At 40.2% G+C, this 576,716-nt stretch overlaps 3 protein-coding genes, 1 non-coding gene and 1 pseudogene across 4 annotated transcripts; 2 read left to right on the top strand and 3 right to left on the bottom strand.

Moving 5' to 3' along the window:
- The first annotated feature begins 80,191 nt into the window (after positions 1–80,191).
- On the top strand, positions 80,192–100,305 carry NPFFR2 (neuropeptide FF receptor 2). The gene is made up of 3 exons (XM_075543561.1): positions 80,192–80,519; positions 85,800–85,899; positions 99,456–100,305. The coding sequence occupies exons 1-3, from the start codon at positions 80,192–80,194 to the stop codon at positions 100,303–100,305; spliced, it is 1,278 nt and encodes a 425-aa protein (XP_075399676.1).
- Positions 100,306–176,132: 75,827 nt separating this feature from the next.
- On the bottom strand, positions 176,133–474,295 carry ADAMTS3 (ADAM metallopeptidase with thrombospondin type 1 motif 3). Its single transcript, XM_075544217.1, has 22 exons — positions 473,611–474,295; positions 472,328–472,355; positions 449,391–449,797; positions 334,975–335,131; positions 247,358–247,560; positions 221,929–222,012; positions 219,809–219,965; positions 218,714–218,819; positions 218,230–218,373; positions 217,497–217,629; positions 213,563–213,676; positions 211,084–211,229; positions 209,604–209,779; positions 208,285–208,418; positions 206,288–206,411; positions 202,212–202,292; positions 200,220–200,383; positions 194,969–195,134; positions 189,957–190,089; positions 185,807–186,014; positions 183,242–183,359; positions 176,133–178,886 (listed from the first exon to the last, which is right to left on the bottom strand). Exons 1-22 carry the CDS (start codon positions 473,677–473,679, stop codon positions 178,327–178,329), a joined length of 3,612 nt encoding a protein of 1,203 aa, XP_075400332.1. The 5' UTR covers positions 473,680–474,295; the 3' UTR covers positions 176,133–178,326.
- On the bottom strand, positions 255,047–255,155 carry LOC142444018 (U6 spliceosomal RNA). The gene has a single exon (XR_012783711.1). It is a non-coding gene; the product is annotated as a U6 spliceosomal RNA (small nuclear RNA).
- On the bottom strand, positions 315,130–316,307 carry LOC142443085 (signal transducer and activator of transcription 5B pseudogene; annotated as a pseudogene).
- Positions 474,296–507,811: 33,516 nt separating the features above from the next.
- Positions 507,812–508,006, top strand: LOC142443625 (translation machinery-associated protein 7-like). The gene has a single exon (XM_075544934.1). The coding sequence runs from the start codon at positions 507,812–507,814 to the stop codon at positions 508,004–508,006; it is 195 nt and encodes a 64-aa protein (XP_075401049.1).
- Positions 508,007–576,716: the final 68,710 nt, after the last annotated feature.

Raw genomic sequence — 576,716 nt, 5'->3', positions numbered from 1 at the left:
TTCTTTGATGGTCTTTACTCCTCTTTGGCTCCAGACAGGAAGAGATCACCTTAGGTGGCTGCTCACTTGCTGTGAAATTTCCAACCACTACTGACCAAAGGAGGACGTGAAATGGCGTCTTGTGAACCAGGTCATACCAGTTGACAGTTAAGTTCCATGAGACTGGGGTCTTGGGCCCCATGGTCCAGCACCAGATTCCCTCAAGGTATTTGGTTTTGCTAATAAGTTTCCATAACTTTGTTCTACTATATTCATGGCTATATTAACATGTTTTATAAGAGATACGGAACTATCCTTGGCCAAACCTATATATATTCATGGGTCCTGTCCCACTCACTTTCCCATGTTTCTTTGGTGTGTGTGTCTGTGTATCCATTTGAAGATGATTGTTATTACTACTACTGCAGCATTGTGTATGTGATAACTTTTACCTTTGTTACCTTAGACTCTTGGGGGCCTCCCAGTGTCTATCCTGGGGTTTGGTCATTTTTTGTTGTTTTGTTTTGCTGACTTCCTCTGTGTTCATTCAAGTGAATGTGTCTACCTGCTTCTTAGGCATTTTGGTGGCTATGTTACAATGGGTTCTCTAGAGAAACAAAACCAGAACACTAATAATTCTATATATATTTATATAGATAGATAACATAAAAAATAAACAGTTATCAGGGGTCCTCAAACTTTTTAAACAGGGGGCCAGTTCACTGTCCTTCAGACCCGATGAAGGGCCGGACTATAGGTTTTTTTAAAAACTATGAACAAATTCTTATGCACACTGCACATATCTTATTTTGAAGTAAAAAAAAAAATGGGACTAAAACATCTGGCAGGCCAGATAAATATCCTCGGCGGGCCGCATGTGGCCCACAGGCCATAGCTTGAAGACGCCTGTCAATTAATTAATCTAAAACGCGGTACAAATGGCTCAGTGCAGCTCACTTCCGTGAGACAGCTAATGCACTGGCAGTCCTTTAAGTCTTCAGAGCTGCAGGGTAGTCCTCTGTAGAGCAATTCAAGCTAGCTGGCTACAGGCAGCAAACAAGAAGACAGGTCACCCACAGTCAGCCAGAGGACAGGGTCCCACAGTCCCCAGCTCAAGAGATATAAATTTCAATTGTGTGGTGAAGCAGGTCTTGACAGAACCTCAAATTACAGCGACACAGTCCACAGGTTAGGTGTCCCACAGGTAGTGTAGCTTGCAATTTGAGACACAGAACAAGCAAGGCAGCCGCACACTGGTCAAAGAGTGAGAGACAAGAAAGGCGAGCCTCACGGAGCCATTTATCTCTCTGCCCTTCAATCAATCCCACATGTGTTCATTGGCCAAGTTGGCACAAGTTGGCACCGTAAACCTTAACTATCTCCGTGGCATAGGGATTAGGATTTGGATGGCTATCCACAAGATCTGAAGTTCAAAACCACTACCAGGGGAAAAGATGGGCCTTTCTACACCCATCCAGAGTTATAATCTTGGGAATTCGCTGGGGTGGTTCTATCCTGTCCTATACAGTAGCTATAGGCTGGCATTGGCTCAATGAAAATGAGACCCTCTTGTTGGCGATTTATTGTCCCTGATGACTTCTTTTGTCTCAGGATCCAATATTTGGCACAAAGTAATATTTGGTTTGGCACAGAAATTTAACTGATCTGTATTTATTTAAACTCTGGAATTGTGTTCATCTTGGATTTATTTTGACTGATAAAAAGTACACAAAATATTTATCTTGAGTCCTGAGGCTTTGAGCATCCCCTTCAATTTTGAGCCTGAGGCATTAGCTTAAACCTGTTGCAACCCGGATAGAAAGCATGATTTCAGCACAGGGAAACTGTGTGCAGAATCACTCAGACATAAAACACCAGTACGTAGTCATTGTATGATAGTCGTTAAGTCTGACCCACTTGGTTTGTGTTCATGTGGAAGGCATGAGGCTCCTCAACTGTTGACGGATGTGTGCACATCACAGTCATGTGCTGGCTGTGAAGTGTGCCAGACACCAATGGCGCTGTTCAAGCTGGTCTTACTCTGTGTCTTCTTGATGGGAGTAAAGCACTGTTACAGCTATGGCCTGCGGGAAAGCAGTGTTTTCATTGGCAATTCCAGGTCTTGGATTTTAGCTCCAGAGCTTGGTCTGTAAGTTGGCCCAATGAGCAGGGCTGACGTTGCGGCAATTTAAACCCATTCCTAGACGTCTGGGTGAGCCAGTGACTCGGGCCTGCCCTTCCCATGACACAGGTTTCTCAGATTTTACAAACGATACCCGGATTTAAGTGAACTTCCTTATTGGTGAATGTTTTCTGCACTTTCTCCTCTCAATGTTTTTGTTCCCTTCTGCTGTTTCTGGATAATTTAACGTGCTTTTGAAGCTGCCTCTTTTTACATTATCACACGTTAAGCTCACTGCCATGGAGTCCATTCAGACTCACAGCAGTCCTGGATAGGCGCCTGAGATGGCAGCTCTTTACGGGAACAAACAGCCTCATCTTTCTCCCCTGACTGATTAGTGGCTTTGAACCGCTGACCTTGAGATTAACAATTCAATGTCAAACCCACAGTGGCAGTGGACACTTTTAAGTTAGCTAGTTTTTCTTGGACTTGAGAACTCTTTCTTACTCCTTTCCCAGACATTATTTTTCTTCTTCCTTTTTAAATACGTTCCCCTCAAATAATGATACCACATTTTAACTTAATCATACTGCTTAATTATAATTAACTCTACAATGCTCTCTGTCTGATAACAAGGCAATTCACCTCTCTGGACTATGGTCAGAGGGATTCCGTGGGGGCTTCATTCATGCGTGGACCCTGCACATGGATTTTGGGCTTCCACTCAGACATTATTTTTCTAATTCTAAAATTTTCTTGTAAAGTCACCCATGGTTTCTGACATGTAATCAATATTTTGAGTTCACCGAATTTACCTTCAGTTTGAGCAAATTTTATTTGCTTTAACCTTCAATGGAGCTCATTCAGAGTGACATCTAGGAAATCCTCAACTTCATCTTTCATCGCTGTTTCCTCAATTCTAGTGAGTGTTCTTTTCTTTCTGATACTTTTCCTTAGAACTGTTTTATCTTGAAATGTTATTCTAGTTTAGCGTACAGACTGAAGAAAACAAAACATTTAAATATATGAGGCTCAATACGCAGGTCAAAAGTACACTTGCCTCTGTAAAGTGCCCCAGTAAAGACGACCTTTAGCAGCAGGTACGAACACTCCCTTCCCGCCACTATCAGAAATACAATATCCTGTCCACCAAAGTTATACAACATATACTTCTTCATGTTTGCTAGTTTTTTATGTGTTTCCTATGCAGTCCTATATTATATATCTAAAGTGCATGCATATTGTTGTTGATAGTTACAATTTGTCCATTCTCATTGCCATTGATTTCAGTTTTTCAATTCTCTTTTTCTGATAGTAAAATAGAAATATATTTTTCAAAACACCAAAGAGATGGTATTGCAATCAAATCTATAGCAAACCATCTTTATGGTCCCTGAAGTTTCAAAAGAGATAAGGTACATTTTTTGATAAGAAAGGCCCTCATTGTTTATTGTTGATTTACTAATAAAATAAATTACTTTTCTATTGATTTAACCAAAGTAGGATGTTGGCATCCTAAGCTATGTTCAGAGATTTTATAATTAACAAATAAAGAATAAATATGAGATTCCCTGGTGAGCAGTGGCCCTTCAGAGATTATAGTGAATCACCGAAATTCCCGAGTTGCTCCATTGCCCATACCTTTGGTCTAGTCTATACTTTTAAATCGTATAATAAAAACTGGATTTGAGTCAGGCTTTCTGCACATCCTACAAAGGATTGGCTGCAAGAAACCACTGGCCAAAGCTTGTATTTTTTAAAGTTGGAGCAGATCTGTTTTGTTTGTATTTTTCCTGATGAACAGCATGTCTTATTCTGACTTCAGAAAAGCAGCTGTCTGTGTGCAGTACTGCATAAAGCTGTATGTCATTTACAACACCTATGTGTACCACATATGTGAAAACCAGCCATAGAAAACAACGTAAGCATTTGAAAACAGCCAAAGTAAAAGCTCTCGATGTGTTAGAGGTAAGGCTTAGGAGCTTACCATGAGTCAGTCTCTGAGCTTTCTCCTAAGTGTCAGTCTTGCTTGTCTCGACATTATTAGCTAAAGCACCAGAGGTTGTAGTGTGAGGGGGCATCTAATAGATAGTAAATGCTTTACCATGGTAATTCTGAATTAACCGAGACAAAGAATAATTCCTAATGAAAACTAATTATTATCCTTATTACTGAATCACTCTACTGGCAATGCAACTAAGGTAAATAACAATCCATAGCATGTGCCCTGTATCTGGAATCTAGTTGAATATGCGGGTCTAAGATAATGCTAGAAAGCCACAGCTCACCAACAGAGGCTTGACTGGAGGTGGTTATCATCAGGAATGCTACTAGTATGACCTTGTGATAGTTGAGGCTTTGTGCCAACTTCATTGAGTGAGGATTCATATTGGTTTGGCAAAAAAGAAATTATCATCCTTTGTGGTGTGACCTAACACAATACAATCACTTCCATTACGGGGATCTGTTGTGAGTAACCAGGCAGTTGTAAGAAGATTAGGGTGGGATGTTGTTGTTAGGTGTCTTCAAATCAGTTTTGACTCATAGTGGCACTATGTACAACAGAACAAAACACTGCCCCGTCCTTGAAGTTGTCTGTGGCCTGCTATTTGACCTACAACCTTTGATTCATTACTCTGCGGTCACAAGCCTACTGTTTTCCATCTCCTCTTTGGTTCATCAGTCCCCATAGCTACATGCATCAGAAGAAGCCTCCAACCTAACATCTGACTCACAGACTTGGCATTTTCTGACTTGGAACTTGCCCACTTCTACAAATGTGAGGATCATTCATGATCTAGCTATCTAGTTATACACATGTAATCTTCACTGGTTCGCTGATTTGGTTTCTCTGGAGAACTTGCCTAAGATCGACCCTTAACCTCCAAAAGAAGGGAAGGAAATTTTAAAGCTACCAATGAGATTCTTTCCCGAAGTCATTAATGAATGAAATAAACTCTGCCTACCGATTCACTAGGTATGTTGCTACCATCTGTACTTGTTCCATAAGTGGCCAATAGAATTTCAGTGCAGCCACCAACATTCTGACAGTGGAGGCTTCTGTATTGCGATGATGCTAAGCAGATTTCAGTGGAGCCACCATAACAAACAATAAAGAAATAGCTCCACTTGCTTGTCAGTTTCCATATAAAGTTACTTGAATGCTGCTATGGTTCTCTATGCTGCACTATCAGTGTTTCAAATGCTAGCAGGATTGCCTATGGTGAATAGAGTTCATCAAAGCTTCCAGACTAAGAACTGGGGAACAAAGGATGCAGGAAGGCTATTCCTGAGAGAGAGAGAGTATCCATGGAGAGCTGTATAAATAACAGCAGAAAATCATCTGATAGGGTTCCAGAACATGAGAGACCCAGATGGAAAAGCCCAAAACCTCAACTAGGACAAACCTGCCTCCTCAAAGGGGCTGACATGACTGAACTGGATGTGCAAAGCTTTTGAGATTTTCATTTGCTGGTGTGGATTGATTCAACATGTATAGAAACAATTGCAAATATCAATTCATAATTGGAACATGGATATATATGAAGTATAAATTTGGAAAATTGGTAGTCTTTACAGGTATAATGGAATTCATAAAGATCAATATCCTAGACATGTGTGAGCTGAAAGGAACTAATATCAGTCATTTTATTTGGGTGATCATATAACTTACTGTGCCAAGAATGACACATTTAAGAGATGCGAGCTCATCTATCACCAGAATGATCTTTTAAAGATCTATCTTAATACATGTGATATGATAATATCTGTAACTACATATAAGACCTAAGTGGCCAACACTTTTATGTCATACTGTGGTGGCATGCTGTGCTGCTGGAAGCTATGTCACTGGTATTTCATATATCAGCATGGTCGTTGTGACAGGTTTATTGTGCCCACTAGGCCAGTAGGAACATGTGGGAGGAGATTAATAAGGTGGAAGCTTGATTGGACGGCAATGAAATAAATGGCTCTGCAAGGCCAGGCCCCTCTCTCTTGCTCCCAGGTGATCAGAGCAGCATGCTGCTGCTTTAACTAGTTCTCTGCCTCACCCTGTGTGCTACTCCACCTGTGGGCCAAACGAACCTGTGGATCATGTCATGAGAGCTTGAGGCTCCTTTGAGATCTGCTTCGCCACAGTGCTACTGCTGGTGCATGCATTCCTTGAGCTTGAGGCCAGTGGATCCTGTCGCTTGAGTTCAAGATCCCATCCGGGCTACTGACTGTTGCTGACCCACCCTGTTGTTTGCTGCCTGTGGGCAGACTCTGCCTGACTTTGACTGAGGGAATACTCCACTGTTTGCTTCCTTGACCTTGGATCTGGCAGCTAGTGTGAGTTGAAGGACTTGCAGTATATTAGTGAACTACCAGTTCTACAAAAATGAGATGAACTGAGCCCTGTATTCTACTGTGTGGACTAATTAGCTGTCATATTCCTTCTTGCTGTAGAAAACTATCTATCTATCTATCTATCTATCTATCTATCTATCTATCTATCTATCTATCTATCTATCTATAATCATAAGTATCCTGATTTGGTTTCTCTAAGAGCCCTCCCTAACACAGTCACCAAAAGTGAACACGCTTCAGTAGAGCTTCACACTAAGACTGTACTACTGAAAAGGCATAGGCTGTCCATTTCAGAGGATGTAGCCACTGAAAACTGTATTAATACCAGTATAATATTGCCAGGTAATGAAAACCTCATGGAACAGAATATCAATTGCTTTTATGTCAATTCGGGTTAAAGCTGAAGGAAAAAAAGTCCACAAAAGCCAAAGCATGACTTTGGGTGTGTACTATTTGGATTTTGAGAACTCAAGAATATATTGACCTACTGAATACTGAAGACAGGAGACCTGGCGAGCTCTGGGATGACATGAAGAATGTAATTCGTGAAGAAAAGAAGGTGTCATTAAAAAGACAGGGGGGTGGGGGGAATCAAATTGGATGTCAGAAGAGAACCTAACCTTGGTCTTAATCAGAGAGTAGTTAAGGCAAATGGAAGAAATGATGAAGTGAAAGGGCTGAGCAGACCACTTCAAAGATCACCGGAGCAGGCTGCTGGAGTATTATAATACCATGTCCAAAGACTGGACTTAGGACACCCAAAAGAAAGAGCATGTTCAGTAGATCTCAAGTGGAAAGAACTGAAGAAAAATGCCAAACCTCAAGTGGCAATTATTAAAAGATTAGTTGAACAAAATATTGAAAGATGCAGAGAAAATCAGAGGAAGCCGGAAGGAATATATCAAAACTGTCTAGTGGACATTCAACCATTTGAAGGGGTAGCATATAAACAAGAACCAATGGAACTGAAAGACGTCCAGCTGCAATGAAGGCATTGGCTAAAACTAAGACTCCAGAATTGATGGAATATCAATGAAAATGTTTCAACAAGCTGAAAAACACTGGAAGCACTCCATTCTATGCTAAGGGATTTGGAAGAGAGGTATTGTCCAACTAACTGGAAAAGATCCATACTTATCCATTCCCAAGAAAGGTGACTCGAAAGAAAGCAAAAAATTATCACATTTATTATTTTACTATTACATGCAAGCTAAATTTTGCTGAAGATCAACTAACAATGGAAGCAACAGTACATTGTCAGGGAAGTGCCAGAAATTCCATTCCATTTCATTCAAATTCAATTCCAAAGAGGACCTGGAACAAGTGATATCATCCTCAGATGTCTGTTGGATTTTAGCTTAAAGCAGGGACTATCAGAAAAAAAATGTTTATTTGTGTTTTATTAACCATGCAAAAACATATCACTGTGTGGGTCTTAACCCACTGTGGGTAACTTTGAGAAGAATGGGATTCCAGAACACTTAATTATGCTCACACAGGGCCTGTACAAGAATCAAGAGGCAGGAGTGCAAACAGAGCCAGGGCATACTGCGTGGTTTACAGAAAGGTATGCATCTATTCAACCTGTGTGCCAAGAAGCGGGACTGTATGGAGAAGAATGCCTCGTCAGGTGTGGGGTAAGGCTTATCAACAACCTTTGTTCTTAAGATGCATTTTCTGAAAGTGAGGTTGACTTGAAGCACTGTTGACAAGGACCAAGGACTGCAACTATCAATATAGACTACCACTGACTTAAATAAAACAAAATTATTCAAAACTGGACCAATAAGCAACAGCATGAGAAACAGAAAAGATTAGAAATGTCAAGGATTTCACCTTGCTTGGACCCATAACCAATGCTCATGGGAGCAACAGTCAATCAAATTATGCATTGCATGAGATAAATCTATTGCACAAGACCTACTCAATATGTTGAAGAACAAGGATGTTACTTTGATGACTAAGTTGCTCTTGACCCAAGGTATGGTTTTTCAGTCACTTCCTATGCATGTGAAATTTGAACATTTAATAAGAAAGATTTTTTTTTAAAATGTAGATCTTGAATTTTGTTGTCGGTGCCATCAAGCTGGTTCCAACCTTAGGGACCTTATGCACAATAGAACCAAACACCGCCCAGTTTCAGCCATCCTCACAATTGTTCCTGTGCTTGAGCCCATTGTTTCAGTCACTGTGTCAATCCATCTCCTCGGACGAGTTCCTCTTTTTCACTGACCCCTCTACTCTACCAAACATGATGTCCTTCTCCAGGGACTGATCTTTCCTGAAACATATCCAAAATATGTAAGATGAAGTTTCACCATCCTTACGGCTAAGAAGAAGACATATTGATTTGTCCCTTTGAGAGTTCAAGATACTTTCTTCTCCGGTACCACAATTCAAATAAAGCACTCCTTATTTGATATTCTTTATTCAATTTCCAACTCTCACATGCATAAGAGTCAATTGAAAATACCATGTCTTGTGTCAGTAGCAACTGACATCCTTGGAGCCAAGTGACATCCTTGGTCTTCAATACTCTTGTGAAGCATTTGTACCTAATGCAGCTTGTCTTTTGATCTCTTGACTGCTGCTTCCATGAGCACTGATTGGAGTCCAAGCAAAACAAAATCCTTGACAACGTCAATCTTTTCTCCAATTATCATGATGTTACCTATTGGTCCAGTTGTGAGGATTTGGTTCTTCTTGAGAGTGAGTTGTAATCCACACTGAAGACTAGTAATCTTGGTTTTCAACAGCAAGTGTTTCAAGCCCTTCACATCGGGTCATCTCATATAGTAGGTTGTTAAGAAACCTTCCTCCAAACTTGAAGCCACATTAATCTTCATATAAACAAACTTCTCTGATTAGCATACCAATTGAATAAATATGGTGAGAAGATCCAACCCTGTTGTCCACCTTTCCTGATTTTAAACTATCCAGTCTTCCCTTGTTCCATTTGCACAACTCTCTTTTGATTCAGGTTCCGGTTCCACATGAGCATGATGAAATGTTCTGAAATTCCCATTCTTCTCAAGGTTATCCATAGGTTGTTATCATCCACACAGACTAATGTCTTGGCATAGTCAGTAAAAACCATCTTTCTGGTATTCTCTGCTGTCAGCCAAGATCCATCTGATGTCAGCAATGATATCCCTTGTTCTGTGTCCTCTTCTGAATCAGCCTGCCTCTTTGGCATTTCCCTGTCATAGTGTTGCTGCCACTGTTCTTGGTTGATATTCAGCAAAATTTTACTTGTATGTGATATTTATGATATTGTTCTGTAACTTGAGCATTGTTTTGAACCAACTTTCTGTGGAATGGGTATAAATATGTATCTTTTCCTGTCAGTTGACCAAGTAGCTATCTTCCAAATTTCTTGGCATAGATAATGATTCATCAGCTTGTTGAAACATTTCAATTGGTAATCCATCGATTCTTGGAGCCTTGTTTTTTGCTAATGCTTTCAGTGCAACTTGAACTTCTTCCTTCAGTACGATTGGGTCTTTTTCATATGCTATCTCCTGAAATGGCGGAATATCTATACAAGTTAAATCTTTTTAATATGGCAACTTGAGGCTTGAATTTTTCTTGAGTCCTTTCAGTTTTAGGTATTCTGAGCATGTTCTTCCTTTCTGATTTTCTAACTTAGATCTCTGAATATTTCATTGTAATATTTAACTTTGTCTTCTTGAGCTGCCCTTTGAAATTTTTTGTTCCTCTTTTCTTTCATTTATTTTAGCTACTTATGTGATTTATTGCAAGTTTCAGAGTCTTTGCTGATTTTGACCTTCCACTTTGATCTTTTCTCTCGTGCCTGTCTTTTTAATGTTCTTTCATCATTTCATAGTTGATGTTCTTGATGTCCTCCCATAGCTCCTCGTGTCTTCTAGCATGAGTGCTTAATTTGTCAAATCCACTCTTGAGATGTTCTCAAATTTCAGAGAGACCCTAATATGAAGCTCAAAAACCTGAAATAGGTTCTTTCTCACACTTTCATAGAGTGTTGTCTCATGTCTCCTCATAGTGAAGCCTCTCCCTTTGAAACCGGAATAAAAGTATTCAACTGTGATTGTGTCCATGGAAGGCATCAGCAATGTAACCTATTTGTTAAATGAGACATGTTGTCTCCATGATCCTTCCAGCACTAAGACAGCATTCACATGGCCCTCCATTTCCTATTAAGTCAAATAAGAACAGTGCCCAGAACAGAGGTCAATGCACAGCTGATACAGAAGAGGAACATCCCAATGGAACCAAATATTCCCATGTGAAAGGTTTTTGTTGTTTTCTCTATTTTTCTTGTGTTTAGTGCAAGATGCATTTTATTCAAACATGGTCTCCAGGTTTTTTTTTTGTTGAAAAATTAGATAGTATGCCCAAGCCTCAATGCAAAATATTAGATCATTAGTATTAACTATAATATGAACTTATACAATTTCTCATTGCTTTCAAATGAATGCTTTTATAAGTGTGTGTGAAACCTTATCTATAGCTATTCACCAAATCTTATATATAAAAGAAGCATTTTCTTTGTATTTCCACAGTTTCCCCAGTGGATGAAAATCTAAATTAGTAAGGCATCCTGAATTTAAGTTAAGGAGATATATATTTAAGAAATAAAGTACTTAGTAATTTTATATAAAATATAGAATATGCTATTATTCTTGATTTTAACCTATTTGTCAGTAGTGGAGATAATATGAATCTAATGGATTTTTTCTAGTTATTTTTGTTAATTTGGGTCCTTATAAGCCTGTTATAAACAACAATAAAAAATAATAAGTTTCAAACAGACATTTTCAGGAATCCTAATTTGATAACAACGGTCTCTCAAATCCATCAAATTCCAGGGAATTATGAAAATAATCAGAGGGAAAACTAATTTGTTGGAGATGTAGTGTTAATATGCTATAGCTAACGAATAGCTTCCAACGATTCAAAATTTGAGGTGGTTTTGTGAGAGAGAGCACTGGTAGAAAATCTAAGGTAAGCAATAGGAGGCAACACCCACTGCCCTTCTCAAGAGCACAATTTTAAGTTGCAACAAGATAAAGGTAAGTCTGACAAGTGCATTGCGTTAGTTGTTGCTGATCCCACTCGTTTCTTCCCTCCTCTAAGCAACCCTATGCTCAACAGAAGGATACACTAACGTCCTGGGGCCTTTTCACAATTGTTATGGTTCAGCCCATTTGTGTAGCCATTGTGCCCATCCATCCCCTTGACAGACTTCCTCTTCTTTGTGGAGCTTTTTCCAAGCATGATGTCCTTTTCTAGGGACTTGTCTCCCCTGCTAACCTGCCCTGTGTACCTGAAACAACAGTGAGGTGTCTCTTCTTTTTGATGGCACTGTTTCACATTTCTAACCGAGATTTGACACTTCCACACAAGTCCTCTCCGGTTCTGTCTTAGGGCAGCAAGGCCAAAGATGTGCATCAGGGAATGGCCCTCAGTCTTGGCCAGGTCCCTGCCTCTTTCTCAAGTTAATTAAGCATTATAGACTACAAATAAAACCTGTTTTTTCTCAGTTTGGGAATGACAGAAATGACAGGTGCTGGTGCAAAGGAATACAGAGTGTAAGCTGCAAAACTAAGGAAGCCGCTGTGCTTCGATATCATGCCCTGTCAGAACTGACATAAATTATTCGACGCTGGCTAGAACAATATAGCCTTGCTGATTGGTGCTGTACAAATGACAACTACTGTATGTTCAAGCTGAACAAGGATGACCACTAGTAACTCATTAGTCAGCTAAGTTGGTAGTGTGCGCAGTTCCATGGTGAAGTGACTCCTATGAAGGGAGATAACGGCTTCCCTTGAGATTCCTCTTTACATGACTATCTCTGGGCATCGAGGGAAAAATGATGGTTCTCGTCTTCACCAAATTGATCTATTCCTGTCAACAAAAGGGGAAAGAAGTTATGGGAAAACAATACATGAAGAAAGCAAAATGTCATTTAAAAGATAGGAAAGGCAGACAGATCAAAAGGAGTATCAGTAAGGAATCGAAGCTCATGTTAGAAAATAGAATACTTAACATGAAATGGAGAAATGTTGAAGTAAAAGAGCTAAATAAAAGATTTCAGAGCGTGGTTGAAGACAAAGTAAAATGGTACAAGGAATGAGCGAAGGCCTGTAGTTAGAAATAGGGTGGGGAGGGGCACATGCTTTTCATTTGCCAAGCTGAAAGAACTTAAGAAAAAATTATACCTGAAGATGTAATATTGAGGGATGCTGAGTAAAATATTGAACAACACAAGAAGAAGCCAAAGAAAATCATAGAAGTAAATAGAGTCACTGTACCAGAAATAAGTGGTCAGCGTTAAAGCATTTTAGGAAGTACAACATGAACAGGAATTTAAATGCTGAAAGAGCAAGTTCAAGCTGCACTGAAGGCATTAACAAGAAACGAGGCCCCGGAATTGACAAAATACCAATTAAAGTTATTCCAAAAACAGATGCAGTGCTGGAAACTTTCATTGTCTATGCCACGAAATTTGAAGGACAGGTATGTGTCCAACCAACTGGAAGAGAGCAGCGTTGTAGCCATTCCAGTGAAAGATGACCCAACAGAGTGCACAAATTATGAAATGTGCAGGTAAATGTTTTCTGAAGATAATTAAAAAATAGTTGCAACAGTATATCCATAATCAGAAGAGGAAAATGATTGAGAAATATAACGCGTAACTCCAGACAGACCTTGGCTGAAAGCAGAGTGTACTAGAATGATCTTTAGCTGTGTTGTCTTGATTATGCAAAAGCATTCAGTGTGTGAATCATAACAACTGATAGATAACAGGGGTAGAATGGAAATTTCAGAATATTTCATTGTGCTCATGTTGGACCTGTACGTAGATCAAAAGCACTCCTTTGAACAGCCCAAGATAGTACTGCATGGTTTAAAACCAGAATAGCTGTGTGGACAAGAATTCCATACTAAGACTGTCACCGTACTTATGCAATCTGCAGGCTGCAGAAGAATCTCTGAGGCTGGAGAACATGGGACGAAGATTGGAAGAAGCTGCACCGATCATTTGTAATATGCAAACGGTAAAAGCCTGCTGGATGAAAGTGAGAAGGACTGGGCGCACTTCCGGTTAAAGGCCAAGAACCCGGCCTTCAATGTGGATTGCAGCCCCACATGAGGAAGACCCAGGATCAGTGGAGACGCAATGAAGTTGTCGTGGAAGAATTCACAGTCAACATTCGTGGAGGTAACAGCCAAGAAACCAAAAGATGTATTTCATTGGGCAATTGTGCTTTACAAGGCTCCTTGAAAGTGTTAAAGAGTAAAGATGCCACTTTGAAGGTTGATGTGTTTGACCCAAGCTGTGAAGTTTTCCGTCACTTCCCAGGCAGGCAAACACCAAGCTTATGAATTACATGAACACATATGAACCATAGTGGTGGCAAAGGTTACTGAAAATGCCATGCACTGTGAAAAGAAGGCACACATCTCCCTTGGAGGAAATATAGCCAGAATATTCCTTACAACTCCTTTGGACAAGTTATCAGGAGAAGACCATCATGCTTTATAAATGACAGGGATTGGCATAGTGGCTGCAACAACGGGCTCAAATATAGCAACAATGGTGCAGGCGGTGCAAGACTGAGCAGTGTTGCCGTCTGTGGTACAAATATGACACACGTGAATAACTGACTTGATGGAACCGAACAACAACAAAATGAGCCTGACTCAGCTCGACAGCAGTGGGTCTTTGGCTGGCATCATCTGAAAAGTAAACCTATGTGGGCATGTGGATAAAGTGATTATTGAAAACCCTTCTCAAAATTTGCGTACGGTCCCAATGGTTACTTCATTACTTTAAACTTGAATTGTTTCTGTACCCAGATGGGGGAAATTAGCAGATTCATGTGTGATAACTCCTTGAGATGCATTCTTAGGATGTGTGATTTTTAAATACATTTTCTATGCTTATATATGTGTGTGTGTGTGTGTGTGTGCTTATTTGAAAAGTGTAAGTAGTTTTCATGTACATATATCCTTTCATTTAAATTCTTGGTTTTTGGTTACAGCTATTGTGTTAGTCTGGGTAGACTAGAGAAACAAATTCATGGACACTAATATGTGTATAAGAAAGAGGTTTATATACAAGAGCAATTGAACATTGAGAAAACATCTCAGCCCAGTGCAGATCAAGTCCATAAGTTCGATATTAGGCCATATGTCTTTTACCAGTCTATAAAGTCCTCTTCAGACTCGTGAAACACATGCAATGACGCCAAATACAGGTAGATCACGGACCAGTGGATTGGAAGTCTTACAGATCCAGTGGCATTGTAAGGATCTCAACCCTGGCAGGGCTTTCTGTGTGGCTTCTCCGGCTCCAGAGGTCTGGCTTCATCAGCCTCCCTCCATGTGTCTTCTCCACAGGGATGTCTCACAGGGAGAGAGCTGAGAGAGAAAGAAGTGTCTCGGCCTTCAAGAAGGAAATACAGGACTTCCCAGAATTCTCAGGAGAAGGCCATGTCCACATAGAGACCACATTGGCTATGACCCAATTGATATACTAAACCTCATCCCTTCACTCTTAATCCTCTCAAGTCCCAAATTGACACCAGATTCTGTAACTACCACAGCTATAAAAGTTTACATAATCTTATGCAACTATTAAAGTGTACAAGGTCTTCTGGAGTAAAATTAAAGAGATAGAACATCACACATTTCGATCCTTTATTTGAAAGCACTGTCTCACCTGGCATTAGGAACACAGATAACAGCATGTCCTTATTGAACATTCACAGGCTTGGTGTGAACTGTGAAGATCCCAATCTAAATTTAAATATGTACATACAAAATATCCTGGGAATAGATATTGTCCAGGGCAAATCTACTTGCAAAAACTGATAAACTAGAGTAATTCAGCATTAGTTTTTCTTGTGTATAACCATTTAAGAATAGTTTTATTGGCATATAATTTACACATCATGCAATTTAATCTTTAAATCATGTTAAGCATTTGTAATAACTACCACAATCAATTTCAGAATATTTTTTCTCTTAATCATTGCTAACACCCCATTTCTCCCCAATCTCCCCTGCTTAACCTGGGTAAGTATTAATCTTATTACTGCTCTATAGATTTACCTATCCTGGATTTTCTATACAGAAAATCATATCAAACACAAACAGGAGGCAAACAAACAAAAAATCCAACAACATTTATTTTTAAAAATCATAGAAAAACTTTAATTAAAAAGTAGAAAATATTAAAAAACTAAAACACCTTTAAAATGAGTGAAAAGGGTGATCAAGTGATAAAGTGCTACATTTTAGCCTAATTACATCTGCCATAGACTGCCAAAAGAACAAACAAATCTAATAGAACCACAATGCTCCTTAGAGGCAAGGGTGGCAAGACTGTCTCAAGGACTTTGGCCATGTTGTCAGGAGAGACCAGTTCCTGGAGAAGGACATCATGATTGGTTAAGCAGAGGGGCAGCGAAAACCCACCTTTGACAAGATTGGTTACATGGGTGGAGTCAAGCATCAGAAATTGGGAGCATGGCACAGGACTGGGCAGTGTTTGATTGTGTTGTATATAAGGTCGCTATGAATCAGAATCAACTCAGTGAAACCTAACAGTAGCAACCTCTGCCATGATCACCTGGACAATACTCTGTCTGCTAGCAAGGCTTCACATCCCTGTGCTGTGGTTAGAGGGGCTCCACTGGAGGCTGAATCTCTGTGGGGACCCCACCCAACACCTAGATGATGGCCATGGCTGAATGGTTGTAAGAAGCACACACCCCTCATAATGACCATCAGGCATGGGTGGAGTAGATCCTTTGATGCCTTCATTTGCTGAAGGGATACAATGCAAAATAAGGAGAAACAGCCGCATACATATTAATAATCAGAAAATGGAAATATGAAGTATGAATCTAATAAAATTGAAAGTCATCTAAAAGGAAATGAAATGTATAAAGATCAATACACTAGGTATTAGTGATCTAAAATAGACAAATATTGGCCATTTTGAATCAGACAGTCATATGATACACTATGCTGGGAGTGACAAATTCAAGAGGAACAACATCCCATTCATAGTCAAAAAGGACATTTCAAGACCTAACTTGAAGTACAGTACTGTCTGTTAGAAGATATATCTACACATACAAGGAAATGCAGTTAATACAATTTTATTCACATTTATGCACCAACTACAAAAGCTAATTACAAAAAGAATTTTACCAACTTCATCCATCTGAAATTGATCAAGCCTGCAATCAAGATGCATTGATAATTATTGATGATTGGGATTCATAAGTGGTAAACAAACTAGAAGGAACCAAAGTTTGAAAATATGGCATTGGTAATAGAAATGATGCTAGACAGCACATAATATAATTTTTCAAGTCTAACAAATTTCTTAAAGCAAACACCTTTTTTTTCAACAATATAAATGGGCATGATACACATGGGCTTTCCAGATGGAAGACATAGGAATTAAATTGATTACTTCTCTGGGAAGAGAACCAAAAAGAGGCCAGGGGCTGAATATGGAAAACACCAGCAATTTCTCATATTTAAGTAAAAGCTGTAGTTGCAGAAAATAAAAACAAGTCCATGAGAGCCACAAATACACCTTGCATAAATACTACTTGAATTTCAAATACATCTCAAGAGCAGAAATGATTCATTGAATATTAATGACAGAAGGCCTCTTGAGTTACGGGGTGACATCAATAATATCATACACGAGGAAAGCTAAAATCAATACCAATATAGGAAAGAAAGCAAAGACCAAAGCAGACTGGGTCAGAAGACACTCAGAAACTTGTCTTGCCTATAGGGTAGCTAAAGTATATGGAAGAAATGATGAAGTAAGAGAGTCAAGCAGAAAACTTCCAAAGGCCTCTCAGGAACACAAATCAAACTGAAAATAATTAAAGAAAAATATAATTTTCAAGTTTCAGTATTGACAGAGTCAATGGGCAAAATATTAAATGATGCAAAAAAAAAAGAACCAAAGGAAGATGGAAGGAAGAGCCACTCACTGCAATCAAAGGAACTAGTCAGCATTCAGCATTTCAGGTGAGAGTGTATGATCAACAACCAAGAGCTGTAATGTAAGATGTCCAAGCTGCACTGAAAACAGTCTAAAGCAAGGCTAGGGATATTGATGGAATGCCGCTGAAGTGTTTCAAGGAGTTGAAGGACTCCTGGAAGCACTCACTCAGCCATGCCAAATAATTTGGAAGATGGTTTTGCCTGGGGAAGCTGCTGGAAGAGAGCCCTTATAGTAAACATTCCAAAGAAATGTGACCTCTTTCAGAAAATACTGAACAATATCATTAACATCACATGAAAGTAAAGTGGTTCTGAAGGTCACTCAGTGACAGATGCAGTAGTACATTGACAGGAAACCACCAGAAATTTAAGTCAGATTCAGAAGAGGACCTGAAACAAGAGAGACCATTGCTGATGTCGGAAGCATCATGGCACAGAGTAATAAGCACCAGAAAGTTATCTACTTGCTTTATATTTACTATGCAAAGACATTCAACTGTGTGGATTACACTGAACTTGAGACAGTCTTGAGAAGAATGGGAATTCCAGAACATTTCATTGTACCCAAACCGAATTGTACACTGATTAAGACACAGTATAAGGGAATATTACTTGGCTTAAAATCAGAAAAGGTATGTCAGAGTTTTGCCCTTTGGCCATACATTTAAAATTTATATGCCACTCAAATAATCAGAAAAGTTGAACTATAGAAAGAAGAACGCGATATCAGGATTAGAAGGAGGTGCAGATGACACAGCCTTGCTTGCTGAAAGTGAGGAGGACTTGAAGCACTTGCAGATAAAAAGCGAGGATTGTGGTCTTAACTGTAGGTTATAACTCAATGTAAAGAAAAGCAAGACCTTCATAATTGGACAAATAGATAACATGATAATTGGAGAAAAGGTGGAAGTTGTTAGGATTTTGTCTTGCTTGGATCCAGAATCAGTGCTCAGGGTAGCAGCAGTCAAGAAATTAAATGATGCATTTTGTTGGGCAAATCTGCTGCTCACTCTTTAGAGTGTTGAAGAGTGAGCATGTCACTCACAAAACTAAGATGTACCTGGCACGAGCCATGCTATTTTCCATCACCTCTTCTGCATGTAAAAGTTAAACATCAAACAAAGAAGACTGAACAAGAATTGATGCATTGGAATTAAGGTGCTGGCAAAGATTATTGAAAGTACATGCACTTCCATGAGAAAAGAAAAATCTGTCTTGAAAGAAATACAGTCAGAATATCTGTCCTGTATTCCCTGTGTTTCCAGCTCTTATCTGTACTCATGTACACACTCTGGTCTAGCCGGATTTGTAAGGTAGAATTAGGGTCATGACAGTCGGGAGAGGAAGCATTAAAGAACTAGTGGAAAGCTGTATGTTTCATTGGTGCTACACTGCACCCTGACTGGCCCGTCTCCTCCCCACGACCCTTCTGTAAGGGGGTGTCCAATTGCCTACAGATTGGCTTTGGGTTTCCAGTCATCACTGGCCCCCTCATTCACATTATGATTTTTTGCTTTGGGTCTTTGATGCCTGATACCTGTTCCCATCGACACCTCATGGGCACACAGGCTGGTGTGTTCCTTCCATGTGGGCTTTGTTGCTTCTCAGCTAGATGGTCACTTATTTATCTTTAAGCCTTCAAGACTCCAGACCCTATATCTTTTGATAGCCATGCACCAGCCATACCAGGAGGGGAAGGTGAAGGTGGGGATATGAAAGATAAATTGATCACAATGACCTACCTATAACCCCCTCCCAGGGGGGTACACAATAGACAAGGGGGGTAAAGGCAGACATCGGACAGTGTAAAATATGAAAAAAATAATAATCATTTATAAATTTTCAAGGGTTCATGAGGGAGAGAGAGGGAGGGGGAGAGAGGAGAGAGAAAATGAGGAGCTAATGCCACGGGCTTAAGTTGAAAGAAAATGCTTTGAAAATGATGATGGCAACATCTGTACAAATGTGCTTGACACAATGGATACATGTACGGATTGTGATAAGAGTTGCATAATCCCCCAGTAAAATGATTTATAATAATAATTTGAAAAGAAATACTGCCAGAATTATCCTTTCAAGTGAGGATGGCAAGTTTTTATCACTTATTTTAGACATGTTATCAGGAATATACTCCCTGGGAAAGAGCAATGGGAAAACCAGTCCTTGAAGGATGGCATGCTTAGTAAAATTAAGGGGGGGCAGCGAAAAGAGGAAAACTCTTAATCGGGTGGATGGACACAACGGCTGGAACAATGGGCTCAGACAAGACAAAACGGAGAGAAGCTCAATTTTCAACTATTCCCACTCATCTAATTTTGAGTCATTCATTTCTGTATTCACAAGCTTTCCAATGTATTCTTTGTATTCTGCCTTAAGGATAAATCGTTTATTTTTATGTACAGGCTGACATATAACCAATAGTTAATGATTTATGTGCTAACTAGAGTGCAAACAAGCAAAAGGTCTATATTCAATTTCAAGTTATTCTAGTAAACAATATAATAGTTTAACTGAAATTTTACTAATATTTTAAATAGGTAACCTACAAATTCAGACAACTTAAATGTTATTGTTTGAAGGAAAATATTGTGGTCTCAGAATCTCTGAAATAGTTCTATCTAGTGAAGCAGAGTTTGGAAACCATGATTTTGAGTAATACTAGCTTTAAATATTAAGACACTAAAAATATATTAAAGCACTACTTATCACATTGGTTCATCCATTAATTAGAACCTAAAAAGCCCTTTGTAAATTAATACTGTTTGTTTTCCTCTTTCTACTAAGAAACTATTTAATATATTGATGCTTAGTGAAGACATGCCCAGGGCATTCCATCCTTAGTAAATTCTTCCATATAGGCATGTAAGGCGCTCCACTGCGATCAAGGGTTATTGAGCTGTTATCCACAGGGCAGCTGTTTGAAGCCACCAGCTGTGCTGAGGGATAAAGCTGAGTCTACTCCTGTGATGGCTATGCCAATGCATTGGACTGTGTGTTTACCAGCTATGGACAGCCTTGAGAAGAATGCGAATACCAGAACACTTCACTGTTCTCGTGTGGTACTGGTATAGACCCAAAAGGTAGTTGTGCAAACCGAGCAAGAGAACACTGCCTGGTTTCAAATCAAGAAGGGTGTGTGTCACGGTTGCATCCTCTCACCATACTTGGTCCATCTGTATGTTAAATCTACAATCAAGGAAACTGATTTGTATGTGAAATAACATGGTATCAGGGTTTGGAAAAAGTTTATTAATAACTAAGATGCACCTAGTCCAAACCAGGGCATTTTCAATTGCCTCATGTACATGTGAAAGTTGAACATTGAATAAGGAAGACTAAAGAAGAATTATGGTTTTGGTGAAGAATATTGAAAGTATCATGGACGGTTAAAAGGACAAACAGATATGTCTTTGAAGTACAGTCGGAATGCTTCCTGGAAACAAGGATGGGGGACTTCATCTTATATATTATGGACATATCTGGAGAAACCAGACCCTGGAAAAGGAAATCATAATTGGTAAAGTTCAGAGGAAGTGAAGAAAAAGATGCTTGCCAAGATGGGTTCACCCAGAGACTGCTCAAACGTAAGAATAATTGTGTGGGTGCCACAGGACTGGGCTGTGTTTCCTTCTGTTGTGCACAAGATCACTATGCGTTAGAACAGACGCCAAGACATCTAACAATAATGCCTGAAAGACTCAGTCTTTCACACTCAAGGCGCCAGTTCTACTCTGTCCTATAGGATCACTGTGACTCAGAATTGACTCAACAGCTGTGAGTTGTGGAAATCTGTTTAAATTTTCTTCATATTCTAGTACTGTATAATTTACAAGTTTCTAATGCATGATGTTATCTCATTTGTTAAAAATTAGTCCATTTATGAACTGTAGGAATATCTTCATAATCAGTCTCATACCTTTTGGTATTGTAAGTAATCAAAGAAAGCCAAATATGAACAAAAAATTATGCATTCAAGGGTCATGTACGTTTAATTTTTAATCATGAAATAATGGTTTGAAACAGCAAAGCATGTTTCCTGGTTATCACAATGAATCAAATACTGCAATGTTTTGAATTTTCTCAAATCCCTGTTTAAAACTAGCATTGTGCTGTTCAAAATGTATATTTCATTAAATATATTCTCTGTTTATCTATTTCTCCACTTTTATTTCCTCCACAAAATAACAATATTGTGTCTATAACAGAGCCAAGATTTAGGGCAATAATTGAATATTGACTAAGGATAAAACTAATAATTTTGCTAACAGTACTACCTTTTGTCAATCCCTAAATCTGAATTAGCTAAACTTTAACTTCACCATATTAATTCATAAATAAATATTTTTATTAATTCATTGACATTACATGAACAAAAACATATAGGTTGTGAATACAGAGTGATTGATATGTATACTGTAATTTTAATAAGCACACATTCATTCTCAGTAAAAACGACACAGAGGCAGCAGAGGACGGCAACAATGCTTTGGGCCCTTTCTGAACCAGCCATTCCTCCATGCCAATCTTGTATATTTGAATCATTTGGCAAAATATTTTCTGGGTTAGCTCTACTGTCAAGGATCTGCAATGCTTATTATCTCAAATCATGTCCTCTTGCTCATGTTCACAGTGAAATTGCATTTCCCAGGTTTCCACGATGCCATGCAGTCCCTTGCCTAGCCCCCTCCCACTGCTCATCCACGGTTTCGGGGATGGGCAACAGAGGATGACTGAGCCGTTTCAACCTCAGCCGCTAAATGCAGTCATAACGCTAGTACTAACAATGAGAAGACAAACACATGACGTCTACTCTGTGAATCAGATAGATGTATTTTCCCTCCAAATCCACAGTCCATAATAGCTGTCTTCTTTCTGTATGTCTCTCATTGTTGTTGGCTCTGGCTTCCTTTTTAAGATGGACGAATCTGGACATAGTATGCATGGGCCGTGGGAAAACTCAAAACACAAGAGGGGTTCAGAAGTTTATAAAAGAGAAAGATCTCCTAGCACAGTGGTTCTCAACCTTCCTAATGCCGCAACCCTTTAATACAGTTCCTGTTATGGTGACCCCAAAACATAAAATTATTTTCATTGTTACTTCATAACTGTAATTTTGCTACTGTTATGAATCGGGTGACCACTATGAAAGGGTCATTCAACCCCCAAAGAGGTCGCGACCCACGGGTTGAGAACCGCTGCTCTAGCAGAACATTTCATGTGTCTTGGGTGGTGAGATGACACATTCTGCAAGTGGGAAAACATAGGAAGGAACAACCATTGCTTTGTGAATAAGGACCATGACGTTTCCTACAGTTATTAGTTCACGTATCAATCTTGCTGAAGGCTATTGTTGGTAAGACTAAGCTCTCACCACCAATGCGTAATGTTAAGACATCTGTTGTGTGTTTACCTCTCACATCGCTGATGCAGAGGCAATATTGGGTTATTGTGGATATTGTTCCATTAATCTTAGCCATATGAGTTTGGTTTTTGCTATCATCATCAAGATTCTTTTAATTTTTATTGCACAACCCTCCGCACTAATAACATTGCTAAATTTGTCGTGGCATCTGTCAACGTCATGATAACATCCCTCATCAAAGCTGAAATTACTTCTGAACCTGAAATTAGATTGCATTTTTCCTCACTGCCATGATTACAGTTTGTCAGGAAGGCAAGCAGCCCTCATGGCCGATTGAAAGATCAGTGGTTTGCACCTACCAGGCAGGAGTAAGGCGGGGTTGGCGGTCTTAGAGTGCTCATAAAGACTGTTGTTGCTATGTTGTTGTTAGGGGTCATTGAGTGGGTACCCGCTCCTAAGACCTCTGCACAAGAGAAGGAAGCATCGCCCCCTCCTGGGCCATTCAGTGAATGGTTCTTGCCTTTGAGTCTACTGGTGCAACTGTGTGAAGACATCTTGTCTAGGGGCTGCCTTTTTTCCCCTTGCCCCTCTGCTTTTGCAAGCATGATATCCTTCTCCTCATACAAGTCACAGCCTTGGCCAGCGGTTACCAGGCGTGGAGGAGGAAGCGTTGCTGCTTAAGGGACATTGAGTTTATATTAATGGTGGTGGAATAATTTGGAAAGGAGATCAATAAAGGTTGCACAACAAAAGAGTATGTTCGATGGCACTCAATTATGCATGTAGAAGCTGTTGAAGTGGAAGATGATTTGTTGTGCGTGATTTTGCAAAACTGAAAATAATAATTACACGAATAACAATGAGAACAAGGAGGAAGAAACTTCTAGAACTGACTGTGGTGATGGTTGTAAAGCTCTTCTTGATATGATTGAATTACTGAATTGAAAAAATTGAGGAAATACAAAATGGCAACAACAACAAAAAGATGACCACCTTGGGAGCCCAATGGAGTCGGTCAGCTCTATCCCACGTGGGCAATCCAGAACAGATAATGAATACAAGCAACGCTAAATAAAAATCAACAAATTCTATACAGACAGTGCCATTCAACTCTTTGTAGCACCGAGAGCCTGTGTTTTAAGTCTTTCTCTTGGTATTAACATTGATTGTGTTTTAATTGTGACTCTCTACAATTAACGTGCCCATGTCATTTTCTTTGGCATGCACTCCCACTTTGTTGGGGCAATGCTTACTCGGGGTTCTCAGTAATAAGAGACCCATAGAGTGTTATGATCCACACAGTCAAATGTCTTGGCATAGTCAATATACAGCTAGATCATTGAAATAATCTTTCCCTTTCAAAATTCTCTCAGATATTCAATATGTCTGACCATACTAAAAAATTCATAATATACGACTAGTTCTTGATCACCATTACTCTTTCTACTTTGAAAAAGAAAAACCACAGACAACAAAAAGCTTTTTTCCCTCTTTTTCAACAAATATTCTCATTAAAATAGTTTAATTTTGACATTTGTTTTCACAATAAAATTCTTTTAATTAAAAGCAATGCAAAAAAACGCCATAGTTAATTGTTAAGAATAAAATATTTGAGATATCGCTGCCTATGAAGACCCATGCTAATCCTGAATAATAAAAGAATGAAAGAATATTGCTTGAAGTTTAAGACAGTGAACACAAAGAGACACAAAAGACAGGGATTACTAAACACCAATTAAACCTCCCAGAAGTGTATGTAATGTATATATCCTGTATCTGTGCTGTGCTCTAATATAATGTATTGCAAGCATCTTACACAATGCAGTTGAATGTAATCAATAAGTTGAAGTCAAATCAGTATATATATTTATATACTGTGTTTAAACCCATATTAAACTAAGTGAACTGGGATAACAAGTTTAGAAAATAGGCAATAGTCTCAGTTTCACTGTAACGTATAGAATTTGACCAACGGAGCTATTTGAGCCGTTAGTCTCTGTCTCTGCTCTCTGACACGCTCTTGCCCTTCTCCTGCTGTTAAAAGGTACGCAGTTCCTACAGGATTTACTCTTGCTGGTGTTAACCTTGTTTTCCTGGCTAATGTAGTGTTTGTGTAGCCCACCCTTAGCGATTAGACCATTCTACTAATTTTAAAGCCTAGAGCTTGTCATTCTGTGAGATTATAGGTTATAGTATGTAACAGGAGCATAGGGTGGCTGTTCGCAGTTTATTCTAGAGAGTTTTTTTGTCTTATGTACTGTGTCTCCCTCAAGGTTGTCAAACAGCCTGCTTGTGGCTTAGCCCGCAATCGCTTTATACTGGACAATGCTACCGCTTTCTCTCATTCAAATCCAGAAACACTAAGTCTTCTCCCACACCTGTTGAGTGTCAGAGCTAGACAGTGCCCTATCCTGCCAGTCCCGGGAAAAGAAACTAGAGGGGATTGTGCAAAGGAAAACCCAAAAGTTGTGCAGTCACTCTCACTTTATATTTGTCGTGCATCTGTGCTGTGCGCCGTCTGATACAATGTATTGCGCTCATCTTACACAATGCAATTGAATGAATGTAATCTATAAATTGAGGTCATGCCAATTAAGATGATCCTTAAACCTGATTTTTTCTGAGAATAGAAAACAGAGACACACACAAGGGAAGGCCAGCAGTGTATGAGGACTGTCTGCCAGCCATGTAATTCCAGGGATCACTGGTAAATACCAGAAGTTAGGAGAGAGGCTCAGAGAGGGAATTAACATGGCTGATTCTTATTTGAACACTCAGCCTCCAGAACTATAGGAAAATATGTAGCCAAAAAGAAAATAAGAGAAAACACTTTGTCAGCCAAAGCTCCCTCATTCGCAAAAAAAATAATCATAATCATATTACACAGTTCAGAATAAGATGTCAGTGCCACCCCAAATATTGAAAACTTCCTACATTTCCTTCTTCTAAACCAGCATACACTAAAAGGAACCTTAAAGAGAATTTTACTCATTGTCCTTACATACCTGCTGCTGTCTTTAAGTGTCAACAAAACACTGCCTGGTCCCATTGTTGCAGCTACTGGGCCAATCTATCCTGTTGAGTGTCTTCTATTTTTACCACTGCCCCTCTACTTTACCATGTATGATATGATTTCTCCTGCTAACGTGTCCAAAGAACAGGAGCCGAAATTTTGCCATATTTTCTACCAAGGAGCATTCTGGTTGTATTTCTTTCAAAATAGTTTCCTTTTTCTTCTCCCTCTTCTCCTCCTTTTCCTTCTTCTTCTTCTGGCAATCCATGATACCTTCAATATTCGTCACCGGGACCATGATTCAAGTGCATCGATCCTCATCCAGTGTTCTTTACGTCGATGTTGGACTGTTACATGCATGTGTTGTTGCTGTTGTCAGTTGCCGTTTAGTGGGCTCCAACCCACAGTGACCCTGGGCATGACAGAACAAAGCACTGCCCGGTCTCGTGCCACCCTCACAAATGTTCCTGTGCCTAAGCATCTCGGGCACTGGACAATGCCATGACTTGAGAGAGCCTCATCATGATCTTCCCAGTGATGTGCTTGCTCTTCAAATCTTTAAACAGTGCTTGGTGTAGCCAGCCTTTTACAAAATGAAATATGATTTTTGATTAAAAAAACACACCATAATAAACCAAAAAAATAAATTAAAAAAATTAAATAAATAAAAATAAAAAAATAATTTCCCAACAGCTGCTTCCATACGCATTGATTGTGGATCCATGCAAGATGAAATATTGAACCACTTCCACCTCTTCTTAGTTTATCACTATGATGAAGTGAAATATCTTAAAATGATTACTTTATCCATGTCTCTGTAACTCCCACCAGATGATTGGGTGAGACTGCAGTTGGGGCGTAACACTAGTAGAGGGAATTGGCTAGTCTTAGTCACCACTCTCTTGGAACACAGAGACACATCCTGTAACAGAGAGACCCATCTCTGTGCCATCAAGGTAGATAATCCACCAGTGGAAAATGGTTACAAACTGTCTGAAGTGGTGGAGGCTAAGAGCAGATGCACCAGAGTGCAGCAAGGAGACCATGGGAGAAAGCAAAGGAGCCAGGCAGAGACCAGAGTCTGAGGCAAGATCATGAGACAGAACACAGGAGCCGCAGTAAGACTGTGAGACTGCGAGGCAGAGAGGCTGGCTGCCTTCCTACCCCACAGATATAGAGGCCAATGCAATATGTGCTTGAGAAGCGGAGGGCCAGAGAGAGAGACTTGGCCACTAGTGCAGGGTAGCTATTGCTGTGGACCAAGCCTGTGTCCTTACTGTTTACTGTTTTGGACTTGTGGTGAGCTGCTAACTTGCCTAATAAACCGCTGTAATTGTGAGTCTTGTCTGTGAGCTCTGTATGGCCGTTACAAAGGATTATTGAATGCCACAGAAGAGAAGGGTGTCTGGGGAGGAATGGGTGGTGTCAGAAGAGGATAAAAGAAGGGTGGAGGGTGGAGGTGCGGCTGCCCTCGGCCTCAGACTGGTGAGAATTTGGATTCCCCTTTTCCCTTTTGTTACCAGAGGAGGCCAGATACAACCTGTGTGCCATTCACCCAATCGTGATGCTGCCTAAGGACCAGTTGTGAAGATTTTTATTGTTTCCATTGGATAGTCATGTATTGAAGCCTACAATCCTTGATACTTTATCAGAACGTGCTTCAAGCACTCCTCGCTTTCATCGAGCAGGATTGTATCACCTATTATTGCAGGATGTTAATAGCTCCTCCTCTACTCCTGGTGGTCATGATTTTTAGTGGCACAAGTATAAGAAAGCTAGATGAAGTAGACATGTCATTGATTATGCAATTAGCAAAAAGGACAACAATTTCCATCATTTTACTGTAAAAATAGCAGAAGTAGTGATTATACAATTTAGTCTCCTATAATTAGGGAGCCTGCTATGATGTCTCCCCAGTGTCTTAGCTTTCAAAGGCTGTCCTGTAGAGGGAGAATGTCACAATTCTGCTTCAGTGAGCATGACATTCTTAATTTTGGTGAATAAATATCTTTCAGTCAGAGAACTTGTTCATGATCTTTTTAATACTTTATTCCTTTTGAGAGGATTTACAAGGGGTTTCTTTGAAAGGGTGCCTAAAATATGGGTTTCCAAGTATATTAGTCAGTGGGATATTAATGAATTGTCAATGTAAGGATAAAATAGCATCTATTAGATTTAAACCACTGGGCATTGAGTCAATTTTTTTGCTTAAGAAATATTGAGTGAGCACCTAATATACCAGGCAGTTAAGATGCTAGAAGTGTAAAGGGAAGTGCTAAGCAAAGTTCTAAATTACAGTAAGATGAGCGGCTGTTTCTAGGGTATAAGTTGAGTCAAGTTAACTTCATCAAGAAATCTTTGCTATAAATCTATTGCCATCTTTATTCAATCACAACTTCCATTTCTCCTTCAGAGCACCTCATGAGTTCTAAGCATTGGCCTTCATATTAGCTTAATTATATATGCCCATTTAATTAGTGTGCGTAGTGTCATTTTTAAATTTATATTCTAGCCCATCATAGACATTTAACTGTCCTTGGACCACACTTGGACTAGTGCTAGTCAAGGGAGAAAAAGTATAAAATGGATTATGAATTATGAACTTAAGAATTGATTTTATAAGTTGGGTTAAGGACAGCTCAAAAACCAACTTAGATATGGCTCATTGTGATCCTATGTGACTTCAACGATTATTTAAAATATCCTTAAAGCTCTTCCTTGCTCCTGTTCTGAGCACAGTTGTTTCTAAAATAAAGAAGACAAATTCCACATATGGGAACAATATGTAAAACATTGTGGTGATGAGAATAGGACACAATCATTCAGGATGGACACAGGGGATACGATTCTGATTTTAGGATAATCTGCATCAGCATAATCTGGTAAAATCCAGAGTTATGAGAATCAAGATTTCATTGAGTGTAAACATAGAACATTCGAAAGAGAAAGAAAATTCATATTCCCTCATATTTTTCTCTTATCTCTGAAATGTATTAAGTTTGATTCCCCAAATTCTACCTTGGCCTGTCATTTCCCATTGCTTCTGTTATGGTTAAGCATTTCATTTTTCTTGTACAATCATTCATAACCCCTTAATTTTGCATATATTTTGAGGTACCCTTATGTTTTTCAGTATTTCTAACATATTTAATTTTTGTCTGCAGTAGTTACAGTTCCTGATGTAATTGTGGATTTAGTCCTCCAACTGATGTTACCTTTGAGTCCCATTTTGATGACTCTTCCTTAGATATTTTCACATTTTTGGACTATGATTGTTTCTTTGTCTGATCTGTATCTAGATACCATGCCTTAGGTCAGGCACACTTTAGTTCTCAAAGTGACCTCACTATTGCTTTTCAGCACTCTAAGGAGGTCTTGTGCAGATAGAGCCAATGGAATGCATCATTTTATATGTTGACTCTTCCTTTCATGAGGATTGATTGATGAAATCCTGGACAACTTCAATCTTTTCACCATTTATCATGATGCATATCCAGTTGTGAAGATGTTGCTGGTGCTGTAATTGTGTCATTAAAAGTCCATTCATTCATTCTTTCAAGACAGTTGTTTTGGGATGATGGTTTTTAAATTCTAGGTCTTTGCATATTTCATTGTGATACTTGGCTTTGTCTTCCAGAGTTGCCCTTTGAAATCTTCTATTCAGCTCTTTGACTTTATCACTTCATCCATTTCCTTTAGCTTCTGTAATTTTCCTGACATCCACTTTGCTCTTTTCTTTGTTGGCTGTCCTTTTAATGACCTTTTGAGTCAAATCAGTTCTTAAGATGTTCTGGAAATTCAGGTGTGATAGACTCACTGTCATATTTTGGATCTCATAGTGTTGTGTTAATTTTCTTCTAAGCTATCCTGAACTTACATATAAGCAATTGCCATTTGGTTCCAGTGACCCCCTGTCCAGGTTTTAGCTGTTAATGTTGAGCCTGTCCATGGAATCTTCCCACAGATACAGATACAGATGTAGTTAATTTGATTTCTATTTCATTTGATGCCTGTGGATTCCATCTGGGAAAGTCCACGAGAATAGTTGCCTTTTGTGTTGTTGAAAAAAAGCTATTTGCTATGAACAATTCATTGGTCTTGCAAAATTCTGTAATCTATCCAGATTCATTTCTATGACCAAGTTAATATTTTTCAAATACCGTTCCCTCCTCTTTGTTTACAACTTTTGCATTCCACTTAACAGTAATTATCTATGCATCTTGATTGCATGTTTGATCAATTTCTGACTGAAGTCATAGGTAGAATTCTTCAGTTTCTTCATTAGCTTTTGTGGTTGGTACATAAACTTGAATAACAGTAGTATTAATTGGATTTTCTTGATGACAAATAGATATAATCCTATAATGAACAGCACTGTTCTTCAAGATTGATTTTGCAATATCCTTTTTGACAATGAATGCCACATCATTACTCCTGATTATGTCCTTCCTGGCATAATAAAGCATATTCTTTTCTGATGAAAAAGGCCAATACCCATCCATTTCAACTTATTAATACCTAGGATATAGATCATTATGAGTTCTCCCTCAGTTTGATGGCTTCCAAGTTCCCTAGATTCATACTGTTCACATTTTGAGTTCTGATCATTAGATCTTTTGCAGCTGTGTCTCTGTACCTGGAGTAGTGTCCCATCAGTAAATGAAGGTGTGAAGCCAAAGGACCAGAACAGACAGTTTTATTAACGTGTTTGCCCTGTGGATGTCTGAGGATTATCACTGACTGCAATCAGGATAGATCTTAAAAGGCTCTTTCTGATGATGAATGTGACACCATTCTTTTCCAATTTGTTATTATGGGCAGAGTTGACCTTATGTTTGTCCAATTAAAAATGTTCAGTGTCTGTCAATGTTGGCTCACTAATGACTAGGATACTTTATTTTATGTGTTCATTTTCATTTTTGTGATTTCCAAATTGCTTTGATTACTACTGAATAAATTCCATGTTTATATTATTAATGGACGGTTGAAACTATCTCTTCTCATTTTGAGTCCTGGAGCCAAAGATAAAATAAAAACCTCATATTTAAAAGGCTCTCATCCATGGTTGTCCTTCATTGCTCAATGACTCAGAGACTCTTAATTTTTCTGCTGAAGTACATAATCTAGATATGCAAGTCCCTAGGTCCCCACTTTCTTTCTTCCACAAAGTTAGTTCTCTTGTCCTCTTATCTTTTGGGGCCCCCTTCCTCTTTGCACTAGTTGCCTTTGGAGGCTCTGGCAGCAAGGGATCAGCGTGTCACTCTAATAAATATCCTGACTTACAATGCTGTCATCTGTGATAATATTATGTAGGAAGCATGACACCATTTGATATTTTACAACAATTTTCCTGGTTATAAAACTCATTGCCATTAAGTCAATTATAACTCATGGCAACCTTACAGGGCAGGGTAGAATTGCCCCTGTGGATTTGTAACTCTTTACAGGATTAGAAAGCCCCATCTTTCTTCTGCGGAGTTGCTCTTGGTTTGGAGCTGCTTACCTTGCCAGGAACAATCCAGCACATAATCATTCTAATACCAGAGCACATGCTTCACAATCAACAGATAATCTGGAGTGAGACCAGTCTTCGAATATCGTGATTTACAATCAGGTCAAGCAGAAAGATAAACTAATTGAATTTGCTGTCATGAGGTAGCCTCTAGAGAATTACATATAAATTGATTATGAATAAATAATTTCTCTAAAGACTTTAATAAATAGAATTGCAGTAAAATCTCCTAAATTTGTGCTCTTATAACTCATAACCATTGTTAGAAATACACAATGAGGGTAAAATATTGATAATTGTATTTCAAAATAATTTAAATGTCCATCCAAATTTTTGCATTAGTTTATTATTGGCAGCTTTTAAATGACCATAACAAATAATGCTAAAGAGAAATATTCATATACATTCTCAAAATTATAAGGAATCAAATTATAACACAACACATGAAGTAAATATATTTTAAAAAATTAAACCAAATTCACTGTTATCAAGTCAATTCTGACTCACAGTGACCCTCTGTGACTTTCTGAGATTGTAACTGTTTGCATGAGTAGAAAGCCCCATCGTTCTCCCACGGGGCTGCTGGTGGTTGCAAATAGATGACCACACAGATCGCAACCCAACAGGTATCTGCTACACAATCTTATTTCCATAGCCCACCCCCTCACCCCTGCCAAGCTGATCTTTGGTAAGTAGTCACAAAATATTTTAAGAAAGCAAGAATTCATAAACAGAAACTGTTTTGTAATAAACCCGTTATCTATCTTGCTTTTTTATTTTAAGCATTATGTAATCAACTCAAATGTGTTGCTTTAATACATTTTCAGAGGACTATAGAGACATAATGACATTTATCAGCCAGCTATCTACTAGACTACTATAAAGACTAATAGGATACCATTTACCTTATAATCATAACCATATTATTTAAATAGGTTTGGAACTGGGTTATAAAGAGCACTGTTCATCAGGTGTTTTGGGTTTGTTTTCTTCTTAATATCCCAAGAATATGTGGCTCAATCCTAGGAGAGAAAGAAGAAAAATAGAAAGAAAACATTGTATTAATATCTACTATATGATTAACATCCATAAAAGTCATTAAAGTCACTAAATTAGCTAATGTTTAAGCTCTGTAATATACCAACCACTGTGTACACATTATATGAACTAAGTTAATGCTCACCAAAAAACTTCTGATTCCATACTATGATTGCTATAATTTTGTAATAAAGAAACTGAAATTAAAAATGGTTTCATAGCTTGTCCAATATCACAAAGCTAGTGATTCTGGAACAAACATTCAATTAGAGTCATGCCCTTAGCAATGATACTCAGTAGCTTTCATAATAAAGTTGCTTTTATCAAAGTAACTATATGACCATAACTGATGAATCCATATCCATATCTCTAGTCCTCATTTCCTAAAGCATTTATTATGTATTAATTAGCTCAACAAACATGGTGATCACCTATCATGCACCAATCACAATTAGGATACACTAGATGTCTTACATTTTGATGAGGTAGAGCTATCTTACAATACTTTATAATGATGAGATGCCTTGAATCACCATGGGGGTAGGTTTACACAAAGTGCACAAAGAAGAGGACGGATTACCTCTTTAGGGGATACGTGAGACAAAACAGTGGCATATGGAAGCACCTAGAATTGAGTGAGTATAACCAGTTTAGAGACATGCAAGTAAGGAGTTCAGAATGACTGGAAAAATAAAGCTCAAAGGTAGATTTATGAGAGAGGAGGGTACAAGGAGGCAGGGAACAAAGCATTATTCATTTGATAATTTTTCACTTTGGAATCAGCATGTTTAAAACAGAGTTCATGTTCTTCCACTATTTCTCATTTTGCTTAATAGCAACCCAGACTACTCAATTGCCCAAATCAGAAACATTAGAAGCATTTTCAAAGCCCAATTTTTCATTCTTTGTATCTAATGAGTCTCCTAGTTCTGTTGATTTTTCATCCTAAATATCCAAGCAGTGTTCCAACCATCTTTATGCTTCTCAATCGATGCTGCTACATAAAGATTTAACTTGTCTCACATTGTTTTTTCTGCATCTATTTCTCTCTCCAAAGTACCAGATGTCATATAGAAACTAATCAATCATGTCTATAGAAGCAAGCCAAGCCTGTCATAAAATCTTTTGGAGTTTCCTACAGCCCTCAGGAAAAGTCTCCCAGCTCTTAACACACTCAACCCTTCGCCATTTGATCTCATCTTCCTTTCCAATCTCTGCTTCTGTGCCACCTCCCCAGAGACTCTGGAATCTATCCATGATGAACAATTCTCAGTTATACCAATGCAAATATAGAATAGCTTATCCTTACCTGAGTTCAAATCCCGACAGCGAAATTTTATCTATATGATCTTGAGAACATTATTGAACTTAACTGTGACATCACTTCCATTGCTACAAAAGGAGGTAAATAAGGGATTTTTGCTCGTATTAAGTGAGATGGGCATCTGAGTCACTGCAGATTTTCTGACACTTACTACAGACTTAATAACGATTAGCGGTATATTTCTTTCTTTCCTCTGTACCTATAAACATGCTACTCTATCTTCTTGGAATACCCTTTCTACCCTACTGTTTGTTGGATAATTCCTTATCCACATTTCTCTATTATTTGATATGCTAAGTAAGCTGATAATAAACCTAGGCCCAAAGTCCCCTCGTAGAAGTCCGTAGCTCATCTTTTCTCATCTTGTTCTGTTCTCGGTCAGCTCTCTCATCGTGTATCTAGTTTAGTAGCTGCCATGTGGCTCAGTCCTGTGCATAAGACACCCTCTTTGTGCTTGTTGTGATCTGGAACTACAGTACCTATTCAATGAATGTTTGTTGAATGAATGGTATTGACCAAGACAGTTTATCGGTTTGACTAAATGTCGGTATCACCTTATTAATTTTGGCTAACTCATCATCATCATCTTGAGACTAGTATAAATTGGATACCGTTTTATACTCAGTTAACAAATAACCACTGTGCTTGTCATGGCCTGCCACAACTTTATGCTCTAGGGATGAAAGCAACAACATCTACAAAATGCTCCATTCTTTCGATGCTTGGAATCCCTGGGTGGTGTCGAACAGGGAAGCGTTCAGTGACCCCAACAAGGTTGAAGTTTGAAACCTCCTTGAGGAGTCAGGTCTGAAAAACCCTAAGGAATGCAGAACTGGTAGCGACATAAATCATAATCCATTCAGTGGCAACGGATTTGGTTTCCATAGTGTTTAAAATTGGTATTTTTGTGCTTAGCCACCTGCCCTTGAAATAATGCTACAATTATTATGGAAAATAACACATAATCCTGTTAAGAATTGATTTATTAGTCATACAACCCTCTAAAAAATCACAGTAATTTATTTAAACATAAAATTTATGAAATAGGATTGGTATTTTCGGAAACGGGGAATTTGTTTACTGGTATGATACTGTCAATAGCCTTTGTGTGGCTCTGTATATCAGATGTGCTCAAATTTAGCAGCTATTTCCTGAAATATTGGATGACAGTGTCTAAATACTAAGACTGGTTTGAGAAGTAGAATAAAACATAGAAGAAAAAGAAGCAAATTATTTCTTAATAATCTCTGTAGTTGCTATCAGAGCTCAAAACCTGCGCATGGAATAGGGACATGGCAGGCGGTTGTCTAGAGGATGTGCATAAAATTAGATAATCAAACCCCTGCCCAGGTTGATGGGGACTCCAGCCCAAGTCTAAATAGCATTTCTGAGACTATAAATCTTAACAGTGGACAGCTTCCTCTGTCATCTCGGAGCACCTTCTGGACTTGAACTGCTGGTCTTGTGGTTAGCAGCCTGAAGCATAAACCACAGTGCCACCAAGCTAAACCATCTTCACTGCCCTTGAATCAGACCAGGGTTTTGGGTGAGTTCAGTAACGATGGAGGCACACTGGAATAATATGCAGAAAACACAGCAAGCATGAGAGCACACCACGGAGACTGTAACAACGGTTCTGCATTGTAGATGTAAAGATCGTTGAAAAGGGGTATACTTTCAACCAAGTAAAAAGAAAACAGGTGGGATTCTGAAGCACGATGGCCTTCATTAGGGACTCATACCTCCTGATGGCACGGCCAGAGGAAGAGAAACGCAGCCTCGCCTCTGAGCTATTAGGAGCATCCCGATTGTACTTCTTCCACACAGATTTGTTTGTTCCTCCGGCATTCCGTGGCACCTTTACAACTCTTCACCAGAATGCCAGGGCTTCAATTCTTTGATAAGGAAATTAATAAGGAACACATTCGAAATAAATCCTTATTTTAATTTTCCTTTGTGCTTCCTTCTTTATTGTCTTCATTTCACATTCCTAAGAAAAGGGCTTCAAGAAGTTCACGGAAAATTCCGTTCTCTCTTCACTCCATTTTCCTCAAACGCTCTGACGCCCCGTCGTGGGAGGCCCTTGGAAATACCGTGACCTGGCTGTGGCCAGGCTGAGGCCAATCCTTGAAGTCACATTTTTATTTTAACATCATAAAGAGGTCTTTTGTGGCATAATGGCCCCATGCATTATTGGCCTACACCCCATGGAGTAAGCTAAATTCTCAAATTTAAGGACACTTCAGAAAATTCCCCAGACAGAGATATTTTGGAGTTAATAAAATATAGTCAATGGAAAACTGCCTCTCAAATGCTTCTTCATAGCTCTGAATATCATCTTTCCAAGAACTGTAAAGATTTTCTTCCTAAGCACTCCTCGTAATGCGGTAATATATTTTTCAGAAATAGTTGGTTTAATTATATCTTTCACACAACTGTTACTGGAGTTTCAGTTACCAACATCTCCCCCCAAGATGGTCGTTTAGAAGAGTGAAGGAGCTGCTGAAACAGAAACAAAACACATAATTAGATGTGACTTCGTAATTCCGTTCCGAGACTCAGTCCAACCTAAAAGAGACGTTAACCAGGAGAGGGGTGTAGCAATAGCTTCCTCTGAGTGATTCATGCCATTCTACAGTGTTCTGGGAAGTACTGATCAGAGGTGGAGGAGACAAGATCAAATATATTTTGTTTAGAAATTACCTTGATGAAATTTTGCTCCGTACCATTTTCTTTCTATGAGTAAAGAAACTAGGGGGTGTAAAAAGCAATCTGCTTCAGGTGCCTTACTTCCCCGTTGCTTGGATACTTTTTTGAAGTCTTAGCTCACGCGGGCTTTCCTGATGAGACTTTGATCAGCTTCCACATGATTCATCAAAGAGCCCCTCTGTTACAATAGTTTCGATTTTCTTTATTTGCACCAGCACAGCATAAGGGATAGTCACAATGAATGGCGAAGGGGTCTTGTAGTTAACAAGGGGGAGAAGAGAAGCCAAAGGAGAGAGGGTAAGTAGGGTGAGCTACTGGGACTGGGGAAGGCGGGTGGGAAGCAGGCGTCTGTGGACAGGTAGCTGAAATGGTTGAACACAAAGTGATGGTTGGAAATGTAAACCACCAACCCAATTCACAAGAAAAATTAGTTTTAAAAATGTTTTCAATGGATGTGGGTTCCAGCACCATCCATGTCATTTACTAGTACAGGGACTTTCCATTGCTGCCACCTCCGCTAAGACTTTGGGACTTGAAGACTGGGCGAAGACTGGGCGTTCAAAAAGCATCTCTGTCATCTAGGAGTTTATTAGAAGTACAGACTTTCAATTCTACAGCACAGCTATTGTAACAGGATCTGTGGTTTAAAAATCCATTAAAATTGACACTAATTTGAAGAAGTGTTATTCTAAGCTACAGTTATCTTAGCTGTGAAAATAGAGTAATGGAAAGTGCTTCCTTGTTAGAACTGCTGTCTGGAATAAATGAGATGATTTTTTAAATGGCTCAGTAACAGTACATGGTGAACAATTTTAAGCCTAGCACTAATTATGATTAAGCATTTTTCAGGAACACATGATGAAATTCATATTACCAATCCATTTTATGCTAAGAATTTTTAAAACTTAGTAATTTCTGTGGTCATATACTAGTTATTGAAGTTGTTGAGATTTAAATAGTCAAACCAGGGTTTCACATTTTAAAGCTACACTTTGATGGGTGTGGGGCACAGTTTCTTCATATAATAGTTTTCATAATGGGAGAGGCTGGAGAGCCATACTAACGTTTGAGGATTCATGATGTCACGGTACTGTTTTAATTGAGCAAATTTAAATCTTGTAGTAAATTCAGGCTATTTTGTTTCTTTTTCCCTGATTGCTGCAAAAATGGTATAATTTAGAGCCCCCAAAGAAAAGGTCTCTGCTGAGGAATGACAGACCAGAACTGGTCCCTGAATTAATACCTGTCTCATCTGGCTTTTCAGAGAAATATGTACACTCCATCTCTTGAGTATGTCTCTTTCCTTCAATTCTTTTATCCTGACTCAATCTCTCAGCACCTCTGAATTCTCTCAGTGGTTTTGTCTAGTTTGCTTTGTTCCACATAGAGCTGGTGGGAAATGAGGACACAGATGCAGACAGATCTATTTGCTGTTGTCCCTCCACACAGGGGACAGCTGGGCTGCAAACTGTAAGGTCAGAGAAGGTCAGCAGTTTGAAACCACCAGCCACTTCTCGGGAAAGAGATGGGGCTTTTTACTCCCATAAAGAGTTATACAGTCTGAGAAACTCACAGGGTCCTAGAGGGTCACTATGGACCAGCCAATCAGTTGTAAAAATATTAAGGTGGGATTAAGTCCCCTTACTTAAGTCACCGTCCTGATGCAATTAAAAGAGAGTTTCCTCGGGGGTCAGGGGCGGGGTGGGTGGTGTGGCCTACTTCCTACATAAATGGACACTGTGGCAAAGCTTTCTTGCTTTTTACTAAGTCTGGATTTCACCAGCCTCCAGTTCTTTGGAGTTGACCCAATGGCCTGCCATTTTGCCTTCCTATTCTGGGAGTCATCAGTGGCTTGCCATCTGACCTGCCATCTAACCTGCCTTAAATTCAATCACAAGCTTAACCTGCTGACCTTGAATTCTGCTTTTGCAGCTACTAACATGCTATTCTCCTGCAGATTTTTTTGTTCATCGGGCCCTAAAACTGTGAGTCAGGAGAAACCTCTAAGTGAACATCTGAACCAGACTTGGAATCTGCTTGGGTTCAGACAGAACTGGTCCCTACTGGTAACATGTCCAATATGAAATGAAGTCTCGCCATCCTGGCTTCTAAAAAGGATTCTAGCTGTACTTCTTCTAAAACATGTTTGAATGATCTTTGGACAGTAAAATGCTGATGGTGTATGCAATATTCTTCATTAATACCATAATCCAAATGCATCAATAATTTTCATGTTTCCATTTTTCATTGTCATGCTTTTTCATGGATGTGATACAATTGAAAAGACTGTAGTTTGGATCAGGCCACCTTAGTTCTTAAGTTTAGGGTTAATTAACACTAAGGTTAATGTAATTTTTTGGTAAGTACCTAACCACAATCACATCACCTCATTGCATGGACTGTTTGTTTTACAGTCAAATGCTCATTCAGACATTATTCTTAGGAATTCACATTTTGCATAGGTAAAATTAAAATTTAAAACAAAATGTGATGTTTACTTTCATTTAAATCCATATTTCTTTGTCTGAGTATATTGTTCTAATTAAAACTCTTCATGGCTACATACATTGCAGATGACACATCAGCCTTTTTCATGAATGCTGGCTTCAGATTTTCATAAAGCAAATATTAAACCTTTTTTATTCATAAGACAAAAACGAATCATTCATATGAGTATGTTGTTGTACATCAAAAATCTAAAACGAAACATAAAAAATGAGAGCAGAGGTAAGAGGAAGTTGCTTCAGCCTTGCTTCTCTGGAAGGTTCTGGTTGCATTTCTTCCAGGACAGCTTGGTTTGTTCTCCGTGTAGCTCATGGTACTTTCAAAATTCTTCACCAGCATCATAATTCAGATGCATCAGTTCTACTTCAGCCTTCCTTATTCAATGTCCAACTTTCACATGCAGATGAGACGATGGAAATACGAGGACTTGGGCAGGTGCACCTTAGTTCCCAGAGAAACTTCCTTGCTCTTCAACCTTTTGATCTCTTGACCTCAATGAACACTGACTATGGATCCAAGCAAGAAAAAAATCTTTGAAAACTTCAACTTTTTCTGCATTTATCAGGATGTTTCCTTTTGGTGCAAGTGTGAGGATTTGGATTTTCTTTTCATTGAGTTGTAATCCATACTGACGACTGCAGTCTTTAGTCTTCATCAGCAAATCCTTCGCATCTTCTTCACTTTCAGCAAGCAAGGTCGTGTCCGCTGCATATTTCAAGTTCTTAATAAACCTTCCTCCCATCCTGATGCCACATTCTCCTTCAGACAAGCCAGCTTCTCTGATTCTTCGCCAGCGTGCAGATTGAATGAGTATGGTGAGAGGGTACACACTTTCCTGATTAAACCATGCGGTATTCCTATATTCTGTTCATACAGATTTCTTCTTGATCTATGTACACGTTCTGCAGAAGCACAATGAAGTGTTCTTGAACTGCCATTTTTCTCAAGGGTATCCATAGTTTGATATGATCCACACAGTAAGATGCCTTGGCATAGTCAATTAAACACACATAATCATCTTTCTGGTATTCCTCACTTAGAGCCAAAATCCATCTGAGAGCAGCAGTGATATCCCTTTGTCCATATCCTCTTCCCAATTAGGCTGAAATTTCTGGCAGCTAACCAGTCAAAATATTGCTGCAACCATTGCTGGATGATACTAAACAAAAAAATTTACTTGCAAGTGATATCAGTGATATTTTTGACAGTTTGCACATTCTGGTGGGTCATCTTTCTTTGTAATGTATACTAATGTGGATCTCTCCCAGTCAGTTGGTCAGGTAGCTGTCTTCCAATTTTCCTGGCAAAAAAAGCCTGAGGGCTTCCAGTGCTTCAGCAGCTTGTTGCAACATTTCAGTTAATAATCCACCAATTTTTGAACCCTTGTTTTTGGCTAATTCTTTCAGTGAAGCTTGGACAATTTCAATAACATCGGTTCTTGTTCATGTGCTATCTCTGGAAATGGTTGAATAGTGACTAGTATTTTGGGTAGAGCAACTATATATTTTTTCCATTTTCTTTTCATGATTCATCCATAACTCAATGCTTTTCCCATAAAATCTTTCAATAGGTTAACTTGTGGCTTCAACTTTTTTGAGTTCTTTCAGTTTAAGATCTGCTGTGTGAGCGTCCCTTTTGGTTTGCTAAGTCTAGGCTCTGCACATTTCATTGTAGTATTTGACTTGATATTTTCTATTCAACTCTTTGCTAGTCTCATCTCTTCCACTTGCCTTAGCTAAGCTATTAGTAAGTTCAAATTTCAGATTCTCTTCTGACATACACTTTGATCTTTTTTTTTTCTTGTCTTTTTAGACACTTTTTGCTTTCTTCATGTATGATGTTCTTGATGCTCCTCAGATCTACGCTAATATGTTTAATGCATCAAATCTGTTCTTAAAATTTGGGTGGGATATACCCAGGTTGTTTCTGGCTCATGTGAACTTGTTTTAATTATCTTCAGCTTCAGCCTGAACTCACATAGGAGCAATTGATGGTCTGTTCCACAGTCAGCCCTGTGTCTAGTTTTAGCTGCTGATATTGAGCTTCTCCATTGTTGCTTCCCACAGAAGCATAGCCAATTCACATAGTCAATTTGAATTCTGTGTATTCCATCTGGAGAATTCCATGTAACTTCTCACCTTTTGTGTTGTTGAAAAAGAATGTTTGCTATGAATAACTCTTTGGTCTTGCAAAATTCTATTGTACACGCTCCAACTTCATTACTATCATCAAGAGCATGTTTTTGAACTACTGTTCCTCTTTGTTTCCAACTTATTGATTCTAATTGCCACCAACTATCAAGGCATCTTGATTGCATGTTTGATTAATTTCGGACTGAAGATGTTAGTATAATTCTTCAGTTTCTGCATAACTAGCTTTAATGGTTGATCCCTGTATTTTAATAATAATTGTATTAATTGGATTTCCTTCTATTGGGATTGACATTATCACATCACAGACAGCATTGTGCTTCAAGCTCTTGAAATGACCTTTTTTAATTAATGCTGAATCAAAGCCATTGCTCTGAATTGTGGCATTTGGGCATAGTAAATCAAATGGCCAATAATAGTCAATTTCAATTTGCTAGTGCCAAGGATACCTATCTTCATGGGTTCAATGGGTTCCATTTCATTTTTAACTTCCAATTTTCTCACATTTATAATTCCTACATTCCAGATTTTAATTATTGATTCATATTTGCAACCATGTTGTCTCGTTTTGAATGGTTCCCCACAAAAAATGAATGTCCTGAAAACTTTAGTCCTCCAGCCTTACGTCATCTGTGATCAACTCTACTTTTGAGAAGGAAATTACCTTCTTCCGTTGTATTTTGAGTGCCTTCTGATCTAAGGGGCTAATCTGGCACTATCTCTGGAAATATTCTGCTTCTCTTTATTAGGTGTTCAGTAACTGACAATGTTTTGATGCTGTGCGTGTGGTGCTCAGTGGCTAATTTGTCTGAAGTGGACAGCCTACTTGTTATTCGTAGTCTGCTCTTAGTCTGGAAGCTCTGCTGAAACCTGTTCACATTGGGTGACACTGCTGGTATTTGAAATACCAGTGACATAACATTCATCATCACAGAAACACACTAGCAACCGAAGGAGGACAAACTGATCAATAAGGGGGTTTCTTCTCTATAGAGTTACATAGCAATATATAAAGAAACATGAAATATATTTTTTTGTTTTCTTTGATAAACTTTTCACTCTTTCATGCACAAGTTCATCAGTCAGCTCCGGAGGAAGCTTTCCAAGAGCTACAAGATTCATGTTCCTTTGTCTTACTTCTCAGCCATCATTAGCATGTGCTTTTCACCCCATGGTATAAGAGGGCAGCTTGTGTTTTAGATTAAGCTAGTACTGTAAAGGACACATAGTCATGCCATTAACTGTGCTAGGGAGCAGTGTTTTATAATGAACATCATTGTGATGTCATGCATGCCAGCTTTGAGATGAAACCGAGACAGCCATTGGCAGTGTCAATCGATTCTATAGTACACAGAGGTCTAACTGAAAATGTAAATATATGGATTTCCTACATGTACGTGGTAATTTATAGGCCACTGGTGTAGATGAAAATGCTTAGAAAGTAAAGGTAAGAAGAGAAGAATGCATATTATGGAAATGCCTATATTCAATGACTACAAGTAGGAAATAAGCCTGTAGAGGATACAGAGAATAAGTAACCAAAGATACAGGGTAAAATAATATTAATAATAACCAAAATAATGGAACATTGTAGACATGACAAGAGAAAAAGACTTTCAGGAAGAAGTCAAGCTATTCGTAGGTCAACTAAAATAAATGTCTGCTGAAAATGACCTACCACATCAATGAACATAGTAGACATTCCCTCAACACCATATCCACTACATTCTTCCTATTGGCGAACTTGGCAGGACTTTCGGAGAAGGAGGTCAGGAGGTCCTGGCTGGGGTGGGGTGATGGGAGTGTGAGAACTGAGGAAAGAGGAGCAGTGACATTTCCCAGCAGTTTAGAGTGTAGCTATGCCTAGAAAGGAGAGAGGGAAGCTCTTGTGCTTTAAGGCCTTGTCGAGAAGCGATAGGATTTTGTTGTTGTTATTACTGAGGAACAGTAAAATCAGTATAAATATTCATTTGAGAGGGAAAGAAAAATATATGGGGATGAGAGTCGGAGAACTGTGTATATAGCTGGAGCACTGGGAAAAGCAAAGCACACACAGTAGTTACAAGGTGCGCTGCAGCTGGAATAAGACAAGCTGTTGAATTGCCAGGTAAATAAAGCAAAGTGAAATGAGTAGGCTGCGTGTACTTTAAGGAAAGATGGACAGTGTGCTGCGTTTTAAGTTTCTATCTGACATTATAGAATTCTTTCCTGTTCAGGGCTAGGCTGTAGAATTTCCAGTGGAGATGCTGGGAAAGAATCAATAGGGTGCTGTTCTATACAAATCCACAAATGACTCATTGTTTACATGATTATTCCATGCTATGTTTATTTTTATTATTATTAGCAGTAGAATTTTTGCAAGCTAAGTATTGCCTCATCATCTCATCTGTTCTTGGAGAAATAAGACCCCCACATTCAAATACATTTTGGAAGGATCCTTTACTCCATTTTGAACAGGGCAACGATAAAACTAAAGCAAGTCACCTAGATGAGAGAGACCATTAGCATGAGGCCAGAATGGTCTCAAGGGTTTAGATTCATGTCTCCAAATACAGACAATAGACAACACAGGAAATCATCACAACATGATTTGAAGCAGGTGGAGCCATCATTTCCACAGCAGGACAACAGAGTAGTTGAAAGGACTATGGTGGCTCTGTGGTTACATGTTGGGCTACTAATCGAAAGGTTAGAAGTTTGGACCTACCTGCTGCTCTGCAGGAGAAAGACTTGGCTGTCTACTCCTGCAAAGAGTGGCCGTCTCAGAAACCCACAGGGGCAAGTCTGCTCTGTCCTACTGGGTTGCTATGAATGGAACTGACTCAATGACAGTGGGTTTGAATTCAGCAGATGAGAAACATTTACAGAATTGGTGCTGGGACCCTCTCATCACCTGGTTGAGTCAGAAAGCATGACTCAGCATTATACATCCTTAGAACCTGAGTTCCCACTAAGGGCCTATGCAGGCAAGTCCCCCAAGGACAAGACTACCTCTCCCAAGGCAGGCTAAGCCAGCTGTAATTATTTTCAAACATATTCTGCCCAAATGCAAAGCTTTTTAGTTTGTAATAGAATGAACTCAATGGAGTCTTAACCTTTATCAACCCTGAAAATGGAGATAAAGCTCCCACTGAAGCCGCAGCCTTCTACCGCCAAGTGCTTTAGAATTTTAGCCCCAATACAAATCAAAGGCATTTGATTGTTCTTGTTCTTTGTGGTGACTGTGATTTCCCCAGTGGCTTAAGAAATATGGGATAATGTAATCTCCCCAATATAGTTTTTCTTTGATTTGTGCATCTCAGAATAAATACCGAATGATTTCATATGCTTAGATTTATTTTCCTCAATTCATTTAGTCTTTCAAGCCCTGACTCCTGGTATCTCTTTAGTGTTTTTCTGTGTTGCCTTTTTATTCTTATGACTTTCTCTGCTTTGGTTATCCTAACAAACTTTAGAGACAGGGGACGAATGTCAAACTTGGAAAATAATCCTTTGGGGGGCCTCAGCTTGCTTATAATCTAGGTTTTAAAAAATGAAATTAAAGCTGGTCTGAATAGGCAACTTTAATCCTGGATCAAGAACTCCTATTTAATTTAAAAAAATCCTTTCCCAAGAAATTCTTACCAATAAATTGTATTTTGTAGGCAGAGCAGTATATCAATGACAGAACCAAATTTGAGTTCTGAAATCTTCTCTTCTATTTAATAGTTCTATTTAAATCTTCTCTTCTATTTAATACTTCAACAAATTATGGTGCCTTTGTTTGGGTTTGAGATAGATTTTTTTTTTTAAGTACATGCAGTCCCAGAGTTCGGGACATCTGACTTATGGCCAACCTATTTAACCTTACTGTTGGAGAAAGACAGGGCTGTCTGGTCCTGTAGCGATCGATAATCTCAGAAACTCAAAAGGGCAATTTTATTCTGTCCTATAGGGCTGCTCCGAGAATGAACTTGCTGCCTGTGGGCTTTGTTGTTGCTGTTTGTTTTGTTTATTTGCCCTTTAATATTACGAACATCTGCCCCCATGTTGAAAATGGTCAAAGGAATCCCTCCTTGCAAGAAGTGCTCCGTCACCATCACATGCACTTGCTGTCTTCCGCAGCTGAAAAGCCGTGGAAAAGGCCGAGTGCTGCTTCTTGCACTAAAACAAGGTTCAATAAGAACCCTATTACCTGCTTTGACTCACCTCCAAATTCCACTTAAAAAAAGACAGAGGAATAGATCCTGTTGCTAATCTCGGAGGTGCCTTTAATCATCCCTTCTCTAATGGCAGTCTTTTCAAAGTTAAAGGGTTGGATTGATAGCCTTACTTTCAGCAAGTTCCAACTAAGCAGAGTTTCTTGAGTCACAATCATTGTAAGTAGCCCCTTTGATTCTCTGCTTCCCACCTCTGATTACAGAGTGAAATCCCATCTTCAGAATTTCAGAGAGATTTCCTTTTGAGAGAGATTTTGGCAAACACACTATAGTCTGTCTCAGAGAAGGGAAAAGTTGCCGGTCTTCAGCCTGCTGTAAACATCTCTTTCCCAAGAGAATGAGGAGTTAAACAAGACAGCCACCATTTACTGGATAGCAGGCACAATTCCAAGCACTTTTTACACGTATACACTCAGTCGGTTATTATTTTTGCGTTTTTAAAAACTACCCGCTAACTGATTGTCACCATTTCTGTTGACATGTGGACATAGTGGGGTATACAGAACCCTTTCCCGTCCATCTCCACAGGCTAGAATGCTCCAGAGACTTGCTGGGGTTGGAAATCTTTACAGAAAGACAACTTCATCCTTCACTGGTGGAGGCTGCTGAGCTCCAACCCCTGACCTTCCAGTTATGGGAGAGGCTAAATGACTCGCTCGCTGGCAGCCTGGCAGTCAACCGCATCATGAATCAAGGACGTTTCCCTTTCTTTGGTGCGCACACATTTGGAAGGGCCCAATTAAGTGTTGGGTGCCCGCAAGCAAACAAGGCGGGAATAGCTTTCTCCTGAATCCCAGCAGTTGGCTCTTGCGAAGGGTGACGACGACGTATCCTCAGGACCTGGAGGCGGGGGACGAGCTCTGAGCACCCAGCGCCACCCGCTCTTGGCCATTTGCACTTTGGAGCCAGGAAGGCAAAGGCGCCTGGAGGCAGGGGCGTGGGAGCTGCGCCCCTGGACACACCGGCCAGGGCTCCGGCGCAGCCGCCTGGCGCTGGGAGACCCTGGGTTTCCGATCGCGAGCTGAACCTGTTGCTTAACCGGGCTCGGTGGCTCCTGGCTGTGCGCGTCTGCACAACGCCGCTCTCTTTCCGGGACAGGTGAGCGCTGGGTCCCCGGAGGGCTTGCGGGTGGCGTCCCAGCCCCTGCGCCTGCCGCTGGGCTTGCAGATGCGGATTAGGAATTCCCGTCTTTTTCTTGGATGTGACGAAGTGATTCGGTCGATCCTTCCCAAATCCGATCCTAAATTCCACCGGCTCTCTCTGTGGAGTGACTGTCTCCAAGGGCTTCCTAGTCACCGGTCCTCCTTGGAAGGGGCGGAGAGGGGACGGCTGAGGCCAGAGAGGGGCTTCTCAGACTTATAAACCTGGCATCTGGGGCGGGGACCAAGACGCACTTTCTTAAACCTCCATGTTCTCTCAAAACGCTGGTGCCAGGGGCTTGGGTGGAGCGCAAATGTCTTGCGAATGATGAGGGCAACGAATGTACAGATGTGCTTGACACACTGGATGGATGGATGGATTGTGATAAGAATTGTACGAGTCCCCAATAAAATGATTTTTAAAAACCCACATTCTGCTGAGCCGTATAGTCATAACTTTGTTGATTCCCTTGAGGGACGTCCTTGAGAGTTAGCTGTGAGCTTCATCCTCGATGGTGCTGGGCCTGTGATCTTTGATGGTCAAAGGCATCACAGCTTGTCCACTTCCCTTGCCCAGATAAGTGAAACTGCCCTTTGGTTCCTGATGCAGAACTGCTTAGAGCTTCTGGGGAGGTGCTTGTTTTGAGTGGGGGGAGCAGGAGGGGCGGGGATTTTGAGAGGCGCTTTAACTTTGGGGGTTGGGGGTGAGGGGGCAGAGAGGGTTTCCAGACCCAGGCAGCTGGCCTCCATGCAGGTTAATCCACGAGGCAGTTTCAAACAATGTAACCCTAGGTCGAAGTTCAGGGCAGGGTCTGGCATGAGACCAATTATCTGCATAATTATCTAATCAAAGGTGACACCGTCAAAGGGGGGCAAAAAATGGGCAGTGTTTCAGCAAAAAAAAGTTTTTAATGGCTATTCCTGTAATTAGTTACTACAACAAAAGTATCTCTAATAAGCCGTTTGCATGTAGTTTATAATTCGATGCCTTGATTGTGTGCACTTTCCATTGTGTTCCGTCAGAGAGGCTGTGATCAGCCAGGTACATGGCTGCTAGGAATCCCCACGCACTTTAATCTTCAAACCGTTGGGCATGTTTTACTGCTGGTAATTTTAAAAACTCAATTTTGTAAATTCCCTGGTGTTTTAGCCACAGAATTGTAGTAATTAATATTTGTGAACCTCTGTCAATGACTTTTTGTTTGTATATGTTATTTATTTTTAAATGTATTGTTCATTGGGAGCTAATACAGATCCCATTATCCATAGTTCAGTCACGTCAAGCAGGGTGGTACACTTGCTCCCACTACCAGTTTTCAAGCATTCTTTTCCTTTCTGGATTCCTGCCCCCCTCTACCCCGCCCCCCAAAAGCCAAGGAAGGGAAGTAGAAAAACCAAAAAGAACTTCCACTCAGTTGTTAATGTGGTAACTAATAATGGTATAATGCAAGGCATAAAGATTCTACAAAACAATTTTGTTGATATAGTATCTGCATTATCTAAGAAATAGTACACTAAAGCAATTGGCAACTATATGTGTCACATATTATTCTTTAATATATATTGATAGTAATCATTACCCAAGATTTTGCATGGTCTGGGACAAAGACTCATAAACAGTTACAGTCTAGGAACGCCAAGGGGCAGGGGATGGGGATGGATCCCTATGAGTCATCACTGACTCAATGGCAGTGAGTTTGCTTCTGGGTGATTAGAGGAGGAGGTCCCTGGGGGGAGAGGAGGGAAACCATGAGGTATCACACGGAGTGGCAACAACACTAGAGATGCTGCCGACTGCATCCTGTTCTTTTTTGTTTGTTTGTTTTGTTCAAGATGCACACTAAGAAATTAATAAAAACACACTTGGGACAGCCCCATTTTTCTCAGCAGGACTGAAGATAAGTTCAAATATTAAGACAAAACAAACCACCAAAAAAGCAAAACGGATGTGTAAAGCCGACTCAGTCATGGCAACCTCATGTGCTACAGAGTAGGGACTGAGCTTCATGGATCCCCCGCCCACCACCACCAACAACTTGGCTGTAATCTTTAGGAACAGATCTCCAGGCCTTTCTTCCACAGCACAGCCAGGTAGGGCTGAACGGCAGCCTTCTGGTTAATAGCCACTGGCCAGTCACTGGCACCCCCTGGGAATCCTCATTTCGAAGACAGATTTCATTAAAGCAATCTTAAACATGAGCTTAAGACACTGGGTTTCTGGTTTTCTTTTCTGCTAAAAGAAAGATTTTCAGTTGTTTGTACCATGTGTCGAAATTTCCCTTTGAATCACATAGCCAAATCATTGCCCATTCCGAAACACGAATGAGAGGAAAGATGGGATTTTTAAAATGGGAAGGAAATATGGCTTTATCAGTTGGAATCCAAATGAAACCAAAATAACTTGGATAAAATAGTCTTAAGAATGATATTTCAAGTTATGATATTTTAAGTTGATATTTTAAGAATGATATTTTAAGTTGAGTTGAGCAAAATTGCCCTAAAATGCTCAAAGATAAGGCCATTTTCATGAGCAGAATGTTGAGTGGTAACACTATCAGCCAAACCAAGCCCACTGCCACTAGTGGGTTTGCACTCACGGTGATCCTGTAGGACAGGCTAGAACTGCCCCTGTGGGGGATTTCCAGGACTGTCACTCGCTTTGAGGACAGAAAGCCTCATCTTTCTCCCCTGGAGTTGCTGGTGGTTTCCAACTGCTGACCTTGAGGTCAGCAACCCCACATGTAACCACTGTGCCCCAGGATCCCATACAGAGTTCAGAGACAGCCTTTCACCTGTAAACACTGTTAGACATTGGTCATTGAGAAACAGCTGTTTTCCTACTTTTTACATTATCTTTAAGGCACTTATGGATTTAAAGGGTGAATATTGTAAAACTCTAAATGTGCTTTCATTATTCCTTATACTATATGAATCATGTATCAATATCCTATTATTTTTATAAATGCATCCTTTTTTCTATAATTAAAAAATCTAATGGGTTCTTTCTATCCTTTTGTTCTCTTTTTCTTGCTACCTTTAGGCACTTTGGGGGTTCTTTGAAGCTCAGGTTTATTTTCCTTCCATCTCTCTGTGACAATAAAAATGTCTATTTGCTATATGTTAATTCTTTTTCTTTCTTTTTTTTTTCTGAAACTAACTTGTAAGCCACAAAAAAATCCAATCCTCCTTTCATAGCCACCCAGACCAAGATTCAGATCGGATGGGTAAGGGATCTGGAGAGATTTTAAAGCTGAACGCTTTCTCTTTAAAACAGTTTAACTTCGTTTAAGTATTAATATATCTTTCCCTTTTGTTGGTGGAATCTATTACAAAGAGAAACAAAATCCATGTCACTGCACAGCCGTTTCATCAAAGCACTGACCACTGAACCACTGCAGATGTGGGTCGTCTTTTGTTTTGTTTTCCCCTTTCCCCTCTCCCTCCCTTCTCACTTTCCTGTCCCTTTCCTCTCCTTAGACTACCCTTGACCCCCAGCCCCAGCCTTCCTTTAGTGTGAAAACTATTTTTATTTTTCCCCTTTAGAATAATCATGCCATTAAATATTTCTCTTCATGAGATTGACTAGCTTTGCTGAGCATAATGTTGGTTAGATATATTTATTCTTGATGTGCAAGTATTTTGTGAATATATTAAAGTATATTATATTTCTAATATAAATAGCTTACATTATTCTTACTTTTATTATTTTCCAATTTGCTCCTTTTAATTGTACAGTTCACCCATATTCTAGTTCACATCTGCTAAGGGCTATAGATGTAGAAGGAGCCCTAGTTATGCAGTGGGATAAGCATTGGATTGCTCATCACAAAGTTCGGGGTTCAAATCCATCAACTTCTCCGTGGAAGAAAGATGAGGCTTTCTGCTCCCATAAAGATTTATTGTTTCAGAAACCCTATATATGGTCACTATCCATGAAAATTGACTTGATGGCAGTGAATTTTACAGGATGGATATGTACATAAATCAATTCAGCCTTGTCTAGTAAATGACTTGCTCCTAGAAAATTAGTTCATGTATTTTGATTGTTACTGTTCTTGGCCTTTTGGGATGGGTAAGTGGATCTTGATGAAATTTCATGCCAATAATTTTAGATTAATATTCATAATTTTTGTATTATATTAAAATAGTTTTCTACCTGTAATCAGAGGCACAAAATAAGAACTTAATTCTTTAAGACTTCATTTCTTTAAGAATAATGATTTTTGTATAACGTTATCCTGCTTATTTTGGAACGGAAAAAGTAATTTAGGTGAAAAAAAATTTAAGCATCATATATAGTCAAAGAAACAAGATGAATAAAAGTTCACATTTCTGAAACATATCTATATAGTCTTCAATAATATTAGAGACTGCTTTCATAAACTTATGAAATCTTACTTACCTGATGGTGGCTGGTAATCTTATTTCCTTTGGCTTACATGCTTTACTTTAATGGAATAAATGAATTCTTAAATAAAATTTCCAGTGATGTTGTAACCGAAAATTAAGGACCCAGAGAGTACTTCATTACATCATAAAAGAGATAGCTATATCCTGCCTCAGCCAGCAGTCTTAGGAATGTTCCACGACAATTTAGAAGGAGTGTTATGCCCTCTGGTGGCAGACTGTGTTTGGAGTTGGGCTGCAGCCACAAGGTCTGCAGTTCCAATCCAACGGTCAGCTCTGAGGGGTGGGGGGGCAATAAGGTGATGTGTTCCTAAAAAGAATGACATCCTCAGAAACGCATAGGGGAAGTTCTATAGTGTAGTCATGAATCAGAATCCTCTCAATGGCAGTGATTTTTTTTGTTTCTTTTTATGTTCTCTGTATATCTCCTGAATTTCTCAGATACAAGACTTATTAAGGAAAGAGATCAGGTCTTGTTCTCAATCAGACTTCTAACAGGCACTGTGCCTTTAGGCAAATCATTTCAAGTCTGTCTGTCTAAATTCCCTCAATGTGAAAGGATGAGTTAGGAAATTCTTTTGAAAATTCTTTTACCTGTCTAGATGTCGCTGTTTCTATGGCAGCAGGGGACCGTCAAAAGTCTAAGCTAGCCATGCTTAGCCGCTTGAGAGCAGCTACCCCTAGGCAACGAGACCTTGGTGATTCCGTGGTATCATTCTCACCTGTCATTCAGGAGACCTTGGCTCATTTCCATTGAATATAGCACCTGGAAGCCAGCACGCGTTGGGCAGTGGAGGCCTGCATGTTGTTATGATGTCAAACCCTTCTCAAGGGGCTTCCAGATTGATGTCTAAGAAGAAAAACCTAACATTCCATTTTTTGCAAAACAGCCAATGAAATACCTGTGGATCAAAGCACTTTGTTTGATGATGCATAAGTTTGCCGGGAATTGAGAGCTGACTCAATGCTACCTGACAACAGCGCGTTCAACAAGTTGCTGCACATCTGTGACAGCCATATGTCTTCTGTATAACGCTCTGTCCAGGAGCCTGGATAGGGTGCTGTTTCGGACTCTGCTGCTGGCAATGTCTGGCATATAGGAGATGCAAAGTAATGTTTTCTAAGGTACTCCTCTCTGTCGTGGAAGAAATCAAGCCAGAATGCTCCTTGGAAACAAGAATGGCAAGACTTCTTCTCACCGACTTTGGTCATGCCTCCAGGAGAGATGAGTCCCTGGACAAAGACTTCAGACCTGGAGAAGCAGAAGAACAGTGAAAAAGAAGAAGACTCTTGACAAGAGAGAAAATCCCAGGAGCTGCAAGAGTACATTAAAAGAGCAGAACAATTGGGGAAATTTCCCAGGACCAGGCTGTGTTCGACTCTGTTCTACTATGTTATCACTATGAGTCTTAACAGACTTGATGGCACCTAGCAACGTCCTCCTCTCGGAAACTCTAAAGGCATTTCCGACTCCTTTCAGAAAGGAGATGAACAAGGTACAGAGGGGTCTCATGCTTGTCTCCTTGCAAAGTTACAATTTTCATGACTTTCCCTATAATTTTCATGACTTCTCTGAGAGTTCTTATTTTCCTTCAAAGTAGAGGATCTCATTTAAAGTCTTTAAAATTAAACTTCCCTGTGAAAAATCTCAATATTTTTCTTAGCCTTTAATTTTTGTCCGTGCATTCTTGGCATTCAAGAAAAAAAATATTAAAAACTCAATGCCACCAAGTCAACTCTGACTCATAGAGGCCCTTTAGGACAGAGCTGTACAGGTTCTTACTCAGAGTGACCCGACGTCGGCCAGAACAAAAGCAGCCCCGCGTCCTGCCCCGTGCACACATTGTTCTTATGTTTTAGCCCATTCTTGCAGCACACTGTCAATCCATCTGGTCGAGGGCCTTCCTCTTTTTGCTGTCCCTCCCCCGTCAAGAAGGCTCTGTCCTCCAGGTCTCTCCTGACAACATATCCAAAGTAAGTGAGACACAGCCTTGCCATCCTCACCTCTAAGCTGCTTTCTGGCTGGAGTTCTCCCAAGACAGAGTTGTTTATTCTTTGGATACTAAGTGGTATTTTCAATACCATACTCTTTGCCAGACCCATCATTTAAATGCATCAATGCTTCTTAAGTCTTCCTTATTCAGTGTCCAACTCCCTCGTGCATAGGAGGCGATTGAAAATATCATGGCTTGAGTCAGGTGCACCTCACTCCTTAAAGTAGCCCCCTTGCTTTTCAACACTTTAGAGAGAGCTTGTGCAGCGTATGTACCCAATGCAGGGCATCATTTGATGTCTTGACTGCTGCTTTCGTGGGCATTGACTGTGGATCCAAGCAGGACAAATCCTCAACAAGTTTGATTTTTTTCTCTTTTTATCATGAAATCACCTACTGGTCCAGTTGTAAAGCTGTAGCCTGTATGAAAGACTGCTGTCCTCCTCACAAAGTTGTGACGTCTGCACCTTGCAGGTTGTTAATAAGCGCTCCCCTAATCCTGACATCATGTTCTTCTTCATACAATTCTGTGTCACTGAAGATATGCTCAGCACGCACATTGAATAAGTGAGACGATATAACCCTGACACCCGTCTTTCCTGATTTTAAACCATGGACCCCTTGTTCTGTTCACACCGCTTCCTTTTGATTCACATAGGAGTTCCAAATGAGCACAATAAAGTGTTCTGGAATTCCAGTTCTTCTCAAGGCTATCCAGAGTTTGTTATGATCCCCACAGTAAACATGTACTATAGAGTAAAGAAGGAACAAATACCTCTAACTCATTTACTTTCTCTACACATAGTTGGAAGAATGAGGATTTCAAACATGCGTCTTGCTTACTGTGTTTGGTGGAACTCAATCAGGCATCTAACAGGGATATAGAGGGTCTCAAACTGATTCAACTGTGTGGATCATTCTGGAGACCCTATGATGATTACACTCTCGGGCTCCTTTGCCTTATTCAGAGAATGTCTGCATATCCCAATTTATAATTCTGAAAGATCAGACTTGTGTAGGCAGGGGAAGCAAAGATGACTTAGCCCAATTTTCCCAATCAAAGGCCCTGAGTCAATGAGAGAGGGCGGGACCAAGTACAGTACAGGTCGTAGAAATCCAATAGAAGTCTCAGAGCAAAACACAAAAAGCAGACCAGGAAGATCGCCTGAAGTGTTTGTTACACATCGTTATTACAGGAGTAGAGAACTGGAACACACATTTTTAAAGTAGTTTTGTTTAACAAAATTGGAATAGTAACATTCCCATTATTTTAAATGCTCTTCTTTGCAAATCTTGAGAATATAGTAATGCAAAACTCTTGAAAACAACAATTTAGAGAAAATTTGGAACATTTCGTTTCCTAAGCAAAATTAATGATCGAATTTCTCATTCTTCGGGTGTCTGTAGGCAAAGTATACAAATTAGGGGTATTTATCTCTCCTTTACACTATATATTATATATTTACATTCTGCCTATGTTAAAATAAGCTAGGCAATTTGAAGTAATAAAAGGCTGATCTTTCATATTTCTGTACTGGAGAGAAGTTGGTCTCTCAAAATTGTGTTGAAATCAGGAAGGTGTAAAAGTTCTCATAAGGATTTGTGAGTGTTGTCAGGTTAGGAGAATCAATAGAAGAAAAAATGCTGAATGGAAAGCAGAGAAAAACTTTAAGTATCGCGTATCCCCATTTTCAAAACAAAATATCAGTTGCCATAAAAAATTTTGAAAGCACTTTATGGTATTGCATAAGAAAAAGACAAATTGGGTCGTTGATTAGTGACGTCACTTTATCTCAGGACCAAATGAAACTTTCCAGCTCTACTGCATGTGGAATGGAAAAACATGAGGGAAAAAAGAGAGCAATTTAATTTAGTTCAGAAAATTCTCACATTTCATTTATAATGTTCCAGAAACTCTTACTAACCTGGGGAAATGGTTTTCCTAAAGGAAATTATTTTGAATATGTGTAAAATGCAGAATGAAATAATATAGAGGATGTGAGCAATTGCATTTGCCAACAAAGTCCCTGTCTGTTTAGGTTTTGCTAATTTACGAATGGAAGGGCAGGCGTGGCAGCAGGCACAGTGCGTCATAGGATGAAGATATGTGGGAACACGCCACCTACTGAGAACCTAGGTGCTCTAGGACAGAACCCAGAGCTCAGGAGAGGGGTGTCAAGAGCAAAAGCTCCAGAGAATGGCGTTCCAATAGGATGATAAAAGATAAGGGCCTTATTATTGTCTATTGCTGTGAAAAAGAACTCCCCTAAAATGTACTTACTTAAAACAGTAAACTATCTACGCTTTGTGTGGGTCAGGAATCCAAACACGGCTTGGCTCAGGGTTTCTCACAAGGCTGCAGTCAAAGGCAACACCGTAGCTAGAGTCTCATCTAAAGACAATGGGCCTTAAGCTACAAGTCAGTCCCTCTTCCTTCCTCCTTCCCCATACTCCTGATGTACACTAATAAAGTTAGGTCTGTGTGCATTGCGTGTTCTATATATTTCATATAAGCACAATCACACTTTTGTGGATGAAAAAGTCTAGAAGCAGAGAAGGCTGATGGCTGCACAGCATGATGCCAGTGCATTTCATGGGTAGAGAAGATGGAAATGGCAGTGTGTTACGTATATGTGTCCCTCACATATACACACACATACATGGACTGAAAGGTACTGGAGCTATTCCAGGCACTGTGACCCAGGAAGCATTCTGGTCACATTACCTAGATCTTGGAAGACCTGCCCATACACTTCTTTCAGAACTCTGCTCACCTTCTCAGCCTCCTTGTCACCCGACATGAAAGAACAACCACTCTCCCCCTGCATTTCCTATCCCTCTACCCTTGTTCCTATCTCACCCCACATATGCATTTGTCTACTGGCGCTTTCCCCTTCTCTGGGAAGGCAGAGCCTCTCTCTGGTTTACTGTTGGGTCTCCAGTGCCTTGAACATAGAGCAGCACGTGGGAGACTTCCAGCAAACATAAGTTAGAGAATGAGTAACAGAGAAGAAACTAAAGGACATTGGGAAGGTTAGATCAGAGGGGCCCAGCTGGGACAGCATTGGATAGGGGTTAGTATAAAGTCCTCGAATTTGATCGATCTAAGGTTTAATGCTAGCAGTTCCTTTATTCGCCACATGGCTTTAAACACGGGTTGAATGGTTTTTTATTGCCCGGATTGCTCTTTTGTGAGAACGGGAAGAGAGTTCTAGCTTCTCGCTCATAACAGACATTTCACAGAATAATGCCTGGATAAGACAAGTGTTCGGCACATGGCTATGCAGTACTATTCCGTTCTTCCTTATACAACCGCTAGCTAAACTGTTCTGAGAGGAAAAAGCAAGGACAATATTATTAAGTCTTATAAAAATTAGTTAAATCTCATTTTTGTCTAGAGAAATTTCATTTGTGATTACAATTTTTTAAGAAAAAATGCACTGGCCGTCTAACAATTAATTTTATGTCCAAAGAACAATGGGGTACACCCTGCAAGGGTTTCTTACTAGGAACCCTGGTGGTGCCTTGGGTGAAGGTTGGACTGCTAAGCCCAAGGTCAAGGATTCCAAACCCTGGTTGCTGGTGGGAGAAGCATGAGGCTGTCTGCTCTTGTAAAGCTATTCAGCTTCAGAGACTGTGCGTTTGAACCCAGTCAATGGCAATGTATTTGTTTTTGTTTTGTTTTGTTTTATAAGTGATAGGACAGTCACCCAAAGGAAATTCTCCAAGCAAATAACTGCATCAACACAATTAAGACTTACAAATCTTTGCTTTATCATAGCATTCTGAAGAAAACATTTCATAAAAATTAGCAGATTTTCCTTATTTAAATGTTCATTAAAATAGGTATACTTTTTTTTAGGTATGAGAAGCCTCACGAAAGTACAGCAGGGTAAAATCTACATGACTTACTTAAGCTATTTGTAGTAAAGTGAGAATGAGAAAAATGATATCTATTATCACTACAGATGTTGTTATTTCAAAGCTAGAATAGCTTGAGCAACAAAACAGAATGATTAGAATTGAACTATTACCCAAAGTAGTCTTGAGTCCATGCATAGCCATCAGTCCATTTTGATGGAAATGAACGATTTAATAGACAGTTAAAAGAGAAGGGACAAATCTCCTGACAGAGGAATTCAAAATAAGGGAGGTAACCATGTTCTTCTGAAGGAGTGGCAGGAACCTAAACCTCCTTCCTAAGAGTGGGCTGTGCACGGTGACTTTCTTCCCAAGAGTGCACACCATGAAAAGGGAAATGGAAGGATAATTTAGAAGAAACCTGACAAGCATGACTTCAGCCAGTCATCAAAGTCACCATCAGTGGATAGTGATGTTACACTGATAACAGATTTTATTGATATGATATGTTGTGGGAATCACTTTACCTCAGGTGGTTTTCTTCCAATAATCTATGATCCAGGTTATACATAATAAAATCATCAGAAAAATTCCAACTAGGGAACATTCTACAAATTGTCTTATCACCCTTCAAACTGTCAAGGTCATCAAAAACAAAGCAAGTAAAAAACTTAACAACCAAGGGAACCCTAAGGAGGCATGACAACTGAACTTAATAACTTCATCCAGGATACATCTTCCCACCCCCCAAAAGAACATTCTTACTAACATAAAGGTTTTAGTTAATAATAATAATATAGTAATTTTGCCTCTATTATAACAACTATATCACACGAATATAATATACTGTTTTAGACTGCATTTACTAGAGAAACAAATTCAGCGACACTCATATTTATGTGTAAGAGAGAGCTCCATCTTAAGGAGAAATCATTTATCAAGCAAACATCCCAGCCCAGTCCAGATCAAGTCCATAAATCCCTCTTCAGACTAACATAGTCAATAAGCAATGATGCTGGATGCAGGAAGATCAGAGGCCAGTGGATAAAGTCTTGTGGAGCCAATGGTGGTGGAAGCATCTCAGCGCTGGCGCTGGTCTCCATGGAGCTCTGTCAGCTCTCCAAGTGTCTCAACGACAAAAAAGTGAAGCAGAGAGAGAGAGAGAAAGTTCCCAGAATCCTTATGAGAAGGCCACACCCACCGGGGGAATCATCAGACTGTGACCTGATTGACAGGCTAGACTCCACCCCTACACTTATTTATCAAGTTGACATGAAGTTATGTAAACTACCACAGATGCCAAGAATAGGGGAACCTATGTATGAAGTATAAGGAACTGTGTGTATTGGCCTCACAATTTTTCCTAAAACTCTTATGAAACCAAAAGTTCATTCAAAAATCTTGTGTACTTTCACTTGGCATTTAACATAAAAGCTAGTATAGAATGAGAGACGGTACCTTGTGAATCATGCAATGGTATTTAAGGGACTGAGGGAATCCTAAATTGGATTTAAGGGGGGAAAGATTGCAGCAAAATAGAAAAATATCCAATGGACAGTGTAACTTAAATAATAGACTATAAATGCCTATAACAGTATTGAAAATGTCATAATTAAATATGCTTATGAAATATTTCAAGAATAAATTAAGATACTGATGATATGTCAGGAAGAATCAGTGGCATTTGCCTTTTATATTTCTGCTATTGTAATACAATACCTGGAGTAAGACATCAGAAGAATATAATGTTGAAACTTAAAGGAAGGAAACAATTCTGAACAGCATCCTAGAAAGTATGATTTCATAGTTGTGGGGATACCCCACTACGAGGAGGCATTCTTAAGTTTCCTCAAATGGAAGCATTTTAAGAAACTAGTAAATGCAATGAATGCCAGTGAGATGTAGCAAATCTCATCCAGCACAGCCTATGGAATGTCACAAGATACAGTGAGTGTGACTTAAAAAGAGAAGCCATCCATGCTGAGGCAGAGAAAGGAAAGCCGTTTGTATATTGGAGACATAGCAAAGCACCATGAAGCCTACAAGGCATCCCCAAACTAAAACCAGAGTCACTGGCTGAAGTCAGCAGCTCATTGCTGCACCTCTTCGAACAGTCGAGGGGACAGTTTCACTGCGTTCCATGGCTTGTTGTTCATTGATTTCAACTCAACCAACCCCAAACCTCCCTTTACAAACATTCATTAGAATTCAAAATTCATTAGAGGACAAATAAGAGATCAAAATTTGGACTAAAAGAAAGCATTGGCTTTGGCTATTGAGAATCAGTGGTGACTTAAGCAAGCATGAAGTGGAAGGTAGGAACAAAAGTCAAATTGCTGTGCACTGAGATGAGTGGACGCTAAAAGATCTAAAGCATGGAATATCATTCTTGGATAGTTAAGTTTGTGTCAACATGCCTTGTCCAGAATTTGCAGTAGTTTGGCAGTTAACACCTGGAAATCTCCCATTGACTGCGTGGGTCATAATGAACTATGGATAGTCTTGAGACGGACGGGAATTCCAGAATACTTCATTGTGTCCTTATGAAACCTGTACATGAGTCAAGAGGCAGTTGTGTGAACAGAACAAAGGAATACTGCCTGGTTTAATATCCAGAGTAGTGTGTGACAAAGTTATATCCTCTCACGAAACAAACACACACATGCACACGCACATGCATGCACACGTACACAAACCTAAGCATCAATGGTTTTGCTTCTCTAGAGAGGCCAGCCTATGGTAATTCTTTAGAAAAAGGTATGAGTGAGTTTGAGAAGAGGTTGGTTACTTGAAAGTTGCTTGATTGGTTGAAATACAAGTAGAACCTAATATAGTCAAAACATGAAAGGAAACATAAATAAATGCATATATGGTTGTCAGAGAGAATGAGCGAGATGAAAGTCATCCTTGTGGTAATTGGCAGTTGTTCAAGGGCATGACCATAAAAGGTCCATGAAGTGGCAGTAGGTATATGTGTTTTCAGAGAGAGATAACACATTTTCAAAAGGCATATAAGATACTCTATGTTTCCACTTTTAAGAATAAACATTTGCAAGAAAAATGAAATATTTTCCCTTTAAATATTAAGAAATGAAAGCACTAGCTGTAAGCAGTTCACTTCCTAAAATGGAAATGTAAAAAGTGCTGAAAACGTGCTTCTCTTCCCACTTAGCAAATAAGAGCTCTCCCAGGCCTCTGGGATCAAAGACTGTCGCTATAGTCTTTGTATGTCTCTGAGCTCGCGTGCCCACGTCTGTATTCATCCTCCTACTCGGTCGCCTTTAAAATCGTTCTTCCCTGAGTTCCTCTCTAGGTTTTTACAAATGTAACTCATGCACGTAAACTAAACATATGTTTTTGTTTGTTTGCTGGCAAAAGCCTAATAGAAGAAAGTTTCCCCATATACTACACATTATGAGAATGCTTACGCCTTTCCAGAGGCTGTGGTGAAAAAAAGTACATGAAAAAATAACTGATAAATGTAATGAAAGGTAAAATTAAATATGAAGTGAAGGTATATTTAGTAACCCTTATTCAATGTCTAAGACATTGTAAGACATATAAAATGGAGATATTTTGTTTATCTCTTTTCAAATGAATGCCCAAAAAGAAGAATAGAAACATTTATATCTCACCATGATTTAGTCATGCGGACTGACAATAAAGCACTTTTCCTAGGAGATTGATTATTAACCAGCATCAATTAAAGTATATTCACTTTGTCAGCCTTTAACACTGGACCCGGAATTGCTACACTCTTGACAAGCACAACTTGACAACACTCACTTGAAAGAGCTCATCCACAGATCAGAGGTTTTTCGTGAACTATAGAACTATAGAAACTCTTAACCCAGATGTCCCTGATTTTTCAAAGCATGCTTTAAATTGAGTTTAATTTTCACTTTATCGTATTTCTCTGTGTTAGTTTTTTCATGCAATTTACTTCTTTAGGAAGCTCTATTAAGTGTCATCTTCTTGTAAAAAATTAGATTTCCTTCAGCAGATATTGTGCTCAGATAGAGGGGGTGTAAATTAGACTTACTTTGTGAACTCTATAAGGTCATTTATAATTTATGTATCTGTGTTGTGGGTCTAATATTTCCTCTTTCTTTTTATAGAAACATTTAAGTACATTTAAAAGGCATATAAATTAGAATAGTCCATGATTGATTGTAAATTATAATTAGTGTATTACTGCTCAATGTTTATTTCACAATATATGGCACGAGCTAGCATAACTTATCATGCTTTAGATTCTTGAAGTTCTTCAATATTAGACTATCTTATCCATCATTAGAATGCAGTATTTGTGGTGGCAGGAAATTTCTCACTAAGTCTCTTCTGCCCAAATTTCTGTAATTCCCACCAATCATGCCAACAGGATGTGTGTAACACAAATAGAGCGGATTGCTCTGTTTTCATAACCACCTCCCTGCCTATAAGGACAAGCCATCTTCTTCTTGTAACTTTCAATAGAAACTATTAAAAACTGAACCAACTATAAAATGGGTCAATATGGAGATCCGCTGCTAAAGTGTTACACTTTAACCTAACCATGTCCACTGTTATTCACGTTACAGTTCTCGCTCTCTGAAGGCAATGATACTCAACTCGCTGGACTCTCCTCAGAGGGGATCCGCAAAGGCATAATACATGTGGGGACGCTGCAAATGGATTTTGGGCTTGGACTGTCATCCATGAGCTTCTGCAACTGGTGATTCTGAATTTAAGCCCTGATACTGCTCCCTCCTTTGGATTTGGATTTTTTTATTTGCAATCCTTTGATTACAAAGGCTGACCTGTTTCTTCCATGGGCATTTACTTGATGCCTCACTTGGATGGATGCATGTTGTAAGATAAGCCTTTAAGATCTAAGACACTTCTTTCTGATCACGAGTTCCTTCACCACACTTTACAGAAGCACCCATATCTTCAGTGATGTCTTCCTGAGGGTGAGTAGTGAGGAGGACAATGTTATAAAAACTAATTGTTCTTAAATTGGGCCTAGAATTACATGTGAGTCCCACGTCCATTCATAAATCTATGGCTTACATATGCCTTCAATTCATTAAGAGACACCATTATCATTTTATGATAGAGAATATTAAAAATAATTCCCCTGGGACATATGGTAATTCTAAGTCGTTAAATTAGCCAATGGTACAGAATTTAAAACACTGTTGAAAAGAAGAAAAGAGAAAAAAATGATTAGGGCAAAGACTGTACAGATGTGCTTTATACAATTGATGTATGTATATGTATGAACTGTGAAAAGAATTGTATCAGCCCCAATAAATTGTTTTAAAAAAAAGGCAATTATATAAGTATAGGCTAGCTTTACAAGCCAAAATACATGATTTTCTTACTTATATGGATTACACTCTTAAGAGACTGGGTAGTATATACATAAAAAATTGGGGGTGGTAATAGGTCAAAACATTCAATAACATTCATTCACAAAGGCTAAACTATGCTTATTATATTAATATGTATCATAAGAAAGCAAGGAGGCATTAAAACAATAAATATATGATAATCCTGAGCCATCGTTGATTGGGCATCCTCAAAGCAGGAGATCCAAAAACCAAAGTCCAATGACCACTAATTCCATAATTTTTGGATAGCAGTCATCTGTTTTTTTTCAAGGATGATCCATCTTTGAATAGAAGACAGAATCCCTGAGGCCCTTGGAAGAATATGTTCAAGATCTCTGTCTGGGGTGGTGGAGGTCACCCAGACCAGACCTATCAGAGGTTTTTGTCAAGACTCATAGGAGTACTACTGTTACTATGGGGTACCTTGTCCTCATCTGGCCCAAGGTTATACAATTGTGGTCCAGAGATCTACAAAGCGGCAAAGTAGGCTGCCTTCTTGGCTTATGGAGGCCAACGTCAAGGGGCCATATAACTGAGATACTAAGGACTTGAGTGAAATTTTGCTACCCCTTGCATGAGAGACTGAGAACCAGAGAGAGACTTGCATGCTGACTAGGAGACCAATAGGTATTATTATTGTTTGCATAATTGTTGACTTGTAGTAACTTAGTGATTTCTCTAATAAACCCTGTTAATTGAGTTCTATGTAACGCCAAATTGTTGAAGCCAGCCTGGATGTAGAGTGGTGTGGGAGGAATGGCTGGTGTCAGCATACAGAAAGATGGTGTGTGGATGTATTGCTGATCTCTTCCTTATGGCAACAGGGAAGCTTGATGAGCATATTGCAATAGCTTGTTTTGCTTTCTTAACTGCAGCTACTGAATTGTAATAAAAGTTGAACAGATTGACTCACGTGTTACATATTTTGTTGCATAAGTACTATCACTAAAACTGCCAAATGGTTATTATCCAATCAGTATCTTTTGAGAGTGTGTGGAGTTTTTCCTCAGGAATTAAAAAAGTAAAGAGGACTGGACCCAAACAATTGTGTTCCCATCCTCTTTTTAAATATGTTGAAATATTTGTAGATTCACATGCAGCATACAGATATAAGAAATAATGTTAAGGGCTGATTTCTCACCAGAGCTATGCAGGCAAAAAGGCAATGGGGTGATATATACAAAGCCTTGAAAGAAAATAACTATCAACCAGAAATAACTTATCCAGAAAAATTGTCTTTCAAAAGTTAGGGTGAAATTAGTTTTTTTCCTGGGGATTTGTAACCACCAGACAAGCCCTGCAAGAAATATTAAAGGGTGCTCTCTGGAATGAAAACATGATCCCGGCCCAACAATCCAAAGTGGTGACACTAAGCAACCACCTAAATACATTGAATAAAATAAATTTACAATGATATGGGGGATCTGGGCTACACAATTGTAATGCACAATAACATAAAAATAAAATGGAGACAGCTCTCAGGTGTTGATGGGAATATAATTGATTTGGTAAATAACAATTATCCCTCAAATCATAGTAATAACAAAGAAAAATGTATTTCTAAAAAGAACTCAGCTTTGAAGATAGAGAACAACGAAGTCATCAATCTCACCAGGAGAGGGGGTGGGGAGAATGTTTAATAAAATGTTTGAAGGAAATTCTTCTCTTTTATCAATATTAATTGCAGTGAATATTAATAGATTAAATAGTGAATATATATAGTATGAATATATATAAGTGGATTAAATATAATGGATATAAATATTAAATATGTGAAGAAACAGTGGTAGACTATTTCTGTATGACAATGGGCACACCTTAAGCACAGGTGCATAGGTAGATGAAAGTGGGGGTGGAGATACTCAACATAACAAGTAATCAGTAATACAAAGTGGGCAGGAGTGGCTATGCTAATAGATGACAACGAGTTTTAAGTGACACTTTATTATGAGACAGAGAAGGACATTATATGCACCACCTTTTGATGACAGGTGGAACCATTTGAAAAGGGAGTAAAAAAATAAAAACAGAAGACCTGCAAAATATTTATCATTTGGACTTAACTGTGTAGTACACCACTCAACAATAGCATACACAGTACAGTGCTACTGCATGTCCTATGTTTGGTGCAGAGTATTTTCAGTAAGTTTAAAAAGACTGCAACCTGAAAGCATATAATCTGACCATAATAAGATGAAGTTACAAGTTAATAACAAAAAGAATAAGGAAAGTGAAATAAATTTCTGGAAATCAAACACTATTAAAATTACAAATTGATTAGGTTATCAACAAAATTAAAATGAATACTTGGAATCTTAAGAATGTAGACAAAGAGGTAAAAATCATTTTATTGAGTCTTGATCCCAGAGTACATATCATTTTAGTAGCCCATGTGACAAATTGAGAGGGATTTGTATGTGCTTTGCTGCAGACCCAAATATGATGGTTTGATTACAGAATGCACTGTGAGACTGACCTGTGAGTTGGCCTAGCATTTTATTCACAGACCATTTTTGTTGAAAGAATGAATAGCAGACAGGTGGTGGCTATTTAAACATGTCAGACACTTTTTCAAACTGCCTAGTACTTCAAATAAATAACTGGCAGTGTTCATTGCCATGACAAAATGTAAATTACTATGTGGAAATTAGGATTATGGAGAACACTCTCCTGTTTCTCTTCAGTTGATATAGATGTTAACATTAACACGTGAACTTTTTGAATAATGCCACGTGCCAACATTTAGACATAATTTGTAATGCATTACTTGGTGAACCAATATCTTCCAAGTGTTGTTGCTAAAAAATCCACTATAATTGAAAGATTCCAATTGATTTTAATGTAATAGTATAAAAACAGTGTTGGTGAAACTACTATTTGTCAGGTTTGTGTGTTGTATCAAAGAAGTATACTCAGTTGCCTGTTGAGTTAGTTAGTTTATTGTGCCAACTGGCTGATAAACACATGCGGGGTTAATTGAAGGGCGGCGGGATAAATGGCTCAGTGAGGCTCACCTTTCGAGTTCTTGGGTCTATTGCTTTCTGATGCTCCTACCAGGGTGCAGCTGCCTTAGTCAGTTTCCTGCTTCAGCTGGCAAGTCTTGCTTCCTGCAAGACATCCCCAAGGAGAAGTCACATGGACCTACCCGGATGCAACCCTGGGTGCTGGAGCAGCCATGTGGAGACCCCTGCCAGGGCTGAGATGTTTACACATTCACTGACTCAACTTTCCTCCTGCAGTCGGCATCATAGTGTCTGTTTTGTGAGATGGAGGAGGACTTTGTGGATTGGCGTTGGACATATGGGCTAATGGGTGAATGTTGGACTTGTGGGCTTGGGCAGCACTGGGTTGGGATGTTTTCTTGATGCACACTTAACCTTTATATAAAACTCTCTTTTACATGATTTTCTGTGGATTTGTTTCTCTAAAGTACCTAGACTAACATACCTGAAATGATATGAAAATCTTCCTTCACTCAAAAATATTGCCTGAAATTGCCTTAAAGTTAGGCTGTCTGCCTGAGCATTGTTATGTTAACACAAGTCTGTGTAGGATCAAATTTAAAATTCACACTTGAAACACTAAGTAGAGACTATATGGAGTGATGAGTTTGTTAATGAGAGAGAGGGTAAATGGTTGTACTGCTGCATGAATGTAATCAGTATCACTAAATTATAAGTGTAGAAAGTATGTTTTTACTATGTATGCTCTCAACAAAATAAAATTAGGAAAATCTTCCCTTTTCAACTAAGAGAGAAATAATACAGAGAAGCCTTATGTACCCAGTTTCCTCCAATGATAACTAAATCTCACATAAACAAAGTACAGTGTCATGGCCAGGAAAATTACATTGATTTGATCTACCTACATTATTCGGATTTCCCTATCTTGATGTGCTTTCATGTTCTTGTGTATCTGTATTTCTATGCACTTTTTTTACATGTGTAGATTTAATTGATCACCATAATTAGGATACCTAACAGTTTCATCCCAAAGATCCTTAATACTAACCTTCTAGAACAATAGCCACCTTCCTCTTTTCAAGCACCCTAGCATCTAGAAACCACTACTCTGTTTTCCAACTCTATAATTTTCTCATTTCAAGAATGTTCTCTAATGAAACTAATATGTAATACTTTGAGGTTGGCCCTTTTCATTCCATATAATTAAATTGAATAGATTTTGAAACTTGGCCCCAAATCGTCAGCACGTCTAATTATTCTTGGTGATGCCAATATAGCACAGAAAGCTCAGCATGGCTTCACAGTATCTTGGCCATTTTCCTTACATGATTTTACTATTTTATGTTTTCTGCGTGGTTAATTTCAGTAAATACTTTTTTCTGCCAAGTTTGTTTACTTTATATGCTACTCTAGTAGATCTTCACCTCTATTAAAACCTATAAATCATTAAAAATTATTACTGCAACAATGGGGTGCATATGTATGCTACATATAAAATTGGAATCTCAATTCATATATTATACATTGATACATTCACACATTATGCAGCTCATGTCTTAAACATTTTGGATGCTTCTGTAGTGACATACACTTTCCATAAGATCTAGCATTTTCACACTTAGATTTTCCCCCAGTTAAATTAAAACATGTTTATACATGAATGTTATAGTGAAATTATTAATAATTGCCTCAAATTTGAAAAGGAAAACAAAACAAAGTAAACACCCTTCAGATGGAAAAGGATAAACAAACTGTGGCACATCCATAGGGGAAATACTTATAAACAATAAAACATACTTAGATGGCCAGCTAAGTGAGGCATCAATTGAGTCCATACAGAAGTGCACTAGCCTGCGTGATCCAAGGATTGCAAATAATAAAATCCAAATCCAGAGGAGGGAACAGTAGCAGAGCTTAAATTGTGAACACCTGGCTTGCAGAAGACTGTAGATGACAGTGGGAGCCCAAAATCCCTTCGCAGGGTTGCACGTAGATTAAGCCTCCGGTGAATCCCCTGACCCTAGTCCAAGGATGGACATAGCCTTGCTGTCAAATAAAGAAGTTTCAAAGTGGATTAAGGCACATGTGGTTAGGTTGAAATGTAACACCTTATCCTTTGAACTCCTTCTTGACTCATTTTAAATTTGTTCATTTTTAGTATTTTCTTTTGTTTTCTTTTTCAGATTGAAGTTTTTCTCTGTTTAATTTTGTTGTTTTGGTTTTGTTTTATCTGTTTTTTGTTTAGGAAATTCAGGACAGATATATAGATACACTAACTGGATTAACAATCACCTAGGGACATGGCAGTGGAGGTTGGGGGAAAATTAAGTGCTAACAATAATAATTATAAGAAAGAAGAAAATTTTCTAAAATTGTAGTGGTGTTATTGCACAACTTTTCTTACTATTATTCAACTATTGAACTGTAGCATATGCGCCAACAGAACTATTGAAATCTGACAGAGTAGTGATACAGCAGTGTGCTAGGTTACAGCTAACTGCTGTCACCAGATCGGCGGTTAAACTTGCCAGTCTCGTTCTGCCGGAAAAACAGGAAGCTGTGCTCCCCGAGAGATTTAAGGTCTTGGAAACCCACAGGAGGCTTGCTACAGTGTCCTTCAAAGTCACTGTTCATCAGAATTGATCCACTGGTAATGGGTATTGATACAGCAGAACCGTCAATCATTTTCAATTGCGTTATGCTGAGTAAAAGAAATGGGAATCAAAAGACCACACTCATTATCTAAATAGATGGCAACACCGGAAATCAAAACTCTAGGCTTGGAAACAGATTGTTGTCCAGCAACTAGAGGTGATAAAGAGGAGTTAACAACCAAATGATACCTGGAGGAATGTTTGGAAGGGGGAACCGATTACAAGAATCTACGTATGGTCTCCTCCCTGACGGATGGACAGCAGAGAAGAGGGTGGGGGTGGGGGAAGACGTCGGACAGTGTAGACATGACAAATAATAATAATTTATGAATTATGAAGGGTTCATGAAGGATAGGAGTGGGGAGGGAGGAGCCAATGAGGAGCTGATACCAAGGACTCAAGTAGAAAGCAAATGTTGTGAGAATGATGATGGCAACAAATGTACATTGGTGCTTGACACAATGGATGGATGGATGGATTGTGGTTGGAGCCCCCAATAAATTGTATATGAGCCCCCAATAAAATGATTTTTTTAAAAAAAGAAACTGTTCTATATCTTAATTGGCACTGGGTACATGATTGTATAGGTTTGTTAAAACACCAGTAACTATACGCTAAAAAGATCCATTTTATGGCATGTAAATACTATTTCAGTAAAAATGAAAGAACAGCTCACAAAACCCTCTTACATCTGCCAGGTTCCCTTCCCTTTTGGGCCTCAAGTGATCCCCTGCCATTCATTATCATAAGTTCCTTTCACACTCCCTTAACTCCTAGTGTTTAATTAAGCTTTCAATTCTGAAATAAATATAGATTCACAAGCAATTGTAAGATCTCTCTACAAAGATGTGCTTTAAACCACAAAGATATGCTCTACAAAGATATGCTCTAAACCCACTTTCCTTAACTGTAATGTCTTAACTTTCCTTAACTGTACTTCAATATTATAACAAACTATTACCACTGATACGATCAAGATTTAGGGGATTTCTAACACCCCAAGGATTCCTCCTGTTTTGATTTTATAGCCTTACCCACTTATTTTCAGCTGAAATTCTTCCTTAAGCCCTGGCTACTGGTAATTTGTTCTCCTTTTCATTTCAGGAATGTCATAGAAATGAAAGCACACCTTACGTTATCTTTGGATTTTTCACTTAAGCATAGCTCTGGAAAATGTTCCAGGCTGCTGAGGATATTCATGGTCCTTCAACCTTTTCATTACTGAGCAGTATTCAATGCAAAAAAATCTCAGTTTAACTATGTACTCAATGAAGGGAATATAAATTGTACTATTTTGAATTGTTGTAAATAAAACGGCTAGCTGCATTCATGCAAATATTTATTGTATTTTCTATATGCATATATGTAATACATTTTCACTTTCTGCAAGAGAATTCTAATAATGAAATTTCTGGGTGAGAAGTTGTTGTAGAGGTTCGGTTTTGCTGCATCCTTGATTACATTTGATATTGTAATTTTCTTTTTTATAAATTTTAGACATTCCAGTTGGTTTAGTGAAAACTTGATTTGCATTTATCTAAGGAATGGTGCTGTTTAACATTATTTATTTTAAAACAGACTTTATTTTTTAAAGCAATTTTAGATTTACAGAAAAATTTTACAGACAGTACAGAGTTCTCAGCATCCTCCCTACTCCCTTCACAGGTCCCTTATTTTTCATTCCTGTGACATATTGTATCAATTGATAAATCCATCTTTTTTTCCTTTATATTTATTACTTTATTATTTTTTATTTTTTAAAATTTTATTAGGGGCTCATACAACTCTTATCACAATCCACACATATACATACATCAATTGTATAAAGCACATCCGTACATTCTTTGCCCTAATCACTCTCAAAGCATTTGCTCTCCACTTAAGCCCTCCGCATCAGGTCCTCTTTTTTTCTTTTTCCCCTCCCTCCCCGCTCTCCCCTCCCTCATGAGCCCTTGATAATCCACAGATTGTTATTTTGTCATATCTTGCCCTATCCGGAGTCTCCCTTCCCCCCCTTCTCTGCCATCCCTCTCCCAGGGAGGTCACATGATGATCCTTGTAATCGGTTCCCCCTTTCCAACCCACTCACCCTCCACTCTCCCAGCATCGCCCCTCACACCCCTGGTCCTGAAGGTATCATCCACCCTGGATTCCCTGTACCTCCAGCTCCCATACGCACCAGTGTACAACCTCTGCCCTATCCAGCCCTGCAAGGTAGAATTCAGATCATGGTAGTTGGGGGGAGGAAGCATCCAGGATCTGGGGGAAAGCTGTGTTCTTCATCGGTACTACATCACACCCTGACTGATCTGTCTCCTCTCCTAAACCCCTCTGTGAGGGGATCTCCAGTGGTCGACACTTGGGCCTCGGGTCTCCACTCTGCACTTCCCCCTTCATTCACTATGGCATATATATATACATGTACACACACACATATATGTATATATATATATATTCTCTTTTTTTGCATGATACTTTTACCTGGTCCCTTTGGCACCTCGTGATCGCACAGGCTGGTGTTCTTCTTCCATGTGGGCATTATTGCTTCTGAGCTAGATGGCCGCTTGTTCACCTTCAAGCCTTTAAGACCCCAGACACTATCTCTTTTGATAGCTGGGCACCATCAGCTTTCTTCGCCACATTTGCTTATGCACCCGTTTGTCTTCAGCAATCTTATCATGGAGGTGTGCAGCCAATGATATGATTTTTTGTTCTTTGATGCCTGATAACTGATCCCTTTGGGACCACGCGATCACACAGGTTGGTGTGTTCTTCCATGTGTGCTTTGTTGCTTCTGAGCTAGATGGCCGCTTGTTTAATCTTCAAGCCTGTAAGACCCCAGTCACTATCTCTTTTGATAACCAGGCACCATCAGCTTTCTTCACCACATTTACTTGTTCACCCGCTTTGGCTTCAGCAGTTGTGTCGGGAGAGTGAGCATCATAGAGTGCAAATTTAATAAAAGAAAGTATTCATGCATTGAGGGAGTGCTTGAGTAGAGGCCCAAGGTCCTTCCGCCACCTTAATACTAAACCTATAAATATAGACACATAGATCTATTTCCCCATCCTCATATATATATTTGCATGTACATGTCTTTGTCTAGACCTCCATAAATGCCCCTTGACTCCCAGCTCCATCTCCCTTGACTTTCCTCCTGCTCCACTACCATGCTCCGTCCCCACCTGGGCTACAGCTATACCTCTTCTCTACACAACCTTACCCTTGATCATTCCCCACCAGGCCTGCCACTCCCCCCTCTCTACCATTTTGGGTCCCATGTTGTTCCCTTGTCCCTGTGTTTGTTAACACCACTTCCTTATCCCCCTACCCCTTCCCCACCCCAAGTCCCCCCGGAACTGTCGGTCCCGTTGTTTTTCCTCCAGATAGTTCATCCAGCCTGTCCTATTCAGACAGACCTGTGGAGACACTAACATGCACGAAAACAAGACAGAGGAAAACAAAGCAACAGTATACAACCAGACAACAAAAGCAAACCACTGACAAAGAACAAAACAAAATACTTCACAAAAGAAAAGCTTGTCGTTTGTTCAAGGATCGTTTGTTGGCCCTTAGGAGCGTTTTCCAGTCTAGTCTGTTGGGGCACCATGCCCTGGCCCCAAAGTCTACTTTCAGCATTCTCTGGGGACCTTGCCACTCCATTCCCTTGCTGTTCCGCTGCACTCCCCCAGTGCTTCGCCTCAGAGTGGTGGGATCAGGTCAGGTGCAATTCCCACACTGTGTCTCCGGTGCAGTCCCCTGTATCTCCCTTAGTCACTGATTGGCATCATTTCTCATAGTGGGGCCAGCCATGTTGTTCTCTCTGTGGACTGGCTGCTCTACTCTGGAACATCATCCTCATGGCCTGGTGGGCCAGGCTGTGTTCCACTCTCTCCTCCTGCCCCTTCATAATTATTAAATAAAGTGTTTGGTTAACTGGGATCCATTGGGCTTACTATGGATTTTGATAAATCTATGGTATTAGCATCCATACTTGCAGTAACATAAAGAAGAGTTTCACTCTCCTGAAAATGCCCTGTGCTCAGCTGATCATGACTGCTCCTTTCCTTTGACTCCTTGGAAACTACTGATATTTTTAATGTCTCTATAATTTTGCCCTTTCTAGAATGCCATAGAGCTAGGGTCATACACTATATAGCTTTATGGTTTTTTGTTTGTTTAATTACCCATTGCCAATGTGTCTTTCTTCCATGTTTCTGTGGCTTGAGAGTTAATTACTTTTTATTTAATATCTGCTTTATACTTATTTTCCATCCATTTATGTCCTCTTTAGTGATATATCTTTTTGTCACTTGTCTGTTTTTATTTAAATATTTTAATTTGTTGCTATGTTTCAACAGTTCTTTATTTTGTGTAAGATGAGGTTTTCAAATATTTTCCTCTAGTATATAGTTTGTCTTTCAGCCTCTCTAAGGGGCTCTTTCAGATAGGGGAGTTTTAACCCCTCTCTCCACACACTTCATATAATTATACATTAAAATCTGATCCACTTTCTTTTTTTCATAGCAGTTCCATTTTTTTCTTACTTTATTGGGGGCTCCTATCTCTCTTATCACAATCCATACATTCATGAATGTGTCAAACACATTTGCACGTATGCCACCATCATCATTTTCAAAACATTCTCCTCCCACTTGAGCCCCTGATATCAGTTCCCCGTTTTTTTCCTCTCCCTCCCCTACCCTCCCTCCCTCACAAATCACTCATAAGTTATAGATAATTATTTTCATATTTTATATTGTCTTCTATCATCACCCACTCACTTTTCTGTTATGAACCCCCTTGGGAGGGGATTCTAGGTTGATCCTTGTCATCAATTCGCCCTTTCTTCCCCCACCCTCCCCTAATCCTCCTGGTATCTCTACTCTCCCTTTTTGGCCCTGAGGGGTTTATCTATCCTAGATTCCCTGATTGTGGCCTCTTATCTATAGCAGGATGTGTGTTCTGGACTAACCCAATTTGTAAGGTCATGATAGTGGGGGGGGGGGGAAAGGAAGCACCAAAGAACTAGAGGAAAGTTATGCATTTCATCAGTGCTATACTGCACCCTGACTGGCTCATCTCTTCCCTGTGACCCCTCTGTGAGGAATGTCCAATTGTCTACAGATGGTCATTAGGTCTCCACTCCCCACCCATTCACATTGGGTATGATTTTGTTCTGGGTCTTAGATGCCTGACACCTGATCCCATCAGCAACTCTTGATCACACAGGCTGGTGTGCTTCTTTCATATGAATGTTGTTGCTTCTGAGCTAGATGGCCACTTGTTTATCTTTAAGCCTTTAAGACCCCAGACGCTATGTCTTTTGATAGCCGGGCACCATCAGCTTTCTTCACCACATTTGCTTATGTACCCATTTTGTCATCAGCAATTATGTTGGAAAGGTGAGCCTCAAATAATGCCAGATTATGAGAACAAAGTGTTCTTGTGTTGAGGGAGTACTTGAATTGAGGCCCAGTGTCCATCTGCATCCTTAATTCTGAACATATAGATATGAGTACGTAGTTCTATTCCCCTCTCATTATATATATATTTACATATGCACATGCCTGTATTTGGGCCTCTAAAATGTCCTTTGCCTCCTAGTTCTTTCCTCTATTTTCTTTTACTTTCCTCTTGTCCCACCATCATGTTCGACCTTCATTCAAGTTTAGTAATTCCTTGCTGCTACATTTCCCTTGATTAAGTCCCACTAGACATCCTACGACCTTCCTTTCATTGATTTTAGTTCACTTGTTATTCCCTGTTCCTGGATTGGTTTCCCAGCCCATCCACTTCCTTTTTACCACCTCCCATTCTCCCGTATCCACTAAGAACCATTGGCCCCATTCTTCTCATTGCCAAATTATTTATCCCGCCTATCTTATCTAGATAGGCATGCAGATACATTAATAAGTGCAAAAATCAGGAAAAGCTAAATAAAACAACAAAAGAAGTAAAAACCAATAAAATAATAACAACGACAAAAATACCCAAAATGACAATAATAAAAAGAAAACCACTGACAAAAATGGAAAAGCCTATAAATAGTTCAAGGTCTGTTGGCCTTTACAAGTGTTTTCCAGTCGAATCTGATTGGGTGCTACACACTGTCTCCAAAGTCTGTTTTGATATTCCCCGGGGATTTCATGGGTTTGCTCCCCTTGCTACTCTGTTGCACGCCCTCAGTGTCTCACCCCAGTGTGATGGGGTCAGGTTGTGCACTATTCCTGCACTGTCTCCAGTGCTGTCCCGCGCAGTGCTATGGTTTAGTGAGGGACATCATGTCTTGTGGTGAGGCAGGTCCTATGGTCCTCTCTGTGTGTCGTCTGCTCTGAACAGGAATATTGTCCTTAGGGCTTGGTGGGCCAGGATATCCTCTCCTCCATCTCCATCCCTTTTTGTTTCTCCTCTGTGCTCTAATTTGACACGATCCTCTCCCCACACTGTAGCCCCAGTGCTGTTCTCCGACATGCATTCTTCTGGTGTGTGGGAGCGGGTATGGATCAGATCACATAGTTGGATTGAAGCTGGCCCCACAGACCTTTCTATATTTTCTTTGATACATGCCAATATGTTGTATTCATGTCTTGGCTTATCAGGTGAAGCCTCATCTCTCTCTCCCTCTCCTGTGGAGATATAAACAACACCCTCCCCTTGAGTGGGTTAGAGCCCTGCTCCCCGCTACCCTTGTTTCCCATTTTCCCCCTCTTATTAAGTTGGCTGTCATATGTACCCCTGGATTGGTTTGGCCCCTGCCATAGTTGCTGGACCTCGCCTGAGGGATGTATGCATGTAATACCTTTCCCCCTATCTCCTGTCTTGTTTTCTTTTAAGCTTACCTCAGTGGATTCATGCTGTACTTGTGCTTTTGTGTTGGTTACTTCACTTAGCATGATTTCCTCCAGTTCTTCCCATGCAGCAATGTGCTTCTTGCATTCATAGCTGCTTTTTATTGATGCGTAGTATTCCATTGTATGGATCTACCACAGTTTTTGATCCATTCATCTGTTGATGACAACTTGGGTTGTTTCCAACTCCTTGCAATTTTGAACTGTGGCTCAATGAACATTGGAGCACAGGTGTCTGGCTGTGGTTTGTTTTTTTCCTCTTCTGGGTATATGCCCAGTAGGGGCATTGCTGGGTTGTATGGTAGCTCAATCTCCATCTGTTTTAGATATCACCAAATCTAATTCCATACTGGCTGTACATACCTCCCTGTCCACCAACAGTGGATAAGGGGTCCTATCTCCCTACAGCCTCTCCAACACTTGTTGCTTTCTGATTTTTTGAATTAGGCTATCTTTGAGGGTGTTAATTGGTATCTCATCGTTATTTTAATGTTCATTTCTCTTATTGCAAAAGATTGAGAACATTTTCTCATACATGGTTTGGTCATTCGAATTTCTGCCCCTGTGAAACTTCTGTTCAGGTCCTTAGTCGGCAGTTAGTTTTTTCCTTATTATAAGCTTGCAAAGTATTTTATAATTTAGTAATAAGGCCTATGTCTGATGTGTCATTGCTAAAGAAGTTTTCTCAGGCTGTGGGCTCTCTTATTATTCTCTTGGTGAATTATTTTCATCTACACAGGTGATTTATCTTCAGTATATCCAACTTGTCAATTTGTGATTTCTCTGTATTTGTAAACCTTCCCTACTTCTGATAGCCTATGTATTTCCTGTTCCAAGGTTCCCAGGTTTGTCCCAATACCCTCATTAATGGTTCTAATAGTTTGGAGTTTTACCTCAAGGTCTGTGATCCACCTTGAGTTTATTCTTGTGCATGGAGTGAGGTAAGGGGCTCGCTTCATTTTTCTTGAGGTAGATATCCATTTTTTCAAGCACCATTTATTGAAGAGAGTACCTGCTTCCCATTGATATTTTTGGACCCTTATCGAAGATCAGTTGCCTGTATGCTGATGTTTTTATTTCTGGGTTTTTCAGCTCTTTTCCATTGGTCTGAATATCTGTATTTATACCAGTACCACACTGTTTAACCACTGTATGATATGTGCTAAAGTCAGGTAAAACATGTCCTTCTTCTCAAGGCGTTCTTTGCTAATTCTGGGCTTCTTCCCTCTCCATGGAAGTTGGTAATCAGTTTATCCAATTCTTTGAAGAAAGATGATGGTATTAGTATCAGGATAGGATTAAACTTATACAGTGCCTTGGGAAGAACTGACATCTTTGCTATATTGAATCTTCCAATCCATGAGCATGGGAATTTTTTCATTTGTTGAGGCTTTAAAATGCAGGCATTAAAATGGGCAGAAGGAAAAGCTGTCACTATTTACACAGACACTAGATACATATTTGCTATGGCTCCTATTCATGGTGCCATATAAAAGAGAAATTGCTTTTAACTTTGTCCAGGAAGGATGTTAAAAGCAAACATGAGATCCTAGCAATATTGTATGCCATATGGTTACCAAAAACTTTGACCCTGGTCCATTGCAAAGAACACCAAACAGGTGATTCAGCTGAAGTGAATGGAAACAAAGCAGCAGATGCAGAAGCCCAATCAGTGTCCCTAAGACCAGTCAGCACCTCCCAACTCTAGTAACTCTGGCAGCTCCAACACTGCCAGACATAGCATCTTATACTCCTGAAGAAAAATTCATTTGCCAAGTGTTCAAAAGCTAAAGAAGAACCTACCGGCTGGTGGGTGTTCACTGATGGACGGATGTTGATCCCAGAGGTTTTGGGTTGCTCCTTACTAAGCAAGATACATCAGTGTACTCACTTAGGTCAGTCTAAACTAAATTAGCTTGTTCAAGGCAGATATTATATCTCACACTCAAATCAAATTGCTTCCAAAATTACCTCTAGGTACCTTATCTGTGCTCACATAATTTCAAAACCCATGCAAGTGCCCCCCTCTCCGGGGGTGAGGGTGGGAGATGTCCAGGCCCAAGAATGCACCACACCCAGGGAGCACTGGGAATTAGACTTCACAGAAATAAAACTCCCAGCATCTGGATATTAACACTTGTTGGTTTTTATAGATGGGTTGAAGCTTTCCCCACCAGTTCTGAAACTGCTATTGCAATAACTAAAGAGTATGACATGAGATTGTTCTCTGTTTTGCCTGCTGCTGAGCCTGGGCTCAGACAATGGGCCAGCATTTATAGCCCAAGGCTTGCAGCTTGTATCCAAAGTTCTAGGGATTACCTGGAAGTTACACTGGGCAGGTCGAGACGATGAAGAGGACCCTGAAGAGATTCTCACTAGCTTTACCATAGAAACCCGTGAAAAACTGGGACAAATCACCTTCATTTTGCTTTCCTCTGAACCCTGTGCTCTTTACCATTCGAAGCATATGCCCCACCTACCCACTGGTCCCCATAGGTCCTATCACGCCCCAATACCACCACCTCCTTTCCCCACACTCTTTCCCAGATGTCATCCCGTGTAACTGTCCCAACCTCGCAGCCCACTGTATCCCCACCAGGCCCAAGCTCTTCCATATCCCACTTCAATGTCGCTACTTTCTTCAACTCATCACATTCTCAACCAATCTAACCCAGAATTCAGCACCAGTTGTTGGCTTTGCCTTAATTCTCAACCCCCCTTTGACATTGGACTGGCCTTCCCTTTGTCACCCAGCACCATAACTGTGGCTTGTTCTTTTAACTTCTTCATTTTACACTGGGAGATTTTTAGGACTTGGGATGTTACCCCCATGTACATGCCTACTAAGTCCCCTTATTCGGCTTACTATAGTAGTACTTCAATTATAGCCTATAACAGAAAAATTATCTTTTATCACGTTCCAGGCACCTCCTGGTTTGCCTGCACTTTTGGACACAGCAGATGTTTTCCTTCCTACCAATGCAATGCTTCCATTTCTATTCCATGCACCCTAGTTCATATTCTTACCCGAGTCTCAGTATATGATGATCAACGGGCCTCTGTCTAATGTGCCCTCCAGACTCTTCCCTAACATGTTGGAAGCTAGTATTCATTATAATTCCCCTTCTAGTAGGATTAAGAATGGCTGGCTTCACTACCACAGGTATTGCAGCCCTCATTAATTATCTTAAGCTCATGGTGCCCGGATATCAAAAGATATAGCTCTGGGGCCTTAAAGACTTGAAGATAAACAAGCAACCATTTATCTGAGAAGCAAAAATAGTCCACATGGAAGCAGCACATCAGCCTGTGTGATCATGAGGTGTCGATGGGATCAGGTGTCAGGCATCTAAGACCCAGAATAAAACCATACCCAAGGCGAATGGTGGTGGGGTAGGGGTAGGAGGCATGGAGTGGAGACCCAATGTTCATCCATAGACAATTGGACATCCCCTTACAGAGGGGTCGCAGGGAAGAGATGAGCCAGTGAGGGTGCAGTATAGCACTGATGAAACACACAACTTTCCTCTAGCTCTTTGATGCTTTCTTCACCCCACTATCATGACCTCAATTCTACCTTACAGATCGGATTAGACCAGAATATGCACACTGCTACAGATAAGAGCCCACAACACAGGGTTTCCAGGGTAGATAAACCCCCAGGGCCAACAAGGAGAGTAGCAATATGAGGGGATTAGAGGTAGGTGGGAGGAGAAAGGGGGAAATGATCACAAGGTCAAACTAGAACCCCCTCCCAGGGGAACAAATAATGGAAACGTGGGTGAGGGGGGATGGAGGATGATGTAAGATATGGAAAAATGATCTATAACTTACTAAGGGTTCATTAGGGAGAGTGGGCAGGGGAAGGGGGAAGAAATGGGGAGCTGATATCAGGGGCTCAAGTGGGAAGAGAATGCTTGGAAAATGATGATGGCGGCATATGTGCAAATGTGTTTGACGCATTGGAGGAATGTGTGGATTATGATAAGAGATGTAAGAGCCCATAATAAAAGTAATTTTTTTAATGATCTTAAGTTTAGGGAGTTCTTCCAAAGTATAAATGTGAATAGAAGTCACTGAAAGCACTCCATAGCCCAGCTCTCGGACCAAGTGACATCACTGGCTGAAGTGGCTTTCCAAAACTGTAGAGGGTTAGACCTCTTGTTCTTAAAGCAAGGAGGGCTGTGTGCAGTTTTCAGAGAAGAGTGCTGTTTTTATGCAAGTAAAATGGCACCGTAGAGGAAAGTTTGTCCCTAGTCAGAAAGAATGTCAAAAAATCGTAAAATAAAAAGAAAACAAAAAACCCTCGAAGCCAGTGAGGGGTGGTAGCAAAGACTGAAAGGTCCGCCTGGGTCACAACCCTGTTTACCAGCTTAGCTGGACCCTTAGTCCTTGTTTTAATCACCATCATAGTTGGACCATGCAGCCTCTCTCCTCCGCGCCCACATGGATTCTGTTAAGCTATGGTTCTCCATACTCAGTATACCCCTCGAGAAAATCCTTCTGGAAATCCAGACACCCCCTTTTGACAGAATAAATTATGATTCTCCATATGACCAGTGGGGAATGCTTCCACTTGCCCCAAAATTCTGGCCTACCCCGCAGAGAATGTAGGTAATGGCATCTTGCCTGAAGGTCATGTCCCCTGTAGCTCACTGCCCTGTTTGTAGTTTGGTAAATCAAGCTATCCTGGTAATTTTCCAAATCTAAGTGTATAGCCTTCAGATAACTCTCCACCCCCACACTATTCCAGGAGGTTAGTCTAAATTTTATTCTCTGATATTATGTATGTACCCCCACTCTGTTTCAAGATATTATGTGGATTCACATTTCTTTTAGCTTCTGTAATCAGCTTGGCTAAATAGAGTGGAATGTCTGTACTCCACAGCTTGGAAAACAGGATGCAGCTGGAGTCCTGTATCTTGTTGTTTGAAAAACAGGATATGCTTCTTGCCTATATATACACCCTGTCTAACTACTATTCAGGGCCCTGGGGTTTTAAGTGACACTAGGCCTCCTGTGGTCACCGACTTAATAAAGACTCCTTATTTGGATTTGCAGCAGTATAGTGGTCTTTTATCTCTTTTAACATGTAATACCACAGACTTCGTATCCATGTGACTCTGCACCCACTGACCTGTGATCTCTCTGCTTCCAGCTTCTTTTCCTCTGTCATTGACCTGCCACTAGGTGAGTCTGGAGAGGGCTACAGCTACCAGCAGACCCATGGAGTAAAGTTGATTCCTTCTCGATATAAAATTACTTGTTGATATAAAGTTCTTTCTTATACTTATAAATGTTACTGGTTTTGTTTCTCTAAACAAAACAGTCTACTACAGGTACTGAAGGAAATTTTGGAAAAAGACAGAGAATATATTCAAAGAAGTTGAATACAGGATCTACAGAAGCAATAAAATATAGTAACAATAACTACTTATAACATAAATTTAAAGTTTCAAATGATTTTGGATGAATTTCTAGTTATATGTGAATTCCTTACATGTAACTCAGTTCCATACAAATCCCATGAATTATAAAATGTCCATCAAAATTACCTGCCATTTAAAAAATGCCATTTAAACTCAGGCACAGAACTTGTTTCCTAAAGATTTCTAATTATATTATTTTTCTGCCACTCTTTGTTAAGGTCCATCATGAGTGAGAAGTGGGACTCCAACTCTTCAGAAAACTGGACTCATATCTGGAGTGTCAGTGACACAAATCATGATCTGTACCCAGATATTAATATCACCTACGTGAATTACTATCTTCACCAGCCTCAAGTTGCAACGATCTTCATCATTTCCTACTTTCTGATCTTCTTCCTGTGTATGGTGGGGAATACAGTGGTCTGCTTTATTGTAATGAGGAACAAGCATATGCACACAGTCACTAATCTCTTCATCTTGAACCTGGCAATTAGTGATTTACTAATTGGAATATTCTGTATGCCCATAACATTGCTGGACAATATTATAGCAGGTATGTTGACTTGTATGCAAGGCAAAGGTAATCTGATGCAATGGTAGTCCCATGTCCCTGCAAGTGTTGAAGGAGTTTTCAGCATTTATGGTGTTCCCCACATTGTTCCAGATGCTTGTCCCTAAGGGGTACTTTACAATGGGGGTAGATAAATAATAAGCAAAAATACAAGTAGAGTGTTCACTGGAAGTATCCAAGTTTTTAATTTTCTCAGTCTAGTTCAAGCTAGCTATAGGATAGTAGAAATAACAGTAAGCATATTGTAAATTTCAAAACTCCCCCGCAATTTTTTTTTAAATCACTGCCATTGGGTGTATTTTGACTCCTAGTGGCCCTAAAAATAGTAGAATTGTCCCTCTGGGTTTCCAAGAGTGCACATTTTTACATTAATAGAGAACCTCATTTTTCTTCCTCAAATCAGCTGGTGGATTTGAACTGCAGACCTTGTAATTAGCATCATAATGCTTATCTGAAGGCACTACCAGGGCTCCAAAGAATTGGTAAATCAGATGTCAACGGATACCTGCCTTCACTCTAACATATATAGTAATTTAGGACCTCCTGTGATCAGCTGGATGAGCCCCGGTTGCACAGTGGTTAGGCGTTGGCTTGCTAACAGAAACGTCGATGATTGGGAGTCACCAGCCACTCCATTGGCTAAAGATACAGCAGTTTGTTTCTGTAGACTTATAGCCTTGAAAACCCAATAGAGTAGTTTCACTCTGCCCTGTAGAGTCACCAGGAGTCAGAATCAACCAGACGACAGTGGGTTTGCTTTGAAGTGCTAACTAGGAAACTTTCCCACTGGGTTTTGAGAAAAAAAGAGTAGCAATTTCAATAATTTTTTCACAAAAATATTTTTGTCAGTAGTAATTCACCTGTATATATAAAATAAATAATTTTACATTGACATTTATGGAAGCATTTTGAATATTCCTGAGCCTTTATTACCCCTTGCTCCTTTGGAGTCAGTTTTGACTCATAGGGAACCTATCTGTGCAGACAGAATAGATATTCAAGGGTTGTGACCTTTAGAAAGCAGATGACCAGTCTTGTCTATGAGCTCCTCTGGATGACTGAGAACGGCCAGCCATTCGGCTCATCACCAAATTCAATGGTGTCTGCCCCCCAGGAACTCTTCCTTACTACCCGGTGGGACATTCGGTGGCAGTGTCTTCTGGTTAACTAATGGATCCAAGGCTTAAGCACCTCAATTTCATCTAAAGAAAGATTAAATATTAGTATATTGATGCTATTAAGAGAAGCAAAATGAACTATATCATGTGCTATTTTCATAGAATTCAAAATTAGTTTATTGAAGGGAAAAAAAAGAAGCTTCTCTTTCGAGGCTACCTGTTTTACTTCCCTTCTGGAATGGGAACCAGGGGGAGTGCAGAGTGTCTGCCCTTTCAGCTATGTGCTGAATAGAATCTGTTTATATCTTTGGTTACGTGGTGTTCTCATTCAAAAGCCAAATCTGTCAAGAATGTTCATTCTCGAGATAGCGCGTTAGAAAAAAGGTAGAAAGAATGGATGTAAATCACACAAAACTTAGTTGCTCTCAAGAAACTTAGTTTGCCAAGGGAAAACATCCTCAAGCTTTTGCTCCAGTAAATATTCTTAATTAAATTATGATTATTTTTACTTTTTCTTATACGTTTCTTCCTCGCTCTGATTTCCATTCCCAAGTGGTGGCCACTTTCAGTTCTTTTTACCATTTTATGTATTTATTATTTTGGAGGGGAGTTACTTCCATTTTACTAAATCATTCACATTTTTTATGTTATGTCTTGTCGTAAAAGATGTAAATTTAATTCTTAAACTCCTCTCCCAGGACATATACACAAATTTATATGCCCCCTTAATTTTACCTTCTCTCCTCTTAACAGAATTATATCATAGCTCTTTGTTAAAGCAATATTCATATTATACATTATGTGACCATGTGTCTTACCCTTTGCTAATCATGCAGAATACTTTGATTTCAATTTCTCCCCCTCACCTTCGGTTCAGTAAGGGCCACATATTTTGATTTGTTTAGTTTGCGTGTGTATTTATGACGAACGTGTCCCCATATTCGCTTCTAGGAATGTTAATAGCTTGTCAACATCTGCAAACATAGCAGGTAACATGCCGATTGCATCTTTCCCTTGGAGCTGCCCTTCCACATTTCCTGTTCTCCTGTTCTTACCTGGACACAATGTCCTCCAGGCCAGAAGCTCACCTACTGTTCTGCGATGTCCATTTCACAGAAATGCCAGCATTTCTCTTCATTTCTTTGGGATCAATCCCCTGCTTTTAGATACCATGTCTTCCTCTTTCTTCCTTTATCCTTTTATTAGCCCTTTGATAAAAAGTGAACTAAAACAAGAATGCTTCTGGTCTTATCTTTCTATAACTGTCTATCCTCTGTTCCCATTTGATTGTAGTTCATTAATGTGATAAGCCACTAGTTGATAGTGGTTCAAGTCCACTCAGAGATCCATAGGGCAATCTGGTGACCTACTTCTGACAAATCAGCCCTGAAAACACTATGGATGACAACCCTACTCCAACACACATGGGGTCAACTAAATTCAGAAGTGGCTTGATGGAAACTTCTTTAAATATTAAATTCTAAGTTAGAAATATCTTCCCCAAATATTACATAGAGTGTTCTCTGGCTACTTCTGAGAACCTGATGTCATTTTATTCTTGCTTCTTTAACTAATGATTTGCATTTGTTATTTTTAGTGAAAATTCTAGGATATCTCTTTGTACCAGTGTTTTAAATTACATGAAAATATGTCTCATAGTAAGATTTTTTTTTGGCTTTCAATTATTATACTAGACACAAAATGAGCCTGTTAAACCAAAAAAATATATATTTTTCAATCCTGGATACTTTAAAAAAATAGTTTTATTTTCTTCAACTCTAATTCCTTAGATAATGAAGTTTCCAAGTGGCCCATATTCTTATCTTCTCTCCTTTATTCTTTGCCTCTTATTCTTGTACTTTGAAAGAGAATTCCAGTACTGTTTCTTCCAATTTTTATGTTGAGCTCTTTATGTCTATTATTTTAAATCCTTAAAGCCACTTTTGTTTTCTACATATCCCTTTTACTCTCAAGTTCATGCTTCATAGATAAAATTTACTGTATTCCTGAATTTATCATATATAATAAGTTATTACTGGATATATATTTGTTACTTTTCGCTTTCATTTATTCAGCTCACACAGTTTCTCTCTTTCTTTTTTTCTTGCCTTACTGGTTTTATTCCCTTTCTTTTTCACATTTGCTGTTTCTCTCATGTGGATGCGACCTGACTGTGCCCCCGTTTCAGAATGATGCACTCAGTGACAGTCTGGAAGGCCTGTGTGGCTCTGTCAGTCAGGCCCATTCATGGGAACCCCCCACTCTCTTAATGTGGAGATCAAAGTTCTTAAACAAATCAGTTTCCTCCAGAAGAAAATCCTTTTTAGCTACAGTCAAAATGATGCAAGACTAGCTGCCACTATCTGGATTTGAGTTTGTCTTGGGTTTTATTTCAGATGTACTTAGATAATTCATGTGTATTTGAAATATTTTGAGTTATATATTATTTTATATGGAATAAAAACTAAATTAAAATATTTTATTAAAACAATTTAAGATATATTTATCTTTCTTTTGTTTAAATATATTTTATAAATTTTATTGTATGAATTTTGTTATGTTCCATACTTTAAATACACACACGTGCACGCGTGTATCTTTATTTGATCCCTCTGCATCACTGTGTCACCCACTGCACTGGGTTCAGAGTCCAGCTTCCTTCTGCTTACACCTCCTCAGAGACACAATCTCTCTTCTTATGACAACATAGAAGGAGGATCTAGGGATGTCTAATGGCATTTGTAGAGAATTCCTCCCAACCATCTTTTCCCGACTTCCCATTCTCTTATGTAGCAATTGGTTTACTCTTGTTTTCCTCACAAAGCTGGTTAACTCTATTAACACAATTATTTATTCATCTACTAAAGAGTTATAGGCTCAAAAACTCACAAAGGCAGTTCGACCTGCCATAGGGTCGCTCTGGGTCAGTATGGAATTGAGGGTAGTGAGTTTGGGTTTTGGTTTGGACCATCCTGTTTTCTTTACCCTGTGGATGTATGCTCTTTTATCTCTGCACTGTGATTTTATCAAATTTTGGAGACAGACAATTTATATGCATATTCCTCCATGATCAGCCGATTGGTTACACAAACTATTCTTTGCATATCTGTTGGAAAGCAAAACAAAACAAAGAAACAATAGCAGCCAAACAATTTTTGGTAATGTAAAGACAGGGATTCTGTCTCATATTATTCACATTCAGTATAGCCCCTAAATCACCTGTGCTCACTTGTTCTAGATAAATATCATAATTTGTTTTAGATGCGCTTGGATAATTTCATAAGTTTAGAATGTTTTGAATCAAATAAGAATATTTTCATTTAGAAAATTACTTGACAGGATATTTTCTAAAAGATATGATTTTAAATTATGAGAAATATTTAGCATTTACTTTTAAGGAAAAAGGGTATTTGTTATTGTAGGAATTAGGTTCCTTCACTGTACTAGTCAGAGGGTATTTAGAATACGCTACTACAACAATGTCATGGACTTATTTATAAACATTTTAATTAATGTTTAGTTAGGAAATGATTTACATGATAAGTTATGTTCAAGCAAAGTGATATTAATCCTAGGACTATTTCTGAGGCAAATTTTTACATTACATATAAGTAAGCATTGAACTTATTCTCTGTGTAATTTCTGATTGCTTATAATTTCTGGATGCATCCTCAAATTAAAATAATGTACAACTGTTATACTCCCTGAAATATCATTTTTGTATAATGTTAATGATCTGATTCTGATGCCACATTTTCTGGTTTCAAATCTTTAGCATGCTACAAACTTACCATATGGCAAAATATGTAATATCTATGTTGTTGTTGCCTTTTCTGTATCTTCTGAAGAATAGAATATACTTCAAAACCTGTTGGCTGTTAGCTATGTTAAAAGACATGAAATGCTTTTTACAGTGCTGAGCATCTATTTTATAAGGATTGACATTATCTTAGTCATATACTATCAGTTTGCTGAAAAACAAACTGTGGTGATATAACTGAAATTTGTGGAAAATATAATGATTGCTCCCTGATTGTCATTTAGAAAAAGTAGGCTAACCTTTATGTCACACTTTTCTGTTCATATTTTTGTTGAATTAGAAAATATGATGTTTCACAGAATGATTGTTCCATTTTCCTTTCAGGATGGCCATTTGGAAATACGATGTGCAAGATCAGTGGCTTGGTGCAGGGAATATCAGTGGCCGCTTCAGTCTTCACATTAGTTGCAATAGCTGTAGATAGGTAAGTCCGTGCCAAACTCCGAAGCTAGAGAAATGGACATGTCTGAGACTCATACATTTAATCAGAGAAAAATCTGCAGTCACATATATCTGCTCACAATTAATCTATATATACTATCCCATTAAAAACAAAGTATGAACTTTCCAAATTTAATTACTAGTAATACAAAACTATGGAATTTTTATATTTCATTATAAAATACTTGCATACGGCACAATTTCACAGTTTTTAACACTAGAATTTAGATTTTCTATGATGAAAATATGACAATGGTTAAATGCTATCCATAAAGTTTTCATTGACAATTTCTTCTGAAGTGAACAGCCTATTCCTTTTTCAATTGCTCTTACATGAGCACACGTTGAAGAAAACTCAAAGAAGTTCACGAGAGCACAAATATGCCCTTGAGGATATTCCACCTGAATTTCAAGAACAGATTTGACACATTGAACACTATTGACTGAAGACGTGGTGAGCTGCGGGAAGACATCAAGAACATCACACATGAAAGAAGGTAAAGGTTATTAAAAATACAGGAAAGAAAGAAAAGATCAAAGGACATGACAGAAGAGACTCTGAAACGGTCTCAGTCATAGAAGATCTACGGCAAATGGAAGAAAGGATGAAATCAAAGTGTTGAACAGAAAAGCGAATAAAGTCAAATAGTAAAATAAAATATGCAAAGACTCGGAGTTAGAAAACCAGAAGGGAAGAGCATACTCGGTACATCTTCCATTGAAAGAACAGAGGAAAAGATTCCACATTGAAGGATTCTTAGAGCAAAATATTAAATTTCGCAAGAAGCATTTTTAAAAGGTGGAAAGAATACACAGTCACTATACACACTATACACACACACCCAAAAGAACTAGTCAACATTCAAGCGTCTCAAGATTGCATATGAGCGAGAACTAATGTTACTAAAGGAAGAAGTTGAAGCCCCTCTGAAGGCAAGAACAAGGCTTCAGGTGTTGGTGGAATAACAATTGTGGTAGTTACATAATTTCATGTCAACTTGACGTGTAGAGGTGGAGTCTAGCCTGTCAATCAAGTGGCAGCTTGATGACCTCATTTGGAGGTGCCACCGATATAAATGGCTCTCTGGAGGTGTGCCTCTCTCTCTCTTTGCTTCACCTTCCTGTTGAAGAGCCACTTCGAGCCATGCTAATGGCAGCCAGAGCCCTGGAGATGTCTCCACTGCCATTGGATCTACAGGACTTTGCACCCACTGTGACCTTCTTGTATTCTGCACCATTGTGTGTGCAGTATGAGTCTGAAGAGGGATTTATGGACTCATTAATATTGGATCTAAAGACTTGATCTGGACTGAGTTAGGATATTTGCTTGATATATCATTATTTCTTGATATAAAGCTCTCTCTTACATATGTATAAGTGTCCCTGGATTTGTTTCTTTAGTCAACTCAGTCTAACACAGCACTTCAGGTGTTTCAGAGAAAGCACTGGAAGCATTTGTCCATGCCAAGAAACTCAGAAGACAACTACTTGGCGAACTCACTGGAAGAGATCTGTACCCATTCCAAAGAAAGATGATCCAGCAGAATGCTCGACTTACAAAACAGTATCACTGATGTCACCTGCAAGTAATATTTTCTTGAAGATCATCCAATAATGGTTGCAAAAGTACATTGACAGGAGGCTGAGAGAGGACCAGGCCAGATTCTGAAGAGGAAATGGAGCATAGGATGTCATTGGTGATGTCAGATGCCTCTTAGCTGAAAACAGAGAATGCCTGAAAGATGTTTATTTGTGTTTTCTTGAATATTCTAAGACAGTCAATGGTATGGGCCAGAACCAACTCATGATAGCCTTGAGAAGAACGAGAATTCGAGAGCCCTTCATTTTGCTCATGCAGACCCTGTATATGGATCCAGAAGCAGTTGGGCCAACAGAGCGAGGGAATGCTGCATTATTGAAAAGCAAGAAAAGTGTGCTTCAGGATTGTATCGTCCTGCCACAGTTATTCAGTATGTATGCTGGGCAAGTAACCAGGAGAATGGAGTTATATGAAGAAGTATGTGGCTTCAGGGCTGGAGGAAGGGGTATTAACAGCTGTGATATATAGATGATGCAGCCTTGCTTGCTGAAAATGAAGAGGACTTGAAGCACATTTTCTGATGAAAATAAAAATTGTAGCCTTCAGCATGGATTAAGACTTGATGTAAAGAAAAGAAAAATTCTCACAACTGAGCCAATAGGTAACATCAGGAAATGGAGAAAAGATTGGAGTTTTTAAGGATTTTGTCTTACGTAGATCCACAATCAGAGCTTATGGACGCAGCAGTCAAGAGAACAAATTGAGGCATTGCCTTGGGTAAATCATCTGCACAAGACCTCTTCAGGGTACTGAAATTCAAAGACGTTACTTTGAAGACTAATGTGTGTCTGACCAAAACTGTGGCTTTTGCCTATTGCCTCATATGCATATGACAGTTGGCCATTGAATAAGGAAGGCAGAATGATGGTGCTGGAGAAGAATATTGAAAGTACCATGGACTGCTAAGAGAAAAAACAAATCTGTCTTGGAAGAAGTAAGGCCAGAATACTCCATAGAATATGGTGAGGCCTGACTCATGTACTTTGGACGTGCTACCATGTCCAGTCTGGCCCAGGAGCAATCGGCCCCTGGAGAAGGATGCCATTCTTGGTAAAGCAGAGGGGAAGACCCTGAACAAGGTGAACTGACGCAGCAGCTGCAACAGTGGGCTCCAATCTAAGAATAAATGTGAGGGTGACACAGGACCACATGGTATTTTGTCCTGTTGTACAGAGTCTCTGTTGAGTCGGAATTATTAACTGGAGGGCAACTAACAACAACAATAGTAAAAATACAAAGGCGGTGATATAAAATTGAAATATACTGAATTTAAGATTAAAATTCATACTTTCATTTATTTGCACACCTGTTTTGAGAATTTATGGTGTGCTGGGTGTATGGCTGGATTGTGACACATCCAAATAAATCAGACACCTCCGTGGCTTCATTTTCAAATACGGAATAAGCAACATTCTGAGGTGAGCAATAACACTAGGAAAGGACTTTCAGTGTTCCAGCACACCTTTGGTGCCCTCAGGGTGCAATGGGCTATGCAACGAGCTGCTAACCATACACTCTGCACTTTGAAACAGCCAGATGCTCCTAGGGAGAAAGGTGAGGCTTTCAACTCCTGGAAAGAGTTATAGTCTTGGAAACACACAAGGACAGTTTGACTTTGTTCTATAGGGTCACTATGATTCAGGATTGACTCAATGACTGTAAATTTTTGAGTGAGTTTACTGATCTGCATTCTAACAAAGTAAAAAAAGAATAAAATGTATAAGTAAACTAAGCATTACTATTGAATGTCTAGTGCTATAAAATTGTTAAAATGAGATAAATAGGTCAACACACACATATATCAATATAAAAATCGCAAATGTATAAAATCTTTAGAAAGAAGTTTCATACTGGTGCAAACAGTATGGTGCCACTATGTATAATTTAAAACATTGTAGGTACAGACTTGTAGTGTAAAAGCATGCAAGCATGGACATGAGGACATATAACAATTTCAAGATTGAGAGAGAGAGAGAAAGAATAATGGGATTAAACAATCTACCAAGAGAGAGCGATTGTATGTATAATGTCCTACTAGTTCAATATGAAAATATGATAATTAACCTTCAACATTTGTTAAATGACTAGCAGCAATTATATTTTTCCTAATTTTTATATGATTGAGATATTTAATAAGTGAGTAACAGTAAATGAGGATAAGGATCATTTTTCTTTTTGCATGACATGTATAATTTTCAGAAGAGTCTTATTGTTTGAGTTGAGTTTTTAAAAAAATTTTAAATCATTTTACTGGGGGCTCGTACAATTCTTAGCACAATCCATTCATCCATCCATCCATCCATCAATCCATCCATTGTGTCAAGTCCATTTGTACATTTGTTGCAATCATCGTTTTCAAAACATTTCCTTTCTACTTGAGCCCTTGATATCAGCTTCTCATTTTTCCCTTCCCTCCTTGACCCTACCTCCCTTATGAGCCCTTGATAATTTATAAACTATTAATAGTTTTCATGTCGTGCATTGACCGATGTCTCCTTTCACCCACTTTTCTGTTGTCCATCCACCTGGGAGGGGGTTATAGTTACCATTGTGATCTCTTTCCTCTTTTTTGCCCCACCTTACCTTCACCCTCCTGGTATGGCTATTCTCAATATTGGTCCTGAGTGGGTTATCGGTCCTGGATTCCCTGTGTTTCCAGCTCTTATCTGTACCTGAGTACATGTTCTGGTCTAGCCAGATTTGTAAGGTAGAGTTGGGGTCATGATAGTGGAGGGAAGGGAGCAATAAAGAACTAGAAAAAAGTTATATGTTTCATCGATGCTATACTGCACCCTGACTGGCTCATCTCCTCCCGAAACCCTTTTGTGAGGGAATGTCCAGTTGCCTACAGATGGGTTTTGGGTCTCCACTCCACACTATCCCTCAATGACAATGATATGATTTTTTGTTCTGTGTCATTGATGCCTGATACCTGATCGCATCGGAACCTCATGATCCCACAGGCTGGTGTGCTTCTTCCATGTAGGCTTTGTTGCTTCTGAGCTAGATGGCTGCTTGTTTGTCTTCAAGCCTTTAAGACCCCAGACTACTCTATCTTTAGATAGCCAGGCACCATCAGCTTTCTCCACCACATTTGCTTATGCACCCACTTTTTCTTCAGTGATCGTTTCAGGAAGGTGAGTATTATGAAAAGCCAGATTAATAGAACAAAGTGTTTTTGCATTGAGAGAGTACTTGAGTGGAGGCCCAATCTCCATCTGCTACCTTAATGCTAGACCTATAAATATATTCACATAGATCTATTTACCCATCCCCGTATATAAATATATTTATATATGTACATGCCTTTATTTAGACCTCAACAAATGCCCTTTGCCTCCTAGCTCTTTCCTCTATTTCCTTTTACTCTCCCTTTGTCCCACGATGATGCTCAGCCTTCATTTGGGTTTCAGTAATTCCTCTCGGTTACATTGCCCTTGATCAAGCCCTACCAGACCTCCTATACCCTCCTCACCATCGATTTTATATCACTTGTTCCATTGTCCCTGGGTTTGTTAACATCCATTTCCTTTCCCCCACCTCTCCCTCTCCCGTGTCTCCCTGGAACTATCAATCCAGCTGTTGTCTCCTCTGGGATAGACTTGCAGAGACAATAATATGCACACAAACAAGACTGGACAAATCAAAGCAGCAACAACAACAAAACCAAACAATAAAAAACCAATGCCAAAAGAAAATGAAAAGCCTATAAATAGTTCAAGGTCTGTTTGTTGCTCTTTAGTAGTGTTTTCCAGTCCAGTCTGATGGAGTGCCACACTCTGAACCCAAAGTATATTTTTGGTATTCCCCATGGACTTCATTACTCTGCTCCCCTTTCTGTTCTGTGGTATGCATTTAGTGTTTCCTCTCCATGTGGTGGGGTCAGATCAGGCACAATTCCTGCACTGTGTCCCCGTGTTGTCCCCCACAGCCTATGCATCAGTGAGGGACATCGTGTCTCATGGTGGGGCTGGCCCCATGGTCCTCTCTGTGCTGCTTTGAGTTGGAATATCTTACCTGGGGCTAGGTGGTCCGGGACGTGCTCTGCTCTCTCTCCCTCCCCATCATTTGCTCTTGCGTGCTCTGTTCAGACATGTCCCTCTCCCAGAGCTGTATCTTTAGTGCTGTCCTTTGAAGTGAATTCTTCTGGGGGGAGGAGGTGGCTGTAGTTGGGATTGGGGCTGGCCCCTCAGACCTATTGCTTCCCTACTTCATGCCGGTATGTTGCATTCATGTCTTGACCCCTGGGGTTCAAGTCTGGTCCCTCCTTCCCTGTATAGTTAATAAACAACACTTTCCCCTTGGATGGGTTAGTGCCCTGTTCCCCACTACCCATGTGTTTTTTTCCCTCCCTTCCTTTTTAATTGGCTACCTTACGTACTCCTGCCATACAACCTGAACCTCACCACAGGAATGGGTGTATACAGTAGCTTTTTCCCTGTGCCCCTTTTGCATTTTAAAGCTTATCTCTGTGGATGCATGTTGTACTTTCCCTTTTTGCTTGGCTTACTTCATTTAGCACATTTTTTTTCCAGTACTTCTGATGCGGCAATGTGCTTCGTGCATTCATCACTGCTTTTTAGCAATGCCTAGTACTCCGTTGTATGTATGTACCACAGCTTTTCAATCCATTTGTCTGTTGATGGAAATTTGGGTAGTTTTCACTCCTTGCAATTTTGAATTGTGCCACCATGAACACTGGAGCACAGATGTCTGACCATGGTTTGTTTCTTGCCTCTTCTGGGTATATGCCCAGTAGGGGGATTGCTGGGTCATATAGTAGCTCAATTTCCATCTGTTGTATATATCGCCAGATCGATTTCCATAGTGGCTGTAGATACCACAGGTCACACCAGCAGTGGATGAGAATTGCTATGTCACCACCGCCCCTCCAACTATTGTTACTTTCTGTTTTTTGAGTTGGGCTACATTTGAGGGTGTTTGTTGGGATCTCATAGCTGTTTTAATTTGTATTTCTTTTGTGGCTAATGATCCGGGAACATTTTCTCATATGTTTATTGGCCATTCAGATTTCTGTCATTGTGAAACTTCTATTCAGGTCCTTTGCCCAACTCCTCTGTAGGCAATTAGTTTTTTTCCTTTTTGGAAGCAAGCAGAGTATTGTCAATTTTAGTAATAAGGCCTTTACCTGATGTGTCATTGCTAAAGAAGTTTTCCCAGGCTGTGGGCTTTCTTACTCTCTTGATGAATTCTTTTGATGTAAACAGGTGATTTATCTTCAGTATATCCCACTTGTCAATTTGTGACTCATCTGTATTTGTGTGCATCCCAATTTCTGAAAACCTATGTATTCCCTGTGCCAAAGTTCTCAGGTTTATCCCAATTCCCTCATTGATGGCCCTAATAGTTTGGGGTTTTACCTCAAGGTCTGCGATCCACCTTGAGTATATTCTTGTGCATGGAATGAGATAAGTGTCTTGCTTCATTTTTCTGCAGGAAGATATCCAGTTTTTTCCATCACCACTTATTGAAGGGGACATCTGTTTCCCATTTGATTATTTTTTTTTGGCCTTTACAAAGATCAGTTATCTGTATGCTGATAATTTTATCTGGGTTTTCAGTTCTTTTCTGTCGGTTTCAGAATCTGTCATTATGTCCAAACTATGTGGTTTTGACCACTGTGGCTGTATAATATGTGCTAAAGTCAGGTAAAGCAAGCCCTACAACTGTGTGCTTCTTCTTGAGTTCTCTGCTAATTCTGGGCTTCTTCCTTCTCCATATGAAGTTGGTAATAGTTATCAGAGAGAGAAGTTTATATGATCTCTGTGTGCTTGAATTTACACAGATTCAACTTGTGTCCCAACATGTGGTCTGTCATGGAGTATGTGCCATATGTCCTTGAAAAGAATGTGAATTTATTTGCATTTGGGTGTTGAACTCTGAAAATATTGATCAGGTCATGTCATCTAATCATGTTTCGATATGTATCCTCCATGTTGAACTTCTTTCTCAGAGGATGGTGTATTAAAGTGACCTACTTTAATTGTTGAGCTTGGTGACCTCTTGGGAATTAGTCTAGCTGGTCTTCTTTCAGCCTACTGAATGGTTGCTTGGTTATCATTCATTAAAATGGGCAAGTTTTCCTCCAAGAATTTTCTCACTATTTTTGCCTTTGACTTCTTTGTTGTGTCTTCCTCTGGTAAGCCAATTATTCTGATATGCCTATTCATAGCATCAGTCATAGCTCTCAGGTTTTCTTCAGCTTCTCTGATGATCTTATTTGACTTTTTTTTTCCCTTCAAGTTTGTTAGTCTGCTTGGCTATCCTCTACATCACTGGTGCAGTTCTCTGCCCCCTTCATTGCTGGTGAAGTCCGTGAATTTGCTACTGGTTTGGTTGTCTCATCCCTAAACTTCTGTATTTCCCTTTTGTGTATGGTCTTTATCTCCTCTATAATTTCATCTTTTTACTGCATTGTTTCCCTCATATCTTGTATGCTTCCAAGCAGCATTCTGAAAATTTCTTTCTGTGGTAGATCAATGTCTGCTTCTTCTGTATATGTCGTTAGGTTCAGGACTTCATCTGACATTGACTTTGTTTCTTTGTTTTTATGTTGAGGTCATTGGAAGTAATTGCTTTTTTTTTTTTTTTGCATTGTGTTGCTTTAGAGGATCCCAGTGCCATTTTCCAGAGAGTCAAAGAGCACTGGGCTCTCTCTGGGAAACTTGTAGAAATGCATCTTTGAACTGCCTGAAGCTTATTACACTATGGGATAGGCCTAACCCATTATCCTCCTGTGGCTTCACTCTTTCCCTAGACAACCAGTATTCTGTTATTTGGAGGGCAAGTTGGATGGTCCTCTCAGGGAACCCTGGTTGGATGGTTGTGGATTCTTGAGGATAGTGCTGCATTGTTTGATCTCATAGGAAGCCATGATGGTGTTGCCCATGGCAGTTTGGGGTGCTTCACAGGGTGTACAGCGGTGCCTGCTGCAATGGGAATGCTGCAATGGGAAGGTGGACAGGCTTTCCCCAGCCATGTGTTACCCTGAAAAGGGTGGGTGGGCAGGATTTTCCCCAGAGGAAAGTGGGTGGGATTTCTGCCAGAAGAAGGTGGGTGGGATTTCCCTAGCAGCTGTTAAGCTGCAAAGAGCATAGCTCTCCCAGCTGGGTGGAGGGCATCTATAATTGCCCTAGGTTCAGGGGAGTAGCCTGGAGCTTGGCAGGGCATGTGAGAGAAAACAGAAGAGAAAAAAACTGAGCCTACTGAGACTGGGGGTGTTGAGTGACAAGAGAGAGAAACTAAAGTAAAGACATAGCTAGCCCTGATCGCCTGACCGTGGGGCTGGAGGGAGTTACACCCTGCCCAGAGTTGGTGGCAAGCTGTGGCTGGGTTGAAGTAAAGGCATTGGGCCTGCTAAAGAGGCCCAGCTGTGGCCAAGCCTGTAGCGAGGCTAAGGTTAAACTTTCGTTGGCCTCCACAGTGGTAAGCAAAAGCCACAGCTCCTCCAAACCTATGGAATTAGTGCTACTTTTCTTTATGGTGCTCCTCCTGTGAACCCGAAGTGTGGAATTTTCCTCTCAGTTGGTCTCCTCTGCTGCTTTCTGTGGAGTCCCTGTGGTGTGTGTTACTCGGTCTTCATCTCACCAGAAGTCCCTTTAAATTGTGTTTTATTGTTTTTGTTATTGTTGTTAGGTGCCATTAGGTTGGTTCAGACTCAGCACGACTTTATGTGCAATGGAACCAAACACTGGCGTGTCCTGCATCATCATCTCAATTGTTGTTATATTTGATCTCACGGTTTCATCCACTGTGTCAATTCATCTTGTTTGGAACCTTTTTTTCTTTCTCACTACACTTCTATTTTGTCAAGCATGATATCCGTTGCCAGGGACTGATCTCTCCTGAAAACATGTTAAATGTTCCTGAGATGAGGTCTCAGCACCCATTCTTCAAAGAACATTCTGGCTCTTTCTTCCAAAACATGTTAGTTTATTCTTCTGGCAGTCCATGGTATTTTCAATATTCAATAGAAAAGACTTCAATAACTGCATATTTTTCTTCAGAACACTGTTTAAACTAATAATAGAAGATCAGCCCATTGAAAAGGTCACTCCTGTGTTCTTCTGTGGCCTATTGTGTACTTGACCTTCCCATAATCCAGTCAAATTGCCTCTCTGTACTTCTCTGGGTAACTGCTCTATTTCAAAAGTTAACTGCCAGTGCTTTGCCATGTGGTGGGTAGCATAGATATGTTTAGATTCTATTTGATATACTTGTAAAACAAATGAGGGTAGAAGTTCAGTGAAAAACAGGAAGATTCTCAATGAGATGGATTGATGCAGTAGCTGCAAGAGTTGGATGACATATAATAACAATCGGGAGCATGGCACAGCACTGGACCACATTTTGATCAGTTGTACGCAGGATTAGTACGAGTTGGAACCAACTCAGGGGCCCCTAAGAACAACATCCAAAATGTAATTAACTCAAGTCATAGTATTTTAAGTTGCCTCATATGCATTTGGAAGCTGGACAAGGAATCCAGAAGATCAAAGAAAAAGGGATGCCTTTCAGTTATTTTGTTGATGATGAATATTAAATGCATCACAAACTGCTAAAAGAACAGATATCTTTGTCTTGGAGGAGTACAGGTAGACATACTCCTTCGAAGACTCCCAAGACTATTTGTCATGTACTGAAACCATACAAGTATTATCAGGGGAAGTCAGACCCTGGAAAAGGGCACCAGGCTTGCTAAAGGAGAAGCTCAGAGAGAAAGTGGAAGACTCCCAATGAGACGCATTGGAGTGTGTTTACAACAATGCTGTCAGCATAGGGATGATGGTGAGAATGGCACAGGGAGACAGTGTGGTTTTTTTTTCCTGCTGTGCATAGGCTTAATGTGAGCCAGAATCAACTCAATAGCAGCTAACAACTACATCCAAAATGCCAACAAGATAACCTTAGCTTCACATCCAACAACTCAAATTCAATATGCCAGAACTGAATGTATTGTCACTACCAGCTCCTCACTCACATCCCAAAAACCCAAAAACAAAAAAAGCATGCTTTGCTTTCTCAAGTTCCCTGCATCAGTGAATGGCTGGATCATTCCAATAATTCAATTTTAACGCATTGAGCTCTATTCTTATCTGTCCTAGCTGTTCTTCATAGCCTATCCATTCTAAGCGCTAGTTCTCCCTACATTTTCTCTTGCATTATGCTTCTGACCTTTGTCTATAATAATGTGTAGATTGCTTCCTCAATACTGAATGTCTCTAGTCAAATCAATTAGTAATTTATTCTCTTTATAGTAATCAAAACAATCTATTTAAGTTGTTCACTGATTAAAAAAATCATTTTATTGGGGCCTTGTACAACTCTTATCACAATCTATACATCCATCTATTGCGTCAAGCACATTGTTAACTGATTCTTTGCCATATGTTGAAAATATTTCTACAGAATCCTTAGTGCCCTCTGGATAAAATCTAAAATCTTTAGCAGAGTTTTATCAATTATTACATGTGATTTCTAATGACAATTTCTCTACAGAAATCATTTTCTCTCTGGTTTATTTCCTTTCCCAGAGCATGGAAGTTAAGATATAGGAATATGCATATTAAAACAGATAACGCACACAGTACTTGAAGTTACCTTATTAGTCTACAAAAAGAGTGGGAGAATTTATAGATGAGAGGATTGAGGGAAAACTTAGTTAAAGCAGAGGATCTTACATTTGCAAAGAAGGATTTATGAAAAATAATAAAAGAACAAGTAAAGCCAAAGGTAATTTGTCATTCTATCAAGACATTGAATAAGTTAATTTAGAATTTCTATCCTGTCACTCATAAGACGTATTTGAAAAATTAAAACTTTTTAGAACATTTCAATTTCATCAAATAATCTTAAAAATAAAAATGAAAGAAGATTAAATAGCTGATGGAACTTTAAAATTTTAAATTAAATTTAATGGCCATTCAGTCAATTCTGACTTATAGTGACCCTGTAAGACAAAGTAGAACTATACCAGGCTGCAATTCTTTATAGCCTCAAACTGCTACCTGTTTCATCCGTGGAGCAGGTGATGAATTTGAGCCTCAGACCTTTCAGTTAGCAACCAAGCACTATAATCCCTGAACCACTGAGGGTCCTTATAGTTACATAATGGTATCATTATTTTTAATTAACATAGTGAGAATTAGAAGTGAAATTAAGAGTCTCAAAAGCTTACTAAAGACAAAATGAATCTGGTTTACTCTACAAACTGTCATTGAGTTTTCACTGTCATTAGGAGTCTGAATGTTAGGAGGGCCCATAATCAGAACCCATAAGGAAATCCCCAGATTCCTGCAGCTGTGAAACAAGCCACCAATAAGCCTCAGCGCTTAGACCAACAACACTTTTCATTCTTAATAGTCGTGATTCAATGCACTCATCTGTTTGGTCCACCTGCTCCACGCCTTGTAAGAAGAATCACTCGAGCAGTAGCCCTCATCTTGGGAGGAAAGGCAGGGAGGACAAAGACGTCCTCCACCCTCCAGGCTTTTGCCACCCTCCAAGGTCTTTTCTACATGGCCACTTATGCAGTTCATGCATCTTTATAACCTGGAAATTAGCTCCAAAAAGGACAATTTATCCCAATTTGCAAGCACTTAAAAACCTTCTGTTTGCAACCCCCCAAACCAAACCAACTTCCAGTGAGTCAATTCAGGGTCGTGGCAACCCTTTATAATTAATATAAATAGAATAAAGAGTCTCTCTCCTGCAGAGATGCTGGTAGATTTGAACCACTGACTGTGTGGTTAGCAGTCCAATGCTTACCTGACAGTGCCATGCTCTCTAAAGTCACGTTGGCCAAAGCAAGTTGAAGGAATTACAAAAGGACTGGTGGAAGAAATAGAAATAGTACATTGATCACTACTGACTTAAATCTACAGTGTGCACACACAGAGAAAACAGTTAAGTGAGCACTCTGTACAAGTTAAGAACATGATCTCTCATTCTCTTTTTGTAGTTAAATCACTTTTATTTTTCAAAATGATTTTATTGGGAGTTAATACAGATACCATATCATTCCATAGTTCAAGCACGCCAAGGAGTATTTTACAACTGCAACCACAATCAGTTTCAAAACATCCTTTTCCTTCCCCAAATCCTTGACATTAGCTTCCTTTTACACACAGCCCCTCCCACTACTCGTCCCTCCCCAACCCCAGAAACCCTTACTCTCCATGCTGTCCCCACAGATTCATTGCTCTTGGGTTTCATATGCTGAAAACAGAAAAGCATAACAAAAATTTAAGAGGATGACCCCAATGATATGATATCTGAGCTAAACCCTAAGATGAACAAACAAAAACAAAAAACACGGAAATGTTGAAAACCAGATCGGGTCTAATGTGCATCAGAGGAGAGATCAAATGACAAGGTTTTAACTTTTCTAGTGAGGTTGATCCTTTGATCTTCCATATTCATCCCTCCAATGCACTCTGTTTAGTAACCACTTTCTTCCCTATGTAGCCGAACTTCTGTGTAATTATGTGCAAGACTTTTATGTCAATCCATACAAAACTTGGAATAGTGTCTGAAGGAAACCTGTTAAATGTGTGTGTTTAATAAATGCTAGTTACCATTGGGCTACTAACTGAAATATCAGCAGTTTGAAACCACCAGCTTCTCGGAAGGGGGAAGAGGAGGCCTGCCGTCAGTGTTGATTTAATGGCAGTCAGCTTTCGGGTTTGTTTTCAGTTACCATTATTACTTTTACTCATAGTACTATCAGCGATTCTCCATTTATTCATATTATAATTATAGAAAAAGAGGAATGCATGTATCTTTACTCATGGTAATTTTCCATGTTTTTGAGTGAATATATATGAGGGTGAATGACCCATAATTACTCAAATGAATTTGATTCTTGACTCAGTCCGGAGTTATTAATCAGTGCCTCCTTGCATTTGCCCTGATTGCAGATTCCGAAGGGTTGTCTATCCCTTTAAGCCAAAGCTCACTATTAAGACAGCATTTTCCATTATTGTGGTCATCTGGGTCCTGGCCCTCACCATTATGTGTCCGTCGGCGGTAATGCTACATGTACAAGAAGAAAAATACTACCAAGTGAGACTCAAGCCCCAGAATAAAACCAGCCCAGTCTACTGGTGCCGAGAAGATTGGCCGACTCAGGAAATGAGGAAGATCTACACCACCGTGCTGTTTGTCAATATCTACGTGACTCCCCTGACCCTCATTGTCATCATGTACGGAAGGATCGGGATCTCCCTCTTCAAGACAGCTGTCCCCCACAGGAGCAAGCAGAACCAGGAGCAGTGGCACGCAGCGGCCAAGAAGAAGCAGAAGGTCATCAAAATGCTTCTGATGGTGGCCTTGCTCTTCATTCTCTCCTGGCTGCCCCTGTGGACACTCATGATGCTCTCAGACTACGCTGACCTGTCTCCAAATGAACTGCATGTCATCAACATTTACATCTACCCCTTTGCGCACTGGCTGGCCTTTTGTAACAGCAGCGTCAACCCCATCATCTACGGTTTCTTCAATGAGAATTTTCGCCGTGGTTACCAGGAGGCGTTTCAGCTTCACTTCTGCCAAAGGAGAGCGAAGCCCAAGAAAGGTCTCTCTCTAAGAGTGAAAGTGAACACCACCATCAGCCCAGCTACTCACTTAGCTCAGGAACCTACCTTCCAGAGCACACTTGGGGAGAATGCGCTTTATAATCAAAGTGCTGAAAAGCTCAAACAGGAATTAGTGATGGAAGATTTGGGAGGAGCTGCCAATGAGAATGGGTTTAAAAGCGAGCTAGTGTGATCATTCTAACCCTCCTATGTGTATATATTGAAATAATGTTTCCCTCTGTGGCTTTGTGCCTCAGTTATTTCTGTGAATGTTGTGAAGAAAACATACTGAACAACCCCCCTTTAGGGGAAAAATGTAAACAAAATCTTATGATCATAACCAACCTTGGCATATATAAATTACATACCGTGACTTGCTTATATGGATTTGCCTGAATAAATCCATTCCCTGGGAAATGATTTCCAAGTCTGACCCTTCTCAGCTTAACCCTTTGTGCATGAGTCAAGCACACACGTATATTAAAGTATATCCACACATATACAAGTGTATATGTGTGGATATAAGTAGTGCACACTTGCATATGTGTGTAGGTACTTGGTGTTTATCACCAAATGGTGATGAATGGACTATGATTTGCATGACAGTACATTTAATTAATTCCTCCTTTGCTTTGCGATTTGAGATCATAGATGATACAAGTATTTATTTGTTCAGCTTTGAAAATGTGATGGATTTCATGAAGTTTTTTGCTTCGCCTTTTTTCATCTCTGTTAATTTGTTTGTCTTACTCTGGAAGCAAGATTTTACCGGTCTTTTGGGAATCATTTCACTGATAAACCCTACTTTCCAATTAGAACTGCCGGAGCAAACAAAAGGGCATCAGAACTCCCTCTTGCCTAACAGACATGTGGACGTCGTAGAGAAGCAAGTCTTTTAATAATGTGGCATTTGCCGAGAAGAATGGCAGCTTAGTTTTGAATTTCTTAAACAGAGATGTTCAAGAATCATCACAAAACTCTCAAAAAGTGTATATAAAGCAAAACCAATGATTTCAGTTTCCTATGGGACACAACTTTTAAATCCAGCACCCCATGCTTACCAGTGTCAGTGACTCTTGTTTTCTCTATGCTACAATTATGTAGTGATACTACCGATAACTGCTTGTTTTATTCCAGAGAGATATGACCATAGAAAATCAGAAACTATAAAGTAACATATACTCTGACAACAGTAAATCTCTAAGTTTGAAACTATTTTGTTTTTCCAGGTTTTTATATTGTCTACTATTATTTTCCATATACTTTTGGGCCCGAGAGCCTAATACCATGCCTGCCATATAATCAAAGCTTAGTAGACATTTATTTTTTAAAAACCCATTTAGAACTCTAGAACTTCTTCTAAGTGATGGCTAGAATTAGTCTTTATTGCTAAGAGTGAAAATAAATGGGTCACATTCCCATGAAATAATGAGATATGCCACAGTTTTAAATGAAGGGAAAAACTTTAATGAAAAATATTGAGAGTCAACCTCTGTATTACAAATGGATTAAAACAAATAAGAATAAAACAACAACAAAGAAAAACAGACCCCTGAGTCAATTCAAATTTATGATGGTGCCATATATGTCAGATGGAGCTGGTGTTCAATGATTCATTTTCTATAAGTATATCGCCAGGTTTTTCTTATGAGTATGGAAAAGCTTCTCACAGAGCAAGGAAATAGGAAACTTTGGGTCTGTTTCTGACTGAACTGCCTGAAAGAAAGATAAGTAAATGTAGTCAAAGTGAAAAAGATGGGAAGGCCACTAAATTTTTTGAAGTTTTAAAACATTGTAGACCCTTGAAAAATGAAATTTGAATTTCACTGAATGGAGTATAATTTGAATACACAAGTTTTTTTTTTTCTTACCGTGATATAATTTTGGTGCCAACATGGCTCCCATAGGAACATATGGGTGGAGTTTAAACTCTCAATCAGATTGCAGCTTGATTGGAGAGAGACCAGGATAAATGACTCTCCCTGCCCTGCCACTTCCTCTTTCTCCCTGGTGATCAGACCAGCATACCACTGCCTGAGTTAGCTGCTCTGCCTCAACTGTGTGCTGCACTACCTGTGGACCAAGCCAACCTGCAGAGCATGGTGGGTTCTGTTGCTGTGCGGTGTATCACTAGGTTTTCAGGCTCCATCGTGACCTGCTTTGCTATGCTGCTGCTGCTGCACAACTGGTCTCTGCTACACATCAGCATCTCATCTTCCTGCTGTTGCCGCTCCACTTTTGCCATGTGTCCTGCCTGCAGAGCCTGTGCTTATCTTGCCTGTGGGCAGACTCCAAGCCACTTCATTGTCTGCTTCCTTGACCTTGGACCAGCAGGCCTACATGAGTAGGAAGGACCTTCGGTATATTAACTGTCCCACCAAAGTGAGTTGAACTGAGTCTTCTGTCCTGCTGCGTGGACTTATCAGCTGTTGTATTCCTTTTTACTATGTAAACTTACATATATATATATATATATATAAAGTGATGTGGTTTTGTTTCCCTAGAGAACTCTGCCTAACATACCTATAATCACTGAAGGGAATTCTTTAAAATAGAAATTGATCATACATTCTTATACTCTGATTTATTGAAATACCATTTATGGTTGGGAAACTCAGACATTGAAGGTGTTTTGGAGTGGGATTATCAATTTCAATGGAAACTTACCTGGATGAATGTTCTACTTGCTCCTGAAACTCATCATAACTATGTCACATGCCCATCTCTCATCCATATTCCTATTTTCACTTTCAATCTTTAAATAATGGCAAAGCCCTCCCTTCTGAATCATGTTCTGCCATCAGTCTGTCTTTCGATGATTTATGTACTTAGCAGAGGAGCCCAGGTGCTATAGTGGTTATGCATTGGGCTGTGATCAGCACCAGCAGCTTCAAGGGAGAAAGATTGGGTTTTCTATACCAAAAACGGTTACAGTCTAGGAAACCAAAGGGGGCTAGCTTTGAGTCAGCAATGACTCCATGGAAGTCAGTTTGGTTTTTGGTACATGCCAGAGTACTTAAGTACCAAGCTGATTTTCTGTTCCTTAAAAAATGCCTGCAGAAACTCTGCTGATTAAAACAGGCCCACACACCCCAACCCCATTAAGATAAAAGAACCATTAGGAAGGGATTAATGAGATCCCTGCCTGAATTGGTAAATGCATCCGAGGCGCCAGAGCCTGCAGCATGTAGCTCATGAGAGAGAGCAGAGAAACCACACCAACCTTGCTGGAGAACAGAAAAGCAGCAATGTGCTCTTGAGGCAGAGTGACAGGAAGGCTTCCTGGGCCAAGGGGCAGAAACCAAGGGATCGATCACATGGCTGAGAGACTGAGAACCTGAGAGACTGCCTTCCAACAGGGTTAAGAAGAGGTACTGAGGACAAAGGAATTGTATCCTTACCATTTAGTAGCCAACTAGCCTTCCTAATAAACCACCGTGATTCTGAGTATTGTTTGTAAATTCAGTGAGGTTGTTGCAATAAATAAACCAAGCAGGGAACAGACTATCATGGGATGGATTGCTGGTGTCACAATAGGGCTAGAGGACACTGGACAGTGAAGGGATGTCGATATTCAAAAATTCTACAAGAAAATAAAAATTGCACAAGTTCCTCTATGAAGGAAGAAAAATCAAAACAATTCAAACCACATATTCCAAATAACGCTTGGATCAACACTTAGTACAGAGATCTTTGTCAATAGTGGTTTTTCCCTTGAAGAAGATTTTTTTTGAAGGACTATTACTGGTAAGGGAATTTATGTGAAGCGTTTGATAGTTCCCAAAAGTTTTGCACGCAAGACAAATGCTAGGTTGTTATTAGTCTGGTTTCTTCATTATCTTATAATTTTTGTTTATTTTTCCGGTGCATATTTTGGGGAGTGATTGCCTTTTTCATTAATGTATGCTCTTTATTTTTTATTATAACAAGCAGTATTATTTTTAAATCATAAATGCCTTTTCCTATTTAAAAATCCATCAATATTTCCATTTCAAATTAGAAGACATACATTTTTACCTCTTCTGCCTCCTGACCACCTCTTAAATTCATATCCAACTCCATACTCATCATTCACAATTCCCACATCATGTGTACACTTCTTTGCTGCTTTTAGGAGCCTAGTAGTGTAGTGGTTGTACATTAGGCTGCAATACACATGATCAGTGTGGTAGTTACATAATTGGTATCAACTTGTGACGGGGTGGGGTCTAGCCTGCCAAACAGGTCACAGAGTGATGACCTCATTTGGAGGCACCACAAAGATAAATAGCTCACTGGAGGCGACATACAGACAGACTCTCTTTTCTTCCTCTTTCCTGCTGACAAGACACATGGAGCTATGCTAGGACCTTGCAGCTGGAGGAGCCACATGGAGACGCACACCAGCGCTAAGATGCTAACATCACCACTGAATCCACAAGACTTTCCACTCACTGGCCTGTGATCTTCCTGCATTCAGTGTCATTGCATGTGTTTCATGAGTCTGAAGAGGAATGTATAGATTGGTTTCAAACATATAGACTAATATTGAACTTATGGACTTGATCTGGACTGGGCTGGGATGTTTCCTGAAAATTCAATTGCTCCAGTATATAAAACTCTTTCTTATACACCTATGTGTGTCTATGAATTTGTTTCTCTAGTCAACCCAGACTAACACAATTCAAAATCACCAGCAGCTCCATGGGAGAAAGACTGGGCTTCCTACTTCTGTAAACAGTTACAGTTGTGGAAAACCCACAGGGGTCGCTATGAGTCAGCAATGACTCTGTGGCAGTGAGTGTTGTTTGTTTTTTTTGCCTTTTGCTGATTTTGGATCTTGCGCCTATATTCTACTGGCCTGAAATGTTCTTCTGTACCTCTGCACACTAGGTTCCATCTCCTTCACCAGGGGAAAGCTTAAAGCTCACCTGAGCTTTTCTTTTTAAATTTCTTTGAGTATTTCTTTTTAAAAATCATTTTATTGGGGGCTCATACAATTTTATCACAATCATTACATACATCCATTGTGTCAAGAACATATGTACATTTGTTGCCATCATCATTCTCAAAACATTTGCCTTCTACTTGAGCCCTTAATATCAACTCCTCATTGTCCCCTTCCTTCCCCACTTCCCTCTACCTCATGAAGCCTTCATCACTCATAAATTATTGTTTTGTCATATGTTACACCATAGTAATTCTTAATATTTGCTATTACATTTCAAAAAAGTATGCTTATGTGTTTAGTAACTATACACTTACTGAAAAGTAAACTTCAAAATAGAGGGGATTTATTTATCTCCATTAATCTCTAGTGCCAGGTGTTTCTGGCATATAATGGATACAATCTCCATGTTGAATAAATTAATACTTGAAAACATTTTCCAGGTAATTGTTTTCATTATAACTTTATGATAATACATAATTTTTAATTGTGAGGTAGGAAAACATCCAGAATGTCATAGAAAAAGTAAGCTGAAATAAAATAATTCCGTATGTTGTTTCATACCAGGATTCCTGCTAGATTTCATAAAATTATCTTCTGATAGTATGCATTTATAATGTTTATATAAATTTAACGTATTAAAATATATTTCTGTGTTGTCTAATAATCTTTTAAAAGATCTTATTAATTTGCATACTGTCCTGTAGATTATTAATCTTCTTCCATGTGAGTGTAAATGAAAGCTATTATAATTTATCAAAGTATGCGGTTATATCTAATCCCAGGTTTATTTGTTATTGGATTAGATTTTCATGAAATGCAATTTCTTGACCAAAATGCATGTGTTTGTTAATGCTATCATATATATATATATACACTGTTATATAATGCTATCATATATATATATACACTTTCTCATATAAAAGTTTTAATGTTTTATATTTCCCTTAGTGATATAAAGATTTGTTTCATGTATTTTATAAAACTAGGTCTGTGCATCAGACAGTGCAACATATGACAGAATAATAATAATTTGTGAATTATGAAAGGTTCATGAGGTAGGGGGAAGTGGGGAGTGAGGGGGAAAATGAGCAGCTGATATTAACTGCTCAAGTGAAAGGCAGATGTTTTGAGAATGATGTTGGCAACAAATGTACAGATGTGCTTGACACAATGGATGTATGTATGGATAGTGATAAGAATTGTATGAGCCCCCAAAAGAATGATTTTTTTAAGTGAAACAAAAACCACTCTTTATTCTGAAACTAGCATCAATGTATTCAGTGACTATCCAATAAATACATCCTGATTAACTGGGGAAAAAACCCAATTATGTCTGTGCTCATTTCATAGGAGAGACCTTGTTTTCTCCATGTTTAACTCATTTCATTATTATACAGCAGCGTTAAAATAATACGTATTCAATAGAATTAATTTGTATTCATTCATCCTAATTTCTCTTCATTTGCCTTTCCTATTTAGGCAGTTTCCTCTTCATGCTCTTTGCCAACTTTTCCATTAGATTGTTAGACTTTTTCTCAGTCATTTGTAAAGCAATCTCTAATTCAGGATATTAATCATTGACTAGTAAGCACCTTTCAAATATTTCCCCATCCAACTTTTGCCTGTTTGTGAGTACAGGTGTAGCAATTAGGGTCAAGTCTAAGCTGTCACAACCAAGATTTCAAAACAAACAGTGGTTTAAAGTAGATTTAAATTGCTCAGTTTATTGGGAACCTTATTCAGTTATGAAATTTCTTTCCTTCAAATTATTCTTTTATACCCTAGAGAAAGATTCTTCTCTATGCCCAAATCTGTCCTCCCACCTGCTTTGGGAAAGAAAAGTCTAGTGGAACACAGATATGCTCTTTTATTTTTGTTTGACTGATTTTGTATGATATTAGAAAACCATACTGGTTGACACATAAATCAGATGATCTTCAAATACTAAAATATTTACTATCTTGAAAAGTTTGCCAACTGCTGTCTTAGAGGATTGTTCTTGTCTCATCAAAACAGACTAATGGACAAATCCATGGATCAGAAGATGGGAAGGTAAAAGGAGTGTTCTAGGTAAAATAAATTGTCTTTAAACTAAGGATAACCTGGGAAAGACACCAGTCACTTCTTCTCATCTAACCTGGCCACATTCATTCACATGGCTAAGTTTCAAGGTGTTCCTGCTTACAGGTGCTGTCAAGTGGACTCAGACAGACACGTGACAATGAAATGCTTCCCACCCCTCTGATAGTCTGCGAATCAAACCATTGTGATCCATAGGATTGTCACTGACTGGTTTTGTAAAAGTAGATCACCAGGTTTTTCATGCCAGTACATCTGAGTCTGGAAGTTCTTCTGGAACCTGTACAGCATCACAGCAACAAGAAAACTCTGTTTACAGATGGGTACTATGGCTGCGCCTGCCCTAGGGCTTGAGTGAGCTATATTACACATGATACCCCATTTGAAGGAATGCTTAGTGTTTGCATAGTCATGCCTGCAATTTGTCAGAACATATCAAATATGCAGATGAGAAAAGTCAAACTATTTGATACTAATAAAAGAATAGTGAGTTAGTCTGGGTAGACTAGAGAAACAAATCCATGGACACACATATGTGTATAAGAAAGAGATTTATATACAAGAACAATTTAACATTGAGAAAAATTCCCAGCCCAGTCCAGATCAAGTCCATAAGTCTGATATCAGCCCATCTGTCCAGTTTCAATCTATAAAGTCCTCTTCAGACTCACGAAACACATGCAATGATGCTGAATGTAGAAGATCACAGGTCAGTGCATAGAAAGTCTTTGGATCTAGTGTCATTGGAAATATCTCAGTACTGGCAGAGGTCTCTGCATCAGGGTAGGTCCATGTGTCTTGTCAGCTGCTATGTCTCCCAGGGCCAGAGCAGACAGTCTCCTACCTCTGAGGAAGTACGGGATTTCCCAGGATTCTCAGAAGGCCACACCCACACAGAGGCCTCATTGGCTATGGTCTGATTGACAAGTTAGACTCCATCCCTACATTCTTAATCCTCAAATTGACAAATGATTATATATCTACCACAAATAGTAAGGTTGTTCAACTGTCAGTTCATTACTGAAACTGGCATAGGCACATTAACAGCTAAATACTCATTAAAGTCAACATGAAATAAAAGCTCAAGTCAGGAAAAATGGCCTTGGAATGGTTAAAAGTGGTTAGAAACTTTGTATCCTTCCTGTGCATAGACCTCTCTGAGGGAGTTTTTCAACCTCTCTTTTATTCCTTTCTTATTTGTACTATGAACTTTTCAAAATAAAGTATCAACTTTTGAATCAATGTATCTCTAGAGAAGTGGTTCTTGATGTTCCTAATGCTGTGACCCTTTAATACAGCTCCTCATGTGGTGGTGACCTCAACCATAAAATTATTTTCATTGCTGCTTCATAACTGTCGTTTTGCTACTGTTATCAATCGTAATGTAAATATCTCATATATAGGATCTATTTTCATTGTTGCAAATTGAACATAATGAAAGTATAGTGACTAATCACAAAACAAAATATAATGATATATTGTGAAATATTTATTTTGAATTACAATTAAGTGGAATTTTGTCTTGAGGTATGGTGGAGCCTGGGTAACAGTCTTCATGCTGGATACTGTATGTAGGCATATCTGCATGTGGGTGGACCCCCCTGGAGGTGCATAGAGGAGCCGTGTCTCGGTTCCTAAGGTGATCAGAAATATGTGCTTTCTGCTTTCCGATGGTCTTAGGTAACCCCTGTGAAAGGGTCGTTTGACACCCCCCCCCAAAGGCCTCAACCCCACAGATTGAGAACCGCTGCTCTAGAGCTTATGTTTCTCTGAATGTATTGATGAAGAATAATTGACTTTAGCTAAATTGCATATCTATCAAATGTTTTTACTCTTGAGCTTGCTGCTCTTAGGTCTTCATGTGTCCTGGATAACCATTTTGCAATGTTATTGTGAATTGAATAAAATAAATAAATAATTTCCTAAATAGTAATTCTTGTTTTTTCTAGTATCTATTTCACATAAATTAATATGTATTTGCATTTCGGTTAATATATTTTGATTAATATATTCATATATAGATACTTTAATTTTATTATTAATGCCTTGGTATTGTGATAATGAGTAAAATTCGGGCATGAAACATTAATATGAATTAAAATTATAGTTTTTTTATTTATTAATTTCATAGCAACTTCCATTTCCTCAAATTACATTATAAAATTGTAGACTCTAGATTTGGGAAGTTACTTTCATAAATACTACACTAGAACAGTGCTTACTTTAAAATTATAGTCATCGGACATTATCCCATACACAACTATTTCAGATGAGTCAAAGTATTTTGACTTAAACTAATATTTAAGTGTTCTGAATTAAGCAGTTCAAGCTAAAAGAATTTTAGCAGTGCCACTCTGAAAAAAGAAATAAGAAATTGTTCCCTTGTGAATGCTCTTCAAAATTCATCCTTTCCCCAGGTGGTAGGCTTTTCTTGTTGTTCTTATTGGCTGTCCTGTGGTTGGCGCCACAAGCCCTGGAGGTTATGCATTAGGCTGCTAACTGCAGAGGTCAACACGTGAAACCACCAGCTGCTCTGCAGGGGAAAGGTGGCCTTTCTAGTCCCTCCTAGAGTTACGGTCTTGGAAATTCACAGGGTACTTCTGTCACATCCAGTAAGGTCACTGTGAGTAGGCATCAACTCCATGGCAGTGATTTTGTCTGGGAGCTATAGTTGGTTCCCATGTTCAACAGAAGGAACCATGGCCCGGCCCAGCAGCCCTCCCAATTTCATTCTCACCATGCTGGAGCCCCTCGCTGCAGCCACCGTGACTTCTTTGTTTGAGGGTCTACACCTTGTTGACTGATCCTCTACTTGATAAGCATGACTTCCTATAGGAACACATCCCTCCTGATAACATGTCCAAAGTATATGAGCAAACTTTTGCCATCGTCACAACTAACATGAGTTCTGACTGTCATTCTCCAAACAGATTTATTTATCTGGCTGACCAAGGTATATTCTATATTCTTCACCAATATTTAAGGATCATCATTCAAAGACAACAATTCTTCACACGTCTTTAAGTATTGTCCAGCTTATACATATAAATAATTGAAAATACTGTGACTTGAGACAGGTGCACGTAAGGCCTTCACATTGACATCTTTCATTTTTGACACATTAAATGCATCTTTTGCAACAGGTTTGTCTAATGTAGTACATCCTTTCCTTATTGTCTGCTACTTGCATGGATAAGCACATTAACATTCTTGACCATATTTTCTTCGTTTATCATGATGTTACTTATTGGTCTAGTTGTGCAGAATTTTGCTTTCTTTATGCTGAGATGCTTATCCATACTGAAGATCCTCACTCTGATCCTCATCAGTAAGTGTTTCTAGGCCTCTTAGATTTCAGCAAGCAAAATAATCTCACTTGCATATTTCAGCTCCTTAACAAGTCATTCTTCAATCCTAATGCTACAGTGTTGCATTGAGTTGTGTGAACAGAACAAGGGAATGCTACAATTTTAAAACCAGGAAAAGGTGCATCGGGATTGTATCCTCTCACCATATTTTTCCATCTGTCTCCTGAGCAAATCATCAGAGAAGCTGGATTATATAAAGAAGAATGTGACATCAGGGTTGGAGGAAAGCTTATAAATGTCATGTGATATGCAGATGCCACAACCTCACTTGCTCAAAGTGAGGAGGTCTTGAAGCACTTTCTGATGAAGATCCAGGATCGTATCCTTCAGTAGGAATTACAACTCAATGGAAAGAAGACCAAAAGTCTGTACAATTGGTGCATTAAGTAACATCATGATAGATGGCAAAAAGTTTGAAGTTGTCAAGGATTATGTCGTGCTTGGGTCCACAATTAATCCTCATGCAAGCAGCAGTCAAGAGATGAAACAATGGACTGCATTGTATAAATCTGCACATAAGCTCTTTAAAGTGCTGAAAACCAAAGATGTTATTCTGAGGACTGAGGTGTGCCTGAACCAAGCCATGGCATTTTGCATTGCATTATATGCATGTGAACATTGGACATCGAATAAGGAAGACTGAAGAGGAATGAATGCATTTGAATTGTGATGCTGGAGAAGAATATTGAAAGTCCCAGGGATTGATAAAACAACAAACCAATCCATCTTGGAAGAAAATGGCCAGAGTTCTCCTTAGAAGCAAAGCTGGAAAGTCTTGCTCTTACATAATTTGACGTGTTGTCAGGAGAGACCAGTCCCTGGAGAAGGACATCATGTTTGGTAACGTGTAGGGGAAGCAGAAAAGAGGGAGGCCCTCGTTGGCACCGTGGCTACACCCCTGCGCTCCAGCTTAGCAACAGTTGTGGGATGATGCAGGACTGGCAGTGTTTCCTCGTGCTGGACAAAAGGTCACTGGTATTTGAACCAACGCAATGGGCTCAACAACAATGGCAGCAATTTGTAGAGGACTCCACCTTCCCAGTCCAAAGTGTGGAGGACTTGAAGCACTTGCTTATAAAACTTAAAAATGTAGGCTTCCGTGTGCATTGAAGCTCAATGTAAAGAAAATCTAAGTCTTCACATGACCAGCAGAGAATAATATGATGAACCAAGAAACAGTTGAAGCTGTCACCAAAATCATTTTGCTTGGATACACAATGAATGCTTATGAAAACAGCAGGCAAGAAGTCAAGATACTGGACAATGTATTAAATCTGATAGATGGGCTATGTTAAGAGCAAAGCATGAAACCTCAGGACTAAGGTGCCCTGGCTCAGGCCGTGATATTTTAAATCCCCGTATATGTTTGAAAACTGGACACTGAATAAGGAACTCCACAGAATAATCGAGACATTGGAATTATGGAGAACAAACCAATCTGTCTTAGAAGGTATGCAGCCAGAGCGCTCCTTGAAGCCAAGATGGGGAGCCTTCATCTCGGGTGTTTTGAACCTGCTAGTAGGAGACCCCAGGCCCTCAAAGAGCACATCATGTTGCTAAAGTAGAGGGTCAGTGACAAGAGGAAGATGCACAATGAGATGGATGGATTGACACCGTGGCTGAAAGGTTTTCAAGTATTTTAACCATTATTTTTAAAAATCACAACGTTATTTTCTAACAATTATGAGGATGGTGTCGGACCTGGCAGTGTTTTGTTTTGCTCTCTATAAAGTCCCGCGGTCTTGGGACCAACTAGATGGCACCTAACAGCAATGGCATTATATTTCTTTTCCTTTCTTTGTGATCTTACTTAAATATGACTTGGCTGGGTGCTACATTTTGTCCTTGATGGCCATAGAGGACAATTATAGCAAGATAGAAAGGTCATCTCTTTCTTTACAGTGTTTTTCCATGAATTGTTTGCTTGCTTTTTCCATAGAGAAAAAGAAATCAAATTTAGTAAACAATTAGGAAAAACGTTTCTGTTGTTAATTATCAGTGAGAGCTTCAAAAGCCTTCATAATCAGTGTGGCCCATGGAATGGCATCTTCCATTAGAAACAAAGCCTTGACTCAGTTCCATATACACTGAATCGAATCTGCATTTAACAAAATTCCCTGGTGAGCCAGTTTACCTTGAGAAGTACTAGGATTCTGGCCCACAGGGGAAGAGTTATGCATTGTGATTAATGACTGGGACAATGCAGTTAAAACTGTACCTACCACGTTACAGAAATTGAGTAAGGCTCAATAGGATGTGTACTGGGTCCTGAGCAAGGGTCTGAGACTGCAAATATTCATCTGACAAGTTGATGGACAAAGCTTCTGAAGACAAAAAATACAAAAGCATACTTCAAAACTGAAGACATGGTTGAATATTTTAGGGCTAAGAGAACCGGATTTTGATGGAATCATGGTTTATGCACATAAATATTTGCACACTTAGACACAGATAAAGTTCATTTCATGAAGGATGAAGAATTGAAACAACAGCAACAAAAATTAGAGAGGATTAATTTACCTATGACTGATTGCCTAAAATAGTGGTTCTCGACCTTCCTAATGCCACGACCCTTTAATACAGTTCCTCATGTTGTGGTGACCCCCAAACATAAAATTATTTTCGTTGCTACTTCCTCCCTGTCGTTTTGCCTCTCCTCTGAATGGGACGACCCCTGTGAAAGGGCCGTTCGACCCCAAAAGGGGTCACGACCCACAGGTTGAGAACTGCTGGCCTATGAGCTGCCTGCTCAGATGGCACACTGGCCTCCACTGGAGCTCCATGGAAGCCAACCACGAGCACTTCTTCAGCTAACCTCTGGGAGAAGGCTGAAATAAATGATCAAGTCAGTGGTTGATTATGTGATGTAGCTCACAAAGGACAACTTCAATTTTAGATTCCAGAACCCCAGAAGAGGGGCACCAATGAATGTGAGTCTGTGGGGTGGACTGGACCGTAGCTAAGCCTAATGACAGGGCAGGCTCTAAGTTCCCTGATCATGCTTCCAAAGCTTCACATCACATGGGAGAGTGTTCTCCTGCAGCCTGATTGCGGCACGGCTCGTCCTTATCTGCTATGACAGATGCTAAGAGCAAGGAACGTCCACACATACCTGATACTGTTACTCTCTGGGAGTTTCACCCCCCAAACTACTATTTCTTGGGCTTCAAAAAAATGCGTCTTTTGAAAATCTTAAAAATTTATAATACTTAAGAATGAATTTTGTAGAAAAGAGCTGAAAATGACTCCCCAAAGCTGTAAAATAGGTTTGTTGGAAACATGGGAGCCTTGTTGGCACAGTGGTTATGTACTGAGCTGCAATCGAAAGGGTCGGCAGTTTGAAACCACCAGCCATTGTGAGGCAGAAAGGCAGAATATAGACTTCTCTACTCCTCTAAATAGAGTATCAGAAATGCATGGGCAGTTCTACTCTGCTCTGGAGGGTCACTGAGTTGATACTGACTTGGCATCAGTGAATTTGGGTTTACGTACACATCACAACACACACACACAGAAGAAGCTATTTAAGTTATTTAATGTCTTCCTTATATAGCAGCTTATATAGCGTTTCCCAGGGGCCCATGCCCATTTGATTGCTGTATGCCATTGAGCTAATCCTAACTGACAGTTACTCTAGACAGCACAGAGAATATAACCATAGGATTTTCCAGGCTGTGATCATATGGGGGTGCAGGCATACCTCAGAAATATTGCAATATCAATTCCAGACCACCCTGAGAAAACAAATATTGCAATAATGTGAGTCATGGGAATGGCTGGGTTTGCCAGTGCCTATAAAATATGTTTACCTTATACTGTAATCTATTAAGTGTGCAGTCACATTATGAAAATGTTTGCAATATTATGATTGCCAAAATATGACACAGAGACATGCAATGAACCTATGCTGTTGGGGAAATTATTCCAACAGACTTGCTCCACACAAGGTTGCCACAAAATTTTCAATTATTAAAAGAATGTACATCTACAAAGAACAATCAAGTGAAAGGGAAGAAGATGAGGTATGCCTGTAGATGGCCAGGCCTTTTCTCTGACAAAATGACCATTTCAACTTGGTAGCTGACTGGCTCATTGGCAGTCAAGTGTTCAATTCTTTTGACACCAGGACCCCTGAGACAAGCGGATGCATCCTGCAGAGTCATTCTGCACTTCAAGACTCCCTCTGAAAAAATAACATTAGACTGTGTGACAGGACATTTGTCATTGCCAGGTTCACGAGGAGATTCACACGGGGTCACTCATTTCTCCCCTGATAAGAGGAGCAACAAGATGCAGACCTGCTGCTTTCCATTGAGATGTGGCAGTCTGTTTCGATCAAAATTACGACCTTGGAAACTGTAGGGCACAATTCTACTCTCTCCTGCAGAGTCAAACTACATTGGAATTGACTAGATGGCAATGGATTCTGGCTGGCTTACTCACTGCCTACAGCTCAAACCACCGTGGCTTTCTCCCACAGAGCAGCTCCTGTGTTCAAGCTGCCAACGTTTTGATTAGCAGCTGAGTTGATAAGCACATGACAGTTATTAAGACCTCAAGATGCCCGGGAGGCACATTCTAAATAGGGCAGCTGCTAACCAAGCAGTTTCTGGTTTAACCCCACCCATCATTCTGTACCTGGAAGATGTGACATCCTGCTTCGTAAAGGTTTACAGTTTGGAAACTGTAAGGCACTTCTACTCTGACCTATAGGCTGAGTACTAATCAGAGCTGATTGTACAAGAATGGGTTAAGAAAATCTCCTGGCAGAAGTAGGTGTAGAAGATGATATCAGTGAGACTAACATTGCATTCTTAGGTATTTTAGGTTTAAGCCAGAATAGATTTTTTTTAATAAATCTTTTTTTTGGGTCTCATACAACTCTTATCACAATCCATACATACGTGAATTGAGCAAAGCACCCTTACACATTCGTTGCACTCATCAAAGAAGAAAGGCAAGTCTTTCCACTCCCACAGAATAGATTGTTACAGTCATCTGCCAAAAATAGTCAATGAAGACCAATTTCATATGATCTGATTCCATGTAATTATCAGCGGATAATAAGACATTAATTATAAAACTGGAATTAAAATATATAATTTTGGGACAAAATGTGTTTTAAAATAATAATCAGAATATCACAGATGGCTACCATAAGGCAAGAATGAGCTTGTCCTTGTCACTCAAGCTGCCATGTCTTGGTTGGGTGCTGATTGCCAAGACAGTTAATCAACAACCTCTACCAATGATTACTGTGATCCTCCCAGATCCTAGACCCCACAATGATGTAGAATAATTTACCCTATGTACTTGAGTATAAGCCAACTCCAATATTAGCCAAGGCACCTAATTTAACCACAAAAATGGCATTTAAAAAGTGCTGGAAAACTCGGCTTATCCACGAGTATATACGGTAGTTCCAGTAATATGAGAAAGAAGACTGGACTGTCCAGAAGATCACATAAAGTCAACGAGGACCTCATTTTGACTTCTGTATCTGATAGCAGCGCTCTTCTGTTTCTGCCTAGGAACAAAACAAGCCTGCCTTTCAGAACCCCATCAGCTAGCTGACATGCCCCCTGTTTGAATCTCCTCAGCCTCAGGTCTTTTCATCTTTGACATGGGAATGAAGCAAACTTGTACTCCGGTGGTTGGGATGATTCACAGGCCCTTTCGTAAGCATCCTATAAAAGGACCTTTATAAACTTGGAGAGCCTCATATATTTATTCCCAGGGCTAATGAGGCCAAATGAGAGTGTAGATATAAATTAAGTGGGTGTGTGTGTGGGGGGGGGGAAGCAAAAGGGCAAAGTATCCATGAGTGGTCCAAAACTTCCTTAAAACAAGACATGGCAACCTTAGACTCCTGTTTATATCTGCACCCACTTTTTAAGGAGGCAGCTATGTGAGAATTTTGGTGATAATCCTAATATCTGACACTGTCTAGTCAATACAAACAGGATTTTGTAGGTAGAATAGAGTCAGAGGGCTCTGCCAGGTGGCACTAACCCCTTGGGTGCCAGGTCAACTGTTTTCTAGGGATGCAGGAGGAGGGCTACAGTGTAGAGGTGGCACTCAGGAGAGGGCAGCAGGCATCAGTCCCAGGCACCAGAGGGATGTGTCTGTGGTCTCACAATCCTGCTGCTTTCAAGTTCTTACAAAGCCATTTTTCTTACCTATGGCAGAGTTAGTTTATCAAAAAGCTTATTCCATGGTTATAAGGGGGATTGAGCTGGAAAATTATGCAAGAAATTATATGAGCTGCCAATTCTATGAGTCAAGAATGGTGGGAAATTTGGTCTGACAGGAGAAATACAGTCCAAGGCATGAACAGAATGACTCACTTACCGCCCCCCCCCACCGCCAGCCCCCACGCCTTGCTCTCTCACACGCACTCTGCGGTGCTCTGATAATTATATTATTATTAATTAAATTATGTGCCTTCTAGTCCATTGTGCTCTATAGGGACCTCATGAACAGCAGAACGAGTCCTGCCCGTCCTCACAGTTGTTCTTATACTGAGTCCATTGTTGCCGCCAAAGGTCAATCCATGACCTTGAGGGCCCCCCTTTCTTTCACTTTCCCTCTACTTTACCCAACCTGATGTCCTTCACCAGAGACTGGTCTCTCTTGAACATATTTCAAGGCATGTGAGATCAGGTCTTGTCACCCTTGCCTTTGAGGAGCACTCTGGCTGTGTTTCTTGGAAGACACTGTTGGTTGTCCATTTGGCACTCTGCGGGACGTACAATATTTGTTGCCAGCACCGCCATTCAAAGGCTTTGATTGTTCTTTGGTCTTCCTTCTTTAATGTCCAACTTTCACGTGCACGTGTTGTCGTGGTTGTTGTTGTTAGGTGCCATCGGGACTGTTCTGCCCCACTGTCACTCTAAGCAGCACAGAACTAAATACTGCAAAGTCCCGTGTCATCCGCACAACTGTTTCTCTTGTGAAGCCCATTGGTTCAGTCATGGGGACAACCCATTTTCTTGAGGACCTTCCTCTCTGCTGCCTACTTTCCCAAGCATGATGTCCTTCTCTGGGGACTGGTCTCTCTTGACAACACATCCAAAGTATGTCCGATGAAATCTTGCCTTCCATGCCTGTAAGGAGCACTCTGGTCGTACTTCTTCCAAACAGTTAAGCTTGTCTTTCAGCAGTCCATCCTACTTTCAATATTCTTTTCCAGCTCCACAATTCAAATGCATGCATGTTTCTCCAGTCTTCTCTATTCAATGTCCAACTGTTACAAACATATAAAGCAGTTGAAAATACCATGGCTTGGTGAGGCACACTCTCAACACAATAGCTTTGCTTTTCAACATTCTAAAGAGATCTAGTGCAGTTGATTTACCCAAAGCAACTTATCTTTTGATCTCTTCATGGCTGCTCCCATGAACATTGATTGTGGATCCAAGCAAGACAAAAATCCATGACAACTTCACCCTTTTCTCCATATATCATGATGTTGCCTCTTGGTCCAGTTGTGAAGATTTTGGTCTATCCCTTGAGTTATAATCCATATTGACAGCTGCAACCTTCATCTTCGTCAGCAAGTGTTTCAAGTCCTCCTCACTTTTAGCAAACAAGGTTGTGTCATCTACATATCGAAGGTTTTAAATAATCCATTCTCCAACCTGATGGCACATTCTTCGTATAAGCCAGCTTCTCTGATGATTTGCTCAATATACAGACTGAGCATGTATGGTGAGAGGATACAACCTTGATGGGTATCTTTCCTGATTTGAAACTACACATTATTCCCTTGCTCTGTTTACAGAGCTTCCTTTTGATTCATGCACAGGTTCTGCAAGAACACAAGGAAGTGTTCTGGATTCCCACTCTTCTCAAGGCTATCTCCACAAGTTATTATCCACCCAGTCAAATGCCTTGGCATAGTCAGCAAAACCTAAGTCAACACCTTTCTGGCATTCTCCTCTGTCAGCCCAAATCCATCTCAAAGCATCAACGATAGCTCTTGTTCCATGTTTGTTTCTGGATCATGCCTGAACCTCTGACAGCTCTCTGTCAAGGTACTGCTACTACCATTGTTGAATTAGTTTCAGTCAGAATTTACTTGTATGTAATATACATATATTGTTCTATAGTGTGGGCATTCTGTTGGACTATCTTTATTTGGAATGAATACATATATGGATCTTTTCCCATCAGTTAGCTTTCTTCTGAATTTCCTGGCATAGATGTGTAAGTATCTTCAGTGCTTTATCAGCTTGTAGACATATATCAATTAGTATTCTGTAGATTCTTGGAGTATTTTTTTTTTGACTAATGCTTTCAGTGGAGCATGAACTTCTTCCTTCAGCATCATTGGTTCTTGCTCATAGGCTAGCTCGTGGAATGGTGAGATTTTGACTACCGTATATACTCGAATATAAGCCGACCCGAGTATAAGCCCAGGTACCTAATTATTAACTGGGAAACCAGAAAAACAGATTGACTCGAGTATAAGCCTAGGTTGGGAAATGCAGGATGTGAATTAATACAGAGATCAGAGGGGAGAGACGGAGCACAGCCACAGACACATCCTTACCAGTTCAGCTGCTGGCGTAAGTGAATCACTGTGGGTGCTTCTGTGAATTGGAGCCGTCCATGTCATAGGATGGCTCTGATTGGTTAGATGTGAGTAAACAAACATTCAAAGCCCTGCAGTGTCAGCGGGGCTTTGAATGAACAGCGGAGGAACAGCAATCACCACGAGATGTTACATCTCGCTGGGGTACCACTGACCCGTGTATAAGCCGAACCCCAGTTTTTCAGCACACTTTTTTTGTGCTGAAAAACTCAGCTTATACACGCGTATATATGGTAGTTCTTTGTGGTACAGTGACCACCTTCTTTGCCTGTTTTATGCATGTTACCTGTTGTTAACAGGATGTCCTCCAACCCTGATGCTCCACTCGTGTTCATGCAGTCAGGCTTCTCAGATTATTTACTCGGCGTGCAGATTGAATAAGTATGGTGCAAGGATACATCGGCAGCTAGGAGACCCCCCAAACTTGTCACTATTTCCCTGTATTATTTTTTAAGGCTTATCCTTAGTTTGTGCTTTTTAGTTAATCCAAATTTAAGAGCCTGCAACTTCAATTTCTTCTGTCCCTCATATTTATGGTTAATTATCTTTGCTTTTAAATGGCTTTACACTTTTCCATTCTAGAATGTTTAAGGAGCAATGTAGAGAGAGCATATGCAGAGCCTGAAATCCATTTGACCTGAAGTCTCTAGTTTTCTTTTTTCTTATTAACACATTTCTTGGTGAAAGAACTTCTCTCATAAGTTCATGAAAGCTAAACTGTGTGACATTTATTTTCATAATCCATTGTTATTTTTATGAAGTCAAATGAGAATATCTTCAGTTAAGGATGTATTGCCTAAAAGAATGTCAAGGACTTAAAAATATTGAGAGGGAATTATGTGAAAAATGTTTACAAATGAATGTATACGTTGATTAACATTTTTCTTTTCAATCGATTATTAAGTAAAGTACCTATTTTGTTTAATTTCATATATTTGAAAAATTATATAGCCAAGTGTAATGAGAAATCTGAGTGACAGTGTGTAGTTCATGTTCTGTTTTCATAACCTCCATTTTCTGCTAAGTATCTTAATTCTCAAAGCAACTTTATAATCCTTGGGGACAAAGAGAAATGAAGTATCTAAATTACATAGATCATAACTTAGATATAGCATTAAGGATCGTACTGTAGGAATTCATATATGAATTACTTTGTTGGCAAAGAACATTGAATAAACTATGGCACACTAGAAGAACACACAGATCTGTCTTGGAAGAAGTACAGCCAGAACATCCCTTAGACGTGTGAATAGGAAGACTTAGTCTCACATTTGTGGCCCTCTTTTTAGAAAAGAATATGTGCCTGGAAAAGAACATTGTAGAAAGTCAGCAAAAGAGAGTCAGAGTCTCGAAGAGACAGACTGACACGGTGGCTGCCACAATGTGCGAAAACATAGCAACAAAGGAGAGCAGGGCCAAGACTGGGCAGGGTTTGGTTTGCTGTGAAGGAGCTACTGAGCCAGGGCCCACTTGGCAACACCTAGTAATATTTTTTTTCATTATGTTTTACATCATTATTGTTCTTAGCTGTCAGTGGCAATCCCTTGATGGAAGACTCTTTGTTTCTCCTTTAAGATTGCTTGGACCCGTGTTGCGGTTGTACATCTTTGTTTCGTGTGCTCTGACAATTGGATGCATGTTTAGTGGCTGGCACAGTCTGCATTCAGTACGTCATTGTTAAATTGTATTGTTAGGCTATCATTTTACTTCTTATGCTGTGGCTATACATCACATTTAAAACCATAAGTTTTTAAATATCATGATTTTGATTAATATTTTATGTGATTTTTATTGAAGTATACTTTTGAAAAGAATCAAGCAAGTCTTTAATGTGATTATCGAGATTACTCATGCCCTCTTATTTGTGGAAAAATGACTTGAGGAAGTGTATCATCAAGTAAAGAAGATGATTTTATATTTTATGTGGTGCACTTAATTAAGGTACGGTCTTAATAAACGGTGAAATATGAGGATGATTAAAAGAAGATTGCTAATAAAAGTTTGTAAAGATACTTTTTCATGACTCCAATTATGTACTAGATTCATCATACCAAGGCAAATTAACTTAATTTGATTCGTCATATTAAGGCAAATTAATCTTAATCAAAGCAAATTAACTTAAACCTAAAACAACTTTTTCATCCAGGTAATTGTGTTGAAATTGTATTTAACATGCTATCTTTTATCTACAAAGAGAATCTTGCTGACCTATTTCCAATTTCTTTTTTTAGACCTCTAAAAGATTCTTTCTATTTAATCCATACCTATTACATGCAAAATGTTATCCAAGCATTGATATTTGTCATTATAATAATTACAATTTGCTTTGTAAAAAAGTTGCATAATTTTGTCAAGATAAATTTCATTTTTTCCTTTGGAAATAATAAACATATTTTATTTTTCTTCAAACATTCCTATGGATGTACAAAGCAATGAACTTGGATATTTTGAGGGCAGTTTCCTCCAGAATATTGATACTCTAGTAGAATTTTTTATGCCTGTAATGATTTTGAAGGCAATTTACTTTTTTTTTGGAGGGGACACCCAGATATGAAACAGAAAGGCAATTTACTTTTATGAATCAGAATACAGAATATCATAAGCTATAAGAGAATTTAGAATAAAGTCCAAACTATACATTATTGAATGTGTCACTTCCTATTGAAGTCATGTAAAGTATATGAAGTTACAAAAATTCCCTTTGCAGATACAGCTGGAAAATGTTTAGTGATCCAAACAACTGATATTTTTAATTCTAGAATAAATGTTGAATAAAGCAAAGGGTGTAATTTAGTGTAATCACTATAAAGTAAGAAATGGTTATTCCTGTCATTATTTATTTATTTTCTAAGACTTCATTCTAACTGAGAACTGGATGAATTCTATAATATTAAGGATTTAACATCTAACTAAATTGTATCATGTTATTATTTAATATAGTCTTTCCCAAAAGTCTTTCCCAATTTATTTTTATATAAATTATTATACATAACTGGGTACTTTCTGAGGGTTGTGAAAGCAATTGCAGAAGTAGAAGGTGTCTGAAAAGATCTTCATCTGACCTTCACCAGCACATCTCACAATCCACCACAAATTCTGTCCCTAACCTGCATCTGGTTGGTTGATCTCCTGTTGTAACACCTGCTGATCCCAGGAGCCATCAGTGGATTCCTCCAGGCGCCAACCTTGGATCATTCAGCCAAATCTCAGACTCATTGAGTTTGGTGACTACCACCTGAGGTCTTATTGCTTCATTTTCCTGCTTCCTCTTGGTTAGCACCTGCAGCTACAGAGGCCAGAAGAAGCCTTCATGGACCCGAGTCAGACTGGATGTCTCCACTCTATAGCAGTGTGAGCCATCTCTTGATATAAAACTATTTTTACATACCTACACATTCACGTACAATTGATTTTGCTTCTTGAGAGAGCTTAGCCTAGCAAACCTTATAAGGAGTAATAACCATAATGAACCTTAAAAAATTAAATCACTGCTATGGTTAAAGTGTTCATTTTATTTCCATTTAATTCTGAATAAACCTTATTCTGACCAATTGTCCTCACCATGTAGTATAAGGACCTGCATTATTTACCACTCCCTAGCATGCATGCACTATATCTGCTTCATTCAGGGTTCTCTGGAGAAGCAGAACCAGTAAGATAGATAGGTAATAGATCAATTGATCAATCGATATATAGATAAACATTTACTCTAAAGGATTGGCTCATAAATTTTGAAGGCCGATAAGTTCAAAACCTATGTCAGGAGGCAGGCTGCACATTTTGCAGGTTAGTATCCTAAAATGTGTATCTCAGGAGAGAAGTATGTCAAGAGCTTGTGTATTTATAGTCGGAGGCAGAATTTACACTAATGAAACTTCTTTCTGACTACTTGATTACATTAGATTGCATGTAGAACAACAAATAATCTGCTGTTTGGTCAAACCACTGGAAATCATAGCCTCACCAAATTAACACTAAAGATTATCATTGTTTTCTTCTCCCTCTTTCTCAACCCATTTATTACCATCTCATGAGCTTTTCTGTAGCCATCCTAACATGCGTGTTCTCTCTCAAAGACCAAACCCCACCTTCCCTCAAGGCACATAGCCATCCTCGGAATAATCCCATTAGTTCTCTATCAAAATGATCTTTCATCAAAGGGGCCTTTAATAACTATCCTATGTAAAATAGCAGTATCTCTTCATTGCTCCCTAGCTCCAGTGATCTCTCGGCTTACGTATTTTTTTCTCTCATTATTACCACCTGCTTGTTTATTGATTTTATCACTCCACTAAAACATTAGGTCTTAAACTAAACTGTTCCCATTCCAACAATTCACAATTTTTCAAATAATATCATTAGTATCAGATGCAAGTAAAATGTTACTGAAGTTATTTCAAACATGGTCTCAGTAGTACACTGATTGAACGTTGCCAGGAAATCAAGCTGGATACAGGAGTGGGACTTGGTACCAGCAATACAATTGCTGAGATCAAGTAGAACTGGGCTGAAAGGGGTTTATTTTGGTCTTATTGATTGTGAAAAGGCATTGTACTAAATGGGTCATAACCACCGTGTGGATAACATTGAGAAGAATGGGAATTCTGGGACACTTCCTTGCGCTGTTGTGGAACCTGTACATAGATGCAGGGACAGTCCTCAATCAGAACCAGGGAATACTGCGTAGTTTAAAATTAGGAAAGGTGTACATCAAGGTTGCACTTAATCAATCTGTATCCTTAGCAAATCATGCCACATGTTGGGCTTTATCAAGAAGCCTTGAAAGATTGAAGGAAACCTTACCAACATCCTGTGATATGCAGGATGATATGATATGTGATATGATATGTGATATGATATGCACATGACTCGACCTTGGCTGCTCAAAGTGAGGAGGACTTGAAGAGCCGTGGCCTCTGCACAGTCGCGGTGATGTTTGAGTGAGATGATCCGGTGCAGCCCTATGGCACTCCATCTATTGAGGATCTTTCTCTTCGCCACCACTTTCTACTTTCCATTGGGTCCCTCTCCTAGGGTGGGGCCTTCTTGAAACTGTGCCCACAGTATCAGATGAGGTCTCATCGTCCTTGATCCAGGAGCATTCTGGCTCTGCTGTTTTAATCACACCGTTTGCAAAGTGTATGTGTGTGTGTCTGTGTGTGTGTGTGATGTTTGAAATATTCTTGGGAAAAGTCTTCAAAATATCACAATGATTTTTATATATAATAAATAAAAGCTGACCATAAGAGTAAATTCAAGGGAGACAAAAGCTCTAAAGAAGTTTTTTCAAACTCAATTAATTCCATGGATTATTTCAATACATAAATAAATATAGGTGGCAACTAAAAGACAATAGAAAATAGTGGAGATATGTCAGTTTGAAGACGTCATAGTCAGTCTGAAGGTAGTGTTCACTTAACACACACATATACATCCATGCATACACAAATTAGTATGTAATTCAAAGTACATGTTTTAATAGAAATGGCACCCGAAGTTTGCTGGTTTATGCCCCAATTATAGGAAGGAAAATATTGGAGGAATTAGTAAGTGTCACAAATCTACAAGACTTCCTAAGTTGAAGAGTGATACTAGAAGGGTAGGAGGAAGGGAGGGCAAAGAGGGGAGGCAGGAGGAACCGATTGCAATGATTGACACATAACCACCCCCTGCAGAGGGCTGAACAATAGAAGTCATGGGGGAAGGGAGAGAGCTGTCGGTGTAAGATATGAAAATAATAAGTTATAATTTATCAAGGGGTTATGAGGTTGCGGGGGAGGGAGGGTTAAAAGGGCTGATATCAAGCGTTCAATAGAAAGTAAATGTCTAGAAACGAATGATAGCAACATATGTACAAATATGCTTGATACAACTGATGTATGAATTGTTATGAGTCGTAAGATCCCCCAATAAAATGACCATTGCATAAAAATATAAAATAAAAAGACTCCCTCAGTCATTATCAGCAAACTCCCCTTTGAAAATCAAGGGTGAATAATTAAAGGTTGCATGTAGGTGATCAGTTCAAGAATTCTAAACGCAGATGAAAATAGCATGCCACTCTGATGAAGCAAAGAAACACCAGAACTTCTGAGAAGATCCACATCTACCATGTCAGGAAATCAGTGGGATATAATAAAAACTTTATACAATATTTCTGAAACTATCATCACAATTAATGACTCAGCATTCCTAATTTCAATTTTCTAATGTTTTGTCCATTTTTATAAATACTAAATTCATAATTTCACTTAAAGGAAGATGTAGTATAAGTAACAGAAAAATCTGTTCTTTTGTTTGTTCAGATTTGTTCTCTAGAAATATTTTCAGATTATTCTCCTGAAGCTTCCAAATAATGAAGCTTTTCTCGGTTCATACTTCTTAAGGAACAGACTGCTCAATGGTAATGAAGCAAACTGGTGTACTACTCGGCGACTACCTACCTACCTATGTGCACCTGTACACACAAACAGCACACAGAGCTAGTCATACAGGGATCACTTAATGTTTAAGAAAATGTTTATGTTAAGATTAGCTCAAACTAGTTTGTTTCCCTAGAAGTTACATCAGATGAACACGGTACACTTGATTTACCTCCTGCCTCTAACGTTCTGTTTACATTGGATGGACGTATAGAGGAAGCTTTCGTGGCACCACAGTTAAAGTGCTCCGCTGCTAACCAAAAAGCTGACAGCTGAAAGCACTCTATGGGAGACAGAGTGACAGTCTGCTGCATTGAGTGTCTGCAACCTTGCAAAATCTATGGTAAAGCTCCTTCTGTGGGCGTGGGTTACCAGGAGCCACAAACTATACAAAGATGGTGGATTGGGTTGGGGGTTGGGTTTAGGATGTACACCCATTCCTCATTTTTTTTTCACTATCTCAACCAACGTTTGAGATTTATGATACCAGTACAAAATCTACTATCAGACTATTTTTTTCCTTAATAATATGCAGCTGGCAGTAGCTAATGCCAAGGTACAAGGTAAACATAACATTGACTATGATGACTAAGGTTAAGTTATAACACTGGCTGTGATTGTTAAGCTAAAATTTTATCCTTCATTTTCACATAATGCTGGTTTCCCCGTAATGATTTGGTTTTTTTAACCTAACCATATTAGATGTCTAGGTAATTATCATCCACTTGAGAGCCAGATTTTTATCCATAAACCCCTTGTGATTTTTAATTACTTTTTATAATTTATAACTACATATAATTTTATCACTATAACATAATTTTATCATTATACCACAATTATATAATAATTATATAATTATATATAATTTTATGGTTATAGGAGTAACATTATAATTACTCTTTTATTTACTTCTCTGTGTTCAAAAAAAAAGTCTCTTTCCAAAAATTGATTTTCTTTCATTTATTGATTTATTTCCAAAAAGGCACACAAAGTAATATATATTTATGGTCAAAGGTAAGGAAACAAAGTATGGAAATGTTTTCTACCAGTGGTCTAGAACTACAAAATGGAAGGGTGGTTAGGTGGAGAAAGGATACAATAATATTTAGCATTGTTTTGACTAAGGTTTAGGTATATAATCTAATAGCTGTGTTAGGCTGGGTTAACTAGAGAAACAAATCCAGGGGCATATATATATATATATATATATATATATATATATATATATGAGCTTTATTTCAAAGAGTAATTGTATATTAAGAAAACATCCCAGCCCAGTCCAGATGTGGTCCATAAGTCAGAAATGAGTCCATATGTCTGATATTAGTCTATAAATTTCTCTTCAGATTCACATAACATGCAATCATGCTGAATTCAGGAAGATTACAGGCTGGTGGGTGGAAAGTCTTGTGGATCTTGTGGTAGTGGAAGCATCTCTCCAGGGTTTTGGCTGCCATCAGCTTGGCTCCATGTGGTTTATCAAAAGGAAATGAAGCAGAGAAAGAGGGTGGCCTGCCTCTTATGATGGTGTAAATGAGAGAGAGAGAGAGAGAGAGAGAGAGAGAGAGAGAGAGAGAGAGAGAGACCCAAATCCTCATGAAACGGCCATGCTCACAAGGAGGGACGATCAGGCTGAGACCCAATTGACAGGCTAGACCCCACCCCTTCATTCTTTTATCAAATTGGCACGAACTTGTGTAACTACCACAATAACTAAATGGAGAGATAGTCATTTTGTACCCAAAGGACTACAGGGCACAAGAAGCAAAGCTTAGTTAGCAGTATCTATAGGCAATAAGAAGTGAAATCTGTTTGAATCTCAAACAAGAGGCTCCGTGTGGTCCTTTGGGGATTGTTAGGATTTGAATGGTCCACCCCAAACAGTTTGAAGTCTTAATCTCTGTACCTGTGAATTTGGGTCTGTTTGGAAATAGGAGTTGCCTTTTGTTGTATTCATAATACGCTACTGGAGTAGGACGTAGGCTAAAGATACTCTCTTTTGAGTAATGTCATAAACAGCAGAATGGACAGAGGCATATAGGGGTAAACAAATGCCACCTGAGTATACATTGAGGAGAGGCTGGGTGGGGCCCAGGTCTGAGCTCCTTGGGTTCTACTAGGTGGAAAGAGAACATAACTCCACTCTTCTCAAGGGCTATTCTTTTGAGGTAAAGGTCAGATATGCCTTCACCTTTTAACTTGCTTTATCCTTACTGACACCAATCCCCTACTACTTCTCTGCTGGGATCTATAATCAGTTACCATGGCCACATAGAACTCACAGATGATACCCATGATTATGGATCTGGAAAGTTAAGTTATCCGTCAAGGTAAAAAATGTTAAGAACACAGTTCTTTTGTTCTCAGTGTTCTCAGCTATACATACAGGTGTACTTCTCTCTGGTTCTCAGCCTCTCAGTCACATGGCCCTTTGACCTCTGTCCTGCTTTGGAAATATTACAAAGCTCCCTTAGCACTGACAAATGCCTAAAGACATCCCATTCTGCAAGCCAGCTTCCTGCCCAAGGCATCCAGCTTTACCTTTTCTGTGGAACCAACTCATTGCCATTGAGTTGATGTCAACTCATAGGAACCCTATAGGTCAGAGTCACACCACTCACTTGGATCTCCACAGATACTTCTATTATAGAAGCCTGAAGCCTCATCTTTCTCTCAGGGAGTGGTGAATGCTTTGCACCTTCTGACCTTGTAGACAGCACTGCTAAACATAACCCAGTTTTACTTGTGAACTTGGTGATTGCTCCTACTGGGATGCCATTTCCATCACAGAAAGAATGCTGTGGGGTTTTTGTTGCAATTTCTCCAGAATTTTGAATAATATCAATCCTCTGGCACCAATCAATAAGTGTCTGTGACTGGATGGATGAATGACTGGCCAATGAGGAGAGTGGCAGCAGTAAGTCGTCCTCCCAGAGCATTTTCTATGATGTCGAGCGCTAACTGTGCTTTCTCTCAAGAGCCCTCCTGAAGTGTTTGAAGTCCTGTTATGTCTCTGTCACCATTTATTCAAATACATTTTGTTATAAAAAATAATCAATCTAATTTTTAAATCCAGTTTCCTTTATTTTTATTAAAATTAATATTTGTCCCTGTTTTACTGATTATATGATGCTTTTTTATTGGCCACTCTTACAGCAATAAAAATTGTTCACATCTTAAATATCATGACTGTGGTTATAATTCCATTAGCAGATGAATGGTCTTTGTTACATTAATGAGGCAGGATTCTTGTAGGATCTGTGGTGTTTATACTTTAAAAGCTATAAAAGGGTCAGATGAAGCAAGCAGGGCTTGAGAAAGATGGATGCGAAGCCACCCGGAGATCTCCAAGGAACAGCACCTAGAAGCAGCCAAGAGATGGGTTTTCTCCTACAGCTGACTGAATTACAAGCTGTCTCCTGCAGCTGAGGTCAGAATGGAGACTTTAAGCCTCGTGAACTGAAAACACACACACACACACACACACACACACACACACACACACACACAAACCCAAACAACAATCAAAGGAACAATAGACCAAGAACCAGTGAGCATAATAAACATATATGCACCTAATGAGAGACCTGAGAAATTTGTAAATCAAACACTCCAAAAGATGAAAAAAGAGATCACAGGCTCAACAATTGTAGTTGGTGACTTTAATACACCACTCTGAAAAAGACAGATCATTGGGAAATAAACTTAACAAGGAGGCTACAGATCTAAGTAGCACAATTGGATGACTTGACTTGAAAGATATTGTCAGCGCTTTCCACCCACATACAAAGACATTCACATTCTTTTCAGGGCCACATGGCACATATTTGAAAATAAGACCACATGCTGGGACACAAGTCAAACTTGAGTAAATTCAAGCACATAGAGATTATGCAGACATCTCTCTCCTATCACTGTGCCATAGAGCTGAAAATTAGCAGGACAATGAAGAAAACAAGGGCAAACAATTGGAGGATGAACTATTGCAAAAGGAGTGGGTATTGACCCAGGTCAGATAGGAAATCAGGAAGTTTCTAGAAACCAATGAGAATGAAAATGAGACTTACCCAAACCTGTGGGATAGAGCAAAGGCATTTACCAGAGGAAGACTGAGCAATAAATGCACACATTAAAAAAGGGAGACTCATGGATGGTATGCTGGCACAAAACTTACACTGATTAGAGCAGAGTCAACAGAACAACCCTACTCATAGCAAGAGGATATATATAATAAAAATACAGGAGAGGGAAAGCAACAAAATCATGGAAAAAACTAATGAGGCTAAAAGTTGGTTCTTTGAAATAATTAACAGAATTGATAGACCATTGGCAAGCCTAACCAAAGAAATAAAGGAACAAATGACATTAGCAAGGATGAGAGATGAAACGGGATATTACAATGGACCCTAATGAAATCAAAAGGATAATTACATGGTACTATGAAGGTCTATACTCTGACGAATTCAACAATTTGGAAGACATGAACAAATATTTGGAAACACAATCCCTCCCTAGACTATCCCAGATGGATGTCAACAACCTCAACAGACCCATAGCAATGGAAGAAATAGACAATGTAATCAAGAGATTACCAACAACAAAATCCCCCAGGCCAGATGGCCTCACAGGAGATTTCTATCAAGCATTCAGGGAAGAACTGACACCAAATCCTATACAAACTCTTCCAGAACATAGAAAAAGACAGAAAACTCCCAAACTCTTTCTATGAAGCTATTATAACTCTGATACCTAAAGTGGACAAAGATACCACAAGAATTGAGAACTATACACCAATATCCCTAATGAACATTGAAGCAAAAATCCTTAACAAAATATTGGCCAATAGAATACAAAAGCATATTAAAAAAATAATTCACCATGACCAAGTAGGATTCATACAAGGGATGCAGGGATGGTTCAACATACAAAAGACCATCTGCATTATTCACCACATTGGCAGGAAAAATGATAAGAACCACATGATAATATGGGAAGATGAGGAAAAAACATTCGACAACATCCAACATGCATTCCTGTTTAAGACACTCAAGAAGATAAGAATAGAAGGAAAATTCCTCAATATTATACAAGTCATGTATGAAAAACCAATAGCCAACATGGTAGTGAACAGAGAAAAGACGAAAACAATTCCACTAAAAAGGGGGACCAGACAAGGATGCCACTTGTCCCCACTCCTATTTAACATCATACTGGAAGCCCTAGCTAACAACATAAGACAAAGGAAAGATATTAAAGATATTCAGCTGGGGAAGGAAGAGGCAAAATTATCATTATTTGCAGATGATATGATTCTATATATTGAAGATCCTTTAAACTCCACAAGCGGAGTGTTGGAATCAATAGAGGAATATGACAGAGCAGCAGGATACAAAGTCAACAAAAAGAAGTCTATTGGACTACTCTAACACATCAGACAAGATCACAGAAGAGACCATTAAAATGGTAGTACACTTTACAATAGCCAAGCACAAATTGAAATACCTAGGGATATGCCTGAATAACAAAATGAAAAATTTGTATGAGGAAAATTATAAAACACTACTTTAAGAAATCAAGAGTGGCTTCAACAAATGGAAGAATATCCCATGCTTGTGGATTGGCAGAGTCAATATAGTAAAGATGTCAGTTCTGCTATACAAGTTCAATGCAATCCTGATATGAATACCACCATCCTTCTTCAAAGGATTGTAAAAACTGATTAACAACTTCATATGGAGTTGCCCAGGATTATCAGAGAACTTCTCAAGAAGAAGGACAAAGTGGGAGGGCTTGCTCTACTTGATTTTAGTACGTACTGTACAGCCACAGTAGTCAAAACAGTGTGGTACTGGTATAATGACAGATATTCAGACCAATGGAAAAGAGCTGAAGATGCAGAAATAAAAACATCAGCATTCAAACAATTGAACTTTGATAAGGACCCCCAACATATTAAATGGGAAGCAGATGCGATGTTCAATAAATGGTGCTGGTAAAAATGGATATCTACCTGCAGAAAAATTAAGCAAGACCCTTACCTCATGCCATGCACAAGAATAAACTCAAGGTGGATCACAGACCTTGAGATAATACCCCAAACAATTAAGGCCATTAATGCGGGAATTGGGAGAAACCTGAGAAACTTGTCACAGGGAATACATATACTATCAGAAATAGGGAAGGATACAAATACAAAGGAGTCACAAATAGACAAGTGGGATATACTGAAGATAAGACACCTGTGTACATCAAAAGAATTCACCGAGAGAGCCCACCAACTGGGAAAACATCTTTAACAATGACACATCAGACAAAGGCCTTATTACTAAATCTACAATACTTTGCAAGCTTATAATAAGAGAAAAACTAATTGCCCACCGAGGAGGTGGGCAAAGGACCTGAACAGAAGTCTCACAGAGTCTGAAATCCGAATGGCCAATAAACATGAGAAAATGTTCCCAATCATTAGCCATAAGAGCAATGGAAATCAAAACAACTACGAGATACCACCTAACACCCTCAAAAATAGTCCAGTTCAAAAAATCAGAAAGCAACAAGTATTGGAGGGGCTGTGGTGAGATAAGAACTCTCATCCACTGCTGGTGGACTTGTAGGTATGTAGAGCCACTAGGGAAATCAATTTGGAGATTTCTAAAACAGATGAAAATTGAGCTACTATAAAACCCAGCAATCTCCCTACTGGTCATAAACCCAAGAAACAAACCACAGCCAGACATCTGTGCTTCAATACTCATTGCGGCACAGTTCACAATTGCAAGGAAATGGAAACAACCCAAATTTCCATCAACAGATGAATGGATTAAAAAACTGTGGTACATACATACAATGGAGTACTATGCATAGCTGAAAACAGTGATGAACGCACGAAGCATTATTGCAGCATGGGAAGAACTGGGGGAAATTATGCTAAGTGAAGTAAGCCAAGCACAAAAGGACAAGTATAGCATGAGTCTGCTGAGGTAAGTTTATATATATATATATATATATATATATATATATATATATATATATATATATATATATATATATATATATATATATATATATATCAAAGAAAGAACAGAAAAGTAAATGCAAAATGGGAACAGGGAAAAAGCTACTGTAAACAAACACTCCAGAGGTGAGGTCCAGGTAGTGTGGCCAGGGCCAGACCAAATCCAGGGATACATATGGCAGCCAACTAAAAAGGGACAGGGAGGGAGGAAAAGGGAAAGAAAAAAAAAAAAGAGATGTGTGATGGGGAAAAATGGCACTGACCCACCCAAGGGGAGGGTATTGTTTGTGTCTCCACAGGGAAAGAGGGACCAGATTAAAGCCAGTGCCAGACGAATACAGCGTGCTGGCAAGAGTGGGAGCCAGTGGAGGGCCTGAGGTCTCAGCCCCCATACCAGTACGTGGATAACTGCCCCTGCCCCCAGAAGAATTTTCTTTAGAGGACGGCATTGAAACTGCAACTAGGGAAGAGGGGAATGTCTGAGCAGAGCACATGGGAGCAAATGAAGGGGGAGGGAAAGAGAGTTGAGCACATCCTGGCCCACCAGGCCTGGAGGACAATATCCCCACTCTGAACAGCCAATTGACAGAGTGGACCATATGGCTGATCCCACTACGAGACACACCGTCCTTTGCTGGCCCAGGGCCCTAAGGGGAACAACACTGGAGACTCAGTCTCGGGACTGGCCAAGACTGACCCTGTGACATTGAGGCAAACCACTAATGGCATGCGGCAGAGCACCATGGGAGCAGAGCAGGAGTCCCCGGGGGAGTACAAAGGACAGATTCTGGGGCCACAGCGTGGCACCCCATAGAACCTGACTGAAGGATGCTCCTAGAGATCAAAAATCAGACTTTGATCTATTTACAGGGTTTTCTTTATTTTTAAAAATTTCTTTTCTTTTAATTAATTTATTCTTCTATGGGTCATTGGTTTTCTTTTTTGCTGCCATCACTGTGTTCTCATTCATTGCCTATCTTTCTATGGCTTGATTTGGGTGCATATTATTATCTCTACAGATCTATCTAGATAAGATAGGCTGGATGAATATACTGAAAAAGAACACAATGGGACCAATGGTTCTGGGGGGACAGGGGAGAGGGGGAGGCAGGGGTAAGGAGGTGGTGCTGACCAACTCAGAGTCAGAGAACAAGTGATCCAAAAAGGCAAGGAGGGTATAAGAGGCCTGGTAGGGATTCAGCAAGGGCAATGTAACCGAGAGAAATTACTGAAACCCAAATGAAGGCTGAGCATGATAGTGGGACAAGAGGAAAGTAAAAGGAAATAGAGGAAAGAACTAGGTGACAAAGGGTATTTATAGAGGTCTAAATACTGGCATGTACATATGTAAATATATTTATATAGGATGGTGGGGAGATAGATCTATGTGTATATATTTATTGGTTTAGTATTAAGGCAGCAGATAGACATTGGGCCTCCACTCAAGTACTTACTGATGCAAGAACACTTTTTTTCTATTAAATTGGCATTCCATGATGCACACCTTCCCGACATGATTGCTGAAGAAAAATGTGTGCATAAGCAAATGGGGTGAAGAAAGCTGATGGTGCCCAGCTATCAAAAGATATAGCATCTGGGGTCTTAAAGGCTTGAGGATAAACAAGAGGCCATGTAGCTGAGAAGCATCAAAGCCCACATGGAAGAAGCACACTAGCCTGTCTGACCATGAGGTGTAGAAGGGACCAGTTATCAGACATCAAAGAACTAAAAATAATATGAGTGGGTGCCCACCTTCCTGATACTATCACTGAAGACAAATGTGTGCATAAGCAAATGTGGTGAAGAAAGCTGATGGTGCTCGGCTACCAAAAGCTATAGCATCTGGGGTCTTAAACTCTTGAAGATAAACAAGCAGCCATCTAGCTCAGAAGCAACAAAGTCCACATGGAGGAAGCACACCAGTTTGTGTGACCATGAGGTGTTGAAGGGATCAGAGAACAAAAACCATATCGCTGTAAATGAGGGTGAGTGCAGAATGGAGACTCAAGCCCATTGGTAGGCAACTGGACACCCCTTTACTGAAGGGTTGTGGGGAGGAGATGAGCCAGTCAGGGTGCAGGGTAGCAATGATTAAACATATAACTTTCCTCTAGTTCTTAAATGCTTCCTCCCCTTTCCCCCACTATCATGATCCCAATTTTCCTTACAAATCTGGCTAGACCAGAGGATGTACATTCATACAGATAGCAACTGGAAACACAGAGAATCCAGGACAGATGACTCCTTCAGGACCAGTGGCGAGAGTGGCGATGCCTGGAGAGTGGAGGGGATGTGGGATGGAAAGGGGAACCAATTACAAGAATCTACGTATAGCCTCCTCCCTGGGGAATAGACAGCAGAGAAGAGGGTGGGGGAGTCATCGGACAGTGAAACATATGACAAAATAATAATTTATGAATTATGAAGTGTTCATCAGAGAGGGGGAATGGGGAGTGAGGGGGAAAATGAGCTGCAGATATTAAGGGCTCAAGTAGAAGGCAAATGTTTTGAGAATGATGATGGCAATAAATGTACATGTTCTTGACACAATGGATGTATGTGTGGATTGTGATAAGAATTGTATGAGCCCCAATAAAACGATTTAAAAACCAAAATAAAACATTTCTGCTCATTAAAGCCATCTAGGGGCTTTGGTCAAAGCATTGCTAAATAAGTTAAATTGGATTTTATACATAGGTGTGAGAGTACTTCTCTACTGTAATTAAAATATGGAATGCTTTTTTAATTTGGTAGAGGTTAGAAGTGGTTAGAGGTGCCTAGTAATAAGAATTAAAATTTCCTGAAGAACTCGGTTGGGAGAATTATGAATGTCAAAGGCAATTCTGATGAGCTCTCAGAAGGAAGTGAGGCAAGAAACACAGAGAACATCTCTATTATCTTAAATTGTACACATGGCACCAGCAACAGATTGTTGCTAAAAGTGTGGACATTGAGTGAACTTCTTAGGAAGGCTTCAGAATAATGAACATGTGATTGGGCATTGGAGGAGGAGTGATGCTTTTTATGTGTTGGCACACTACTGGTCTGAATCCTATGCAAAAGTTTGGTGGAAGGTCGAATTTATAAGTGATGAACTTGGGTATAGTGTTGAGGAGGCTTTTAAGCAAGAATGTTAAAAGGGCCAAATGGCTTCTCCTTGCTCCTCTTAGAAATATATGAAAGAAAAGATGGGTTAAAAGTGAGCTCTGTAAAGTAAAAATAGAATTTTAAAGATGTGGAAAATTTGACCGTATGAACTGAGGACATTTAGCTAAATATTATTATCTTGTTAGCAATTCAAAATTCTACTTTGCTAAAACACTAGAAAGAAGTAAAAGCAAAGTGAGCCCAACTCCAGAGATATCACCTTGGGAGATACAGTTGAGTGAAATGTGGATTCCTTTTGAGCAACAAAAGCAGAACGGGGTAAGGAAGCAAGGGGTATGGGATTGCAATGAGCAGTGATCAGGAAGTGTGTTTGTTTGGGGAGACTAGAGAAACAAATTCAAAAACACTTATATGTGTATAAGAAAGAGCTTTATATATAAGAGCAATTGAATATTGAGAAACCATCTCAGCCCAATCCAGAAGAAGTTGATATGTACAATATTAGCCCATCTGTCTGATACGAACTTAGACAAGACATATAATGACCACAAATGCAGGAAGATCACAGGCCAGTGGATAGAAAGTCTGTGGATCCAGCGGCAGAGGAAGCATCTCGGAATTGACAAGTGTCTCCACTTGGCTCTTTTGTCTCCAGGACTCTAACGTAGCTCCATGTGTTCTCTCAACAGGAATGTCTCCCAAGGAGTGAGCTAGTATCTTGCTTCCAGTGAGCTATTTTTCTCTTTAGCGCCTCCAGATGAGATCATCAAGCTGCGACCTGATTGACAGGCTAAACTCCACCCCTTCACTCTTAAATCTCAAATTGACAACAGATTATGTAACTACCACAGGGAGGATGTGGAAGTATGATTCTGGTGGTAGGCAACTCTTAACTCACTTAGCCACAGGGGTCCTTGCTGATGTTTTAAAGAGACAAGCACCCTTCATTGGCTAGATCTCTGCAGGGTTCTGGGAAAGAGAAGCTTTTCCCAGACTTGAACAAATTAAATTCTAGCAAACTCTTTAAAAGTAGTTACTTACACATCGAGGGCTCTCTCACAATATTCTCACATGACGAATTTAGAGAAACATAATCACTTAATCTGTTTAGTGGCTGTATTAGCCTGGGTACTTTAGAGAAACAAATTCACAGAAACTCATGTATAAGAGAGAGTTTTATGTTTAGGTTAAGTGTGTATCAAGAAAATATCCCAACCCAGTGCTGCCCAAGCCCACAAGTCCAACAGTAACCCATTAATCCCTATGTCCAGCACCAGTCCACTAAGTCTTCCTCCATCTCACAAAACAGACACAACAATGCAGACTGCAGGAGGAAAGCTGAGTCAGTGAACCTGTAAACATCTCAGCGCTGGCAGGGGATCTCCACACGGGTGCTCCAGCACCCAGGGCTGCATCGGGGTAGGTCCATGTGGCTTCTCCTTGGGGATGTCTTGCAGGAAGTCAGCCTTGCCGGCTGAAGCAGGGAACTGCTAAGGCAGTTGCACCCAGGTGCGACCATCAAACAGCAAGAGACCAGAGAACTCGAAAGGTGAGACTCACTGAGCCATTTATCCCTTGGCCCTTCAATTAACCCCACGTGTTTATCAGCCAGGATGGCACAATAAACTAACTAACTCAGTGGCTAATTTCTACGTTTGAACTAGGCTTTAATTCACAAGCCCTGTCACTCTTCAGAGTTCTAGAAATCTTCATTCCATTTGATGCGTTCCAAGTTCAGGATTTTAGACCTTTTACTAAGTCCAATATGGGTCTATTTTTATAGAAAATTTTGGTTATATGTCTTATTGAGTTTACAAATAAAAGCTTTTCTGTACATGAAAAAACCCTGATAGGGTTATGGTTAATTAAGAGCTATAATATAGATAGATGATAGATAGATAGATAGATAGGTAGATAGATAGATAGATAGATAGATAGATAGATAGATAGATAGATAGATAGATAGATAGATAGATAGAGTGAAAACAGCTGAAGTGGGGAATTTACATACCAACCCAAAACTAAGGTTAACTAAAATTCTGAAGGACTGTTAAACAAAGGAAATATGGTAAATAAAAACACTGAAAAGTTTCAGAAATAAAACTGATTTTAAATTCTCAGTTGTATTGTCCTTGATCTGGTAATTAACATTTACTTGAATTAGTCATGTTATAGTCATGATATAGGGAGGCAGATCCACTTCACTTAACTCATTTAAAAGACTATGATCATATTGCTAATTAATAAAATGTATTTTCTATCATTCACATAAAATTTTGTGGTGTTTTCATCTAGCAGCTTAGAATGCACCAAAATCTTTCACATGGTTTCGTCACACCAAGTGCTATATTTTACTAATTGAATATGACACACACATTTTAAATCAAGGAAAGCATACACTACTGTGAAAGAGTATCAAGTTAAAAGGTAAATCTTAATTGAGTTGGTAGGTAAATGGCTAGTGTGATAGATAGGTTTCTTGTGCCAACCTGGCCAACAGGAACATGTGGGATTAATCAGGTGGCAGTTTGGTTGGATGACAGAGACAAATAGTTCTGCAAGGCCCATCCCCCTCTCTCTTGCTCACTGGTGATCAGCGTGTGCTGGAGCGTGCATGCTGCTAGTCCTCTGCCTCAGCCTGCCAGCTACACTAGCTGTGGACCAGGCCAATGTGTGGAGCCTGTCGCTAGAGCCTCGTGCTCCTTTGAGATCTTCTTTGCCACCCTGCTGCTGTGTACATCCCTTGAGCTTCAGGCTGGATCTTGTTGCCTTGCATTGCTTGTGTTCAATATCCCATTCAAGTCTGCTTCACTAAACTCCTGAGCTACTGGCAGTTGGTAACCCGCCCTGCTGCTTGCTACCTGTGGGCAGACCTGCTTGCCTTGCTCAGGGAGGACTCTGCTATCTGCTTCTAGTATATTAACTGTTCAGTGAATTTAACTGAACCCTCTGTACTGCGGTGGGGACTAATTAGTGGTTATAGTCTTTCTTGTTGTATAAATCTATCTATCTATCTGTCTACCTACCTATCTATCAACTATAAATCATAAGTGTCATGGTTTTGTTTCTCTAGAGAACCCTGCCTAATACAGGTAGATTTAAAAGAACAAGTTAGCAATCAAAATCATTAAAATTATTTTATTAATTAAAATGATAAGCACAGGATATAAATATTGTGCTAGGCTGACTTGACTAGAGAAACAAATACAGTGACACTCATATATGTGTAAGAGAGAGTTTTATATCAAGAATTAGTTGTATATTTGGAAAACATTCTAGCCCAGTCCAACTCAAGTCCATAAGCCTGATTCTAGTCCACAAGTCTAATACCAGTCTGTAAGTCCCTCTTCAGACTCCAAGGCACATGCAATGCTGCAGAATGCAGAAAGATCTCAGGCCAGTGGGTGCAGAGCTGTGTGGATCCAATGGTCGTGGGTCATCACAGGTCTCCATGTGGCTCATCAACAAGAAGGTGAAGGCATAGAGAGAGGAAGTTCCCATGATCCTCCTTATGAGATTGCCACGCCCACTAGACGGTTCCACCAACCTACCACCAGGAACCAACCACCAGGATGATTCAGGCTGTGACCTGATTGACAGGCTAGACTCCACCCCCACCCTTTCATATCTTCAAATTGACCTGAAATTATGTCACTAATATCTATTATAGCAATCAGATAAAACAATAAGAATAATATTTATATTTCTCTGAAGAAAAATCTCCTTGGATGTCTTAATGATACTATAGATAGTAGTCTTAGATGGTCCTCCAGGCCAAATTATCTAGACACCATTCTGCAGCAACATAAAACACCAAGAAAACAAAAACTACTCCAGGAACATAGAGGTGACGAGCAAAGCAAACATAGATTGCAGTTAGGCTAACGACAAAACAGCGTTAGGTCCCATGACTTCCCAGAAAGTTTTGAATTGTCAGTCATGATCTGAGATATATTGGAGCATCTGCTTTTTTTTTAAAGACATGATGATTTTGTAAATCAAATCTACCCTTTACTTGGAGAAAGAATTTTAAAGGATGAATTAGATATTCAGAGTCATAATCAAAAAGAATCCCTTCTCAGTTGCAAGAAACCCAGTTCTTTGTTAATACTTTTCAGTATTAATATTCTCTTCCAAAAACATAAACTAATTAAACTTTAAATGGGAAGAGTAAAGTTTTGGGTTATAGCAAATAAATTTATTATTAATAGTTCTTTCAATACTGTTATTATTCTTGCTATTGTTAGGTGCCAACAGATTAGTTTTAACCCACAGCAACAGTATGCACAAAAGAACAAAACACTGCATGGTCCTGAACCATGCTCCCAATTGTTCTTTATCATTCGTCTGTTGTTCCAACCAGTGTTCGATCCATCTCCTTGAGAACCTTCCTCTCCTTCACTGCCTTTCTACTATACTAAACATGAAGTCCTTCTCCAAGGAATGGTCTCTCCGGAAAACGTGTCCAAAGTATACAAGATGAAATCTCACCATCCTTGCCCTGAAGGAGCACTCTGGCTGTCCTTCCTCCAAGACAGATCAGTTTGTCCTTTTAGCCATCGTCCATGGTACATTCAGTATTCTCTTGCAGCAACACAACTCAAATCCATTAATTCTTCTTTGGTCTTATTCAATGTTCAACTTTCCCAGGCATATGAGACCATTGAAAATACAGTGCCTTGGGTCAAGTACACCTTAGTGCTCCAAGTAATGTCTTTGCTTTTCAATACTCTAAAGAGGTCTTGTGCAATAGATTTACCTAATGCAAACCATCTTTTGATCATTTTTCTGCTGTTTCAATGACCAGTGATTGTGGATCCAAGAAAGGCAAAAAATCCTTGAAAATGTCAACATTTTCTCCGTTTAGCATTGTGTTAGTCTGGGTTGACTAGAGAAACAAATTCACAGAAACTCATATGTGTATAAGAAAGCTTTCTATAAAAGAGCAATTGTGCATTAGGAAAACATCCCATCCCGGGCCAGATCAAGTCCCTAAGTCTGATAAGTCAATACCAGTCTATACCTTCCTCTTCAGACTCACGCAAAGCATAAAATGATGCCGAATGCAGGAAGATCACAGGACAATGGGTGGAAAGTCTTGTGGATCCAGTGGCAGTGGAAGCATCTTAGCACTGGCAGGGGTCTCCACATGGCTCCACCAGCTCCCAGGCTCTGGTTCCATCCGCATAACCATCCGCTAACATGTGCCTGGTCATCAGGAATGTGTAAGTAGAGAGTGAGTGTGTCTTGTCTTCACTGCGCTATGTATCTCTGTCGTGCCTCCCAGTGAGGTCATCATACTGGGACCTGATTGACAGGCCAGACTCCACACCTTCCTCAAGTTGAGAGATTATGTAACTGCCACAAGCGTGATGTTACTTATTGGTACGGTTGTCAAGATTTTCTTCTTTCCTTTGAGTTATAATTGATACTGGAGACGGAAGTCCTTGATCTTTATCAGAAATTACTATAAATCCTCCTCACTTACGGCAAGCAAGGTTGTGACATCTTCATTTCTAAGGTTGTTAATAAGCCTTCCTCCAATCCCGATGCCACATTCTTCTCCTATAAGCCAGCTTCCCCGATGACTGGCTCAGCATATAGACTGAACAAGTATGGTGACTGGGTATCACTCTAACAAACACCTTCCCTGATTTTAAACCATGCAGGGATTCACTTGGTTCAATATTTTGCCGATAGAATTGTTCACAAGTGCAACTCGGGGCTTGAGTTTTGTTCTTGAGCTCTTTCAGTTTTGGGTCTGCTGAGCGTGTTCTCTCCTCGGGGCTTTCTAACTCTGGCTCTTTCCACCTGTCATTATAGTGTTTGGCTTTGTCTTCTTGAGCTTCCCTTTGAGATGTTCTATTCAGCTCGTTGACTTCATTCTTCCATCTACTTGCTGTAGCTGCTCTATGATTAAGAGCAAATTTCAGAGTCTCTTCTGACGTCCACTTTGAGCCTTTCTTTCTTTCCTGTCTTTTTAATGACCTTTTAAAAAATTTATAAATACTGTGCTTGATGTGTTCTGTAGCTCATCGGTCTTCTGTCACTAGTGTTCAATGCATCCAAGCTGTCCTTGAGATGTTCTCGAGTCAGGCGGGATCGATTCTAGGTTGTACTTTGGCTCTCTTGGAGTTGCTTTGCTTTTCTTCAGCTTCATCCTGTACTTGCAGATGAGCAATTCAGAGTCTCTCCCACAGTCAGAGCTTTGCTTTGTTTTAGCTGCTGATATTGAGCTTCCCTGGCTTTCTTCACATGATGTAGTTGATTTGATTTCTGTGTTCTTATATCTTATATGGTTCTTTTATATCTCTTATAATAACCTTTAGAATTTGGAAAATGAACAAGGTTAAAAAGCGATCACACCGTTTATCAGACTTTAACATAGATATATCGTTTCTTTAAAAAGTTATATGAAAGTAAACATTTGTTAACTCAATTTAACAAGTTAAATAACTTAAAGCAATCTTGATCCTAAAGTTGTGATACATATAAATATTGTATACAATATATATTTGTGTTAGGCAGGGTTGTCTAGAGAACCAAATCCAGAGACACTCAAATGTGTGTAAGATAGAGCTTTATATTAAAGAGCAGTTGTATATTGAGAAAACAACCCAGCCCAGTCCAGATCAAATTCACAAATCCAATATTAGCACACATGACTGTAAGGAAGTCAAGAGGCGCCAGAGACCAAATCAGTCGAATTAGAGCAAACAGGCTTTATTGGGAAGAAAAAACCCAGCCTGGGCGAAGTCCCACGGTCCACAGTGTCTGGGCTGGAGGAGTCACACTGCAGGCTACTGAGGTGGTGCTTATATATGGACAGGTATGTCTGGGTTTCTGGAATGTAAGGTATCTTCCTGGTTCCAGGTGTAGTCATGCCGGGTACAGAGCGGTGGGTGAGAACAAAGCGGGCACTGAGCCAAACAGGCCGTGCACAAAATGGGTCGTGAGTAAAAGAAAGGAAAAACTTGCAAAGATGCTGACAGGCTACATAGCCAGCTCTGGTCAGCTCCGCCGGTGTGTGTGGGAGATTCAAGGCCACTTACTGCAAGTTGTTTCAGCCAGCTCTGCACGAGTGGGGGATGTTCAAGGTCACTTGTTGCTAGAAGCTGGCCTGGCATTGATCCAGCCATACAATGTCCAATACACATCTGTAAATTTCTCTTCAGACTCACACAGCACATGCAATGATGCCGAATACAGGAAGCTCACAGGCTGGTGGGTGAAAAATCTTGTGGATTCATTGGTGGTAGAAGCATCTCAGCACTGGTGAGGGTCTCTATGTGGCTCCTGCTCCTCTCTGAGTTGGGTCTTCAACAGGAAGGTGAAGCAGAGAGGAAATTCCCAAAATTCTCCTCATGAGAAAGTCATGCCCACAAGGAAGCATCATCAGGCTGTGACCTGATTGATAAGCTTAAAGTCACCCCTTCAATCTTAACAACTTCAGGTTGACATGAGAATATGTAACTACCACAATGTTCCTTATAATATATATTCTAATAAATATAAGGAATATGTATGTCTGTTCCTTCGAATATTAAAACAGTTTGATTCATAAGCATGCATGTTCAAAAATAAAGTCGGTGGACGCCAAAGGAATCATTTCTAATGAGTGAGTTGCCCACATGCAGCAGCCCCTCCATGACTCAGCCACTCCCTTCCTTCAGTGTGGTTGTAGGGGGGAGGGGAAGCTGTGAGAAAACACCCCAGACTCATAACATGGAACTAACTCTAAAAATCCAAAAGAGGACAAAGAAAAGGGACCCCCATCCCGCCCCAAATTGTTAAAAGACTAGGAGCTGTCAGCATGACTTGTCTCTGGTGAAGGACAAACTGGAAGAAAGGCAAGACCTCAAAGGCGCCCCGAAGTTTTTGTGTCCCTGGGTTTTTCTTCTTCAGAGAAAAGGGGTTTGCCACCAGAACAGAGGGAGCTGCATACTCAAGACATCAGGACAAGTCAGTGTGATGAGGCAGAGAGCAAAGTTTTGTTTTTGCTTTTGGGGGGACTTTTTTGAATAATATTGTGATTGAAATCTCTTAATCATCCCAATATATTCCTTCCCTCCCCATACAGTTCTGTTGCTCAGTCTATCAGGTGGGGCTAAATCATCAATGCAGAGTTTTGGGAAGCGAAAGTATGCTTGTGTGAGGTTTCTGGTTTGGGATACCTCGGTTCTTCCTTGTAGCCCAGAAAACATTCACACGACGGAAGCACGTGGGTATTCCACGTGACTGTGATGAGGAGGGAAATTTCAGATATTCCAGTCTCTAAATGTACTTGCTGTTTCAGGAAAGCATACACGCCTGTATGCTCAGGAGTTCGCAACTGGACACGAAAAACCACGTGGAAAGAAGCCAGAAATAGGAGCACAAATACCACATGTGCAGAACCAGGAAATCCCAGGGGCCAAGTGAGAGGCCCAAAGGGGGAGTGCAGGCCCAAGGCCTGAGGGGCACACAGGAGAGATCCCTCCACCTGCCAAGTACACCTGAAAGGGAGAGAAGTGAAAGAGGCCTGACCCTCCTGCGGCAGGCTTTTGTCAACTGATGCTGGGGAGGCGAAGATATTGGCCCACCTGTCTAATGTCACGTGTCTAGGCTGTGGCTAAGCTTGGTTTCACTAGTGCTTAGAGGACCCTAGTCTGAGCATGCTCACTTTGGGTCTTTCCATAGATGTCTAATTAGTGTGCCTGATTTCGTGTCCATCCCTTTGTTGTGACCCTGTGCAGGCATGGGCGGATAACACCCCTTAGTCCCTATTCTGGCTACCTAACATTTTCAATCACCCAGTGGTTTCCCTACGATGTGAGGAAGCCATCCCCATCTGCGGTGGCTTCTCTCAGTCCATATTGTGCTCAAGGTTAGGATGAGTCTTCCAGACATGATCACACTTGGCCTTCTAAGGGTGAGGTCCGCACTTTGAAAGCCCCAATCGCTCTGAGGGACAGACTAGAGTCACAGTCTCCGACACTCCTAAGGGCCGCTCCTCCTTGTCCCAGGGCCACTATGAGTTGGCATAGACTCAATGGCAGGTACAAAGGTTTCAACCAGCTCGCTACCTGGCGATGACATGACTGGCGAGGCACTTTGGGATCCAGAGCTCTAGCTGGCTCTCACGGTAAGGATTTCCTCCTCTTAGGAGTCCCTAAAGACAAGGATCTTCCTATGGCTTCCCATTGGGAATCTTGCTCCTGGTAAGCCAAGCAACTGAATTCCGGTAACACTACAATGTGCTCCCTAAGTACATGAATCAAAAGAACGATTCTTGCCACTCTTTTTGAAATCATTTTATTGGGAGCTCATACAACTGTTATCATAATCCATATATCCATCCACTGTGTCAAGCCCTTTGTACATTTGTTTCCCTCATCATTCTTAAAATATTTGCTTTCTACTTAAGCCCTTGATATCAGCTCCTCATTTTTCCCTCTCTCACTGCTCCCCCTCCCCCAAGAACCCTTGATAATTTATAAATTATTATTATTTTGTCATATCTGACACCGTCCGAGGTTTCCCTTCACCCACTTCTCCATTGTCCGTCCTTTATCATAGCTTCCACCTCTGAGCTCGGACCTTTGAGAGTTTTCATTTCTACAGCGTAAGTCTGCGTGGCCTCACCTTCTCAGTAATGAAAAAACAAAGAAACAAAAAACCATCTATTTCTATTGTTGTTTCACCCACTTTCTTCCACCCTTCCTCCTCCTAACACACACACACACACACACACACACACACACACCTTTGTGATTCACATGCCACTTGTGAATATGTGAATGTACCTCAGGCTGCTTTCCCTGAGCCATGGAATTCTAAAGAGACGTCTTTAATTTATTCCTTTTTTTTCTCTCCTAATTAAAAAAAAATTTTAAGTGACCCAGATTCAGGATTACAGGTAAAAAAGAGATAGACTTGAAAAGGTAGGCTCCATAAGGGTGAGACATGTCTAGGGGATTTAAATCCATCAACATAATGAAAAACCACTTGAGAAAGGCTCAAGAGAGCCATCCCAGGCTGCACCTCCGGCTGGAGGAGAGGGGCTTTAGAGCACAAGAGAGGCTCTGCCAGGTTGCTTTGGGCCCTAATTTATACCCTTTACACATTTCCTTAAAACATTCAAGTAAAATATGGAGTTCCTATTTAATTACCATTTGGCTGCAATACTGTTTGACTTGATAAGGCTGAACATGAGATTGAATTACTTAAAGACCCAGATTATGTAAAACACCTTAAAATTTATACTCTCTCAGTTGAGAAAAGACGTACATTATATATACATATATATACATATATATATCCTTTGAATTTTGATAAACAATCTAAAGGTGGGACAAGGTTAATGACAATTTGTTTTATTGTTTGTGACTGTTCTTGTTGTAATTAGGAGCTATTGAATCAGTTCTGACTCATAATGAGCTCACATACATGGAGAAGAAATAAAAGCCTCGTCCAGGGCCATTCTGACCACCAGCGTCATGTTTGAAATCATTTTTACAGTTACCTCCTTGAAGACGGCCCTGCACTCTCCTGAACACTTTGTCCTTTCCCAGGGACTCTGCCTCCTGATAACCTGCCAGAGAACAGGAGACAAGGCCTTGCCTTTCTCACGTTTAAGGTGCATTCTGGCTGGACTCCTTCCCAGAGCAATTTCGTACTTCTGGCAGTCCGTAATCTATTCAATGTTCCTTGCCTTCGTCAGAATTGCAAAGCATTAGACCTTCGTTGGCCTTCTTTTCTCAGGGTCGCGCTGCACACCGGAGGCCTGGCGGCACAGGGGGTACTCCGCGGAAGGTTGACTGTGCAAACCCCCCAGCCGCTCCTCAGGAGGAAAAAGAAGGCTTTCTAAGCCCATGAAACCATTACAACTCACAAGGAGAATAGTTTAAAGCCATCCGCCGCTCCTCAGGAAAAAGAACCAACCAAGCCCACTGTCCTGGACTTACTTCTGACTCGCAGCGACCCCTCTGTGGGTTTCTGTTTACAGGAGCAGAAAGCCCAGTCGTTCTATGGAGCTGCTGGCAGTCTTGAACTGCTGAGCATGCATATCGAAGCCCAACATGTACCCACTACACCGCCAGGGCTCTGCTTCAGAAGAAACAGGAGGCCTTCGACTCCTAAAGAGTTAGAATCTTAGAAACTCACTGGGGCGGTTCTGCCCTGTCCTGTAGTGTCGCTCTGCGTTAGAATCTACTCCACAGTAGTGAGTTTGGTTTGGGTTTGAGCTTTTACATGTATATGAGGCGACTGAAAATACCATCTCCTGAACCAGGTGCATTTTAACCCTAGAAGGGATATCTTTGCTTTTTAACACTTTAAAGTTATTATTATTTTGCATCAAATTTGCCAAGTACATTACCTTCTTTGCTTTCTTGACTGTGAAGTAGCCCAGGGCTCCTTCGCCAACCTGCTGACTCTCGCTTCTGTATTCTTCCCTTGCTTAAGTTTGCTATTCCCAGATTCGTTTTCCCACCCAGAGCCACCTGATTCAAAATTTGGGTGGGCTGTTGCGCACACCCAGAAAGAATACCGGCGGAAAGCTCCCTAGGCGCTCAGCACCTAGTCAGTGTGTGCAGTTGGGACTGGATGCAAAAAGTCAGCCCTCTCACTCGGGCTTTGTTGCCGTGTACACTGGAGTTGGTGCTTGGGACCGGGACACGTTGAATGACAACTGGCATTTAACAAAGCTTCTTATTCGACCAGTTCCGAGCGGTCCTTACTGACTGGGAAACAGGTCCGACAGCCGGGGTTTCCATGGATGCTGAGTGCGATCCAAGTAAGACGAAATCCGTACGCATGGCAATGTTTCCTCCGTTTATGATTGATACTGTTACTGTTCTAGTTATCTTGATTGCTTAAATATACTCGCAGGGTTAGCCGTATGGAAGGTGGTACTCTGTAGTCTTCAGCAGAACGAGCTTCAAGTCCGCCTGGTCTTCAGCAAGCAGGATGTGTCGTGGGTACGGGCCAGAAGGGGACTGAGGCGCCTTCTCCCATCCCCATGCAGAGACCTTCACGGAGCGCAGCTTCTCAGCACAAGATCAAATACAGAGGGTGAAAAACGCAACTATGGGGCACACCTGTCCTCATTTTGAAACCATGCTCAGCTGCAGCAGGTCTGCAGGAGCACAATTAACCCGCGAACTCTCCTTCTTTGCAACGTTAGCCACTCGTTGTTAGGATCCGCACATCGCCATGCCTTTGCGTCGGCCGTTAAGCACGGTAGTCTCTGCTTTTAGCCAAGATTTACTTGAAGTCAGAAACGATCGCCCTTGTTACATACAAGTCCTCTCGAGTTTCTGGCAGGTGATGCACAGCTGCAACCATTTTACAATCATTTTCAGCAAAATCGGACTTATTATTATTAATGCATTATTAATATGAATGACCTCCAAACTCACTATCATCAAGCCATTGCTGACTCATAGTGACGGCTCTGTGGATTCCGAGATCTTAACTGTTTACACTAGTAGAAAACCCACTCACTCTCCCGCGGAGCTGCCCTTGGTGGTTTTAACCTGCTGACCATGGGGATTGCAGCCCAAGGCAGCACCACGTCGCCACAGGCAGCTCTACATTCTGTTGGATCTCTTTCCTTTGAAAGGGGCACAAGTGTGGGTTTCTCCCAGTAGTTGGCCAGGTAACTGTCATGCAAATATCTAGTACGCAGCATTGCTTCTCTGTTGAAACACTGAATTGGTTCTGTCCATTCCTGGAGCTTGTTTTTCCCTAATGAAGCATGGAGGTTTTTCCGACCCATATCTTTGATTGTGTGAAATGGCTGGAGGTTGACAAATCCATTTTGTACTGTGACTTTGCATATTCGTGCCATCTTACTAATGGCCATTGGTGGCTCCTTTTCATTTGGAGTGTGCACTGTGATCAGTGCTTCCTGCTCTAAGTGGTATTTTGAGTACCTTCTCACCAGAGTGGCTCTTCCTCAAGCACTATTTCAGAGAATGTTCTCCTAGTTCCCCGTTGTTCAACACAGACAGGAAATCCCTGGTGGGCCTGTACCATCGTCGTAATGTTGTGCTTGACGCCATTGTGGCAGCCACAGTGTCCATCATCTTGTCCAGAGTCTTCCTGATAATATGCACAAAGTAATAGGTGACAGAGCATTTCCTGAGGCGCTGGTGAAATGGACCAGTAAATGCAACCGCATGTTCCACTTCCACCATGATGCAAACAGAGGCCAACCTCAGCCCTGCCAAATGCATAACGTGATTGTTATTTTCCCTGACAGTGTGGACTAACTTAACAATGGCATTTTAGGAAGGATCCGGTAATTATCCAAATATGCACAAGAAATGAGATTTTGCACTTAATGAATTAAGGATGAACTCCTTAAGAATATGAATCCCATTAATAAAACCTAATTATGCAACTCAGAGTAGGTCCAGCTTTACTTTGCCTTTTCAACAGTGGTTTTTGCCCATTTCAGTATTCATTAGCATGTTCATAACCAAACATCTGAACAAAAAATCATGTTTTTTATCTTTTACTACTGTAGCTCCAGAGATTAACACAGAGGTAAATCTCTAATCCAAAATGAAATTTTAACATTGTGCTGCTATTGATTATGAAGTCAATTTTATAATGAATTATATCATTCGTATCCCTATGTATTATATGATCTTGCTGTTAATTTGCTTTGTTTGTTTGTTTTCATTGATTTAAAGAAAGCTGTCCCTACCACAATTTTTATGTCCTTGGATCATTTTTGAAGGACAAACCCTCCAGGCACAAATTAACTCAGATCCTGGAAACACAAAGAATATATACTCTGAATAAATTACAGCCTGCGCGGCACCTCTCCTCACAACCTTGGGGATGTTTGAGCCCATGGGTGTAGCCACTACATCAAACTATCTCAAGTTTCCTTCATTTTATCTGACTGCCCTTTATTAAATATTCTGTTCCTTTCCAGAGATTTGTCTTGGCTGGCAGCCCTGTGGGGCTGTGATAAGTGCTATACATTTAACAGAAAGTTTGTTGGTTCAAACCCAACAGGTCTCCCCTGATAGTGAGCCAGTATTCGTGTTGTGTGGAAATGAGAGTTGTTTTAAAGGGGGGTGGGGGGGTTACCTCCTCTGAGTGTCTAAAGGGGAAGGAGCCCAAGTACATTCCTGTGAGGCAGAGGTCAGATATGCCTTCTCTACCCTCCGACCTTCTTTACAATCCTGACACAGTTTAGAGGCAGGCAAGTTCCAAGTCTCTGTGTCAGGTGTCAGGCTGGAGGCTTCTCTTGACATTGGTAGCTAAGGGAATAGCTGATGATCGCGGTTTGGCAGGTCAGAAGGCAGGTTTCAAGGCTGTGTTGGCACATGAACCCAAGGTAAGATGGAAAGCTGCTGACAACAAGGATTGGCGGATAATGCTTTGTGGTTAACAAAGAAAATTAATGTTTCTATATATGATTATATTAATCAAGATAAACATATCAATTCATTTGTGTGGATGACTTTGTAGAAAAACAAGAATTATTATTGGGGAATTTTTATATTTGATATCGCTTCACAGCAGCATTGCAAATGGTTTATTTAGGAAACATTGAAGATATGAGAGTAGTAAGCTCAAAAGTTAAAAACTTTTCCTGACATCTAACTTATCAAAGTCTGTTATTCTTCAACACATCCAGGAAAACATGATCATGATTTTGAAGGAGATTCTTTATTTTGAAAATTTTATAGTACAACGAGGAAAGAAAGTAAAAGGGGAATGAACAATCTCATCTAGAAGCCTCTGCAAGGCAATGGCATGTCCCTGATACCCAATTTTAATTCATTCTAATGCCATTTTCCTGGCTTGCCATTTTATATCATGCTGCATTCAGTTGGTACATGTGATATTTTCATGTACATGAAAGCTTCCATAACTAATTGACAATATGACGCAGGTGAACGTTCACCCAGGCACTGCTCAGGGCTAGCCTGTCCAGTAAAGAAACTCACCTATCCTTCCATCTTATTCAATATCAAATAGTCTGACTTCCCTCACCTGCTATGGGATAGGTTGTGCCAAACCACAGACATAATTAGTTATTCCAGCTGGAAGCATTCCTTCAAATGCGGTACTGGATGGAAGAAAACCCACTCAAGGCCAAGGGCAAACTTGTAAACAGCCACTGTGCCTCCGGTGCAGCCTTGCCACCATGTGGCATCAGAGTTCCCCTGGTGCTGTGACGCTGGGCTGGTGGCTTGAGAGCTTCTACACTCAGAGGGACTCTGAGGAACATTCTGGCGGTAGGCTTTTTACAAACCCAGTCAATGAACACCAGATGGATCGCAATGGCTTGATTCACAGCTATCATGGGGTGATCACAGGATGGAGAGACATTCCTTATCATGTGTTTGGGTCAGCTGGACTGCAGGATCACCTTGAACCTTGGCTATGGGAGTAAACCTGACCAATTTAAATGAGAAGGGATGTGGGTATTTTCCAGGTTTTTCTTAGTTTCAAGACAATTTGTTTGGCACAGATCTCTCCCTTTTCACTGCCCGTCTTCGGATACATGGGTCTGCTCACCTGTCTGTTTGGACCAGGAAGAGCAGAGGACTCCTCTAAGGCAGAGGTTGGCAAGCTTTCCCAGGGAGCACATATCATACATAAGCTTTGTCTCTGTCTCAACGACTATGACTTTCTATTATCACAGATTTGGCAAATCATAAAAACCAATGGGTATAGATGTGTCCCTATAAGCTTTTCTATACCAAAGCAGGTGGAAGGCCCGATTTGGCCAGTTTGCTGAATCTTGATCTAGGGCATAGGGGGAAAATTCAAAGGAAAGTGGGGGGGGGGATTAAAAAAAGAGAGCAGGTTGCTAAATAAGGTTCCCAGTGAACTGCCATCATGTTAAATTTTGTGAGAAATAAACATCTACTTTACATCACTGTATTTTTTATATAGTAGCTTAGATTTGACCCTAATTGCTACAAATGGACTTCTGGACAGAGGGACCTATTGGTTGGGGAACAATACTTGAAACGTGGTTGATAGTCAGTGACTACTATCCTGAATTAGGATTGCTTTGGAAATCATTGAGAAAGAGTGTATCAACCTAATGGAAAAGCAGACAAAGAACAGGAAGAGGAAACTGTCTAAAAAGGAAATGCAAGTGAATAGAAATGAAGATAAGTGGATACAAATGAATCTAATTGAATGACTGTAATTTTAATGTATTTCCGTTCATCATAATCCAAAATATAGAAATGAGGAAATAATGTTGCTTCATTTTCAAGTAATTTTCCTTTTCTCATTAATAATTGGGACATCTTTTATCAAAATATAATATAAAAACTTCTAAAATGTCATTTCTCTGCAATAAAATGTCTTTATTTTCCTTCACTCAATATATTCCTAAAGATTCATTCACCTTTCTGATAAGGTTTTTCTTTTTAATCATCTTATTGGGGGCTCATACACCTCTTATCATAATCCATCCATTCATTGTGGCAAGCACAATTGTACATTTGTTGCCAACATCATTCTTAAACCATTTGCTTTCTACTTGAGCCCTTGGTATCAGCTCCTCATTTTCCCCCCTCCCTCATGAACCTGTGATAATTTATAAATTATTATTATTTTGTCTGATAAAGTTTTGCCTATCACAAATCTTGTTGCTAATATACAAATATTACCCCCAAATCAAATTGGGTTAAGAATACCTTATCATGCAGATAAATGAATAAATATGGTCAGAAATATCTAAAGTGCTATCTTTACTACATGGCTAGAAGGAAGTTTAAGTGACATCCTGGTGCAGAAACTATTTTGTAAGCTCTCCTGGGCTACGCAAACACAGGTTTGCATAACTCTCACCATCACCCATGCCTGGCTGCTGCAAGGAGGGTATGTGTGGGGTGTGCGTGGGTATGGCTGAGTCCCAAGTTTTCTCTAATTTTGCTTTGTGTAAATCACGAGTCATCAGAAACTAAGGGAATCCACAGTTCATATACAAAAGAATTGTTGGTAACTGTCTCACCTTGAAATTCCAAGAAACCTAAGCATTTGTTTGTGAAACATTGGTGTTTCAGGAATAGAATTCTTCCATGTAGGAGATCCAGGTTTGATTCTCAGTCAGCACAAGGCAGCACTGAGTTTTGAAATGCACAAAGTCGCTTCGGGTTGGAGACTGAGTCAATGGATTCAAATTCCTTGTCTTTGATTCTGATTCATAGTGACCCCATAGAATACAGCTAACAGCAATGGACAGAAATGAGTTGGAGGATTCACCTTCTAAAAAGACCATCATTTGCCTGAGAGTGTTTTCATGTTCTGGTGACATATGTTGTCAGGTACCGTCCTGCTGACCCACCTCAGAGGGACCCGGACTGCAAGCCTGCGCTCCCAGCCAGACTGAAGGACAGCCTATCTTCGGAGGCTTTGGGGAAAGAGAAACCAAGTCACCTGTATTTAAACTCATCTCTCAGCAGAGAAATACAATTCCCTAGGTAAAGTCTTATTTTAAACAATAAGCATGATTATTTCATAATCTTGTCCTTCAAGATCATGTAATGTTGAAAAGAGGAATCGGCTCCCTGAATGCACTGAGTTGACAGCACTTCACACACTGCTTCTAGGCACTCAGTTCACTGAAGGCACGTCTTCTGAAGGCCACCCAGCCAGACACTGTGGGTGAGGCTTGGTGTTTGCCAAGCCTGCTTCTATTTTATCCGTTAGGGACTCCAGACTTCGTGCCCAAAGACTGCATACTCTCTGGGTGGTCGCTAACATTTTCAAACTGGAAAAAATACACTTGGCTCACTAGCTGTGCAGTAGAACTATACCCAAAAAATATATGATGCCATCTAGTTTCATCTAACTCTGCTGTTATTCCATCTGATAGTCATCGTATTTCTATTACACTGGAAACTAGTTGTAAAATAGATTTTTATTTCTGGGAAAGAATTCCACATAAGCATGATGTGAGATAAATCAGCCAATTGCTAGTCATTTTAATTGCTCATAGCCAAATAACTTCAAAGCAACAGTATAGGCAATCTTTTATTTCATGTGAGGCATTCTGCATGATGTGGGAGGTAGATGAACTCTGATGTAGAATGAGTCCCCAAATCTGCCAAGCTCTCCCTCCTCCACCCTTCATCTTTATATTTTGATTCTCATGGAGGACAACATTCATCGTTGGAAAACCTCACTTAGCATTTGGCAGTAGCCTTGCTGCCAACACTACAGCTCAATTGGCATAATTTCTTTTCAGGATTTATTACAATAGCTCCCTCAAGGAAAACATGGAGACAACTACATAAGACAGATTAGCTTCCATGGAAAGCATGTGGTGCATTTGTTGAAGGAACGAATCCGCAGCCCAGTTTGCCGGGCTGTGCAGAGAACCTCAAGCAGTAGCGGTTTAGCCTTGGAGGGTTCAAAAGAGAATTTCCTCTAAAGGTGAGTTTTCAAGAATATTCGAGGTTCATAGGATAGCAATCCTCCTCCTCATCCACATGGGTGTTTTCACGAGACTTTATTAAAACTAAAGCTTTGGGAGATTTTTCATTGCAACACTCTAGAGCAGTGGTTCTCCACCTTCCTAATGCTGTGACCCCTTAATACAGTTCCTCATGTGGTGGTGACCCCCAACCATAAAATTCTTTCCGTTGCTACTTCATAGCTGTAATTTTGCTACTGTTATGGATCTCAGGCGACCCCTGTGAAAGAGTCCATTGACCCCCCCAAGGGGTTGTGACCCCCCACTTGAGAAGGGCTGCTTTAGAGGACCAAAAAGGAGAGAGGGAGTTTGGGTGTGTGTGATAGCTAGAGAGCTAAAGAGAGATTTATATGCAAATGTAATTTCTGGTGGGTAACATAGTAACCATTGAGTAGTGAGAATCTACACGTGATAGAAATGATCAGAGAATAATAGAGAAAGACTTGTGAATGTTCTATTCTTTATGCCATTGTTGTCAGCTACTTAATGCATTAAAATGTGTGGCAACATGTTTTTCTCATTTGTAAATGTTTAAGGGAATGTCTTATTTGCATAAGAAATTTACATATATTTATTGTTGCATAGTACTTAAATTAGTATTCAGATATTCTTAAGGGTCTTATTGTAGAAGAATATAGTCACCTGTAAACAATTCAAAGACTAGTTACTTGGGGAAACAAATAAAATGTAAAGGGTTGTTAATGGAACTCAACAAATAGAACATTAAATGAAAACTTCAAGGATCTCTTACAATAAATTGATAGATGCAATAGCAGGACTTACTGTGCATCAGACATTGCTGAAATCAATCAAAATTAAAAGAATAGAACTGTTCTATTAATAGAACATTTATTAGCCTTATTACATTATTAATAGAACTTTATTAACACATTAGTAGCATATTAGATATTATTAGGCAACATTTTATAAATGCCTACAGGATGGCAAAATGGATGGTGTAAGCTGTAAAGAAAAAGAGTACACTGAAAACAGAGGATCAAAGGCCTTTTCTCTCCCCCTCTGCTATTTCCTTATAAGTAAACATGAGTGCTCTAAATTTCCACTGACCATCTGCTTTAAGCTGGATTCTCTAGAGAAGTAAAACCAGTGAAGCTGCAAAGATTAATAGGAGGCCGGTGCCTTCTGGAACTATCCTGCCAGAGCTCCTCGGTCAGATGCACATAGGTAGATGCGGTCCAAGTGTGGATACGGGATTATTGTATTTTGTTGCTGTTGTTTGGTGCCATCGAGCTGGTTCCTATCCATCGTGAGTCTGTGCACAGAGAACAAAATGTTGCTCGCTCCTGTGCCTCCCTCGCAACTGCTCTCGGGCTTGACCCCGTTGTTGCGGGCAGTGTCAATCCTCCTCCTCCAGGGCCCCTTTTCCACCGACCCTCCATGGCACAATGTCCTTTTCCAGGGCCTGGTCTCTCCGGATAGGCGGCCCATGATCTGTAAGAGGAAGCCTTGCCTTCTTGTCTCTAAGAGCACCCGGCTTGTACTTCTGAGATAGAGTTGTCTGTCCTTCTGGCCGTCCGCGGTAGTTTCAATATTCTTCTCCAGCACCACAATTCAAATGCATGTTTTTCCTTGATTTTCCTTATTTCCAACTTACTCATGCAATTATTTAAAACGATTAAGGGTTATGTGCTTATTTGGCTTCACAACTGATACTCAAAATTTCTCCTACCTGGCATGGTATTATAGGAAATCGATTATGATTACAAGACATTATTCATGATTATAAGATCGTAGAAGTCCACCTCAACCGATATTCGACTTAATATGCAAAAAGGGGAGTTAAGAATTGCTTGAAAAGGAAAGGTGTTTTTTTTTTTTCTTGAAGTCAAGGTGGTGTTAGGGGCTGAGAAAAACCCCTGAGTGCCTAGAACTATTGTTAGAACCTGAGTTCTCTATTGGAAGGGAGGACCTACGGAGAAAACGACGCCTTGGCTTTGAAACAGGTGCGCAAGCAGTTTGCCTCGGACGCGTCAATGCAGGCAAATTGTGCGCCCAGCAGAAAGCAACTCCCTTCTAGGCTTGAATGTTAGGAACCTGAGGGCACAGTAGTTTTGGGTTTGGCTGCTAACCACAAGGTCAGCAGTTCAGAACCACTCATCACTCCGTGCAAGAGAGATGGAGCTTTATCCTCCTGTAAGGAGTCGCAGGGTCAGAACTCCACCGAGGCAGGTCTCCCCTGTCCTATAGGGTCTCCACCGGCTGGAGCCCACTCAGTGGCGGCGAGTTTGGTTGGGGTTAGGGCGGAACGTTAAAGGCAGCAGTGAGTTTGGTTTGTTCCTATGGCAACCACCTGGCCCTGCTTATGGAACAGAAGGGCGGAATACAGGGAGAATGTTGGGCTGGACTGGTTCTTAGTCCCCACGAAGGACTAGTCTTCTACAGAGGGAAAAGATGAGAGAAAAGAGGAAGGGTTAACTGGCTTGAAGTTTGAGAAGTGGAATGAATATTGAGTAAATGGGCACGTCTTAGCTCCAGGGGAGAGCTGGTCTGAAGTGTAGGGCAGTGTGAGGTGGGGGATCCCAAAGTTTGCAGATGATGCCAACTGATCTAGCATGGATGACGAAGGCTGAGATGGCCAGAACCTGATGAAAGGCAGGGAAAGATGGCTCACTCTATGGCTCGTGCCCCTTGCTGTCGTTGTTCTGAATGGCCTGCTTCAGAGTGCACTCAGCTGACGCACGCGTGCTTGTGGATGCAAAGGTCCAATCAGAAATGAAGACTCGTCACATCAGGCTTCAACTCTGGCTTGTAAGGGACAGGCCATATAGAAGTTGGTTATTAAGGGAGACAGCAATCAGGGTAAGATATGAAAACAACTACCAGTTATCATTTATCAAGGGGTCATGAGGGTGGGATGGGGAGGGAAAAAAGAGGAGCTGATACTAAGGGCTCAAACAGAAAGTAAACGTTTAGAAAATAATGATGGCAACATATGTATAAATATGCTCAATACAATTGATGTATTGTTAACAGAGCTATAATAGTCCCCAATAAAATGACCTTTTAACAAACTAATAAAAATACAAAATCATGGCATTTCTGGCTTACAATTTAAAAGGGTGGAGTTAATCCTTAAATCTGGAAAGGAAAATGGCTACAAGAGCCATGGGGTAGCCTACAGGTAAAGTGAATTACTTAGTAATTTAACGGCGCTCTTCTAGAAAAGCCCCTAACTCCTACAAAATGACTGTTTCCTGCCAGGACTGTTAAGAAAGTGAGGTAAGAGATTGATAGGATTCACCTGTGAGTGGCCGTGAAAGGATTCCCTGGAATGCTGTTCGTCCGTGTATAAAATGAGCCCCTTGAGAAGCACAAAGAGGGATTTCATGACCAGCAAGAACCAGGAGTGCAAAGTGTCCTCGGAACCCGAGATCCCTGCTCAGTGAGCCTCCTGGACCCAGAAGATAAATATACACCGTCAGAGGAGCAGCAGGAGAGCCAGGACCAGAGCACAGGAGAGAAGGATGGCGCAAGAGGTGAGTGCTTTCGTGCAGAAGGCTGGTTTGTAGAAAGGGTGCCTCTGGGCACTTAACCGGAGAAGTTGCACTTGCTGGCCCATGGAAGTGGAGCTGAGCGGCTTTGGGGTGAAGCCAACTGCAATGGGGTGCCTCTGGGCACTTAATTTAGGGAGCTAGGTTTGCCTACCGATGGAACTTCAGCTGTATACCTTCAGATTGAGGCTGATAACAGGGTGTATACTTCTGAGCATTTATTGGCAGACTTGATAGACCTTTTTAACATGTCCTGACCAATAACTCAACCCAGAGCATTTCTCGCTTTCATTACAAATTGGTAACTTGCTTAATAAATCCTTTAACCATGAATTTTGTCTTCTTTGTAGCTGTTGCAATGGCTATGAGAACCCAGAGAAGTGAACACAAATTAAGACTTATTTACATATGTAAATTTACACATGGGTTTATATCAAGGAAATGACTAACAAAATTATGGAGATGGTAATTTGCAAGTCCCTGGGTCAGTTGTCAGGCTGGAGGCTTCTGACTCACATAGCTGCAGGATGGATGCCAGGTCAGACAGCCTGCTTCTGGTTGTAGAGGCATGTGAGTTAAGATTGACAGGTAGGCTGCTGTTAAGTCCCGGGAACAGCATACAAAGTAGCAGGCTGATGGCTCATGTCCAGCAAATCCGGGATCGGATGATCAGCCAAACACAGACTACAGACTCAGCAGAAAGCACGCAAGCTCTTCTACAGAGTCTACGTGTAATGGAAGGGGGTCACATCCCTGAGGAGTTCTCATCATGGGAAGATTACTACATCTTAAGTGTCAAACCACTGAGAACCTTTGCCAAGTCGAGGTGACAGAAAACCCTTCCACACCATCTCTTGTTTGACCTCTCCTGCATAGAGGGGCTTTGTAGGTCTGTAAGCAGCTCAAGCCAAGGCATTGATTGAAGGTTTGTAACTCGCTGTTTTATTGATTCAAATAAGATTTTTATTCACCTAATGTAGAACTCTTTCACTTCTGTAGATGAATATTTAATAGACTTCCCATAGTACTTGGAATGTCATGACCATTAAACAACATTATAGGTATATTTGAGTCAGATTATTCTAATTACTGGTTTAAGTGTTATAAGCACGCTCACCTTGCCTTTGGCAATTAAGTGCTGCTCCTTGGTCCCTGCCACACCAGGTCCAATCACATCCATGATGTAAAAATGGAATTTTTTTGCATTACATATATTTTATGATACTATTTTTTTTTAATTTACACTTCAGCCAAAAAACCCACCAGCAAATGGTACAAAATAAATTAGAGTTGTTAAATGAGACATTCGATAAGGAAAAAATTTTAAATTTATTCTCTAATAACATTCTGACTCTTAGAAGCTATTAACATTAAGATGATGATGTCAGATGTTAGGAACGTCTGTGCCACTTTTCTATCCTAACGTATTATTCATCTCTCGTGACATTTGCTTGTAGATAAAATCAGAAAGACACACAAAATACATGTCTTATACATACAGCCCAATTTGAATATCTATGTGTATATGAACACACCTTTATAAATACTCATGATCCAGTAAGCTACATTATTGTTACTAAAATCTCCTGTATGAGTCAATTCTTATTCATTATATCCATATGTTGTTGTTGTTCTTGTTAGATGCCAATGATTTGGTTTTAAACCAATTCAACCTTAGGCTTAATGGAAGGAAACACTACCTGGCCCTGGATCATTCTCACAATTGTTCCTATGCTTGAGCCCATGGCTGCAGCCACATTATCAACCCATAGCCTTGAGGGCCTTCCCCTCCTTCCTGGCACTTCTATTTCACCAAACATGATGTCCCACCCATAAGCCTGGTCTTTCTGAAAACACCATTCTTGCCTGTAAGGGGTACTCTGGACATACTTCTTCTGAGACAGAACGGTTTGTCCTTTTAGTACCTCATGATATTTTCAATGTTATTTTCCGGCACCACAATGCAAATGAGTCCATGCTTCTCTGGTCTTCTTTGCTCAGTGTCCAACTTTCACATGCAGACGAAGCAATGGAAAAGGCCATGGCTTGGATGAAGCTCAGTTTATCCCTCTAGCATTCTTGCTCTTCCATACTTTTCGAAAGAGGTCTCATGCAACAGATTTACCTGATGTAACTTGCCTTTGATCTTTTGACTGCTGCTTTCATGAGCATTGACTGTGGACCCAAGGAAGACAAAATATTGGACAATTTAAACATTTCCTGGATTTATCATGATGTCACCTGTGGGTGCAGTTGGGAAGATTTGGTCTTCTTGACGGTGAGTTGTAATCCATACTGGAGGTGGCAATCTTTGATCTTCATCAGCGAGTGCTCCAACCCCCCTCGCTTTCAACCAGCAAGGTTGTGTCATCTGCATATCCCAGGCTATTAATAAGCCTTCCTCCCCTTCTGATGCCCCATTCTTCCTCATACAAGTCATCTTCTCTGGTGAGCTGCTCAGCATACAGTTAGAACGAGTAGGACAACAGAAGACCACCCTGTTGCAGACCTTTCTGGATTGGAAACCACGTAGTACTATTCCCTTATTCTGTTCACACAGCTGCTTCTGATCCAAGTCCCACGGGAGGATAATGACCTATTCTGAACCCCATGCTTCTCCAGGTCATTCATCGTTTCTTAGAATCGACACAGGTGAATGTATTGGCACAATCAGTAAAACACAAGTAAACAAACATCTTTCTAGCTTTCTGTGCTTTCAGCCAAGTTCCATCTGATATCAGCAATGATATGCCTCGTTCCACATCCCCCTTCTGTATCCGGCCTGCACTTCTGGCAGCTTCCTGTCAATGTACGCTGCAACCATTGTTGGATGATAAGCAAAAGTTTACTTGCATGTGGTATCAGTTACATTGTTCCACAGTTTGAGCATTCTGTTGTTTGAGCATTCTGTTCCTAAGAAAGGTGTTTCTTAGGAATGGTACAAATATGGATCTCTTCCAGTCAGTTGGCTAAGTAGCTGTCTTCCAAATTTCCTGACATAGAGGAGTGTGTGCTTCCGGTGTTTCTTCGGCTTTTTGAAACATTTCAGTTGTTATTCCTTCACTTCCTACAGCCTTGTTTTTGGCTCAGGCACTTAGTGCAGCTTGAACTTCTTCCTTCAGTATCATTGGTTCTTGCTCGCACGCTACCTCCAGAAATGGTGAAATGTTGATGACTTCTTTTTGGTACAGTGACTCTTGGTATTTTTTACATCTTCTTTGGATGTATCATTTAATATTTTGCCTGTAGAATCTTTCAAGATTGCAACACAAGGCTTGAGTGTTTTCTTGAGTTCGTTCAGTTTAAGATATGCTGAGCATGTTCTTGTCTTTTGATTTCCTAATTCTAGGTTTTTGCATGTTTCATTTTTTGTTTGTTTTTTTGCATATTTCATTATACTATTTGTCTTTGTCTTAGCAGTATCGTTGGAATTTTCTATTCAGCTCCTTGACTTCATTTATTTCATTTGCTTTAGCTACTCTACAATTCACAGCATTTCAGTCTGTTCTGACATCCACTTTGATTTTTATTTTCTTTTTTGTCTTTTTTTTTTAAACGTTTTATTAGGGGCTCATACAACTCTTATCACAGTCCATACATATACATACGTCAATTGTATAGAGCACATCTGTACATTCTTTGTCCTAATCATTTTCTTTTCTTTCTTTTCCCTTTTCTTTTTTTTACATTTTGTTAGGGACTCATACAACTCTTATCACAATCCATACATATACATACATCAATTGTATAAAGCACATGCATACATTCCCTGCCCCAATCATTCTCAAAGCATTTGCTCTCCACTTAAGCCCTTTGCATCAGGTCCTCTTTTTTTATCCCCTCCCTCCCTGCTCCCCTCTCCCTCATGTGCCCTTTGTAATTTATACATCGTTATTTTGTCATATCTTGCTCTATCCGGAGTCTCCCTTCGCCCCCCCTTCTCTGCCGTCCCTCTCCCAGGGAGGAGGTCACATGTGGATCCCTGTAATCAGTTCCCCCTTTCCAATCCACTCACCCTACACTCTCCCAGCATCGCCCCTCACACCCCTGGTCCTGAAGGTATCATCCACCCTGGATTCCCTGTGCCTCCAGCCCTCATATGCACCAGAGTACAACCTCTGCCCTATCCAACCCTGCAAGGTAGAATTCGGATCATGGTAGTTGGGGGGAGGAAGCATCCAGGATCTGGGGGAAAGCTGTGCTCTTCGTCGGTAGTACCTTGCACCCTAACTGACATCTCCTCTCCTAAACCCCTCTATGAGGGGATCTCCAGTGGCCGACACTTGGGCCTTGGGTCTCCACTCTGCACTTCCCCCTTCATTCAATGTGGTATATATATACACACATATATATATATATATATATATATATATATATATATTTTTTGCATGATGCCTTATTCCTGGTCCCTTTGGCACCTCGTGATTGCACTGGCTGGTGTGCTTCTTCCATGTGGGCTTTTTTGCTTCTGAGCTAGATGGCCGCTTGTTTATCTTCAAGCCTTTAAGACCCCAGACACTATCTCTTTTGATAGCCGGGCACCATCAGCTTTCTTCACCACATTTACTTGTTCACCCACTTTGGCTTCAGCAGTTGTGTCGGGAGAGTGAGCATAATAGGGTACCAATTTAATAAACGAAAGTATTCATGCATTGAGGGAGTGCTTGAGTAGAGGCCCAAGGTCCTTCCGCCATCTTAATATTAAACCTATAAATGTAGACAATTAGATCTATTTCCCCATCCTCATATATATGTTTGCCTGTACACGTCTTTGTCTAGACCTCCATAAATGCCCCTTGACTCCCGGCCCCTTCCTCCCTCTCCCTTGACTTTCCTCCTGCCCCACCACCATGCTCCATCCCCACCTGGGCTACAGCTATACCTCTTCTCAACGCAACCTTACCCTTGATCGTTCCCCATCAGGCCTGTCACTCCCCCCTCACTACCATTTTGGGTCCCATGTTGTTCCCTTGTCCCTGTGTTTATTAACACCACTTCCTTACCCTCCTCCCCCTCCCCCACCCGGATCTGTCTGTCCCCCCGGAACTGTCTGTCCTATTGTTTTTCATCCAGATAGTTCATCCAGCCTGTCCTATTCAGACAGACCTGTGGAGACAATAACATGCACGAAAACAAGACAGAGGAAAACAAAGCAACAGTATACAACCAGACAATAAAACAACAAAAACAAACCACTGACAAAGAACAAAACAAAACACTTCACAAAAGAAAGGCTTGTAGTTCATTCAAGGATCGTTTCCTGGCCCTTAGGAGCGTTTTCCAGTCCAGTCTGTTGGGGCACCACGCCCTGGCCCCAAAATCCATTTTCAGTATTCCCTGGGGACCTTGCCACTCAATTCCCTTGCTGTTCCACTGCACTCCCCCAGTGCTTTGCCTCGGTGTGGTGGGATCAGGTCAGGTGCAATTCCCACACTGTGTCTCCGGTGCTGTCCCCTGTATCGCCCTTAGTCACTGAGGGGCATCATGTCTCATAGTAGGGCCAGCCATGTTGTTCTCTCTGTGGACTGGCTGCTCTACTCAGGAACATCATCCCCACAGCCTCGTGGGCCAGGCTGTGTTCCACTGTCTCCTCCTGCCCCTTCATCTGCTCCCGTGTGCTCTGATCAGATATGTCCATCTCCCGGAGCTGCAGAATCAATGTCATCCTTTGAAACAAATTCTTTTCGGGGGAGGGGCAGGAATCCACTTAATTTTTGGTGCTGGGCCCTACTCTACGCCGGGATATTGCATTCACACCTTGCGGCACTGGGTTGAAGTCTGGTCCCACTTTCCCTGTGGAGATATAAACAATACCCTCCCCTTGGGTGGATTAGTGCCCCATGCCCCCACTTCCCTTTTCTTCCTTATATTCATCATTTTATTTTCCTTTCCCCACCTCCTCCCCTGTTGTCTACCATGTGCATCCCTGGTTTTGATCTGGTCTCTGCCATACTAGACAGTCTTCACCTCAGAAATGTTTGTATACAGTAGCTTTTCCCCCTATGCCACTTTTGCATTGAAAAAAAATTTTTTTTAATTTTTTTAATTAAAATATTTTTTTAATACTTACCTCAGCGGGCTCATGTTGTACTTGTCCTTTTGTGCCTGACTTACTTCGCTTAGCATGATTTCCTCCAGTTCTTCCCATGCCGCTATGTGCCTCATATATTCATCACTGCTTTTTAGTGATGCGTAGTACTCCATTGTATGTATATACCACAGTTTTTTAATCCAATCATCAGTTGATGGAAATTTGGGTTGCTTCCAACTCCTTGCAATTGTGAACTGTGCTGCAATGAACATTGGAGCACAGATGTCTGGTCTTGGTTTGTTCCTTGCCTCTTCTGGGTATATGCCCAGTAGGGGAATTGCTGGGTCATATGGTAACTCTATTTCCACCTGTTTTAGGTATCACCAGATTGATTTCCATAGTGGCTGTACATACTTACAGGCCCACCAGCAGTGGATGAGAGTTCCTGTCTCCCCACAGCCCCTCCAACACTTGTTGCTTTCTGATTTTTTGAATTGGGCTACCTTTGAGGGTGTCAGGTTGTACCTCATTGTTGTTTTAATTTGCATTTCTCTTATGGCTAAAGATCGGGAACATTTTCTCATATGTTTGTTGGCCATTCGGATTTCTGTCCCTGTAAAATTTCTGTTCAAGTCCTTTGCCCACCTTTCAAGTGGGCTATTGGTTTTTTTCTTTTTGGAAGCTAGCAGAGTATTGTAGATTTGAGTAATAAGACCTTTGTCTGATGTGTCATTGCTAAAGATGTTTTCCCAGTCTGTGGAATCTCTTATTACTCTCTTGGTGAATTCTTTAGATGTACACATGTGTTTTATCTTCAGTATATCCCATTTGTCGATTTGTGCCTCCTCTGTGTTTGTGTCCTTCCCTATTTCTGATAGCCTGTGTATTCCCTGCGCCAAAGTTCTCAAGTTGGTCCCAATTCCCTCATTGATGGCCCTAATAGTTTGGGGGTTAACTTCAAGGTCTGTGATCCACCTTGAGTTTATTCTTGTGCATGGAGTGAGATAAGGGTCTTGCTTCATTCTTCTGCATGTTGATATCCATTTTTTCCAGCACCACTTGTTAAAGAGAGCATTGGCTTCCCATTTGATATATTTGGGGCCCTTATCAAAGATCAGCTGTGTGTATGCTGATGCTTTTATTTCTGGGTTTTCAGTTCTCTTCCATTGGTCTGAGTATCTGTCATTGTACCAATACCATGCAGTTTTGAGAACTGTGGCTGCATAGTATGTGCCAAAGTCAGGTAAAGCAAGCCCTCCCACGGTGTCCTTCTTCTTGAGGAGTTCTCTGCTAATTCTGGGTTTCTTCCTTCTCCATATGAAGTTGGTAATCAGTTTTTGCATTTCTTTGAAGAAAGATGATGGTAATTGTATCGGGATGGCATTAAACTTATATAGTGCTTTTGGCAGAACTGACATCTTAACTATATTAAGTCTCCCAATCCAAGAGCATGGAATATTCTTCCATTTGTTGAGGTCGCTCTTGGTTTCTTGTAATAGTGTTCTATAGTTTTCCCTATATAGATCTTTTGTTTTTTTAGTCAGGTGTATCCCTAGATATTTCAATTTGTGTTTGGCTATTGTGAAGGGTACCACCTTTTTGATCTCTTCTTCTGTGGTCTTATCTGATGTGTATACCAGTCCGATGGACTTCTGTTTGTTGATCTTGTATCCTGCCACTCTGCCAAACTCCTCTATTGCTTCCAGTACTGCCCTTGTGGAACTTTTGGGATTTTCCATATATAGAATCATATCATCTGCAAATAACGATAGCTTCACCTCTTCCTTCCCCAGACATATACCTTTGATGTCACTTCTTTGCCTTATGCTGTTAGCTAAAACCTCTAGCACGATATTAAATAGGAGTGGGGACAAGGGGCATCCTTGTCTGGTCCCCTTTTTCAGTGGGATTGTGTTAGTCATTTCTCCATTGACTACCACTTTGGCTGTTGGTTTTTCATATATAGCTTGTATTGTCTTGAGGAACTTTCCTTCCATTCCTATCTTCGCTAGTGTCTTAAACAGGAATTGGTGTTGGATGTTGTCAAATGCTTTTTCTGCGTCTATTGATATAATCATGTGATTCTTATACTTTTTCATGTCAATGTGACGAATAATACGAATGGTCTTTCGTATGTTGAACCATCCCTGCATCCCTGGTATGAATCCCACTTGGTCATGATGAATTATTTGTTTTATATACTTTTGTATTCTGTTGGCTAGTATTTTGTTAAGGATTTTTGCATCAATGTTCATTAGGGATATTGGTCTGTAGTTCTCGATTCTTGTGGGATCCTTGCCCGGTTTGGGTATCAAAGTTATACTAGTTTCATAGAAGGAGTTTGGGAGTTTGCCATCTTTTTCTATGTTCTGGAAAAGTTTGTGTAGGATTGGTATTAGTTCTTCCCTGAATGCTTGGTAGAATTCTCCAGTGTAGCCATCTGGTCCAGGGGATTTTTTTTGTTGGTAATCCCTTGATAACCTTTTCTATTTCTTCTATTGCTATGGGTCTGTTGAGATTCTTGATGTCCGCCGAGGATAGTCTAGGGAGGGATTGTTTTTTCCAGGAATTTGTCCATGTCTTCCAAATTGTTGAATTCATTGGAGTACAATCCTTCATAATACTGTGTAACTATCCTTTTGATTTCATTAGGGTCTGTTGTAATGACCCCTCTTTCATCCCTTATTCTTGCTATTGAGATTTGTTCCCTCCTTTCTTTGGTTAGGTTTGCCAATGGTCTATCGATCCTGTTTATCCTTTCAAAGAACCAACTTTTAGCGATATTAATTTTTTCCACAGTTTTTTAATTTTCCCTCTCCTGAATCTCAGCCCTGATTTTTATAATTTCTTTCCTTTTGCTATTAGTAGGGTTGTCCTGCTGACTCTGCTCTAGTTTTTGTAAATTTTGTGTCAGCGTATCCATCATGATTCTCTCTTCCTTTCTTAGGTGTGCTTGTATTGCTATGATGACTGCCTTTGCTGTGTCCCATAAGTTTTGGTACATCGTGTGCTCATTTTCGTTGGTTTCTAGAAATTTCCTGATTTCATCTCTGATCAGCACCAGTATGCACTCCTTTTGCAGTAGAGAGTTATTCATGCTCCAATTATTTGCTCTTATTTTCTTTGTCTTCTTTTTGTTGATTTCCAGTCTTATGGCACAGTGGTCAGAGAGAGAGGTCTGTATTATTTCAATGTGCTTAAATTTATGTAGATTTGCCTTATGTCCCAGCATGTGGTCTATCTTCGAATATGTGCCATGGAGACTTGAAAAGAATGTGAAATTTTTTTTATTTGGATGAAAAGCTCTATAAATATCTATTAGGTCAAATTGTCTAATTGTGGAGTTTAGCTCTCTATTCTCCTTGTTGAGTTTCTTTCCCTGTGATCTATCTTTCTCAGTGAGTGGTGTGTTGAAGTCGCTCACTATAATTGTCGAGTCTGTGATTTCTTTCTTAATCTTTTGGAGTGTTTGGTTGACGTATTGAGCTGGTCTCTCATTCGGGGAGTATATGTTTACAATGCTTAGTGGTTCATTGTCTATGATTCCCTTGAGCATTATGTAGTGTCCCTCCTTATCTCTTTTTATGGTTTTCACTTTGAGGTCAATTTTATCCGAGATAAGGATTGCAACCCCTGCTTTTTTTGTATTGCTGTTTGCTTGGTAGGTCCTTCTCCAGCCTTTGATTCTCAGCCTATTTTTGTCTGTAGCCTTGAGATGTGTCTCCTGTAGGCAGCAAATTGATGGGTTGTGTTTTCTAAGCCATTCTGCTAGTCTCAGTCTTTTAATGCCTGAGTTCAGGCCATTGATATTCAGGGTTATTATCTCAATGTGCGGACTCTGTGATGCCATTTTATACCTTTATGTTGGGAGTTTTCCTACTTTCTTTTATCATTAGTATGTGTTTTGTGTGTGTTTCATTCTTGACTTCTTTCCATCCTTAAGCCATTGCTATCTTGGGGCCTGTTTTCTCTGTGTTGTGGTCTGGGTGAAGTTGTTCTATGTGTTGGTCTCTTATTTGTGCTTGGTGAGTGTTGTTCTTCTGCCCATACTGAGTCGGCGAGGATCTTTTGTAAGGCTGGGTTTGTTGTAACGTATTTTTTGAGTTTTTCCTTGTCTGGGAAGACTTTTACTTCTCCATCAATCTTGATCGATAATTTGGCTGGGTAGAGCATTCTTGGATTTGCGTTGTTTTCCTTCAACTTTTGGAATATGTTACTCCACTCTCTCCTTTTTTCATAGTTTCTGCTGATAGGTCTGAACATATCCTTATGTGGTGACCTTTATATGTGATTGCTTTTTTTGCCCTAGCTGCTCTCATGATTTTCTCCTTTTCCTCAAAGTTGGATAGTTTAACTATTATGTGCCTTGGTGATTTCTTCTTGGGGTCCCGTCGTGCTGGTGTTCTTTCAGCCTCCTGGATGGTTGCTTGGTTTTCATTCATTAGGCTGGGGAAGTTTTCCTCCAAGAATTCTCTCACTACTGTTGCAGATGACTTCTTTGTTGTGTCTTCCTCCGGTAGGCCAATAATTCTAATGTTGTTCCTCTTCATAGCATCAGACATAGCCCTTAGGTTTTCTTCGGCTTCTCTGATGCTCTTATTAGATTTTTGTTCATGTTTATTAAAGTCTGCTTGGTTGTCCTCCAAGACACTGATGCGGTTCTCTGATTCCTCCAGTCAATTCTCAAGGAACATGATTTTGCTATTGTTTTTCGTTATTTCCTCCCTAAGCTCCTGTATTTCCCTTTGGTGTATGGCTTTTATCTCCTCTATCGTTTCATCCTTTTTCTGTATTGTTTCCTTCATATCCTGCATGACTCCAAGCAGCATTCTGAGAGTTTCTTTGTATGGCTTCTCAATGTCTGCTTCTTCTATGTATGTTGCTATGTTCAGCACATCTTCTGCCTTTGTCTTTTGTTTCTCCTGTTTTTTCGTTGAGGTCGTTGGGGCTGATGGCTGTTTGCGTTGAATTGTTTTTGAGGGACCAGGTGCCATTTTCTAGTCTCTCTCTGGAAGACTTATAGGAATGCTTCTTCGAACTGCCTACAGCTGATTTTGCTAGGTTATTAACCTACCACTTTATCTTCCTGTGGCTTCCCTATCAGGGGAGTGCCCCAGATGGCAGGTCGGCTGCCTGCCCCAGTGTTTCAGGGGCTGGGCTGAAGTTCTTGCTATTGGTTTGAATATTGATAAGTGTTGGCTGACTGCCTTATGTCCCCAGGTACACAGGCAGGAACTCCCTGGTGAGGAGTCAGAGGAGTATCCCCTGGAGAGCAAGCAGGCCTTTCCCTAGCCTTGGGCTATCTATGCAGGGTGGAGCTCACCTAGCTGGGTGTGGCCCAGGCGCAAATGCCCTAGGGCAATGGGAGTGTCCCGTAAATCTGCAATGGAGTGTGAGAGAGCAGTTCAGGAACAAGAGGGGGAGCAAAATTAAACAGTGAGACCGGACTATGCCGGGGTACAGGGAAGTGAGGGAAGGAAAAGCAACTATGCAGCTGAGTCCCACTCCCTGCCTGTAGACCTGCAAGGGCCCACTCCGTGCCCCAAGCCCCAGCGGCAATCCGCATCTGAGCCCCGAGAAGAGTCACAAGAAAGCTGCTGAACAGCCCCCAGAGAAGTGGGGGGACAGAGAGCAGAGATGTTATCCGACACCGCAGTGTAGCTGAAGCTTGATCCCTGCCTATGGAGCTGTGGGGGTTTGGGTTCAGTCTCTGCTCAGCCCACGCAGCGCGGCAAGCTGTGGGTGTGCCCCGAAAAAGCCCCTGCGCAGCCCTCCAAGGCTGTGTGGGAATATAGAGCAGAGACGCAAACAGAAGTAACAATGCAGCTGAACACCAATCTCTGCCGGTGGAACCTCAAGGGCCCTGTCCCTGCCCTGAGGCAGGCAGGGGAAAACTGTGGCTGCACCGAGGCCAAGCCCTGCTACAGGCTCCAAATGTTCCCGGCTTGGGCAGACACAGCGGCTAGGCTAGGGTCGAGCCCCAGCCGGCTTCCACTGAGGTAAGTCAAAAGCCCTCAGCCCCTCAAAACCCCATGGATCTGAGCCTACTTATCTTTATGGTGCGCCTCCTGCGATCCAGTGGCGTTGAATTTCCCTCTGAGCAACTCTCCTGGGCTGGATTCTGCGGAGTCCCTCTGGTATGTGTTACTCCGTGGCCATCTTCCCGGAAGTCCCTTTTTTGTCTTTTTAATGGAATTTTGATTACTTCATGAATGATGTTCTTGACATCTTCCCACAGTGCATCAGGCCTTCTGTTATTACTGTTCAATGCATCGAATCTGTTCTTGAGATATTCTTGAAATTCATGTGAGATAGACTCAAGTTCGTATTCTGGCTCTCATGAATTTGGTTTTTCTTTGGTTTTATCCCTGAATGAACAATTGGCAATCTGTTCCACAATCAGCCTCTCTCCTGGTTTTAACGGCTATTGAACTTCTCCATCACGTGGTCCCACAGATGTCAATTGGTTTTCTGTGGATTCCATCTGCATAGGTTCATATATAGTGTCACCTTTTGTGTCAATAATAATGAATAAGTCATTGGTTTTGAAAAATTCTATCAGGAGATCTCAGCTTTGTTTCTATCACCAAGTCCATATTTTCCACATATTGCTTCTTCCTCTTTGTTTCCAAGTTTCGCATTCCAATTGCCAATAATTATTCATGCACCTTGATTGCATGTTTGATCAATTTCCATTGGTAGAATTCTTCCACTTCTTCATCACTAGCTTCTGTGGATGGTGTTTAAATATGCATCATAGTTGAATTGGTGGGCTGTCCAGAAAGGTGGATACATGCACTCCTGTCACAGACAGCATTGTACTTCAAGATTCATTTTTCAATATCCTTTTCAACAATGAATGCCATGTTGTTCCTCTTGGCATTCCTTGCATCATAAATCATTGGATTTTAAAAATCAAAATGGCTATTTCAGCTCTCTAATGCCTAGGATAGCTAAATTAATTTGTGTTTTTCATTGTGGACAACTTCCAATTTTTCCCCAGATTTATCCTGCACACATTCCGAGTTTGAGCGTTAGCAGAACTGCACAGCTGCTCGCCTTCCCTCATCACGCCCCACGAGCAAATGAAGGGCCCGGAGTCTCCACCCCACAGGTTTTATCTGCCTCAAGTTACCGTGGTTGGCTCCTCTCTGGGGCTCTATCTCTGACAATGTTCTCTTTCCACCCTTTTTTTCTGTTCACTTTATTGAGGGTTCTTACAGCTCTTATAACATTCCATACATCAACTGTATCAAGCTTATTTATACATATGTTGCCATCATTTCCCAAACATTTTCTACTTCCTCCCCTCCCACCCTCCTGAATCCTTGATCAATTACATATTATTAATATTTAATATCTCACACTGCTTGCTGTCTGCCTTCACCCACATTTCTGTTATTCATCTCCTTGTGGTGGGGAACTATATACCCAACCTTGTAATGGACTCACCCTCTCTCCCCCTACCCCCTCTCCAACCATCCCCCTACCTTCCTCACATTGCTACTCCTCTACTGTTCTGAGGGGAGTGTCTGTCCTGAAACCCACGTGTTGAGATCTGTTGCCATTCTTTTTTTTTTCAGAGTTGTTATTTTTAATTTAAAAAAATCATTTTATTGGTGGCCCGTACAACTCTTATCCCAATCCATATATCCATCCATTGTGTCAAGCACATTTGTACACATGTTGCCATCATCATTCTCAAAACATTTGCTTTCTACTTGAGCCCTTAGTATCAGCAACTCATTTTCCCCTCCCTCCCCGCTACCCCCTCCCCCACGAACCCTTGATAATTTGCAAATTATTATTATTTTGTCATATATTAAAGCATCCGACATTTCCCTTCACCCACCTCTCCACTGTCTGTCCCCCAGGGAGGACGTTATAGGTAGATCCTTGTAATCTATTCCCCCTTTCTCCCTTACCTTCCCTTGATGGTGCCCGGCTGTCAAAAGATAGAGAATCTGGGGTCCTATAGGCTGGAAGATAAACAAGGGGCCATCTAACTGAGAAACAACAAAGCCCACATGGAGGAAGCACACCAGCCTGTGAGATGACTAGGCATCGAAGGGATCAGGTATCAGGTATCAAAGAACAGCAACAACAATAAAATCATAGCACTGTGAATGAGGGGAGTGCGGAGTGGGGACCCAGGGCCAATCTGTGGGAAACTGAACATCCCCTTGCAGAAGGGTTGTGAGGAGGAGATGAGCCAATCAGGGTGCAGTGTAGCAATGATGAAGCATACAATTTTCCTTTAGTTCTTGAATGCTTCCTCACCCCCACTATCATGATTCCAATTCTACCTTAAAAATCCTGTTGGACCAGAGGATGCACACTTGTACAGGTGGGAATTGGAAACACAGGGAATCCAGGGCGGATGATCCCATCAGGACCAGTGGTGAGAGTGTTTCCGTTCTTCAGGCCTTCAGAATCTGACAACTTTCACAGCTACGCATAAAGCTTTCAGTGGCTCCTTCATCCAAGTGGGGAGCTGAGTCCTTCTTTGCTGTCTGTTCTTAGCCTGAGAGCTAAGCTCTGCTGACTCTTGTTCATTTGGGGTGACCCTATCGACAATTGAAACACCAGTGACTTAGCGACCAGCATTGCAGCAACACATAAGCCACCACAGTGTGACAAACTGACAGACAGGAGGGGTTATAACACATAGTTAAAAAGGGTGTTGGATTAAATGCATGTTTTATACAACTCTCTACTTCCATCCTTCTGTACCATAAATATCAACCTTTACTGAGCATGTAATATTTATCAAACACTGAGTTCATTTCTTTTCCTGTATTATTGAAGTTCATCCTTAAAGAGCCCATTTTAAAGCTGAGGCATAATCATATTAAATAATTTTCCCCAGTTACAATAAATCAGGGTTTCAACCAGTAGTCTAGGATTTTATTATCCAGGCCACATCATAGCTTCTGAAGTTTAGAACTCTTGCCTCTTTGTCACAGAAAACAGGCCTGCTGCTTCTTTATGCTCCAGAATGGAGAAGATGTTTCCCTCTTGAACTGCTCGTGAGTCTTTCCATGTAAGTCTCTAAACAACAAATCCCTTGCATAGAGGTATGTATGTGTGTCTGTATTTTGCATCTTCAATTTATTAAATGATGAATTGTACATGTATTTGCATCACTCATTTATTCAATAATGGATTGATGAAGAGCCTGTTATTTTGGTTTAACGTTTGAGGGTATTCTACAGGGGAGGAGAGTACCACTCTTGATAAGAAGAAAAGTAACTCCTGGCTCTAAATAATTTTTCTCTTCCTTGAGACTGGAATTTGGTTTGGGATTTTGTTACACAAATACAAACATACACACACTGATCAGATTTGTTAAAAAGCAAATGGTTAAAAACTAATGAAACATGAAAATTTATCTGAAACTACAAATCAATTGTTACTGTCTTGTCAGAAGTACAGCCAGAATGCTCCCTTAGTCTCACATACTTTGCACATGGTGTCAGGAGAGATCAGGTCCTGGAGAAGGACAGCAGGGTTGGTGAAGTAGCAGGGCAGTGAGGGAGAGGAAGGCCTTCGATAGGACGGATCGACACAGTGGCTACATCAAGGGGCTCACGCATAATGAGGGCCAGGACAGGGCAGTGCTACCTTGCATCACAGGTAGATAGGGTCTCTTGCGACTAGAACTGACTTGAGGTCACCAAACAGCACTTGTGATGACACCAGATAGACGAGCAATATTTTATACTTCAGGCATGGATCGAGACAGGGGCACCCTTAGGCGAGTTAGTTCTTGAACTCTGTGATGACTGCAGACTTACAAGACATTTATTCCATCTGGTTTTCTATATAAAATTTTTTTGATGTCAACTTAATTTTAGCAGGTTGCTTTCTTTAATTTGTAAGCAAATTAAGGAATTTTTTTGCTTTCTTTGACTTTAAAGAATTTTAAAATTTTGTGTCTGCCTCTAAGTGAATGTTCCAAACTGTTTGAATCCAAAATATCAAGGTTTCAAACACTGATTTATTGATAAAGCCTGTGTGCCCTCAAGTGGGATCCATGGTGTTTTACTGAATTTTAAGCAGTTTGACTTTAACAAGCCTCCTGCCCTTTAAAACGTGTTAACCATGGGATAGACATTTTGGTTTCTTCACGTTTTCATAATTTTTCAGTTGACTGTATACAGAGTTCTGGTGGCGTATGTGCATATGCTTTGGGTTGCTAACTGCAAGGTTAGCTGTTCAAAACCACCAGCAGTTTTGCGGGAGACAGGTTTTCTACTCTTGTAAAGAGTTGGTCTTGCAGTCGGTGTTGACTCAAGTACTCCCTCAGAACAAGAACACTTTGTTCTAATAATCTGGAATTCTGTGATGCTCACCTTCCTGACAAGATCGCTGAAGACAAAATGGGTGCACAAGCAAATGTGATAAATAAAGCTGATGGTGCCCGGCTATCAAAAGATTTAGTGTCTGGGGTCTCAAAGGCTTAAAGATAAGCAAGCAATAAACATCTAGCTCAAAAGCAACAAAGCCCACATGGAACAAGCACACCAGCCTGTGTGATTACAAGGTGTCAATGGGATCAGTTATCAGGCATCTAAGACCCAAGACAAAATCATACTCAGTGTGAATGGGGGATGGGGATAGGGTGGGAGTAGAGTGGAGACCCAAAGCCTGTCTTTAGACAACTGGAGAGCCCCTCACAGAAGGGTCACAAGGAAGAGATGAGCCAGTCAGGATGTAGTATAGCACCGAGGAAACACACAACTTTCCTCTAGTTCCTTAATGCTTCCTTCCCCCCACTACCATGACCTCAATTCTACCTTACAAATCAAATTAGACCAGAACATGCACACTGCTACAGATAAGAGCCCAGAACACAGGGAATCCAGGCTAGATAAACCCCTCAGGGCCAACCATGAGAATAGAGATACCAGGAGAATTAGGGGAAGTTGGGGAGAGAAAGGAGGAAATTGATCAAAAAGATCAACATATAATCCCCTCTCTGGTGGGTGAACAACAGAAAAATGGGTGAAGGGTGACAGAGGATGATTTAAGGTATGAAAATAATAATCTATACTTATCAAAGATTCATGAGGGAGGGTGGGTGGAGGAGGGAGGGGGGAAATGAGGAGGTGATATCAAGAGCTCAAGTAGAAAGAAAGTGTTTTGAAAATGGTGATGGTAGCATATGTACAAATGTGCTTGACACAACAGATGATTGTATGGATTGTGATAAGAGATATAAGAGCCCCCAATCAAAAGTATTTAATTTAAATAAATAAATAATGGGAAACTTAAAAAAAAAAAGAGTTGGTCTTAGAAACTTCCAGAGGCAGGCCTACCCTGGTGTCCAAGGTCACTGTGAGCAAGCTTGGCAGTGAGTTTTGTTTGGACTCTTCTAAGCTCATATTTAAGCAGTTCTTTCATGAGGAGAATGTATAAAAGGTTTGTAGGAATGACATGTTTTTATTTCTGTGAAGTGTATTAATATTTTAACAGGAGAAACACTTTTTTTCCTCTTAAGAATTTGGGGCAATGTTGTACTATCACCACCCTAGAAGAAATGTTACCCTGTTCAGTTGCTAAGGGCGAGGGAGGCCTACTTTAAAGCTCAAAACTAGTAGCAATAGATTGTTTAATCAGTGGTCCCTTTCGTGGCTTTTTGAAAGCCGAATCGCTTGTCTTTTGCATCCTGGGACCGTTCTTTACTGTCGTCAATGAGACCTGGTGACGGAAATTCAGACGACTTCTGGCCCCTGCAGGGTGCTGTGGTCCCACCCCACAGTGAAGATGAGGAGCAGAAGGACAATCACAGAGTTCCTACTTACGGGGAGGAACTGTGTCTCAATCCCTGCGCAGTCTCCATGCATGCTCTCATTCCCCATAGCAATCACTCACTTCTGTCTGACAATTCTGTCTCCCAATTTGTAGATGAGGAAATGGAAACTTCGTGAGATTACCCAAGGTCCTTTAGGTCTCAAATGGTCCATGAACTTTGGACTGGAGGCTGCCTACCTTAGAGGTCAGAGCCGGTCATCTCGACTCTACGAAATCGCCTCATTCTGGAATGAAGGGTTCTCCTTTCTCAGGCCTCACCTGCCCACCCAGCTCTCCTCAATTCCTGAGTCATAAGTGACAGAGTTACATCGATATTCTACTAACCAGGCACAACCTCTGAGGAATACCTGCTATTCAAAAACCCTTCTAGGACAGCAGATTTAAAAATGGAAGCGCCCCTTTGCTTCTCCTAAATACGAGTAGCATAATTCTCTGCTTCTTCACAGCTCTACAGAAAGAACGTCTCTTTATATTTTACATCACTATAAAGCCACTCCTAGATCCTCTTCTTTCTGCATTAAAAAAAAATCCTTGGGAAGCACTCTGATGTGAAAACAGGGGATACTGTCACTGTATTCTCCTCTCTCCAGAAAAGGCCCACGTAAAGCAAATTGATTTCATGTACTTTTACTTTATAGGCGGAAGTTTCCGTCACCCCGATGAAATCTAATGATGAAATCTACACAGCCAGGTCTATATTTTGTTAACACTTTTATTGCTACATGCTCCCAATACAACAAACAGCATCAGTAGTGTACACTTCGATAACAAGGAATTTGAGCTTAGTAGAAGAGAAAGCTTCCAGGTCAGAATTGTAACAGATATGTACATCTTTCTGGGGGATGTATGTGGGTGACCCTCTTTCTTTACACTTACTTCCCTGTGGTATAGTCTGCACATGCAAGCAAACTAGAGAGGATTTCATTCTGGGGACATTTTTAGAAAAAAAAATTAAAACAAGAACTTCTCTTCAAGGTTCATGGATTTTCATACTATCTGTAACGAACCGAATTTATTTGCTCTCCAAAATGTCGCACCAAGTAGCAGCGATCCTTTAGAGGTATAGAGTCAGTAGGTCCGGCGATTCATGTGTAATCTTTAAAAGTTCTTGCACACGATGTGCTTTGAGGGGAACAGACTTACGTTTTAGTTTGTAGAATACATTTGAACAAATCAGGTACTGAGCCCCCAAAGAGAATGCTGACAACACGTATATTTTTTTGGTTGGAGTGCAATTCCTGAAGTGCTCATCTCTTCCACAATTATTTTTAAACATTAGCCAAACCCTTACTTCATTAAACAGCAAGCTATATCCAAGCCCATACTCTTTTCTGTTTCCAGGATGGGGAAAAAAGCATCAACTTTGAGTCAACTACTTTCAAAATCAAAAGGGTTTGCAAGACAGTGCAGCTGCTCCACACTGACTCCTTGATTTGGCTGCTGTCGTTCGCCTAACCGGCTCCTCTTTGCACAGAACAGAGCATGCATCTCTAAATATGTCTCTCTAGTTTACCAAAATAGGCCATTGACATTAGTGTACATATTTAGTACATAAAAATACTATCCAAATAATCAGCTTTTAATAAATATCTTCGGGTCTGGACCCTATATACAAGTACTTTACATCTACTCCCTGGAGAGGGCGTTTCTGGCTTCACTGTGAGCAAGGTGATCACTGACATAAATTACTAGGATGCTATTGCAGTCAGATGCATTGTGGTTGTGAACATTTAGATATGAACCATGTGGAAAATAAATATGCCAACTTCTGAGAAGTGCTTTCTTGGACCTACTCTCAAAGCCCCAAGCCTTCCTAGAGTGCCGAGGATGCTTTCCTCAGCTACCAACCAACCAGCCAACAATGAGTTGTCACCCATCCTTTATCCCTTGTGATTACTACAGTGCAAGGTATATAAATGTTTATAGATCAACAGATCAATAAAGGGAACATAATAGATCAATATATATATCAATAAAGGGAACATAGAAACAACACAAGAACACAGGGCATCTCGGGGGTGCCTGTGAGGCCCTGATAAGAATGGTCCAGTTCTGTCTTGCACTCTGTCCTCCGTTCCCTGCAATCACAGGGACATGGACGCCCATCCTCCTACTTTTTATGTCAAGAGTGGAAAGCCATAGATACCTCTAATCGATATATCTGTAGCTGATGTAGTTGTGCTTCCCTCTAGTTTAGGAATCACATTGTTGATTCAACAGCACCCTATAATAAAACCCTTTGCATTCTCAGTAGCTGTAATTCTAATTTCTTCTCTGCGATATTATGCTTTGAAAATCAACTCATAGAAAGTCAAATGAGGCAATACTCAATGACAGGCACCAAGAACATCCAGAAATGTAATATAGTAAACAATCATTTGAAAACACACCTCTTAAAATAATACTGATTTCTGCAATATACATTATTTACACAACAGCTGCAGATCTGCTTGTACAATATTTCTAATATAGATAAATACAAATATAAGTCTAAGGATTTCTTGCTCCCCAAATATCTTGTAAAAGTGTAAACTGTTGGCACATCTTTTAAATTTTTACTGTAACTTTTTTAAAACGAAAAACCCAGCTGGTCAGCATAATTGGTTGTAGACATTTCCTGCTTTAGCGAGTGACCAACACAGTCTGCAATACATTTTCCCTCTGCTCATAATCTTTGGTGCTTTCTCCCAGCGCCTTCTGGCAGACGAGCGCATGGAGAACAAGAGGATGAAAGCAACGCGAAAGTGAACCAGCACTTTTTGTCCTTGCGCGCAGAGACTACGGCAGGGTGACCTCTGGCTAGAGTCACTTTGCACAAGCTGCATGCACCATGAAAAGAGGGGGGTGGCGGTCCCAGTTTGCCTCTGATCTCTTTCACGTTCGTTGTCTCATCTGCCCACGGTGGATGACCGTAGAGGATGTCTCTTGTCGATAAGTTTTTCATTTCTCCTTGAGGTTCTTCCTGGAGAAGAAGCACTTATGGAATCATTGACTGCCAGGAAGGGAGAAGCAGCTATTTGTGAAGATGAACTGAGGTGGCGCCTCTTGGTGGCGGGGGAGGCAATTCTCACGGTCTTGCTTCCCACTGACTGAGCTCCCCTCTGGGCGAAGCTAGCACCATTGGGTTTACTATTTGATCGGAAAGCAGCATGTGCGTTGGAGCCTTGCCCTGCTGAGATCCTACTCAAAGCTTCCTTCTTCTCAGCAGGGGTCTCGGAATGGGAAGGAATCAAGGATGTTGGCATCACTAGATGTGTGGGGAAGTTAGTGGGGCTAAAGGCAGCATCGTGGTGAGTTTCAGCAGCTTCTGGGTGGTAAGGCGGTGGCAAGGTGCTACTGCGCTTGCTACACGACTCACAGCATAGCTTATTGTAACCTGGGATGGAGCAGTAGCGCGCCAGCACCTCCATCTGACAGAATATCGACTTGTCCCCCAAACAGGGTTCATCTGGAAAACATGAGAATAAAATAAACTAATACATAGAACTAAATACAAGATGAAACGCTGTAAGTATCACCTGGCAGTAATAATAATTGTCCACCTCAGACAGCGTATTAAAAAGACATGTGGAAAGAAGAATTCACTGATGTAAGTAGTTCTCTATGCACCCGTGACTTGTGGGGAGCACCTTCTAATCTTCTCTAGTACTCAGCAGACCACAGACAATGTGGGCTCCTTCTGGAAGGACCATGCCTGACCTCGGAACAACCAAAGAGGATTCATTTTACCACACCGTTCGTAGGACACTAAGGGATATATGTGGTTTTGTTTGTTGGTGATGTCCCCAGTTTTCAAATTGGATAGCCACTCCATTGAATGTATAGCTAAAATCAAAACGATAAACCAAAGCTCCGTTAGAACAAAATAAATTAAATACATTTATGGAAAAACAAACATCTTGTTTGGCTAGTTCGAATGTACTGTTGCAGATGTATCATTGACCGTTTTCAGGGTATTTGAAAACATAAGCTATCGTAAAGGGTACCCATTTTTGTAGGAGCAATTCATAGTTCTTAACACTTAAACTTAATTTCAATAAATTAACAATGCTTTTAAAGGAAAACATAGTAACACTCATAATACGACTGCTATATTTTAGTGATTGTGTGCGTGTGTGTGCATATACATATCCTTCCCCGCCCCACCCCCACCCCACTGTGATTAGTTTGGAAGTTCTAAGAACCCATCAACTCATCGCTACCATCGACTTGATTCCGACTCATAGGAACCCACAGGGCAGAGCAGAACTGGTCCTGTGGGTTTCCAGGCTATAACTTTTTAGAGGAGGAAAAAACGTCATGGTTCTCCCTTTGAGCAGCTGGAGGCTTCAATCTGCTGACCTGGTGGGTAGCAGCTCAGCATGCAACCACTGTGCTACCAGGGATCTGCCGTTCAAAAAATACAAATATCCCGTTCACGCAGTATTAGTTTATGCTTAGTTTCAGGGTACTCTTTATCAAGCAAATGCACACAAGGGACATCATTGGAGCTGTGTACCAGAGGAATACTGATCTGATGGTTATTTCACAAAGCAAAAGAGTGATAAAGGATGGCATTCACAGAATACAGCATTTCAAATATAATATATTATTGTTTCTCACTCTCAGGTAAGAAACTTGCTATGAAGTTACCAAAGGTGCTAAAGAATATTTTTCCTAATATTTTCAATAATAACAAACAAATATTTGAGGGTCAGTTTGCAAGGAAAAATGAAGTACTATAATTATAATTTTGTCAGAGTTATAACACAATGTTCATTTTCCATCTTGTAGAATGACTCATATTTTCTTGACATCTACTTAGCTTGTTTTAGTATTACATGCTTCAGTATTTCACACTGGTTACCCCTCTAGATGGAGAGTGCTTGAGATCACACTGATGGACTTTACCTTCAAACAGAAACTTTATATCCTATTTGAATTACTTTGCCTATGACTCTGTCTTAAAATAAGACAGTGTCTTCTTCCTATTGGTTCAAGCTTCTAACTTCAGTATTGGAGAACCTTAAACGAGCCTCTGATTCCTTATCTCCATCACTGTACACTGCTTAGCTGAAAAACACAACTGATTCTGAGGTAGAGAAAGCGCACACCCGAGAGACTACAGCATCTCAGGAAGTGAGCATGGAGGCTCTGCGGAGGAAGGAGCCCTGCCAGGTCTCATGAGGGCCAGGGTATTCTGTGCTAATGTGTATAGAAGACAGGAGGGAGGGGAAATGTGTAGAGAAAAAAACAACTAAGATGAAAGGTAGACATTGGTTTTATGGTCATCTGCCTGGGGATAAAATGGGAAAGACTCACGAATGCCCTCAAAATGGGGTGGTGACATGGAGTCCTATGGCAAAACCAGTCATTACAACTAAGGGAGTGGTTAGCTTTCCTGCTTCACCTCTAGATCATCATGGCAGGACAAATGGGACCACTGAGTCAGCAGTTCAAAAACACCAGCCACTTTATAGGAGAAAAGTGAGGCTTCTACTGTCATAATGATTTCCAGTCTTTGGAATCTCACAGCTGCGGTTCTACTTGCTATGAGTGGGAAATGACTCACGGTGATGAGTGCGTGAGAGTAGGAAACGTGAATATGGCTGTATGGACATATGACACGTCACACTAGGACTATGATGTCACAATTACAAGTGCCCCCGCCCCCGGGGGTGAAGGAGGACGAGAAAGTATTTATGGACAATTACGTACATTTGCAAGGTACAGAGAGTGGCAGTTTACAAAGTGTTTACCTTTGTGATGTGCAGGACTGCTGGGTGACGTACTACAGCAATGGTAAACATTGAAGTCGCTAACGGGTGAAGTCTGTTCTTTCTGCTAAAATTTTAGTGGTGAGAGTGGCAATACCGGGAGGGTGGAGGGACGGTGGGGTGGGAAGGGGGAACCGATACAAGGATCTACGTATAACCTCCTCCCTCGGGGATGGACATCAGAAAAGTGGGTGAAGGGAGACGTCCTACAGTGTAAGACATGAATTTATAAATTATCAAGGGTTTATGAGGGAGGAGGGAAAATGAGGAGCTGATATTAAGGGCTCAAGTAGAAAGCAAATGCTTCGAGAATGATGATGGCAACAAATGTATAAATGTGCTTGACACAAGGATGTATGTATGGATTGTGATAAGAATTGTATGAGTCCCCAATAAAATGATTAAAAAAAGAGAATAATTTGCAAATGTTTCTAATGTACATGGTTATCCATAGTTTGGAAGAAAACTTTATTCCTCATTTCTAACTCCCAACAATCACAACTCTGAAATTGTTGCTCACTAAGGGACAGTTCATAAAAACACTAAATGATGAAAGTATATTCATGGAGGAGGAAGGGGAACCGATCCAATGATCGACATAGAACCCCCTCCCAGGGGGACGAACAACAGAAAAGTGGGTGAGGGGAGACAGTAATAGATGTAAGACATGAAAAAAATAATAATTTACAAATTATCAAGGGTTCATGAGGGAGCAAGGATGGGGAGGAAGGGAAAAAATGGACTGATACCAAGGGCTCAAGTAGAGAACATTTTGAAAATGATAATGGCAACATATGTACAAATGTGCTTGACCCAATGGATGGATGGATGCATTGTCATAAGAGCGGTAGAGCCCCCAATAAAATGATTTTAAAAAGAAAAAAAAATTACTTGTCAAAGTAAAACTCTCAACTACAGAAGTGCTTTGTCTCCCTCTTGTGGTCCTGTTTGTCCTTGCTGTAACGCATTTCTAGTGTTTAAACTACTTCTAGTCTGAACATTCTCCACAAAGAAAACAACTGCTAAAATAGTTACATGACAATATTCTGAATTAAAGAAAAGGAAAATATCAAGTAGCTGTTGTTGATATTTCACTGATGGCTTCCTTGTGGTGTTAACTGTTAAAAAATGTGAAAGGAAAACACAACTTCTTTAGCTCCAAGTCCCACCAGTGAGGCAAAGCCGTGCCCACAGTTGTCAAGAGGCTGAACTAGGGGCAAAGGGGAGAACTGCATGTGTGAGAGAGCGTGCCCTCCAGGCAAGGGCAGAGGACCAATGTGAGAGGGCACAGGAGGGAGGCCAACAAGGGAGAGAGAGAACTGGGGAAAGATAGAAAGGGAAAGGAAAACCAAGGGGGGAGTGAGGCGAGGAGGGAGGGGGAGGGGGAGAGGGAGAGGGATTAAGAAGCCAGGAGAAAGAGGGGTGGGGGTGGTATATGAGGGAGCGACAAAGCTAGCCAAAGTCAGACGTGTTTACATTGAATAATTGTAGTAAAATGTTTCCAAACCTCCAATACTAGGATACCTTCAAAGCATAGGAAGGTATCCTAGTATTGGAGGTTTGGAAACTAGGATACCTTTTCCTATGCTTTGAAGGTATCCTGAAATGTGTAACAGAGACGAGTTAGAAGCCCTCAAACGGAAATTGTCAGAAGTGACATGACTGGCACCCTAGCATTAGCTAACAGGAATGGCAGCGGCGCAGCTGCAGCCGTCAGGATAATTAGCCCGTGTAAAGACATCGCCTCCAACGCCACCCTGAAGAACTGTGTATTTGGGGCGAGACTTCTCAGTAGTGTAAAATAGACTTTGTTCAGTGTTGCACTGTCTAATTTGCTGATGTTACCATTCTCAGAAGTTTCCAAACTTCAACGGCAAACACAGGATACTGAAAATAAAAGGACGATTAATGGGGGGGTGGAGGAACTGGGTTAAGCTGGTATTCGAAGATGTTTTCACTTGGGTATTTCTTAAGAGGCCGTGTTAAACTCCAGGCTTCACTTTGAAAGAAATGAACTTTTTCTTTTATTAAGGACTGAAAGACGTACCGTTACAAGGAGGCAGCTGACAGGCTCTGACGGACTCGGGCTTTTCCCCATCGCACTGGTCTCCAGCCCTGCACATGACCTGCCTCGTCTCCGTTCCTTCCCCGCAGGTGACGGAGCACTAGGGCCACAAAGGCAGCAATTACGGACTGTGGATTACAGAGACTAGTCTTCCCACCCAGAGTCTCTTGCCTTCTTTCTCTGTGCACACGCATGTGTGCTTGGACACACACACACACACACACACACACACACACACACAGCGCACACAACTCCAGATGTGATGTTGCACACTGATAACTGAGATGAATAATCCTCGGGCTCACACTCTAAGTCTATTATTTACCAGCCTGCCATGATCCACTTTTTCCTATGAGCCTCTGTTTTCTCATCTGTGAACTGTTGTGAAGTGCCCTTGAGATGGCTGCAGCTCATTGCAACCCAATGTCCCACAGAACACGACAATGACCAGTCTGCTGTCCTTCTCCCCATCACTGCTAGGCTGGAGTCCATTGCTGCAGCCACTGTGTGAAAGCATCCCATTGAAGGTCTTCAACTTTTCACTACCGCTGCTTTATCAAGCACGAGTCCTTCTCTAGGAACTGGTCTCTCCTGATAACATGTCCAAAGTATCCTCTCTAGCCTCAGTTCTCAGGAGCATTCTGGCTGTACTCCTTCCAGGAGAGATTGCTCATTCTTCTGGGAGCTCATCGTGTGCTCAGTATTCTTTGCCAACACCATGATTCAAAGACAAAAGGCCGTTGCTCTTAATTATTCATTGCTTTGACATGCATAGAGAGTGACTGAAAAAAAATCATGGCTTGGGTCAGGGGCAACTTTGTCCTCAGATTGACACATTTGCTTTTCAATACTTTAAAGAGGTCATTTGTAGTCCATGTGCTACAATGCAATACATTGGTCTCTGACTGCTGCTCTCATGGTCATTGGTCATGGAAGCAGGTACCATGAAATCCGTGAGAGCTTTAATATTTTCTCTACCGTGATGTTGTTTACTGGTCCCGTGCGATTATTTTTGTTGTCTTTAGGATGAGATACTCCATAGTGAAGGCTGTCTTCTTTGATCTTCACCATAGGTGCTGGACGTCCTCTTCACAGTCAGAGAGCATGGCTTGGCCATCTGCATAGCACAGGTTTTCCACGTCTTCCTTCATTCCATGCCCCATTCTTCTTCATATAATCCAGATTCTTAGATTATTTGCTCAGATCTGAAGAACTAGGATACTAAATAACATGAAGGGGGCATTTAAAAAGTTTTTGAAAAGTGTTTCAAAAGAAAATGGAATTATTCAACGAACTTTGTAAAGCCCCCTTCTACTGTCTCAGTGGATGGTTAAAACATTATGAGAAGGCAAAGAAGGTAATATATGTAAAGTAGTGAGAAAAATGTCCAGTAACTAGTAAGCTTTGGATGTGTAAGAGGTCATCGGTGTGATACCACTAATTTCTGCCAGCAAAAAAACAATGCATGTGAACCGTGGTTCCGGTGACGAATGCAATAGGCGGCCAAAAGGATCAACAAATCTGTCTTGGAAGAAGATTGCTCTTTCCAAGTCCAGACGACAAGGCTTTGTCCACTTTCGGCACGTTACTGGGAGGAACCGGTGCCTGAAGAAAGACACGAGCGTAGAGGACCGACAAAAAAGATGAAGCTCTTCCCCCGGATGAACTGACACAGTGGTGGCAACGATGGGCTCAAACAGCAAAGGCTGCGAGGACGGGGCAGGACTGGGCGATGCTTTGTTCTGTTGCACATGGGTCAGAACTAACTGGACTGCATCGAAGGATAATTGTTTCTGAAGCGAGTCACAGGCCTGCTCTGAAGAAGCCCAGGCTCTATGGGGTTTCACGCCCTCATCTTCCTTGCAGATGACCTTGCTTCCCGGAACGTTTTGTCAACTGCTGTTTCTGTGTTGCCATAACTTCGTCTCTTGAGTGAAAGTCTTCATGCTTTAAATTCAGCCCAGAAAATCCCATGCAATTTTCTTAAGTAGAAGCTATGGCTAGAGGCCTGTGTTCTAGGACTCGAAGACTCTCTGCTGGGACAAGCTTTCTCTTTGTGATCGTGTACAGAGGGCCTTCATTCACCTGATTCTTCTGGGGTTCCCTTCCCTTCCTCATGCCTTCTCTACCCGCTCTCGGTGCCCTTTCCTCCCATAAGTGCTCCTCCTGGGACTCGATGATTCATCCAGTATTGCACAATGCATAAAATGGGTAACATTATATATTTAATATGTGAAAGAAACATAAATGAAATACAGGCAAATAGTCCATTCAGATAGTCACTCGCTAAACAGGCATCACCTGAGTTAGGAACCCTCCTCCCTCCATTGCCAAGAACACTGTCCTACTCTGCCATCAACATCATACTAGAGAGAGGTGGGTGAAATTGCCTTTGGAAGGAAATCTTAATTTTCAGCTCCACGTGCTTACTATTTACAACATGAGGCAATTTCTGAATACCCGAAAGCCTACGTGATGTTTAAGAAATATAATGTGCTAAACAAATACTTCTATATAAACACTGAGAGAGAGAATGCACACACTCACCTCGTTCCAGGGCCCTGTTTTCCACTGGGCTGGGCAGGGCCCTCTGTTACAGGGCCGGCGGCTCTCGGGCCGGTCTCCCACACAGTACTTGCTGTGCACCGAGCGCTGGGTGCCATCGTGGAGGGGCTGCAGGCAGCGCACCGTGCGCAGCTGATAGCCAGAACTCCCGCAGGACCTGGTGCAATGCTCCCACTCCTCTGCGACCCAGCTGTGGGATTCAGGTCAGAGAGAACCAGGTCACTCAGATGGACATTAGCTGCATGCCTGCCAGGGCAGCCTAGTCATTTCTACTCTCAGAAAGGCGTGCAATGTCAGGTGCCTGGCGCATTTCGCAAAGCAGTCTCCGAAAGACAGAGGCATCCAAAAATTACAAGGTCTGAGGGCTTCCTCGTGAAAAGAGACCTGGCACTTTCAAGAGGAGGCTTCAAAAAGTTCATGGAAAAAATGTGCACTTTCACCTAATTCAAGTTTTCCACAAATTATTTGAAGCTGTCTTGTGCTTCTCGTGCCCTCCTCTTTGGCCGGAGCCCTGGTGGTGTGGTGGGTATGAGTGGGGCTGTGATCTGCAAGGTCGGCAGTTCAAAACCATGAGCTGCTCTGCGGGTGAAGGATGAGGCTTTCTACTCCGTAAACAGTTACAGTCTCAGAAATCCACAGGAAGATCAATACGTTGGGTTTTTGTTTATATTTTTGAGGCAGGTGTTCTTGTTTTTCTATTTCTCAATTACTCTGGAGTTTTCTCCTTTCCTAATGGATGGTTTGCAAAAAGATTTCTGAAGCTTCTCATCAGAATCAGACTACCCTGGCCCTCTTTGGCTCAGTTAGAAATAGCACCTATTTTCTCTTAGACATACTGTTTAACACCGGTGAGTAGATGCAAAAGTAAATGATAAGAAGTTCATCTGACGGTTGTGAAATTAACTGATCTGGTTGCTGCTATGTTCTTTGTCCTTTCTATTTTATTCTGAACCTATAGAATTTACTCATAATTTGAGATTTCCACTGGTTCACTGCTAAAACTACGTCTGCTACTGCTACCTGACATACCAATTGTTTGGAAAATGAGATTTCTTGATCATATGCTTGACAACAGAGTAAAGGCTAGATGTACTTGAGATGGGGCCCAAACTGGTGTCAGAAATCATTCCACGGAGATATTTTCAATACAAGATCCAACATGGGAAAATGCTTAATTCTAGTGTCAAAATCAGTGCCCAGAACATGATACAAATCAGCTGTAGACTCAGCCTTTCCATTACATCTGTTTAGTGGGTCCTAACGAGCTGTTACACTGTGGAGTCCACTATGTTAGGTAATTAGCCTGGAGTATAAGTGAGGCGTATGATTTGTCCTTTCGAGAGTAATTTTTCTTCTGTAGTTCCCCCTCATCCCCAACCCCCCATTTGAGAGCATCAAAGAATAACTACGCTAAAACCTTGGTAGTCTTTGATAGGCAGAGTTTCAAAGTGTTCATAGTTTATCTTTTGAAGATAAATATTATATGAGGAGTGTACCCCTAAACTAGAAATCAAGAGGGAAGCCTGCACAAACCCACAAGATCAAAGAAAACTAGAGAGGAAGCCTCAGCAGCTAGTTCTTGAATGGAGAAAGCAGTTTGACAATTGGCAACTAATTCAGCAGTCCTAGGAAGGTCTTACACCATTAGTCTATGGTATAAGCTGATAAGCCCTGACCTGCCCTATAAAAACTCAGAGATTGGTGCTCAGCTAGCCGGGAAAGAGCAGGTGAATCAGGGTGACTAATGAGAGGTCTTTGGGGTAGCAGTGAGACACATTGATCCTTTACCCCAGAAGAATACCTGAGTTTTATCCTATGTAAGATATAAACAAGACTTTTTAAGGGGGAACAAGAAGCATGGTCACAAGAGACAAGACTATTATGAAAACAGGCTTATGATAGATTGAAGTTAAGAGAGGCAGTTATTTTGTGTAGCTCACATTAGGAATGGTGAGATGACCTTAGCTTATAACATACTATTTCTGGATAACATTCTATTTCTGGAAGCGTATAAAGCAGGCTTGTATTCCTTTAAACATTCTTTACTGATTTTTTTCCCTATGAAATCTTACACTTCCATTTGAATTGTGCATATACTATTGAGTTCTTTTATTGAAATGGCCAAGCTCAACCATGCTACATGGGAGCCTATCAACTTACAAGTTTCAAACATGCTTCAAGTCAGTGTTTTAAATACTGTATTGGGTTCTACTTGTACATTGCCAAGGACCACCTGATATATAGAGACTAACACAACTGTAAAGAGGAAAGGAGTAGGGCAATATAACAAAAATAATGTATGGAATTTAAAAATAGTATTTAATATACTAAAGTAAATAGTTATATGTATGCATATATAAGTATGTGTGTATATATACATACATGAAAATACAGATCAGAAGTAAAAATCAAAGAACTTGAAAAGGAAATAAGTCTAAGAAGCTGTTATCATTTTCCCAAACAAAGGACCCTGATTCTGTCTGTGAAGTCCAGGATAGGTCTATCTAGAGAGGCAGTAACTGGATTGATGGTTCTTTGGGAATATGGCAGGGTTGTTGGGTAGAAATAGGGAGCTAATAGCCACAAGAACAAGGATGAAGAAAATGTTCTGAAAAGATTGTGGTGGTGAGTGAACAGCTGTTCTTGATGTGGCCGGACTACGAAATTGTAGAATATGTGAACTATGTGCCAGCGCACCTGCTGGAAAAAAGAAGAGAGCATGAAAACACAGAACACAATGATTCAAAATCAAAGAAGGGAGCACCTACAAACCCCAGGTTATCAGATTAAATCCGAGGCATAAGATGAAAAAGGTCTATAAAGTACACAATATAATGGCTCCTAAGCATAAACAGCAAAGGACTATCACTGTGAAATATCAGGACTGGGCACAAAGAGAAAATCCTAACAGCTTTCCATGGACAAACACCAGGACGGTAAGTTCAGGGACAGAATGGGTGGTGTAAGATATTTATAAATAATAATAACAATACATAATATATTAAAGGTTTGCAAGGGTGGTAGGCTGGGCAAGGGAGGGACTAAAGAGGAGCTAATATCAAAGGACTCAAGAACAAAGATAATGTTTTGAAATTGTTGATGCCAACATTTGTAGATGTCTGCTTGATATAATGGATTTGTGGATTATTACAATACAGATAAGAGCCCCCAATTAAATGATTTATTAAAATAAAACACACACACAAAAGAAAGCTAGGTTATATATAAAAGGTCAGAACTAGAATGACTACCAATTCTTCAGTAGCAACACTAAAACTCATAGTCGCCCTCTAGGACAGAATAGAATGTCCCTTTATGTTTCTTTATACTGGCAGAGAGCCTTAATTTTTCTCCCTCAGTTTGGCTGGTGGGTTTGAAATGCTGACCTTGTTTTTAGCAGTCTAACACTTACCAGAATTGCCATCAGGGCTTCTCCGAGGCTAGAAAATATGGAACAACTCATTCAAAAATCAGAGAGAAAATAATTTTTGGCTAATTTTGTGTGTGTGCGTGCACACGCATGGACATTTGTGTATCCCAAAACCGTGCAGTACTATAGGATTCTGGGGGAATAATACTGAACAGCAGAGGAAGCATGAAAAGTAGATAGATGGAATACACAGTGTACTAAAAAGCACTGATGTTTACCTATTTTACGAGAGAGAATATGATAAAGAACAAATACTTCTGAAGGAAGATGTCCACGCCACACTGAAGGCACTGGTAAAAACCAAACACTAACAACTGCTGAAATACTAAGTGAGCTGTTTCCACAAATGAACACAAGGCTGGGAGCGCTCACTTGTCAGTGTCAAGGAATTTGGTAAGCGACTTGGCCTACTGATTACACAAAATCATTATTTGTACCCCAAACAGATACGCTTTACTTAGATGGAAATATGTAAACAGAAAATATCAAATGAAACACAAAGCTACAGGAGGTGGAGAAATACAGTAGAGAGGAGGGAACAGCAACGTTGTCTAATGTTACCTACAGAAAGATTGGATTATGCTGACCAGGTACATATAAAGCTTTGGTAAAAACAAACACAATTAAAATAAAAAAGAATTAAAGAGGCCTAGACCCTACGTACCAGGACCTCAGAAAGTGAGAGTTAAAATCAATGCTTACAGTGGGTGTGTGCACTCTTGAATATTGCACATTCTTCTAATAGGTTTTGGCTTTTTGTTGGCTTCACAGAAACTTCGATGAACCATCTTACTATCACTTTTCCTACGGCATCCATATTTGGTGTACTGGAAACCTAAAAAAGGACATTTCTTTGTAGTTAAACAGTTATTCCGCTGCTATGCATTTGATCACTAATTGATGCAACAAATATTTGGTTGTAGACGAGGACTTCAAAAGGTTCATGGAAAATGGAATTAAAAGATAACACAAAAATACAGGTTTTATTTTTCAACATAAGCTCCATCAAGGTGAAGACACTTTTGTACAAGATGATTCTAGCTAATTAATCCATCCCTGAGGAAAGGAGGATCCTGGGAAAGAAATCATGAAAATATAGTTTTTCTACATTGTTAGCTAAAGAAAAATGGTATCCTTTAAATACCTTTAAAAGAAGTCAAATGGAGCCAAATCATGATCCTAAGTTAGATGCTTACTGATTTCCCATGGACACTCCTGCGAAACTATCATTTCTTGATGAGAGGAATGAGCAGGAATGTTTTAATGGTAGGCAAGAACTCTCCAGTGAATCTGTCCCAGGCATTTTTCTGCTAAAGCCTTCATAATACACAGATGTCATCCTTCTTGGGCTTTCCAGAAATTAAACAAGTGCCTTAAGCACCCCAACACTGCTGATCTTGAACAAAATGCTTTTGCTTTGATTGGGCAACTGTCCCCTTTAGTCATTGCTTTGACTAGGCACTGTCTTTCAGGTCCTACTGGTAAAGCTACGTTTCAACTCTTTTTACAGTTCTTCAGAGAAATGTTTCAGTACCTTGATCCCAAATTTTCCACGGAAAGCGTTGCTCCTGTCTGTAGCTAATCTGTGCATAAATATTTTGGCACTCTTCTAGCAGAACGTCTGCGTAACTTTAATTTTTCAGTCAGAATTATGTAAGTTAAACCAATTCAGATACTTAATGGTGTTAGTTATGGTCTCTGTTATGCATAGTCAATCATCTTCAATTAAGACATCAACAAAATTAAGCTTTTCCTCAAAAATTGACTGGACTGCTACTGAACCCTTCCTCCTCAACTCTGTCTCTTCCCTTCTTGATGCGAATTATTCATTTATTAACTGCTTTGAGGGGAAGTGTATTGATCCATGCATTTTTTTATAAAGCATCAATGATTTCATCCTTCTTCCGCTCAAGCTTCATCATAAATTTGCTGTCTGTTTTTATATTACTGGGGCTCCTTAGGGATTAGTTAATTAAAGGTTTGATCCAGGAAAGCCCTTAGATTATGATAAAAATAAACAAGTGGCAGAAAAAAGTTCTCTTGGCAGAAAAAGTTCTCTATCCCTACAATTATTTTTTATAAAAAGCCGATAGTCTCTTCCTTCTCTCACAGAGAAGCTGGTGGGTTTGAGCCACTAACCTGGCAGTTAACTGTGTAAAGTCTGCCTAACCGTGCACCAGGACACTAAGCTCAACCAGTACTCCGCAAACAGCCCTGGAGGCGTCATGCTGCATGTTGAGCCGTGGTCTGGATGACCAGCAGTTTGAAACCAACCCACAGTGCCTTGGGAGAAGTCCTGGGCTTTCTACTCCAGTAAACAGTTAGAATAGTGGTTGTCACCCTTCCTAATGCCGTGACCCTTTCATACAGTTCCTCATGTGGTGGTGACCCCAACCATAAAATTGTTTTCATTGCTACTTCATAACTGTAATTTTGCTGCTGTTATGAATTGGGCAACCCCTATGGAAGGGTTGTTTGGTCCCTAAAAGGGTCGCAGTCCACAGGTTGAGAACCACTGAGTTAAAATTTTGGAAACCCACAGTGGATCCCTATGAGTCAGCATTGACTAGATGGCACCGACTTGTTCTTTATTTCTTTTTGGGGGTACTGGGCAAAATAAATGGAGCAGGAGGGTACTTTAAGCCAAGGGTACGCCAAACAGCAGCTGCCAGTTTCCGGAGAGAAGCTAGGAAACGATCAAATCTTGACAGGCGACCACCTGGCAGACATCTGAACATCATCCTAAAGGTTACAGTGAGTTAGCTGAAGAGATTTATTCTAATAACTAATTTTGATACTTGTGATTATGTTTGCATTTTTACACTTATTTTGAAAAAAATTAAAACCTAAAAAAGTGACAAAGTTAGTATAATAAGCAGTATACCCTTTACCTAGTTTCATCTCTGATTACTATTTCACCGCCTGTGCTTTCTCTCTTCCGTGATGTGGGCAGTATGGCTGTATGGAATCATTTGAGAGTAAGGGGCAGACATCCTGACCCTTCACGCTCCAGGACCTAATGGCATAGCTCATTCCCAGGAACATTCTCTGATGTGCACACAATACTAAGATCTGAAAATATTACAGATACAGTGCTGTGATCTAACATATACGGACAAAGAGTACTGCCCGTAGGGTTTCAGATCACGTATGCCCATGTTTGTCAAAACAAAAACATGTCTAAGCATGTCACTCTGAACATCAGATGGGTGTAGCAAAAGTCCCCTGAGCAATACCTGTAGTCTTGTTAGAGTGCCTTCAAATAAAAGGCCCAATCAAAACAATGGCTTCTCAGGGGATCTGTTAAATTCCAGGTACAGAGGTCGGCTCACAGTTAGGGTGACTGCTGTACTTTTTGAATTTCAAAGGGGTTATCGATAGATTTTTCTCTAAGGACACAGGAGGACCGCAGGGACTTATTATAAAGAAGACTTAAGAAAACTGAAAGGCAGTATTGGTGAGAAAAGGGCCAGGAGAAATGTGCTGAGCAGTTATTTCCCATCACAACAAACCACCCCTCATTTTTGAGAGAAGCTAGGGCGGTCTTAGGAAAATTCATACACCATACAGCCCTGCTCCTGCCCATTTATTCTTCGAGTGTCTAAAGGAACATGCTACAAGTCTCTTACGGACACCAAGACTGCATTTTGACACAGTGTCAACCAGAGTGCAGAATTCTTTGGAGAAAGGATTGCAGATATCGAAATGCCACATTAAAAGTATATAGACTTGTATGGAGGACACGCTGGCAATTTATAGTATTCCTTAATAGAGGTGTCTATGATTGTTGTCATCTGTCAGTTGGCCATTCTGTGGTGGCTTGTGTGCTGCTGTGACGCTGTACACTACACCGCTGGTCTACCAAAGCTCAGTGTTACCCACGGTCAGCAGGTTTCGGTGGAACTCTCAGAAAAAGAACACACTAGAAGGAAAGAAGAGGAGGACTCTGGCCTATAGGGGCCACCATGAGCTATAAGCGATTAAACGGCAGATGTTTTCTTTGGGGTATCGGAGGCTGTGCGATCTATACAGAGACAATGACAAGCAGACTACTGCAGAGCCAGAACACAGCCCGAGAAGAGTAGAAAATGAAAAAGAAACTTGAAAAAGCACATGCATGCAAGATGTGAAGCTTACTTAGAATTTAAAAATTCTAAGACTTCTTAGCAATTTTCATAAATATGAAACATTTTCATAAAAATTTCACAAATATTTTGAAGGTCTAAATTTTTCTTTATACCATGCAAAAAATTTCAGAATCCATTGTAAGGTATGTAAGTTGGTGGATAACATGTTAATGCTTCAGAGGTGAGGGTGACTCCAGGGTGCTTTAGAATACAAACTAACCTTTCTCTTAGGAAGAGAGGTCATGCCATCTTATAACAAGACTGGAGCATTTTCATTTTAAAAAAGGAGGCTGAACCCTGGCAAACCCATTTTGGGTTTCAGAACATTCGGATCTCTGTTTAATGTACTGAACTCATCACCAGTTCGTTGATGACGACTCACAGTGACCCTATAGGACAGAGGAGAACTTCTCGATGGGGTTCTGAGGCTGTATGGCTTCAGGGGAGTAGAAAAATCTCATCTTCCTCGTGTAGAATTGCTGGCAGGGGCGAATGGCTGTCCTTGTAGGGGAGCAATCGAACACAACTCTCTAGGCCACCAGGGATCCTTATCTATTGCACAGTAATGCTTATTTCTGGCCCCATTTAAAGATAACAAAATTGGAACTTCCTGCGGTTCAACTCCTAATAAAGGTGAACTGATCCTTGTGGAAAATTCCAACTTCATGTGATTTGCACTGTTCAAATATATTTTAGGATTAAAGGACATCATATGAAGTATAATTTGACTTAAATATTTAGCACAGCACAAATTACTTTAAATAAAGTCAGTGTGCAATTCCTCTTATCTTGGGCTAGCTACCATTACATAAAAATATCCTGATAGTTTCTTGGTGAGTGGAGGGAAGAGTGGTATACAGTCTGTGTTCCATCTCTCAAACACCAGAGCTGACAGAGGAAAACAAGTGCCCGTTTTTGAAATCAGCAGGTCAAATATTCCCAGAAACAAGTCCAACCTTTGAGGCACCTCGATGTGGGTTGGTTAGTGTAATGGCAGTCAGCTTTGATAAAGATTACAATGTGAAAACTCTACTGGGCAATTCTACTCTGTCCTATAGGATCCTTAAGAGTTGGGATAGATTTAATGACTATATATATATATTTTAATCAGTACAAAAGTTATAATGATATTGCTCTCATAAAGACATTGTCAAATCTATGAATCAACATATAAAGGAACATATGAAATAAGAAGTAACTGGTACATAACCAGGGTTATATGATTATAACTAATAGTTTTCATATTATTAATCCTGATACAATAGGAAGGAATACATGGATATAAAAGCAAAAAAAAAAGGGGGGTGAGAACCAGAGGACACTGAATGTAGGAACATTTCAGTTTGTAGGAGTACCCTGCAATGAATGTGAAACAGAAAGAATCTAAGAGAAGAAGAAAGAGGATGTTAAGAAGCATTATCAATGGATTCTTATCCTTCCAGGATTCTGAGATTGCAGGGAAAATACTTTTAACTTTTATTTTATTATGTTTAATGTTTCTAAAAGAATAACCTCTATTAGTGATGTTCTTAAGATAGAATAAACTGGGCACATTTATAGTATAGTAATTATGTATTCAATTGTTACCTCCACCACAGGGTTTGGAACACGGAGACCAACTCTTCAAAGCCCACTCAAAAGTATCTAATTCTTCCTGGATGACATTGTTGCTGTTGATTGTAGGTACAGAGTCTTCATGGATGATGTATTTATAGGTCAGGCTAGAGCGGGTATCATTTTCCTGGGGTATAATCTAACATACACATGAAACAGATGTATAAATCAACTTAGTGTTTATTTTTGAGTGAAAATTCACCAATAATTAAGCTTTAAAATTTTTAAAATTAAAACTGGAAAACTTTCCAATAGTTTATAAAAACAGTGCTTTTATTTTTATTAGTTGAGGTCCAAGCATGCAGGAAAAAATGCAAACATATATCTTTGACCATGAAATGTGTATATATATATATATATATATATATATATATATAAATATTAAGGCATTGCACTATAAAAATAGGATTTTTTAAATAAGATTCAATATAGGGTTCCTTTAAGGTATAGCATATTTCAGTGCATTTTAATTACTTGTTAAATTATTATGTAATGATAATATAAGTAGTAACATCTCTCTAAAATATATAAATTACAGAAAAAATATGACAAAAATAAAAATCTTCATATATTGTCATACCAGAGAAAACCAGTCATTTCTGTTGTGTTGTGATGGACTCTATGTATTTTTATGTGTATGTTTTTGCATTCACACATACCTATTTTTCTGACCTTGCTTATTTGTTATACACATTTCCCAGGAAAGTACATGTGTCTTGAAAACATGATTTTAAATCTTAGTATAGTCTTTAATTCTAAAGGTCGTATGCATGATTAACCCATTTAGTTATTCCTGAATATATTTATTGATGAGACTGTATCCCCTCCTTTGTGGAGTGGTTGAGAGACTGGCTTAACCACTTGAAGATTGGTAGTTCACCTATGGCCTCTCCGCAGGAGAAACATGTGCTGGTCTGATTCCATAGAGATCACAGTCTTGGGGACCCTATGGGGTCTATTTGACTTGGTTCCTTAGGGTTGTTAGCAGAATGGACTTGACAGTCGTGAGTTTATATGCTTTTTTAAATGTCCCACTAGAAAAAATCATTACCAACTTCATACATAAAGTGCATCATTTAACATTATATATGATTTTTTCTTCTTTGCTAACTAGATGAGTTTTTTTAGTTTTACTGAGTATTTTTATTTAGTTCTCTGATAATCAAGTTTAATTTCTTAAACTTATGAGCATTGTATTTTGTCTACTGCACACTACATGTTCATGTCTTCTAGTCCTTTTAAATTGGTGATTGCCTCCCAATCATTCAGGCTTAAAGTAATCTAAATAAAAATCACACACACACACACACACACACACACACACACACACACACACACACACACACACATGGAGGTACCCCCAAATCTGTATGTGATGTGAGGGGGCCACAAGGTCAAACTGTTAATAAAGCTTCCTATTTAGAGATTCTGAAAAGATTGTGTAACAGTGTGCAACAAAAACAGGCCTGCTTTGGGGCAGACAGGGACTGGTTTTGCCACCACGACAGTGCACCTGCTCATGCAGCCATCTCAATGTGTCAGTTTTGGGCAAAAAACAGCATGCCTCTCTTGCCTCACTCAATTTACTCACCTGACCTCACTCCTCAAAACTCCTTTTTGTTTCTGCAAATAAAGAGGGACATGAAAGGACAGCAATTTGATGACTTAGAAGAAGTGCAGTAAAAAATGAGGGAGGTACTGTCAGGCATCCAAACAAATCAGTTTGAAAAATGTTTCCAAGAATGGAATTGCAGATTTGACAAATGTACTAAGTGTAATGGAGAGTACTTTGAAGGTGATAAGGTTGTTTTATTAAAAATATATATATATATATATATATATATATATATACCTTTGGGGAAAAAGATCCGTTTTGGGGGGGTTACCCCTTGTGTGTGTATATGTATATATACATCTATCCCATGGAAGATCTAAAAATAGACCCACAGAATTAGGATAATTAAGTTTTGACTTCAGCAAAAAGGTTATTTAATCAATAAATGATAGCCATTTTAACAAATGGTTAGAGTAATTGGACATTATGGCAGCTTCAAGGGTAAGAAGATCTTACCCTTCTTGGATGCCTCCCCTTTTAAAAAGTGTCATATGGGCCCCACACCTCTGTGCGGACTGGATTTAATGCCTGTCTTTTAGCAGGTAGACTATGGTTGGACTAATGGGTTGGCATTTCCAGGATACATTTCAAAGACTGCCTTTCATCTTCAGTGCGCTCTCTCAGTTCCACTGGCTCTGCAGCGCAGCGGATGTGCTGTTCTTTGAGGCAGTCATGGAGGAGGTGGGTCAAGTCAACTGCCTCCCATGGTCTGACTGCTTTGTGGTGAGGAACTAGACCTGCTAACCAACCCATGCAAAAGAGTCGGAAGCAATCTTCTGAGACCTTCCAACATCCACATGACTGGGTTGGTAGTGACTCTCTTTTAGTGTAGCCCTGTGTGACTACAGCTTGGGTAATGGCTGACTGCAACCAAATGAGGCACTCCGAACCAGAAAGACTCAGCCAAGCTGTTTCCAGATTGCTGATCCACAGAAACTGTGAGCTGATAAGTGCTTCTGGCTTGTAGCTAGCTTGTGTAATTTTCTGGGTAATCAGAGGTAACTGGTACAAAGATGTATAGACAAAAAATATGAACCTAATGTTTATATAAAATGGATACAAAAATTAACTTGAAATAGCTTATATACCTAGATGTAAGCTATACCATTCTACTCAAACAAGCAAATAGACAGCAACAACACAAAAAGATAGAAAGAAAACATTTTGACCCTGAGCTAGGCAAAGGTTCTTACAGGACACAAAAAGTTTGATTCATAACAGATCAAAAATTGATAAACTGGACATAATTAAAATTTTAAAAATATTTTTGTATGAACAGTGCAAATAAGAGACTAAAATAAAAACAAAAGCAAAACCCAAGTTATGCATTGGGAAGAATATTCTTAAGTTACATTTTTTCACAGAAAACTTACATTGATTACATTTAAAGAATTCTCAAAACTCAATAAAAAGAAAACAATCCACTTAAAAAAATTAACAAAAGATTTGGACTAACACTTCACCAAAGGGAAATATTTCTCAAAGAGAGAGAGAGAAAAAGCTTGGAATTGAGTTGGAAATTTTGAATTTTGATTAATGTAATATCTTTTATAGAGAACCTTATAAATATTTGTGTATTGGATCCAACAATACATTTCAAATCAAGTAGAGAGTAATGAATTTGCAGTCTTGCCATCAAAAACTATAAAGCTGAGCATAATATATGAGGTAATTCTTTATTTGGCAATGAATAATTGAGAGACCAGGATAACGATCCCAGTGAGAAGAGAAACGTTTGGACTGGGGTAAGTTAATGGACCATAGCATTGGGAGGAGCCCAAACTGAGCTTAACAGTTTCACTGATGGAGATCATTGAAATCAGGAACTTGCTAGGCAGGATACAAAGGAAGGGAGAGCTGCACAGAGCTCTCCTGGACGTCTGTATCCATCCTTGTCTAAGGGCTGGTCTGTGTACGCGCAAGACAGATCGCAGAAGCCTACCAAGGGGTGACTGCTGAGGAGATGATGATGGGAGAGGTTCAGGAGGTCTGTCAGGTATGAGACTTGGATTTTTAATCTGACCAGGAGAGAGATACCTCACTAACAATTTACTTATTTAGCAAAGACATCAGGATGGTTATGTCATAAGATGTTTTTTAAAAACTGAAATAGACTAACTGACAAAGATAAAACCAGGTCACACAGAATCAGTAGGTGTTGGGTGTCATCTAATCAATTCCAGTACCTAGTGACCACATGCAAAAGAGTACAACTTTCCATTGAGTTTTCCTAGCTATAATGTCCTGGGAGGACATCATGAGTTCTTTTTCCCCAGAGTGGCTGGGTTGGTATGGAATGGCACTCTTTCTGTTGGCAGTGAAGTGCTTCACCATCTAGACTACCATGTCCCTTACACAGGATCAGAGGATCTGCCAGTGAGTTCGCTTCCTGCTAGAACAAACTGAAAAGTCTTTATTGGAATATAAACCAAACACCCTACCACTTATCATCTGCCAAGATCATTGTACAAGAAAAAATGCTAAGGAGAAAAATGATTACATATGACATTTAATCAAGTGTGTTTTTTTAAGATAGCCAATAAAAACAGAGACCATGAAGACCAGGGGTTTACAGGAAAAGTTAGACAAAAATGAGTGAATATATCTGAAATCTTTGTAAAGAAAATCAGAAAAAAAAACTACAAGAGAAAAGTACACCATCTATAATAATTATAAAACAAATTGCATGGGTAGGCTCATGGCATATTAGGGATACATAAGAAAAATTTAATGAACATGAACAAAGAACAATAGAAATCTTCCAATTGAAAGAAAAAAAAGGGAAGGAAAGACTGTAAAAGAGTGAACAGCATCTAAGGATCTTGTGAAACAATCTTATCTGGCTTAGCACACGCATAAATTCATCCCCAGTGTGGACACAAGGTCAAAAAGACCATCTGAAAACATAATGAGAATTAATCCAAATTTGGAAAAAACATCAATCTACTGAGTCAAGAATTAAATAAAAAAGTTAAACGGCTAAACATATTTGTTGTCCAAAAGAATCCTTTAAAATAGTCCCAAATGTAACATACTACATAACAAAGCAGGACTATAAAGGGGCCAGATTTCCCATCAAGAGGGATGGCTTCCAGGAGACAATGTAACAATATCTGTAATAGGCTCAAAGGAAAATACAAAACAAACAAAACCACTCACATTTTATACCTAGTGAAGCTATCTTTCAAATTTGAGAGTGAAATAAAAGCATTTTTAGATCATTGAAAGCTGGAAGAATACATTGACAGCACACCCACACAATGACAAAAGTGGTAAAGGAAGTTATTTATTCTAAAGATGAGTGTTTTCAGAAGGGAAGTTAGATCCATCGGAAGAAGTGGAAAGCTCCAGGAATTGTAAACAGCTGGGTAAACACAAAAATCTATTTTTCTTCTCTTGACACCTTTAAAACATAACTGATTGCTTAAGTCGAACTAATAAAACATGGCAAAAGGGCACAAAGACTAGGCAGTGGATAAATGAACTTATAAAAAACAATGAAAGCAATTTTAAAAAGCAGCGAAAGTAACAGTGTATAAGGTTTCAGTTTAGCTAGGTGTGAAACTACAAATTAACCCAAGGACATAGTAAGTTCACAGAGTCACATACCAACACAATAACAGGGTCGTGCAACGGTCCATCGGTGTGAAGAGTTTCGATGTCATCTTCAATGTTATAGTCCCATTCCACACCAAGATCGATGAAGGTCCGAGACTTGGCTTCCTCCCCTTTGCCATTTAAAATATAGTGGCCCGTAGCCTGGTTCTTAATAGCTAAAGGGAGAGAAATAGTAGCCAATAGTATCTTTTCATATGACAGATTTGAAGATCCAGATTGCCTATCACAGTAAAACGGACCCTTTTTATTTAGCATCAGAATAATCTAATGAATGTTAGGTTTGGTATGACTCCCATTTCTTTTATTAAAGCCTTTCAAATTGCACTGCTTACTAGTCAAAATGAAAAGATGTTTAAATGAGAAGAAAAATATATTATTCCCAGTTTGAAAACATTGTCACGGAGTTTGTAACTCATCTGCATTCTGTACATTTCCCTCAAAGATAAGAATTTAGAAGCAGTAGAAACTTCTCCAGAAATTCATACAGAATCCTTATATTGGACCAGCATATAAAATAACAGCACATTACTGTGTGCCTCTCCCATGCTGGTCAAAGTACTTGTAGCCACATAATAGAGTTTAACTAATTTGCAAGTGATTGGACAATTTAGCTCTTATCATTGCAAAATTCCAAGACCATAACAGCTACTTATATCACTAGAAAAAGCTACGAACTGTAGCTAGAATTCTTAAGGTGTTACATATTAACTACATATCATGAGATAAAAATCTCCCGTTAATCAATAAAAAGTAATTAATGGCACTTAAAATATTGGAGATGTTTGTCAGGATAGAATGGTAATTTAGAAAAAAACTGCAATAGAGTCATTGCTATTCTGAAAATAGATAGAAAGCATACATTTAATTACCATATATACTTGAGTATAAGCTGATCTGAATATCAGCCAAGGTACCTAATTTTACCACAAAAACTGCATAAAAATGTGCTGAAAAACTCGGCTTTTACATGAGTATATATGGTATCTAGAACTACTCCCCTGAAGTTTAGTCTGAATTTTGCAAAATTAATAGTGTGAACGCTTGGTTGAAGATTAAGGCTTTAAATACTAGAGACAGAACTATGCTATGTCTTCTAGCAGCGAACACAATCAAGAAGATACTTAACACACCACGATTCTATAAAACACCATCAAATATAATTAATAAGGTAACATGGGAAAAGGACTAATTAGCTACAGAATTTCATGGAGTTGACAGAAAAAGCCTTTCTTTTTATTTGTTAAACACACCAAGGGATAGATGGGAGTCATATTACTCTTGTATGTGCACTTTCCATACAAATCCCTCTAAAACAGCATTTCCACATGATCCTCTCATAATGGGGAAAAGGATCTCATTTGAAAGTTCTAAACAGTCATGCAAATAGATCTGCATGTGTTGGTCAAGAACCCTATGTAAGTTAGCTATTAGAGAAAAATTTAGTATTGGACTACTAAAATTCACATGATACGTGTGTTTGCTCTTCAGCCAAAGAAGTAAAAATGCAATCATAATAAGGAGAGGCATATATCACAGCATCAGCCAAAATATCAGAGCTTATTGGCCAATAAAGTATGGCAACTATTTCTGATATTTTTCCTTAATTTATTGCATTTTATTGGCATATGTATTTTTCAGTAGTCCTTAAGACAGAGGAAAGATAGATAACAAATTCAAACTTTTCAAATGTTTCTTCATTTCCCTCATATATTAATGAAGAATCACTGGATCCACCCCACATGAAAACTTTAATTTTGCACATTTCTTGTTTTAAAATAAGAGTTGAGATAAATAACAAAAATGAAACAAAAATACATGATTAAATAAACTGCATGTACCTGTCATTTAAATGATTTCATGGATATGTATGTGTATGCATATACAGATAGATGCACACATATACATATGTCTACACATACATATATACCAATAACTCGCATGTAAGCGGATGATAGAGCAGGGCCAGAGGACAGAAACACTTACCAAGAACATGAGGAGAAGCCTCGTCTTCTTGGATTAACACATGTCTAGCACCAGGGGGTACATCAAACATCTTAAGGTACCCTTTGCATGTGTAGTGCAAATTGGAGGAAGCAAAAAACAAAGCGACAACCATGGTTAGTAGAGCACTACATCACTGCTCCACAGTGCAGCAGAGGACATCCATAAATGAAAAGAAGCCATTGCAGAAATGTGTTCAAAGCAGCGGTAGCTTTTGGGATACTGCCGTAAGACCAAGTGCACTTTTTTTTTTTACATCTGGGGGTGGGTGGGGGGAGGTTAGTTTTGTATCAAATGGTTCTACAACTATATTGTTTTTATCTGACTTCTTCAGGCATTTTATCTATGAAGGGCCACTGTGCGCTGGAATCAGTGTGGCGGCAGGTGGTTTGGGTTTGGTATAGTCTTTTCATAGACTAAGTGACTGCAATAGAAAACCAGACTTATAATCAGCATTTGCATACTTAAAACAGCCTAATTATAATGAAATTACAAAAAAACTAAGCAAGTAGCTAGTTTTTCTTGAGATTGGCTTAAATGGGCTATACAACGCAAATATTTGTAAATGCATGCCGTGGAAATGGCCAGTGGGTCTCCCCCACATCATGATCAATGCTGAGACACAAAGAGAAGGTTTCCAAGGTGGTGACTCTTGGACTTGGATGGAGACTGCTACCACTTTCTCCCACAGTGGCTTCACTGCAGCTGGTGGGTTCAAACTGAGAACCTTCTGGCTAGCAGCTGAGTGCTTTCACAGCCAGGCCACCCAGACTTGTTGATCTGACCAAATTATTTGATTGGAAATTGCCTGTGATTTACATTGTGCATTGCATTTATATCTACCTTGACCTCAGTCTTCTAAGGAAGAATTAATAAAAACAATATGCTTAAATGGTTGCCTTTGGTTTTAAAATCATATGTCCATTCAACTGCTTCTTATATGTGACAAAGCCTTAATCGTATTATCATATCTCCTAAATATAAGCATATGATACTTACAATTAAGCTAATGACAAACCACTGCCATCTAGTCCATTCCAGCGCACAGTTATCCTAGCTATAGTGTTTCCAGGGTTGTATGTCTGTACAGGAGCAGACAGCCTTTCTTCCTTGGGAGTGATTAGTGGGTCTGTGCCCCTGACAATCAAAATGCTTATCAGACAGCACCACCAGGGCTCCTTTTTACAAATAATATGAACTATAAAATCATTAGTAGACTACGTGAAGAAACCAAGATATTACCTCATTTTTTATCAAATAACTCAATGTAAGATGATTTCTAACTTGTACCTCTGATGCATTATGGAATTTATATACTACTGGAGTCGACATTTTGGTGTCATGGGTTGTCAACACTTTAGCCTGGGGTGAAGTCCAACATGTGAAACATACCATGTCGGTCTATGTCTGTAACGGCCAGTAGTAACATGCTAGTGGTCAAGTGCAGAGCTTGATGCCGTTTATGGATGCCCGTCTTCTGCAGTTTACGACAACTTACCCAGCACATTTTTAGCTTCCCTTGTTTCAGCAAGAGAAATATCGCGAGCTCCTTTGGGTAAAGTGAAAGCGCCTCTCATCTTCCCTTAAATAGAATGTTTTTAATTAGTGGAGAGTTCATGTTTATCAAAGTCTTGCTGGTTCATTGACTATATTATATGTCATTTATATGTTTTAAGGTAAGATACAAAAAAACACATTTTCTTGACTTTAAATCAAAATTGCAATAGTTAAATCCATTGCCACAGAGTTCACACTGACTCACAGTGATCCTATAGGTCAGCGTTGAACTGTTCTAGTTTCTGAGACTCTCAGTCTTTATGCAAGCGAGCTGCCTGATCTTCCTTTACAGATTGGCTGGGAGGTTCACACTGCTGACCTTTTGGTCAGCAGGTCAATATATAACATTATAACAGTTGGCTAATATCAATAAATTATTAATAGTCAATGAAAGTAAGACTAAGCATGACTACAAAATGATGTAGGTGATGGGGGGTGGAATACTTGCAGATTTCATTTTCCAGCAACTTGAATTCTTTTTGGCACCTCTTGCTTAATTGTTTTCCTGTTGGAAAAGGTTAATTAGTCTGTTGAATAACTGTGAGGATAGAGTTATTGAAGAATAATGGATAATGGGTTAACTTTGACTAGTTTTGAGAGATATGGTGGATGAAACCATTCCTTTTGACCCTTGATGCACAAGGTCAGCATCATGTGGGAAGTTTCTGGAACAAAACAGTGTGGTTATCCCGTAGAAGACATAGCAGAGACAGAATGATTACAGCCCCAAACTTTATCCTTCTACTACTTCACCTTGGAAATAAAGGGAAATGCATGAGATTCTTACCCCAAAGCAAAGGATATATAATTCCAACAAAGAAAAATAATATTTGATTTTAAAATGTTTTACAATTTCAAGATACGAAAAAAAGCAACTACGAGAGAAAAGATAGCTGTAAGAAGGAATACCTAGCGAGCACACACTAGAATATCGCCATCTGGTTCTACTGTCCTCAATACAATGCCAAGTGATGTGACTGGGATTGGCTCAAGCTGGGCAGCAGGAGGATTATGGTACTAGAAAGCCTTAAGGGAAGGATTCCACTTGGATAGCTTTCTTATACAATCTTTTGTTCTAAATGAAAAATGTTCCTTATGATATACTCAGAGTAGCTTACATTTCTTCCCTTTCTTTTTCTGTTGTTTTCTGGCATTTGCTTAGTAACTGTGCTTGATAGAAGACCTAAGAGAAGCTTCTCAAAGGAGGCATGCCATCTGATTTGCTATTAAATGCTGACTGATCAGAAGCATTTACCCAATAAATGCTGGATGAATACTGAATAATACTTATTGCAATTTCAAGAAATATTTAGTAATAATAGCTGCTTCCAAATCTGTATGAAAATTTCAATGAGTAACTATAAGCATATGAGCACATTTGTGTATTACTTGCGTGTACGGCTATCATGTACGTCATCTGTGGAACTTTCAGCATGTGCTACAGTCTAAGTCATGGGATAGGTGACAAGTATACAATTCACACACATCAGAATTACACAACAACAAACCAGCAAAATTGCGTTGCCTAACTCATACGGCCCTATAGGACCAAGGAGAAGTGCCCCACAGGGTTTCCCTGAGTGTGAATTCTCACAGAAAAACTTTGCCATCTCTTACTCCCATGGATCAGCCAGTGGGTTTGAACAAGCAACCTCCTGGTGAGCAGCCAAGTGCCTAACCACTGTGCCATCTGTGTGTTCTTACGCGCATTTATACTTCAGGTTATTTTAGTTCGTATCTCCATTTTTAACACAAAGTTGTAAAGCTCTGTGAAGACGAATCCTTAAGATACGGATGGATGTGCAGGAAGAATACATTCATTCACTTTTGAAATAAAAGAAGATGAGTATAATTAGTCCGTCACAACAGGACCAATGAGGGAGCTCCAACAAGGTTGTGGGGAAAATTCTATTCGAAGCCTCCTTGCATGCATGCCATCACTTTTTATAACTTGTATGCATGTTATAGTCAAGAAATGATTTTCACACTAAAAAGTCGTCTTTGATGATCACCAGTGGGGAGGAGAAGGAAGGGGAAATCACTAGCCAGAGGGAGGTATTAAGTCAATAAAGGTTAAAAAAAATAGTAAAAAGAAATAAAGCTTAGAAAATATTTAAAACATCATATTTCATGTTTTGTGACTTTTAATACCCAATTCTCAATTTATTTGTCAATTAAAACTCAAAATAAGTTAGAAATTTTCATAATTAGATCTATTATATTTTATTAAGAGCATAAAATAAGCACAAATGTTTTCTTACTACAAAATAATTGATGTTGGTTTAATTGTTCTTTAAATTAAGTAGCTACTTATCATCATAGGCACTATCTAGTCACTATCTAGTTTTTAAAAAGTTTCTTACAAAGTACTGTACATGAAAAATACATGTTTTGCTAATTGTTAGTGTTTACTGAGTAAATAATGCAATTTGTAAAGAAGAGGACCCAGAATGACCAAGCATCGAGAAGGCACGAGGAAGTGCACAGAAACATCATCTTACCGAGCTTCCTGGGGGTTCTGGTGAATGTCCCCTTCACAGTCCGGCAATGGGAATTGTCACCTCCACAGACGCCACACTTATCCTCAACCTTGTTAGAGCCAATTTCTTTATCACAGCCCACTTTCTGGGAAAAGAAGGCATTAAATGCGGCAACCTTCCGTGTGCCAAGTAAAGCGCGCCACCCCATAGAACGGTGAGACGGCTGTGCAATCCCGTGCCAACGTGGAGTTTGCGAGGAACAGCCACTGTCGCCTGGTTTTAATATTTATTTGACATCTTTTAAAGAACAAAATTGAAGTCATACGCCTTGTTCTCTGGGTAGTAACAAACAATTGTCCCCAAAGTAATATTGGCCCTGTTATGCATTGTCATAACCATCAAACAAGTGTTTACTGAGCACAGGCGTCGGAGAGAACGAGTGTAGGGGGAAAGATGCTGCTTTTCCCTTGCTCCCTTGACATTTATAAAAATGAAATTGAAACAGTGAGTCATACATTTCTTTTTCAAAAGCCTTAGAAGTTGGTTAGGGAGGAGCCAAGCTTCACAGAGGTGGAGCCTTTGGTAGGGTCCTTTAAGGGACACTGTGCAGAGGCGCTTCAGGCATGTGACGAGTTAAAATAGAGTCATGGAAGTGGTCTGCTCATGGGCAGCGCGTTCAGAATACAGCATTTAAAACACCATTGAAACCAGTGGAAGGGTCATGCTGCACGACAGAAAAACAGGTGCATACTGGCACAGCACAGGCTGTGAATCCCTGAATACCAGAAGAGTTTACATTTTCTCAATAAGTTAATAGGGAGCCAACTGAAGGTGCCCCAAGTTAAGGACCTTGCTGCACATCAGCGTAGAATAATGACATGCACTGCACTTTACTCCAGGGTGGAATTTGCAGGAGAAATAGTGTGATGTATCCATATACTGGATACTGGGGTAGGTAAATAGTAGGCAAGAGATAGATTCTGCTCTTGAGGAAATTTCAGCCCAATTGTGAGGCGTCCATGTTTGAGATCCAATAAAAACAATTCTTATACTGAAATATCAAACATTTGAGGATCAGCGTACTCAGTGAATAAGAATACTTTCATATTAAATTTGAACTAGTAACATGAACCTGAAAATAAACTATACTTTAGTTTAAAGGGGATAAAAGCCATAATTTCTTGCATCTCTGTTACTTTTCTTCTCAAGTGGAATTTAATGTATAATTTGTAATTAATTAGAAAGCGAGAGAGAAAGAAAAGTGAATCTCTATTAAAGTGTGTATCACAATAGCAAATAAAACTCACTGCCATTGCGTAGACTGACTCACAGCAACCCTCACAGGACAAGAAGAGTCCCGTCCTGCAGAGCTTGAGACTATGAACTCTGAAGGGAACAGAGCGCAGCAGTATCTTTCTTGATGGCTAATGGGTTTAAACCAACCACCGACGATTAGCAAGCCAACGTCCAGCCCACCAGCACTCCATTTATATAGCAAATATAACAAAACCCACTGTCATCCAGTCAGAGTGGACTCACAGCGACCCAGTAGACAGGAGAGAAAGGCTTCTGTAAGTTCCCAAGATTAACTCCTTACAGGAGTGGAAAGCCCTGTCTTTTTCCTGTGGAGCACTGGCGATTTCAAACTGCTGACCTTGCAGTTAGTTAGCAGCCTCACCCGTGACCACTGTGCAGCCAGGGCTCCTTTAAGCAGCTAACAGATACTAGTGAAATACTCAAAGCAATTGCATTGTCTCTAAACGACTGCAGTCCCAATTGGGAGGCACCAGAACCAGATAGACGATGAAAACAATCCAAATCTTGATTTTCCCAGGGACCAAGGTTCGATCTCGGTAAAGTTCGATTTATTCTAGTGACTGCTTACTCCACAGACTCTCATTATAATATAACTTCACATCTGGGAGACTGTTAAATAATTGTGTTCAAAGATAAAGACCGATATTAAATGTTGAGCGGCCCACCGCCATAGGAAGCCTGTGAAGTGAGTCGAAACTCACCACGCATTCTCCTCGCACACAGATGCTGTACGGATCTTTGTAGGAACAGCGTGTCCCGTCATGCACCAGCTGCTTCATATAAGCAACCTCTCCAGTCTCTTTGGATTGGCAGTAAAGGTGGCATCTTTTCTTGGCTGCAGAGTACGAAGGATAAAATGATTTACATAAAATGGTATGTTTGGACAGCATAGTCTATTCTATTTTTAAAGTATAAAATTTCCATGTGGTTTCTCGCAAACACAAGGGATACTATACAAATACATAAAATAAGGAATAGGAGACAAGTATGCATATTTGGCATATTTACCTTAGCCAAGGTGGCCATGTAATTTGTCATCCAAAGTGGTATGTTTCTGAGAGTGAATGGGGCTCTATTAATAATTTTTTTTCAGGGCCAACAGGAATAAACTGGGGCTGTCCCGGGCAAAATGAGTTATAAGCTCATGCTAAACTTAACAACAGCTCCTTAATACATTTTAATTCAAAACCTAATTGCTTTTAATGGCTATTAAGAGGGTTGAAAGAAGTTCTCTTTTATTTGATTCAATCATATAAAGGCCAGTTTTGCTTCTTGTAGGGCCTCCTTAACAAAATTTAATATAAATTATGCAACTAAATTAATCAAAATAGATAAAATAGTGCATACATTTTTAATAAGTCACTCCTTGGAATTTTAACAGCTTTTCTTTAAAACAGCTTTTCAAATAGAAACCAGTAATTGACTGCATGATGATCAGGTAACTATTTTATTATTTGAATAAGAAAAATAGTAGACATTTCAATTTGAGCATACTTAAGTTTAAAAATTCATGGGTGAAAGTTAAACCTGAAAAAAGAGTCCTCGGAATATATATGGATAAATCATATATAAGACAAAGTAAAAGGCCAGGAAGTACCTTTTATTACTTAACAATGACCTTTTATTGGTCCTGATTCAATTGTAAAAGAGCTTTGGGTTTCTCTTATTATTCAGAAAGGGATGATCAAAATATTCCGGAAGCACTTCCTAGGAGAGGGATTTCAGTCCAATCAGGAAGTTAGTTCTTTGCCTAGACTGCGCTCCCCCTTTTTTGCTTTCCACTGGTCTTTTCACTGGTGATGATGGGAATGCTGGTTGTCGGGAATTACTCCACAATCCTTACATCTCTAGAGAAAGGGGAACTTCAGCTGTATTCTTGGAAACTAAGAAGGATTTAGTCCTATAAGCACTGAGTTTTCTAAATTTTCAAAAGGAATCAAGAGCCCGGGGCCTGGTGTTGACAAAGCCGTGGCTGTAAGCACCCAACCACTTAGGAGCAATAAAGCAGGCATCTACTCACAGTCAGGGTGCTCATGCGGCAACCAGTGGTGCTTGCTGTTCTGGTGCTCAAAGTGGGAGTTGCGCTGCTGGCACTGCTGTGCCCGAAAGTCCTCAAAGTGGTCTTGGCATTCTTCTGTGTTACAAAGCTGGTACTCAAAATTAACACCGGGACAATCCTGGCCGCCATGGATGGGCCTACAGAAAAGACAACATTTGAAAAGGCCTTTTGGCTTGGGTCCAGCCCTTGACGCTCCCAGACACAGTGCTAGAGGGCAGGACGCCAGAACTGAGCTGCCAGCACAAAGTGAATGACCTCCTCATTTTGGTCCCTTTCCAAACCCCCTCCTCGCTCTACCAGGTACGGGAAGAAAAGGCAGCCCACATTTGGGCTCAAGAAAGTAGTACCATATATTTTGACTAGGGAAATTTATTTTCCAACATGTCTAAAATGTATAATTACAACTCAAAGAAATGTTTACCACAGTCCCTAGGCCTCAGTTTCTACATGAAAAACACAAATAACAGTATCACATTCTGTTGAGGAGAGTTGGGAGAATTCGCTAAGTTAAGCCATTTAAAGCATTCAGAGCAGAGCCTGCTCACAGTGAACCTGAGTTGCTCTGACGGTTATCCTTGATATTGGTTTTATTACTAACACGAAAGCTACTGTCATCTCTTTCTGAGATTAGGCATTTGCGATGCGGATCGTCTTTACTGAAACACATTGTCAGAGAAATGAGGCTACCAGACACAAAAAGGGTTGCTTACAAATGAAACTCTAAACAATGAAGAAGGTCATCATTAAAGCCCAATATTTCAGTTGCTTTTTTCCTTCCCCAAATCAAGTTTGCTGAGCCCTCAATGGGGCGTTAAGCTTGAGTGAAGGCATGAACTGTTACCCTAAAATTCCCTCAACCTTCTTCCTGCTGCCTCACTCTGAGGTCAACCCCTTCTAAGCCCTAGCAGGGCTGGTCCTGCTCCTTCTTGGACAGGCCTGGCCTTCACATGGTGCCAGCCCAAAGAGAGGAGGGAGCTCCTTTCTGCACCACTAATTCTTCAACCATCTGGAATCTTCACTCGAGCTGTCACTTCATCAGTGGTTTCTCTCCCCAAGATTGCTAAGTGGAGGTTCATCTGAAATGGAGTCAACCCCATGCAAGGTGACCTCGTGTATGCCAGAATACAATCGCTCTCCGTTGGGTAGCTAAAGGCTAGTTTGGGGAAGCAGATGACCAGAGCATTCTTCCAAGATGGCTCTGGGTGGAGATGAACCTCCAATCTTCTGGTGAACGGCCAAGCATGTTAATCGTTTACACTCTGAGGACTGCGCTTAATTGAGACAGACATTGGATTATAACACTGTGAACCAGCAGTTTCTTCATCCTGTATTATATGTGTACTTCGTAAGATGGAATAGTCAGAACAGCATAATGAAATAGGTTCCGCTAGCTCCCCAAATAATTAGCAGTGCAGTGGGAGAAGAGGGATGCAGTACTCACATGGGGTTATTGCACTGGCGCGTCCGGAAACGAGCACCGGTCCCGCAGGTTCGAGAACAAGAGCCAAATTTTGTCCACGATCCCCAATTGCCATCTTGTTTCTGCTGGTCAGCATTCCTCCACATGCAGTGACCCTTGTAGCACCACTGGGGACAGCGAGGACAAAGATGAGCACCTCTACCTATGGCAGCCCAAGCCTTTGAAGAGCCACCTGGGGGAAGGCTTCATTTCTTTTTGGTTTTGAAATGAAAATGCATTGAAAAGTACTCAAAAGCATTTACCCTGGTACAGCACAAGGGAAATAATTTAAAGTTGCATTTCATAAGCACAGAATTTTAAATGAAAAAGTTCATCCACGTGAGTTTGGAAAGGACACATTCACCAGTGAGTATCAAATACTGTAAACACTAAGACTTATCAAAGCACTTGACTTGTGTGAGTACTGTTTACCATTCTTCTTTCATTATCAATAATATTAGGATTCTTAAATGTAATATGCTCCTTTTAAAATGGATTGCATGAAAATATGGGCCTTGATTTATGGGGGGAGAGAGGGAAGCAATTTAACATATCCAGAATATATCCTTAATTATCTATCCATACTGGAAATGTTATATACTTTTTAAAGATCACCTTCACAAACAGCATTCTTACCTCTTAGATGAGGCAAACTGGGGCTCAGGAAATGAGGGCAGTAAATAATAAACTAGAGTCCTAATCGGAGCAAAGAAATCTGTCCGAAAAGGACAATAGAAGCAAAATGGTAAGCTTTCATCCCAAATACTTGAGAGGTGTTATCAGAAGGGGCCAGTCTCTGGAGAAGGACATCATGTTTGTAAACAGCAGGGTCTTAGAAGAAGAGGAACACTGCAACAAGCTGGACTGACACAGCGGTTGCTATATGGGTTCACACATAAAGACAATTGTGAGGTACCTGACAACAATAGCAATAGAACCCCCATAGCACAGAGGTCCCTAACACAGAGTCTAGCCCAAAGTGGGTCCTCCAGAAACAGTAGTTTCTTTCCTTACAATATTTGATTTGCTTTCTTCAAACTGCATATAACTGTGTATTTCTTAAGCTTCAGCTCTACCTTCAACACTTAAGCATGACACAAGTCCATTTAGGGGAATTGGATGTTGAGAGCTGACTTACAGGCAATGAGTCAATTAACTATCTGAGTCAAAAGTTATTTTAGGCAGTGTATTTAACAGAGTGTCTAGCATTGAATAAACAATAACAATTGCAAGTGTTTACTATTATAATGCATACATTCTTACAGCAAACGCCGCTTATTCACATTTGAAATAGAGCTTTAAATGGTTTATAAAAAACTAAAAGGCTATGTACATTTTCTTTGCCAACTTCAGTCCTGTCTACAATTTCTAATTTCAAAACTAGACAGGGCTCTTCAAAGTGAGTTCTTAACATGCCTTTGTTCTGAGTTTGGGTATCTTTCCCCGTGTGAGGAGTGGAACTTGGTACTCAGCCAGTTTCTAGGCATTCAGTCCTGACCGCACCACTTGAGATTTAAAACCTCTGGGCATCTTTCCCCAAGGAGCTAAGCCAAATGTAAATTCACATGATTTTTGCAAGGAAATGCAAGTAAATCAAATCCTACTAGCAGGGGGTTGATATTCTATTGAGCAGTGACTTCCTATTCATCTGCAGGGGATGAATGGTGGCCCCAAAGGCATAAATAAGGACTTAGCAGCTTCATAGCATATTAGGGGGAATAAAGGTGTGTGTGGGGGGGGTGGGGCGGAGGTGCCTTTGGCTTTGCAGCCTGGAGTAAATGAAAGGTTTTGATAAAAGATTATCCAGGTGGGCCTCAAATGCCATTACAAAGTTTTAAAAGTCCCCATAAATGAGAAGCATAAGGAGATGTGACCTACAGGAAAGAGGAAGGGGTAACATGAACACAGAAGCAGAGACTGGAGTGTTGCTGCCAACAACTAGAGGCCCGTGGCAGCCGCCCCACATTACGGGAGGCAAGAGTCTCTCCTAGTTTCTCAGGAGGGAGTATGACTCCGCTGATACCGAGATTTCAGCTCAGGGAAAGGAATGATGAATTTCTAGCTTCCAGAACTTTGAAGGAATACATTTCTGTTGTTTCAAGCCATCAAATCGGTGGGAATTTGTTACAGCAGCCACAAGGGCCTGGGACACAGTTGTTCCCAGGGTGCTGGCCCTGGGGTTGTCTTCAGATCCCCCTCCTTTATACATGACACTGATTGGGATAATGGCCTGATTTTCAGAACCTCGATGCATGAGTCAGTAAGTAGGGGATATATTCATATGGTAAGGTGACATGTCGTATTAGCTCATACATGTAGGTGTGGATGACATTTTCTCAGTGTACTGCCATATGAACCCTCATGCATCATGGCATTGCAGCTATGTACACACATCTGTCCCAGCCTCTCTTAGTTGACCACTAGGCAACATCCCTGTCCACGCGTAGACCCAGGTACTCACTTTTCCAGCAGCACATTCAGTCCCATCCAGCGGAGGTCCCTTTTTAGTCTTACAGAAGTAGGGATTATCAGGATGACTACACCACAGCTGTTTACATGGGTCAAAGGTTCGGAACTGGAAGAGAGAAGCAAACTCTCATTGAAATACAGTATCTTCATGTCCTTCCTCTTGTCCTTCCTCATTTCACGTTACTGATAAAAGCTGTGGCGGACCATGAGAAAGGACTGCATAAGAATTTCAAGTAGAGCATGCTTTCAGTCTGTGTTTGTAAATTAAGGACAAACAATGGCTTGTCTAGGAAGGTCAATCAAAATGCACTGGTACAGGGGTTCCAGTTCTTTCTTACAGATGTTTATTCCAATTGAGATATGTTTAAACATGTCTCTGCGACCACTGGACAGTTTCAGACAAGTTCTTTCAGTAATAACTTGTTTTAATCTTGCTAGCTTGTCTTCAGGACAAAGTCCAATCAAACAGCATGGCTTCTTAAGAGATTTACAGGGCTGCATTCAAGCACTGAAGTTGATGGAGACGATAAATGTGATCTTGATAGATTTTCTCAAAGGACACTTGATGAGATGGGAGGCTTTAATATAACGAAGTTTTAAGGAAACTGAATTGGTGAGAAAAAGGTCATGAAAGTTATGTGGAAAAATTTCCCCATGAGGACAATGTGCTCTCTCATTCTGAGAGGATGGCTAGGGCCGTCCTAGATGAACCTTATTGGGATACCTTACCCTTTCACCCTTTTACCTTATCCTATAACTCAGATTCGGCACCTTCCGGCTTCCTTCAGTTCCCAGAATTTTAAAAAAACCAACACAACAACAACAACAAAACATGTTAAATGAACACAATCTGAATCCCTTAAGGATGCCAAGGCAGACATTTTAATGTGGTATGCAGTGAAAATACCGAATTTGTTGAGGAAAGGGTAGAGATAGGAAACACTGCCTCTGTAAGTATATGTGCCAAGAAGAAGGTTATGTCAACAACTAATAACACCATTTTTAAAGGTTTCTATAACTTTGACACAATGCTTTCCGATTTATGCTTGCATTTCCATGCTTTGAGAATAGGCCACCTTGGAATTTCACAGAAAGTTAGCAATTCTATTAACAGCTTATATGTGAAATTTGTAATTGTTGCATAGCTTTCATGCCATCCCAGTGGCTTCTTTGTAGGTATAAACTAGATGCCCTTGTCAGCTGGTATCAAGGCCATTCTGGTTCACAACAACCCCAGGTGGCTCAGAGATGAACTGCTCCATAGGAAGTAGATCCTAAGGTGTGTTTTCCTAGGCATCTGAGTTTGAACCACCAACCTTTTAGCTAGTAGTCTTCAGTTTAACTATTTGTACCATTCAGGAGCTCCTTATGAGTAACATGCAACCAAAAAGCCCTAATCCACTGTGATGGAGTTGACTTATAGCAACCTAGAGAAGAGAGTACAATTGTCTCCCTAAGAAAACGCCGAAATGCCATCACGGTGATTCTGAGCCATAGTGACCCTATCTGACAGGGTAGAATTGCCTCTGTAGGCTTCTAAAGCTGTAAATCCTTAAAGGAGTAGAAAGACTCATCTTTTTCCTGAGGACTAGTGGTTTTGAACTGCTGTCCAATCCATAGGCAGTCTAATGCATAAGCCACTACGCAAGCAGAGCGGCAATCTTCAAGAAAGTAGACTGAAAGACCTCTTCTCCCTCTTGTGGATAACTATCTCTCATTTTGCCCCAGTTAACACCCTTCAACAGTCTAGCTCATTGTTTTATCTTTCCTCCCTTTTCCTCCCTTTCACCCGATTGGTGATGAAAAGTGCTGAATATAAATAAAGGTGATAAACTTAAATGCAAGCATGCAACTAACTGGCAATTAACATTTGCTGTTAAAAAAGAAGGTGGAGAGCTGACCACGACATCTCTCTCCTATGAAGTGGCTGGAAAGTTCCAACCACCAGCCTTTGTTTAGCAGTTCAGGCCTTGAGCACTGGGCCAAAGGAGCACCCAAGAACCAGGCAGGTCGAAGGAAGAACAAATATTCAAATAATCAGTTGACTAAAAGAAAAATAAACAAACTTTCTACATAACCTAACTATGTAAAGCATAGTAAGCTTTCACAATACCTTTACATAGCTTATAGAGTGTCCACATATTGATGCTCACAATGATATACAAGGGTAGGTCAAAAAGTTTGTGAGGAAATGCCATTGTCTGTTCTCTTTGCTTCCACAAACGATTTGAGACCCTCTCCTGTGGCTGAAGATGTAGGTTATTAGTTGACACTTTGGGCTATTAAGTAGGACAGTATTCTTGATATTCTCATTCTAAGAACATAAAAAAATTCTTACTGTGCTATGTAACATTCAAATTTATATTAAAGCACACGTCAATATTTGTATGTGTTTTTCCTCCACTCGTTCCAGTCTTTCTATATGAATATAAGCATCTCAACATTCTTTAGAGTCTTTAAAATATTAAATATTATTTTAATTATTCATTGCCTACAATGGCTATGCACTGGGTTGCTAATGGCAAGACCCCAGTTTGAAACCACCATCTGCTTTGGGGGAGACAAGAGGGGGCTCTCTACTCCCGTAAAGAATTACAGTCTCGGAAACTCACAGGGTGCTTCCATCTTGTCCTTTAGGGTCGCTATGAGGTGGCATCAACTCAATGGCATGGAGATATGGTAATTCACCACACAATCATAGTTTTTTTTAAAATTACTGCTATCAGTTTTGGACTTTGGGGGGTAGGTCATAATCCCTGATACTTACTGCAAAAATTGTACTATTCCACCCCTCCATAATTTCCAGTGTTAAAGCTTTAATTGACGTACTTAGGAGCAGGCAGTATTTGCCTCATAGATAAAAATAGCTGTCAGTGTCATCATGTGGAAGATTCCACAGGTCGTGCCTCTCAGTACCATGAAATAACTGTTATTGTTCTAACACACAAATGTTCTTCAACTATGCAAAACTCTTTCCTTTCTTATTTTATGAGCTACTAAATACCAGCACAGACATTTAATCAAATATACCTCTAACCTAAATAGGCACATGGAAGAATAGCTTTAACAGACTCCATCTCTGCCTTTATTGTACTAAACACTGTAGCTGCGTTAAATCCTCATTTTTCCGTATTATGCTCATGAGAACACTAAGCAACAGAGATGGTAAACATGGCACCCAAGACCTTATACTTATCTAATCATTGGACAGACCTAGGACTGACCTACATGAGCTGCAAAGGGCAGCCCGCATTCCCAGTCCTTTGCTTTACGAGACGACTTGCATATGATTCTCATGCACAATCATTTCCTTGGTCACAGATACATGTATATAGAATCCTGGTCAATAGGATTAAGAAAAGCAATCTATCTAAGACAGTGGTTCTCAACCTGTGGGTCACGAACCCTTTGGGGGTCAAATGACCCTTTCACAGGGGTCACCTGATTTATAAACAGTAGCAAAATTAGTGATGAAGTAGCAATGAAATAATGTTATGGTTGGGGATCACCACCTCATGAGGAACTGTATTCAAGAGTCACACCATTAGGACGGTTGAGAGCCACTGATAGAAGGCTTAAGATTCATGTCTGAAAACCAAATGAGAAAAAGAGCCAACGGGAGGAGCAAGACAACCAACATTTCAAAGTCCTGCTCCTCTATTTACCAAACTCATGTTACCAAACCTCTGTAAAGCCTGGCTTTTCGAACTGCAAAGAAACAAAAAAACACACCACCATCCTTCTTTCCGCGGTAAGTATTCACTTATATATTTTAATCGCTAAATTTTGGCATGTGTCAACACAGAAAACAAAAAACATGACAGACAGTATTGGTTTTGCACAAATCAATGCGTACTGCTCACCAAATAGGAGCTAAGCAAATAAGCTGCAAATTGCAAAATCTAAATGGACAGTGGTTGACGTACCGCAGTGCACATTTTATAGCCAACGCCAAAATCAAAACGACATTGCTCGTCCATAGAATAATTAATTCCAGGAAGTTCTGGGAGTTTGGGCCAGTCATGTTCAAAAGGGTCATCGAGGAGGCAGTCGTAGGAACTGAAAAAGGAACACAGTGCAAGCAGTCACTGGACTGGAGCTTCCAATCAAGTCCCCTGCAGCTTCCTCAGATCAGAAGAGGCAGGTCTCCTCTGTGCACACAGCTCGAGGGCTGGGTCTCAGGCCCATTTGGAGGAGACCGCATGCTGATTCCCCTTGCGGAAGCGCACCCACTAATACTTAGGAATGCTAGCGCACATTGTTCTGGGTTGCTAGCTGCACCCCCAGGTCTCCCAGCAGCACAGATCCTGAGACTCGATTCGGATATCATAAACACGAGCCACCTGACAATGATCTTCCCTGTATATTCAACTCAAGTTTGACCATTAATCAAAGGCATTGATTAGAGAGAAAGAACCGAGTAGAGAGAAAGCTCGGTTAAAAACATTCAGACTTGGGGCTTAGATTTTAAAATATCTTGATCGCATTGTGGAATGATTCTCCCAGGTGCTCTGAGTAATAGAACATGTTTATTATGAACGACCGTTTGCAGTCACTGGGAGTTTCGTTGGGGTCGTGGGGTTTCAGTTGACACTGAGTGTCCTGCTTGTGCTCACGCGGCAGCAGAAACACTCCTGGGACACGCGGCAAGGGACATACTGGAGGTATCTTTTCAGCTCTTGACCACTGCATCGGGACCAGTGATAGCGATGGAAGGCGGCTTGCACGAGGGGCGCCATGACACTTCCCATGGCGGTCTCATCGCCACACCTGTTGCCTTGTCCGTCATGCTCCATGCCCAACCTGGAACACAAAGTGAGACCCCGCTGGTAAGACTCTCAGAAGCTTTGTTTCAGCATGGAAGATTAATGCTGGGACTGTCGTATATTTTGAAGTCAAAGGGACTTCCTACGAGAAGTCAGGGAAACTGGATCAGAAAGCAATCAATGAGGTAAAAACAACAACTTTTATTTGTGCCTTATAGCTATCAAAAAGCATAACGTGAACCTCCAAGCAATAGGCTACTCATTTAGTTTCAGCACATGACTTCCTTGCTGTTTCAGCTCCCTGCATTTGGCATGCAGTCGCCCCCAGTGCAGACGAGGCAGGGAGGAAACAGAAGAGGCTGTCAGGAGTGACTTACACATGGCCGGTTTCATGGGCTACTACAAACGCAGATGAAAAGCCATCCTCATGATTCAGGGTACAGCTTCTCACTGGATGACACATGCCTGTGACTGGAGCATATCCTGCAGAGAATGATAATTACTTTTATTTTCATTTTCTGAGAAAACCCATTAAGAATGACTACTGGACCTTTGCCTAGTTGGTGGGGCAGTGGGGGCACTTCTCAGGAAACAGGGGCAGTATTATTTGCCTGCAAGCATTTTGCCACATTCTCTTGGGAAAGCCACAGGTAATGGTCTCTCTCTTGCCCTTTCCTGAGGGAAGGAAGTGCCCGGGATTACCATTCATTCTGTGTGTCTACCAACTAAATCTTGTTTTATGGACTGGGCCTTCCAATCACCATACTGCTAAAGAGAGCCTGAAATTCCGTCTACAATGAAAAGAAAACAATCTGTCTGCATTTTCTCCCAAAGTACACGTCAGAATGTAATTTATAAATTATCAAGCATTCATGAGGGAGGGAGGAGGGTGGAGGGAGGGGAAAAAATGAAGAGCTGCTACCAAGGGCTCAAGGAGAAAGAAAATGTTTTGAAGGTGATGATGGCAACCAATGTACACATGTGCTTGACACAATGGATGGATGGATGGATGGATGGATGGATGGATGGATGGATGGATGGATGGATGGATGGATTGTGAGAAGAGCTGTATGAACTCCCAATTAAATAATTAAAAAAATGTATCATCTAGCTATAAGCTGGCTTTGGAAGAAAGTTCTTCAGCAGCAGCCACTTCTCATGGCCTCTCTGTGCTCAGTCCAGACAGCGGACTCGTACCGCGTTTTAGAGTTTTACAGCGCACCCGCTTCCCCAAGCCAGAGGCACTGTCATTAAAGGAAGGTGAAATTGACCACGGTCTCGAAGAGGCACGTAACACTCTGAGTCTCAGAGAAGATACTGGCAGCAATAGAAGAAGTAAAAAAGTATGTTTAGCTGTTTGTGGTGGAAAGTGGTGATACAGCTTGGAACATTTGAACCGACTGTCTAATTTAGGATTACATTTGTGAAAAGTCATGCCCTTATGTATTTCTCCTACATATCAATGGAAATACCTTGCATGCCAGCAGGTCCAAAATCTTGCCTGGTTAGAAAAATTGCATGGTCATGGTGCTCAGAGTGGTTGGGATCAGATTTCTGTTGTTGGCAAGCCCATCGACACACATTCTCCAAACTCCTGGACGGATTTCCCCTCTCTATAAGGCTGATGGACTAAATGAAAACAATATGTTCAAGACACATGTCATTTCTTCACTGAGATTTCTTTAACAACCTTTTCTGAAATTGAAAGTTGGAATTATTCTACTTAAATAATGGTTTACTAATCTAGCTTAAATCAAAACACAAAACCAAACTCATTGCCTCAGAGTCAACTCCAACTCATATCGACTTTATGGGACAGAGATCTGCCCCGGCGATTTCCAAGCCTGTAACCCTTTACAGGTGTAGAAAGTTCTCCCACCGAGCAGCTGGAAGGTTTGAACTGTTGACTTTGGGGTTAGTAGACCAAAGTCTCACTCACTATGCCAACACCGCTCCAAGGATACAACCTAGGGCTTATTTAGATATGAACTTTGCTTTCAGAATTCTAGCTGTACATCAAAGATATCTATCTCCATAGTGATCAGTATTGCCCATGTGAACGCTCACTGACATTATTTATAATAACATCTGCTGCCGAGATCTGCTATTGTAAGGCAGCTCAATTATTAATCATGTTGGCGAGAGTTTCAGTAGTCTTGATTCAGCTCGCACTTTTTGGTTTCATAGATATTAATGAGAAAAACTGAGGGAGCAATTCTGGCATGAGATTTTATTTTCCAGATATGCTTAAAAGATTCTTGGATAAGATTTCCGTGTATTTCTTTTAGGGAAGAATCTTATCAACATTTAGGGAGAATAAAAATTCCCCGATGAGATGGCACAGCTGGCACGGTCTTGGTTTCAGGGGGAGTGATCACATTAGAGTATCCCCATCCTGAAAAATAGAAGTAAAACAATGCATCGTACTTTCAACTTCCTGGTAATTAAGAGGAAGATGCTCTTATCTTGCAGTTCTAATCAATGAACTTAAGCTCCTTGGAATGTTGCTAGGATATCACATTGAGGTCAGGGGTTAAAAGTGAGAGAGAAAAGGGCCTATCATTACTAAAAGCCAGGAACCGACCATACTTCCCAAAGGAGCTCTGATAAAGTGAGGCATTAAACTTGGAACCCAAATTGAACTTGACAGGCTGACGTTTTGGTTACATTTCAGAAAATATTATTATCAGTGTTTATATTCTTAGTAAAATTTGCATCCTTGGTTATATATGAACCACATACTTATCCAAACAAACACATGATTTAACAACCCACCAAACGCAGTTCCCATCTCCAGCTGGACTGACTTGGATTCAGGGTTGGGGACGAAGAGCAGGGGCACACTGTCAATAGCAAATGCTCAGAGGAGGCTAAGTGGCCAAGAACATGCAAGCCTGTGCATTGTCCCTGTTTGCTACGCGCACCAGTCCATGAGTATTTCACAAGCAGGAGGATGAATTTTAGGTGTGTGTATTTTGAAGCTTCGAGGAAATTGTTAAGTTAATCACTCTCCTATGTTGCATTCTATGGAAAGCTTACTTGTGTGCCTTTTGGTGATGCAGAATCTTGGTTTCTAAAGGATAAAAGCTGTGTTAAGTGAAAAATCGTCCCTATGTGTTTAACATAAGTAGAAAGACTCACATGTCAAAGCATGTTTTAGCAAATCAAGATAAGGCAAAGACCTTGGTCTTTTTGTTTGCTCATATATTCCCAGACTCTAGAAAGAGTCTGCTATAGAGAAGAGGAGACACAGGCTTTTTGAATGAACAATGAATCAAACATTTGGCGATGGGGACAGAGGAGGAAAGTCTCTTTCTCCACAACAGTATCCAGTTACTGTCACTCTGGCAGCGGCGCCTAAGGTGAAGTCTACCTCCCCATTCCCGTTAGATGAGGGAGCCCAGAGCACAGGCATCAGGGCACGGGCTCACTTTAGGCATTTCCTCTCCAGCTCCTGGCAGCTTCTGCTCCTCAGCTCAAAACAACACAGGGAACTAAGTGACACACGGCGCTGGAGGGTAGCGGGAGCAGGTGGTCTTCTATCTGATCACCTTTCCCAAGGCTCACAGGTCTCCTATGGTCAGACATTTACCTTGGCATAACCCAGCATGATCATGCGCACCAGGACCACGTTTATATGCACACCGAGGGACTCATCGTGGTAAATTTCGTTTACCTAGAAATAGAACAGATACTTTCTTACAAAGCAAAACACAATTTCATCACTTGTGAAACAGTTAAGGGATCTGTCCTATAATCACCACAAGAACTCTAATCAAATCATTTTTTTCTTTCGTATTTAGGCTTAAGCTGAATTTTGAAATGGAGTTTATTTTTAGAACAACCCTTGCATATGTGAATTGAATTCTGTCAACCTCAGGATTATGAACATAAACATATGCTATAAAATATTTTCATGAAACTATTGTAGTGATAAAAACAGTTCACTTAAGGTTCAATCATTTAAAATATTCACCCAAACCAAACAGACTTGGGTCAGGCCAAGCGTTCACTGCCAGTAAGGGGTTGCAGCCACAATAGCAAAGAGAAGAACCCCTTTTGCCTGCTGGGTGTCAATATCACCACCAGGAGCACAGTGTCTTCCTGGGGGAGCCCACAGAGCCCTCGCAGGAGAGCGAGGGCTTTCTGTGGCCTTTCCAGGGATCCCCAAAAATGAGGAGGTGGTACTATGACTGAGAGGACATGAGAGCCATGGTTTCTTTAGTATGATTTAACAGTTAATGTAGTCCCTAACCTCTCCACCCAGCACCTTTTCCATAAACACAAATTTAAGGTAAACTGTCAATGTGTATTTTTCCAAACTAAGATACCGTATGTACTCATGTAAAGCAGAATATTTTTAAAAAATTTATTTTTTTATAAAGCTGAGTTTTTCAACATTTAAAATGCAATTTTTGTGGTAAAATTAGGTGCCTCGGCTGATATTCAGGTTGGCTTATACTCAAGTATATATGGTACATGGAGTTTGGATCCCATGATAGGTTGGTACCAACAAATTGTGTAAAAAGGCTTTCTAAACTATATTTTAATAATGTTTACTAATTTGTTGTTCTCTGCTTAAAATTACATCTGAATGAATTCTAATTTAAAATGCACTTCATACCTAAAATTAGAAGAATTCTTATCACAACAGATTACATTTTCAGGTATAGTAGGCAACAATAGACAATATGCTAAGCAGATATAAAAGTATACTGACATAACCACAGACTTTTATATATATTATAGAAATCTCTAATTGAATTCTCACCTTTTGAATGGTTGCTTTTCATAACCAATCCAAACCAAACTCACTGCTACTGAGTGTATTCTGACTCACCACAAACATGATCGGACATAACTGCCCGGGGAGTGCCCAAGAGTCTAGCTCCTTACCGGAGCAGAAAGCCTGACCTCGCCCCTCCTACGCAGCGGACAGTTTTGCTCTGTCATGCACAGGGTGGCGATGAGTAGTAGTGACTCCAGGACGTAACAACAACAAACCGTACTGACAGTAATTACAATCATCATCGTCATTTTTCAATCAGCGTTGACCCTCTCTCTCTCCTCCTCCCTCCTCCCCTATTAACTGTTAACCATTAATAAACTGTGAGTTCTTTAAAAGAGAGAGAGAGAGAGAGAGAGAGAGAGAGAGAGAGAGAGAGAGAGAGTTGGGACATTGGTTGTTTACCCACAATTTAAAAGTTCTTCAATATTTGAATCTCTAATGCAACGCTCCAAGTATATATCAGATAAATAACAGCTTGGATATACGTCATAAAAGCAAAGTTGTGGGACTAATTTTGCTTAATATTTATATTAGAATATCTATAAAGTAATTTGGAATGATTTAAAAACATAGATATTAGCATTAAAACTGCTTCAGTGATCATCACAGTCTGATTCTGTGTTATAACCAACAGATAAGGAAGATGAAGCTGACGAAGTTTAATAAATGTGCCCAAAATACACAGTAATTTATTGGCAAATATGAGTATACCCAAAACTCACCATCAAAGAGGTGATTCCAACTGAGACGGTAACTCTTTCCAAGAGTAGAAAGTCTCCTTTTCTCTCAGGGAGCAGCTGGTGGTTTTGAACTGCTGATCTTATGGCTAAAAGCCCAGTGCAAAATTCCTACGCCATTAGTGCTCCTCATGAAATATAACTACAGTGGACCGTAATCTGCATTGCCTGACTATGCCAGTGCAAATGGAATGCTAATGAAGAATACTGAGCAACGCAGAAAGTGCTAGGAATAATGAGAAAGGCCTGACTGTCTGGCTAGATGACAGAGCTCATATCTGTACCCGAGCGAAACTTATTCAACTTGAGATCTAAAAGGCTTAGAGTCGGTGTAACATACTTTAAATTCTATGGAGACAAAGTAAACAGGATCCCATAGTGTGAGGCTCTGAAGAGAACAGTTACTCAAGAATGATGGAAGGCGCTACATAAACATATTTCTAAATCACAAAATTGTCAATTCCACACAAACAAAGAAACAGCAAGGGATGGTTTGAGAAGCTAAAGGACTGCCCAGGGTACCTGGAAACAACGAAGGCCTTAAATCTAGACTGAAGATATACTTTCTGGATTTACATTGTATATGGTACCGAAAAAAGGAAGGGCAACTCAATGGGGGTAAGATAACTATGAAAAGATAAAAACAAAATGGCTAAATTATCATATGCTAAAGATGATCATTTGTGGCTTAATAAAAGTTTTAATCCTTTCTAGGTGAAATAGCACATACATTTATACCTAATCATATGTACACACATATAGAATGGTAACACCAAATTTAATATCTTCTCGGGACAAGGAGGGCATGAATGGGTGGGGGGACAGGAGGATAGAGAGGGTTTGTAATATTGCCTTCCATTTCACAGGTAGAAGGAAGGTAGCTCATGTTTGCCCAGAATGGGACTGAGCTCCTCTAAAGTAGGATGTGCTATACCTTAGGCCATCTGTTCTGTGCTGCTATTGGCAGACTCACACTTACACCACGTACACAAAGAATAAGGCGCACGGAGTCTAGCAAAGGCACCTAAAAAATGAGTCACATGAGTATTAAATGTGGGGTGGGGGTGGGGCATGGGTTGATCTATATTTAGTAGCCTGCAAACCATTTTGTTCATGGGCTGAATCTCTTATCTTAGGTCACAACTCATGGCCTCATACAAGAGGGACTTCTCTCTTTTTCTGAGTTAATTATTTAATAAGAAATTCCTAATATTTCAAAGGCAATAAAAGTAAAAATTCTAAAGTCGTCCTAGTATTAACACATTCATGATCTTAAGCAGGTTGCAGCCCAAGAGATTTCTTGTAAGACAGTTGTTTTGAGTTAGAAACACTTTTATATACAAATTCATAGTGTGCATTCAGCTTAATGTAACTGAAATATGGATATACCCAATGAAAGAGATAAAAGATTAAATTTGATGCTAGTAAATAATCTAAATAAAGGAGCAATACAATTTTAAACTTGAGAAAGGAAATGGGTAAAAAAAGTTGGCTAATTATGGAGAAGTGATAATGACGGGAAGAAGGTACTAACACAATTGCAGATAAAAAAGTAACAAATACACGTTTAAACACCCACATTAGAAAATGTTTAAATCATACAAGTAGAAATAATAACTAGTAATCTTAGATATCTGAGTTAATTTCCAATTTATATGTAATTGTTATCATGTGATATGTGAACGCACAGATAGACAACCCTACAGAAACAGTAACAGGAGTAATGGTTCCCTGAGGGAATGGGAAGAGAGGAGGGTGGAAAAGAAGAGGAAGCTGATAGCATTGATGATTGGATAACCCCCCACTCAAGGGGAACAAACAACAGAATTGTATGTGAATGGATATACTGGATGGTAAAAGGTGCAGCAAAAATAAACAACCAAACAAATAAATAAGGGTTCCTGTGGTGGAGGAAGAGGGGTGAGGTAGTGGATAAAACGGAGCTGATATCATGAGTTCAAGAAGAAAGAAAGAAAGAAAGAAAGAAAGAAAGAAAGAAAGAAAGAAAGAAAGAAAGAAAGAAGAAAATGTTTAGAAACTGACTGTGGTAGCAATTGTACAATACTGCCTGATGTGATTGAACTATGGAAACTTATGCTATCTGTAAGAGCTCCCAATAAAATGATAATATATATAATTTTAAAATAGTAAATTCATTAAATTTACAATCAGCAAAGTTCTATTGAAGGCAAATGAATAAAATCATGTTACAAATGGCAGTGTTACAAAATAGAGTATTATAAAGGATAAATTTTTTAAGGTCACAATTACTTTTCATCCAAAGAAAGCATCTCTTCAATAATGACCAGAATTACACAGTGGAAACAAAATTAGTATAGAATGCTCTGACTCAAATCACTCTTGTGAAATGACTTGGGGTTTTATGTATAATCATAACATATATATATTATTTCTATACATAATACAATTTTTACTCAGCAGAAAATAAACTTTTAATTTAGCAAATTAACAGATATTGGGTGTCTATTGTATGCATGACAGGATTTGTCAGATGTCTTCATTACAAATACCTTGTGCAAATAACCAACAGTGAGTATACTCAGAGACTTTGACAGTTGGAATACACAGAAATCAAATCCTACATCTGTGGGAAGAGATGATGGAGAAGCTCAGTATGCCCCAGTGAAAACAAGGCTCGAATGGAATTTCAGGATGAAGCTGAAGAAAATTCAAACAAATACAGTAGAACCAAAATATGACCTTGAATATAGTTCACCTGAATGTCGACATCAGCTCAAGAACAGACTTGACACAATGCACAGGACAGGCTGAAGAGCAAGTGAGCTGTGGAGTTGCGGGACGACACTGAGAAATGAAAGGAGAAATGATGAAATAAAAGAGATGAGCAGCAGATTGCAAAGGGTGACTTAGAGGACAACACAGAGCATTACAGTGACAAAGTATAAAGGCTGGGAGTTAGAGACCCACAAGGAATGAACATGCTCAGCATATCTGAAGGAACTGAAGGGAAATTTCAAGCCTCTGGCTGCATTATTAAATGTTTCTTGATTCAGAATTTTGAATGATATAGAAATCATCAAAAGGGAGAGTGGGAGTATACCCACGAACATATACAGATTTGACAGGAGATGTTTGTATGTGTGTAGACCTCTGCGGCAAAGACACCCATGAATATGATGAGGCAAAAAAGGGCCACATTTCGTTTGGGGTCTTAAAGGCTTGAAGGTAAACAAACAGAAGCAGCAAAGTCCACATGGAAGAAGCACACCAGCCTGCATGATCACGAGGTGTAGAAGGGATTAGGTGTCAGGCATCAAAGAACAAAAAGTCATATCATTGTGAATGAGGAGGAATGTGGAGTGGGGGCCCAAAGCCCATCTGTAGGCAACTGGATGTCCCCTTACAGAAGGCTTGTGGGGAGGAGACGAGCCAGTCAGGGCGCAGTGTAGCAATGATGAAACACAACTTACCTCTAATTCTTTAATGCTTTCTCCCCCAACTATCATGATCCCAATTCTACCTTACAAATCTGGCTAGACCAGAGGGTGTGCACTGGTACGGATAGGAACACAGAGAATCCTGGACAGATGATCCCTTCAGGACCAGTGGTGTGAGTGGTGATACCAGGAGAGTGGAAGGAAGGTGGAGTGGAAAGAGGGAACCAATTAAAGGGATCTACATATAACCTCCTCCCTGGGAGATGGACAACAGAAAAGTGGGTGAAGGGAGACATTGACAGTGTAAGACATGACAAAATAATAATTTATAAATTATCAAGGGTTCATGAGGGAGGGGGTAGCGGGTAGGGAGGTGTAAAAATAAGGACCTGATGCCAGGGGCTTAGGTGGAGAGCAAATGTTTTGAGAATAATGAGAGCAATAAATGTACACATGTGCTTTATACAATTGATGTATGTATGGATTGTGATAACAGTTGTATGAGCCCCCAGTAAAATGATTTTTAAAAAAAGACAAACGCCTAAAAATTAATTAATTAAAAGTTCCTTTGCATATACAAAAAAATTAGGGGGCACATTTATGAGAACTTTTCAGACATATTCAAACACGTAAAGGGAGTGAGTCACTGGGCCTGCAGAATTGGTACCATAATCTCAGATGACACTAGGGCAATTGGTATGACATAGTTCACAAAGACAACATTGTACAGCCCCAGTAAGTAGTGGCTGGGGTCTTCAAAGCTCATGAATGACCTTCTAAAGTGCAATTTTCTAAAGTGGTCTTTTCTTTCTTACCAACTACTTGTATTTTTTTAAATCTATGTATTATTTTATCCTTACCACTTTATTTTCTCCATTTTTTTTTACTGTTTCTGTTGGCTTTTCCAGTTTGCAAAACACACAAGGAGTAGTGGCCTGGAGATAAGAATCGATGCAAGGGTTGATAGGGGAGATAGTGGAGGGGGTAGCAGAGAGGGAGGGTGAGCGGGGTTGGTGAGCAAACAATGTATGTGGGAAGGGGAAGAAAGCACTCTGTAGAACTGATGGTGATTTCTCAACTCATTTAAAAAGTGATTTACCCATGGGTGGGGGGGGTGTTCTAAAATTGACTGTGGTAATGATTGCACAACTCTTCTGGATGTGATTGAACTATTGAATTGGGTAATTATGTGGATTAAATGTCAATAAAACTGCTTAAAACATAATAAAATGCAACTATTTGCTCTCCACTGCCAGAAGGAAGAATGATAAAAGTTGAAGGACACAAGGAAAGCATTATTCCAGTGGATGCACGGGCCACGCAAACACCAGGCTCCACAACCTTGAGACCACTAGAACTATCACGTGCTCGGAAATGGATCGCGTTAGCAGGTTCCGGAAAGAGGGGAAGTAAAATGTAGAACAAAACTCAAAGCCATGAAAGTACCCAGGCTCACTGGCTGGAGAGAGACGGGTGGCACCCTAAAGACGACGATTCTTAGTCTCTGCATGCCTGCATGTTAAAATAAATAACCATTATTTTCGGAACAGCACCTCTGTGTCTTACTTCCATCTTTAAAAAGAAACCCAACTTACTTGGAATTGGGTATTTACAGAGCAAATCATCCATTTGACATTTACTAATTTCACAGTTTGTTTAACTGAGTAGGGTGCAAAGGATGGGTTGACACAATACGATTTGGTTTACATGTAATCCATCACGTTAGGAGAGAGGATACGACCAAGAACCAATAGTGTGGAAGGAAGCAGTCTCATCTGTGCTGCTGGTCTTAGTGGAAAGGCAGGCTCCAGGCCTGGGTGAATTACGAACTGACACATTTCAACAAGCTGATGCCGTCTGGAAGCACTTATTAGTTGGTATCAAGACATGTCAGAGGCAGCTACCTGGCTAACTGACTGGAAGAGACGTATAGTTGTGCCCAGACCAAGAAAGGCGACCCAATAGGATGTGGAAATTACTGAGTAATATCATGTGCATCACATGGTAGTACATTTTTACAGAAGAAAACTCAAAGAAGGTTGGAGCAATTCATTAACTGAAAACTGGCAGAAGTTTCGTCCAGATTCAGAAAAGGACATGGAATGAGGTTATAATTAGTGACATTAGCTGGATCTTGGTAGAAAGCAATGAATACCAGGAAAAAAAGTCTACTTGTTTTTTATTGCCTATTCAAAGACATTCAGCTGTGTGGGTCATAACAAACTATGGATATCGCAAAAAATGAGAATTCCACTGCATTGTTCTCTGTGGAACCTGCACACAGACCAAGAGGCCATTGTTTAAACAGAATAAGGAGACACTTCACATTTTATGATCAGGAAAGGTGTGGGCCAGGGCTGTTTCCTTTCATCATACTTATATTTGCCGTAAACCAAGAAAATAATGCAAGACTATGTGAATAACATGATGTTAGGATTACAGGCAGGGTGGTCCTCATTGTTGTTAGGTGCCCTCAAGTCCCGTAGCAACCTATGTACAACAGAAAGGAAACCTGTTTGGTCCTCTGCCATCCTCACAATTGCTCCTACGCTTGAGCCCGTTGTTGCAGCCACTTTGTCAATCCATCTCGTTGAGGGCCTGCCACTTTTTCACTGTCCCTTGAGTTCACAAACATACCTGTCACTTTGTCATACTATGGTGGCTTGTATGTTGCGGTAATAGTAGATGTTATTTCACCAGTATTTCAGTTTCCAACAGGGTCACCCAAAGTGAGCAGGCTTCAGTGGAGCTTCCAGACTAAGAACAGATCACAAAGCAGAACTCAGCTGCCCGGTTCAGAGGAAGGAGTGACTGAAAACCTTGTGCATAGCAGGGAAGGCTCATTAGCAACTTGTGGTGTACCAGTGATACAACCCTGCTTGCTAAAAGAGCAGAGGACTTGAAGCCCTGATTCAGTGTTGAAGATCAAAGGCTACAGCTTTCGGTTTAGATTATAATGCAATGTAGAGAATAGGAAAACCCTCAATCACAAAAGGAAGACTAGTTCATGAGTCCACTACCATACGCATAAATTCCAAGACAGAGGCAAGGCTTCGCCTCTCGGGTCATGTGATCTTCAAATCGAGTCTCCCAGGCAACGAGGTAGAGTGACTTCCTAGAGCCCATAAACCGTAGATCACCCCTTTCATATGTGCACCCTAAAAACCACTTTGACAGAGGCCACCTCACCTCAGCTGCGGTCAGATTCTCACAAGGAGGGAAGAAGGAGAAGACCAGGGCTGGGATTCAAATAACCTAACAGCAGGTTTGCGCCCTGCTCTAAATCATAAAAAATGATAACCCAAATGCTGGTCTATTGTTTCATATAGTTAATATTATATAAGAACAAAAGAGGTACACAAACTAAACTGTTATACAAAATTTTAAATATTCATAAAAATATTAAATAATACCTGACAAAAACAATGAAACTGCTTTTTAAGCTATTTCGATATTGTTCTTGATTGGTGTCCTCACTTGCAACATTCCTCACTTTTATTTGAGTATCACTGGCTGTATGATGTATCCTTAGCCGTCTTTTCACTGTGGGAAGAGGATCCCCTTCCTTTAGAAGTAGGCCAGTTAGGCCATCGTCACGGTGTTTGAGACATTAGCAACGGTGACTTTTCCTTCCTGAACGTATGAGGTTCATATTTGAAACGCCATTTTCACTTCTGTTGAACTCACAGCAATTGCTCTGACAATATTTTTAGCTCTTTGAATATTTTTAGGAATTACATAATTCACATGGTATTTTGTGGTCATTTGGGGTGTAATACAAAGCTGAAATGAATGACCGAATGCCAATCCTCTTCTTTGGCACTTTTCCTCTTTATGATACGTGTTTGTTTACTGAAATAACAAACACACATGAATAAAAATGCAACATTTCATCAAAAGTTTAGTGAATTGTAGGAAATGAATAAGCATTACAAACATAGTTCTGATCTTTTATCCCTATGGACAGTGAGCACGCTGTCGCACAGATGAACGGTAAAAAGAGGGAGGAATGGTAACTTGTCATTCCCACATTAGGGGGCTGCTCAGCCGCCCACCTTAGAGAACATGCCGATCACAACTGCCATTTTAGCAACCGATTTGCGGATCTTAAAAAAAGCAGGTATCAGTTCTGATTCACAGGAGTGAACTAGCTGAATCCCCACACTGGAGATCGTTCAGTTGCTGCCGTACAACATAGTGCTAAAGTCCCGCAAATCAGCAGATGCTCCTACAAGAATGATACTCAAACCTTACTGGAAATTCAAGTCAAGACAAGTGGAGGGAAGCATGTATGCCATGGAGAAGATGGGTGTACTTCTGTTGGTGAGTAAACAAGGTGAAGCAACCTCCCAACAGAGGGAAAAACAGGTAAAAATGCTTAAATAGAAGCCCAGGGAAGAAAACGCCAGGTTCTGTGTTGCCAATACGTTTAACGTCGTTTCTATCTACCCTTGGTGATCCGGGCCATATGCTTTGGACTACTAGGCTTCTGACTCTTTCACTTCGAGGCACCAAACAGCCTTCACAGACCACACCAGCAAGATATAATGTGGAAACTCCACTAAGCAAACTGACCTTTATCTCAAACTAATCTGTAGCAGATTCAAGGGACTGACATATAGCCCCGTGGACTTACTGTTAAAACCTCGTAAGACGAGGAGAAGCAGATGATAAAATGATAATATTTTAAAAGTGAAACACATACATATATAAGCCATAGATATACCAATAAAGTTTCTTGCAACAATTGCACAACTCTTCTTAATATGACTGCATGATTAAATTGTATGAAATGTGAATTATATGCCACTGAAACTATTTTTAAGAATTGCTCGTGGAAGCAGCAGTCAAAACGTGAAAGGATGCATTTACTGAGCTGCAGAAGAACTCTTTACAGGTTAAAAAACAAGATATCACTGTGAAGACTACGGTGTGCCTCTCAAACCATGGTATTTTCCATCATCTCATAAGCACTTGAAAGCTGAAAAATGACTCAGGAAGACCGGAGAAGAACGGCTGTCTTGAACTGGAGTGTTCATGAAGAATACTGGAAGTGCTACTGATGGCCAGGAGAACACACAGACCTGCCTTGGAGGATCACAGCGGGGATGTGCCTTGGAATTAAAGATACCAAGAATGCTCCTGACATACTTTAGTCATGTTATTAGAAGGGATCAGTTCCTGGAAAAGGGCATCGTGCTTGAGAAAGTAGAAGGCAAGTGAGAAAGAGGAAAAGCGAACAGGATGAACCGACACAGTAATTTCAACGCCAGGATCCAGTGTAACACCTGCTGCGAAGACGGCACAGGTAGGACCGATTTTAATTCTATTGTATTTAAGGTTGCTATAGTGGGTACGCATGGGGCTTCGATTTGCAAGGTGAGCAATTCAAAGCCACCAGCTGCTTTGGGGGAGACACACCAGGCTAGCTACCCTGGAGGCAGTTCGGGTCTGCAAACCCACGGGGCAGTGCTTTCCTGTCCTGTATGGTCACCATGCGCTGGAACGGACTCAACAGCAGTGAATTTGGAGTTCCAGGGTTGCTGTGAGTCAGGACCAATGCACTCGTCCCGATCAACTACATTTAGGGGACCAGGTGGCTCAGTGGGTTAAAGTTTGGGCTGCTAATGCAAAGTCAGTTATTCAAACCCACCACGCGATCCACAACAAGAAAAACAAGGCTGCCTGCTCCCATAAAGACTTACAGTCTCCAGAGCCCAAAGAAGGCGCTCTACTCTGTCTTCGGGGGCAGGTATGAGTCTGAATTGATTCGATGGCAGTGGGTGGGCATTTGTGTTTTAGTATTAAAAATGTTATCTCCTTTGCAGGTTCACTTTTAAAACGTCCTGAATAATTATTTACTTTTCATCTTGTCAGGCCCTGTCAGTGTGAGGTGGATTAACATTGATAAACAAAAGGTATATGAGTTGGAAACATAAGCCCAGGATTTGCTATTCAATAACCTGGATTCTGGCCTCAGCTCAGTCGAGTGATCTTGGGCCGGGCTCTTAACTTCTTGGAGCCAGTTTTCTCATTGGCAAATTGTTACTGTACTCTCTCAGAGAGATGTTGAAATCAAACGAGATACCACACAGGTATATTCACCCCAATGCAAAGCGCTTCTGTACGAGCACTGCTATCAATGCAGAAAAGTTGCAAAGATTTATTGTCATAATCTACCTCAAAAGAAACCCACTGAGAGGGGGGTAAAGGCTTTTAAATTAAAATTTGTGAACTATCAGTTATTTAAATAATTAGTTTAATTTATCAAATCAAACACTAGGAAAGTCAGTCCTTTGTGAGTGTAACTGTTTCGGTGAAGCCGTTGTCTAAACGTTATGGGAAAACTTTCCAGCAGATGGCGCTGTGCACATTTCAGAGATGGAAAAATGACAGGGAGCTTGATAGACTTCAATGGAATAACTGTCCCTGGCTTTCCCTATATTTACACATATTAAAATTAACTTCCTTAAGATAAATAAGATGTTAAAAATAATATAGCATAAAGTAGATCTTCCTTTGAATGCTTTTCTCATCTGTCTCTTTAAAAAACAAAGGAGAATAGGAAGGCACCTTTATCTAGATTCTTCTTCTGGTCGAAACTTCTGATTCTTCTACCTGATTGAAATTTCATAAGAAACTCCTATGATCTGGCAACAAAATGTTCAGGTATTTTATTAGTCAGTAAATTACATACAGAAAGAACTGCACCCTATCATTCTGAATTACCCGTTCGATTTGCTCAAAGTGAACTAAAATGATGTTTGTTAACAAAGCATCTTTTCAAAGTGCAGGGACAAGGAAAGCACCATTTCTCTAAGTAACAGGACCATCACCAACCAACAGATACTATTACATAGGGCCTTCCAGAGCACTGTTCTAAACACTCAAATGCTCCTCGCCACAACTTTCGATGTGTTACGAAGTAGTCGAGAAACTGACACTAAGACAAGTTGAGTCACCTGCCCAAGGTCCCACACCAGGCACACAAAGAAAGGGAGGAAGCCCCAGGCAGTGTGACTCCCGAGAGAGTATTGTTACCCACCTTACTGTACGTCCACTGATGTGCCGGGCATGGCCAAGTACCACGCACAAAAGAACTTGTTTTGGAGTAATTCATAGCCCTAAGCTTAAGAAACTGCTACAGAAACATCGAGAAAGATTTTTTTAAACTATCTACTTTTCATAATCTTCATATGAATTTGAAAGAAATGAGGGCTGTACTCTGAATGGAAGAAAACTCAGGATTCCCTAACATGTATACAATTGACTCTGGAAAACATTAATGGGGGGGGTGGGGGAAGAGGAGCCATAATAGGCTACCAGAAAAAACCTGAACAAGAAAAGACAGGGCTGCTGTTTATAACAAGGGTTTGGGATTATATGACAAGCAGTAAGCATACATCATTTGAAGAAATCACGTATTTGACACTACATCATGCAACTTAAAGTATGTCTATGTAAAACTGAATTTCCTTTCACCCTGTGAGCCAATCCATTGGACCATTGGTAGATTTCAATGAGGTGTCCAGGGTTGAGCTCAGATTCTTTATTAAATTATTTAAAAGAAGAGGTAAACAGAACATTAATTCAATTTTCAGATGATCTTAAATTGGAAAATATTGCCAATGATGTGAAGGGGGGAACAAAGGTAAAATCAAATCAAGTATTCCTTCCCTTGAAAGGAAAATTCCTTCCAGGTTGTTCCCGGACAGGACAATTTCTCCCGGGACATTTCCCTGGCAGGACAATCTGACTGCTTTGTCTGAGCAGCTGATGAACAGCTTTGTCTGCCCTTCACGAACCAACGTTCCTTTTGCTTTCAGATGGTGGATTAGGTGTTAGAGGCAGGGTATCCTACTAGTTAAGAACATGGGCTTTGCAGTGAGACGAGCTGGATTTGATTGTGACTGTGGCATAGTAGGTTACCGCTGTGCCGCTAACCTAAAGATCAGTAGTTCAAATCCACCAGATGAGGTTTCATTCTCAACAGTTAAGAGTTTTGGAAACCAACAGGGGCAGTTCTTCCCTGTCCTATAGGGTTCCTATGAGTTAGAATCGACTTGATGGCAGTGAGGGGTTTTTTTTCCCTCCTTAATATAAACTTCGTCATTTTATTAAAGATTTTTTAATTGAAAATCTTTATCAACTTCCTCATCGGTAAAATGGGTAACAGTAACCTCCTACTAAGAATGTTGCAAGGGATAAATTACCATATATATATAGAGAGAGAGAAAGAAAGAGAGAGCGAGAGAGAGCGAGAGAGAGAGAGAACTTAGAACAGTACCTGGCTGTTGCAAATACAAACAAATAAAAGATAAACGTGTGTGTGATCATTATTTGTATAGATGCAAATAATTAATATATATATAATCCATATATTTATCAAAAATTTATTTAGAAAGTTTAGTTGTTATCATCATTGTTATTCCCCCAGAAGCACTTGACGGATAGACCTAGGGCTTCTGGTTAACTGAAGATAAACAACACATAGATGATGACTAAGATGATTCTGACTAGACTTTCTAAATGTTTGCATTGTAATGAGAAAGCATGCATTCCAACTTTTTTTTCCAACTTGTTTTACAGCTAAAATTCAAGCTAAACATGTGAGCCACATGCCTCCTTGAGTGATCAGCCCCATCCTGTATGTCCCACTTAGCCAGCTGTTTCCTGACTCGCCAGTTCCCTCATCTTCAGTCTGACACTACTGAACACTGCTGTTTAATCCATCTGTCACCACATATTTAGTCTAGGGGGGCCATGTGCCCAATAATTCTGAGGATGGGAATCGGATAGTAAACAAGTTCAAGCCCTGTTATCCTAAGGGATGCTTGTATATTTCAACAAGGAAAATAGACTATACACAAGAACCATAAATAAATATAAAGCATTCACTTTAGATGAGAATAAGTGTATTAGACAATACATCCTCGAGAAAAGACACTGGCAAAAAAGAGGTTCTCAAGATGAGGGAGTTAGGGAGGAAAGACCCATGGGCAGGATAATAGCGATCGCTCGATATTTGGAGGAAGGAGCACATTCATTAGGCATAGAAAAAGGCTTCAAGTGCATTATCACGAAAGTTCAAAAGTCTACAGAAGAGACACTCTTATCGTGGATTTATAGATTGCGCACGAGAGAAGTTACACAATATGTTCTTACAAATGAGTAGCAAACATAAAATTCAAAAATCGACATGAAGTTACTGCTGGTTCAATAGTCACAACTTTCTTGTCTATCTTTCTCTTTCCTGGCGTTCCACTTGCTTCTAGCCTTCTTGTTCCCACTTAAAGGCATACGCTCTGAAATAATAAATATAAAAACAAGTAACTGCAGGATGGGGCTGATCACTCAAGGAGGTATGCGGCTCACATGTTTAGCTTGAATTTTAGCTGTAAAACAAGTCAGAGTTCGATATAAACTGGTAGGATGTTTTCGGTTTGGGCATACTTTTGAACTATTATCTGTGGAAACTAGGTAGACTGGGCTATATGTTAGGTTAAATCAGTAGTTACATTCATTGCTCTTCAAGACAAAGGTGTATGACCACACATTATTTGTTGTTTCCATTCTGCCCCTTTTCTATGGCAATGCTGACAAGATTTGATCTAAGAGTGTTTGGAAAGGGAGCCAAAGGCAGGTTAAAAAACAAAACATAAATTCAGAAATGAATTTTTGGCTCCAAGTAAATCCTAGCTCCAATTTAAGACCAATTCGTTCTTACATCATTGCCCTGCTTGATACTTGGTATCAACCACAGGAAGGGAACAAAGAAGAAATGGGTGCTGTAGAAATGGGTGGCAAAGAAATTAGATGGTTCTGGCTGTCAGATAAAACAGTGTCTGGGGCATTAAAGGCTCGTCTCCAAACATGCAGCCATCCAAGTGAGCTGTGAGCTAAGTCCACATGAAAGAAGCACACCATCATCAGTCACTGAAGGATTGTGAATCATGTCATCCAAACTGGGGAAGAGTATCAGAGTCTAGACTGTGAGATTCTGGTTTGCTATGAATGACAGTGGGAGCCCCAGATTCTTTTGTGGGAGCTGCACAGGCAATGAGCCTCCAGTGGTCTCCCTCTGTCCATTTAGAGGGCTGGGAGGAAAGTGGTTCCGAGGCAGAGTGCATTGGAGAGATGACTGTGGAAGATCAGAAGATCAACCTGACTTGAACGGTGAAAACCGTGTCAGTTGATCCCCTCTCTGATGTGCATTAGGCCTGATCTGATTCATATTGGGGTTTATCTCAGATGTGTTATGTCACTGGGGTCACCCTCTTAAATTACCGCTATGTATTTTTCTCTTTTTCAGTATATGATGAACCTTATAGGGACAGAAAGTAGAGCAAGAGTTTCTGGACAGCACATTGAGTGAGTGTGTGTGTGTGTGTGTGTGTGTGTGTGTGCATGTGTGGCGGGGAGGGGGAGGAGGGGGAAGGTAAGAGGGAGCTGATGTCTCGAGGAATTCAGGAAGGAAGAGAATGTTTTGAAGCTGGTAGCACTTGTACAACACTGCTTGATGTGACTGAACTATGGAAATAGATGATTGGTATCTGAATTAACTCCCAATAAAATGGTTTTGAGAAAAAATCCTGTTATATCAAATTTAATTTGGGATACAGAGACTTTCTGCTTGAATGAATAGTCTAAGATATTCTAGATAAGGCACACATATTTTTATGAGAGATAACGGCTCCAATTTGCCTCTGTAACTGTTATGTTTAATCTGCATTGGGAAAATGAAGGCAGTTTGTTGAGGCAGGGGCACGTTATGTAAATCACAAAGAGTTTGCAGCAAGGCTGATTCCTGGCACTTAGAGACCATGAGTCTTTTATTACAGCATACGTCTAACAGAATCTCTATCTTCCAACTCATTATAATGTATCCCATCTGAGTTTTAAGAACATCTGAAGAACATATTTATGCAATGCACATTAATGACAGAAGTCCTGATGAGCTGTGAGATGACATGAAGAACTTCACACATGAAAAAGGAAAAGGTCGCCAAGAAGGCAAGCAAGCAAGAAAAGATCACAGCGGATGTGAGAGGGACTCGGAAACTTGCTCATCAATGGAGAGTAGCCAAAGGCAATGGAGGAAATGGTGACGTAAAAGAGCTAAGCAGAAAATTTCAAAAGACAGTCCAAGAAGACCAAGTAATTATACTAAAATGTACAAAGACCTGACAGTTGGAGGACCTAAAGGAAGGACATGCTCACTGTATCTCCGGCGAAAGAAGTTAAGAAAAAGAATTGAAGTCTTAAGTTGCAATATCGAAAGATTCTATAGTAAAACCTTGAGCAATGCAGAAAGCATCAAAAGATGAAAGGAACACAAAGAATCACCTTTCCAAACCGAATTGGTTGACAGTTAATCATTCCTAGATGAATCATATGCTCAAGGTCCAGTGGCATTGAAGGGACGGGTTCAAGCTGCACCGAAGGCACTGGGGAAGCAAAGACCTGACGGAACGCTAATGGAAATGTCTCAACAAGCTGAAGCGGCTCTGAAAGTACCCCTTGGGCTATGCCCAGAACTATGGAAAGCTGCTACTTGGCCAACTGACTAGAAGAATTCCGTATTTGTGCAAGATGTCACTTTGAGGAATAAGGTGTGCCTGACCCAAGCCATGGGTTTTTCAAGTGCCTTTGAAAGTTGGACCAAGAATATAGAACACCAAAGAATAGATGCATTGAATTATAGTTTTGGCAAAGAAAATAGAAATACCATGCGCTGTCAGAAGAATAAATTAATCTGTCTTGGGAGAAGCACAGGCAGAATGCTCCTTAGAATCCAGGATGATTAGACTTTGGATAGGTTATCTGGAGAAACGTGTCCCTGGGAAGGGCATCGTGCTCGGTCAAGTCAGTGAAGAAGTTGACGCACAAGTCAATAGGCTGGTGGCTGGGACAGTGGGCTCAAAATAACAATTGTGAGAATGCCACAGAACCAAACAGTTTTTTATCCTGTTGTCCAAAGGGTCACTATGAACCACAAGCAACTGGATGACATATAATGACAACATCATTAGTACCATATTTTATCAACATTTTTTGGAAGATGACTCAAAAATGGCTGAAGTTATACTTCAATAGGAAACAGACAAAAGTTCAAGCTATATTCAGAAGAGAACATGAAATGAGGGATATAACTGGCTCCTGCCAGTCGAACCTTGCTTGAAAGCTCAGTAGCCAGAAAGATGTTTGCCTGTGTATTGCTATCTAAGGTATTCACCTGTGTAGACCATAACACATTGTGGATAACTTTGCAAAAATGGGAACTCTGGACACTTAATTGTGCTTCTGTGGGACTTACACATATATCAAGAAGGCAGTCATCAGAATAGACGAAGAGAATTCTACTTAGTTCAAACCTGGAAACGTGTGGGGCAGGATGGCATTCTTTAACTTTACTTAGATGATCTGTATGCTAAGCAATCTATCTACTTTTCACTTACTCTCTTGCTAGTTGACATTTCCTTTTTATGAAGTAGTTAAAGGGTCACAGACTCTTTTAAACAATAGCAGGTGGTAATGGTAATGAATGCTAAGAGGCAGAGTGACCATAACACAGGTTATGATGGTCAGGGATGGGTCAACTTGGCTGGTTATGAGAGATTTGACAGTTGTGTAGTAATATAGCTTGAAGTTGTGTAATCATGTAAAGAACTCTCAATTTTCACATAAAGCAAAGTTTCACATAATAATCTGGTCTTTGAACCTACAGCTCTCTTCAGTGAGTAGGCATAATTTGAGAAGCTGTGTTATATGAAAAAGAACATCTTATCAGGATTTTAAAAGAGCTTATTAACACCATGTGATATACAGATGACATACTTTTACTTGTGAAGGAAAAACACTAGAGCCTGAAGTGTGCACTACAGCTCAACAACAACAAGTTGAATAAACATCATGTTAAATGGTGACAAATTGGAAGTTTGCAAGAATGTCATTCTTCTTTTATCAATAATCAATACCCATGAAAGCAACAGTGAAGAAATCAAAATAGACTGCATTGGACCAATGTGTGGCAAAAGACCTTTATAAAATCTTTAGTGATACCACATGAGAACTATGGTACACCTGACCCAAGGCACAGTCTTTTCCATGGCCTCATCTGTAGTGACAGCTGGAAGCTGAAAGGGGAAGACTAACGACGGTTTGATACAGTGAGTTGGCTAAGGACACTGATGATGCCAGGTGCCGCCAGACAAAGAACAAGTCTGTTTGGAAGAAACATAGCCAGGATGCTTCTTAAGCTGGGACGGGGAGACCTTGTCTCCCTAACTGACATGTCAGCAGTAGGGACCAGTCTCTGGAGAAAGCATCAGGCTTGGCAAACAGAGCACCAGAGAGAAAGAGGGAGGCCCAGCATGAGTTAGAACAATACGGTGTCTGAAACGATGGGTCCAAACAAGGAAAGGGTGTGAAGTTGGAGCTGAATGAGCAACATTTCATTCCACTGTGCATGAAGGCACTATGAGTTGTAGCTGCCTGGAAGGCGCCCCACAATCACAACTTCTCTGGTTGTGTGTAGTGTCTGAGAACAATGTACCATATATACTCGAATATAATCCGAGTTTTTCAGTACATTTTGTGCAGTTTTTTTTAAATTCCGTTTTTGTGGTAAAATTAGGTGGCTAGGCATATATGTGGGTCAACTTCTACGTAGAGTATAAGCGGTATATGTTTTCACAAGGGAGAAAAAATGAAATTGCTGAGGAAGTTTAGAAATTATTGGGCTCTCATTTTAAAGCCATATCTGGATGATAATAACAAGAGGAAAAGCTACCTTGGAATCACCTTTAAACTGTATCCATTTAAAAAATCAAATCACATTCTTTTTCAGAGACTGACATGTCACACAGCATAAATGCATAGTCTAGAGGCTCATGAGAATTCATACACGGACATCAGAGATATCTTTGTGACACAGAATCAAAACTTCATGTCCATATTAAATACCTAAATCTGATTGAATTTCAACTGCTTGGCTTATTGTTCCAAACTTATTATTTATAGAGTAGCTGCAAGTGAACTAGCATTCTTCCTATCCTTACAGTTTATTTAATAACATGATTAAGAATTGGTGAATTCTTGGGTCACTTAAAGTTAGCAGGAATATGTGCAGATAAGCTATGTGGTTAACAGGAAGTGGCAGCCTTTACACTTCTCCCTTGCCCGTCCTCCCGCATGCTCAGTTCACCGTCATGCCCGTCCTTGCCTGGTGTATCTTTGTCCTTCTCCAAGGAAGCTGCATCGTTATTCACATTCTAAGGTTTGATCGGGCGTTTGCAGGTTTGAGTTACTTTTCAGTCTCTCTGTAAAACCCAAGGAACTCTTAGTAGTACAGTCGCTAAGCATTTGGCTGCTAATGGAAAGGATGCCAGTGAGCGTTTGAGCACGTTAAACGGCCTAACCTCCCCGCCTTCCTACCCCTTCCACCAGAAAGAGAGGGATATAAATTTGGAGAAGAGTTACAAAGCCATGGCACAGGCGTTTATATGAACTTGGACACAACTGGCACCTGTCTCATTTGGCATCTGTCTAACTATGTTGATGCTGTTATTAGTTGTCAATTCCAACTCATGGCTATAATTTTAACAGATCACCAGGCCTTTATTTTTTCTAGTGTGATACTGGTGGCTTTGAACCACTAACCTAACGCTAGAGTGCAGACCATTTGTGCCACCTAAGAAGCATCCACTGTGTCACAGGTGAGTGAAAAGTGACCCACCCCCCCAATGTTTAACACAGTGCTGAGCACAGAGTTTTTCTTGTCAGGTGTGATCAAGTTGATTCTGGCTCTTAGCAGCCCCATCTGAAAAGTAGAACTGCCCTACTGAGTTTCCTAAGCTGCAATATTGACAGGAATGATTCACCAAACACCGCTTCTCCCACTGGATGGGTGAGGACTGCCAAATTCTGGTTAGCAGCTGAGCACTTAACCATTGCACTACCAGGATTCCTCTAGCACGTAATAAAGCCAAAACCCAAATCACTGCCATTCAGCCGATTCCAACTCATCGCCACTCTACAGAACAGGCAGACCGGACCTTGTGTGTTTCCCAGGTTACAACTCTACAGTGATCTAAAACTTCCTCTTTCTTCCCCGGAGCTGCTGGCGATTTAAAACTGCTAGCCAGCACATAATAATTTCTCCATAAATGCCTGGTGTTACTATTACCAAAAATCGTCTACTTCAACCTCTAGGAATTATTCACTGCCTTTCTCACATAACACACTTTTACTTTTATGTATCTGTGACTTTATTTATGTGGTTCCCTTTTATTGGAAAGCTTTCTCTCTTTTCTCTAACAAGAAAATTCTATTCAATTTGCACAGCCCAATACTTTATCAATTCCTAGGTTATGTTTTCCTAGGTCCTGCCAGGTAGAAATGATCGGTTTTGCTCTCTCCATTGGATTGCTGTGAACCAGAATTCACTTGAGAGGTGTGGATTTGATTTTGGTGCATGTAACAATTTACTTATCAAGATGTCACTCATGATAGGGGATAAACCTATGTCTTAAACTACTTTGTGTTATCCCACTGTCTTGGGTATAGTCAGTACTCATTTAATGCTGATTCAAAGGTTATTTTCTAAAGCAGAACAAAATAAACAAGAGAAACCTTCTCTGGGGACTTTATACAAAAACACTCATTGCCAGAGTTGATTGCAACTCCTGTTGTTGTTAGGTGCGGGTGAGTCGGCTTCCACTTACAGCAACCCTGTCTAAAGCAGAAGGACACATCGCCCAGTCCGGTGTCCTCCTCACCACTGTTACTCTACTCATGAGGTTTTCGGTACCTGACAATGTTTCGATGCTCTCCATAAGGTGGTCAGCGGCTAATGCCTCATAAGTGGACAGTCTATTCCTGCTTCATAGTCTGACTCCACAGAACAGAGTAGAACCGTTACACTGAGTTTCTAAGACTATCAGCTCTTAAGAAGCAGATGGCCTCCTCTCTTTTCCACAGAGCAGCTGGTGGGTTCAAACTGCTAAACTAAACTCTGCATGAGCAGCCAAGCACTGCAATCCCAGGGGCCCCAGAAGAGTTGTATGATGTTAGTACTGTCACATCAGTTGTGACCCATAGAGACCCAATGCCCAACAGAAGGAAACACTGCTGAGTGCTGGGCCATCCTCACAATTGTCCTTATATCTGAACCCACTGTGCCAAGTCTTCTCATTGCCGGCCTTCCTCTTTCACACTGCCTTTCCACTTTACCAAGCAAGATGTCCTTCTCCAGAGACTGGTCTCTCTTGATAATACGTCCAAAGCCTGTGACATGCAGCGTTGCCATCCTTGCCTCTTCGGAGCACTCTGGCTGCACTTCTTCCAAGATAGATTTGTTTATTCTTTTGTTAGTTCATGCTACTGTCAATATTCTTCACCGGCACCATAATTCAAATGCATCAATTCTTCTTTGGTCTTCCTTGTTCCATGGCCAACTTTCACACAGGCATATGCGGCAATTGAAAATACCGTGGTTTGGCTCAGGCACACTTTAATCCTCAAAGGAACATCCTTGCTTTGCGACATTTTGTTTGGTCTTTTGAAGCAGCTTTACTTACTGCAAGGTGTAGTTTGTCTCTTGACTGCTGCTTCCAGGAGCAGGCCTGGCACATAGCGGGCAATAAATCATAATCCATAGAATGAGGCCTATCGTCATGTCTTACGCTTAGAACTGCTTTCGTAGAAGGTAGTCATGTAACAAAATAATAAAATTAAGTGATTCTTACTGTAATATATGCAATATGTAACATACTTTACATGTTTCTTATTTAAAATAATACAAACTTGTCAAGAATCTAAGAATTGGAAATAGTCATGTTGTTTTACACTGTACTTATAACTGGTTATCCTTAATTACTATTTAGCAATGAAAATTCCCCACAATTGGAAATAGAAAAAAAAGAGAGAGAGAAAATTCTCACAATCAAAAAAATAGAGTTACAAATAACAGGAAATACACTATGACAATTCTTTCCTTATTCATGAGAGAAGTGGGGAATTAGAGGAGGGCCATCCTCCCCTTTGAGGGAAGCATACCCAATCAGGGGAGTTGTTCAAACTGTACACTTGGCTTTCACCGAGAGAAAGGTGTTTCGGTGAGCTCCCTTTCCGGTGTCCAATCTCTCAGACTTGCATAGCGAATTCCCTATCGTGTTTCCCACATTCCTACGCAGTCCTCAACATCACTGAGGCGATGTGGCCTTGAAATAGAAGGAATACATCTCAGCCAAAATAGTGGGAATGACCAAAGCTAATTCAAAATAGTAGATAAACTACAACTACTTAACACGGTTCTGGAATAAAATGTGCTGTTTTTAAGCATTTAATCTGGCTATACTTACATTGAATATTAATTAATCGGTATTAGAACTAAATATAATTTGAATTTCCTAACCCAGATAGTTTCCCCACCTAATACCACTGTCATTTCAATTATTCCCACCACCACACTCTGATTATTTAAAATTCACTTACAAACTGATTTTTAAAGTGTCTTAAGTTCACTTATTTTTAAAATCTTGCATCCTCTAGAAACCTAATAATTGTTCACTTACTTCCTAAGCACTGCTTTTATTATAGTGTTCAAGTGATGAAAACTCTCATTTGACATCTCCTCTTGTCTCACGTTCAAAACCTATGCATCCAAAGATTGTTCATATCTAGCTCTACATTATTTGTTCATCTATTCAGTAGAAATTTAACTGTCAATAACGTAAGGACCTTCCTCCAAAAAATGAAATAATAAACACAAATTTCCCATTTAAAAAGTACTCAAAACTCAATTTAAACTAAAGAGAAATCATAAAGCAAATTATTTGGATCCAGAAATACTTCCTATATTTGAGAACTGTAAAGTAACTACCTTCTTCTGGATTCATTAAGAATGCAAAATCAACAACCAGGTAAACTAAACATAGAATCTCTGTTGATTCATCAGGTAAGGAAAAGATAAACCGATGAAACTAAAGAACACCATGCTCTTAGACATTGTGATACCTTTCTCCACAAATCAGTTGAAAGTAAGAATTGTTTTGCTATAGATTTTATTTACTAATTTCCGTCTCAAAATATTTGATATGTTAACACCTTTAACACCTATAAACCTCAAATCTGGTGTGTTGTGACTTTATATAACCATGGAAAATTTTAAACCATGACCAATGTAAGAGATAATAATCATTTGTACATAATGTCTAGGATTAAATTTTAGGAGAAAAACTTCAATTTTCCTGACCTCAAGTTTCTATGAAGCAATTTCATTAGGCTACCAATGCTGCCTTCTGCCCCTCCCCTCCCCTCTTGAGATGTAGTCAGTTACCTGATCGGGCCTTCTAGCTCGCCAGGATCTCATTTGGGATGTGCTGTAATTCTAGCCTTTGTGCTTGTGATTATTATCTCATATTGAAGGGAGCTCTCTGTTATCCCCATGGCCAGGATTAAGGTGGGAGATATTCTGAGTCGCTACTTTATTAGAGATGTGAATCAAGCCACCAATCTTTCTTTCCTTGTAGATATAGTAGTCTGAAAGAAAAAATGACTCCTCCCATCAAGTCATTCCTCTGTGGTTCTTTTGAGATAACCATCTCAAATGCAGGAACAGAGAGAATCTTGAGCTCATCCAGGTTTTAGAACCATCTCCAACAGAGTACAACAGAGATCCATCCCTCCCTAAAGTGGCAGAGGCTTGAGCACTGGAACTGCATCAAGACAGAGCAGAGGGGCTGGCTATCCACTTGACACCTAAAACCATGAGACAGGAGGTGGAATGCTGACAGGCATCCGGACCTAGAGGGCAGGAACCAAGGGAACAAATGGCTGAGAAGCTTGGGACCAGAGAGACCCGTGGCTGTTACATGAAGAGAGGCAGGATTGTCACCCAACGACCGTATCCTTACTGTTTACTGATTCCGACTTGTGGTAACCTGTTAACTTCCCTGAAAAGTTCACCCTAATTGTGAATTGTGTCTGTCAGTTGTCTGTGGCTATTGCAAGGGATGACTGAGCCCAACAGAGAAGGAGAGTGTCGCAGGAGGACAGCTCCATGCACGGGGTAAAGGAAGATGGAGGTAGAGGCAGATCAGACTTCTGCCTTATGACAATCAGCTTAAGCTTGAGTGAAGTTGGATTCTTCTTCTACCTGTGTAGTCAGAGGAGGTCAGATAGGGCCTCCATGCTATTTTTATAAGAAAGATGACCCCCACAAAATTAAATTAAATCTCAAAGGCAAAAATTTGAGATGGAGGCAGAATTCTAAAATGAGAGGGAAAATAATCAATAAAATATTTCAATACAATTTGTGTTTTGCAGTGGTGTGAATTAAATACATAGCGTGTACACCAATATCTCAAATAGTTTTGAAAAGCATGTGGTTTACAGATTATTGGTTGTCTTAATTTGTGGTCTGGGTAAGATACAAATGATAAACCAAATAATAGAAATTTGAGTATGCTTGCTAAGTTTCTTTTGACTGTGGTTAACTCATAAGTAGAAAGGAAAGCCTTATGGTAACTACTGCATATGAACACCCCAGTGTGTTAGTCAAATGTACCTGAAGATATTTTACCTCCGGTTCAATATTCTGACAACAAGAATCTGCCTTATCAGCCATGCATTACACTTTATCCTCTGGGGATAGAGAACGACGCTGTTAAACAACAATAAGGAAACAGTTCTATTCCCCAGGGTCTACATTAAGAGAGTTGGGCAAAATCCTAAGAGATTTTTGCCTACCCAACCAGAAGAGGAAAATCCTACTTCTTTATGTTCCATTTCCATGGGATCTTTTTAAAATCATGATTTCTGTCCTGGCTTGGGGATGAAAGAAATTAATTGATCAATCAAAAATGAAAACTTTCCCACGGTCTCTTTTTTCTTTTTCATTTTTACATTTTGAATCTGTAGAACGACATTCCGACTTAATGCCGTTACGGGAACTGAGCGGGGTAGAGATGGCGTACTGAAATAGAAGGTCACACCTAGGTTCCCACGAAACCAGCTAAAGCAAGAGCAATGGATGTAAAGAGAGACAAGTCTCAGAAAGGAGTGGCTACTCACAATGTTCATCAGAGTGAGGAGGTAGTTTTGCACATGCTCTTTGCCATGGAAACGGACAACAGAGTCGTCCACACCCAGCAGCACTTCGATGTTGTAATCATTTTCTCCTGCGTGTCTGCGGTGTCTCACTGTCTCATTCAGCTGCTGCTCAATGTTGCTGTAAAAGCTGCCGAGATCATCAAGGCCTTCCAGGTCCGACTCTCCTAAGACACAAAAGGAGCCAAGGCATTTCAATTTTCCCAATGGGCCTTCCAGTCATCTATTTAAAAGGAAACGAGGTTGTCTCGGGTGCCCATCATGAGAACCCATCATCACCGAGAGGCTGCTTTTCAGGGTATTTTTGAAGTCATGTGAACATACGATCAGACGGATATTGGATAAGTTCCACACAGAACACTTAAGGTAAAATAGAACCCTTGTATAGAGTAGTACCATCACCCCAAACCAAGTACTCCGGAGGGCAGGAGTGCTTCCATCTGTACCGAGCTCTGTCTCCAGTGCAGGGCAATGGCAATGAGGGGCAGACACATACGAGCTGATATTCAAGAAATGGATACTATGACTAAAAATCATAGGAAATATGATAACAGAGTAACCATGGCACTGATTTGAGTTACTGTCATCACTGAGGATAACTCTTCTAGCACATATAAACTCAAATGGCTCCTCTCTCCAATAGTCTTCAATTAAAAATCACATGAGAGCATGGCCGCCAACATTTAGTGGTATGATTATCTTACTTTATTTCTTATCATATGGCCTACTTTAATTCTTCTGCTTACAGGTTTCTTGAGAACTCTGTGAAAAAAGAAGTAGGTAGAAGGTACTTGATAATAAATATCTTCTGTGTGTACCAGCCTTCATCTGGTTCTCTACCTGAAAGTGTGCATAACCACCGTTACAAGTCCATTTGAGAATTATTTCTATCTGAGGAAACAAAGTCTAGCTCTTTTTTATGTCAAGCAGCTCAAGGAATAGAAATATTTTACTTTTCCAGTAGACATTTCAGTGATAGACTTATATCTCTGTAGATATGGAGAGACACTCTTATGCTGTAACGACCCATATCATTGTCTTCCTATTACTGTGTTTTTGATGAAGAAAAGATTTCAGTGAATTTAAGAAAAATAAAACCTCCTAAAATATAAGGTTACTCAAAATTGCTGGTATAAAGTGGACAGTATATTCATTTCCATTTCAAATCTACAAACCTGGAAAGAATTTCATTTTATAAACAACCTTGGTGTCTAAAACCACTACACATTTAAAAACAAGTTTGACAGGACCAGTTCTGAGTTATGTTTTATATGGCGGTGTATCTAATGCCGCCCTGGGGTCCGTATGCCACCTGAATCAGTGGCAGGTAGTACTGAATAGGTATTTTCCCCTCCCTTGCTGTGGCGTCAGCCAAGTGGAAATAGGGGAAGAGGAGGCTCTTGGACAGGAAGATCAGTGACCAAGCCCGAGCCACACGGGATTAGAAGCAGTGGGAGTACAAGCCCCGCCACTCCTTTTCCATGAGCAAAAATTACATAGAAACAGCAACACCCACTCTCAACTGTGGGCGCACCCTCTGAATAGGAGCAGTTAGATTTGAAGGCTAGATTGTAATAGTCTTTGACCCAAACCCAGCTCTGAGTTCATTAGCTGGGAATTTTCTCCTCATGGGGAATGACATTGGTTCCACAAGACATAAATATCTCCCACTACCACCCACATCAAACAGAACACTTTCCCCAGAGGCTGTTTCCTCAAAGAGCTGTAAGCTGTGCTCAGGGCAAGACGCTCTGCCTGTCCGCCTTCTTCCTCAACCTCAAGACTTCCCACAGACTTGAGAATGAGAAAGGTGGTGGTCGTTAGTGCCCCAATAAGAAATTCATGCACAAACTTCCAGTTCTAAAAGATGGCTCTTTTAGCCAGAATTGTCAGAGACAACATCCAATAGAACTATAATAGCAGCGTTATCATATCATTCAACCTGATGCATGAACCAAGAAGCCGGATTTTCATTTCAGAAAGATGGCTCATTCTGTTCTGCCTGGCAGCACACCTGAGTGAGATCTTTACATCTATTCTTAAGCAGGTGAGTTTCTTGTAGTCAAAGAGAAGCTCCTTTTTGTTGATGTATGGGGACCCTGGGAAGGAGAGAAAAGCTATTTTTCCCCTCTCAACCATTGCTTCTGCTAAACCAAGAATCCCTCTGTACCGATCTCTACCTGTTCTGTTCAATTTTCTTTCCCTTGATTCTTAAAGTGGACACTTTCAAACATTCAAAGGAAACACAATGACATTGTTTCTGGCACTTTTTAACTCTGCCCATCAAAGTAAACACAAAGAGATACAGGGCTATGAAACATCTTCATTCATAATGAATTTTCCCAAACATGCCTGCTTTATTTATTTATGTCATTGTCAAAGAATTAGTGGCATGGATTTTGGGGTCAGACACATCTGACTTCGCATCCTAGCAGAATGAACTTACTTGATTGAGATGCCTAAAGTCTCTGAACCTCAATTTCCCATCTGTTAAGTGGGATAATGATGACATTTTGGATTTACGGTGGGACTGAGTTAATGATGGATCAAACACTGGAATGATGAAATGCCACAAGGGGGTACCCCCAATGCAATTTTCCCCCAAAAGCTGTGTATTTACTTTTATTTTTTACAAAACAGCCTTATCACCTTCAAAGCAATCTCCATTACACTTAATACATTTGACAGATCTGCGATTCCATGCTTGGAAACCTTTTTTTCAATCTTATTAGTTTGAATGGCTTAGAATACCTCCCTCATTTTTCACCTCTTCGAAGTTGTCAAATCGCTATCCATCCATTTCCCTCTTTATTCACAGAAACAAAAAGAAGTCTCACAGAGCAAGGTCAGGTAAGTCAGGTGCATGGGGCAAGAAAGGCATGCTGGGTTTTTTTGGTCAAAAACTGGATAATTGAGTTGGCTGTGTGAGCAGGTGCATGTCGTAGTGTCAAAAACAGTCCCCATTTGCCACAAACCGGGCTTTTTTGGTTGCACACTGTTATGCAATCTTTTCAGAACCTCTACATAGAAAGCTTGATTAACAGTGCCCTCACAGAAATGCACTATGAGTGAACATTTTTGTCTTTCCAGGAAGCTGACCAAAGTCCGGAATGAAGTTTGTCGTCAAGCGACACTTCACTTTTCTGAAATGAGCAAGCCCCCGGTACACTTGAGGTTTTCCATTGTGCTGTTCTTGTAAGCTGTGTTCAACATCACACGTTTCTCCAGAATTTTTCCAGAGCAGGAAACAAAATTTCACAGTCACATACCTTTCTCTTAAATCAATCAGTACAAAAAGACAAGGTTCAAAAGAAACTGCTTTTACAAAAAAATTCTGTAACCAGAGAGAACCTTCTCAGGTGACGCCACTGGGTGCACTAACTCAGAGAAAACTGCTCAATGCTCACCTAATGGGGAAAAATGCATACTACAGTGCTCCGCTCTGCCCAGCACAATTCCAGTTTTTCTTTGAGGGGGGTACCCCCTCATATACACAGTGCTTGGAGGTACTAAGTGAATTTACAAAATAGCACTTACTGCTACTGCTATTTCTACTTCTACTACCATTACTACTAAAACTACTGCTCCTATATCTCTGATAAGAAAAGTCTTCATTGCAAACACAGTTTTATTTTAGAATTTAAAAATAATATAGGCAGCATAATTATTTTAAAATTGCGCTGAGAAAAACAATCTGGTATTAATAAAGAAGGAAACGAATTACTCATCACCACTGAAGAACGGAGTTAAAATGATCAGAGAAGAGATGATGCAGAAAAAATACAGGAAGAGGGTAATATAGAAGGCTGACTTTCTGTTAAAATTATGATAATACAATGAAGATAAATTTGTTCAATAACCTTAATTATTAATTAAATACAAAATTGAAAAACACTAGCTTATATTCTGCATTGATTGAGTACCAACACAAGGTAGTTAATAAGTAGGTAAACTATATACTCTGCAGGAGTTAACCTTATAATCTCCCACCATTGTACTGAATTTCTATGCAGAGGAGAGGTGAATTAATACTACATAGCAACCAAGATTTATAAAGGATTGTATCACTTTCACAACTGCTAGTTTAGACAGATCACATTAGCAAATTGTTAGGACACACCTTTTACTAATTTTTTAAAGCGTTGTAGTTTAAAAGCTGACTCGGTGTAACAAAATCTCCATAACTAATTCTATCATGATCCCCATATATCATAAAAATAGAAATAATTTAACATATCATGTTAATCATGTCCAAACAGCCCATATCAGATCTATTTACGGCTTAAGAGAGAGGACGGGGAGGAATAAATGGAGGACGGCAGGGGAGTCAATGCAGAGAGACTGCTTGCACTTGGCACTGAACGCTCTAGGCTCCACCGTGTTGGTGTCCTGCTATGTTAAGTGCTTCAGTGAGCGGAATGCAGCTGAGCAGAGCACTAAAAAGTGATTGGCGGTACACAGAACTCTCTGGAAAAAAGGCGGGAGGAATCTCAAGTTGGGAAGAACCTCCAAACACATTTGTTATCTCAATAGTAGCCTGAAAGAATTACATATATTATAGAATTTAATTATTTATTAGGCTTCTGAATAGTTAAGCAGTTGCCTAAAGTCATAGATTTAGAAATAAGTAAAGCAGTGCTCAATGCTTTCTCCCCCAAAATCACAGAGAAGTTGAGAGACTGACTTTATCTTCTTGCCAGTTTTGGAAAATGCTGTGACTGTATGTACTGAATATAAATTATTGAATTATTTTATTTATTTCTATAATGACTGTTTTATTGTTAATTAGGTTGGGGTTTAAATCTCACAACATCACTTTGTACTCAACAGTTAAAATACTACTCAATACTCCCAATAAATCTTGCGTGATCTGCTCCTTGATTTCTCTTCTTCATGTCGTGGACGCCTGTCCTCCATCTCACGGCAGTCAACACGAACCACAGTCTAGCCCATGACTTTCTCTTCTCGTCCTCACCCTTCCCAACTTGGCAACTCCCAAAGCATGTTCCCTTTGGTATGAAATTCTTCATCTTGATTTTTACTTTTCCTTTATAACAGTGGTCTCATATCATATTTGTCCTTTGGTGATTGGTTAATTCCACTCAGTGTAGATTTCTCCAGGTCCAGCCATGCCACGTGGTGCTTTGTGGGTTCCTCAGTTTTTTAATAGATGCACAATATTCTATCAGGTGCATGCACCTGAGATTTTTTATCCATTCTCCTTTATGTGGCAGTGCTTGACATTTAATAAGCTGTTATTATTGTTATTATCAGTATATGCTGTCCTTACCAACAATGAATGTCTAACATTTTGTTAAAAAAAAAAGAAAACAGGGCCCTCTATCTAAGTGGTACAATATTAACAGTATTACAAATATTCAGACTGTCTCACCTGTCACCCTAATTCCTTCTGTTCTTGATGCTACATGAATCAGGAGAAGCCTTCAGTCTGAAGTCTGGCCAACAGACTTAGGAGTTGCTAGTCTCACAATTGAATAAGCCACATATCTGTGAGGAGGAGGGGTACGGGTGTAAGCTTCACAGTTTTACCTTTCTAACGAACTGAACCTAAGATAATATCACAATTTCACACCTTCACATATTACTTCTTGCTCTTATCTACTTAATAATATTTTACTGAATTTATATTAAAATATAGTCAGTTTGATCTATACAGAGATGTGTAGACCTAAGGACATTACATTGAGTAAATGTGCAGCACAAGAGCTATTGAAGGTGTGGACAAGCAGGGACGTGACTTTGAGGACTCGAGTGTGATTGATCAAAGGCATAGTCGTTTCAATCACTTCATATGCATGTGAATTTGCACAATGATTAAATGTGATAGCTACCTCATTTTATGTAAACTTGGTAAGTAAGTGCAGGGGTGGAGTCTAGCCTGTCAATCAGGTCACAGCCTGATGATGTCTCCTTGTGGGCATGGTTTTCTCAGGATGATTCTGGGAACTTCCTCTTCTTCTCCCTGGAGGCGGGCCTCTCTCTCTCTCGCGCGCTCGCTCTTGCTCTCTTGCTCACTCTGCCTTCATCATCCTGTTGAAGAGCTACACTCAGAGAGCTAGAGACACATGGAGACCTGCACCAGCGCTGATATGCTTCCACACTCACGGATCCACAAGGTTCCACCTACCAGCCTGTGGTCTTCCTACATTCGACACCACTGCATGTGCTGCGTGAGTCTGAAGAGGAATTCATGGGGTAGGATCAGACATACGGGCTAATGTCAGACTTATGGACTTGATCTGCACGTATGGGCTAGGGTGTTTTCTCAATATACAATTTCTCTTTGATATAAAGCTCTCTCTTATACACATAAGTATCTCTGGATTTGTTTCTATAGTCAACCCAGCCTAACAAAATAAGGAGTGCCAAGGAAGAATCTATGCATTTGAATTTTGATGCTTGTGAAGAACATTGAAAGTATTTGGGGCTACCAAGGAGCCCTGGTGGCATAGGTGTTACATATTACGCTGCAATCTGAAAGGTCTGCACTTGGAAGCCACCAGCTACACCGTGGGAGCAGAACAGGGCTTTCTTTTCCTGCACAGTCTCAGAAACTCACAGGCACAGTTCCACTCGGTTCTACAGGGTCTTTATGAGTCGACACTGACTCGATGGCAATAAGTTGGGTTTTGGTTTGGTACAGACATTCAAAAGAACCAATAAATCTGTCCTATTAGAAGTACAGACAGAATGCTCCTTAGAAGTAAAGAGGAGAGATTTGTCTCATGTACTTGGAATATGTTATCAGAAGACACTAGACCCTAGAGAAAGACAGCATGCTTGATAAAGTAGAGGGGCAGTGAAAAAGAAAAAAAACATTGGTTGCAAAAATGGGCCCAAGCATAAGAATGATTGTGAAATAAAAAACAAACAAACTCATTTTTATTGTTGTGAGAGAGGTTGCTGCTGTTGTGAGGTGCCATTGACTCAGTGTGGACCCATGGTGACCCCGTGCACAACAGAACGGAGCACTGCCCAGGCCCATGCACCACTTGCATTTAGTCTGATACTGGAGCCCAGTGGTGCAGCCACTGTGTCAATCGCCTTGAGGGCCTTCCTCCTTTTTGCTGTCCCTTCACTTGACTAAGCACGATGTCCTTCTCCAGGGACTTGTCTCTCCTGGCAACATGTCCACTGTATGTAAGATGAAGTCTCCCCATCCGTGCCTCTAAGGTGCACTCTTGGCCTTACTTCTTCCAAAACAGATCGGTTTGTCCTTTTAACAGCCCATGATACTTTTTTTCCAATCATTTCACTGGGGGCTCATACAACTCTTATCACAGTCCATACATCCATCCATTGTGTCAAGCACATTTGTTGCCATCAGTTCTCAAAACATTTGCTTTCTACTTGAGCCCTTGGTATCAGCTCCTACGTTTTCCCCTCCCTCCCCACCCCCGCCATGAACCCTTGATAATTTATAAATTATTATTATTTTGCCATGTCTTACACTGTCCGACATCTCCCTTCACTCACTTTCTGTTGTCTATCCCCCAGGGAGGGGGTTATATGTAGACCCTTCTAATTGGTTTCCCCTTGCTACCCTACCCTCCCTGTATTGCCACTCTCACCACTGGTCCTGAGGGGTTCATCCACCCTGGATTCCCTGTGTTTCCAGCTCCTATCTGTACCATGTACATCCTCTGGTCTAGCTGGATTTGCGTGTCATCCTTGCTCAGGGGCCATGCTAACCTTCTCTGTATCATTTCAACTTTAGTATACGTGCAGCCGAAGCAAGCACTGGTCTTGCTGGATTTATAAGGTAGAATTGGGATCATGCTATTGGGGTGAGGAAGCATTCAAGAACCAGAGGAAAGTTGTCACCAGCATAATTCAAATGTATCTGTTCTTCTTCAGTCCCCTTATTCAATGTCCAAGTGTCACATGGATATGAGGCAATTGACAATTGTTACAAGAGATTTCTATATCTATACATATGCATATAAGCATAAATGCATGTGTTGCTGCCCAGTCCTATGCCATGCTCACAATCGTTCCTATGTTTGAGTCCATTGTTGCAGCCACCGTGTCAATTCACCCTGTTGCGGGCCCTGCTCTATTTTGCTGCCCCTTTACTTTATGAATCATGACTTCCTGTTCTAGATATTGGTCTCTCCTGACAATGTATCCAAAACATGTGAAATGAAGTCTCACCATCTTTGTCTCTAAGGCCAACTCCAGCCATACTTCTCCCAAGACGAGTACGTTTGTCCTTCTTGCAGTCCAGGGCATTTTCAAGATTCTTTTCCAGAGCCACAATTCAAACATACATATGAGACAATTGAAAATGTAATGGCTTGGGTCAGGTGCACATAAGTCATCAAAGCCACCTTCCTGCTTTTCAACACTCTAAAGAGGTCTTGTGTAGCAGATTTGCCCAATACAATGCATCATTGATCTCTTGACTGCTGCTTCTAAAAACATTGATTGTAGATCAAAGCAAGACAAAATCCTGACAACTTCCATCTTTTCTCAATATATCTTGAAGCTAGCTTCTGGTCCTCATGAGCACAGTGTTCTGGAATACCAATTTTTCTTAAGGTTCTCTATCCAGAGTTGGTTATGATCCACACAATCTTGGTATAGTCAATAAAAAACAAACATACTTCTGCCATTCCTGTTTCAGCCAAGATCCCTCTGATATCAGCAATGATATCCCATGTTCCATGTGCTTTTCTGAATTGGGCCTGAACCTCTGGCAGCTCCCTATCAATGTATTGCTGTAACCATTGTTGGATGATATTCAGCAAAATTTACTGGCATGTAATTTAAATGATACTGTTCTATAATTTGAGCATTCCATTGAGTTACCTTTCTTTGGAATGTGTACAAAGAAGGATTTCTTCTAGTCATTTGGCCTCATAGCTGTCTTCCAAATTTTCTGGTAGAGATTAGGTAGTGCTTCCAGCACTTCATCAGCTTATTGAAACATTTCAGTTGGTATTCCGTCAATTCCTGGGTCCTTGTTTGGGGCTGGTACATTCAGTGCAGCTTGAACTCTTCCTTTAGCACCATTGGTTGTTGCTCATATGCCACCTCCTGAAAAGGGTGGGCTGTCAAATCGTCCTTTTTGGTCTAGTGACTGTGTCTTCCTTTTATCGCCTCATGATGCTTCCTGCATCATTCCATATTTAGCCCAGAGAATCTTCCTTGCTTTTCGAGGAAGTCTTGTGCAACAGATTTGCCTGATGCAGTAAGTAAGGCACTTGCACTGCCATAATGCTCTGAGAAGTCAGGAGCCTTGATCTCAAGTATGTGGACATGTGATCAGGAGTGGAATCCATCCCTGAAAAAGGACCTCATGCTTGGTCAAAGAGAGAGTCAGTGAAAAAAAGGAAGGGTAACTATGAGTCAGAACACCAGCAACAACTAAATTCAATTAAAACGAAATCCAAAAAAGCTGGCTAAGGCAAAAAAGTACTGTAAATACATTTAATGAAGGAAACTATCTTCCAAGAGTCGCAAGAATAAAGGAAGAGGAGGAGGGAGAGGAAATGTTGTTTTTAGATTCTTTTTTTCCCACTTTTAGTTCAAGAAACTGAAAAAAAAGATGTTTGACTCAAATTAAAGAATGACACATTCAGTAGGTTCACATGGTGGCAGTGAAAACATTTCACTGGTGACAGTGATGAAGGACAGAAACAGTGACATTTCTTGAAGTGTCAGAGGGACACTCAGACCACAGGTAGCAAAGGCCATTTCTAAGGGAACCTGTGATTTCATATCTCAACCCATTCAGTAGTCTTAAGTATTTTTAATACTTAAATTAATATCACAAATAGAATGTCAGAATTACTCCAAAACCAAACTCACTGCCATTGAGTTGCTCCCGACTCACAGCGACCCTCTAGGACAGGGTAGAACTGCCCCGGAGGGTTTCTGAGATTATTACTCTTTATGGGAGCAGAAAGCCTTGCCTTCCTCCCACTGGGTGGGTGGTGATTTCCAAATGATGGACCTTGCAGCTGTAGCAGCCCAACCCATACAGACTCTGCCACCAGGGATCCTTCAGAATTACCACTTCCTCTCCCCTTTTCTCTTTCCCTTCTTTTCTTTTCTTCCTCTCCTTGCATTCCTTCCTTCCTGTTTAGCTTCCTTCCTAACTTCTTCCCCTCTTTCCTGAGAAAGAACCAATACACTCTAACAGGAAGAATCTGAGAAGGTTTAGCACAGAAGGAGATAAATGAGCTGCATTTTCAAAAATCCCCAGAAGTTAGACAAGTGGAGAAATAGGAAGAAGAATTTTAGACAATGCACATATCTGTAGAAGACCTGAAAATGACTGACAAATTGGGGAACAGAACTTCAACTAGGATGGAACAAAAAAATAAGTAGAGGTTTGGGTTGAGAGATGTGGTTTTCAAAGGTTAGTGAAGTACGGTCATCAACAGTTTTAGGCATTAGTTTCCCAAGGAGAGTTTTGTCATGCGGGTCACGTCTTTGTCACTCTCAAATATGTCCTTATTTGAACTAAGTTGCTTTTGTTGTCGATAGAGACCATCAAGGAGGCTCTGGCCCATAGCGACCCTGGGCGCAACAGAAGGAAACTTTGCCTGGTCCTGTGTCATCCTCCCAATTGTTCCTTTGCCTGAACAAGGCGGGACCTGTCATTTTCTTTCATGTGCTTGTCTTCCAGTTAAAAAAAAAAAAGATACTGCAATAACAAGCGCTGTAGTTAGTTCTTTACCAGTGTAAACAGCAGTGGAAAATATGGTCATTTGTCATCAGCTTCCACTGCAGATTCCTTGTGGGCTGAATGCCTTTAGACGCTGAAACTGTGTTCTCCAAATATATTTGCTGCTAGCGTTCCAGTTGAGAACCGGGTTAAAACAATCAGATGCACATATGGGGTATTCAGAATTCAGAAGCAGCAACTGGGATTTTGGAGACACTGTGAAACTGGAGTGTTCTCGTGGGAGAGTCTGCAGTGTAGTCCCTGGCTGTGCGGGTGCTGGAGTAAGGTGCATTACAGTGGATGGAGGTTTCCTTACCCTTAGATAGCATCTAGAACAGCAAGTTGTTGGCTTCCACAGGGCCAGTGGCACCCTGTGCCGCCCCCTTTTCTGAATTTAGAGATGTCCAAGGGGGCTAATTTAGGATGCTCATGGGAAAATGAAATGGAAAGATAATGGACTTTTTTCCATGAACTTTGTGAAGTCTCCACTTAATAGCTGCCTGGTGGGCCAGTCTGCTGCGTCATTCTGGGAACTATTTCTGGATCCACAACCTAGAAACTCCTCCTCCATTATTTCCAACAATTTCAACTGCACTTACTTCTGTATATTAAATCCTCTCATGCTTAAAATAGCTAGAGTGGTTTCAATTTCCTGGAACTGAACCCTGATGTATATATGGAAAGGCACTTAACAAAAATGGGCCTCAAATCCACATCGATGTAATAAGAGGGTTGGGCTACTGAATAACCTGAAATATCCCTCCCTACTTCTAGAATTCCACTGCAATTTTCTAATACATACTGCATCCCGCAGAAACTACTTGTAATTCAACTTCTAGTCTATATTTCTAAGTAACTTTTTCTCTAAATGACCCGCGAATAAACTTTCATGCTCATAAGATTCCACTTTGCCAAGTGGCAAAGTATGTATAAAAGAGTGTACCCTTATTCATTTAATACATGGGTTCAGAGCACCTATTATGTGTCAGATGCTACTGAGTAATATATAATTAACTCCTTGACACAGTCTAAGACATGAAAGTACATTTCTTTCTCTGACTGGTTTCAAATTTATTAATAACTTTCACTCCCATCTAGTACACCCTGCACTCAGCCCCTAGCTATTCCAGGCTTCAGTTACTGTAAGTACTTCTTTATAGAGATTGACCTAAGTCAAATGAAAACTTCATTTCCATACTTCTAGGACCCTGCCCTGCTTCTCTAGCCCAGTTTCTTTCTTCGACATGGTTAATAATCACACTGTCTTTTCACAAGTATAGTCTTTCAACTCCATATTCTGTTTAAGCAATCTTAGATTTCCACTATATCTCTAAGGGATCCTTTTTTTGGAGCTTATGTTCCTCACTAATGGACCAAGAAACACCAAGGGCCTTCCATAGTTTTTTTTTTAACACATATTCTCTTGGGAAAATTATTCAGTGATAATTTTTTTATCCCAAGTTGCATTATTCTCAGTATTATGACATTTGTAGATTGATGTTCCAATAGTCTTCTCATTATATCAGCTAACCAATTAGTTTATTTCAGTTTTATATACTCTTCAACAATCTCCTTATATTTCCTTTCCAAGGAAATAAAACCCTGATATTAATCTTGCTACTCAATCAATCAAAGATTTGCCACCCTGTCTGCAGTTCTCTCTCCAGCTTCGTATTTCAGGTGACTGTGAGGTGCCGGACTGGGTCTTTTCTGTTCCCATTTTCTGACTTCTACATCTATCCTATTTTCATCACTTAAATGATCGTCTACAAGCATTACACCGAGCATACTGGTACTTTGTTTTTTGGTTTTGTTGTTGTTGTTAGGTGCCATCAAGCAGGCTTGATCCACAGTGACCCCTGCACCACAGAAAGGATTGTCACCTGCTCCTGTGCCACCCTCAGAGTGGATTCCTAGCCTGAGCCTACTGATGTAGCCACGGGGACGATCCAGCTCAGTGAGTGACTGCCTCTTTTGGGTGCTCTACCATTTTACCAAACATGATGTCCTTTTTCAGGGACTGGTCTCTTCTGACAACATGTCCAAAGTCTGTACGGTGAAGTCTTGTCACCAAGAGAACACTGAATGGTTTACTACCTGGAAAGGAGTGTTTCAAGGGCAGGGTCTCTCAGCATACTTGTTCAATCTTTATACTGATCAAATCAGAAGAGAAGTTGGATATTCTGAAGAAGAATGTAGCATCAGGATTGGAGGAAGCCTTGTCAACAACCTGCCATGTGCAGACACAATCAATGCTCTTGGGAGTAGCAGTCAAGAGGTCAAAAGACACACTACATCAGGTAAATCTGCTGCACAAGACCTTTTTATGGTACTGAAGAGGAAAGATATGCACATGAAAGGTGGACATTGAATAAGGAAAACCAAAGAAGAGTCTATGCATTTTGAGTTTTAGAGAGTATAAATATCCGTTGTGCACTCAAACTTTTTGACTCTGATCAAACAGTTCATTATCTAAGCTATATATATATATATATACACACACACACACATATATATACATATATATATTCTACTGTCTCTTAATTTTATTGATTTATTTACTTAACGTATATACTTGAGTATAAGCATACCGAATATCAGCTAAGGCACCTAATTTTACCACAAAACTGCATAAAATATGCTGAAAAACTTTGCTTATACATGAGTATATATGGTATTTTCTCCAGAATAATTACATAATTATTTTTCATTGTACAATCCACTTAATTTTTCTATTTTACTTATGGCATAATTCAAGAATTTTTTCTGCCTAAAAAAATCCCATTTCCCAAAAAATACTTAAAGGAACATTCAAAGTTTTTCTATTCCAAGGAACCATCTTTGTCAAATATATAGATGCACATGCACGCACAATGCTTACATAAATATATAAAGATGTCAATATTCATTAACTCCGATCAATATATTCAGCAATCACAGAGGTCTTTTTCTACTGAAATCTATAAAGCTGATGCCTTATATAGAGGTGTTTAAGGATAATTTCATTCATAATACGCATTGTGAGCTATATTTTCCCCCTTGCTTACTGAACATCAAAGTAAATCTCTGATAGAGCAAGAACTAGTTGCACATGATAAAACACAATACATGACTTTATATAATCACAAGGCTGAAAGCTAGTTACATACAGCACAATATATATTATAGTTGTACTCACATAAAAAACTTGATAGAAAAGGCAAAAAGTTAACCCTCATTTAACCAAAATACTAGAAATACACCATAATTTAAGATTTAGTTTGTTGGAAATTCAAAATGTAACAGCCTTTTCTTTCTTTTGCAGTAAAAATTCCTTTTAAGCTTAATCAGTAGGGAAAATCAGATTCAGGAAGGCAGTAAGCAAGGCCATTAAGATAAGTAGCCATGCACAAAGCATCCCCCATTTAGATAAACAATGGAGTATGAGGCCTGCCTCAGGGGATGGTGGGTCTGCTAACCCCTGAAGAAATGTGGGTGTAGATAATTGTTTCCTGTAATCATGGCAAAACCTGCTTTTTGTCAACATAGTTTGGGGTGTATAACTTGCTTGATTTTTTCTGTGGATTTTTGAAGCACTTTGGAGGTAACAAATCCCACTGTTTCTTTTTGTCTACCCTTTGCAGAATGAATTTAGAATTTGTGACTCAACCTGGTTTCTGTCTTTGGCTGAAAGGGTGTCAAGCAATCTGGAATCCTTGTTCATGGCAACACAATAATATGTGAGCGTTCATGGGCTGTTATTCTATCCCTTCATTTTATTCACTATAGGATACTATAGATAGACCTAATGCTCTTTATCACAGGAAATTTTTCTAATAAAAAATTTCACATATATAAATGAACTCAAAATATATCTAAGATCTAAATGTAAGAGCTAAACCAATAAAACACTTATAAGGGGAAAAAAGCAGACATAAGAAGACCAAATAAATAAATGGAAATTTATCAAAATAAGAACGTTTTCTCAGCAAATAATCTACTTCAACAACAAAGTGACACGACAATCTATAGGCCAGAATAAAAATTTTTGAAATCATTTCTCTGAGAAGAATTTACTATCCAAAATACATAAAGAACTTCTATAACTTAACAAAAATACAAACAACCAAATCCAAAAGTGGGCAAAGGACTTGAATAAACTTGAATACAGAAGGAATGCAAATGGCCAAAAAGTACATGAAAAGATGCTCAACATAGACATTATGTAAACACAAGCAAATGAAAGCAATCCCAGACCACCTCACTAAGACGCCTAAAATTACAAAGCAAATGAAACAGGACACATCAGTTGTTGACAAGAATATGGAGAAATGGAAATCTTCAAAAAATTATACATAAAATTATCATATGAGGGAACTTCCGAAATGTTTGTGGAAAACTTCATTCTCTTTCAATATCATTTTTTTCCACCAGCATTTCAAAGTTCCCATGAACAATTCTGAAATTCCACTTCTAAGAGAACTAAACGCAAGAACCCAAAAGAGATACATGTACACAAACATTCACTGGCACCAAAAGATGGAAACCACTCAAATGTCCATAATAGATATATGAATTCACAAAATGGGGCTGGGTAGTTATTATAGCTAGGTGTCACTGCTTTGGTTCATACATTGTATGTGTCTTGAACAAATATGTAGTATGACTGTATTTTTATGTCAATAATAGGAGGCTTCTATATTTGGTTGCCAACCTCATGCTCTTCTTCCTCAACTTTCCAGATAGTTTCATAAGGTGCTGTTAGGTCGCTAAATTCAGGGACAAGGGGTTTGCCCCTCCCATGCCTGCACAGCCCCCCCACCAGAGGAGGATGAAAGGAAATGAGGTGACCATTAGATGCCTATGAAGTCCCCCAAACTCAGCAGGCTCAAATTCAAGCCCCCAGACCAGGTGTCAGGTACATCTGGGTGGTCCAAACTAGGCCCAGGTGCATGGCATCACCTAGATGGGCTCAATGGAGCCAATGGCGTCAACCAATACCTTCAACCCCGCCTTCCCCCAGCCAGGGGGCAGGCTAAGTAAAGGCAGGAACCCAGTTCCTGCATGCCTCTCTTGCCCCTCTTGCTTTCTGGTTCCTGCATGTGCTACAGACCCTCTGGGCCCCTTGGGGGTGCTCTTTCCAAGTGGTTTTGAGGTGCCCTTTGAGACTGTAACCCCGGAAACTTGTCCTGTCCTCCATAAAAACCCACTTGGATTATGAAACAGGCTTCAGCGTGAATTCTTTCATCTTATGAACCGAGAACCGAGGTATTACCCACTCCAGAAACCGTCCAGTGCTGTGCTAATCTTTCTACAGCAACATATATAAAGACAGCATAACACTTATGAAAATGAAATTACCTTTCAGGGAGAGGACATGCTTGATGAACAAATGTAGAGGGTGGCCTCGTGTACTTTGTATAAAAACATGGTACTTGGTCATTACGAGAAATTAAGTCCTAATAAATGCCCCAACATGAATTAACCTGGGAAATATGAGGGAAATCAGTCAGTCCTAAAAGGGTAAAGACTGATTCCACTCATAGAGCAGGCAAGCATATGCAGACCATCTTTAGCAAGACGGGGGACGGAGGGGGGTGATTCGTTGCTGAGGAGAAAATAAGCTGCTCATAAGGTTGATGCAACATTGGAAAGGGGTATAGTGGTGGATGCATAGCATGATGAACACAATGTCACTAAATAGAAAGAATCTTGAAATGGCAAATAGTTTGTGATATAAATACAGATATTTACCCCAATTAAAATAATTCAAAACCTGATAATGTCTTATAATTGAGTGCTTTTTAAAACAAATGAAAAAATATGTTTAAGCAAAGGCAATGATTCTGAAAACAACATATGATCAATATATGTTTGCTATACAATTAAAAAAAGCCAATAAATAAATGGTTTGAGTTAACAGAAAATGTGGATGGAAATGGATTATAGTGTATTAATGTGTAAAAAATGGAAGAAAAAGAAAAAATAATTAATTGGGTCTGAAATTTTTTACAGAGCTGAAACTAATGTGAAAGAAAAACTGTAGACAATCCATATTTTCAAAACCAGTTAACAGTAAGTTAAAGTATTAATTATCAAATAGTTAAATCCATGTTGTATTATAAAAAGACATACATCAAATACACACATGGCAACAAAGCACAAGAAAATAGGATGTAACTATAATTAAAATTCTTTTAGGACCTAGCCTTACTCATGTAATGGTAATACAGCCACGATAGCTGCTGTCACCTCTAATCTGTATTCTTAACATTCAAAAAATGATATTTGGAATATACATGATCAACAGATATTCAAGGATAAGAGATAATAAATATATTTTCGTACTTAAAGTAAGAAAAGAGGGGAGATAAAAAAAGCAGAAAGAGAAAGCAAGCAATAAAATGATACATCTAAACCTAATTGTTGTGGTTTTGAGGCGGTTGGGGTGGTTCCAACTCACAGTGACTCTATGGACAACTGAAGGCAACTGTGCCTGGCCTTGCACCAACCTCACAACTATTACATTTGAACCCAAACATACAGTGAAAACATCAGCTCTAAATGAACCAAAAAGGCAAATTATAAAGTCTTTCCTAGTGTGTAAGTAAGAACAGGAATACCAGAGATCTATTTTAAATGTGAGATTTAAACCAAAAATATGAAAAAATATATTCAAGCAAATTTAATGAGCAAATTCTTTAAAAGTAAAATCCTGGAAATCATTGTTAACCAAAATTAATATGTAAAGAAATAGAAAATCTGAAAACAACTTAAAAACTAAATTATTAAAGTTATTAGTTCAAGGAAGATTTAGATGAAGATAGCTTCACCAATGAATTCTTTCAAACCTCTAAAAAGATAACAATTTCCCATACACTCTGTGTTAGTCTGGGTAGACTAGAGACACAAATTCATGGACACTTATAAGTGTATAAGAAAGGGCTTTATATCCAAGAGCAGATGACTATTGAGAAAACACCCCAGCCTAGTTCAAAGCAAGTCCATAAGTCCGATATTAGCCCATATGTCCAATACCAATCTAGAAAGTCCTCTTCAGACTCATGAAGCACTTGTGATGACGCCGAATGCAGGGAGATCACAGGCCAGTGGGTGGGAAGAATGGTGCTCCAGTGGCATTGTAAGCATCTCCGGGGTGGCAGGGGTCTCCATGTGGCTTCTCCAGCTCAGGGCACTAGTGTAGTTCTACGTGTCTTGTCAGCTGCAATGTCTCCCAGGGAACGAGCAGAGAGAGAGTGTCTCTCACCTCCAAGGAGGAATACAGAAGTTCCCGGAATCCTCAAGAGAAGGCCATGCCCATACAGAGACCTCATCGGCTATACCCCTACACTCTTAATCTTCAAACTGACACCAGATTATGTAACGACCAAACACTCTTTCAGAGATATGAAAGAGTACAAACACTTTCCACCTTATTTAATGAAGACACTATAACTCTGAAGCAAAAGAAAAAGGGTATTCCTTGAACTTTATAAGCTAATTTTCTAGATTAGATTTAAATTGAGGAAGTAGTATGAGGACAACAGCTAACCTCCTCCTATTCCCAAGGTTGATTGCCACCAAGCAGAGGTCAGACATTGTGGTAGTTACATCTCGTGTCAACTTGCGAAGCGGTGGAGTCCAGCCTGTCAATCAGGGCATAGCCAATAATGACTGTGTGGGCAAGGCCTTCTCCTGAGGATTCTGGGAACTCCTACCTTCCTCCCTGGAGGAGCTACACACATACTCTCTGCTTTGTCTTCCTGCCGACAGACAAGATAGAGCCAGAGACCTGGAGCTGGAGGAACCACATGGAGATCCATGCCAGTGCTAAAATCCGTCTACCACCACTGGATCCAAAAGATTTTCTACCCACTGGCCTGCGATCTTCCTGCATTCTGCATAATTGCATGTGTTGCTTGAGCCTAAAGAGGAATTTACAGACTGGCATTGGACATATGGGCTAATATCTGACTAATTTATGGACTTGATCTGGACTGAGCTGGAATATTTTCTTAATGCACAATTGCTCTTTGATATAAAATTCTCTCTTATACACATGAGTGTCTCTGGATTTGTTTCTCTAGTCAACCCGGACTAATACATACATCCACCTTCCATTTCTTTTCCCCCTTACCTGACACCAACTATCATTCCCATGGGATTCTACTTCTGTGGCAAGGACCAATAACTCATTGCAATGACCACAGAGAACTCAGATAAAATTCACAATTGCGGAGTTTATTAGGGAAGTGGACAGGTTATAATTCACGTGATAAATGCTCAAGATACCATTGCGCAGTCAGGATAGTTTCTTCTTGGCTGTGCCCACACACTGACCTTCCTCTGGCTGTCAGGCTCTCAGTCTTGCCTCTGTCCTGCTTGGGCAATGTTACAAAGCTCTTTTGTGTTTGTTGTTTGTGAGATACCTTTGAGTCCATTCCAACGCACAGTGGCTCTATGTGCAACAGACTGAAATACTGCTGGGCCCTGCACCATCCTTACAATTGTTGTTTGAGCTCCCTGCTGTAGCCACTGTGTCCATCCATCTTATTGAGGGCCCCCTGCTTTTCTGCTGCCTCTCTACATTACCAAGGACTGGTCTTACTGACATGTCTAAAGTATGTGAAACGAAGTCTTAACATCGTCACTTCTAAGGGGCATTCTGACTATATTTCTTTCAAAACAGATTTGCTTATTCTCTTAGCAATCAAAGCTCCTTTATGGCTGCCAATAAATTCCCAACAGCTGTATCAATCCACTATAAGCCTCCATGTGAAGGCACTCAATTGTAGCTCCTGGGGTACTTAAGGTTGCTATGGGTTGGAGTAGATTCAATTACACCGAATAACAACAACAATACGGATATACATACCGAGGGGTTACCAAAGAAAAAATGGGAAAAAAGCTCCTCTGGGTGGAGCTTTGAAGGAGGTATTTTTCCCAATACTGAGCACTCGTTATGAGTTAGTACACCCAGTGGTGTCGCCTGGGAAGGTTCTCTGGTCACAGTGAATTTTTTTCTAAAAGCCATTTCACTCAAACTTTGGGGTTTGTTTTTTTTTTTCGGTGTGTGATGGCTGATTTAAGAGAACAGCATGTGGCTGTGAAATTTTGATTCTGCTCAGGAAAATTGCCGGGGAAACTGTTGTGATATTGAGCACAGCTTACAAGGGCAGCGCAATGGAAAAAGTTCAAGTATATGAGTGGTTTCTTGTTTCAAAAAGGTGAAACGTCAATTGATGACAAACCTTGTTCTGGATGTCTGTCAACTTCCTGAACAGGCCAAATGTCGATCAAATTTGTACACTTTGCTTGAAGACCAATGGCAGACCACAGAAGAGATGGGGACATTATCTGTACTACCTTGGAGCTCGGTTCAGCACATTTTAGCCATTAGGGAATGAGAAGAGTTGCTGAGAAACTTTGGCCCCGGGTTCTGACTGACCAGGAAAAAGAGCACTGACTATCAAAATGCTGTACTTAGAAAGAACAGCTCCACAGTCACCCAGATTTTTTAAAGATCATTACTGGGGATGAGACATGGTGCTGTTCTTATGACCCCGAAAGCAAACATCAATCAAGCCAGTGGAAGACACTATCGTCACCTCACCCAAAAAAGCTCAACAAGTGTATTCAAACATCAAGATGATGCTCTTTTGTTTTTTTAATGTGAGAGGGATAGGGCATTTGGAGTTTGTTTTACCGGGCGGGTCAGATTGTTAATCCAACTTTCTATTTAGAGGTTCTGAAAAGATAGCACAACAGTATGCTACAAAAAGGGCCTTATTTGTGGCAGACAGGGGACTGGTTTTTCCACCACAACAATGCACCTGCTCTCACAGCCATCTCAGTGTGCCAGTTTTGGGCAAAAACCAGCATGCCTCTCTTTCCCCGTGCACCTTATCATGCTCTGTGTGACTTCTTTTTGTTTCTGTGAATACAGAGGGGCATGAAGGGACAGCAATTTGATGACATAGAAAAGGTGAAGAAAAAACGAAGGAGATGCTGTCAGCCATCCAAACAAATGAGTTTGAAAAATGTTTCCAAGAATGGAATCACACAGTTGACAAATGTGGTAAGTACAATGGAGAATACTTTAAAGGTGATATGTTTGTTTTGTAAAATTATATACCTAGCTTTGAAAAAGAATTCTGGTTTTTGGCGGGTACCCCTTCATATGTATTTATTTTATATTGTAATTTATAATTATTATACATATTATATGTTGTCTTATGTAATTATTATACACATCTTTATTATAAGGAGTCCTGAGTTACTTTTTGGTCTCTTCACCATCAAGATAGCAGTTCAAACCCACCAGGTGCTCTGCAAGCAAGGGAGAAGGCTTTCTACTATCAATGTTTTCAGCTTAAGAAACCCAAAGAGGCACATCTATTCTGTCCTAGAGGGTCACTCAGAATTAACTTGATGGCAGTGTATACAAAATATAACACAAAAGATCATTAAAAGACAGGAAAGAAAAACAGCAAAATGGATGTGGTTACTATGCTTCTCATAAACTGTGAACTTTATTTATACTGCTGACCAAGAAGAATATTTTAAAATCACAAATTATTTCAATGGAAATCTGATCCTTATATTCAATCAATTTGTATGACACATGAGCATAAAATAGGATATGTTCTAAAACACCATAAAATCTTTCATAAAGACAGTTTAAGTTGATAAGAAAAAAATCCTCAGAAGTGGTAAAAGGCCTCACAGAAGCACTGCCTTCTGTCCTCCACCAAAAAGTGAATGGATAGCAAAAACATTGTAAATCAATCTACAAAATGCACTTCTCAGGGGGCAGAATGCCTGGTTAATGTGCCTGGTTAATGTAAGCCCAGTTAGAGAGCGCTGGGAGTGTACCAGATTTCTGCCAACGAATGCTTATGAGATCATTTTTGAGAAGGCCTCCCCTCTTACTCTTGACATGATATAAACTATTTTTGTATTTGTCTATGCTAGAAGCTTCTTCATTATACTTTATAAGTCTTTAAATATAACCAGATGTCATTCTATGTCTTTATGTCATCTAAGTGCATAAAGCTCACCTGATTCTTAGGAGCTGCACCAAGATATTTTACTGCCAGAAGTCCAGAGTGGAGTCCTAAAACCGGAATTTCAATAAGTTCCTTAGGAGATCCTGAATCAGGTGGCTAGCATTCCATGTTTGGAAGACACCGTGTAATAGCATCATTTGTTTTTAGTCATCTGCTTATCTTTAAAATATGATAGCTTTTCTCTATGCGATCTTTGTTCACTTAGAACAAATATAAACAAGTTTCATGTGTTCAAAAATACTATAAATGCTGTACTTGCTATTTAATTTATCCTTTTTTTAGAGTTCAGCTATTTAATTTCAATCTTATCAGTAACATCAGAATGCCAATATTAACCTGTGAAATAATCTAGGAGAAAAAGGAACTTCAGGAGTGACTTTCCATATCAGTTAAGAGTTATTTTGTACATAAAACAGTTCCGCATATGATAAACTTTTCATGAAAACAGGTGTCTCACACTTGGACTGCCGTCATACTACTCTGTCAAAATATAAATTCAGGGTAAGGGAATTTGACAAGTTTAAAGACCCAAGACAATGGAGAAAAAGGTTGATACTGTCAAGGGTTTCTTTTTACTAGGGTAACCTCATTTGCGTGAGAAAGCTGACAATGAGTAAAAAGTGATGCCTCTGAATTGTGAGGTTGGCAATGAATAGTGAATCGATCATGGGCTGCTAGAAGAATGAATAAATCTGTCTTGGAAGAAGTTCAGTTAGAGTGCGTCTTAAAGTGAGGGTGTGTGTTTGTGTGTGCATCTCTCTCTCTCTCTCTCTCTCCCCCCCCCCGCCTGGCCCCCCCCCCCGGGGGTAGTGGGTGGGGGCACAGGACTTTGGACATGTTATCAAGAAGGACCAGTCTCTTGGGAAGGACATCTTGCCTGGTCAGTGGAAAAGAGGAGGCTCTTCCACGAGGCTGTTGTAGCAGGAGTAGGGCTCCAGCACTGCAACCGTTGGGAGGATGGTTCAGAAACTGGCAATGTTTTTTTTCTATTGTGTGAGACAGAATTACTCATCGGGTTGCTTAATAGCACCTAACAACAACAAAGAGACTTGAAATACAATAAGATATTTCTAAATTTCTTCAAATAATCTTTCGAGAAGTGACTTACTATATATACTACAGTATAAGCCTACCCGAATATCAACTGAGGCGCCTAATTTTTACCACAAAAAACGCCATTAAAAATGTGCTGAAAAATTCAGCTTATACACGAGCATATATGGTAATTAATGTAGTTTTTCTAGCCAAAGTCTCTGTAACTACCACCAAACTACATTTTCTGGGTCTGGATAAGAAGGTGGGGAAGACACTGATAGGATTCATTTGCGCTTAACTGTGAACAGGATTAATTGGTTTGCCACCCTGCTGAGTATAAAGTGAGCACTCTGAGAAGTAGCACATGGTGTGGAATCTCACTACAGGCAAGAGCCTGGAGGGAAGCAGGTAATGGGAACCCTATGAACAGCAGAGGGACAGTATCAGATACTGTGTCAGCTGATGAGCTCTTCAGATGCAAAGACTCAACAGATGCAAGCACAGCAAGTGTGAGGAGGGCCCAGGACCAGACAGTAGCTTCCCTGCTGCTGAACCTAAGTTGGAATTGGCTAGGTGCCACCTAACAGCAACAATTACTTTTGTTAGTCTCAAGAAAGGTGGGCTGTTTTAAAATATATATGGTAAATATGTTATGCTGTCGATTAAAAAAATTATCTTAGTCTCTTCTAAACACAGAAAAACGCTAAGTACAACTGTTTATTTGTGAATATGCAATAAAACAACTACCTTCACCTGGTTAGGCAAAGCTGGTTACTCAGTTACTTATTTTTATTTTGAAATGAAGCTCTTTATAAAGGCCAAAAAGACCTTAATAGTAAGGTAAAAAGGCTAACTAATTAGTATAACAGCCAGTTTCTAAAGTTAGTCTGTTATGGATGCTAGAACAATGCTTTGGTTGTCAAAAAAAGGATTTATCAAATTTGTAGAAATAAAAAAAAATTAAACCTAGTCACTATACAGTGTGTATTTTCTGAATGTAAATATTTTCCAATAATAAAAATAGTAATTTTTAACTCAAATTATCAGCAGCTTTAATTATAAATTATAATATCTTAGTCACATCTCATGGAGGTCTAATTCCAAATAAGTTATCATTAAAAACATAAATAAAACTGAGATGGAAAAGATAATGTGTGCAGAACTACTTATTCTGAGTAGTTAAAAGTTTTCCAAACTTTCCCTTTTCCTAAAGACTTTTCAATATCATGGTAATGCTGATTAACTTTCTAAGAATCATCTGCCTAACAAAAGGGAAATATGGTTCATCAAGCAAGCCTTCAAAATTATCCTCTTGAAGATACTATTAACCAAGATGAGTTAAACAAATTAGTTTCCTTTATATTGCATTGATGTCCTTAAGGGGACTACAGTTTCTATTGAAATAAAGAGTACAGTCTTGCCTTGCTTTATGCGGTAGAATGGAAGTTTCCTAAGATACATAAGTAGTATTTGGGGTGGGGGTGGGGGATAAATTAAAACAGATAGCAAATGATTTGCAAAAAGAACTCCGAAGAGCACAGTATGAGAAAGGAAATAATCACATCTCCATTTCTCACTTTTGTAAATTTAGATGTCAAAAACCCAAACGCCCTGCAATTGAGTCAATGCTGACTCATTGTGACCCTCTGTGGATTTCAAATCGTAACTGTTTGGGAGACTGATAAGCCCTGCTTTTCTCCCTTGAAGCTGCTAGTGGTTTTGAACTGCTGACACTGTGGATCTCAACCCAACATGTAGCCACTATGCCACAAGGGCCTTGTAAATCTGGATAGACCCATTTATTCAATGTAAAACCTAAATGAAAATTAGTTTGAAGTATATATTACCTCTAGCAACCTCAGAAGATTTGAAAACTTCACATTATACAGTTTACTATCTTATACCCTAGCCATGTAGTGGAAAGCTGTTATTTTTGTAAGGAATCTATTTAGTAATATGAATCTGCTAAAAGAATGCTAGTCCTTTGCCTCCTAGTTCTTTCCTCTATTCCATTTTACTTTCCTCTTGTCCCACTATCATGCTCTGCCTTCATTTGGGTTTCAGTAATTCATCTCTGTTATATGGCCTTTGATCAAGCCCTCCCAGGCCTCCTATGCCCTCCTCACCATCGATTTTAGATCACTTGCATAAAGGTCTAAATAGAGACATGTGTATATGTAAACATATTTACACATGATACTATGGAAATAGATCTATATATATATATATACAGGTTTAGTTTTAAGGTAGCAGATGGACACTGGGCCTCCACTCAAATACTCCTGCAATGCAAGAACATTTTGTTCTATTAACCTGGCATTCCATGATGCTCACCTTCCCTATAAGATCGCTGAAGATAAAGCGGGTGCATAAGCAAACGTGGTGAAGAAAGCTGATGGTGCCCAGCTATCAAAGATATAGCGTCTGGGGTTGTAAAAGCTTGAAGGTAAACAAGTGGACACCTAGCTCAGAAGCAACAAAGCCCACATGGAAGAAGCATACCAGCCTGTGTGGTCACAAGATGTCGATGGGATTGAGTATCAGGCATCAAAGAACAAAAATCTTATCATTGTGAATGAGGGGGAGTGCAGAGTAGAGACCCAAAGCCTATCTGTAGGTAACTGGGTAACCCCTTACAGAAGGGTCATGGGGCGGAGACAAGCCAGCAAGGGTGCAGTTATAGCACCAATGAAACATACAACTTCCCTCTAGTTCTTTAATGTTTTGTCCACCCCACTATCATGACCCCAATTCTACCTTACAAATCCGGCTAGGCCAAAGGAAGTACACTGATACAGATAATAGCTGGAAACACAGGGAATCCACGACAGATAAACCCCTCAGGACCAATAATGAGAGTAGCTATAGTAGGTGGGTATGGGAAAGGTGGGGGAGAAAGGAGGAACCAATCACGATGATCTACATATACCCCCCTCCCTAGGGACGGACACAGAAAAGTGCGTGAATGGAGACATCAGTCGTGTAAGACATGAAAAACTAATAATAATTTTTAAATTAACAAGGAAGATAAGGAGGGGTGGGAGGGAAGGGGAAAATGAGGAGCTGATACCAAGGGCTCAAGTGGAAAGAAAATGTTTTGAGAATGATGGCAACAAGTGTACAAATGTGCTTGACACAATGGATGGATGGATGGATTGTGATGAGTTGTATGAGCCCCCAATAAAATGATTAAAAAATGCTAGTCCTTAGTATAAATCTTATATAAAAATACTCATTAAATAGTGATGAATGAATGAGGGAAGAGCTAAGAAACTGCAGGCTTTGTTTTTTAAAATCGCTCATGTCCTCCTCCTTGAAGTCCTCTTGAGAAGTTGGAAATGAAGTCTGAATCATGTGTGAAACCTAAATGGAAGTGATGTTCATCTTAGTGTCATTAACACTTCCAACCTCCATGTTACAAGTGGGGTGAAGCAGTTCCTCTCTCAGGGGCCCTTCTAAGCAGTTTTCAGGAGGGTCTGGTGTATAGAAAAAAGGCAGTAATCAAGTTTATTCCAACTCATGGAGACCCTATATGCATAATCCACTATGCCGCCAAGATTTCATGGAGGTTTGGGAGACTAGGAGCAATTAGAGAGATCTTAGCATGTGCTTATGAGCTCAGCATATTTGTTTTCAAATGGTTTATATTTTATTGTACCTTTGCCTATATTATCGGCCATGTTTAATTCATTCCCCCCATATGTCAACCTAAAAAATAAAACATTTATTCAGTACAACTTTTTGTGCATTTGATATTGGTTCAGTTTTTGATATTTTAAAGTATATTTTTAGTACCTTCCATGTTCCAGGAACTTTGCATATTACAGAAAAAGAAAATGAAAGGGCACATTTTTCAATATGGTTTCCTGTTAAATGTCAGAAAACTGTTGTTCTAAATATACAAATCTGTGATGTTCATGATGGTTTTAGAATTTCTGTTGACTCGGTGCCCTTACACAGTGAAGGGCCTGCAGTTCTTCTGGTGTATTCGTCTTCTTTGCCTTTAGAGAGGCTGCAGTCGGAGTCTAAGGGGCCAGGGGGAGGGGGAGAGGGGTGGCCTCCTTTGGATTCCCTTTTGCCACGAAGCAGGTTCAGATATGCTTTCACTCTCCATCGTTTTTTTATCAATTCTGACACCAACCATTCCACCCATGACACTCTACTTCTATAGTGGGTTTTGTACTTCATTGCAGTGGCCACGCAGAACTCACAGCCAGTACTCACAACTGTGGGCTTAATTGGGGAAGCTAATAGGTTACCACAAGTCAGATTCAGTACACAGTAAGGATGCAGTCACTGGTCCACAGCAGCATCTCTTCTGAGCCAGCAGCCAAGTCTCTGTCCAGCCCTCAGCCCCAGGCAGCGCGCCTGTCACCCTGCCTCACAGTCCTGTCCTAGTGAGGCTACTCACTTCCTTTCTCACGGTTTCCTTGCCTTGGCCTGTGTTCTGCGTGGCGGTCCTTCGTTCTGTTCCATCATCTGTGCCACAGTCTCTGGGGCCTCTGTTAGTCAGACAAAGTGAGAGTCTCCTCTTCCCATGTTTTTTGGGATTTTTCTCTCTGTCCAAGCTGGCTCTTGTACACACAGAGGAAGGGCTCTGATGGGCGTGTGGTTTTCGTCTTTTAGCAGATCATACTCCCAGGGAAACAATGATGACTCTCTTCATATCTTCTCCTAAAACCCAAACTCACGGCCATAGAACTAATTTTGACTCACAGCAATCTTGTAGAGCACGGTAGAGCCGCCCCTGGGGGTTCCAAGGTTGTAACTCCTTCCCTGGGGAGAAGATGGTTCTGAACTGCTAACCAACAACCACCACACCACCAAGAGTCTTCCCCTCTGTTTCAGGTCAGGACTTAATCTTACCTTCATCCTGCCCATCAGGAGACAGAACGCCCTCCAAAATGTGAGGAGAGCTACAGGCACAGAGTCCAGAATTATAATGCATCATTTAAGAAATTATGACTAGATGGACCATGTGTCTCAGAGCCCCAAAACCCCACAAAGAAAAACAAGATGCAGCTCTGTTTTCTAAATAATAAATCTATGTATGAAGAGTGGTGGGAAATATGGATCACATTACGGTGCAGAGGGGAAGGAAGAGCCCCTTAGAAGGGGTTATCATGTCTGAGTACAATATTTACCAGGAACAGAGGCAGTGGAATTCAAAGTAAGTCCACTCATTTCTCCACCTGATAGCTACCCTCATGCACAGCTACAGGAATACATGAAACTTTGCATAATGACCAGGTCTTCTCTGGCAGGCGTCACCTTCTGAAATGATATTGTTCACATGTGGTAGAGGACAGTTTCATTTTTACTCCGGCAAATATGGAATTCCTTACTTTCCTCACAGTACAGTCTCTGAAACTCACAGGGTGTAGTTCTACCCCGTCCTATAGAGTCACTATGAGTCAGCGTTGACTCTATGGCAGTGAGTTTGGTTTGGGTTTACTTCATGAAGATTAAGTTAGCATATGGAAGCTCTCACATGGTATTATTTGCTAATAGACACCTAATTAAATGTTTTGTCATTCAATATGTTGTTACCTCCGAACAGTTTGTTGAAAAATATGTTTGTTCTCTCCTTTTTAGAGTGAGAGTCTCCATTTCTTACATAATAATTCTTGCACATAGCTCTTTGTTTGAGATTTCCAATCTAATACCTTGACCTTAAACACACACACACACAAATGGGTGTGCATGTAGATTTATTTTGCCATATTACTTTTAAAATCACATTGTCCATATTAAAAAAAATTTGGCATTTCACAGGTACACAGTTATCTTCTAAAATCACTGAGGGATGGGTCTTGTTTTATTTTCCTGGACAGTCAATATTGACTATCTCTAAGGAGTATATAGGGGTACAATGAATTTGTGGGGAAATGCCAATATCTTTCTATTCTATTGTACATAAACGTTTTAACCTTGCTGATACATCACCATACAATTCCATTTTGGTAAATTTTATATTTTTAATTTGCATGTCAAATATATACTTATTTCTCAGATTCCCAACAAATTTATAATGTCAATGTCTCAGCCCTATCTCCATATCAGAACTGTCCTTAAAAAGCATGTCTTCAGAGGTATACACTTTTAGTCATCAAAGCAAACCACCAGCTGCTACACAGGAGAAAAATCAAGCTATCTGCTTCTGAAAAGGTTCACATCCTATAAAACCTACATAGGTCTCTATGAATCAGAACAGACTCAATGACAGTTTGGTTTGGTTTTGAATTTTCTTTTAAGTGAAATAACCTTTTCTACTTTATTTTCTTACTCTACTCATAGGTCATTTCTATTCAAGCTACTCTTTGTAAAATATTCTGATTATCTTTCACTACAATGTCTTGCCATTCTTTCATGTATAATATCAGCCTGGAGCATTGTGGTTTAGGTGTACATCTGCTACAATTATCCCTGTTTGTAGTACTGTTCAGGTCTGCTTACTATTTTTCCTAGTAGAACATCTGGTTGTTGGGAGTGAGATATAGAAAATATTTGAAATCCAGAGTTGGCCAAATATTGTGCCATTCAGAACATGACTTTTCTGCCGCCAAATTCAACAATTAATAGCAATGACCCCACAGAACTCACAGCAATGATTACTGTGACAGTGGGTTTTGGTGCCAACATGGTTCCTGTAGGAACACGTGGGTTGAATTTGGACTGTCAATCAGGTCACAGCTTGATTGGAGGTGACTGAAAATCAATGGCTCTCTGGAGGCAGGCCTCCCTTTCTGCTTCATCTTCCTGGTGATAAGCCATTTCGAGCCACACTGATGGCTGCCAGAGCCCTGAAGATGTGCGAATCATGATTGGATCTACAAGACTTTTCATCAACTGGCTTATGATCCTCCTTACTGTTGCATCGCTGCATGTGCCTGCTTGAATCCGAAAAGGGATTTATAGACTGGTATTGGACTTATGGACTAATATCAGACTGACAGACTTTATCTGGAACAGGCTAGGAAGTTTTCTTAATATACTCTTTGATATAAAACTCTTTCTTCACCTGGTGGGGTCTCATCAAGTGCAATGTAAGTGAGAAGAATTACTGAGAGCTGAATGAAGGTCGGACACGATAGTGGGACAGGAGAAAAGTAAAAGGAAATAGAGGAAAGAATTAGGAGTCAAAAGATATTTATAGAGGCATATATATAAATATATTAATATATAACAATAGGGATAATGGTTCATGTACATATATTTATATTCTAAGTGTTAGGGTAGCAGATGGACATTAAGCCTCTACTCAAGTCCTCCCTCAATGCAAGAACACTTTGTTCTAATAACCTGTCATTCTGTGATGCTCACTTTCCCTACACAATTGCTGAAGTCAAAATGCGTGCATAAGCAAATGTGGTGAAGAAAGCTGATGATGCCTGGATATTATAAGATATAGTGTCTGGGGGCTTAAAGTTAAATAAATGGCCATCTAGCAGGGGAGAAACAAAGCCCACATGTAAGAAGCACACCACAAGGGTCATAAGAAAGGGATGAGCAAGCCAGGGTATAGTATAGAATTGACAAAACATACAATAATCCTCTAGTTCTTTCATGCTTCCTCCCCTCCACTATCAGGAACCCAGTTCTACCTTACATAGCTGGCTAGACCTGAGCATGTACAATGGTATAGATACGAGCTCTCAACAAATAGAATCCAGAACAGACAAACCCCCAAACAATGGGAGTAGCGATACCATGAGGGTAGGGGGAAGGTAGGTGGAGAAGGGGGAGTAAGGGGAAACAAATCGCAATGGTTGATGGATAAACAAACCACCCCTTACCCCAGGGTGATGAAAAACAGAAAGGTGGGTACACTGAGACAGTGGATAGTGTATGATATGAAAATCATAATAATTTATAATTTATCAAATGTTCAGGAGGATGGGAGGGTAGAGGAGGGAGGGAAAAAAGAAGAGCTGATACCAAGGGTTCAAGTAGAAAGTGAATGTTTAAAAATTATGATGGCAACATGTGTACACGTGTACTGATACAACTGATGTATGGATTAGAAGAGCTGTTAAGAGACCCCAATAAAATGATTTATTGAAAAAACAAAAAGTGCTCTTGATTAAACATATCCTGGAATTGTTTCTCTAGTCAACCTGGTCTAACACAGTCACAATTACAGGGCCCATTAAGGAAGTTAACAGGTTACAGTGCAGGCGATAAATGCTCAGGATATGGATGTTCAGTCAGGACATGCTACACAGTTCTTTCAAGTCGGATAATAATATCCAAAGAGCATGCCATTCTACCATAAACTTCGATCCGATGACATTCAACTCAGGCTCTAGAAAGCAGCAAGCCCAGCTTCCTGAATTAAGTGCCCAGAGGCACCCCATTCTAGTGAGCCTTAACCTGATGGCCATCAGTCTCACCTCCATGGGTCAGCAAGCCCAGGTGCCCTAAAGAAATACCCAGTTAAATACTCCTACTCCAAGATGCTCGAGTTTTGCTTGCTCTGAGGGCTGGGAAGTTTGTCTCATGCTTTGACTCCTGGTTCTGCTGATGCTAGTGACGTGGCTAAGCCCTCAGAAAGAAACATTCTATGTCTTCTTTGGTTTGTTCTTAGCCTCTAAATTCTGCTGAAACCTGTTAACCTGCTGGCTTTTGGGTGAACTTGCTGGCATTTGAAATAAAACAGCAACATGCAAGCAATCATAATATGACAAACATTGACAGGTGAGTGGTGAAATAGACTTGTTTTAAACGTTTGGGGTCGTTACATTGTGGAGTCCTGGTGGTACCGTGGATTAAGGCCGGAACTGCTGAGAAGATGAAACGCACCGGCCACTCGCTCCACAGGAGGAAGAGGCTGCTTCTGTAAAGAATTACAGCCTTGGGAACATGATGGAGTAGCTGTGCCCTGTCTTACAGGAAGATTTACTCTGCCCTGCATGAGTCAGCATTGGCTCAATGGTAGCAGGTTTGGTTTGAGTTCTTTACTTCAATTGGCTCTTACAAGTATTTTAAGTCCTTGGATATTATGCACTTTACATAAGTGCGTAGATGGAAATGTTTATGTACAATGAGATATAAGATGGGACTTCAAAAAGGTAATGGAATAATGCCACTATCTTTTAATTTCATTTTCCACTAACTTTTAAAATCCCCTCATGTTTAATGACAATAGAACAAACATTTCAAAACACAGATATACATGCATGGTAACATATTATATAAGAGTATGTTACCCATTATAGGTGTGATATATGTGGATTGAATATGTACACAATGTGTTTTTATATATAGATTATACCTATATTAACACCATACAGATGCACATGTGTATGTTACATGTATGCTTAATGAAAAATATCAGTGCTTATGGGTTTTTAAAGTTGGAATTCAGTGTCATTATTCAAGCCAATAGTTTGTTAAAGTCTTTGAATTTAACAAGAAATACAAGGATGGGAGTGAAAAACTATGAGCTAAAAGAAAGGAATGCAGGATATATTTTATAAACCTAGTAGGGCCACTACACTGTGTTTCGCTGTTGTGGTTTATCTTCATAACAATTTAGAAAGCACACATTATAGACATGCATGTAACACCTTTCCCAGATATCATTCTACTAGTTAATTCACAGATATTTTTTCCACTACTCCAGATTGCTCTGTTCAAATTATGTCAACGACACCAAAGCCAGTATGGAGGAATAACCTTCAGCAGAATAAATCTCCTAGAATGAAAACCAGGGCAAGAAGAGCTAGTCAGTCTTAAAGAGCTGCTGAGGTTATCAATGGTAACCTTCAATAACCTTGAAAACACAAAATTTATAAAAATAAATTGATATTCTTGAACCCACGTTTTCACCTTGGAGCACATGCTGATTATCGACTTAGAGCAACAATTGAAAGCAGAGGTAAAGAGTATGTGAAGGGACATTGCTAAGATCAAAATTGTCATTCGAATTTTTGTGAGTCTCCTAAGGATGAAGAGCCGAAACTTGAAATCCACAGGCTTCTATCACTGAATGGCTTAAAACAGGATCACATTTGTGGTGACAATAACATCTCATAGATAGAAGGGGGAAGTCAATCATTTTATTTTTGACAAATCTGATGAATAAGCAAGGTAAGCTATTAAGAACAAAGTAAAATATAGAGTTTTTCCTTTCTCGTGGTGTTGAAAAGACAAAAAAATGAAGTGTAGGAACAGCCTACCCGGGAAGACTTTACTGAACACTCCAACCACATAGCTGCAGACTTGTGGTACTATACTGCAGAAGCAGGCTCATCATAAATGACCAGTTATGTAAATCACAAACTAAGCTAAGTCAACCCAGTCACTAATTGAATTGAGACTATCTGTCCCAAATCTTTTGCTTCTCTAAAAGAGCACCTCCAAATATTCACATTTTATGTCCATTATTAAATAAAAACTACTCAGATAACAAAATATAACATTAAAATACATACTAGAATAGGAAAAATGCTAATCAGTTAGTACTTTGTTTAAGAAAATAGAAAACAAGATAGAATGTTCCATCAACTAAAATCTACCAGTGTTTACATAAATTCTAAGAATAAAAAAATACATCACTCTCAGTAAGATCTTAATTGATTGTTTGACATGCAGAATAGATCCAGCAGAAGAAAAGGGTGCTGAACTGAAAGATTGGTAAAGCCATCTAAGCTGAACAATGGAACAGACAGCGAATGAGCACACGAGAAATCATATGGAACTTCATTCTAAATACACATAATTATGAGTTGCAAAAAGAGGAAAGTAAAAATGGGTCTGGATTGTCCAAAAGTCACAGATTCGGGAAGTGCTAAAAAATTAGCAGAGGACAAATCAAATATAAATAAAACTAGAGCTATGCACTAAAAATATGAAACCAAAGAAGTTCTAGGGGACAAAAATCATAGGTAAGAAAGGAAGAGAGGAAGGGACAGAGGGAAGGAGGAAGATTTCAAGGTAATATCAGTCATGACCAGCAGATGAAAAACAATGGAATTAAATATGATTTATAAGCTAAAATAGTCCACTAAATACTCCTAAAAAATTAAGACAAAATATATTCTCAAAGACCCACACAAAAAGAAACACTAAAGACTGTTCTTCAAACAAAAAGAACTTGATACTTGATCCAAACTTGAAAATATATAAACTATGAGGAGTCAACATATAAAATTAGTATGTATTACTTAAGTGATCAAAATATATTTTAAATTAAGGAACAAGACAAAAATAATTTAAATATTAGTAAAGAGTGGAAAACTCAGATAAAGTTGTCTAAAATTCTTATATATACATTTAGAAAGTTATAAGAAAAAAACTGCATTAAACGGAAATACAGATTTTAAAAGTTGCAATAAGGGGAATAATAATTAAATTTGCATGAAGGGGACTGTTATGTGCAAAGATGATAGAAGGTATAAATTGAATAATAAAAGAATTGAATAAATAGAGGAAATACAAAAGAAACAAGGGGAGAAAACAAACAGGAAACCCACAAGGTGATAGATTATACTGATCACTAATTACTTTAAATGAAAATTCACTGTATATTCCAATTAAGAACAAAGATTGTGGGAAAATCTCCAATACACCATTTATACATATAAAATATTAAAACCAGAAAAGTTAAAATTGAAAAGATGAAGAAAAAGAAACCAAACACTAAACAAAAGAATGCAGGCATAACTATACTGAAATCAAATACATTGGACTTTAAATCAAGAAATATTAATGAAAAGAGGAAATATTTATGAGAATTTAAGAGTCAATCCACTAATAAGATATACCAATTCTAAAACTTTTAAGCAACTAATTATATAGAAGCAAAATAATCAAAGCAAAATTTTCACAAGAGAAATGATAATGTATACAAAGAACACAACTGAAAGGATAATATGTACAAAGAAAGTATGTAATATTAAAAGACTTGTACTAAGACTGAGGCAGAACTTAGTGGCATAAAGGTTAAAGCCTTGCTTACTAACTAAAATATAGGTGGTTTGATCCCACCAGCTGTTTAACAGGAGTATGATGAGGTAGTCTGCTTTAATAATGACTACAAGCTTGGAAACTCTATGGAGAAGTTTGATTCTGTCCAATAAAGTCTCCATTTGTTTATCAAAATACTATAAAAGATAAAAGTAAGCATAGTGTGACAAAAGAAAGCATAATATTGTCTATGAAAAAGCACTTGGTACAAAAAGTAGTTGAATAAAGAACTTCTAAAAATTAATAATAAAAACATACACATTTTTAAATGGATAAAATATAAATACAAATAATTCACCAAAGAAGATATTCAAATGGTCAAAAATGTATATGTCAATCCCAAAAGTCATGGGGAAAATGCTAGTAACAAATGCAATGAGGTATCACTGCACACCCTGTGGAATAGCTAAGGTTAATACAATAATGTCAACACCGCCACATGCTGATGAGGAGGTGGGACAGTTCAGAAAGTCAGAAGAGAAGGAGTAAGGGAAACAAGCACACGAGAAGAAAGGGGGATAAGGGATTTGTAACCTAAAGGTATCATAATGGGTGAGTAGATACAAAATACGTATGACTTACTGAATATAATTTACTCTGTAGTTCTTCAGCTAATTCACAATTAAAAGTTGAATAAATTTATATCCTAAATGAATGAAGCCAGACCCAAGAGGCTACATACAATGTGAAATGTCTTTCATGTTTGTTTCTTGCGGGTCTGTTATGTGGTTCCATATATTAAAGGTTTAAAATCAGGCCATGCTAACTTGTAATGACTTAAGTCAAATGAGTGTGGAAGGACGCGTGTGGAAGGACGCGTGTGGATGGCTGCTGACATTCCAGATGTTGAACTGTTGCTGTTGTTATTGTAGTTGGGGGCCCAGAAGTTGGCTCCTATTTCTCGTGACCCCATGGACAACAGATAACTGCCTGTCCTGCACCAGCCTCATGATTGTTCCTGTGTGAGCCCATTGTTGCAGCTACTGTGTCAACCCATCTTGTTCAGGGCCTTCCACTTTTTCACCAAGCACGACCTCCTCCTCCAGGGACTGGTATCTCCTGACAATATGGCCAGAGTATGTACGATCTGCCATCCTTGCCTCTAAGCACCATTCTGGCCATACCTCTTCCAAGAGAGACTTGTTTACTCTTTTGCCAGTATATGGCACTCTCAATATCCTTCACCAGCACCATAATTCAAATGTATTGAATTCAATGTCCAACTTTCCAAGCAAACAAATATATATGAGGCAATTGAAAATGCCATGACTTGGGTCTGGTGCACACTAGTCCTCAAAGTGACTTCCCGGCTCTTCAATACTCTAACGAGGTCCTGTGTAGCATATTCACCCAATTCAATGCACGATTTGCTCTTATCACTACTGTTTCCCTGAGCATTGATTTTGGATCCAAGCAAGATTAAATCTTTGATGACCCAACCTCTTCTCTTTTTATCATGATGATATCTATTATTCTAGTTGTGAGCATCTGGGTTTTCTTTACATCCACACTGAAGGCTACAAAGTTGTGGCATATGCATGTCGCAGGTTGTTAATAAGCTTTCCCCCGATCCTGATGCTGAATTCTGCTTGATATAGTCCAGTTTCTCTGATTATTTATGCAGACTACAGATTGAATAACATGGTGAGAGCATTCAACCCTGTTTGCACACCTTTCCTGATTTTAAACCATGCAGTATCCCCTTCTTCTGTTTGCACACCTGCCTCTTCAACATACAGGTTCCACCTGAGCACAATGAAGTGTTCTGAAAGTTCCACTCTTCTCAAGGATATCCTGGTTTGTTATGGTCCCCACAGTCTAATGTGTCAGCATAGTCAACACAAGAGAGAGTGCAGAAATGGGAAAATATGAAGTGATATAATTGATTCACACAAAAAGTAATGATTCTCTCCCCAGCTTAAAGATGAATAAGCTAGGATACCAATATAGCAGAATCCTACATTTCCCCTAGGAACAAAAAGGGATACAAGGATAAAAAAATGTTTCTGTTGATGGCTAATAGCCATATTAAAAACAAACAAACAAACAAATAAATACTTTATAGATGATTCTATTATATAAATCAAAATAACTTATTTATCTAATTTAAAACTCTGAATGGCAATTGACTGTCCTGCATTTTTGGGAATGTAGTCTATTTTTTCTGGTAATGAATTACCTACTATTATCTTCTTCCTCTGCTTTGGACCTTTCAAGCCAAGAGTTGGTTTCTGCATTAAGTCACTGACCCAGAAGCAAAGAAAATCAGTCACAAGGGATTATCTCCTCCAGGATTAGACTAGAATTATTACACATGATTTTTTTAAGTTGGATAATGTTACATGGCAAAAGGAAGAAAGATAAAAATAGAAGTAAAAGATGTCACTAATTATTAACTAGGCAATATGAAAATAAAACCTTCCATAAATATATTTTTATACTTTTTCCTTACACAAAATTTCCTTCCACTTCTGCTTCTTCCATCCTGTCCACATTGTGAATTATTTATGGCTATTTCAGTTATAGTTTTCAAAAGAATGAGGTGGCTGATTTATATTTTTACATAGTTGCTTGTTTTAAAATGCTGTGAAAGGAATTTATTTTAAAATGTGGAACCTGTTACTATGACATCAAAAAATGTCAACAAAATAATACTGATGAACACACCTGAATTCCAGTGATTATAATCATTTAAAACCTCTTGTTCTTGATAACTACCTTTAAAGTTAGTATTTCTAAGAAACCTCACAGAGCCACTATGGAAGATGTATTGTTCTGGTTCTTCACTCTTCCTGTAGAAAAGCCTCTGTCTGTCCTACCTCACAGGTAACCAGGGAAAGAGGACCAGTATTTACTGTCTTATTTCTGTGATGCTGACCATGAAATGTTTCCTCTCATCACGTTTCTTCTTGATCTTAATATTCGTAGCTATCTAGTTGTTTTTTTTCTTCATTACCGATTCCTCCATATCTTCCACTTTTAGCATCATCTAGTTTCAAACTTTAGGCTAGCCATGGTTCCCTGCCTCACAGCGATGACTCAATAAACCTTGACTGGGAACACAAGTATGACTCTGGAAACCATCAGCAGAGCTTTTGTGTTTGTTTGTTTTTTCATCAAGATGGGGCAGTAAATTGGCTCAAAATGTCTTATTTGACCACAAAGTTAATACATGTCAGGAGCTTTAGGCCATTCAACTGCACAAATATTTCCCAAGTGCCTACTATGTATGAGCACTCTGCCAGGTGGGTAAAATATTGAAACCCTCCAATCTTTCTGCAAAGGCATATGCCTTAATGGAAAAACTAGAGCTTAAACAAAAATGTACAATTAAACCCTGTACTCTCAGTGTGCCAGTTTTAGGCAAAAAACAGAATGCCTCTCTTGCCCATATACCTCACTCACCTGCCTTCATTCTGTGAGACTTCTTTTTGTTTCCAGGAATGAAGAGGGACATGAAAGGACAGTGAGATTTGATGATGTAGAATAGGTGGGGGGGGGGGGGGAGGAATGGAGGTGCTGTCAGCCATTCCAACAGTTGAGTTTGAAAAATGTTTCTAAGAATGGAATCACAGATTTTACAAATGTATTAAGTAGAATGAAGAGTACTTTGAAGGTGATAAGGTTATTTTGTAAAAAAAATTAAATACATAACTCTGAAAATAAAATCCGTTTTTGTGGCAGTGGGGGGTCCTCCCTCATCTATCTCTTTTTGGTTATAGAAAATCCTGTCTTTCCCTGTAGAAGGTGGTGGGTCCTAACTGCTGACCTTATAGTTAGCAGCCTGACGTGGCATCTCAGAGAAGGTTTTTGGGACTCATCCAGTCCGCTGGGTCACAAAGGACTTCCCAGAGGAAGTGACGTTCAGTTAAGACCGAAAGGATGATAATTAGCAGGCGTAATATCTTGGAAATAAATTTGTAGGGTGTAATGAGAATTTGGGTCTATGAAAGGGAAAATGCTCTCCATGGGAAAATTACTAAATAATTATGCAAGGGTGATAAGATGGAGAAATTGAAATTTTTGACCGGGAATCAGAATAAAGAGGTATACTATTGGAAGAGCTGTTCACACTACAGAAGACAAAGCATCACCCTTAATTGGAACATTGTCAAATATCTCTGTTTCCAAATCAGAAATCGAAAAAAGGGACCCAAAACTTTGATTCAGATGTTATGTGGCATACCATTTTAAAGGAGAAAATACAGACTTCACAAGGGACAGTTGCAAAGTTGACTATTTCTGTAGAGAAGAAGAAATGTGACAAAAGGTGCCTGGGTGACCTGGCAAATATAGAAACCACAGGAAGAGCAAGTGTAAGATGACCATCAGAAGTGGAATGGCCGATGAGGTGAGATTCTCAGGAAGTTACGCTCATACATATGTAACACTTACAGATTGTTACATAGCATATAATCTTCGGAAGATTATATATTTGAAATAGTTTCTCATTCTTGTTTCTTCTTTATAGTTAAATTAGAGAATTCCCTTGATTCCCCAGACAATATCAAATTAGTATCTAAATGGTTGACAAGTACATGAAACTATATCCAGTGGTAGCCATCTGTTGCTGCTGCTGTTCTCCTGTGACTTTCTGTGTTACAGAATGGACTACTGCCCAGTCCTGCACCATCTGGATAATTGTAGTTCTATTGTTTCAGCCACAGTGTCCATCTCTCTCCCTGAGAGTGTCCCTTGTTTTGCTGATGGTACCAAACATGATGCCTCTTTCCAGTGCCTTTTGAGGTCAGGGTGTTCTGTTTCCCAAGCACACTCTACTTTTATTGCTCTATCTCCCAGAGCATTCTCAATGTTTCAGCTAGGTTCTACAACTTACTGTGATGGCCACACAGAACTCCCAGTGTTCATACTTGATGGGGTTAGTGGTGGACATTAAGAGGTAACAATTCAGGTAAGAAATGCTCAGGATACAGCTGATCACTCACGATGCTAATAAACGTCCTCAGGGCATGCCATACCAGTGTAAGCCTCAGCCCAAAGGCATTCAACTCCAGCTCTCCAAGCTAAGTGCCCAGTGGCAGTATTCTTCACAAGCCAACCTCTCGTCCATACGCACTCAGTCTTCGGTCCTTTGTGGACTGGGAAGCCCACTGCTCCATTTCATGCTCTGGCTCTTGCGGCTGCTCAGCAGGAGTCCCGGGGTCCAGAGGAGGCTCTCCAATCTTGGCTCTTGCTGGTAGTGGGATTCCACATCCTGCTGCTGAGATGGCTCACTTTATACAGAGCCGAAGGCACTCATGAAAAGATGGATTATATAATATAATCATTATCTTCCACAACTTCCATGCTCAGACCCATCAAGAAAAAGAAGGTTGTTTGGTCAGAGTAACAAAGGCTATCACTAGAAGAGCTGTATTCAATAATTCATTGCACTGCACATCTCCAAAGTAAGTGAGCAACCGCAGGCTAAAGTGTATCCTGGCCATCCACCACACAGGACTGATTTATGCATTCTTCTGGCGGCCCACGTGGGAACCACTATACTTCATCAACACCGCAGTTTGGATGTGTCAGCTCTTCAATCTTCATTGTTTGATTTTCACATGCATAAGATATGACTGAAAAGACTATGAATTGAGCCAGGCACACCTTAGTTCTCAGAGACGTTTATCTTTTTTTCACATGTAAAAGAAACAATGGCCTAAAGTTTGCCGAATGCACTGTATCTGAACTGCTGCTTTCATAGGGATGAATTGCTGAATGTTCGTAACATCAATTTCTTCACCTTCTATCATGATGCTTAGTGGTATGATTTTGCATTTGTTTCATCCTGTGATGTATTCCACACTGTCTCTTACCTTCATTATTATTAAGTGCTCTTGCACACAAGGTTGGATCATCTGCACAGAGTTAAGGAGTCTTCCTCCAATCCTGATGCTCCATTATTCTTCATATAGCTCAGCTTTCTGGATTATTTATTCAGCATATACCATATATACGTGTGTATAAGCTGAGTTTTTCAGCGTTTTATGTTGTTTTTGTGGTAAACTTAGGTGCCTCGGCTGGTATTTGGGTTGGCTTATACTCATGTATAGATGGAGGACTGAATCAATGGGAGAAAGTATGCAGTGTGATTACGCGCCCTTTCCAGTTTTAAGTCACATAGACCCGCTTCCTCCAGTGAGTGCCACTTGATCCAGATACCGCTTCTGCTCAAGCACAAGAGGGCTAGAATTCCCATGAATTCATAACAACTTACACACAATACACACAGGAGAAGGCCATTTGAAGAGATGCACACCAAAATCATAATGAGATAATACCTTAATCTCATTCGAATGGCAAGGATCAAAATCAAACAGCAGAAATAGCAAGTTTTGGACATGTTACAATACAGAAATACTTTCATATAAGGTGGAAAATTTTTAAAGAAATTAAAACCCTCGTCTACCACTATTGGGAATAGAAAGTGGTATTGCGTTAGGCTGAGTATTTGTCCCAGTGGTATATACATTAATTGGGTATTGGGACTCTTAGTTGTAATCCAGTTGATTCTGATTCATAGCAACCCCATGTGTGCAGGCTGGAACTGGATTTTCAAAGTTGTGACCTTTCAGTAGCAGATTGCCAGGCCTACCTTCTCAGGGCAGGTCTGAACCACCAATCTTCTACTTATAAAGAACACTTAAGAGTTTGCAGCATCCAGGGACTCTAACCAATAAAGAGTTAGTCAGCCACCAAAAGAAATGAATTCTTGATCCATGTCTTAACATGAATGGACTTTGAAAACAAGCTTAATGAAATAAATCAGTTACAAAATGTTTTATTAACTCACCTACATAAAATAAGCAAATATACAGAAACCAAAGATTTTCAGTGGTGTAGTGGTTACGTGTTGGCTTGTGATTTGCATGGTCAACAGTTCGAAACCACCAGCAGCTCCTTAGGAGAAAGACTGGGCTTTCTACTCCTGTAAACAGTTACAGTCTCGGAACAGTGGGTGGCTATGAGTCAGCGTAAGCTTGATGGCAAGAGTTGCCAGAAATAAAAGGGGAGGAGAAGGGAAGATTTTTGCTAATAGGGCTTTAAATTTATGCTAGTCGTGCTGGAATAACTAGAAAATAATGATAATGGTTCTCTAAATGTGGGACACAATAAATGCAACTGCATTAAACAAGCAGAAATCCTTAGGTCGCAAGCTTATTATGTATATTTTACCCCAAGAAAATCTAAATTAAAAAAAAAGAGTACCTACCATTAACCCCATATGGATGACATAAAAATTTGTAGATTTCCATCACGGAAATGCAATACACACCTATTGATTATAGAGGTAGAAGGTAATTCTTAGAGGGCCCTGCTTGTTCACCCTGGCAAGCCCACTCTGGGTCTGATCTATGGACCTACAAGGCTGAGAGACGCAAACTTCAGGAGGGACCAGAATCACCAAGTGAGCTTGTTAAAACACATACCGTTTGGCTCCACGCTGGGATTTTTCTGATTCAACAGGTTTGGGTTGGAGTCTAAAAAACATATTTATATTTTCTAGGTGATACTGATATTGCTGGTTTGGGAACCTAATTTGTGAACAGCTGCTCTATGGGCATGTTTTATCATCTGCAAGCTCAATATATTACCAACTCTACGATTCTCCTCATGGTTTACTGCATGGACTCAGTACATCTTTTAAGGACATGAACTGCTTCATGTTTGTCTGTGTTGCACTCCCAAGAACGGTGTCTTTGATTGACTGCATGCCTGTATTTTATTAATAAAAATTCATTAGATTAGTATGACATAGTACTGATCAAATAACTCAGAATTTTTCATAAATGGCATTCAGTTAAGTGACATGGATAAACAGGAATTTGAATACTGAAGGCGAGAATGTAGCCAAAGCTGCTAAAATGGTCTTACCAGATGTTAAATATTGAAACGCTTCCACACCAGCTGGCATATTGTGGCTTCCCACACCACCCCCGAGCATTACACATTCACAACGGCAAATAGAAGGGAAATGCCTGGCGCGGCAAGGGATCCACCCACCCTATTTTGGCACCTCCACCAGTGGTCTCTGATTGGTGAGCTCACATGGCATGCTCGTAGCTAAATATTTTGACCATCACCCTTGAAAGAAGACAAGAAGGAACTGTTTTACTTCCTTACAGACACTTGTCCCCAACATGCCAAGGCTAATGAATAGTGGACTTATAACCATAGTGAATTCCTATAGAGTTTCCAGAAGAGCAGAGAAAGGAGAAACGCCAAAGGACAGAAAAGATTGAAGATGATGTCGCTGGAGAATAACGTCACTCATTAACTAAATACTGCTCAAAAAAGTCCTTTAGAAAGGCTGGCACCAGACTGTGGAAGGATAAATGGATGCCTGGGTCTACATTTGCCTCTTTGCTCTAGCATTTCCCCAAATTGGAAACGTCCCGTCTCAGCACTTGTGACATGATGCCCTTGCCAGTAGCTTTGTTATCTGAGTCAATTTTATCTATAGTCTTGATTTTCTGAATGGCCTTTGATGAGACAGGAACAAGGGACTTATGCTTTGGAGTCGGGCCCGTGTCTCTACTCGTGCTAAGAGAATAGTAATTCTGTCTGTTGTTTCAGGTGAAATGCCTTGCGTCAAAAAATGAAATACACTAAACATCTAGGAGAGTCAGAGAATAACAGTCTGAACACTACGGATTACTTCAAATATTAGTGTCTGATTACGTCACTTAAAATAGACTCTGCGTCTACTCAGAGAAGCAATCTGGTTAGGAGGACATCCGTGTTGCTGCGGTTGGTTGTTGTTAGCTGCCACTGAGCTAGGCAGTTCTGACCCACAGTGACCGCATGTACAACAACATGAAACCCAGTCCAGTCCGTCACCACACTCACAATTGCCCCCATTGTTGAGTGCATTGTTGCAGCCAGGCGTCAGTGGATCTTGTTGAGAGAGCATTCCCATCCTTCAATGTCCCTCTACTTTACCGAGCATGGTGTCTTTCTCCAGGGACTGGCCTCTCCTGACAACAAGTCCAAAGTACATAAGATGAACTCTTGCTACCTTTGCCTCAAGGGAGCACTCTGGTCATACATCTTCCAGTCAAATCCATTTCTCCTTTTAGCAGTTCATGGTACTTTCAATATTCTTCCCCACTACAAATTCAGTACAAAAATGCAGATGCATCAATTGTTTTTAGGTCTTATTTATTCAATGTCCAACTTTCACATGCATATGAGGCAACTGAAAATACCATGATTTGGGTCAAGTCCACCTTAGTCCCTAAAGTATCAGCCTTGCTTTTCAATAATCTAGAGAGGTCTGTGCAACAGATTTACCTAATGAAATCACCTTTTGACCTCTTGACAGCTATTTCTATTAGCATTGATTTACATTAAAGCAAAATAAAATCCTTGGCAACTTCAACCTTTTCTCCATTAATCATGCACGACGTTACCATTGGTCCAGGTGTGAGCATTTTGGGTTTCTTTACATTGAGCTATAATCCATTCTAAAAGCTGAAAACCTTCATCTTCACCAGGAAGTTCTTTAAGCCCTTTTCTCTTTCAGAAAGCAAAGTTGTGTCATCTGCATATTTCAGGTTGTTAATAAGCCTTCCTCCGGCCCAAAGCCACATCCTTCTTCATATAAGCTAGCTTCTCTGATGATTTGCTCAGACCAAATAAGTATGGTAAGAGGATAATATCCTGTCTCACATCTATCTTGGTTTTAAATCATGCAGTATCCCCTTGTTCCCTTCACACAACGGCCTCTTAACCCTTACACAAGTTCCGCATATGTACAATGAAGTTATCTGGAATTACCATTCTTCTCAAGGTTATCCATCCACAGTTTGCTAAGATCCACACAGTTGAATGCCTTGCATAATCAAAATAACACAGGTAAACATCTTTCCGGTATCCTCTGACTTGAGCCAAGATCCATCTGCTATCAGCAATGATATCCCTTGTTCCATGTCCTCCTTAGAATCTGGCTGTAGCTCTGGAAGATCCTTCTCAGGGTACTGGTCAAACACTGGAAGATTTTCAGTTAAATTTTACTTGCATGTGATATCAGTAATATTCTTCTATAATTTGAGCATCCTCTTGGGTCACCTTTCTTTGGAATGAGTAAAAATATGAACCTCTTGCAATCAGTTGGTCAAGGAATTGTTTTCCAAATTTCCTATCATAGACCAGTGAGTGTTTACAGTGGTCCATCAGCTTGTTGACACATTTCACTTGGTAGTATATCAATTCCTGGAGCTTGTTTTTGACTATTGCTTTCAGTGCAGCTTGAACTTCTTCCTTCAGCACCATTGGTTCTTGCTCATATGATACCTCCCGTCATGGTGGAAGGTGGACTAATTATTTCTTTTTGGTACAAAAACTCTATATATTCTTCCCATCTTTTCTCGATGCTTCCTGCATCATTCAATATTTTGCCTATAGGATATTTTAAGTTGTAACTCGAAGCTTGAGTTTTTTTTGAGTTCTTTCAATTTAAGATATGCTGAGCATGTTTTCTTTTGCTGGATTTGCTAGGTTTTCTAATGTTAGGTTTTGAACATTTCATTAAAATATTTGGCTTTGTCTTCTCTCGCTTCCATTTGACATTTTCTATTCAGCCCTTTCCCTTCATATCTTACATTTGCTGTGAACAAGTAGTTGGTATTGCAAAATTATGTCACGAGATCTCCAGCTTCATTTCTATCACCAAGGACATATTTTATAACTACTGTTCCTTCCTCTTTGTTTCCAGCTTTTGATTTCAATCACCAATAATTGTCAATGCATCTTGATCACATCTTTGATCAAATTATAACTAAGTCCTGGATAGAATTCTTCAATTTGTTTCTCACTAGTTTTTGTGGTTGTAGCATGAATTTGAATAATAATTGCATTGTTGAATTTCCTTCAAGGGAGATGGATGTAATCCTATAAGTGAGAGCATGGCACTTCCCGATTGCCTTGGCAATGTCCCTCATGACAACGGGTGCCATGCCATCCCTCTGAACTGCTTTTTCCCAGCACACTAATTCCAAATTGCCAATTGCAGCTCACTAATTGCAAGCATATTGAACTTAATGCATTCTGTTTCTTCTTCATGAACTTCCAGTGTTCCTAGATTCATACTTCACATATTCCAAATTCTCATCATTAGCAGATTTTTGCAACTGTTTCTCCTTCCCTTAAGTTGTGCCCCATCAAAAAATGAAAACCCCCAAAGCTCTGCTTACACAGGCTCTACCTCCCTACTGTCCCCACGGTGGACTCCACTCTGGGAAATCTCCTCTCGAGTCACATTTTGAGTGCCCTGTGACCCAAGGGACCCATCCTGTGGCACCATCTCAGGTAATGTTCTGCTTCCATGCATAGCTGACAATTGTTTCACAGCTATGAGTAAGGCTATAAGGCTCCTTCCTCAGAAGTGGGGAGCTGAGCCCTTCCTTGTTGTCTGTTCTTAGTCTGGAAACTCCCCTGAAACCAATTCCCTTGGGGTAACCCTGCTGGCATAGGAAATACCAGTGACACAGCTTCCAGCATCACAACGAAACATAAGCCAGTGTCACACAACTTTGATGTCAGTACACCACACTGACAGATAAGTAATGGAGAGAATGCGCTTGGAAACACGAAAAAAGAGTTTCAAAAAATGCCCTATGAAAAAAATTATTTTATACATGGAATTAAAATCAATAAAGTATAAATGGTCCCATCTAAATTTATATTTTAAAAACTTATCTCTATTAACAGACGAAGTTTTTTAACCAAAGTTCCTTAAATGGTTTCCACATAAAGTAATGGTGCTGTTTGTACTTCCCGTAAATACTACTACAAATCACTGGGCAGAATGAATAAACCAAAAACCAAATCTGTTGCCATTAAGTCAGTTCTGAATAATAGCAAGCCTATAAATCTTTGTGGAAGCCCACTGCCACATCTTTATCCTGTGGAGTGGTTGGTAAACTCAAACCGTCAACTTTTTAGTTGAGCTCTTAGTCACGATTACAACCAGGCCTCCTTCATAATGAATAAGCATTTGGTAAATCATACTGTACTTCAAATTAGACATTTTCAATTTAGCACCAAGAGTCTAGATGGCTGTTCCCCTCTAGTGTTCACTACAAGGAATGCATTAGGGTTATCTGTTGGTTCTCTGCATTTGAGATGATAAACTTATTTCTAAAGGTTGATCAATTAGTTCAGAGCAACGGGGAACATGTAAATATGATTCCATTATTAAATAATACTCTTGTTAGACAGGTATGGAAGTTAATTGAAAAAAAAATCAAAACGTGAGGAGGGTAAAAAAAACCTTGGGAAAGTCATAAAGCATAATACAATGGTGTATATAAGGATCCCACTCAAGTCATGGCTTATTTAAAGCTTTTTACATGCCTACCTAAATGTGACACATGGGCAGTGATAAGGAAAGTAGAGAATACTTGATACCTTTGCATTATGGTATATATGAAGAACACTGGGTACAGGTGAGCTGCCAGACAAACTTAACAAGCCTGACTTGGAAGAAGAGCAGTAGGGATGCTCTTTACAATGGCAAGGCTTCGATTGACAGACCTCAGGGATGCTAACAGAAGGGACCGGTCCCTGGAAGACATCATGCATGGTCAAGTAGAGAATCAGCAAAAGAGAATGCCCTCAACTCAATGGATTAACACAGTCACTGCCACATAGGCTCAAACATAGCAACGAATGCACAGGACCAAGCAGCACTTCATTCTGTCATATATACATTGCATTAAGAAGCCAACTCAATAGTACCTAATGAAAACAATATGATCAGACAATAAAAAAGTTAAATATCTGCATAGACGGAAGTGTTATATAAAGACTGACCAGCTCTACTAAAAAAACCATCGCAGCTCTCACTGCCATTGAGTCGATGCCGATTCATAGCAGCCTCCCTGGGGGTTTCTGAGACAGTAACGGTTTACAGGAGTACAAAGCCCAGCCTTTCTCTCGCAGAGCTGCTGCTAGCCTGAACTGCTAGCCATAGAGTTCACGGCCCAACATGTAATCACTAAGCCACCAGGCTCCTTAAAAGAACCATAGCAGAGTCTTTGTGGCATAATCAGAAGACTAAGCACTCAGTACATTTGAGCAAGTAACTACTTAACTGTTTGTTAAAAAAATAGTGCCTCATTTCTATTAATCTCTGATGAAGCTGAATGCTTGAGGAAATTATTTTATTGTGCCAGCCTGGCTGATAAACACATGTGGGGTTAATTGAAGGGTGGAAAGATAAATGGCTCAGTGAGCCTCGCCTTTCTTGTCTCTCGCTCTTTGATCATCAGACCAATGTGCAGCTACCTTGCTTGTTCTGTGCCTCAATTTGCAAGCTACACTACCTGTGGGACACCTACCTTGTGGACTGTGTCACTGTAATTTGAGGTCCCTTTAAGACCTCCCTCACCAAACAATTGGAATTTACATCTCTTGTGCTGGGGACTGACTGTTGGTAACCTGGCTGACAGTTGGTGACCTGTCTTGCTGTTTGCTGCCTGAGCCAGGATAGCCTGAATCTCTCTACAGAGCACTACCTGACAGCCCTCAAGACTTGAAGGACTGCCAGTGTCTCACAACTCTTTCATGGGAATGAGTTGCACTGAGCATTTGTACTGCTTTATAGTTTAACTGTTGATTTCTAGTATTATATATCTATCTATATGTATATAATGTAACTGCTCATTTCTTGTGTTATATACCTATATAGATATATGGATATATATATATATATATAATTTGCAATCTGGTTTTGTCTCTCTAGAGAACCCAGTCTAAAACAATGCTTGATCATGTTATGCCAGATAACTATACAAATTGACCTTACATGCCTACATTGAGTACTGATTAACTCGGCATTTGTTAACAGGTGCAATCAAATTGACGTTGACTCACAACGATCCCTATGACATAGAACTTAGACATAGCATTTTATAGGCAGTGACCTTATTGGAGGTGTCCTGGTGGCACAGCGATTAAGTACTCAGCTCTAACCAAGTGCTAGTAGTTTGAACCCACCAGTCACCTTTAGGACAAAGATGACAGTCTGCTTCTATAAAAAGCAAAGCCTTGCAAGGCCTATGGAACAAACTACTTTAAAGCTACTATGGGTCTGAACTGACTTCATATTGAAGGTTCTGGGTTTTGTTTTGTTTTTCTTGTCTGTTTTCTCTGAACTTTACTGGAAAATATCACCAGATCTTTACACCTTTGAGTCACTAGATGGGCTTGAATGGCCAATTATTCAGTCATCAGCTGAATGCTTATGAGTGGAACCACCAGGGCTCCTTACCTTGGAACTACAGCAGTGCACCCAATAGCAATCTAGCACCCCCTCCCCCAGGAACGACAAAAGTGCACCCGACCGCAATCTAGTCCCTCCTCCCTCGCCCAAGGAAAGACAACAGTGAACCTGACAGCAATCTAGCCCCACCTTCCAAAGAGAGGGATACACCATAAACAGCTACTACTACCAAAAAAAAAAAAAAACCCAACCACTGAAGGCCTGAGTATGTGGCCTAGGAAGTAAGTATGCCTGATTCTACTTATGTCTCTTTGTCCCTCATTCGTCACCTACATGCTCCTGGGAAGTTCTTTGTTCCTAACCAACTCAAGGGATTTTTAAATTCAAGTACACTTGTTGATTTTATAGACATAAAATCTAAAGGGATCACCCAGAATAGGACTGTGGAAGGGTCACAGGCTCATTCAGGAGCGAGATCTTTAAAACTCTGCAGAATAAAGGCTATAATTTTTCACTTTCTGTTGAACGATACATGGCTCAACATTAGGATCGACACTAGTCCTGGGTTGTCTGCTCAGGTGATCTGATTTATGAAAGAAGAGAAAACGTAATATAAGGAGCCAGAGAGTTTAAAAGAACAAATGGATTACACTTTTTGAAATAGACCAGAATTTGAGTGTATCCATGCCAAATAACATTAAAGGGAATATTCCCTGAAGAAGAGAGGGAGGCGAACGTCTTCTGTACATGTCAGACACTCTCCACAAGCGAGTGTAGCAAAGCACGCATGGGATTAATGACAGGAATGTAACCTCGTCAAGGCCGGTATGAATTCCACCTATGCCGATTGCTCAACCGCCAAGTACAAAATTCATACTCACATGATGCAATACGTTCAACATTTGCAATACAATTTTTTTAATGCCAGGGAACACATAGACAATTGTTAAATTTACATGGCACGCTGGAGCAATCAAACAAAAATGCTTTCTGCCAAAGAGAAAGGGATTCCTCTAATAGTGAGCCAATCAATCAATGATGGGGCATGAAAACCACATGGCAAGCCATGTGGAAAAGAAGGATAAAAGGACTGGCCAGCTTGGCCATGCTGCCTATCTACATGTGAGAGCAGTAGCAATTAGTCTTCACTGAAGAGAAACATGTTTGTGTTTTAGATTTAATGCTTTTGCTTAGTATGAGTCTTTCAGCATCACCATCTGAATTTATTATACAACTGCTGCATGTCTCCTACAGTGATGCCTCCAATACACGTTCAGAGCATAATGAAGTAAAATAAACCAAACCAACTGCCATTAATTCAATGTTGACTCGCCGTGTTCCTATCATAAAGAATGGAAGTACCTCCTAGGATTTCCAAAGTTTCAAATATTTAAAGAAACTGACATTCACATCTTTTTTCCCTTTGGGACATTTAAGATATTAACAGTTATTTTCCTTATGTACCAAAGGAATGACCTTTTAAAATTCCATTTAAGAAGCAAAACTATATGTAATTTTGTGGATTTCCTGTATGTGATATTTTATGCTATGAGCAAGCGAGGGGCATGGTTATTATTTCCACAGCAGTCAAAATATAAGGGTCCATGAACCAAGAAGTTATTTTTCTTAAAATTGTACCTAATGGCTAAATACCAGTTTTCCTACCATTCGAAATTCTGAGTTCTGCTTTTGGGGGGATATTTTTATAACCAAAGGAAGAACATTTCAACAGGAAATAGTAGTAGTCTTCCTATATATGAGGCTGAAAAACTGTGCCCCAGTGTGCAGTGTAGACTAACAATGTGGAACAAATAGTATCAGCTCTAAGTGAAATTTCTAACATTATAGCTACTTACAAATTTCTAACATTATAGCTACTTACAAATTATACTTACTTACAAATTTGCACATGGTGAACTTGCAGATAGTCCAATAGGTAGCCTTTATACATAATAAGGTTCATTGTTCAAATCACAAATGGCTTAAATAAGGTTTATATTCTTTTGGCATACTTATTCAGTCTGAGCAAATAAACTAGAAGATGGAGAATAATTCTGCATTAGGATTAGGAAAAAACTCATTAACAACCTACAAAAATGCAGAAGAGCTACTGTAATAGACTTTCGAACTAAAATTTGTAACCTGGATGATATTTAGGAGAGGCATCATAATTCAAATTTATACAACGTAGCTTCATGAACCAAAGGGGGCTTAAAGTACTACCTGAAAAAAATCTAGACTAAGAACTTCAATATGAATTACACTTCAATGTAAAGAAAAAAAAGTCTCCACAACTGGACCAGTGAACAACAAAATAAATGCAGAAAATGTCATTTTACCTTTATCCATAATCAACGTGCATGGGAGCAGTAGTAAGATATCAAAGACAAATTGCACAGAGCAAATCTTTTCCAAAACGCACCATTTTGAAAACGTTAAAAGGGTTCAAGGCAAAGCTGTAACTTTTCAGACTAAAGTGCACCTGGCCCAGGACAGGGACTTTTCATTGGTTTCACATCCATGGGAGAGCTGGACAGGGAATAACAAAGACAAAAGAAGAACCGGTCCCTTTAAGTTGTGGGGTTGGTAAGGACTATTTCTTATACAACAGGCTGCCAGAACAACCAATGCATCTGTGTTGAAAAAGCACCGCCGGAACGCTTCTTAGGACCAGAGATGGCAAGACGTTGTCTTATGGACTTGGGTATGTCGTCAGGGGAACCAGTCCCTAGAAAGAGCATGATGCCTTGCTGCAGCAAAGAGGACCCTCACCAAACGGGATGAAATTGTGACTGCCCCAGGGGCTCACACGGAGGAACTATTGTGAGGCTGGCTGGGGTCCAGGCAGCGCTTTGTTCTGGTGCGTGCAGGATTGCGAGGAAATGGACGTGACCAAGCAGACACTACCTAAGAAAGACAACAGGCCGAACCGGATGGTAATCTCTTTTTCTCCTCAGGGTCTCTGTAGTCATTTCTGAAAATCTGCCAAGCAGAGAACTTCTTTAAAAAGCTGAAAGCAGCAAACAAACAAACTGACAGCAGGAGTAGACCTAGGAGTACATCCACTGAGGGTAATATGAATCTTTAGAAGAGACACAAAACTGAAGGCTGTTAAGATCGAGTCATCTCAAAACCTCAAGTTCAGAGAGCATCTCCAGGACTTCCTGCAGATGAAATTCCAGGATGTCTCTAGACATATTTTAAAATGCGGTTCTAGTCCGCTACATCGTTTTTTAAAATGTGATCGTCTTTAATAGAGGATGAGTTACACAGAATCATCAAGTTTATGCCGGATAGTTTTATGAAGACCTGGCAAAAATGAAAATAAAAGATCACTATAAATGGGCAACTCAAATGAGCTTCTCTAGATAAAAGAAAGCAATAGTAATGTAAAATATAAATCAATGTCAAACTAATATAGAACCTCGCATTGTTCCATTAATCATGTTTCTCTCTCTCTGAAAGACTCTCTCGTCTAGTATTGCTTCACCATGTCTTTCTGTCTTAATCACACGCACATGGACACATACACATGCAAACACGCATACTATTTCCCAGCCAACTGAAGACATCTCTTTAATTGCCCAGTCCTGCAAGGACATCGCATGACGATACTATATTATGCTATGCGCACATAAACGTTCCAGTTTCAAAATGTGCGCCTGTTTTCTCATATCCCAGATCTCCCATCCTACTCTTGCTAATTCCAATCCCACATAGGCAAGGATTAAAAGAGCTTGTACCCTAGTCTTCCAAAGGCCCAAGTTGGGAATTATGTGTAATTTATAGGTTTGAATGTAAAGAAACATCCAAAATACCAAATAACACATATCTTTTTAGGCAGTTAAAGTCCCTCCAGTTTGCTGTTGAATCTAGTATAGTTTAACTTTTGCTTAAATGAGTTCCTGCTGGTCAAGTAGTTCCTTTCCTGGAGCAGAGTATGGCCTGTAATCGATCCTATGAGTAGAAAGACTCTTCCATTTCAGACTGATATGCCTTCCCCACTGTTTTTATCTGCTGTTGGTGGTGATAACACATTCTACCATCAACGTAATCAGTCCTCGTCTGGTACTGCTGAGTACTTGTTATTCGACTATAATAAACATACAACAAAATTGTTTCCTGAGGTCACTAGAAGATGGAAAAATCCCTAAGAAGCCCCCTTCATTGTGAGTATATTAGAAGAATGATCAATTCTAGCAAGAGGAGCAGAGCATCATAAGTACAGATGGCACCAGAATAAGATAAGGAAGGATGGTGGGTAAAGGTTAATTTGCCTCCTGACTCACAGCCATAGGGGCTCCCCATGCCATTCACTGCACCCAGAAGGAGAGAGTCACAGAGAGAGGCCGCACAATTCTAAACACACACTGTGCGCAGATCCCTAGCGGAGAAGTAGAGGACCATGTGAAGAATGACATACAGCTCAGTTTTGCCACCGTGCTGGCTTAAAATGCACCATCCAAGGCAGGAAGCGGGGACCTTGCTCTCACCCAGAAGAAGAGAGAAGAAGAGTGGTAACACGAACGATGGCAAACGAGGGTGGGAAGCAGCCATAGAGAAACAGCAACAACAGAAACGGGAGACTGGCAGCCGAGGGTGCAGTGCACTTCCCTGTGCAGAGGACAAGATGGTTGCAGTGGGTGTGGAAAAAGATAGCAGAGTAACTTTTCACGGGAGCTTCGTGGAAGATCCGTGTACTTCCAGGCCCTTCGGGGCAATGCTACAGAGCTAAAGAGCTTGCTAGCACTTGCCAAGCAGGGCAGAGGCTAAACTCGGCTTTGAAAGACCAGAGCAGGGCTGTCTATGCACATGACTGAGAAGAAGCTGTCCTGACCGAAGAATTGACCTAAGTTGGCCCTGATCCTGAATGGTAACCTACTATTTCCTTAACAAGCCCCAGAACCCTGAGTAGAGTTTATGTGGCCATTGCAATGATCCTCAGACTCAGCAGGGCACAATTCAGTTTTAAAATCCCACGAACCTTTTTTCTCCAAGGTTTGCTACCGAAGAGTCTAGAATACGAAAACAATCGAATTTCTCAATGTTAATTAACATACATTAGCATGAGCCACAGCCATCTAGTAAATGCAATGATGCCAGATGCTATTCCACTGCCAGTTCTTGCGCTTGAATTTTTAAAGTTAGAGTACAGAGTCAAATCACCTATACGCTGACACCAGAGGAAAGGGTCAGGATTGAAGGTATATACTGGCCTTATCATGGGTAAGCCTTAACTCACTGTAGATATCGGTCATAAAATATCAATTACCATTGTGGGTATGTTAACATCGCATTATTGTTTTTCTTTGCATCTCCCAAATACCTAGGGACTATGAGCATTATTTTCCTGGTTTGTTAGCTATGTAATGTCATTTTGGTGAACGGTCTGTTCATGTCGTTTGCCCACATTTTAATTGAATTACTTTCCTTTTTCTTATTGAGATGTTGCAGAACTCTATAGATTTTATCAATTAGTCCTTTGTCCATGTGTCATAAGGATTTTTTCCCAATCCATGTATAAGTATTTTGTCTTCCACTGTGTGGTTCTTTTATATTTGGTAGTCTCTGTATGCCATGCAATGGGGCCCTTAAGATTGTACCAATCTTCTCCTCAATGATCCTTATGGGTCTAGGGTTTACAGGAGGGAATGGTATGAGAGCTTAAGGTTTGCAGAAGCCTATGAATGACAGTGGAAACCCAAAGTCCATCTGCAGAGTTCCACTTGTAACAGACCTCCAGAGAATCCCCTCTGACTGCAGACCAATCACCAGCCATATGAATATCCGTGGTACCACAGAGAGAGCGACTGGAACTGGATTACTGCAGAAGGAGCTAAATTAAAGGTACCACCTGATCATTTAATTTCCCTTTTGACCCATTTTGGTTTTTTTTCCATTTTTATACTTTCTGCTTTCTTTTGGTTGCGGTTTCTCTGTTTTATTCTGTCCTTGTTGGGTTGGGTTGTTTCTTATTTTGTCTATTTTTCTGCATATGAAATCCAGAACAGGTAAATCGGTAGACACAATAATTGGATCAATAATTTGCTCGGGGTATGGAAGGAAAGCTGCAGTGAAATGTGGAAATAACAATGTGCAATTTGGTAATGATTGCGCAGTTCTTTTATGTGATGAACTATTGAATTGTGTGCTATGCGAATTATATGACAATAAAATATTTTTAAAAAGAGATAAAGAAAATAAAACAAAAAGGATTTCCCCTTGAAATTAACATGAATGTGGTGCCTAGGGCAACTTAACTGGTGCTGAAGAAAATACAAAACAGCCAGTCTATTCCCAGAGCTGATTAAAAGGCTCAGACTTAAAATGCTACTATTGCTGTCCCACAGCATGTAATTAACAAAAGATGAAAAAAGTCCCTTTTGCAAGTTCCTAAAGAATGTTATTTAGCAACATCAGAGTAAAGAAGCAATTTTCTAACATCAAAGTATAGCAACTTAAGTCCAGGGAATCACTAAATAAATTGTTGCTGTTGTTGTTGTCAGGTACCATCCAGAGATTGCACTTATAGTCAATTAATTTACTTTAATTACTAGCAGGCAATTTGCATCTCTTTTGTTCATAGGATAAAAACATAATATTATTATTGAATAAATAAGTTGTGCATTATATACACAACCAATATGAATAATATCCACCACTGAATAAATATATATGTATTCTGAGATATTTATTTGAAATTAGAGGTTGTGATTCTAGTCTACCCAAATTGACTTGATGGCAATGCATATTTCCCAAGAATAAATGGCAATGTTATATGACAGCTGGGCAGAGTCAGGGACTGAAGCAGTGTTTACAGAAGAGAGACTAAGGAATCTATTTATCAGAGTAAATACTCTTATTTGTAGCTAGCATTTAGTTGCTCCAAATTTCATTATAAATAGAAAGAAAAATATAGGTAGTAGTTTATTCTTAAAACAATAAAAGGTGGGATTTTTTTTTGATCATGTGTTCTAACCAAGGTAGATGGATTTACTTATAAAGATACCGTCTCTATTGGATGAAAAATAACACTTTCCTTAGGATTTTCCTCAATGTGACAGTGTAACTGCTCTTGGTAGGGAGCAGCACATTACAAATAAGTACCTGCAGTATTCTTATCTAAATAAACTATAGGACCGTTTTTCCCAAGCTAAATTTATGGTCCACCCCCAGTGATCCACTCACTTTCAAACCCGTAGACAAAATACAAAATAGAGTTGCTGGGGGCAATTCAACAGCCATCAGCCTAAGGAAGGACTCTGAGAAGATGGAAAGGAAGAAAAAACTAAAAGCTATGTTAAAGCCTTTATTGATGGTGATACCATATGCTAGAAATAAGCTGATAATTTACTCAGTATTTCCCCTGTAAATTAATCAAAGACGCTTCAACTAACTCACTGTCAGTAAGTTGATTGTCTCCTTGTGAAGCTATAGGACAGGGTAGAACGAACCCCTGTGGGTTTCTGACCCTGGAACTTTTGACTGGTGCAGAAAGTCTGGTCTTTCTCCTAAGGAGCAGCTGGTGGTTTCAAACTGCTGATCTTGCGGTTAGCAGCTGGACTAGGAACCACTAAGTCATCAGGGCAGGAGTATTCAATTACTTAACTTCCCAAATTTGCTTATAAAAACAATAAAACTCTAGGATGTCAGTACAGTACGGATTTTTACAAGAATAAAACGAAGCACCAGATCACTAATCATAATCAAACCATAACGGACTATTAGAAATGTTTGTGTTTTAACTCCCACAAAAAAAGAGAATAATTTTGAAATGATACATAAAATATGACTGACACTTTAAATAAATGAAGTTCAACAAAAGAGGCATCATTAGGTAGTAGAAAAGAAAGGAATTAAACACCAAAGCAGTAAGTAAGTAGCCAAGTGAGCAAAGAGCATTAAACCATGACCAATAATTAGTAATAGCAGCCACTTCACTAAAATAGGGGCTTGCTTAAATTTTAATGTCCAAAGGAGGACAAGAGATAAAGACTCAGGCACAGAGAAGAGGAGGCTTCAGAAGGTCTGGAGCAAATTCATTACCTTTTAATTCCACATTTCCATAAGCTTTTGTAGCCCCCTTGTATTTGTGCTGTACTCATATACAATGAGAAGGGGGGCAGTTATTAACAGTGTTATCTCCGTAGACCTTCCATTCTCTGCATACACTGTTCATTCATTTGTGTTATGTCTGCTACTGTATGTGCCTTTGTCGGACTAGTAATCTTTCAATCTCTGGATTTATAGATTGGGGAAAATAAATAAATTTCTTCCTTGTTCCATTCATTGCATTTTTGAGGTTTTTTGTTGTTGTGGCAGATAATCCTGTATCTTAAGCAATACAAAGGTCATACCATATCTCTGGTGCCCAAGACTCTGTCTGAGGTTCACTGATCCACTGTGAAGATTCGTAGGACTCAGCCCAAGGTCAGTTTTTTGGTTACTATTATGTGACGTAAAAGGACACAGACAATCTCCTGTTGATTGAGGTGTCTTTAAGTTAAGACTTGTAGGTGAGTTGGGAACAGGAGCAGCCCTGGGAGCACAGTGATTGCACATGGAGCTCCAAACCTCCAGGTGAGCAGTTTGAAACCACCTGCCACTTAAGAGGACAAGGTTTGCTAATCTTGCAAAGGATTCCAGTCTCAGGCCCAGTACAGTGCTATTGGTCACCGTACGTCGCTGGACTCGACTGCAGTGTTTTTGAAATGAAAATAGTGTCAGTTTCCATGACTTAAAAGATGCACCTACAGTAAGTGAAGGGGAGACGAATGAAGAAGGGTCAAAGAGAGGGGAATTTATACAGCTTTAAAAAGGAAGTAGGAGTTGTCCATAAACTGGCATTATGTGGACTTACTGTATAAATTAAAATACACAAAAGGAAAAGGTCTATGGTGTGAAGTCTAAGGAAACCAGGTTGCTCTCCAAGTGGAGACCCACTTCGTTCCTCCAGTAAGGAGTTGTGACAACCCATGTGAAATGTCCTCTCCTGGACCAACTTACTAGGACTGAGTACCTATTTTCACTGGAGGCTGGTAATATAGACACTCTCTGCCTAGCACGTATAACATCTGCAGATTTCTGAAGGCAGCAGGTATTCACCATAAACAAAAATGCTTGCGCATACAGTCTAGGCTCTCTAAGAAACGGTGGAAAGTTCAAATGCTAGGAACGCAAAAAACCCAAGTTCTTAAATACCAGCCAAGTGCCAACTATGTAAGCAAGCCTCTTTAAGACATAACAGTCTCAACTTGGGGCATAAGCAAATGTGGTGAAGAAAGCTGATCAAAAGCTATAGTGTCTTAAAGGATTGTAGTTAAACAAGTGGTCATCTAGCAGGGAAGCAAAAAAAGCCCACAAGGAAGAAACACGTCAGGCTGGGTGATCATGACGTATCAACAGGAAGAGGTATTAGAAGTTCAAAAAACACGCAACCAAACCGATACAAAGGGGAGTAGATGTAGTGGAGACTGAAAGTCCACCAGCAAGATGATTGCACAGTGCCTCTCAGAAGAGCCTCACAGAACAGAGGATAAATCCAGGGTGCGGTATGGCTCTGCTGAACCACAACAATCCTATAGTTCTTTATGATTTCCCCACTTCCTATTAAGGTTTTATGTGATATGCCTCATTAATCATGTTAGATTTGCGTACGTTCACTTGTACATTCACGATCGCTGAGTACATGGTAGTCAAGACAGATGACCCCTCAGAGACAATGACAGGAGTATGGGTTTCCTGAGGGTACATGAAATGAGGGGGGAGGGGAGGATGTTGAAAACATTGATGATTGGATAGCTCCACCGGATAGGACAACAGAACTGTATAGGAAGGGAAAGGTTATACTGGAATAAGGAAGCTATGTCTATAAAAATTTTATTTAATTAAAAAAATGAATGAACAGTCTCAGGCTTACCATGGTAATCATTTGTTAAACATTAACTAAAATTGCATACATATCTCAAGTATTAATTTGAGAATATATGAATACAAATCAAGCCCCAAACCAAACCCAATGCCTTTATGAGTCCATGTTGATTCATAGTGAACATACGCAGGACTTCCGAGACTGTACACCTTTATGGGTGAGCCGACCTCCTCTTTCTCCAGTGGAGTGACCCCGTTGGTGTGTTTGCATGGATGACCTCGTGCTGAGCAGCCTAACACTCAGCTCAGAGTACCAGTAGGGCTTCCTGCACAAAATTAATAAAATATCGAGCAACATTTCTCAAGCCCTTGAATTCTGCATAGCCATTTTGGTCAAATATATGAAGCACGTTTATTGATGATTATGATAAACATTTTCCAGGTCCTCTTCTCTGCATTCTGTTTCATCTAACTCAGCAAAGAAGATAATGTTGTTGTGCCTGTGTACATGAGAGACGTCTGAGGCACAGGAAAATGAACATTGATAGAGGCCAAGTTACCTCGCTCCAAAGCTTGTATTTTTTTTTTACTTATTTCACTAAACTCATTTCCTATTATCTCATTCTTTATGAAAATATAACTGTCACCTAAAAATAACTACATTTCCTATGTTTATTACTCATAATATTGGCAAAGAGTTTTACCTAGAAAGGAGAAAAAGGGTATGAATTAAGAGAGAAAGTTTTAGCAGCATTTCTCTCCTTCCAGTGTTCCAAAGCATAGCAAAAACCCCTGTTGGAAAAATTTCATTTCACAGATTGCTGTATAAAAATCTTAAACATGTATTAAAAAATCTACTCTAAAAAATAAAATTCTATTCTTTAAAACTGTTATGCCTTCCAACCTTACCAATGATGACTCCTTCCTGGGCTCAAAAAAAAAAGTGCCTCGTCTAAAATTGAGTTATTTCCTTTCATCTGTTGATCAACAGAAAACCACCTGGAGTCCACAAAGAGAAAGAACTACCTTAGAAAACAACACTGGTTTGTTGGACAATTTAAAAAAATGGACAAAAACCCATTCCCATTCAGGTAATTCTAACTCATGGTAATACTGTATGTTACAGAATAGAATCTTTTCACAGTTTTCTTTGTTGTAGCCTTTACGAAAGCAAATTAGCTTTCTTCTATGGGACCACTCTGCGAGTTTGAACTGCCAACCTTTAGGTTAGTAGTTGAGCTCAAATTATTTGCACCACTCAGGGACTCGTACAGCAACACAGAGCTTCACAAAAGGGAATCTATTTCCTCTTAGTTTCAGTTAATGCGACCCCATCAGTGCAGCGAGTTCAATCAGGGGAGCCCTGGAGGCATAGTGGGCTATCTGGTGGGCTGCTAACTGCAAGGGTTGTACACGGAAGCCCCCAGTACCTCTGTGGGAGACAGTGGAACCTGTTGACTCCTGGAAAGATTGACAGTCATGGAAACCCTCAAAGGCAGCTCTCCCCCGTCTCATAGGGTCGCTGTGAGTCAATCAACTGAATGGCAGGGAGTGTATGAGGGATTGCTAAATGGAGCCTTTAAAATACAGAGTTAGAGTATTAACCAGGGAAGTACTTTTTAATAATAATTTTCACTTCCAAAATACTACATTTATATATGTTTCTTATGTGTATATTGTCTCCCTCACTGATAAAATAGGTGCTGAACAAGCAAAGCCACATAGTTGAGAATTGGGAAAGCCGAGAAGAGCAGTGTTTTCGGCGAAGGAAACGCTGCTTACAAAGGTTTGCAGTGAAGGGAAGGTTTAGCAGTGTAGGCTTTGAAATATGAGTGCAGTTGAATTATAGACATTAAAAGAGACTGGTCACAGATGCGCCAGCCAGGAAACCAAGGCCAACTCATGAAAGCCCTTGTGACTTAGGAGAAGGGGGTAGGTGGTGGGGATAATGGAAATCCATGGAAATTTTTAATGCAAAGATTAAATCTCTGGGTCTAATGTCGGGAGAAGTATCTTTGGTTGGGCCATTTGAAATTACCTATATCCAACTGTCAATATACTAAACATAGGGTCTATGATAGGGATCTGGTGACACCTTGGTTAATTGTTGGACTAGTGCTAACCACAAGCAAGGTCGGTGGTTCAAGGCCACCAACAACTTCCCAGAAAAAGATTAAGATGCTGCTCCTGTAAAAGTCTATGTTCTTGGAAGTCCTATATAGGGTCACTCTGTGTTGAAGTCGCAACAATGGCAGTGGGTTTGGTGGGGGGGGGGGCGGCTTTTAAAAATGGCAATTATCTATAATTCAAACTAATTAGAGCCTTCCCAAATGGAAGCAAGGCTGCTTAATAGTTTAGGCTAAACAAACTAGAAAACGTAGTATACTGGTAGCAGGGATATCAGTGAAACAGAGAAACTGGATGGCAACCTTTTACGGCTACGACAAATAGGATATTGTGTAGAGAAGTGGAAACAAACAAACAAACCCTGGGTGTGGGTGGCCTGCAATCTGGGTCTTGGTGCTGGAAAGAAGCTTAGGCAACTTAACGAGCAACTCTAACCACTCTCACTCACTGCCACCAAGTTGTTTCGACTCACAGAGGCAGAGTAGAGCTGCCCCATGAGTTTCCAAGACGTACCTCTTTACAGACTCAGGAGTAGAGCAGCTGGTGGTTTCAAACTGCTAACCACGTGGATTGCAGCGCAATGCATAACCACTACACCACCAGCGCGCCTTTCTAACCACCCGACGTCAACTTCCCTATTTTGGAAGATCAGAAAAATGATGTATTTTCACTTCTTTACTCAAAAATCGTAGACTGAGCATACATTCCTGGTGCCAAGCCTTGTGTTGAACACCTCGAGTATAAGAGTTTTAAGAATCTTTAACGCCTAATCCCAGTAAAGGCTGACTGCAAGCTCAACAGATGCCCGTAGATCCCATAGCTCTAAACAGTCTGAGGACCAGAACTCACTTTCCTGACTCCTAAACAGTGGGCTCTTGACACTGCTGCGAATCCAGAAGCTTTCCCTGAAACAGGCAGCTACGGGGATCTTTTTAGCCTCATCATCCCATCGAGGGACAAAGGAATGGGGAAGCACTGCCAAGAATTGCTTAGGGCCCTTAACTTTCTATCTACACCTATCTCCCCCGAGTAAATCTTCCTGCGAGGATCCTTGGTAGTGCAGCAGTCAAGCTTTACACCAAATACTGGCAGGTCAAAGCAACCCAGACCTGCTTCAGAGAGAGGCGTGGTGCTCTGCTTCCAAGCCATCACCACCAGGAAAACCCCTCAGAGAAACTCTATTGTGAAACGTAGAGGCTCATCCTGAGTTGGAATCAACTTGATGGGTCTGAGGACAAGTGAATTAGGATATTGTTTGTTTGTCTGTTTGTTTTTTTGAGGCCAGGCCCTGGAGAAGGACATCATGTTTGCTAAAGTAGAGAGGCAGCGAAAATGAGGAAGGCTCTGGACAAAGAGGGCCACTTGACACAGTGGCCATGAGAGTAAGTTCAAACGTTTTAACAAGAGTGAGGATGGTGTAGGACAGGACAGTGTCGAAACAATAGGCAAGAGTGCTTGAATTAAAGGCTCACGGTTTTTCAAAAACGAATAAACATCTCCAATTCTGTTCTTTTAACTTTTCGTATTTATATAAGTAATACAGGACACATGAACAAATTTTAAAACTCAAGCAATAAATAATGAGCAGAAGACGTCCCTCACCATCCTGCTTCCCTATTACTGTCTCATCCCCAAAGAGATGCCTGTGTTATCACTGTCACCACTTTTGTCACAACAGTTTGACACATAAGTGAACAACCACAAAATAACCAAGTCTTTACACACACAGTCCAATTTGATAAACTCAGAGCTAGGGAGATGAGCTAAGGTATGGAGATTGTGTATTACATGATAACAATCATGTATACTTATGTAAGGACAACATACAATATCTGCTGGATTAGTGAGCTGGCTATTAGAGTAGGAAACAGAGGCAAGACCGTTCATTCTTCATTTCTGAAACATGATTAGACAAAGTTAAGAGTAGAAGCCATGTATCCCGTCTGGGGAACATGCTGTGTTTCCTTTACTGAAGAAGCGAATTTGAGAAAAAGCGATTTGAAGAAAAGAACGGAGGTAAATTAAATGTCAGCAAGCGATGGCCAGATGTAAACAGTAGCTCACTCTGTTTTCCATACTGATTTCCCACAGGAAGGAATAGATTAAAGGACGGATTCCCTCCAGCACTCTAAAGGTCTCTGGAGGGACCCCAGTCTTGGAGCGAGCGCTTTCAGAGGAATAATGCTATAAAGAACAGAGAAAGCCCAAGAAAACCCACAACTGAGCCTTCAGAGAGCGCTCATTCACAGGCTCCATTGACTGCCCTGGCCTCTCGGAGGGAATTCAAAATAATTCACTGCCCACCATAATACTGAACTCACAAGAGAGAGGAAAGGAGGTGAGGGAGCTGCTTTGCATTTGTTTAATTTTTCTTTTTTTTACAGAAATGTTAGGAGGTTAATCTTCTACAAGCCCAGTCATGTGCTTTCACAAAGGCCCAAGAAAGGAGTCGCAAAGCCTGCCATGACTCAAAGGGACGCGCTTTGTGTCTCTCTTTCTACACCATGTCTGACAAAGAAGCTGTCTAAGTTCATGGGCTTCTGTGTCTTTGCTGGATCTGAAGTCAGTGAAGCAACAATGATGTCACTGCTTCTGAAAAGCAGTGTTGGCTGAGATAATGAAGATCTCTTCACCCAAAGCATTAATCTTTCTGTACCATACATTTCCTAAACTTCCAAACACAAAGAATCCTACTTTTCAGGGGGTTATTTTATCTTCAGTGTTGCTTTCAAAAAGCATCTTCCATCATGTTCTCCTCTCACCCCAACAGGTCGTTCAAAGTTGGGTAGAACGTACTATCGGACTAGAAGGGTTTACTCATACATTTAAGAACGATGCTCCTTTGTAACAAGGAAAAAGGACATGATCCAGTTAATAGTCTGGTATTAAAAGTCCAGTACTTCAGTAGGCAACATAGACCATTACATGACTGAGACATATTTTCTCCAGTTTTGTCCTCAATCTATGTGCATATTCTATTTGAAAAAGCACACTAACTTATCCAGAGAACATTAACAGAGTTTGAAGGGTCAATTGTCCTTGAGGGTACTTTGAAAAGCTGATTAAGGCTAAGGATTCTCTTGGAAACATGTACATCCTATAAAATGTGCCGGCTGTTAGGTGTCCTTAAGTCAGTTGCGACGCACGGTGACCCTCAATGCAGCAGACGGAAGCAGCCCAGGTCGCATGCCATCCTGACCATTATTTGTGGGCGTGAGCCCATTGTTTCAGCCACCATGAATTGGGAACACATTAATTCAAGGAGCTTGTGCCTGCACTGGTGCAGGGAATGTGCAGGTCTTGCGAAGCCCCTGCAGAATAAGAAACCCCTCTTTAGAAAGTACAATTTCAGTAGAAAAGGAAATTCCTGTTCAGTTCTTTACAAAGTATTTCTACCTAACATGTTTCTTAGGAGGTTGAGGTTTTTCAAAGCATTTTCTAATTTTTCCTCTAATATATCCTATGATCATTACTTTTGGTTATATACCCATCCGCTTATCAAAAAAATCAGTTGCTGTCCAGTCAAGGCTGGCTCCTTGTGACCCCGTGTGCTTCAGAGCAGAGCTATGTGTGTTTGTTATGGTTTCCAGTAGCTGGGAGCTTCTGAGAGATTTCCAGGTCTCTCTTCTGAGGGGCATCCAGCGATATACGAACCACCAGCATGGCTGTGAGTCAGTGAGTATGTAATGGTTTGTGCCACCCATGAATACCCCTTAAATTGCTATTTTTAAAACTGCAGCATGAAGGAAAACGTGTTTCCCATTTTTATTTCTCAAAGACAATATTCTATGAAGCCATATGTGCCAGGGGGTTTAAATGCCTTATCTTAGGTATAACAGAAATATGTGACCCTCATATTTCATATTCTATCAAACCCAAGGCAAAAATTCATTCTATTTTCTAAAGGCAATCTAGTATTTTCCAGGTAAAGGAAAATTTATGGATATGCTTTAAAATTCCAAAAGAAATAGCACATATAACAACAAAATCAGAAGGTGAAAATAACGTGTGTTTAGGGAATTGAGGGTTCAGCAGAGCTACAGTAAAAAAAAAGGTGGGAGGATGGTGGGGAGTAGCAGTCGCTAATAACATGAGATCTACAATGGAAATATTCAGAGTCTCAGAGGGCCATGTTAAACATATCTACATTCTCTCCAATAGGGAGTGCATAGTAGCTTGAGAATTCTAGACTCAACTATAATTAGTACTTCAGTTTACAAATATTACTATCCTTAGGTCCCATCAAGTCACTTCCCACTCACAGATAATCACCCATACATTACTTGCTAGCTCTCTATGAGAGCAGATGACAAAGAGGCTCAAAAGCAGTAGTTAAAACCAGGCCAAGGACCAACTGTGGAACACACCATCAACTTCTCGTATGGAAGTTCAAGCTGAAGAAATTTAAAACAAGTCAAGATCAAATCAAGATTTGAAGGACTCAACACTAACGACAAAAGACCCGATAAGCTGTGGAAGGACATCAAGAATGTCATTGATGAAAAACACAAAAGGATGCTAAAAAGACAGGAACAGGAGAACAGCTCGAAGTAGATGTCAGAAGAGACTCTGAAACTTGTTCTTGACCTTAGAGTAGCTAACATAAATGGAAGAAATGAGGATGTCAAAGAGCTGAACAGAAAACTTTGAAGCTTGAGAAAACAAAGTCAAATACTATAATGAAATCAACAAATATCTAGAGTTAGAAAACAATAAAGGAAAACATGTTTAACATATTTTAAATGGAAAGGTCTCAACAAAGCATTCAAGCATTGAGTTGGAATCCTGAACTATGCTGTGAGCACAATATTGGATGATGCAGGAGGTATCAGAAGAACATGGAAAGAATACACAGTGACTATAATCCCCACAGTCACCCAGAGGAAAACAAGTCAATATGAAACCAGTTCAAGAAGGAGCATGATCAAGAGCCAATAGCACTGAAAGAAGTAGTCCAAGATGCACTGAAAGTATTTTCCAAGAGCAAGGTTCCAGGAATAAATGGAATATCAATGGAAATATCCCAACCAGCTGATGAAGCATCGGAAGCACTCACTTGTCAATGCCAGGAAATTTGGAAGACAGCTACTTGGCCAACTGACTGGAAGAGGTCCTTATTTGTACCTAGTCCAAACAAAGATGACCAAAGAGAATGCTCAAACTGTAGAACAATTCTATTTGATATCATATGCAAGTAAAATTTTGCTGAAGACCATCCAACAATAGCTATAGCAGTACACTGACAGGGAGCTGCCAAATGTTCAGACTGGATTTAGAAGTGACTACATTAGCAATCCACTTTCCTCCTCTCCCCAGCTCCTTCCCTGAAAACATGGGTAATGACAGAGAATTAGTCACTAATTTGCAGCAATCCAGGAGCCCCGGGGTAATTTACCCATAATATAGCTGTGCTGGAGAGGCAGGAATGACACAGGAGTGAAGCAGAGGGGGATTTAAGATCCAGTTGACTCCCAAACCACTCTGCTAATTTTGTTCCCCTTCCCTGGGGACAGCACACCACAGCCTTGATACCAGAGAATGCCTAAAGCCCATTATAAAAAGAAAAACATAATAATTTAATGCTTACAATACAGGCTGTGTTACTTTGTGTAACTTTGAACCCACAAGAAACCTGGATTTGGTCTATTAGCAAAATATTAGCATCACAAGACAGGCAGAACTCTGATCACCAGAGCACAACCTAGGATTTTTAACATAACAAAACAGGAAAATCCAGGGGCTGAAAGCCACAGCCCAAGACGCCACAGAATCTTTAAAAGACTGGAAACTGTGGACACACAGTCTAGGCCACACCCGTGTCCTCACTGCAGGCCTGTCTGAAGGTCCAGTGGTACACCTACAGTCACTGCCCAGCCCAAGACCCCACACTGAGTCACCAGGCTACTTTGCCTACACAGGAGCCAGACCCACCACCATAGAGGCCAGAGGTGATCCCGAGATCCATTCTTACTAGTAACACAGAGAAAGAGCTCTGGCCCCTCAGTCTCCTGGAACATGGTGCCCAACTCTTCCAAAAACAACATGCAGCCAGTAGTATGCCTCAAAACCCTGAATATCAATCTCAAGGTACGGGCCATACTGTAGTTGCATAAAACTGTGTTTTAATGTTGTGTTTCTTATTTAAATTATGTTACTTAACTTTGAACTTCTTTATCCTGAAATTTCTGTGTAATGTTTTATATAAAAAGGCAAGGTTAGAGTAACAACTTAGTGGTCAAGATGGATTAATTGGTTTCCAGTTATTTCTTATGGGAAAAAAATGATCTGACATTCAACTGCATCACATCTTGATGGGCCTTCTAGAACAGATTAGTGTGAGGTCCGGGGCTCTACTGTACAGGAACTAATGGATCAGTTTACAGAAGCAAAATACAAGACAAGAGACCTCACCAAGAGAATAAAACAGCAGGAAAACCATATCAGAGATCTCGAGGACAATAAGGCGGACTTGGGTAAAGGGAAAGGCAGTCAAACAAGATAAACAAAAAGGCTGAAGAAAGCCTGAGATTAATGACAGATGCCATGAAAAGGAACAATATTTGAATAGTTGGTCTTCCAGAACAAGACTCAATGACGAAGTCTACAGCTAAATTAGCAAGGGAATTCCTGGAAGCAAATGTTCCCGTGGAACAATGCAACAATGAACATGGACCCATGGAATTAAAACACCCATGAGCACAGTGCCTCTGCTGAGGATGGAGAAGTACTGGGCATGGGGGATCCACTGAGTGTCTATTAGTCAGCCTAGGAGCTCATCCACCCGCCGTGCCATGTCCATGGTCTCATCCAGATCGAAATCCCCATTGGTGTCGACGACAGAATCGAGGTTGTACATGTTTTAGTGGGCCTGCGGGTACATGACTAGGGACAGGGCCTGGTTCATGTAGGTGGTGCTGCCCCTGGAGGAGTCAGCAGATGCATTCACAAACTCAGGGACCACCTGCATGATCAGTGGCTTCACATATCTGTCAACAGCTTTGACAGTGGCAGACTCGCAGGGGACTGGCGTGTAGTATTTGCAGTACACGTTGCCTTTGGGCTCGTCGGGAAACACACAGATAAGGTAATTCAGATCACCCAGGCAGGCAGGCAGGGACCGAAATGAGTAGTCTCTGGTAGTAAAGGTATCAGGTTCCAAAACGTTCTTCCTGGAGAGTCAAACTTCCAGGTGATGGTGATGCCACTGACTTCAGAGTTGATGGATCTCAGCAGGAAGGTGCCGACAGGCTTGGTGATGAAGAGGTTGGGGGCCTGCTGCTTGTTCATGAAACCCAAGATGGCACCATCATTCCAGTGAGGCTCAAGGTGCCTTTTAAGTACCTTTATGTCTCCGTCAAACCACTGCCAGAAAGTGTAGTTCTTTCCAGCAAATTAACCCTATTGAACCAGGAGCAGAGCAAGGACACAGTGCTGTATCCCTCCAGATGGCTGCTGTTGCTATTGAACAGCTTCTGCACCATGAGCACGAGGTTCAACTTGGCCAGGCTCCAGCTGCTCTGCACTTCTACCTCGAACTTCATGTTGAGCATCGCACAGGGATGTGGCCAGAGCACTTTGCTGGGTACGGTGAAGGGCACCATGCCGGGTTCTTCAAAAGCACTGTCCCAGAGAACAGTGGTCAATGTATTGTGCTGGCTGCCATGAACAATCACCACGACTGGAAGGGACAGGATCGTGACCCCCCAAACCAGCTCATTTCCGCAGACACTGAACTGTGATTCAAATAGGTTGGTGAATTTTTTTTTTTTCAGTCACAGATTCTGCTCTCTGGTGGTCAGACTGCTTAATCCATTTCAGGGACATGTTTCTGAAGTGGGTGCTGAGGGTGCCTGTAGTTTGGTGGTATTCCATCATGCAGAACTTGTTCAAGATCTCCCCACTGTAGTCATTGAGAATGTTCTTGTTCCAGGAAAACATGGGAGAGGGAGAAGCGGGAAAGGGAAGAGGGGTGTCCACAAACCAGGGACAAGGGAACTAGAGTGATCTTACATCAAAGGTGAGGACGTCGAAGTATGCATGGTGAAGCTTGGTCAAGGGCAATGTAGCCCAGAAAAATTACTGAAACCCAAAGGAAGGCCGAACATGAGAGTGGGACAAGAGGAAAGTAAACGGAAGTAAAGCAAAGATCTAGGAGGCAAAGGACATTTATAGACATAGGCATAAACATATGCAAATATTTTATACATAATGATAGGTAAATAACTCTATGTATGTATATTTATATGTTAAGTGTTAAGGTAGCAGATGGACATTGGGCCTCTACTCAAGTACTCCCTCAACACAAGAACACTTTGTGCTAATAACCTAGCATTCCATGATGCCCACCCTCCCAATGTGATCACTGAAGAAAAAATGGTTGCATAAGCAAAGGTGGTGAAGAAAACTGATGGTGCCCAGCTAACAGATATAATTGTGGGATATTAAAGGTTTGAAGATAAACAAGCAGCCATCAAGCAGAGAAGCAACAAAGCCCACATGGAAGAAGCGCACCAGCCTGTGTGATCATGAGGTATCATTGAGATCAGATATCAGGCATTAAAGACCCAGAACAAAAAATCAGATCAGCGTGAATGAGTGGGAGTGTGGAGACCCTAAGTCCATCCGTGGAAATTGGATATCCCCTTATAGAAGGGTCACAAGGAAGGTACGAGCCAGCCAGGGTGCAGTATAGGACTAATGAAACCTACAACGTTTCTTTAATGCTAGTTGATTGTGGTGGGTACACTATCATGACCCCAATTATACCTTACAAATCTGGCTAGACCAGAATATGTTCACTGGTACACATAAGAGCTGGAAACACAGGGAAGCAAGGACAGACACACTCCTCAGGACCAATAATGAGAATGGTGAAACCTGGAAGGCAAAGGGAAGGTGTGGGGAGAAAGGAGGAACCAATCACAATGATCGACATGTAACCCCCTCCCAGGGTGGCAAACACCAGAAAAGTGGGTGAAGGAGACAGCAGTCAGTGTAAAACCTGAATTTTAAAAAAATAAATTATCAATGGTTCATGAGCGAAGGAGAGTGTACAGGGGGGTGAATGAGCTGATAGCAAGGGCTCAAGTAGAAAGAAAATGTTTTGCAAATGATGATGGCAACACAGGTACAAATGTGCTGGAGACACAATGAATATACATGTGGATTGTGATAAGAGCTGAAAAAGCCACCAATAAAATGATTTATAAAATATGAAAGAAAACATAACCCATCAATCTGTTACCTGCATAAAATACAACTTAAGCTCACAGACAAAAAATAGACTAAGACTAAAAGGCTGGGAGAAAATATTCCAGGCAAACAGTAACTTAATAAAAGCAGAGGTTGCCATCTTAATCTCCAACAAAATTGAACTCAAGGTGCAAGCCATAACATGAGACAAGGATGGGCACTATATAAAGCTCAAGGATCAGTAGACCAGGAACCAGAAGGCATAATAAATATATTTGCACCAAATGAGAGACCTGCAAAATTTCATCAAACAAACTACTTGAAAGATGATAAAAGAAATCAGAGACTCAACAATCATATTAGGTGACTTTAATAAACCACTATCAGAGAAAGATCAATAGGAAAGAAGCAAGTAGGCTACAGAGCTAAACACTACATTTAGGCGACTACACCTGGTAGTCATTTATAGAGCTCTCCATCAAAATGCAAGCAAAAATCACATTGTTTTCAATGTGTGCATGGTTCTTTTTTGAAAATATACCACATGCAGGGACACAAATCCAGCCTGAGTAAATTCAAATACATAGAGATCACAAAGACGTCCCTCTTGGATCACCATAAACCCGGAGATCCACAAAAGGACGACCAGAAAAACAAGTGCAAACAACCAGAGAGTGAACAATGATCTTCTGCAACACAAATGGGTACTGACCCAGATTAGAGAGGAATTTAGAAAGTTTATAGAAACTAATGAGAATGAAAATACAGGATACCAAAACCTACAGGACACAACAAAAGCAGTTATCAGAGGAAACTTGATAGCAATTAACTCATATATGAAAAAGGAAGAAAGACTTATGACTGATATGCTGTCACAAAACCACCAGCAACTAGAACACAGTGAACAGAATCCCTGCACTAGCTAAAGAAAAGTAATCATAAAAATCAGGGCAGAGTTAAAGAAGTGGGAAGCCAATAGAACAATGCAAAAAAAATTAATGCTGTTCTTTGAAGAGCTAGTTCTTTGAAAGCATCAACAGAATCGACAGTCTGCTGGCAAACTAAACCAAGGAAAGGAAGGAACAAACATCAAGAGCCAGGATGAGGATGAAACAGGAGAAATCACAACACCCTATGGAGAATCACAAAGCACTACGAAAGTGTGTATTCTAATGAATTCAACAACGTGGACGACCTGGACAGATACCTGGAAAAACAATCCCTTCCTAGATTATCTGAGATAGAAGTCAGCAGACCCACAGCAATAGAAGGAATAAATGCAGTTACCAAGAAACTACCAAAGAAAAAAAGCTCCCAGACTAGATGGTTTCAAAAGAGAGTTCTGTAAAGCATTCAGGGAAGAGCGGACACCAATCCTCCACAAATGATTCCAGAGCACAGAAAAAGATGACAAACTCCCAAACTCATTCTATGAAGCCAATATAATTTTGACACCCAAACAGGGCAACGATCCCACAGAAATAGAGAACTACAGACAGATATCTCTAAAGAACATAGATGCAAAATTCCTTAATAAGGTATTGGCCAATAGAAAAGAAAAGTAAATAAAACATATCATCCACCATAAACCGTTGGGATTCATTCCAGGGATGCAGGGATGGTTTAACATCTGAAACTTCACCAATATTATTTACCATATTGATATGAGAAATGATGAGTCACATGATAATATCGATAGACTCTGAAAAAGCATTTGACAACATCCAACACCCATTCCTAATTAAGACACACAGAAGCTAGGAATGGAGGGGGAATTCTTCAAGTTAATACAAGCTATTTACAAAAAGCCAATAGCCAACATCAGTCAACAGAGATGAGACAGAAACTATCCAACTGAAAAGGGGCCAGACAAGGATGTCCCTTGTCCCCACTTCTTTTCAACATCATACTGAAGGTCCTAGCCAACAGTGGAAGGACATTAAAGGGATCCGTCTGGGAAAGGAGGAGGTGAAACTATCACTATTTGCTGATGGCATAATTCTATACATTGAAAACACCCGAAGTTCTACAACAGGAGTACTGACAGCGATAGAGGAATATGAAAGAGTGGCGGGATCCAAGATCAACAAACAAAAATCTATTGACTTACTACACACATGGGACAAAACCAGGGAAGAGGAAATTGAAGGCAGTACCCTTCACAATAGCCAAAAGCAAACCCAAGTCTGCACATGTCACTCCAAAACAAAGAAGGGGAAAAGGGGGAGGGGAGGAAAAAAAGAGGGACACTATGGCACTAATCAACCCCGGGGGAGGGTATCGTTTGTCTCCACAGATATGGGAGTGTAAGTGCAGACCCCACCAAGGGGCGCCAAACTTTGAGACTACCATAACCACTTTGCACTCTCCCTCCCCGTGCCCCATAGAAATATGTGCTACAGAATAGAACACGAAACCGGCAGGTTGGGGAGAGGGCTGGTCTGCCACACCCATACAGTAGCAAACCAAAAGGAAAAAGAGAGAATAAGGCACTAGACCTCATACTGGCACACCAAGCCCTGAGGATGGCAGCCCTGTACAGACCTGCTAAGTTACAGATAGGTCTGTAGGGCTCACAACAGCTCAAGACATGATGTCCCCTTACTGGAGCATCCTGAAACAGAGGACAGTGGTGGGGCATGTGTCCGGTCTGACCACTCCCACAATGGGGCAAACCAAGAAGGGAACATAACAGACCAGCAACGGGAACAAAGAAGAGCCAAAAAAAATCCCTGAGAAACCCCCAAAATAGACTTCAGGCTAGGAGAGGCATTTCCTGGAATGCCCCAGAACCGGTGGGGAGGTAGTCATAAAGATCAGCACACAGACCTGGAATTATACATCCTTTTTTTTCCCTGCTAGTTTTCAGTTTTCTTTTTATTCAATTGTTTGCTTTCTTTTTGTTTTGTATCCATTATTGTTTTGCCTACCAATATAAGATAGGTATTGGAAGCAAGCCCAAAGAGAAAGCAATGGACCAAGATTCCAGAGGGACCTGGGAGGAGAAGAAGGTGGGGGAAAAGAGCATAAATAACACCATAGACAGGGGAGCAACTAGGGAATTAAAAGCAACAATAAGGAGGATGTAGAGATCCAGGTGGTATTGGAGCAATAGCAATCTGGATGAGAGGAATCTCTAAGAGGCAGAAGAAGTGAGCGCATGATGGTGGGGCAGGAGGAAGGTGAAAGGAAACAGAAAAGATCTAGGAAGCAAAACTACGGATAGAGGTATAAACATTATGTGTGCACTTATGTAAATAAGTTAATTCATAAAAATAGAGGTACTGGGCTATGTACCAATACATTTATATACCAATACATTAAGGAAGTGGACAGACCTTGGTCCTCTGCTCAAGCCGTCCTTCAACTTTGTTCTAACAACCTGGGATTCTGTGATACTCAACCTCCCAACAAGATCAATGAAGACAAAATGGGTGCATAAGCAAATGTGGTGAAGAAAGCTGATGGTGTCCGGCTATCAGAAGACACAGCATCTGGGTCTTAAAGGCTTGAAGTTAATCAAGTAGCCATCTAGCAGAGAAGCAACATGCTCACATGGAAGCATCACACCTGCCTGTGCTATCACAAGGTGTCGATGGAATCAGGTAATAGGCACCAGAAGACCCAAAACAAACAAACAAATACAAACATACTGTTGAGAATGAGAGGTGAAGCAGAGACCCAACATCTATCAGTAGACGGTAGGACATCCCTCACAGAAGGATCACGAGGAAGGGATGAGTCAACCAGGGTGCTCTACAGCACTGATGAAGCACACAGTATTCCTCTGGGTCTTTGAGTTCTTTTAGTTCGCACTAGTCCAGAGCTTGTACACTGGTAAAAATAAGCACTCAGATATATGTAATCTAGTTCAGATAATCCCCTGAGGAACAGTATTGGAAGTAGTGATGCCAGGAGGGTAGAGGAGGAGAGGAGAGGATGGGGGAAAGGGGGAACAGATTGCAATGATAGACAAATAATTACCCTACCCCACCCCAGGGGGATGAACAACAGAAACATGGGTGAAGGAAAACTGCAGTCATTGTAAGATATGAAAACAATAATCATTTATAATTTATCAAAGGGTCGTGGGAGAGAGGGTAAAAAGAGGAGCCTAATATCAATCAAATAGAAAATAAATGTCTAGAAAATGTTGATGGCAATATATGTAAAAATTTGCTTGGTACAATTGCTGTATGGAATGTTATAAGAGCTGTAAGAGACCCCAATTAAAATGATTTTTAAAACACTTGAATATGGGCTCTCTTATCTTCTGAGATATTAAATAAAAAGTTATTAAGCAGACATATATTAGATACTTTTACATATATAAAAAAGTCGCTGTTTAGATTATGGATGGTAGCATTCTAAAAATCCAATTGAAGGTCTAATTTTAAAACTGGCTCAGGAGTGCAGGTCCAAATGCATGAGGCTGTTTTTACAGGCTAACTTTAAGAAATTTAACACAGTTGGAAGATCTTCCTTTGGCTAAGAAATACATTTCAGGGGAAAGGATACTAATTAAGGTGAGAGGAACTAGGGAAAAGGAGGTTGAACGGAGAACGGAGGTTGAATATGTGTGATACCGTATTAATACGGAATGTTTTCATGTGAGTCAAAATGTGTTTCTGAAGTAATCACTCATATTCTGCTCTGAGACCTAAATATATCAGGGTTATTTCTCAGAGGATTAAATATCGAGTCCTCTGACTTCCCAGCCCCCTTTGTTTCTCTGGCTATAGATCACATTCAAGCTGTTCTCAGGCACCGTAGTAACTTCTAGCTAATTCACTGGATCTGAATACCTCAGGTAAGGAACTGCCATCATGATTGGTCTTATTAATTTTTCCTTTGTTATTGCCAAGAGTAGAAGAAGACTAAAACAGATGACCTTCCTCCTTGCGCTAAAGGAGGACTGCACAAGCTACCTCCATCTCTTTCAACACATTATTAACCCCTGGATCAAAAGCTAGAAAAATCTGCCAAAGTAAGTATATGGTCACACAGCGACTGTATGATATACCTCACATCTTCTCTCATTTGCATAAAATTACCAGATGCTTTTAATAATCTCTTAAAGGAACTCTGATGTTTCTATATGCACGAAAAGAATACATTTGATATTGTCTTCCATTTATTCATACCAATTCTGTAGAATTTGGAATAAGGTTCTGTGTTTGCAGATATTAGAATGAAAGAACATTCATAAGTAATAGACATAACTTAGTCTTCAAAATTAGATGTTTTAACATTGGAAAATGAAAAATTCTAAGGTTCGCCTTGTGACTCCGGCTGCCAAGGCTGGATTTTTAAAATTTATCTTAAAGTGCAATTCAAATCATGTACTAAGAGCAAATGATGCATATTTATTTTTTCTGGTAGTAAATCCATGTGTAACCCTATTTTGCTTGTTTGTTTTATGCTATTGTGTACTTGCCATTTTACATGGCTCATTCTAAAATATATCTATCAAACGGATTAAAAAAAACCCTAAGAGCCCTTTCAACACCTTCTTAATATGTAATTTCTGAAATTATAATATAGATCGATGATAATGTTGGCTACAGAAACATATATCATTTGTAACATGGGAATAATATTTTTTAAATTCCTAATGTGCACTCCTCTCTGCCCTATGGCTATATAATCTACTCAGTAATTACTTTGAAGCAATCAGCAAGGAGGTCTTGAGGAAAGGGAGAGAAAGTTAAGAGCAAAAACATCGGCCCCTAAAAATGTTGCATCAAAAATGCAAATTGGAGACTCAACACTCAACTTCTGATATTAAAATAAGATTTCTCAAATGAAAATAGATCTAATGAGCTAACCTGTGTGGAAAGAACACATTTTCTATGCCATCATAGTTTTCACATAAGGTGTCAATGCCAGTTCAGGGACCAGCCCGTAGAGGCTGTTTGTTTTTGTTTTCTTTTAGTTTGGAGAAAGTCCGGGTGACCATAAGACTTAGTCATTCAGATGGAATAATTAATGAAGAAAATACATCTTGTATTAAGAGGAGGTAAAAAGGAAGTCTATCTTGTTGGATTCAGGGCTGCTGATGCGGAAAGGACGGCATACAGGAATGGTAGAAAGTGGCTCTGGTATCTTCCCAGCTCCCTCAAGGACAAGTCTCAGAAAGACAAGGATGTGAGATTAAAGCAGAAGTATCTGCGGGACTTCCAAGGGACAAACCTTTCCTAACGACTCTATTAGGAGGGCTTGAGGAAAGGGAGAGAAAGTTAAGAGCAAAAAACATCGGCCCCTAAAAATGTTGCATCAAGAATGCAAATTGGAGACTCAACACTCAACTTCTGATATTAAAATAAGATTTCTCAAATGAGTTCAATCTGGTTGCAGTCCAGGACGTTCAACTCTCCTAAGTCTGGACACCAATAACAGCAACACCTGAGTGTTTCCTTGGAACTTGTGTGAAAGGGATGCTCAATCAGGGCTGATGTGGGTCCCCAAGAGAGCTAAAAGGTAGATCACACTGGTTGGGTGGGATAGAAGTCACAGCCTGAACTCGGCAACATCAGCTGCATATCAGCATATCTCTAGTGAATGCCAGCGGAGTAGCAGAACCAGGCAGACACGAAATATTAGGCTGGAAGTGTTCCTTAGGGCAGCCAAAGCATTGGCACACGGGCTGACACAGAACCAAATCACAATGGATGTCTTTCACACTTGGCCAGAGGATTTGATATTATAAGATAGCTAGATAATGTTTTTCCTCTTGTTCTTCTGGTTTGTCATGAACATTTATAAATAATTCATACCTGCAAATCAAAGCAAACAATGCGATACCACCTGCACAGACAATGACAGCCAAGGTTAAAACAAAACAAACCAGAAAATAACAAATACTGGAGAGGCTAAGAGACTGGAATCCTAATCCACTGTGTGTAGAAACTGGGGGTCGAAATGTCATAAACACCATCAATCCTTCTGTTGGGTATATATCCTTACCTCGTAAGGGACAACACGAACAGATATCTGCACACTTATGCTCATCGTCACATGGCTCACAATAGCAAGAATATTCAAACCACCTAAATGGTCAGCAATAGAAGAATATGTAAAGAAACTCTGAGAAATTATTTATCACTAAGAAGCAACGACAAAACCACCAAACACCTCATGGCATGGATAGACCTGGAGAACATTCTGTTGAATGAAGTTAGACAATCACAAAAAGACAGGTATTGTATAAGACCATTGGAATGAGGGGATGGGACTCAGGGAGGGGGAACACTCAAGATAGGGACTTTCATACCAAAGGGAATAGACTTTGGAGTCTGGGGGAATGAGGTGCAGTGTACAGGGGGAAAGTTAAAGCAATAGACTAGATCAGTGGTTCTCAACCTTCCTAATTCCATGACATTTTAATACAGTTCCTCATGTTGTGGCGACCCCCAACCATAAAATTATTTTGTTGCTACTTCATAACTGTAATGTTGCTACTGTTATGAATCAGGAGACTCCTGTGAAAAGGTTGTTCCACTTCTAAAGGGGTCGCGACCCACAGGTTGAGAACTGCTGGACTAGATGGCAGTCAGTGTCAATGTGCTAACTTGGGTGATGTGAAAGAGGATGGTCTCTAAGAGGGAAAAGAAAAATCAAGGGAAGGGGAGACGTAACCTAGTGGGGGTAGGTGGGGTTGACTGGTGTCTTAAATTGTTGACTACAGATTTGATTATCTAAAATTTAAACCCCCAACTTATCTATAATGAAAAAATACATGCCACAGAGCAATCACACTATGATGAAAGACATATTCATAGCCACACATAAGTAAATTCCGGTTACTTAATCCCTATTTAGGATGTAAAACTTGAAGTTAACTTTGAATATCGGAAAGGCTTTGTCTAAGTTGCTGTAAAGCCACAAAAGGGAGAAATAGAAAGGAGTAGTGGTCTGTGTACCCTGTGAGGTAAGGGTGGGGAAATTGAGGTGTTGAGTCTCAATATAATTTGAATCAAAGATGACACAGTCACAAAGGATGAGTGAATAAGACCATGGGTGATTACTGTAGCAATTATTTTGTCTAATGTCTATGCTTTAGGTCACAAATATATTTTAAAATTCTAAGACTAGTATATATTCCAAATGTCCATTAATAATATGTACAAGTTTGAAGTTAAAGCATTTTAGAATATTTTCCCCATGAATTTAAGAGAACTAATTCAAGTGAAAGAAAGAAAGCTGCTCCGGGGGACTTAGTTGAAGGTAACTCTCTTCAAATGCTTCTGTATGTTTTCAAATATTTTTTGTTTCCACGGGGATGTTGAAAACAGCATATCCTCATCTCATTAACTCGATTCAATTGCGTTTCAACATACTTAGAATGATCTACCTACTTCACACCTGCCAACGATGTCTACTTCCCACTAGTCTAAGCTGCCAATCCCAAGCTCATGAAATGATAATGAACAGAGTATGCATATTTGCATTAAAAATACATGGTGACTTGACCCACATACAACAGGGTACCCCCCACTAAAAAATGAATTTTTTCAACATTATGTATTTTTAAAAATAACCTTATCACCTTCGAAATACTCTCCATTACACTTAATACATTTAACAAATCTGCGATTCCATTCTTGGAAACTATTTTCAAACTCATCTGTTTGGACGGCTGACAGCACCTCCCTCCTTTTGTTCTTCCCCTCTACTGTCCTCAGTCGCTGTCCTTTCATGTCCCTCATTCATTCATGAAAATAAAAAGAAGTCTCACAGAGGAAAGTCGGGTAAATAAGGTGCTTGGAGCAAGAGAGGCATGTTATTGTTTGCCAAAAACCGGCACACTGAGGTGGCTGTGTGAGCAGGGCGTTGCGGTGCTGGCCAAATCAGTCCCTTTGTCTGCCATGAATTAGGCCTCTTTTGCGGCACACTGTTATGCAATCTTTTCAGAAGCTCTAAATAGAAAGATGGATTAACAGTCTGGCCCGGTGGAATGAACTCCAAATGAACTCCAAATGCACTCCAAATGACATTTTCATCCGTTTGGAGGTTGACAGAAGTCCAGAACAAGGCTTGTCATCAATTAACATTGCACTTTTTCTGAAATGAGAAAACCTCTCGTACACCTGAGTTTTTCCCATCGCATTGTCCTTGTAAACTGAGCTCAACATCACAACAGTTTATGTGGCGTTTTTCCTGAGCAGGAAACAAAGTTTCACAGTAGCATGCCGTTCTCTGAAATTGGTCATCACAAAAAATGAGGCTCCTGCAGCACTCTGTCATGAGAATTCACTGGGACCTGAGAGAACCCTCCCCGCTCTGCCACTGGGGGCAGGAACTCAGTGTGAGTGGCTCTCTGCTTGCCTGGTGGGAAAGATGTGTACTTTGAGAGATGGGGTCCACCCAGTGCAAGTCGGTATTTTGGGGGATACCCCCCATATGTCATTGAAAATCAAGGGAAGAAAATGAAAAGCTGTTCTAAATGTTCTAATTTCCTACTACGTGAAAGCTGTTTAATGGCATTTTAGTAGGATAGGTATTATGACATAGGAAAAAAATTTTTTATCATTAATTATCTCACCCAAAGAGGCTTAGACATTGATTTTATGCCTGCAGCACATGAGATTGGGATAAAGCCTGCCAGAATGTGAAAACATAACACCAACTGCCAAAGTACTGCAACAGAGGACTGAACAGAGTCTTCATACAACACACAATCGTTCTTAACATTTAGAGAGCACAGAGCAAATTACAAAACACACTGGAAAGAATCAAAGGCTTCCTCAGGAACTGGTTGGCAAATACTTAGAATTAAAGCCTTCTTTGAATGAGAATATGAGCAAAGGCTTACTCTGCTTGAGAGTTACTGATTAGAACTGTCAATTAACGAATTAGGATCTCAGCCCCAAAGCACGGAATACATTAAAACCGAAGCATATAAAATCTACTATCATAGAATTGCTTCCAACTTATCGTGACCTTAAAAAGGATATCCGAGACTGTCAATCTGTACAGGGGCTGATATCCTCATCCTGTTCCCTGAGAAGGGATGGTGGGTTTGAACTGCAGACCTTTCAGTTAGCGCCGCAATACTAATCAACATGCCTTAAGGGCTCCTCCTAGAGCAGCGGTTCTCAATCTGTGGGTCGCAATCCCTTTGGGAGTCGATGGACCCTTTCACAGGTGTGGCCTAAAACCATCGGAAAACAGATTATTTCCAATGGTTTTAGGATCCAAGACACCGCTGCTCCTCTATCCATCTTCAGGCAGGTCCACCCACATGCAGATGCACTCACGTACAAGTACCCAGCGTGATGACATCATCACACCAACCCCATCACGTACAGCCCGTACAAATAGAGGTGATGGGGTTGGCACCATAATGTACTTACACAGACCGGTCATACATGTGTATAGAGCAGCTACTGTGTAGAAAGCAGCAGTTTGGGAGGTAAAACAACACTTCATGAATTATAACTACCGCGTAAATGCTTTAATGCTTTAATCACTGTGATTTAACTACGTCCAATTTGTAACAATTAAAATAACATCTTGCATATCAGATATTTACATTACGAATCATAACAGTAGCAAAATTACAGTTTTGAAGTAGCCACAAAAATAATTTTATGGTTGGGCGTCACCACAAGATGAGGAACTGTATTAAAGGGTCTCAGCATGAGAAAGGTTGAGAACCCTGTGCTAAAGGCTTACCTATGGTTTCAGTCGTCCTGACAGATGAGCAAAATAATTGAACTATTCCTTAGTCAGCTATATCTAAGATTCCCCCCAGTTATGCAGTGAGCTACTCAACTGGCAGGGATAGACTGTACATAATGTGTTATCTACTATGAATTCTATATATCCTTTATTTTACAGCTTCTACTGTAACCTGAGTGCAGGTTTACAAAGCAGGTCACCAATTTTACATTCAGCAATTCCTACACATTTTGTTTGAACGTATCTATGGCAATCCCCTCAATGTACCGCCATTTGTCCCACTTCCTCTCTTTATTTCCTGTCCCTTTCCTAACCCTCTGAACTTTGTTCTTGGGTAAATACTGCCTTTTGATCTTTAATAGTTTCTTATTCTCTCTTGGAGGCGAGGTTAGTTCCAGACATGAAGGGTGACCAAGGGCCATATATTCTTATCTAGTGTAATCATTCCTAAAAGAAATCCTTCTAGCATATGCCAAGTCTAAAATGTGAGCATTTTCATTAAGAATTTTAAAATTTATATATGTATACCAGTCCCACCTAACAGGTACAATAAAATCCCTGGCCAAAAATAAAACCAGGTATTTGGCTCTTACAGCATCATGTACCACAGGAATATTTACTTCAGCCTAAATGTAGCTTTTACACTTTAATTCACAGTTATCATAAGCTAATCTTAAATAAATTAAAATATATATTATTTCTGAGCTATATTTATTTCTTCTCATTGCTCCTTTTCTCTCTAAGCGTGTATCACTAACCTGTAGCCCACAGGCCAAAAGGATACCAAGCAGAGAGCTGGCAGTGAATAATATTCCCAAATCTTCCACAGGGATTCAAGGGGTTCACAAAAAATAAAAAAATTTTAAAGTTTGCTAAACACTAAAATGAACACATTCAGGAGCAAATAACATTGATTTCCATTAACATGTGTACATTTAAAATCAATGATCCAGTAGGAAAACTAAACTACAACAAATACAGAGAAAGAAAGAAATCTAATTAACACCAAGTTATTTCCTTCAAAAAAGTATCCATTACATGAATTGGAAACACAAATACAATTGGAAATACAAATGATGAAGTACAAGGTTACTAAGCGATCGGAACTCTTGGTTTCCTATGTAAATACTTCCCACTTACTTACAGGAGTGCTCCTAAGTCATTACACCTAGAATAAAACTAAGCACATACTTCAAATTGTGTTTAAGCACATTTGATATGAGAAGAGCGAAATTGTGGAATGTAGCAAAAGGTCATCAAAAACCAGGAAAACCTTCAATGAGATGAATTAAAACAAGAGCCTCAATAATAAAAGATGGCACGGGAACGGAGATGTTCCAATCTGCTACCCACAGGCCACCATGACTGGCAGCCTCCTCCACAGCAACTCTGATAACTTCGTAAGTCAACTTGGGAGGGCTGGGAGTGTCTCACCACGTGATCTAACAGTGCAGTCTGCTCCATGGTGGGATCTTCCGTGAAGCAGCCAAGCAGCTTTGGGGAAAGGAGGGGAGAGTGCCACTCCTGGTAGCGAGACCAGTCCTAGGGAAGGACATTATATTTGGTAGAGGGGCAGCAACAAGGAGAAAGGCCCTTGACAAGATGGATTGACACAGTGGCTGCAACGAAGGGCTCCAATATCAGAACAATTGTGAGGAGGGGCACAACAGGGCACAACAACAGAAAGTCACGATGAGTCGGAATTCACTGATGTCACCTAATAACAACCAGCATCGCCACGTCCCTAAGTTGGGCACTGTCTTGATATAATTAAGGGATGTGTGGCCTGCTCTTAGGATAGACTGACAGTCTTCGATTGCTGCATCTGGATCATTGACCTCCTGTGATGCCACCTGTGGATTCCAGGAGTCAACCTTGGATTCATTCAGCACTCCATCCACGAGCTTGTGGTCTTCCCATTCCTTAGTCCTCTGTAGCTACACACATCAGGCGAAACCTACAGATTTCATCTGACCCACAGACTTGGATCAGGACTGGAGTTACACAATTTTACAACTGTGTAAGCCATTTCTTGATCTCTTTCTATGTACATAGATACATCTAAACATTAGCAGTTGACCTGAATGAAACATAAATATTAAAAGAAATAAATGAACGAATGAAATAAAAATATTAACTACATTTAATAATAGGACTCATTTTATATTCAAAAAGAAAAAAATGACTTCTAATATTAACATAGTGCTTTCTTAATATGAACTGCTCCTTTATGTCAACAATCGATGTTGCTTCTTCTGAGCACATCTCCTTTTAGTTTACAAATCACTACCGGACCGAAGTTATTTCTACCCTACATAAGTTTGACTACCTGCAATTTCATGTCAGTTATCACAACGTAGCTAAGCGTTTCCTATTATATTTGTATATTCACAGCACATTAATAAATAATTTAACAGCCCAGCTGGTCTAAACTGCCAATAAAGATTTTTTTTCTCCATCTTCAGTTAATTTTGAATTTTAAAAAAAAGTCTAAAATGACTTGCAACTATTTAGTCTAAATATTTCCTAAGCAAGCCCCTTTCATTAAACCTGTTCAGGTAACTATAGACTAGACACAGTGATCCATGTTAATATTATTAATGATAGAAAAGAAATTATTCTGTTTCATAACTAAAAGCTTGTTAACCTGCTCTCAGCTCCCTATTTACTTAATATTAGAATTCAAATACCTTAATTTTGCTAGCAGTTATTATACACAGATTGAAAAAAAAACCAATGTGAAATGAAATTCTAGCTTTAATAAATGTCTGGCTCTACTCATAGATTATGTTATAAACTAAACTATGTAACTGTGAAATATTTATGAGTTCACATGTAGGAGGGAGGTGGGGTGAGAGTAGCTATTAGTGATATTATATCCGATGCTTCATTTAATAAGAAAATATCTGTTAAAATTAATTTCCCCACACTTTTTTTCATGGAGTCAAATCCCACCAATTTTTTCTCTTTGATCAGGGCATAGAGGTCATGAGAACTTCAAGATACAAAGGGTTAGATCACCTACTGACACGTCTATAGATTCAAGGAAGGACTCTGTGGATAAGAAATTCCTAGCATCACTAAAATAAGGCATAGTCTTCCCATTATTCCAGTTCTTGTTGCATAGTACCATTCCCGGGCAACCAGGAGCAACTCCCAAATCATTTCTGACTTCTACATGTTTCCCACCTGGGACAAAGACTCTCCTTCCCAGCACCATGACAACCACAGCAGCTACACAAGCACTTGGGTTCATGCAGGAAAATGAAAATCCTGAAAGGAAGCTAAGAGATAAAGGCTTACTATCCCTTGTTTCCCACTGGTAGGAAGTAATTACAAAAATTATTTTAACACTAAGCTTCTAGTGAATGAATAGCTTGTCATTTGAGGGGGCTGGGGATTAAATAAAATATGAAAAGATGAATGATATCATACAAGTATAGCCTACCCCAGTCACCCCACCAAACCCCACAAAAGGACTACCTAAACCTCACTTAATAATGACAATACAGACATTTTTTACAGACAGTAAGGGATATAGTTGGCATTTTTAGACAGTTTAGTTTAAACAGATTATTAATAATAGATGTACATTTTATGATCCTTTAATATTACATTAACGATGAAGTAACTAATTAAAGTTTTAAAAAGAGAACAAAGTGTGAAATTCTTTTGTCTGAATTAAAGATGCCAAAAATGTGCATGATTTCTAAAACCTCTAAGCTGAAGTCATGAAAAAACAGAAGCAAATTAAACTCTCTATCATGATGGAGTAGAAAATGTCTTTATCATGAGCGTGCCAAGTGAATGTTTGCTGTTTACGGCGAGGAATAGTATTCCGCTGCCAGAACCTGGCAATGCTATGTGGCATGGACACATGCCAGCTCAAAACTGCGCCAGATCATGGGACACTGCCAAAGTCGAGCTGCTTTAAATCTCAGCCTTTAAAAAAGGAATTTGAAAGCAGAGCACTGAATGAGTGATTTCACAACTTCAATGAATTCTTAAACAGTTCTTTCCAGTTTTTCACATTTCTTCAAACAATACAACTTCCCTCTAAAGGGTCAAGGCAAGCTCATCTGAGTTCTGTGTGGGACTGGGTAATTTTTGTTGTAAGGATAGTTTTGTCCCTGAAGGCCCATGCTATTGTTAGGGTCAGAATCATAACGACCCCATGGCAACTGAAATGAAAAGCTGTGTGGCGTCTCACCCTCCAATATACTCAGTAATTGCTTGGTACCATATGCTACAGTGCCCCCGATGATAAATCATTGTCTCAATAGGCTCACATAAATACCATCCCTGGGAGGTCTGACTCACTACCATTAAGTTGATTTCAGCTCATAGTGACCCAAATGGGAAGGGTAGAACTGCCTCTGTGGGTCTCTGGGACTGGAACTCTATACAGGAGCAGAAAACTACTTTCTGCCAAGGAGAAGCTGGTGGTTTGAAGTGACTTGCGGTTAGCAATCCAACACATAGCCACCATACCACCAGGGTAGAAATAGATACTTGTACTTCGTCAAGTGGAGTAAGTTAGGGTTCTTGAGTGTGGAAGAAGTATGGTTTCTTATTGTTGTTGTTACTTTTGACTTTGGCTTGTAAGGAATGAATGCTCTCATCCATGAAAGAGCAATCATCTTTGATGCATTCTCAATTATGACCAATGTATGCCTTCAGATATTCAGTAACACAGAATTGGGAATGAGAGACTACAAGACAAGCAGAAATACTCAAAATGCCATAAACCAATACCCACAACATTACTTCCAGGGTACCTTTCCTTACTAAACATACAAATGTGCTCCAAAAGGTCATGGGAAAATTCTGTGCTCTCTTAATTTGAGTTTTTCCACTAATATTTTGAAGCCCCCTTAAATCTATGAAGTCATTCAACTTGGACTCCGGTACATGATTATGAAAATAGAATATGCAGGCTTCATTTCTCTCTAGTGGATTGTCAATCTTAATATGTCAAAAACTGTTTGTACTTATTGTCCTTGATGAAGCCAATTTCTGTATTTTCTTTCATATCTTATACCTAAATTCTGAAAAGCTAACATCTAGTTCAGGATTCTGAGTCATCTTGATCTCTATTCCTCGTTCCACGCATAACATCTACGCCATCACAAATTCTCATCGCTTTTGCTCAATCTCTACCCATTTATTTGCTCCTTCCCTCCATATCACCACTAGTCATCTAGGCCAGTTCCCAATCTGTTTGAACACAGACAGAGCATTTAAATGAATGTCAATTCTAAAGAGCTAACTGCCAACGCAAGAATTGTGAGAAGGCATTTACTATGATAATTAGGAAAATAACTGAAGAACCTGTATTTTAGGAGACCTACTGAATATCCAGAAGGGATTTAATCAGAGATTCAATTTAAGCAGAAAGGTTCAGAAAGATTACACACTTATCCAAAGTAATATACCCAGTTCATGACAGAGACAGTGCTCAGAGCCATCTCTCCAACTCTGGTACACATTCCTGCTCGTTACACTACGGTGTAACTCTCTTGGATAGGAGAGCATGTCATAATAGCATAGCTAGAAATTAATTTCTGCATCGTAATGCAGAAACTTGTGAGACAATTCTGAAAAAGTTTCTCAAAAATATTATGTTAATACAGCATTTAAGGAAAATTGGTGACATCTGAAAAATCACACTAAGAGATGGGCAACAACCCTCACAATATAAGACATCATTAATCCAGAAGAAGATAAAATCTAACATTATACATAACAACCGAAGGCAAGATACTTTTTGAATTTACTGGAGATATTAACAATATGTTTACAAGGGACTTCGAAAAGTCCATGGAAATGGGAATTTTTCTGGGAACTTTTTAAAGCCTCTTTGCATATGAACAAGTACATTCATTCAAAAATCAAAGATGGGATTTTAAATAAGCAAATGTTTTATCTATTCAATTAATTTCTATAAATTGTAATATGTAAGGAGTTACAATTGTTTGTGGAGGTCCAGGGGAAATTTCCCCCAATTCTTAACTTGGAAAGCTAGTGTGACAAAATAAGTATAGTCTTTTAAAATTTTGACCAGAAATATAGATCACCAAATTTCCCTCCTCCATATAGAAATATATATACCTACCTTATTAAATTTTCTCATAACCGAAATAATATCCAATTACATTAAAACAAATAGATAATCAGGAAAGGGAAACATTAATGCTTTTTTAATTTTAGGGTACTAGCTCACTTTAATTCTCAACAGAGTACTTCACTCATTGCCTTCTCTATATGTAATTAGTTTGCACAATAGAGCTTAAAGTCAAATATTATTTCCAAAAGCATCTATCACATTACTAATTGGATCAAAGGCAACTCTTTTCCATACCAATATCCCATTTAAATAACTGTAAAATAAAAATGCATATATGCTTCCAGAAAACACAAATATTTCTACTTTAAGGTAAGTTAGAGAAAACATAGTTTTGATGTAAAACTGTAAAATTAAATCTTAAATAACACATGATGGAAATACAATAATGCACTATAATAAAATAACCTCTAACATATGCACTTGCATGAAAAAATGAAGCAAGCCATATTTACTTATCATTGTGAACTTTTATTGCTACCTCCATTTTATACAAAAGTGCCATGACAATCACATCCTCACATTTGATGGGAAGGTTGCTTTCTGTATAACCTTAAAATTATATTCAATTATTAAATTGTCAATTATTAAGTCAAAGATGCCTACCTTTGTAGTGGAAGTCTCTGGACATGTCTAAGGGAGCTCGTTCTAAAGCTGATCTCTTGTAGACAACATGAATTCTTCCTTTTTCTTCTTCCATCTGCTTCCCTCTTTCCAAGGGTTCAATGAAATACTCATCATTATCACTCTTGATCATTCCAGCCTATAAAATGCATAAATTATGTTACTTTCTAACATCATATTCATAAATTACAAGTAATTTGTAATCTATTTTTAAAGTACAGTTTTTGATAACTAAGTTTCTTCTTTTCCACATTTGGCTATTCATTTAAAATGGATAAGTGTTATTCAGTATAATAAAGTATACAACTTAGAAATCATTATTAGATGAAAATTTACAGTTCACATAATGTTGAAATAAAAAATGTGTAGGTTTAAAATAATAACATAATGTGAGCATTCCTCCACACTGAGAATACTGCTTGTGTATTCCGTAGAACTTTATATGGGGACACATAGAGTCAACATCCTCCTGTACTCTTATGTAGACAGGGCAAGGTCACTAGTCCTTTAACTAATTTACATGTGCTTCCCAAGGAATGAGCAGCATATTATAATCAGCATATACATATTTCTGTTTTGTAGACAAGCTTTTTAATGTTTAATTAGAAACCCCACAGGTTTAATATTTTTTCCTTTGAAGTACTAACACCACATTTTTCCTATCCAGAAACAACTTCATGAACACATAATTTTTCCCTTTCAAAATTTTATCCATTAATACTGAAAAGTTCAAGTCATTCCACCTCTATTTTATTTTCATTTTATGATTCTATTTCATATCCTTTTTTAAATTTAGATAAGGACAATATGTGGGACAAAAGCATTTCAAGTTCTATCCTGAAATGCAACAGTAAGATAATATCAATATGCCCTCAGTAAAAACAATTAGCATGACTTATTCAAATTTGCATACAAACATAGATTTCAAATGTGATTAAATTGAAGTCTTATGGTCCAACATTGAGTAAACATGCAGTGAAGATGCCATGATAATTGGTAGAGAGTAGAATGCCAAAGTTAGAAACACAGAGGAAGAATCAGGTACTAGCAATATGTCCTGGGAAAAAGAAAATACAATGGAGAACTTATTGAGCAATATGATTAATATTAGACCCAAGGGAAGTTACTTTAAAGAGAAGAATTTTAAAACAGTTGAAGCAATACATTGATATGAAACTGTCAAAAATTCAATCATGATACAAAATAAGGTGCAATGAGAGATCATTGCTGATGTCAGATAGATATTGACTGAAACAGAGCATACCAGAATGGGTATTGTTTTATTAACGATGTGTGATGTTTTAATTAGTGCTATTTTACCTCTCAGGATTTGGATAATATCCATGGGAATGGCTTTTCTTTTGCATTTCCCCCCCACTGCTGCCCAGTAAACGGATCCAAGTGGTCCCCATCATGAGCACACCTAGCCTCTAGCCTCCCTTTAACTTTCAGTCCTAGAAACTTTTAACTTTTCTACTGGGCACAAACTTGCAAGCTTTGATGCAAACCGACAAACCGTGTGCTTAAAATTTTCAAAATCCAAACAGGTTTGTTTGTTTATTTATTCATTCATTCATTCATTCATTTTTGTTCTGCAGGTCTTCCCTTCAAAAATGAAACTACTTTTCTCGTAGTAGTTCTGACTGGGGCTCAGGTTTTCTTTCTATGCCTTTTACTCTACCTTGGCTTCAAACAAAAGCCTGTTTTCAGGCAATTCTTTTTTTTTTAAATCACTTTATTGGGGACTCATATAACCCATCACAATCCAAACATATATCCATTGTGTTAAGCACATTTGCAACTATCATCATTTTCAAAACATTTTCTTTCTACTTGAGCCCTTGGTATCAGCTCTTCATTTCCCCTCCCTCCCTCCTGAACCCTTGATAATTTTCTTTTCATGTCTTACACTGACCAATATCTCCCTTCACCCACTTTTATATTGTCTGACCACTGCCCCCCCAGGGAGGGGGGTATATGTCGATCATTGTGATTGGCTTCCCCTTTCTACCCCCACCTTCCCCTTACCATGCTGGTATCGCTACTCTCGTTATTGGTCTCGAGGGGTTTATCTGTCCTGGATTCTCTGTGTTTCCAGATCTGTACCAGTGTACATCCTCTGGTCTAGCCGGATTTGTAAGACAGAATTTGGATTATAATAGTGCCGGAGGGTGGTGGTAATGGAGAAACATTAAAGAACTAGAGGAAAGTTGTGTGTTTCACGTTGCTACACTGCACCCTGACTGGCTCATCTCTTCCCTGGGTCTCTTCTATAAGGGGATGGCCAGTTGCCTACAACAGATGGGTTTTGAGTCTCCACTCTGCACTCCTCATTCACAATGATATGATGTTTTGTACTTTTATGCCTGATCCCTGATCTCTTCGACACCTTGTTATCACACAGGCTTGTGTGCTTCTTCCATGTGGGCTTTACTGATTCTGAGCTAGATGGCCGCTTGTTTATCTTCAAGCCTTTAACACCCCAGACACTGTATCTTTTGATAGCTGGGCACCATCAGCCTTCTTCACCACATTAGCTTATGCACCCACTTTGTCTTCATGATCATGTCACGAAGGTGAGCATTATGGAATGACAGGTTAATAGAACACAATGTTCTTGCATTGAGGTAGTACTTGAGTAGAGGCCCTATGTCCATCTGATACCTTAATACTAAATCTATAAGTATATGTACACAGATCTAGTTCCCCACCATCATATATATTTACATATGTACATGCCCATGTTTAGACCTCTATAAATGTTCAGGCAATTCATAACACCCCCACCACCTATAATAATTCTAATCAAATATAGGCTAAAGGCAGAATTATAGGCTCTTATAATCATGATTGATTTCCCATAAAACAATACCAGCTAGGAGAAACATTCTGTACCAATAATAAAGCCAAATCAAACATATGACACTTTTCAAAATAATATTTGAATACAATGATCTCTTCTCCACCCCTAGAAGGTATGTATTTACATACATATAGCCTGGGGACTCTGGCAGGATGGGTCCAGAAGGCTCTGACCCCTATTAACCTTAATCAGTCAGGCTTTTCCTCGCGGCCACTTCAGAAGCAGCTTTTCTCTTCTCAGCTGCAGTGTATCGTGCATGACATCCATTAGACATAACAGTAACCCAACTAAGCATTCTAGGAATCAAACGTTTTACTCCCTTGACTTCATTCCATTTTAGTGTCATCTCCTAAAAGAACAAAAGCAGAACCAAAGAAACCTCATGCTTCGGAGTCTGGAGACATTGCAGCGAGCCCCACTTCTGATGCCAGAGGTGGTATCTGAGTTCCCTTTATCAGGGTTCTGAGATCCACTGCAACGGGTAGGCTACACAGAATTCAAAGGCAAACTTCACGATGAAAGGGTTTATTAAGGAAGTTAAGTTGCAATGCCAGTGAGAACTGCTCAGGGCTAAGTTGTTTATCAGGATATGCTACAGAGTTCTTTCATGTCTGCTAATACATGTGGAAAGAGTCAGCGGATCCATCCCCTTGACTTAAGTACCCAGAGGCACCCCGCTGCAGTAAGCTGCAGCCCAAAGGCACTCAGCTCAGCTCAGCTCAGCTCCACTCTGCTTCCATGGGTCAGCAAGTTCAATTTCCTCAATTGAGGGCTCCGAGGCACCTCTCTCCACAAGCCAGCCTCCCTCACGATAACACTCAGCTTTACTCACTCAACGGGTGGGGAAGTCCACCACTCGGTTCAAGGCTGTGCTCTGGATCTTCTGCTGTTCTTCTGATGTGCAGGCTGTTCTGTTGGTGGTACCGCTGTCCTTTGCATCCACAAAGATCACTGTGAAGTGATCTTGGGTTCAGAGGACCCACTGCTCCTGGCTCTTGCTGATAATGAAATCCTCACTTCTGCTTCTCAGAAGGCTCATTTTATACACAACAGGTGGCACTCGAGAGAATTACTCCCTGGTCAATCCTATCAGGTTCTTCCTCTGCCTTCTTCCCAGACCCTACAGGGAAAGGTGAGTTGAAGGGATTTGCAGGCTTTGGCTAGAAGAGCCACACTAAATAATCCAAAGGCCGGAACGAGGCACAAGTGTTGGAGTGAATGGGTCATGATTTGTAGCTAACATTGAGAAGAATGTGACTTCCAAACCCTTTTAGTAATTTTCAGGCAATCAAGAAGCAATCATTTAAAGAGACCAAGGACATGGTGTGTGATTCAAAATCAGGAGAATTCTGTGTCAGGACTGTGTCTTTTCACCCAGCTTGCAGCCTGTTATTCAATCTGTATGCTGAGCAAATCATCTGAGAAACGGAACTATGTAAAGGGCATGGCAGGAGGATTTGAAGATGAATGACTCTCTGGGACACCCAAATGACACAACCTTGCTTATTGAAAGTAAGGAAGACTTGAAGTTCAAAGGATGAAGATCAAAGGCTACAGCCTTCAGTATAAATTACAGTATGAATTACAACTGGACATAAAGAAAACAAAAATCCTCACAACTGAACTAATACGCAACCTCGTGATGAATGAAGAAAATGTTGAATTTGTCAAGGATTTCATTTTACTTGGATCCACAATGAACACAGTAGGAAGCATCAATTGAAAAATCAAATGACGTATGTACTGCACTGGGAAAATCTGCTCAAAAAGACCTCTTTAAAGTATTAAAAATCAAAGATGTTTCTTTGAAGACTATGTGTTGGAGCTAACCTGTGGTATTTTTCAATCACCTCCATTGCATGGGAAAGCTTGATGATGCATGAGAAGGAGAATTTATGCCTTTGTATAATGATGTTGGCAAAGAATATGCCATATGCCAGACTTACAGAAAAACACAACAACAAAAAATCTGTCTCGAAGGAAGTACAGAATGCTCCTGAGAACAAAAATGACAAGACTTCATCGTTCCTACTTCAAATATGTATCAAAACGAGCCAATCTGTTAAGTGAAAAAGAGGAAGACGGTCAAGAAGGGAGACTGGCCGTGGACGCAGCAATAGACTCAAACCAGGCAATGCAGGTTAAGGACAGCACAGGAGCAGGCGATGCATCTTCGGTTACATACCAGGTTGCTATGAGCTGGAAGCAACTCGACAAACCTAAGAACATATGCACTAACTGTAGTTAAAGACAAGTGCTTTTTTTCTAAAATTTGCTTTTCAAGTATGCTCGCTGCCATCGAGTCAATGCTGACTCCGCAATGTCAAGTGGATTTCCAAGGCTGTAACGGTTTATGGAAATAGAAAGCCCAGTCTTTCTCCCTTGGAGCTGCTGATGGTTTCAAACTGCTGACCATGCAGAACCACTACACTTCATTAACATATGACATTAAATCTCATGTGATTACTTGAAAACAAAAGTGAAGAAGTAATAATAGAGTGTGGCATTAGAATGGTAAAACTATCTGTCACAATTGCAGGTAAGTCCTATTTTTCTCCTGAACCTTATAACATACGAAGTCAGTGGTCCTCATGAAGCATAGGCAAGGAAGGGGCTTCTTAGCCATTATAATTATTGGTGGAAGCTTTACCATCACAGTGCCAGGTAGCACAGACATGACAGAAGTACTTCTTGCCACGGAGTGCATATTTTCAGCAAACACTCCTCCAATAGTTTCTGTTGAATTCAAGTCTATCGCTTCCTTCCATTCTGACTTGTATGACGGGGTATCCCTTTTACCCTCTCTCCCTATGCAAGTTTTGCAAGGAGCTCTTTGAAGCTAAAGGGTATCTACATACCACGTCTGTACCCAATAATCCTGAGTCTACAGGACTTTATTGCCTTTTAAAAAAGAAACAGCACTAGAGCTCCCTCACCATGATTAATTCTCAGTCACTTGAACAAACTTTGAGGCTTCACTTAAATGAAGATTGAGCTAGTGTGTATTCAATAGTAACGCAGATCTTCTAGATGCACACGCCAATATTTACAGCTTTTTTCCTTTTCAAATCAATTATTTCTTCCTACTCTACTGAGAAATGCACAGTAATTTTCGTAAGCCTCATCTATCAGGGCTGTAGCTCAGAAATCCAGATCCTCCCCAATTTGAATGCTTTTCCTCACAATTTTTCATTTTCATCTTAATTCCATCAGCAATTCTTGTCCTATTCTTACAACTCTTCTTACTAGAAATTTCAGTTCTTATTATTCCTTCCCTTACCCAGTATGGATGAATTAACAATGTTTATAAAGTACATGCAAACCAACTACAAGCCCAGTTGACATACTACAAATTATTAAACATTGTCATGGCAAAAATTAAAATATCCAAACTCATCATTGCTTAGACTGTTGTGGCAGTTACATAATGTGTTGTCAATTTGAGACTTATCAGTGAAAGGGTGGGGTTTACCTGACAATCAGGTTGCAGTTTGATGACTTCATTTGGAGGTGCTAAAGAGATAAATAGCTTGCTGGAGGCGGGACACTCGCTCACTACCTAGGAGACATTTCTGATGAGAAGCCACATGAAGCTACCCTGATGCAGCCAGAGCCCTGGGAGCTGGAGGAGATACGTGGAGACTCCTGCCAGCGCTAAGATGCTTACACTACTACTGGATCCACAAGACCTCCCACCCACTGGTTTGTGATCTTCCTGCATTTGGCGTCATTGCATGTTTCATGAGTCAGAAGAGGAATTTATAGATTGTTATTGGACATATGGGCTAATACCAGACTTATGGACTTGATCTGGACTGGGCTGGGATGTTTTCTCAATATTCAATTGCTCTTGTATAGAAAGCTCTATCTTATATACATATGAGAGTCTAAGAATTTGTCTACCCAGACTAACACAACTGTCAATTAATGCCAACCTGAACCATATTTGTGCCTACTCCAAAGAAAGGTGACCCAACAGAATGCACAAATCATAAAGCAATATCATTGATATCACAAGCAAGAAACTTTTTCTGAAGATTATCCAACAGCTGTCACAGCAGTTCACTGACAGGGAGCTGACAGAGGTTCCGGCTGGATTCAGAAGAGGATGTGCAGCAAGGGATACCATTACTAATGTCAGGTGGTTCTGGGCCGAAAGTACAGATTACCAAAATGTATTTACTTGTGCTTTATGGACTATGCAAAGGAATTTGATGTTGGATCATCGCAACACCAACATCGTAGTTGAGAGTCAAATTAAGTGAGTTTTGGTTTTTATAAGCACAATCGCACTATACATAGAAAACCACACATGCAGCTTTTTGTCTTTCACAACTGTTGTTATTAGGTGCCACTGAGTTGGTTGTGACTCATCGAGACCCTATATCCATAATAAGGAAACACCGCTTGATCCTGCGCCATCCTCACCAATGTTCTTATGTACGGCACCATCACGGCAGCCACTGTGCCAATCCATCTGGTTGAGGTTCTAGGCAAAGCAAGCCTCAAAACTTTAAACATGAATTTCACTCTGCTCACAAAATCCCTCTCCCACACCAAATTACACTTTCCTTTGCCGGCTACTTTTCATTCCTGATCTTAGCTAAAATATTACCCAGTTGCTGTCAAGTTCAGTCTGACTCTTGATGGTAGTATGTACTTCAAATAGAAATGCTCCAATAGTTTTTTCAAGACAGGAATCTTTTGGAAGTAGATTGCTAGGCCTTTCTTCTAAGGCACTTTGGGGTGGGTTTTAACGACCAACCTTGGCTTCGAAACCCAGAAAAGGTTTTCTGCAGTCAAACAACTGTACATGTTAGGAGAAGGCTATCATGTGTAGTGAAGTGGAGGGGCAGCAAGAAAGAGGAAGACCTCCATGAAATGGGCTGACACAGTGGCTGCACCAATGGGCTCCATTGTACGAGCAATTGTAAGGTTGGTGCGGGACCAGGTGGTGTTTCATTTTGTCGGACCAAAGGGTCACCATGAGCCAGGGCACCTCGCAGAAACAACATCCTCCTAGTCTGATTGGGTCAGGCTAAGTCAGAATCCATTCAGTGAGCTTGATATTTTAAAATCTTGTTCTGTTTTTGAACCGCCTAGTCAGGAGTTGCTCTTACTTTCAGCTTTGAATGCAAAAGGATAAAAAAGAAAAAGGAAACCAGAAATTGCAGAAGGGAGGGAAGTACAATCACACGTCATACCTAGGATTTGAAGCTGGATGACTGGGAAATCAATGTCATCATTCACAGACACAGGTGCAGAAACGAAAAGCAAGACAGAAGGCAGTGAAAGAAAGGGAGTTTTGCTCTCACTTGAGGTAAAATGCCCAATGGTGGAAATGCCCCACATACAGCAGGAATAGAGAGAACTGTTATTAAGAAAAAAATATCATAGACTGACTATGGGGAGCCCTGGTAGCATGGTAGGCAATTCCGTGGGCCAACCACAAGTCTGTCGTTCAACCCACCAGGTATGGCATGAAAGAAAGCTGAGTCTGTCTACTTCCTGAAGGTTCATAGTTTCAAATCCCACAGGGGCAGTTATACTCTGTCCAATAGGATTGATATAAGTTGGAATTGATTTGATGGCACTGAGCTTTGTTCTTTTTATTTTATCCTCAGAAGAAATGACCAAAAAAGTGAGAAGTATATGACAGATTCACAAAGATATTTGATTAACAAGCAACAAGGAATCATAGAAAATGTCCGCAGCACCGAAACAAACACACAAATGCCACTGAGTGGATTCAATGTAGTAGCTGGTGATTTTGAACCACCAACCTTGGAGTTGGAAGCCAACACTTACTTGGCAGCTTCACTAGAGATTCTTAGAATTTTCAAAATTCCAAAATCTGGGCCATTATCTACAATGTCTTACATGGTTCACCTGTATATTTTTATCTGGGGCTTTTCCTTGTATTATTTTATACCTTGTTCTCGCTGCAGTAGCCGCCACCAATAACGTAGAACTCCTGGCCCTACCTCCACCTGAAGTAGCTCCTTTTCATTGGACATCCCTGCGTTTTTCTTGTGAAGGCATTAACTTTTGGAAACATAAGCTTCGTGTGAGCATGAACACTGACTTACTCATTGCTATATTCAAGGGCCGCAAGTAATCCCTATCTCAAAGTAGGTGTCGAAGAATTGAGGGGGTTCAGAAAGGCAGTGAATGCAAAAAATGAAAGTAGGAAGATAAAACACTTTAAAAGAAAACCAGAGAGGAATGAAAAAAATTAATAATAAAAAATAGGTATAGGAAACCAGAGAATATTATTATGGGCATCAAAGCAGTCAAGACTTTTATCAAAATAAAGACCACTTCAGTGGGGGCAGAAACAAGGAACAAAAGTATGAGATGAAAATTCTACAAACAAAAGCATTTCATTCGAGCAGTGGGGACTGCAAAGACATTCCAGAATTAAGAAAAGGGTAGACAGCATAAACCACATACATTTTAGATCCTAGAGTATTTGTAACCTTTATAGACAGATTCTGCTACTGCTCTTCCTAGCACACTACATTGATTTCTACCCCTGCGCAGCAGCTACTTAAAAAGAGTGATTGCAGAAGCACCTGCGTTTACAGACAAAAATTTCCATGCAGAAAACATAGGAGAAAAAATCAGTACTTACAATGATGTATTGGAGGAATTTTTATCCAGTGAGAAAGATATTCATTTAGTTACTAGTCACATTCGATGAATATTTTGGGGAATTCAGTAACTCTTAATTGACACACACAATACTCCATAAAGCATACTCCCACTCTCAAAACACCACAGGTTAATTTCATAGGATACATTTTATACCATAATAAGCTATAGGAAAAAATTCCATTTTTTAAGAACTCTCAGATGATGGCATTCTTAATATGTACTCTGCTGCCAGAAGTTTAAAAGTTTTAAGTTAGAAATCAGAAATTCTACAAATGCAACAGGTAAGATTGCATTTGCTCCTTAGGGATTCTGTTTACACAGATCTTTAATGGAGTTTTATTGCTATTTAAGTGATGTATAATATTGAGATAATATAATGTGAAGTCTTCTATATGATTTACAGCTCTTCACACATTTACTATTTATAATTCCATGCACCAATACAAGAAATCATCACTGTATTTCTCAACCTCCTTACTAAAACTTAAAAGTTTAAGTTTAAAACTATTTATTATACTTAGTGTGGCGTTAAGAGCATTACATTAAACTTATTATGCTATGATTAAGTCCTCATACAGGTCTCTTGACAGCATGTTGGACAAGATATTCATAAAATAATGATCTATGCTAAAAATACAGCTACATAATTCTCCTCTCATCTGGTCAAGTCTTCCAGCTACCTCACTCAATCTGGACACTGCCCCAAACTCTTATTCCAGCCAACTAGTCTCTGAGCATGGAAAGAGCTACTCCAGAGGCTACACTCCTGACTGAGGAGGTGTCCTCACCGCTATATTGGACACCCAGTCATCATGCAGCAGATGGGATGCTTTCCTCCGGTTCGTCACGGCACAAACGGCAAATGAGAACAAGTGATGTATGGTACGGGGAGTTTCAGATGAGATCATGTCTATGAACGATCTTTGTAAACTATGCAGCCCTCCAACACTCATCTTTATATGTCCATCATAACAGCCGTCAGTCACACGGAAACAATGAATTTGTACTTAGCTTGCTCGAATTAAGATACACATCCCCATAAAAGATATCTTAAGATGATTTACATGAGACATTACTAAGGTTCATGTTAAAATTTGGTGCCAGACATTCTAAAAAACTTAAGATGTCAAAGACTTCCACTTTTAATGGTAACACCTAAATGCTGTTTTTCTGTGTTGCTTCTGGAAAAGAAGGGCAGTGGAGTTGGGTAGCCCTTTCTGGAACACCATGAGAGATTTGCCAATGAGGTCATTAGACGATGTCATTGCAGCTGAGCTACTTAAATATCCATCACTGGGGACAACGTTGGTTACCAGTTCCTAACACAGGACAAGAGACTCTGAGTGGGACCAATGTTCGTGTTCCACTATTAACTTAAATATTGGTGGCCTGAACCCACCCGTGGGCATCTCAGAAGAGAAGCTGAGCAACTTGCTACTGAAAGGTCACGGCTCTGAAAATTCTATGGAGCGCAGTTCTCCCCTGCACGTGTGAGGCCACCTTGTCTCAGAATCAACGTGACGGCAACTAGAAGGGAGCTGGTGATGCAGAAAAGCAGTAATACATTTCACATGTTAGAAGAGACACGGAGAATTTTTTAGATCAGTAGTTCTCAAGTTCTCAACCTGTGGGTCGTGACCCATTTGAGAATCAAACGACCCTTTCACAGGGGTTGCCTGATTCATGACAGTAGCAAACTTAAAAGTTATGAAACAGCAACAAAAATAATGTTATGATTGGGGGGGTCACCACAACATGAGGAACTGTATTAAAGGGTCGCGGCATTAGGGTGGTTGAGAACCACTGCTTTAGACTGGTGTGTGTGTGTGTGTGTGTGTGTGTGTGTGTGTGAAAGAATCAATGTAAACATCGCACTCATGAAAGACTATTGTTATAATGGTGCACATGCTCAGCTCACGATGGAACACACGTTGTGAATTACCATGTCACTGTACCACTACTCCAAACCCTGGGCAAACAGTTGGGCATGCTCCTATGTTACCATGGCACATGACAGATTAGTATTATTTGAAGGGCATTTGCAATCTTTCTTGAATTTCAGAGGTATTTCCGTAATATTCCCAAAGTTCCTAAAGAGTGGGTGTTGGGAAAGGCAATATTGGCTAAGAAGAACTAGAAAGGTTTTTGATGTGAAACCGCATCTGCAAACCAAACCCGCAATTCCTTTACACAAAATGGAGAAGCTTAAGTATTTGAGGTCCCTTTGGCTACATTTCCTGGAGAGGAGGGAGGAAATGAAGGCACTCTGGGAGGGTAGTCATGAAGGCCGGGCTGAGCTCACCAGCCATGCTCTAGGGCAGTCTCCTTCCATAAAGATGAAACTTGGAAAATTGTGAAGTAGTTTTTCTTTGTTGCATAGAGTGGCTGAGTCAGAATCAACTAGCAAAAGTATTTCCCAAAACAAAGGTTGGCAATGCAACTGATTTTCATAAAAGTATCCTTTATTCTATAGCCAGAATTCGTTTTGACTCCTTTTGAGCCCCTAGAATTTTACAGGTGTCTCTAGGGTACTTATGACGGTCAACCTTTTATTAGTTATTTTGGTTAATAGTGCCTGGTGTCCTGGTCATGCAGTGGCTAAGGCACGCAGCTGCCAACCAAAAAGTCAATGGTTCATAATGAAATGAAAAAGTCTTTTTCCACAAGGGTTCACAACCTTAGAAATGCCAGGAGGCAGTTCTACCTGAATAGACTGGACAACAATGGGTTGGCTATTTTGGTTTATTGGTGCCGCCCAATGTCATTGAGTTAATTCTGACTCAAAGTGATTCCAGAGGACACAGGAGAACTACCTCATAGGGTTCCAAAGACTATAAACTTGTACGGAAGCAGTCAGGCTCCACTTTCTCCCATAGTGGCTTGAACCTCTGACCTTGCAGTTAGCAGCCTGATGTTTAACACTCTGCCCCTCCAGGGCTTCTATTTGGTGCTCCAACAAAACAAATAAACTCACTGCCTCAGAGCTAATTCCAGCTCACAGGTGAATCACATATAAATCAATATAAATTGAGTATATGTCAGATTTTTATTGGGGTTCGACTTGCATTTTATTCAGCAGTAATTTTCAGGATCATTTCTATACCTCAGCGGTATCTAATATAACTACATCCTTCAATTAATAGCACAAAATATATTTTGTAAAATCCCTGTTATGAAAGGGCAGAATAAGGCCTGCAGTCAGATAGTTATGATGCTTGGTGTCCTATATTGAAAAGAAAAAAAAAGGCCAGAGAAAGATTTTACCCTCTAGGCCCACAATTAAATGAACTGCTACAGCAAATAGATTAACCTTAATCAGTAACATTAGTCAACACAATTTCACTTCCTTAATTAGAGAGCCTTGCCTCCAATCCGGCTTGCCTGATTCTTATCAAAATCTAAGGTGCAAAATATCAAATCCAAGGAAGATTTCCTGAAGGCGAAAGGATTTGCTATCAATCTAGTCTGATTACTTTTACTTTCCTCTAAATTACACTATCAGCACTGTAGCCTAGGCCAAGGCTATTTGAAACTCTCCATGGATTGCTTTCCTTAACACTGTAAGGAAGTGTTAAAATATGTCGATGATGCTGAAGCTAGCTCATCACTAACACAAAGCATGTTTCCTGTCAAAGACCACAGTCCAGCTCACCCATCCTTTGTCACCTGAGATCCTGCGGAGATGAAGCACCTCGAGTTTGAGTACCAGAAGAGTCTTGCTTCTTTTGAGAAGTGGGTTCTTTTTTATGTTACAGACCCTTGTATCAAATTATATCAAACCTACCTGATATTCATCTATCATGTGAGAGGAAAAAAAACAATGTCCAACTTATATCCTATCTTTAGGACAGAGTCAATCTATGGATCCTTGGATACTGACTTTTCTTCCACATTATTTTTCCTTCTAGCTAACTTACCGGTAATCAGTTTACCTTATCTTGTTGTGTAAATGCATATAAAATACCACAGATTCATCATCGTATTGAAGGGTGAAGGAATTTGCTGAAAGGAAGTACAAACTCTGTACTTCAAACTAAAGTAAAACAACATCGTGGCAACTAAAGTGAATAAAATAAAATTTCTTGAAATGTATAAAGTATACTTAAGCTTTTAATTGGTACAAGTCAATAATTCATATATTGCAGTTTATGGCCTATACATGTATAAATTCTTTTTCTCAACAGTCTTAAACTCCATATCACTGGCTAAATTAATGATATTGTCAAAAGAATTACCTTATGCCCCACGGGAAGATTTATAATGTTCTTCAATAAAATAATAATGACATGCCTAAATGAACCAGAAACATTTATAAACCATAGATATATAAATGGGTTTTGGCCTGACACTTAATTCTAGCCCCAATGAAAGAAGAATCCGTTTTTAGGACATAGCCCTACTTCACGCTTTCATGAAGAGGTCACTGAAAATATGGGTGCCAAAGCAGTGTGGTGGAGAAATCTGATGGCGCCTGACTATCAGAAAGATAGTCTTATCTCGGGGCTTCCCTTAAAACAAGCAGCCACCTTACTGAGGCCATCAATTAAGCCCACATGGGAAAAGTCAGCCAGCTTGTGTGCTCCCAGCAATGTAAATCCAAATCTGAAGGAGGGGATGGTCAGGATGTTATTCAAGGAGTTTTCATCCTTGAATGACAGATCTGCAGAAGACTAACAGTGGAAGCCCAAGTCCATTTGCAAGTCTCCACGAGGTTCCAGGCTGGTGAACCTCTCTGACCACAGTTCAGGTAGGTAAGTAGCCTTGCTATTGGAGACCGTTGCAAACTTGATTATGGTAGACAGACATGCTTAAATTAACATGGAACGCCTTATCATGTGATCTCCTTTTTGACCCATTTTAAATTTGTTCCAGTTTTTCACATTCTCTGCGTTCCTTTACATTGAAGTTTTTTTTCTTCTGTTTCACTTTGTCATTGTTGGATTGTTTTGTTGGGTTTCTTGTTTGTGTCATGTATGTTTTCCTGTATATGAAATCCAGGATAGAGACAGCAACTGGATTAATAATTACCTAGGGGTATGGCAGGAGGACTCCAGAGACATAGGGAGCTAAGAACAGTAACCATAAGAAAGAAGAGAATGTTCTAAAGGATTGTGGCGGTGACTGCACAACTCTTAACAACATTGAAATATTGAATTGTATGACATGTGAGCTATATTCCAATACAACCGTTTGTTAAAGAGAGCATGTTCAACAGTATCGAGTAGTTCACTCCAGTGCTCTTACGCACTTTTTGCAATTTAAATCAGCAGTTTAACTGAATACCTAAAAGAAATTATGTATAAATTGTCACTCCCCTGGCTATTGTGTTTGGTACAAATACCGAGGGAAAGGAGGGGTAAGAAATAAAGGAGAAAAAGAAGGGTGTGCAGAGAATTACATTTGGAGATGAGTTGGGGGAGAGGATTTTCCTTACCCTAATTTTAACAAAGTTAAAAACTTTCGGTAAATGCTGATGCATTGTCGAAAAAGGGTTGGATTGCTAACCGCAAGGTCTGAAGGTCAAATCCACTCTAAGAAAGGGTTGCTATAAGTCAGAAAGGACTCAATGGCAGGGAGATTGGTTTCAGGGTTTTGTTTCTCATAAATATTTGGTAATGTATCAATATAATCAATTCATTGAAATAAAACATAAAAAATAAATAATAAAAACATAATAAAAATAATAAAAACATAATAAAGTAAATTTACATAATAAAGTAAATCATCCTCTAGTGCAGCAGTTCTCATCCTGTGGGTTGTTACCCTTTTGGGGGGTCAAATGAGTCTTTCACAGGAGTTGCCTGATGCATCACAGCAGCAAAATGACAGTGATGGAGTAGCAAAGAAAATCATGTTATGGTTGGGGTTCCCCACCACATAAGGAACTGTGTGAAAGGGCCGTGGCATGAGGAAGGCTGAGAACCGCTGCTCTAGAGCATATTCTTTGGTTTTTCAAGTTGGGTTTCCCATATTAAGTTATTCTAAATAATATGTTTCACATCCACTGCACCCATGTAAGTCATCCACACGTGCATATAATATGTAGAGGGGGTGCATAGAACTAATGCATGAAGAATTGCACACTTTGAGAAAACGTACACAATGCGTGCACTAGTTGCACCAAAATATGATCATTTACCTTTGGCATGATGAACTTCATAAGAACATATGAGAAAATCTCAAGATTTACGTCAGATGACAAAAAGTCTGTAGAATCAAAGTCTGAACTTCATTAACGAGTTCCGTCCATCAAACCAATACATCCCTCTTGATCAAGTGCTCAGGATTTCTTTAACAACTCTGGCATTAAGATACTTAATTGCAAGGTTTCAAGATAAAGTGCACCCAAGCTGGGACACAAGGTCTGGGATCTGAACATAGCTCTGCTCCTTGCAGTAGGTTTTGAAAAAGTTGCTTAGCTCACTCAGGGGCTCCCTTTCATAATCTTTAAAAAGGCAAAGGCTTGACTAGATGGTCTCTAAGTTATTTTTCCCAGTACAATCATTTCCTTATTCAAATTCTATTTCAATTATCAGTGCATCTCCCAGTAAAGATATGAATTTGAAAAGCTGCTCTCTGCCAATATCCCCAGGCCCATTTATTCCCACAATAAATAACTTGAAATATATTATAGGGCCAATATAATTAACTCCTTCAGAAAGTAGGTCGCAAATTTTAGCATGCCAAAGAATTTAGGTCCCAACCTCAGAGGCTTTTCCATGTTCCAACTCCAGAGAGTCTGATTCAGAAAGACTGGGATGAGGATCAGAAATCTGCAATTTTAACAAGCACTTCAGATGCTGCAAATAGTAGTAGTCTGGAAATTATATCTTGAGAAAATCTGCTTAAAAATAATGTGCCAATCAAAATGAAATTTTGGATGTTCATTCCTTTACTCTAAAACAATTTTTTGCAAAGATGATGACTTAAAGGAAACATGAATAAGTGGAACCTATGAATTAAACCATGTGCAATAATTAAAACACATGGATATACATTTTTCGGGTCTCTAAGAGTTTGTAATATGGATCAAAATGTCTTACATGAACAGTTATGAGACAGAGTGACGGAGAGTACTCAATGGAAAATGCCAACCAAGATCCAGCTATCATATTGGAGGGAAATTTCTGGACATTTCAACAAAAAAAAAAAGGCACATAGGAAATGCAAATAATACAAAATAATTAAATAATTATATTGGAACTAATTAAATATTGAATTAAAATATGTATCAAACTGCATGGTCATTTCCAATCATCTTGAGCCAGGGAAGTTCGTGGTTAAAAATGACCTACTTGAGACGTGTGCACTTCTGCTCCCATTGATGGCATACATAGCAGGTAACGGCCCGCTTCCAAAGAAATAAGCTAGCGAACACCAGCACTACTAGAGAGAGTGAAAAGTCAATGGTCACAGGTCTACTTTGAAGTACAAGCTTACTGTTTGTATAATAAGAATTCCACCCAGATCAGCTCAACTCTTCTTTCTAATTGGCAATCACAGTCATATCAACTCTGTGTTTGTCAAAGTTGATTTGTGGTCCATAAGTTTTTTAGTGACAAGTTTTCTACAAGGAAATCAACAGCTCTTCCCAGACTCATTTTGATGTCATCAAATGTGCAACCTTTAGATGAGCAGCCCAGTCTATTAACCGTGTGCGCCACCTCTTTTCTTTCTCTCAGTGGACGGATACAGCAAGCCCACAACATGGTTACTCCACCAAGTGTTCTGTAAATAAGCTGAGAGTCATATTTGGTCCCACTGTAGGAGAGGGTGCGGGAACTCACCAATACATGTTCTCTTTCTCTTGCTAAGTATACAGGTGATGCGAAAGGTTAATGACCCCACACTAAGTTAAAAATTGAATAATACAAGTCCACAGAGAGAGCACCTTGGAAGAAAGTAATTTGTGGCCTGCTTCCAGAAAAAAGCAGACACTGAAAACCCTACATCCTGCTCTGATAAATATGGTATCATCAGGAGTTGGAGTGAACTTCAAGGTCATTGTTTTGCTTTCCCTCGAGGCACACAGTAGACCTGCACTCCCTAAACTCCTCTTCCACAAGGTCCAAAAATAAGATGTAGGTAGAGAGCTTAGATGCCACTTCCTAGCCTGGCCCCCAAATTATTCCCACAGCATCCTCCAAGTTGGAGAAGAGAGAGGTTGGGTATTTATTTCTTCAATTCCCTACCCTTTCACACCATGGATAGGACCGTAACTGGGCCAGCTCCCCTTAAGCATACTCTTCTATGGACCCCAGCATCAATGGCATTTCCAAACTTGAAGTCCTGGAAAGAGAACAATCCCTAGCTCTTAGTAGGCTTATGGTGCCTCATCATTCCATACCAGTTCCCTTAAACCTGTTCACACCTCTATTAATAAAGAGCATCTTCATGAGATTCACATGAGAAGGTTCTCTGGAAGAGAACCTTTTAGCGAATGCTAAAATCTAATGATAAATCATATGCCAATTGGCCCCTGACAGCTTTATTACTCTTCTTCATTAAAAAACTGAATAAAGATTGTGATAAAACCAAACTCACTGCCATATTGTTGAGGCCGACTCATAGCAACCATGCAGGACAGGGTACAACTTTTCCCGTGGGTTTCCAAAGGGAACTCTTTACAGAGTCATCTGTAACTCCTTTTGGGAGTAGAAAACCCCTTTTTTCTCCTGAGAGAGCAGTTGGTGGTTTCAAACTGATGACGTTGTGGATCACAGCCCAATGGGTAGCCAGTATGCCACTGGGGCTCCTCGTATTGTAATAAACTAATAAATATGAAATAAGTTCAGAACTGAGGGTGATCTTGGAAATCATCTTGAACCCATTTTCTTCATTTTATATACTGATGGCACTAAGGACCAACAATGCATAATTGTTATGTTTACTTCCACCAAAATAATGTGTAAGATAAGCCAAACTTTTGCTATGTTCCAGAATGTATATTTATATCTGTTCAGAAGAAAATGTAACAAGATACAATTCTTCAAATGAAAACTCAGAAACGAGTTTTCCTCTGGAGCAGCATCCACCTAAGCTGGAAAGCATAGATCATATATTTCTCCGTTCTCATTCTTCCGATGAAACTCAACTCCGTTTATAGGGCTGCCAAAAGGCTGAACCGGCCCAGAGGAGTTTACAGTATTAAAATCTGCTGACTTTCTCCCTGATGACCTGCTTATGATGGAAAAACAAGCTTTGACCAAAGCCGACCCTGATCATTGATGTCGGCTTCTGATCAAGAGCCACACCCTGCCTGCAAGTCCCATTAAGACGCTAAAGCATCTCAGCCCGAGAGGTGCTTAGCGGCAAGTGTCTCTACTATCAGCCTTCAAATGGAAAGACAGTTTCTAGTTTCTTCTGTTTCCCCCTAAATATCCCATTGCTGCACAGCCTTTGTCACACACCTTAAGTATCTCCTAACGCTCTGAGGTGCACAAGTCATTAAGATGCACCCTTCTAAGGAAGGGGAAGGCACATCTGCCAAAACGAAGAAAGGAAGCAAAGAAAAAGCCATGCCTTGTTACAAACGAAGCCTTGACCCCAACCCCATGCTGCGAAGGCACTGATTATTTGGAATAGCTGCATTTGCTCATCTAATGAGCGCCAGGCAGTTTCACATGCCGTATTTCGCCTTGCTGCATCTTTCTTCCCACAGTACTGCTGTGTAAAAATCAAAGGCCACACACAATGCCCTTTCTAATAAAAATATACTAAATTGCATGCTCCTACTAAAATATGAGTATTCTCTTAATGTCATGATAAGCTGTGTGCTTATGCAAAAATTATTTCCCAACATTTGTATTTGTTGTTTCTTACAAAATCTCTGAAAAGCAGAGAGTGCACTCCCCAACATGTATGCCAGGGAGACTAATGTTTTTGTTCTTTTGGAAAGATAGATGGATTTCAGAACTACAAAGCAGGATTAGAAATATTTGCTTTCAGCCACAAAGCACTGTTTTTATATACGAACTGCCCTCCCTTTCTTGCTGTTAATACCCAGCTCACAGATGAATTTAAGAATGAGGTAGGTGAAAATCCAGGGAAAGAGGAGCTGGCTAGTCAATTGCTGTGAACTGATGGAGTCTTCCCACTTCTCCTTAGAGGCCATAATCCAATTTACATTTTTTAACAATTTTTTTTACAAAAAACCAAGAACCTCAGTTATACAGTCTCAAGGAATACATTTTTTAAAGTAGTTTATTGGCACATAATTCACATCTTACAATAATTCAATCATATTGAAAGGAGTTTGCAGTCATCATCACCATACTCAACTTTCACACATTTTTTGCTTTCTTGTAATCGTTGTTAGTTCCCCACTTCTCCACAACGCCCCCCCCCCACCGCCCGGCATGCCCCTATCTAACCATTAATCCAGTTATTATCTCCCTAGATTTACTTATCCTGGATCTCATATACAGGAAAACATGCTAAACAAAAGCAAGGGGGGAATGGTGACAAAATAAAAGAGAAAAACCTCAACAGAAAAGAAAGTTGTGAATATTAAAAACTGGAATAAATAAAAAATATATACCAAATGGAGATCGACTGATAAGGTGTTACATGTTAACCTAACCGCCTCTGGCACAATCAATTTTGCGGTGCCCTCTGTCTCTCAGCATGGCCATTCGCATTCCTCGACTAAAGGTCAGAAGCTAATCCTCCTCATGGGAACCCTGCGAATGGATTTTGGGCTTTCCCATCAGCCATAGCCTTCTGCAAACCAGGCCTTCAGAACTTAGGCATTGATATAAAGGTCGTGAATAAAGACAACTTGAATACGCTTGAAAGTGGATTCTTCCCACATCGATCCAAGTCTCGATGAGAAAGTAGACCAGCCAACACCTTAATGGCAGCCCTGTGAAACAAGAGGTGCCCAGCTAAACTATGCCAGCATTCCTGGGTCATAGACACTGTGAGATAATAAATTGGAAAAAAATTCAAGCTTCTAAGTTTATGATAACTCATTCCATAGTAGAAAAAATATAGATATATGTCCTAAAATCGTTATTTTGAAAAACCTTGCCTGTGATTATGGGACATGCTAATGTTTGGAAGTCACTATATTACACACTGTGCCACCTGAAAGCAAAATAATGCTAGCAAGGGCCGATGAGAAGCCACATTACTAATTCAGGTAAGATGAAAAACAATAGGCGGCCATGCTTTAAAGCAGCCTTTCCCAAGGTGGACCAAAGCACTCCCTGCAGGTTGGGATGATCTGATCCAGGAGAACTACACAAGCAGGCACCTACACTTTACCCTGGACTATAGGCTACAGTATAGAAGTGGGCCATTGTCAGGGAGCATTGAGTTGGTTTGTTTGGGGTTGTTTTCCAGAAAGCTTTTGGTAGGCCAAACAAATTTGGGAATCTGTTTTAAACCCTTCTGTTGACGTGTTTTGGGTCAATGTGTGGCATTCACCTTTTGAAGTTTAGGTTTGAAAATGTGTACATATCTGGAAGCCAAGCAACTGTGTTATTAGTAAAATTGTGGGAAACTGTGGCTGTGGTTTGCTGGTCGACAGGATAACAGGATTTGTTCATCTCAATAGATGGGGGCACAGAGTTAGCTTGCTGTTAATCTATTACCAGAAATGTAGCATGATTGGGATCTAGATTTCCCCCACCTCTTAAATTTAGCAAGTTTAGGTTAACAAGAAGGCCTGGGCAAGCAAGGTCATTTAGATAAGCAATGGACACCTGTGATCTTAGAGACTGAAAATTCCAAGGATTGTTTCCTTGTTCCCTGTCAACCAGGCCTCCTTTGTCTCTTTACTTCAAGATTGTTCACTGTATGCAACACACCTGTTGAAGCCTCCCTCGACTTGCTACATATAACTTGCTTATTTTTTTACTGAATCTTTGAAGCACTTTTTGGAGATTGAAAACCCCACTAATTCCTGCTGTCAAAAAATTGCAGAAATAAACTTGGACTTTCTCAAATCGACTTAGTCTCTCTCTTTGGGAATAAATATTGCCTCATTTTACTCCCATGAAGTGGCTTGTGGGTTTGAACTACCAACTTTTCACTTAACTCACTCAACTCACTGCCATTGAGTCTAAGCAGGCTCATAGTGAACCTAAAGAACTGCCCACTCTGAATTTCTGAGGCTGTAAAATTCTTTACAGAAGTAGAAAACCCCGTCTCAGGAGCCACTGGTGGTTTTGAATGCCTCCCCCATTTCCCCCACAGCACTGTGAGCTCACAGCCCAAGGCTTACCCAACAGAGCAGCAAGGGCTCCTCTAATCTCCAATTTGATTATTTCCCTCAAGATAATGTATATTTAGGAATAAATAAATGCCCAATAAATGTTTATTATTAATTTAAAATTTTGAATTAAACTAAATTTTGAATTAATCTAAGTTAATCCCCTCAATGACTCTTGGCCCAAACTGTTCACATGATGGGACAGTATTTAATATAATGATTAAAAGTAGAACATTACACCATGGTCGTCAGAAAGGTCCTTCACAAAGAAAGAACTATCGCTCCATTCTGTTAGAGAAGAAAATTAGAGAGAAAGAAAATGAATCGATTTAACAAGAATTAGTCTGGAAAGCACCCATATCACCAGACTCACCCAATATATCAATGATTTGTCAACTAGCATATTCTCAAAGTCATTGGATATTTACAAAGGAAAGCTCTTATCGTGAAATAATTTCCTTGCTCAAGGTTCTTTGGGAAAATAGAGGTGAGAGATTTCCCCCTAAATCCAGGAGTTGCCTTTGTCCTTGCTTTCTGCCTTCGAGAGTTTATTCCATTTCCTGGGCGAGCTCTAAATAAGTTTGTGTGATACCTTTCTCTGTTCTTGGGCTGCAGCCTGCTCAGCTACTGGCATGCACCTTTCAGAGAATTGTTAATAAACTATGCACATGAACCAACTAGGGGCTTTACAAATATAATGACTATAGCCTCATATGTAAATGGAGTGCCCTTAGATTACATCAAAGAAGCAGAGAGAAAGAATGCAAGGAACCTCTTAAAAGAGTTGTGTAACACTGAGGACTGCAATCTACCCTAGAAAGGGCTCAGGGGCTGTTTGAGATGATACATCTGGGATGGGTTCCGTGGTAGAGCTTTTGGTAACAAGCCTAGAAAGCGTCCTGTAGCAAAGTCAGTAGTGATATATATGGCAAGGTCAAGTCCTGAGGGGGCCAAGAGGAAGGAGCCTGTCCCTCAGAAGGCTAAGGGAAAGCCTTGCAAGGTCACAAGAAGCTGAGAGAACTAGCCTGCATTGAAAAGGGAGACTTTACCTACACAGGCTCTGATCTTGGCCCTGAATTGTAGCTTAGTGATCCTGATCCTGAGTTGTACCCCAATACTTCCTTAATAAGTCATTTAATTGTAAATATGGTTTGTGAAGTCTATAAGTCCTTGCAGCAAGTGGCTGAACCCAACTGTGGGGACAGCGCTAAAGGCAGGGTGAGCGCCCCTATCAGAGATGGAGTGTTACTGCATCTTGGAGAACAGGATAGGTAATCTGGGATGTGCTTGAATCTACCTCATAGACATTTTGTGTGTGTGCCATTTCATTTAGTTGAAGTTATTCACACAACTCTGTACTACTTTACTGCAACACAAAGAATCATCATATCACTAGTGTTTTGCCCACGGATCTATCTCCATGAATTGATACTAAGAACTGTATAGCCATGACCATAATTCAATTTTTATCACAATTCATCATTACACAGGCAAGGGTGCTAAGTGGCAGAGTTAACACAGAAACTGCTCTGCTAAGATTGCTGCATCAGCAACATTCACCTGTTCCCAAGCTCCCAGTCAGTCCTTCACCAAGGTCCATTATGAAGCAGTCCCTCAAAGGCGAGTCCCACAGAAGCAGGACAAAGATGAACGCTCCACAGGATCATGCGGTTTTATTATTTTTAATTCTACCAACAATGTCCCAGATGGAAACAAATGTTCTTCAACATCTCGTAATACTAGTGAGAGTATATCTATATCCATTAACAATTGGCAAGTTACTAAGGAAGACCCTGGTAAGGAAGTGGTTAAGATGCTCTGCTGCTCTTGGACTCTTTGGCAGTCGGCTTCCATCATGATTTGCCGTTTTGGAAACCTTATGGGGCAGTTCTCCTCTGTCCTATAGGGGTATTATGAGTTAGAATAGAGTCGAAGGCAGTCAGTTTGATTTGGTTTTAACACACTAATATCAATGGCAAAAATACTGAGTATTTTTACTCTTACTGAGTAATGTGGTTTTTTTTTTCAATTAAATGGGATTGGTGTCTAGTTTGATGAAAGTGCTTCAGCCCTTTCGACTTAATAGAAATGTGTTTGGTTCCTTTCTTTGCTCTCTTTAGCTAGTGTGGTTTAGAGTGGGGTTAAGTCTGAATAAATATAGAGTACCGCCACTGCCTCACTCCCCATATATACCCCACTTCCTGGCTGCAGAAATGCAAAGTGTTCTCAAGGAATCTATTTACTCAATGCCAACTTAGTGACCTCATAGGACAGAATAAAACGATCCCTGTGTGTTTCCAAGACTGTAACTCTTTACGGGAGTAGAAAGCCCATCTTTCTCCCAAGACACCTGTTAACCCTGGTCTAGTATTATTTTGCTTTCCAACATAACCCTGGTGGTCTAGGGAGTACACTTCGGGCTGCTAACCAAAAAGGCAGCAGTTCTAAACTCAGCAAGAGAAATATGTGCCTTTCTCCTCCCATAGAGTGTCACAGTCTCAAAGAAAGCCCACCAGAGTAGTTCTAACCTGTCCTATCTGATCGACTCAGTGGCAGTGAGTTTAAATTATGGGTGTCGGACATAGTACCCTCATTATTCCACATGTGCAGACTTTAGGACAGAGCGAAATGACATGACTATACACAGTAGCAGCAGTAGTAAGATAAGAGTCCATCGTCCTATTAACAAAGTCTAATGAAAGCTCCAGAGAATGTTACTGTTTATAAATTAAAATCTCTTCTTTCGGATACCCAAACTCTAAAGTGGTGTTTGTTAACTTTTCTAATCTCAGGACATTTTTTACTTCTAAAATTAGTCCCTGAGTATCACAAATAGTAAAGCCTTTGTCTGGCTACAAAGTGAAAATATGGTTTACATCTACTCAGAGGTCCTCAGAAGACAGTCTGCAGGTCTCTGTACTTCCCAAAGCTCACCACTGCAGAAAACCCCAGAACGCTTCTTCACGGAAACACACAGAGTCTTCCAGAGCCAGAGTTTCTTTCAGAGCAGCTGGATGGCTCCTTAAGGAGATTTTGCTATGGTTCTTTACCATCTAATTGCCTCTAACTTCTAGAGACCTTTAGTTTGTTCTTCTGGGTTCCAGGTGCTGTACTGTAGTCAACAAACAATCTCCACCAACACTGCGATTCAAATGTGCCAAACCGCTTTTGACCTTCCTTGCTCATTGTCCAGAGGCATATGGCTATGAGGTGATTAAAAGACCAGGATTTAGGTCAAGTCCACCTTAGTCGTACAGTGTCATCTTTGCTCCTCAACATTTTAAGGAGTTCTCCCCCACCCCTACTTCTTTTTTTCCCCTATGTAATTATTATTTTTGTGGCAAAAATATGCACACCAAAACATTCTCCAACAAGTTCTACCTATATAAATTCAGTACCATTGATTATACTTTGTGTTGTACAACCATTATTGGTATTAACTCTCAGTTATTCAGGGATGAAATGGTATCATCTCCTATAAAAGTGTCTTGACCTTGATGAAGCTTACATTGACAAATCAAGTTTATATAACTCGATTTTGTCTTTTAATTCCACACTTTCTCTTGGACCTTCTGAAGCCCGCATATATTTCCCATTGCTCTGTGTCATGCTGCTTCCATGAATGTTGCTTATCCTTGTAGACTTAAATCTTTGGCAACTTCTAATTATTTTGTCATGTATTATGGTATTGTTTACTGGCCGTGATTTACTGTTTTCCTTACGCTTCTGTGTCATACATCTTAAGCTACAGTCATTTTCCTTCATCAGTAAATTCTTCACGTTGCCTTTACTCTTAGCTAGCCCACCATCGGCACATCTCAGGTTAGGACACAGAGTCTTCAAGTATAACATCATGTTCTTCATAAAGTTCATTCCTCAGATCATCCATCCAACACGAATAAGGATGTTGAGAAGATCGAACCCTGCTATGCACAGTTTCCAGGGGCCCTGGTGGTGTAGTGGGTTATGTGTTATGTGACTAGGCACCAAGTCAGCAGTGTGAAACCACCAGAAGCTCACAGGAGAAGATGCAGTATCTACTCCTGTGTTTACATGGGCAGTTGTACTCAGTTCTACAGGATCCCTGGGAGTCAGAATTCACTTGATAGCAGTGAGAGGGAGTTTCCAATTTTAAAACACTAACTATACACTTCTGTTTAAACAATTGCCTCTTGATCTGCATATAAAGGTAGCATGACTATATATTCTTGAATTCCATTCATTAAGGTTATGAAACTGCACAGTTGAATGCCTTTGCACAGCCAACCAAGCACATGTAAACACAGCTTTTTGGTATTTCTGAATTTGTGAGCAATGCCATCTCACATCACAAGTCCTCCTCTGAATCAAGCTAAAACTTTTGGCAGGTTCCTGTCAATAAACAACAACATCCATATTTTTACGTATCTTCAGCAAATTTTTGCAATATTAAATAAAGTCAAAATGTAGGCTCTATTTAATTTTTGTGTTTTAGGAGCTAAGATTTGAACCTGTATAACTTAGTAAGTGAACATTAAGAAAATCATATACGTATACATCTAATGTGTGTGTGTGTGTGTGTGTGTGTCTGTGTGTGTTTATATGGGAAAGATGAAGCTTTTCTTTCAATAAAGATTCACAGTCTTGGAAACTCACAGGGGCAGTTAAACTCTGTCCTACAGGGTTGCTATGAATTGGCATTGGCTCAATGGCTGAGTTTAGTTTTTTGATAAATAAAAAATATGCACACATATATGTATTAAAACTAGCACATGCCATTCCATTTTTTATTCATTATTTATTGGTACTGGCAGAATTATTGTATATTTTGTTTTTAGTGTTGGTTACATTAACCATTATTTATTCACAAAGTTCAGCTGAATTCTTATTTTTACAGTAACTAGTCACCTTGACGAACAACAACAAAAAAGTATTTAGCTTCCTGGGAATTAGCTCATGTTTTAATATGCTTTACAGGATAAAGTATATTAACTTTGCTTTATGACATTCAAGTGCCAAACCACATGTTTTCCCTCCGTCACCTTTAGTTCCTTTTAAATGAAATTATGTATGAGTAAGTCTTTAGTCAAATAATCCAGTCATCTGTTTCCACCATTTATTAAATTTTTAGATGAACCTTTTTTAAATGTCATATGTATATATATAATTAACAAGAGTGACTCGTATAATCTTTTAACAATTCTTAAGGTTCTTTTTTCCTCTAGTGTGAATGATAAAGTCATATTATTTCAATTTAAATGTTATAAGAAACCATTCTAATACCCAGTGACTTTCCTCCATGCGAAATATTTAACATTATTGAATTGGCAATACGCATTCATTTTAAACGCAAGACAATTTTCCTGCCATCTTTCTCCCAAAATTAAGTGTGTACCTACAGTTGCTATGTTACTGGTATAAGCCTTACCTTGGCATACTACTTTGTTTAAATAAATCATTTTCTGAAAAGGTGTTTGCTGAAACTTTAAAATATACTTCCAAAAGCAATAATTCCTTAAAAGGAAAAAAATGTAGCTTCCTTCTCCATTCTTTATTATTGCTTTTCAATCAATTATCTATAAATACAATGATCTATAAATATAAATTATCTATAAATTTAGCAGCTGATGTTCACTCAGTCCTGTAAGGTCCACATCTCTTGCCAACTCCATCCTTTATCAAAGGTTTGAGCTCCTGTCTATGCTGCCAGTTCCCAGCACCTAGCCCACAGCTGATGCTTAACCATGCATTTCCATCCACTACAGCAACCTCGTTGAAAGCTGATATTCGCAGGGGACCTTGAACCACATCTCTGCTTGTGAAGAGATAGCACTGTGTAGGTGAGAATTATTTTTATAGAAGAAATGATTCAGGAAAAGAAAAAAAATGTTTACAACATGAGTTGCGTCCAGTCATAATCAAAACCTAAATAATTTCACTAAGTCCTATGGAGGTGTGAGAAAGTGTCTACTCAATTTAAATAGAGCGCTCTTTCCCTGGAATCCGAGCGCAAACTCTCCGCCAGCCAGCCAGTTTTGACTCCCGGTGGCCCTACGGGACAGATCACCGCCACTCCATCAGTTTGCCACGATCTGACGCCTGTATGGGAGCAGTCAGCCTGACGCCTCCCCCACAGAGCAGGTGGCAGGTTCAATAGGATAGTTTTTTGGTTCAATGAGTAGCCCACGACAGCCAACCGGGCTCAAGTACTTATCAGCAAATTTTCAATGTGTCATTTTTCAATAAAGTTAATTAACATACAATAACAGATTGTGTTCATACATTTCACAATTGGAGCGTCAACAATGTAACAAAATAACGGGTATAACATTTCTGCCAATTCCAACAAGTTCCTTCATGTCCCCTTGTAGTCAGTTTCTCTGCCCCACCCACCCCTTTCGGATTCCTAACCTCAGATATGGTTTTGTCTGAGCTTAGACTTGATGTCAGTGACTCATGGTTTATCGAGACTTTAAAATCTGACTTCTTACTCAGCACAATGTTTTTTAAAGTCTATCATGTTGATCAGCAGTTTCTTCACTTTGCTGATACAATATTCATTGTAGACCTCATTGTTCATGTATTTATGGAAATTTTATACGTCTTCTTTTGTGAGCATCTATTCAATGTCTTTTCCCATTTCTTAAATCAGAATGTTCATCTCATCATTGCCAATTTTGGTATATATGTACCCTTATTTCTCATAGATATAGGTACATAAGCACACACACGCATACATATATTTAGGTCCTTTAACACTTATATATGTTGTATTTTTCCCAGTCTGTGAATTTTCTTTTTCATTTTACTGTTTCTTGTGATGAGCAGGATTAAAATGTTGATTACGTACAATTTAGTGATGTTTTTCACAGTTAGCGTTATTTGTGTCCAGTTCAAGGAATGTTCAAGAAATCAGGAAAGTTTTTCTGTGCCTTATTTTAGATGCGTTGTGTTTCTGAGCTTATAGTTAGGTCCATGATAAATCTCAAGTTAATTTTTGCATATGGAGTTGAGAGACTGAGGGACTTTTCAATTGTATCACAGGGGAAACATCTATCCTTCATTGAATTCCAAAAGAGCTGATGTAGATACTGTATGATTTCCAACTCTCTGTATATCTACAGATTATTCCAACCTCTTCAAACATTCTTTGTACTTTCTATAATTAAAAATCGCAGTCTAGTATTCACATTGGTCATTATTAATCGCAGCAACTTTTCTGTTCAGGTTAGGAGATTCCTACTTCTGTTATAAAGGCTCTGTCATCAGAGGCTGAATCTTCACTATGGGGAACAGGCTAGCTATCAGAGATAACATTAAACTGATCGATGCTACACTTGCCAAAGTAAGTATGCATTGCCTTTTCTCTACCCAAAACCATCTCTGGCATTTTGAACTTCAACTACACTGAAAGGAAATGGAAGTCCCAATAAGAAGTCTCCAGAAAGTGGCTATAGAGATTGGTTTCTACAACTTACAAGGTCAAAGCCTTCTTCAAAACAAATTTCCTGGCCCTTCCCTTATGGTGACTGTTGCAGTTAAACCATTCCATTTTCCTTAGTTTCTGTGGCTCAGGATTTCATACGGGGCACAATGATGGTGTTTATCTTTCTCCACCATGTCTGAGTCTCACGGAGAAAACTTGTAGGATCACAAGGAGTACTAGAATGGCTGTGGTCTAAAGGTAACGACAGGTGTCCTGCAGGTCAAATTTGGACCTACCACTAGTAGTTCCTTGACCTTGGACTGTTGTTGGCTGCCTCTGAGTTAGCTTTGACTCATGTTAAGGATAGAACAAAATGCTGCCTGGTTGTATACCATTATCATGACCACTGTAAGTTCAAACTGTTGCAATCCACAGGGTCTTTAATAGCATTGCATTTAGAAGAAGATCCCCAGGTCTTCATTCATTATCTGTTTTGGTTTTCAAGTTTCACCAAGTCTGCTTGGAAGCATGAAAATATTAAAGGCTCCGCTTCAGAGAGATAGGTACTGAATATGATGAGGACTGACCAACAACAGACCCAGATCTCTTACGGAGAGGCAAAGAATTCTACCACTGACCCACCCATGCCTTGACCTCAGGCTAATCCTTTCAAATCTCCAAGATTCAGTTTTCCCCTTCGCACAGTGAACCATGTGTTAAATGTCAATAAATTACCCTAAAGACAAAAGTATGTGTGGATATGAGAATTAATTTTCACCATTTAGTCCTCTTACTTTTTCTGTCTTAGTGTGATGGGTAGTTTTTGTGTTAACAGCTTCTCAGTCGTTTGTCAGCAATTCCTCATGATAGAATCTAACACAAAGCAACCAAATCCATGATGGGGATCACCTTCACAAAAGACGCTCTATGGTGGGAGCAGCCAGCAGCTGTGATGAAGTGGAGCCCTCTTGATTAGAATGTAGTCTTGATACAAGTGGAAGAAGGTCTTTGCAGAGGTATGGTCTCTGCTCCTTTTTCAGCAGACTCTGTGAGAAAGCTTCACTTCTGTGGGATCTGGATTCTACAGCTGATTCTTTCACCTTATGTCATATTGCCTGCTGATCTCAGGAGCTGTCAGTGGACTGCCTGAGTTCACTCAACTTTGCCTCTATCTACTGGGAGCAAGTATCTCATATTTGTTCTATGAAAGAAATGTCTTCCCTGGCTTTTTGAATGTTGATGGGGGGTCTTCTTCTTATACATTATTTGTATTTTTGTCTTTATATAATGTGATCTTATCCTTACCACCTTAGTAAAATTTGTTTTTTATTGTTTTCTGTTGGGTTTCCCAGCTGTGAAGCACAGGAGGAATGGATGTATAAAACCTGAAACAAGGGATTATAGGGAATGCAGGGGGCAGCGGGGGTGGAGGGAAAGGAGATCTTGGGAGTAAATAAAGATTGATGCAGTGGTGATTGTACAATTCCCCTTGATATGATTGAACAATTGAACTATTCAAGTGCATGATATGTAAATTGTCCCAATAAACCTTTTGGGAATAAAGAAAGTGTTCCATTAAAAAAAGAGTAAAGTGTATAAAAATCAAACTATGACCCCCCCGTATCTACCATTTGAATTCAGAGATCACCTTAAGAATATATCTGAAGCACTGAACACTATTGGCCAAAACCACAGAAATCAAAGCTGTCACCCATTAAGAAAGCAAAGGTCACTTAAAGTATGGGAAAGAAAGAAGAGACCAAAAGGAAAACCATCTCTGAAACTTGCTGTTCATCGTAAAGAAGCCACAACGAATGGGGGGAAATGGAGAAGTGGAGAGCTGAACAGACGCTAAGCAGAGAAACTGGACTATTTGAAAAAGAGCAGAGCACCAGGGATGGAGGACAGCTCATTAAAAGTTGGAGATACACAGAGGACACATCCTCACTCACTGAAAGTGTAAAAGACTGGCAGCAGTTACTGGGGAAGATCAAAGAATACAAGAAGAGGTATGCCCCCCACCCCCCAAAAAAACCCCAAGAGAAAAAAGCTCTGCTGGCAAAGTTTTCACCTTACGCATTTTTCCCATCGCACAAGCATCAAGCGACTCGCTCAGAGTTAGTGCCCCCAGTGGCGTAAACAGGAAAGGTCCTCTCTGCTCACCGTGAAGCTTTTCGTAAAAGCAGTTTCACTCAAACCTCATTTTTTGTGATGGCCTATTTAAGGAAACAGCATGTGGCGAAGAAATTTTGTTTCCTGCTTGGGGAAAAATGCCGCTTAAACGGTTGTGATGTTGAACACAGCTTACAAGGACAGCACTATGGGAAAAACTCAAGTGTAAGAGTGGTTTTCTCATTTCAAAACCCGTGAAAGGTCGAGTGATGACAAACCTCATTCTGGACGTCCATTAACTTCCTGAACAGACAAAAATGTCCTGGAGACTTTGCTCCACCAGGTCAGACTGTTAATCAAGCTTTCCATTTAGAGCAGTGGTTCCCCACCTTCCTCATGCCACGATCCTTTAATACAGTCCCCCATGTTATGGTGACCCCCCAACTATAAAATTATTTTTGTTGCTAATTCATAACTGCAATTTTTGTTACTCTTTGAATCAGGCGACCCCTGTGAAAGAGTCATTCGAGCCTCAAAGGGGCTGTGACCCACAGGTTGAGAACCGCTGATTTAGAGGTTCTGAAAAGATTGCATAACAGTGTGACAAAAAAAGGCCTGATTTGTGGCAGATGAGGACCTGGCTTTGCCACCACAACAATACACCTGCTTACACGACCATCTCAATGCGCCAGTTTTTTTGGCAAAAACCAGCATCCTTCTCTTGCTCTACGCACCTTACTCATCTCACCTCACGTCACCTTGTTCCATGTGACCTCTTTTTGTTTCTAGGAATGAAGAGGGACATGAAAGGACAGCGATTTGAGGATACAGGAGTGGTGAAGAACAAAACGAAGGAGGTGCTGTCAGCCACCTAAACAGATGAGTTTGAAAAATGTTTGGAGAAATGGAATCACAGATTTGACAAATGTATTAAGTGTAAAGGACTGTACTTTAAAGGTGATAGCATTGTTTTATAAAAATAATTAAATACATAAATTTGGGGGGGGGATCCAGTTTGAGGGAAGTATTGCCTCATAGCCGTTAGAATAAATTTCTGCAATATAAAGCAAAAGCAAATCTACACTACTGGAACAATAAGCAGCATCATGGTAAATGGGAAAAGATTGACATTCAAGAAATTCATTTTACACAGATACACAATCAAAGCCCGGGGAAGAGCAGTCAAGAAATCAAAGGCTGAATGGCATTGGGAATATCTACTATAAAAGCTCTCTTTAAAGAGTTGAAAAGCAAAGGTGTCACTTTGAAGACTGGGTTGCATCTAACTCAAGTTGTGGTACAGACTGCCTCGTGTACAGACTTAAGCTGAACAATGAACGAGGAAATGCAAAGAATAATTCATTTATATTGATTTGGGGGCAGGCAAAAAGAGTGAAGAAGCAAAGGGATGTCAGAAGTGTGAACAAATATTTACTGCAAGAAGTAGAAGCAGAACGTTCGTTCTAAGTCAAGATGATAAAACGTCATGTCGTGTATATTGGTCATTTTATCAGGAGGATCCAGCTCCTAGTGAAGGACAGCATGCTTGGTAACATAGAAGTTTGGAAATAAAGAGAAATGAGATAGACTGATACGATTGATGCGAATACAGACTCACACATAGCAATGATAGCGAGACTAGTATAGGACCAAGCAGTGTTTGGGGCCTTGATACACAGAATTACTATAAACGGAAGCCTAATGGATGGCACCTACCAACAGATTTAAGAATTTCCTCCCTCCCAGCACAAAGCCAGTTCCCCTGCTTCCCTCATACTCCCACTTTGAAATCATGCTCTCCATTTGCATTCATTCAGTCATTAAATATCTGCTGAGTGCCTACTAGGTGTCGAATCAAGAAGTGTGCTACAGACTAGGTATACAGTGCTAAGTGACTGGGTCTGAGTATCTACAGTCATGCCGCTCACACTCTAGTGTCAATAATCTCTTTATCTTATAAAACTGTATAAATAAAAATGTTGACATGCCAATTTATATATATTTTTACCATAAAAAGTTTGTCTTAGCATCACCACTGAATCTTATTTAATGTAGAGCCTAACAATTGGTAAATCCTCCTGGATGTGCATTCAATTCATTATCCATAAAAACTGCACAACGTCAGCTTGGTTTACATCGGGTCATCATTTGGTAATCAAACACAACCCAAATTAATAACGTACTGCTTTTTACACTGATAATGTTTACTTTTAGAGGAATCTACAAAGACAGTAGAATAGGTAGCTAAACAACCCAAACAGGTTAAAAAAAATAGCATTCATATAAGTGAAATCAATCCTCTTTCATGTTTTTACTGTTATTAGGTAAATTATTCCTCGAATTCCTGCCTATAGAGAAGGGAAAATAGTAGAGTAGTCACTCTGTTGGTCACCTGTGATTTGTCAAATAACATCTCCAGTCGCCATTTAGATTCAACCCACGCGAACTGTCAGGCACTGAGCTTACTGAATGGTTTCCAAACTCTCCGCAACTTTTCTCTCTGGAGAGAAAATCAAATCGCTTTGAAACAGAAACAAATTGGCAGGTAATTGCCTAATGAGTAGTCCTGTTATGCAGCAGTATATCCTACAGCAAACTTAAAATGCAAGTCCGTTATCAGTTACAATGGTGGCAAGCGAGAGGAAGCACACGGTGCGGCCTCTGCTGTGGGCGTATGGGCGAAAAAGGGACCAGTGCCGAGTTCTTTCCGAGGGGAAAAATAAAAACACATAAAGGCACAGATAGGTCTTTCTCTCATTGCTAGAAAAACAAGTAAGAGAAGAATTTCCTACTATTCCTACCCAAATCTAAATGGGGAGGTAAAGGAGGTACACAAATCACCGTGCATGACGCATGATAAAAATGTATCCCTCTTATGCCTTTCCAAGCTCATAAAAAATAAGTTGCTAGCTGTCATCATGGTCTTGTCCTGGATATTTTAAGAATAAACATTAAACACCTCAGAGTATTTATTTCAAATTTAAATCTAAACCCAGGTTCACAATACTGTCTGTGTCGAAAATTAATGGGCTCACATGTAAATTTCTCTAACGTTTCAAATCCAGGGATTTATGTGTGTATGGGTATTTGTTTGGGGATGTGTGCTGGCTTTTCTTTCTCTCTTTCATTCTTTTTTTGTGTGAAGCTATAAACACATTTTAAGGAATTAAGTGGTCAGTTAACACACGCCCACACATGAAAAAAGCTACCTAAATGCTGGGGCTATTCAGAGGAAAATGAAACAAGTTACCTATTTGACATTGTACGTCATGATGCAAATTGGAGAGAGACACGGGAAAAATCCAAGCCACAACACCAGGCAATACATAATAGACAAAAGCAAATCAATTATCCCTCAGAGACGGATGGATAAATAAAGTGTGTTATAGTCACATAATGGGATTTTATTTCCCAATACATAGGAATGAAGTACCCATACAAACTCACCATGCATGAATCTTCAAAAGCATGCCACGTGAAAGAAGCCATTCACCAATGAGTCCTTACTGTATGATTCCATTTATAAGAAATAACTAGACTAGGCCATTGATAAAAGGCAGAAAATAGATTAGTGGATGCACAGACCCAGAGGGAGGAGGAGAGGGAAATGGAGAGTGGCTTAGGAGCTCTTCTGTAGAGTATGAAAATGTCCTGAAGCTGACTGTGGTGATGCCCATCGCTATGACTATGCCCTAATCAAAGCATTAACTTGAATACCTACAAGGTGGGAATTGGGTAATACACGATTTATAGTTCAATGAAGTCATTAAAAACCAACAATAAACATCTAATACTTGGTAACAGTAAGTGCTATATGATACTTTGTATATAGAAAGAGACCATGAAGTAAATGGTTGTTGATATTGTGGAAAGTTGGGAAGACGAGGAGGAAAGCAAGACACACACACACACACACACACACACACACCAATAACAAAAAACAACTCTTCTCCTGAATCTAACGCCACAACTGAACACCATCTTTCCATCAGTCAAAGTTAGAGTAGCCACCAAAATGTTCTAACAATCTAGAGTAACATAAAATTTCAATATCTCCTGTAAGCATATTATCCCCAGTGACTTGAGAACTATGGGGGAACCAGAATTTAAAAAAATAAAACAGAAGAATATTTAAATACACGTATTTTGAAAGGAAAGCAGAGCCAACCAAAACCAGAAAGAATTAAACATTATTTTTATCAGCAAAATGGATTTATAAAAACAACAACTAGCTGTCCAAAATGAGGACATGAGTGAAGTCGGAACTTTCACTCAAAGAAATCACAGGCTGAAATCAGTCCGACTCAGTGTTGAGTACACTGAAGAAAAATGCTGTCAAGTGCTGCCAACTTAACACCAGGAAAACATGTTAAGGACATCTTGCTTTTCATATAAATTATATTATCCACTTTGGTCTATGCTTATGAATCATTACAGAAGGATTTCTGTTAAATATAAAAGTTGGATGTAGAACATACTACAAAAACTTGAGGGCATCAGAGTTTGGCAAAAGTTTAAATTTAATAAAGATAAAAAAATAAGAGAGATTGTATTGGTATCAGGATGTTTTGAGCTGCAAGTAACAGAAGAGAAACAAGAAATAGAAACAGGAAGGGATTAGTTCTCTTAACAAGAAAGAAGCTATGAAGAAGGCCTGGTCAATTATTCAACTTGACCTCAAGGACCCCACCTTTCACCTCTGAACTCTAATGTTTCCAAGCTAAGTGCTAGAGTTTTTTTTAGGTGTCATCTACTGACAGTTCCAAACCCAAAGAAAAAGCAAAGAAAAAGTATCCCCCTCCTCAGTCCTCTTACTCGGGAAAAGTTCTCCAGAAGAACAATTACCTCTGATGCCTGCCTTTCCCCTGGAGCTTCTCCAGTTTGGCTAAGTCAAGTGTGTTGGCCTTAGACCCATATGTTCACGTGTCCGCTTAGACACATTTGCTAATTCAACTTAAAAATCTATGCTTCATGTTTTCAAATGGTGAGAAGAGAAATAATAAGATGACTTGTATGAGTCCTCAGCCTTCTCTTGATCAGATAAGAAAACAAGCAAGAGAAAGAAAATCTTAAGTGATATAAAGCAATTTTAAACAAAATTGCCACTTTCTGTCCATTTTTCTTGTATTCTTCAACCACAGCACCGTTTCCAACACAGGGAACGGTTCTTCTAGCTTATCTAAGTTGAAAGACAAGTTGCAGATCTTGTAAGGGCTCTATTCTTGGGCGCAATTGACTGCCAACATGAATAAGCAGAAGGAGCAAATGACGAAGTTGTCATCAATGTTATGAGGGTGGGAGTGGGAATTCCCTATTTCCAATCACATCTCTCTTCTCTTCAAATTTCTACCTCTCAATTTCCATACTGACCTGTTTTTATGAAATTAATACTAATGATTATTTAGACAAATAATATGACCTCAACCCAAATTTATTTGACTTGCTGAATAGAACTTCAGTCAATTGCAAGCAAAGTTCTTAGGTTTCTATTCAATTACTGCAAGACTTGAGTCAGGACATTCTACCCAACACCACTTTGGAAAATGAATCGCACAAAATGTAGATGTGGAAACTTGTTTGTTTGGGTTTGTTTTTTCTGGGTTCAAAAGTAATACAGGTTGGGGAATGAAAGCATGAAAAGACGTAAACTGAATTGAAGAAAGACTTTGATTGCTCCACATTCTCTTGTCTTGCACACTCTTCATCTCCTCTTCTCTTCTCTCTATCCCCAAAAGGCAAAACTTAGGATGTAAATGTGATTTCCTGGGGTGGTGCAGGAACATAGAAAGAGAGCTCGTTTAACGTCACTCCATTCTGTACTAAATTGTAGTCTGTTATGCATACTTTCCTGGAGAGTTCATCAGCATGATTATCTGCCAGACACAGCATATTGCTACTAACACAAAGCTTTGAATCAAAGACTAAACATTTAGTAGGGAGCCCTGGTCCTGTAGTGGTTATACATTGGGTTGCGAACCGCAGGTCAGCAGTTCAAAGCTGCCAGCAGTTCTTCAGGAGACAGAGGAGGCTTTCTCCTCTTGTAAATAGTTCATCTCAGAACCACCAGGGGGCAGTTCTGTCCGCCCTACTGGATCAATAAGAGTCAAAAACAACTTGATGGCAGTGAGTTTGGCTTCCTTGTTTGTTTGGCTGGCTGGTTGGTTGTGTTAGCTCTCCTTGAGAAGCTGAAGAAGCGTGCAATGTGTCACTCGCACGGCCACTTCTGAGAGCAAGGGAATAGCCTTAACCATCTTTCCAGATGTTCTGCATTTGCAAATTTGAAAACAATAAAAGAGTTCAATTGCAACCAGTTAAAAATGCTGCTTCCTTGTACTCTGATCGTTTCCCCTCTCTTACGCTTACTTTTACGTTGGAGTCCCTGCTGGACATTTTGGGGTCTTCATTTAAGGATTTGGCATCTTGGTTTAAGGTTCCAATAGATATTTTGTGGTGACGTAAGTTAACTCTTAGGAAGGTCAGTTATTGTTAGTTGGTTGTTTTAAGTGAAGAAATGTTCCAGGGTGTTGGCACAAAACATAAGTTATAAGCTGATTTATAAGTGTCATAAATCCAAAGAGTATTTATGATTAGCCATGCAGGTGAATGTTCAAAATAATCTAAATATTAAAGCTCACATATGAAACAGATTTCATAGAGGTTTCTCACAATTTGGGAAAAATCTTTGACATGTAAAACATTTTCATGACATTATTAATAATAAACTACCACACCAAAAGAACTTACCTAAACTTACCAATAGTATAATTTTGGTCAAAAATTATGATAAAGACAAGATTCCTTTTCTAATCTCTCACTTAAAAAACAGGGGGGGGGAACAAAACTACTATTACATTTTTCTTCAAATGACCACTGCTTAGTCCACAATATTGGTCTTCACAGTTTCTTAAGACAGGGATACTTAACAACGGAGTCTTCTCCTTATAAATATGTCCCAGGGCACTCCCAAATTAGACTGAAGGATGTCAGCAATCATGAGGATGGCCCAGGACCAAGCCACATTTTGTCATTATATTCAAGGGCACTATGACTTGATGCCACCTTGACAGGGTTAACATTAGACAAACACCTGTTTTAAGTGGTATCAAAGCATCAAAAACTCACATTTTATAAGAGTTATCATACACTTTAAGAGTCATCTAAGCAATGAAAATATCTACATTTAATCTAACTGACTATTCCCAAATTACTGGTTTTTGGCAGAATGCATTCACAACTTAGTGTTTTACCATGCCTGGTGTAAAGGTAGAAAACAATCGCCTTAGAGAATTTTTTTTCTGAGACTTCCATGGTCTCAACTTTACATGTAGACCTGCCTGGATGACGTCACCTCGGGAAGTTTCTAGGCGTAAACATCTGTGGCAAAGATGCTATTGCTTTAAAGGTGTAGAATCCATTAAGCTTTTCTCAGCTAGCAATGCAAGCCCATCGCGGTTGGGCAGCTCTTGGAGTTCTAATCATCCTTCACTTACCTTGCTAGAAAATCCTCCAACAGAATAGCAGCCTCTACGTCTTACTACTTGCAAAAGACATAATAGGAAGAGGAGGAGAGAGAAGGGATGGAGAATAGACTGGGAAGGAAGATCGAAGAGGAAGGGGGAGAGGAGAGACCGACCCAAAACCCTGCAACAGAGGGATGCTCCAAATGTCCTTGACTCTCGGCAACAATATTATTTCTACTGTTAAAATAGACTGCATACAAGAGAAAGAATAGCACAGCCTTTCAGGGACTCATCCGCCAGCCTTTAGGAGTCGCAATGCCTAATGCTGGCCGGAGAAGTTGGCCAGGTATCTACAACTGGAGAGAATCAAGCCTGACCCAATGCTGGCTGCATCCACAGATATTTGAAGGTCAAGTAGCATTTTGCATGAAGTGACTGCTTGGCTGAAAGGGATCTTTGCCCCACTAAGGCCAGATGTTATAGCAAAAACAGTTGATAATGGGAAAGGGGAGACATAGATTTCTGAGGAATGCCTGAGGTAATTTCTCCCTGACAAATTCTAAAATGGTAGCGAACCGTGAGTGTGGTAGATTAGCAATGTCCTCAGGAAATATCTGAAACCTCAATTTTAAGATTGGTGGGGAAGCACTAGTGGAAAAACTTGCCTTGTTCTAATGCCAATATATTCAGAAATAAGGCCAGCTCTATTTCATGACATAAATTGAACACTTTCAGACCCAGAAGTTTATAACTGAAGATACAGAAATAGAATGATACCAAAGAAAAATAAAAAGCTTGTCACACCAAATGTCCCCAAAATGATTTTTAAATTTTGGAGTAATGACATGGAAGGGAAAGCTCAATATATGTATTTGTCAACATTTTTCATAAGGGATTTGTGCATGCAGAAGGAAATAGAATCTACTACATGTTTATAAGCAAATGACACATGTTTGGAGATATTTTTAACAGTTAAACAATTATTTTACAAGTTTAACATTTGTGGGTCTCCTTTTTCTTTTACTCAACATTCTGAGTCACATGTGTAAAACCTAAAACTAATTACAAACATAAAGATTTTGCTTGATTGAAATCTTTAAAAGTATTGATTGGTCAAGAGCACCATCAAGTCAAGGCAACCATCTCAGAGCATCTAACAGATGGAACCACTGGCCAGGCCTCTATTATTCTGATGGTTAGGTTTCAGTCCATTGTGGTCGCCATCTGATTGAGGGTCTGCCTCTTTGATGTTGATGCTCTACTTACCTGTACATCTTATAAAATGTGTCATCTACAGCAACAGGCGTGCTGTAACATGGTAAGCATGCCACTGAATGTACATGTTCTGGGTAACATTTTTATAAAATTGATTCTTTTGTTTTCTAATAAACCAAGTAGTTCAAATTGGCAAGGACTAGCCGGAACTCAAGTGATTTACATTTCAACGAACTTTTAAAAACTACAGCTGCCATGGAAACCACATGTTAACACAAATCTAGGTCACTATCATTCTCATAATACATACGCAGGCTTCAGTTTCATGGACGCCAGAGTTCATGGGATGTCTGCAAAATAGTTTATCTTAGCAATCCCGGTATGACTTGTTGTGGAGTCCATTCTGACTCATGTGACCTTCTGTGTGTCAGAGTAGAACTCTGCTTCACAGAGTTTTCATGACTCATCTCAGACAAAAGGGCAAGGGGGGATTCATGGCTGATTGCTGGCAAGTCTTTCTTTTAAGGCACCTGGGGTGAATCCAAGCCTGCAACTTTCAGTGAGCACCTCCAGAAGCAAAACCAAACTCACTACCATCAAGTTGATTCGGACTCACAACAACCTGGTAGCACAGAGTAGGATTACCCCTCTGGGTTTCAGAGATGGTACATCTTTGAGTAAAAAGCCCCATCTTTCTCCTGCCGAGCAGCTGATGGTTTTGAACTGTCAACCATATGGAGAGCAGCCCAACTATCACCCAGAGCATATTAACTGTTTGTAACACCCTGTTAGTTAAGCAATAGGATTCTACAAAATAAAGTTCTTGTACCTTTGGTATCCTCCTATCTTCTTCAAAGCCACTCTCCTATCATCCCATCTACCACTATCTGGAATCTAGCTACTTGCTCATATTGTGTTGCCAAATTCTGATGTGCCAGTATTTAGCTGATGTTATTCTAAAAAGGATGTCAAAGTCCATCTGAAATGCACAGTCACACACACACAACCTGGGGGATGCTCTTTGAACAAGGCGGGAATAAGAATAGGAGTACAGAGAGGACTTCTGAATCCCTTGCTACATAAGTGCCTCTGCTTAGAAAATTACAACCATGTGCGTATCAGAAGATCTGAAGAGTTCTCTAAAAGAAAGACAACTTAAGTAAATCATCATAAGTATATTCAATCACCAACATTCGCTGTATTTTATTAAATTTAGTTTTGCTTTCCATCTGTTTTCATGCTAAACAACATGGAGAAATGTGGACCCATGTCAGAATTCGAAGTCTATGGGGCCAGAATGCCGTCCATGAAAAAGTACTCCAACACTGCTCAGATGTTTAAAACTGCAAAGGGTGTTGCTAAAAAATGCCCAAAGGGCATGCCACTCTGCTGCAAATCTCAACTAGAAGGCATTCAGCTCAAGCTTCCTGGGTCAGCAAGCCCAGCTCCCTGAACCACGTGTCCAGAGGCACCTGACTCCACTAAGCCTCAGACCCAATGGCACTCAGCTCCACTTCCCTGGGTGAGAAAGTCCAACTGCCCCAATGAAGTACCCAGAGGCGCCCCACTCTTCAAGTCAAGTTTGCACCCAAACATTCAGCTCTACTTGCTCCGTGGGCTAAGACAGTCCTCCACGCTGATCCATGCTCTGGTGCTGCTGCTGCTCTTCTGATGTTGTAGCTGTCATCGGGATGCAGGAGGTGGAGTGTGCAGGGAACGCAGGTCCAGAGGATGCACTCCACTCCTGGCGCTTGCTATAAAAGAGATCCCTCCTCCTGCTCCTCAGGGGGCTCATTTTATACTCAGCAGGATGCCACTCCAGGGAATCCCATTATGTAATTACTCACAGGTGAATCTTATCAGTATCTTCGCTTCCCCAATTCCAACCCCCACCTTCTTTCTTCTTTCCCCTGGATGGAAAGGTCATTTGCTGGGAGTTAGAGACTTTGGCCAGAAGGGCCACAATAAATAATTCACTGCCCCAGCAATGGCACAAATGAGCAACAGTATCGATACACATACTTTGTGTATGTTAGTTATTAAAATAAACTTTCAGTAATCATGCTGAAAAGAAAGCTGAATGAACTTTCTAATCTCTCTACAAAATGATAGCACAACATTATTGGTAAACAGACCACTGGCATCCTCCGGCTGTTGTCACCAGTGCCTTAACTCACAAAGTCAGCCCTCCCCACAGGGGCCTCCTTCCATACTAGACCACCCAAAATCTTGGTAATGTTATTTATCAATGTTAATGATAAAATAATATGTGATAATAATGAGTGTGCTTCAAAAATTTCACGTAAACTTTTTGAAGCCCCTGATAGACATGTAAATTATTACATGTAATATTTCTTAGGTTATATAAATACTAACAAAATTATTTGGTAAAATCACAACATAATTAGTTACAAAATTACAGGAAACTAAACAGAAGTCTTTTAAAAATTTTCTTTTTCTTTGATTACTCCTTTATTCTCAAAAAAGTATTGATATAAACTCACAAATGCTAATTGTCACAATATTCTACCTGAAACACCAACACATTAGACAAAATCAGATACTATGGAAACGCTCTCACGGCCAGTGAGTCCAAGCCAACTCATCCCTACCCAAGAGGACAGGATAAAACTCCCCAGGAGGCTCTGAGACTGTAGCTCTCTACCGGAGGCAAAGCCCCATCTTTCTCCCCCATGAAAGCACTGAGAGCAACAAAAACCACAGCTTGTGCCTACAGCACATGTCGCTGAAACCCTGGGACTCCAGATGCCATTGGCTAATAATGCTGTCTCTAAGCTGAACGCATTAAAAGTTCAAACTGTGCATTAGTATACATGTGAACTGGGCTTACGGAAATGAGCTCATTGACCACAGAGGTACTATGATAAATAAAATAATAACAATTTTTTTTCTGAAATACGCACAACAATGTTTTACACAATCATTTTGGTGTCATCACCTGACAGTGTCATTTGGCCATATCTGCACCCCAAGCTCTACATTTCTGTCCCCCACCTCCCTCAGAAATGCCTTTGAGACAGGCAGTTAGTACATAGGCACCAAGAGTATAGAAAAAGACATATGGAAAAGTATCTTGTGAGTTACTTAATAAAAATACTACACTCCTGTGATCTATATTTTGTAATTGATATTTATCACTTGTTTCAAATTTTGATATTTTCTTATGCTACTAAATGATTCATTACTCTCTCTAATTTTAAATTTATAATTTTTATTGCATATTCAAAAAGAGGCAAACAAAATTATAGAAACTCAAGAGTCCAAGTGCAATCTTGATTATAACTAACATGACACTTCGTGGCCTTTTCAAAAACAGATGTGATGCACTCAACACCAATGGCTTGAGACCAAACAAGTTGTTGGATGACAGGAATTCATAAGTGAAACCGAGAAGTCATTAGAAAAACAAGAAAGAAGTAAGGGAGCAAAATGGGTATCTGAAGAGATTCTAACGCTTGCTTTGGAACATAAAATAGTCAAATCAAAAGAAAGAAGTGATAGAGTACCGCCGTCTAATTAAGGCAGAGTGAAACATGCAAAGACCTGGCATAGCAAATCACAGAGAAAGAACACACTCAATAGTCCTCGGACCGAAAGACCTGAGGAAGAAATGCAAGCCTCAAACTGAAATTCTGAAAGTCTATTGGCAAAAATGATGCGGCGACGGAAACATCCAAAGAAGAAAAAGAGTACAGGGAATCCCTGTACCAAAAATAATTGGATGACAAGCCGCTATCCCTGGCTATGTGTACCACTTGATCAAGAAACAATATATGGGGAAAATCCAAGCCACACTGAAGACACTGGCTGTCAACAAGGCTCCGGGAATTGGCAGATACCTATGGAGGTTACCAGCAAAGAGCTGCAGCACAGGGGATGCCCAAGGATCTATACAGCAAGAAATGTGGAAGACAGCTACCAGGCAAACTAGAAGAGATTCATTTTCGACCCATCCAAAGGAAAGTAATCTCACACCGACAGGAGCTCTCAAATAAAAGCATTATTATCATAAGCAGTTAAAATTGTGCTGGAGGTCTCTCAAAAACAATTGCGCCAATACAACAATAAGGAACTATTAGACATTCAGGTCAGATTCAGAAAATGTGGAACATGAGTTACCATTGCTAATGTCCAATAAATCTTAGCTGAAAGCGGAGAATGCAAGAAACATTAGTTCATCATCTATTGACTATGTAAAGGCATAGGGTGGAGGATGAAAATTCCAGAACACTTCATTGCGATCTAGAGGAACAGACCAAGAGATGCTTGGAGGAAACAGGGTATTCTGTGAGGTTTAAAATCTGGGGAGGGGGAATCAGTTCAAAATCAGGATTGTATTCTTTCACTCGCGTATTCAATCTGCATACTGTGCAAATTAATCTAGAATTTGGACTATATGGAGAAAATGGCATCAGAATTTGAGGAAAACTCATTAACAATGTAAAATGGCAGAAGCCTGATTTCCAAAAAGGAAGATGGCTTCAAATGTTTGCTCATGAAAATCTAAGATTGTAGCTTTCAATTTGTATTACTGCTCAAAAGAATGTTCCCCTCCATGTGTGTCAACCTGTGGTACTGTGTGTTTCCAGCTATGATGCTGGAAACTATGTCACCAGAACAACAAATGCCAGCAGGGCACCCAAAGTAAACAGGTTTCAGCAGAACTTCGAGACTAAGGACAGACAGTGAAGAAGGAATGTCCATTTCTGAGGATTTAGCCACTGAAAACCTTACGGACAGAACTGAAACATCATCTGATACTGGAAATCTCACGAAAAGCAAAATACTGTCAGAGATTGTGCCAGACAATGAGCTCCTTCAACCAGAAGGCATCAAAATGTGACTGAGGAAGAACTACCTTCTCCATGTAGAGTCGACGTGGATGGAGTAAAACCTGTGGGATAAAGCCTTAGATACCTTCATTTGATGGACACAACTAAGGTGAGAAGAATAAGGCACAAACACCAGTTAGTGTAAGAAGTCAGAATATGGGGAAATTGACAATGTGGGGAAAAAATGAAGCAAAACACATAAAAATCAATAGTGAGTTGACACGGACTGGTATTGGCCAGTGTGAATCAAAAAGGCATATGGTTTCCTATTCTGGGAATGAAACAATCAAGCAAAATGGCTAACATTTATTGTCAGAAAGAACATTCCAAGATATATCCTAAAGTACAATGCTTTCTTTGATAGGATTATATCTAACCTCAATCAAGGAAATTCAATCAATGTAACTATTATCAAAGCTCAGTCATCAAAGCTCATGATGAAGAAGCTGAAGAATTCGACCCAAATCTTCTTAAATAAATCAAACATGCATACGAGAACGCATTGGTAATTGTTGGCCGTTGAAATGCAAAAACTGAAAACAAAGCGGAAGGAACAGTAGGTGGATACTATGGTCTGGTGATAGAAACCAGGCCGGGGATCAGATGATAGATTTTGCAAGAACAAAGACTTCACTGCACATAGTTCTTTCAACAACACAAAAGGTGACTAGACATATCGTTTCATCAAGATCACGGACTGCAGCCTTCAGTATTGCTCACAATTCATTGTAAAGAAGACCAAAACCCCCACAACTTGACCATGAGGTAACGTCCTGGTAAACGGAGAAGAGATTGAAGTCGCCGTGGATTTTGTCTTGCTTGGAGCCGCAATCGATGCTCATGAAGCAGCAGTCAAGAGCTCAAATGATGCACAGCACTGGGTAAAATGCTGCACAGCCCACTTTAAAGTGTTGAAAAGCAAGGATATTACTCTGGGGACTAAGGTGCGCCTGACCCTAGCCATGGTATTTCCAATCACTTCATATGCATGTGAAAGTTGAACACTGAGTAAGGAAGATCAAAGAAAAATCCATTCATTTGGATTATAGTGCTGGCAAAGAATATCAAAAGTCGTGGACTGCTAAAAGAATAAACAAATCTGTCTTGGAAGAAGTACAACCAGAATGATCCTTAGAGGAAAGGATGGCAAGACTTTGTCTCACGTGTACTTGGGACATGTTTTCAGCAAAGACCTGGACAGGGCCATCATGCTTGGTAAAGTAGCAGGGCAACAGAAAAGAGGAAGACCTTTGACAAGATGGATTGACACAATGGCTGCATCCGATGGGCTCCAACATGATCACAACTGTGAGGGTGGCGCAGGACCAGACAGGGTTTCCCTCCATTGTACGTAGGGTTACTAACAGTCAGACTATATGGAGAGCAACAACAACAATGTGTATTTTATAATTGTCATGAAATCCGTGTCAATTCATGTTGACTCCAGGTGATAGAGAAGAATTCTTCCTCAGGTGTTCTTGACTGTGATCTACAGAAGCAAATCTTCTGCCCATTCTTAAGAGGCACCATGGATGGAGTAGATTACTGCCGACCAACTTTTAAGGTAGCAAGTGAGCACAAACCATTTGTACCTCCGAGAGATCTTAGACTGATTCCATAGCCTGGGCTTTTTAATGATTACATGGTTTCCCTTAGAGCAGCGGTTTTCAACCTGTGGGCCGTGACCCCGTTAGGGGTCGAATGGCCCTCTCATAGGGGTCGCCTGATTCATAGCAGTAGCAAAATTATAGTTATGAAGTAGCAATGAAAATAATTTTATGGTTGGGAGGTTACCACAACATGTGGAACTGTATTAAAGGGTCGCAGCATCAGGAAGGTTGAGAACCACTGCCTTAGAGCAAAGACTGATTTAAAATCAACCTTGCCCCTTATCACAGCCAACACATTTTGTATCCTGCTTTCACAGCCTCTATGCTCTTTCATTACTGAAATAAAGTCACATCTGCTTTCGGCAACTGGAGGACAGGCAAGGTGCTCTAACTCCTCTTTGGTAGATAGGATGCAAAGTGAAGACCAGCGATGACCAGAGAACACGGTGTCCCTATAAATAGTTGATGGCTTCCTTTTTCAACGCAGTGGCTAAAATCTATTCCAGATTTGCTTATCAGTACAGGATTTTAACAGGGCAATCATAGAGCTTGTAAAAAAAAAAGGGTGGGCGGGGCGTGCTGCTGAGCTAGGAATGAAACAAAAAAGAAACTGATAAATAAATTTTCCTACTGTCAGGAGGAAGGATAGCTAAGGCCGTGTTTAAGATTATTAAAGTTTAGTGTATCCCCACTGACTCACTAAAATAATAGGTTTCCAATTTTCAGTTGACACTAGCCAATAATCACAGAAGATTATATTCTCTAAATTATAGTCTCCCCCTCTTTAATCTCCAAAATATGATCATTTATATAATTAGAGACTTACCAATGGTGAAGGTAATTAAAAAAAAAACAAAAAACAAACACTCTTGCCCTCTTTAAATAAAAACAAAGTAGCAACCACCAGCCCCCACCATCCCCACCACCAACAAAATTTCATAGGAAATTGGCAAAAGAATAGACACAGAAAGTATGGTCAAAATAAGTTATCTTAATGACCTGCTAGTGAATGGGGAAGAAGCTATATAAATGCAGAGCCCAGGATTTTGAAAGTAATGGGACTTAAAAACTTTCCTTGGGTCTAAGTTGCTGTTGGGGGATTTCATGAAAACTTTGAAATTTGTTTTAAAGGCTTATGTAGGTGACAACTGTTCAAACTTCAGCATTTTTCATAAGTGTTCCTGAACTCCCCTAACCCCAATGGGGCCCAATTCTAAATTCCTATGAGCACTATCAGTATTCCAAATTTTAAAACAGAATTTAACAAGAAAAAGAATTTTTAAAAGTTAAACATTTTCTTTTTTTTTTAGACAAATGGCCATTAAATGCTTTTTTAACCAAAGAAATGGTCATTGTAAATAGTCACAGACTTCTCTGGTTTACAGGACCTGCATAAAATGGATTGTCCAGTTTCTATTGCTTTTCTAAAAATCATGAAACCAAGGAAGGAAGAAAAATCCTACACCACAGGTCAAAAGAATTTATGTACACCCCTGCTGTGTGCTCACCATGTGAAAATGAGTTTAGCATTTCAAACCAGAGTGGGAGGAAAAGAAGCAAAAGGCCGTCAGGAATGCCAAAGGTGGAGAGACTCCACATGAAGCAAGAAGGCTTTTTTTTTTTAATTATTATTTTTATTTAAGTGAACTGAAGTAAATCTTCATCAATAATCAATATCTAGTAGACTATTTATTGGGCTGCTAACCACAAGTTGAATGGCCTAAACCTACCAGCTGCTTTTTAGGAGAAAGATGAGGCTTTCTGCTCCCATGAAGGCCTTCAAATCTATGGGGGCGGTTTTACCCCGTCCTGTAGGGTTTCGATCAGTCAAACAACCTGACGGCAGTGAGAGTAAGAGTAAAGTTTCCCCAGATTCCAATTCCTCAAAGAAATTGTGATGCATGTTTTATAATAAATAAACAAAAGCCATACCCATACTGGGATGAATCATACACAAAGCAGGCATAGATTTGTAAAGCAACCAAAAAGTGATGGTCATCTTTATCTAAACATAAAGTTTCAAGAAGAAAAGGCACTTTTTAGGAGAACATAGGAACATTCCAACACTGAAGGGCTCAGATACCAGTCATGCACAAATCAAAAGCAACACAAATGCTATTGAGAGAGAAAAATCCATCGTGGGATTTAATTGTGAAACTTGCAAATCAAGAGCACCATGAAGCCACGGGCATTCAGATAAATAGCCATCACATCACTGCCCATCGCGCCCAGAAATCAGAAAGAAAATAGTGTCCAGTAATAGAGTAAAAGTGAAATACATGTGGACTAATCAATTAAATCAAACAAACCTGAGTTGAACATGATGGACACACGTTGTTTTTGTTCGATGCCATTGAATCAGTTCTGATTCACCCAGGTCCTGTCCATGACAGAATAATATACAAAACTACGAAGACACGGATAACTTTGCTTCCAGTACACTCTCACTCTAATACATCAAGTGATAGAATATCATAAAATCATTAATAAGTTATAAAAACAAAACATGATTTTTATGGTAAAAGTTAATCTGTATTAATATGACGGAGGACACGAAAAGTAAACAGCAAAGCTGTCACTTTGAAGACTACGGCACACCTGCACCAAGCCATGCTATTTCTAATCGCCTGCTATGAACGTGAAAGTTGGACAATGGGTAAGGAAGACCGCAGAAGAATGATGCATTTGACTTTGGTTTTGGTGAAGAGCATTGAAAATCTCAAGGACTAAGAGAAGAACTCGCAAATCTGTGGGGGAGCAAGTCCAGCCAGAACATTCCGTATTAGCATGGAAAACGAGATTTCATCTGATGTACTTTGGATATCTGATCAGGAGAGGCCAGCCCTGGGGAAAGGACACAAGGCTCAGTGGAGGAACACGCTGAACTGACGCCGTGGCTGCGACAGTTGAGACAGTTGAGAATGGTGCGGACTGTGGCACTGCTTCCCAGTGGGGTCTGCAGGGCGGCTGGGACTTGGAGCTGTTTCACTCTAAGACCCTGACTGACAGCAACTCTTCAGCACCTAACAACAACTAGGATTTGAATCTTAGGAAAAATAGACATTGGGGGCCTGGAGACGCAGCTAGGGAAGATGAATAGTTAATTATTATTACAGCTAATTATAAAGTGTTCCGGAATTCATCATTACCCATCCTAATTTGACAGGCGTTTCCCCATACCATCTGTGATGTGCCAAACATTCTCTTCTGACATCCCCTCCCCCTCCCCACCTCCCCGTTAGTGGACAGGAGATGGTTTCTCTAGTTGATTCCATCTGTTTGTAGCAGCTTGTGCCACATAGCTCGAGAAATTCAAATCTGCTCAGGGAACGGATATAAGCTGCTAATTAATGGAGATTTTAAATTGACAAATAGACACCTTTTAAGAGAGAGGTTGTGCTGGGCAAGAGAATTCCAAACACAGTCTTTACCAATCCATGGTAAAATTTCTAAACACCTTTTCACGCCTTAATTAAAACATACAATTTCTTCAGTGAAACCCTATTCAGCCATTCATTCTGCATAAATGTTTTCAAACCGCCTCATCTTTGACTAACTTAATAATTTCATTTACGTGGGGCTAAGTGATATGTTTGCTGCATGTAATCCGGTTTTCACGCCAAATTTTATTGAAAAAAACTAATAAATATTTCACATGTGCAAGACTGATGGACTTGCGATCCTGGCTCGGCCAGCAGCATGCCGAATTCCCTTCTAAGAAGCAATCATTATTTCCTTGCTTTGGATTTGCTTCATGCTTTAGTGTTCTCCTTTTTATTTATTTAGTCACTCAGCACAGATTTATCAAGCACTTACTGTATGCTGATGCTTTTCGGTGAACAGGGGACAAAAAGTCTCTCCGTTCTGTTCTTGGAACTCGCGTCACGGTTGAGGAGCAGAGAGAATTAGAAAGGAAGCGAACAGAATACCGGATGATGACAGACGCTTTGAGCAAACAAAGCATGTGAAGCGTTAAAGAGAGACTGGGGTGGACCCGTGCTCCTTTATTTGACATCATCTAGGACATTTCTTCTGAAGAGGAGACACGCAGGAAGAAGCCTGAAGAAAGTGAGAGGTGGGTAAACCCACCGGCCATGAGACGCTCAACACCGGGGACAATTTAGGCAACATTAAAAATGTCTTCTGAGAAACATAAACCAGAGATGTGATTTGTACTTGCTCCCTGCGGTGCTCTCAGTCCAAAAAGGATATGCCCTTGTCACAGCCATGGACTCGGGGTACTGAAATCATGTGTATTCTGAAGACCAATACTCTACAGAAGCCCAATCCAAAGCACATCAAAGAAACAGTAAGTGCATTTTACACAAGTGTAGATGGTACATGCACCCAAGCTCTCAATAGCGAAAAAAGAAAGAAAAAGGGGGGAAAAACCTCTCCATAGGTTTGCCAAGTTATCTACTCTTGGGTGTTTAATTTAAAAGGACATCGTACATTGTAATCACTTAACGAAAGAAAGGCTGTTAATGTTCCATCTAAACCCAAATGGAGAACTTGGGAGGGGGTATATGTATCTGTACACGCGAACACGTGCACCCACTAAGGTTAACACACTCAATTACTCCTAAGAAGCTTGGCGGTTCCCTTCCATCCACAGGAACTCAGAAAGTGGTTTTGGATTTACTTCTGAAAAAATAATCATTAAAAACCCCACCGAGCACTGAGCATAGTTCTACTGTTTACAAATTTGGGTTCAATATGAGTTGGTATCAGCTCAAAGACAGCAAGTTTAAGTCGTCCGAAGAAAGAGCATGACAAAAGCCACAAGGAAAAGCAGGCTGGAGTATGCTAAGAGGACATCTCCCCACAGTTCCCTCCCTACCGCCATGACAAGGGTCTCAGGGTTCTCCGTCCAGCCCCCACCAGAACCACTGCCACTGCCAGAAACAGTGATCTTATCGGGGTGAGGTTTTGCTTTGTTTTTCACTTTGTAAGTTGTTGTTTTTGTTTATTTTAAAACTGGGAAACAAGAAAGGGAAGCACTTGTTAAGATTTTATTTTTTAAGAAAAATTTCCTCTTCCACACACCTCTGCATCTTTCTTTTTTTTTTTTTTTTTAACTTGGCCAGTTACAGGTGGCGAGCAGCAAAGAGCTCTACCCTGCCATTAGCCAAATAGAAGCCTCACTGAAAAGGACCAAGAGCTCTGTGTTTCATCAATTTAACATCCTAGCATCAGCAGCAGCCAAGCAGACACAGCAGGCTGCCAAGACAAACACGTGGAGCTTGGCTGAAGTGGGGGTGCTTGCTGGAGACAGCCCTCCAGTCTACACTTCTTAAGGAGTCGGTAGAAGTGTGCTTTCATTGAAAAGGTGCTGCTCCATCTAAACGGCCCAGATTCAGGTCAAACACTGCCACCTTTCACTGGTTCTGTTGGCTTAAGGTGTGTGCAGTTCAGAGACTGTGCAAAACCTGCGTCACAGCTACCTGCTGCTCGCTTTTTTATTCCCCAAACCCAAACTCCTGGAGCCACACTGAACACAGGCTGTTTTATCAAAAAGAAAATAAGAGTGAAGAGGGATGCTGAGCCACAGAGCCTTTCCCTGCCTCCATCCAGCCCCGTGCAAATAGAGTGACAGGAGCCGAAGAAGTGATTACAGGTCTCCTCTTTTCCTCCAGCCTGGGGGACACAACTTAAATTTAGGATGGGGATGTCACTCCTCTTCTAGCGTGTGTCTGTACCCAAATAGTCCTTAAAGGTTAAGTTCCTTGGATTCGAGGGAGGGGGTCAGAGCTCTTACGGAATCCATAAAAACTGAGGGCATTTCACAAAAAATTCTAAGTTCTGAATGGCAAATATCTCCAAATACCATTAATACATACTTACCGAACATCTACGCTGTGCTAACCCTTGTCTAAGGCACCAAGAATACAAGAATAGAACACTGACTACACTTGAGGAACGTGCGGTCCACCAATGCAAATCCTTTGAATAAGAACTAAAAATGAAAATTATGACATCCTGAAAGTTTGAGAGATTTGGGTTCCTAAAGAGTATGCAAAAAAAAAAAAGAGTCTCTCATAAAACAAAGCACTGGAATTCCATGAGAGAGTTTGGAAAGGCAGTCTCATTTCTTAGCATTCAGACTGCATAATTTCATCACAGCGGTTTTAGGGATTTCCGTAAACTGTGTGTCATCAAGTGAGTATGTGAGCATTCACAAAAACAAGGCACCTTCACAGAAGCAGTAAAATCCCTTCATTCATCCATCCACAAAGGATTGGGCTTCTGCGATTCACCAAGTCCTCCAATCTAGGTCCTGAGACAATGACAAGACAACCATAATTTAAAACCCTTGTCCTCATGGAATGTACAATCGCGTCTAGGACAGAAAATATTAATAGTTAATTGTGCACATTAATAAATAAACATGCTTAGCTCATGACAATCCTGATGCTAAAAAAGTCAACCAGAGACCAGGGGAGACTGGAGGTAGAGGGGCGAACATTGGTAAGGCTTTTTAGGGTAAAAGGTGGTCAAGAGAGGCTCTTCTCTCTTTTTTGAACAATTTTATTGGCATAGACTCCACATGTTATTCAAGAGTTCAGTCATATCAAAAATAGTTGGACAGTAATTACTGTATCAAGTTGAGAACAAGTTCTTCTTGCTTGTACTCCCAAGAGAAGCTCTTCTGAAGAAGTAGTACTTGAGCAAAGATCTAAAGAACCAAAGGAAGTCAACCATGCCGGGCTGGCTGGCACAAAGAACAGCAAAAGGAAACAGCACTGGGCAGGTTCCAGGAAGAACAAGAAGGCCAATGTGGCTGGAATACACTCAGCCAGGGCGGAGTGACAAGCCTAGAGGTCAGACTTAGCTGAAGTCCAGATCATGTCAAGCCCTGTAGACCATGTTAGAGGGTTTGGATCCTATTCTGACAGGGATAGAAGGCTGTTAGGGAAGAGGGTGATAGACAAGGGGCAACATGATCTGATGAATTTCCTAAAAAGTCCACTCTGGCTATATTTATTTCTTTGGGTTGAGCATTTATATATTCTCGACACCGAGGACACAGAGTTCAGGAGGAAGTAAAAGGCACAAGCCCTCTAACTCTTGAAGCTAGGGAATGGGGCAGGAGTAGTGAACACTGAGCAAACGCCAAACAATGATGAGATCTAAAAAGCAAAAGGGAATACGGGGATAATAGAAGATACTGTTTCAGACAGGGTGTTTCGAGAACGTCTGTAGAATGAGGGACAAGTATCAGGAGGAACAGTATTCCAAGGGGGGTACATGGTGCAAAGATCCAGAGGGGTAGCATGCTTGGCTTGTGCCTTGCAATGTGCTTGGGGAGGGTGCAGAAGAGAGATGAGTGAGGCAGCCATGACAGCTTCACACAGACCTTGAAGACCACGGTGGTCAAGAGTGCAGATTATATCGAGAGTGACAAGGGAAACCACTGGATACTTTTAAGCAAAGGAGTTAAACTCTTACCACTTTTAAGATGATTAGTTTCACTGTAGGGGAACGTTAAAGAAGAACAAGTATAGAAGCACCACGTCTTGTTAGAGCGAATGGCCAGACTAGACCACCCATTTTGAATCTGTTGTGGAGGCAGGATCAACAGAATTTGCTGATGACCTGGTGGAGATGGGGTGGTGGTGTTACAGATCAAATAGGATGTGGATGTTTTAGAGTAGTCTTGGATGCACTTTTTGGTCTACTTTCCTTCCTACATCTGTCTATACCTTCTATAAATCCTTGGTTATATCTATCTATCTCATCTATCCACTTGCTAAATGTTATCTGTTCAAGTTCTATTTATGACCACATCTTCTTTTCTGCCTCTATATGCTAAATATTCTCATGTGTGCACGTCACTTCAATGACGGTAATATGTGATGATTTCCAGAATAACAGTGTTTAAAACAAAGAAAGGAGGTTTCAGTTGAGGGTCAGACAGATGTAGACGCAATGCCTCGTTCTACCACCCCCAGCTATGTAATCGTAGGCAGGAGTGACAGCTCTGAGTCTGTTCCCTTGATGGTTAACTGGAGATGTTAATAACAAAAGGGATATTTACATTATTAAAATATGTTTAAAAACCTTATTTTATTCTTGGCACACAGAAAGTACTAAACCACTGCTTCGAGATTGTGTTTTACCTTGTTTAAATCAGTATCTCCAACTCCAAGCCCCTAAAAAATAATCATATTCTATGTTCATGTAGTCACACAACCCTCAACCCGAGAGTCACTCTAGGCTCCCCTATCTTCTTCACAGCTGATTTCAAATGGTCAAAAACTCATAAAGATATCTCTTTTCCCTGTTCCCTCCTGTTATTCCTATGCTCAAGTACCTCCAGAATCCTCTGACAAACATCTTGAAGATGCTGCTACAGCCCTATCTCAGGCCACAAGACCTCACAAGGTCTCTATGACAAGACCTTCTGATGTTCCCATTGACCCTGTCCTTAAAACCTGTGGACAATCCTCTACCATAAGTAGGTAAATAATATCCAAATTTGATAATATGTACTCAAGATACACGAGGGTAGATCCCTTCCATACAACTTCCTCTTTTCTGCCAGTCCATCTTTACTCTGTATCTTTTAAAATTCAAAAGGGTCGCATTGTCTTCTACCACCATGCTTTGTCTTAGGCAGTTTTCTCTGCCTGGACTATGATCTTTCCTCTAGGTAGCTGCTTGGCTTTCAAGTTCAAGTCTCCCCTCCTCTGAAGCATCTTCATTGACTGCATCCTTTTAGGTGATGCCATGGGAATTTTGTATCACTTTACTATCAACTAGAGCCCCCTGAACAGTTCGTGGTGTTTATTCATGCAGTGCCCTCACTAACTTGCCGTCTCTCAAGGCAGAATTAATCGTTGTATCTCAAGTGGCGAGCACCCCCACAGCAATCCCATAGTTCAATTATACAAAGGGGTCCCCTGCTATTCAAGGAGATTAAGGTGTGCCCAAAGTCATATAACTTGTAATATAGAAGAGTAAAGAAGGGTATAGCCTTTGAGTCATTTTATCCACCAGTCAAAATTAGAATCGTATAAAGAATTATTATTTAACAGTCCTCCAGGCATTTTTAAAATTTGAAAAAAAATGTCATTACAAAGACTTTCAGAAAAGTCTTCATGGTATCCTAATTAATGATCAAAGAGTAAAATATTGTATCTTCTTTCATTAAAAATTCTAACACCAAACCAGATTATGCATAGTATGCACAGTGAGGATTAGGTTGGCAAAGTTTCAAAATTATTATGACTATGATATCTATGGAAATTCTCATTTTTTTTCACAATCATTACCCCAAAGTTTAGAGCAGTGCTAAGGAACAACAAAATCAGGGCTCTGGCCAAAACTGTTTTTCATGTTTAAATACTTTAATGGCAAATATTATTCAATTATTTAACAATTTTTATTTAAAAGACAAAAGGGTATCATATATTTTTTATTAAATAATTTTATTGGGAGCTCTCACATCTCTTATCACAATCCATACATTCACCCAGTGGGTCAAGCGCGTTTGCACATATGCCGCCATCATCATTTTCTTTCTACTTGAGCCCTTGATATCACCTCCTCATTTTCGCTCTCCCTGCCCTGCGCTCCCTCCCGCATGAACCCTTGATAACTTATAGATGATTATTTTCATATCTTACATCATCCTCTGTCACCCTTCACCCACTTTGCTGCTGTTCGTACCTCTGGGAGGGGGGTTATATGTTGATCCTTGTGATCAATTCCCCCTTTCTCCCCTCACCTTCCCCTAATCCTCCTGGTATCTCTATTCTCATTGTTGGCCCCTGGGGGGTTATCTCTCCTGGATTCCTTGTGTTGCAGACTCTTACCTGTAGCAGTGTGCATGCTCTGATCTAATTTGATTTGTAAGGTAGAACTGAGAACGATAGTGGGGGGAGGAAGCATTAAAGAACTAGAGGAAAGTTGTGTATTTCATTGGTGCTACACTGCACACCCTGCCTGGCTCGTCTCTTCCTTGTGACCCTTCTGTGAGGGAATGTCCAAGTGTGTACAGATGGGCTTTGGGTCTCCACTACACACACACACACACACACACACCCTTCACATTGGGTATGATTTTGTTCTGGGTCTTGGATGCCTGGGGCACCATCATTTTACTAGCAATTTCTCATGTGGTCAACATGTACCGTGAGGAACTCTCCCCATATCAAAGCATATCTAAACCAACCACGAGGAATAAAAGCATACCTGACATTTATGGAACATGTTCTTAAGCAATGCCTGAGGTCAATAGTCTTTCTTTTGGACTGGATTGCATCAGAAACCACACCAATATAGAATTTATAACGTTATCATTAATATATATTAAAAGAAAAAAACACTTCAGATTAGAATTTTAATCTTCCTGACTCGGTGTACTGCTTATTTCACCAATTCATGTCACATGATACTTCCCTTCCAATGCCAACCACATGTCTAAAATTACATATTTACTCTTCATATTTCTGGAAAAAAGCGACCAGACCTCCAGGTCCAGTAAGATGATGCCAGGTAAGATGTAAGATGTAAGATGATCCTACAGTCATAAAAGTCAACACATAAATTAAAATTACCTACTTAACAATTTAACACTCTTGCCCCCCCTAGTGGATGCATGACAATAGAAACAAAATAGTTCTTGTTTTCCTCAGGTAAAAACTGAACCTGAAAGCATCGGCAGGTTGGAAGACAGACATTGTGACAGTTAACTTGTTCATTGTCTAATCCTTAAGGCTCACTGACATGGACACATCATATTAGAGCGAGCAGAGAAAGGTTTGGTTGGCTTGAATAGCAAACAAGCCTCAAAAGAGAACTATGACCTTAGGTTAGGTGTAGAACAAGTTTCTTTCTTCTGTACAACAAAATCTATCCTCCTAGGACTCAGAACATGTTACCAAATTTGGATTTAAAAAACAAACAACCTAAGACCTTTCAGAGATTTCGTATCATCACAATTTCTCTCGTTATATACAAAGATGCCTCTTTTACTTTGCACAGTGATGGTGGAAGTATTGGGAAGGACAGACACCAAAATGCCTTCGAAGTCATGGAATTCTCTGCCACTACATGCTCAGTACAATAATAAACACATCATTGTAAAAGATAGCTTCATTTAAGAAGGGTTAGATTAACAGCAACATTATTAATTTTATTAAATCTCTAAATTTGGGTATGGGCTTTGTACTCCTGTAAAGAGTGTCAGTCTCAGAACCTCACGGGGGCAGTTCTACTCTGTCTGATAGTTTCACTGTGAGTCAGCACCAACTGTATGGCAGTAAGACGTGACGAAAGTAGGAAATATGTCTGCTGTATAAAAAATTACAATGTATATCTCAAAGAAGTTTGAAGTGTGAAATGAACTAGTCATTTTTTCTATGAAACTCCATTTTTACTTGAAATAACTCACAGATAAGCTATAGGTGTTCAAAGTTGGGTCTTTAGCAAACATCATGAAAATGAACAAAGTAAGTCATGGGCCTATTTCACTTTTTAAAAACTGACAGATCTTACTGTTAATGATAGACTCCAAGATTGCAAGCAAAAATATCCAAATTTTGAATAAGTTACATGCCATCTGAGCTTGACACCCAAACAATTTCGAAAAGACATTCTCTGATCAGATGGACATAAATACTAAAAAATCCTAATGCTGCAATATTTCAAACTTCAGAATGAATTACTTTCCAAATGACCGATATTTAAAGTATCACTAATGGGGACAAAATCCATTGAAAATGCAGCAAAAATTTTAATGTTACAGAATATAAAAATAGTTTATATAGTGGCAGATTCCACGTGGCAATGGACATTTAAATCTCGCTCACTCACTGCTGTTGAGGCAATGCTGACTCAAAGCAAGCACCTGTGGGGTTCCGCAACTCTTAGGGAGTAGAAAGCCCAGGTCTCTCGCACTGCTGCTGGTGACTTCAAACTGTCCACCTTGAGGATCGCATCCCAGCAGGGAACCACGATGCCACCAGGGCTCCTAGTTAAACTCTATTAGTTAAGTCTCAGCATAAAATGAAAAAATCCCTTCAACTAACTGATAAGGGACTGAACTACTCCTTTCTTTCTCAAGTGCCTATGATCAAATTTTCCTCACAAAATTCAACCAAAACAACAAAGCAGTAACTAGAAGCAGATATAAAAATCTACTTTCTTCTGTCAAGGCGATAATAGGATTGAATAATAAAAAACGAAGCTATCCAAATTTTTTTGTTTAATTTGGAAAAATTAGTGTTTTTCCCCCAATAAAATGTGTTTACAGAAGCATATAATTTGTCCATTCTTCTTGTCAGGAGCCAATGGGGTAGGCCCAACTCCCAGTGCCCCTATTTACAAAATAACCATGCACAGCTCTGTTCTGCTCCATCCTCACAATTGTAGCTCTGTTTACTTCTATTGTTGCAGACAATGAGTCAATCTCGCTCCGTAAGAGTCTGGCGCTTTTTCACTATCTACTCTTCCCTGTCGGGCAGGGTGGAACTGACCCTGTGAGTTTCCATGACTATAACTGCTTATGGGAGTAGTAAGCCTGGTGGTGTGGAACTGCAGTCCTGTGCAGTGCAGCCCCACACCTAACCACGATGCCACCAGGCCTTGCTGGGAGTCCAAACTGACCCAATGGTAGTGAGTGAGACCTACTTTACCAAGCTTACTGCCCTTTCCAGGGACTGGTCTTTCCTGATAACACATGCAAAATACTGCGGGCGTCCTCGCCACACCCATCAGTGCTTCCAACCATCATGTGGAATATCCTTCCTCTAAGACAGGGGTATATTCTTATATAATTCCATGGTACTTTCCATATTCTTCCCCAGTACTGTAATTCACCTGTATTAATCCTTCCCCTGCCGTGCTTACTCACTCTCCACAATGCACACGAGGCAACCAAAAACACTATGGCTTGGGAGAGGCACACTTTAGTGCTCAAAGGGGCCAAAGGAAATCCTCTGCTCCCAGTTCTTGCTCCTGGTGGGCTGGGCTGAGTCTCTCTGATCTCTGCTCGCTTGTTTAATTTCTTTCATCCCTCAAAATAGATGGACTCAAGAAACAACCCAATTTTGTATTCTTCATTAACAGTGTCTCCAAATCCTGTCTCATTAATGTCATAGAGGTGAGGATTTACAACATACAGAATAATTATATTAGATAACAAAATATTGAATAAATTATATTCTATCTAAAACATCAGATAACCGAGAATCATGGCATAGCCAAGTTGGCACATGTTGGAGACTGGCAGAATGCAGTGCAGAAAAAATGCATATTAAAGGGTGTTTTTAATTGCTCCTGAGAGAAACTAAAGCCTACACCAACAGAGAGTTAGTTTCCATTTGAGGATCAAATTTATTCATAATGCTAAACATTAATTTCCTGAAACTTGATTTATGAATTCAATACCAATGAAAAGCCCAGAAGGTGTGTGTGTAAGTTGAGCTATATGCTGAGTATAATACTTAGAAAAGCCTACATAATTATGGGGAAAAAATCCTAGAGTTGACGGTCATATATTAACTACTACAAATGCTTCTTTTTCAAATTTAGTAACAAAAATAGTACCGTATTAGAGTAACAATAGACATATGTGTTGTCTTAGGCTGGGTTCTCTAGAGAAGCAAAACCTATATTTATGATAAGAAAAAGCTTCACACAGTGATGTAAGTATTCAAGTCTGAAGTTCATGCTGGGGACTATTTCTTTCTTCCATGGCTGCTGGGGTTGGGAAGCCTGGAAGTTGGAAGCTGAACCAGATGGCTAAAGCAGGAGGCAGAATTGGCGAAGGCAGAATTGGATTGATCCAATATCTACATGCACCATGGCAGGCTACTGACTCAGAGTGCAAGAAACTAAATGCAGGATCCAAGAAAGCACGAGGAAGTAGAGAGTTCTCTTTTGCAGATAACAAGTAGGGTACACGCCCACGGAGATAGCATCAGGCTGTGGCTTGTACTTTATGGGAAGTCTCATTGCCAAACTAAGGAGAATCCTTGCCCAATCAAGATGAAGTGAAACCTAACTATCATAGAACTAATCTGGCCAGACTCAAAAGAGGACATACGTAAGGAATGTCATTGCTGACATCCGAAGGGTCTTGACTCAGAGCACAGACTACCAGAAACATGTGTGCTTGTGTTTTGTTGATGCAAAGACGCTTGTCGGTGTAGGTCATAACTGACTGTAGGTAGCACTGGAAAACAGGGATTCCAATCCCCTTGTGCTCATACGGAACATGGGTCAAGAGGCAGATGGGTGAACAGGACAAGGGAATATTGAAGAACGCATGGTTTAAAATCAGGAAAGGTATGTGTCAAGGATGTATTTTCTCATAATACTTACTCATTCTGTATGCTGAGCAAGTAATCTGAGAAGTCGTACTATCAAAGAATATGACATCTAAGACAAGAGGAAGGTCTAACAACCTGCGGTGGACATGCCACAACTTTGCCTGCTGAAAGTGAGTAGGACTTGGGACCAACAGAGCTGAAGATGAGATCAGGGGCCAAACTCAGGATGTGATTAGATGGCTAGGCTGCCTTGCATAATTAGCAAGAAAACACAGCCTCTGATGGCAGAATCAGTTTCAGCATTAAAGCAGCAGCAGAGGAAAGTGATTCCCATGATCTGCATGCGGTCATTGCTGGGCCCCGGGAGGCCCTCTTTGATGGAAGGACTTGTAACACCTGAACTACTCCTTCCAGAAGAATGTCCCATGGCAGGTCATAAAGTGTATTTCATGACCAAAATGTATCATACTAATGTAGACAACTTGGAAAGAAAATGTTGAGATATTTCAAAAGTATGTGCTCCCCAGCACTACAGATCCAAGCCGTTCTGCTATCTATCTAGGCTTTGTTAAACGTTACCAATCCAGGTGATCAATTAACAAAGGATGTAGCTGAGGAGTTGGAAACCAATGAAGCCCAAGGCATGGAAACAGCTAGAGCATGGAGTAGACAATACGCCATGAATGGTATTTAAGTCGATCTGACCACCAAGTGTGCATCATGTCTCCTATTCTGCCAAGACTTCTTCCTTTTGTTTGCATTGAACAGGCACATTTCTGGAAACATTACAGAACAAAAGCTCAGACATCTTCAGTGTTTGGGTGATTAAATGTACATTCAAATATCTGCCTTGTCCTGCTTCACTGTGGGAAAGAATGAGCAGAGGCTGAACGTTTGATCAGGATTGTTGCGACAGGTTTCAAAGCAGTGGCCCCTCTTTGATTTTACTCATTTCTCCCTCACACTGGTTTAAAGACAAAGCATTGTGAATGAAGGTGGCGGCCAGGGTTAGCTGCGAGAGTGTGGGTGTGTTCCTTTATTGTTATTTTTGAGAGGGGAGCAGGTCATTTTAAATGTACGGGTTCATTTTCGCCTTGTTGTGCTGACCTTACTGCATTGACTTAAAGCAGCTAAACAGCTGCTCTTTAGACTATACCCTCAGGGAAGAATTTAGATGCTTCAAGTGGTCAGGCCTGATTGTTCACACCAAAATGGGAACAGTAAACAAACACCCCAGCCCTCCCTAATACTGTTGTGACTTTTCTGTCAAGTGCAGACTCCTTACTTCTAGACAAAAAAGCGTATGGCCATTTTGTATGGCTTGTGTAGAAGCTTCTGATAATTTTGTTTTAGTAAGATATTTTTGTTAGTCTATAAAAAGTGAGAGAGAGAAGACTTCAAACATTTGCTGATGCAGATCAAGGACTGCAGCCTCCTATATGGACTACAACACCATGTCCAGAAAACCAGAATCCTCACTATTGGATCAATAGGCAACATGATAGTGAACAGAGAAAGGATGTAAGTTGTGGAAGATTCCGTTTTACTTAGCTCTATAGCTGATGCTCATGTCTATCACAGTCAAGAAACCAAGTAACCCATTGCATTGAGTAAATCTGCTGCGTAAGACTTCTGCTAAGTGTCTAAGAGTGAGGATATCACTTTGCGGAATACGATGGGCTGGAGCCAAGCCGCAGTATTTCAAGTTGCCTCATAAGCACGTGAAAGTTATTGGAAAATGAGATAGGTACATTAGAGAAACAAATCCACAGAAACGCGTGTATAAGAGAGTTTTATATAAAGGGTAAGTGCACATCAAGAAAACATCCCAACTTAGTGCTGCTCAAGCCCACAAGTCCAACATTAACCCATATGTCTGACACCAACCCACAAAGTCCTCCTTCATCTCAAAAACACACACTATCATTCCGACTGCAGGAGGAAAGCCGAGTCAGTGAATGTGTAAGCATCTCAGCGCTGACGGGGGTCTCCAAAGGGCTGCTCCAGCACCCAGGGCTGCATCGGGGTAGGTCCATGTGGCTTCTCCTTGGGAATATCTTGAAGGAAGTGAGCCTTGCCAGCTGAAGCAGGGAACCAGCTAAGGCAATTGCACCCTGGTCTGACCATCAGAAAGCAAGGGACCTGAGAACTATTAAAGCGAAGCTCACTGAGCCATTTATCCCTCTGCCCTTCAACTAACCCGACACGTGTTTATCGACCAGGTTGGCAAAATAAACTTTATCTCAGAAGAGAAGGCTGAAGAAGAATCGTTGCACTCCAATGCTGGTGCAGGTGAAGACTAATACACATGTTTCAGATTGCCAAAAGGAGGAGCAAACCTGTCTTAGGAGTACAGCCACACACTCCTTAGAAGCAAGAAGTGAAAGAATTCATCTAAACCACTTCAGACATGTTAGCAAGAGAGACTGGACACTGGAAAAGGAGATTTATGCTTGGTACAGTAGAAGAGTGGCATAAATGAGGAAGCCCTTTGACAAGACAGAGTGAAACAGCGGCTACAACAGTGGGCTCAGACATAACAAACGTGATGGTGCAGGACCTAGCGGCATTTTGTTCTGCTGTAGCTAGGGGTCGTAGTGAGTCAGAACTGACTCTGGGCACCTAACACTTCCCTTCACCAAGCCACCCTCGTCCTTTCTCTTAAACAGATTGCAACTTCTTTCATTTGTGTTGTTTCATTTTGTTTTTTCATAAAGGAACACAAAAGTATAAAAAGAAAATAGACCTTGCATCAAATTGGACGAGACAAGTGTCTTACTGTACAATTCAGCAACCATCTCTCAATCTTTTTACCAGTGACTTGAAAATGTATACCCATAAAACTTGTAGCAGCCGTATTCATAATTCTCCACACATGGAGCAAACAGGATGTGCTTTAAGAGGTAAATGGATAAATTATGCTATACATTCATATAACAGAGTATTATATAGAAACAAAATGAAATGAGATGTCAAGAGATGGAGTCACTAAGTGGAAGATAAGAATGTTCTCCCTCATTACTTTTATTCAATATCATCGTGAAAGTCCTAGACAATGTAATTACACAATAGAATAAAGTACATATGTGAAAGGAATAAATAACACTCTTTTTATTTTCACCTATGTAGAAAAGGCCAAAGAAATGACAAAAAAATAGTAAATAATTCTAAGAAAGGAGGCAGATGCTAGATGATTATTATATATAAGTCAATTGCTGTCTTAATTACCAGCCATGAACAATTATTTTTTAATTCAAGCTTTTGAGAAATATTTACCTTAGGACAAAAAATCTAAAACACTTAGGAATACATCAAACAAAACATGTACAGGTTTTATATAAAGAAGGTGAAGAGAAAAAAAAAGAGAAAGCGATAAAATTCTTAAGAAATCAAAGATCTAAATAAGCATAGAGATATTACATGTTCATGCAGAACATTATTCTAAACCTCATCTAAAGACACAACACAATCACAATCAGTAACCCAACAAGTTCTTTTGTTATTTTGTTCTTAAGTTATTTTGTTGATACTGCCAAACTGATTCAATTCAGACAGAAAGGCAAAAACCCAGATTAGGCAAAACATTTCTGAAGAAGAAACAATAAAAGGCCTGCACTACCTAATTCCAAGGCTGGTACAAATATACATTGACCAAGACAGGGTGGTTCCAGTGACAGAACAGACGAGTCCCCAATAACTTCTTATATAGGGAGTAAGTGCTCTTTCACAGAGGTGCAAAGGAAATTCAAAGGAAAAAGAAGTCTTTTCAGAAATTGGTGCAGGAACAAATGATCATTAATAAGAAAAGAAAACACCCAGACACCAAATTTTCTTTTTTTTAAATTAACTTAAAACAGATCACATACCAAAATGTAATATTATCAATACGCATCTGTTAGAGCCACTCCTGGTCAAGTCAATTCTGACTCATAAGGACCCCGTCGGAGAGAGTGGAACTGTCAGACTGGATTTCCAGGCTATGAATCATTACAGAAGCAGACTGCAACATCTTCCTCCCGCAGAGCGGGCTAGTGAGTTTGAACTGCTGCCCTTTCGGCTAGCAGGCCAATGCTTCATCTACTGCGCCAGCAGGACTTTTACCCACCTGTTAGTAAGGTGAAAATCCCAAACCCTAAGGGCACCGAATACTGGCAGGAATGTGGATCAACAGGAACTCTCAGTGTTGTTGGTGGGGTGAAAATGGTAACACCTGAAAGACTGTAGTGGGAGATTCTCAAGCCGATGCTTTCCAATTCATGAATTGCTTTCTCTCTTCAGTCTCTTTGCTTTAATTTCAAACACGGGGGTGTGTTTTTCTGCTCCTCAGGTGTGACAAGTCCCTTTAAGAGGACACCATGCTTAGTGGAGAAGCAGTGGGAAAAAAAAAACACAGACAGCCCTGGTCAAATGTACTGGCATGTTTGCTGCAGCTGTAGGGGCAGGGGATGATTTAATGTGGCTTCCCTAACCAAGGTCTCTAACTCCCACCAAATTACCTTCTACCACATGGATCTGGAAAGAACATGGGGGAATGGACATGATGTCAAGGAGTGCAGGAGAAAGTATGCTTGGAGACGGAGTACGGAGCAATTGTACAATTTTATTTGACGTGATTGACTATGGAATGATATGACATGAGTTATTAACTCCCAAGTTACCTTCAAATAAATAAAAGCATATATTCAGCAATGTGGCTCACACTAAATCCAACTTAAGAACAATTAGCTGTTACATCATGGCCCTGCTCAATACTCGCCCTCAAGAGGGGAACACAGAAGATACGGGTGCTAGACAATTTAGATGGTGCCTGGCTATCATCTGAGGTCTTAAAGGCTTGTTTCCAAACTATCAGCCATTTAAGTGAGATGTAAACTAAGTCCACATGGAAGAAGCACACTATCGGACATTCACTGAAGGATTATAAATCACATCATCTGAAGTCAAAGGAGGGATCGGTATCAGAGCCTAAATTGTGAGAATCCAGTGTGTGAAGGTGATTGATGACACCGGGTGCCCAAGATTCATTTGTGGAACTACAAAGAATAGAGCCTCTGGGGAACTCCTTCTGTCTGAAATTGAGGGGTGGGAGGAAAGCGGTCATAAAACAGAGTGCTTAGGAGAGAAGAGTGTAGAAAATTGAAGGCATAAACTGACCTGAGCAGTTAAAATTTTATCAGAAGATTCCCCCTGTAATGCAGGTTTGACCTGATCTGGTTTCCAAGATTTTCTGTATTTTTGGTTTATATATTTTTTAAAGTTTTTGTTTGTTCATATTAGCGTGTATCTCAGAGCTGTTATGTCAATGAATGCCACTCTCTTAAAGCTGTGTTATATGCTTTTCCGTTTTTCTAATTTGGGGTTGTTGTTTGTTTGTTTGTTTTGGTATATGAAACCCAGGACTGATGAACCTAGAGGCAAAGCCAGTAGAATAATGTTTTCGGGAGGTACAGTGGTGTTGGTGGAGGAAAAGGGAGAGAATGTCGAGGAGTCCATGTAGAAAAAGAATGTTTGGAAATTTATTGTGTTAGTAATTGTACCACTCTACTTGATATGATTGAACTATGGAATGAAATATGTATTAAATCTAAACATAAGAATAAAAAGAAGAAGAAAGTAGGTGAAGACACTGATAGGATTCACCTGTTGAGAAATTTTGAACAGGATTTCCTGGAGTGGCATCCTGCTACTGCATTTAAAATGAAGCTTCTAAGGCTTCAGAAGGCTCATTTTATACGCAGTAGCAGGAGTAGGGATCTCATTAGCAGCAAGAGCCAGGAGTACAGCACATCCTTTGGACCCAAGATCCCTGAGCAGTGAACCTCTGGGCTACAGAAGAGAGCTATAACATTAGAGGAACGGCTGCAGAAGCTTTTCAAAATCCAAGGGGAGGATTTTGGTCAGGAGCTGGGTGCTTTGGGGCAGGAGGCTGGTGTGAAGGGTTTTAAGTGCATCTCTCCACTGAATTGGAGTCCCTGGGCTGGCTGGCCCGCGGAGGCGGGGCTGAGTGCCTTTGCCAGGAGATGGAAGGACTGGAGTGGGGCGCCGCCTGGCTCTTAATTACTTCTTGACATAAAGCTCTGTTTTATAGACATATGAGTATCTCTGGATTTGTTTCTCTATAATCCAGCCTAGCACACAGCTCAATTTATAACCAGAGCTCCAATGTATTTACATATACTTAGGTTACATATTTTAACATTGTATCATTTGTTTTCTTCTTTTGGAGATTCTTCTATGCTATGTTTTGTTATTGCTCTTGGGGGCGTTTCTTATATGGTTCTCTTTATATTAAGTCTGTGATAGGTAAATCTATAGAGAGTAGCCAGATTTATAGTTTCTTACAGTTATGGGAGAGGAGATTAGAGGAAATAAGGGGTTAATAACAATGAGTACAAAAATAAAGAAAATACTCTAATTTTTTTAAAGCCCTCCAAGACAAGCTATGCTAAGACATCTTTCAGAGACCTAGAGAATCCCTCCATGATATGTATAAATTTAACTTCAATATACTTTCAAATATCCTTCATAAGTAATTCTGATTTTTCACCTATTGGAATGGTGGCTTGAGGTTTAAGGGCTTTTGAAAAAACTTTCACAAACAAATCCTAATAGGTTTAGAGTTCCTGACTTTAACACTGCCTTTATAAAAAACTCAAAACCAAAGCCAATACCATTAAGCCAAATCCGCCTCATTATGATTCTGTACTCAATGAGAACCATTCTCCTCAAGACGACTGCTTAAATGTGACTCATAAGCTTTCATACCCAGAGATTGCCAACAAAACAAACAAACAAACAAACAAAAAGTCTCTTGCTGATCCATATTCAACCTTAATTTGGGGACTTTGAGATGTAGTCAATTAATATGACCATGCGAGCCATAAATATGTATGTGATGCATTAGAAGTCTGGACTCTCTGCCTGTGGCTAGAATCCTATTTTGAAGGGTGTTCTCTGCTATGCTCATAGACAAGATTAAGTCCTGACCACAGTAGAAAGTGTAAATGAAGTCACATCATTTATTACCTGGAGGTTATCATCTCTGAAAGACAAAAACAAAACAAACAAACAAAAACAAGCCTCCAGGAAGCTATTCTTCCATGTATAAGAGCAAAACCCCATGGTGATTGGAAGAAGAGGATATCTGAGATTGCTCTGAAGTGGCAGAAGCTGAGGCCAGAGGGACCAGAGACAACAGTACAGACTAAAGGAGTCAGGTTGAGACCAGAGGCTGAAGTAAGGAATCCATCAGCTAGAACAGAGAAGATGATGGACGGTGAGACAGAGCAGCAGGTTGGTTTCCTGACCCTCAGAGGCAGAGAGCATATACTTGAAAGGCTAAGGAACAGAGAGACTCCGCTGCTGGCTGAAGAGAGGTGTTGTAGTTAACTAATGACGGTACCCTTATGGTTTACTGACTTTGACTTGTGATAATCTGATAACCACCCCCCACCACCACCCTGATAAACCTCCTTAATTGTAAATATTGTCTGTGAGCTATTATTTGACCCAGCATGGAAGTAGAGTTCTGTGGGAGACGATACAGTTGTTGTCAGAATAGGATAAAGAAGGATGGAGGATGAAGACATGTCTGACTCTTCCCTAGTAGTTTGCCAGAGAAGGTCAAATAGGGCCCTCCAAGCTGTTTTACACTGGCTTATTCTTAAGCCCACCCCCACGAGTTCTCATTACCAGGGAAGATAAGTTTTGGTTTCTTCCACAACTGTTTGGAGTACAGCATTCTTTCTGATGTTACTTCACCCCAAAGGCTGACCTGGGGCCTGATGACTTGCTTCAGGATGGTCAGTAAAGATAAGATTTTTCACATTCTATTGTAGACAAAAGCACACCCCCCACAGAAGGGTCACAAGGAAGGATGAGTCAACCAGGGCACAGTATAGCACCAATGAAGCACACAATATTCCTCTGGTTCCTTGAGGCTTCCTCACCCCCACTATCACGACCCCAATCCTGCCTATCAGTTCTGGCTAGACGGGAGTATATACACTGGTACAGATAAGAGCTCATGACACATGGAATCCAGGTCAGATAAACCCCTCAGGAACAGAAATGGAATTAGCGATACCAGGAGGGTAGGGGGAGTTGGAGAAGATTGGAGGAAGAGGAAACCGATAGCAATGATTGATGCATACCCCGCTACCACCAGGGTCGTGAACAACAGAAAGGTTGTTGAAGGGAGACAGTGGTTGGTGGAAGATATGAAAGTAATAATACTTATTAATTATCAAGAGGTCACGAAGGTGGGAGGGCAGAGGTAGGGTCAGCAATAAAAGCACTGAAGCCCCTTAAGTCATCTGGGACCCAAATTAAAAATAATCTGCTGCTGATTGACTTTCTGGAGCCTTAGTGCTTACCCTCCACAACTGATGTTATTATAGTTGCTGCTTTAACCTAAATAACCACTCAAAATAGAAGAAACCAAAGGCAATAATATAGCTGTCTCAGTTATCAAATCGGCAGTTTCTTCTGCCTGTCAAGTCCCAAGAACCATTCCATAGACCCTCCTTGAAAAAGCAAAGAATTAAAGAGGCCGCACAAGCACATCACTAACTAAAAATGAAGTCTGGCCATCTCTCTAATGGCACTAAATTTAAAGAGAGAAAGTAGCATAAATATTAATGTAGAGCCTTACAAAGTACCCTGGCTCCAGGATATGATGAAGACAAATTGTAGTGGTTAAATTGTAAGGGTTACTTGTACCACGTTTGGGAGCAAGAAGTATCTGTCCACGTTTTGAGCAAGAGTTTGTGGATTGAACCTGAAAGAAATATTCGGTACCTTTAAGATAAGTCAAAGTGACCGAAACAGCTTGAAATTGTGTAGCTTCTTGTGTGTGGGGGGGGGGGGGGGAGGTGTGATCTTTCCTTATGCTGTACTGTTTCAAGAGTTCGTCTGTTGTTGATCATCATTCAATGAAAAATCATAAGGAAGAATACCTGCATATGGTCCAAAAGCCACTGTTTGGGTTGGCTCAAGAGACCCAGTTAGTGTGTGATTTTCACGAAAATGGCATCCGCTTGGGCAAAGTCTGTAGTGGGTTCATCTGTGTGAAAGGTCCATGAGGTCAGTTTTTTATCTATAGAGAACATTCGATATGGAGTTCTTTATATGTTTTGTTTTTCCTCCTTTGTGCACTATCAGGAGGTTGCTCAAAGCGGCAGCTCCAAGAAATGCCTGTTTTATGACTTAAGCTTTCAATGGCTACTCTGACAAATGTTAATAAAGATTGGCTCCTTTAAAAAGTGCATTGAAAAAGACAAGTGGTTTGTTTTGATTTGCATTACGAGGCCTCAAAGATTTTTTTAAAACATATTCCAAATTGTTTCTCTAAAAGAGCCTATAAAGCAGCAGTTCTCAACCTGTGGGTCGCGACCCCTTTAGGGTCGAACAACCCTTTCACAGGAGTCACCTGATTCATAACAGTAGCAAAATTACAGTTATGAAGTAACAACGAAAAACTGTTCTGGTTGGGGGTCACCACAACATGAGGAACTGTATGTATTAAAGGGTCGCAGCATTAGGAAGGTTGGGAACCACTGCTGTAAAGCGTGCATAGGACAGAGTTATGAAAATGTAATAATTTCCTGCTGTAATGATATTATTAAGTTAGAATAAGTGCTTATATAAATTTAATATTCCAACTATTTTAGGAACTAAAAGAATAAAATTCATCCTGACAAAGATGTATATTTTCTATAGTATTTCACTACTAAAAGAAAAATTGTTCTGGATAACATGTGTGTGTGTATAGTGTTTTATTTAAAAGATTAATGGGTAATTTTTCCTCGAAGTAGAATGAATAGTTTCAGAAAGGAGAGAGGGAAAGCTAAGTAAGCTGGGGGTGGAGTAGATAACAAACCAAGAACTAACAGATCCATTTATACTACTTCTAGAGAGCTTTAGTGCTTACTGGGTGGGGAGGTAAACTGTGAGATAAAGAGAAGACCAAACTGCTTCTAAAGAGAATAATAAAAGGGGAGTACGTTTATGATCTTTCCAAATACTAGATCCCACTTGAATATACGTAGGAAAAATTTACCCTGAGCCATAAGCCAAAAGACAGTGAGGGTGAGGCAGTGTCAGGTTCTTTAACCCACAGCCTCTGAAATCAAACAGCTCCAGGGAAGCTTTGGATGGGCCCCTCCCCAGCTAGGGAAGGCCTTTTAAGACAAAAGTAAATAAGAAAAAGAATGTCTTAGGACAGTTACTAGAAATTAAATGCAGTTCCACAATAAAGCAAACTATAAACAAGTTCTGTTGGAAGAGAAATTCTAAGAAGCCTAGGAATGATAATCACAATGAAACACAACTGAAGTGACTTAAAGAAATCTTTCTGCCCTAACCAGAATGAAATTGTCCGGTGACTGTTTCCTCCAAAATCAACGAATTAAAAAAAATGCTAAGTTAAATCAGGAAAACTACAGAGATGATAAAAAATTGAATGAACCATTTGACTATTTAAATAAACTTTATTTCAATTCAGTTAATTTTTAATAATTAAAATGTTATAACTAAAATAAATCCCAAGATCTTTTAGGGAATGTACTAATATGAAATTGAAGTAATAAATATTTGTCATAGTTTAAGCTCATCTACTTCTGCTTTTTATGCCAGAGAGAAAGGATTTATTTATATATTTAGGTCTACCGATGAATATATTACTCTTTGTCAGTTAAAGCAATGTACTATGTAAGAGGTGCGCAGCAAAAATATGTCAGAGTTCATTAAAAGGAAATTTATTTGATATGGGCAACATTTTTATCTATTTGACTAAAAATTTGATAGATTAATTTATGAGAATTTCTATAAGATGTAATTACAAGTAACAAGGAGTTTCATTTTTGTCAGTTAAATAAAATTTTTATTGATTACTAGGATAAAAAATTAATTTATTCTTTGTACAATCCGCTTAGAAGGCAAGGGTTCAGTCTCTCATTAGAATATATTCCTGAAAACCAACTACCCAAATGGCCAAATACTATTGTTACTGTTTACGCTTTATCATCTACTTTGCTGTCTTAGCTTTCATAAAATAGATAGCAACCCATAAAGCCACTGCCCTTAGGTGTCTTTTTGATCTATAAGTCCTGGAAACACTAAAGCCTAAAAGCTACTTTTGAGTTAAAAAAACAGTCCAGATAAAATTTTAAGTATCTTGGGCATGTGTCCTTTTGAATAATTCACTCTGTTCTTGGAAACACATACCAAAAATCAGACAGGGAGTTATTCAGGGTGAATCAGTAATAATTTAATTGGTCTTCAAAATCATGTTGCATGAAAGGCCTGGCCAATGTTTCTAATCAAACAATTACCTTTTGCTATGCAGGCAATTATGTATCTTGATGAATTAGATTCTCAAGGGAGACTGACCAAACGCCTTCCAATTTGGCTTCGCTCTGCCCCTTACTCTCGTTTAAAATCACAGCAGAATACTAAAGTGGAAGAAGATACTCCTATAATAGTCATGAAAGAATTTCTACAGATATTCAGGGGAAGACGGGGGCAAATGAAGTGTATGGGGGCATCCCAAAACAGAGGCACTCGGCTTTATGAAAACAGTGAACCCAAGGTTTGTCTCGGTGCCCACATTCTCTTAGGAAAAGTGAAACATGATTGCTGACGAGATAGCAAGGGAGGAACAACTTGCCCTTAGGGAAAACCCTTAGCATGTTTTAAGTAGGGTGTAAAAGTTACATACTGTGTGATTCCAAATACATGCCATTCTAAAAAAAGGCCAAACTAGAAACAGTAAAAAGATCAATAGTTGTCAAGGGTTTGGAAGAAAGGGAGAAGGATGAATTAGTAGAAGACAGGACATTTTTAGGGCAGTTAAAGTAGTCTGAATAACACTATCCTGGTGGACATATGACTATGCATTTTTTCAAAACCTGAAGGATTGATTGTACAATACAAATTGTAATTCCAATGTAAACAATGGGTTTTAGTTAATAATAGCATGCAATCCTGGTTCACCAATTGTTATAAAGTATTACAGGAATGGAAAACGTTAATAGAAGGAAAAAAAACTGCACAACGAGGAAGACATATGGTAACTCTCTGTAACGTCTTCACAGTTTTTCTATAAACATAAAATTGCTCCAGCAATTAAAGTGTTTGTATGTGTGCTTCTTTAAAAGAGATGCATTTTCAAATTATTTTAAAATAATATTTATAAAATAAACACCTACATTTTCCTTTCCAAATCTTAAGAAGCCAATCCTACCTGAATATGCCCAGCGTAGAGTGGGCTTCAAGCAGAAGCACAAAAGACCAAACGACAGATGAGTGAGTCTGGATCTCATTGCCGCACAGATGGAGTTGCATTTGACTCAAAGGCTCTGCTCTATATTCCTTCCTCAGCCCAGATGAAGGCAGGAAATGTCTCTTCCCTTAAATTTCTATACTCACCATGGCATAGAGTACATCCCTTAGCCTTGACCCAGCAAATCTGCATGATGAAGATAAGCCGCATGACCCAAACCCCCAACCAAACTCACTGCCATCAAATCAATGCCGACTCATAGCAGTGTAGAAAGCCGACAGGCCAGTGGAGAACTCCTCCTGCACATTTGCTAGACTATAACTCTATGGAAGTAGAAAGCCACATCTTTCTCCCTTAGACCAGCTGGTGGTTTCAAACTGCTGACCTGCGGATTGTAGCCCAACTCATAACCACTATGCCTCCAGCACTCCCTAAGCAGCATGGCGGGGGGTGTAAACACATCACCTTCCCCTGGAGGAAGTAGAAGTGATAAGGGCTGGTGCTACCGTTAGGATTGTGTTTGGTAAAGAGGGTCAGTGATGAGTTGACATAGTGGCTGCAATAATGGATTCAACAAAAGAATGGTCAATGTTAGCTTCTCGGGTACAAAGGGGCACCATACGTTAAAAGCAACTCAATAGTACCTAACACCACCAGTAATTTCTTTTCTCTCATTGGATGCACTTACTCATTAGTCACTTTACACCTTTTAATAACTTCTAGCTTCTTGACAGCGCTCTTTGAGTAACACAGATGGTCGATGCACCCAACTGCTGGCTGGAGATTAAAGGTCAACTGTGCACATAAGTACTGGTGGTACAAGAAAGGACTGAGGGTCGCCTTCTGAAAAACCAGCCGCTGAAAACCACCCAGAGCTGTGTTCTACTCTGACACGCATGGTCACCATGAGGTGGTATGGTATCAATAGCCACTAGTCAAACTTCCTAAAAGCAATATATACCTTTAAGTAAGCAATATATACAGAAGAAGAATCACAATGCTATGTTAGTTCAGTCAGACAAAAAAAGTCCATAGTATTATTCCTATCTTATAAAGGAACAATAACCCCAAGTAACCAATTCACATTCTCAATGATACAAAGCATTTAGATAAAAGAGCCAGGTTTTATCCAGTTCAATTTACTTCAAAAGCCAATACCTATCATTATCATCATGGTGAGTATTGAAACTGTCCTAGTTGTCATGTTTTTATATTCATATGCTTTACTCATGTCCCTGCTAAGACCAACACAGAGACCCACCTCACTCCCTTTGGCCTATGAAAGTGTTTGCATTACGACTTTGATCACTATTGCACAAATAAGACAAACTATCCGGCTCTTTTTCACGTCTCCAAGGCAAGAAGCCTCCCAACAGGAATAAACCCAGGCCTTGGAGAAAGAGATTTCTGATTGGGTTGCCTGGGGGAAAGCTTCTTCCCCAAGACAGTCTGTAAGAGTGTTTATGGAAGAAAGAATTAAAGGAAAAAATTTATTATTTTCTTCTTTATGCTTCATTTTGTTCTTTTGTTGTTGTTTCTATTAGGTTTCTCAGTTCGTGAAACACAGGAGGCGTGGACGCATAGAGACAATCACTGATGCAATGGTTGATCTTGGACGTGGCGAGGGTCGTGGGGCGGACGAGAGGATTTGGGAACAAACAATGAATGTGAGAGTGGGGAGAGAGCAGAACTGATTGTGATGATGTATATACAACTCTTTTTAACAGCAATTTAACAATGGAAGTATATGATGTGAATATTTTATCAAGAAAATTACTTAAAAAATAAAAAGAAAAGAAGCAAAGCTTGACCAGTGGTTATCATGGGTGAAGGAATAAGAGGTTTAGCTTGAGAGGCATCGAGTTTATGTAATGGTGGTAAAATAATTTGGAAAAGAATATGAACAAATGTGTACATGGTGTAGTGCTTCATTTCATCATGTCTTCACTCCCCTGGTGTCCTTAGCTTTAAAAAGTGGCAAGAAAGAGACTTGTAAATAATAAATGTTCCTAAATTCTTGGTTTTCCACTGAGTAGATTAAATAAAATTTATGCCCATTTTTTTTTTTTTGCAATCACTAAGTGGAATGGCAAAACAGTGGCAAAAATGACTGGTTTCTAAAAAAAAAAATTGGAGGTTCAAATTCACCAAAGGCTAATGAAGAAAAAAAGACTGGAAATGTCCCTTCTAAACAGCAGCCATTGAAAACCTCATGGAGCAGATTTCCACTCTAATACTGGTGAGGTTGCCATGACTCAGAATTAGCAAGATAGTAGCTGCCTTTTATGCCCATCCTTATCTAAATTCCTAGTGGCAGGGTTATGCATTGGGCTGTAATCCACAAAGTCTGCACTTTGCAACCACTTGCGGCTTCTGAAGAAAAATACAGGGCTTTGTATCCCTATTAAAGAGCAACAGTCTTGAAAACTCCTAGGGGGAATTCTATACGCGCTACCCTGTCCTATACGATCACTATGAGTCAGCGTCAACTCAGCGAGAACACAACTCATTGAGAGTAAACTCATTAATATTATATTGGCTGAATACTCGGGGGGGGGGGGAGGGGTGTGACAAACAGGTACAAGATGCTAATAGAGGATTGAAAGCTAACATGGAGTGTCCTTTCCCTTGAAAAGAAAACCAGGGCTTTAAATTTTTCAGCAAGTCGTATCATTCCTCATGAGCATCAATGAACTTAAGAGAAGACTTGCAGCCAAAAACAGTTCACGAGACAAGTGAGGGGAAGTCCTAGGACTCATGGGCAAACTATTAACAGCAACGACACTCTTCCCCAAATCTCTTCCTTATCATTCATATCATCCTGCATCTATCATCTTCGGTTTTCTGTTTTATCATTTTACTGGGGGCGCTTACAAATCGTGTTACAAACCATACATCAGTTGTATCTGACATAGTCATACATGTATTCCGTCATTCCTTTCTAGACATTTACTTTCTATTGAGCCCTTGGGATCAGCTCCTCCTTTTTTCCTCCTCCCTATCCACCAACCCTCGGGGCCACCTGATAGACTGTAGATTGTTAATTATTTTCAAATCTCTGCCTGACCGTTCTGCATCCCTTCCCCTCTGGTTTCTGTTGTTCTTCCCCCTGATTGGGGGGTGTGGTTATGTGCCATTCATTGAAATCGGTGCCCCCTCCTTCCCCAACTCACCCCCACATCCCCTTACACTTTTGATATCTCTATTCCCATTCCTGTTGCTGGGTTCCATGTGTTGTGAGTTTTATCTCTTGCCTGTACCTATGTACGTGCTCCCATCTAGTCTAGATTGGGAGGCGGCACTGAGGTCGTGATAAGTGGGGTAGGGGGGGAGGAGGCCTCCAGGAAACAGAGGTATAGTGCATGACCCATTAATGCTCTACTGTCCCCTCGATTGAGAACTGATATACGCGTCCAAACTTATCCTAAGGAGTCCTTGGGCGGTTCAAATAGATAAGCGCTGTTTAAACCCACCCAGAGAGACCTTCGAAATAAGGCCTGGGGATCTGCTTCCAAAAGAACATAGCCTGGAACCCCTAAGAGCAATTAGTTCTAGTCTGTGCATACAAAGTCACCGTGAATTTGGATCAATGTGACAAGAGCTAATAAAAGCAACATTGGGTAGTCCTAAAAACTATTTTCATTGTTTTATTAGTAATACCTTTTGCTGTTCTAAAAACCCAGTTTTACAATTTCTTCCTTAACATATACACCACAACATATCATCCTCATGTACATGTTCTACATATTGACAAAACAGAACAGAAAAACCTGGCATATATAATCCATTAATTATTCAGATGGTTAAGAAAAACCAAAACTATACGTAAATATGGCCACATTCTCTATCAGATAAATGAATATTGAAGTTGTCATGGATTATTTCTATCTATAAGCCCATGGAAGCAGCAATCAAGAAATAAAATGACATACTGAATTGGGCAAATCTGTTGCGAAAGATCGTGTTAAAGTATTAAAGAGCAAAGGGGTCACTTTGAAGACGAAGGTGTGCCTGACCCTAAGCCAGCGTATTTTCAATGACCTGATGTGCATTGGAATGCTGAACAATGAACAGGATGACAGGGGTGAGGTTGATACCTTTGAGTGATGGTGCAGCTGATGAAGCACACTGAATAGACCACGGACTTACAGAAGAAAAATATACATGTATGTCTTGGAAGAAATACACCTGGAATGTTCCTTAGAAGGAAAGATGGTAAAACTTTGGACATGTTATCTGGAGAGGACAGTCCGTGGAAGACAACATGCTTGGCAAAATAGGAGGTCAGCCGAGAGAGAGAGAGAGAGAGGAAGACCCTCAACGAGATAGAGCGACAAAGTGGCTGTGAGCAGCGGGCTCAGACCCGCCAACAGGAGCAAGGGCGGCATAGACCTAGACAGTGCTGTGATCCTGTAAGGGCACAGAGGGCCATCATGGCTTCCGGGAGTCGGAACGACTCCACAGTACCTAACAGCAGCAGCAGCAGCAGCAGCAGCAGCAGCAGCAGCAGCAGCAGCAGGCTTTCTCTATCCATGAGACACATTTAATAATCCAAATAAATGGCATCATCAGTAAAATATTGATGGGGTTTTCACAGCAAGGCTTGTCAACATTTTAGCTCTCCTCTTATCTATTTCTTTGGCCATGTACAAAGAGGGGGGAAATGATTACGTTCCCAAGTTTTCGACACTTTTCATATGAAACCATACATTTCTATGGAAATGCTAGAAATCATGTGTTCATTATTAAACTGAAAGGACAACATCAAGATCATCAGTAAACTTATGTGTGTTTAGAAAGAATGCTGTTGAAATTGTTACCCATTGTTAAGGGGATAAAAAAATTACATGGGAAATTATTTGTCAAACTCTTTAAAATCATGTTTTGCGGAAATGCAGACTCAAAGATATAAAGCATGATTCAATAACAAAAGTTGCAAAACAAATACCTGGAAAAGCGTCCAATTACTACCGACTTGTTTCAGTTTAATTTTTCCTTAATTACTTTAAGGGGGAAAAAAGCTTTGCCACATAAGCAACACATTGTAAGTGTGCTGACGATCCAGATCCTTAGAACACTACACACAATTGGTGAAAAGAGATATTGGTAAGAAGGTAGAAGCCTCAGCGTAAGGCCTTACTATAATATGGCTTCCTAGATAAGCAATCTTATTTATCTATACAGATAGTTTGTACCGATTATGTGCCTAGTATTAAGCTAAGTAATATGGCTCAAAGATACATATAGTTGAACATTTTTGATTTAATCCTTTGACATATGCTGTTCTTTTCATAAAGAGAACTTATTAGATTTTTTTCCCCCAAGAGTCAGTTGTATCCTTTACAAACACAGTAAAAGGAAGAGGCATGTTTATTCTTACAGGAAAAATTTCCAACCTACAGATATGTCAAAATTAGAAGACAACATCTGGAACGGATTTTCAAAGAAATGTGTGGTTTTCTAGCCATATCTGTGAATATCATAAGCCAGGTGTTCTTCCTTTGGATTTATCTTCCTGAAAGTAGCATTGTCCCCTCAAGTGGTCTTTTTGGGTGATGCTTTCCTAGTGTAAAGCACTCTACCATGGCTTTTCATGACCATACTATTTAGATTTCACCTTTGTCTTTTAATTCCATAAAGGCAGACCAGCATTACCTAGATCCCTTCGGTCTGAAGCCTGCATGTTTTCTATTGATGGTACCCCTCCCAAGTCATCTTTCTGCAGGACCTTAATATCCACAAGCCTCCAGCACTCCCAGAACTACTTACCGCTACCAACTCCACTAGAGAACTTACTCCACGGGCCATCCCCAAACTACCAGAGAATCATAAATCAGATGAGTAACTTTTCCAGTGACTACTGCACTGGCCCTCGTCTCACTTAATTTCATTGAGATTTCTAAAAAGGCAGATATTAACCATTGTGAATGAATACATCCTTTAATAAATGCAGGCTGTCAGTAATAGGTCAGTGTGCATATTTCACCCAGTTGGTTTCTGAAGGTAATAATTATGATGATATATCCCTCAATTTAAATGAACCTAAAAATTCCTATCATAACAACAAATATTCAGTCACATGTCAGTAAAAATCTCCCATATGATCTCTCATTATGAAAGGTCAAATCTTGTTCCCTACACCCTCTGGGGACCAGAAGCAAAGACAGCTTCTAACCTCACCCACCCAGTTGCAAGTGACAATTCAACCTCCACAGCTACTCTGATTTGAAAGGTTAGATCTTGTTCCTTACCCTCCTGGGACCAGAAGCAGCCTAACCCTCAAACACACCCACCTAGCTGTACCAAGCTCCCACCCGAACAGCCTCTACTCCCCGAGATGAAGGCACACCTTTGAAAACTAGGAGCTGGGTGCACACCACCAACGCATCAAAAGACATGCCAACTAGTCATCACACCTGCAGAACTCACAGTGCCAGGGTCGGAATTTGGCCTCCAGCCACCTCTGGGCAGGCAGAAATTCCTTCTCTAACCAGTTGCCCTGCCCCAAGCTGTGCTTAAAACTCCTTCCAGAGCAGACGCCCTGATCCTACACTCCTAGGTCCACCAGAAGTCTGTGAAGAAGGAAGCACTGCACCCCGTCACTCTCCCTACCCTGACCTCCATGACCTCCCTGGCTGGCAGAGGACACCGAGCTACACTAAGTACCCGTTCCCTAAGAGTTTTCTCCTCACTGAGCCCTGTCCTTTCCCCTACTTTTTCCTGTTATGTTTTCCATTCCTTCTCTTTCCCTCTCTACTTCTTTATTGTTCTGCTTGCTTTTTATTTAAATCATCATTTTATTGGGGGGTTCCTACAAATCTTAAAACAATCCACCATCCAATACTATTAAGCACACTTGTACCTATGTACCATCAGCATTTCCAAAAACAATTTCTTTCGACTTGAGCACTTGGTATCAGTTCCTCCTTTTTCTCCTGCCTCTCCACCCTCCTGAACCCTTGATCAATGATATATTATTGTTATTTCACGCCTCACACTGTCTGTTGTCTTCCTTCACCCACATTTCTGTTATTCATTCCCCTGGGAGTGGGTTATATATCCAACCTTGTGATGGGTTCCCCCTTTCTCCCCCCCTCCACCCCATCATCCCCATATTCAACTAGGGTGCAGTATAACACCGACAAAACACACATCATTCTCTAGTTGCTGAATGCTTCCTCGCCCCCACTACCATGCCTCAGTTCTACTGGAGTACACACATTGGTACAGATAAGAGCTCTCAAAACGGGATTCAGGACACATGAACCCTCAGGAACAGTAGTGGGAATAGCAATATTTCTTTTATTTCTCTTTTCTTTCCACCTTCTCTTTTTTATGCTAATTTCTTTACTATTGTATTTTTTTCGTTTTATTTCCCCCACCTAATTTGTTTTATACTTTCTTTTTTTCTTGTTCTTTCTCCTATTTCATATTATTTTTAGTTGTTTTTATTTTCTTGTGGTTTACACATTCCCTATCCCCTTGTTTTGCTTTTCTTTTATTCATTAGTTTATTTTTTTCTTTATTGTCTTTGTTTTCATCAGAGTAGGTGGGAAACAGCATTGTACCTGAAAGTCTAGCTGCACACGTACTTCTAGAAACCCCACCTGGTCACTGCTCACTCCAGGAGCACCTAATCATCACTCAGATCAGCCAATACCAGCTAAGGTCACTCTCAACAGCTTGGGGGAGCAATCAAGAAAGCTGCTACTGATATTTTATTTTTTAAAAAGAGGCCAAACCTAAGAACTCAACCAATGCTAGAAGAACAAACTGACAACATAAACTAATCAATAGAAACCATATAGAAACAGCAAATAAAAATTCTGAAAATTAATACTTCAATTTAAGGAAGAGATGGTGCATTAAAAGGGTAAAGGAGTAGAATTGAATCCATGGAAGGTAGGATTAGTGAGATTAAAGACAATTTTCCCCCAATACTACTCTACCAAAGAAACAACCAGGGGTGGAGGGCACCAAAAATGGAAAAAAAGAACAAAGGTTAAGAATTATGCGCACACACAAGAATTATGTGCATCATAATCAAGAGGAATAATTTACATGCCATTGGAAGTCTACAAAAGAGATCAAAATAATGCACAGAGAAAATTAAGCAGCTCAGGAAAAACCAGAAGAATCAACAAAGGAGATTTCTCAGCAGAAACTAGGAGACAAGAAGGCCGCAGGTGACATATAAAACTCTGAAAGAAAAAAAATAAGAGATCAACCAAGAAATATATGCCCAGCAAACGTTTCCCTCAAAAACAACAGTAAAATTAGAACATTTCCGGGTAAACAGAAAAATTTTAAATTGCAATAGTCAAACTACTTTTACAAGAAACATTAATGGGAGTTCCTCCTACAGGGACTGCTGGGATCCCCTGTGAAGATGGCCCTTAGTCATCTTCTAGGTCTCACCCTGAGGGTTCAATTTTAAGCAAACAATAGACGGGTCTATAAGGGGGAAACAACACCAGGAAGGTTTGCACACCTGAGTAATCAACATTTGAGATCAAACGAGTAGCATTTACCCAGAGAAGATGTTTAGAGAGGGAAAAGAGGAGCACAGGAAACAGGAAGTCTGGGGAGGAAGGGATAAACAGTGCCACACTGTGGAGGTTCAATCAGTCAAGAAACCAAACAAGGTATTAGGCAGATCTGCTGCAAAAGACTTCCTAAAGTATTAAAAAGCAAAAATGTCACTTTGAAGACTAATAAGCCAGAGTATTTTCACCCACCTACCAGTCACAAGAAAACTGGACAACGAATAAGGAAGACCAAAGAAGAATGGGTGCATTTGAATTACAGAGTTGGCAAAGAAAAATGAATACACCAGGAAGGGCCAAAATAAGCAACAAATCTGTCTTGGAAGAAATACGGCAGAACGCTCCTTAGAAGAGAGGATGGTGAAACATTGTCTTTTTGTTCTTATTACCAGGAGGAACTTGACGAGTTTATTGAGAAGATCAGCAAAAAAAGAAGAAGCCCCGAAACAAGAGTTGTTGATACAGTGGCTGCAACAGTGGGCTCAGATAACAACGACGGAGAGGAGAGGCAGTGTTGTGTTGTTTGTACACAGGGTCTCTAGGAGTCAACTAGACAGCACCTAGCAACCAGATTGATAAATCAAAAACACAAACTCATTTCCATGGAATCAGTGCTGACTCATAGCAACCCTCTGTGGGTTTCCGAGACTGTAACTGTGACTAGGCGTAGAAAGCCCAGCCCAGTCTTTCTCCCACCAATCTGCTGGTGGTTTCGAACTACCAGTCATGCAAATTGTAGTCCAATGTGTAACCACTACACTACCAGGGGTCCTAACAAGATTGATACTTGAACAAAATTGCTTCCAAGAAAAATCTCACCTCTTCTTATATGAGGCTAATGGTTAACAATAGGAAAAAAAGTCTGGTTATATTAAGAATGACCACTAATCTTACCATGATATGGAAGTTTATCTAAATAATGCGAACTCATACAAATGTAGACCTGGTTACTGAATTCACATCACAGGGAATAAGTCATGTCCTTTAAATAGAAGGGCTCATTTAAAAAATAAAACCTATTGGATTTGCTTTTCCAGCTTGAGAATTTCAAAGGTGATGGGAACTTGTGAACTGTACCTATCAATGAGTGGGACCCTTAATCTCTCCAGTCTTCCTCTTTATGCATGATGATGCTTTTGTAAATGGTTGTAACTACGTATATTCCAGCATAACTAAAGAACTGGTACATAACCAGGTGTTTTCTATAGTAAAAGATGCCCTAAGAAACATAGTCATTACTTATTTATATATTGATGCTGCCAATGTTTACAGTTTAGCTTGGGGGGGAAAGAAGTATTTCTGGTTGGTGGACTTCATCCTGGTCTAACTGTACCCTATAACTTTGAGTGCCTTTAACATTTAAGGAGGCTTCAGGACATTTTTCCAATGTACATTTTCCAATGTAACATTTTTCCAATGTTAGTATTGATCTCTCTGGAGTAAAGAACTTTGCTTTACCCTAAATAAAGTGGTCTGTATTCTTGGCTGTACCCTGGAGTAAATGGGGTACATTGGTCTGGATCCTGCAGGTTACACCTGAGAATCTGATCTGCACAGACTGATGAGTCTGTTTTCTTGGTCATGGACACCCTCCTCCTAGAGCAATGGATATAACAGTCCATTGTGAGCGAGTGATTTCACTTCACCACAGGGGCTCATACCAACTAGCCTTAAGAGGCATGATTTTGTCTACATTTTACTAATACATAGGTTTGGTTCATAAATATATTGCGCACTTCTTGGCTGATAAGAACACCTGTGGAGGAGATAGTATATTCCATGGGACATATGAAGTACCATATTAAACTTTCTCCCAGATTTTTCCATATGTATCCCTTTGTGGGTATTTTTCCTGAGATAAATCTGTAATCATAAACATGCCATATTCTCTGTGAGCAATGTGAGTTATTCCAGTGAATTATCAAACCCCCAAAAGCAACAAAAACCAGTAGATCAGAAAGAAGGGATATCAGAAAAGCCTGAGCTTATGGCTGGAATTCTGATGGGGTGGTGGAAAACAAGTCCCATCTGGTGATGTAGCAGGTTAACAGCAAGGTCAGACGTTCAAACACCCCAGCCACTCCATGGCAGAAAGATAAGGCTTTTTTGCTCCTATAAATATTTATAATCTCAGAATCCCATAGGGGTAGTCCTATTGTATCTGGTAAGGTAGCAGTCAGAATTTAATTGATGGCAGTGAACTGTCTCAAGTGCCAAGGTCGAGGTGTTGTGTATCTGCCATTTTGCTGACCAGGGGGCTACAAGGAGGGAGCTGCGGGAGTATGAGGACAATATCTAATTCTACATCTGGGGGGATTTGTGCTGATCCTTACTGCATAGCCTTCCAATCATGTCATACAAAACCTACTCATTCCATACCAAACCCATTGATTCTAAGCAAAAACAAAAAGGCAAAGTTATAACTCAAAAAAAAACAAAGTTATAACTCACTGTAAAAAACTCTCATAAATATATGAATGTGCGAATGAGTGTATATAGAAAGTCCTGTCTTTCTCCCAATATTTATGCATACATGTACATATATTACATAAAACCTACATAATATATATATATTATATAGACATATTGACTTAAACATTCCCTACATTTTCATTTCATTAATTTTTGTAAAAATTCTACTGTATATTTATTTATTTGCATGGTCAATTCTTCCAGTCTTTTTCTCTGACTCTTCTTTCTGCTCTCTAAAAATAGGCATTTCCCCAAGGTTCTATACTTCAGCTTTCCTCTCTGGACATCTTCAACAATATCCATTGTCCCAGATTCAATTACTCTCTTTATACTCATGTGTCCTAGATTCTTCCTCCACTCATGCACTTTCTCCAGAGTTCCCCAAACACCCGTCTGTTATACATCTCCATCTGCACATCCTGTTGGCAGTTTGCATGTAGTATGTCGCAAAGAGAACTTATCAAAGGTTTTCTACTACTACTCTGTTTTCCATATTTCCTACTCATACAAGCTCAAAACATTCATCTCCTCTTTGATCCCACCCCACACACATTCTCTTCTTCCCTCTCCCCACTAGGTGCCAAGTCTTAGGAATTCCAACCAATGTTGTCATGCAATCTTTCCTATTTTCACCTAGTCCCCAGCTTCTTCCCTAGTTCACAGTAGTATCTACATATTAAAGCAGCCTCCAAGTTGTTCCTACCACTGTCCTTCCATTTCAGTTTTATTAGCCCACGATTTAATACATTTAATAACTCTTTTTGAGTACAATGCCAATCAGAACATTCCTCGCTTACTACTAGAAGCTCTTTACACGATCTATAATGAGGTCAAACTAAAGTTCTAATGATTCTGCTTCCCTCCATAATTTCCATGTCATATCTTAACTTCTCTATTTTACTCCATACAGACTAGCATCCCCACCTCTTTCCTATATTGTTATGTTTAATACACCCATACCTTACTTATTTATATGGTTAGGTCCCAAATATAAAGTCATTATATGAAAACCAGAAGATGACCACATTACATCATCCCTTCTCTTGTATGTTGAATGACCCTCCTTCTGCCATTCCTGAATCACCTACCATGCTCATGCCACAAAGCCTCATCCCCACAGGATCACCACAGGAGAGCTCAACCCCCATCACCAACTGCAGGGGAGAGCAGTATACTTTCCAGAGCCAGGGTTGCCCAAGTACTATCCCCTCCCCAACCCAAAGCCCCCTCTTCTCCTGCCCTCACTGTATTTTCTTGGATGAGTGGCTCCAGTTCATCCACTCAATGACCCCCAAATGTTCTTGGTGGCTTTGTTGTTTAAAGGACCACAGCTGCAGACAGGAAGTTCTATATTCCAGTGGGGTGCACAATGCCTGCTAGGCCTCTCACCCAAGTTATCCTTACTCTGTGGGGAGGCCCTACTTCTGCTGTCCCTTATGTCCCCATGAGAATCAATAAGTCAGAGATTTCTCCCAGCCTACCACAGCCAAACCATCCTCTGGCATTGACCTTAACCTACATCTGCACTGACTATTCATCCACTGACCCAACATTGGTCTAAATAGCCTAGTCTACCCTCATCTGTGCCTACACAGAAGAGGGGGTATCAGAAAGTCATACAGGGATGCGTAGGTATCGGTCAGCTAGTGGGGGACTGGGGTGGATCTCATCTCAGGGCTCCTTCTGACCATGGCACAGCCCATCTTGCAATCACCTCTCAAGCTGGGAGCTAGGACTGGACCTCACGGTCCTGCTTTCTCCTGGGTCCTGAGGAAAACCCATCATTCAGGGCACTAGTGGTCACTGCCCCAGCTCCATGTGGGTACTCAGGCAGTATCACAGACCCATGTAGAAAGGAAGTGAAGTATTTCATCACTCATAAGGTGGAGGGAGTAATGTCTCCCCAATCCTCCCGAGGGTTGGGAGCTTTAAGGGACTATCACAGCACCTGAAATACAATAAGATTAGTATGATATAAATCAATCAGTATTTCCTCATTGTGGAAATACTTTATTTGTAATTATTCAAAAATGAATTCTACAAAGAAAGATTGTCAAATATAACTTTCTTGGTTGTTGTTGTTGTTGTTGTGTGTGTGTGTGTGTGTGTGTGTGTAGCACAGAAACACTGGATATTGCCTACAGTGAATGTAAAGCTCTTTCTTTGTCGATGATCACTTCTATTTAGACTGTAGTTATTCAGAGCTTTCTATTACCTCCCTCTGCTTCTATCACAAAATTACTAAAACATTAAGCCCTACCAACTACATACAAATGGATGTTTTCAGTAAGCAAACAAAATTATTTAAAGTAAGTTTTCAGGTTATTTCACCATAGTGTTTCTCCACCTACGTCTCTTAAGCAAGGTAGGGACGTCTAGATTTCTATTTGTGATGGCTGCAAAATGTCTCACTAATACATAAAGCTTTAGAAGCCCCTTAACCAAACCTGGGAGGAATATTCAAGACTTTCAAGTGAAAACATGGCAGTTTTCTTTAGAAATACGGCTTAAATGAGATGGCAGGACAAATTGCTGGATTTGCTACAATAAAAGACAGATCCCAATGGGGAGGCATTTCCCAATCAAGTCGGAAATGGCACATCCTTTTTCTCCTACTCACAAATCCATGATTAGAAAAAAAGACTGAAAACCTTTCCTCCCACCACTGACTGTGTAGGTGTGGTGGGTCAAATCTCATCCTCAAACTTCACCACTGAGCTTGATCTGTTAAACACCTGTTCAAGTTTGCAAAGTTACTCCGTAGACCACTCTAACTTCCATAAAATTTCACTCCTGCTAAAAATGCAGTAGCAACTGCTATGTTGACCTGGTTATAATCTTCTTGAGATAACAGAAAAGCTGCATGTTGAGGTTAGTGGAAACTTGGGGGACAGTAGAGGTTCATGGAGAGTTGGAGGACAGAACCTGAGAGGTAACTGAAGGCACTCCCCCAAATCTAAAACTCATCTCAGGTACTGCTAAATTCACATCAGATACTGCAAAAGCTAGATGATTTTCATTACTAGTTTTAGGTAAAATGTGGGATAATTCTTATCATCAAATAGAACACTCTAAGTCTCCCACGCAGGTTCCCTTCTATCCAAGCAATCACTGCATCTTATTCAATGGCTTTCTTGGAAACTGGTATTTACGATGCATTTGGTATAGAAATGAATCATTATCAACAAAAAATCATCTTTATCTTAATAATGTTAAAAAATATATATATCTTAAAATATTAGCTTCAGCCATTTTATAGGGAAAAATTACATAAGACTAGAGCAGTACCAGAGTGAACTGGTTTCATAAGACCAGCAGGTGTTCCTTAGAATTAAAAATATGAACTCCCAACCCCATTCTCACCAGATAAGAAATGATATATTCTTACTGTAAGACAGGGCTCTTCTCGCAAAATAAATGGAGGAGGATAATTATGCCTGAATTTAATAACCTAATTTTAACTGTAGAACAATTCTGAGCCTTACCCACTAATGTCTCATGTGATACTTAAGACTTTACTATTCCAAAAGCTGAATATACAAAAATAGTCATCAGTAGGTGGACTCATGCATATTCCATCTATAGTTGACACATCTATAAAAAATAACTTTCCATCTCCAAAACCTGTTGGAGTCATTTCTTTGCATCTTCACATAGGTAACACATGTCCAGAAAAATACTCACTCCCCACCCCTAAAATCACTGTTTCTAGAGTTCTTGTCTGTCTTACAATTAACATAAAAGCAAACCTGGAAGACATTTCCCATGTGGGAAGGTAATTCCAAGAGTAGAGGAAAAGACCATGAAGCTATTTTCCCTCATTTTACCCCCCATCTAGGTCTATGTGCATCCGAAGACATTGATTCTCTCACTATAATCCTTCCAGGAAAAGTTCCGCACTCTTCTTTCCCATCAAACTGGCGCAATCGGTGTCCTTCAGGGACTCGATGTGTGTTCCTTTTTAAATGTTCTTTAAGTATGAGGAACACAGAAATAATCTAAAATGGCAGGATCAGGCCCGGAAAGTAGATGGGGGCAGTTTCCCGATGAAATTCCCATAGGACAGAGCTTGCGCTCCTCCAAGAAGGAACAGGTGTTTGCTGTGCTGGAAAAATTCCTCAGCACACTTCCCCTGGCCTCTTTCTTATCAATTCGCCTTTCAATTTTCTTAAAACTTCTTAGTAAGTCCTGGTAGTCATTCTGTGTCTTTCGCAAAAATCTACCTGGGTGACCTTTTTGGAATTAAAAGTCCCTTTCACCTTCTGCGGTGACCTGTCTTGAATTTAACTAGCCCCACAGAATAGATACCCTCAAATCCAGTTTCCACTGGATCATGCACTCTGGATTATTTCCGGATAGCCACGACTCGTTGGCAGTTATAACATGTCTACAAAATCCTCTTCATTTTTCTCGCTTAAAAAAACTTGAAGGAAAGGTCAGCTTTTTGAAGTTAGCAGATCTTTGTGCAAAACTTTCGGCAGTCATCCAGTTGAAAGTTTGCTGAATCTAAGATGGTCACTTAATATTGCCAAACCATGAGAGATGAGTGGTAATTCTAAGATCTTTTCCTCCCAGGCAATGGACTTCAGATAATTTCTTCATTTGTCTTGCCTCTCTTGGCTCATCTTTGAGGTCTTCCTGGTCATCCTTAAAATGCCGATCCTGCTAAAACCTGGTGTTTATATTTTATTTCATTATGTGGGACAGCAACTCTGTAAACCTGTTGCAGAGCTTCAATGATTTGGGAAGACATTCATTTGAATTTTGTTTCAAATTTGATTATGAGTCTTGGACTCTAAATCATTTTCTTTCCATAGCAGAAAAAAGATATCTTTGTTGTTTATAAAGTATCTTAACAAGGCTAAGAGAAAAATATATTACTGCAAGAACATTATTTGCAGTCACCAACTGATTACACAGACATGTTATGACAGACAGGGTTGACTAGAGAAACAAATCCAGAGACACTCATAGGGGTGCAAGAGAGCTTTATATCAAAGAGCAATTGTATATCAAGAAATCATCGCAGCTCAGTCCAGATCAAGTCCATAAATCAGTTTATTAGCCCATAAGTCTGATACGAGTCCATAAATCCCTCTCCAGACTCACACAGCCACCCGCAATGATGCCCAATGCAGGACAATCAAACGCCAGTGTGTGCTAAGTCTTGTAGATCCATGGGCAGTGCACACATCTCTAGGACTTTGGCCACCATCAGCTTGGGTCAAAAGTGGCTTGTTAATAGGAAGGTGAAGGCAGAAAAAGAGAGAGAGTGGACGTTCCCAGAATTCTCATGAGAAGGCCACACACACAAGGAGGCATCATCAGGCTGGGGCCTGATTGACAGGCAAAACTCCACCCCTTCAGTCTGAATGTCCTCAAGTTGACATGAGAGCATCTAACTGCCACACGTTTATACACATTTCACTTGGAAGAAGCATGCACATGAACTAGAACCTTCGTCGTAAGAACTATTTATCTTCACATTGCATAAGCATAGTATCTTCTAGTATTATGAAAATCAGTTAGAGCAGAAAGTATGCAAGCATCACTCAAGTTAAAATAAAATACATAAGAAAACCAATTGTCTGTCCTGTTAGGTGAATGTGCAACAATTCTAAACATGTTCAATTTCAATTACAACCAACCATGAATGCCCCATATTGAACTCTTTACGCAGCAATTGCATAACTTGTCTCTAGTGTCTGTTAGTTTAATAAATGAGTGAAACTAACCATATCAACCCACTCAAAGAGTGACTCACTTTGGCCTTTAATTATTTCCATGTATGATTTGAACAATATCTTTAACATATAGCCCGATTATGGTAAAATGGTGATATCACATACAAAGATGTGATTTACAAAGTGGAAGGTAGCTACTTACCGAGTACAGTTTCATGATCCAGGTTCAATTTATATAATTTGGGTTTACAGTCCCCATAATTTGCCTCTGAAGCTAATCTATCTTGTTTTCTACTCCCAAGAAACTAAAACAATGTAGCCTAATGTGTTTCCCTTTTAAGCTTTAACTGCCAAAAACCTTAGAGCACTTTCTCTTTCCCAAGTGATTACTTTTCTCTAGTTCTTATACTTGAAGAGATCTCTTTTCCAAAATGAGGAGCTGATTCCAAGGGCTCAAGTGGAAAGCAAATGTTTTGAGAATGATGAGGGTAACAAATGTACAAATATGCTTGACACAATGGATGTATATATGGATTGCGACAAGAGTTGTACAAACCCCCAATAAAATGATTTAAATTAAAAAAAATAACAATAAAAACAAATAAATAAATAAAACCAAAAAAGAGTTATCTTTTCCCATCTTTCACAAGGTCTTGGTCTGACCATTCCTTAGATGATTTATGTGGCACTGTCTTAGTATATCATCTCCTCAAGCTTGTTCACATGTAAAAGAAAGCACCTTCAATAACAGGCGAAGAGGAAAGGGGTTGGGAGGGAGGAAGGTATGCAGGCGCTTGTGCACACCTGGCCCTCAGAACTGTCCCAGATCACGGTTCTGTTTGTGAAAACCCAAGACTTTTTCTAAATAAACACATTTGGGCAATGAATGTCCTCTTAAGTTGTAAAGTTGTGAGGCAGCAATGCGGACCAAGAGCAAACAATCAAAATGAAAGACAGCTACAGAGAATAACAAAGATCCCTGGTGACACAACAGTGTGGTTAGCTGCAAAAGGAATGGTCATCGCTTTAAACCACCGGCTGCTCCCCAAAGATGCGAGCACAGCAACTGTGAAGCATGACTCCACTGGACAGGGTCGGACTAGAGGGCAGAGGGCCTATCACTCCTCTATCACTCCGTCTAGTGGAAAATACTGAAGAGTCCCTTCTCTGGCAGTCTCTGTCATCCACGGATGTTACTGCAGTGATAGTTTAAGAAATGGGAGCTGGCCAAAATAGACTTACTGCCATCCAGTCGATTGTGACGCGTCTAAAGGTACATCATGTCCTAAAGCTCGGGTGGTGCAGTGGGCTACATTTTGGGCTGCCACCCACAAGGTTGGGAGTTTGAAACCACCATCTGCTCCTCGGGAGAGATAGAGGTGGCTTTTCACTCTTGAAAACATTTAGTCTCAGAAACCCACGGGGAAAGGTCTTTGGAGTAGGAATCAACTTGATGGCTGTGGGTATTAGCGTGCATGAGTACTATACTATAATTTACTGCTTACAAAGCTCTAAGTACATCTCCTATCATTAGGAATATTGCTATCTTATTGAAAAATAGCGTCATCAATAAGCAAGAATTCAGCCTGCTAATTCCAGAGTCCATGCCCTTCTCCAATATACTTGCTTCCTTGTTATTAAATAAAATTTGCATTAGTATGATATATATTTTGTCAAGTACATAAATGGTACTATGCCTCATGAAAATTAGGTATAGGTCAGCCATCACCAATAACCACTGAAAGGGATAATCATTAAATACAGACACACAAAGCACTTGGGCCAACTGAGAATTCCAATTTAAGATTAAAAAAAGAAAGAATTATACAGAAAGGAAGCCTCCTTAAGAGCCCTCAGAAGATGTGAATACCCTCACCGTCAAACATAATGCACTGGAAAGTGGCCTGATGGAGATGCAGTTAAATTAAAATTGAACACCTCTTCATTTGTCCTCCCTTGGGGCCCATATTATAGTTGTTCTGCTTTTTAATATTTTCTGCTTTCTCTTCAACCGAAGCTTTTTTCTGTTTCATTCTGTTATTGTTGTTGGGACCTATTGTTTTTGTTTTTGTAATGTTTTTGTCTGTTGCTCTGTATCTGAAATCCAGGATCGGTAAACCTATAGAGGAATAGTAAGTTCTTAGGGTTATGGCAGGGGAGGTTTGGGGGAAATGGGGAGCTAATAATAATGAGTACAAGAAAGAACAAGATGTTTTAAAATTGATTCTGGTGATAATCACACAACTTTTTAATATGATTAAATGACAGAATTATATGTCAAAAAACTGCTTTAAAAATACTATGGCGTAGGTCAGGTATACACTCATCCTAAGATTGTCATCATTTAGGATGCTGGAAAAAGGTATTTTCCATGACAACATTTTTTTTTTCTCGGAAGCGCTCAGGAGTCCTAACCCGCTCTCAGGCAGGTCGCAGACCTAGCTTCAGGTGAAAGAGCCCTGGTCTCAGGTGGAATGGCGTACATGCTGGGCTGCTAATGACTGCTCCATGGGAGAAAGAAGAGCCGGCTGCTGTTTTGAAGATGTGTCTTCTTGGAAAGCCTATTGGAGCACTTCAACTCTGTCCTTTAAGTTCACTAAGCGTCTGAATCAACTCCATGGCAGTGGATTTAATTGGAAGTGTGTGAGTTCATCTCATGGCTGAACTTCTCATCTATGAAATAAGAAAAGATTCTTTGGCAGCCAAGGACCCCCTACTTCTATAACTAGACCTCTGAAAGGCCTATCCCTTCTCCTGTTACATGCACTCACCGCTTCAGGAGTTTGGAGGCATCACACCTGCACATGCTCCACACTATGGAGAGTCAGAACAGGTCGGAGTTAGGGACTTCACTCATACTTAGTCAGGACAAATCTGTTTTCTTTGAGAGATCCCCCTTCCTAGAAGCAGAGTACACGCTCCCATCCAGATAGCTCTGTATAACGCTTGCGTAAGATGAAAGACCGCGCTATAAGCAGTGACCAGATGCACCATCGAAGAAGTCCTCCAACACACCATTATAACAGTGAAAAAGTCCTAGCCTCAACTTTCTCACTGAAAAACCAGCAATGCCTCCAAATCCAAACACGCATGTGCTTGCGCACACGCACACACACACACAAGCTAAAGGGAACCAGGATAACTCAGAGGAAACTAGTTATCAGCTATCCTCACTATGTTATATAGTTCAATCACTTTAAGAAAACTGAGACACTATAAGGGAGTTATGAGAATAACTTTTCTCACCTCCTGTTGACCTCCCACTCCCAAGGACATGAAGTGTGCAAAGTCAAGGTCAGACCCAAATTAAAGTGGGAAGCCCAGAAAACTTGTAGTTTGCACCTTGAGTTTCCCCCTCCTTCGTGGTGTTCTCTCCTCGGGCATCACTACTCCTCACACGCCCCTGGTTTGCGCTTCAGTTAACAGCCCCCTTAGCTGTCCTTCTGGGGCACATTTGCTTGGTTGCTAATGTGACTCAGTCCAAGCTAAACACTCCTAACAAGAGAGTAGAATACGTGCATGTTAAGGGGAATCCTCTTGCCTAATTGTTATGCTCCCCTTAATTCACTCCCATGTATCTGTGAACTGTACAAATCAAATTACCCCTATAAGAAAAGCATGGGGTTAAGGAGGGGACATGAAATATCACAAAAGAATGTAAGAGTTTAGGATCAGCCAGCCCCAGCCCGTTTAGAGCTTCACCCAAAGCAGGAAATTGCTCCACTGCTCAGTGGCTTCCCTGCACCAGTGCCCAGGGCAGGTGGCCAAGCTGCTAAACCCTTCCCTGGCCTCTTCCCTGGCTGCTCACAGACAGCACAGTCGGTGCCACCCTGGCCCCACCGTAACCCTGACTGCCTTGAGGAAAGTTGGCAGAGAGTGGCCAGGGCAGTGCTATTTAGGGCTATAAGCAGCTACTGTGGCCCGAGATGAGCCGCGTTAGCTAGCCGCAGAGCATAAGGGCTCATGCCTGCGCTCTCAATGGTCTTAGTGAGATTCACTCACCTGTTTGAGTTTGGCACTCAAATTTGACTCCATTTATTAATTACTAGTATCTTTGCTCCATCCAGAGGATTATAATGAAATTGTTCGGTTTCGAATCCTTAGATTCCATTTACAGGTGCAAAATATATTAATGAAATATATACAATTAGTTAAATACTCACGCAGAGTATTATATATATTAAAGGCATATTAAAGACAGTCTTTGTAGATAAAATTTATATTTTGATAATCAGATTTGTGTTAACTTGGCTGGACCAGGATGCTCAGTAGTTTGGCAATTGAGGCCTCGCTCAAGATGGATCTAAGATAATGTGATCAAGTCTATGATGGGATCTGTAGTGAAGAGTCAGGTGCTATGGGAAGATTAAGGTAGACTTCAACCCCATAGTCAGGTCACACAGCCCTGACGGCTTCCTGAGACTGTGGGCCTATTTCAGATATGTATATGTAAGTAGGTGCCGTGGAGAAGACCTTTCTAAATTCTTCCTGGTCTGAAGCTTGCATCTGACGCACTGATCTCTACTTGTTGGTACTACAGTCAAAAGTTTGCCGTATCGCCTGCCAACCCATTGAACCATCAGTTTGCCAGCTGATCTGATGACCTCAGATTCAGAGACCTGTGTATCCACCAGTGGTATCCTTCCTGCTGCTTCGTCCTGCTTCCTGGTCCATCAGCCTTGGTAGCTACTCAAATCAGAAAAACCTTCCCTCTTTATATAGATAATATATAATGTGTGTGTGTGTATCCACTACTTCTCTGTTAGTTCGTCATACTATGGTGATGACATACATAGTATGTATGTAGCTATGATGCTAGAAACCATGTCACTGATATTTCAAATACCAGCAGAGTCCCCCAAAGTGAACAGGTTTTAGTAGCGCTTCCAGGCATGGAACAGACTCTGGAGAAGGAATGGCTGTCTACTTTGGAGGAATTAGCTGCTGATGTGCTATGCATCTCATCAAACACCGTCAGAGACAGTGCAGAAGATGAACCCCTCAGGTCAGAAGGCAGCGGAGGTGTGATGAGGAAGAGCTGCCTCCTCAAGGAAGTGTCCAGCCTACAACTTGAATGGAGTAAAGCCTGGGGGAGTCCAGCTGATGACAGTTTTATATCATTCATATGCTGGTAGGAGACGCCGCAACATGAAGAGAAACAAATGCAAAAATCTACTCATGATCAGAACTTGGAATGCACCAAGTATGAATTTAGGAAAACTGGAAGTATAATACTTGAAATGGAATGAATAAAGATGAATATTCATTGAGCTGCAATTGACTAGTAGCCATTTTGAATGAGAAAATCGTGTGGTTTACTACATTGGGAATTGCACGATCAAAAGGAATGGCATACATTCAGCATCCAAACAGAAATTGAAAATATATGTTGAAGTATGTGCTGTCTGTGATAGGAGTCTTTCTATCCGCATTCAAAGAAATCCAAAAAATACAACTGTTGTTCAAATTTATGCACAAGCCACAAAAGATAGTGATGAAGAAAATGAAAAATTCTACCAATGACTTCAGTCAGACATTGATCAAACATGCAAACATAGTGGATAATTGGAATGCATTTGTTGGAAACAAAGAGGAAGGGAAAGTAGCTGAAAAATATGATCTTCAAAGAAGTGAAGCTTGAGATCAATAGGCAGAATGTTGTAAGATTAATGACTTTTTTCACAGCAAGTTGTGTTCAAAATCAGAAACGGTGACCATACTATACATGTAGACATCTCCAGATGGAATACGCAGACATAAAGTTGACCATATCTGTGGGAAGAAATGATGGGGAAGTTCAATATCAGCAGCTAAACTAGGCCAGGGGCTGACTGTGAAACAGACTGTCAATTGCTCACAAGTAGGTTCAAGATAAAGCTGAGGAAAATTACAAGTTCACAATAGCCAAAATATGACCTGGCATCTATCCCACCTAAAATTCAGGAACATCTCATGTACAGATTTGATGCACTGAACACAAATGTCAAAAGACCTAATGAGCTGTGGGGCAACATCAAGAACATCATTCATGAACAAAGGAAAAGTTCATTAAAGCAGCAGTTCTCAACCTGTGGGTCAAGACTCCTTTCGGGGCCAAACGACCCTTTCAAGGGGTTGCCTGACTCATAACAGTAGCAAAATGACAGTTATGAAGTAGCAACAAAAGTAATTTTATGGTTGGGGGAGTCACCACAATATGAGGAACTGTGTGAAAGGGCCGCAGCATTAGGAAGGTGGAGAACCACTGCATTAAAAAGACAAAAAAGATCAGTGTTTATTTGGGAGGAGACTTTGCAGCTTGCTTTTAATTGTAGGGTAGCTAAGGTAAATGGGAGAAATGATGATGTCAAAAAGCTGAACAGAACATTTCAAAGGGCCACTGAAGAAGACAAAGTAAAATATTATAATGAAATATGCATAGCCCTAGAGTTATAAAACCAAAAAGGAAAAACATGTTCAACATACCTAAAACTGAAAGAATTTTAGAAAAATTCAAGACTTGCGTTGCAATATTGAGAGAGTTTATGGGCAAAATATTGAGACATGATGCAGGAAGCATCAAAGATTATGCAAAGAATACACAGTCACTATACAAAAAAAAGTTGATTCCACCATGCCAGGAGGTAACATGAACAAGAACCAATGGTGCTGAAGGAAGAAGTTCAAGCTGCACTGAAAGCATTAGCCAAACAGAAGGCTGCAGGAATTGATAGAATGTCGATTGAAATGGTTCAACAAGTTGACGAAGCATTAAAGGGACTAACTTGCCTAAACCAGGAAATTTGGAAGAGAGCCACATTACCAACTGATTAGGAGAAAGCCATCCTTGTACCCATTCCAAAGAAATGTGACTCAACAGAATGCTCATATTATAGAACATCATAATTGATATCACATGGAAGTAAAATTTTGCTGAAGATTATCCAACAATTCTTGCAACAGTACTTTGATAAGGAGCTGTCAACGGTTCAGGCCGGATTCACAAGACAACATGAAACAAGGGATGATCTCCGTGCCAACACTAGAGGGATCTTGGCTGAAAGTAGGAAACACCAGAAAAATGTTTACTTGTGTTTCATAGAGTAAGCAAAGTTATTCAACCTGTGTTGATCATAACAAGATATGGACAGCCTTGAGAAGCATAGGAAATCCAGAACATTTCACTGGGCTCATGCAGAACTTGTACATGGATCAAGAAGCAGTGGTGAAAACTGAACAAGGGAATACCTCATTGGTTACATTCAGGAAAAGTATGAATCAGGGCTGAACCTTTTCAGTATATTTATTCAATTTGTATGTCGATCAAATAATCAAACAAGCTGGATTATATGAAGAAGAATGTGGCATCAGAATTGGAGGAAGGCATATCAACAGCCTGCAATATGCAGATGATACAAACTTGTTTACTGAAAAAAAGGAGGACTGACAACTCAATGTATAGAAAATAAAAATCATCACAACTGGGCCACTAGGCAACATCATGATCAACTGAGAAAGGATTAAAGTTGTCAAGAATTTATACTTTCTTGGATCCACAATCAATTCTCATGGAAGCAGAGAGTAAAGAGATGGAACAACAAGTCGCATTGCATAAATCTACCAGACACAATCTCCTTAAAGTGTTGAAATGCAAGGATGTTACGCTGAGAACAAAGCCACAGGATTTTCAATTGCCTCGCATACATGTGAAAGTTCAGCAATGATGCATTTGAATTGTGGTGCTGGCAAAGAATATTGAGAGTATCATACACTGCCAAAAAAACAAACAAATCTGACTCGGAAGAAATATAGCTAGAATGCTCCTTAGAAACACGAGTGTTGAGAATTCATCTCGTGTACTTTGGATGTGTTCACAGGTGAGGTCAGTTTCTGGTAAAGAACCTCATTCTTTGTAAAGTGAAAGGGCAGTGCAAACAAAGGAAGGCGCACAACAAGATCAGCTGACAAGAATGGACTGAAATACATGAACAATTGTGAGGATGGTTCGAGACCAGGAGTTGTTTGGTTCTGTTGTACACAGGGTCACTATGAGTCAGAATCAACTGCATGGCACTCAACAATATTATATATTCTACAGAACAATTATATTTGGATGTGTTGTCAGGATACATGTGTGTATGTATATAGTGGTACATATGCATCAGTCTAGTTACTCTACAACATGTATACTACAATACACACACCATAGTATACACAATATATCCCTACTAAACACAGATACGTAAGCATCAGTGGATTTGCTTCTCTATAGAACACAGCCTAACACACAACACACACAGAATGCAGACATGTAGAGAACATTGATAAGAGGAGTACACATTTTTCAGGGAAAAGTTAATTAATTTTCAAATTCAAATTCCTTCAAGTCCGTTCCTATGTTTCCATGTTTAAATGCAACTTCCCAGGTTATCTGAAATAGTAAGACTACTCACTAGGAACCAAGAATAAAAGTACAGGTTAAAACGTGCTTTTATAACTGTAGTTAAAAGTAGCAGTTCTGTCACTGGATTGTACATGTAGACAATGGTGAGTTGACCGACAGTCTGTGCTTTTCCACAAACGAGGAAAAGAAGAGCACAGGTCCTAAAGGGAAATGCCTGCATCTTCAGTACCGTAGGAGGGAACACTCACCCCTCTGGCGTCCTTAATCAAAAGTGGAAATTACTGACAGGAATAAGAGAATTCCTATTAAGGTTAGTACCTGGCCCAAGGCAGTCACTGTTCAACAAAATTTTTAACAGTTTTATTGACACATAATTTACAAATTATACAATTCAATAGTTCAACCATATCAAGGGGAATTGTACAATCATTACCACATCAATTTTAGAACATCCTCCCACCAATGGTTAAATCGCCTTTAAAACGAGTTTTGTGATCACGGTCAGTTCTAGTGCTCCCTCCCCACCTCCTGCCTTCATTTTTTTATTCCTAAAATTCTATTACCTTTGATATCACCAACCCCAACCCTACATCCCCTACCAGCCCTCGTATCAGTTCTTCTCACTATGCATCCACTCCTCCTGTGCTTCACAAACTGGGAAACTCAACAGAAACAATCAAAAACAAAATTGAAATAAGGTGGGAAGGGTAATATAAAGACAAAAATACAAATAATGGCAACAATAACGAATACAACTTTCTTCCAGTTCCTAAATGCTTCCTCCCCACCCACCCCACCCACCCCAACTATTATGATCTGAATTCTACCTTGCAAGTCTGGATAGAACAGAGGATGTACACTGGTGCAGATAGGAGCTGGAGGCACAGGGAATCCAGGGCAGATGATCCCTTCAGGACCAGTGATGTGATTGGTGATACTGGGAGTGTAGAAGGAGGGTGGGTTGGAAAGAGAGAACCAACCAATTACAAGGATCTACATGTGACCTCCTCCCTGCGGATGGACAACAGAAAAGTGGGTGAAGGGAGATGTTGGACAAGGCAAGATATGACAAAATAATAATCTATAAATTATCAAGGGTTCATGAGGGAGGGGGCAGCGGGGAGGGAGAAGAAAATGAGGACCTGATGCCAGGGGCTTTGCTGGAGAGCAAATGCTTTGAGAATGATGAGGGCAATGAATGTACAAATGTGCTTTACACAATTGATGTATGTATGGATTGTGATGAGTTGTATGAGTCCCTATTAAAATGATTAAAAAATGAAAATAATGAGTAAGAAAGAAAAGACTTCCATCAACATTCAAAAATCCAGGGAAGAAATTTGTCATGGAACAAGTAAGAGATACTTGCACCTAGAACAGATTCAGGTCAGGTCTATAGGGAGAGGTAAATTGGCCAAGTACCCAGTTCAATCCAGCACAATCGAGATTACAATGGTTTCTGCCTGATAGTAAGGCTGTTCAAGACTCTTGCCTGTGACCAGAGTGGATCTGCCAGAGGCTTTGTCTGACTAGATACTCGGCAGTTGAGTTTGGGGCTCCCACTGACCTCCATAGGCTCCTACAAATTGGGTATTTATAGTTATAGCTCTGATACTTTTCCCTTCACCATATTTGAATTTTGTAATTGTCATATTTAAACCACACAAGCTGGTGTGCTTCCTCCATGTAGACTTAATTGACTCTTCACTTAGATGGCTGCTTGTCTGAATACAAGCCTTTAAGACCCCAGGCACCAAATGGGTTGCCAGCCAGGCACCATCTACTTTCTTCGCCACACTTTGCTGTAGCACCCTTATCTTCAGTGATCATTTCGTGAAGGTGAGTATTGATCAGGGCCATGCTATCAGAAAAAACTGTTCTTGAATCGGGGCTAGAGTTAAGTAGGAACCCAGACTCCATCTGCTTGTCCATGGGATTTGTACATCTCAGGTTTTGCTCTGGTCGTCATAATGTGACAAAATCACAACCCTATGAGACCAACTGCATCAGTACGCAGCCATAAGGCAACCAGCAACCAAACAGGACACGCGCGCGCACGCACACACACACACACACACACAAATAAAAAAGAAAGAAGAAAATCAGTAAAACAAAAAAAGGCAAGCTACAAGTGGGGAAGCAAACCCCCCACAAAGAAAGAAGGCCAGCATTGTCAATCACCCTCTACAAATTTTTATCTAGCAACAGCATCATAATAAAACATTCATGGTAGCTCAAAAGGACCACTGCAGTAAATGAGCTTTCTTCCAGACAGCAAAGTTTATCTTGGCCAATCTTAAAATTATGATCCTGTGGTCTATTTGTCCTCTAAATTCCTAAAACAGGCTTCAAAATATTTCTTATCTACAGAACACTTATTCATCCTTAAAAACTTACCGTATATACTCAAGTATAAGCTGACTCGCGTATCAGCCAAGGCACCTAATTTTACCACAGGAACGGCATTAAAAACATGCTGAAAACTTGGCTTATACAGCAGTATATACGGCAGCTCCAATACTGTCTCCTGGGGAAGGCTTCGTTCACCGATCTCCTAGGCTAGATGACCTTGCTCTGTGCTTTTGTATTTCATACCACAGAATTCATGATCTTGAAAGCATTTTCCAGTTTTTCATTTTATTCTCAGTTGTGTGACATAAAAAAATTAGGACAGGGACAGATAGTACGCCTGATGTTGCTCACTGTCTAACTCCTGCCACTGAAATTTCCTGCCACCAGAAGTCCTTGGCATACTATACATTCTTATGGGATGAATGAATGACTCAGCTGGCTTCTCTCCTCATGTCAGTTTATTGAGGCAAATCCTAATGGGAATATGAAGAATCCTAGGAGGCACAAAGATTAGAAAACTAGGACCGGGCTAAAAGAAGCCAAACCATCCAAAGAACGGACAGGTGTGACTTTCCCTACTTGGTCCGGGCACCTTCCTCAGGTTGCACGGAGCTCAGGAGAACCCACAGAGAGAAATAAAGGCCTACAGGGCAGATGGCTGGCAGCAGAGGAGCAGGAAGCAAAGGGGTCTGCAGGAGAAGTAGTAAGAGCAGGAGCTAGGGCGCTACTGTAGGCAGTAAGGTACCTGGGCTTTTTAGTTAGAGGCACATACATGACAAAAGTGGTCCCCAATCTTTGGAGGTTATGGTTTGACAACATCCCCCCACCCCTCCCCGTAACCCTGCCCCTCCCTGGCCCTAAAGAAGCAAGCACACAAGAGGAAATCCTGCATGTTGTTGTCATAGAAGCCTGAATTATTAAGTCTGTATATGAGCATATTTTATTGTACTCCAAGGAATTAGTTAAAAGTAAAAGCTCTTTATAATATCTTACTAAATATTATCTTTTTAAAGTTTTGTTTTTTTTATACCACGTGTTGCTATAGTATTTAGTTTTGATTTTGTTACATAATAGAAATAAATTCATTTGAGACACGCTAATCCTCTACTAGTGTTTTATTAATTATGCAAAGGCATTGCACACTGTGTGGATCATAACAAACTATAGAAACCATTGAGGATTCCTCAACACTTCATTGTGCTCATACAAAACCTGTACACAGACAAAGAAACAGTTAAATGATCAGAACAATGGAATAATTGCATAGTTTAGTAACAGAAATGGTGTGCTTCAGAGTTTGATCCTGTCACCATAATTGGTCTATTCATAAGCTTAGCAGATAACCAGAGAAACTAGGCTCCATGAAGAAAGCAGCATCAGGATTGGAGAAAAGCTTATTCATAACCTGTGATATGCAAGCAGTACAACCTTGCCTGCAGAAAATGAGGAGACTTGAACCACTTGCTGATGAAGATCAAGAACTGCATCCTTCAGTAGGGATTAAAACTTAATGTAAAGAAAACCCAAACCCTCAGTCAATAGCAACATCATGATAAACTGAGAAAAGGCTGAGGGTAGCAAGGATTTCATTTTGCTTGGATCCACAGTCAATGCTCATGGAAGCAGCAGTGAAAAAAAATCAAACTGTGTATGGCATTAGGCAATCTGCTGCACTAGAACTTTTAAATAGTGTTGATGAGCAAGGACGTGAATTTGAGGGTTAAGGTGTGTCTGATCCAAGCCATGACATTTTTAACTGCCTCGTGTATGTGAAAGTTGGGCAATGAATAAGGAAGACAGGGGAAGAACTAAAGTTAAATTATGTTGCTGGCAAAGAATACTGAAATACCATAGCCTGCCAGAAGAACAAATGAATTTGTCTGAGAGGAAGTACAGCTACAATGTTCCTTAGAAAAAGAATGACGAGACCTCATCTCATGTACTTTGGAGAGACCAGTTCCTGAAAAAGGACATGTTTGGTAAAGTAGAAGGTCAGTGAAAAAGAGAAAAACTGTCAAGGGGATAGAGTGACACATGACTACCACAATGGGCTCACACACAATACTGATTGTGAACATGGCACCGGGCCGGGCAGTGTTGTTTTCTGCTGAGAGTAATGCACAGCTAACAACCTAAAACATTACTACCGGCAAAAATCGCAAGTGTAAGTTTGCATCAAGATGATGATCTTCCTTCAAGTGCAGAAGGATCTCACAACATTAAAACTCCATCAGGAAGATGGAGTTGATTTGCATAAAATCTTAGGAACCTTAAACTTTGAATTCATTACACTCCTTTTCATTTTGTGAATGCTATATATCTGTCCTTTCATTGAGGCAAATCCAACTCATGGCAACTTTAAGTACCACAGAACGTAACACTGCCTGGTCCTGAATTATCCTCATGATCACCAGCATCTGCCAATACATCTCACCAAGGGGATTCCTTGCTCCAAGTGACGCATTCCCCAGAGATTGATCATCCCTACAAGCATATCTGTCCAGGAAGTCAAAAGCCCTCTCTTGTGATCTACAGGTTTTCCAAAAGGTGATCACAGGTCTTTCTTCCTAATCTGTTTTCATCTGAAGGCTTCGCTGAAACTAGTGCACTATGGGTGGATCCTGATGGTATCTGAAATATTAGGGATATACCTTCCATCATCACAATAGCACACAATCCACCAAAGTGAGAGAAAATCACAGACAGGTAATAGTTTGTAAAAATATCACACAAAGAAAACTAAAAACATTTGAAGACTTATAATTTCCCATCTCAAAAGAGGTATACTGGCATAAAATAGCTCACCCCAAAAAATGTTCTACATACTGTGTTGTTGAGTAGAAATTGAGGTCTTAAAAGACTTGTGAACAGCCATGTAAGGAAGGATTTCTCTTTCCCAGTGTGGGGAAAAGGGAGAATAATGAGACACAGAAGATATGTGGAAACAATTAGTGCAATGCACTGATGGAGCACACAAGTAGATGGTAGGTACTTGGCTATCTCAACCAACTGCTCTGAAGGATGACATGAGGAGATTCTGGATAGAGTTGGAGCATGCTGTGGATCAAACCTAAAATCATACAAGAGAACAGGCTTACTGATTAGCTAGAAGCTGGTGAAACTATGGCCTTGGAAACCCCTCAGGTCTGAAATGAATTCATACCTGCATTAGCAAAATCAACCACTTAAGATCAAAGGAAAGCATTTACTGTATATACTTGTGTATAAGCCGGGTTTTTCAGCACATTTGTTATGCAGTTAGTGTGATAAAATTAGGTGCCTTGGCTGATATTCGGGTCAGCTTATATTAGAATATAAATGGTACTCAAGGAAAAAGCACAGGGAGTTAGGAAAGGAAGAGGAATGGAAACAGGAAACACAAGGAGCAAATTTAATAAGCAGGATTATATTTAGGAGATTGCAATGGATAAGTTGAAACAAAACATATATAAGTTATGAGATGTAAAACTGATTACCTGCCCTGTAACCTCACCTAATTTATGTAAAATGTTTTAAGATGCGTAATAAGGGAAAGCAAATTGTGTTAATTGGGAACTCTAATCAAATATTTTCTGTGTTTTGGGGTTAAATAGAACAATTATTCACTGCTTAATAAACCAATACTGTTTCTTATGAAATATTTCAAAATATAAGAGTCAACAAAAGGAAAACCTCACTAATCAAATTCAAGCCTCTCATTTCTGTTTTGGGGAAATAACATGAAAAGAATTCCATTAAAACAGTCCAAATTTCAAAGCTTTCTCATGAGTCAATATGTCTCTAACTTTTTCCAAAGGCAGCATATTAAAAAAAGGTACTTTTCTAAGAATTTTAGACCAATGTTAGGGTCAAGGACCAACAGAGCCTAGAGTCTTCCCTCATCTTTACTTGCTAAACCTATATGTGGTACTACAGCTGAAGCCACAGCAAGCCCTAAGATACAGCTGACCAAAGAAAAGCAGAGACCTCAGGGTGACTGAATTCTATCAGGACCCACATCACTGTGCTTGGTCTGCTTTCTTATCCTGGCAGCCAGTTCATACCATCCTCAGAGCCAGCTATGCAAAAATGAAGAATTATAGGAAGCCAAGCAGGAAAGTATGAAATATTGGCACCCTCTAAGCAAGATCAAGTATCCTGTAAGCTCAAAGAAAGTATGACTCCAAGATTCCAATCACTATGTTGGAAGCATTTTGTTTCATAGATAAAGCTAAATAAAACTTTTCCCACTGTGTTTAGATTGCTAACATGGGCTGAATCTCACACTAAGTGGGGTTCTTCAATTTCTCTCTAGTTTTACTTTAAGACAGGATCCCACTATGTCCATACTATATCCCAGCATCCACTAATACAGTCCTCCAGGCCTATAAATAGCTTCCACTTTCAGGGATTTTACTAGACAAAAGCAGACCAGAAATTTCCCAAGTTTACCTTGAGATTGCAAAATTCTGTTCTATAACCAAATTTACCAACATCCCCAAAGTTTGTTTTAATAAAACCATACAATTGAAAAGATGCATCTTCAGTACCTTGAGCAATGCGCCACCTGTGCCACCTCTATTTCCACCCCTCTCAATTTCCTCCAATTTTCTCTGCACTGGGTTGCAATCCATACCGCAGGCTGCAATCCTTGATCTCCATCAGCAAATGCTTCAAGTCCTCCTCACTTTCAGCAAATGAGGTTGTGCAATCTGCATATTGCATGCTGCTAATAAGCCTTCCTTCAAACTTGATGTAGTATTCTTCTTCATATAGTCTAGCTTCTCAGATAATTTGTTCAGAATACATGTTAAATAAGTATGGTAAAAGAGTATAACCATTATCCACATCTTTCCTGATTTTAAAACATGCATTATTCTCCTTTGCTCTGTTGGAATAAGCACAATTAAGTGTTCTGGAATTGTCCGTCTTTGTAATATTAGCCATAGTTTGTTATGATCCATACAGTTGAAAGTCCTTGTGCAATCAAGTAAAACACACAACAAAACATCTTTTTGGTCTTCTCTACCTTGAACCAAGATCCACCTGACATCAGCAATGATCTCTCTCCTGCCGCATCCTCTTCTCAATGTGGCTTGGATTTCTGGCAGCTCCTGTTGATGTACCGCTAAAAGTATTTTTTAATTATCTTCAACAAACTTGTACTTGCATGTGATATGAATGATAAAATCTCAAGACTTAAACGTATATTGAAAATCTGTCTAACATAAACTTCCTTTGTCTTAAAATAAGCCCACAAGGAAATCACTGAGCTAAGTAACCCAGAAAAGCCAGTAATCAAAGCCGTAGCTCATCAGTTGAGCATCATCTGTTCTTGCGCTCCCAGTTTCAGCCAATGACAAACTAAAGAAATTAACAAAGTACTGTGGTTTCAAACAATCTTAAAAAGTACACTTCATTTATTTTCTTAGACATGACAAAAAGTCTACTAACCTAAAAATATTTTGGCAACCCATAGACAGAAGGAAATAGAAGGAATGCTCTATGTAGCCAAGAAATAAACATTCCATTGGGATTTTAAGCCACAAGTGTCTTCCCCTAAGAAGTACGTGACATGCCTCCCATTGCTGTTGTTCTTGACCAGTGGACTCCCACTTCATAGGTGCAGGCACAGGGCTAGAGCATATCAATACCCACTAGATCATTAGGAACACACTTGCATTTACACGTTAACTCATTAATCAAAACAAAGAGGGAGAAGGCACGCTACAACAGATAGCAGGACAGAAGAGGGTGCTGGACAGGCCCTCTGATCAGATTTGAACTTTATTTAGTTGAATGCTCTGAGTGTCTGGGATCTAGGGGTCTAAAGAAGTACAATTTACCCTAGATCAGATTTTGTCAGACACCAGTGACAAATCTTTGGTTGGAAGTCTCAATAATTCTTATTTATAGGAAGATTAAGAATAAAGCAGCCCCTCAGAAGTAATTGGCACCCCCAAAAGTCCATTTGCCATGCTGAGGGGGTTTGCCTGTTGCCACGATGGTATGCCACCAGCACGTCAAACACCAGCAGGGTCACCCGTGGTGAGAAAGGTTTAAGAGCGCCTCCAGACAATCAGGAAGATGCTGCAAAAACAGGCAATCTTCCCGTGTTTCGTGCAAAGCGTTGGCAAGAGTCAGAGCCTACACTTATCATTTATGTAAGTGATAATCCTGGGAAAGAACTGGAAGGGTCAAAGCATATAGACACACATATTGTTTTAGGCCACCCTAAGAAATATCTTCATTTTTTTGGTCAGGCGAATTTGATGCTGATTTTGCAAGCCTGAATATATAACTGAGTAATATTTTAGTTATTATGATGATCATTGGTGATCCTGACTATAGAACTGAATAAGACTTTAGTTATATGATGATCAGGTTTAGGTCCCATTCCAGATGACGGTTCTCCATTTGTTGTTCCCTCCTCTTCATTAATTCCTTTAGTGCAGTGCCTTTTAAGGAAGAATCCCAAACTGTCCTGAAGGCATTAGTAAAAACGAGGCTCCAGAAATCGACAGACTTCCAATTGAAGTAATTCAACAAACTGATAAAACACTATAAAGCTCACTCATCTATGCCTAGAAAATTTAAAAGGCAGCTGTCTGGCTAACCAATTGGGAGATGTCTATAACTGTGCCCATTCCATAGAAAAGTAACCCAACTGAATGTAGAAAATATGCAACACTATCTTTATTATATGCAAGTAAAACTTTGCTGAAGATTATTTTTTAAAATGTTGCAACGCTACATGAACAAGAGGCTGTCGGAAATCCAAGCTGGATTCAGAAGAGGATGTAGCATGGGGGATCTCGTAGCTGACATCAGGCGTACAGTACAATTAATCATGCTCTTAAGGAAGCTAAGCTGCACATAGACCAATAGGAGTCATTTGAACAGAAGAAAGGAATGCTTCCTGGCCCAGAATCAAGAAAGGTGTGTAACTGGGTTTGCCCCCTTACCAAACTTATTCAATCTGTAGTTGAACAAATAATCTAAGCTGAAGAATATGAAGAAGACGCCGCATCAGGATTATAGGAAAGCTCATAACAACCTGTTGTATGACACAATCTGGCTTGCTGTAAGCAAAATAGACTTGAAATGTTTGATGAAAATCAAAGACTATAACCTTCAGCATGGACTATAGCTCCACTGTGAAAAGAAAATCCTCACAACTGAACCAATAAGCAACATCAAAATAAATGAAGAAACGATTGAAGTTGTCAAGGATTTCAATTTTCTTGTGTCCACAAGCAGTGGTCATGGAAATAGGAGTCACGAAAGCAAACAACACACTGCACTGGGCAAACACATGGCATCTTCTACTTCACTTGGAGGACTAAAATGTGCCTGGCAGAAGTAATACTATTCCCAATTGCCTCATATGCATGTCAAAGCTGGACATTTAATAAAGAAAACCCCAGAAGAACCGATGCCTTTGAATTATGGGGTGAGTGAAGAATATTGAAAGTAACATGGACTTCTAGGAGAACAGACAAATTTGTGTTAGAAGAATTACAAGCCAGAATGCTCTTTGGTATCTAAGATCAAGAGACTTTGTCTAACATACTTTGGCTATGTTACCAGGAGAGACTAATCCCTGGAAAAGGACATCAACCTTAGTAAAAAAGAAAGGAAGAAGACCCTAGACTACGCGGACTAGCAGCACAGTGGGCTTAACATTAACAATTGTGAGAATGCCCAGGACTGGGTGGTAGTTTGATTGTTGTTGTACCCAGGATCAGAATAAGTGAGCGTACTGAAAAACAGAGTACCTGTCCTATAACCATTTCATATATTCACCTAGAATAGGTAAACTCTATCTGATCATTTCAGCCAAGTTTCTGATGGCCGTAGTGGGTAAAACCAGCTAAGTATCATGGTTTGCTTCTCAAACTCTTTGTGGTGAAGAAACAGCTTCTTTCTCCCCTACTGTTTCTTAGATTGCTATGTTTTATAAAATATAATAAGAAAATAAATTACAGAAATAAAAGACAGTAAACAAAATATCAGCCTCATTTGTTTTTCATAAGAGTTGGATTACATACAATGACTGTGTCTGATGGCTATAAACGTTTCTAAATTCTTAGTCCACTTGCCGTATTTAGCTTGTCATAAACCTGCGTCTGCTCTGAGTGGCATTGGTTTATACCATTCCATAAACACAAATTCATTCTGTCGGGGTATTTTGCCAATTTCAAGCTCACATGGCACCCTATAAAGTAGCATTAAGGAAAAAAGGGGTAAAGAATTTCACTAGGTAGAGACTCTTGCTGTAAACACTGCCACCTCATTGAACAATGACTACCTCCTACTGACTACCCTATGAGTAAGTGCTTCAAGGCACACAGAAATGTGATCACTGCATTCTCCTCTCTGTGCTTTACTCTCTTACACATATGGTACAACGTTAGGAAGTGCTGATAGTTCAAAACCACCCCGTAGTTCAGATGAGAAAATATCTGCTGCTCTGCTCCCATAAAGATTAAAGCACAGGAAATATTAGGAGGAAGTTCTACTCTGTCATACACATTTCACTCGGAGTCAGAATCAAACATCATTAAATACATAGGCAAAGGTAACTCAAAGTTACTATCACAAAAACATAAAAATCTTTCTTATATTAAAAAATATCAAAACAGTCTATTGTTTTTTGATATATCCTCCCTCTTTAAAGTGTTGAAAACCAAGGATTTTAGTTTGAGGACTAAGATGTCCCTGACCCAAGCCATGGTATGTGGAATCCCCTCACATTCATGTGAGAATTGAACATCGAGTAAGGAAGATCGAAGAAAAATCAATGCATTGAACTCTGATGTGGACAAAGATTACGGAAAGTACTATGGATTACCAAAAGAACAAACAAGTCTGTCTTGGAAGAAGTACAGCGAGAATTCTCCTTAGAGACAAGGATGGTCAGGCTTTGTCTTAGGTACATTGGACGTGGGATCAGCAGAGACCAGTCCTTGGAGAAAGACAGCATGCTTCATAGAGGGCAGGGGCAGAGAAGAAGAGGACGGTTCTTGACCATCTGGATTGACACTGTGGCTCAAACATCAGAACACTTGTGCGGGTGGCATTCGCCTGCCTGACAGTGTTTAGTTCTGATGCACACAGGGCCGCTGTGGATCACAACTGAGCCAACAGCACCCAGGAGCAGCACCATGTGTGTGCGCTTTCAAAGTCAGTCTTCCACTTTTCTAATCTCTTCTGAATAACTCTATGCCCTTCCATTTATACCGTATCAAAATGGCAATTTTGACACCCCTGAACAACTTAAATTGTGTTCTATTTCAATATTCAGTTTGGCAAACAAACAAAAAGTGTAGAGGGGAAAAAATCAAGGCTATCGTGTGAGAGGGTCCAGTGAAATCATGATAGGACAGCCCTTCTCTCCTCACAGAATTAGCAGGTACATGCAGGGCACGATGAGAGAAAAGTACTTAGTACCGCTTTCCCGGCCTTTTAATCATCAATGCGATCTTCAATTTTCTGAAAATTCTTCCTAATAAGCCCTATGATTTTCTTATGTCCTTCAAGAAAATGAATCAAGATTACCTTGCTGGCATCCCAACAACGAGTCGCCATAGCCTACTGAGCTGACCTCTGTATTACACCTTCATTCTAAAGCATCTCACTTGTGTAGGGCTGAGGTGTGCGGTCACCATGAATCAGAAGCCAGTCGATGGCAGTGAGTTTGGAGTTTGGGACGATTCACAGTGTCCGAGCCCTCAAAGCGCAGAGAGGCAGCTCTACTCTGTCCCATGGCATCATCATGAGCCGGAGTTGACGCAGTGGCAGGACGGTTATTGTTCACAGCAGGAGTCCTGACTCCATTTTGAGTCTTGAAGTGAGTTCAGATTCCATCTGAGTTCCTACAGACTGTGTACCAGCAATGTGGTATCTCTGCTGTCCGGCAGAGTGCCTTTTAGAGTAGATTACAACTCTTGGGCCAGGCTACGGAGGGGCAGTCTTGCTCTTGGGAAACCGTCCTGGGCAAATGTCCTTAATAATTTACAGATGATAGCCCATGCCATCCACAAAGAAGGGCACTAGTAACTATGGCTCAGGGCCCCATGGTTATGAGTTATATACCTCAACTACCCTGTAGCCAGTGGTCAAAGCCAAGCACCAATCCTGTAAACACTTCTAATCTGCAACTGTGTGCATATCACAGTCATGATCCTCTCCCCATATCTGTAGTCCTTCCTTCAGCAATAATGAGTTAATCTATCATCAGTCATATGTATATATAAATATATGTGTATGTATAGGTGATACATATGTATTTATATAGATATGTATAAATAGACTCACCTCAAGAGAATGACTCACACAGCTGTAGAAGTGGGTAAGTCTAGTCCAATTCAAATCTGTGAGTCAAAGGTAAGCTGGAGGTTTTTCTTGATTCTAGTAGTTGATGAACCAGGGCACAGGAAGGTGGAACAGGAAGTCCACAGTTGGTGGATACAGGGGCAGGTGACTCCAAGGTCAGTAGACCAAGCAGCAGGCAATATGGAGGACTACTGCCTCAAGTTCAAAGAACCAGAGATGGATGAACCAGATATAGGATGCAGGCCAGCAAGAAGTAGGACGTTCTCCAGTGTCTATTCATATATGAAGTAGGACACTATGCCCCCTGCCAGCCGCACCCCTTCCTCTGCCCCAAGGCTATGATCTGAGTAAGGGGTTGTACACCACCCTAACCTTTCCAAAATTGCTTGGGTGCTCACAGAAGATCCTAGAAATGTTTATATTATGTTAGGTTACATCAAAGGGAGACCTCAACTGACAAACTACTGAGAATCTTGATCCAGTGAAGTTGGCACAAAGCCTATCACACCAAAGATCATCTTTGTCATAAAAAAACAACTCACTAGCATCAAGTCAATGTTGACTCATAATGAACTCCTGTGGGTTTCTGAGACTGTAACTGTTTACAGGAGTAGAAAACCTAATTCTTCTCCAGTAGAGCAGCTGTTGGTTTCGAACTGCCGACCATGCAGATCACAACCAAACTCATAAGCACTACACTACCAGGGCTCCTTTGTCCTATAAAAGTGGATCTATTTTAATAAGGAAGTCTCTATTAAACATGTTTAAATTTGGGGTCTTGCCTTGAATTTAATCCTAAAGAGACTACGGCAAATATATTAGTGTGAAAATAACGTCTATAGCTATCCACTGATGTCAATGGCATTTAAATATGTTTGTAATAGTCTTTATATGCATGGACTGGAATATTAGCAGCAATACTTCCTGAGTTACCTTTTTACATACTTAACTTAATAACAGTGGCTAACTGATGTATCTCCTGTCTTCCGTAATTCATACTCTCATACAAGTAATGACACTTAAATTTTAACATTTGAGCTCCCTCGTATCATTGATTTCCATGAGGATAAAAATCTCATTTATTTTTTTCATCATTTTACATTGCTTTCAATTGTGTTCGGCCCATAATAGGATTCTTATAAATATATATATTTAAGTTGGGGGGCTGGGGGAAGTAGACATAGACAAACATACACCAGATTCAACAATTTCTGCATGTACAATTCAGTGACGTTGACTACACTCTTTACATTTTAATACCATTCTCACTATCCTGTTCTAAATTACTGTAACACTGTTATTTGAAACTCACTGTTCCCAGGTTCCCACATAACTTTTCACATGTCATTGTCAATTTGAACTCATATAGATAGTTATGGAAAGAACCAATGCTAAAAGCAGACATACCTTACTAAGCAATTACAATATGCCACTTTCGGTTTGAAAGGAGATTCCAGGAGTCAGCTTTGCTTTAGGGTTTAAGTTTAAAGATGACCCCAGAGCAATAGTTTTGAGAACTCATCCACCCTCAGTGATTGTAGAAAGTCTTCTCTCAATTGACAATTTGATATCCTGGTCTGTATCCCACCCCTAACTTCTGTTCTTAATCAAATTCCTCTACAAAATTTTTGTTCAAAATGCTCAATCAGGACAGAAAAGCACTTACAAGTTTTGCAAATATTTTAAGTAAATAAATAATGAAGCTAAGAATGGAGTAAATTAATACTTAACATGAATAAGTTAATTATATACATCTATATGTGTTTATATACAGATATGACATAGACATAGGTATACCAATAATCACACCTTAAAATAAGAAATTAGGTAATCCTAAAATTTAATACCAATTCACATTTAATACTTATTTCACACACACCCTTTTTTATTACAGGCTCATACAACTCTTATCACAATCCATACATACATCAATTGTATAAAGCACATCTATACATTCATTGCCCTCATCATTCTCAAAACATTTGCTCTCTACTTAAGCCCCTGGCATCAGGTCCTCATTTTTACCTCTCCCTCCAAGTTTCCCCCTCCCTCAGGAGCCCTTGAAAATTTATAAATTATTATTTTGTCATATCTTGCACTGTCCGGCATCTCCCTTCACCCACATTTCTGTGTCCAAGATAACAATATATATAATAAGAAAAACACAGATTGGCAAATCAGGTTTATAAATAATCCCTTTAAAGTAGTTTATTTTTATACTGATTTTCAAATTGTAGCTTAAAACACACAGGATGATACAAAATAAGTGAAAACAAAACACAAAAAAGCTGCGAACTATTTTTTTTATTCTAAATCAATTTATCTTCAAAATATTTACTCATAAGCATTTTATTTTATATCTTAGTAACACTAAATCAAGGATCCCTGACAATAGTCAAAAGTAAGTTATTCTTTCTGGAAAGTGCAATTTTAAAAAAATGTTATGACTTATTTAATTCAGATAAATTCAAATTTTACATAAAATGAGAAGACTTTAGAGACTTCTTACATCTTGAAACTGCAGAATACAGTTCAACACTGTAATGAGGGTATGAATCCCAAATTAAAGCAGACCACGTTGGTCCTGCTTTAGGTATGCTATGTCAATACTGGTTTTAAGAAGCACACAGAGGTTTCAGTGGCAGGATGTGAACATAAAAATAAAGTCCGACACATAACCCACCAGCCAGCACTTAGTGAAACATATGGCATCATAATTGTATTGGGCAGGCAGTGCTTTGGCATAAAGTCGACAATAGCAAACTCGTCAAGACACTACTGGAAAAGCAGTCAAAGAATAACTGCAAGCAGAAATTGGCGGAATCGTTTCTGAACTCACAGTAACAGCAAGAAAACAAAAGGAGTGGTTTTGAACTCCCCAGAAACAGCGCTGCAGCAACCACTGAAATGAAAAATGGCTGCCTTTGGAACACGCAGAAGAGTCAGAAACACAAGCACGATTTTCCAATATCATCTGGGGTAACACCCCGAATACCTATATCTCACTCGTGCCAAGTATGTGAAGGAAGTCAGCAGTTACTCATGGCTTCAACCATAAAATTGAAAAGTAGTATCTGTGTATTTTCTTTTAAAATCAAGAAAAGGGTCAATTAAACCCACCATACAGGGAGCAGAGCATCTCATGTTCAAAAAAGTATTGTTATTTGGGCAGATTCTGTCCAAAGATCTGTTCCTATCTCATTTTAGCATTCTGTAGGGAAACAAAAATAATGCTTCCAGAAGTTTCTTCACAAAATGATATCCAGCGTTTCCATAAAAGAAGTAAAATAGCATTTTGCAGGAATCTATATTTCTTTAGAAAGTTTTCGGAAAACTTTAAAAGGAATGATTAGCACAATTATAGATGATCAAACTGTAGGATAAAAAAGTATAAAGAAGTACAGCCCCACAATGTAACTCAAGTGAAAACACAAATAAGAAGTTACAAAACAGCTTTCTTTTGTTTTATGGAATAATGTTGTCTTCATATCATAAATTAAGCCAAAGCACACATCCTTGATAGAAAATCAAAGGCTTTCTAATGCTTTTTCCTGACTTTAAAATATAATCATGAGGCTTCCTTTCCACCTCTACCTTCCAAACCCTTCTGAAGTCATGCAGCACTTCACACACACACACACACACACACACACACACACACACACACACACAAAAGGGAATGAGTCTTACCAGACCATCACAGTTGCTAATGGCAACAGAGGTCCCTGGAATGTCCATGATGTCACCAACATAAGCACAGTTAGTCTGCAAGGGCTCTGTTTTCCAGTTCCTCCCTGGAGCACGTCCTGGTTGGTGGTCATTAATGGGGTCAGTTATGTTCTCAGGTACCAGAGGTATCTCATGCCATTCCACAACAGCCCCAGGAGCTATGAGTTGATTATTGGGCTTTAGTCTGAGGTGAAAATCTCTTCCGAATGCTGTGATGTTAAAAAACAACTGCTCTGTGTTGGAAGACACGTCCCTTGTTGACCTCTTTCTGTGACTTGCAGAAAGAATATGGGAGAGATAGTGTCCTTCGAGATTTGTGCTGACTGGAGTCACCAGCTCATACTCTCTCTGTCTCTTTACTGGTAAATCTGTGGAGTGAAAAATAGAATTACAGGACTTTGTGCAGCAAAAGAACACAAGAAGAGAGAGCATAGAAATAAAGGGCCTATACATCAATTTATTTAATAAATGAATTCTTGATTCATCTGTATTTTGATCATCCTTCCAAAGCATTTAGACAACATGTTTTCAATAAATCTTTTTAAGTTAAAGTTTATCATAATGTGACGATCTGTATCAAATTTATGTTTGTGAATATAAATTAGAATATTCCCATAAACTATATTTGCCTAGCTTATATTCATGACAATTAATTTAGTAACACAACTGACATCTGCGAAAAACTTTTAACAAAGTACTTCTATGTCAAAGGAATTGTTCCTGATTGCTGTAATGTTTTCCATGTTGAAATCCTAGACTTGATATTCATTTCAACAGCTAGATTACATAGTATCTACCATGGACCTGTAGTTTATACACATGATTTATGGCATTTGCATACTTGTTGTTTACGGCATTGGTCCTCTCATAGCTTTAACAGCCACACTTCACAAGAAAATTGAGATTCAGGAGGGTATGTATCCAAGATCAGTTATAACCCAAGTCATAATCCAAAGTCAGTATATGCATTCTCACATGCTGTGATATGTTTTATAAATGAAGAGGCAATAAAGGAGAAATTGTTATCTACAAATTGAACATTCAAGCTAATCAAGGGAAATGCTTTTCTCACTCTGCACCATAGCCTTTACATGGGGAAGACATGCTGGTGAATAGCAAGATATTAACATTTCGGGGCTTGTCTTATAGCATTGGTGGCTACTTACATGTTGAACTTAATTTCACAATTAGAACTAGACAAATTATTTCACACATTGTCAAATATCAGTCTATGACCACTAAACAAATATCGATGGGAGAGAGAACATATTGAAAGAACCATTTATTCTTTAACAGAAATTATTTTGATGCCTGAAGACAGAGGATATTGGAGAGCAACAAAGGAAAAAGAAAGAGCTGAAAACAAAAATAACTGAAAACGTATCATCCTCACCCAAAACTAGTCCTGTAGTGTTTTAACCCAAAGGCCCACTGCCATTTAGTTGCTTCTGACTCCTGGTGACCCTATAGGACGGAGCAGAACTGCGCCCTTCTGGTTTCCAGATCTCTAAATCTTTACCAGAATAGACACTCCTGTCTTTTCCCCTGAGAGTAGCTAGCTGATCTTTAGGAGAGCAGTTGAATGTATAACCTAACAGGGCTCCTTACAGTGCATTAGAAACCAAGCACAAATGTTGCTGCTAAATTCACTGCTGTGAGTCAATTCAGACTCATAGCAACCCTACAGGAGAGAGTCTAATTCCCTCTGTGGGTTTCTGAGAACCTAACTCTGTACAGATAAAGAGTGCCTCATTTTTCTTCTATGGAGTGATTGGTAGTTTCTAACCGCCAACCTTGCATTTAACTGTCAAATGTGCAACCACTATGCCACCATGCACACATTTTTATGTTTTAATCAGTAATTTATTTAGAGTATGAAATCCATTTTTTAAAAACCTACAACCAAAGTCCTTGAAGTATCTTTGTAGAATTCTGATGCTTTTGTCATTTTCCTGATTTTTAAATACCCCAAGCAATTTGTGAGGCACTAGAATATGAAAGCATTTTTCAACTTAGAAATTCTTAAGTGCGTGTTTGTACCATCAGTCACTTGTATTGACCAACGTATTTAAACAAACCTATGTTTCTGTGTTCATGTCCTTACAAATATTGTTCTCTAGGCAGAGAAGGCGTGCCGACTACAGTAGAAGACAGCAGAGTGAACTAGCACAATCCTTTCTTTGTGGGCTATATCATAGTAAGCAAACAACATTAGGCATTAGAACATCAGTACAGTCACAAAGACTCGATCCCTCTTACAGTCAACTCCATGGTAAATATTTCTGTAAATCTTGATTCAGAGCAAGAACTCAAAGATGCAGGGCATACGCACAAGTGCCACAGGAACAGAGCGATGGAAATTTGTTATAGAAAAGGACGGATCAAGTTCTTGGATGGCAAAGTTGCCCCAAATCAACTATAAATTAGTTGACAACAAAATGGTGTTTGAAAATCATCCCCTAACAATGTGATATTTGCCAGGTTCACTTATCATTTCAATGTGTTCAATATTTTTTTAATTAGTAGTGACGGTAATGAGAGAATCTTTGCTTTATCTGTACTGATACACACACTGTGACTAACAGAAACATTACCCAAGATCTGCAAGTACCTGCTTATATCAATATTCAGTGGAAGAATCCTTGCCTTCTACTCAGGAGACCCTGCACAAAACCTCTTTTAAGTGTTGAGGAGCAAGAATATTGCTCTGTAGACTAAGGTGCCACTAACCCAAGCCATGGTATTTTCAAGTGATTCATATATATGTGAAAGTTGGACACTGAACAAGAAAGATCACAGAAGAATCAACACATTTGAATTGATGGCAAAGAATACGGAAATTACCATGAACTGCCAGAAGAACAAACAAATCTATCTTGGAAGGAGTACAGTCAGAACGTTCCATGAATTCAAAATGGGGAGACTTCCTCTCATGTACTTTGGACATGTTATTACGAGGCCAGTCCCTGGAAAAGGACATCAGGCTTGGTAAAGTGAGGACCAGTGACAGAGAGGAAGACCCTTTATGAGATGGATTAGCAGCATGGCTGAACAATGAACTCAAACATAATGATAAAGAGGCTGCCACAGAGCAGGGTGTGTTTTATTCTGTTATCAGAGGGTTGCCATGAGTCAGAGCTGATTTGATGGCACATAATAACAATAATGCAGGAGATCCAGGTTCAATTCCCAGCTAATGCACCTAATATGCAGCCACCACCCACCTGTCAGTGGAGGCTTCACTGTGGCTATGAAGGTTGAGTAGGTTCCTGAAGAATTTCCAGACTATATAGACCTGGAAGGAATCCAGGTGGTCTATTTCTTAAAAACAAACAAATCCTGAAAACTGAGGTTCACAGTGGTCCCATCTACCACTCATGGCAGGGGGTTAGGACTGGGCAGAATTGGGTTCTATTGTGTATGGGATTGTGGTGCTTTAGGGGTGACTCCATGAGAATTAACAAGATCAAGAACAAGACACGATGTCTTGTGACCAACGATGTGGAATCTCTAATCATCCAACAATCAGACTAGGGAGGGTTTTCTCATCCCTAGTTTGCAAATGAGAAAATTAGGCCAAGCAGGCCTAACCCACATCAAGAAAGCAATACAAGGGAAGTTTTAATTCTGTTCACTTTACCTCCAAAGATCAAACTATTATTCACTTGAGTAGATAAAATGTCTTGTTGTAGATTTCTAAATTTAAGATCTGACTTGCGAAAGGAAAATTGCCTCAAAATGATATTGCTCTGCCTACCCATAGTCAGTCAAATAATTGTTCCTCTTATGTAGTTTTAAGTATTGCTGTAAAAGGATCTTAAATTCTGGTCTCTGATGACAAAGGGGAAATAGTCAGATAAGCAGATTACATTATATCCGGTGCTAATTTACTACATTGCCAGGCCCCGCTCTTTTCAGAGTATTAGAAAGCAAGTTAAGCAATGTCTGACTTCAACAAGTTCTCGATTTTCTCTTATGTTGCTTTCTCAATTGCAAACATATGATTTCCTTAATTGTAAACTAGATGTTAGTAAAAGTTCCTTCTTTACAGAGTAAGGAAGAGGTGAGAACGGTATTATGCAAAAAATTCGATAAAGATTATCGTTAATTTCCAGAGTTTTGGTGGCACAGTGGTTAAAGCTCTCAGCTGCTAGCCCAAAAGTCCACGGTTCAAGGCCACCAGCAAAGATGTGATTGTCTGCTTTCTTTATAAACATATGCAGCCTCAGAAACCCAGTGGGACTTCTCTATTCTATTTTCTACAGTTGCTGTTGAGTCAGGATCGACTTCACAGCATTACAACTTGGGATTGTTAATATACATAAGCATAAGCTACTACAATAATAAAATTTTTAACTGTACAACTGTCCATTTAGATGGATCATAGCAGTAGACATGTAAAGGTTTTTGATAGAATAAGTCCCACAGCAGAGAGGGTGAAAACATTCTAAAGTCACACGTGGTCATTGACTGCTCAAGGATACATAGTGCTTCAAACCACTGGCATCTGTCCATCATGGCCCAGCTCTCTTCTGTCACTATGGCTGAAAGGCCTGCTCTCTGGCATAAGAGCACACTTTCCACTGTTCTACCACATCCTAACATCTTGCCTTTCTTTGTTCAGCAATCACCTCTCTTCCCTCATCAAGTTTTCCATATAACTTTACAAAGATCATTCCCAAAGAGCAAGATACCATTTTTAACAAAGATTTCCCCTGATGCCATATTCTCTGCCTGCAAAAATACTCCATTTCTTCATTCCCCTCTGTACCTAAACACTCCAAATTGGTGACGATATATATCCAATTTTTCTCCCTCCATTATTGTTCCTGAATCCACTCCACTCATGACTGCACAGGTTACCCATAACCCTGTGTGGCAGAGCCCGTGACCACCATCGTCTTCTTACTTGCTCTTTACGGTGCATCTGGCCCAGTTCCTTCCTTATTGATAAACTTTCTTGATTTAGCTTCCAGGATACTATTCTCTTCTGGTTCTTCTCTGACTTTACTTGCCAACATTCTCATCCTCTCCCTTAGGTCCCTTTGTTTCCATGACCTTTATACGCTGAGGAGCACCCAATCTGGTCCAGGATCTTCTCTGGATTTCTCTATTCTAATCATGCACTTTGCATAATCTAGTATCTTTTGCCCAGGCAGCTCCTCTCATATATATCCAATTGCCTTAAGGTGTCCTCCCCTTAAGTATTACTGTGCATGCATCTCAACTAAACATCTCCAAAACGAAATTCCCAATATTTCCCCCTCTAGTCTGCTTCACCCAGAGTGAGTCCGAGCTCAGTAAATGACACTCTGTCTTTCACATTGCTTACCCAAAATGTGACTAACCCACCAGTAGTTTTACTCAGATCACAAACTCAATCTTTTAACAAATTTCATTGGCTTTACCTTCAAAATCTATCCAGACTTTGACCACATCTCACAACTTCCCCTGCTACCACTCTGATCCAAGCCACCGCAATGTCTACTTGGAGTCAGCCTCATAACTGGTCTTGTTTCTGCTTTTCCCCTGTGTAAGTGGTCCTCCAAACAGACCTAGTATTTAAAGTGTCAGATTGTATCTTTCATTTCCTCAAAGCCATCCACTGTCTTCCCAGCCAAGAGGGAAATGGCTCACAGGACACTACCAATGAGTTGGGAATTCTCACATCTAAGGTCTTTGTACTTGCGGTTTCTCCTGTGGGAAATGCGTTCCCTTCAACAAGCTGCAAAGGCTCCATCTTGATGCCTTTAAGTCAGAATGTTGGTGATATGTAACCCTCAATGAGAACTTTCCTGACTACCTGTAACAATCTTCCACTTTCTCACTGAAACCCCCCTTTCATGCTTAAAACACACACACACACACACAACTTGTCATTGTCCGGAAGTCACTCAACAAATATCATTCCCGAGTGAATGAATGTGTAAGCCTAGCTTGAACCTAAAGAAGTATCTAAGCAGCCTGGGTCCCCTTTATCATAAATAGTAATATCAGCCAGTTGTCAATGCCAGAAAATTGCTCAAGTCGCCACATAACAGGAAAACCGGAAATTTTGCTTGAAAACTTTTATCTATTTCTCACAGTTCTTGGTAAACAACAAATAAAATATTTCTTCATATAGCTAAAAAAGGGGGGGCATCTTATCTCTTAAAACATCAAGGAAAGTAAATGAATCTAATGATTGAAACAGACATCCTCGAAGGAAAAGCAAGTGTTTGTTACCCTTAGCAGGGAGCAGGAAATGAGTGACATTCTATAATCTCTTTAAGATACCCACACACTTATAACCACACAATCAAAAAGGAACAAAGAAACACACTTTTAAAACCTTCTAATCCTTGCCCTATCATTAGGCCATCTAAAAGGATTTTTCTCTGAGTCCTCAGGCCTCTTTCCATCCCTAACTCACTCATCTCCTGGGGAAGAAGAGCCACCTGTGTAACTGTTATCTGAGAAGAATAAGGCGGTGGCAAAGGTCAGCACCTCTTTTCTTTCTTCCAACTGGGACCCAGCCTGAAAACGAGAACTCAATTCTTCCACTTCATCGGGGCAGGTCCTACCCTACCCCAGACAGGCAGGACGCACTCTCAGCCAGCCAGCCCATTTGTCTAGTAAAGTGTGAGCCTCCTGCTGACCTCTGTAAAACAAAATTCTCTCTTATCTCTGGTTTGTGTTTATTGCCTTAATTTCTTAACTTGTTCAGAACTCAGGCCTGTAACAAGGGTACATGTTTGTAGGCAGGATGTCCTCAGAGACTTCGCTGGACCTAGCAACAAGTATCCTCACTTTCTCCACTGGCAAGCTTAGTCTGACACTAGCCATGATCATAAGGGAATCCCTTCAAAACTAAAATAAATTTTATTATTCAAATTTATTAAATATGCTATATCCTCTACCTCCTGCAGAAAACCACCACATTCTTGTGTAAATATGTGTGGGATACAAGACCCAGCTTTACCTCAAGCAAATCGTGGCCTTTGTCCTTGGTTTATGGCAAGTAGTTACTGGAACAATTGAGGTACATGGTCTGGGACTTCCAGGTTCTACCTGAGGATTCGGGCTGGTGAGTGGGGATGATCAGACAAAAAAAGATTCTTCACTGAGAGGCCAATCTCCACTAGCCTAGTGTTAGGAGCCACCAAGTCAGCTCCAACTCCAATCCCCCCTTAATAAGTACAGCACAGCAAAACCAATCGCTGCCCAGCCTGTACCACCTGCACAGTGGGTAGGTGTGAGCTCATCGTAGCAGCTGCTGGGTCAAGCATCTCTTCAAGGGTCTTCCTCTTTGTCACTGACCCACTACTTCACCCCCATGTATCATTTTCCAGGGAGGGACTCACTCCCCTGATAACATGTCCAAAGTTGAAGAGACAAACCCTTGCCATCGTCATTTCTAGCGAGCATTCCGGCTATCCTCCCTTGGTGACAGACCTATCTGCTTCTTGCAGCCCTCTCAACACCAAACAAACTTGGTGTTATCGAGCCAATGCTAATTCATAGGAACCCTATTGGACAGGCGAGAGCAGCCTGGTGATGTTCCAAGACTGCAAATGTGTGCATAAAGAGAAAGCCCCATGCGGTGCCTGCAAACTGCTGACCTGGAAGATTGCAGCCCAACCAGGAACCCTGACTCCACCAAAGCTGCTCCTAGCAGTCTGCAGCACCTTCCTTATTCCTCCTCAACACCGTCGTGTGATGCACCCATTCTCCTCCCGTCGTTCTCATGTATCTTACGCACACGCCTATGAGTCACCTGGAAATGGCATAGCTTGTGAATCCCCTCTGACAACCTACAAGGAATGTGAACAGCCTTGTCATGAGACACCATGATTGGGAAGTGGGTTCATTAGGACGTGGTTAGTCAGAATTTAACACCTTATCATTTGTTTTCCTTTTTGACACATTTTACATTTGTTTCAGTTTCCTATTTTCTATTTTCTGTTTGATTAACGTTTTTCTCTGTTTTATGTTGTGATTGTTGGGGGTTGGGGTGTATGTTTTTCTATGAAATCCACAATAGGTAAATATATAGAGAGAGTAACTGCATTAACAGGTTTTTTGGGGGTTTTTTTTACGAAGTGAATTTCCAGTCATGACACAAAGGAGGTTGTGGGGAAATGGAGAGCTAATAATCATGAGCACAAGAAAGAAGAAAATGTTCTAAAAAATTTTTAGCGATTGGTACACAATTATTTTAATGTTTTAAACACTGAATTACATATGTAAATTATATGCCAATGAAATTGTTCAAATTATATATATATATATATATATATATATATATATATATATATATATATATATATATATATATGAAACTGTTCAAATTATATATACACACACACACCATGGTTTGGGTTAGGCATTCCTAGTTCCAAAACTATACCTTTGCTTTTCAAACACTTTAAAAGAGATATTCAACAGATTTCTCCAATGAAATATATTGATCCCCTGACTGCTGCATTCATGACCCTTGAGTGTGGGTCCAAATAAAATGAAATCCTTGACAACATCAATTTTTTCTGTATAGTATGTCTATTGGTCCAGGTGTGCAGATCTTGTTGTGACCCATTCAGTTTTTAAGTGCCTTACTCTGATCCTGATGCTCTATTCTTCTACATATAGTCTAGCTTCTCAGATAATTTTATCAGCTTACACATGGAGTAAATATGGTAAAAGGATACAATCCTAACACATATCTTTTCTGCTGGTATATAATACTCCCTTATTTTTAATCCTTTCACTGGCATATAATTCACACACCATACAATTCAATAATTCAACCACATTAAGGCCAAAGACAACCTGAATTATGGAATGACACAAAGGACAGCATACCTGAAGAAATCAAAAGTTCATTAATATCATAGGAAATGAAAGAATAAAGACCAAAATAGATTTCAGAAGACTCTCTGAAACTTGCTCTTGAATGTAGGGTAGCTACACCTAATGAACGAAATGATTGAACCGAACAGAAAATTTCAAAAGCAACTTAAGAAGACAAGTTTAAGTATTATCATGAAATTGTGCAAAGACCCGGATCTTGAAACCAAAGGTAAAAAGCATGCTCAGGATTTCTCAAGCTGAAAGAATTGAAGAAAAAACTTGTCTCAAGTTGAAATACTGAAGAATTCTGGGGAAAATATTGAAAGATGCAGGACGTATCAAAAGATGGAAAGAATATATAGAGTCACTGTACCCCAAAACATTCAACCATTTAGAGGTAGCTTATGATAAATAATTGATAGTACTGAAGGAAGAAATCCAAGTTGCACTGAGGCATTAACAATAAACAAAGCTCCAGGGATTGATGAAATACCAACTGAGGTGTTTTACACACTGGAGCAGCACTAGATGCACTAGTCTATGCCAAGAAATTTGACTAGAAGATATCCACATTTGTACCTATTCCAAAAAGTGACCCAAAAATGAAGAAATTATTGTTGTTAATATCACATGCAAGCAAAATTTTGCTGAAGACAAAAATGGTTACAATTTTGCATCAAGACAGACCTACAGAAATTCAAGCAATGTTCAGATGAGAATGGGGAATGAGAGAGAACATAGGTGATATCAGATGTATCTTGACTGAAAGCACAGAATACTAGAAAGATGTCTATTTGTTTTTCATTAACTATGTAAAGGCATTTGACTGAGTGGATCATGAAAAATCTGTACAGCATTTCAAAGGATGGAAATCCAAGGATACTTAAATGTGCTCACATAGAACCTGTACATAAACCAAGCAGTCATTTGAAAAGAACATGTTTGGGTTGAAGTCAGAAAAGGTGTGCATCAAGGCTGTCTACCTTCATCATACTGATTCATTCTGTATGTTAATCAAATAATCCGAAAGCTGGACTACATGAAGAAAAACAAGGGATCAGGATGGGAAGTAGGCTTGTTGTAATAATTAGCAATCTGCAGATAACACAACCTGGTTTGCTGAAAGCTAGGCGGACTTGGAATACGGATGAAAACAAAAAACTACTTGATGCCCCTCATAAGGATTATAACTCAATGTGAAGAAAAGGACACGGCTCACAACTAGGCCAACAGACAACATCGAGACAAACTGAGAAAGGTCTGCAGTGCGAAGTTCCATTCCTCTTGGATCACAATCAAAGCTCACAGAATCAGCAGTCAAGAAAATACAAGGCTTACTGAATTAGGGAAACCCAGTACAGAGACTTCCTAAAGTGTTAAAAAGTGTAAAGGTCCTTTGAGGAATAAGGCATGCCTGGTTTAAGCCATGCTATTTTCATTTACATTGTATGAATGCGAAATCGGAACCAGAAACACGGAAGATCCAAGTAGAATCTGATGTATTTGAATCATGTTGGGGGAAAATATTGAAAGACTCATGATGTCAGAAAAAGAAACAAATAAGTCACAGAGGAAGTACAGCCAGAACGCTCCTTAGAAGTGAGAATGCAGAGTTGGATTGTCTCACATACTTTTTGTATGTTCCCAGGAGAGACCAGTGCCTGGAAAAGGACATTATGGTCGGTAAAGTAGAAGGTCAGGGGAAAAGAGGAAGATCCAGTTGAGATGGATGGACACAGTAGTTGCAACAATGCTTAGTACTGGTAAACTGATTCCAGAGCGTGTAAGAACAACACGTTAGACACGGCTTGGGTCAGCTAATACATTTCAGTGAATGAGAAATTCACTGAAATTATCATTCTTGTCACTCTCAGCATCCCTATTTAGAGAAACAGAAGAAGGAAGTTGGTTCCAGATTTCATTTCAGATTTCTTCCATGTCCCAGCTCTCTGTAGGCCTCACTCCTCAAGGTTCACACCCTATTAGAGTGATCTTGATGCTGTGAGATGGTCCACATCAACAGACAAGCCAGGTCCCGATCGGCTCTAACAACTCCTTCCTAATCCCTGACCTAGAAGACTAGGTTTCACTCCCAATAATTGTTTTATTAGTCTTAAGAGCAGTTTTAGTGGAAATTTCCTTTATTAGGTATAAATTCTCAGAATGCATCAATCTGGCCTCACAAATGGAATTTAATAAAAGAAAGAAATCAGCTAAAGAATCCATTCCAACAACAACATTTCCAACTTCTGAGCCCAGGGTAAGACATAGACTGTCATCAGAAATGACATGAGCCAGCTGCTGCGGGAGATTGCCTGTGGGGCGAAAGGTGCATGTCAAACAGGACACCAACCCCAAAGCACAGACCTGGGCGCTAGACACTTCAGAGGAAAAGACATGTCTTCTCTCACGGGCAATTAAAATGAACGATGAGGTTCTGAACACAGCCAGGCTATCTCTTCCTCATTTTCTTCTCCTCTAGGTCCTGATTACCTACAAAGAGGCTAAAAAACCTTTTTGTCGGTGTCCCTTTCATTTTGGTTGTAAACCTCTTTACGTAATCAAAGATTCTTTATTAGGCTATTTAAAGGAGGGGGTGGGGAGTGTACTCATTATTAGGAAAGACCAAATAGTTGTGAACTTAAAAATTCTTCTCATGTTTTATCTGTCGTTTAATAAATATTTGTTAAAATTGCACAATGTTTGTGTTAAGGAAAGAACAGCACATTCTTCAATGTTCTAAAACATGAAGTCAGGTAAGAAAGGATTTTTTTTCTTTCATTCTTTCTTTCTTTCGTTTTTTAAAAAACATTTTATTAGGGGCTCATACAACTCTTATCACAATCCATACATATACATACATCAGTTGTATAAAGCACATCTGTACATTTTTTGCCCTAATCATTTTCAAAGCATTTGCCCTACACTTAAGCCCTTTGCATCAGGTCCTCTTAAGGAAAGTAAAATCTTGTTTTGAAGAAAATACCCAACTATTGTCTGTGTCTTCAAAATGATCAGATAATCAAATGCCAAAATTTTCACACTCCGCTCTTAAGTTTTGAAAAAGTAATTCTATTTGTTAATTTTATCATCATCAGATATAGGAATGTTTGTCACTCAACAAATTAAGATATCTGAGAAGTTTGATAGATAATACTTTTAAAGACTAGTAATAAATCTACAATGTAAAACCATGAAAATTAGCATCTGTCCCAGGGCCAAAGTCTGCGGGACATATCCCAGTTAGAAAGAGTGGGTAACAATTTTAAAGCTATCTTTAACCCCAAACCACACCGATTGCCATAAAGTTGAATTCCAAGTCATAGCCACTCTATAGAACAGGGTCAAATTACATGAGAGGGTTTCCAATGCTGCAAATCTTCCTGAGAGGAGTCTGCCACATCTTTCTCCTAGACAGCAGCTCATGGGTTAGAACTGCTGGCCTTTCACAGTTAGCAACCTAGCCCTTGACCACTGTGCCATTGGGGGTTTTGTTTGTTTGTTTAAACTTAACTTGCAGTAAATATATTTTTTAAATCTACAATAGGATAACCTAATCTGACTCATGGTTTACAGATATGTGAGAAAGCAGGACCATCCACTAAATCACTGCATCAGTTTTCAATTGCTATTATAAAAAGCCACCACTCATTTGGCAGCATAAAATGACCCAAATGTTATCATGTTACAGTTGGGACATCTGAGACCAAAAGCGGTCTCACGGGGCTAAAATGGAGGTGTCAGTAGGGTTGGATTCCTCCGGGGTATGCTGAGGAAAAACCCATTTCTTATCTCTTCTAACTACTAAACTGCACACATTCCTGGGTTAACAGCGTCACTTTGAGGACTAAAGAGTCCCTGACCCACACTTACCATATTTTTAATCGCTTCATTGCTTGTGAAAGCTGGAGGATGAATAAGATGGACTACAGTGAACCCAAGGCATTTGGATTATGGTGAGGGCAAGTAAGAGAGAAAGCACCATGAACTGCCAGAGGACACGAGAATGCCAGAATGCTTCTTAAAAACAATTGTGGATGCATGATCAGGAGAGGCCAGTCCCTGGAAAAGGATCTCACCCTTGGTGAAGTAAAGGGTCGGCACAGAAGAGGAAGACCTTTGAACCAAGTGGACTGACCCAGTAGCTGCAACAGTGGGTTCAAGCACAACAGTGGTGAGGATGGTACAAAAATGGGCAGTGTTTCATTTTGATGTGCATACAGTCGCTATGAGCCAGAGCTGACTGGAAAGAACTTAGCAGCAACACGATGCTAGGGATAAACCTAGACGATTAGGTTTATCTTCCGCCAATCATTTCTTAGATATAAAAGGGGCCATACAAACAGGCAGAGGGCACAAGGCCCTCAGTACCACCAAGAGGAAAGCCTAGAGAAGAGAATCCTTTGAACCCGCGATTGCTGCACTGTGACCCCTAAGATGGGGGAAGGTGGATGCCAAGGCCCATCAAGACCTCCATGGAGAGCAGGGTGCGCTGGTCTTCAGGGGACACCAGAGTCTTCCCCCACAGCAACCCTGAGAGAAGCCTTCCTCTAGAACTGGGGTCCAGAATAGAACTGCTAGCATCCCAGATTGTGACAAAGTAACTATGTTTGTCACAGCAGTCCATTTGTGGCATTCCTGTGATAGCAGCACTAGATGCTAAGACACCAGATAACGTAATATTCAAGGGTGCTTCCAAGAGTTCAAAGAAATATTCCATTTTCCACGTACTTCTTGAAGCCTTGCTCATATTCACAGGTTCCAAGGATTAGGACATGAAACCAGAAAGTCATTGTCTGCCTACCACATTCCTCATTTCCCATGCAATGGGCCATGTGTGGTAAAGTGGTGAAGGCAGCAAAAGAGAGGAAAACTTTCACTAAGTTGGACTGACACAGTAGCTGCACAGATGGTCTCAAACTTAAGAATATTTGGAAGGATGGCCCCAGATGAGGCGGTGTTTTGTTCTGTTATACATAGGGTTGCTATCAGTTTGAGTCGACTCGGCAGCACTTGACAGGGACAGCTATGTGCCAGAAAGTCCTTCTAGCTGTGGTATTATTTTACATGTGTGATTCCCAAGCACCCATTCCTCCTCTTTCTGCACTCCAATTTCCCTTTGGGTTAACCATTCCACATTCCTTATGGTCAGGGGTACAATCTCTCAGTCCAAACTAATCAGGGCACCACATCATTTGATTTCATGAACGTTTCGAGGAAAGCGTTTAACTACAAGCAGGCTATCAATAAAAGCCCTACCAAGAAACCAGGAGCTTTTGTTAAAGCTGTTAATTAAGAGGTATGTTGTCCGCTGTTTTAGTAAACCAATAGAATAAGGGCCTGGAGATGCTAGAGGTACAACTCCAGGGACCAACATTCTGTCCTGATTGAGAAGTAAAACGAGAACAGAGAACAACAGTGTTGATTCCTGACAACACTGAGACCTAGCCCCAACTTCGATGACTTCAACGATCTTGTTTTCCTTAACCAGTAGGAAGTGGTTTCCTGTCACTTGTGTCTAAAAGAGGTCTGAATGTTAGAGAGGCACTCGGTGAGCTGGAAAACATAAATAGAGTCTGGTGCACACAGAGTCTAGCTGGTGTGGACTCCACATGAAGTAACTGTGTGCACCAGCCCTTCCTCCAAACTCTTCCTCTACTCTATTCCAATGAAGCAAAGCAACGCTAGGGCGAGAGATCACCATGAAGATAATATAGGAAAAAAGAGCTCTCCAAGAGCTGGCACACAACTGAGTGGCTAAACAGTTGACAAGGCCAAGGCAGAGTAAAAGTAAGTTCCTAAGAATCCATCATGTACAGTTGCTGGGTTTCACATGAGGCGATTTGAAGGCGGCAGCACCGCTTGAGCAGACTGTTTTGTAAATAGCACACATCTACTGGGGAAACGGGAGCCTGGATGGAGCGATTCCGATTTAGGCTGTGTAAATCACCAATTGTTCTGTGGGATAAAAAACAGGGCCTTCTGCTCCCATAAAGAAAGACAGTCCAGTCGGGTCACTATGAATGAGCGCCGACTTGATGGCCATGAGTTGAGAAGGGGGAAATAAATGACAGCTGGCATCGAGTGGATTCCAACGCATAATGACCGCATGTGGGTCAGAGTAGAACTGTGCCCACAGGGTCTCAACGGCAGATTGTTTTGAAAGAGATCAGCAGGTCTCTCCTTCGAGGCACCTCAGGGTATGTTCAAACCACCAACCTTCCAGCTAAGAACATCCAGAGACATGCCACAGCAGGCCTCCTTGATAGGTCTATGGTGTACTAAAAATGAGTTATGACTCTAGCTTCCTTCGGGTGTGCCAGCATGTTATGAATCCTCATTGAAACATCACAACTCACCAAAGGAGGCAGTGGCATTGTGCCCGAGTTCCAAGAAACCCAAGCCCCACTGCCATCAAGTCGATTCTGACTCAGAGCCACTGTCTCTGGGGTTTCTGAGATTACAAATCTCACCTTTCTCATCTTCTCCTCCATCTTAACCATTGGCGGAAAAGGTGGAGCATGCGAAGAGGCCCTCTGGATACACTGGTTAGAGCTTCTGAAACTACATAATGGGGCTTTACTTATAGAAGAGAGCTTTTTACATATAAAAGAAAAGTGACTCAAACATGAACATCGATTTTTATACTTAGGTATATGTATATACAGATGTGTGTGTGTGTGTGTGTGTGTGTAATATGAAGAGAAATTTGTAGAGAACGTGACTTGATATAAAAGACCATAAGTGAAGGGTCAAATATTTCATCCAATTTCATGTTCTATGAATTTTTAAACTGCTTTTGTTCCAGCGGTACTCATTTCAAGATTGAGATATACGGCTTCACCGCACTTACAGTTGGTTCTACATTCCATAAAGATGCATCATGCAGAATCTGTGGCAATGAACTTCATAAACAAGAGGCTGACATTTTACCACAGAACTTCTCCTAGGGAGTTATGGTTAGTCAGCAAAGTCATGTAAAAGAATTTGGAAAATGAGGACGGATCAATTACATACAGGAACAGTGTTTCCCAAGCTAAGAAAATCCACCAACTCGTTACCATGCATTCTAAAGAATATACATCCCTCATGTTTTATGCTGAGGTGAATGAATCTTCTCATGAGATTACCAAAAAAGTTTTTATAACTGTCTATAGCTATAAGGTACATTATAGCTAGAAAATGGAATTCACTGTATCTTTCTAAACTGCATACCCAAGTATAAAAAAAATTATATCCAAGTATCAAGAAGAGAGCCAAATTTAATTAATTTTAGGCCTTTTTAAAAAAATCATTTTCTTGGGGGCTCCTACAACTCTCATCACAATCCATCCATCCATCATGCCAAGCATATTTGTACACTTGTTGCCATCATCATTCTCAAAACATTTGCTTTCTGCTTGAGCCCCTGGTATCAGCTTCTCCTTTTATCCCCTCCCTCTCTCTCTCCCTCCCTCCCTCCCTCCAAAACCCTTGATACTTTATAAATCATTGTTTTTTCATGTCTTACACTGACTGATGTCTCCCTTCATCCACTTTTCTGTTATCCATCCCCCCTGGGAAGGGATGATATATAGATCATGGTGATCGGTTCCCCCCTACCTTACCCTTACCCTCCTAGTATCCCTACTCTCATTATTGGTGCCAAGGGGATAATCTGTCCTGAATCCCCTGTGTTTCCAGCTCTTATCTGTACCAGTGTACAATCTCTGGTCTACCCAGGTTTGTAAGGTAGAATTGGGATCTTGATAGTGAGAGGGGAAGAAGCATTAAAGAACTAGAGGAAAGTTGTATGTTTCATCCGTGCTATACTATACCCTGACTGGCTCATCTCTTCCCCTTGACCCTTCTGTAAGCGGATTTCCAGGTGCCTACAAATGGGCTTTGGATATCCACTCTACACTTCCTCTCATTCACAATGATATGTTTTTTCCCCCGCTGGGTCTTTGATGTCTGATACCTGATCCTATCGATACCTAATAAACACACAGCTGGTGTTAAGCCTCCTTTCTTAAATTGCTAGTATTGAGTTTAACCAATGTGATATATATATTTTCAAAAGCCATTTGCCAAAAACCTATCGTATAAATGTATTTTTGCTCAATAATCAACCTCTGGACTTCTCTCCTAGCACAACCATTTGAAATGTAGGCAATGATCAACATAAAACACTGTAGAAACAATAGTTATCAAGAGAAAATGGTCCCCAATAGAAAAGTGACTACTATGTAAATCATGTGTTTCAGTCTAATGGGAGATCATGTTGCTATTCAAATTATGTTTACAAGACATTTGTGATGATATGGAGAAATTGCACGAAATCCTTAAACTAAACAAAAACATGTGAATATACCATTGATCTGTTAAGCAGAATGAAAACTGGGGCAATTGTGAAAAAATCCTTAGAATATAGAAAAATCAAAGAACCATTACAGCAAAAAAGGATTTAAAAATAATTCAATAACTTCTAAAATTAGAAATTGTATAATCAAGGTATAAATGCTGACTCCTATGAGAAGAAAGCTGAAAAGAAGGCTCCTCAAATTCTGAAAATAGTCATCTTCGGGGACATGTTTAAATCCCATCTAAGTCATCACTGTCAATACATCCAGTCCGAGTAGGATAGCCAAGTTCTACCTGTCAAAGCCACTCACAATTTGACCAGGCAATTTAGAATTGTCTTTAATGGACTCCCATAGAGGTCATCATTTTAGAAGAAGAGGCAGTCTTGGTGACTTATTAAAATTTATTTGTATAATTATCCAATATAACAAGAGAATGCTGATAGAAGATAAAATCCGTTAAAGTATGGGGAAGGAGTTATCGTTACCACTGATCGGTAACATGCTGCATTTAATAACGTCTTCATCTAAGAAGCCTGAAGCAGTGAACATTCACCATTATAGTGTTCAAAAGCCCAACCGAGAACCCGGGCTCACTGTCACCAATCGGTGTCACATCCACAGCATCCTATAAAGCAGGGTGGAACTGCCTAGTGAGTTTCTCTTTACAGAAGTAGAGGGGTTGGTGGTTTGGAACTGCTGCCTTGACAGTCAGTAGTACGACGCAAAACCACTATGCCACCAGGGCTCCTCTCAAAATCCCAGTGGAAGATAAACCAGTAAAGTCAAATCTAAGCAATCTTCAGGTACAAGGAAGGATAATGGCATGGGTAGCTAAACTTCTATAATTTACACAGAATGCTTTAAGCCTTCTCCTTCACCACACTTTCCAGCATTGCAACTTGCAAACCGAATTGATAGGTTGATCAAATTTTCACTGATGCCAGTAACAAAGCAAAAAAATTCTAAAAGGACAAAGGGACACAGAACTAATACACACTTCAAAACTGCACATACAATTCCATTTTCCAAGTCTTTATTAAGCACCAACAGAAAAGCTCAGAAAACCAGATACGTTTAGGCCCTGTGCTCCTTGGTAAACAGAGAAGTCACAAGAACGATTGATTGCATATCCTTAGTCAGCATCCTCATTTTCTTTCAGACCAATTAAACAAAAAAGGATATTTTTAAAGGAAACCCAAAATACAGGCATATCCAATAAAGTAATTAGTTAATACCCCACTTGCTAAATCCAGTCATGGAATAGCAAAAATATGAGATCTTCCTTGAGGCCAAGCAGTCTTCTACACACTAGAAACAGAACCGCTATCGACTGTCTTTACTCGCAGGGAGTCTACAGTTGTAGAAATGCTTCCCAGGTGCCGAGCAATAAGGAAGCAACTCATATGAAACCTTGAAACCAAATCGATGTGTAAAGAATGATGGGAAAGCATTTCTCGGTGAACTGGATCTCTTAGTGGACAAGATCACTAGCTGTATTTTGCTAAGAATGCAAAGCACTGGAATTTGAAACTGGCAACGCAGAGAGAAAGATGGCTACACTCTGTTCCCAAGACAAGGTTGAGAGGGGGAGGAAGGAAGCTCGACCCCCAAGCCTGATGATGATTTTCTTCAAATTATACTCGGTCCCAGAGTGGCAGCCTATACAGCAAACGGAGTTGGAGAATTCCTTTTGAGATTCGCTAATTGCTATAGAATTATGATTATATCCTAAGCTGTACAAGTCACAGAACAATTTCCTACCCAATCAGGTCAGCCAGTCAGCTGCCCACAATCATGGTAGGCATCCCCCGAAGGCCATAGTCTAAACAGGGCTTCCAACTGGGTTCCTTAAGGTTTGACTCCCTGCTGAGAGGCTGCATTTCCACCCTAGAGGGACCGAATCAAAATCTATGCTTGTCAAGATACCAAGGTAATTCTGACACATATTTAACAATCTCTTGGGAATCTCTAAAAATCCCACAGGGAGCTTGTTAAACTAGATTCTGATTCCGTATAGCTGGGATGGAAATGCAAATTCTCCGGAGGCCAAAACATAAAGAAACCGTGTGAAGCCCCTGATTCTAAATCAAGAGAAAGAACTCTCCGAAAGAACTCGCTCACCAAAACAGAAAAGCCAAACTCAATGGGCATAGAATCAGTTGTGATTCACACAGACCCTATAGGACAGAGTTGAACTGCCCTGCAGGGTCTGTAGACTGGAAATGGTGGTTTTGAACCACTCACTTTATGGTTAGCAGCTCAGCTCTATCTAGCCCACTACCCCACCAAATAGGTTAGCCATCTCATGAAATGAGCACTTGCACATTTGTGCACATGCACACGTGCACATAAATGTACGAATGGGCGTATTCAGGTTGGTAGGTACTTCTCTCACCAGCTGACAAAGAAGTAGAGGCCCTAGTCAAAGTTCAAAACATATCTCCCAATTATCACTGGAAGAATCACACTTGGCCACTTACCAAGAGGGCATTGATCCACTGAGTAGAGAGCGAAGAAGCAGAATTATTTATGCTCCATACCAAAAACAAACAAACAAATATAATAGTCCAGGCAAGTCTGACTTACAGCAATCTAAGGGTCAGAGTAGGGCTGCTTCCGTATGGTTTGTAAAGCTCAAAATCTTTACAGAGCAGACTGCCACACGTCTGCCGGGAACGTCTAGTGGGTTCAAACCATCAATGTTTTGATTGGCTATGGTTCATTTAACTGCTGTCCCATGACTACTAAACACTATCTTGGATGGCTTCAAAACAAAACCAAAAATGCACAGAGAACTCTTGCTATGTCTTTCAGACCAGGGAGTCAAGCTTTTCTTCTTTCTGCAGCAAACCTGGGTGAGTTTGCACTTCCAGCCTTTCAGTTAGAAGCAGAGTGTTTAGTAATTTGAATTAACAAGAGGCATACCTGTACATAGCCTACCCTTCCTACATAAAAATGCCCCTCCTCCTTACCTAAATTCAAGTCTTGCTGCTTCGGAAGGTTGATTCTTTTTATACACAGCACACACACACACACAAAAAAACACAGCACAAATATATCTGCCACAGCTAAAGTATACTTTTAGGGTTCAAGAGTGTTTGCCTTTGGTGAGAGGATGATAGTATGAAGGTGTGACAAGAAGGTCCTGGTGTTCTGGTAATGCTCCTTTATTGATCCAGTACTGCCCACGCCACCATTTATCATCTGAACTTAGAGAAGAGCTCCCACAGTGTAAGCACCAGAAAGGAAGGGGAGTTTTGACCTATGATGGGATATCGGGAGCTACATATGGACACCTCTGGTCATGAGATCTTTGGCTCCCAGCTTCCTGTAAAAGTCAGGAATCCCTCCAGTGCTCACCCATGCACAATTGGTGGTAGCTGGGTAACCTCTGCAGGAGCTCTGATAGCAATAGTGGGTCACCCATGGCACTGCTAACACAAGGTCAACAGTTCAAACCCACTGGCTGGTCCACAGGAGAAAGATGAGAGTGTCTACTCCTGTAGAGATTTACAGACTCAGAACACCACAGTGGCAGCGCTACTCTGTCCTACAGGATCCCTCTGCATCAGAGCTGATTCAATAGCAGTGATTTGGGGATGTGAGGCAACCTCTAAGGAGCCCTAGGCATAGCAGGTTACTCAGGGAGCTGCTGAGCACACGGTCAGAGGTTGGAACCTATTCGCTGTTCCACAGGACAAAGGTGAAGCTATTCCAAGAGGAAGTTCTACTGTGTCTTACAGGGTCTCTATGAGTCTATGTTTACATAACCTCTGCAAGCTTGATCTTCTTCATTCATAAAACCGGCACAACAATATCCCCATCTCATACTGTAGTTGGGAGAATTAGATGACATATAACATGCAAAAAGTAAGCAACACTGTGCCTGGTACATAGCACATAATGAGTGAATTGTAGCTATTTTCACAGTAGCCAAAGTGGTAGAAAAACTTTTCTTCTAAAAGATGAGTTTACAATACTACTTGCCAAATACAGAATTTTCAGAGACTTAAAAATCTGCCAAAAGGAAAAATTATCTTTAAAGCAACCTAAGAAAAATGTGCATGAAAGGCTTTTAATGTGGCCTGGCTTCTTGCCAGATGACTCTCAGCTTTTCAGAACAATTATTATAAATAGCTTTGAGAAAAGGGTTCAGGTTCTGGAGTGACCTGTTTCTTACTCTCTGTGAAGCTCAATAAGAATCCTCACCCCTGAAATGGGAAGAATCATATACACATCTTAAGGCAACAGTGAGGCTGAGATGCTAATTGCAAAAGGTCTAAAGACAGTACCTTGCACAGTAACTGATTCTTTAAAGGCAGATAGACTCGGAGAGCTCATTAGAAGTTTTATCCAAAGCAAGAAAAACGGTAAGGAAAATTGCTGTACTTCCATTTTCCCTTTGTAGCGTCATTCCTACCACTTGCCTCCTGATCTGAGTAGGTGTGCTCCTCTTAGTGCTGCTACACTGTTGGGCCCCGTTTCCTTCATCTCCCTATCTAGTCCCTGTACCACCTGCTGAGAAGGGAAAATCCAGTTTACGGATTGGAATCATCAATGGGTTTTGCAGGCCACTCCTTTAATGTACTGTAAATTTGCCCTTGCGTTCAAAGGATTGGAAGCCTGGTGACTTAGTTGTTAAGCATTGGGCTACTAACCACAAAGTCAGCAGCTCTAACCCACCAGCTGCTCCTCAAGAGAAAGAGGAGGCTTTCTACTCCTGGAGTTAAGTGTTGGGTTGCTAACCAAAGGTCAGCAGTTCAAAACCATCTCTCTTCAGGAAAAAGACGGAGCTGTCTACTCCCGTAGAGTCACAGTCTTGAAAACCCACAAGGGCAGTTCTACCCTGTCCTACAGGGTCGTGATGAGTAAGAACCCACTTGATGGCAGTGAGTTGGTTTGGGTTTGGAAAAGACTGAACCACTCACCACCCACTGCCTTCTATGGCATTCTGACTCAAAGTGATCACACAGGGCGGAGTAAACCGGCTCCAGAGGGTTTCCGGGGTGTAAATTTGTACAGACAGAGACTAAAGCATCCTTTTCTAACAGAGCTACAGGGTGAGTGTGAGTCACTGGCCTTTGTGTTTGCAGCAGTATGCTAAACCCAAGGTGCTACCACAATCCTTGGCTTAAACTAGCCCCAAACAAATTGTTCCATCACCTTCATTTGTTGCACATACAGCCTTCAAGACTTTTCTTGCACTCAGATAAGAATAAATAAGAAACTGTTTGCACCTGCTCAGACATACCCCCCAAAAAATATTACCCTAAAAACACTTAGGAATTGGTCTCATTCCTCACCTAGGGACTGACCATAGAGTGACTGGTCCATAAGGCCCCAAACAGAAAAGCATTGCCAGAGAAGCCTTTCCAACTTGCAGGCACCTTATAGGACAGGGTAGAACTGCACCATAAGGCTTCCCAGGCTGCCAGTTTTACTGGACAACCGTCTCTTTCCCAGCCCAGAGGCTGGTGAGTTCCAGTCACCAAACTTTGAGTCAGCAGCCACACCACGTGCTTTCACCACTGACACTGGGGCCCAGAGGCTTGGCCGTTGTCCAGGAACCTCTTCTTCAGAAAGGGGAACAAACTTTAAATGTTCCTGGACAGCAAAATGCGCTTTTAGACACCTGGGAGAAATGTCAGGAACAGGATTTTGCATGCCTTACTTCATTCCTCACTTTCCATTTAAGATAAGAGTGACATCTGAGAAAAAGCTTACCTAGTGGCACCATTTCTTCATTACCAGCCTGGAAAGGGACAGGGGGGAAAGTAAGAAAAAAGAAACAGTTACTGGGTTTCATCTTATCACTTCCTGAGTTTTCTATCTACCATTAAAGCTTTACAGGGGCTTGCTAGCTAATCAGCCAATGCAGGAGATCTGGACTGGTCCCTAAAGGCGGCCTCTAAGGTTCTAGGAAGTGCCTGTAAGGAGACCTGAACCAATTCAATCACAATTTGGGGGAAAGGGAGTCCTATACCCGTTTGGGCATTCATGAAGCCAGCAAAAATAAATGTGAAACGCAATACTCTTTTCTGGAAAACCCCAGTACTGGGTTAGGAGCAGAAAAGAGAAGTCTCTGAATGTATTCAGGCGAGAGAAAGAAAAAAAAGTAATGCCTAAGAGGGGGCCTGATTCATGGGCTTTGAGATTAGAAATCAACCCTACGGTTGAACCTGGCCAGGCAGAGAAGCTCCTCAGCTCCGAGGAAATCGGTTGCTGGGGTCTCCGCGGCCCCTAGCGGGCGGGATGGACTGCAGGAGGCGTGCCCCGCGCAGCCCCCTCCAGCATTCACCGGAGAGCACCGGGCTGCACCTAGAGCCTCCAAGGGTGGGGGCAGGGCCCGCCAGAAACGGAGCCCCACTAAACTTCGCTTCAAAAAGAGGAGGAGCTGGGCCGCGGGGGAGGGGAGAGGGGCGGCCGGCGGCTCCAGCTCCGGTCGGAGAAGTGCGCGCAGCGCAGGAAACCGTCCCGGCCCCCTCCCCAACTGTCAAACCCCAGCCTGGCAGCGGTCCTCCAGCAGACACGTGGCTCCTGGACTGCTCCCGGGCGGGCCCCAGCACTTCCTGCACCCCACGCTTCCCGCTGCCCCCCAAAGCCGTGAGTCCCTCTCAGCCATCCGGAGGGAAAGCTCCGGCAGCAGCAGCCCCCAGCGCCCAGGGACCCGGGACCCTGCGGCAAAGGGGGGGGGGGGGCGGGTGCCCAGCTGGCCGGGTGAGGATGCGAACTGGCTGCGTCTGGTTGCAGTCACTCGTACTCATCCTAGGTGTGACAAGCCTGCGTTCCAGAAGTGGGGTCATCATCTCCGGTGCAATCCAAGCCCCGCACCCTCGGCCCCCCAAGCCCCGCGGGTCGCACTGAGCCCTGGAGTCCCCGCTGGTGGCTGCAGAGGACAACAGGGAAGGGTGGGAAGGGGAGCGGGAACAGCAGGGGAGAAGAGGGAGAAACTTTTTCGGGGAAAGGTTGGGTTTGCATTTTTTTTATTGTTATTATTTTCCACTTACTTGTCGGTCAGCCGAAGTCCTAACCTCTACCAGAGCGGCTGCTAGCAACCAAAGTGACAGGAGAAGCATCCCGAGCCGAGTTCACTTTTCAACGACCGGGCAAAGCAAGTGCCCAGAGCAAGCTCCCTCCCCCAGCAAAAAAAAAAAAAAAAAAGAAGTTTCTTTCAGGGGGAAGAAAACAAAAAGGAGGAAAAACTGCTGAAGAATCGAGAAGAAACCTTCGTCGGTGCTGTGCTTCAATGAAGAGGAAATTGAGCTCTGCCTGCAGTTCGCCCCACCTCACCTTCTCGCCCCGTCGTCGCCCGCGGGGCGCGCACGAGCGAGAAGGTGCCGCGCGGCGGCTCGGGCTGCGCGGGGAGAGCGGGGGAAGCGGGCTTCCCAGCACGTCGGCCCCGAGCGGCGTTCTCCGCGCTTGGGCAGCACCCTGGGTCCCCAGGGCTCGCTCGGAACCGCCCGGGTCCTCTAGAGCGCGGCGGGGGAGTGTTAGCGCGAGCCGCGCGGGCGAGCGGGAGAAAGGCAGCGAGAGGGCGACTCGGCGGCGCTCGCAGAGGCGGGGCGGGGGGATCCGCCGAGGGGAGCGGGAGGAGCGCGCGGGGCGGGAGGAGCGCGAGCTGGAGGAGGCGCGGCGGCGGCGGCGGAGGAGGAGGAGGAGGAGGCGGGGGGGAAAGGGCCGCTCGCCGGCTCAGGCTGCTCGCTCAGCGGCCGTCTGCTCGCCGCGAGCGACCTGCCGGGCACTAATAAGGCGGCCGCAGCCCCCCCCCCACTCCCGCCGGGCGGCCCCTCCCGCTGGAGCGCCCACGTCACCCCGGGCCCCGGCGGGCGCGGCCCCCTCGGGAGGGGCAGGGGCGGGGGCTGCGACGCGAGGGGCCCAGCTGGAGCCCGTGCGGGGGGCTGCGACCGGCCGGGACTCGGCTCCCCACCGGGGCCTCGGCTCCCCGGGAGCGGCGGAGGCCAGGGGAGGCCCTGGGGAGCCGCGGGTCCTCCTGGCGGGCCGGGAGTCGGGTTCATTATAGGAAGGTCGGCCGGAGCTTGAAACTCGCTTACTTCCACCTCCAGCCTTCTCCCAGTCCGGGGCTAGTCTTCCCGGAAAGGCTCCCTGGAGTCTCCAGGTTCTAAAGGAGGAGATTATCCCCTCTCCAGACACCAGCTGCCTTCCACATTTTGTGGGAGACGCCACCCCACTTTTGAGCTCTTGGCTAGACTGTATGCGTTTATTTTCGTGTTACAGACACCGGAGTCCTGAACTCCCCGAAAGCTTCCGTTCAGCCCTAGAGTGTGCAGGTCTGGACATCTCTTCATCGCAGGCAAGATGAAGTTATCAAATGACCTTGGCTTCGGGTGGGATGGCATCTCCCCAGACGTGCCCGGCTCATCTCCCAGGGCTGGTCTCCTGTACACCCTTTCTCTAGAACCCAGAGGCAGAGACCAGCTCTGCCAATGACTGAGTCTGACACCCCTTCCCAAATACATCCTTAGAAGACTTGCTCCAGAGAATTAAAACTACATGTTCAAGACTGAGACAGCAAAGACTTTTGAAGAACCAAAACCAAAGCCAGGGCCACCCAGTGGATCTCAGCTGTTGTGTGTGTGTGTGTGTGTGTGTGTGTGTGTGTGTGTGTGTGTGTGTGTGTATTTCAAAGTGTGGATCTTGACTAGAGCCCTGGTGGCCGAGTTAAGCGTTGTGCTACTAACCATAGGTCAGTCTTTCAAAATGACCAGCTGCTCTGGATGAGAACAACCGGGCTTTCTACTTCCACAACGAGGTGCAGTCTGGGAAACCCAGAGGACCATTGCCCTACAGGGTCACTATGCTTGGGGATTGACTGCAGGGCAGTGAGTTCTGAAACCACTTGCTGTCCCTGTGGTTCGCAGCGCAGCCCTGAGGGCTGCCCCAGAGTTTTCAGGAGGCAGGGGTAAAGTGAAGCCTACAGAAGCCAATGCTTTGCTGGGAGAGAATGCTTCAACATCATCTCTTTTCCTTTTATAAAAGTAGGTTTGAGGGATTTCATTTCCGGTCTCATTCCCCATCCCTAGAGAATGAAAATGAAGGGCCACCTCTTTAACCCAAATGTGGCAAGATAGTTCGCATGTCCAATGTTATGTGACCTTTAAAGTCTTTTCAAAATCACATGCCTTTGGCAGTTACAAGTACAAATGAGAAAGCAGATTACTGAATGTCATAACAAAGGGTATTAGGTTAATTAGCTATTTGCTGGAAGTAGAATTAGACCACAGTGCTCTGCTCTGATAGATCTCTAAATTATTTTTCCCCCTTAAAGGCTTTAGCATTTTTGAAACAGCCTCCCTTTTCCTTAATAATTAAAAAGAAATCATCCTGAGGATTCTATAAATAAAAAGACATCAGTTTACACTGTCAAGTAAAGGAATACTGGAATCCAGGTCAGAAAAGCTGGGTTCCAGGCCCCGCTAACAGCTGGCTGACCTTTTCCAGTCAGGGAGCCTTTTACCTTCCCCAACCCCACCTCACCCCCAGCCCTAAAATTCTCTGGTTTTAAGTAATAACCAATCTAGGTAGAAACATGGTTATAGCAGTCCTTTGTGTTAATTTCATAAATTCAGACTTTTTTCCCCATCATTGTGCTTAACCCCAAGCACAATACGCAGCTTCTGTGCTTCTCAGGAAATCAATGGCTGGGGACTGTCTTGGCCAGGACCACAGAGAGGAACACATATTACATCGTGACTCACCAAAAAGATCACCATTCAGGACTCTGTTGTACTTACTATGTGCAGAGGCTCAACATTTTCTGTCCTTATTTTTCTTCTCCCCATTTCCCACCCTAAACACTGATCATAACCCACTTAATTGATTTTACAGACCAATGGATTAAAACCAATTTTTGACATTGATTTAAGAGTGTCTGATAAGATTTACATTACCTGGACTCTAAGTAAATTGAACTCCCATTAATCAGGTTCTCCCAATATGCTCTATGGCAGGTGAAAGGACAGTGATTTATCTACTGTGGCTCTTCTAGCCAAAGTCTCCAACTCCCACCAAATGACCTTTCCTGTATGGGTCTGGTAGGAAGATGGGAGAAGATACTGAGAGGATCCACCTGTAAGTAATTTCCAACAGGATTCCCTGGAGTGCCATCCTGCGCTCTATAAAAAGAGCCATCTAAGAAGCAGGAGGAAGGATGTCATTACCAGCAACAGCCAGGAGAGGAACTTTTCATCTGGACCAGAGATCCCTGTTCAGTTAACCCTGGATCCAGGTAATAGCCACAAAATCAGAGAAGCAGCTGCAGGAAGAGGAGCTGAGCATGGGACCAAGTGCTGGATTTCCCAGGGCACAGAGCAAGTAAAACTGAGTGCTTTTGTGCAGGAGGCTGATTTGCTGAATAGGATGCCTCTGGGGAACTTAACTCAGGGAGCTGGGTCTGCTGACCCAGGGAGTTTGAGCTAAATGCAGTAGGGTTAAGGCTCAGAGCAAAGCAGAGTGGCATGCCCTTTGGGTATTTATTCAAAAGCTTGTCAGAACTTTGTAACGTGTCCTGATGTACAACCCACTCCTGAGTATTTCTCACTGGCATTATAGCTTGTTACCTTCCTTAATAAATTCTCCTTATAGTCATTGCAATGGATGTTAGAATCTAAAGGTAAAATATTAATTCAGATAAGTTATCAGGTTTTCCATATAATTTCATGGAATCGTAAATATTTCATACATACACAAAAGCATTCTCAGAACAGCAAAGTTTATAAACTACCAAGGGCTCAAGCAGAAAGCAAATGTTCTGAGAACGATGGTGGCAATAAATGTACAAATGTGCTCGACACAATGGATGGGTATATGGATTGTGGTAAAAGATGTACGAGCCCCCAATAAAATGGTTTAATAAAAAAATACTCATCTAATAAATTGAAATCAATTTCTTCATTTCAGGACTACACAGGAACCTTAATATCCTAATCTTCAAGGGAAATTGTATTCAATACATTTCAGTCCCCATACTTTTATCAGAGAATGAAGAACACACTTAGAAAAATGCTATTATAATAAATTAAAGTAAACATTAAGTCAGATAGGATTGCCCTTCAGATTCATCCTCCATTTTTCCAATATTAAAATTAACAATACTGCTTTTATAAAATATTCCTGAAAAATAATGTGCTCTAGCATATTGTCTAGATGATATTATATATTTTTTCTTTCATTTCCTGCCTGAAAATGGCTTCCTGGTAATGAAATATGGCAATATCTAAGAAATGTGCCAAAAATTTAAAACAAGATCAAAAAGTTAAAACAAGATCAGCTTTTAATATAATCAATGCTGGGGTTAGGAGTACTTTTCACAACTGAATCTGGCCTCCCCGGGTGTAGCATTGTCTAGTGCATCAGTTCTCAACCTGTGGGCTGCGACCACTTTGGGGTTCGAATGACCCTTTCACAGAAGTTGCCTAAGACCATCGGAAAACACATATTCCCGAGGGTCTTAGGAACTGAGACACTACTCCTCTATCCATCTCCCGGTGGGTCTGCCCACATGCAGATATGTCCACATAGGAGGACCCGGTGTGAATACAGTTACCCATGCTGCACCAGGCTTCAAGACAAAACTTCATTTATTTTTCAATAGAAATACATATTTCACAATATATAATTACATATTGTTTTTGCGATTAATCACTATTCTTTATGTTCAATTTGTAACAATGAGTATAACATCCTGCCTATCAGATATTTACATGACAATTCATAACAGTAGCAAATTCACAGTTATGAAGTAGCAACGAAAATAATGTTCTGTTTGGGGTCACCACAACATGAGGAACTGTATGAAAGGGTCGCGGCTTTAGGAAGGGTGAGAACCACTGGTCTAGTGTCAAATCTCTCCATTCTCCTCCTCATTTATTTGGCTCCAGCCACAGTGTTGATTCCCATAAGCTCTCCTATGTCCACACACTTGCTCAAAGTGTTTGCTCGGTTTGTTACATACTTGCTTTTTTCTTGCAGTGTGGCAAGGAACACCATGTTATTAAAAAAGCTAATAGATTTCCCACAGAAATGGCCAATACTTACAGTAAGTTTTCTTCTAAAAATGCATTTTAATTATATCAATAAATTAAAAGTAACCACATGTATGCAGTCTCTCTAGTTGGGCAATCCTTTAACTTGCAGATTTAAATTGAGTGAGATCAGTTGATACATAAACATTTTAATCTGTGCACCCTTGTATTACCACTAGTTATCCTAATACAGACAGGAGCCCAGGTGATATAGTGCTTACGAGTTGGGCTGCCACTTGCAAGTTCAGCAGCGTGAAATGAACAGCCACTCTATAGGAGAAACACAGAGCTACCTACGACAAAGAATTACTGCTTCAGAAACTCACAGGGACAGTTTTATCCTGTCCTCTTAGGGTCACTATGAGTTGGTATCTGCTCAAAGGCAATGAGTTTGGGTGTTTTTAGATCCCAGTATGTGTCGGGTCAATAGGAGATATCTCATTTTGATAAAATTTTCAAATGTTGAATACATAAACATTTGATTATATATTAAGCACATGAATTAATTTTTGTGTCATTTCTTAAAGCAAAGAGTTCATTTATAGGTTGTTTTCTCTTTGCTTTGGATTGGAGTCTCCTTTTCCCCAAATTATAAATGTATCTAATGACCACATGCCAATATTATTAAACATGATAACATAATAAATGGCATGGGGGCCTATCTGGCCTCTTCTGGCTTCCTTATTGTCAAGAGGCAGGGGTCAGACATGCCTCCATGATCTATCATTCCTTAGTTACTCTGTCCTCAACTATTTCTCCAACTGTACTCTACTTCTGTGCTGGGATCAGCACTTCACTGCAGTGGCCACACGATCTGATAGGCAATACTCACAATTATGGAGGTTAATTAGGGAGGTTAATGTTATTAGGTGATATCAAGTTAATGTTATTAGGTGATATCTGGTCCTGTGCCATCCTCACAATTCCTACGTTTGAACGGATTGTTGCAGCTACTGTGTCAATTCAACTTGTTGACTTGAGGTTTTTGCTGCCTTTCTACTTTAAGCATGAAATCTTTCTCCAGGGGCTGGTCTCTCCTGATAACATGTCCAATGTACTTGAGATGAAGTCTTACCATGCTTTCCACTAAGGAGCATTCTGGCTCTGCTTCTTCCAAGAGATGTGTTTTCTTTTGGCAGGCCATGGCTCTTTCAGTCTTCTTCACCAGCACCATACTGCACATGCATCGATTTTTCTTCAATCTTTCTTATTCAGTGTCCAATTTTCACATGCATATGAGGCAGTTGAAAATATCATGGCTTGCAACAGGCTCACCTTCGTTCTCAAAGTAACATCCTTACTTTTCAACACTTTAAATTGGTCTTGTGCAGGTTTAGCTAATTTGATGAATCATTTGATTTCTTGACTGCTGGTTTCATGAGTATTGATTATGGATCTAACCAAGATGAAATCATTGACATCATCAGTCTTTTCTCCATTGATCATGATGCTACCTAGTGGTTCAGTTGTGAGGATTTTTGCTTTCTTTACACTAAGTTTTAATCCATATCGAGGACTGTAACCTTTGATCTTTATCAGCAAATGCTTCAAGTTCTCCTCACCTTTAGCAAGCAAGGTTCCCCATTTCCAATTCTGCATTCTTCCTCTTACAGGCCAGGATCTCTGATTATTTGCTCAACATACAGATTGAACGAGTATGGTGAGAGAATATAACCCTGACATGCACCCATCTTGATTTTAAGCCACACGGTATTCCCGTGTTCTGCTCTCACACGTGCCTCTTGACCCATGCACAGGTGCTACAAGAACGCAATTCCCATTCTTCTCGAGCCCAGCCATCGTTTGTTATCGTCCACACAGTGGCGTGCCTTGGCATGGTCAATAAAGCACAAGTAAACATCTTTCTGATAATCTCTGCTTTCAGCCAAGATCCACCTGCCATCAGCAGTGATATCATCTGGTCCACATCCTTTGTGGATTAGACCTGAATTTCTGGCACTTTCCTGTCAGTGTAGAACTACAGTGATTGTTAAATGATCTTCAGCAAAACTTTACTTGCATATGATATAAATGATATTGTTCTATAATTAGAACATTCCGTTGAGTCACTTTTCTTTGGAGTACGTACAAATAGGGACCTCTTCCAGCCAGCAGGCCCAGGAGCCGTCTTCCACATGCCCTGGCTCATGCTGATGAGTGCTCCCAGTGTTCCATCAGCTTGCGGCAGTTTTCAGTTAGTATTCCATCAATTCCTGGATCCTTGTTCTAAGCCAATGCCTTCAGCACAACCTGGACTTCTTCCTTCAGTACCATTAGTTCTTTAATCATGTGCTAACTCTTGAAATGGTTGCAGGCTTGCTAGTTTGGGTTTGTTTTGATGTATGGGTGTCTTTGGTATCATGTTTCTGTGTATTGTTCCCATCTTCTTTTGATGCTTTCTGCATCATTCAGTATTTTACACATAGATTCTCTCAATATTGAAATTCAAGGCGTGCATTTTTTTGTTTTTTTTTATTTTAAGATAAGCTGAATATGTTCTTATTTTTTGGTTTTCTTAATTCTAGGTCTTTGCATATTTCATTTTAATATGTGACTATTTTCTCAAGCTACCCTTTGACATTTTTACTCAGTCCTTGAAGTTTATTATTCCATTTGCCTTAGCTACAATGAGAGCATGTTTACAGAGTCTCTTCTGACATCTTTTCTTTCCTACCTGTCTTTCTAATAACCCTTTGCTTTCTTCATGTAAAATGTTCTTGCTGTCCACCTATAGCTGGACATCAGCTCGTCTGTCCTTAGTGTTCAATGAGTCCTATCTGTTCTCGAGATGATCTCAAAATTCAAGTGGGATATGCTCAAGATTGTATTTCATCTCTCGTGGGCTTGTTTGAATTTTCTTCAGCATCAACCTGAACTTAAATATGACAATTGACAGTCTATTTCTGGCCGAGTTTTAGCTACTGATATTGAGATTCTCCATCAACTCTTCCCATAAATATAGTAAATTTAAGTTCTGTATATGCCATCTGGAGAAGGCCATGTGTATAGCTTCCTTTTGTGTTATTGAAAAAAGGTATTAGTGACGCAGAAATAATTTATATTACAAAATTTTATTGTGAAAAATTATTAGGTTATCACAAGTCAAATTCAATAAACAGTTATCCATCCATAGCAACAGCGCTCCTCAGCCGGCAACCATGTTTCTCTATGGTACTCACCCTCAGCAAGTTTCTCTATGGTACTCACCCTCAGCAAGTTTCTCTATGGTACTCACACGCACACAGCATGTATCTCTATGGTACTCACGCGCACGCAGCATGTATCTCTATGGTACTCACATGCACGCAGCATGTATCTCTATGGTACTCACCCTCAGCAAGTTTCTCTATGGTACTCACACGCACGCAGCATGTATCTCTATGGTACTCACACGCACGCAGCATGTATCTCTATGGTACTCACCCTCAGCAAGTTTCTCTATGATATTCACATGCACGCAGCATGTATCTTTATGGTAGTCACACGCACGCAGCATGTATCTCCATGGTACTCACACGCAGCAACACAGTCCCTTGCCTCCGCTCTGCAGGCCGGGGAATCTGCTATTCTGCTGTCTCACAGTGCCATTACTCCTCTTAGTCTGCCCCATGCTGCCCATGCCATTATCACTGTTGACTCTAGTTTAGGCGCCTCCACTTCAGACAACGATTTGCAACATGCTGCTCCAATGGCCCCGGGCTTTCTCTCTGGTCCTGCTCAATATGGCTTATCCTTATAGCTAGTGGGGTGGTAAGGAAAACTATCTGCATAGTCCCACCTAATCATTTGTTGGGAGTTACAGAGAGTTGGGTTGCTGTTGTTAGTGCCATTGCACAACAGAATGAAACACTGCCTGGTCCTGGCCATCCTCCCAGCGGTTCCCTTGCTTGAGCCCATTGTAGCAGCCGCTGTGTCAATCCATCTCCTTGAGGGCCTTCCACTCTTTCACTGTTCCTCCACTTTACCAAGCATGATGTCCTGCTCCAGGGACTGGCCTCTCCTGATAACATCCCCAAAGTATGTAAGATGTAGTCTCGCCATCCTTGCCACCAAGGAGCGCTCTGATTGTACTTCTTCCACGGCAAAGATGTTTGTCGCTTTGGCAGGTCGTGATATTTCACTATTCTTCACCAGCACCACAATTCAAACCATCCATTCTTTTTTGGTCTTGCTTATTCAATGGCCAACTGTCACAAGCTTATCAGCAGATTTACCCAATGCAATATTAAGAAAGTTCTCAATCCACCAGGCAGCCTCTTGCACAAAAACATTCAGCTTTACCTGCTCTATGGGCCGGGAAGTCCACCACTCTGCTCCATGCTCTCACTCTTCTTCCGCTGCTGCGCCTCTGAATAGCTGCCTTTTGGATGCAGGAGGTTCACAGCCCAGGGATCTCTGGTCCAGATCGCACGCCCACTCCTGGCCCTTGCTGGTGATGGGAGCCCTCCTCCTGTCTCTCAAAGGGTTGGTTTTATACACCACACATTGGGATTGTAAGGAATCCTGGTCACAATTTTTCACAGGTGGATTCTTCCCCCACCTTCCTAGCACAGCACGGAGAAGCCATTGTTCGGTGGGACTTGGAGGTTTTGGCTGGAAGAGCACAGGAAAGAATCCCCTCCCTCTGCACACGATCCCTTGCTGGAAACATTGCCCTTCCTCATGACCACAAATAAGTACTCAAGGATTCCCATTCTTTGCAATGTTATCCCTAGTTTGTTCATGATCCACACAGTCAAGTGCCCTTGTGTCAGTAAAATGTACTTTTTATTACCTTTCTGGTATACTCTCCTTTTAGCTTAGATCCATCTGACATCAGTAATGATATTCCTCTTCCAAGTCCTCTTCTTAATCCATATGGAATTTCTGACAGCTTCCTCTCAATGTACTGTTTCAACTATTGTTGATTTTCAGCAAAAATTTTAATTGCATATGATATTAACTATATATTTTTTATAATTTCCACATTACGGTGGGTCACCTTTCTTTGCAAGTGGCGCATATATGGATCTCTTCGATTGGTTGGCTGGCCAGGTCACTGTCTTTCAATTTCCTGACACAGCCTTTAAACATGTATTAGTTTGTTGACACACTTCATTTTGTATTCCACCGATTCCTAGAGCCTCGTTCTTGCTAATGTCTTCAGTGCAGTTTGGATGTCTTCCCTCAGCGCCATCAACGCTTGATCGTGTGCTGCCTCTTAGAATGCTTGAACGGAGAACAGTTCCTTTTCGTTCCGTGACTGTATTTCCCTTCCATCTCCGTTTGATGTTTCCTGCGTGGTTCAATATTTTGCCCATAGAATTCTTCCATGTGGTCACTTGAGACATGACTTTTTTTCTTCAGTTCTTTTGGCTGAAAATATACTGAACATTTTCTTTCTGGCTTCCTAACGCCAGGTCTTCATATGTTTTATTGTAATATTTTGTCTTCTTGAGCTCCTCGTCAAGATTTTCTGTTTGCCTTTTTAATGTCATCATTTCTTCCGCTTCTTTTAGTTACTCTACATCCAAAAGTAAGTTTCAGAGCCTCTTCTGACACCCACCCTGGTCTCATTTTTGTGATGAGCTTTTGCTTCCTTCACATATGATGTTATACATGTCATTCCGGAGTCCATTCGGTCTTCTGTCATTAGTGTTCCATGTATCCAATCTGTTCTTGATATGTATTCAATGTATGGTGGGATGTACTCAAGTTCCTATTTTGCTCTTTGGACTTATTTTTTCATCAGCTTCAACCTAAACTTACACATGAGTAATTCATGGTCTAGTCCACAGTTGACTCCCCCCACCCCCTGGTGTGTTTTGGCTGATAATATTGAGCTTCTCTGTTGTCTCTTTCCACCTATGTAGTCAATTTTATTTCTGTTTATTTGGGGAGGTCTGCATGGCAGTGAGTATATTGTTAAAAGACAAAAAGTCATTTTTCTTGCAAAATTCAATCATGCAATATCTTGCACTATTTCTATTGCCAAAAACACATTTTCCAACTCCTGGTCCTTCCTCTTTGTTTTCAACATCTGAATTTTAACCACCAATATTTACTTATCTATTTCCATTATTGTTTTCCTAACAGTTTTATTGAAATATAATTCACATATCAGGTAAACATGACTGAATACTTCTTTAGTTCAGTCGTATTTAAAGAGTTGCATATACATCACCACATTCGGTTCTAGTGCATCATCCCCCTTCCATACTCATGATTTGTTTTCAATTCTCCCATCCCTGACAAACTATAACATCAATTATCGTCTCTATATGTGCACTCCTTATGTGCTTCATAAAGTGGTACACATACCAAAAAAGCAAAAACAGTACACACACATATATATATATATATGTAAAAACTACCAGCAATATTAAAACAAGAAAACCTCAGTCGAGAAGCAAGCTAGACATACTTAAACTTAGAACAAATCTGAGGAATCAAAAGGGAGATCAAACCACCAGGTATTGTAATTCCTTGCACCAGAATCAAGTTTCCAATGATCGCTGTCTGATGGCCAGGTTATTTGTGTCCTCAGCTGAGCACTGAGAGCATCTGCCAGGAGCTTCATCCAGGTAGGCCCTCTGTTGATGGATTCTGGCCTCCTGCTATCCATCGCCATCTACTCGTTGTATTCACAAGTTACACTTTGATATCCTTCCCTCCTTCATATTTGAGTTTTATTGTTTGTCATATTTGGATCACATAGACTGGTGTGTATATTAGTTGATGCCTCACATGGAAATCATCAATGTTAATCAATTCATCATGATTGCCTCTGTGATCAATTTTAAACCAAAGAAGTGGGTGGAATTCAATTTTTTCATCACTAGCACTAGAGATTTTTGCATTAATTAAATAATAGTTGCATTTACTCCACTTATAAGAATATATTGTCCTATCACATATAACCATGTGCTTAAAATATATCTTGAAATCTTTTAGACTATGGATGTAAATCTATTCCTCTTCAATTTGCCATTACCAGCATAGTAAACTATTTAATTATGCCAATAAAAATGGCCAATACCAGCCAATTTCTGCTCACTAATGGCTAGGGCATCAATATTTTTTGTGGGTTTTTTTTGACAACTTCCAGTTTTCTTAGATTCAAACTTTGTGCATCCCACACTGTGGTTATTAATAGACTGTGAAAGTGTAAGGACAATGAGAGTTGGGTCTGCTGACCTTCTCAGCTACATCATTCTCTCCAGCCCCATACAGCACAGCTCTGGGACTTCAGAAAAGAGAAAAATGGGTCTGAGTTATATGTACTGAGAAGTTCTTGTTCTTTAATATCAACGATATTTCTTCATCTCATTCTTCTTCTTCTATAAAACAATCCCTTGCTTCTGTAATGCTAGTTATTCATTTGTGGGTCCAAAAAAAAAACACCAAAATTTCTGTCATTACGTCAATGTTGACTCATAGTGATCCCATATGGGTTTCTGAGACTGTAACTATTCAAAGGAGTCAAAACCCATCTTTCTCCTGTGGAGCTGCTAGTGGTTTCTAACTGTCAACCATGTGGATTATAGCCCAAACCATAACTACTACACCACCAGGTCTCCTACAGAGAATCAAATAGGAGATATAGATACATAGATAGATAGATACATAGATACATAGATACATAGATACACAGATATGTATATCAAGGAATTAGGACGCTAACTTTTCTATGCATAGAGTAGAACTTATCACATAGTAGTAACTCAAAGGATAAATGTTGAATAATGGAATGAGTACACTTTTATTATCTCTACTTAGTAGAATGAAATAAATGCTCTCCCACTCCTGACTGACACACACACCACCACCACCACCACCACCACCACCACCACTGGTGAATAAACTATTCCAAACTGGAGGCTTTTTTTACAGAAATATTTTGGAAATTCTACTGAAAGAAAAGTAAAGTAATAGGAAAATGTGTGAACACAAAGACATAGAAATCAGAAATGGAAAAGCACTACTGATAACTAAGTATATGCTTTGGTTAGTGGTTGATTCAGATATAGTCCCCTCATGGAAAATCAATATTTGGCAAAGACAATTTTTGTATGCAGGATTTTTTTATTTGATTATTTGGCTGCAGAAGAGCAATTCCTCAATGGCGTAAGGTTCAGAAGAAAGTCATCTCTTAGTGAGTTTCTTCTTTCCCTGGCCTCGAGATTATTCACTGCACCCTTTGCTATAGTTACCTCCATAGACTCCTTTCTCTCATGGATCAAGTTCAGTTTAACAATTAATATAGTCTACTACTTCTATCCCAAGTAATATAAATCAATGTTGCTGTCTACTTTCTGTTGCATTTATAGTCTTTGTTTCTCAAGCCTTTTCAAATATTTTTCCTTGTAAATTCTAATTGGTAATAAAATGAGAGTGAGAGTAATAGTTTCTATTTGAGCTCAGACTACTTCCTTGAGAGATAAAGCTAGCAAATTGATGATTGCAGCTCATTTTGTTGACCTTTTGGAGTGTGTAGGTATATGCAACTAAGGAAAAACCCATGTGTCCCAAGTTTATGTCCAATATCCTGTCAAAACATGATGGAAAGTGTTTACGTGAAAAATGTTATGCTAAAATGATATTTGAGAGAATTATTTTATTCAAAAATTGTTTAAGATTACTGCTAGTTAACAAAGCAAGATATGTAATAAATCTTCCTACAAATGTGTATATTTAGAATAAATACTGAACTGTCCATGCTGCCTGAAAGCAAAGGAAAAAACGTTGACGTCTTTGGTTGGCAGTCCAATGACTACACAGCAAACTATCGTTCCGCCATTTGAACCACGACAGATTTCAAGCATTATGGCTTTGCATTCCTACCGAGAGAGCTTATACTTCACTGTTCATTTACCGAATCCTCGCGATATGTATTCAATGACTGAGAAAAGCTTTCACGACTGTCAAAGGTTTGTTCCTGTTTTCCTCAGTAAGGGAAAACAAGACTTCGCATGCTACTGAATTGCTGAAAGGCATTCCGTTTTAGTTGCCTGGTGCGGCTGTAAAAAGAAATCCCACATATCTGTGGCTTTAGAAAAGAAGAGAACCTTATTCCTCACAGTTCATGAGCCTTGAAGTCCTGAATTAAGGATTCGTCTCTAGGGGTGGGGCGGCTTCTTTGTCTGTATCAACTACTAGTCCTAAAACCAAACCAAACCCATAGCAACTCGCTATCCCAGAAAGCCTACAAGTTCCTGGGGTTTTAGATGCGTCTGCCAGTGGTGGCCTTCGGATAATGAGCATGATTCCAGCCAGCTGTGTTCTTGGATTCCCATTCTTTGCAGTGTTATCACTAGTTACGGTACAAACATCGTCGACTTCCCTTTCAGGGTCAATGAAACCAAAGAAAACGTCATTCTAATCTTCTCTGTTGTCAGCCAAGATCCATCTGACATCAGCAGTGATATCCCTCCTTCCACGTCCTCTTCTGAGACCAGCCTGAATTGCTGCTGCTCCTTGTCAATGGACTGTGGCAACCATTTTATTTTATTTTTTTAGTTATCATCAGCAAAATATTACTTGCATGTGATTTAAATAATATACTGTTTGATAATTTCCAAATTCTGTGAGTTATCTTTCTTTGGAAGGGCAAATTATGCGTCATGTCCAGTCAGTTGGCCAGCTGGCTGCCTTGCACAATTATGGAGTAACTCATGAGTACACTGCATCAGTTTTTTTAAACATTTCCATTGGTATCTCATCGATTGTTGAGGCTTTCTTTTGCTAGTGCCTTCAGTGTAGCCTTGACTTTCTCTTTCAGTACTATAGGTTCTTTGACGTATGTTACCTCTTGCAATGATTGAATGTTAACCAATTATGTTTGGAACAGTGACGTTGAGTATATCTTCCATCTTCTTTTGATGCATTGTTCAATACCTGGCCCATGGAATCCTTCAATATTGCAGCTTCAGGCTGTGCTTTTTCCTCTTAAAATTAATTTTATCTATGCTAAAAAGTAATTAAACCAAATTCACTAGCACTGAGTCAATTCTGACTCATAGTAACTCTATAAGACCGGGTAGAACTGCCTCTGTGGGTTTCTGAGACTGTAACTCTTTATGGGAATAGAAAAGCCTCATCTTTCTCCAACAGAGTAGATGATGGTTTCAAACTGCCGATCTTGTGGTTAACAATCCAACACATAATCACTATGTCACCAGGGCTGGATAAAATGTGCAGAACAAAAATAATCCACAAAAGAAATATAAATATTAACCATGAAATCTTATTTAGACTGCCTCTTCTTAAGGAAGTGGAATTCTAAATCCTTAAGATTTAGGTTTTTTAATAAGACAAACAGACAAAATTAAACAAATAAAAAAAAAGTGGACTCTGATCTATAAGGTTTAGATTTTGATTGGAATGAATTCTCAGCCAGCTGCTAAACCAGATTTAATAAAGTCACAATTTATACCTGACCTTCTTTGATTGTTATTCATATAAAATGATGAATGCAAACACACACACAGTAAGATTTATGTCATGAGCCTTTTATTTTATTGTCTTGATGAACAAAAAGCAGATGAAGGCTCCACCATGATCCTAGAAGACTGCCAGTGTTAAATACTTTGTGGAAACAGTTAAAGTGTGAACTTAGAGATTTTAGCCACTCTGAAACAAGGACAGAGACCCTTTGTCTGACTTACTTTGGATTTATTGTCAGGAGAGACCAGTCCCTGGGGAAGGACACCATGTTTGGTGAAGTGGAGGGCCAACAGAAGAGAGGAAGGCCCTTAGGTAAAGTCATTGACATCTTGGCTACAACCATTGGCTCGGGCATAGGAGCAATTGTGAGGATGGCACAGGACTGGGTAGTGCGTGGTTCTGTGGTGTATAAGGTTTCTAGGGGTCAGACTGATTCTGTGGCACCTAACAACAACAACAAAGCCATTTAGGAGGAGTGCTGGTGGTGCGTAAGATTGGTGTTGAACTGGTAACCGAAAGGTTGATGATTTGAGCCTAACCCACCCAGTGGCTCTACAGAGGAAAGATGCGGTCATCGCTCTCCTTTAAAGCTCTATGGAGAAATTCTGCTCCGTCACATGTTGTTGATATGGATAGAACAGATTGGACATGCTCAAAACTAGTAACAAGACCATGTAGAAGAGACATGCACATGACAGTGTAACTTAGAATCAAATGTCTTCATGAAAGTTTAATGTATTTCATGCCTTTGGAGTGAAATAGTCCTTTTCTAGTTTTCATTATTTTTATCAGTAATTTGAATTACTAATAGCATGAGGAAATGATTGTCTGTAAATTTCAGTTAATCTTTGAATCTCTTTTCTTGGCCATTCAACATTTCAAGATTAAAACTAAATTCCTGATATGATAATTTGTAAAGAAAACGTTTTCATTTACGACATAGTTTTCTACATCCCTTGGAGATATTGGGGGTTCATTTCCAGAGTATTTAAAAATAATGAACCTCATAATAAAATGAATCACATGTATTTTGTTGGCTCCCGGTGCTTATATAAGGGCTGTTTCCATTATACTATAGTCTATAAAGCAGGGGAGAGTGAAGGATATCTACTCTCATAAATATTCACAGCCTAGGAAACCCCATATCTGGTCACTAGGAATGGGACTCAATTCAATAGGTGGATGGGTGGCCTATACCATGAGCAATCGCATTATGAAAAAGGCCAAACTGTTGTAAGAATTACCAAAATGTGACGCAGAGAGGTGATGTGAGCAATTGGAAAACATGGTGCTGAGAAACTTGCTTGACAGAGGGTTGCCACAAAGCTTCATTAAAAGCTGAAACCAAACAAACTGGGACCTCTATGGAGCACAATAAATGAGAAGAAAGCTTGCATGACTTGCTGATATGCTTTTGTTTTGAGCGCAGATGCTGCGGGAAATCCTCGGGCGTTTGGATTCATTAGCTCTGTCGTGGAAGCCTGGCTCCGACGACACACTTGTCAAAAGGGAGCTGCAAATCCTCACCCTCCACGTGGAAGACCCTGCTCTGAGGCATCGCAAACACGGGACAGCTCGTCTGCCGGTGGAAGTGGCTTCTGTGTTGCTTGGATGATTACTAGGTTTCAACGAAGCTTCCGGACAAGGACAAATTAGGAAGAAAGGAATGGCAATCTACTTCCAAATGTACATCACTGAACACCCCATGGATCATAGCTGTCTGATCTCATCATGCACAGTGTAACCTTGAGTTGAGGCCTGACTCAATGACAGCTAACAACACATTTTTTAAAGCTTAACAGATAATTCCGTCTAAGATCTTTAATGTGCCTAATAATTGCAAGTTCTAATACAGTAAGTCTGGAGTGGGCATTTCTAACATGTCCCCTGAAGATGTTGAATTGCAAGCCTCAATATACTATTTATTTGTAGTTTCAGAAAATAGGAATCATGTGACATTAAAACCAAGAATGAGCAATTTTCAGTACCATCTAATTTTGTCCCTTTACTTACTAAACATCCATTATACACAACATATAATTCAGAACAGAATAGAAATAAGTCCAGGAAAGCATTTCAGTGACAATGATTAAGTAATTAAATGTGCTTTTTACTAAAAAGCTACTGAGCCATATACTTTCTTACAAAATGTGTATATTAAATAAATCAGTTTCAAAAGAGTGGGGGCAGGACAGGGGGAGCAAACACCCAAGCCCACTGCCACCGAGTCAATTCTTACCCATAAGGCCTTTATGAGACAGTAGAACTGCTTCCTGGGGATTCTGAGGCTGCAAACCTTTATGAAAGCAGCCTGCCTTATCTTTGCTCCTTGGAATTGAACAAGGCCAGGGGGTTGGAACTTTCTGTTTAGCAGACCTATGCTCCCCAAACCAAACTCAATGCCATTGAGTTAATTTAGACTCATGGTGTTTTGGTTGTTAGGCGCCATTGGGTCTGCTCTGACCCATAGCGACCCTATGCACAACAGAACGAAATACTTCACAGTCCTGGACCACCCTCACCATTGTTCCTCTGCCTGAGCCTTCAATGCACATGCAGCCACTATGTCGATCCATCTCATCAAAGGCCCTCTTCTTTTCCACCATCCTTCTACTTTATCAAATATGATGTTCTTCTCCAAGGACTGGTCTCTTATGACATTATGGCCAAAGTTTTTAAGATGAAGTCTCACCATCTTTGCCTTAAAAGAACATTCTGGTCTTACTTCTTCCAGTACAGATTGGTTTGCCCTTTTTGCAGTTCATAGTATTTCAGTATTCTTCTTCAACACCACGATTCAAATGCATCAATTCTTCTATAGTCTTCCTTATTCAACGTCCAACTTTCACATGCCTGTGATGCAATAGAGAATACCATGGCTTGGGTCAGGCTCACTTTAGTCCTCAAAGTAACATACTTGCTTTTCAGTACTCTTAAGAGGTCGTGTGCAGCAGATTTACTGAAGATGGCTCATCATGGATCCAAGTAAGACAAAATCCTTGACAACTTCAACCCTTTCTCCATTTATCATGATGTTACCTATTGGTCCAGTTGTGAGGATTTTATTCTTCCTTACCTTGAATTGCAACCCACACTGAAGGTTACAATCCTTGTTCTTCATCAGCCAGTGCCTTAATTCCTCCTCACTTTCAACAAGCAGTATTGTGTCATTTGCACACTGTAGGTTGTTCACAAGCCAACCAAATTAAAACTAAACTCAATGCCATTTAGTTGATTTTGACTCATAGTGATTACAATATCTTAATAGTGCTCTTGCTTTTATCTTTGTGGGTTTAAATATGCACTGCAATGGCCAACTAGCACTCACAGATAAAATTCACGATGAAAGGGTTTATGAAGGAAGTTAACAAGTTGTAATAATGCATGGAGAAATGCTCAAGGTTGAGTAGTTTGTCAGTACTTGTTTCGAAGTTCCCTCAAGTCTGCTAACAAATGCCCACAGGGTATGTCACTCTGCTATAGAACTTACCCTGAAGGCATTCCGCTTAAACTCTGCGGATCAACAAGCCTAGCTTCCAGAATTAAGTGTCCAGAGGCATCCTACACCAATAAGGCTCAGTCCAAACGCTCACCAGCAAGTCCAATTTCCCCAGTTAAGTGCCAAGAGGCACCCCACTCTGCAAGCTAGTCTCCTGCACAAAAGTACCATCTTTCCTTCCTCTGTGGATTGGGAAGCCCATCTCTGCCCCATGCTCAGGCTACTGGTCCTGCTGCTGCTCCTCTGATGGCACAGCTGTCTTACGGAGCCCAGAGGCTCCCTAGACAGGGATCTCGGTCCAGACTGCATGCTCCACTCCTGTCTTTTGCTGGTAATGAAATTCCACCTGCAGTGATCAGTTCTAGAAATACCAGTGATCTAGTGTGTTTATTCATACAGAAAAGTACTATTATTTATTTCTACAACACCCCTTCTAATTTGGTGGAATGGACTTCAAATCTCAGTTGGTAGAAAGAGGCACTTCCCAATCAGAATTCTGGAATCATGCATCTTTGGGAAGAAGAAGGAAGGACTCTGTGAGAGTGAAAGTTTATGTCTAATGATTTCCATTTCAAGCCACCGTCCCATGGAATAACGAGGCAGTGTTCATTGCCCCACTATGAGTTTTTCTTTCCAGTATGTATTGTGATGTGTCATGAAGTTAAGCAAGCTCCTAAAAAAAAGCTTCCTATTAAGCAAAGACAAACTGAAAATATCACTGGCAGATATTCAACAAGAAAACTTCATCTGCCACTTCATAATAATTATTTTTCATACAGCTATCCCTATCAAGGTCCAACTCAGCAACATATGGCAAACTGTACTTTTCAAGTTAATTGTCTTTAAATAGTTTGCATTCGTTTCACTGCATATATAATAATAACCGAATACTTTCCCATGTCTTCAAATTCAAGACTGAAATTTTATTTTAATTAGTGAGGGGGGAAAAACCCACTAGAACCAAAGAAGTCAAGCATGAACGGTGCATCATTAGCTAAAGCAGTGGTTGCACTCAAGTAAAGAGACTATTCTGCAGAGATGGTCTATACACACTGAAGAAATATCTCTTTTATACTCATTGGGTAGGGAAAAAATACTCACAGCCATTGAGTCAAGGCTGACTCTTAGTGAGCCCCTGTGCGTTTCCAAGACTGTAACTGTTGACAGGAGTAGAAAGCCCAAGACTTTGTCCCTCAGAGCTGCTAGTGGTTTCGAACTGCCTGCCTTGCAGTTTGTAGCCCAACTTGTAACCAGTACACCACCGGGCTCCTAGGAAAACAAACAGAAAAAAAAAATAATACTTGAATCTAATCTAATAATGATATTCAAGAATTACTCTGTATAACAAAGGAAGCAAGTTTTGTTTGTAACTGAAACAAAGTAATGCTACAATAGGACATTTTTCTTACCAATAACAAGAATTTTAAAGTGGAAAGAATAAGCTGAATGTTTTCATATACGATATAAGGAACTGTCTAGGAAAATATGGTAAAACTCCTCAAGATAAAACATAGTAACAAAAAGAAAATGTTAGGTCTTCACTTACACAATCTCTTTTTTCCTTCATAGTTTGCCTTCTTAAGCTTTTGATATTCAGTCCTTGATATATCATCTCTTCTGCTTTCTTCACTCATTACCTCACATTCCATCTCTATCAAAATCTATACATTTTTTACCTTTTCAAAGTCTTTAGCCCACCGCCATTCCGTGAGAACGTCCAAGGTTTCTTTGACTGTTGGCTGGAAGATTTCTGTTCTTTCTTAACTATCCCTCCTTTCGTCCTGTCTTGCTTGAATACTATGGACACGCTCTGATAATGTTAAAGCCTTGCCCCAGACTATCGTGTCTGCCCATTGACTAGCCCTGCAATGTTTAACATAGTAGCTGCAGGCCCTTGGTGACCATTAAGTGCTTTGGAAAGTGGAGAGTTAGAATTGATCTATAATTGTACAACACACACTTCACTTCTAAGAGGGAGTACAAAAAATACCAACTGTTCACATTAGAGGATGTTTAATTTTTTAAGTGCCCAAAGTACCCGAGTAGATCACATCTATTTAAATTAGTAAACACAGTTCTCTGACAAAGTCTGAAGATCATATCTGAACTAAACTCAATTCTCTCCATCCTTTTTGAACTGGGTAACTTTACCAACCATCCTATCAGGCAATTGCTTCCTATTCTACCCCCATCTTAAGGCAAGGAAGAGCTGGATACTAACTCTATCATTTTTGGCTAACAGGTTTAAATTTAGACATGTCCGTGTATTTATATTGTGCTGCGTTTGTGTTAAAAAGCACTAGTGGGCTTCAGTGCTCACCTGCTGACTGAACTGTTGGTTGTTCGCATCCCATCAGCAGCTCTGTGGGAGAAACATGTGGCTGTCTGTTTTCATAAAGATTATAGCTTTGGAAACCCAATGGGGTGGTTCTATTGTCTATGGGTTCACTCACTACCATTGAGTCAATTCTGACCCATTGTGACCCTAGAGGACAAAGTAGACTGCCCATGTGTTTTTCTTAGACTGTAAATCTTTATGGGATCAGAAAGCCTCATCTTCTCCCAAGGAGCAGCTGGTGGGATCAAACTGCTGACCTTGTGGTTAGTAGCCCAACATGTAACCCACTCTGCCCCCAGAGTAAAAATTGACTTGAGCACACATAACAGCAATATATTTGTGTTACTTTTTCAATCTAGAACACTTAATTGTCCTCATGTAAAACCTGTACATAGGCCAAGTGCAGTTGTCTTAACATAACCAGAGACTACATCATTTAAAATTAGGATCTCTGTCTTGGAGGACGTATAGTCAGAGTGTTCCTTCAAGACAAGGATGGTGAGACTTCATCCCACATACTTTGGCCATGTTGGCAGGAGAGATGAGTCTCTGGAGAAGGACATCCTGCTTGGTGCAGTGGAGGGGCTGCAAAAACGAGGAAGGGCCCCGAGGAGATGGCTTGACACAGTGTGGCCACAACAATGCACAAGAACAATCGTGAGGATGGAGCAGGGCCAGGCAGTGTCTTGTGCTGTTGAGCAGCGGGTTGATATGGGTTCGATAGACTCAGTGGCACCCAGCATCAACAATTTCCCGAGATTCATCCTCCATACGTTCCAAATTCAGATTAGGAGCAGATTTTTGCAGCTATTTCTTGTCATTTGCCTCATCAGCAAATGAAGGTCCTGGAGGATTTCCTTCCACAGATTTTCCTCCCTCCACATCACCATGATCACCTCTATTTGAGAAGGCAGCTCTCTCTCAGTCGTCTTCTAGCACTCTCTCTCACCATGTTCTGCTTCTATTCAGGAGGACTTTTACATCTCACAGTGTTTCGCGACTAGTCGGTGGCCAGTTCCTCAGAAATAGACGGCCTATTTCTTCTTGGTAGGGACTCCTTAGTCTGGGAGCGCTGCTGAAACCGGTTCACTTTGGGTGACCCCGCTGGTACCTGAAACCAGTGTCAGAGCCTTCATGATCACAGTAACACACAAGCCACCACAGTACAACAAACTGGGAATCTCTGAACGTAATAGTCAATAAATTAAATGATGTACCGTATTAGACAAATTTGCTGTAAAAACGCCTCTTTAAAGTATTACAAAGCAAAGATGTCACTTTGAACTCAAGGTGCACCAACCCAAATCAGTTACATAACACACATGAAAAAGCTGGACATAGAATAAGAAAAATAATAAAATTTGTTGCATTTGAATTGTGGTATTGCCAGAGAGCATTAAGTATACCATGGGCTGCCAAGAAAATAAACATATCTGCCTTGGAAGAAGTACAGCCAAAATGCATGTTCTCAGGAGGACTCAGTCCCTGGACATCGTGCTTAGTGTAGTACAGGGTCAGCAACAAAGAAAAGGGCTCTCAGTGAGGTGGATTCACACAGTGCCTTCAACAAGGACTCCAACAGAGCAATTGTTTTGAGGATGCAGTAAACCAGGTAGTACTTTGTGTCTCTGTTAGTTGAAATCTCCTCAGTGGCTCCCTAGAGACATCAACAATAATGGAGTTCTAATTTTTCACAATGAGAAATAATGATAGAATACGATAGCACACACAGGAAACCACAGCTTATGCTGTCAGCGTACAGTTCATCATCCAGTGCTATTAGATGGATTCAGACCCATAGTGGCCTTACACGTCAAGATTGAACTCCATAGAATTACAAGGCTATGAATATTTACTGAAGCCAATGGTCCCACATTTAACCCTCAGAGTGGCTAGTGAGTCTGAACTCGCTAACCCTTCAGCTAAGAGCCCAATCCGTAACCCGCTATGCCCTCCAGGGTTACTTTTCCGATTCTAGTTCCACTTATTTTCAGGAGTTCTTTATATTATTTATTAAAATTACATACTGTTAGAGTTGTACAATGGTACAACCACCGTGGAAAGTGGTATGTATGGCATTTCCTTAGTATACTGGAATTAGAAATACCATATGGTCCCATCATCTCACAACAAGCTATATATCCTAGAGAAGTGAAGAGTCATGGCGTGATTAGATATATGTACACCATGTTTATCAGAACACTATTCACAACAGCAAAGTGTTGGAGACTGCCTAAATGTCCATCAACGGAACCATGATCAAGTATGCAAAGTCGTTGAACTGTGGGGACCATAACAAACGATGGATATCCTGGAGAAGCATGGGAACTCCAGAGCACGTGCTGCTGCTCATGCTGAACTTACACATGGATCAAGAAGCCATGGGGCAAATAGAACAAGGGAACACTGCAGCATTTAAAAATAACGTATTCAAGCTGTATGCTGAGCAAATTATCAGAGACTGGATGATATGAAGAAGAATGTGGCATCAGGATTGGAGGAAGGCTTATTAACAACCTGCGATCTGCGGGTGACACAACCCTGCTTACGGAAAGAGAGAAGGTCTGAAGTTCAAGTGCCTAGATCACTTCAATCCAATTGAAATATCATGTGTGATACCTATGTGATTCCCAACTTCTAGAAACAATTTCTAGTAGTGAAATTAATTTTAAATATTTTATTTACATCACTTTATCTATAGTAGCATTTCAACATATAAACAATATAAAATTATCATTAAGACAGCTGGTATTTTTTGTACTCCCTCTTAGAAGTGAAGTGTGTGTTGTACAATTATAGATCTATTCTAACTCTCCACTTTCCAAGCACTTAATCGTCACCAAGGGCCTGCAGCTACTGTATTAAACATTGCAGGGCTAGTCAATGGGCAGACACGATAGTCTGGGGCAAGGCTTTAACATTATCAGAGCGTGTCCATAGTATTCAAGCAAGGAAGGAAGAAAGGAGGGATAGTTAAGGAAGAACAGAAATCTTCCAGCCAACAGTCAAAGAAACCTTGGACGTTCTCACGGAATGGCGGTGGGCTAAAGACTTTGAAAAGGTAAAAAATGTATAGATTTTGATAGAGATGGAATGTGAGGTGATGAGTGAAGAAAGCAGAAGAGATGGTATATCAAGGACTGAATATCAAAAGCTTAAGAAGGCAAACTATGAAGGAAAAAAGAGATTGTGTAAGTGAAGACCTAACATTTTCTTTTTGTTACTATGTTTTATCTTGAGGAGTTTTACCATATTTTCCTAGACAGTTCCTTATATCGTATATGAAAACATTCAGCTTATTCTTTCCACTTTAAAATTCTTGTTATTGGTAAGAAAAAATGTCTTATTGTAGCATTACTTTGTTTCAGTTACAAACAAAACTTGCTTCCTTTGTTATAAGAATAATTCTTTAATATCATTATTAGATTAGATTCAAGTATTATTATTCTTTTCTGTAAACTGTGATGGGATGGGTTATCGTTAATTTTTGGGAGGGAAATATGTTCTCTTTAAACAGAAAAACTGAAGGAATTTCTGAATTCCTGGAACAAAACTCTCCTCGCAGCTGTTTTACAAGTTCCCAGAAGCTGGGAAAATGTGAAGAGACCCACATAGCCTTTCCTTCCATTAATGGACCAACGTACGCTTAGCATTTTCCCAGATGTCAATGGACAAACTGACCCAGTTGTTAAGCTCTGTTTTCCTAATGGCCAAAACCAAAGGTAGAATTAGAACATAGAGCACAGGAATATGGCCACCCGAAGATGTCAGCAGAAAGCATTTTAGAACCTCACTTTCTGAAGAACAAAACCAAAATAACAAAGTAAAGCCCCTATATTTCAAAGATTGTTAATGAAGCACATATCCTTACTGAATTTATGTCTCCAATTTAAATGAAAGATAAAAATAGGGAATAAATAGCATCAATTCTTCTCGCCCAAGAAGTCGTGATTTTTCACATAAGAAACTAGGAAGAATTTCTGCTTGCTTGAATGAATTGTTGATTCGATACATAATCTTCTGTAAGTAGTATATCAGAAACAAGTAGAAAAGGTATAGTTAAACTCCTAGAAGCCATAATTCTCCTCCACTCCGCCCTCCCCTAATTCAATGAGACCATGTGGATCTTTTTCGTGCTACTGGGAAACACAGATGATTCCAGGATGTCTTGGGAAGCGGGAATACCCCAAATGGCATTCACTCCTTGCTTACACTTGGCAGGAGGGAAGGAATGGGGGCTCTTCCTTGGCTGACTCCTAAAGCAAGCATCTGTACCAAATGAAGAATGGTAGCCTTTCGCCGGCAAATTCCTGGCCACTCCTTGTTGTCTTTGGCTTCAGTTATTTCCTATTTCTCCATCGGCCGCCACACTTCTGAGCCAGCAAAGTAGACCTATAGTTTGACTTTTTGTTTTTAGGGGTTTTTATGTTAGGAAGATTTGAGCAGAACCCACCCAACCTCTGGCAGTTAGACATCAATTTCCAACGGAAGGCAACAAGAGAACATCCTTTGTCGCAAGCATGTCGGAGAAAAGAGAACCACCACAAGGCATCTCAATTAACAAGTCCACATAACATCGTGCCGACTAACCTGTGCCTAGCCCAAATGGTGATTTTTTTCAATCATCTCAGATGCATGTAAAGTTGTACAATAGAAAAGGAAGGTACAGGGTGGGAAAGATGCATTCAAACGGTAGTGTTGGTGAGCAGAACAAACCAATCAGGGTTAAAATAAATACAAGCAGAATGTTCTTTAGAACATTGGAAGTACTATGGACTGCCAGAAGAACAAACAAATCTGTCTTGGAAGATGTACAGCCAGAATGCTCCTTAGAGGCAAGCATGGTGAGACTTCACCTCACATACCTTGGACATGTTGTCAAAAGGGACCAGTCCCTGGAGAAGGACATCCTGCTTGTTTAAGTGAAGGAACAAGATGAAGACAAAGAAGTCCCTAGAGAAGATACATTGGTACAAAGGCTACAACAATGTGCTCAAACATATGAACTCTGAGGATGGCACAGGACCAGGCACTGTTTTGGTTCTCTTGTGCATAGGGTTACTGTGAGTTAGCATGATTAGATGGCACCTAGCAACAACAATCTCCATAGAAAATCCATTAATTTTCCAAATGCAATAAAATACATAAATTCACTTCCAGATATAACATGCAACATTACCTAGGCAAAAACTAATTTGTAAATATTATTTAGTAACATTTGTAAATCCTTTCAATATAGTACTTTAAAATCTCTGTATTTATAGTTTTATATTTGAGGAGCCCTGTTGCCACAGTGGATTATACATTGTTCTGGGAGCTGCAAGGTCAGTGGTTCAAACACATCAGCATTTGTGAAAGCGATAGATGGCCCGGAAAGCTGTACAGTCTCAGAAATCATGTATGCAGGAATGACTCAATGACAATGAGAAATTTTTGTTTGTTTGTTTTGGAATGGCCAGGCTATATATTAATTTGGTGATATATCTAGATTTAGGCTAGATAATATCCAGAGTTCTTTACTAGTCTAGACTAGAATTGAAGGGACCTTTATAAAACAGTTTCTCAAAAAGGGAGTGGATTGCCAAATTGAATCATACTGAAGGTCATAATGTCCTCCCTCCCACTCCAGAGAAGCATTAGAAGATTTTTTTTTGAGAGATAATCTAGTTTTGATAAAGATAAAGTGTGACTTTGGATAGTCAAATAATCTCTCCTTTCTGAATCAATGTAAATAATAATATCCACCCCAATCAACATGAAAGAAATTGGAGAAAATAAAATTATATAAAAATAATCTATGCAGGTGTAACATTTCTGTACAATAATACCCCGTGCAGTACCAGAATTGGAGATATAATGTCAGAGTATCTTTAAAAGAATGAAATAATATAATGTATTCCTGAACAGCTAAGTGACTTCAAACCATAGCAGGATCTTCTTTTAGTGAATATATTCAAATATTTTCCATCAAAAGTCCTCTCTAAAATCCTGTATACTGGTGAGAAATGGAAAATTTCTACCAGTCTCCATTGTTTAAAATATAAAAGAAAAATTTTTAACATTAGTATTTGTTTTGTATTTCATACTAGAAATTAATACAAAGACTAGATAATTACTAACCATAAATGAGGAACCAAACACCCAGGAGCGCTTGAGTTGTTAACTTGGTGATATTTCAAGAACCCAAAGGAAAAAGAACATCTTTAAAAAAGATCTAAAGCCAAAATATTAAGAACTGAAATTTCCTAACCCATTCAGTCACCAATGTAACTGAACACACAAGTGAAAGAGCTGGAAAACTCTGTCCCCTTCTTTCAACTAAGAAGACATCGTTCTTTCACTGTGCCACAAATCTGCATGAGAAAAATTACCCTTGGTTTTATCTGTGCTTATCGTGGGTGATATTTTCAAAATATCTCTACAGGTGACCTTTTGCTTACGACCGCTTTGCTAGGGTTTGTTTTTCAACCATAGCTTTGAGCTTACTCCACGCGAAGCTATGCCTTCCTGAGCAAGCGACTGGGGTTCAGGTAGTGGCACTGTGGAGTTCTAGCTGTGAGGTCTATGGGAGGGACTTTTGTCCGGAGCCGGGACAGACGCCGGACACCGAAGGAAAGGTCTGCTTTGTCACTTCGGAGCTCTCTTTCTCATGGTAACCTGGCAACCAAACTGCCTCTCTTTGATGGAGGGCGTTCCTACTAGAAAACAGCTTTATGAAAAGTGTCAGGGTCATCTTTAGAAAGCAAAAGAAAACAAAACACAACCCCCAAAAATGCCTACCGCAAGACAGAAAAAAAAATCCACACAACTCAATTATTCAGCTGCCCACAACTGCGCCTGTCAGGTCTTGATAACAACACTCACTTGAATTTAATTAAGTTTGTCCATGTTGCCTGTGAACTGCTCCAGACCTGCTGGACTGGGATGAAAAGCCCCAAGGCAGGCCCCATGAGTCCATTGTTGATAAGGAAGGGCATAGCATTCCCAAGTTAGGTAAATTCCCATCCCCTGGCTCATAAAATACCCTTGTGGGGATAAGCTTTTAAAGGACACATTGGAAAACTGGGTGGCCTGCGAGCAAAGACTATTGAGAGTGTTTCTCACCAGCAACACATCCATTCCTTCTGAGGGCAGTGTGTAAGGAAGTCTTAAATATCTGTGGAATTTTGAAGCCAAAATTAGAGTCAAATACCAACATTGTCATTAATTAGCTATTTTACTTTGTGGTAGTTAAAAAACTTGGCTGAATCATAATTTCCTAATTGCAGAAAGTTAAAACCTGAAAGATTCATAAAAAAATTAAATAAGGAAATAATGGGTAAAAAAGTGTGACACAATGTGGTTTCAGTGGCTCTTCTCAGTTCTCTGCTTGAATACCACTAAAGCAGATTCTCAATTTTTCTCAAAATAGTTTCAAAATATGGCAGAGGTAACCTTCAAAATCTAACTTCTTGTTTTGCTTCTTTGGTTCTTTGCTGATTTATCAAGCACAGGGACTTTGTCTAGCTCACCATCATATCTCAGGTTTCTCAGATAACATCTGAGACATTGTAACTGGAGGGATGTTGCTGAGGAAAACATCCTGTAAAAGTTACATTGTTTTCATATGCACCCATAAGCAAATGTGGTGAAGAAAGCTGATGGTGCCTGGCTATCAAAAGATATAGTGTCTGCGGTCTCAAAAGCAGCCATCTCGCTGAAAAGCAACAAAACTCAGCATGGAAGAAGCACACTAGCCTGTGTGATCATGAGGTGTCCATGGGATCAGGTATCAGGCATCAAAGACCCAGAACAAAAAGCATATAAATGGGAATAAGGGGGAGGGCAGAGTGGAGACCCAAAGCCTATCAGTAGTCAATTGGATATCCCCTGTTAGAAGGGCCACAAGGAAGAGAAGAGCCAGTCAGGGTGCAATATAACACCAATGAAACACACAACCTTTCTCTGGTTCTTTAATGCTTCTTCCTCCCCACTACCATGACCCCAATTTTATCTCATAAATCTGGCTAGACCAGAACATGTATACTAGTACAGATAAGAGCTTGCAACACAGAGAATCCAGAACAGATAAACCCCTGAGAACAATAAGGGGAGCAGAGATACTAGGAGACGGGGGAGGAGGGAGTAAGGGGGAACTGATCACAATGATTGACGTATGGCCCCCATCCCAAGAGGACAAACAGCAGAAAAGTGGGTGAAATGAGACAGCAGTCATTATAAGACATGACAAAAATTTTAATAAATTATCAAGGGGGAATGAGGGAGGGAGAGAGAAAAATAAGGAGCTGATGCCAGGAGCTCAAGTAGAAAGAAAATGTTTGGGAAAAGATGATGACAACACAGGTACAGATGTGTTTGGCAAAATGGATGTATGTATGGATTGTGATAAGAGCTGTAAGAACCCCCCAATAAAATGATTTTTTTAAAGTTACCATATATACTCATGTATAAGCCAACTTTTCCAGCACATTTTTAATGCAGTTTTTGTGGTAAGATTAGGTGCATTGGCTGATATTCGGGTTAGCTTATACTCAAGTATGTACGTACATTATTTTCATCCTGGCTACATAACGGGGTATTATCACTACCAACAAGCGAGAAATCTGATGTTCAGAAAACTTAAGTAACTTGTCTCAAGTGGTTGTTGGACCCCATCAAATTTGGTTCTGACTCATAGCAATCCCATGGACACCAGAACAGAACAACTCTAACTTCAGTACCGTCCACACAATTGTTGCTCCTTGAGCTAACCGCTGCAGTCACCATGTCCCTCCATCTCATAGAAGGTGTTCTTTTTCACCTATCCCGTACTCTAACCAAGCAGGTCTCTCCTACAATGCCCAATGTGTAAGTTACTCTTGTCCCAAGACACATGTGTTCACTCTTCTGGAAGTCCAAGATATAGTCAGTGTCATCGAAACCACCATCGTTCAAGCACACCAGTTCTTCTTTCACCTTTTTTACCCATTGTCCTGCTTTCTCACGTGCTGAAGGAAGGAAAATGCTATGCCTTGAGCCAGATACACTTCTGTCTTCAACGTGACATCTTTACTTGTTAACACTTTAAAGATGTTCTGTTGCAGCCACTTTACTCAGTACAGTGTCTAAGAGCACATGGAAATGACATTTATGATTTCTGAGCTTCCCAACATGGTAGCAGCAGTACATCTCCAGGGAACTGCAGGAAAAGCAAGCCAGATTCAGAATAGGATTGGTATAAGGGATATCATTGCTGACATAAGATGGATCTTGGCAGAAAGCAAAGAATACCAGAAAGATACTGATTTGTGTTTTATTGCCTCTAACTGTGTGGATCATAACAAACTATAGATAACGTTGAGAAGAATGCAAATTCCAGAACATGTCATTGTGTTCCTGTACAGGGACCAAGAAGTAATTGGTTGGACAGGACAAGAGAAAATGGTATGCTTTAAAATCAGGAAAGATGTAGGTAAGGGTCATATCCTCTCACCATACTTATTCAATCTGCATGCTCAGCAAGTAATCCAAGAAGCTGCTCTATATGAAGAAGAGTGAAGCATCAGGATCAGAAGAAGGCTTATTAATAATTTGTCCTGTACAGATTACTTAAGTGAGTATAGTAAGACTTCTGTCACCTGCTTGGACATGTTCTTAGAAAAGGCCATTCCTAGAGAAGAGCATCATGATTGGTAAAACAGAAGGTCAGGGATAAAGAGGAGACCTCCACTGTCGCTACCCACAGCAGGGCTCCCACAGGACAACTGTGAGAGCAGCACCGGACTGGCCAGGGTTTCCTTCGACTGAATTACAGGGTCACTGAGAGCTAGAACTGACGTGACACCAGTGATAACAACAACAAGCTTTCCTTTGTGGTAGGCAAAAAGTTCTTTCAAACGTTGACAGCAGTCACCATTAGAATCAACTATAAATATTATTGATGTGGGCAGGAGAGAAATTAACTGAAATTATAAATGTTGTTCCGTCTACCAGTGAGTACTTTTCATTTTTCATGTGAGGCTTGCCAATATGAAAAATAACAGATATCTACTTAAATCAGAATTTAGATAACTATTTTTAGTATATGGAATTGACATACAAAATAATTATTGGTTATTTATCTAAAATTTAAATTTAACTGATCTTTTATCTTGTCTGACAACCTTGATTTAAAAGGAAGAACAATAATTTGAGGCACAAAAACCAGTGGCTACTCTATAAATAGACTGATGTACAAGCATCATCAGGGATATATTATTGGAATATGCAAATTTCTTCCAAAAATATTTACAGGCATTTTTAATTACCAACATCCCTCTGATCATTTCTATCCCTAACAAAGTTTATACCTTCATATAGTGCAATGACTTGCTAAAAATACACCAAATACTTGTTTCAAGCTTAATGAGAACTGCCTACAACAATGAGCACAAACATATGATTAATTGTGAAGATAGCATATTTTTTTCGTTCTTCTGTACATTGGGTCACTATGATTCAGAGCTGACTCAATGGCACATAACAACAGGAACCATAAGAAGATAACAAAGAGGAGAGAGAAAGAGTGACCTTGGGCTAGAGCTAAGGAGTGATTCATTGTTGATGTTAGGTACCTTGGTGTTGGTCCAAACTCTAAGAAATTCTTAAGTACAAGAGAACTAAACCCTGCCACTTACACACCCTCATAATCACTGTTATGTGTGAGTCTACTTTGCACAACTGGTCCCATCCATCTCATTGAGGGGTTTCTTCTTTTATATTGACCCTCTACCACGTATGATGTTTCACCAGCAGCTGGTCCTTCCAGACCACCTGTCCAAAGAACGTGAGATAAAGTCTTTGCCAATACAGATTTGCTAGTTCTTTTGGCAGACCAAAAGGATAGTTAATATCCTTTGCCATAACCTTAATTCAAATACATTGTATTTCCTTTGTTCTTCCTATTCATTGTCCTGCACGCATATGTGTCTGAGGAGACTGAAAATACTATGGCTTGGGTCAGTGATTTGTTAACAGTAAACATAGTTGAGAATGATTATATACTAGGTATCAGCAGCTTGGAGCTTCCACTGAGGTAAAAATAAGAAATACAGGAGTGAAGTTACAGCTTGAGGCATTTCATCTGTTTCGGATGTAGTATTTAAGGACTTCCCGAGAATAGAGTTTCTAAAAGTTTGTTTGTTTGTTTGTTTGTTTGTTTGTGGGACCCTTTGCTAAAGAACGCTCACTCTGATTTCAGTCCGTTCCATTGACGAGCCAGGACTGCTTTCAGTTGGAAGCCCAAGGAGCCGTGTCAGGAGAACAAAGGGAGGAAAGACTGACAGAGCTCTGATGGATGTCAGGGAATGAAGGGCTTACCATAATTAAGATCAGGCTGCGTGGTTCATTGTAGGTTCTCCCAAACGGTGCACGAGCATTGGTACATCAAGTTGTTATTAGGAACCATCCTGCGATGCGTTTGAAATGCTGCATGCTGTAGCTCCGTCTGCGCAGCAGGACGACATGCTTGTTATTTGTTCTCAGTGGCTGTTCGCTCCGCTGTGACTCATGGTGCCCGTATGTGGGACAGAAGGAGACCTTAGTCCTGAACTATCTTCACAATCTTTGAAATGCTTACTCCCATTGTGATGAGCCCATCGAGCCATTTTATTGTGCGTTTCCTTCCCTTGTGTCCTCTTCTCCTTTGCTAAACATGATATTCTTTTCTAAGGACTGATCTTTCTCAGTAAAGTTCCCAAAACATGGCAGATGAAGCTCCAATGCCTTCGTTTCTATGGAACATTATGTTTTTAGTTCTTCTAAGATCAACACATCAAAAAGTATAAACATCCTGATGGCCTAAAAATCCAGAAATTTCCCAAATTGACTAAAGTGATGAAACCAAGGAACGCTCTCTTTTTCCAACTGCACGGGTGATACCTATAGGCAATGTGCAGAATAATATTTTGCATGACCACTTTTGGGAATTATTTCCTGTTTAAATTCTATAAGAAAACTTGAATGGTGTCCCTGATTCAACTTCAAAGAAACATCTGATATCAATACATTTAGAGGGTCAATCTTGCCGAGTGTTCTATCACACAAGTTGAAAATCAAGGACTGTGTACTGTGGACCATACTACTAATGTGAGCTTCAGCACTGCCATCAAGCTGCCTCCTTAGCTGCCTCCTTAGCTGCCTCCTTAGCCACTGCAGTCCATTTAGCTCTCCTCTTCAAAGTTCGTGTAGTAACACAGGACATCTTCGGTTATGCGTCTAGAAATAACCATCTCAAGTGACAAATGAGTCTAGTTCAGGTGGCATATGAATTTGAAATATCAATAGGAGGTCCTATCTGCATACCATTGCCAGTCTTAAATGCACTTGCCTATTTCCCAACAGCTCCTTTCAGATCTATTTTGCTTTTGTTTGCTGTGTTTCCATCCTCCCCAAAGTTCTTAGCAGGTAATAAAAGAGGTACCTTCTACAACCAAGAAAGAGGAGCTGAGAGTAATGTTCTTATGCTGAGACACACAAAGAACAAGAGGAAGATTGATGCCAAAACACATAGAGATCTCCAAGAAATGCCAAGTCCACATATATTGAAAGGAGACAAAGATTTCCACCAGTGATGCTCTATTTTTCTGATACTACAAGTTATGTTATTGGTTATTTCAAATACCAGCAAGGTCACCCATGCCTTTGTGAAGCATCCAGATTAAAACAGGCTAGGAAGGACGGATAATCTACCTCTAAACCACTGTCCAGGGACAACCTTCTGATCAGGAGCAAAATACTGTCTGATAGAGTGCCACAGGGTGGACAGGACTGAAAATGCAATTAAGGAAGCGCTATATTTGCTGAAGCACAATCAATCAAAATGAAAAGAAAAAAGTTGCAAACATCTGTTTAAAAAAGAAAATGGGGGGGAAGGGGTGGCAGGCGTCATGTCGGGCCGCGAAGGTGGCAAGAAGAAGCCCCTGAAACAGCCCAAGAAGCAGAACAAGGAGGTGGACGAGGAAGAGAAGGCTTTCAAGCAGAAACAGAAGGAAGAACAAAAGAAACTGGAGGAGCTAAAGGCGAAGGCTGCGGGGAAGGGGCCCCTGGCCACAGGTGGAATGAAGAAATCTGGCAAAAAGTGAGCTGTTCTTGGTGGCTGAAGCAATGATGGCCCTTGATTCCATTCCTGTGTAGACATCTGGATTCCCTGCTAGAACTTTTGTTGCCACTTATAGTTAGAATGAAGTGTTGTCTTGGAGCCTGCTGTATATTTAAGAATAAACTTTTGTAAAAAAAGAAGAAAAATAAATAAATAAAAGAAAATGGAAGGCATATGAACTAGGCATTAGTGAACTAAAATAGAATGATATTGACCATTTTAAATTGGACAGCCAGAATTGTTCAATAGGCCAGGAACAAGAAATGGAAGAGAATGACATCATAGTAATCATAGAAAAATACATGTCAAGACCTGTCCTGAAGTACAACACTATCAGTAAAAGGGTAACACCAATAAATCTATAGGAAGGCATTTAATATTCAAATTGACACACCAACTTTATACCAAAGATGAAAATATTGAAGATTTTTTTACCAACTTCTATAATCTGAAAATGATCAAATATACCAAAAAAGATAGGAGATGGGTCAATTGAGGGGCGAGGTAGTACTGATGAAGAACACAGCTTTCCCCCAGATCCTGGATGCTTCCTTCCCCCAACTACCATGATCTGAATTCTACCTTGCAGGGCTGGATAGGGCAGAGGTTGTATACTGGTACATACGAGGGCTGGAGGCACAGGGAATCCAGGGTGGATGATACCTTCAGGACCAAGGGTGTGAGGGGCGATGCTGGGAGAGTGGAGGGTGAGTGGGTTGGAAAGGGGGAACTGATTACAAGGATCCACATGTGACCTCCTCCCTGGGAGAGGGACGGCAGGGAAGGGGGGGAAGGGAGACTCCGGATAGGGCAAGATAAGACAAAATAATGATGTATAAATTACAAAGGGCACATGAGGGAGAGGGGAGCGGGGAGGGAGGGGAAAAAATAGGACCTGATGCAAAGGGCTTAAGTGGAGAGCAAATGCTTTGAGAATGATTGGGACAGGGAATGTATGGATGTGCTTTATACAATTGATGTATGTATATGTATGGATTGTGATAAGAGTTGTATGAGTCCCTAATAAAATGTAAAAAAAGAAAAGAGGAGGGAAAAAAAGAAAATGATTAGGGCAAAGAATGTACAGATGTGCTTTATACAATTGATGTATGTATATGTATGGACTGTGATAAAAAAGAAAAGATACATTGACAATGTGGCAGTTACATAATCTCCTGAGTGAATGGGGTGGAGTCTAGCCTGTCAGCCAGGTCACAGCCAGTGATGCCTCTGTGTGGGAATGACCTTCTCTTGAGGATTCTGGGAACTCCTGTCTTCCTCCCTAGAGGCAAGACCCTTTCTCTGTTCTCTCTTTGCAACACATTTCTGTTGAAAAGCCACATGAAGCTATGCTGATGGAGCCAGCGGCGTGGAACTGGAGGAGTCACGTGGAGACCCCTGCTAGAGCACAGCTGCTTCCACCACCACTGGATCCACAAGACTTTCCACCTACTGACTTGCGATCGTCCTACATTCGACATCATTGCATGTGTTGTGTGAATCTGCAGAGGAATTTAGAGATTGGTATTGGACATATAGAATAATGCCGGACTTATAGATTTGATCTGGACTAGGCTGGGATATTTTCCCTATACAACTGCTCTTTTATATAAAGCTCTTTCTTATACACATATGATTCTCCCTAGATTTGTTTCTCTAGTATGCCTAGACTAACACAGAAGACTACTGGAAATTGAAATAAGAAAGAGAATATGGTCTTGTTTGATAGAAATGACACTAGAAGTCTATTAACAAATTTTGTAAGACCAACAACTTACTCATAGTCAATAAATGTTTCAATAACATAAATAGTAACTTTACACAAAGACCACAAGTTACAAAAACATGGCAGATTAGATCATGCTCAGTTCTCATGCTAAAAATACTGAAGAAAAAACTCTTATCGTTGTGATGTTAATGAGGAGCCCTGGTGATGGAGTGGTTGCAAGTTGGCCTGTGAGCCACATGGTCTGCAGTTTGACACCTCCAGCAGCCCCTCAGGAGAAAGGTGGGTTTTCTACTACTGTAAACAGTTAGAGTCTCAGAAACCAACAGGGGAGTCGCTATGAGTCCGTATTGAGTCAACGGCAGTGAATTTGGTTTGGGTATGATGTTAATGAGGCAGGATATAATCTATAGAATTAAGTTAATCTTGACTCCATCTCTTTTGAAAAATCAAAAAAGGGGCAGCTATCAGTGTGGCCTACTACTACCAAGAACGAAGAACCAGAAATATTCTCTCTGTCCAGGGTTCCTGTTCTGAGAACCTCCTAGACAGCGGTTCCTTGTAGGTTCCTAATGCCATGACCCTTTCACAGAGATCGCCTGATTCATAACAGTAGCAAAATTATAGTTATGAAGTAGCAATGGAAATAATTTTATGGTTGGGGGTGGGGGTCACCACAACATAAGGAACTGTATGAAAGGGTCATGGCATTAGGAAGTTTGGGAACCACTTCCTAGAGCTTACACTCTGGATTCTGATTCCGAGTCTTCTAAACTAGTAGAAAATGCATCTTCGTTTTTTTAAAGTCACCCACTTTTGGTAATTCCTGTTACAGCAGCTGTAGGAAACTAAAACAATTCATGTACCATGGTAATTTATGATTAGAGAAATATGTTAAAAGATGTTCTCACTAAAAAAATTTCAAGACTTCTAATATTAATAACAGTTTATCATTTGCTTTCCAGTATGAACATATCTTGACATAAACATTGGGAAATATTTCCTATAGTTAATATCCTCCAATTAACTTCCTAGAAACTAAATATTTTTTTTCGATGATCTTATTAAAAAGATGAAATAAAAACAAAACAAGAAAAACCAACAACAAAATAAGCATCATTGCAAGCTATGAGAATAATCAATTCTATTGGATTGTTATTTAATATAAATTTGAGTACACAAATGAGTAAAACTTAAAGTATATTATTAGAATCATTTATCCTTCCCAACTGCCCCTGTGGTGGAGGCCGAATCAAAGCTAGGCTGAAGCTATTTTCCCCTAATCTGCTGTGCTTCCTGACACTGATGACCATGTTTCTCAGAGGGTGAGCTCTTGCTCTGAATGCCTAAGCACTGTCGCTAAATCTCCAAGATACCTGGTCTTGCCCACTGGAGATCGGAAGACAGACAGGCTTTAAAAAGCCCCCGGGGCAGTTGTTTTTGTTTTTCACTATGAGACACATTTGCTGAAGGTCCATGGCAAAGAATTAGTTCACGTGTCATCTGGCTCATATGTACTGTGTGCACTTTTACCCCCTACAGAAGGATGGCATTTGTAAATCACTAGATTCAATATCTCAAACCACTTACTTTCTCAGTGTCTGCTGAGATTTTCTAGCAAAACATCACCCCAGACTGAGTATTCAACCCAAACAAACATGAACTATGACACATGCAACTCCATGTCCTGCTAAACTTGTCCTTGTTAAAGGATAAACTCAAACAACAGTCAAAATATTTCACCATTTTCTTGACAGTAGCCAAATAGAATTCATTTTGTAGTACTTATTCAATCTATATTCTACATCGCTGCTATAATAAAGTATGTTTTAATTTAAATATAATTCACAGTACAGAAACAATACCTAAAAATAAAATTACGACTCTTCAAGGTTTAATAGTAATTTTATAGTTGTTACTAGCTGCTGTCTAGCTGGTCTACAGTTCGTGGAGAACTCAGACACAACAGAAAAAATGCTGCCCAGTGAGCAGTTGTGGATCAGACTTTAGTTCTGGATAAGCCACAAGTACGGATTCAGGAGAACAAGAAACAAAAAGATATCCAAGTAAGGTAATGTGTTGCCTATATAAGCAGTAAATAGGATTTATTTTTTGGCAAATAAATATGTTTATAACACACAAGTACCTAACTAAATATTATTATTTTCATGAATTGAATTTTACACAAATTGTGGACAGTGCTATAAATTAATCATGCTAAAAGTGATGTTTTATGGGAAGAAATTAAGAGAAGAAATCAGAGTAATTAAAATAATAATAAAATATATCTGATTAGAATGACTAAGCAAGTCCTAGTGGTGCCGCTATTAAACTCTTGGCTATTAACCAAAAGGTTGGTGATCCAAGTCTGCCTCGCAGATCGATCACAGGAGAAACCCAGGGCTGATCTGTCCCCATAAGAATTGCAGCCTGGAAAACCCTTTGGGACAGTTCTGCTCTGTGATATGAGGTCACTGTGAGTCTAAGTGGACTTGAGGCCACTTAACAAAAGCAAGAGAATAATATTAATGTGAAAAACAATAGCAACAACATCACTGAGTTGATTCAGACTCCCTGTGACCCCATAGGACAGAGTAGAACTGCCTTATCGGTTTCCAAGGCTTTGATCTTTCCAAGATGGGACTGCCCCATCTCTCTCCATGGAGCAGATGATGCGTTTAAACCACCTCCCTTTTGGTTAGTGACACAGTGCTTACCCGCAGTGGCACTAAAGCTGTCTAATAATAGTAATACCTTCCTGGATTTTCACTGGAATTATTAATATTTTATTTCATTTAGTAGTCTCTAAAACTTTACAGAGTAGGTATCTTAAGTCACTATTCAGAGATTGTCTTAGAGAGGCAAAATTACTCCTAAACCCACCCAAAAAGTGAAGGAGGCCAAGTTAGCATGAAAATAGGGAAGCGAGCCAGGGAAGAGTGAATGGCTTACGATCTGAAGAGGGGCCGTCCTACACAGGGAGGGAGGAGGAAAAGAAACATGAAAACGTTGAGTGCTTGTAACCTCACTGTATGGTGTGATTAGAGAAAGGAAAACGCACAGAGAGTGAACTGGAAAAATAAAAGGGAGGATTAGACTCTCAAATCAGGCATTTAAACATCTCTGAAAAGATGAGCAAATGTCAAAATTATAATTTATAACCCAAATATTAAAAACATAATAAAGTAAAAATGTACAAGTCAGAAAAATCGTAAAGACTGAGAATATGAAACAAATTAATCTCAGCCTGGAAATAATCATCTTGAAGGTAAATTAAAGTATAAAACTCAGCTCAGTTCAACATGTTGCCCGCTTTCTTGGCATGTCCTAAAGTCAAAAGCAGCACAGCAAACATATGTCAATGAAAGGCAGGAACTTGAGAATGGCTGAGAGTTTTAAGCAATGTTCCACAGGATCACGTAGATTATGATCATCATGCTTGTGCGCAAGAAGTATCTGGAGGGCTTGCTAAAAACACAGACTTGTGTTCTTATCAATCTTACAGAACCAGCAGGAAAGGGATGTGGACGGAGAGAACAGATAATTCTAACAAACCATTGTAAGTGTTTTCATGGACACCAAGTTTGAGTACATGGGCACTTTCTTTGATTCTATTAATTAAATAGAAACAGTTCTGAAGGGTAGAAGGTGAACCAAAAAGATCAGTAAATTTATTTACCTACAAATTTCCATCAAAATTCAAGATACAGATTTTTTACCCCTGGTAATTAGTTTTCCCAGGTAAAAAATAGTTATTATAAATTAAATATATACAAGATAGAAGTTATATCTTCGTGAACATAATATGGAAAGTTGTAAAATTAATTTACATATTTACAAAAGGTTGTGAAAATTGTTTTTAGCTGATTGCTAGTAAGTAAAATGTTTTAAAATTACTGGTTGTAGCAAGCCAAATTTTTATCTATGGTAATCCTGATTCCATAAGGATTCATCATGGAAAAATATTGCTAAAAGATGTTGTTTAAAGAAATGAACAAATATATTTTAAAATTACATTTAAAAAATAAAATTGTAAAACATATTTTAAAATATAATTTTTAAAGGTATTTTTAAATTTACCTGATATATCAAATTTGTTAGAATATAAAGGAATATTAGCTGATGGAAAAACTACAGAAATTCAAGATGAATACCCTGGATAAATAAAAAGACATACTGAACTTAATTTTTGGAGGAAAATCAAGGCTACATAAAGTGTTTTTAAAGTACTCAAGGAATATGTATTGATACATCAAAAATATGACTATATTCTAAAATATGCTTGCACTGTAAAACACAAAGCTATTGAGGAAATAATGGCAACCCTTAAATGAATTTTTGAATCACAAAGAGTCAAACAAAAATAAAGGAAATATAATTTCCAAAGACAAATTAAAATTAAATTAACAACCTGCAGAAATAAACAGATCAAATAAATCATTATCGATGTAACCAGGATGGTAACAAACGTGACAAGGCTCTCCTGGGCATAAATCCTACTACAGGTGACCCAGACTGTTGGTGATCAGTGGCTATAAAGTTCCACATGGGTCACAATCAACTCAATGCCAGCAAGTTTAGCTCATTTTGCTGTTATTGTTAAGTCGTCAGGAATTGGGTCCAACCCATAGCAACTCTTTGTACAACATCACCAAACACTACTTGGTCTGTCCCTGTCCTCAAAATTGTTCCTAGTCAGAGTCTGTTGTAGCCACTGTGCCAATTCTTTTTCTGGGTGGTCTTCATCTTTTTCTCTACCCTCCACTTTAGCAGGCACGATGTACTGATCCAGGGACTAAACTTTTCTGAGAACATGTCCAAAGTACTTGAGACAAAACTACATCGGACAAGGACTCCCATCTTTGCCTCTAAGGAGCATCTGGTTGTGCTTCTTCCAAGACAGACGTGTTGGGTCTTTGGGCAGCCCATGGTGCTTTCAGTGTTCTTTGCCAGCACCATAGTTGAAATGCACTGATTTTTCTTCAGTCTTCCTTATTCGATGTTCAAGTTTCACAGGCATAGGAGGCATCTGAAAAGACCATGGCTTGGGTCAGGCACACCTTGATCCATACAGTAACATCCTTGCTTTTCAAGACTTTAAAGAGTACCTATGCAGCAGATTCAGCCAATGCAATGCATCCTTTGTTCTCTTGACTCCTTCCTCCATGAGCATTGATCATGAACCAAAGCAAGATGGAATTCATGACAATTTCCAGCCTTTATCCATTTATCATGATTTTACCGACTGGTCTAGTTTTGAAGATTTGGGTTTTCTTTACACTGAGTTGTAATCTATACTGAAGGCTGCAATCATTGATCTTCATCAGCAAGCATTTCAAATCCTTCTCACTATCAGCAAGCAAGTTGTCTCATCTGCATACTGCAGGTTGTTAATAAATCTTCCTCTATTCCTGATAATGCATTCTTCTTCATACAATACAGGTTCTCTGTTTATTTGCTCAATATAGAGATTGAATAAATACAGTGAGAGGAGAAACACTGATTTACAACTCTCCTGATTTTAAACCATGCAGTATTTGCGTACTCTGTTTTCTCAACTGTCTCTTGATTTTTGTACAGTTTCTGCATAAGCACAGTTCAGTGTTCTAGAATTTTCATCATTCTAAAGCTATCAGTATTTTGTTATGATCCATATAAGTGAATGTCTTTACATAGTCAATAATACACCAGCAAACATCTTTCTAATACGCTCTGAGCTTGAACAAGATCTATTTGATGTCTGTAGTGATTTCCCTCCCTTGTTCCATGACCTCTTCTAAAACCTGGCCTTAGTTTCTGGCGGCTCTCTGCAATTGTACTGTTGCTATCATTTAAAGTAAAAGAACTGAAGAGAACGTAACAAACGGCAAATCTAGAAGACAAAGTCAAATGTTTTCATGAAATTTTATAGTTAGAAGTCTTAATGAAATGTCTAGAGCTAAAAAATGACATGTTCAGCATATCTAAACTGACTTAAAGAAAATATTGAAACCTCAAGTGACATTTTGATAAATTCTATGGGAAGAACATCAAAGGATGTATGAAGCATCAAGAGAAGATGGAAAGAAGACAGAGTTATTGTACCAATAAAAACTAGTCGACATTCAACCATTTCCAAAGAAACAATATGATCAAGAACCAAGTGTACTGAAGTAAGAATTTTAAGCTGCTGTGTTAGTCTGGGTACTTTAGAGAAACAAATCCACAGAAACTCATTATAAGAGAGTTTTTTTCTTATTTCTTTTTTTCTCTTCTTTTTATATTATGGTTAAGTGTGCACCAAGAAAACATCCCAACCCAGTGCTGTCCAAGCCCACAAGTCCAACCTTAATCCATTAACCCATATGTCCAACACCAGTCCACAAAGTCCTCCTCCATCTCACAAAACACACACAATGATGCCGACTACAGGAGAAAAGCCGAGTCAGTGAATGTGTAACCATCTCAGCACTGGCAAGGGTCTCCACACTGGTGCTCCATCGGGGTAGGTCCATGTGACTTCTCCTTGGGGATGTCTTGTAGGAAGTCAGTCTTGCAAGCTGAAGCAGAGAATTGCCAAGGCAGCTGCACCCTGGTGCAACCATCAGAAAGCAAGAGACCCAAGAACTAGAAAGGTGAGGCTCACTGAGCCATTTATCCCTCTGCCCTTCAATTAACCCTGCTTGTGTTTATCAGCCAGGTTGGCACAATAAACTAACTAACTCAGCTGCACTGAAGACATTAGCCACACACACACACACACACACAAACTCAACAGAATTGACAGAGTACTTATTGATGATGAAGCACAGCAAGTACTCGCACTTGTCCAGGCCAAGGAATTTGAAAGACAGCTACTGGTCCAACTTAGAGGAAGAGATCCGTATTTGTGCCCATTCCACAGAAAGATGACCCAAAAGAATGAAGATCACCCAACAATGGTGGTAGCAGTCCATGGACAGGGAACTGTCAGAAATTCAGGCCTGATTCAGACGAGGACAGAGAACAAGGACTATCAGTGCTGATTCAGCTAGACCTTGGCTGAAAGCAGAACATTTCAGAAGACGTTCACTTGTGTTCTATTGACTGTGTAAAGGCATTTGACTGTGTGGAGGATAGCACACCGGAGATGGTCTTAAAAGAATGGGAGTTCTAGAGCACGTCTTTGTGCTCATGTAGAACCTGTACCTCAGTGGTTCTCAACCGTCCTAGTGCCACGGCCCTTTAATACAGTTTCTCATATTGGTGTGATCCCCCGAAACCATAAAATTATTTTCATGGCTACTTCATAACTGTAATTTTGCTACTGTTATGAATCAGGTGACTCCTGTAAAAGGACTGTTCGACCCCCAAAGGGTTCACGACCCACGGGTTGAGAACTGCTGCTGTACATGGATCAAGAAGCAGTTGAGGAAACAGGACAAGGGAATATGGCATTGTTTAAAATCAGGAAGATAGATGTCAGGGATGTGTCCTCTCATCACACTATTCAATCTGCATGCTGAACAAATAATTTGAAAAACTGGATTATATGAAGAATGTGGATCAGAAGTGGAGGAAAGCTTATTAACAATCTGCAATATGCAGATGACACAACCTTTCTTGCTGAAAGGAGGACTTGAAGCACTTGCTGATGAAGATCAAGGACTGCAGCTTTCAGTATACATTACAACCCAATGTAAAGAAATCCAAAATCCTCCTAACTGGACAAATAGATAACATCACGAAAAATGGAGAAAAGATTGAAACTGTCAAGGATTTAATCTTGCTTGGATCCATGATCAATGCTCATGGAAGCAGTATTTAAGAGATCAACGGATGCATTGCATTGGGTCAATCTGCTGCACAAGTCCTATTTAAAGTATTGACAGGCAAGGATGCTGCTTTAAGGACTAAGGTGTGCATGACCCAGCCCATGGTACTTTCAATTGCCTGCTCTGCGTGTGCATGTTGGACACTGCATAAGGAAGACAGAAGAAGAGTTGATGCATTTGAATTATGGTGCTGGTGAAGACTGTTGCAAGTACCTTGGACTTTCATAAGAATGAACAGATCTGTCTTAAATAAGTATAGCCGAATTCTCCTTAGAAACAAGGTGCTGAGACTTCCTCTCCTGTCCTTTGGACATGTAGTTAGAAAAGACCAGTCCTTAGAAAAGGACATAATGCTTCGTCAGTTAGACATCAGAGAAAAGGAGGAAGATCCTCCATGAGATGGACTAACGTAGTGGCTGCAAGCATGGGCTCTAACATAATCACCATTGTGAGGATGGGGCAGGGCCAGGCAGTGCTTTGGTTTATTAGACACAAGGTCACTAAGAGGTGGAACCAACTCAATGTCACCTAGCAACAACATGTGCAGATGCTTGGACAGACATGCACACTGAACCCGTGTGGGAAAGAGAGTGGGAATATAACCACAATTGTATAAAGGTTTGGGAGAAGATAATTGTATATGTGTATTTATATTTACTGAGATATATTCAATCATGTGTTGGAGTATACAGAAGTCAAAGTTATGAAAGTGTCTTAGACATATACAAACATATTGAGGGAATGAATCACTGAACCTCGGAGCTCAGGACCATAGTCTCCGATGACACCAAGATCTGCTGAGATTATGTTGCACAAAACAATGCTCGACATCTGACATTGGTGAGTATTGGTGGGGGGTCTTACAACAATAAACAGACATGTAAGTTGCAACTATTGGTCTCTCCCCATCGGAGAAAAGAAGAATGATGAAAATTGAAAGGCATATGGAAATAATTATTCTAATGCATCAATAGAATTCACAAACATCACAAATCTGAGACTTGGGGAGCTAAATAGGGCCTGGATCCCTCTCCCGTGTACTTGGAATAGGATCACATTATAAGGCCCTGAATAGAACGGGGGGAAAATACAAAACAGAGAAAAAAATCATGACAGAGAAAAGCTTGCTGGTCAGCTTGAGACTGGTAGGGCCCTCATGTTTATGGCTGTTAGTCACCCTTCAGATGTAGAACGGAAGTCCACCCAACTGGAGAATCAACTACCACTTAAAATGTAAAGGGCAGCATTTACCCAAAGAGAACGTTCAGATGGTTAGGGAAGAAGGAATAGCGGGGAACACGAGGAGAAAACGGTGCATTGAGGGGATTGAAATGGAGGAGTTGAAGCAAACTGTGTATGAATTGTTGAACATAAAACCGATGGGTTGTCCATAAACCTTTACAGAATTTATGATTAAAAAGTTTTAAAAAATTAAAAATACATATGCCCTCCCCTTTTTTATTACTGTTGTGATCATTCACTATGCTTTAATTATGTTCAATGTGTAACAATGAAAGTACATCCTGCATATCAGACATTTACATTATGATTCATAACAGTAGCAAAATGACAGTTATGAAGTAGCAACAAAAATAATTTTATGGTTGGGGGTCACCACCACATGAGGAATTTTATTAAAGAGTCAGGGCATGAGGAAGGTGGAGAACCACTGCTTTATTCTATGGCATACATAAAGACTTCATTTCTTGAACTGCCTGAAAATCCTTCCATTGTATCCATAGCTGTATTTTCTCTATCCAGGGATCAGTTGATTTGGGGCAATTGTGATTAGTGCTGCAATAAACAACTGGTGTACATATGTCTGTTTGTGTGACTGCTTTCATAGACCGCCAAGGGGAATTGCTTGGCTCTGTGTCAATTTTCCACAGTGGTTACACCAGCACACATCCCTATCAGCAAAGGCTGAGGATCCCCATTCTTCTGCAGCCTTGCCAATACCTAATTATTTTTCAGGTTTCCCATCATTGCTATTCTACATTCTGTGGTAAATTTGATTACTAGAGGGACCTGCGAATTCTGATGTAACCCTGGACCAAAAACAATATAGAGGAACTGGGGAAAGTCAGGGGGTTGGCACCTTGGCATGGAAATTCCAGATGGTTGGTTGAGAAAGAAGCTTCTTGGTGAACAGAAGCACATATCCCAGGAGGCCTGGGGTTTAGAGTTTCAGGAATAAGTGTTCAGAATCCTGACCTTTTCTTTTTTAATAAATCATTTTATTGGAGCTCATACAACTCTCATCACAATCCACACATCCATCAATTGTGTAAAGCACACTTACACATTCATCGCCCTCGCCCTCATTCTCCAAACTCGCTTTCTGCTTGGGTTCCTGGAATCAGCTCCTCATGTTCCTTTTTCCGCTCTCCCTTCCTCCCCGTACCCCCTCCCTCATGAACCCTTGATAATTTCTAAATTATCATTTTATCTTGTCTTACACTGCCCACAGTCTCTCTTCACCCACTTTTCTGTTGCCCATCCCACATATGCCCTCCCCTTTTGCCAGAGGTGGGGGAGAGTGTTCTTCTGAAGCTAGACAAAGCGATTGAAGCTGCTATCTCATAACAAATTATCCAGAAAAGACAGAAACAACATTTTAAATAAAGAATAATGTCAACATCAGTAGTTGGATCTGTTTAACTACAAACATAAGTATGAAGAAATAAATTTATGTATTAGCAAACTAATAGGTAAACAAATGGAAAAAGAATAGAAAATCTAGAAATGACCTATTTGAATATGAAAATTTAATATGCAATAACAGGTACATCTTAAATGACTAGAAAAGAGAAATATTTCAATAACCATGAGACAATTATAGGTGATAGGAGGGAAAGGGGATTTAGGGAGTAAATAACGGAGGCGGGAGGGGAAAGGGAGCACTGGAGCTGATCATGAATGCACACTTAGTGTAACAGTGATTTTACCATGGGAGTTGGGGAAATGCTATAGGATAGATGTGGTGGTGATTGTACAACTCCTCTGGATGTAATTGAATGATTGAACTCTTCAATTGTATAATATTTAAATTATGTGCCAATAAAACTATTGGGGCAAAAAAGAAAAATAGAATATATATATAAAAAGACAGATATAGAATTACAAATCACTCTGAAGCTGTGGTTCTCAACCTGTGGGTCTGAACCCCTTTGGGAAGCGTGTTGAATGACCCTTTCACAGGGTCGCCCGATTCACAACAGCAGCACAATTACACTTATGAAGTAACAATGAAAATCATGTTAGAGTTGGGGGCCATCATAGCATGAGGAACTGTATGAAAGGGTCATGACATCAGGAAGGTTGAGAACCACTGCTCTAAAGCATAGAAGACATACTCAATCTTACACATAATAAGAGAATTAGAAATACAAATCTCATGGAGAGAGCATTTTTGTATATTTTTTCTATGAATTTATGTATTTTAAATATTTATTTATACAAAAGTAAACTATGTTGTAATATCACTTTTCACCTATCATATTGGCAAAACTGTAAAAACTTCACACGACTCTTTTTTACTAGAAGCGAATGCAGAAGTAAGAAAGCAGGCTAAGTGGATGCATATGAGATCTCTGAGGGCCATGTTCTTCCGCAACCCAAAACTGCTCTAAGACAGCAAAAGCAACGACCGTATGTACAAAATAAAGAAGCAAAGGAAGCATAAACAGTTCACAGTAATGCTGACCCTGCCTTGGGCTATGGATCTTGGGGAATTAAACATTGAAGGTGTCATCGTTGTTTTATTTCTTCCGTTGGGTGGCAGACATTGGAGAGTTTCCTTTATTTTTATTTGTTTATATGAATGTGTTCATAGTTTCAGATTTTTAAAGATATAAATCTTGGGGCATTTTGTCTAATCCTATTCCAATTGCAGCATCTTAAAAATAATTCATTATTGGAGTTAAAGCAATAGGTCCCATAATTACTTGTCTTACAGAAGCCCTGAGGAAAGGGGAAACCACACTGAAATGAACAATAACAACCACCAACAAATTGACTGGATCATGATAGTATGTCTAACATACCACTGCCCATCTCTATAGTTAAAACCTCAACTTACATGATGTTTTTCTTCCTTCCTTTCTTTCTTTTTAGCTCAAATAAACTTTTAAAAGCTGACCTTTATGAACTAAAATTTAGTAAATAAAAGAAAGCATTGGAGAGCACTTTGTAAAACGTGTGTTGGCATATCGAAATTTGCCTCTGGTTTCCAAGGAATGACAAAAAGAAGGTTTTTCATTCTTTGCTACTATAGAAACAGCACATTTGTTTCTGGGATTGGAAAGCATAAATTCACCACCTTCCATTGTTTCTCAGTAATAAAAATGTCAGTAGCACTTGTTTTATATGTGTCGAAGCCCCAACATGTGAAAGCAAAGAAATTCAAACATTTGTAGCACTTAGATTTATGGCTTAGATTGTACTATAATACAATGTATTTTGTTAAATGAAGTGGCAGCTCTCAGATTTTGGCTTGTGTCTGGCCTTTTACAGTCATACTGACACACCACACAATTGGTCAGGTTGATTTAGCAACTACTCCCTATAGTTTCATCTTACCTGATTTTGCCTGATCTCCGTCAGTAATTATCAGCTGCCTCTATTGGGCCAGGCTCTGAATGTGTACTATTTTCTAACAATAAATCTCCAAGCAGACCCTGGGGACTCAACCTTGGGAAACTGAAAATGATCCATCCTTCGGGTCACAGAGGGAACCTTTGCTTCTGTACCATTGATCAAGTCTACCTTGGTTTAAATACCACCTAGTCTTTCTTTAAGCTGTTCTGAATGCCTTAGACCAAAACAAAGCTCTAAGAATTGATGGACTACCAATTGAAATGTTCCACCAAGCTGATTCAGCACAGGAAACACTCAGTCTATATCAAGAATTTGGAAGACAGCTACTTGGTCAAATGACAAAAAGAGATCCATACCCGTGCCCATTCCAAAGAAAGGTGGCCCACCAGAATGCATAAATGATTGAACAATATTATTAAAATCACATGCAATAAAATGTTACTGAAGATAATTCAAAAAGAGTTACCAGCAGGACCTAGACAGGGAGTTGCCAGGAACTTAAGCCAGACTCAGAATAGGATGTGGAAGAGGGACATTATTGCTGACCTCAATTGGATCTTGGCTAAAATCATAGAACATCAGAAAAGATGTTATTTGTGTTTTGTTGACTGTGCAAAGACATTTGACTGCGTGGATTATAACAAACCAGGGATAGCATTTCAAAGCACTGGAATTCCAGAACACTTCATCATGCTCATGCGTAACATGTACACAGACCAAGAGGCAGTTGTTTAAACAAAGCAAGGAAATACTGCCTGGGTTTAAAATCAGGAAAAGTGTGAGTCAGAGCTTGAGTACCGAACAAAGAATCTGAGAAATTAGACTATGTGAAAATGCTGCATCAGAATTGGAAGAAGGTATGCAAATGGCACGACTTTACTTGCTGAAAACAAAGGGGACTTGAAGCACTTACTCATGCCACGATAAACAGAGAACAGGCTGAAGTTCTCCGGATTTCATTTTACTTGTATCCATACCAGTCCTCATGGAAACAGCGGTCAAGAAAGAAAACACCATGGTGCCATGTGAAGACCTGCTGCCCATTAGCTGACTGAGGACCCTGGCGCCCTGAATCCAGCTGTGATATTTCTGACCAACTCATATGTATGTGAAAGCCAGAAAATGAATAAGGAATGCCAGAGAAGAATCAATGCATCTGATGCTGGCTAAGAATATTGAAGTATCACGGACTGCCGGAAGAACAAAGAAGTCTGTCTTGGAAGAAATAGAGCCAAAGTGCTCCTTAGAAAGTAGGATGCCAAGATTTCACCACCCATACTTTGGACATGTTATTGGGGCCAGTCAGCTTCTAGAGAAGACTATTGTGCTTGGGGAAGTAGAGTGAGAGTGGAGGAAGACTCTTGGTGAGATGTATGGATGCAGTGGCTAAAGCAACGGGCTCAAGCATAACAATTATGAAGAAGGCACAACATAACAACAGTACAATAGCACTTCTTCAGGAGTCCTTGGGTAGCAAACCTGGTTGCGTGTTTGTGACATCTAATCATATGTTCAGCTGTTCAAACTTACCCAGATGCATTTCTGAAGAGAGGCCTCATGATCTGCTTCCAAGAGGTCACACCCCTGAAAACCTTGCGGAGGAGCGTGACCTACCTAAGGGTGAATAGCATGGGCTTTAGTTTGTTGCTTGTTAGTTTGGTTTAGCCACTTTCTGTCAACCTGTCCCCCAAAACCCTCTCCAGTGGTTTAAAAATCACTTCGATGACAGGTCTACCCGACCCAAGCTGTCTGATCCTTTTCGATACCAAGAGTTCCTACTACAAATGTGAGGTTCACAGATACTAAGACACTGTGATGTAGAATGGATGGCAACTAACGAAGCACTTAGGACCTCACAACGTCGGGAAGCCCACATAGTGATCCTGTAGACGTAGCTATCTGCCTCATCACTTTCAAACTCACGGAATGGCCTCGATTAAAAAAAATCATTTTATTGGGGGCTCTTACAGCTCTTATCGCAATCCATATATACCATCTATACTCGTGTATTAGCCAAGTTTTTCAGCACATTAGGTGCCTCGGCTGATATTCAGGTCGGCTTATATTCGAGTATATATGGTACATCCATTGTGTCAAGCACATGTGTACATATGTTGCCATAATCATATTCAAAACATTTCCTTTCTACTTGCGCCATTGCGATCAGCTCCTCATTTTTCCCTCAATCCCCACTCTCCCTCCCTCATGAACCCTTGATAATTTATAAATTATTATTATTTTTTCATGTCTCACACTAACCGATGTCTCCCTTCACCCACGTTTCTGTTGTCTGCCCCCCTGAGGGGGGAGTGTTATATGTCGATCATTATGATTGGTTCCCCTCTCTCCCCCCACCTTTCCCTTACCCTCCTGGAATCACTACTCTCATTATTGGTCCTGAGGGGTTTATCTGCCCTGGATTCCCTGGGTTGTGAGCTCTTGTCTACACCAGTGTACATGCTCTGGTCTTGATTTTTTTTCTTAGTTCTAGGATTCCAATAGCACGGTTTTCTATCTTTGGCTTCCTCGGGGCTTAGGGGTACACACTTTTGCTGTTTTTTTTTATCTGGAATTTTTCAATCCTGCTTTCAAATCAAGGGATGAGAAGCATACGCTTATTTCTCAGGCTCGGCCAGGTTTTCCACAGACATGAATGGATCGTCCCCTGGGATTGTGAATGGACACAGGCCTAAGCAATGGCCTAGAAACACTATAATGACATGTCTGGTAACTCATACATCCTTGTCCTTCTGTGTCCACACCCCAATCCTGTATTTTAAAGGGCAGAGGATTAGTTTGGGGTTGTGTAGTATCAGGTGTAGGAAAATATCATTACGGTACTAGCTAGTGAGCTCATGCTTGGATTCTGCGGTGAGGCAGTAGCACGCTAAAGAGATGTCCAGAGCAGAAGTGAGAGCCTAGGAACTGCTTGCTACGTCCTTGTCTCCTGTCACCTCAGCTGCTTTCTCTACTTAACTAATCCTGGGCTCGCTCTCTTGGCTTCTCCTCTGGCATTCACCCTGCTCAGCCTTTGGCAGGTTTCCAGTTCTTGACTTTGGCAACACTTTTGCTTGTGTATCGAACCAAGTGCCTCTTTTAATTTTTTTTCCTCTAACCATGAAAGTCCCTTGGATTTGACTTCGTCCAGCTGCATGCCATCCTCTTGCTTAAACAGCTTCTTGGAAGATAGTTTAAAGTAAAAACCGCGGTGGGATTGCTTTTATGCTCCTTTAGTTTGGGTACTTTTTCAAAGGTAATGTATCTTCCTATCTCTTGTCAGATTTGATATATTTAACTTAACTTGAATAAATATGTTTTCAAATAAAGTAGTGGTGATATCTCTTTTTATTAAGTAAGAATCAATATATTTTAATGAATAAATACATTTTAATGAACAATATTCCACAGAGAATATAAATTATATTGCACTTGACATATAGAAAATTCAGACATCTATTCCTATTTCACACGTCATCTAGTTTTTAAGAGAACCTAGATATCAACTATGTATATGAGAAATATTTAAAATAAGGGACACTTGTACTCTCAGAGACTAAGCACTGAAATTGTATCCAAAGACTTGAATTTCGGTGCCAACTCTGTTTTTTAAAAGCTGTTAGTTTTTCTGTGGACTACAATTACATACCTTTCAAATAAGAATATTAATATCTGAAACTCAAAATTACTTTATTTACAATAAACACCTATTGCTTACATTATGACAATCAAATAGCATCTCTGTCTCCTTGGCTTGTGCTCCAGTCCCTGGAAAAGACTTCTTCCCCCAATCCCCTAAGAGATCAGAGAAGCCTGATACATGTCCACCAATTAGTTCAGTCACCTATCTCACAGAACATTCAGAAGACACTGCCAGCATCAACATTTCCGTATATTTTCACACCTTTTACTCAGGGTCTACCATCTGCTCTTTCTCGTGCTGTACATTATCCCATTTATTAGACCCTACTCTTGCTTCAGAGTTCCTGACTAAGCAGTCAACTCCTTACCTTGGTTTGCAGTTTCAATATTTCCCGAAGCATGTATTGAAGAAAGGTCTGGTGACCTACTTTAAAAAGACATACTCTTATTTATTTATTTATTTAAAAATAATTGTATTGGGGGCTTGTACAGGTCTTATCACAATCCATCCATCTACCCATTGTGCAAGCACATTTGTTCATATGTAGCCATCATCATTTTCACAACATTTTCTTTCTACTTGAGACCTTGGTATCAGCTCATTTCCCCCAGTCACCCCTCCTCCCTCATGAACCCTTAAAAAATTGATTTTTTTCTCATGTCTTACACTGACCAATGTCTCTCTTCATCCACTTTTCTGTTGTCAGTCCTCCTGGGAGGAAGTTATATGTCAATCATTGTGACTGGTTCGCGCTTTCTCCCACTACCTTTTCCTTACCTTCCAGGCTTCCTACTCTCATTAGTGGTCCTGAGAGTTTTTCTGTCCTGGATTCCCTGTGTTTCCAGCTTTTATCTGTACCTGAGTATATGCTCTGATCCAGCTGGATTTGTAAGGTAGAATTGGGGTTATGATAGTGGGACAGACGAAACATTAAAGAACTAGAGGAAAGTTGCATATGTCATCGGTGTATACTGCAGGCTAACTGGCTCGTGTCTTCCTTGTGACCCTTCTGTAAGGGGATGTCCAATTGTCTACAGATGGGCTTTGGGTCTCCACCCTGCACTCCCCCTCATTCACAATGATATGATTTTTTGTTCTGGTTTTTGATGCTTGATACCTGATTACGTCAACACCTCATAATTACACAGGCTGGTGTTCTTTTTCCATGTGGGCTTTGTTGCATTTCAGCTAGATGGCCGCTTATTTATCTTCAAGTCTTCAAGACTCCAGACACTATAGCTTTTGGTAGCCGAGCACCATCAGCTTTCTTCACCACATTGGCTTATGCACCCATTTCATCTTCAGCGAGTGTACAGGGAAGGTGAGCATCACAGAATGCTAGGTTATTAGAACAGAGAGTTCTTGCATTGAGAGTATGTAAGTAGAGTCCCAATGTCCATCTGCTACCTAAATGTTTAGCATAAAATATGTGTACATAGATTTATTTCCCTATCATTATATATAAATATATTTGCATATGTACATGCTTGTATTTAGACCTCTATAAATGTCATTTGCCTCCTAGTTCTTTCCTCTATTTTTTTACTTTCCTCTTGTCCCACTATCATGTTCAGCTTTCATTCAGTTTCAGTAATTCCTCTCAGCCACATTGCCCTTGATCAAGCCCCACCAGGCATCCTACACCCTCCTTGCTATTGGTTGTTGATCCCTTGTTGTTCCTGGGTTGGTTGACACCACCCCTCCTTTCCCCCCTTCCCCTCTCCTGCTGTTGGTCCCATTGTTTTCTCTTCCCGATTGTTTATCCTGTCTATCTTATCTAGATAGACATGTGGAGATAATAAATTAGCATAAAAACAAGATAGAGCAAAACCAAGGAAACAAAAAGATAAAACAATAACAACAAAAATTACCAACGACAAAAAAAGCAAGGTTGTAGTCTTAAAGCCCATTTTTTAGTACAGCTTTACTAGGGTTGTCATGAGTCAGCACTGACTTGACAGCAAGGAGTTGCTGGTGTTTCTTCTGCATCTACTTAGCATCCCTATTGCTGATTTCACAACTACTCCTTTATCAGTCCCACCAGCTCGGCCCTGAAGCCATCACCCACAATGCACCTCTCTCCCAATAGATAACTTGGTACTGGAATCCTTAAGTGGCACCTTGGTAGTTGCCTAAATTAACAAATCCTTTTTAACACGAAGCTGGTTTCTATGAGATGGGGGTTAAAGATATCCCAAATGTCCAACTTTTCCAAATTGTTTTACTACTCCAACATCTCTAACAAAGAGTCCTCCTTAGTTTCCTATCAATCATCTTATTTAACTCAACTGGCTTTCCCCCCAACACAGTCCAAATGTGACTTTTCTCCCCTTATCTGTCGCCCAAGATCACTTACTTTTCTTTCAGCAATTACAGGTAACAACGACCAAAATAACTACCTAAGAGTAAAAATGTTCACTTCCTACACACCTTTATTCCTTCTCTCACAAAGTCTCATGCATCCATGAGTCAGGAGCCATTAGGACAAATCCCTTTTCGGACACCAACTTTATAAATGGAGTGACAGGGGAATGTGACCTCTTCTACCTCCACAAAGGGAAAGGAGAGTCAAGTTCAACAACCAAGTTTGATTTCTATAAAGTGGGGATCAGAAATACTGTAATCTTCTTCTCCAACATTTTCACCAATTCTGACACCAACCATCCCTTCCACAACACTATCATGCTTCTCTGCTAGTTTGATAATTCTTTTCAATGACCATATAGAATTCAGACAATACACATGAATATGGGTTTACTAGGGAAGTAACAGGCTCATGATACAAATCCAAGATACAGCCTTTCATCAAGAGAGCCCCTTCTTATCCATGTCTATAGACAGGCCTCCATTTGGTATCTCAGTCCCTGGGCCTTCCAGCTGGCTTTTGCCCTGCTTGGGCAAGTGTAACGAACTACTCCTTAAGGGTGTACCCGCTCCTGCCCACCCCCAGGTTCTGCTGCCCCTTCTGCTTCTGTTTCTCTGCCACTGACTCACACCATCATTCTACTCCTGGTTTAGGATATTCTCAGCACAGACGTCTCAGGGCCCACAGACACACTCTGCTGCTGGATCTTCTTTCATGCTGGTGGTAACATCTCCTTCTCTGCCCATTTCTCTCTCCTTTATACCTCCGGTAAGATAGAAGGGAATACTGCATGGCTTAAAACCAGGAGAGGTGTGTGACATGCTCGTCTCCTCTCACCATCCTTGTTCAATCTGTATGCTGAGCAAATAATCAGAGAAGCTGGCTTACATGAAGAAGAATGTGGCCTTGGGGTTGGGGGAAGGCTTATTAACAGCCTGCAAAATGCAGAGGACACAACCTTGCTCGCTGAAAATGAGGAGGACTTGAATCAATTGCTGATGCAGATTGAGGATTGCAGCCTTCAGAGCACATTACAAATTAATCTACAGAAGACCCAAATCCTCACAACTGGAACTATAGGTAACATCATGATAAATGGAGGAAAGATTGAGGTTGTCAAGAATTTTGTCCTGCGTGGATTCTCAATCAGTGCGCATGGAAGTCGCAGTCAAGAGGTCAAACAATGTGCTGCCCTGAGTGAATCTGCTGCATGAGACTTGTCTAAAGTGTCAAAAAGAACAACAGAAAAGTAGGTGAAGGGAGACGTCAGACAGTGCAAGACACGACAAAACAACCATAATTTATAAATTATCAAGGGTTCATGAGGAAGCAGGGTGGGAGGGAGGGGAAAAATGAGGAGCTGAAACCAAGGGCTCAAGTACAAAGAAAATGTTTTGAGAATGATGATGACAACATATGTACAAATGTGCTTGACACAATGGATGGATGGATGGCTTGTGATGAATTGTACGAGCCCCCAGTAACGTGATTTTTTAAAAAGGATAAAATTTCATTTATTTGTAATTAGAAATAAATATTTCACAATGTGTTTTTTAAAAAAAGATGTTACTCTGAGGACTAAGGTGTGCTTGGCCCAAGTCATGGTATCTTCAATCACCTCATATGTGTGTGAATGTTGGACATTGAATACGGAAGACAACAGAATAATCGATGCATTTGAACTATGGTGTCTTGGAAACACAGCCAGAATGCTACTTAGAGCCAAGGCTGGGGACACTTCCTCTGCTGTGCTTTGGACATGCTATGAGGAGACACCAGTGTCTGCAGGACATCATGCTTGCTAAAGTGGAGGGGCAGCACTAGAGAGGAAGGTGCTCAGGGAACTGTGTTGGCACCGTGGCTGTCTGTGGGCTGGAACATAAGAACCACTGCGAGGACAGTGTAGGATTGATTTCGGGTTTGTCTGCTGCACACAGGGTTGCTGCGAGCCGTGCCCATCTCAACAACACCCAACAACAAGAGAAAAGATGGGGCTCACGCAAGAGTGGGAACCCGAGTAAGGGTGGCAACTTGAGAGTCTCCTACCCAAACCCTGCCTCATGCACATGAAAACATGACTTCATTCATGTAAGTGTGCAACAGTAACGCTTAACCCTCACTGCCACCGAGTGGATTCTTATTGCTGGTGGTCCTATAAGGCAGAGCATGACTGCTCCTTCAGGTCTCTGAGCCGCTAAGTCTTGGAACTATACATCTGCCGACAGCCACAATTCTCTCCCCCAGAGCTGCCAGCTGGTGGCAAGCAGCCTAATGCTTATACCACAGGGCCACCTGTGCTCCTTCAACAGACTCCTGTCACTACCATGGAGTCAGGCCGACTCGTAGTGACTCTGCAGGGCAACGTAGAACAGCCCCTGCAAGTGTCTTAGAGAGACATGAACTCTTCTTCTTTTATTTATTTATTTAACAGCCCATCATTTAATTGTATCAAGCACACTTGTACATATGTCGCCATCGACAATTCCAAAACATTTTCTTTCTACTTGAGCCCTTAGTATCAGCTCCTCTTCCCACCCCCACCGTACCCCACTCGTGACTCCTTGATCAATGACATATTATTAGTGTTATTTAGTCCCCCCCTTCCCCCGCCCGCCGTCTTTTGGCGAGACACTAGCTACGGGCATGGAAAACCTCACCTTTCTCCCACAGAGCACCTGTGGTTTCCCACTGCTTGGCTCACCGATGACAGCCCAGCCCGTCACCGCTAAGCTGTCAGGGTTCACGACCCCCAATGGAGTATAAGTACCCGAAATGTAGGGCCTAAAACGGGTGCCAACCGCACAGTACTGGGAAAGACGTCCTAGCCAGGGCAGCGCAGATCCCCAACTGTCTGTTGCAGCTTCTGTAAAACTTACTTGTACAGTCACACTCAGTCACTGTGTGAGCGTACCACAGTCTCTGGAAGCAGCAGGGCCAAGGAGTCAAGTGAACCAGAGAGAACGAAAGCAGTGCTGTCCTTCCTGCCTAGCTTTAATAACACATTTTTCTTGGATTGATTTATAGTTCTTCACACATGACCTAAATATGTGCCTCTGGAGGCAAGACCAATGAGTAAAACAAGTGGCACACAAATGTGCCCAAGTCCACCCGGTTGTTTTACTGTTAAAAAGCCAAACAAAACAAAACCCTGTTGTTTCCTTATTGGGCAAAGCCGGTGACGGACTCCATCTTCCCCGGGAGTCATCCTCCCCCTCATGTAAGCAGACTGCTGGCTGGCTGCCCTCTGCTCATGGCACATGCCTGAGCATGTCCAATCTCCGCTCATGTGAAAACCAGAGCCCGTTGGTACACACATTAAAGGGGTTTATAATAATAAAGATTAGAAGAGAGTCTACAAACCATTTGAGTGGAGAGAAGGATTTGTACTTGGATTTCTCGTCCTGGTTACTTCTAATGATTTTAGGAATTCCGGATGAGATAATTATTATAATTAAGCAATGCTTTCAGCTCTACGATTTCTGGCAGCCAAGCTGAACATAAAGTAATAAATGTGTCCCCAGATTTCATCACCTTGTAAGGCAAAATAAGGTTATATTTCTTTTAATAACCAAATCAATTTCAGGAAGTGCATTTTTGTATTTTACTTCTCAAGTAATTTCTGGGAATTCCTGAGTCCTCCTATGTTCTTTGAATCCAACTTGATGGCCTGTTTTCAGTTCTGACAAATTTCTAGCTCAAGACCTTTAAGATCTTTTATTTCAGAACTCTTGTAAGCATATGATCACGCCTTCTTGTAACTGGATTCTCTCAGTTGCTATCTTTCCCCAACACGATTCACTCCAGGCCTGGACACTGATCTCTGGATTAGTTCTCCAAATACCACTGCTATACTGATTTTATAAGTTTGTTGAATGTTAAAGAGGAAATGGTAATACCAATGTCAGCATTTTACAAGACTAGTAACAGTGGGCTGTGTTTTGGGTTTGTTAGAATTATCCACAAACTATTCTCCCCATCTGAGTCCTACACAGCTTATGCACTGCTGTTATCTGATTAAGTTCCAATAGCTTCAACTCCATTGGATATTTGTTTTGTTTTTTGACATTTCCACACTTCAAAGTCTAGCCTTATAAGTCTTACAGAATGGAAGATTTTCCTCTCACTACTTTCACACTGTCCTGCTCCAATAAAGTTGGAGGTGAAAATATCCCTTTTCTTCAAGAGAAGCTATAACCCTTTTCTACTCCTGAGGTGGGGGCTGGCTCGGAAGGTTCAGACAGAGGAATGCTAGGCATCACTAGAATATTTCCCTGGGCTTTATATGATTTAGTCTTAAACAAAACCATGGAGTGCTTTCCACACATGACAATCAGTGTTTGGGGAAGTACTACACTATTTTTTCAATGACACGATATAATAAATAGATATATCCAACCTTTACTAACAAACAGGACATATGACATTTCAACTTGGAGCATTTACAGACAGATTTAAAGTAACGTCATGGTATTCTCCAATAGGTGTGAATTTGTTTTACAATGGGATAACTCACAAAACCTTGTTGGCATTTCTCATAAAATAAAATTTATTTGTTTTGAAAACTCATTTCTGCACTTCCAGAAATTCAATTCCTCCAGCACTCCACAAGAGCAGATTTCATTTTTGAAAATATTCAAGTTCTGGATTTATTAGACACACTCTTAAATTACTGTAATTACTTCTATTACTGTAGTAATTTGCAGATGAACATCCAATAAACATGTGAGCTACTTCCAGGTCTCAAGTACTCTGCTTACTTTGGTGTTATAAAACACATAGGACAGAAGGGATCCTAGTGTACAGTGAGTTCCCAGTCTAACAATTAATAAGGGCCAACTGATGATTGTTCAATTCACATTATTTCATTTAATCGTAACAACTAAGGAAAGGCAAGACTTTCATTTTCTAAATGAAGAAACAGGCTTGCTGTTTGTTTTGCGGTGAATTCTGATTCATAATGCCCCTAGAGTACAGAGTAAAACAGTTCCATTGGGATCCCTTGGCTGCACTGCTCCTTAGCTGCATTGTTGTTGTTGTTGTCACTGTCATTGTTGTTGTTGTTAGGTACCACGGAGTCTGTTCCCACTCATAGCAACTTGATGCATGACAGCATGAAATGCTGCCCAGGCCTGCACCATGCTGCCAATTGCTGCAATGCTTGAGCCCCTCATGGCGCCAGAGTACCCATTCATCTGCTTGAGAGCCTTCCTCTCCCTCACTGCCTCTCCTACTTTTCTAAATATGCTGTCCTTTTCCAGGGACTGGTCTCTCCGGAAAACATGTCCAAAGTATGTAAGACAAAGCCTTGCCATCTTTGCCTCTAAGGAGCACTCTGGCTATATTTCTTCCAAGACAGACCAGTTTGTCCTTTTAACACTCCATGGTACTGTAAATGTTCTTCTCTAGCACCACAATTCAAATGCAATGATTCTTCTTCAGTCTTCTTTATTTAACGTCCAACTTTCACATGCTTAGGATGCAATGGAGAACATCGTGCCTTGGGTCACACTAACATCTTTGCTCTTCAATTCTCTAAAAAGGTCTTTGCAGCAGATTTACCTAATGCAATGCATCTTTTGATTTCTTGGTGCCGCTGCCATGAGCATTGATTATGGATTCAAACAAGGCAGAATGCTTGACCACTTCAATCTCTTCTCCATTTATAATGACGTTACCTATGGGTCCAGCTGTGAGAATTTTGGTCTTTCTGATATTGAGTCATAAGCTACACTGAAGGTTGCAATCCTTGATCTTCATCAGTAAGTGCTTCATCATCCTCTCTTTCAGCAAGTTAGGTTGTGTCACTGCATGCTGCAGATTCTGATGCCACGTCCTTCTTCATAGAACCCAGTGTCTTTGATGATTTGCTCAGCATGCAGATTGATTAATTATGGTGAAAGGATACAACCCTGTCTCACACCACTCCTGATTTTAAATCATGCAATCAAATGTCTTATTTTAGTTGATAAACATAAGTAAACATATTTTCTGGGATTCTCTGCTTTGAGTCAAGAGTCATCTGACACCAGTAAGAATATCCCATGTTCCATGCCTTCTTTTGTATCTGTCTGCATCTGTGGAAGCCCCTTGTCAATGGACTGCTGAAACGGTTGTTGGATGATCTTCAGTAAAAAATTTTTCTTAACATTTTATTAGGGGCTCATAAAACTCTTATCAAAAACCATACATATGCATACATCAATTGTATAAAGCACATCTGTACATTCTTTGTCCTAATCATTTTCGAAGCATTTGCTCTCCACTTAAGCCCTTTGCATCAGGTCCTCTTTTTTCCCTTCCCTCCCCACTCTCCCCTCCCTCATGAGCCTTTGATAATTTATAAATTATTATTTTGTCATATCTTTCCCTATCCGGCGTCTCCCTTCACCCCCTTTTTCTGTTGTCCGTCCCCCAGGGAGGAGGTCACATGTAGATCCTTGTAATCAGTTCCCCCATTCCAACCCATTCACCCTCAACTCTCCCAGTATCGCCCCTCACGCTCCTTGTCCTGAAGGTATCATCCACCCTGGATTCCCTGTGCTTCTAGCTCCTATATGCACCAGTGTACAATCTCTGCTCTATCCAGACTTGCAAGGTAGAATTTTATTTGCAGGTGATATCAATTATATTGTTCTATGATTTGACCATTCTGTTGGATCACTTTTCTTTGTAATGAATTCAAATATGGATCTCTTCCAGTTAGTTGGCCAAGTAGTTGTCTTGACATTTCTTGGCATAGACAAGTAAGTGCTTCCAGTGCTTCATCAACGTGTTGAAACATTTTAATGTATATTTCATCAATTCCTGGATCCTTATTTTTGATTAATGCTTTCAGTGCAACACCATTGATTCTTGCCTATATACTACATTCTGAAATAGTGGAATGTTGACCAGTTCTTTTTGGTACAGTGGCTCTGTGTATTCTTTCCATGTTCTTTTGATACTTCTGGCATCTGTGTCCTACTGGTATCTCTACTTTCCTTGTTGGTCCTGAGGAGTTTATTTATCCTGGATTTCCTGTGTTGCAGGCTCTTGTCTGTAGCAGTGTGCATGTTCTGGTCTAATCAGATTTGTAAGGTAGAATTGAGGTCATGATAATAGGGTGAAAGAAGCACCAAAGAACTAGAGGAAAGTTGTGTGTTTCATCGGTGCTATACTGCACCCTAACTGGCTATCTCTTCCCTGTGACCACTCTGTGAGGGATGTCCAATTGTCTACAGATAGGCATTGGGTCTCCACTCCATGCCTTCCCCTCCCCCATTCATCTTGGGTATGGTTTTATTATGGGTCCTATGCCTGATTCCTGATCCCTTTGATACCTCATGACCACACAGGCTGGTGTGCTTCCTCCATGTGGGCTTTGTTTCTTCTAAGCTAGATGGCCGTTTATTTATCTTCAAGCCTTTAAGACCCCAGACGCCATATCTTTTGATAGCCAAGCACCATCAGCTTTCTTCACCACATTTGTTTATGTACCCATTTTGTCTTCAGCGATCATGTCGGGAAGGTGAGCATCAAAGAATGCTGGATTAGTAGAACGACGTGTTCTTGTGTTAATGGAGTACTTGATTTGAGGCCCAGTGTCCATCTGCAACCTTAATTCTTAACATATAGATATGAGTACATAGTTCTATTCCTCTCTCTCTCTCTCTCTCTCTCTCTCTCTCTCTCTCTCTCTCTCTCTCTCTCTCTCTCTCAGCCTCTATAAATGTCCCTTGCCTCCTGGTTCTTTCCTCTGTCTCCTTTTTACTTCCCTCTTTCCCCCACCACCCCCAACCCATCTGTTCGGCCATCATTCAGGTTTAGTAATTCCTCCTTGCTACATTGTCCTTGATTAAGCCCTACTAGTCATTCTATGACCTTCCTTCCATTGCTTTTAGTTCCCTTGTTGTTCCTTGTCCCTGGGTTGGTACCCACCCCCCTTTCCTTTCTCCCACCCCCCCTTCTCCCGTATCCCCCAGAACCCTTGGTACCATTCTTTTCATCTCCAAATTATTTATCCCACCTATTTTATCTAGATAGATATGCAGATACATTAATAAATGCAAAAATCAGGCAAATCAAAATAAAAGAGCAAAGAAAGACAAAACCAACAAAACAGTAACAACAGCAGCAAAAAACAAAATGACAATAACAAAAAGAACGCCACTGACAAAAATGGAAACACCTATGAATAGTTCAAGGTCTGTTTGTTGGCCTTTATGAGATGAGGTGCCACACTGTCTCCCAAATCTATTTTTGGTATTCCCCGGGGGGTTCATCAGTCTGCTCCCTCTGCTGTTCTACTGCGTGTCCTCCGTGCCTCACCCCAATGAAATAGGGCCAGACTGTGTACTCTTCCCGCATAGTGTCTCCAGCGCTGTCCCCCACAGAGTCAGGGTTCAGTGCAGGACGCCATGTCCCATGGTGGGGCCAGCCCTACAGCCCTCCCCAAACGTTGTCTGCTCTGAGAAGGAACATCATCCTTGGGGCTTGGTGGGCCAGGATGTCCTGTCCTTCCTCTCCATCCCTTTGCATTTCTCTCATGCGTTCTAATCTGACATGCCCCCTCCCCAAGCTGTAGCCCCAGTGCTGTCCTCTGAAGTGCAGCGGGGTGGGGCACAGAGTTGGGATTGGGGCTGGCCCCACTTATAGAATCTTTCAGGGCTGCAATTCAAGACTTGAATTTCATTTCTGAGATCCTATTAAAATAATTGTTGAGCATGTACTCCACTTTTGGTTTTCTAATGCTAGGTCTCTGAGCATTTCATTGTAATATTTGGCTTTGTTTTCTTGAGCTGCCCTTTGAAATTTTCTATTCAGCTCTTTGACGTCATCATTTCTTCCATTCACTTTAGCTACTATATGATTAAGAGAAAATTTCAGAGTTTCATCTGACATCCACTTTTATCCTTTCTTTCCTGTCTTCTTAATGATCTTTTGCTTTCTTCATAAATGAGGGTCTTAATGTCCTCCCACAGCTTATCAGGTCTTCTGTCATTTGTGTTCAATGCATCAAATCTGTTCTTGAGATGTTCTGGACATTGAGGTGGAATAGACTCAGGATAGTATTCTGGCTCTCATTATGGTAATTTGCTTTAATTTTCTTAAGCTTTATTCTGAACTTTTATATGAGCAAATTGATTATCTGCTCCACAGACAAGACTTGGCTTGGTTTTAATTGCTGATACTGAGCTTCTCCATTGTTTTTTCTGACAGATGAGTCAATTTGGTTTCTGTGTATTCCATTTGAAGAAGTCCATGTGCATTACTGAAACACCTTTTGTGTGGTTGAAAAAAGTTTTTGCTATGAATAAGTAGTTGGTCTTGCAAAATTCTATCATGGAATTTCCAGCTTCTTTATTATCACCAAGTCCATATTTTCCAATTATTATTCCTTCTTCTCTGTATTCCTATCACCAATAATTATCAATACATATTGATTACATATTTGATCAACTTCAGACTGAAATCATTGGTAGAATTCTTCAATGTTGTCATCACTACCTTTTATGATTGGTGCATAAATTTGAATAATAATTGTATTGATTGACATTCCTTGAAGGCATAGAGGTATAACCCTGTCAAAGATAGCATTATGCTTCATGACTGACTTGACAATGTACTTTTTGACAATGAATGTCATGCCAACATAGTAAATCTTAATCGTGTTATTCCTAACATAATAAATTATATGATTTTTAAATTCAAAATGCCAAATACCAGTCCATTTCAACTCACTAATGCCTAGGATATAGATCTTTATGCATTCCATTTCATTTTGACCACTTCCAATTTTCCTAGATTCGTACTTTGCACATTTTAAGTTCTGATCATTAGCAGCATTTGCAGCTAATTTTCTACTTGCCTTGAGTAATGCCCCATCGACGAATGAAGAACCCCAAAAGCTCTACTCTCACAGGCTTTCCTGACTCGTGTCGTCATTTCCTCTACTCTGAGAAATCAAGCGTCCCCACACCTGAGGGACCCTTCCTCACGCACAACCTCTGACAGTGTTCTGCTTCATTCATTCGGCCTTCAGTATCTGCCAATGTTGAGAAGATATGCAGAAGGCTTTCAGTGCCTCCTTCCTCTGAAGTGGAGAACTGAGTCCGTCTTTGTTGTCTGTTCTTAATCTGGAAGCTCCGCTGAAACCTGTTTATTTTAGGTCGATTCTGCTAGCATTTGAAATAACAGTGACATAACCTCCAGTATCACAGCAACCCACAAGCCAGTACACTATGACAAACTGACAGATGAGTGGCAGCCTTAGAGGTGAGGATAATGGTGCAACTTCATTTCATGTAATTTTGACATGTTATCAGGTGGGGTTTATCCGGGATTCTGTGTGCTGACAAATCTTATCTGTACCAGTGTATATGCTCCAGTCTAGCCGGATTTGTAAGGTAGAACTGGGGTCATGATAATGGGGGCAAGAAGTAGAGGAATGTTGTGTGTTTCATCAGTGCTATACTGCACCCTGGCTGACCCCGGCTGCTCTATCTTGTCATGGCTGGGCATCATGAGCTTTCTTCACCACATTTGCGTAGACACCCATTCTGTCTTCAGGGATCTTTCTGACTCCAAATCCTCTTGTGAGCCACAGCACTGTGATTATCCAGAACCCAGAAAATGCCAATCTGATACTTGCACATCTTTTGAAAATAACTGATTAGTCACAGACACTATATGATTGTTTAATTATAATTTAGATTAACTACAAGTTGGAAACGACTTGACAGTACTCGGTTGGGTTTTGGCATAACTACTGGCTCACTGCCTGTTGACATAGTTGTTAAATTCTGGGCTAATAAGCAAAAAGTTGATCGATGGACTCGAGTAGTCATTCTTCAAAAGGGCAGTCTTCTTCTGTAAAGATTTCTAGTTTAGGAAATCCTATGAGGTCATTCTACTCTGTCCTATAGGGTACTACAAGAGAGAATCAATTCAATGGCAATGGGTTAGCCAGTGCCTTTGAGGGTGAAACCTGCCCAGACTGGATTAGAGTCAATTCTCCGAATAAGAAAACTCTGACTCATTTCCTCTAAATGGTATTGCTGATATACTTCCTCCAAGATGTTTTGCAGATAAGTACCTGTTAGGACTAGAGCATACTTTGTTTATTCAGTTCTAGCCTGCCCAGGCTTCACAGTTGGTCTTGGTCATGTCCTAAAAATTACCTTATGACATATCCCACTTGGAAACTGTCCCTCTGACCATGCTAAGGACATCATTTTCTGAACATGGGAACATAGGACCTCTGCATATACTCTGGGCCTCCCTAATGCACTAACTGGAAGTTTCCAAAGAGATTTGAGCAATCCATAAACTCCCCTCTTAACCAGTCTATAAAAATGTAAATCCTGGCTATTCTGGGAGTCTAATCTGAGGCTCCATGTTCAGTGCTTTGCAACAAAGGTGGTTTTATTTTGTTTTTGTTGTTCTCTCTCAAAGACCAATGTCAAGCGATTAAATATCTGTTCACTTGGCAAAAACCTTTTCTTTATTTCATTCACAATAGCATCAAAGGTAAATTCAACGTTCGGTTTTCCTGAGCAATCTCTGAATCAAAACCCTCAAATCTCATTGTCAACAGGTTTACTTTCACTCATAGCAACCCTATAGAATGGAGGAGATGAGCTCCTATGGGATTGCCAACATTTTAATCTCTATGAAATAGGCTGCTGCGTCTCTGTCACCCGGAACAGATGTCTGGTGGGTTCGAATCACAGCCTTCCGATTATCCACGGAGAGTTTAACCACTGCTTCTCAGGGCTCCTTAATTTCTGAACAGGGGACTATAAGTGACCCTGATAGTCATGACTATGCACCAAGAGATCTAAGTTCGCTATAAGAGGCATTAAATATGTCCCAGGTTCAGCAAATACCCATCTTAAAAATACATTCTTCAGAACTCTTTGCAAACATTCTACCTCCGTGGACCGGCAATCACCCTCACATATCATATACCCCTCACGGCCACACGGACTTTTTAAATGGCAAAAAATACATGTATATCCAGATATTTTGATGTTTAATAACAAGATTGCTTTTTAACAAGTTTATTGGCATATAATTCACATATCATTTAATTCAGTAGTTCAATCACATCAGGAAGAGTTGTACAATCATTACCACAAATAGTTTTAGAATATTTTCTTCATTCTTCTGACAAATGTTTTAAATTACAACTTGAATACATCTTCTAAATAGGGTTGTCATATTTAACAAGGAAAAGCAATAACTAAAAATATAGGATATCCTACTATATTTGAATTTCAGATAACCATAAATTTTATTAGTAGTATAATCTTATCCTATGCAATATTTAAGATATACTTCCATATAATAATGGTTGTTTATCTGAAATTCAAATTTAACTAAGCATCTTGACCTTGTATTTTATTTGGCAACATATTCTAAGAATACATTTATATCTCTGAGATGTTCTTTTAATATTTTCTATCGGTCATTTAAAGGCATTCCATCAAAAAAATGAATCCTTGTTCTAATCCATTTGGAAGTTTTGGTGTGGACTCTTTAAAGTGCTGAGTGGCTTGGTAGATCCCCAATAGTTAGTTGCCATGACAGAGATTTGCAGCATGTGTGGACCTTGATGTGAACTACAGTCAACTCAGAAACTGTCTATGAGACTCTGTTATTTTCTGCTGTGCTGAAGCCAAGGTAATTATGGATTTCTCTGGAAGAAAGCATATCCATTGATTTCAACTTGTTTGGGGGAATGTTAATTTAACGTAAGTTTCCTTCTTCCATGACTGCCACTTTCATATACTGTACACAAAACTGGTTAGAAAACAAAATGCCTTTTGTTGAGAAGTCTGGTATTTTGCCTGTATTTGTTTGTTTGTTTTGCTTTGAGGAGGTAATTTCGGGAGAGGGGTTAGAGAAAAGCAGAGGAAGTCAGTGGTAACTTGAAGCAAAGTTTTTTAACCTAAGGTCACTGAACTTCTGAGATGCAGGTTAAATTTTGGTTTGGGGTTTTATTTGCCCTCGAGTAGCCATCCCAGCAGTCTGCCACAGACTAGACAGAAACATGAACTCCCTTCTGTCACTCGCTGATGTTGGCTCCCAGAGCCTCATGAAACCAGTTCCACAGGAAAGCCTAATATTTGAACTTTTCACTCTTGCTTCACTTTATTAGACAGCAGTGAAAGTTAGCTTTGTATTAAAGCCTGAAGAGAAAAAAGTGCGGTGTCCTTATTAAGTAGCCTTTACATTTCTCTATTTCCCTTTGTTTGAAAAAGGATTCCCCCCTCTACCCTTAATTCACTTGTCTGATGCTGAAACATGCTTGAAAATATAGATGATAAGGGAAAGGAAAATAAAAATGATGAGTTACAGAGAGACCACCCAAGAAAAATGTTTTTATATGCTATTAAATACTTTCCAGTCTTCTAAACTCATTTTTACTTCTGACCTGAACAGACTGGATTTCCCAAACAGTAAAAGAAAAAGAAGAGGGTAACACAGTCTGTGTCCAAATTCTTCAGAGAAGTGGTGGAAAAATCTATAATGTGGGGTAGCATTTTAGTTATATTCTAAAAGTCTTCTGCATAAATAAATATCTTTTCTGAAAAGCAAGAATTTGTTTTATGAGGGCAAACTGTAATTGAATACCAGTTCCCATCTTCCCTGATGTTATATAGGCAAAGTATTATCCAAATGCCGGAGAACCTCAACACAGAGCAGCCAAGCTGGGGATTTTTTAATCCAAACAAAAATCCAAAGAGGGAAACTGGCTGAACAGAAGGGTTGGAAAAATGTCGACCTACATATTTTAATTTTTAAAAATCTTTGACCTCTGTATTATAAAATTATATGCATAAATACACATAACAATTAATCTTTAAAAGCTAATTTTTAGTAAATTAACACATTGCTGACCTTACTAATATCATACTACCAACAGTTCTTTTGTCCGAATATTGAAAGTAATCTCTCCTGTAAGATTATCCGCTATAATGTTCCAATAAGACCACAGTTCAAATAAGCTGCTGGTTGGCTTCTATAGAGATCTTCTAGCTCTAGAAACAGACAGTTTGACGGTGTTACATGAATGATGAGTCGTTGGTAGGTCTGGCAACCAAAGAGATAAATCAAGGGGCATTTCAAGAGTGTTGTATGAGATTTCAAGAGCCTTATGTCATTTCACACTTTTTTAGAGTTTTCTTGGATTTAATATTTCTAATAGTTTTATTGGCATAGAAATCACACATCATGCCATTTAATAGTTCAGTTGTATTAAGAAGAGTGGTACAAGTTTCTTCTTGCTCATGCAAATTTTTATAATAGTGGTTTTGGCATATAACTCATATCGTACAATTTAATCATTCAATCATATTAAGAACAATTCTACAATCATCACCACAATCAATTTCAGAACATTTCCTTCTCATACTAATTGTTACTAACTCCTCATTTCCCTCAGCCTCCTCCATCATGCCTCTAGGCAATTAGCAATCCAATTATTCTTTCTATAGAGCAACCTAATCTGAATTTCGTATACAGAAAATCATATAAAACACAAAAATGAAGCAAAAAATAGCAACAACTCAACAAGGATGAAACAAAACAGAAAAACCTCCGTCAAAAGCAATGCAGAAAATATTAAAAACTGAAGCAACTTTAAAATGTGTCCAAAGAAAAATCAAATGATAACGTATTACATTCTAACCTAACTACAGCCGCCATATTTGATCTTATAGCGCTCTCGGTCTGATGTCAAAGCGAGTCACAGCTCTAGACTGTGCTCCGAGAGCAGTCACTGGAGGGTCAAGCCATGTGCAGACCCTGCAAACGGAGTTTGGGCTTCCACTGTCATCAGAGCTTTGTGTAGACTGGTTCATGATTTACACACGGACACTATTCCCTCCTTAGGATTTGGATTTTATTATTTACAATCCTTCAATCACGCGGGCTGTTATACTTGTTTCATGTAGATTTAGTTAATGCTATATTTAGATGGCAGGAGCCCCATTTTAAAACAAGGACCAAATATGTCAAAAAGAAGTATTTGAAGTGCAATGTAGCTTTGTATTTTGCATATGGCATAAACAATATGCAAACTAATCATAAGGAGCCCACTGATTCACTGTCTGACTGCCTGAAAATCAAGTCATTCAACTTCTTTCAATCTGTTTCCTGATCTGTAACTCACAGGACCATGCTCCCTCCACCCCCATCTAGATCTATAAGCTTCTAAAGTGGTATTTCCACTTCTTCTGTCTTTCTACAAATAATTCTTCACTCTTAGATTTATACCATATCAAAATGGCAGGCTGGGAATGTTTCAGGAAGTGAAATCATGTTCCTTTTAGATGTGCTCTGAATTTTGAGAACAAAAATCATCCTGAAGGGACAAGATAAACAATGTAGAGTGAGTGAGGTAAGGATCTCTGGGACAGCCTTTGCTGCCCTCGAAAAATGGGTAGGTCTTTTGTCCTAATGGGGAAAATGTTCTCAGTGTTACTTTTCTGATTGTTTTCTCACTAATACACTTTTCAATTTTCATTAAAACTTCTTCATAATAAATCTCATGATCTTCCTGTGTTCTTCAAAAGGACACAAGGGTAGTCCATCAAGATCACCCTACTGGAATCCCCCAATAGATTTAGCATGACCTTGGATGTACCTGACCCAGTAAATCCCCTTGGAACTAAGACAAGCATGCTATGGAAAGAATTTAGGTGCAGGCATCTGTGGGATACAGAAAGATTTCTCCCAAGTCGTCTCTCCCAAATAGATGCCAAACTCAACCCAAGACGCTGCTTGCTACACATGGTAAATGACTGTACACTAGGAGGTCAACGGAAGTAGGTCAGAGGTTATTCTCCCTAAGGGTGTCAGTCATCTAGAGCAGGAGTGTCAAACTGGAGCCCGCTGGCCACATAAGGACCCGAGGTAATTTTTTGTGGCCTGTGATGCTCTGAAATAAAAAGAAAATTTAAAAAACGATTGTGAAGAAAATAGAGCTAAGGGGAGATAAGGGCAATACCGTATACACAGTTCCCTCGTTAACCCTTTAACTACTGATGACAAGTACACAGGTGGCCTAGTGCCTTTCCTGGGGGCCTGTGGACGTGTCTAAATATGCTGACTCAGTGTGGAAGATGTTTGGAAGCGATATGTCTGCCACTCTCAGTGTCATGTCATGTAAACAGGTCCCAACAGCAAAATGGTTAACAAGTGCACTCTGGGTTGTGCTGTTATAAATCATACCTGGTGGCAGCGCTAGTTAACATGTTCAGAGGGAAGCCATTACGATTGTGCATCATGTTTGTCACCTGTCCAACATTTTGTGTTTTTCACTAGTTACTTTGTTATATTTTCCGGTCACAGCCTAAGAGGTAAGTGAAAACTAGTAGGAGAAAAGTGCTGGCAAGTTTTGGGTAAAGAAGAATAATTTTAGTTTTATAAATACATTCAATAAAATAAATGTTTAAGTAAAAGCAATTATATAGTGATTTAATTATCCTCTCCATATTCCTGAATCCTCACTTCAAAATATAAATTTAACAAAATTTGTAAATGTGATGTGCTCTGCTTGAATCTTGCCTGTTGCACCAAATGACCCGTGTTTTGTTTTGTTTTTAATCATTTTGGTAGGGGCTCATACAACTCTTTTTACAATCCGTACATACATCATTTGTGTCCAGCACATTTTTACATATGTTGCCATCATCATTCTCAAAACACCCACTCTCCACCTGAGCCCCTGGCATCAGCTCCTCATTTTCTCCTCCCTTCCCGCTGCCCTCTCCCCCCGAATCCTTGATAATTTGTAAATAATTATTATTTTTATCATATTTTACAATATCCAACGTCTTCCTTACCCAGTTCTCTGTTGTCTGTCCTCCAGGAAGGAGGTTACATGTGGACCTTGTCATCTGTTTCCCGTTTCTCCCTCACCCTCCTTCCACCTTCCGATATCGCCACTCTCACCACTGTTCCCGAGGGGCTCATCATCCTGGATTCCCCGTATTTCCAGTTCCTATCTGTGCCAGTGTACATCCTCCAGTACAGCCAGTTATGTAAGGTAGAATTGGTATCATGATAGTGGGGGGGGGGGAAGCACTCAGAACTAGAAGAAAATTGTATGTTTCATTATTGCTACATTACACTCTGAATGGTTCATCAACTTCCCACAGCCTTTCTGCAAGGGGATGTCCAATTTCTCCCAGATGGGCCCTGGGTCCCCACTCTGAGCTCCCCCTCATTCACAATGCTATGATTTTTTTTTTTTTGTGACTGATACCTGATCCCTTCAATGCCTTGTCATCTCACAGGCTGGTGTGCATTTTCCATGTGGGCTTTGTTGTTCTTTGTGGCCCCTTGTTTATCTTCCAGCCTATGGGACCCCAGATTCTATATATTTTGACAACTGGGCACCATCCGCTTTCTTCACTGCACTTGCCCATGCACCCACTTTGTCTTCAGTATTCACATCGGGGTAGGCTGGTGTGCTTCTTCCTTGTGGACTTTGTTGTTTCTTAGTTGGACGGCCGCCTGATTGTCTTCAAGCCTTTAAGACCCCTGATGCCATATCATTTGATAGCAGGGCACCATCAGCTTTGTTTGCAACTTTTGCTTATGCACCCACTTTGTCCTCAGTGATTAAGTTAGAACAGGCCGGTGTGCTTCTTTCATGTGGGTTTTGTTGTCTCTCAGCTAGATGGCTGCTTGTTTATCTTCAGGTCTTTAAGACTTCAGGTGCTATATCTTTTGGTAGCTGGGCACTGTCAGCTTTCTTCACCACACTTGCTTGTGCACCCATTGTCATCAGTGATCATGCCAGGCAGGTGAGCAGTTCAGACTGGCGAATTGTTAGAACAAAGTGCTCTTGTGTTAAAGGAGTACTTGAGCAGGGGCCCACTGTCCATCTGTTTCCTTAATACTAAAACTATAAATATATGTACATAGATCTATTCCCCTCTCATCATATATAAACATATTTACATCTTTGTATGTCTGTATTTAAATCTCTATGACTACCCTTTGCCTCCTAGTTCTTTCCTCTGTTTCTTTGTCCCACTATCATGTTCTGCCTTCATCTGGGTTTTAGGAATTCCTATCGGTTATATTGCCCTTGATCTAGCCCCGCCAGACCTCCCACCCCCTCCTTGACACTGATTTTGGATCACTTGTTATTCCCTTGTCCCTGGGCTTGTTAGCACCCTCTTCCTTTCCCCCGCCACCCCAACCCCCATATCCCCCCCGGAGCTGTCATCCCGTTGTTCTCTCTTCTGGCTTGTTTATTCCGCCTGTCACCTTCCAGGGAGACATGCTATGTACTATCACAAGACTGAGTACCACGAAGCAACAACAGAAAGTAAAACAATAGCTACAACAACAACATACACATATATACACACATAAACATATGAATAGTTCAGGGTCTGTTTGTTTTCCTTCATAGGTGCTTTCCAGTCAAGTCTGAAGGGGTGCCATGCCCTGGCACCCCCTCTATCCCTGGGGACTTCATTGCTCTGCTTCCCCTGCTGCTCTGCTGCGTGCCCCCAGGGGCTGGTTTCAGCATGGTGAGCTCATGGCGGGCACAATTCCCACTGTGTGTCTCTAGTCTTGTCCCCAATGGTGCTATGGGTCAATGAGGAAGTGGGGCCTGCCCTGTGGTCATCTCTGCATTGCTTTTCTGAGCAGGAACATTGCCCTCAGGGCTTGATGAGCCAGGATGTGCGTCACTCTTTTCTTTTGTCCCCTATGCCCCCTCGTTGGCTCCTGTGTGCGCTGAACAGACCAGTCCTCTTCCCCACTTCTTGAGCTGTAGCATCAGTGCTGTCCTCTGAAGTGAATTCTTCTTGGGGGGAGGGTGGTTCTGTCCACTTACTTGGTAATGTGGCTGGCCCATCAGTTGCCCCGTGTTTTAATTGAGTTTGATACCCCTGTTCTAGAGCAACCAGACTATATAGTCTGACTCACCCTAAATAGGGCCCTCTCCCTTCTGATATTGTTCCCTTGAAGGAGAGCCCGAAGGCAAGCCCAAGACCACTCAAGGGTGACTAAGGTTAGGCTACTATATTGAGTCTACAGTCCACCCATCTTGCCACATATATACCCCTATTCCCTCCCTTTACTGTTGCGTGTACACCCCAGGTCATCCCCCTCCTATTGCTTGTATTGCCTATGTTACAACCCCTTCCTATGACGCAGGTCCTTATCTATAATCAGGGGGCTTGCATGCCCCCACGATGTATAAGCTTTGATTAGCAACAGAACCTCAGGAGAGCTCTCTCCTGGCCTCTCGTCCCCCACCTCCAGTGTTCCCTAGAGGAGCGGAGGTGAGCATGCTATCATCAAATGTGTCTGCCTTCATCATTTTACTCACTCTCCCATCGCTCCTATTTCTGTATGACTTGACTATGATCTTTATACATCTTAACCGTACGATTGCGCCTACTGAACCCGTGATTTGTTGTGGGGGGTTGGCTTCGCCCACAGCCATGCACTGACCACAGACATGACTAAACATATTGTGGCTGAAATAAACCAGTGCATGTATGAGCTTGCTCCCTCACAGCAACGCTTGCTTCCTTACCCATATATATATGACAGAGGTTTCAAGGACAAACTGGATTCCTTTTCCCACATCTGACATGACTAAGGAAGTCTTCAAAGTCAATAGACATCAATTTATGAGTTTTGAAAGGTAAATGAACTTTTCACAAATAGGTTTGCAAGGAAAAGAGATTTTAATAGGGAAAGGGTTATTAACCAGAAGAATCAGCATAAGCAAAGGCAAAAAGACTTGAACCCTTTCCATTGGAATCTAACATATAACTCGTACTGTGCCTGGCCCGTAGAAAGCAGTCATTAAGCACTATTTCCCTCACGATTATGAGTATACCTTCCCCAAAGGTACTACAAAGGTGCCCTGGTTGCAGTGTTCAACTGCGAAGGGGAAGGTTGGTTTTGAATCCATCTAGTGCCTCCATCAGATAACCACTTGATAATCTGCTTCCATAAAAATTCATAGTCAAGAATCTCATATAAGAAAACTCTATGGGATAGTTCTACTCTGTCACATGTGGTCATTATGAAGTGACCGAATACCGTTTAGCAGCAGTAACCAAGGTACTGCTACTCCCTGAAGGCTTCTCAAGAGAACCACGGAAACTTGCTTTGAATGCGTCATCGGGAAGGTTGTTGTTAGGTGCTGTGCAGTCAATTCTGACTCATAGCGGCACGAGGCACAAGAGAACAGAACACTGCTCAGTCCTGCGTCATCCTCATCATTGTTCCTTGGCCTGACCCCATTGTCGTAGCGACTGTGTCCATGCAGCTCCTTGAGACCCTTCCTCTTCTTCTTTTTCACTGCCTCTCCACTCCACTAAGCTCAATGTTCGTCTCCAGGTACCAGTCTCTCCTGACGATATGTCCAAAGTAAGTAAGGCGAAGCCTTGCCATCTGTGACTTGCCGAGCATTCTGGCTGTACTTTTCCCAAGACAGATAAAGTTGTCCCTTTAACAGTTCTTCTCTGGCCCCACAATTCACATGCATTTATTCTTTTACAGTCGTCCTTATTCAAGGAGATGATGGAAAACACCCTGGGTTGCGTCAAGGACACCCGAGTCCTCAAAGTGACATCCTCGCTCTTCAAAACTCAAAAGACGTCTTGTGTAGCAGATTTACCCAACACGATGCCTTTTTGATCTCTTGACTGCCACTTGCATTGCTGGTAGATGGAAGCAAGACAAAATCCTTGACAACTTCAACCTTTTCTCCATTTATCATGATATTACCTACTGGTTCAGTTGTGAGGATTTTGGTCTTCCTTACTTTGAATTGCAATCCATATCGAGGGCTATAATTCTTTTTTTTGTTGTTTGTTTTGTAGTTAGTTCAAGGATCGTTTGTTGACCGTTAGGAGTTTTTTCCAGTCCAGTCTGTTGGGGCACCACGCCCTGGCCCCAAGTCCACCTTCAGCATTCCCTGGGGAATCTTGCCGCTCCATTCCCTTGCTGTTCCGCTGCCCTCCCCCAGTGTTTTCCCTCAGTGTGGTGGGATCAGGTCGGGCACAATTCCCACACTGTGTCTCAGGTGCTGTCCCCCGCAAGGCCATGGCTCAGTGAGGGATGTCATGTCTCATAGTGGGGCTGGCCATGTGGTCCTCTCTGTGGACTGACTGCTCTAATTGGGATCATCGTCCTAGGGCCTGGTGGGTCAGGATGTGCTCCACTCTCTCCTACTTCCCCTTCATCTTTCCATGTGCTCCGATCAGGTATGTCCCTATCCTGGAGCTGCAGATCCAATGCCATCCTTTGAAATAAATTCTTCTGGGGAGAGGTGGGGCTATAATCCTTGATCTTCACCAGCAAGTGCTAAAAGTCCTCACTTTCATCAAGCAAGGTTGTGTCATCTGCATAGCTCAAGGTGCTAATAAGACTTCCTCCATAGGCCTGATTCTCTGAGGATTTGCTCAGTATACAGATTGACTAAGTATGGTGAGAGGATACAACCCTGACCCACACGTCTTCGGATTTTAAACCACACAGCATTCTCTTATTCTGTTCTCACAACTGATTCTTGATCCAAGTTCCTTATGAGCAAAATGAAGTGTTCTGGGATTCCCATTCTTCTCAAGTTTCTCATAGTTTATTATGGTCCACACAGTTGAATGTCGACCTCAGTGAATAAAGCGTAAATAAGCTTCTTTCGCCAAGATCTATCAAATATCAGCATGATGTCCGTCATTCCACTGTTGAATCCAGCCTGATCCTCTGGCAGCTTCCTGTCCACGTACTGCTGAAATAATTGTTGAGTGATCTTTAGAAAACGTTTACTTGCATGCGATATCAGTGAGATTCTTCTACAATTTGACGATCCTCTTGGGTCACCTTTCTTTGGAATGGGCGCAAATATGGATGGCTTCTAGCCAATTGACGAAGTAGCTGTCTTCCATATTTCCTGGCATCAATTAGTGAGTGTTTTCAGTGCATTATCATCACGTTGAAACATTTCCGTTGGTATTCCACCAATTCCTGGAGGATTGTTTTTGGTTAATGCTCTAGTGCTTTCAGAGCAGTTGAACTCCCCTCAGCACCATTGGTTCTTACTGATATGCTACTCTCTGAAATCATGGAATGTCAATGAGTTCCTTGTACATTGACTGTGTATTCTTCCCATTGTCTCTTGCTGCTTCCTGCATCATTCAATATAGAATCTTGCGTATAGAATCAAGGATTGACTTTTTTCTTGAGTTCTTTCGGTTTAAGATATGCTGAGTGTGTTCTCCCCTTTCTGCTTCCTGCTCTAGGTCTTTGCACATTTCATTATAATATTCGGCTTTGTCTTCTTGAGCTGCCCTTTGAAATTTCCTATCCAACTCATTGACTTCATAATTTCTTCCATTTGCTTTAATTATTCTACAATTAAGAGCAAATTTTAGAAAGTAGTCTAACATCTATATTGATCCTTTCTTTCCTGTCTTTAAAAAAATCATTTTATTAGGGGCTCATACAACTCTTAATACAATTTATACATACATCAATTGTGTAAAGCACATTTGTACATTGCCCTCATCATTCTTGAAACATTTGCTCTCCACTTTAAGCCCCTGGCATCAGATCCTCATTCCCCCACCTTCTCCCCTCCCCCTCCCTCATGAACCCTTGATAATATATAAATTATTATTTTGTCATATACAGTGTATTTCATCAGACACTGTCCAACATTTCCCTTCTCCCACTTTTCTGTTGCCCGTCCCCCAGGGAGGAGGTTATAGATAGATCCTTGTAATCGGTTCCCCTTTTCCACCCATCCTCCCTCCACCCTCCCGGTATCGCCACTCTCGTTCCTATCTTTTTAAGAACATTTCTGTCCCCCTTCATTAATGATGGTCTTAATGTCCTCTCACACCTCATCAGGTCTTCTGTCATTGGTGCTCAATGCTTCAAATCTGTTCTTAAGATATTCTGGAAATTCAGGTAGGAAAGACTCAAGATTGTATTTTGACTCTTGTGTATTTGTTTTAATTTTCTTCTGCTTTATCCTGTAGATGCATATCAGTAATTGACAGTCTGTTTCACAGTTGGCCCCTGACCTGGTTTTAGCTTCTCCATTGTCTCTTCCCACAAATGGAGGAAATTTGAATTCTCTGTATTAGAAGTCCATGTGTATAGTGACCTTTGGTGTTGTGAAAAAAGTTATTTGCTATGAATCAGTAGTTGATCTTGAAAAATTCTATCACGGACTCTCCAGCTCCATTTCTAGCACCTAGACCATATTTTCCAATGACTCTTCCTTCTTCTTTGCTTCCAACTTTTGAATTAAAATGGCCAACGATGATCAATGCCCCCTTTGTCCCAGGCCATACCTACCTGGACCATTAGTACTAAATGACTTCAGTCTCTGCATGGCATCAATGAGAAAACAGCTGCGCTTCCCTCCCTCGAACTACACAGAGCAAGTTCAGAGAGTTGTAGGGAATGCTATAACGCAACTTCACAGCCACTTTCCGTTCCCGCTGTCCTGGGGCCTCGGAGGCCCCTTCCTAGTTCTATCAGATTCCTTGCAGCTCATGCAGCATGTGTGTCAGAAGAGAACTGTGTTCCATGGGGTTTGCTAGCTGATTTTTCAGGAGTAACGCATCAGGTCTTTTACCTGAGAAACTTCTGCGTGGACTCAAACCTCTAACCCCTCAGTGAGCAGAAAAGCATATTTACTGTATCACTTTCTAACATTACACATGTGTCACATTTCTCATGGCTCGTAGCAATGCTGTAGGACACGATGGAAGTGCCCAACCAGGCTTCTAATCTTTACCAGCGCCTGTGACCAGGTCTTTTCTCCTTGGCCAACCTTACGGTTCGCAGATGAGCATTTCCCTACCGTACCACCAGGGCTCCTTTCTAGGACTCTAAACAGCAAACCCATTGCCATCAACTTGATCCTGGGTCATAGCAACCCCCCTGAACAGAGTAGAGCTGCCCCTCCTTCCAAATATTTATGGAAGTAAAACCGTCGTTTTCCTCCCACCGAGCAGCTGGTGAGTTTGAACTACTGATCGAAGTCCTGTTTTGTCGTTGATGTTGTTAGGTGCCACGCAGTCCATTCCAACCGATCACCACCTCGTGCACAACGGAAGGGCCACGCTGCCTGGTCCTGCCCCAGGCTCACGGTTGTTCCCGTGCTGGACCCCCTTATTGCAGCCACTCTGTCATCCATCTCCTTGAGGGACTGCCTCTGTTTTTCTTCCCTTCTACTTTGCCAAGCATGATGGCCTCCTCCATTGACTGGTCCACGGTTCTTTCGATATTCTTCTCTGGCACCACCATCCACTGTCCTCATTCAGTGTTCAATTTTCACATGCATAGAAGCCCATTGAAAATGCCATGGCTTGTGTCACGGCCATCCTAGTGCTCCAAGTCATATCCTTGCCTCGCACAGAGTGCATTGTGAGTAAAGGTATCATTAAAGAAATCTACTAATGTTGTTGGAGAAAATGTTTTACTAAGTGTATTATTTACCCATCGTCGTCAGGACTGGTTCCAAAGTTCTTTATTTCGATGTTGTGTTAAATGAGGCTATTCATGTGTCCTTACTAGTGGATGTCATCTTCACTCATAGCTGGAAAGGTTTTCTGTTTTATCTAGAGTAAAAATCAGTTTCTCTTCTTTCAAAGCAGACTTCGGCTCTTTTGGTGGCTCATAAACGTCCTGCTTTCTGTTTGGGAGCTTTCAGCCTACTCACAGAGATGTCTGATACCCTAGGAAGCTTTGAGTTACCCCATTCCTAAACACTTTCCAAATTTCTCTGCTATTGATGGTTTATGGCAATATTCCCAAGAGAAGGGTGGAACATTCACTGGTGTTAATAGTATTCGTATAAAATTATATATTAAATATCTAAATTATAAACCTGTAATTCTCAGTCAAAGGGCTGTTTGTTTCCAAACTCTCAATATGTACTGCCTAAAACACTCTTACTAAGCTAATATATATTTTCTTATTTGTTTTATTGAAAATATAGGCCAGCTGGTCAGTATTGTTTCTCTGTAAAATTCTGCAATATGGTTTAAGAGAAAGAATTCTAAATTAGGAAACATTTTCTCTAAGTTTTCTTATCTTTATAATCTCTCTGAACAAGCAGGGTCCAAACTGGCCACCATCTGATGATGAAAGCCAAAACACGGCTGGAGAGAAAATGTTCAATTATTTTAAAAAATGGTTCTATCAGTAAGGATTGTGACATCTGTTTATGGTAGAAAATAGAAATCGCAATGCTAAAATGCCACACTCATGTTAATACATGTTGCCATTGCCTCTTTTTCATCCACCCAGTCAGAGTATAGATTTGGTTTCTGTGACTTAATCATCTCTAGATATTGTTTAGAGATGGCCAATTGTTCTCTCTGAGTGGGGCCGTTTCATATTTGGCTATTCATTATCTCCGAACGTACCATTTGCTATAATTCTATTTGACTAGAAAATATGTATTTGGATCAATAAAAAGAAGGGGGAGAATACACATCCAGAAGGCAGGGTTTCTGAAGTTGAGCTGCATACTTGATCCTAATTTTGCCATTTTCCAACAGTGTGGTCTTGGACAAGTTCCTTAATTCCTATAAATCAAAGTCTCCTCTATAAAATAAGATTATGCTAGTTTCTACTTCCAAGGTAATTGAGAATGTTGAACAAATGTATACATTAAACTTTAAAAAAACAATGGTTAGGGGAAGGGAGGAGCAATAGCTTAATTCCCAACTGTTAACATTTATCTTAATTTTATTATTTATCTGCTTTGGGATAAAATAAGCTACCTAAACATGTTCAACATTTATCTTGCCTCTGTAAATATAATGAAGTACTATCCTATTGAATGCATTAAAAACAAACAAACAAAAGACATTTATTTGGGGACTGCTCTCTAACACTGCTGAACATGGTGGAGGTAATAGAAGTAGAAATACCAAGGATCCTGGTCCTAGAGGCACATGATACTAGTTTGAGGCGATCATGCTCAGCTGCCCAGTTGTTAAATAACCACACAAGGCAGTCTTCGATAGCTTAGTGCCAGAGTTAGAAGTTGAGACATGAATTTTAAAAGCACTCTGAAAATGGAGAACACAAAGTGGATTGTAGTAACCATGGGAAAAGTACGGTTTAGGCTAATGAAGATGAACGGAAACACAAAGAAAACAAAACAGAGTAACCAGAGGATGGATGTAGCAGTTGGGTGGGAGCAGTCCTAAGCTATTCAAAGACAGGGAGACTGGTGTAGCACAGGGCATGAAAATTGGGTTTGTGGAAGAATATTGGAATGAATGTATCACTTACTTGATGTACTTAATGAAAAGTGCTTTCAATGCCCAGCTATGCCTAGTAGGTGATAAGGAACCTTACGTGGCAAGAGTAGATTAGCAATAGAGCAAGAGGAGTAATTTAAGAATGCTAGTTTGGAATGATTTGTGGGTGTATGTGAAAAGAGGAAATCATTTTCAGATTGAAGAGGAAAATGAGGAGACTAGAGAAGGAGAGAGTTGGGAAGCCATTACACTAACCCAGGGAGGGGACGATGAGGTCCTGTAGTAAGTAGATGAGAAAGAGAGACACCGGGTTGTGGTTTGGGCAGAAATACGTGGATAGAACTGGGCAGCTGATTGCGTATATGAGGTGAAGCGAAGGGATGAAGAATTGGCTCTGTCCTCTTCCAGTCTTCAAAATCCTGTCCTTAGACTCTGCCCTCGAAACACATAACATGTGAGAATCTGACTGGTTCCAGGTTTCCAGGAAAATAGTACCTAACAGCTAAATTCAGCAATAATGACAGTTTAAAATCTCCATATGCAGACTATTGCACAGAAGATGGTGTAGCTGTGTAACGTGCTTCTGTATTCATGGAGTCATCAAAAATGTTCAGTGCTCATTCTTGAAACCAACCCTGGACTTTTGGATCCAATAGTAAAGTCAATTATATGATTGCTTAAACATCAAAGCTTTCCTCCCCTAATGTCCTTACCAGGGGACATAAATAGGCAAGTTTTCTCTCTCAGGTTAAGGCAAACGCCTATGTTGTTCAAACCAGCATACTGTACATTCCTGTGTGATTTTTATGTGTTTGATCGTTGGCAGATGGAATATCTGCTTTTCCCATTGCTATCAAGTGAATGTGTGCAGTGCACACCCTGTTCAAAGCCGACCTGTTTGTCAGGCAGAAGTCAGGGCTCACTGCCCTGGGACAGCCCATTTCTTGGAAATGTTTATAGGATCTTCAGTTTCCCTTTTTGGGATATACAAGGAAAATATTACCTTGGGGAAAATATCAAGGGATTTCCTGGCACTAGCCAAAGAAACAGGTGCACACAGAATTGATTTGATTTTTAAAAATGAAAGGTGTATGAACACAGTGGCCACAGTCCAAGTGTATTACTCCACCCTGCTCAGTGACTTCGATGGTCCACCCAGAAAGCTGCTGTCCGCCATGTCACTGTCTCCATAAGAGATGTGAAAGTCCAGGTCTGGAATTCAGACGAAAGTTCTTCAAAACTGGCCCCAAATGACCTTTCTGACCATATTATACACTGCACCCATTGAATAGCATGCCAGACCCGGCCACTCATTCTCTGATTATCAACACAGCCTCTTACATAAGAACTTAACATATAATTATCTTTTTCTAGAATTCAAATTTACAAATTATCCATATTTTAAACCCCTTATTCATATACCAATCGATGGAATCTTTTCCTGTCATCATGGTGGAAATCAGTTTTCCAATAAATGCAATACATACACACATATTCAAATGCATACAAATATACACCAATGAAAAAATATGGATAAACTTAAGGACCATATTTCAAAGCATAGAAATACTCTCAAATATGACAAAGAAGCATACACGATAGAAGACAAATGGTTGATTAGGACCTCCAAAAAATAAGACACTTGTGTACATTAAAAGATTTAACACAAAGAGTAACAAAGGGAACCCATGGACTGGGATAAAAGAAAAACTGGCACTGACACAATGGACAAGGAACTAATATCTACATTCTATAGAAAACCACAACACTTCAATAAGAAAAATAAGAATAATACAATTAAAAAATAGGCAAAGTAGGTGGACAGATATTTCACAAAGATACCATCCAAATGCCAAACAATATGAAAAATGATCATTATAATTAGCCATCACATCAGCAACAATCAAATACAAAGAAAAAAATTCTGGGGAGGATGTGGAGAGATTGGAACCGTCATACACTATTTGTGGGTCTGTTAATATGTGCAATCAATGTGGGAAATGATATAATGCTATTTCAAACAATTGAAATTCCATATGATCTAGCAATACCGCTGCTGGGTAGATACTCGAGTAAAATAAGAGCCATAGCATGAACACACCCATGCTCATTGCAGCACAGTTAACAGTGGCAAGAAAATTGGGAAAACCCCAATGTTCATCAGTGGAAGAATGAATAAAGAAACTGGCACATATACGCAATTAAAAAGCCCAACAATGAGCCCACAAGGCACCTCATAGCATCGATGGAACTGGACAACTTTATGCTGTGTGAGATCAGTCAACCCCAAAAGTTCAAACGTCGCATGAAACCTCTATTCTCACAACAACCACAACCAAAGACCCAAACTTCCAGACTAAAGGGAGCAGACTTTGGACGCTATCCAATTGGAGAGGGAGAGGGAGGACATAGGGTGTAATGGAACTCGAGGTTTGACAGATGTTGACTTGTGTGAAAGGGAAGATGTAAATCCACAAGGAGAAGAATTGGGGAGGAGGGTGAGACAGATTCCTGAGGGTGCTGGCTAATCGCTTGAGCTGTTGAATGCAGAGTTGATGGTCTGAAACATAAAACCCCAGTTAAGTCACAATTTTAAAACTTGTGTAATTAATTTGGGAACCCCACTAAGTGAACCTAACTTGAAAAACACCTATAGCAGATTTGGGAAACTGAAGTCATCCCCTGGAAACACCCTTAGGAGGAGAAGAAGCATATGCCTACTAGTCAAAGGTTGTTCATTTGGAAGTCCTTGCACTTAGTTTCAAATCTCTTGCTTTTAAGGTGGTGGATAATTGGGATTTAAGACTGCTGTATCTTTTCTATTTTCATACTTCCTTTGCTTCTTATGACATATCTTAGTCTAGCAGGCATAAATTCACCTTTGTGAATGAGTATTATTGAAAGTTTTGCCCTATCTTTAACCATTAAGTGCATAAAAATGCTCAGTCAGTTTAATGTTTAGGCTGTACAAGTCAACAATCCATGTATTTTAGTCTAAAAGGTATCCTACGCATGTATAATTCCCTCTTCTCAACAATATTTTAGGTTCTATACCATTGGCTAAATTAAGGATACTCTCAGTAGAATTTCCATCTATCTTATGGAGATTATGCACACGGTTTTCAGTGGCTTCTTCTTCCCAAGTGCGGAGACAAGTCCTTCATTGTTTGCCTTTAGTCTGGAAGCTCTGCTGAAACCTGCTCACTTTGGTGACCCTGCTGGTAATGACACAGCTTCCAGCATCACAGCACACACGCAACCACAGCACCCAGCACCCAGACAGACAGACAAGTGGTGGCGGAGCCGTATTGGAAGAAGGAAGGCCAGACTGCTCCTTCGAGGTTAGGATGATAAAACTTCATCTTATGTACTTTGGACATGTTGTCAGGAGAGACCAGTCCCTGGAGAAGGACATCATGTCTGGTGTGGAAAGGTGGCAAAAAAGAGGAAGGTGGAGAGAGAGGAGGGAGGGGAAAAAAGAGGAGCTGACAGTAAGGGCTCAATAGAGAGTAAATGTTTAGAAAATAATGATGGCAACATATATACAAATATGCTTGATACAATTGATATATGGATTGTTATAAAAGCTGTAAGAGCCCCCAATAAAATTATCTTTTAATAATAAAAAAAAGGAGTTAGTGTCTCAGAAACTCACAAGGGTAGGTCAGTTCTACCCTGCCCTATGAGGTCACTGTGAGTCAGAATCGACAGGATGACAGTGAGTGAGGTTTTGAGTTTTTGTTTGGACCTATGTAAGTTCCTAGAGGTTATAAATACCAATGAAACAAATGCTATATCCCTTTAGTTACAATCCAACACTGTCAAATAATTGCTGTAATTTTTAATAATTACATGCTTAATTCATTTGAATCCATTTCATTGGTAGAAGAGTGAAATAATAGCATCATGTTCATGAAATTTTAGTGGTAGAGCCCTGGTGGTGTAGTGGTTACATGTTGGGTTGTGATCTGCATGGTTAGCAGTTCAAAACCAACAACCGCTCTGCAGAAGCAAGACTGGAGTTCGTACTCCAGTAAAGAGCTCCAGTCTCGGAAACCCAATGTGTGAGCGTTGCCTCCAGGGCTAGAGAAAGTGCAAGTGAGACTAACATATTACAGTGAAGCTAAGTCAGCATATGTGTTTTAATGTTGAGTCACCACTGCAGAACAATGTACACACTCTCACATACATAAACATACGTTTTCAAATTAATAGTAAAGTTATAAAAGATAATTATAACTAGATAATTTATGAAGAGGTAATTTTTTTACATTGTATTAGGGGCTCATACAACTCTTATCACAATCCATACATATACATACATCAATTGTATAAAGCACATTTGATATTCTTTGCCCTAATCAATTTCAAAGCATTTGCTCTCCACTTAAGCCATTTGCATCAGGTCCTCTTTTTTGCCCCCTCCCTCCCCACTCCCCCTCCCTCATGAGCCCTTGATAATTTATAGATTGTTGTTTTGTCATATCTTGCCTTATCCAGACTCTCCCTCCCTCCCCGCCCTCCTTCTCTGCCGTCCGTCTCCCAGGGAGGAGGTTACATGTGGATCCTTGTAATGGGTTCCCCCTGTCCAACCCACTCACCCTCTACTCTCCCAGTCTCGCCCCTCACACTCCTGGTCCTGAAGGTATCATCCACCCTGGATTCCCTGTGCCTCCAGCTCCCATATGCACCAGTGTACAACCTCTGCCCTATCCAGTCCTGCAAGGTAGAATTCAGATCATGGTAGTTGGGGGAGGAGGCATCCAGGATCTGGGGGAAAGCTGTGTTCTTCATCGGTACTATATCGCACCTTGACTGACCCATCTCCTCTCCTAAACCCCTCTATGAGGGGATCTCCAGTGGCCGACAAATGGGCCCTGGGTCTCCACTCTGCACTTCCCCCTTCATTCACTATGGTATATATATATATATATATATACACACACACACATATATATATACACACATATATACATACATACATAGATAATTTATGAAGAGGTAATTTTTAAAAGAAAAAATTTAAAAACGGAAAACAGTCTTAAAAACAAATCTACACCCCATGGAGCATATGCCTCAGGTCATAGTCATGAAACTCCATCACAGTCAACTGCAAAGCCAAGCTACAGCGTTAGGGATTTTTTTCAGTCATTTTGTATATGTTGTCAATACCTTGTTTTCCTCATTAATATCACTACATGGACATGGAAAGAACCAAAGAATGATATTGGATTAATCTGTCCCTGGATGATGTTCCTAACTCCCAAGGCCAAAAGCCTACTGGGTATGGGTGATGGAGATATCCTGCTCATCCAGCATAATCCCACTAGAAGTCTAAATCAGGCCAAATTCCAGACGGCTCCTCCCAATTGGCCACCTGAGAAATCCTATGCCTGTGTGGTTTAGCTACCCGTTGTTTTGAGTAATAACTTTTATGGTGTTACAGGCAGCCGGGCCAAAAGAATACGGGCTGTAAAGAGGAATGCCTCCACTGGTGGCATTTGGGGACCAGCAGAGGGGAAATGGGGCATCTCTGCTTATGGCAGGAACACCAGGGCAAGCAATGGGGCCAATCTGGAAAGCTAAAACCCTTTCTTTTTTATTAAATGGATAATCTCAATGCATAATATGAACTCTTGGAAATTTCCTGAGCTTATAATGGCTGACTCTGTGACAGGTTGTGTTTTGCGTGCTATATTTAGAATTTCAAAGTATTTCTCTTTTCACACATTACAGTGCTGAATTTTATGGAAAAGATGCAGAAAACAAGAGAAAAATCTTGATGGATGTTTTGTGACATTGCTAGGTAACCCATTTGGATTCTTCTTCCTGACACAACAGAAATATAGCCTCTGCTTCCACCCCCACAGTTGTACAGTTACGGCGTGTCCTGAAGAGCTAGACCTCCAAGATTTACAACCTGATGAATTCTGATTTAGAGGGCTCCATGTGTTATAAAGCAGAACTGCTCTCTGGTGAAATGAGTTTCTCTAGTTGACTTTTGGTTTGTTTCTTTGGAAAAACACCCTAAGAGATTCCCCCCTCCAGACCCCCCCTAAACCATGAGGAGATGCCTCTGTCCTATTATTTTATTCCAGAGGTTTATGACTTTTGTCCAGACTGGTTGACATTTCCTAGGTAAACTGGAAACAGCTTGTTTGGTACTTTTTATCTATCCCTGGGCTACAGAATACTCTGTGATTGGTATTCATCTTAAAGGAAGTAACTAGTCAATATACTATGCAAACGAAGTGATTATAGACTATCTAAATGAAATCATTATTGTCCATTATAGGAGCCATGTTAGTGTGGTGAGTTGTGCATTGGGATGTTAACTGCAAGGTTAGCAGTTTGATACCACCAACCACTACAAGAGAAAAAGAGGAAGCTTTCTACTCTCATAAAGTGTTACAGTCTTGGAAATCCAAGCAGCTTTACCCTCTCCTATAGGGTTGCTATATGATACCTATGACTAGGAGCTGACTTGATGGCAGCCAAGTTGTTTGGAGCTTGCCCAGGCAGTGTTGTGGGCTAGATATTGAGCTAACCACGAGATTGGTGACATTAAGTGATACAGGCCTGCATAATGTGAACTGGACAATGGAGACAGGAACAGCTTATCCTTGCCATGATAAAAATTACATGGAAAGAACTAGTGATGTGCGTGGCATGTAGGAAACACGTTCAGAGGCAATGGATCTGGAGGAGATGCTTAGCACGGATTGGAAAGGAGAGGACAGGTTCCAAACAGAGTGTAAGAAGGTCCCAGGGAAAGTGGGACCAGACTTCAACCCAATTTCGCAAGGTGTGAATGCAATATCCCGGCGTGGAGGAGGGAACCAGTGGAGAGGCCTGGGAGGCTGGCCCCAGCACCATAAATTAAGTGGATTCCTGCCCCTCCCCCGAAAAGAATTTGTTCCAAAGGACGACATTGACTCTGCAGCTATGGGAGATGGACATATTTGATCAGAGCACACAGGAGCAGATGAAGGGGCAGGAGGAGAGAGTGGAGCACAGCCTGGCCCACCAGGCCGTGATGATGATGTTCCTGAGTAGAGCAGCCAGTCCACAGAGAGAACAACATGGCTGGCCCTACTATGAGACATGATGCCCCTCAGTGACTAAGGGCGATACAGGGGACAGCACCGGAGACACAGTGTGGGAATTGCACCTGACCTGATCCCACCGAGGCAAATCACTGGGGGAGTGCAGCGGAACAGCAAGGGAATGGAGTGGCAAGGTCCCCAGGGAATGCTGAAAGTGGACTTTGGGGCCAGGGTGTGGTGCCCCAACAGACTGGACTGGAAAACGCTCCTAAGGGCCAGCAAATGATCCCTGAACTAACTACAAGCTTTTCTCTTATGAACTGTTTTGTTCTGTTCTTTGTCAGTGGTTTGTTTTTGTTGTTTTGTTGTCTGGTTGTATACTGTTGCTTTGTTTTCCTCTGTCTTGTTTTCGTGCATGTTAGTGACTCCACAGGTCTGTCTGAATAGGACAGGCTGGATGAACTATCTGGAGGAAAAACAACGGGACCGACAGTTCCGGGGGGACTTGGGGTGGGGGGTAGGGGGGGTAAGGAAGTGGTGTTAACAAACCCAGGGACAAGGGAAAAACATGGGACCCCAAATGGTAGAGAAGGGGGAGTGGCAGGCATGGTGGGAAATGATCAAGGGTAAGGTTGCTTAGAGAAGAGGTATACTCTAGCCCAGGTGGCGATGAAGCATGGTAGTAGGGCAGGAGGAAAGTCAAGGGAGATGGAGGAAAGAGCTAGGAGTCAAAGGGCATTCATGGAGGTCTAGACAAAGACATGTACATGCAAATATATATAGGAGGATGGGGAAATAGATCTATGTGTCTATATTTATAGGTCAAGTATTAAGGTGGCGGAAGGACCTTGGGCCTCTACTCAAACACTCCCTCAATGCATGAATACCTTCTTTTATTAAATTGGAATTCTATGATGCTCACTCTCCCGACACAACGGCTGGAGCCAAAGTAGGTGAACAAGTAAATGTGGTGAAGAAAGCTGATGGTGCCCGGCTATCAAAAGAGATAGTGACTGGGGTCTTAAAGGCTTGAAGATAAACAAGCGGCCATCTAGCTCTGAAGCAACAAAGTCCACATGGAAGAACACACCAGCCTGTGTGATCGAGTGGTCCCAAAGGGATCAGTTACCAGACATCAAAGAACAAAAAATCATATCATTGACTGCACACCTCCATGATAGGATCGCTGAAGACAAATGGGTGCATAAGCAAATGTGGTGAAGAAAGCTGATGGTGCCCGGCTATCAAAAGAGATAGTGTCTGGGGTCTTAAAGGCTTGAAGGTGAACAAGCAGCCATCAAGCTCAGAAGCAAAAAAGCCCACATGGAAGAAGCACACCGGCCAGTGCGATCACGAGGTGCCAAGGGACCAGGTATAAGGCATCATGCAAAAAAAAAAAACAACGATATAAGTGTGTGTATGTATGTGTATATATGTGTATATGTATATGTATATATATACCATATTAAATGAAGGGGGAAGTGCAGAGTGGAGACCCAAGGCCCAAGTGTCGGCCAATGGAGATCCCCTCATAGAGGCGTTTAGGAGAGGAGATGGGTTAATTAGGGTGCGAGGTAGTACCGATGAAGAACACAGCTTTCCCCCAGATCCTGGATGCTTCCTCCCCCCAATTACCATGATCCGAATTCTACCTTGCAGGCTGGATAGGACAGAGGCTGTACACTGGTACATATGAGGGCTGGAGGTACAGGGAATCCAGGGTGGATGATACCTTCAGGATCAAGGGTGTGAGGGACGAAGCTGGGAGAGTGGAGGGTGAGTGGGTTGGAAAGGGGGAACTGATTGCAGGGATCCACATGTGACCTCTTCCCTGGGAGAGGGACAGCAGAGAAGGGGGGAAGGGAGACTCCGGATAGGGCAAGATATGACAAAATAACGAGGTATAAATTACCAAGGGCACATGAGGGAGGGGGGAAAGGGGAGGGAGGGGAAAAAAAAAGAGGACTGATGCAAGGGGCTTAAGTGGAGAGCAAATGCCTTGAGAATGATTGGGGCAGGGAATGTATGGATGTGCTTTATACAATTGATGTATGTATATGTATGGATGGTGATAAGAGTTGTATGAGTCCTTAATAAAATGTAAAAAAAGAAAAGAGGAGAAAAAAATGATTAGGGCAGGGACTGTACAGATGTGCTTTATACAATTGATGTATGTATATGTATGAACTGTGATAAGAATTGTATGAGCCCTTAATAAATTGTTAAAATTTAAAAAAAGAAGGTCCCAGGGAAAGATGAAGATAAGATAGATTCATAACAAAGATACCAATGCAGTGATGATGTGCTCATGGATACTGCACAGTTGATTCTGAAAAATATCACCTTAACTGAAATATTCCATTAATTCCTTGCCCATCTATCATGGAAAAGTGTGAGAAAAATAGATCGACTAATCATTAATATCCAAGAAATAAAATAGATTTTTCTCTATTATAAAAACCATAAACTGCCATATCTTCTCTCTCAATGAATAGAAAAATTAATGTCCTAAGAATGTCCACTTGGGAAAGGCTGGCACCTGGTTGATATAAAGATTAAATGGGTATTCTGGTTTCCATTTCTTAAATGCTCTTTGCTCTTTGCAGAACGCATCTAGGGGCCCTGAAATTGTAGCAGTTACTGAACTTAAAGAGAGCAGTGTTTTATTTCAATGTACTGACATCAAGACTGACCTTTTTAATTTAAGCCTAACTCATATTTAATAGCTACGAGGAACAGCTAAACGAACATTACTCATGGGTCATCGTCCATGTGTCTACTCAAATAATACTTCTTGAAGGCTGACTACTGATATCAATTCAAGAAACAATTACTAAGTATTCATAGGCGTTGGACACATATTGTGTCTATATTTACACACGTGCACACTAACATGTGTAAATATTTATGAAAAAGTGAAGTTAGGGGTAAAGAATTTTTTCCATAAATGTTTAAAGTCCTCAGGTATATGTGTCATAGTATTTAGTTTTGAGTCAGATCTCAGAGAAAATCTCTCAAATTTCTTTCTTAATATAGGAAAGGAAAAGGATTTTTTTAATTGGCTGAAAGAATTTTTAGTCCATTTATAGTTGCTTAATCTGGAAATGGGCATCATAAATTAACACAAAAAAATCTGGAAGATATTTTCTCTGTTGGTGTGTGTGTATTTAAAATCTTGAAATTTTACTCTAAATTAACATTTTTGTGAAGAAATTTTCTTTTCTCTCATTGCCATCTATAACTAGCATATATTTACCAACTTCTTTTAGAAGTAGGTTTTCTTTAATGCTGAGAGAAATTGCAACCGAAGCTGTTAGCTGCCTTTCCCTTTGCCTTTGTAATTGAGGTTATGAAGATACGTCACTATGCATGTAAGAAATGCCACGCCGCTGCGCCAGCGCTTGGACTTGAGTAAGCCACTTCTCAACAAGCACACGTCATGAAAAACCACGAGACTGTTCATTGTTAGCTTCCAAAATCTGATTACAATATCTCCTTCTGGAAACCAAATTGCTTACCAATAAGTCAACCGTAAGAGACTAAGAACGTTTTTAAAGATGTTCTGGTTTAATAAAACAGTTATAGTTTAATTTATGCAATGTACTAGGGAACTGAAAAATAGGTTTAAAGTTCATGTTGGTTCCTGGGATGAGCTCTTGATGAACAGGACAGTGAGATTTCAAGTTCATTACTCAAAATATTTCTTGGGCAACATTACCTTACTTATAATTTTGCTGTTTAACTACTGAAAGTGTCATTTTATGAAATATGTGCTATCTAAATGAAATCTGATTAGTTTATTTTTGATATATTTCTTATATCCTTACAATGGCCCTTTTCTGGAATAAAGATTAGATTATCTAAAGATCTATGTTCTCATAACATTTTTGCTCAAATAGTTGTTGCTCTGGCTTATATCACTGGGAAAGAGTATGTGCTGATTTTCCTAGGATTTTTTACAGAGTGAATTTTGTCTGCAGGCATTTACAATAGCCATGAACGTAAGCACTGGCTTGGATTTCACCTCCTCTATCTTTTCATCACATCTTCCTTATTTATCTCTTGTCTTCATGTTTCTCTCTCCCTTTGCTCTCCTTCCTCTTTTATTTCTGGTATCCCTACTATTTGCAGCGCAGTATCTTAGATGCCTGGGATAAAAATATGAATGTCACAGTCTCATAATATCTATTGTCATAGATAACATAACAAATAAGTATAAAAAGAAATAATACATGACACAATTGAAATCTATAAAGAAACCATGGAAGCACAGAGGAGAGTAAGTTGGAGGTGTCTGCAGCTTGGCATTTCGTAGTAACTTTCTGATTTCTATCCTTGATCCATCAAGATCCACTAACCCCAAACGAAGTGGAAAATCTCAAGATGAATTGGCCCGTAGGGCTAAATTGGAAATCAATAGCTGCAATGCTTCTAAATCTCCATTTTATTGATTTTTGTTTTTAAAGAGCGCAATATCTCCATTCTCCTTCTCTCACGACCTCCCACGTTCCCACGGACTGAATCGCCACTCAGAGGCCACTGTCCTTCGCCTCTGATTCTTCCACTCTCTCTGAGCTGCACAGCAGGCATGCGGAGGAGGGGGACAGGAAACAGAACACTTTTCAGTGAGGGAGGGCATCAAGCTGTCAGCCTGTTTCTGCCACATCAGGCTGAATGGACACCTCCCCCCACGAATCCCTACCGCACAGCGCTTCTCAAGCCCAGGCCAAAAGCTGAAAGAAAGGCGGCAATACGTTTCAGATGGTCCCTCCCATTAAAAACAAAACGTCGCCATGCACAGGCAATTCCCTGTGAGCACAAAGCAGCATATTGCCTGGAAGGATCTCACAGCTTAGTCTCAGTAGAAGACACAAGCACAGGATGCTGTTAGATGCTGTTAGATGTCACCTCCTGCTTTGGGGTGACCTTGTATATTAAAAAAAAATTTTTTTAAACCCTCCCAGTTTTTGTGGCATCCCATATGCATTGCTATTTTTTCAATCCATTGTTGAGGCCATGGTCTATCTGACTGAAGGTTTTCCTGATTTTCTTTGACCTTCTACTCAACCAATGAAAATAATTCCCAAACCAAACTCACCGCCAATGAGTCAATTCCAACTCATTTGATCCTATAGAACAGTGTACAACCATCCCTGGGACTTCTAAGGCTGTAATCTTCATGGGAGCAGAGAGTGTCGTCATTCTCTTGTCAAACTGTGGACCTGGAGATTGGCCGCTCAATGCATACTTCACGACACCACCAAGACTGCTAGTGAAGATAACAGCTGGTGCATAGTGAGTAGGTGCTCCAGGGCAAATACTGCTCTACGCAGTTTACTTATAACCACGGCCCTCAAGCCAGTAACCCCTCATATTGGCTCTACTCTACCTTCCTTAATACTCATCCTAGAGCCTGTGGCGCTATCGGGTCATCATGGAACTGGTAATCCCAAGGCCAATAGTTCAAACCCAGCAGAAGATCTACTGGAGGAAATGAGGCCATCTGCTCCCTGGTCAATGAACAGCTCTGGAAACCCTGTGTGGAGCCCATGTGAGTCCGAATCGACTGGATCACAGGAGGTTTGAGATGCCCCACCTGTCTCAGTTCAACAGTTAAGAAAACTGAGGCAGGATAACTGTGTGTGGCAGACCTAGGACACCATCTCAGGCAGCTGTCTGGTTCTAGAATCCATGTTTGCAAATTTAGAAAAGACTGCAGGTCTTTTTAATGTACTGTGGGAAATGAAATTATAGGCGTGTTCTAAGAGTACATGGAATTAAAACCTAGAACTTGATTTCAAGTGCTAATTCAAACACCAGTATTTTGTCTCCCTAGTCTACACAACAGGCTTGGAGAGACTTTCACAAGCCATCCCCATACCATGTTATTATATGGTCTTCTAGGTTAAGATTTATTCTTGTCCTGTTGCCTTTTCAAGGACAGTCATACCTTTGCTAGTTAAAAGTCAAGATCACTTTAATTGGACTCATGCAGAAGCTGTACATAGACCAACAAGCAGCCTTTCCAACATACAAGGAGATTCTGCATGGATTAAAACCAGGAACTATGTGTGTCAAGATTGCATCTTTGTAGTGGTTATGGATTAGGCTGCTAACCACCAGGTAAGCAGTTCAAAACCACCAGCCGTTCGCTCCACAGACCAAAGAGGAGGCCATATACTCCTGTAAGAAGTTATAAGCTCAGAGTCTCACTGGGGCAGTTTTTCTTTACCCTTTAGGGCTGACAGGAGTCAGTCAGTCAGTCAGTGAGTTTGGGGTTTCTTGTTTGTTTGTTTATTCAATTTGTATGCTAAGCAGAAAATCCAAGAAACTAGACTATATGGAGAATACACCATCAGGATTGCTGATTAACAACTTGAAATATTAGATGATAGAATATTCCTTTCTGAAAATCAAGAGGAGTTGGAGCACTTACTGATGAATACCAACAACTATTAGAACCTTCAGTGTAGAGCACTACGCAATGCCATGAAAGCAAAACCCTCACAACTGGACCAGCAGACAACCTCATGATACACAGAGAAAAGACGGAAGTTCTTAAGGCTTTCATGTACTCGCCACAAGCAATGCTCATGGAAACAGCAGTAAGAAATCAAGAAACCAAAGGATGCAAATCTACTATCACATCAACATAGGAATCACGAAGTAAAAAAGCCTGCTGAGCTATTTCTACCCTGGGAATTCAGGAGTTAAACTTTGGTGCCTACTCTAACACTGAGTAATCTCCCTGCCCCCATCCTATACTTCCCAGTAAAATCTTCTGAAAGCCAGATTTTCTAGTAATACCATAATTGGTAAAATATGTATTATGGTACATTTAATAAGCGACCTCCTTGATTTCAGGAGAAATGGCACCCACATGCTTGCTATTAAGGTTGTGAATTGCAAATAATATATGGCAGGCTGCCATGAACCACTGGGTATTCCACGATTAACCCACATCGAACTGTTATCAGCTTTATAATGAAACAAGACTAAGAATCAGATCAGAAAAAGACCACCCATCTATACACTGAAAATCACACAAACCAACATTTGAAAATTATGTAGGAATATGGCCATTATGGATTAAATTGTGACCTCCAAAAGTGTATGCTGTAAATTGCTATTCCTTATATTGAACAATATTGCCCAATTTATTGGTGATGCTAATGAGATATTATTAGTGCAGTGTGCATTTAAAGTCGATCTAAGGTGCTCACAAAACTTGTAGAAATAACTAATTGTATAATCATGGAAAAACAGTGAAACAATTGTAAAAATTGTCAACAGAGAAAATTCACTTAGCCACACACTGTCTTTATACTCCAAATCTCCAAATATGATTATTAGAACATTCACAATAAGGTCAGAGATCTAATCCAACTTCAATGGCCAAGAAGGATGAAAATTTTTTGAAACGGATTGTAGTAGCATTTGTACAATATTACTTGATGTGATTGAACTATGGGATAGTATGATATCTGTACGAGATTCCAATAAAATGGTTTTGGAAAACAAAACAAAAGAGCTAAAAACAAACTCACTGCCATCAAGTCAATTTGGACTCCTTGTGTCCCCATGGAAGAGAGTACATCTGATCCTGAAGGTTTCCAACACCGGAACTCTTTTTTTTTTCTTTCAATCTACTTTATAACATGAATACAAACATTTTGCACAAGCCTGGGCAAATTGAGCAGCAGCAAAAATTCTCTGCAGCGTGAAATCTTGCCACAATGTGATTTAGTCCAAGTATGATTAAACAAGAACAAAACATGCTGCCATCAAGCTGATGCTGACTTATAGCAACTCTGCAGGCCAGGGAAGAGTGGCCAGGACTCTCTTTAGGGTGGATGCAGACTTTGTCAACGTTAAGAAATCGCTGAGAGCATGCAAATAATTGCTCAAACTTTTAATATGTGAGAATCAAGTCTTCTTCTTCTAATAATTTTGGACTGCCAAGAAAATGAGATTTCTTCTGAGTTTAATAAGTCTCTATTTTCTCCTTTTCAAAGATTACTATTGCTGAGACTTTATTAACTAAACTTTCATCCTGTTAATTTCATTACCTGTTTTTAAATAGGTGTCAGAGGAAGATCCGCTAATATCAGTGTCTGTCTCATAAAAACATACCAGCACTTTAAGTACCTCGATTGCAGCTTCTTACATGTCAATCAGGTAGCTTTTTTCTCTCCATTCTCCTTTCCTGCCGGAACCACTGTCTCTTCTCTATGTACTAACTGAAGAAAATGTGCAGAATCCTCAAGGACCTCCTTTAGGTACTTTGCATCGTGTGGCTGAGACCCACCCTGCACGTGTTTTAGCGGAATTACCATCCACTGTCTCCTGGCTTAGGACGTTAGACTTTTCAACGTGCGTCTGTAACACTGCACTTGCATTTCTAGTAAAGGACACATCCGTGCCGAGGTCCCCAGCGACTCCTATGACGTGTGGTTTCTCTGTTCCCTCCTCCTGGGGCTTTGTCTACTACCCTTCTTTTTCTCGCCGCTATAAGGCATTTTCTTCCCTAAAAGAGCACTGTCTTGTAACAACAAAGATGCTCTGAGTTCTTGAGAGCCAGAAATGATCGTTGACCTGAAATTCTTCCACTGGGCTCCAGAGGCCTGAAACATGAAGTTAGGAGTTTCTTTTGTGGGACCCTTATCAAGTTTGTTAGACCACCTGGAGTCTGAGAAATGGAAAGGCCAAGGGCAGCCCTTACAGCACAGATGACCTTCCTTCTGACGCCGGAGGCTGGGTGTTGAGCCCGGCTTGCTTGCTTTTCTAGGTGGTGTATCTTCTCTCTGATTACACACTCTGCAACCGAGTGGACACGTTCTTTTTTCTTGCAGTGTTACATATGCATCTCCCTTGGTTCTGGGTGGGTTAAATCTCAACTTCATCTCCACCCTCCATCTTCCTATCTTAGAAGTGAATCTTCCCTACTGTGGCCAGTCATTGATCATGGTTTGTAACAAGAGTTGTAAGAGCCCCAATAAAAGGATTTGAAAAAACTTTAAAAAACTAAAGTAATTGCAACATTTACCTCAAAAACAAAACAAAACAAAAAACAACTGTGACCAGCAACAATGATTGTTCTTTTTGAAGCTTCAGACCCGTCAGCATTGAAAATGGAGGCCCTGATGAAGGAGAGACATACAGACAGTCAGGTAACGCGAATCTAACCCACACTAACTCCTTAGCAGAACAGAAAGGCTTCTGAGGGGCAGCTGACCTTGCAGTTAGCAGCCCAGTTCTTTCTCCACTACACCACGAGGGCTCACCACCGTACATTCGACAAGAAAGCAAAAATCCTCTTGAGGGTCAGAAGTAAAATCAGATGTCTTAGTCACCTATGCCAACTAGTTAATTTTGAAAAATGTAAAACAAAATAAACACATGAAGTATTATAGAAAAAAGGTATTTTTTAAAACAATGCAATTGAATGTAGCACTTAACTGCTTAAGTGGGAAATTTAGTTAGTTGTATTATGGAATTATAAAAATTACAGATATTAAAATATTTTATTTTTACTCATGAAATACAAAGGGCACCCATTAAAAAAGTGGGGGGAAAGTTCCCTGTGGCATCTCTTGGAAAGGTTCTCTCTGCTCACAGTGAATTTTTTCCTAAAAGCAGTTTTGCTTCAACTGCATTTCTTGTGATGGCCAATTTAAGAGAACAGCATGTGGGTGTGAAATTTTGTTTCCTGCTCAGGAAAAATGCCGCAGGAGCTCTGGGAGAAGCTCAAGTGTACTAGGAATTTCCTCATTTCAAAAAAGGTGAAATGTCGATTGATGACAAACCTCATTCTAGATGTCTGTCCACTTCCCAGATGAAAATATCAACAAAATCTATGCACTTGTGCTCAGAGACCGATGATGGGCCATGGCAGAGATGGGGAAGTGACCTGTCTGGAGTGTCTTGGAGATCAGTTCAGCGAGTTTTAATGGAAGGTTAGGGAATGAGAAGGATCGCTGCAAAATCTGTGCCTCGGGATCTGACTGACCAGGAAAAAGAGCGTCCAGTGGAAACATGCTGTGCTTAAAAAGAACAGTTCAGAAGCGACCCAGACTTTTATCGCAAGGTCATTACTGGTGGCAAGACATGGTGCTTTTCTTTTTTTAAAAATCATTTTATTGGGGGCTCCTACAGCTTTTATCACAATCCACATATCCATCCATTGTGTCAGGCACATGTGTACATTTGTTGCCATCATCATTCTCAAGGCATTTGCTTTCTACTCGAGCCCCTGATATCAGCTCCTCATATTTTTCCCCACCCTCTCTCCCTCATGAACCCTTGATACTTTATAAATTAATTATGATTTTTCATGTCTTACACTGTCTAACATCTCCCATCACCCACTTTTCTCTGTCCATCTCCCAGAGAGGGGGTTATATGTTGACCCTTGTGATCGGTTCCCCCTTTCCACCCGCCTTCCTTCCACCCTCCTGGTATGGCTACTCTTAAAATTGGTCCAGAGGAGTTTATCTGTCCTGGATTCCTTGTGTTTCCAGCTCTTATCTGTACCCATGTACATGCGCTGGTCTAGCCAGATTTGTAAGGTAGAACTGGGATCACGATGGGGTGGGGGGGTGGCATTAAAGAACTAGAGGAAGGTTGTATGTTACATTGGTGCTATGCTGCACCCCAACTGGCTCGTCTCTTCTGTGATCCTTCCGTAAGGGGGTGTCCAATTGTCTACTTTGGGTCTTTGAGTCTAGACTTTACTCTCGCCCTCATTCACATTGATATGATTTTTTTTTTGTTCTGGGTCTTTGATGTCTGATACCTGATCCCATCTACACTCAGGATCACACAGGCTGGAGTGCTTCTTCCATGTGGACTTCATTGCTTCTCATCTAGATGGCTGTTTGTTTATCTTCACATCTTTAAGACCCCAGACACTATATCTTTTGATAGCTGAGCACCCATCAGCTTTCTTCACCACATTTGCTATGCACCCATTTTGTCTTCAGTGATCGTATCGGGAAAGTGGGCATCATGGAATGCCAGGTTATTAGAACAAAGTGTTTTTGTGTTGAGGGAGTTCTTGTGTAGAGGCTCAATGTCTGTCTGCTACCTTGATACCGACATATAAATATATGTACGTAGATCTATTTACCTGTTATATATAAGTATATTTACATATGTACATACGTGTACATATGTATTTAGACCTCTATAAATGCCTTTGCCTTATACTTCTTTCCTCTATTTCCTTTTACTTTCCTCCTGTCCCACGATAATGTTTGGTCTTCATTCGGGTTTCAGTAATTATTCTTGTAGTTGGAATTGGGGCCGGCCCCGCAGGAAGTCAATATGATTTTATGCTTTTTAGAGATACTATTCTCAACTGGCCATCGTACTGTGATTTATGGTGATTATCTCTACATTTTAACAAATTTAGAACGTTGGATTTATTATACACTGTTTAAGTTTCAAAACTTGGATAGCAAAATGCAAATGAAATAGAATATTTTTAGCTATGTTGATATTTTGGTGAGATCATGGAAGCAAAGAAGAGAGCGGACTTAGAAGTCTTTGTTCCAGCATCCACCAATCTCACCTATCTGATTTACAGCTGAAAAGGCCAATTTCATTGATGTAAAAGTAATTATGCCATTCAACATGAGCATTAGAGAGAAAACAAATCTCTCATTAAATACATGAAAGTCCTCCATAGATATAAAATCAGAAATTAATTCAAATAAATAAAAAAAAGATTAAGTATTAATATTTCAGGGCTGGCCTGTTCAGGGATATGCAGTCCCTTTTCAAAATCATGACCCTTCTCCTCTTTGATGCTTTTTTCCAAGACATTATATCTCTGCCCTGATAGTTGTTTCCCATCTTGCGTAATACTTCAGTTGGCATTTCTCTTTCTATGATTTTGAAAATAAAAACAAAACAGATAACCCCTCTTCCATACTGTTTAAATAAAAGGTTAGTGTTTTTGTTTTATCTCAAATGTTGTTAGAATAATAATGACAATTTGTTGTTGTTGTTGTTGTGTTAAGACCCATAGTCACCCAGTGCACAACAGACTAGAGCACTGCGTGGCCCTGTGTCGCGCTCGCAACTATTCCTCCGCCTGAATCCGTGGTGGCAGTCACTGTGTCAGTCCGTCTCCTGAGGGCCTTCCTGTTTTTCATTGTCCCTCTGCCTTCCCACGCAGGAAGATCTTCCCCAGGGACTGGTCTCTCTTGACAGCCTGCCCAAAGCATGCAAGAAGAAGTTGCACCACCCTTGCCTCTAGGCACCACTCTGGTTGTACTTCTTCCAAGACAGAGCTGTGTGTCCAAAAGCTGCACATATAAGTGCAATCAGTAAAAATACCTGCATTTCTCAGTAATCTTTCCAAAACTAATTTGAGTTAGGGATTCATCTGACTGCATTTACAGAGACCTGTTTAACCAACTTAGATTGAGATCAGAGAAAAAAAGATTTTAGATGGGGAATGGTGATTGGAAAATGGATTGGCATCTTCTCAATAAAGGTTCATGCTCTCCCTCGTTGCCATCGAGTCAATTCTCACCTGGTAATTATTGGTCCAGTACCTAACCCACTGTGCCACCAGGACTAGTGTTTCAGGTAACACTGGAATATTACCAGCCACTCTGTGGGAAATAGATGGGGGGATGTGCTTCTGTAAAGAAGCCTTGCAGCACTGTGGTGCAGTTCTATTTGCTCCTTTAGATTTCTCTGAGTCAAAATTGACTTGATACAATTGAAAGTGGCACGTACTTAATACAAATATTTCTAAGCAAGTAAGGCAGGCAGATTTGGGCCGAAGAGAAGCAGATCCATAATGTACAACTGGGGCATCAAAAGCCCACCGAGAGCTCTGACACACGGATGGCTTTTGAGCATTTGGCTAACACACCTTGAATAGTGCAGAGACCAAAGGCTTGGGCGTGTGTGGCCACATGGCCAAGGCAGGTGGCAAGGACTCATTTTCGGGCAGTTGAGAAAATTGAGGGAAAGAGTACTGGACGAATCGGGTGGTGGTTACTGAGCACCACGGAGTTATTGAAGGGAGATAATGAGGGTGATAAATCAAACTGAAGGAAAAATGTAAAAGCCAGAGGGTCTACTGGTAGCATTTAATGAAATGCATAATCTCTTGCAGATGAGGGGCAGAGCAAGTAAAGAATAAACTCAGAACTTAATTGCAAGGATATCAGAACTCAAGAGAAGCCTGAATTTTCAGCCACAGCAGATTTGCAACACCAATGTTAGAAAGGAGGCGAATAAGAAGGCTCGGGATGAAGATATCGGACATGTGGACTGATGACTTTGAACTCTCAGCTTTCCATAAATGTACTAAGCTTGTAAAATAGCCAACTACATGGTGTAAGAGTACACTAGAATGTCTGCTTTTAAAATTTTGTATAGACTTCAAATAAGGCAGGGGCCTTACAAACAAATGGTTGCCCACCCTTCCAATTCACCCTCCACACCACCTTCTGGAACCCAAGCCAATAACGAGAGTAAAATCCAGCCTTGTCCAATTTAGGACAAAGCAGTAGAGGGATTTTAATTAAAGTTACTGCAGCATTTGGATAACATACTGTGCATGGAACTTGAAAATACTTATGAAGGGGGTTTTGAAGGTTTTAGATCAAAGAGGTAAAACATTCAGGCTCTGCAATACCAGAGGCATTTCCTTGAGCAATCCTGAACTGGGAAAGAAGAGGGTTGAGATATTTTGAGGATTACTAGACAGAGGATCTCAATCACCATCGATGCCCACGTATCTGAAATTCCACAAGATCCCCCATACTAGCTAAATGCAAAATAATAGAAATGACTCAGAGTCATTGGATAGCAGGTTAAAGGATGAAAAGGTAAGCAAGAAAGACAGTTTCTTGATGGCTGTACACATATTTAATGGCATAGCTAGAAAATGACAGAATTATCCAATTAGCTCTCTAATGTATGGAATAAGACCTATCATAGTGTGGAAGGGCACATGGCAACTTTGAACATGGCACCCTCTAGTTACAGTATTAACATTGTTAAATTGTCAGGCCCTGGGAAGAACACTCCCCTCACCCTAAACAAGCCACACTCTCTGCCATCCAGTGGCTGCTGACTCCTCACGACCCTATAGAACAGCGTAGAATCGCCTCTAGGAGTTTCTGAGATTGTAACTGTTTATGGGAGTAGATCGCCCCTTTTTCTCCTGCTGAGTGGCTGGTGGCTCAAACTGCCAACCTTTCACTCACAGTACAAGTCACCACTATGCCTGCAGGGCTCCTCTCCTTGGGAGAATAGTAAAGAGCAATTCCACTCTCAAGAGTTAAAATAATTGATTGTGGTCCCCATCATGCCTTCTAATTAATCAGTCTGGCCTATTACCTGCCCCCAAATCCAAACAGATGGATTGTAAAAAGACAAAAATAGACTTAAAATAAGCTTAAACAAAATCATCTCAAATTTGCTGTGCCGCACATGCTGCTTTGACAAGAACAAACTAACAAAGCATTTGGCGTGTGTTCTGCAGCTATTGATCCAGCAAATGCGTTTCCCCCCATTCTTATCAAGATGATCAGAGGCATTTTTGGTTCGTGGAAGAACAAGAGCATATACCTACTGTCTTGTCCTACAGTTTTACTAATTCTTGGATCCACTTTCTTAAGCCAATCCAAAGCAATCTAAGTGTTTGAAGTTTCCATAGAACATCACATCAATCCAGTATAAGAATAACATCAGATTTATCAGACCAGACAAACAAGATACACACATGCCAGGGTGAGAGATAAGCCTACTATATCATAAATGTTCATTCATGTTTGGGGGACTTAATTGTCTGTTGAATAAATGTTTCTGGAACTAAAATGCACCCATCCCCCACAACCCACCACCCAAAAACCTTCCAAAGCAACTGCTCAAATGCGCTCATTTCAGGATCTGTGTAAGTCCCTTTCTCCATTCAGCTTCCTGAGCCTTGGAGATAGTTACAGAAGTGAGGGGAAGTACTCACGGGGATAACTTGGAGCAAAAGTGCTGTCGCATGAACAAGTGTCCGCGTCTTAGGCTCTGCACTGGAAAGGTACCCACCCACTCTGAACTCCAACTACGCCCACCTGATGCACAAGAAGTTGACAGTGGCCAGGGAGTTAGTCACCAGTGTACCTGCCTCTCTTTTCTAGACTCTTCTTTGCTTAAGTGACTGAGCCTATTTCTGGGTCTGTGCAAGCCCCTTGTCTAGGCTCTTCCTCCTGAAAGTGAAACACATCTGTGCCCTACACCAG

The sequence above is a fragment of the Tenrec ecaudatus genome, chromosome 3 (assembly GCF_050624435.1).
Source record: "Tenrec ecaudatus isolate mTenEca1 chromosome 3, mTenEca1.hap1, whole genome shotgun sequence".
In the NCBI taxonomy this organism is placed as follows: Eukaryota; Metazoa; Chordata; class Mammalia; order Afrosoricida; family Tenrecidae; genus Tenrec; species Tenrec ecaudatus.
Note: the sequence above shows the minus strand (reverse complement) of the source record. Positions and strands in the feature narration are given on the sequence as shown.

Coding starts and splice junctions, on each gene's coding strand:
- NPFFR2 (XM_075543561.1), top strand. CDS start 80,192: ATGAGTGAGAAGTGGGACTCCAACTCTTCAGAAAACTGGACTCATATC. Junction 80,520..85,799: donor GCTGGACAATATTATAGCAG/GTATGTTGACTT, acceptor TTTTCCTTTCAG/GATGGCCATTTGGAAATACG. Junction 85,900..99,455: donor GTTGCAATAGCTGTAGATAG/GTAAGTCCGTGC, acceptor CCCTGATTGCAG/ATTCCGAAGGGTTGTCTATC.
- ADAMTS3 (XM_075544217.1), bottom strand. CDS start 473,679: ATGCTTCTCCTGTCACTTTGGTTGCTAGCAGCCGCTCTGGTAGAGGTT. Junction 211,230..213,562: donor CTGAATGTGCTGCTGGAAAA/GTGAGTACCTGG, acceptor CGCTGTCCCCAG/TGGTGCTACAAGGGTCACTG. Junction 200,384..202,211: donor GGCTTCTCCTCATGTTCTTG/GTAAGTGTTTCT, acceptor CTCTCCCTTTAG/CTATTAAGAACCAGGCTACG.
- LOC142443625 (XM_075544934.1), top strand. CDS start 507,812: ATGTCGGGCCGCGAAGGTGGCAAGAAGAAGCCCCTGAAACAGCCCAAG.